This window comes from Eptesicus fuscus, chromosome 6 (assembly GCF_027574615.1).
Source record: "Eptesicus fuscus isolate TK198812 chromosome 6, DD_ASM_mEF_20220401, whole genome shotgun sequence".
Lineage (NCBI taxonomy): Eukaryota > Metazoa > Chordata > Mammalia > Chiroptera > Vespertilionidae > Eptesicus > Eptesicus fuscus.
The window spans coordinates 60,302,576-60,879,291 of NC_072478.1; the positions used below are offsets into that span (position 1 = coordinate 60,302,576).

Below are 576,716 nucleotides of genomic sequence, written 5' to 3' on the forward strand. Positions count from 1 at the left end.
TTGGCACATAACACATTATCATCATAATCATTAACTACTAAATATTCCCACCCAATATAATGCCTGGCACATAGTAAATATTCATTAAATATAGGGTGTCTCCCCAAAATGTATACAATTTGACAGCTGATAACTTACTTAATTTTTACTCCTTTTCAGGTTTAACTGATTTGAAATAATGGGTGAAGCCAGACTAAGCTTTGAACAAAGAAAATTTATTCTAAAGTACCACCAGACATCTTTATGGGGATATATAAAAGATAAAGTTTACGGTAAAAAACCAGCAACAGTCGACTAAATGAGGGCTGTTTGCGATTTCATTGCTTTGCGTTATCAGCAGTGCCTGGACCAGAATGATCATCAGTTTGACAAAAAAATTATTCATTTCTGTAGATTCTTTTAAATTTTGAAAATGAACTGTATGTTAATAAAACACTGGCTTTATAATCATTCAAAGTGCATATACAGTTTGGGGACACCCGGTATTTGCTGAAATAAGGAATAAATGGACAGATGCACAGGGAAAAAGCATAGATTGAAGAGGTCAGTTAATGGGGGTGATTCTTCCAAAGAGCATGTTCTCATCTAAGGGGGACATACAGTCAGGCATATGACTGAATATCATTTATATGCCTTCAAAGGTGGTCAAGTAGAAAGGGAATTTGGTTAGCAAAATTAATTCAAATATTTACAAACGGATTTGAAAATTAATCCAATTTTAGCAAACATTTTTTCTTCTTTATTATATTATTTTTTTCATCACCATTTATTCCCCATGTACCCTCTCCCACCTCCTCCCATAACCCTCCCTGCCCCCCCCCCCCAGTCACCACACTGTTGTCCATACATTTTTTTATTTTGAAATTTATTTATAGCTGTGATACCTGCTATAGTGAGTCAGCCATTTTACAAAAATTCTTTTGGTGAGTTCTGGCCCTGACTTTTACTAGTACATTGAGATTTTCATTTGACTCATGACTGAATTAACTAGGTTTGAATTCACAGTTTATTGCTTTTCTTAAATAGGGAAAATGTGTGCATTTGTTTATGTTAGAGACAAAGATTCCACCCTCCCCTACTTTCAGGAATGCTTTTATTGCATTTGCAACTACCCTCTGGCAAGTTCCTTTAATAAGCATGTCCCATTACAAAGTGTGTAAGTACAGTGCCTCTAACGACTTCATCTAGTGAATGTCGATGTAAATCATATTGTAGATATGTTGTCAGTAGTGATGAAGGGTGTACCCTTTTCGGAGATTATAAGATTTTCTGTTTCCTAAAAACATAAGGAGTGGAAAGCCAAGTTCAGACTTGCCTGTAGTTATATTGTAATGACTCAATACATGATTGAAATCAAAGCACATGATTCTTTTATAGCTTGCATTTTTGAGATGGAAATACCATAAGGATTATGGTATTTCAGTTGTACATAACAGCCATATTTATATGTATAACATAATTTTATTGCTTCTGAATATTTTCTCTAGAGTTTACACATTTTCAAAAAATAATCATAGTATAAAAAATTAAAGGTTTTAATTACTATACTCCAGGTATTTTGAAATTGCTTATTTATGAATGATTTTTGTTTGTTTAGATTTAATATAACCTCATCCATCTGTTACACAAGGGTACTTTCAGGCATTCCCTGATGGTTAATAATGGTTAATACACATTTATGTTATAGGAGGTTAAGTACTCTCCAAATCTCTTCCATGTCACAATTTAGGCTTAGTTGAGAAAAATAATTGCAGACAAGGCTGGGCACCTCTTATTATTCCAAGGGTTCCACAGATTCCCTACTGTGGTGTGCTAGGAATCCTTACTGCAATGAGCACTGGGATGTTGGGTAGAGTTTGAGATGTCGGATTATTTTGTCCTGTAAGTAAATTAAATTTTATTGATAAGAGAAAAAAAATAATATAACAGACACAGGGTGCACAATTTAAACTTAACAGATGTTATTTTGCCATGTTTCTTCGCTCTCACACCTTATTTTTCTTTGCAAGAAATAAAACATTGAAGAATCCAGCAAAGTCTCATCCCCATAACTCTTCCTCCTTCTGCCTTCTCAAAGTTAACCACTCTTCTGGAGTCAGTTATATCATTATGTGTGCTTTTTGTTCTTTTGCTACATATGGAATGGATTCATAAACAATATGCAAAATTGTAATGGTATCATGCTGCGTGCATCCTACTGCAACTCGCTTTTTTTCCACTTAAACTTACATTTTTATGATGCTAATATATGTAAATTTAGTTCATACATTTACCACTTGTGTCACATTTTAGAGGAATAAACTACAGTTTATTCATTCCCCTATGTTGAATAGTTAGGACGTTTACACATTTTGGCTGTTGTGAAAGTTAGTGCAATGAAAGATCCTTGTATGTACTTATCTCCTTTGAGCACTTGCATGAGAATTTCTTTAAGGTAGATTTCTGGAAGTGAAATTCATAACTCATTGGGCAAGCGCAACTTTAACTTTTCTAGAGATTTCTAAATTGCTCTCTTAAGTTGTATAAATTTACACTCTCAGATCAATATTTAGGTCTCCCTTTTCTTATAACTTCACCAACCTGTGCATGTTATCCATCTTAAATATTTGTCAACTTGAGAGGCGTGAAATATTAACTTTTCTTTTATTATCCTGTGTAAAAGAGATGGTCAAGATTTGTTACTATGAGACCAGAAGATACTATTACTTCTTTTTATTTCCTTTAAGATGTCAGGCATAAGGAATTACATTTATTGTATTCCTAGGTTCATGATACAAAATCATTATTAGCCCATGAGTGGCCATTTTTTAATTTACCTGTTTGTTTATAAATAATGTCCTGGACACCCCTGAACTCTCAAACCCTCTCCCTTTGCATTTTATAACCCTGAACTTTAGAGTTTTTATCATTTCCTTGCCATTCAGAAATTTAGTGTGTGTATTACTGCTTTTGCTTCTTTTTGAACCTCATGAAGACAGTATCATATTGAAAAGCTTTTGAGAATATTTTACTTAACAGTATGTAAGATGCATCCTGTTGTTGCATGCAGCTATAGCTTCTTCATTTTCACACTCAATTGTGTGAATAAAACTCAATTTATTTAACATTCTCCAATAGATGGGAATTGGTGGTTTGTTTTTTTTTTTTATAAGTTTTGCTTCTGGTTGTTCTTGTGGACATCTCAGAGTGCACATGTGCAAGCCTTTCTCTTAATAAATTGCTATGAGTAGAATTGGTGGGTTATAAGGTATGCAAATGTCCAACTATACTAAGATTTTTGAAAGTTTTTGTAAGATCACCTGCAAAAGGTCTGGATCTGTGTCTGTTAAAATCTTATAACTCTTCACTTTCTTTCATAGTGCCGTTTGAGTGTCTATGTCTTCACAGGTTAGTTTTATTAGGTTAACTTTCTATGGACTTTGTCCATTTCACCCAGGTTTTCAATTAAATTGAATGAGTTGTTGATAATATTCACTTATTATCTTTTTAATTTCAATTGAATCATTAGCATTATGTCTCATTTATCATTTATAATATTATTTATTTGTACATTCTCTGTCTCTTTTTACCCATACGTATTACAAGAGGTTTGCTTTTATTTTGTCACCTTTCAAAGGAATACTTGGAGTTTATTGAACATCTTTATTTCATCTTTGTCTTCTATTTAATTCTTTTCGTTATCTCTTTTTCTTTATTTTCTTTGGGTTTATTGTTTGTTTCTAATTTTTTACATTGAACATTTACTCTTTTTTATTTTATACTTTTCATTACAGTTTACAATCAATGTTATTTTGTATTAGGTGTACAGCACAGTGGTTAGATAATAACATACGTTGCAAAGTGTTCCAGTACCCATCTGGCACCATATATAATTATTACAATATTATTGACTATATTCTGCATGCTGTACTTTACACCCCATGACTATTTTGTGCCTACTAAACTGTACTTGACAACCCTTCACCTTTTTCATCTAATCCCCCAAACTCTCTCCCCTCTGGAAACCATCAGTCTATTCTCTGTGTCTATGTTTTCTGTTTCTCTTTTGTTTGTTCATTTATATTGTTCTTTAAATCTTACATATAAGTGAAATCATATGGTATTTGTCTTTCTCTGACTGACTTATTTCACTTAGCACAGTACCCTCCAGGTCCATCCATGCTATTACAAATACTAACATTTCACTCTTTCTTATGGCGGAATAGTATTCCATTATATCCTATATAATAAAAGCCTAATATGTAAATTGTTCGACCGGGAGTTTGATCACTCGCTATGACATGCACTGACCACAAGGGGGCAGTGCAGAACATGGTGGGCATTGGCAATGCTGCACTGGTAGCGGGCGGCAGTGGAGGCACTGCCAGCTCCAATGGGCCCTTACAAGAGCGGGACCACGGCAGGATGGTGGAGCAGGTGAGCTGGTGGCACCAGGCAAAGGTGGGTGTGAGCAGGGGCCTGATCGCTCTGCCAATCGCCCTGCCAATCACCCCACAGAGAGCAACCAGTGACAGTGGTGAGGAGCAGGGCCGCCTCCCAGCTCCCAGGCGCTGAGGGAACCGGGTGGGGGGGCCTAGCCCTGATCAATCGCCCTGTAGCCGGGATGATGGAGCAGGTGAGGGAATAGTGCCAGGCCATGGCAGGGTGCCAGGCAGGGCTGTGGGGCTGCGGGGCTGCAAGGCTGGGGTGTGAGCTGGGGCCCGATCCCCACAGGCCACCTGGAGGGACCCCACCTGTGCACGAATTTGTGCACTGGACATCTAGTGTGTGTGTGTGTGTGTGTGTGTGTGTGTGTGTGTGTGTGTGTATCACAGGATTTTTTATCCACTTTGGACATTTATTCTTTAGTTTTTATTTGTTCATCTTTTCTAATGTGACCATTTAAGGCTGCATATTCCCTTCTCAGAGAGGCCTTAACTGTTCTCCATAAATTTAGATATAGTATTTTCATTTTTATCTGTTAATTCTAAGTTAATTTTATTGTGGTCAGAGAACATCGTTTGTATACCTTTTCTCTGAAAAGTTGTGATGTTTGTTTTATGGCCTGATGTTTGTTCAAATGTGGTAATTTTTCCATATGCATTTAAGAAGAGTTTCTTTTTTTTCTTCTGATTCTGTTTTGGATGAGACTATGTTAGCCTAGGGTGGCTGGATGAGGTTTGTTCATGTCTAGGCATAATGTACGGTAATTTGTAATCAAATTGTGGATTATACACTTTTGAGATTGATAGATAAACTTGACCCAGATGAGGTAATCCTGGCACTTACCCAGACTAGCTAACATGCATAATTGCCAGAATTATTTATGTGAGGCTAGATATGGAGAGCAGAAAGCTAGGGTGACCTCAATCATCTCATTCATGTGCTATGATCTCCAACTGGTGAACGTGAACCTCCATCTGTGCTGAAGAATGTAACTGAAATCTCTGAGGTATATCTTGAATGCACTTGCTTCCTTCTCTATGCTTTAACTAGGTAACCTCACTTGATTTTCCCAAGTGGTGCTGGTCTTTCAGTCAAATTTATTATTGCCATTTGTCAAGAAAGGTGTTTGTATACCTTAATGAGGTAAATGTATTTATGTTCCTGCCAATGAAGCTTTCTTTTCTGTGAATAGTCTGATTAAATCCAATCTGTGTTAAGTTAGTTTTTTTCTTATAGAGTTGCATATTATCTTTATATGTGCAGGACTTTAAGTCTTTCTCTTTTAGGAAATGTAAATATTATCTTTCAGATATGGCCTATTTCCATGGTTATGGTGATTTTTAATGAACAGAAAAGTTTCTAAATTTGTAAATGCTTTTCTTAAAAAATTTTTTTTTGGTATTTTTATAATTCTACAAATGAGTGAATACTACATGCTGGTTACTAGGTCTAAGGGATAGAGGAATGAAAGGAATAGACAAAAATCCCTACCCCCATCTCTGCAGTGGTAATAATTGCTGTGATGAAAAATACAACAGGGTAATAATGTAGAGAATGTCAAGCATAAACTATGAAGGCCATTATGATTAGGTGACATTACAGCAGAAAACTTATTAGCTGAGGAAACAAGCCATATAGATATGTGTTTTGTTTAAGAAATCTTGCATTATCTGATAATGTAAAATTTACTTCTGGCCGAAGCCAGTTTGGCTCAGTGAATAGAGTGTTGGCCTGCGGACTGAAGGGTCCCGGGTTCGATTCCGGTCAAGGGCATGTACCTTGGTTGCAGGCACATCCCCAGTGGGGGATGTGCAGGAGGCAGCTGATTGATGTTTCTCTCTCATCAATGTTTCTAACTCTCAATCCCTCTCCCTTCCTCTCTGTAAAAAATCAATAAAAAATATTTTTAAAAAATTTACTTCTGTACATTCTTTACTGTTTTTTTTGAAATTTTCTTTTTATTATTTAGACTTTTTATCTGTCTAAAATATTTTAATGTGTGTGAGGTAGGGGTCTAATTTCAAACTTTTCTGCATGGATAGCTAATTCTATACCATATAACAAAACAGGCCACTCTGTCTCCACTGTTTTGTAATATTACCTATTATGTACCAATAGCTCCATATATATGAGTCTTTTGTATAAGTTCTATATTCTGTTCCATTGGTTTATTTATTTGTTTCTGTACCAATAATATACTAATTTAATTACTATATACTTGTTATAAGCCATGGTTCCTCATTGATTGAATCCTCTTCTTAATTCATTTTTTTCTAATTTGTACTGGATATTCTTAGTTTTTTGCCATAACATATGAATTTGAGAATGAGCTTGTTGAGTTTTATGAACTGTTAAGTTTTTAATTTGATTTATTAATTTATTTAGTGAGAACTGTCATCTTTAAGATGTCAACTTAAAGAAAAGGGTATCTATCTGTATTATAAATCTTCTTGTAAGTCTTTCAGTAAAGACTGCAATTTTCTGTGCCCGCCAGCATGGCCAAGGGTGAACCTGAGGAGGGGTGGTGAAAGATTAAAGAAGACAGACAAAGAAAATACAGGTGGGGCTCTGTGGATCTCCCATGCCTGGATGAGGACACAGAAAAATCCAGCCTATAAGCTAATGCTTTATTTTATAGTCTGATTAAAACAAGGTTAGATTAACATGTATACAAATGTACTTGTTTTGGCAACACTTGCTGCACCTCCCACAGCCCTTTAGCTACCTAGGAAGGAATTAGGGAGGGCTATAAGGTCAGGCTTAATTATGCTAGGAGAGCTCTGCCCTCCAGGCTGGGACTTGTATGTGGCCCTGCCACAGGTCAGCCCTTGGCTTGACCCTAGAGCCACTCCCTACAATTTTCTAAACTTTTATTATATTTTTAGATACCATACAAGTTTGTTTAAATTATTAATGATACTTTTTAAACAAGGAGTAACATGGCATTGCACTTTTGTTGGTTGTTTAGCAGGTATCAGATAATGTTTCATATATTTCTCTTAGTTTATTTAATCCTTAGCCACAGACCTATAATTTAGCCAATTTTAATTAATGATATTTTTAATTATTCTTTTTAAACTGTTATATTTTATTATTTATCCTATATATTTAGAAATGTATTTTTTCTATAATGATTTTATATCTAGCAACCTTATTGAACATTCTTATTTTAATAATTTTATTTTTATATATTAATAAATGTATTTATCTAATTTATCTCAGACTTTCTATTTAGATAATGTCTTCTGTAAATTACAAAGATTTCTTAACTTTTTGTTTCTTTTTCTTGTCTTTTGTTTTTTAGGAATTACAATAAAATGTTAAATAGATTATGTCTACATTTTACTATGTATGCAAATATAAAAATAATATATTACCTATAAAAGATATAACATTTGTAATTATAATTTTTATTCATCAATTACACAATTAAAAGATTACACTGATTTTTATGTTATTAAATTCACTTTATATATCTAAGATAGCCTGATTTGATTATTGTGAATTAATAAACATATTTTTGAATGTAGTTTGTTAATATTTTTAGGATTTATGTTAATATTTTAGTATGCATTTATCTGTGTTTTGAGTAAAACTGGACTAACATTTTTTAATTTTTATTGTCTTTTTCTATCTTTTGATATCAAGATTATACTAGCTTAATAAAAATTTGGGAGGTTTTTTTTTTTTCTCTTTCACTAGTCTTGGGAACAGTTTGCTTAAGACAGGAATTTTTTGTTTTTTGAATGTTTGTGGATCTTTCATATATAACTACCAGTATGTTTTTTGTTCATTTCTTATATATGATTTTCTAAAACTGCTGATTCCTTAACTACTAAAGATTTCAAAATTTCTATTTACCCTTGAGTCATTTGGTAATATAGATTTCTTTTTCTAGAAAATTGCTCATTTAATCTGATATTTCAGATGAATTGGCTTGAGTTTGTACCACTTTATTAGTTTGTAAATTATCTCAGATATCTTTTATATGCTTTTCAGTTTCTTCTAATATAGAACAGTCCCTCTCCCTTTATTTTTTAAATTATATTGACTTCTTTGAAAATTCTAGATTGGTTGTTGAGTAGATTTTCTCCTATTATGGATTTTTATGATTGTTACCTCATCACTGGATTCAGGTTAAACAATTTTATCAAGAATTCTACATAGGTGATATTGGGTTACCTATATAGGTTGTATCAATAGGCACTATTGATGATATTTATCTTGGTCACTTAAGGTGGTGACAGTATTGATAAAAAGTAGGTGTCCTTATTTTTTAATATTCCTTTCTCCCTGTACCCCTTTTCTTACTCCCCAGGGTTAACACATTTCCTCTGAATCTGAGTTTTCTCATTCTTTGCTCGAGGATGTTATCCAATGACCCGCTGATCTGATAATGTGAAAGACTGACACCCATGACTTGAGTTGAGGTGAACTCTAAGGTATAATTTACCCTCAAGAGTTCCTCCTGCAGGATCAGCTGGGACTTTATCTGAAATTGTATCTTTGCTTGTCTTCTTTCCCATCCCTGCTCTGCTTTCAGTATTCCCTTACCTGTATTCATGAAAGCATTACTTTAGCAAATCACTTGGATAGGATTTATAAATTCATGATATTTTTCTATCTGAAAACTAAGACAATTGAACCTAGAAGTATTATAGTCTAGAATGCGAACTTTAAAAAAAGGATCTGCAGTTTATTCCCTCACCTATCAAATGGCAGGAAGGACCCCATCACTAGTGGCAAGCAGAGTATTGATAGCCCTGTCAGGCTGTTCTATTGCAGTTATTAAGACTTTCACCTGGGGTGAACTGGGATAAAACAGTTGGAAAGGGATGCACTGCCTTGTGCAAGCTCTTTGGCCTCCAAATCTTTAAATAATATGCTCCTGTTATTTTATAGTTATATTTATATGTTATATATCAACTGTCTACTGTGAAAGATGATGATTCAGCTCTTTTGCTACTCCTCTCTCTCCCTAACCCACCCCTTGCACTCTCCCAATAGAACTCTATAATAACATTTTTTATGTTTCCGGGAATTAACAATGATCAAATGTATACCCAGTACTTACTACTTGGTAACAGACATATGGGCTAGGCATTTTGAGATGCAGAAATAAAAATTTAGTCCAAGATCAGGTTGTTGACGATCTAATGAGGGACAGAGAAAAGTAATACAAAGTAACTCTGCAATGTAATGATTACTGTGATAAAAGGGATACAGGAGGTGAGAGATTGAAATGTCTAGATATTATAGGAATAGAATCGCAGGCAGAGGGAATAACAATTTCAAATGCGGTAAGGCTGGAGCATATCTGTCTTGTAGGAATAACAAGCTCTGAATGAGCAAGAGGAGTGAGTAGTAAGAGAGAAAAATCAGGGGAGAGATGGGTTGTCAGTTCCTGCATGTTCTTTTAAGCCAGGGTCAGCAAACTTTTTCTGTAAAGAGCCAGATGGTAAACATTTTCCACTTTGTAGACCATTTGGTGTCTGTTGCAGCTACTCAACTCTGTTGTTGCAATGTGAAAGCAGCCAAAGACATTATAGAAAAGGATGGGGTTTTAATAAAAATTTATTTACAAAACCTTTGTCATAAGACATTGCAATATCTCTGAGTGTCTTACCCTTTGCAATCAAGATATTATCAGACTAAGAGTTGGCAAGTTCCCCAAGAGCTAAGAACAATTTTTACGTTTTTAAAGGGTTATAAAACACACACATGCACACACGCACACACGCCTGTGCATGGTATTGGACAGAGACCATATGGGACCATAAAGCTTAAAATATTTATTACCTGGCCTTTTACACAAAAAGTTTGCCAACTCCTGCACTAGGTTCAAAAAAAAAAAAAAATGAGTTGGATATTTCTTCTTTTTTTTCATTCTCTTAAATAACTTCTCTAAGAAAGAGATTATTTCATGAAAATTTGGTAGGCCTTACCTGTAAAACAAATGATGCCTAGTTTTGTTTTGCTATTTTTTTAGTCAAATATATTCTTGCTTACCACTTTTAAATAGTTATTTAATTTTTCAATTTTTCCACTTATTCATTTTTTTTCTATTTCTTCTAGTGCCATTTCAGTATTTATTTTCCAGAAATATGTGCACTTATTCTAGGTTTCATATTACTGGCAGATAGCTGTTCATTACATTCCTTTGTTATTTACAAACTCCAGGTCTCTAAGATATTTTCTCTTTTTCATTTCACATCTATTAATTTCCTAATTTTTTCTTGTTCAATTTTGTATATTATTTGTCTTTAAAATAATTAAAAGTTGCTCTTAAGAGTATTTTCTATCACTTTTTTGTTCTTACTTTCCTCAGTCTTAGAATTATCTTTTTTTCCTTCTTTGAATATAGTCTTTTTCTCCAAAAATTTGTGTTGACTATTTAGTTTATTTTCTCTAAATCTTTCTTATGTTTTGATTAATGTAACTTATAGCTTTAAATTTTTCTTTAAGTAATTTTTAATGAGTCACACAAATTAGAACAGGCTTTTCATTATTCAATTTTAAATATTTTGTGAATATTTTTCACATTTATTAATTTTTAAAAATATATTTTTATTGATTTCGGAGAGGAAAAGAGAGGGAATGAGAGAGAGAAACATCAATGATGAGAGATAATCATTGATTGGCTGCCTCCTGCACACCCCCTACTGGGGATTGAGCCCGCAACCTGGGCATGTGCCCTTGACCAAAATTGAACCTAGGACACTTCAGTCTGTAGACCAACATTCTATCCACTGAGCCAAACCAGCTAGGGCCTCGCATTTATTGTTTAATCAATAGATAAGTTGATGGTGTGTTTTTAAATTTCCCAGACATACACAATTTATTTTTTAGCTCTATAATTATAATTAATTTCTAATTTTATTACATTATGGTAAGAGGGTATAGTTTTCATGTTAATTCTTTAGACCGTCTTCGGGTTTCTCTTAGATCTTAGACATGGCATATTTGTTAATACTGTATATATGTTTTAAATTAATCTGTATTTTTTATCTGTTGGATAGAAAGTTCTCTATGGAACTATTGTCCTAAGTTTATGAATCACTCTTCAAATTTTCTATAGTTTTGCTTATCTGTCTGCTTGATTTTTGAGAGACTATCATAAATTTTCAACTAAAATGCTTGTTTTTTTTTTTTAAAAAAGTTGAATTTTACATAAATAAAGAAAAGTACAAAAATGTAAGTGCACAGCCCATTGGATTATCATAAAGTTAAAACACTCAGGTACCTACTACTCAGGTTGTAAAGTAGTACATTACCAGGACCCTAGAACTGTCTTTGTGCTGCCGTCAGTCATTAGAATCCATTTATCCCCAAAGGCAACGATCAGCGTTCTCCCCCATAGAGTTCTTTTACTTGTTTTTAAACTTAATGTACATTGAATCATATAGTATATATATTTTTGTATCTGTCTTCTAATATTATGTGAGAGTCATCCATATTATTTTACACAGTTATTGTTAATTCTTTTTTTATTGTTTTGTAGTATTTCATTGAATAAATACAATGGTACATGTATTCATTCTGCTGTTTATGGACATTTGCATTATTATCTGTATTGGCTATTACAAATGACTAGAGGCTCAGTGCACAAAATTCGTGCATGGGGGGGTGGGGGTTCCCCTCAGCCCAGCCTGCACCCTCTCCAATACAGGATCCCTCTCACATTCCGGGACCACTGGCTCCTAACTGCTCACCTGCCTGCTGGCCTGATCGTCCCTAACTGCACACCCCCAGCCAGCCTGGTTGCCCAAAACTGACCCCCCTGCCGACCTGGTTGCTCCCAACTGCCCCCCTGCCAGCCTGGTTGACCCACTCAGCCTGCTGTTCAGGCATTTGGTCATCCCTCACTAACCCCCCTGCTGACCTGGTCGCCCCACTCAGCCTGCTGGTCATTGCTGTTACTGTGATGGCATCTCGGACAATTTGCATATTCCTCTATTATTAGATAGATGCCCAATATGAATATTCTCATCCATGTCTTTCGGTATGTGGATATCCTGCATTTTTATTGGGCATATTCCTAGGATATGTGTATGTTTAACTTAGTCAATACTACCCAACAACTTTGCATAAAGATACAACAACTGCTCTGTCCTAGAATGCTTTAGGGCACAAAGGATACCCACGTCATCTTGCCTCCTTCCAAGATCACCCTTTTATGTATTCCATGCATGAAGTTTGTAAGGAAGGAGAAAACTGTCGCTACTCACATGACCTCTCTGAAAGTCCATATGGTGTAGTGTTCAAGTATTTTCAACGAGGGTACTGCGTTCATGGAGACCGCTGCAGATATGAACATAGCAAACCATCGAAACAGGAAGAAAGAAGCAACTGCTAAAGATCTAACTGCAAAATCACCTCTTGCTCCTTCCTCTACTCTCTCGTCAGTAGTTGGACTGATTGTTGAAATGAATATAGGCAAAGCTGAGTCAAGAAATTCAAACTTTGCAACTCCAGGAGCAGGTTCAGAAGACTGAGGGAATGCCATTGAGTTTGTTCCTGGCCAGCCCTACTGTAGCCGCACTGCCCCTATGCTGAGGTTGGGGTGCACTAAAGCACCCCTTCAAGGCTCAGTGACCAAAGAAGAATCGGAGAAGGTGCCAACAGCAATGGAGACAGAGAAGTAGCTGTGCCCCATGCTGAGGCTGAAGAGTGCTCCTATGGGGAGGACTGTGCGTATCTCCATGGAGACTCCTGTGACAAGTGTGGGCTGCACATCCTCCACCCAGAGATCACAGCACATTAAATCTTTCATTGAGGCCATGAAAAGGACATGGAGCTCTCATTTGCTTTCTAGCACAGCAAGGACAAAGTGTGTGGGATCTGTGTAGAGGCGATTTACGAGAAAGCCAACCTCAGTGAGCACCGCTTTTGGATCCTCTCCAACTCCAACCACACCTACTGCCTCAAGTGTATTCACAAGTGGAGGAGTACTAAGCAATTTGAGAGCAAGACCATTAAGTCCTGCCCAGAAGGCCGGATCACATCTAACTTTGTCATTCCAAGTGAGTACTGGGTGGAGGAGAAAGAAGAGAAGCAGAAACTCATTCAGAAATATGAGGAGGCAATGAGCAACAAGGTGTGCAGGTATTTTGATGAAGGACGGGGGAGCTGCCCATTTGGAGGGAACTGTCTTTACAAGCATGTGTACCCTGATGGCCGTAGAGAGGAGCCACAGAGGCAGAAAGTGGGATCATCAAGCAGACACCGGGCCCAACGAAGGAACCACTTCTGGGAGCTCACCGAGGAAAGAGAGAAGAGCAACCCCTTTGACAATGATGAAGAAGAGGTTGTCACCTTTGAGCTGGATGAGATGCTGCTTATGCTTTTAGCTGCAGGTGGGGCAACGAGCTGATTGACTCTGAAGATGAGTGGAACTTGTTTCACGATGAGCTGGAAGACTCGTATGACGTAGGTCTACAGCAGCTTTGCGTGGTGTGTGAACTGGTTTGCTGAGCCCCAGACAGTAGCTGTCCCCTGTGGTGATGTGGCAGTACCCGTGCTTCTCCTAGGCAGGCCTCGCCACTCAAGGTGCTGTCATAATACTTCTCCCCAGGGCCTGTCTTCTCACTCCTTCACCTTTCCCCAAGGAGCATGTTGTTTTCTCTGGTTTAAAAAGTTACAATAGTAAACCTTAAAGTTTTTTTTGTTTTGTAACACAAATTTAACAGTCAAACAGCTGGTGTAGGTTTGTTGCATCATCTGTTTTCAACCAGATTCTCACAGCTGGAGGGTGTTCAAAAGTAGCAGCATTCACCCTGTTTTGGGGTCCAAGAAGAGGGGTGATGGGTGAAGGATCTGAACTGTGGCAAGTAGCCTGTGCTACAGACTTAGAGGCGGATACTTGAGGTTTCTGGTGAAATCTGCACATCTGTGTTTTTATGTCTGTTCCTTATCCAGCAGTCCCCACCCTGTGCACTTGTTCTGTGGTTTCGGTCTCTTGTTTTATTGCACACAAGTAATAACTACTGGGTAACCATAACCAGGTGCGAATGTGTTGAGATTTTTGCTGTGTTGAGTACGACAGGAATATTCTGGAAGAACACATACCGATATAAAAGATATACTGGCATAAATGAAATGCAGACTTGAGGTTGACTCCCAAGAGCTGACAGATTTGGTATGTGTGAGTGTGAGTGTGTGTGGTAAGCTTTTCATCCCTGCAAAGATGCAGTGTTCTTAGCCTTAGTGGAAAACCTTGGCTTAGTGGTTCAGCCTAGTGTGGCATCTTAAAGAACAAAGCAGTATGTTGCAAGTTATTACTAGAGCAGTGCTAGCTTTGTCCGTCTATATAAAGAAATGGGCTTAGCCATAGAGGGTAAAACTATCTGGTTATCCCATATATTAACACAAACTGGGTCTTGGATACACAGTTGCATTTAATGCTTAATGATCCTTTACACTCTACAGTTCAGGTGCCTTTTGTCAAATCTTTGTCCTTGTTTGAGGGGTTTTTGTAGTTGTTTTTTTTGTGTGTGTGTGTGTGTGGATATTTGCCTCATTCCATGCCTGTGCTTTGCAGGTAGACAGATTTGATTCAAAACTTTGTTCTAAGGTGTTTCTTATAGTGGAGTCATTGGTTTGGAGTAATAAATTATGCTTTCCCACTAAAGGGGGGGAGTTGTTGGTAATCTACAAGACAAGGCAAATTGTTAGAAGAATTCCTTGTTTGGAATATTTAGCTTGTGTTTGGTTGCTGTTTCCTGAAAATAACTTGGAGATGCTCTGACTTGTCCCATCTACTGCTTTGATTCCTTGGATTCCAATCATTCTCTCCCTTTAAGAAAAAACAAGTCATTGTTACAGAGGTGTCTGCATTTTACAGCTGCCCCTTTTCCCTGAAATAAAACAATAAAAACCAAAAACAAACAAAAATGATGCAACAACTAACATTCCCAGCAGCAGAATATAGGCGTTCTAGTTGCTCCACATTTTTACCATTCCTGGTATTGTCAGTCTTTCTCAAGTGAGCCCCAGCGATGTTGGGAATTAATACCTCATGGTCGTTTTAATGTTAATTGGCTATTAATATTTCTTTTCCGCATCCAGTGTGGCTAGAGAGTGGTCGGGTTCCTGAGTAGGGGCTGCTGGGGATTGAGAAAATAAAAGAAAGAGACAGATACAGAGATAGAAGGAGAAAGCTGGGGCTGGGTGGGACAGCTGTCCTCTGATGGAGAGACAGTGACCAAGAGCTGATACAGCCCGGTTTATTTTATATAGCAAAATACCAGGAAGTTTTACTAAAGCCCAAGACAAAGGAGATTATGGGCATTCTTGTGGCTTCTTTGTATTGTCACTTCTGGGTGGGCCTGGATAATCGTGTTTGTTCCTGGTGCTTGGCTGACTTTAGATAATGAAACCCACCCCCTGGCGCCTGGAGTTGAAGGTCAGGTGGACAACACTCCTGCCTCTGGCAAGGTGTGTTTCCAGGACGTGGCTCTGCCAACGCCAATGGATTCAGCTGACAATAATTAAAGAAATGCTCATGTGCCTTCCCAGGTGCTCTCTACAATTGGCCTCATGACTCATACTATTGAGCAGTTTTTTACAAATGTATTGGCCACTTTATCACATGTCTGTTAAAATGTATGGCCCATTAAGCTGTCTTTTTCCTTTTGATTTGTAGGAATTTATTTATTCTGGATATGAGATCTTTGCCAGTTGCAAATACCTTCTCCCATTTCATGGTTCACTTTGACAGTCCCTTAATCATGTTTTTTGATAAAATGAAATTATTCTTTTCTCCTTTTAAATATGATTTTTATAAAGTTTAGAGAGAAAGGGAGGGAGGGAGGGGGGAAGAGAGAGAGAGAGAGAGAGAGAGAGAGAGAGAGAGAGAGAGAGAGAGAGAGAAACATCGATGTGAGAGAGAAACATTGATCGGTTGCCTCCCATATGCACTCCCACCAGGAATCAAACCTGCAACCTGGGTATGTTCCCTGACCAGGAGTTGAACTTGCGACCTTTCAGTGCATGGATGACACTCAATCAACTGAACCACACCAGCCAGGGCTGAATTTCTTAATTTTAATATATTCTAATGTATCATCTTTTATGGTTAGTAATTTGTATGTCCCTTTTAAGAAATCCCTGCTTACACCAAGTTGAGAATTATATCCTCTTTTCTTCTAGATCAGCACTGTCCATAAAAACATAATGTGAGCCACAAATTTGAACCACATATATAATTTTAATTTTTAAGTAGCCACATTAAAAAACAAAACAAAACTGGTGGAATTAATATAAATAATATAATTATAAGAAGATACTTTTTCTGCTCTCCTAGTGGCTGTTTCTGAAATCTTCTTTAAAAATAAGATTTCAAATTCCAGTGGATATTTTACACTTACAGCACATCCCATTTTGAACTAGCCACATTTCAAATGCCTATAACCACATGTGTCGAATGGCTGTCATGTATCATATCAACCCCGTTTAGGAGCTTTAAATGTCATACCACTTCCACTGAACCTTGCCATCCATGTGTAACTGTTCTGTGTGTGTGTGGCACGAGGTAGCATACCTAGCAAGGAAAGGAGGTAGCTTATTGAAATAAAAGATCTTCAGGACCTTTCCCCGGCCTGCGGGGTCTTCTAATGGGGGTACCGAGGCGGCGCACCTAAGAGAATGAGAAACAGACAAGGGACGCAAAGAATGGAGGCAAGACAAAGGGGTTTCTGATCAAGCCTCGAAACTTTATTTTTACAGCGTTCCTTATATGTGATTTCTAGAAGGGTGGATGCCTAGGAGGGGTGGGGGCTGACCTAGATAATCGGCTAAAGTCGTAACTATAGATAAAGGGTGTGGCGGTTGAAGGGCGGCTACAGAAGAAATGCTTTGTCCTCAGGCAAGAGGAAGTGGGCCTAGTTTCAGTAACTTACTGAAGGTCAGGGTTAATCCTTTGACCGACTCTTGGTTCCTGACAAGGACCCACAGCCAATCTGGGTCCCTTTGGTACTAAAACAGGGCTCCGCGATGCTGGCACATTCTAAGTTTCTCTTCTCTGCATAGTCTCAATTTATTTCATGGGCATTTTTTCAACATGACAGAGGACAAGGCACTTAGTTGTTCTGAAGTCACATCTCCACAACTTCCAACAGATGAGAAAAGATAAATCTAATTCTGTTCAGAAAGAGCCCAGCTCAGGTCACATTCCTGTACCCCACTGCCGGGGAGATTATTATTTTTGCCCAGGTCATTATGTGCCCATATTTATAATCTTGGGACAGAAATAATTTACCACAAAGGGGAAGCTACCAAAGTATATCATGTCTGTTTCTTCCATGAGACATGTTTAGGGAACTGAGGCTATTCCTTGTGCACCGTAAGCACTAAATAAATATTTGTAAATAGTAGAAGAATAGTCTCCTAACTTGACAGGAGGGTTTAAAGGAAGGCCTAAAGCAGGAGGAGGAATATAAATGCATTTGTTTGGAACTCATTTCTGTGATACACGCATAGTTTATATGTTTAGAACTGTTGACTATTAGGGTTTGTTAACACCAAAAGTAACAGCATTTTCTTTGTAATCTCCATTTTCTTGCCAATATCTAGGTATTAGAAGAAGTATACTGGTATCTTTGGTAACTATGTGCCACTTTATAGAATTTTTTAGTGTGACTCTGTCTTATCCAACAGTACAATTCTTCTGGCAATTAGTCTAACTTTAGTGATTTTTCTTCATTAATTTTTTTTTAAAAAATAGTGCAAAGAAGGAGAATGTTCTTTTATATTGAAAGAACTTTTTTTCCCCTTCTTTAGAATTTATCTAACTTTCTCTCTGAGTGAGGTCTTGGTCTCAATTTATTAGTTCAGTCATTTAGCACAAAATGTAAAATTACAGTGTGCTCTGTGCTAGTTGGAGCCAGAACGCTGTTCCCTGGGATGCTGAATGTTCTACTTTTAACTCATATGTCTTCAGAGTGAATATGTTCCCCCTTTGGGGAGACAAAGGCCTCCTCTTTTCATTATGTTCATTCATCAGGAGAATTGTGTGAGTGGAAGGACTTGGAGGAGGAAAAATAGAAGAAGAATCTTTCCTTAGTTTTCTTCTTTTAGGACCTTCCAACAAGATTAAATGAGAAAAACTACCTTTTTTTTTTTTTTTTTTTAACATAACATCTGGCTGAAAGTATTTATTTTTGCTGTAGAAAAACCCTGATTTGGTCTACCCAAAGCAGATTATGTAGGGTCAGGTAGATAATATAAAAGTGAATGATGTAGCCTCAATTATTTGGATGGTAGAATATTTATTGATGTGGTATAATTTTCTCAGGTGCCAACAGAACAAAATAGTTCTTACCTTCTGCACACTGTCCTCCTAGTGGCTGTTTCTTTCTTATGTCATCCCGAACCTCTCCCCACCCCATCTGTTGTTTTTGTTCAGACATTCCGAAGCATATTTAATAGGGTGCATAACTGTAGCTTCAGGGTAATGTTAATGTGCAATTCTCATGGAATCCCAAACCACCTAAACCACAAACGTGATATCTGGGATTTCTTTTCTTTTTGGTATTTGTTTTATGGACCCAATTAAGAAAGTTAGTAGGGTTTAAAATGTTTTGCTTTTCTTACTGTTTCAAGGTAAACAATTTAATGTTAGCTTATGTTTTTCATTCATTTTAAATTTATAATCATAATATAACAGTAGTTCATACACTTTAGAAAAAAACTTTATACTTGATGTCATTACCTTCCAAACTATTATTCTGTGTGTCCCTTTTAAAGCTTTTGCTATATGCATGTTTTTATGCCATTGTAATTATTACTCAATTTTTAAATTAGTGTTTTTTAGTAATTCAATGGATTAACATGCAAATGAAGACTATATACCTTTTATTTAGTTTAGGTGATCACCTAGGATTAATGAGAATCAGAAAATGACAATTTTCTAGAATTATTGGGATTTTAAAACTTGTCACACTAAGATGGTAATTTTAAATACTGGCTTATTATTGGCAGTAAGAATTTTTATCTTTTAGTGTTGAGTAAGGCTCATAATTGTTAGGTGCATGACAGCGGCCATACAGAATCTTTCTAACTTTGTAAATATTAGATTTGATTGTGTTGCTAGGAAACCTCCCCCCAAATAAATAAATAAAATACGCAGGAAACAGATTATAAAATCTAAATTTTGTTTCATAAACAGTGCATTCTGGGTTTCATTCTATTATCAAAACAGTTGTTTGTAACAGAAAAAGGGAACTCCACAATACTGGGATCATTTCCTGTTTCATTTCATACTTTCTTTCTTGAGTCAAGAGTTTTTGCCCCTCCCTAGGCGTTGCTTTAAATCTCTGGGAAGGTCTGTTACGCATTTACTACTCCTGGATTGGTTAAGATCCCTTTTAAGTGTGTGTGCTTTGCTTTGTTCTCTGAAAAGCTTAGGTCATTTGAGCAACATCCTGCTACTGTTAAAAAAAAAAAAGAAAAAAAAAAAAAAGAGCTGAGTCATGCTGGAGCCTTCTCATGTGGCTGATGCAAACCTGGAGAATTTGCATCATCATTTAGCTGGAGTAAGTTGGTGTGACAGGCAGGAGCTTAAATACCAGCCCATGAGGAAGCTGAGCTGGTCTTAATGATAAGGCAGCCGCGGCGGCCACAGCACAGAGGTAGTCGGAGGAGGTGGAGGATCAGGAGCCCCAAGAACTCACAGGTGTTCCTGAGGAGTCATTAAATAGCTGTGAAGGAGAAAATACACCTCTGAGTTTTTACCTGTGAACACAGTTGCACTGAGAGTCTGGGAACAAGGAGGAAGAGATTGGTTACTCACACCAAGGGACACCAAAGTTGAAATTTTCACGTTTTTACTTTTTTTTTTTTTCCTTCTTTTTTCCCCTCCTCTGTTTCCTTTTTCCCACGGTGTGTCACTACAATGACCAGAAAGCCTGTTGTGGCCACCATCCCCAATGGAGGTTACCTGCAGGGGACTGTTAAAGGGAGTCTGCCTTCCCCGGGGGGCAAGGAGCCCCCTGGGCAGGAGACAGTGATGCTGAAGAAGAAAATCACTTTGCTGAGGGGCATCTCCATCATCATTGGCACCATCATTGGATCGGGAATCTTCATCTCTCCTAAGGGCGTGCTCCAGAACACGGGCAGTGTGGGCATGTCTCTGATTGTCTGGACCGCCTGTGGGGTCCTGTCACTATTTGGTGAGTGCAGCTTCTTCTCAGGGGGTGTGTCTGTGGAGCTGGGCAGTTCTCTCTCTGGGAAAGCGAAGGGTCATGTTTAAGCAGTGAATGAAATGGCCAAGGCTGTACTCCCAATTTTCTGATTTCTGTTTAGATATGCGGACTACGCAAACGCAGTGTCCACTGTTGACAGGATCCTGAATTCCTTCAAATCTATTCCCGCAGGCTGTATTCCCTTTTCCTAAGACAGTTTCCTGACTTTTCCCTGGGACGACCAAAGCAAAGGCTAACTTTGATGACCCAGTGCAATCTATGCGAGCTTTCTGTCCCGGGCAGCTGTGCTTGGCTATGTGTGTCTGGGGCGTCTCAGCAGCTGGCACGCTGAATGAAACACCTGTGAAGTGAAAGCTGGCGTGGCCTATTTAGACACGGAACTGAGTGTTCAGCAGAAGTTTTACTGACTTTTTTTTTTTTTTTTTTGCAAAACAAATGGGTGGCAGTCTTTTCCTTTTAAATTTTTTAACTTCATGTGCTTGTCAATTCCTAGGATTCTTTCAGAAGTCCTTGATATGGAAAGATGTGTGATGGCACATGACTTAATCACTATTATGAGTGGATGTATTGCAAGGGTCTGAGCATACTACAGATTTTTTTTTTTACCTTTCATCTCTCACCTATAAATTTTTGCAATATAAATTGTGAAACTGGAATTGGGCATTAGTTTGCTGTGCTTGCTCAGATCTGTTTTCTTCATTTATAGTCCCCTTGGTCTCTAGAGACGCAGACCATTTGTCCACCTGTTCACTGACAGGAACTACTAGGAGAAATATGATTATTAATTTTCCTTCGAGATCAAGATTTCTTCTATCGATTTGACAGTTAATAGTAAAGAAGTAATAAATGTCCCCTCATGAGGTGAACAAATTACTAGAAAGCTTACATGAGTTAGTTGTAAAGGTGACAAAAACTGGTGAATGGTTCAAAAAAATAAGTTTCTTTTTTGCTGTGGGGTAAATGTTTAAGATATATTTGCTTTTCTCTGGCAAATTGTGTGTTTTGATTTCAAAAGACACTACTCTGTAAAGGTACTAACTCTGTTATAACTCTAGGACCAAAGAATCTATATATCTAGTTTACAATTCTTTCTTAAAGCCAGGGTCAATACATGGATTTTTATATCCTGTTTTGAACTTTTTTCATGAGCTTGAGAATTTTAAATGAAAATCTCATTCCCCCAGAACTCAATTTAAACCTAGGGTAACCATCCTGGAGTTTCTGCAAAGCATGCACAGGTCTAGGTATTGGTTCCCTGACAATAAATACTGAGGTACTTAAGACTCTTTCCAATATCTTTTTATATTGGATGCTTTTCTGCACAGCCTATCTACATGGTGAGTGGTTTCCAACAGAGTGTAAATTGCAGATTGTTATAATTAATTATAAACAGGCAAACTCTGTCAAGTGATTCCCAACTATCAATCCGCAGACTAGTTAGAATCACCTGTGCAAATTTTAAAGTAATAGATACACCTTGTATTCTTTTATTGGAGAATCTAGACTCTCTTGGTTAGAGTATGGGTCTTGGGTATGGCCCTAGAAGCTGTTTTTTTGTTTGTATTTAAATAGAAAATTCTTCCTGGGTGACTCTGATAAAATGCTGGGCTCAGGAATAGGATAAGTGATACTAAGATTTCACTGAGTATCAAAATTCTATTCATGTTGGACAGTTGTACCTAAACTCTTGCTGATTAGTGATAATTTCCCATACTTTTAGCCTCTGAAGTAGCTCAAGCAAAAAAATGAGTGTTACATTTGAGTACTTAGCAGTATGGTAGAACTTTTTACATAATAACAAGATATATTTTTCGTTTTCTTGATAAGTAATTGTGCAAATTAATGGATATAGCTGTTTTTCAAGAGGTACTTATTCCAGGTGTGAGGCCCAGTAATGTCCTTGGCACCTATTATCTCATTGATACACAAAACATGAAACTAAAATTTTGGGAGGTTACATTACTTAAGTCCATGTGAATTGTATTGCTAAATGTTAAAATTTGGTTCACAATGAATTTTATCAAATGTAATAAATATAACTTATAGCATCTCTTTTTCAAAAGCATGTTGTTTCAACCACCCAGAAGTATATACTTTTAAAACATCCAGGAAAATGTTTTCCAGAAATAGAATATCTGAATGAAATTCATTTTGTTGCACGCAAAACATATCCTACAAAATAATTAAAGCTTTTCAAGACCTAGAATTCATACTTTTCTGAAAAACAGATAAATCTTCTTTTATTATTTACTGATAAGAAAGAGAGAGAGAGAAATTAATTTGTTGTTCCACTTATTTATGCATTCATTGGTTGATTCTTGTTTGTGCCTTGACCTTGGATCAAACTCACTACCTTGGCATATCGGGATGATGTTCTAACCAACTGAGCTACTGGGCCCGGGCTAGATAAATCTTCTTTATTTTGATATAGCACAGAAATATTTGTTAAAAGGATTTTCAATAGCATGAGGTCAGTTTGGGATAATATCTTAGTGTGAAGTTATGCTCTAAAAATAAGTTACTATTATTGGCATCTATCTCTTTTTCCTTTGTTCCCAGGTTTGTGATTCAAAATTCTTAATAATATGATATTGTTTTAGAAGTTTGTCTTTACCATTTCAAGTAAATTTACACTGTTCGAACAGAATGAACTAGATGTCAAATTTAAGGAAGTTACAAGAAGAATTGGTGGCTCTTTAGCAATTAGATGACCGTTATTTGTTTTGAAATAGGATGTCATTTATACCAAAGGATGTAATAATATTCCATGCAATATAAACATTGTTGTTTTAACTGTACTGCAGAATGACTTGGTGATATGTATCTTTGTACCTGTTTATTATAAATATTTCACAGGAGCCATGTCCTATGCTGAATTGGGAACAAGTATAAAGAAATCTGGTGGTCATTACACATATATTCTGGAAGTCTTTGGCCCATTACCAGCTTTTGTACGAGTTTGGGTGGAACTGCTCATAATCCGGTAAGTGCATAAGTAGGAAAAAAAATTTAAGGAAAAATAAACCTATTCATTACACCCTTCTTTGAATTACCATGATTATTTTAAACTAATTAAAACATGCATGCCATGTGACTATGCTGTAAAGATGTCTACTTCAGGACACAAAGTCTGTGGTGAAATACCTTTCTCAATTAATGTTTTAAATGCAGTTTTGCCACAGGCAGTAGTTTGCCAACCATGCCATACTTTTTAGCAGCTACTTTTCTCTAATCTTCAATTATTCCTTATGACATTTTAGGAAAGATGTTAACCTGAAAGGACTTGAAGCATCAAAATCCACCTGGATAGCCCTAGTCAGTTTGGCTCAGTGGATGGAGCGTTAGCCCACAGACTGAAGGGTCCCGGGTTCGATTCTAGTCAAGGTCACATACCCCAGTTGAAGGCTCAATCCTGATTGGGGCCATGTAGGAGGCAACAAATTGATGTGTCTTTCTCACATCGACATTTCTCTCTCTATGTGTCTCCCTTCTCTTCCAATCTCTCTAACAATCAATGGAAAAATATCCTCAGGTGAGGATTAACAAAAAATCCAGCTTGATAAATCACACCTTTTGACAGGCCGGACAAAATGGAGCCCTAGGCTAGAAACTGGAGTTGTCATTCTTGTGGATTATACCACTAAGACATTTCACTTTCCTCAGTTTTTGTGACTAGGAACGTTCTGTGCTTCTTCACAACTTAGCGTGTTACCAAGTTTAATGCTTTACAAAGAAATAAGACTGTACTTGACATAAATGACTCACATCCTCACGTTAAACAAATCAGTAGCCTACAGTTGCGAAAATCTTTTTTGATTTTACTCTTGTAGCAATGTGTTCCTCTTCCTGAGACTCTTGGTTTAGAATCAAGCCCAGTTGTGCTAAGTCACCCTGACTAGAAAGTTCCTTACAACTTCATGGGAAACATGATGTCATTTAAAGTATCCCAATTCCTTAAGTTTAATTGCTTTCAGAAAACATGACCTGCACATTCTGATCACAGAGTTTAACAGAAATAACTAGGAAAACTTGTTCTTCTTGTAAACTTACCAGTAATACACACCTGAGAGCTCATGAGCTTTTATCTCATCTAAAGGGCAAAGACAGCACTGATTTATAAGCATTGATTTAACACTGATCTTGATTTTTATAATCCTAGGAGTCTCTTTTTAAACAAAGATCTTCAGAGTGGAATTTACTTCTTTGATAAGTCTGTTCTCATTTTAAACAATTCTACATCATTTTTTCTAAAATCTGAGATTTTCCCAGAATGTGCCTTCCACTCGTTCCTGATGATCTAAATCTTACTCCTCAAAGGTCAACTTAAATTCCGTCTTTTTCGTAGTTAATTTCCTGTTCACCCTAGTTGACGGTCTTTCTTCTCTAATTCTTGTGAAACATGCAGTCTCTGCTTTTCCTTTGACATTGAACTTACTAGTACTTAATATTTTAGAAGTCTGTGTTCTGGTTCCCTGTTAAAATTGCCTGTAATTATCTATAAAACATAGGTTTAAAGGAAAGAAATATCACACATCAGTACAAAGCAGGGGCCATTAGTTTGAATTCACACATTCATTATACTATATTCAATATTTATTGAGTTTCTATTACATGATAGACATTATCCTGAACACGGGGGATAAAATAGTGATTAAGATGGACACAGTTTTATATGCATGGAGCTCAGGGTCAGTGAGGGAAATAGTTATCAATCAAGAAATCACATAAGTGAATGTAAAGTTGCTACTATGATAAGCACTGTGAAAAGGAAACCAAGGGGTTCACTAAGAGAGTATACCAGGGAGATCTCACATAATCAGAGGTTTGGAGGAAGATTGAACTAGATCTGAGGTATGAAAAGTTGTCAAAGAGTTGCAGGGGCTCCAGGCAAAGGGTACGTGGATCCTTCAGAGTGGGAAGAAGCAAACTGAAGAAAAAAGGGAAAGTTTACTCTAGCTGGAGCCCGGAAATGAAGGATTTTTGCATATCCAGAGCATGCTTTGAAAGCACTAAAATGACATGGTCAGATTTTAATTTACACATCGAAAGATTTATAAATGATGGAAAACAGGAAAAATAGTCCTGTTTTGGAGGAGGAAGGGGGTCTCCAGGAAAAGAAGGATGTCAAAGTTGTAGTGCTGTCTGGTACCAGCAGGCCACGGTTAGAACATATAGTGGTGATTGGTTGTCTGACAGTCTAGGGACTAGGCGTGGGTGTTGGGCGACCACAGGAAAGAGGAGAAGCTGGAAGGGATTAGATAACTCCATGGCTTGTCTGTATATCCAAAGAATGAATATATATATATATATATTCTTTGGATACACAGTATAATTTTAAGACATGTATAATTTTATGAGAAATATTTGAAGAATTAAAAATGAAAAGGCTTGTTACCTATTTTGCTATATACCATACACATATTTCATTTTCTTATTTCACACAAATTTTCTCACTTGTGTAAAATTACAAGAGTATTTCTATCTTTCAGCTTATACTTTGAATCTAAATATTTGAATGGAATTATGGAATTAAGAATAATCATTGACTCTTCAAATTTTTGTATGTACTGGAAAAATAATAATAGTGTCAAGGATATAGACATATATTTGCAATAAACACTTACTAATTTTTTATTGACTTTTGTGTTCATTTTCCTGATCATGCCCCATCCCATTAGATATGCACTGTTAACACATTCTTTCTGTGGCTTAGTGAGAAAGAAGACTGCTTTTGGTGAAGCTCAGCTCTGTCAGGATCTCAAATAATAAACTAGACTTTTAAGGGGAAAAGAGCCTTGCTCACAAAGAAATGGGACGTTTAAAAACTGTCCACCAAAGTTATTGACAAAATTTCATTTGAAATGTTAGTGACAACCTAATCAAATATGGAATTCTGAAAATTATAGACTCTCATATTTAACATGTTCCATGTGCTGAATAAAAATACCTCATAGCAGAAAAAGTTTATTGAAGATGCTATTTTTTTTCTGTAGTAACCTAAATATATATGTTTTCTAGCCCTGCAAGCACTGCTGTGATATCTCTGGCATTTGGACGCTACGTTCTGGAACCATTTTTTATTCATTGTGAAATTCCTGAACTTGCAGTTCAGCTCATTACGGCTGTGGGCTTAAGTGAGTATGATAGGTATGAATATGAAAAACAAAAACAAAAATGATTGGAGATAGTTTCTTCAGATTTTTTGCATGGTCGAACCTTCTTCCCACATCATGTTCTTTTTTTGCTTATAGTTCCTTGCCAAATTTGTGTTGGAAAAGAATAGTATTTGGAGAGATACCTCATTATATTACACTAGCGTTCCCGTTGCAGGAAAAATCCTGCAATAGGATTTCCTGCTGCACTCTACCCCGCCTCCGCTCCACCCTTGTCGCCCGCCCCGCCTTCTCCAGCCCGCCTGCTTTTCCGTTCGCCCCCTGCCCTGACTTCGCTCCTCCCTTCTCCCCGCCCCCCCCCCCCCCCCCCCCCCCCCGGCTTGCTTGCTTCTTCGACGCTTTACTCCCTTCTGCAGCTCTTGGCTTCTTTCGACACTGTCTTGATATGCAAATTAGCTGCCATCTTTGTTGGGGTAATTTGCATACTCGTCCTGATTGGTTGGTGGGTGCGGCTTGGCTGGTGGGCGTGGCTTGGGTGTAGCGAAGGTGCGATCAATTTGCATATTTGTCTATTATTAGATTAGATGTCAGTTTTCCATTGGCCCAATAGCAAGGATAGCTAATCATTTAAAAGGCAAAGAAAAACCATCTTGTTGGTAAAATAGAAATTGGATTACATGGAGGGTGGGGGAGGAAAACAATTACAGATGAAAACCAAATTATTATTATTTTTAAAATATATATTTTATTGATTTCAGAAAGGAAGGGAGAGAGAGATAGAAACATCAGTGATGAGAGAATCATTGATTGGCTGCCTCCTGCACATCCCACATTGGGGATAGAGTCCGCAACACGGGCATGTGCCCTGACTGGAAATTGAACCATGAACTCCTGATTCTTAGGTCAACATTCAGTCACTGAGCCATGCCAGCAGGGGGAAAATCCAATTATTTTATGGATTTTTAACATTAGAAATTCTCCTTCCTCAGTGATAAAACATGATGAATTATAACTCAAATTTCCTCATGGAGTGATGTATATGTGTTGGGTGTGTATGTTGTGTTCATACATTTTATGGTGTTAGCAGCTGTCACTCTCAGTGTTATGAGTTTAACTGCCCATTGGTAATCATGATGAGTTTTCTTTTTATATTTGATTATTAGTAGCATTTCTCAGCTAGGAGTTTTCTTTACAATCTCCAAATTAGTAACTTGTTCATTTTTGTCAATGAGCACAGATAGTAGAAAATTTATAAAAACAAATAAAAAAGAGGATTTTGTACAAAATTACATAAGTGATATAAAAGCCAAGTATGACTAAGTTTTTAGAAGGGTGTAGCTTTCCAATCTTTGACTCTTACTAGAAACGATAACTTAATTCTAGATGCTAATTGAGTCAAACTATTTTAAGAATCAACATTTAATTATTTAAATTACTGAGAAATAGAAAGCTACACAGATATAACTGATTTACATACTCAGAATTTTTAGTTATGTGTAGCTCAGGTATTTCAATGGAACAATGAAGAGGATGAGGACGATGCACATTTGATAGCACAGAGGTGAGCGTTTAGTTATCCGGAAAGGGGAATTACACATAAAAATGTGGTAGTGGTTATAGCTCAGGCTTTTGAGGCCAGCAACCTGGAATTGAAACTTCATGTCACAATTTCTTAGTTTTGTGATTTGGGCCTAAATATTAAACCACTTAAGGTGTCAGTATTATTGGTAAAATACCTGTGAAAAGATTATTTTTCTTGAATGGCTGTAGAAAGATGAAGCTATGTCAAATGTTGAAGGCCTTTAGCAGAATTGCTCAGAGAAAATTCTTGATAAATCTGGTATTCCACTATGGGACACACTAAATGTTGTGTCCATTCTATTCTTGTCCCTGGATTGACTGAGGCAGAATCATACTGCAATTATTACATTTGAAAAGAGAAAGGTAGGGGTAGTGTTTTTGAGGGCTCTATAAATTGCCAATAGAAGTTACTAATTAAAAACCATAACCAGCAAACTTTGAATACATTCTATGTAAACATTTACAAATCCACAAATATTTCCCATTTTGGCCTGGAAGTAAACTGGACAATGGTTAATACATTACTATTTTGGGAAGTCTAGGTGACTATTTTCTTATTTACCCAAATTCTATTAAACAATTTTAAGGGAAAATTTGAATTTTAGACAAGTTAATGGTAACCGTTCAAATCAAAATTTTAAAGCCATTATATGTAAGGATAACTAAATATGTTATGGTTTGCAAAACTTCTTTATGTAGTAGAGATTGGTGACCGAATAGTTAACAGAGTCAGTAAATCTTGGATGAAGCTAGACATTCCCTTTTATTTCTGCTATTAGTTATAACATTAGTTTACAAATTCTGATGTTCTTTTGTAAGCTTGAAATTTTGAGGAAATGTGTTCCTATAATAAGAAGCACTAAAAGAGAGGAAAAAAATCAAATGGATATTCTTATGACTCAGTGGGAGGTAATGTAAGTCAGTGGCTAATTGGGAAAGTCAAACTCCCTTTCGGAAGAATTTAGCTTTCATGGAGCAACAGGAACTGGAGATGGCAATAGAGAAGGAGAAATTCACCTGGGGGCAAATTTCTCACAGTCTGCATTATTCAAAGTTAAGATAGGTGACTTTCTGCCTGCTAGGGGTGGGGTGGAAGGTTAGTGAGAGGTAGAAAGTAGAGTTTAATTGTATGAACTGCTTCTTATATTCCCTGGGGGAGGAAATCATTTGTGGTAGTTCAATATAGAAGAGCAAACCTGAAGGGTTGTGTTATAATCCATTCACAGAAAAAAATGAATTTCAAGTTTTTTGAAATGTTAGCCAACCATTTAAGAAATGAGAGTGGGGTGAGGATGGAGAGTTACTAAATGCTAATTTACTCCTCATCCCCCTTTAAAAAGTACAGAGGTCCCTGACTTACAGTGGTTCGACATATGATTTTTATTTTTTAACATATATTTTTATTGATTTCAGAGAGGTAGGGAGAGGGATAGAGATATAGAAATATCAATGATGAGAGAGAATCATTAATAGGCTGCCTCCTGCACGTTCCCAACCGGGGATCGAGCCCACAACCCAGGCATGTGCCCTTGACCTGAATTGAACCTGGGACCCTTCAGTCTACAAGCCAGTGCTCTATCCACGGAGCTAAACCAGCCAGGGAGATTTATGGATTTTTAGACTTTATGATGATGTGGTAATGATTCACACTGTGGATGAAAGGGACCACATGCTAACCTGACAAGCTCAGGGAAGGCCTGCATGGCAGGCTTGCAGAGACCTAAAGGAACCACAAAGGATGGTCTGAAATTAAACTTTAACTAAACGCAGTTATGGTGGGCAGTTACTTCCTAGGCCGGTATCTTCACTGACAAGGTCAACCTTTACTTTAACTGAGCCTATCTGTCCTTTTGCATCTATGATAACATACCCTTGAAATGTCTGGGTAACTTGTAACTTCCCTTTTTCTGGAGCCCCTGGGGCACAATCCAATGTGCTGGGTGCCAGGACAGATACCACAAATTCCTTCATTTATCATGTTAATTGTTCATCCACCCACCTAAGTATGTGTCCATCATTTTACTTTTTATCATTTTACTTTTTATTCATTGAGGTTCTGCTTCCTGGCATATGTTGACAGTTTGGCTCAAATAAACTCACAAAAATTCTTTACAGGTTTCAATGTTTTTTTACATTAACATTACTCAGTAGAACCCATACTTCAAATTTTGATTTTAATAATTTCTTACTATATTCTGAGCATATTTAAGTAGGCTTGGCTAAGTTATGATGTTCAGAAAGTTGGGTATGTTAAATGCATTTTCCACTTAGAATTTTTCATCTCACAAAGGATTTATCTGGATGTAACCCTATGGTAAATACAGGAGCATCTGGGCTCTACTTCATTTCTGTCAAATTAATAAGGATGAAAAGCTGTGTTTGTTCAAAGTCCTCTCCATTGGGGTAAACATGAGTCACATGGAAGTGTAACTGGGAAATCTTATATTCATGTTTGGCATTCCCCTCTATCCCAATACTGACATTATTCCCTTTACCTTCGGTAGAACTCCATGAATTTTCACTCTTTTTGTAGTTTCAAGAAGCATTGGTAATGTTAACGTAAAAAAAAAAAAAACACACAAAAAAAAAAACCACACACACACACACACAAAAGTGAAACCTGTAAAGAATTTTTGTGAGTTTATTTGAGCCAAACTGTGGACATATTCCGGGAAGCAGAACCTCAATGAATTGAAATAATGCTCCTGAGAATGGCGGGTTACATCTGTATTTATACATTCCAGTTAAAGGAAAGGGATGTAGGTGAGTTACATGAAATCCATTGGTGATAGACTAGAGAGGCAGGAGAAAGCAAAGTGGGGAAACCCCTGGGATTGGATAAAAAGTAAAATGATGGACACATACTTAGGTGGGTGCAGGAACAATTAACATGATAATGAAGGAATTTGTGGTATCTGTCCTGTCGCCCAGCATATTAGGTTGTGCCCCAGGGGCTCCAGAAAAAGGGAAGTTCCAAGTTACCCAGACATTTCAAGAGTATGTTATCTTAGATGCAAAAACACAGATAGGCTCAGTTAAGGGAAAAGTTGACCTTGTCAGTGAAGATACCGGCCTAGGAAGTAACTGCCCACCATTACTGCTTTTAGTTGAAGTTTAATTTCAGGCCATCTTTTGTGGTTCCTTTAGGTCTCCGAGTTTTCAAGACTGCCATGCAGGCCTCCCCTGAGCTTGTGAGGTCAGCATATGGCCCCTTTCATCCACAATATGCATACGTTGAATATTTAAAATGATATTTTGTCTGTTGTTCTGCTCTCATGAAACTAAACCCTAAATAAGCACACACTCTAAAGGAAGAATAATATAATAAAAATAGTTTTTCAAAATGTGAGATCTACTCCCAGATCCAACCCTCACAACCTCTGTGAGTTTGAGTTTATGTAGGTGAGTAGATAGCCCTGCTCAGCTCTCATACCTGTGAGAATTATTAGGGGAAGCAAACCAATTAAAAATAACATGTGATGGCATTGTGAGAAAAAATTAGCCAGTTCTACAAACGCATTACTGTATTTTCTTTTTTAAATCTGTATTTTCCTGGCATCAGTAACTTACATGAAAGAAAATCTAGGACCAGTTCTGTGCTAGCATTTCAAATATAGCACAGTTTGGTGTGAATTTGCTTCATCTTCTGAAGTCTGGCTATACTTATTCCTTTCCTACCATAACTAAATTACCAAGACAGACAAGTCTTAGGTAGATATGCATAGTATTTAAATACACAAGTACTGCAGACAACAACCATTTATTCAGGAGGATAGCAATACAGTGTGTCCCTGAAGTGTCCTGAAATCCCAGCCAAGACAAACATGAACTTTAGCAGAGAGGGGGAGTCCCCAGGAGTTTGGAAGAACCAGGTGTTCTAGTGAGATCATATATGTCTTTGAGCTACTTCCTCCTTGTTACCTAGGAACTAGTGGCAAAAGTGAGGACTCTAAAGGCAGCCTACCTTGGCTCCAATCCTCTCTTCACACTTACCTGTGTGAACATAGGCACGTTCATTAATGTCCTGAGTCTCATCGGAAAAATAAGGCCAGTGATGGTAACCACATCATAGAGAGGCGAAGATTAACATATCCATGTAAAGTCTTTGCACTGTGTCTGCCATGTAATAATAGTTTACACTTGTTGCCAGCCTAAAGCGGTTTCTTTGCCTGCACACGTCCAGGCCCAATAAGACACCAACAGGAGTTTGTAGCAAAGTAAGGGTTTATTTTTAGGAAGTGGCCTACGCCTGGAGATGGGCAAGCTAATGCTCAAACACATGGCTTCCAGGGCATGGGTTATATGGGGAAAGATCATTAATCACGGTGACTAAGGGAGTTCGCGTCATGGTCTCTACTGATTGGTCAGAGCTAGGGTAGGGGGTCATTAGTGCATCTGGTCCTGGTGTCAGCCATGGCATCTCTGTCTAGTTTTGCCACTTTGTTTTTCTGGACCTGGAGCTGAAACACAACTGAGGCTTAGCTGTTATCCCTCATTTGACTTGGACTGTAACTCTATCTCTGGGGTCAACAAACTGGAGGCTTTGTTCCTCAGGTTATTTGATGCTGATCAGAATTTCTTTGTCCTGAAGGCTTAACCACTGAGGGAGTGGCCCTGTAAGAGAGAAGGGGGCAGGTGAGTCAGGATGCCCAATGCGGCCAGTAAGAATCAAAAACAAAGAAAGAAAGGAGAAAAGGTCATATTAAGAAATGAAGTTTCTACACAGTTACACGTGATTTAATGCTTACAACTTGTTTTCCCAATAGTAAGTTCCCTAGATATAGACTCTGTTTATTTATTGCTACACATTTTCTCTGAAATTAGTGCATCCAGGAAATAAATGCTAACGAAGAGATAAAGGCAGTCCAGGCAGCTGTTAGGAAAACAATGACACAATCCACATTAGCTCAACCATACAACATCCATACAGCATTCATATGTTTTACCAGGGTAACATGAAGCAGTCAGAAGTCCAATCCAGGGAAAACCCAATATATCCAGGCTCAGTAATCTTACTCTGCAAAAGCAAATGCAGACTTGAATTACAGAAGTGCAGCAAGACATACTTGCCATTCTAAGTCACAGACTCAGGCCTTAACATTCCCCTAAACATCCTCTTCAGATACAGCTCCCTTCAAATATGTATTTCTTATCTCCAGGATTTTCACATATGGCTTTCCTGGCTGCATTTCAGGTCTTAGGAGACTGCATCATAAATAAGTGCCAAAAAACTCTAGGTCACTGAATTTTCATTTTGGTAACATTTAGGATAAGCAACACAATAATAGTAACCATTATCATCATCATCATCATCATCATCATCATCATCATCATCCCAAATTTATATAAATAGTTCCTAATGTATGAAATTAGCAATTATTATTCAATGAAAGTAAAACTAGGACCAGAGAGCTTGCTCAGATTTCTTTGATTATTACATTGTGGGTAGTGTATCAAAAACAAAGTAGGTATTATTTGTCTCAGAGACTCAGTAAGCTCTTGCTCTACTGAATCCCAGATCCTTTTTCAATACTGTTGGATAAGCAGCATCATAGACTTAAATTTCTCTGTAAGGGCACATGATGAAACAGCAGTTTCAGCCAAGTGAGAACCTTCACTGCGCCTCTGTACCGGCCGCCTTGTTCCTTGTTCAGCTGTATCCTTCAGGGTGGCAGAGGCACACCCCAGCTGTACCACATAATGAGTGCAATGTCTGGATGCTCAAGTAAAGCAGCATTTTGAGAAACCTTTGAGAGAAATCAGTCTTAACCAGAATTTTTATTTCAGCTGTCTGAGAGCAAAGTGAGGTAAGATTATCAATTTGTAATATCAGTTTAATTTTGTCTTCCATTTTTCTAAGAAGACTTAACAAAATACAAAAGAAAATCCCAAATACTTTTTTCTTTTTTAATAGGCACTGAATACTTACATTCTTTATGAAAATAACAAACCCTCTTCGTCTTCTCAAATATATAGATAGAGCTTCCAAAAATAAGAATGCCTCTTTCTCTTTCTTCTTTCTCCCTCATCCCTCCCTCCCTCTCCTCCTCCCTTTCTTCCTTCCTACTCTTTTCTTTTTTCTTTCCTCCCTCTTCCTCTCTCTCTCCTTCCCTCCCTCCCTCTATCCCTCCCTCCCTCCCTACCTTTCTCCCTCCCTCCCTTCTTTCCTTCCTTTTTTCCCTTTCTCCTTCTCCTCCTTTTTCTCCCTTCCTCTCTATGCAACAGCTCTCTTCTACTGTGGAGTGCTACCAGAAATAGTGTTTGGGGTTGGTTTTAGGAGCTCTGTTTAAAAGAAAACAGTGCTCTTTTGTTGGTGGTGGGAAAAGAGATTCAGGCCAATGAATCTCTTTAACTGAAAAAATAATCCCCTTCATATGATGATTCATTTATCACAGAGTCATTTGCATAGAAACAGGAGAAGAAATCACTGGATGACAAAGATGAGAGCAGAGTTGCATTGTATTTTTTTTATATATATAAGTGCTTTATATTGGGGAGAGAAATAATTTTATTTTTTATCCTTTCTCTGATAAAATAATGCACTGTGCCATTAATGCTGTGTCTGTTTCTTCAAGTTTTAAGCTTCAAATGTAGATAAAAACTTCCCCTTAACCTCCCATGTAGCTTATTCCAGGCCCAGCCTTTCTGATCATCCTTCCTTTAAGCCTTTCTTCATTAGGAGACTCCTCTGTGGGGAATCTACGGAGCCCTTAGTTTTTCCATCTTTGAATTTTTTTCAAAAATGAAAATTGCTTTATTTGTTGCTTTAAAATGCTGCATGTTCATTATAAATTTATTGAAATAATGCAGAAAAATAAATAAGAAAAATTGAAAATTATTTAGTGTTCTAACATCCATAGATACCTTCTGTTAATGTTTTGATACTTGATTTTTTAGATTTTTTCATTTCCTTTCTGCCTTTGTGTGTTTATATGTGTCTATCCATCTCTGTCACTTGCTCTATTGGTCAGTATTATATCATGAACACCCTTTCATATCATAAATATCTGACTACATCATGATTGTAAATGCCTGCATAGCAAACCATTAAAAAATGTCCCTTAATCAACCTTCTTTTAGGGATTTAGGCCATTAAGTTGATAACATTTGTACTGATTCTTAAATTCTGAAATGAGTCAGTGATTATGTCCAGCAGCGGAAGATGAAAAGATAACTCGTTGCTGCACATAAGGAAAGCTTCCTATTGCAATTTGAATAAGAATTTTGTGTTTTGTTTTATCTGTGGAGAAATACCTTTATACACTTTTTGTTTGGGAGGACTATACATTTTTAAAAATAAAGCTTATAGATAATAACTGCAACTATGGAGTTGCTTTTTGGTGGGAAGAGATGGTTAACTCTGAGCATAAAGTTTTGTAAAGAGCATAACATTGAAATCCACTGCCTAGAATAACCCCAGTCATTCCCGCAGAGTATATGAGGCAGCATCTTATCACCATTCATTTCATGTCTTTTGGCCCATGGTAGTGGTTTTTGGTTTTGTTTGTTTTTAAACTGAGTATCCAGCTCATTCACTCATTCAACTAAACGGTGCTGATGGTCTTCCTGGGGCAGGCGTGAAGCTGGGTGCTAGCAACGCAGAGATGGATATGGCTTGTTTTCTCCTCGAGGCTCTCATGGTCCGCACCGGGTGGGGAGCGTGGCTGGTGGCGTGCTGCTGGGAAACCACAGGCAGCCTCCGTAAGAAAGGGACATCCTGCTGGCTTCGGACCCAGGGCTCATCCTAGCCTGGGTGCTCTTTTGGACTCCTCACTTACAGTGGTTTTTGTCCAAGTCCCGAAACATGTCTTGGAAGACTCTTTGTTTTGGGTAGTTTGAAAGTCACTCTTGGCCGTGCTAATTGGACAGTGGAGAGGAACAGCACAGCTGCTGGCTAAGGCTAGTCCTGTGAGTGAAGCATAAGGTCCCAGCCACGTTCTTGACGTCTTACTTCTTGAGTGTGCTTCGCACTGAGAGGTGAATGTGCACACAATCACTGAGAGAGGAGATAGCTGCTGCCTTTGCAAGCGGAAGAGTTGCATTCAGCAACCTGATTGTGTGCTGCGATGACTTCAGGATTTGCTTAGAAGATATTTTTATATAATCATTAAGGCAATATAATATATGTTCACTCTTATATTTAAAAGGAACAAGAAATGACTTCTTACTGTCCAGAGGTTTTATCTAAAAGCTTCTCAAACTTTAATGTGTATAAAAATCACCTAGAGATCTTGTTGAAATGCAGATTTGTATTTCTTAGGTCTGGGCCATGCCCGAGTTTCTGCATTTCCACAATGCTTCCAGGTCATGCCAACACCTCTGGTTCGTGGATGGCCCTTAGAGTAAACAGGACCTACGATGTCTTCATGCCAATAAGGATTCTCCTTTTGTAACTTCATCTGTTTTTTTTTTTTTTTGTTTGTTGTGTGTTTGTTTGCAGCTGCAGTGATGGTCCTAAATAGCATGAGTGTCAGCTGGAGTGCCCGGATCCAGATTTTCCTAACCTTTTGCAAGCTCATAGCAATTCTGATAATTATAGTCCCTGGAGTTATGCAGCTAATTAAAGGTATGGACTGAAAAATAAATGCTTTTTAAAGTACGTACCTGCTTTTGGTCTCTCCAACATTAACTTTCGCTTGTACTAGCAGAATCCCTTAATTAGTCTCTGCTTGTGGATCTTGGAATCTATACTGTCATCTAATTGATATGAAAGCCTGCTACCCTGAGGATGAGTTGGTATTTAGAGCTAAATGGCAACAAGAGCATTAAGACTGGGCCAAGCAACAAAATGAGGCATCAATTAATTCTCTCTCGGTGTAAACTGTTTGAAGTGAAAACTCAAAATGGAAAAAAAAAAAAATCTGCAGTTAAACTTGAAACTAGTTCAGTGACAGAAATGAAGATTAAAAATATCTGGAACATAATAAAAGATGATCAATAGCCAAAACCGGTTTGGCTCAGTGGATAGAGTGTTGGTCTGCAGACTGAAAGGTCCCAGGTTCAATTCCGGTCAAGGGCATGTACATTGGTTGCGGGCACATCCCCGGTAGGGGGTGTGCAAGAGGCAGCTGGTCGATGTTTCTCTCTCATCGATGTTTCTAGCTCTCTGTCCCTCTCCTTTCCTCTCCGTAAAAAAGTCAATAAAATAAATAAAAAAAAAAGATGATCAATAATTCTTTTCCTGTATGGTTACTATTCTTTTTACCTTAAGAATGGAATTTTGGCAGGGAGACAGATGAGGGAGTAGCATTCCTAAAAACCAAGTATTATCTGACAAAAATAGTGGTGAATACTCAATTATCATTGTTACATTATTTTTAATGTGAACTCTGCATTTTAACAGAAATGTAACAGCGTCTTCTGGGAGTACTTGCCTTATGGAGTTGACTGTTTAGTAAGAAACCTGAGGTGGTTGAGCGGGGGGATGTCATTTTGAGTTTCAGTTGTTGTAGGGAAGGAGGCACATGCAATAGCTTGGGTTCAGGGGAAAGTGTTGGAAAGAAGCAGGCCCAGGTGAGTTATTTAATTAGCAATGGGCAGGATAGTAGGAAGTAAATAGGAAAGTGAGATGAAATTGTAAGGGAGTGACCTATAACTTGAGCATGTAAAGTATTTAATGTTTACATGGACATTGTCAGTTCCAAGAAAGGGAATTTATTGGGAAGTTTAATGAAGTTGCAGAAGAATTACACAAGGCAAAAGACATGCCAAAATTCAGCAAAATGGGTAGAGGCATTAAACAATAACAAACGGCAAAAGGTCGGGGAAAGGGATTTGCTGTTGTCCACTTAATGAGCCCAGTGGGAATTCTTAGAGTCCTCCTGGCTAGATGTTTGCATCCAATCCAGCAACCTTGGCCTACTCCGAATAAACACAATAAAGAGAAGACAGGAGCTGGCTCTCCTCATTCACGTTGGTCTCCACAGAGCTGGCCTGCTCAGGTTTTATCTGAGCCATGAGAAATGTAGGGAAAATGATGTTTTGTTAGTGCTTTCTTTTTCTGGGCTAACTCTTTAGTCTTCTGTAAGGAGCTTCTTCCATTTTTGGAAAGTGTAGAAACTCTGGATCATTGACCCTGCTTTGGGTCTAGCTTAGGTTCCAAAAGGTGATATATCACCCTTGAAAACTAAGATTTCCCCCCACCCCCCGCCCCGCCCTTTATCTTTTTTGGTGTAATGTATGACTGTAGTCAGTTTTTACCACTTAAAGGTGTGTGTGAGATGAGAGGAGGTTGCCCAAACACTACTGTGTTGTAGATTCCTTGAGAGCAGAAGTCATGAGATACCTTCTGGATCTTTCTCAGCACTTTACACTAGAATGATCCTTAGGATAAAATCTTAGGATAGCTTAGGATATTCACTGATGCCTTATTTTGTGTTTAATGTGACCAGGCTTCCTCATATATCTAATCTGAGAAATGCCCCAAGAGTATTACCACATTCAAAGTAAATTGTAACATTTTGGAGAGCATTCTTAGCAGGTATATTTACTCTAGTACTATGAAATGGTGATTTTCTTTTTCTCTCACTAGATCGTATATTTTCCACATGAATTGGAAACTCCAGAGAGGAAAAGGGTGTTTGTTTTTTTTGTGGTTTTTTTTACTAATATAGATTGGGCATTTATGTCTACTCTGATCAGATCCTGAAAATAGTCCTATGGTCTGTATTTACTTATGAGCATGTGTTAAGCTTTCCTCTGAAGATCATGACTTCCATCTCCCCGAGACCTCTGTGATGCAGTCGCAGTATCCCTGGAGTTCAGCAAGGCCCTCTTCTGCAATACTCGCAGAAGGCACTTTTTAGGATCTGTGCTTGGGACCTGATCTTTATTAAATTTGGTTTCTCTTACTGCTTATTCAGTGCTATTAGGAATCCTTAGGCCAAGGAGACCACAGATCAAGATAAAAAAAAGATACAACAGATGTTTTTATTAGAGTTCCAGCTTGTATAGTTCCCACTTATGCAAAAGATATGTTTTAGTAAAACAGGCATTTCTGAATTCACTGTATCATTTTAAAACATGAGCTACATTTGGGAATTGGATGCTTAGAGGGAAAAATCATTTAGTGTATAATTCAACATTCTCCACTGTTGGTCTCAAAACTCACACATATTATGTTTATATATATCTGTTGTTGCTGGGCCATCCAGGCAGCAACTGAGAGGACTGAAGAGAGAGGGTCTCATATACCAGCCACCTCCTTTAATTTACTTAGGTGAAGACCAATTTTGAAACAACGTCACACTTTCTATTAGGATAATCTCATTTGCTATTTGCTTTGGGGAAGATACTTTTTTTATGCTTCACTTCAGATACTGGCTGACTAAATCTGAATTCTTGTTTTTTGGTTATTATCCAAAAGACTTACAAGGAAAGGGCCCATTATGATTCACAAAGTAGAGAAAAATGCGATCAATAAAGTGTGCAATCCACATGTTGATGCAAAATTTGTTGAAATGTATCTATTTTAAAGTTCGGTATAATTTCTTTTCAGTGTTTCTAGAAGGAACCCATGCTTCTCTAGAACAGCATCAGCAGACGTTCTGCACGGGGCCAGATAGGAAATCTTTTTAATTTTGCATGCCGTGTGGGCTCGGTCACAACAACCCTACCCTGCTGTTTTAGGGTGACATTAACCATAGACTGGCAGTATCAACCACAATACTAGTGGGCCTGGCTGCACTCCAATAAAACTTTATTTACCAAAGAAGCTGGGGTGGAGGGAGTGGAGCAAATTTAGTTGCAAGGTTTTCCAATCCCTGTTGGTGTCTAATGAACTACAGGGGAAAAGCAGGAAGTTAAATAATGTGAGAATGTGATTCAGGGATTTCTTGCCACCTCCTCCTTGAGAATAAATCATGGATATTTCTTCCCAAGCATTCTATTATCTTCATTTTAAAGAATTCTGTCATACTCCTATAAACTGTAGGTTAGCAAAGATCCTTTAATCTTCACTCACGGTCAAACTCTATCAAGAGTAGAGGCACGGTCAAATAAGGGATTTAAAAAAAAATACCATTTTCCTCTTTGCTATAATTTTATTAAAAGAGAAGTGTAAAATAGTGTTAGTGGTGATCAATATACTTTGGGGACTCCATCTCTAGAATGAATACAGTATTAATAGATAACATTGGCAATGGGCAGATGGTAAGAAACCTAGACCCAAAACAGTATAGTTTTTACCCAATCCCCCCTTCCCCCTCCTCATGTTTATGAATAATAACCAATTCTTTGAAAAGTCTTCAAATCTTTTTCTTCTCATTGCAGGGCAAACGCAACACTTTAAAGATGCCTTTTCAGGAAAAGACGCCAGTATCATGGGCTTGCCACTGGCTTTCTATTATGGAATGTATGCATATGCTGGCTGGTAAGTGCCTAACTGTAGATTTAGTCTGGCTCATTAACTCCTTTGAGTACTTCAGTTTATTGCCAAGCAAAATGCTAGGTAAATGTGACAGTCCAGTGCCATTTACTTTACTTGACGTGAATAAGAGGGCGTGGCTCCCTCCACCAAGCCCATTCCTGAGCATGTAACTTAATGCAAACAGAACTGAGGTTCCCAGTCCAGGTGACCGCTAGATTGAGCCTAAAGTCATAAAACAAACAAACAAATGCTGGGCCTTTCGAACCAGTGCAAATCACTTGTAAGTGTGGATCTGGAAGGACATAATAGTGCCAGGAGACATTGACAATTGCTACTTTGCTTGTCAAAAGGCCTTTCAGCTAAGGCTTCAGGGGTGTTTGGAAATAGCGACTGATTTTTCTCCACCTTCTCATGAGAAAGAAATAATGCAGGTGTAGAAATAAGTAAGATGCTCCCAGGAGGTAAAAGGCATGGAAGGAGAAACCAATAATGAAATCAGTTGTGCTAGATCAGTGGTGGGCAAACTCATTAGTCAACAGAGCCAAATATCAACAGTACAACGATTGAAATTTCTTTTGAGAGCCAAATTTTTTTAAACTTAAACTTCTTCTAACGCCACTTCTTCAAAATAGACTCACCCAGGCCGTGGTATTTTGTGGAAGAGCCACACTCAAGGGGCCAAAGAGCTGCATGTGGCTCGCGAGCCGCAGTTTGCCGACCACGGTGCTAGATAATCTGTTACATTTTAAGGGACCTTACAAATTCCTTAAAATGTTCTCAACATTTGAAAAGAAAATATGCAGCCAGGTTCATGAAAATCACCAGGCCATGGAGGTGCATTTCCTTTGAGGCACGTCCAACTGTGGTACCTTCCCTGGGGGAAGCACTGGAACTTTGTATTTGTGCCTTGTTTTGTTGTTTTGTTCGGAAATTTGAATAACAATAACCATGGAGAAGAGTGGGATTTTTCCTAATTTAATTTATTGATCTAGAACAGTGATTTCCAACCTTTTTCATCTGATGGCACACATAGACTAAATTTTGTGGCACACCAAGAAATATATATATTTTTGCCGATCTGACAAAAAATAGGTATAATTTTGATTCATTCACACTGGACAGCTTTTGTTGTGTTGGCTGTTATCATTTTTTTACTTTTATTTGACAACTCAGGGAAAAGAGGTCAGTGCCCCTGACGAAATAGTCAGATATTGCATGTTTAAAAAATTTTTGTGGCACACCAGTTGAAAATTGCTGACCTAGTAAGATTTAATTGAAGCGACTTTAGCTAGAAAGCCCAGTAGGTAGAAAAGTACAATTTAAATATCAAAATTGTTGTAGTCAAATTAAATTTCACTGTTTTGGGGTGATTAGTAGCAATATTTCTTTTTTATTATTTATAGAGCTAATAGTTGTACAGGTTTAGCTGTGAGAATGTTCTATGAGTCTAAAAATAATATCAGGAAACCACACTAGTTCAAAAATTATGTAAATACATTTCAAACACAAGTACAATTTTCTTTGGTTTCTTTAGTTTTTAACATCTTACCTCCCAGCTAATGCATGGCATATAAAAATATATTTCAAAGTAAATGGAGTGTTTACCCTATTAATCTCATTGAGGTATGAAAATATAGCAGTAGAGGAGAATTAGGAGAGAACAGGAACTTAACAAAATTTTAACATGGCTTTTGCAGCAAAATATGTTTGAAGGTTGTTAAAAGATTGTAGCTCTAAGGAATCTAGCATAAAATATTTGTATATTACCGGAATATTTTGATATCCATTGTGTGTAAGCATTAGTCTTGAATCCCTCAGTACTTTGAAGTCTTTTTAATTTTTGTCCAAAGCACAATGTGGTGCTGGGCAGAGAAAAGAATGGAATTGTGATCACAGGGTTAGCATTGGAATCAACTATTCTATGGCTATTCAGCCTGAATCTGAGCGGGAGCCCTGGGGCATCAGCCAAGCTACTGGGAAGGTCACCAGGAGACACCAGCATGAAGTAGGGCGGTGGCAAAAGCTTTCAGCTAGAGCCAAGTGCCTGGAGCCTGGGAGTATTCAATCAAGAATGTGGAATGTGGAGATAGTCACAAGGGAGATTTGATTAATTCTATTGAATGAAGTTTCTTTTGCTTGTGAGTACGATGCATCTGTTCCCACGGAATATTAAAGTATTCTTCTACCTAGCTCACTCCCTGCTGCTACCAGCACTGAATATTCAGGTCACCTTCTTTATCTGGAGCAAATCTCTACTTCTGTAGGCTTTTGAGGGCTGATAGATTTCTTTATGAATAAAGATTCTTTTCATGTTGAATTATCTTATTACTTTAATTTTTGTTTTTTTTTGTTTTTTTAAGATATTTTTATTGATTTCAGAGAAGAAGGGAGAGGGAGGGAGCAATAGAAACATCAATGATGAGCGAGAATCATTGATTGGTTACCTTCTGTATGTCCCACACTAGGGATCGAGCCCACAACCCTTACATGTGTCCTGACCTGGAATTGAACCGTGACCTCCTGATTCATAGGTCGATGCTCAACCACTGAACTATGCCGGCCAGGCTATATGTAATTTTATTGACATCGAACCCAAAATGTTACTCTTGTTAAAATGATTTAAAAGGACAATGTAGGTGATACAAACAACCGTGATTTAGCACTTCATAAAGTGGGCAGTCTCCACTCTCAAGGGTCCACAGAACTGCACAGTGGAGTGGCAGACAGGAAGCTTTTATTGGATAAAGAATAAGGAACAAAGAAGAGAAAAATAGAAAATGAATAAGGAGCAAGGAAATAAGTATAGAGCTCAGAGTTGGCTTGGTTTTTGGGGAGCTAGTAGCTCCATGTTGGGCCTAAACATTTATCTCAATACTGTATATAGGGTAAATGGGGTTTACATGAACCTTTATCCTTTTACCCATATAATCCTCATGTCTACTCCCTGTTTTAAAGAATAGGAAACTGTTGATTTTCTTATATTCTTGAGGATTCAATCATCGTTCTGGAAATTAAGGCCAGGATTTTAAATGAAATGTCATCTGATACAAGTGGCTTAGGTAGGGGACAGATAAGTAACTATATTTCGATCACAGGGGGTTATGCTACCTGAAAGCTGCTTTGTGGACAGGCAGAAATAGTCTGGTTGTTAATCTATGGCCATCAGCCTTAGGAAAAAAAATGAAGGTTTAGAAGAAATAGTCTGTTGGCTTGAAGTTCCCGAGGAAAAGTTAATATCTGGATATAAATGGAACAAGAGGGAGACTAAAAGAGTTCCCAGGGAGAGGGGTGTTTATTAATTTTTCAGATGTGATCCTTTCTCTCTGACCTCTCCCTGACTTTCATGAGATATTTACAAGACCGGGTTGTGGAATTATAAATAAATGGGGCCCTCAATGAGCCTCCACTCCCTCCGCTGCTGTGACAATGTTGGATGGGAAAAAAAAAAAAAAAAGTATGGGGGACATTGCACAGAAGTAAGACAGAAGCTGCTGTTGTCATCAGAACTTAACCACCTGGGGTGTAAGTAAAAGCAGCAGGAGCCTGGTTGTCCTGGAGGTCCGGCTCCCTTCGCAGTTCACCTCCCGCTGCTGAATAGGAAAAAGACACTGCCAAACCTTGGCTGGGATACCGTACGATCTTGGCTGTGAGGAGTGCAGAACCTTTTTAGAATGATAAAAACTCCTTCAGAGAAACATGATTAGGGGGAAAGAAATCATTAACCCAGCCAGGTCACAGAGTTGGGTCAGAACAACTTTAATATTCTTGCCAATGTCTGTATTCAGAGAAATATGCCTGCCTGTTTCCCTTATGGCCCAGGGGAGTTCAACCAATTTCAGCCTCATACCTGATCCAAAGCTAAATATTGGTTGGTGGGATTTTTTTTTTTAAACTGCGTGATAGAAAATAGGTTTTTGGTGTCTTTTTTTCTTCCTTTTAAATCCTATCCTCAGTGGATTTGGTCTTTCTAAAGCACCTGCGGGGATTATTTTGTACCATTGTGTCAAATCCCATCTAAAGAATAAGCTTCTTTTTAAAATAATTCACATGGTTGGGTACTGGAATGCATTGTCAGCATTGCGGTGCCTTTTATACACAATCGTGGAAAAGCTGAGACAATGGATCTTGTGAACATTCTCTGGAGGCCTTGAGGAGATGTAAGGCAAAGAGGATGCTCTGGACTCATTGCTAGAGGCGAGGAGAACATAAAAGTGTATTTCCCGCAGGATGGGAAGTTTAGACCAAAATAAGAAGCTTTCTTCTCCCCACCCCTACCCTGCCCCAAGCCCTTTCCTTGTCTCTAGTCTCTGGAGCTATGACAAATATTTGAAATTGTGTTCTTTTTCATAAATATTTTCTTTCTTGCTTTAACATGGTTGGAAAAGACATTTCTAAAACTAATGTTAAGACAGAACTGGTTATTTTTTGATATGAGAACCCTGGAAATATTTCTTCGTTTGTGTGCTTTTTTTGTTTTGTTTTATTTACATTTTCTTTCTGTACTTCCCATTGCCTCGGGCTTTTAACAAACACATCAAATCCCTAAGAGTGCATATTCCAGATGTAAGTATTGATTGCTGCTTGCCTTCCTGGTAAAACTACAGCCTCTATTTTTAGAATGTACACTTTAGTCATTAAAAGATATCTTTGGTTGCTAACTTAAAAAATGTTTTTATTGATTTGTTTTAGAGAGAGAGGAAGGGAGAGGGATAGAGAGATGGAAACATTGATGAGAGAGAAACATCCATCAGCTGTCTCCTGCATGACCCCTACTGTGTTTTGAACCTGCAACCCAGGCATGTGCCCTGACCAGGAATTGAACTGGGACCTCTTGGTTCACTGGTCGACTCTCAACCACTGAGACACACTGGCCTGGCTGGCTGTTAACTTTTTATTTATTTTTTATTTTTTTAATATATTTTTATTGATTTCAGAGAGGGAGAGAAACATCAATGATGAAAGAGAATCATTGATTGGCTGCCTCCTGCACACCCCCTACTGGGGATCCAGCCACAACCCAGGCATGTACCCTGACTGGGAATTGAACCTGAGACCTCCTGGTTCATAGTTTGATGCTTAATCACTGAGCTACGCCAGCCAGGCAGGCTGCTAACTTTTTAGATCAACATTATCACTACTGTTTTCTCAGCTATTTCCACTTAAAACATATCTTTAAAATATTAGATACCTTAACCTTGTTGAAAGATAAATTTATAAAATTAATAATTTCAAGAATTTATTTGAACAAAAATTGATTCCAATTGGGCAGCTTCCCATCTAGCAGATAGAAAGGAGCTCCAAGGAGCTGTACAAAATGAAAGACTTTTATAGGTAGAAGGAAGTGGGAACAAGAAAGTTAGGCCATACAAAAAAGTAGGTTGGTTACTGCAAGGTTACTTACCTGTCTATAGGCAGATGGCCTAACTAGTTCTGCTCAGATGATTCCTGATTGACTGGTTTCAGATTCCATTTCTGGGAGAGCTGGAACTGTAATTAAGTCTCAGTTTGGTGACATGAGGCTTAGCATAAGTGACTCCATTGGGGGCCTGTTGTCTTGTTTTGAACAACCAAGAGCATTAACTGCCTGCTTATTAATTTAGATAAGTGTATTATAAAGATGGAATGTGATAGGCTTCCTCATCTTTGTTGTAAGTCACGAGAAAGTTTAAGTATATTAAAGGCTGATGGGCTAATATGCCAGCCATTTGGTTTTAGGTTATGAAATATTAGTACCTGTGGACCCAGGCTTTTGTGCACCTATAAAATTGGTATTTTACCTTCTAAGGAATACTAAGAGAGCAGAAGGGTACATTGAAAATATCACTTGTTTATTTTGTGGAAATTTCCTAACCTATGAAATGAAGAGGTAGACAGGTCTTTTTCTTTATATGTTCAGCTTTCCCTATTATGAACCCTTAGTTTTCCCACCTTCATGATCCAGTTTTCTATGTATGTGTATGTGAGGATGGAGTCTGACTCAATCTTATATTTTGGGACCCTGAGAGGGAGCTACAGGCCTTTAAAGGGTCTCCAGCAGTCCTTTGGTTGGAAAAAGAAGTCCTGTATGCAAGGTGGTGGACATTCCTGAATGGGACAAGTAGGGTCACAAAGTAAAGAAAAGGAGCCCTTAACTTCTCTTGGGCCATATTTTTAGGGCAATATTTTCAATTCTGTAGAACTTGAAATGAAATATGTTTGCCCAGAATGCTTCTTGTCATGTAATAGACCCAGAAAAGTGTTCAGGTCTTGAGAAATATTCTAAAAGTTCTGCTCTTGCGTGGCCCAGGTGGCTCTGTTCATTGAGCGTTGTCCTGTGCACCTAAAGGTTGTAGGTTCAACTCCCAGTCAGGGCATATAACCAGGTTGTGGGTTTGAACTCTGATTAGGACATGTACAGAGGCGGCCAATCAATTTCCTCTCTTTCTCCCTTCCTCTCTCTAAGCATGTCCTTGGGTGAGGATTTCAAAAACAAGCTCTGCTCTTTAGTTATCAACTTTGTATAATGCCTAACAATGTGCCTACCCTTAGCTGCCTAAATATACAAAAAAGAAAAATAGCAACTTCAGAAGCTAGTGATTTGAGGTTATTTGGTGGGATGCATACTGGAAAAGAGTGAATTGAAAGGGACAAGTGTGAATTGAGAATTTATTACCTTTTATCCCATTTCAGTTCCTACTTACCCTCTGTTTATATCTAGAAAGCCGGTTCCCTAAAACTGAGCAATGCTCTTGTCATACTTCTATTGCCCTACTAGTTTTGATAGACTTGACACCACTACTAAAGTCTGGATTCTCCGAAGCCAAAGGCTATGTGCACTTAAATTCTGTTCTCACTCCCGTGCCACACTCAGTGCTGTAGAATACTCAGTCATGCGTTACTCAGGCCCTGTGCTCAAGTGCTCTACTCCGTCTGGGATGTCCTTACACCACTTCACCAGGGTAAATGTTAAACAGTTTTGACGACTCAACTGGGCCGATGCCTCTTCTAAAAAAATCTTCCCTGACCTGCCCATCTGGGTTAGACCTGCCCCGGCTCCCATGGCGCCCTGTGTGCCCCCCAGCATTGCCTCCTACGCTGTATCACACTATTTTATGGACCATTCTATAAACCATGAGCTCCTTGAGGACAGAGACTAAGTATTTTCCACTTTCATGTCCCCAGTGACTGACACATGGTAATCTCATCTGTTACTGGAGCAGATTTTAAAAATGGTAGAAAGTACTTGGCAGTAAACATAAATCCAGCCTATGATCCAGCGATCTTATTCTGAGCATATAACCAAGTGAAATGAATGCATAGACATGTACAAGCATATCAATGGTGTCTATATTCAAAATAGCTATGAATTAGAAGTAATCCAAATGTGCATCAACAATAGACTGTATAGTGCTACATTCATTCGATGAATAGCAACAATGGAAAATACTGAATCACTGCTACACACAATATGGATGAGACTCACAAACACAAAGGCCAGCAAAAAAAAAAAAAAAAGCCAGACACAAAAGAATAAACATTGTGAAACTGTTATACAAGCAAAAATCAGTCTGTTGTGATGAAATAAGCACATCTAATCTATGGTGATAAAAGTCAGAACAGTGGTTGCCTTTGCAGGAGAGTGGAGGAGATGGTATTACTGGAAAGGGCTATGAGGAAACCTTCTGGGAGACCAGACATGTTTTATCTGTTGATTTGTTGTTGGTTACACAGGTGTGTAAAAATTCATCGTTACTCATTAAGATGTGTGCACTTTACTGTTTAGTATGTTATACCTCTATAAAAGTGTTAAATAAAAAAGAACTCCATCAATGCAGTTTAATAGGGAAATGATTTGCAGGAGCTTTTGGTTGTGGAACATTTTCATCTTACTGTAAGTGTTTGCTTATAAAGGTTTTCATAATTCTCAGGTTGATTTTAAACATTTATACAATATACAGGTGGCATGTTATAGAACTGTATACCCGAAACCTATATAATCTTATTAACCAATGTCACCCTAATAAATTCAATAAATAAATTAATAAATTTTGAAACTTTGAATTATGATCATAAAATATATTAATTACTTATAATTTGTTTATGTCTTTTTAGGTTTTATCTCAACTTTGTTACTGAAGAAGTAGAAAATCCTGAAAAGTAAGTAGCCATATTTACTCTGAAATATTTATGAGGAATAAATGTAAGGCTATATAGTTGAAAAGTAAACCTAAAGAAGAAATTTAGTGTGGGCTAATCAACTTTATATTTATCATAATTATCATTCTCTTAGGCAGATAAAATTTATTTGATTTTATCATAAATTAGATGCCAATAACTTTATTGTATCTTCTACATTTGGCACTAAATTATAGAACCTGAAAGCATAAAAGAATAAAGTCATATTTTGGTAACCTATTTTATGTATCTATACATACACTTAATATAGATTTAACAGGGCCTTAGCTTCACACGTTGATAATATCAATGTTTCCATATATATATATATATATATATATATATATATATATATATATATATATATATATACAAATATTGAAGGACAATGATGTATTAATTCAGTTTAAAGAAAGTTTTCACCTCAAAAAAAAAAAATGAGAATACTAATAGTATCTGCCTCATTGGGTTATGGAAATGAGTTAATGTGTATAAAGTACTTAGATTAGTGACTATTGATCTTTATTCACAACACTAGAGGCCCAATGCATAAAATTCGTGGTTCCTCAGCCTGGCCTGCACCCTCTCCAATCTGGGCTCTCTAATCTGGGACCCCTCTGGGAATGTCCAACTGCTGGTTTAGGCCTGATCTGGGAATCAGGCCTAAACCGGCAGTTGGACATCTCTCTAACAATCCGGGACCTCTGGCTCCTAACTGCTCACCTGCCTGCTTGCCTCATCACCCCTAACTGATTGCCTGTCTGATCACCTCTAACTACTCTGTCTGCCTGCCTGATCGCCCCTAACTGCTTGCTTGCCTTCCTAATTGCCCCCAACCACTTGCCTGCCTGCCTGATCACTCCTAACCACTCACCTGCCTGCCTGATTGCCCCTAACTGCCTCTGCCTCGGCCCCTGCTGCCACGGCTTTGTCCAGAAGGACATCCAGAATGACGTCCAGAAGGTCGTTCAGCTGTCCTGTCTAATTAGTATATTACACTTTTATTTTTATAGATAATTGTTTGGTTGTTGTTACTATTATTATGTCCTTAATTTAGGAGCAAGGTAAATATTACCCAGATAAGAGTGTTTTCTATATTTCAATATTCTAAGCTGTTCTCTTTCTTCAGTGTTTTTGGCAGAAATATGAAAAATTATTTCACACCATATTGAAGCTTGTTCTCTAAATTTTCAGTACTAAAATTGTGCATTTTATGATCCCTCCTATTCTTGTGTACAGATTCATTGAGTCTTTATATTTAGAGAAAATAAACTTGCATTTTAAAAGAGAAACATCAGCTATAAGAGTTTTATAATAAATTAAAAGTAACTTTCAAAACTGATGTAGACTAAGATTATTATCACTGGTTACCTTAGATGAAATATTTTCATTTTCTGGAACTCATGATTCTGAAAACTGTGTTAAATATTCCTAGAAACTTTTATTTTGATATGATATTTTGAAGGACAATGATGTTAAACTAAGGAACTTCTCAGGAGAAAATTAAGTAAGAATCTTTGTATTTTTAAGTCAAGATAATGAGTAACTATTGAAACTTCAGTTGAAGAAATACCTGTGTGATACCATTCTTCTTTCATACTAGATACTCAGATATTTAGTTTTTGCATGGAAGATTTTGCATAAGACTTAGCCAACACATTTATTTTCTCAAAATCAGAATCCAAGATAGCCACAAAATCCCCTTAATGAAAACTACTGATTAAATTTGTACTATGCATTATTTATCAACCAAAGAAATTCAGGGTTTTGAGCAATTTATTCAGTGTATTAAATTAAAAAATAACATTTCCCTGCAATGTTGACAACCAGTCCAAGTCTTTAAAAAATAAATCTTATTTTTTTAAACATAAAGAATGCTTTGGGACATATTCATGGTTGAATATAGAGAACAGATGGTAAAATTATGTGGACCTATTCCAGATGTGTAATTTGTATTATTTTGTAGGTCGACACAGCTCCAAAATACCTTTCGTTACAAGGGAGAAAAATTATAATTTCATCTCCTTTGTGACGTGCCAAGATAAATGTATTTCCCCAACAGCCGCAGTGCGTGTGTCCAGGTGTGCGGCAACGCGCAGCTCTCTGGCAGCTGGTGAAATGAATCATCAGCTGCAGGTACAACACCTTGTAGTATCCTCCTCCACCTAGGCAATAAATTTTACCTTAAATTGTGATTGAATAGAAAAAGTGGTCACTACTTTCTATCAGCGAAAATGTGATTTAAGATGTATTGAACGGAGAATACGGTTTCGTGATCACTATTGACAATCCTTTATATATAATTTAACATTGGTGAAAATCTTTCAAATTACCTAATATTACTCTACAGAATAATTTCTTAACTTCTATTAGGAGCATGGCTTATGGAACAGTTCTGTAAGTGTTATAGCAAATGAGAGATAACCTGGGAGAGTAATATAATCAAAATAATTGGTTTGTGACTTCTTTCTTATTATCTCACCTATTCTTAATAGCTTATGAAACACTAATCCTAAAATTTGAGGCAAAATTCCTGCTATATGATTACATTTATAATGTTAAAAAATGTTCCAATGATCTTTCTTATAATGTTTTCTTCTCTAAAAGCAGCTTTGGACTATAGAAGTAGCAATCCTTAAGAGACATTTACCATTTTTATATGAAAATGCAATAATACCTTTGACATTTTCCAATAACGTAAAAATATTGCATTTAGTAATTATCTATAGTATGGTGACTGGCTCCATAAATGAATATATTAAAGTAAGAATAGTATCTTGAGGAGCATAAAAGTCCAAAGTTTAGATCACATAAGTGATAGAATCCCAATGAATATCTGAATTTTAAAATAGTATTGCCGCTCGCCTCAATGAAGTGTGTAGTAGTAATGATTGCTAATGAATACCTTTGCTTTTAAAAATTGAAATGTTTTTATTTGCAAATCTAATAGGTTTTGCCTATGATATTACTTTTGTGGTGACTGCAATCCATCATTGTTCAAAAAGTTACACAGTGCAAAGAACATATCATTGAGATGTATAATGTTTGTAATCCTGCTCTCAGATTGATAAATCATGTCTTGTGTTGATGAAAGACAAGAAATGAATTGCTTTACTTTGACCTTGGGTGTCTGAGATTAGTCGGTTTGCCTATTAGCCTTGTTTCAGTGTTCTTCTCACTTCATTTATTCCTTCTGTTCTGAAGAGTTGGAAATAGTAGACTTGGAGGAAGTCAGTAAAGCTTGATATCATCAGTCATTTTTGAAGAGCAGGCTATCAACATGCTCTGAATAATCAACTTTAATAGGAGGTTTAAATAATCAGAGTGTCATGTTTAATTAATACTATGCCTGCTGCCAATTTATATTAATTGATGCCTGAAAGTCATCACATCACACCTTGTACCGATGATAACTTCAAAGAAGAGAAACTTGGATTGGGAAAAATGCCCAAAGACATTTAAGACAGTGTGATGGTATCAGACTGGTTCATAAATGGTCCACCATCATGTTATTTTCATTCAGTTCAGATGTCGCATGCATTCTTAGTATATGTGTTTTTATCCTTATTGATTTGTATTAAGCTAATATAAAGGTATCTGTAATAATAAAAGTGTAATATGCTAATTAGACCGGACATCCTTCCAGACGTCCTTCCAGATGACCTTCCAGACAAAGCTGGGGCTGCAAGGGAAGCCGGTGCCGGCAGCTGGGGGAAGGAAGGCCTACTCTTGCATGAATTTCATGCATCAGGCCTCTAGACTATATATATATAAAAGCCTAAGTGACTGAATGACTGAACGACCATTTGACCAGTCGCTATGATGTGTACTGACCACCAGGGAGTGCCGCTAAGCTGACTGATGGGCACCAGACACCGGGCTCATGGCTGGCAAGCACAGCTATGGCAGTGGCGCGAGCCTCCCACCTCTGCAGCAGCGCGCTACTGAGCAGCGGTGGCAGGTGCAGCAGGGCCAGGATGAGCAGAAGTGGCGTGGGGCTGGCCGGGGTTCGGGCTCCTCCCCAGTAACCTGCCGCTTCACATACTACTACATCCTTTGGGGATGTCGAACTGCTGATTTTGGCCCATCCCTGGCCTGCAGGGTTTAGGCCAAAACTGGCAGTCCAACATCCCTGGAGGGGTCCCAGATTGCAAGAGGGCGCAGGCCAGGCTGAGGGACCCCACTGATGCACGAATCTGTGCGCCAGCCCTCTAATTTATTAATAATGTTATATTTTTTATAAGGCCTATTTCTTATAGGACATATAAAACTATTAACCTGGTTAAAAACAGCAAAACAAAACAATTTAAAAATCTTGCCCAAATGTGCTGTAGTGAAGTTGCATGACAGCACATTAAAAGTTGAGTTAAAGTTGTTGATCTTGCATTTTGGCATTTTAAGGATGCAGTTTTCTATGAGAGACAACTCTCCCTGTTTATGTGTTATAGCTTTCTAACTTAACAGGTGCTAGGAAATGGCATATAATGTCTCAACTATATGTGCAGATTATAGCAACATTCTGTTTTTTATTTTTTAATTACAAAGTTATCTACATTTTCAGAAAACTCCTAACATTTCTTTCACAAATACTCAATATGTGTTCTTAAGATATGTAAACTAATTGTCACAAAAAGTTACCTCATTGTAAATAAATGTATATAGAAAAATCTAGGTTATTAAGCAGAATTAGTTTGTAAACATATTTGCTGAATGAATCTCTTAAAAATGATGTCTCCTAATCAAGTTGAATTTTAAAATTGAATTTATACCCAGTTTACAAAGATTTCTTTGGCAAAATGAGGCATCTCTTTATCAATGACAACAAAGCATTGTTAGATTATCTTAATATGTGACAGTACATTTCTTCAATTGATACCTAAATTAAATTCATTCTATTTGGTGAATTTTTTTTTCTGGAAACACAGAAAAAGTTTTGCAAATCAACTTTTAAGTATGTTTCACAGCAGGAGTATAATTATACTGGTTGAGCCACTGAGGCAGGCAGAGGGTCAGGATTTGGCCAGATGTCACAGAAAATAGATGATTCTATATTCAGAGATCAAGGTTATCAAGTTACTCATCCTTGCCTTTCCTCAATCCAAATATTTCTCACTAATGGGACGTGTGTTGATGTGCCCTGGGATCAAAATGTTTGCATTTCTCAGTTTTATATATGTATAAAAAATACATTTGGTTGAAAAAGTTTGTTCATATAAGGTTAATGTGCCAAATATGTGGTACAAAAATTATAGTATTATATTATAATATTTTATCAGGCAATAAACAAAGAAGACAGATAATCCTTCAAGTGCTTTGTGGAAGTCATTTAGATTTTTTAATTTTTTAAATTTTAACTGTTCTACATCCTTTCATATTAGTTGTTTCTAAGTTGGAATTTTAATATTATTGAAATTTACATTTTGAGTGTCGACTCATAAACTCATTCTTTAGGAGCAATAATAGTGGTGGATTTAATTTTACCCTCTATTTTTGTTCTCTTTAGTTATCCATAAGGTATTCAAAAATTTTCAGATTAAGAGGAGACCATGGATACTACCTAATCTAGCCTTTCACCACATGCATGGATCTCCTCTATAATATCTTTAAACAGATATAATCCATATACAATAAAATGAGACTCTGACTGTAACTTCCTTGAACTGAGCTACCAATATGTTCACTTGCACGTGATTAGCAACCTGCTAATTTTTATGACCATTTCAAGCTTTGATCAATTGTGGGTTGGGTGGCATAGGTACGATAGGCCAAATGTCATGACTGTAATAGGGACAACACAAATGAGAAATTAAGTGACACACACTGGAGATAACAGAGTTGGAATCTTTTTATCTAAAAGGAAATGCTTTCTACAATCAGAAGCAATAAGTTAGCCATTAGTACAGCTTCTGCTTTTGAGTTTACACTTTAGTAACTCCCTTAATTCATATTCTCATTTATGTAAATCAGCTATCCTTCTGTATGCCTGGATTTAAAAGTTGATGGCTATACCCAATAGGTGGCTCATAAATAAATTTTACATTCTGAATTATATTTGGGGACAAACTTCTTATATCACTAATCTCTAGTCTGTGGCCTGCTGGGTGGCATTCATTAAGATTCAGTGTTGTTTTAAGATTCTCACAAAAATAGGATAACATCCCATGTTGTTTATTATAGGCAGAGACAAGATGCATCCAGGCCATTACACTGACACTTGCCGTGCACTAAAATAATTTTGATAGTTTTGTTCTAGTCATATTCAAACATTGACTCTGTGTATCGATCTACTCAGGAAATTGAGCAACTTCTGAATTTGTATAGGTGCAGCTAGAATGTGTTACCAGTGTAAACAACTGAAGTGAGCCAAGTGAAGTTGAGACTTTCCAATACAGAAGGATTTTCTCCACTTTGATGAACTGTAAAAATAGTCACTTTCTGAGTCTTTGAAAATAGGACTGGTTCAGGAAACCAAAATTTGAATCCTGCCCTCTTTTAACTAGCTGTTTGACCTTGGATAGACCTCTAAATTGCTTCTGAATCTGTGTTTACCACTTTTAAATAGAGGGTAATAATCCTCCTATTACAGTTCTCATGGGATTGTGAGGATAAAATATGTGAAATTCAAAATGTTAATGAGCTCGACAGGCAATATACAAACACCATCTGCAACCAAAACCTATATTCTTCAAAGATTAGAATATTTCATAATCTTTGGAAAAAATGTAGAGGATTAGCATAATTGTTTTATGAACGTGGGTGCCTCTTCTACACACGTAACCTATTAATCAGCTTGAAAAGTTGTTCTGCATCATCAGCAAAGTACCGATTATTAGTAGTTAAAAGGTTCAGAAGATGATGAGAACTGCTTTTTATTTAATAGTCTCTAACCTCCTTCAGGTGGGAATACACTCACGCATCATAATCAGAATGAATTTCTTGGCAGATTTTTTTTTCCTTCTGAACCAAATATTTCTATGCCCACACCCAAACTGTCATCCTCACACTGTTGACTGATGGTGCAGATATAATGGATGGGTTACTTGTACTTTCGCTGCAGTCACCTATTTTTAGGTTCACTATCTACCAAGAAACTCTTTATGAAATCTGACAAACAAGGTCTTGATCTGAGTGGCTGGTATCATGTATCTAAACTGTTATTTTTATTTGTAGAAAAGAAGCTATTGAGTTGATACAAACTGAAGAACACCAGTGTTAATTTACTCCCAAATGGTTTTTATGAATTTTTGCTTAATTTAAAAATGCATAACTTTTATTAAAACTATCAATGGTATTTTTCAATCTGAATACTAGATGGATTACAGGGTAGCACTTTTAATAATACAATGTATTATTTCCATTCTTCAGTTGAGAAACTCGAAGCTCATAAAAGTGAAGTCACTTCCCATGGCCATGCCAATAGTCCATGAGAAGACTAGGATTATAATCCATATTTGATACAATGCATGACTATTTGTCTGGCTCCAATGCTCATACTCTTTCCAACCTGCCAGTTTGTCTCTTTGGGAAGCAAAGCAAAGTGATCCATGGGTGTGCCAGGTGGTGTAATGACTGATTTGAGGAAGTAACTTTGCTCTGGAAGAGGGAGTTGGAAGAAAAGTAGAACTCAGAAAGGTCGAATAGAGAAGTGAAGGCATCTGAGACAGGGAAGGGTATACCTCAAGTCAGGAACTGTTTAGCGGTTCCAGGGAATAATGTGTAAACTGCTCTCCCTAAAGCAAAGGATTGTGAAGAGTAGAAGACAAAATGGTAGTAATGTGTGGAAGCTGGGATGTAGTGAACCTTAGCCTCCATTACTACAAGAGTTTTGGACCTGATCCATTGGCCAAAACAGGGTGTGGGGGGCTATGTTGCAAGTTTTGAGCGTATGTGAAGCAGTGCTTGGGGAAGATGAATGTGGTTGCAGGTTCAGTAGATTTTTTGCTGTTACATATATACAGTTTAAAGGAAATTATAATCCTAAAAGTTGCATTTCAATCTTTTTTTTATGTGTTTATTTTTAATAAAAGCAAATGTCATTGAAAAGCTAATTGCCTCCTAGAGTTGAACCATTGCTGGAGTCAAACAAGGTGACATATCATGTGGCAGAGAATTCTGGTAAATAGCATCACACTGTCCCAGGCAAAAGATATGGGCTACAGAACTGCTTAGAGAGAAAGGATGAGTCAACATAGTGTTCACATATTCTCTTCAAAAGCATCAAATTGTCTTGTTTCTTATGAAAAGAATGCTATCATTTACTAGTATTCTGCATGCTAATGGGAAAGCTAATGAGATTAAATTAAATGAGAAGAGAGTTTATTTTAGGGTAAAATGTATGTTCAAAGGTGTTGAAAGGGAATTTGGTTAGGCATTGGAATTCTCAAAAGAGATAAAAGGGATTATCATTTAGCTGTAATTCTTTAGATATGCAGGTTGAATAAATAATTCTTTAGATATGCAGGTTGAATAAACTATTGTGTGAGTTTGCTTCCAATTCTATAATACTAGAGGCCCAGTGCATGATTGAATCATGCACATGTAGGGTCCCCTACACGCTTTCGCTTTTCGCGGTGGAGCTGGGTGCCTGTCCGCTGGTGCACCAGGCCTTTCAGAAGCCTCCGGCTCGGTGGAGGCTTCTGAAAGGCCTGGTGCCGGAGCAGACAGGCACCCAGCTCCCACGCTTTTGGTGGTCCGCGGCCGCTGAGGGGGGCTACCCTGCTGTTGAGAGGCGCAGGGGACGGGACTCCCACCCCCTGCGCCTCTCAACGGCCACTGAGGGGGGCTGCTGCGGACACCTGGCTACCCTGCCATTGAGAGGCGCAGCTGGGTGTCCGCGGCAGGGCCCCTCAGCAGCCATGGATCTGGCCGTTGAGAGGCGCAGGGGGCGGGAGTCCCGCCCCCTGTTCCTCTCAACAGCAGGGTAGCTCCCCTCAGTGGCAGCGGACCCGTGCCTCTCAATGGCCGGATAGGCCACCCCGAGTCCCGCCCCCTAGCCTCCCACCGCCCAATCGTGGGCGTAGCGGAGTGATGGTAATTTACATGTTACTCTATTATTAGATAGGATTATGGCTCTGTTGTTAGGCTGGTGAATGTATAGGAACCAATGTGGGGAAGCATGTTGTACACAGGAGTGTCTGGTACTAGTAAGATAAAGGAAACCCTCAGATTTTAAGGTCAAATGGAAATCCTAAATCAGAGTTTGGAAATATTTTAAATAAGATCTGTTAAAGATCTGACTTTTAAACATTTTGTATTCTAGGGCAGTGGTCGGCAAACTGCGGCTCGAGAGCCACATGCGGCTCTTTGGCCCCTTAGTGTGGCTCTTCCACAAAATACCACGTGTGGGCGTGCACGTACAGTGCGATTGAAACTTCATGGCTCATGTGCAGAAGTTGGTTTTCGGCTCTCAAGAGAAATTTCAGTCGTTGTACTATTGATATTTGGCTCTGTTGACTAATGAGTTTGCTGACCACTGTTCTAGGGGAAAGGTAGGATTAGGAGAAGAGGGAAATAGCAAAACCAGTACAGGACAAGAGTTGGCCTGGGAGGCAACTGGCACTACCAGGCACAGTGCGATTCACTCACGCTGGTGTTGTAAAAAGAGATCCACACTGGTGTTAGGAAAGGGGCTCTGAACTTGGAGTCAAGTGACTAAGGTTCTAGTTCTGGTCTGGAAATATTTAATTTTGTGACCTTAGCTACATCCTCTATCCTCTCGGAGCCTCTGATTTCTCAGCGACAGAAAAGGCATGGTAGAGTAGCAAATTCTGAGTTTCCTTTCAACTAACTTAATATGTGCTATGATTCTTGTAGATGACACACAAGTACCTGGTTTGACAAGTAGAAGATATTATTTTGGGAGCATGGCCAAGGGATAGAAACATAGGCAGAAGATCTGTCTCAGGAGTTAAAAGTGTCAAAAATACTGACACACAAAAGGGATTCTGTGGCCAATTTCTGGAACTCATGATGAATGGAAGATTATATAGGACTAAAGTTTTTTGAGTTATTTTAGAAATGGTAAGTTTGAAAGGATGCATGGGGGCAATGAAGCCAGATTGACACCCCAGCGGCAAGGGAACTCAATTATTAGGTCTGAAGATCTAGGGTTAGATCAAGCTCTGACATCTGATTCAGTGGGGTCACCTTAAGTACTGGGTCCGTGACAGGTGGAGTGCACCAGGAAGAATACAGATGTTAATAGACTTGTTAGGGTAGTCAGTAATGTGTGTGGTGATAAATCCTGGATTCTTCTCACTGTTATTATCATATATTCCTACAGAAGAAATAAAATGATTTACAAACCTCTGTGCTACAGGATGTTCATACTAGCCTTTTACTATGTGTTTATTTTTCGCAAGAGTCTACATACATATTGAGGTAATTGCCTATGCAAAGAGGTATCTTCTCTGATAGGTCTATTTTTTAATTGATTTTATATTTTAGAGAGAAAGAGAGAGATCAATATGAGAGAGAAACATCTGTCTGTCCTGTACACCCTCCAACCAGGATCAAACCCACAACCTGGATATGTGCCCTGACTGGGAATAAGACCCATGACCCTTTGGTGCATGGATGAAGCGCTAACCAACTGAGCCACAGTAGCCAGAGATGATAGCTCTACTTTAAGCATTAGACATTTCCAATAATCCATTTAGGATTGCATTATTTTTTTTTATGCTGTCTACCTAAGGAAGGAGAGAGAGAGAGAGAAAGAGAGAGTTTTATATTTATTCCTTACCCAATGGTAAAGTGGATTCTAACATGCATTCTAATGCTTATTTTGCAGCATTTTTGTGAGAATTAGAAATAACATACTGATTGATATATCTGATAATACCTTGCTTATAGTTGAAACTTATTTAATGGTAGACCATTTAGTTTTTATTATTGTCATCAAATATCATGTCTTTAGCTCATTTGTAATATAATTGGGATTATCAAATCAGGATTTGGGAATGTGGGCAAGCTATTTCTTTCCTTCTGCACTGCCTATGTTTTGGGTTTAAAATCCATTATGATGAAGTAAGGGACACCCTTATTTGAAACATCTTACCATGGGAAGCAGAAATTATCTCAGTCTCAGAGTGAGGCATTTCTAATCTCTGACATTTGCAAGTTGTTTTTTTAAAAATATATAGTATTTCATTGATTTTTCTATGGAGACAAGCTCATAGCTTTTAAAAATAAGATAGTTTTCCCACGTAACTGTTTGCTACTGTGCCATATTCTCATTTTCCCTTTCTTTCATAAAATTTACATGTGGAACAGATAGGAAAAGCTATCTATGACAAAAGCTTAACAATATTCAATACTATGCATATTAGTTGAGTATTTGGTGGTCAAATGCCAAGGCCACTGTTTTATACAGTAGAATGTACAATATTATATGGAAAATAGTTTATGAAATGAAGTCTATGGCATAACAGTAATATTTTATAATAAGTGAAAAACTAAAGTTTATAATATATAACACATAATGAGAAAAAGATGGAAAATTATAATGCACTAGAGGCCCAGTGCATGAAATTCATGCATGGGGGTGTCTGTGTCCCTCAGCCCAGCCTGCACCCTCTCCCATCTGGGACCCCTCTTAACAATCCAGGACTGCTGGCTCCCAACCGCTCACCTGCCTGCCTACCTGATTACCCCTAACCACTTCTGCCTGCCAGCCTGATCACCCCCTAACCACTTCCCTGCCAGCCTGATCGATGCTTAACTGCTCCCCTGCTGGCCCGATTGCCCCTAACTGCCCTTCCCTGCTGGCCTGGTCACCCCCAACTGCCCCCCCCCTGCAGGCCTGGTTGCCCCCAACAGCCCTCCCCTGCAGGCCTGGGTCTTCCCCAACTGCCCTCCACTGCTGGCCTGATAGCCCACAACTGCCCTCCCCTGCTGGCCATCTTGTGGTGGTCATCTTGTGTCCACATGGGGGCGGCCATCTTTGACTTCATGGGGGCAGCCACCTTGTGTGTTGGAGTGATGGTCAATTTGCATATTACCTCTTTATTATATTGGATGATTTTTATCAGCAGTCATTTCTTGATTCTGGTTGATTGCTCACCATACAATGCTTTCTATAGACATGTCTCAGTTCCTCCAAAGTGTCTTTCCTGTTGGCCTTTGATGATGCCACTTCTCCTTCCCTGGCATTCTACCATCATGTTCATTCTCTCAGGGATAGGATAGGATAATGTCTCTAAATTGTTTGAATTTTATGTGACCTGTGTATACAAATAGTTCTCTACACATTTCCCTTCTTCCCTTCACACATTAGCATGACTGGCCAAGTTTATTAGTCTAATTCACTGTTACAATTAAAAACACAATGAACTTGACCTTGAAAGAATAAATTGCAAAGGCCTGGAATGTTAGAATCAGAAGTAGCCCTCAAATAATCCAGCCCCTTCATTGTAAAGATAAAGAAATTGAAGCCATAGAGATGGATTGATTTGTCTATATTTACAAGTTAAAATCCCGATTCCTTTCTAGTCTTCTTTCTAAACAGTTAGTGTTGTTGAATACAAAACTGAGAGAGATGGATATGGCAAGATTGTAGCCTTGAAATTAGCTGGAGGAGGAATGTAATCATTAGAAGTGACCTGTATGTCATTTAAGAATAGAACAAAACTGCTTTTAAAAATGTGTAAAAGCATTAACATTTGCCTGCATTCAACTTTCTAAAGCTGTTATTCAAACACATAATGGATAAGGTTTGGCTAGCAGAATTAAATAATTTATTCCAGGTCATTTATTGAAGGTCATTGGTTACAAGATTAAAACAGAAGCTTTATGATTAGGAAATGCTGAAATGATAGAATATTATCAGGAAATAGCTGCTTTTTATTTTCTCTAACATCTTTACAGATATACTTTAAATAGTTCTGATATCTATTTGGGGGGAAATATTTATTCTTTCTGTATTGGTCTTGTCAAACAATCAAAATCTCACTTCCTATATTCTGGCCTGAGGCAATCAAAAGAGAAATTGATATAGAAGACACGATTAACTTTGTTTTGAACCAGCAAATGACAAAAGAAATGAGTGAGATAGAGAGGAAGAGGAGGTCATGATTTTGAAATCCTGTTTTGTAGCTGCCCAGGGTCTGCTGCCAGAAAGGTTAAATGTGTCTTAAATGTATATAAGTGTTTGGCTCTTTGGTCCCATAATGCTGCAACCCTTGTCAAGGAGAGGTGATCAAGTTGCAAATGTTGGGAAAATGCAACTGCTAATTGATCTCAGTGATGTCCCTCTCTGGGTCTTGGGAGCTGTTTGTCTTTATGCCAAGCCACAGCCTGAACTCTGAAGTGCAGTGGGGAGGAAGCTGCAGTTTCGGTTCTTAGGTGCTTTTCAAACCATCATATGTATGATGCAAGCCTGTGACTAGACAGAATGGGAGTTTCCTGTTCTCCCCAAAATACGTAAATACTATTCCTGTGGTTGCCATTTCTATAGCAACTCCTGGGCCAATACCCTCACCTCTCAGCCCTGCCTGCCTAACTGCACACCTCTGATCTAGGGCCACCAAGAAGCACAAGATATCCCGAATATGTTTGTTCTCAGACACAGCTTGTTTATTCCATTCTTAAAGGGCTACAACACAAATCTCCACCCAACCGTTGTGATCAGATAATCCGTTCAGTCAAGTGATAGAAAGAGAAAAAAATTATGTATTCTGTACCCTAGTGGGAAAAAAAGTCAAAGTAAAACATGATGATTTTCATATCTTTTCAATAACAATATGTAGCCTTTCTCTCTTTCTTTTGATAATAGTAGGTGGTCCATTTTCAAGTGCCAAAACATAGGTAGAAGAAAATTGAAATCACCTATCATCTCATTTTCACATTAAAGTACTCTATGTTACTATTTTGACACTGTGTGTGTGTGTGTGTGTGTGTGTGTGTGTGTGTGTGTGTGTGTCCCAGTGACATGCATGTGAGCATTGCATTATAGTACTTAAGATAAATGTACACATGCACTTTCTTTATTACCTTGGCACTATATAATATACTTACTTGTTTGTTTATTGTCTGTTACCCTGTGAAGACCAGAGCCTCCTCTGTCACTCATTGCTGTATCCCCAGCAGCTTGAAGCTACCATGAAGTCTGCCCTGCCACCTAGGTTTGCTGTGTCTCAGCTCAGCTTTAGCTCTTTCTATTCATGTAGATCTAGCCTGCTTCTTTCACTTCATGTTATTTCATTTAATTTTCCTAGATCTTTAAAGTCTTAGTAAATGCCTTTTTTAAAAATTGATTTCAGAGAGGAAGGTAGAGGGAGAGAGAGATAGAAACATCAATGATGAGAGAGAACCATTGATCTGCTGCCTCCTGCATGCCCCCATCTGGGGATTGAGCCCACAACCCAGGCTGCCAGGGAATCGAACCATGATCTCCTAGTTCCTAGGTTGACACTCAACCACTGAACCACACCAGCTGGGCACTACCCTTTGTTTTCTCATGGTGGTTCTACTTCACTTGATATATTCTAAATTTATGTACAGAAATCAACATAAAACACAGTTGTGTTGCTCTCTCAAATCCAGCAGTCATTTAGGAAGCTCAATATTTTGACCAAGAGTGGGAGCCAGCTGCTGTAGTATATTTAGAAGTGAGTCTTTCTTGCCCCACTACCCTTCCTTGGTGACATCATTTCAGTCTGTGGCCCACTTCCATTGGCTGCTTCCTCTAGATTGTGAGGCCTGATCCTGTCCATGGTTCTGACACCCTGTTTGTTTGTACTGCTGACTCCCCATTGATGGCTGCCCACCGGTTCTGTCATGCTGTGTTCCTGTTTTATGGGAAATGTTCATGAATGGCTGCTGTGTTTGATATTAAATCTGAGATGAACTTCAGGAGGTTTCCAGTTTTTTATTAAAAATGATTTTGGCTAGGGGCTGTGTTATCCTGTTCATAAATCAGGTATTTTTAGAGATTTAATAATTTACAATTCATATGAGCATTTGGTGGAATAACATTTCTTTTCTCTGTTAAAGCTGTCTCTTAACTGTGCTTGTTTATTAATTTTTTTTTATTTTTCCTCCTCACTGCTTTCATTTATTTTTTTAAGTCTTCTTTGAGGAGGTTTGTACAGATTTATCTCACAGCTGTGTAAATAATATAGGAGGAAGAGTCAAAATGATAGCTTGGTTTGATTGAAATCATTTTAAATATGGTCAAGTTTTGCATGTCTTCCCATCACTACTGGAAACAAGCTTTTATTTTAATTGTGTGTGTGTGTTTAAATCCCAAGTTATATCTTCTAAAGTAGTTATCTAATCTCTCTGTTTTAACGAACCATTTCTTTTAGGACATGTCTTAGAAATAAGAGGTTGGTAAAACAAACAAGCAAAAATATCAAAGGCCAAGGAGGCCAACAACCCTTTCCCTATAAGGTTACAAGCTACATAAAAAGCGGAGTTATCCTTGAGGGTTAAAAACATTCCTGGCAACCCCTTTCAAAAGTGTTTGCACTAGAGATTTAGAGCAAATACTTTGAAGGCACTTTATAATGCTCAGCGAATGGCTTTACTTTCTTTGTAGACTTTGGTGAGTATGGATACATAAATAAAGTTATTTGAAAAGACAGGAGTTAGAAGATGTTTTGTTTGTTTGTTTGTTTCTCATTAAAAAGAGTAGTGGGTGGGTATTACTGGGGAAGGGAGTGCACTTAGGAAAAGAAGGGAAGATTTCCCAGAGAGGGAGACTCTGATTTGAGACTAGCTGGCAAGATTGAGGCAACCATGTGAGGACCCAGGGGTGGTGGGAGAACTGTGTTCCAGGAAGAGGGCCCTGCGTATCTGATCTGTTTGAATTTTAGGTTCCATGAGAGAATACATTTTTTTGTTGTGGTTGATACCTTTATCTCTTTACTTATAACAATGTCTAGCATAAAGAATATATTTGATAAACATTGGTTAAATGCGTAAACTCTATATAAAGGATTTTGATAGAATGCACATGACAGCATCCTTAGTAATATTACTACAAATGCCCTCCTGAAATTCAGATGGATTTAAAAAATTTGTTTGCCATTAAGTTTTGATGAATTTACAGGTATAAAGACAGTCCACGAGTGTCTGTGATAATAGGTTCCATGTATGTAGCCTTTTGGAGGCCTGGCCTGATCTTCAGACCGCATTTTAGATTCTAGAAGAGTGAACAGTCCACTTATCCTTTACATGATCTGCGGTAATGATCGATTTTTTTTTCCAGCCAGGCTGACACTTTGAAGTTGTAGTGATGGGAGGTGATTTAATGCGCTGGTGTTCCTGGTTGAGGATAGAATCATAATCTTCAGAACACAGGAGAGGAGATTGTAAAGTCGGCGTCCTATTCTCGCCTCTGATTGACAGAACAAGGCAAAGGCAGAAATTTCCTTAGGATGCTCTGATAGATGAGCAAGTGCTCAACTGACTTTTCAAAGTATTCTGTTAAACAATCTTTATGGATTTGCTTTATTTGCTAAAGAGATTGAATCATGAAATTTTAACTGAAATGGACTTTAGATTTCATTATTTCAACACCTTTTTCAACTGATGAGGAAGCTGAAGCCCAGAGAGGTCCAGTGATCTCCTGTGTCCCTGCTGGTGACTGGGACATGACTAGACCCAGCCTTCAGATTGCTGTCCAGAGAGTTGTTCATAATTCTCTGAAATCAAGATAAAGCAAATGTCAAAGGTGAAACTCCAGAGGAAAGATGTTGTGAAAAGACAATTTGCACTTGAGGTAGTGTATATAATTTTGTTCTTTGTTGTAAGGTTTAATTGGGTAATGGGACTAAGAGAAAATGTGGAAGAGGAAGGAAATTAAGTGGTGGGTATAGCTAAGGACCACCTCTGCTTCCCCAGGACAAATAGTCCCCTGGCCATTGCACAGTGTGCGTGACTTGAACGAATTATCCCTGGAGAGAGGTTTGCCTATGAATCTTTGTAGTCTAAGGAAAGTCATAATAAATATAAAATGAAGGCACAAAAGCTTATTTTTTCAAAAGATTTAACTTTTGAGCTGAAAGATAAAAGATCGCAACATTTCCATTTCTGCTGGGAATATGAATCTTTGTAAATGGACAGCCTGAGGAGAGGAGAGGGAGGGCTTGCAGAGGATCTGCCATTCCGTGGGCCTTTGTGACCTTTTCAGGGAGCTGTCAACTGTTCCAATCACAAGTCTTCATCATCTCATTTTTTGACGATGACATATCATCTCTTTAAACTGGCAGGGTGCTTAACCCATCAACTCTATTTCTTCTCATCATCGCTTTTCTTTACTGCTCCATTCAGCCGCTGTGTCATGTTCTCCGTGGCCCTGCCATGTGGATTTACCTCTTTGACTAAAGCCAGGCCATAGCTATTGGCGCTCCTATCCCTTCATAGCTTTCCCACTAAGAATTTTCCCCTCAGTTACCCTGAGTATAACAGGAATTTGTTGTATTGAAAAATTATTTCAACTTTGTAGGGTCAAATATATACATACATACATATGTAATCATTCACATTTAGACACTTTATGAAACCAATTCACATGTTTTTAATACTCAAGGAAGCCATCATTGAGTCCAAAAACATTATCTAAAGACATAATTTGACTTGTAGAATCTAGAGCAGTCATTTTAAAACTATTTGAAAGCATTGGTTTATTTCAGTTGTCTGGCAGAATATCCTATATAATAAAGAGGTATTATGCAAATTGACCCTCTATCATGCTCTCACAAGATGCCTGCACCCACAGCTGTGGTGGGATTCCCGTAATGAGCCATAATGAGCGACCAGCAAGGACCTGAGGCTGTGTGGTGCCAGGCTGGGGCATCTCAGGCCGTGGCCCCTGCCTGGAGGGACTTGACGGGGTACCTCAGGCCGCGCCCTTGCCCCAGGCCAGGAGGCCTGAGGCCACGACCCCCACCCCAGCGCCGGGCCAGGGGACCGCAGGCCATGCCTCCCCACCCTGGCGCCAGGCCAGGTGACCTGAGGGTTCGCTGGGGGACCTGAGGCTGCGCCCCCTGCCCAGCGGTGTTTGATTGGGGCCCTGAGGCTGCACCCCCTATCTGGCGGGGCTTGACGGGGGACCTGAGGCTGCACCTCCTGCCTGGCGCCGGGCTGGGGGACCTGAGGCTGCGCTGCCTGCCCGGCAGGGATTGAGGGGGTGGGGCTGGCCGGATCTGCATCTTGCCCAATGGGGGTGGGGCCAGCCAGGTCTAGGTCTCGCGCAATTTCGAGGTGCACACAGATGGGCAGGGACTTGACTCTGGGTCCCGTGACGTGCCCCAGACTCTGACAGGAGGAAGATTTTCATATACATTTTACTAATTTTCTTTCATCTCTGACACTTCTATTATAAAGGGCAAAAGCAATATTAAAATATTTCCTCTAATTAATTCCCTTTTAATGTGCACGAATTTAGTGCACTGGGCCACTAGTTAATACATAAAACAAGTAAAGAGGCCTGATCTGGTTGAGATGAGTGCAAACAGAGTAGTCTATAATCCTATTAATTGTCCTTTTGAAAAAAAATCTCACCAAGGACATGCTTAAAGAGAGGAAGTGAGAGAGAGGGAGACATCAATGCAAGAGAGAATCATCTATCCATTGCCTTCTGGACATGCCCCAACCAGAGATCAAACCCACAACCCAAGTATGTAGGTGCCCTGATGGGGAATCGAGCTGGCAACCTTTTGGAGCACAGGGAGATGCTCAACCAACTGAGCCACTCTGGTTGGGCCAATTGTCCATTTTCTATTTTGGTTCCCAGAGCACCCAATTGGAAAGCCAAATATCCACTTGACCACCAGATATCAAATTGAAATGATTAATAATGATTAGACTCATCATTGTTGGTCAGAAGTATTGAATCAATTCTTGGTGGTAGAAGCAGTGTTTCATTTGTTATGGCTGACTTACAATGTTTACCTGTTCCATTTCCTATTGTGTGCTGATCAGAAAAAATGTGACTAGACCTGATTTATGTGTATATCAAGTGTTATCAGTTCCTTCTAAGATACATGTTAATGGCGTGAGGGAATTTTGACTCTAATTCTCATTTACTATGCCTAAGTGAGTATATTTATTTTATGTTGTCTTGTTTTTAGTATATTAATTTAGCATCTCATTATCTTATTATGTATCCTTGGACAAAACAAGGGGCAATTGTGCTTTGATCTTTGCTGCAGTTCTCAGGCATGCAAGAGAGTTTATATTTCAAAATAATGGACTCTATCTTTGCTCTGTTTCTGGGAAGTTTGAATAATAAATTTTTCACTACCCTAGCTTTTGTTGGGTGCAAATATTTTAATTTGATTTTGTCATTTGGGGCATTATTTGAAGAATTTTATATCACATACTGGTTTATTATAAAACAATCCTATCTAATAAAAGAGTAATATACAAATTGACCATCACTCCAATACATAAGATGGCTGCCCCTATGTGGTCAAAGATGGCTGCCCCCATGTGGACACAATATGGCCGCCACAAGATGGCCAGCAGGGGAGGGCAATTGGGAGGGACCAGGCCTGCAAGGGAGGGCAGTTGTGGGCAATCAGGCCTGCAGGGGAGGGCAGTTAGGAGTGACCAGGCCAGCAAGGAGGCAAGTTGGGGGCAACTGGGGAAGGGCAGTTGGGGTGGGGTGGACCCAGGCCTGCAGGGGAGAGCAGTTGGGGGGGGACCAGACCTGCAGGGGAGAGCAGTTAGGGGTAACCAGGCCTGCAGGGGAAAGCAGTAGGGGGGGAGCAGGCCTGCAGGGGAGGGCAGTTGGGGGGGACCAGGCCTGCAGGGGAGGGCAGTTAGGGGCAATCAGGCTGGCAGGGGAGCAGTTAGGCATCGATCAGGTGGCAGGGGAGTGGTTAGTGGGTGATCAGGCTGGCAGGAAGAAGCAGTTAGGGGCAATCAGGAAGGCAGGCAGGAGAGCTGTTGGGAGCCAGCAGTCCTGGATTGTGAAAGGGATGTCCGACTGCCCGTTTAGGCCCGATCCTATCAGATTGGAGAGGGTGCAGGCTGGGCTGAGGGACACCTCCCCCATGCACAAATTTCATGTACTGGGCTTCTAGTATAGTATAGGACCCATTTTAAGTTTTACATAAACCAATTAATTGAGATTTACAAAAAGTCTTGATATAATGTAGCCCATCATTGTTAGGGGATTACCAGCTGCTGTAACAAACAAACCACACATTTTCAATCATTTTAAATAACCGAAAGTTTAATTTTTAACTTAAGTAACAGTTGTCCACTGTTGGTATCCCTGGCGACTAGTGGGCTTTCTTCCACAGGTTGGTTCTGTGGCCAGATTCCTTCCAGAATGCGGCTTTGCTACTCTTTAGTTGTCAGCGAAATGGGGTGACAAGGCAACCCACTTCTTAACCACCTCACCTCGGCCTTAAATTGCCACATTAATTGACACATTCCCACCTAGAAACAAGAGAGTCTGGGAAATGTGGTCCATCCGCTGCTTCTCAGGAATAACTTCTACTTTGGAAAGACCAACACAAAATTGTGGTGGGTAGTTAATGGTCTCAGCCATACACCTGAATCTCAGGAACTCCGTTATAAAAAAAAATGGTTCACTGAGATTTTGCATTACCTTGGTGTACTTTAGACCAAATCTTGAGGAAAATAATGAAAATTGAAGAGGTATATTTTAAAAACAATATAACAAAAATAAGCCTTGAACATTAGTGTGAAACTTAACTTACTGTTATTAAAATATTCTGTCTCAGTTATTTAATTGCGAACATTTTATTGGAGACCAATATTGTGTTTGTGCACTCAAACTCACCTACTAATATTTTTATGTTTACCCATAAATATGGACAACTGTAATATATCTGGGAGACATACTCTAAATCTTTAGAATATGAGAAAAATGAGATGCAGACAATGCAAGTTTTTACTTGTATAAAATGCAAGCAAATGAAAATTTACTCTCAAGCTACATTTTGCTGAATAATTCTATTTAGGCATGGATTTATTCTAATAGTAGAGTTAAAAATTAAAGTATTTTAAGGGATAAAAATGCTCATACTAATGCTTCTGACTGCTCATTACCCTGTTTCTGAATTGTAAGACTTAATTCATTTTTCCATATGGTTTTGCTGCACGTTTCTCCCTTCTTTATGTGTCCATGTACATTTTTCCAGGAGCCTTCTTCAGCCCTGCAGTCTCTTAATCTGTGTCTGTTCATTTCTTACATCTCCCTACAGGTCTCTCTGTCTTCTCTTTTTGTTTATGGAGTTCTTCATCTGTGGACAATGGAAAATGGTGAGATTTAGATGAGACATCAGTGGTATTGAAATGCAAAATGTCTCAGTGAAAACAACCATAGCCTTCATGTTACTGTAAGAAGCAGAGGGCAGGTGTTTAATGCTTGAAATCAGTGGGATCACTGTGTACCTATATGTGACAATCTGCTTCTCACATCACTGTGTTCAGCTCTGGCCCAGAATTGTCATTAAATTAGAACATGAACCATGGATCTTTAAGGATGTTCATAAATAGGTTTATTGAATATATTCTTCTTCTGTCACTACTTTTTTTTTTCTTCCAGGACAACCCATGCCATCTCTCCAATGACTTGCTGTGTTTCCCCCAAATGCATTTCTTTAAAAATGTTATTAACAGCGCAATCCCCACTCATGGTGGAAAACAAACATATAGTAATTGCACTAAATGACAATGAGGCAAAATCACTGAAAACACATAAAGGGATTCGTATGAGTCCAGTCATCTGTAATCTAATTGTTTCAAGTCTGGAAAGCTACCAATCCCTGCTAAAAAATATCAAAAATCACATAGCCAAACAGGACAGCTCCATTTCTAGGGGTTTCTGGAGAGTTTGGAATGAGCAAGAGTCAGGGAAAGTATGTAAAAATATATGGAAGAAAAATCATATGAATAAAAATATAGATAAATTTTCTTTGATATATACTTTATCTTTTTGTCTGTAACATATGACAGAATTTTGAGGCGTGAGATAAAATTAACAGCAGTGGTAATATAAAATCAACAGTAATTCTGCAAAAAAATTATAAGTAAAAAAGAGAAATGCTCGAGTAATTTATGGGTCAGATTTAAAGAAAAGCTTTCAAGGTCTCTTTTGGGTCATTATAAAGAAAATGTGAAATAAGTATGATTTTAAAATGAATACTTGTAGTCAAAAGATACTTAATGTAATTTTAAATACTTTATGTTGAGATTAATCAGTTATGTTTCAATTATATAAACAAATAGTCTCTACTAACAGAATTAAAAAATACTCTGAAAAACCCTGTTTTCCCTTTTTTTTTTTTTTTGTATCTCACATATTAAGAAGTTTGGCATTTTCTTGTCCTTATGAATCCCTCTTTTTATTCCTCCCTCCTTTTTCCTGATTACAAATACATGTGTTAAAACATTAATGATTTTTAAATAGAAAATGTGAAGCATCAACAACTTGTCTTTAAAGATTTCAGAATACTCAAATACCCTAGAGTAGGTTTTAACAGAATTGGCCCCATGGCTCAAAGACAATTTTAGATGCTCCAGGATCCATGACTTCTATGATTCCCATTGTGTGTGTCCAACACGGGGGATGATATGGAATTTATTTTGGTTCATGCAAATCTCAGAAGATTTTGTTCAGGTTATAAAACAATTTCAGTAGTATATAAATTCAAGGAATTATGGAATTACTCATATGGTCTGCATATTATATATCCTTGTAACCTTTAGTGTGCTCATCTCTCTGGAGAACCACACTAGGTTTACTCATTCTGCTTCCACAGCAAGTCTTTCTAGCCAATATGAAGCCCTGGGAACAATGGTTATTTCTGGATCTATTATAGTTGCAAAGCATATGAAGAATGCAACCCATGCTGCATGTGTATTTATGATGACTCTTAGCTATTTTTGGCTTAAAATATGTCACATTGTAACAATCAATATCAATTTGTGTCACTTATATAAAATATCATACCTGTTTGTCAACATGTAAGGGTCCTAGGGACCTTGTACATAGAGTTAAAGTAGGTACAATGCAGCCATGATATGATAAGATATATCATGGATGTGGAGCTTAGAGCTGGAAGAGCTAGGTTCAAGTTCCAGCCCTTCCATTGACTGCTTTTGTTACTTTGACCATGTCACTTAACCCCTCTTAGCCTTGGTTCCCTTGTTTGAAAATGGGAGTATTACCTCCTATTTCAATAGTTTGTTGTGAATTTTGTTTATTAATTGTTCAGATTCGAACTCATTCCACACAAAAAAAATTGAAATGACGTGTAGATTTGAAGATCAAATATATTTGCTAGTGCTTTGTAGATTATACAAATGTAAACTATGAGCTATTACTACTGGGACCATTTGGATTCTTAGAATGAAAGTGCTTCGAAGCAGCTGTTCCAGACTTCCATGCAATCATTTCAAATGAAACATGTATTTATCCATAGATATTTGTTGACATAGACTGGTTATTGGTACCAATTCAAAATAAACCTATGAGAAAGGTATTTCAAGACGTTTTGATTGAAGACCATTTGCAACTAATATGAAAAATATCATATTCTCACGAATTTAATGCCTGTTACTTGAAAAGACTATATATAATGGCAAAAAGCTCTTAGGGATTAAGTGACTCTTTTCAATACATTTGTATTTTGTTAATCATAACAGACACTCACAAATACTTGAGAAAGAGTAGACCTCATAGGTGTGAGTCATTTTTATTCAGTGTCAAGACAATGGTTTTGTTGCCCTTGGAATTAGTGGCTGCCTCACAGTCACACAGAGGCTGTGAAACATCAGTGGCCTAGCAGTTCCTGCAACTCCTTTTATTATCATGTACCATTTGCTTTAATCTTGGGTTACTAACCATACTTATCTGCCCTCTGCATCTGAAGCCTTTAGAAAGATGCTCTGGCATGGCCTAGTAGCTTTTATCAGCTCACCCAGCAGCTCTTAAGCTTTGACGCTCGAAACCCAGGAGTTAACCACTGGTGCCAAGCCCTTCTGAACAAATCAACTGATTTCCTCCTAACTGATTGCTGTTTCTCTCAAGGCGGCCATGATCCCCTCTCCTCCTTCCCTTTGTCCAAGTGAAATAGAACTTCAGGACAGAAGAGAGTGGCTATTTTGTCACAACCCTTCCAATTCCCGGGGCTTAATTTTACCTGGAGAGGAATTACTAGGTGTGTTAGGAATTGCAGCAAAGTGAGACCATCTCTCCTGTCATATACTTTAGGCTCCTTTGATTCCTTCTCCCCCTAATATCTATCTAGTATATTTAGCTGATAGTAAAATTGTTAATCTAGTTAATTTTACCTGACAGGCATGCTTACTTTTCCTTCTTGTCTACAAAATTAATTAAGTTAGCCTCTGTTGTCTTTTTAATTTTAAAAGGAAAATCTACTACCTAAACAGCGAAACTATACCTTATAGTTCATGTTACACAGGAAAACTGTAGAAATCATGGAATACATATTTTCCCCTCATTTATGGTAGCTGCATTCTCAGTGACTGCATGAGAAACACAGCCTGGAAAAGAGCTCTCCAATAAACATTATATTCAGCAATTATGATTTCCCTGGAAATCAATAGTCAGTGTTTGAGGACCCACGCACAGGAGATCGTGCGTACACATTAGTGGTTAAAATGCTTTGACTTCAAGGTAGGCGAGACCTTGCGGTTGAACTCTGTGTTTCCACGTACCAGCTGTGTATCCTTGAACAGTTATTTAAATTCTGTAAGACTTCATTTCCTCATATATAAAATGGTGATGATGTTTCCAACCTGCAGGATTTTCCAAGGATAAAATGAGGCAAACATGTAATGTGCCTAATAAAATGCCGGGCACATAGCAGACACCACATAAATGGCAGCAGCTGCTGGTGTTGTTTTTTGTTGTTGACAAGCTGACGGGGGAGAAAACTAACCTGGAAGGTTAGGTGTTTTTTTTGTTTGGTTGTTTTAGGATCCCTTCTGTTAAGATCAATTTAGAAAACTTTCCTCAGAAGCACCATAATCTCCAGGCAGGAAACAGAGGGGGAAGCTGGCATTCTGGCTTCCATGCTGGGAGCCCACAGCCCAAATTTGAGACTTACTTCTCTCTACTGTTTTGCAGCATCATGTGATGAGACAGGACTACCTTGTCCTGGGCAGATTAGGTCACTTCACTGCACCGAACCATAAGTCACCTCACTTTTTATTACCAGAACCTTTTCATTGCTTGGCCATTTCTTAATTTCATTTCTTAACATTATTCTTACAAGGAATACAGAGTGTCTCTTCTGCTCTCTCTGTTTCTCTCCTCCATGGAAAGAACTTAGCATCCCACTTGGGCACATTGTAAAGCTGAAAGGATCCAAGTTTATAATAATACAGTGAGTGATTGAAAGGTTGTCTATAGACCTTCATGTTCCTCTTCATTCCCCTTTGCATTTCCATGTAACCTTTCTTTCAAAGAAACAGAACTCATCTCTAATTGGCCTTGTGCCATTCACTCTTTTGTATCTAATTGGCCTGCTGATTTTCTTTGCTTAAATTGAGCATTTATCAATCACAACTAGCAGTGCATGTTACGGTGTTAAGAGGAAATTCCACAGGACCCTCCCCGCACTGGGGAAAGGAAGCATCTGCTCCTTTCCTAACAGGATGCCAGGATTTAGAGGTCAATGTGTTTCTCCATCAAGGCTTAAGACTTTGGGGATCAGGGGAGTGTCAGGCTCTAAGCAGCATAATGAATGGCAGAGGCTGACTGGCTAGGTTTGCCTGTTCTCTACAGCACTCCTTAGCATAATGAGCTGGGACTTAGTGTGCTAAAACCCGCCTGGCTTGGGGAGTGAGGCAGGCTGTGCCTCTCCCGCCCCCCCTTTGTCCCCCTGGTTCTGAACTGTATTTTCATCTTGGAAAAAATTATTTATATTGAGGTCTTCATTAGTGACACCAGCAGGGTTAAGGCTCCATGAGGGCTGATAAGCTCCATGGCCAAAAAAAACCCATCAGACTTTATGCAGGGAGCTGAAGGTTTAAGTTGCTTGAACGGGAAAGAGTCTGAAGAGGTGATTATGTGAAGCAAGTAATGTGTATCGGTAACATGGAATCAAATTATTGGGGTCAGTAACTTCCTGGCTTTCCAAGCGCATTAAATGAAGACATAACCTTGCATTTGCACTGGGTATTTCTTGATGCTGTGTCCTGTCAGCACTGTCGGGCCCTATGTGCTTCCCAGCACGTCACCTCTAATTTCATGGGATTATCTTCACTGTTGCTTTAATAGACATTCATGATCTTAAGCTTCCTTTGAACTTGCAGCAGGGCCATGCAAAGTCATTATTGTGAGCACTTCTGTGCTTTTTGTGTTCCATGCAAAATTATTACTCCTATCATTTAGAAAGGTGGCTATATCCTGCTCTCAGATTTCCAAAAAAAATTTTGGAAGTATTATTTGCTGGTAAGGGAAGATCCTGAAGGGGAAAATCCCATGAATGTGAAAGACCATTTCGGGGGTCTAGTCTCAGAAAGGTGCAAAGGCAGCGAATTAGTATTTGAAAGGTGTAGCGGACAATGGTTCTCAAAGTGTGGTCCCCTGGCCAGCAGCATCAGAACCACCCAGGAACTTGTGAGAAATGCAAAACCTACGAAATCAGACACTCTGGAGCGGAGCAATCTGTGTTTTAACAAGCCTTCCAGGGATGCATGCTCAAGTTAAAGAAACACTGCCTTAGCATTCATGGAGTTCAGGAATGGGGTAGAGCAGGAGACAAGACTCCAGAAATCTCTACATCTGCCCCATGGACCTTATTACATTACAAAGGAATGTGTGGTACCTCACTCCAGTGAAATGTTTATGCATATCCAACAGAGCCTATAATTATTATACATACCATTTAATTTCTTGTTTGAATTAGCCTATCGTCCTTGATTTTAGAAAAAGAATAACGAAAGATGACTAATAAGCGATTCCTTTGTGCATTTCAGAACCATCCCCCTTGCCATAGGTATATCCATGGCCATCGTCACCATCGGCTATGTGCTAACGAATGTGGCCTACTTTACGACCATTAGTGCTGAAGAGCTCTTGCTTTCAAATGCAGTGGCAGTGGTAAGTCCAAGTTGGGGAAATGCCAATTTGAATTTAGGTTAATGAGTTGATGCAATTTTATACTAGTTCTTTCCAGCAGAAAAGGGTTTTGAAATTCAGTAATCTTTTCTTGACCTGAATGATAATGAGCATCTTTAAAAAATTAGAACACACCTTAGCATATTCCATTTAACTGATACAGCTAAAATCCTATATGATTTTTCTGTAGTGTTAATGTCATGTAAGACATTTCTGCATATACATGCTTGAAAACACATTTCCACATATACACAGTCTTCCAACGTGTCTTTAAGGACAGGTGGGCAGAATTTAAAAGAATGCAGTTTTGGGTATGCCAATTGCAATTATTCTGTACTCTTTCCCAATTGTAAACTTTTCAAACATTTTCCCCAAAGTACCACTTTAAAAATTTCCAACTTGACCATATATATTTGTTTTTTCTCTTATATCCTTTTGAATACTAGTCATGAGATATTATTAATTTGGGGGAATAATGAGTTATTCAAAGTTACACAGATGTCATTTCTGCAGCACTTCTCAGAATAATAAAATGCTAATGTGCATTTTTAATTCCCTAAGAAGTGGATACTCATAATTTTACATTTTCCAAAATTTATGAGACTTCAGGACTGTCTTTGCTACCAAAGGTCATGTTATAGGACTGTTATTCTGTGACACATATTTTTATTTTGTATAAAACCATAGGTAGTAAGAGAACCTTCACTCATGACCTCATAACAATGAAGGGGGAGGGGGAGAAGGAGGGGGAAGGAATAACTTCCAATCATTAGCTGTCAGTTCCTTTAAAAATAGTCATATTACCTCATATCAGCAACATCCATGGGGAACAAATGACCTCATTTCACATGAACCTATGTATGCGTTCACTGTATTTACAAAAGGCGTCAGCCAGTGCTGTAAGTTCTAGCAGACACCCAAATGTACAAAGCTTACTGCTGTCCGGCCAGTCATCTCATCTTATTGGACAGAGGGCAGCACTTATTCCTCGAGCGTAATGTGGCTCATTAATTACACAGCACCAGCTGCATCAAGGACAAGTAAAGAATCCCACTTTTTTTTTTTTTTTTTTTACAATACAGCCTTTATGTCATGGCATAAAAGGAAATTTCGGAAGTTTTGCTTATCTGTTGTCTTTCCTGTGGCTTGATTTCCTTGGCCTTGTATTTGTAGTCTAGCCTTTTCATGGGAAACACAGAAGGAATTGCCCGATAATTGATTTGATGAACACAGATTCAGCTGATGTGATTATTCTGGGCAAAAGATTTTCAGAACATCTCATAGATAGGATATCAGTGATTAAGACATCAGTTTTTTTATGTTTTGTGTTTTTTTTGCCATGTTTTTATGTCATGACGGTGGGGTTGGTATATGAAACAAGTGTCCATCATTCTTCTCGGTGTACATTTGTGCTTCACTATCAAAATGTGGCTTTCTGGGCAAAGAGAAGGTATTGTGGATTTCTGTCTCCCAAAGCAGAAATTTTTTCTGAAGGAGCTTTTCCACTTACCAGAATGATAGAAGATTTTGGCCACAGTTTATAAAGATTCGGTAAATGGATCGTTGCCTTTTGAAAGTAAAGAATAGGTGCTTGTTTAGACCTTTGCCCACATTTTTGCAACAAGCAATGCCATGGCACCTAATTTTGATTATTGTCTACAGAGTTAGTCTGACCCTAACCAAACATACACATATCACCACACTAATAGGAAGTCATAGAATGAGTCTGGCATACATTGTTTCATTTTATGCCACTTTCTGGCAAAGCACTAGTTTACGTCATTCTGTCTTTCACTAGACCTTTGCTGAGAGGCTCCTGGGAAATTTCTCATTAGCAGTTCCCATCTTCGTTGCCCTCACCTGCTTTGGCTCCATGAATGGGGGTGTATTTGCTGTCTCCAGGTGAGTGAGTTCAAGCATTTTCAGAAATGTATTTCTGTTTTTGAGATTGGATGTGATAAGGATTACTTTAAAAAGAAATAGTGCCTCCTAACCTGTTGTTTTTAAAGGGACAGGCAGGATTGAAGTCTTTGTCCAAGTAACAACAGCATGTCTCCTTCTGCCCATTAGAGGGCACTGCGCCTCTACTCATAGCCCAGTCTGAAGCTGGGCTTGTGGCATTTTTTTTATAGTATGTCTACAGAGTCTAACAACAGCATTTTATTTCTGGTGATAAAATCTGTTGTTTCTCTAAAGGTGACAAGAAAAAAGTAAAGTAAGAGACACCAGAAATCACCACTTCACCCTATCTCTATCCCTATTGCTTTCTTTGATGTAAAAGTGCCTTTTGTTTTAATATAAGATTAAAACCCAATCAGATAAATATGAATGTTAGATGTGTTGTCATCCTTAAAAATGAAATAGCCAGTTGTTTACCAGAAAAATGAGATTATTCGGAAATAGCAGAGGAATCGCAATTCAGAACGTGCAAACTCTGGCAAAACCACAGGCGAGTCCTGAGAACAAAGGAGAGGGGCTTGCTTTTACAGAGGAAGGGAAGTCATTGGGAGTGGAGTTTTGATTGAAAGGCCATTGGAAGAGGGTGGGATTTCAGGGTTGCCGTGGCTTCTCTCCAGCCTAGTTATTGCTGGGCCAGGAGATAATGTCTTTTCTCCTGTGGGGGTAGAGAAGAAAGCTTCTTCCTGTTGAGCTCCCCTTTCAGGCCCTCCCAACTCTATTTTAAATGAGGTTTCCCTTATTCATGTTCACAGTGTGTATGTACATGTGCATGCAGAGTGTGTGTGTGTTGGTGTGTGTGTTTGTGTGTGTGTGTGTGTGTGTGTGTTGTGGTGTGGTGTGTGTTGTTTTGGTTGGATAGACAGCACACCTACAGTACTGGGAACCTAGAACTAAATTCATTATCAGCTATTTATATGTAGGAAGAGCCATGCTGAGTCAGATGTTGCTATTGTTTCCTCTCAAAGAAGAATACAATAGTTGGCAGATTTTATAAAATTCTAAGACAGACTTCTCATGATGGTCTCTACCTTATCTGAAAAGTGAAATCTAAGCTATCACCTAAGAAATGTCAAACCATTTGGGATGAAAGAGATGCAAGTTTTCTCTTAGGGTTCTGGGATATTTTCCCCTCTGCAATGATCAATTATATAGTCAACTCCACCCCCTGTTTTTCTCCCATCAGGTTATTCTATGTTGCGTCTCGAGAGGGTCACCTTCCAGAAATCCTCTCCATGATTCATGTCCGCAAGCACACTCCTCTGCCAGCTGTTATTGTTTTGGTAATGCACATTAACAAGTATCTCTCGATATAACCTCTAATAGCAGGCTAGCAAAGAGGATTTCACACCAGACATCAGAGTGCTTTCCTCTCTCATTCATTGAGAAAAGGGCTCTGTGTATATCTTGGCAGCATGTGGGAGGCAGGATGTTTTCCGCTGATGCATATTTGATGCTATGGGGCAATAGCCACATCACTTTTTTCCACCACTTTTGTAGAAAGTAGTGAGGTGCAAGGGAAATTAGTTTGGCTCCTACCATTGACAAAGGACCTGGTAGAAAAGGATGCAGAGTAATAAATACCAATTCTAAGTACAGAGAGGGGAGCCAAAAACTACAGTCCCAAATGACCCAGATGTCACACAGGCCCCTTTGAAATGCACACAAAATTATAGAAAACGCAACGATGAAATCCTAGACAGTGCAGTGATCCTGTGATTAAAAGTGAGACATTTGAGAGCAACCCTAGAGGGAAGAAATAAAAGCACCAAAACTTAAAATTTCAGTTGTAGGATTCTTTATGCCGAGAACGGTACCTGTGAAACAGGGGATGCAAAAGACTGTGTAAGGTGTAGCAGTGCTCAAACACCCACTGGCAATGTTATGGTCCCTTTATGCTTACCATTTTGTAACATTTTTCTCAAATGCAATCTGCTGCCAGAATTCATGGAACATGTTTTTTTTTTTTTTCTCCATGCATTTAATTTGTTTCAAAATGTTTCCTTGAAATTTCTTTGTAAAGTACACAGTACTCTTTGTGAGGAATCCGGAAGGCAGCGGTCACTTGTGGGAACAGAATGTATTATTCCGTGAAGAGGGCTTCGTTTTAAGCCTCTGCTATCAGTCATGCTGTCCATGGCGCCGCGGCAGAGACTCGCTGTGCTGATCTCTGGGCCGCCTTCCTTTGTGCGGTCTTGAGGGTCCCCCGTGGCAAGCACACGGGGAGAGGGAGCGTGGAGGAAGGAGAGGCCAACGTTTTGCATTCAGGGCCTGGCAGAGGCACTGAGAAGTGGCCCGTGTTTCATGGGTGCGTGGCCAAGAGCGACGCAGACGCCACTGGCAGAGCTTCCTGCAGACTTTCCAAGAGGGGACACTTGTGATGTTCATTATTAATTATTTATTAGTCATCTGTGGGCCCTTACATTTTCAGTCACTGACTGTGACTTTGAAAATATACTCTCTTCTGTCCAATGTAAAAGCAACTAAACACCAAACACCCATATAAAATTCCTTCTCAGTAACTGGTAGTGACGATGGCCCTCTCATTCTGTTACTGGTATGGAAAGGGATTTTAAGAGCAGACTATAGAAGGGAGGTTAGGTTTTAATCAACACGGTAGTTTATCAGTATAAGTAATCATTTGGAAAGGATAATAGTGATGTCTAGGTATGTGATGCTTTGGTATTGCCTGTGTTCCCTTTAACTCACCGAGTGTGGTTTTGTCCCCCTCCCCCCAGTATCCTCTGACGATGGTGATGCTCTTCTCTGGGGACCTCTACAGTCTTTTGAATTTCCTCAGTTTTGCCAGGTGGCTTTTTATTGGGCTAGCGGTTGCTGGGCTGATTTATCTTCGATACAAACGCCCAGATATGCATCGTCCTTTCAAGGTAACCTCAGCAATCTTGATGGGTTTACATAAATCTTTCTCCTAATACCTAGTCCTCCCTTTGTCGTAGCTTGATGATGGGGAGCTTGGGCGGGTGTGGGGGGGAGCGGGGAGGCATCCTCTGCCATCAGGTGTTTAACTCTTGCAGGTAGTGCCTTCAGATTGGACTGATTTTCCCGTGGGAAATAGTTCATCACATTGTTTTATGTGCTGTACTGAGCTCTTTAAAAAGAGGTGGTATTAATAGAGGATGTTTGATATGCTGATTTTTCATGACGTGTCCAATGACCTGATAAATTCAAAGCATGGGATATTCTGATCTATCTTTACGCTGAACATTTGTGGACAGCCAGACTGAGAAAGAGTGATGCCGATACGTATGGAATGGTGTCACCCTTTAAAACTCTAAAGTGGATGCTGCTGTACAAAATAGGCATTCTCAGTATTTTTAAAGGTTATGACTTATTACATTGCTCTTTTTCTACATTATACACTCCAGAAGGAATAAAAATGTAAAATATAGAGGGAAAGTGAAGGTGTATGAACTTACCACTTAAACGAAAGCACAGTTACCATAACTAAGCATTCCTTTGGGGAGGGTTGAAGAATACCCTTCTCACCCGTCTCCTTCAGCCTCCAATGCTCATAGATTGATTTGGCCTCTCTGTTCATTTGCTTTGAAGAAATAACAGACCAGGTTGTCAGTTACGTTGTCAGAATTTGTTTCTAATTATATTCATTGCCTAATCCTGGCAACATCTTCATTAGCGGTCCAATAGGAGTTGGCCTGTTTTGTTCCTATCCTCTCTTACTGTGAATCTCCAACAGAAAATCAATTTTCCCTGAAAGGATTTAAGATGTGACTAGCAGCCCATGGTCTTAGCTCCACATTAAAGTGGACTCTAATCATAATTATCAAAGAGCTCATCTTTTAATACCAAAAACAGAAATTATAGTAGTACTTACCTAGTAAAATAAATCAGGAATTATATAATGAAACACACTTATTTATCCTTAGAGTTTTTTTCTATCCAAAGATTTTTTTTTTAAATTAAGGGAATATCTATAATAATAAAAGCATAATATGCTAATTAGACCAGACAACCAAACGACCTTCCAGATGTCCTTCCGGACGACCTTCCGGACTAAGCTGGGGCTGCGAGGGCCAAGCCCCTTGCAAGAATTTCATGCATCGGGCTCTAGTGTTTAATATATTCTCTGTGTCCTTTAAAGAGACTTTGTTACTGCCCAGCTAGCATAGCTCAGTGGTTGAGCATTGACCTGTGAACCAGAAGGTCATGGTTCTATTCCCGGTCAGAGCACATGCTTGGGTTGTGGGCTCAATCCCCAATAGAGGCATGCAGGAGGCAGTCAATCAATGATTCTCTCTCATCATTGATGTTTCTATCTATCTCTCCCTCTCCCTTCCTCTCTGTAGGATGGTGCCTGTCACCTGGTCATGTATGTCACCCAATGTCATGACTGATGGGCTCACCTTGAACCACTGTCCATCCCTTGCACGGTGTTGGGAGTGATTTGTTTTTCTGTGTTGTGTTCCAGGTGCCGCTGTTTATCCCGGCTTTGTTTTCCTTCACGTGCTTCTTCATGGTTGCCCTCTCCCTTTATTCAGACCCCTTTAGTACGGGCATTGGCTTCATCCTCACACTGACTGGAGTCCCCGCATACTATCTCTTTATTATCTGGGACAAGAAGCCCGAGTGGTTTAGAAGACTGTCAGGTAAGTCTTTGAACCTTTTTACAGACCATGTTGTAGAAAACTCATCTATGTGTACACCCATGACACACATTTCTTAAAGTTCTAATTTATAAGTGGGACAGCTGCTAGTTTGAATGTGTTATTGCATTTAAATTAGAACTGGAAGGAAGAAAAGTGGAAGAATGTTTAGGGTGCAGCCACCGACTGCTTTCGGGGCAGTATTCAGTTGGGATGCTTAGTCACTTCTTAGGACAACAGCTTTCATAGGAAGAATTTTATCAGCATTTCTGAAAATGGTCTCATTGCTCTTCTGAATCCTTTCCTAACCTGATTCTTTTTATTCTGGGTTGAATGCAGGTTAGTGATTCTATATCATAACAGACTACTTGATGAGTGATATGAGATTTGGTGGGGAGTTAGGCAGAGACCTACAAAGGTCTTAAATATGCTTACTACTCCACCCTATTTAATAGGCATGGTAAGTCACACATGGGTCACAAGACCAGCGAGAACAAGGAAGAGAAGAATAACAGCTCTCATTTACTGTGTGATTCTATGGATTAGCACATACATGACCTTGTTTATTCTTTAAAAATCTTCTGAGGCAGGAAAATTATTATTCCTATTTTATAGACTTTGAGTGATAGCATGGGAGAACTCACACCACTTCTTACACATCACATAGATATTAGGTAGAAGAGCTAGAACTCAAACTCAGGCAGTTTTATACTTTAGAAGAATCATCCTGGAGGCAGGGAGGCTGGGTTAGAGGGAGTCGAGGCTGAAGAGAGAGAATAGAGGTTAGTTAACTTAGTAATCCTGATGAGGACGGAGGAGGATCTGAACTCAGGGTGTCAGCAGGGTCCAAGAGAAAGGAACGATATTAAAGAGGAAACGCCCACAGAGCTTGGTGACCAGGTAAGTTGGAGGAGAAAATAGTAGATCAGTAGTAGGAGGGGTGCTTAGGAAGGAACAGCCTTGGTGGAAAGCCCAGCCCTCTGTCCCAGGCTCTGCTGAGGGAGCCCTTTTCCCCACGTCATCATCTCTTTTAATCCTCCACAAGATCCCGGGTGAGGTGGTGTTACTCCTATAGCCGGATGGGGAACCCGGGACTCAGGGAGGGGGTTTTATTTTTGAGTGTACAGAATTTAAACCATTGAGCTAGGATTTGAATCCACATCTGCTGGATGGGGTGCCGGGGGGACGAGAGAGAAGGGTCAAAAACACAACCTGAGAAGCAGATAGGTTTTTGCAGGTGAGTTTAGAAAACAAGTTTTGTTCTCATTTGTTTTAATTTACTTATTTTACCATAACTAATTTTTTAAAGTTCAGCAAAAAGTTCAGAGAGATTTCTGGTAAAATTGTTTATAAATAATGTCAGTGCTACTAAAAATAAAATAACAATTTGGTATACGTATTGAATCTCTAGTGTGCTACACGAACTCCTTCAGAAGGCAGTCATTTAAAATACAGTTTTGCTACTATTCCTCTTTATTAGTTTTTAATTGGTATTTGGTATCTTTAGACCTCTTATATACTACTTATACTGAAATTTGTTTTCTAGCCGGCAACACTATTCCCCCAAGAAGTGTTACTATGAAAATTAGGTTCTTTAAGGCTAACACAGGCACACTGATCGCCTAGCAGGGTATTTAATCTCTATTTCTTGTTAGATCAGATTCATTTTCTGTAGAATGGTTTTAGTTATGTTTTCCCACTTGTAGGCAATACGATTCTGAAAAAAACAAAAGACTTGGTAAACAGTATTTACTGTTAGGATTGCTCTTCTCGTTACCAATGTTCAGGACAGATTAACACTCATCACCATGAGATCTGCGTCTGTCTCGGATCCTGGCCAGAGACAGTTAAAACCCTTGAGCACCATAGAAAAACAAGAGAATGCAGGATGACAGAGCTGGCAGCCCTAGGGTTGGGCCACATTGAGAAGGGAGCACTGAGAAGGAGCGAATTCCTTGCTTGCTCCCACGTAGTAGGCATTTTGTTCTTCCTGTTTGTAGCCAGCCTACTGTAATACTTCTTTCCTTTTGCTAACATGTACGTACTTGATACCACGTTTTTGTGAGTGCATGCCTATTGCTACGTTCCATGCTTCATCTTTCTTTGATGTGTTTTCCTGCTCATGTAATTTTAAAGTTTGGGGTTATTTTTCTGCCTCTAATGATGTTTTGATCATCTCCAAGAACTCCAAATTTAGTGTTAGGCATTTGTGAAAGCAGCAGCAATGTAGCAGCCCCATAATGATTATTTGGTTCCCAAAAATGCCATTAAGCCTCACCAAAGAACATGACAATTCTGCCTTTTAAACTGCGATCATTGCCACCCTTTATCTTTACAGCTGCCTTGAAAGTCTTTCCTCAATTTTGTTTGATTTTCCTCTTAGGCAGCATTCTTGTAATAAAGTAAAATAATAATTCATAGTATTTATTGCTGCAATAGCCAGTATTTTCCTAGCCTTTGGCCAAAACAGAACACTCACACACAGACACACAAAACAGCGGAGTCCTGATCCAGAACGTCACCTCTCCCCCAGCCACCTCCTTGTCAGAGACAAACTTCATGTGAACTTGGAGGCCAGAGAGCCTCTGCTTGGGGCAGTTAGTTCAGTGATAACAGATCCGGTTGTCTTGGTGGCTAACATTCTTTAGCCTCTGTGTTATCATTTCTTTTTACCCCAATACACACGAACCCATTAGCCCTGTGAAATGTCGGTAGATCAGAACACATCTCACTGAGGGTGCTTCCATAAAAAACGCGAGGCAACCAGACAGCTCTCAGAAAACGCTGTAAGGCTGCTCAGCCTAGACAGCCAGGGGATGTGCTGAGCCCGAGGATGGGAGAGACTCAGAGATTTGATGAATTCCTTTGGCCACAGGATGCCAGTATTGAACCACGTTCTGTTTGACAGCATTCCTGGGGTGAAATGAAGAGGGGCTCTTGAGGGACTAGATACACAGAAAGCTTTCTCCTGCCGTCTGTGACAGCGTGCTTAATTCTCCTGGCTCTTTATGTATTTATTTATTTATAGAAACACCAGCTTCTCACCCAAGGAAAATGGGGCGGAATAGCCACTGATATATTTAGCAGATATCCTGGTGATACCTAATCCTGGCAAAACCCAGCCAGGCTCCCAGCAGCCACTTTACTTGACACACTGGGTTTACGAGCCAGACCCCGTCATGGCCAAGACTGAGTGGGGTCACTGGAAGTTGGTTCCTGTTGCTCAGGGCGAGATAGGAGGACAGCTGCATTTAAACAAAGAATTTGATTAGAGAGACTCATACTGGGCAGCACCAGCAGAATGACTGTATCCATCTCCGTGATGGTGACTAGGCAATGCCCCAGTCCTAAAAGCATTCGTCGCTTACAGTGTGCTGCGGTGACTTCATTTATGACTCCTCAGTGAAAGCTGCTTTAGTGCACTGAACAGACGCTTTATGCAGACTGCAGTGCCACATGTGAGGCTAGTTAAGCTTGCCCACATTTCTTAGGGGCCCAAACCATCTTCATTATAGGATAAAATGAGACCATCCATGTGAAAAGGTTTTGAGGACTTTTTTTTTTTTTTTTTTAAACACATGCTATTATTCTAATCCCAACTTCTAGGGAAGATGGTTTGTGTACTAGTATTTCACAACTTCTGGCTGTAGTTCCTGTGATTGTACCAGGTGTGGTTGGGAAATCAGATTCTGCAAGGTCACTTGTTGTTTCAACTGGCTTCAGGAATACCTACTGAATATGAAAGGTAAAACTTGAAAATACAATTGCTGTTTGGTCTTATATCTTGTAGTTACTGTAAATAGCAAATACAGACTCACTGGCTCTACTTTATTTAAAGAAATAGTATCATGGGGTTGATTATCCACAAAGCCGAAGGACTTATATGAGCATGAGTGTAATTGAATGCTACATGCCTGGGCAAGCAGGAAGCTTCCTCAGAGGCTTACTTGGGTCTGTTGAGAACCCATCTAACAGCATAGTTATAGATAACCTAGAAGAAAAAGTTTGTGTGGCTCCAACAGCTACTCAGAGCCAAGATCAGCCACTCCACCCAAATCTCTATAATGATAAAGATTATCCAAATCTTGAGCATAAGAAAGCCACAGGAAACACAGGACTGGTTGAATGTGGAAGAAGAGAAAGGATGGGTGTGAAGAACTAGAAGAGAGAGTATTGGCCCCAGATAAGCTATTGAATAGAAGTCTAGACTGAACATTCAGGAAGGAGAATGTCACATTAGGAAAGCAGCAGGGTCCCAGCACTGCTCTCCCTTGTCTAGACCCAATGCAGTGTTGTGACCTGGGTAAGCAAGTTGGCTAAGAAAACAAAGGGCTGATGGTCCCAGAATAGAGAAACACACTTTGGAAGAGGCTTCTGTTTGGACGTGGAGGAGCAGATGCTAAATTAAAAAGTCAGTTATTAAAAAAAAGAAGAAAGGAAAATCTCAGTAGATAAATGCATGGACACACACACATACATACATACACACACACACACACACACACACACAGAAGTTGTAGAGATAGTTCAGCTAGCTACAGCAGACTTCTCTAGTGAGGAACAAAGGGCGGTGAAGAATTTAACACCACTGTTTTGGATTTGACCACTGTAGACAACTACAACCCTTGTTTCACCCTATCAGATGACTCTAGCTCCTTCTCTGCCTATAAAGCCACCTCTTCCTACTATTGATTGACACTTTTCTTCTATTTGTTTTTCTAGGATAATTTTACCATTTCTCTTTCCTGTAAGCATGGAGTTTTATTGCTCTTGAGTATTCACTTGTGCTTCATGTACATCTCAATGTAGAATGGGCTGTGACAAAATATAATTTATTTGTGAAACATTTACATAGAGTTTACCATTTGCCAGAACTGTGCTGGGCCCTGTATCATCAATGGATAGTATAAAAATTAGTATGCTGAGGAAAACAACTTTTACAAAACAAATGATGGTATTAAATATTGCTTGGAAGGGACTATTACAGGTGGCAAGTCATAAAAGAGAAATGCTAAATATCTAAGTGAGAGATGATCTGGGTCTGAAGCCACCAAAATGACATGATAGGCTTGAGAGTCTCCAGGGCCAGTAGTACTTTGAAGAGGTTCTGTAGGGATTGATTATAAAGATAAGAAGTGACCAAGAAATAATGTCCTGGGAAACCAGAGTCAGAGTTCTAGGACTACCAAGATAAAATGACCTTAGAAATGATCTAGCCTAGTGGTTTCTACATGTTAGTCTATCTGGATTACACATTTATGGGCTCCACCTTCAGTTTCTGATTCAGTGGGTCTAGGGTGGGGCTTGTAAAGATGTCTTTTGAATATCTTAGCTGGTCTGCAGAATACACTCTGAGAACCACAGACCAAGTCCAAGTCCCTCATTCTTTGTTAAATTAATTTATTTTTATCGAGATACTAGGAGCCCAGTGCATGAATTCATGCACGGGTGGGGGCCGGCCGGGGGAAGGGACTCCGGGTGGTTGGCGGGCTGGCCCACCCCCTGGTTGAACTCGGGTTGAACTTCTGGTCCAGGGTTCAATTTGCTTATTACCCTTTTATTATATAGGATAATTGGCATATAACATTGTGTAAGGTAAAAGTGTAAAATATGTTGGTTTGATACATTTACTAGGTATACTGGTTAATAATGCGGATTTTTTTCAATAGATGGAGTTACACATACATTGATATATATGCAATTTGATATGTATGCTATTTTGTTGTATTGACAACAGCTTCAAAACTTCATAAGTTAAATTTTCTGAAGGTGTTAACATTATAGATATTTTTACTCTTAAAAATGTTGACTTTCGTGCCAAATAAAAAGAGCATTTGTGGGAAGTTTTAATCCATTACTTTATTTTGAAGAAAAGTGCTGCTCAATACTTTGGGAAGCTTATGGTGAACATGCTCCATATCAAGATACTTGGGGAGGCTGGTTTAAACGCTTTAAAAGTGACAATTCGATGTGAAAGACAAAGAATGTCCAGGTCAACCGAAAAAGTTTGAAGACCAACAGTTACAAGCATTATTGGATGAAGATCTAGTCAAACTCAGAAACAACTTGCTGAAAGATTTAACGTTGCTCAGCAAACAATTTCCGATCATTTACAAGCAATGGGAAAGATTTTAAAGGAAGGAAAATGGGTGCCACATCAACTGAACGAAAGACAAATGGAAAACCGAAAAGTCATCAGTAAAATGTTGCTTCAATGGCACGAAAGAAAGTCTTTTTTGCATCGAATTGTGACTGGCGATGAAAAGTGGATTTATTTTGAGAATCCCAAATGCACAAAATCAGGGGTTGATCCAGGTCAACCATCAACATCAACTGCAAGGCCAAATTGCTTTGGAAAGAAGACAGTGGTGGGATTAGGAAGGTGTGGTGTATTATGAGCTTCTAAAACCAGGTGAAACCATTAATACTGATCACTGCCAACAACAAATAATCAATTTGAACCACGCTTTGATAATAAAACAACCAGGATAGGCCAGACACGGCAAAGTAATTTTGCTTCATGATAACTCACCATCACATACTTCAAAACCAGTTAAAGACACATTAAAAGATCTTGCCTGGGAGGTATCAACCCACCCGCCGTATTCACCAGAACTTGCTCCTTCAGATTACCACTTGTTCCGATCGGTGGCACACGCACTTTCTGAGCAGCACTTCAAAATGTATGAAGAAGTGAAAATTGAGTTTTTGAATGGTTTGCCTCAAAACAAGAAAAGTTCTATTGGGACGTTATTCACAAATTACCTGAAAGATGGGGGAAACGTGTAGCTAGCGATGGACATTACTTTGAATAAAGCACTTTTGATGTTTCTCTTGAAATTATCGTGTTTTCTTTGATTACAAAATTCGCATTATTAACCAGTACACCTGTATATACTGCAATATGATTACTACAGTAGCATTAGCTAACAATAGCTTTTTTATGTCATGTATTTATCATTTATTTTTTTGTGTGTTGAGAGTAGTTAAGATTTAGTCTCTGAGCAACTTTTATAATATGGTACATTAACAATAATCACTATGGCGTGCATTACATAGAACTTACTTATTTACTAGTTTTAAGTCTGCACCCTTAATATCTCCCCAATTCCCCCACTCCCTATCCCCTGATCATCAACATTCTACTCTGTCTTTACATGTTCAGTTTGTTTAGATTCCACATACAAGTTATTTCATACAGTATTTGTCTTTGTCTTTATTTATCTTACTTAGCATGATGTCTTTAATGTCCACTCATGTTTTTGTAAATGGCAGGATTTCCTTCTCTCTCGTCGTTAATAATATTTCACTGTTTGTATGTGTGTCACATCTTCACTCATTTGTTGATGGACACTTGTGCTGTTTCCAAATCTTACATATTGTGAATAATGCTTCAATGAACATGAGTGTGAAGATATCCCTCCCAGATACTGATTTCAGTTCCTTTGGATACATACCCAGGAATAGGATTGCTGGGTCATATGGAAGTTCTATTTTTAATTTTTTGAGGAACACCCATACTGTTTTTCATAATGACCGTTCCAATTTACATTCTCACCAACAATGCATAAGGGTTCCCTTTTCTTCTTATCCTTGCCAACATTTGATATCTCTTGTCCTTTTTAAAATATTTTTTGGAAGAATATGAATTTTTTTTTCCTCTCTTATGTGTTTGGTTTAAATGTTCTAGGCCAGCAGGCCTCTATGCTCCATTTAACCATCAGGAACCTTGGTCACTTCCTTCCCTGGGGCAGTGCCACTTAAAGTATGGACTGCAAACAAGTCTAGCTCATGAACTGCTTGGTAACAGTACTATGAATTGAGTCATAATATCCTAACATATGTAAGGTAACATCTCATTGTGGTTTCGTTTTGCATTTTTTTGACGATTAGTGATGTTGAATAACTTTATGTATGTCTGTTGGCCATTTGTGTATCTTCTTTGGAAAAAGGTGTATTTAGGTCTTTTGCCCACTTTTAAAATTGTATTATTTCTTTTTCTGCTGTTGATTTATCTGAGTTCGTCATATATTTTGGAAGTATGCTTTGCTAATATTTTCTTCCATTCTGTAACTTGTCTTTTCAACTTATTGTTTCCTTTGCTTGGCAGAAGCTTTTAGTTTAATGTAGTCATAATTGTTTTACTTTTTGTTGCCTGTGCTTTGGTGACTTGACCAAGAAATCATTGCCTAGATCAATGTCAAGGACCTTTTCCCCTATGTTTTCTTCTAGAAGTTTTGTGGCTTTAAGTCTTACATTAAAATTTTTGGTTCATTTCAAGTTAATTTTTGAGTGATATAAGGCAAGGATTGTTTCATTTCTTCTTGCATGTGGATATCCAGTTTTATATCCTTTCCCTATTGTGTGTTCTTGGTACCCTTGTCAAAAATAAGTTAATTATATAGGGAGGTTTGTGTATCAGTTCTCCATTTTGTTCTACTACTTTATGTGTCTTTTTTTTATGCCAGGACCATACTATTTTGATTACTATAGCTTTGCATTATAGCTTGAAATTAGGTATCATGATGCCTCCAGATTTGTTCTTTCTCAGTATAGCTTTGGTTATTTGGGGTCTTTGGTGGTTCCAAACAAATTTTATGACAATTTTTTTTACTTATGTTATAAATGCCATTGGAATTTTTATCAGGATTGCACTGAATTTATAGATCATGTTGGATCTAATGGACATTTTCTCAATATTAATTCTTTCAATCCTGGAACACAAGATATCTATTTCTTTGTGTCTTCTTTAATCTCTTTTATCAGTGTCTTATAATTTTCACCTCCTTGATTAAGTTTCTTCCCAAGCATTTTATTGTTTTTAATGCTATTGTAAATAGGATCACTTTCTTGATTTCTCTTTTAGATAATTTGTTGTTAGTGTTCAGACATGCTACTGATTCCTGTATGTTGATTTATACCCTGCAATTTTAGAATTCATTCATTTCTTCTGATACTTTTTAGTGGCTCCTTTAGGATTTTCTATATATAACATGTCATCTGTGAACAGAGATAAATTTTACTACTTCTACTCGGATACGTATATCTGATATTTCTTTTTCTACTTAATTGCTAATTGCTCTGGCTAGGATACCAGTACTATGATGAGCCATCCTTACGTTTCTGAGATAAATCCCACTTGATCGTGGTGAATGAGCCTTTAACATGTTGTTGAATCTGGTTTGCTAATATTTTGCTGATAATGTTTTTAGACATATTAATAAAAAAAAGTATTGGTGTTCATTCTTCATGTTTGGTAGAATTCACCAGTGAAACCATCTGTTCCTGAGCTTTTCTGTATTGGGAAAAATTGATGGGTCTGAGCCTTGAACTGCCTGGGGAGGGGGGCCAGGGTAGTGACAGTGCCCCTAGCAATAATGGGTCAGAGCCAGTACCTGGGACCCAAGGGGCAGGGCTTGGGGCCGCAAGAGGTATCTCAACAATGACAGTTCAGAGTCTTGACCAGGGATGGAGGGAGAGGAGGGTGAGGCAGCAGCAACACAGCCCTAAATAATGGCAGGCAAAGTGTTCTTGGGACCCTGAGGGCTGGACTCAGAGCAGGGGAAGCTGCCTCAGTAATGGTGGGAAAATGCCTGACCTGGGCCCAGTTGGGCAAAGAGAAGTGGCAGCTCAAGTCTTGTGTATGGTAAGATGCTGTGGCACCCAATTCCTGAAAATGGGGCACAGCAACAACCAGAGAACCCGAGGCCATCTCACTTCAGCAACAGCTCCAGCACCTGGGAATAGGTACAGAGGTGGGGGCACTCCAGGCTGCTCCATGAGGGGATCAGCATGTTCAAGACTGTGGGAGACCTCTCTAGCAAAAGTTGCAAATGTCCACAATGGTGAGGTTTGCTGGGGTTCTCCGGCTCTCTTTCTCTGGAAACTTTCTTAGATCTCTGACTGGGGGGTGTGGTGATGTAGGCAAATTACCTTTTTTACTTAACTATGTGGCCATCCTTGATTTCTGAGCTCTGCCAGGTTTTTGCTGCAATTTTTTGTTGTTGTTGTCTAGATTCTAGAGCTTTTCCTGAGCTATTTTCTTCCATTTGTAGCTATTTATTGTCCTGTTTTTTCTTAAGGCGGTGATGAGCATGGGGACTTCCTAGCCTTTTACTAGTAGCTTGCTGATGTCACTCCCAAGTCCCTCATTCCTATAGATGGAGGCAAGTGAGGTCCTGGGAGTTGAAATGTTTTGCTCAATAATACACTACAAGTTTGAGACTGAAAATTTTATTCTGATTCTTCTCTTGATTTTGCTGAGGAATTGATTGTAATCTCACAGGTATGAAAACAACAAAGCAATTTTAAACTGAATATGAAATGTGTTTTTGAACAGTTATTTACATCTTGATCCTATTGTCTCAGAATATTTTCAGCCTCCTGATTCATAAATAAACGTCCTTATTTTAATAGAAAGTATTAACACATTCTTCTGAGAAGTCATCATGGGAAGTTATAGACGTGGCATATTAATTGAACATGATAGAATTCTAATGAAGTAAACAATTCTTGTTAGTGCTCTATGAAATAGCAGTTGTGTGTTTTCAGTATTCAACCCCAAATAATTCACATTTTGCTGTTTTTTATGTATTTCTGATTTCTGTACATTTTTAATTTTTCTTCATTATTTCTTTGTAGGCAGAATAACCAGAACATTACAAATAATACTGGAAGTTGTACCAGAAGAAGATTGTCATAAATTATAAATTAATGCATTTGAAATCTTGGCAATCTATCCTTGGCTTTGTTTCTGCCCAAAGGGCTGAAACAAAGTATGGACGTTCACCTCATTTTATGAAAATCCAGAGGACTGCAGCTTTGGTGATGGAATAGTTATTTTTATTCAGATCTTTTAGTGTATTCAAACTGGTTTCTAAGAAATTTAGTTATAACTCCATGTAATTGTAGAAAGCTGATATGCAGCTATACCATGAGTTCACGTGATTCTTGTGTTCCTGATACCTACCTGTTGAGGTGAGGGGAAAAGACTACGGGATGGACAATTAACTCAAGTGGTCTTTCTCTGTAACATATCATGGCTAAGAAACTTCAAATTGAAGACTGAGGTGTTTTCTGTGTATATGGGTTTTGTAAAAACATTTTTTACCTACTATAGAAGACCATACTGTGAAAAGTGTTTTCTATTCTTCTAGAGAAAGAACAAAAAAAGCATACATCATCATTATGGACAGAGGAAAGAAAGAAATTTGTGTTACATTGGCATTGCATTGCTTCCCCTTCGGTGCCAACTTAGATGTCACTCATCTTTTAAGGGTTAATACTAACAGCATTGTGAACAAAGGACAGGGAGGTATGCCTAACTTTAATAAATACATTAAAGAAGAGCTTCTAGGAGCTATTGTTTACAAATTTAGGAATTATGTTTGTGTAAAATCATTGAGAATTTAATATGTTGGGGTATATTTTTTCACTCCTCGTCAGGAAGCTTTGTGGTTGTCTGATATTTTGTTTTCATGGCAGCCCATTTGATCAGGAAAGGATGTAACATCCTTCTTACAGCAAAACAATAGTCAGTTTGGTATTAAATCCTTTTAAGCACCATTACCTGTTTCACGAATAATTTACCCTTGATAAATATATCTAAATATGTGCATTTTCAAATCTTCAAATTAAAATATCAATGTTAAGACAGAAATCACCAAGACAGAAAATGCCCAAAATATTATACCTAACCCTATAATCATATCTATATGCAATGATAGTAATTCTGGACAATATTTTTAGTTTATAGTTATTTTTACATGGTGATGAATTTTGACAGGTTGTACATTTTCTATATATATTTTATATTCTGTTAAAATATCTTTTCAGATAAAACTGTGCAGATCAATTAGGAAATGACATATATTTACATAAAAATTGAGGAAGAAGCGCCACTGCTAAATAAGATTCACAACTGATGTTTCTAAAAATTTTCCACTTCTATATCTAGGCTTCGTCAGTAATTTATTCACCTTAATTATCATTTAATCTGCAAAAGAGATAACTGATAACAGATTCACTAAAAGAAATAGAAATTGTGTATGCATGTGTATATCTAGACAGGTGTTATTATGCTAGGTTCAGAAACTATGTGCAATTTTCTAATGATAGTAATATCATGATGACATTTGTTAACTATTATTTACACACATCTAAGGTTAAGTAGTTCATCATAGCCAGTTAAGTTTCATCCTTTAATTTTTTTGTCCATTTGAAAATAAGAATTTTTGAAAGAATGACACTGGTTAAAATCATTAAGAGAAGATGTAGAGTTCACAGACAATTGACAAAGTAATAATGATATTTCATAATTTGAGACAATTCCAATTTTTTCTCTTGCTAACATTTAAAATATATCCAAGATTGATATTTTTTAGACAAACCTACTACTTGGGTCTGTAAGTGAATTCATAGGGTTTTAAAAGTTGATGTATAGTCTCTACTTCCTATATCCATTTAGCCATATCTCTTCCCACTATATTATTGCTGGAGGTATTGCAATCTAGTCCCATATATTCTAAACCAGAAAACTCTTCTTGGATTTTTAGGTAATGTGAGAAAAGTTAGAGTCTCATGGAGAGGTTTGTGTGGTTCTTGATTATTCCTGAGGTTAATGTTCTTATAGCAACAGATAGGTCTCCACATTTTATTTATTTGTTTATTTTGGGTTCTAATTTCTCTTTAAATATACCACTGAACTGGCTAAGTAGAATATATATTCATTATTCTTTCATCATTATCAAAATGAATTTTCCTTATTAAATTTCTAATACCATTGTAATACCATTTTAACCAGACAGAAAGTCAGTCAGTAATTTTTAAAGGAAGTAATGGAGATTATTAAACTGTAACTTATTTTTAGGCTAATCATGACAAAACATGTTTTCTGTGGTCAGGGAATCAATATTCATAATTGTTATTCACAATTGTATCATATCCTAGGAAAGGTGGCTGACTCCAGACCACACATAAATGTTAGGTGTGTGCACACACACGTGCTATGTGCTTGTACAGTATCTCCCCCAGCCCGCTGGCACAAAACTAGGACAGATTATTAGGATATGGTTTATCTAACACTAAAACAACTATGTTGAAACAGATTGCCAGATTGCCTTATGTGTCTGATAAAATTATTTCCTCAATTGCCATCCTATATAATAAAGGCCTAATATGCTAAGTGTCCAGTTGTTCATTCAACCAATCAAAGCGTAATATGCTAATGATATGCTAAGGCCACTAAATTGCTCTCTATGACGTGCATTGATCACCAGGGGGCAGGCGCTCCAACTGGTAGGTTAGCTTGCTGCTGGGATCCAGCCGATTGGGACTGAGTGAGATGGGCTGGACATGCCCTGGAGCCCTCCAGTGGTCCCTCCTTGGCTGGCCAAACTCCCACATCCCTCCTGGCCCCGATCATGCACTGGTGGAGTCCCTTGGCCTGGCCTGCACCCTCCTGCAATCCGGGACCCCTCAGGGGATATCAGAGAGCCAGTTTCAGCCTGATCCCCGCAGGCCAGGCCAAGGGACCCCACTGGTGCACGATTTTATGTACCAGGCCTCTAGTTTAAAATATCAACAGATGGTTAGCATTCCATTGTATCACTCAATGAATTCTCCATGCACTGTAATCAGTCTTTAGGAAAATCAATATTTTATCTCTATTAGCAGATAAATGTAATGATAACTAAGAAAGGGAGCATCTTTGACCTACAGTTGGTTACTTATCATTGAGGTATATGTTATGAAAAGATAGAAAACAGAAGGTCAGAGTGGCAGGAAATGAAAGTAGTAAAGGTTGGAGGTAAATGAAAGTAGTAAATTTTGGTGTAATTTATTATGCAGTGTAGTGAGAGAAATATTAAAAATTCAGTGCCTGTTGCACATAGGTGGACATCCTGAGAAGCTAATGAAACTTAAGCTTCAGTGCTGCTCACTTAGACATGCCCCTTCCAAGGTCCTGTACCTAATTTTGCATTAGAAATTATGTATTAATTTTCTTGAAGAAAATCAGCAAAATTGTATATACTTCTGGCCCTACAAAATAAAAAACCCCTTTGATTAAGATAAAATACTTCCACTGCTTTTCCTGTTAGAAATAGCTTGGGGTATTTGTAAGATATACTTTTAAATAAGGTTGTGAGTTACTTAAAGTATATATAAGTGGCTTTCTCAAATATACATTATGTGATATATAAGGGGAGAGTTTCACCTTTCACATATTTGTCAGTTCTGAATGATAGAAAAACAATAAATAGGATTCTAATTGTAGTTTTTTTTTAGTTGTTTTTTTTTTTAGGTTGGTTGGAAATATAGAGAGATTTGGGATTTGAATGCAGATGAGTCAAGAAATTTAACATTACTTAAATATAATTTTGCTTCATTTTACCCTACTAGTATATGAATGGGCTGTATGTCGGTGCTGATAATGTCTACAGGGTTACATTTGACTTTCCTAACCAAAGTCAGGAATTAAGCACATCATCGTGTAACTGGCAACAAGCTCATGGTGGATCTAAATTAGAGTAGATAATGAGTCATTTTGACAGCTTCTGTTTACATTATTTATATATAGGTAATAGAATTATTACCTATACATGTTTTTTAGGATAATTTTCTTATAAAAGGCATTTTTAATATTTTCTATCATATATAATACCTAAAAGTGTAACCTCTAGGTAGTATCTTACTGCACTTAAAAAGATATTTTAACAGTTATATTTAAGAAATAATCCTTTCTTCTTTCTATTGCATTTTTCAAATTAGTTGGTATAAAAAAATAAATGCTCAGTCTAGTTTTATATTTGACATAAATCCACAAAGGCATAAATCATGGTCTCACAGGAACTTGACCAGTTTTCCATGTTGTGAGATATTGTTCTTTATAACCTCCAGGGGTATTAGCTTGATCTCTTTGAACTATTTCTCTGTTTTCTTGGAATGAATCAGTGATTCCTTTTGTATTATTTTTGACATGATATCCTCAAGATAGGAGTGAGTCTTATTTGAATCTATACAATTACCGATATTCTTAGGTTTACTTCCTTGGTAGTCCCCTCCCCCCTTTTCTGTTCCCATTGACTTTAAAACATCACTGGAGGATGGTTACAGTCTCCAAATAGTTACTTTTACATGTGCATTTCAGCTATAGATCGAGGGTACATTTATAATATCAATAGCCGCCTTAACGTTTTTATAGATAACAGTCCTCTCAAGAAACGGGAGCATTAGGCATCTATCTGAATGCCATACAAAATGGGTGCACTGGTTTGAAAGTGACCATACTTTTCCCCCTCAACATATACACTACTGGTATTTTTTAAAGAATGGCCTTCAAGTGAATTAATTTATTGGTTAGAAGATTTGCTTGCTGAATCCATATTACCTCTTGCTGAAGTCTCTAAAGGCCACGCTGAAAGCTAGAGGAAAAATAAAGATGAATGCACAGTTATCTCTTTTGCAGCAGTGACTGTATTTTTGAGCACCTTGTGTGATAGGGTATTTTGCACAGCATCTTGTGAGAAAGCATCAGGCCTTTGGATGTTACAGCTGTAACAGTTGGGTTGTGAGTGGTCTGACTTAAAGGAGGATTGTGACGTTAGACCTCAATTATTCCTGCTAATGCTCCCGTGCATGCTCAGAAGCACATTCATCTCACACTGGGAAGCAATGCAATGTGGTTCCCTGGTTCTAGGTTCAAACTGTCTGATTTAAAAGGATTTCTGAGTTCTTTTGTCCCTAGCATTTCTCCTTCGTCCCACATTTCCTTTTATTGACTTATCTATATATAAAAGCCTAAGCAACCAGACGACCAGACAACCGGCTGGTAGCTATGACGTGCACTGACCACCAGGAGACAGATAACACAGGAGCTGCCCCCTGGTGGTCAGTGCGCTCCCACAGCAGGAGCACCGCTCAGCTGACAGACAGGCACCAGATACCTGGCTTATGGCTGGCAGGCGAAGCTGCAGCATCACAAGTCTCTCCCATGGACACTCCCCCTGCCCGCCAGAGCGGGAGCGGGGGCGGCAGGCGCAGTGGGGCCAGATGAACAGGAGCAGCGCAGCACCCAGCCTGGGATCGGGTTCCTTCCCGGCCACCAGCCACTTCCCATACTACTTCGTGCTGTGCGGGATCGATGTGGACAGCAGGCTGGAGCCCTACGAGCTGGCGGATAAGGCCGGGCTCTGGTGGCACGGAGGTCCACCGATCCCCGCAGGCCAGGCCGAGGGACCCCACCGGTGTTCGAATTTGTGCATCGGGCCTCTAGTGTAATAGAAAACTATTATTTTAAGTAGAAAAATAGTTTGGAGCGATGAAACAGGTTGTTTCAAATGAATGTATGCTTATAACAGAATAGAACGGACCTACATTAAACTACTGTGTGTATTCATAATTTTAGACACTACCACATAGCACTTTTTAATTGCTCTGGAAATAAAGAACAATATATATGTAGCTGCGGTTATCACACAAACAACAAGGACCCTCCAAAAATTTTAAGTAGACTGGGATTATTTTGATTCTTGCCTAGGAGAAATTTTTTACCTAATAGTTTTCCCTTGTGAATGTTATTTCTAATGCTATAAATCTGGAACTAAACTATTAATGCTTACATTTTGAAAACTGGGATCTTTTTACATTATCCATGTTCGGAGAATGGCATATCCCTTAACTCTTTTAGGCTATTTAGGGCCAATGCCTGTGTTCAAAATAGCCAATGGTACCTGCCAATTCTTTTGAGAATTTGCAAACATAAGCATCAGATGTGCTAAGACTGCATTGCTTCGTACCATGAGTTAGAGTGTCTCCTCTCTGTGCCACTGGTGAACAAACATCTAGTTGTGTTTTAGTGATTACATGCTGGCGACCTGTGCATGCATAATAAGCACAAGTCAGAGAAAGGCAAGCCACGTGGCTGCCTGGACCGAATACGTGGGGTACTTAATTTGTCCTACTTTTCTGACTAAGATTTTACTCAAGATTTTGTAGAGCTTTGTTTTTGCTTATCATAGAGTGGATTAGATGGTAGTGATGCACTCACTGGTAGAGATGGTTTTTAGTTACTGACTCAGTATTCATCTCATGATGAATCATTAATATCTTTTTATTATAACTTTATCAGTATTTACTTTATAAAAATGGGTTTAGTGAGTTTTGTGTTAAAATTTGACTTAGTAATAGTAACTTCTTTTTTTTTTCAGTTCTCAAGGAATAGAAAATTCTGTATGTGTATGTTCATATTAACATATCATTAGGTAACATATATGAATGTATTTAAATGCCTTTTATATCCTATGTCAAGTGTCAGTAATTTGCACCAATGGAATCAATTGAGCCCAGTGGGAAAATAGTAGTTGGGTTACTCCAGCGAGTTGTGCTGGCAGCCATCTCTTTGATCTGTGCTTAAACTGTAATTTACAGACCAGCTATACCCCTTAGCTTGGGTCTGCAATGTATTTGTCATGACCTTGTACCATTCCCCTAATTGGTAGGGGTCAGGGGAATGGTGGATTTGTCCTGGTAATCTAAAATACAGGAACAGAGAAATCCAGCTGTGGAGGAGTGGGCCTCAGTTTCCTAAGTGGTCCTCATCTGTGGTCCTTCGCTTTGACATTGTGATAGTGAAACTTGGTGAAGTGGATTGTGTGTATTTTATACTTTTACACAATGTCTTGTATTGATAAATTCTTAAGGAGCTAAACTCCTTTTCTGCACCTACATTCCAATCATATTTGGAGTACTAAGATATTTAACTATGAAAATATAAATGGTGCACAGAGAATTTCATTCGTAGATTATGTTGCGTTTCTAGGGTTCTCTGGCACAGATGCCTATACCAGCATGTGATATGTGAAATAAAAAGGATTTTTTTACAGCTTAATGATTTCCTTCTGGGGAGAGTTCTGGTGCAGAAATCACACTGCCAGATGGTGTTTATGGGCTATTTGTGTAAGTGGTAAGATACTATGAAATAAGTGTGATTTCATCTGGTGGAAACTCTTGACGCATATGTTTTGTATGGAAGAAATTTTGGTGCAATATGATGTCACTCAATTTTGCATTGAATTTAATTTCAATTGTGTTTATGTATAAGTATTCTTGTCATGCTTCCAGCTCATTAAACTTTTGTATATATATTTGTACATATTTTTACTTGAAAATATTTGAAATGGAAAGTAAATAAACATTTGATAGTTTACATAATAAAAGTCATGTTTTGGTATTTGTTTTTAAGCACTGTACATTTCATTCAATTGAAAGTTTGGGTTTTAATGATTATTTATCTGTCACTGATTCTGTGAATTTGTTGGTGGCTCCTACTTATCATCAATTTCCTGTACTAAAAATTGAAAAGGGTGGCAGTTTCAGTAAACACCGTAGACATTCTTCTTCCTCATGATCTGCATCCTTCTGTCCTCTGGTCTAAAATATCCAGCAACTTCTTTTGTTTTCACTTGCCCCAGTTCAGTCTTGCTATTTCTTGCCTCTTAACAAGTCTCATCTCTTGTCTCTCTTTCATTCAGCCTTCATATGTTTCCCCAGAATGTTCTTTCTGAAACAGAAATACTATAAAAATTGTTAATAGTTTCACTCTCCCCCTTCCCCCACTGGAAAGATAAAACCCAAACTCCTCCATATAATATAAAGGGCTTTCCATAATCTGCCACCTTTCTTTCTCCAGCTACAAATGACCACTTCTGTATTCCCTGAAGCCATATTAAATGCATTTTTTAGTAGTTTAACAAAGAAAAGATGCCGTTATTTCATTTGACACACTGCAGATTTACAGAAATTATATTTTCCTCCCCCATTCTTATATCCTACTCCCCACATAGCAAACTTCTACCCCAAAGTCATCTCTTCCAGAAACGTTCCCCAAGCTGGTTCAGACCTGACCCTCGAGCACCTTTGTTATCTATATACCTCTTGGCCATTGGTATGTCTTTTTGAAAAATGTCTATTTAGGTCCTCTGCCCATTGTTAAAATAAATATTAAAATTTTTATTCTGTTGAGTTATATGAGTTCTTTATGTTTTAAATATTAACCCTTTATTCAATATATGGTTAGCAAATATTTTCTCCTATTCCACAGGTTGCCTTTTCATTTTGTTGATTCTTCACGGTGTTTATTGTAGTCCATTTGTTTATTTTTTCTTTTGTTCCATGTGTTTAGTGTCATCTACAAAAATAAATCACTGCCAAGACCAATGTTTTCTTCTAGGAGTGTTATGGTATCAGGTTTTTACATTTTAGTATTTCATCTATATTAAATTATTTTTGGTGAGTTGTGTAAGTTTTCATTCTTTATATATGGATATCCAGTTTTCCCATCACCATTTACTGAAGACTTCTTTTTCTCCAGTGAATATTCTGGATGCCCTTGTGAAATACTAGTTGACTGGTCATGTATGCATTTATTTCTGGGCACTTGACTCTATTACATTGGTCTGTATGTCTGTTTTTATGCCAGTACCATTCTGTTTGATTACTAGAACTTTGTAATATAGTGTGAAATTGGGAAGTGTGAAGCCTCCAGCTATTGTGTTTTTTTTTTAATTTAATAAATCTTTATGGTTCAGATTATTACAATTGTTTCTCCTTTTTCCCCCCATAGCTCCCCTCCACCTGGTTCCCACCCCACCCTCTGCCCTTACCTCCCCTCCACTGTCCTCATCCATAGGTGTACGATTTTTGTCCAGTCTCTTCCCGTAGCCCCCACACCCCTTTCCTCCTGAGAATTATCAATCCACTCCCATTCTATGCCCCTGATTCTATTATATTCACCAGTTTATTCTGTTCCTCAGATTTTTAATTCACTTGATTTTTAGACTCACTTGTTGATAGATATGTATTTGTTGTTCATAATTTTTATCTTTACTTTTTTCTTCTTCTTCCTCTTCTTAAATAATACCTTTCAGCATTTCATATAATACTGGTTTGGTGGTGATGAACTCCTTTAGCTTTTTCTTGTCTGTGAAGCTCTTTATCTGCCCTTCAATTCTGAATGATAACTTTGCTGGGTAGAGTAATCTTGGTTGTAGGTTCTTGCTATTCATCACTTTGAATATTTCTTGCCACTCACGTCTGGCCTGCATAGTTTCTGTTGAGAAATCAGCTGACAATCATATGGGTGCTCCCTTGTAGGTAATTAGCTGTTTTTCTCTTGCTGCTTTTAATATTCTCTCTTTGTCTTTTGCCCTTGGCATTTTAATTATGATGTGTCTTGGTGTGGTCCTCTTTGGATTCCTTTTGTTTGGGATTCTGTGTGCTTCCTGGACTTGTAAGTCTATTTCTTTCACCAGGTGGGCGAAGTTTTCAGTCATTATTTCTTCAAATAGGTTTTCAGTATCTTGCTCTCTCTCTACTTCTGGCACCCCCATAATTCTGATGTTGGTATGCTTGAAGTTGTCCCAGAGGCTTCTTACACTATCTTCAAATTTTTGGATTCTTTTTTTCTTTTTGCTTTCCTGGTTGAGTGTTTTTTGCTTCTTTGTATTTCAAATCTTTGACTTGATTCTTGCGTTCCTCTAGTCTGCTGTTGGGTCTCTGTATAATATTTTTTATTTCAGTCAGTGTATGTTTAATTTCTAGTTGGTCCTTTTTCATATCCTTGAGGATCTCATTGAATTTATCGGCCTTTTCTAGGAAATTCTTGAAAAACCTTATAACCGTGGTTTTGAACTCTATATCCAGTCGTGTGTTTTCCTCCATTTCTTTCATTTGTGGTCTCTTTATCTCCGCATTTTCGCTGCTTCCCTGAGTTGGTAGGGTGGCTTTGTGTGCTAGGTGTCCTATATGGGCCAGTGGGTTGGTCTCCCAATTACCTGAGGTGGAAACTCTTGGTGCACACCTTTGTGGACTGTGTGTACAGCCTTGTTGTAGTTAAGTCTTGATTGTTGTTGGTGTCACTGGGAGGAATTGATCTCCAGGCTGTGAGGACCCGCTGTGTCTATAATGGAAGAACTGCTACGCTGGAGACACGCTTATGGGGCAGGACTTGCTTCAGTGGGACTTTGGTGCTCACTGAGTCTGCCTCTTGAATGTGTCACTTATGGATGTGAATAGTTGAAATCTGGTGTCGTCTCACACTGACCACTAGATACACTAGCTTCTGGATCTCCAATGGGGTGCAGGTCAGCTACTGTGAGGCCACCCAACAGGAGGTACAGCGAGAACTACAGTTTTCTCCTCTTTGCTTGGGGTTTGGAGATTTTGGAGCTGTCTGACCGGAGCTGCAGTTTGTTTGGTTAAGCTGCGATAGGGCAGGCCATTTATATGCAAAAGCCGCTGTGTGGAGCTTGGATGGGTTTGTAGATTGTGCGGGGCGGGGTCTCAGGGAGTCACTAGGCTAGGGCGTGGCAAACAGCGATGGCTGCCAGTCAGCTGTCTCTGCGTCTCTGTGTTTCCAAGTCCCCATGCCTCGTGCCCTGGTGCAGTAAACAATGATTGCTGGGTGCACCTCTGCAAGAAAGTTGCCCTTACTTTCCAACCTGATGGCAGACAGTCCAGCTTCTCCCCGTAGGAGTTTGGGTCCCCAGCGTCTCCCCAGAAACTGGAGTTCAGAGTAATCAGGAGCTTGTCTCCCTTCGGGTTGAAAGAAGCAGCGCACCCAGAAACCTGCCACCAGCCCGATTCGCGCGCCTCCGTACCTCAGCTTTTCAGAGCTTATGCACATCTCAGTGCTCTTTTCTCTTTCCTTCTGGTTGTAGAACTTCCACTCAGCCAGCTTTCCCGTGGTTCTGGGTGACAGACGTTTTGTCTTTTAGTTGTAGTTTTGAAATTGGTGTGCGAGGCAGCAGTTTAGGTGTTTACCTATGCCACCATCTTGGTTTCTCCTCCAGCTCTGTTTTTCTTTCTCAAGATTGCTTTGGCTATTTGGGATCTTTTGTGGTTCCATAAATGTTAGGATTGCTTTTTTCTTCTTTTTCTGTGAAAAATCTCATTGAAATTTTAATATGAATTGCATTGAATCTATAGATCACTTGGAGTTGTATGGGCATTTTAACAATGTCAATTCTTCTGATCCGTGAACATGGGATATCTTCCTACTATTTGTGTCTTCTCCAGTTTCTTTTATCGTTGTCTTATAGTTTGCAGTGTAAAGGTCTTTTATCTCCTTGGTTAAATTTATTCCTAGGTATTTCATTGTTTTTGATGCTATTGTGAATAGGATTGTGTTCTTTATTATTTTTCTCATAGTTTGTTGTTAGTAAACAGAAACAGAATATTTTTATATCTTGATTTTATATTCTTTAATTGTACTGAATTCATTTATTGGATCTAAAAGTTTTTTGGTAAAGTTTACTAAATGTATGATCATGTCATCTGCAAAGACAATTTTACTTCTTTTCTGATTTGGATTCCTTTTATTTTTGTTGCTTGCCTATTTTCTCCGGCTAGGATTTCCAGTACTATGCTGAGTAGGAGGGTAAGAGTGTGCACTCTTAGAGGAAAAGCTTCACCCTTTTATGATTGAGTATTCTGGGTTTGTCATGTATCACCTTTATTATGTGAAGGCATGTTCCTTCAATACCCAATTTGTTGAGAGTGTTAAATATATTATAAAAGGATGTTCTAATGTATCAAATGAATTTTCTGCATCTATTGAGATGGTCATGTGATTTTTATCTTTTATTATATTAACGTGCTCTATCATATTCATTGATTTGTGTATATTGTCCCGTCTTTGCATCCCAGGAATAAATCCCACTTGGTCATTGTGTCTGAGCCTTTTAATTTTCTGTGAATTTGGTTTGTTATATTCATTAGGCTGAGCTCCCCAGCCAGGTGGTGTCACTGGCTGGACTCTGTGTTCAGTCTGGGCCGCAGGCTCAGCTCCATGATTGGACAGTCACCTGGCTGTGCGCCAGTCTTGAGCGAGGATTTTGGCTGGAATCCCTGGGGAAGTTGGGCTGCAAGTTGTACTTTGCATTTAGGTGTGGCTGGAGGCTATGCTCCAGGATCAGGCAGGGTTGCTACCCTATGCTCCATGATTGGACAAGATGGCTAGATGGGCTCTCTTCCTGGAAGAGGCCACTTGCTATGCTCAGCAATTGGAAAGTACTGTAGGCTCAGATGCCAAGGCTGCCTGAGGTCACTGTTTGGGCTCCCTTAGAGATGGGGTGGAGGTTATGCTCTGCAGTTGGACAGGCCTGCTGGCTTGGCTCTCTGCTTGAGCAGGACTATAGCATGGATGCCTCTCCTGCCCAGGTTCTCTGGCCAGGCTTGCTGCTCAGGCAGGGCTGGAGGCCATGTTCAGCAGTTGTGTGGAGCTGCCTACTTGCTTTACTATCTGGGTGGGGCCGTAGTATGGGCTCTGCCACTGGCATAACCTGCTGGCTGTGCACCTAAACTGGGCAGAACTGCCAATCAAGCTCCCTAGTCAGAAAGGGCCACTGGCTTGGGTCTACGGATAGGCAGAGCTATTGTCTGGGATCTAAGGTGAGGCACCACTGCCAGTAGGAACGCTGTCTGTCAAGATCTACACACTTGTTACTGTGAACCCTGTTCCTCTTCTCCTTCTCTAACTGACCCCCCAGGGATCCCTGTCAGGCAACACCTAAGTGTGCTTCCTAGGAAGCTTCCTGGAACCTGGGGAAGCTGGGTGTCCACATCTGGCTCTCCTTTACCTACTGGAGAAATTGTAGCCAAGGCGACCCCCTGGGTGTGGTGTTGCTCTGGCCTGAAGGGGAGGAGATGCAGCCAAAGGGAACCCATTCCTCTAAACCCACTAATGCAGTTTTTCTTGGTTTTTGTGTTCCAAGGTAGGTGCTTTAGCCTCACCTCTAGGGCCTGGGGTCTTCACAAAGGCATCTTATCTATAAGTAGTTGCTAGTTGCTCTTTCTCTGAGGGGAACTAAAGTCAGGAGCCATCTATTTTGCCATCTTGCTCTGATACAGTTTTTTATACCCAGGTTTCCCTTACCCGATGTTCCATTACCAGATGTTTTTCAATGCACTTATAGTGACATATTGATTTCCTTAAAAGAATAATTTGATATCATCCAGGTGTGCCTAATGATAAGAAAAGGTTAATGTAGAAAGTCTATGATTATTAGTTAAACCCTTTCTCAAATTAAAGCTCTCAGATTTCAGTGAGAGAATATTGAATCAAAGGACTGAAAGGGCAGAAGAAATTGAACAATGGTTCAATTCTGTAATAGATGCTATTTATCATTTTTATTAAACTTCGTATTAACCATGTGCTTTGCATTGACTAGGATACTCCTCACCACTCTCTGTGAATAAGACAAATGACAAGTCTTACTTCCATTTTTGGATTAACAAAATAAGTACAAAATAGCTAAAATGGCTTGCTTAGAGTAACAGAGAAAGTCAGAGGTCAGAATAGAAATTCTGATTATCAACTCACTCTTCAGAGTATTTAATCAAGCAATCTCTTAGGTGAAAACAATTACTTTCTTATTTGTAAGTCAAATATTTACTCTGTATCTCCTACACAATTAACAATGAATTTGATGGTATGGGAAATGTATCATGATTCCTCAGCTCTATCTAGGAACTCACAGTAATTCAGCTCAGATAAAGAAGAATCTTTAATAAGCCACAGGACACACCATTTAATGCAGTGTGTGGTTGGCTGTGAAACTGTACTGCAACTGTAAAATGCATGAAGATATAAAAGTGTTGGGCTTGGTACTAGTCCTTAAATATTTGGAGAAGGGTAGAAGTTGATTTTGACTGTGTGTGTGTGTGTGTGTGTGTGTATGTGTGTGTGTGTGTGTGTGTGTGTGTGTTTTAAAATTTGAGACAAGGCATGTATGCAAAGCATACTATGCTTTTGGTTCATAAAAGAGTTAAGTCTGAGTAGAGTCAAGAATAATAATACAGAAATGTTGATTGTATCATGTCTACTTATGACAGAGCCTTTAAATCAGGATAAAGAGTTTGATCTACAAATGGAAGCCACTGAAGGCATTTATGGAGAGAATACTGAGGAAGGTTATACTGTCAATTCTGTGAGAGAGGAAAAATTAATGAGGAAAAATCTGAAATCAGCAAAATCCAGCTGATGAGCTTTTATTTAAGAAATATTTTTTTATTGATTTCAGAGAGGAAGGGAGACAGAAACATCAATGATGAGAGAGAATTATTGATCGGCTGCCTCCTGCTGTCCCCCACTGGGAATTGAGCCTGCAACCCGGGCATGTGCCCGTGATGGGAATCCAACCCAGGATCCTATAGTGTGCAGGCTGACACTCTATCCACTGAGCCAAACCTACTAAGGCAGTGGTTGGCAAACCGCGGCTCGCGAGCCACATGCGGCTCTTTGGCCCCTTCAGTGTGGCTCGGCGTTAGAACCACTTCTTCAAAATAGACTCGCCCAGGCCGAAAACTGACTTCTGCACATGGGCCACGAAGTTTTAATCGCACTGTACGTGCGCCCACACGTGGTATTTTGTGGAAGAGCCACACTCAAGGGGCCAAAGAGCCTCATGTGGTTCACGAGCCGCGGTTTGCCGACCACTGGGCTAAGGCAAGCTGATGAGCTTTTGCAACAAGTAGCTATGAAGTCTAGATTAGAATTGGAAATAAAAGAGAAGAATGAGAAATTCTGGGGAAAAAACAACAGATCTTTGTGCCTGGCTTACTATGGAGGAAGAGGAAAGGATGAGTTAAAGTAACTAGGATTTCAAGCCTGAATGAGCTGATGAATAAAGGTGCATGTGATTGAAACAGGCATATTTAGTGGTAAAGTTCTGATTGCCTTCTATGAGGAAATTGAAGCACATTTTCATGATGAAGTATTGAGGCTGAAGGTGTGAAAATTCCATCTGGGTACATTCCCTGAAAATTAGATTTTGGGCAAAAGCTCAGGTGAGAGGAGAGAATTTGAGGCACATATTGTTAATATTCCTGGGAAGGCTTATAACATCACTTCTCTTCCCTACTTAAATTATAAATAAATGAAGACATAAGTCAAAATTGTCAGGCAGGTAGGAGAACAAAATACCACCTTCATTGATGATAACAGCTAATACAGAGGAATGTGATTCATGACTATGGGCAAGCAGGCTTTCTAATATTGAACTCTACAGTTAGAAAGATTTGCTCACCCCATTGCAGGCAGCCTTGAGCCTGCAATAGCCTCTTCCCATGGATCCCTGACCCTGTAAAATTTACAACCTGGAACAGCACAGTGAAATTAATTCCCTCTGAGGTCAGGACGCCTCCCAAGAGAGAAAAGCTACATAATAATCCCCCCCCCCCTCCGCCCCAAATTCTTCTAGAATGAGGCTAAGAGTGTTTCCCTCTTCTACATGGAAGTAAATGTTAGGGTTGGGAAAGAACAATCTCCTCATCTCCTTCACCCATCACATTTAGGAGCACTCTAAATGCACCTTGCGTTCAGAAAACATATCTTTTGTTCTTTGTATCTCCAATATAAATTAAGCATGGTGCTTGGCAAATGTCACTTTCAACAAATAGTTTTTGGTTAAATGAGTAAGTAAAGCTTGCAATTGAAGATGATGTGAATTGATGGCTTTCAACTGAGAGAATGTAAAAAGAGTAGAAGAGGGTGGCCTGTGGAGTCAGCTGGCATGAGCTAGGTAGGAAGAAAAATGAGGCAGGGAACTAAATGGGAAATGAGCAATAGGCAACTACTAAGACTCTTTGGATCTAAGATGAATGTCTATTATGCCTGTTTTGGATGATGACACAATACACTGTAGTTTCAGAATAACTTCCATTGATATCCCCGTTTCTTATATTTTGTTCAAGTTGGCTGCCATCGTAAGCTTTGGAATTTGAGGTATGTGGTAAGTGAAAAGATGTCAATGATCACTGTGCTATCTTCTGATCACAGAAGCAAAATCACAATTTGCCGCCTAAACAAGCATGTTTCTCCCTTAACAAGCTTGTTAAGATGTATTATATTACTTAGGTTTCTTTAGGATACAAGCAACAGAAATTCAAGTGATTAAAGCAAAAAAGTGAATATTATAAGAATAAAGCCATGTTTTGAAGAACCGTTTGTCAGGAACACAGTTTGGCATCAGAACAGGCCCCAAATCTAGGATAGAAAAGCTCCAGGAATCCAGGCAACATGCTCTCTTCATTTTTTACCTCTATGTCTCTGTATGACTCTGTGTACTGACTTTCTCTGTATAATGCCTGAGTTTGTACAGCTCCTCCAATCAATAAAAAACTCAGACAAGACTCAAATTTTTTAGTCACAATTATAGGTAATACATTTTAACTCCAAGCAGAACACAGTTATTTCCTTGGCCCTCAGGTCCCCTGCACAAGTGAATGGTTGACTGCTTTTGGGAAAGTAGAATTCCCAGAGATTATACTAACTATAAAAGGTCTCCCTACCTCTCTCTCTCCCTCTCTTCCCATAGACATACATGCGCACAAAGCATAAATAAATCAAGAAGTTGAGAAGAATAGAAAAAATGAAATACAGCCAGTGATAAAATAACTAAAATTTATCAAATACATAGTATGTGCCTTTAGCACTATTCTAAGCACTAACTATATACTAACTCATTTAAACCTCATCCTATATAATAAAGAAATAATATGCAAATTGACCATCACTCCAACACACAAGATGGCCTTCCCCAAGTGGTCAAAGATGGACACCCCCATGTGGACACAAGATGGCCACCACAAGATGGTCGGCAGGGGAGGTCAGCTGGGAGCAACCAGGCCTGCAGGGGAGGGCAGTTGGGGGTGACCAGGCCTGCAGGGTAAGACAGTTAGGGGTGATCAGGCCTGCAGGGGAGGACAGTTAGGGGTGACTAGGCTGGCAGGGGAGTGGTTAGGGGTGTTCAGGCTGGCAGGCAGAAGCAGTTATGGGCAATCATGCAGGCAGGCAGGTGAGCGGTTAGGAGCCAGCAGTCCTGGATTGTGAGAGGGATGTCCAACTGCCCATTTAGGCCCGATCCCATCCTGGTGGGATCGGGCCTAAATGGGCAGTAGGACATCCCTCGAGGGGTCCCAGATTGGAGAGGGTGCAGGCTGGGCTGAGGGACACGCCTCCCCCCCCCCCCCTCCCCCCCCGTGCACGAATTTCGTGCACTGGGCCTCTATTTACTTTATAAAGTACACATTATTATGAACACATAATAAAGGCAAGTTGTAGTTTAGTAGTATGTCAAAAGTCACACAATAAGTGTCTGGCACATTTTAAATAAATGCACCTTAAAAGTATTCCTATCCTGACCACCAAGTGTTTTATTTTCATTTCATTCAAAGTATTGAACTTTATTTGCTTACTGGACAAAAAAAAAAAGAAACTTCCATCAATAGGAGGAGTGATTGTGGATATTAATGCTTGTATAGGAAATCTATAGGTCACAGGGCATACTGGTGTTTATCTGGACAATGCCTTACCTGGCTATGGGGAGATGTTAAGAGTGGAAGTATTATTTGTTAAATCAAACTGACAAGACATGAAGTTATAGAATATGTGAAAATAACAATTATATGTAAGTATGTATATTTTATATTAAGTTATATATTTTGTTATTTAACTCTAGAGAATTATATATTTATATGCAAAAGTATACATATATTAATACCTGAGAAGCAAATATTATTTTTGTGCACCCATGGACCTTTCACAAAAATTGAGTTTCTATTGGGTTCAATGAAAATCAACTAAATATCAAGGAAGCAATACCTTGGAGACTATGACAATAATATAGCAAAATTAGAAATCAATAATGAAAGGATATTTGTTAAAAGTCCGGATATTTGTTAAAAGTCTGTATATCTGTAATCTTCAAAATAGACTGCTAAGATATATGGGAGTGGGGTGGGGGAGTGGCAATGGTAATATATGTACACATATAATACCTTAATAAAAAAAATTGAAGAAAAAAAAATAGACTGCTAAGAGATTTTTGGGTATAAAAAATACTTAGATTATAATGAAGAAAACAGCAAGCCATCACTTTTAGGCTACAGCCAAAGCATCTTAAGAGAGAAATTTCGAAGGCATGGGGCATGGAGATGTGGATCCAGGGGGAAATAAAACCAATAACAAGGACACCACAACAGCAACAACCAGACCAGAAGAGGGACTGCACTGGCCGATCAGGATGGAGGATCATGAACTGAAGAACTGCTTAGTAGCATTTTTAAAGACAATAGTTTTGAATAAACTAAATAATGCAATGTTAATGTGTTCCATTAAGACCAGTTTTTAGAATGGAAGAGGATTTAACAGGAAATTAAAATACTGTTGAGGAGCTATGGTAGGAAAACATGTACCAGGAATATAATTGTCAATGTGTGTTGTAAAATACCACAACTTTTTTTCCCCCAGTTATTTTTGCATCTGAGATCCCTAAAAGAGAAAGGAAAGAGAAAGAAAAAGACCAAGGATGGTTAGTTTGCCATGTCAGTCCATCTCACCCGTGGATTACAGCAATCCCCTGCCTGACCATCAAAGGAATTCACTACTGTTCTCTAGACTTCAGAGGGAACCAAGCATAGAACAAACTTTCTCACTTCTCAGCTTGCCTGGCAGAATTTCTGACCTAATAATCTGAAGTTCCCAGATAGTGTAATTTTCAAACACTAATACCCATGAATCATAAGATATTCTCCACAATTTACCTTTAATGCTGTAGTAAATGAAGCAACAAAAAGAAGACTTGAGATGGGCTTATTACCTTTTAGCTACATAATAAGATAAATGTGGCCATGAAAGATCATTCCAGAGACTTTCATTTGAGTTCCAATATGAATATGGATTTTAAATTACTGCTTTTCCCTATAAAACCTTTTTCCTTCATTTACCAAACATGAATCTTATCTTCATCATACAAATGCAAAGGTAATTTATACTTTTAACTGGAAATTTACCACTGCAACCCTGATTTGCTTTGTACATTTCCTATCTTAGACGAATTTTCCAGGTTATAAATAACTGAATGAGTGGTAATGTTTTATAACATACTTTAAAATTTCTTTCACTGGTGACATATGTTTTTCAATATCATTCCAATTGCTGTTAAATAAGTCCTTCCCCTTTACTAGAAACTGCTCTTTTTACTCATGTACAGTATCATATTGTTTAATTCAATAATATCATTCAACAAGTAATAAGCAAGTACTATATGCCAAGTTGAGTGTTGTGCTCTCAACCATAAAGCTCAGTTTTTCTCAAGTAATTAACAGTCTGATGAAATAGGGACCCATAAAACCATATAAGACAGTATTTGGTATTGATAGAGGCAGACCTGGGACATTGTGGGAGCATTTAAGGTAACATCTAATCCCACAGATGAGATTCTGGAGCATATGATTCATAAACTGGGATTGCAGGCTACCCAGGCAAAGTTCCTTTTGCCATATAGGGTAAGGTAGGTAACAGATTCACAGGTTTGAGGGATTAGACTGTAAGCATCTCTGATGGCCAATACATATTTGGGAGGACTTGGTAATTTATGAATCTGGTATGGGGTGAGAGAAAAAGGAAAAAGACTCATAGGTGTTTAATTTAGCTGACAGTAAGAAAAGGGATCTCATTAGCTCAAATGAAGTACAGGCATACCTGGCTTTATAGTGCTGTTGTGTTTTACAAACTCAAGGCAAGATCCCCCACCAGCAAAACAATTACGACTCGCTTTTTCATGATACGTGCTTTATTACAGTGGTCTGGCACCAAACCACAAGATCTCAGAGGTCTGTGTGTATTAGAGGAAGAATCATTGAGGTGCGAGGTGTGCAGCAAGTAGAGATGGAGGAGATTGTGGAACCTGAAGCCAGCAGGAGGTGTCTCGCAGGCATGCTGCTGTCTAAATCCGAAGCCTGGAGGATAGTTGTGCTGGAGGTTTAGACTTGGATGTGCTCAGCTTTTAGGAGCAGAGCTGAAGTCGTGTTGGATAAAAACACACAGGGAGAGATCGAGAGTGAGAAAGTAAGAAGAAGCCTGCATTCGCAGTGTTTGGGAAATGAGGAGCCCTCAGTGTTGACTGAGGATTTGTCAGAAATGGGAAGTCAGGAGAGAGTACTGTATCTCGGGGGCCAAGGGAACAGAGCTATCGTTTTTACAATGTTCTCCCCAAAGCCCCACTAGGGGTTGTTGCTGTGTCACCATAGTGGAGAGAGGCAAATAGATGGGACTCCACACCTTGCATCAAAATCAAAGTATCTGCCTTTGAGTTACCAGTTTACATTTGTTCATTGGGTTTTTATTTGTGGTGAAATTGTATTTAAAATTAGAAAACCTTTACAGTAGAGAATCTGAGGTAGAGTGAATAATGAATTATACATGGTTGCTTGGCTGGAGCATGGTGTGAATGTAGCCAGAACAAGGCAGCTACCCACTGATTATTCTATTGGTCTGTGTAATTAATGGTGAGCATTATTGGTCTCTGTGTTCTCACAGCGTCGTGGGCTCAGCTCTATGATGGTGCCATTCATACTGTTTTCATTTTTGTTGTAACTTCTCTGTGTCCCCTTCTAGATTGTAAATACACTAAAATTTTTTCTCCAGTGACTTTCATCTTAGTATTGCAAGTGTAAAAAAAAAAAAAGAAGAAGAAAAATTTATTCACTAGACCTCCTCTTCAGGAGAAAACTGCTTGTCTTCAGGTAGAGAGAGACAGACCTCAAAAAAATATAATGCTTACTAAACTGCTATATAGGAAAAAGAGAGATGAATTGTTTTGTTCCTGAGGAGAAAGATGAGGAAAAGGACGAATGGAAAAAAACAAACAAAACATAAATAAATAAATAAATAAATAAATAAATAAATAAATAAATAAATAAATAAAAAAAAGAAAGATAGCAAAGAGAAGGTAGGAGATGTTAAGATGCAACTCTGGCACATAAATTAGTCAGTAATGTTTCTACATTTATAAATCTTTTATTTTAAATTAATAACTAATGAAGGTTATGAATTTTTGGCTGAGCTAAGATAGAGCAAAACTGTGTATAGAGGAAGTATTTGAGGAAAGTGCCGTGCAAATGTAACATCTGGGAATTTGAAGAGATCACGAAGAGGCTTGAATTTTAATACACTAAAGGTATTAGAAATACAATATTTTAGATCAGTGCTGCCTGATAGAAATACAATGAGTCACAAAAGGCAATCCACATATGAAATTTAAAAGTTCTTATAGGGACATTAAAAAAGTAAAAATAAATAATAGAATTAATTGTAATAGTATATTTTATTTAACAAAATATGTGCAAAATATTTTACTTAAGCATGTAATCAATATTAAAATTATTAATGAAATAGTTTACATTCCTTTTTAGTGCTAAATCTTTAAAATGTGGTGAGCATTTTATACTTAGAGTAGACTTCAATTTCAACTGGCCAGATTTCAAGTGCTGAATTGCCACATGTGGCTTCCATGTTGAACATTAGAAAAAAAAGTCTAGATCTCTATAGTATAGGTAACCTGCAGCCAATATTAACATTTCATTTTCAGTGCTCCTCTGGGATTATTGAACTTGGACCAAATATGGACCTGCATCTGGGATGCTGCTTAACCAGTAATAAATACATTCCAACATAGCTGCCTAACTGTTGGATGCATGTAAGTTAGGACTCAACAACATCCATGAACACACCACACTTCAATCCATTCTCTCCCTTTACCTGAAAATGCCTCCAAGAAGGAATAAAGGCTACCCAGTCAAGTCTTCTTATAAACATTCTAATTACGGAACTCTTTGGAAACACACTAAGGTATTCAGTCCTGGAAGAGTCTTTTATCTAAGTCTTTTATCTGCTTTGAGCAGATGCACCTGGTTTGTTGATTGCTTATGGCAGTCTGGGCTTTGGGGAAATGGAATCTATGGACGTGTACACATAGATTATTAGGAAATGTCATGAAAGCTATTTGGGTATAAAGTGGAGCTATTTTATAGGTCTCTATGAGTAAGTACTGTAGTTACACACATCATTAGTGATCTCTTTTGTTAAGGAGGGCAGGAGGTTTCTGATGTGGTGAGAAAAGCACCAGGGGAGCTGCACTAGGGATCCTGACATCTTGCTTTGCCTGGGCCATGGCTTCTTTTAAAATTCAAAATTATTGGTAGAGCTTGAAACTCTGTATTCATGTGAGTCTGGTTTGATAATTTAACCTTTTATGTTTTCTTCATTAAGAGATTAGAATATTAATATGAAGAAAATGAAGTCTATGAAGGAAGATGTGCTTAATAACTTGGTTGGCAATACAACTCCGATGAATAAGTGAGTACTTGAATGCCTGGCAGAGGTTACTTTATCTAGAGAGGTTGTTGTCGTGTAGGGTAGCCACCAGACACATGTGGCTATTTAAGTGAATTAAAATGCAATAAAATTAAAAATTCAGTTCTTCACTTGCACTTGCCACATTTCAAATGCTTAATAGCCACATATGGCTGGTAGTTATTTTATGGACATTTCCATCATTGCGGAAAGTTCTATTGAACAGCCCTGTTCGATAAATTAGAGATATTACTGAGAAATAGAGTGTCACAAACTAGAGAGAGGCTTTGTTTTGACTTAGGACATGTCAATAAAATGAGGCAGAGATGTCAGACATACAACTAGGAAAATACTTTGTTTTGGCCTTGATGGATGAAGGAGAGTGATAAAAAGGAGGAAGGTATAATGGGGGAGAGAGGCAGGGAACAAGAGAAATGGGAGAAGGCTGTATATTCTGCCATATAATTCTATACTCGTGAGTCCTACATTTTTAATAGCATTACTAAACTTGAGAATGAGCAGGCGTGTGTGTGTGTGTGTGTGTGTGTGTGTGTGTGTGTGTGTGTCCACTGTTAAAGGAACCAAGTTTCAGACATGGATAGGTTTGGAAGCAGATAGCACCAAGATCAGGCAGGGGGCTGGAATCACAGCAATTGTGAAAAAGGCTTTGGCTTTTCTAGTGTTTTAGAATTTGTGATTCAAACCATATGTCTAGGTCCTTAAGAGAAACAGGGATGAGGCACTTAATATTTTTATTATATAAGTACATGAAATGATGTCTGATGTAAAATAGTCTCAATAAGATGTTCGAATGAAAGGATTAATCCGGTACCAATTGACTTTCTTGAAGCAACTTTTGTTCATAGACAACTATTAGTGTATGGCAGCTATTTTCAACCCTTTTCATCTCATGCCACACATAAATTACTAAAATTCTGAGGCACACCAAAAAATATATTTTTGCCGATCTGATAAAAAAAAAGTATAATTTTGCCGAAACCGGTTAGGCTCAGTGGATAGAGTGTCGGGTCCCAGGTTCGATTCCAGTCAAGGGCATGTACATTGGTTGCGGGCACATCCCCAGTAGGGGTTGTGTAGGAGGCAGCTGGTCGATGTTTCTCTCTCATTGGTGTTTCTAGCTCTCTATCCCTCTCTCTTCCTCTCTGTAAAAAATCAATAAAATATGTATTTAAAAAAAAGAAAGTATAATTTTGATTCATTACATCGAGCAGCTATTGTGATGGCTGCTGTCATTTTTTAAATTTGACAATCGAAGGGAAAAGAGGTCAATGCCCCTGTCTAAATAGTCAGGTACATATTGCATGTTTTAAAAATTCTTGCGGCACACCTGTTGAAAATTGCTGGTATATGGAGGGTTAATGCAGCACAATTTTTGACTTGCTTTGATTTTGCAATGACCAAGTAAATTTAGAACAATGGCAGTTCAGATGGAAGTACTCTTGGAAGCTAAAAGATAGGCCAGCTTCCCCTTAACCTTTGGAAGTCTACAGTGTTTCTTTATGTTAGATTTATCTCCATACAGTACTCAAATGTCTGAAGTAACTAGGTTTACAAAATTCTGTAGCAAATCTTCTTCAACTACAGAATAAACCTTGTATGTCGAAAAGGCGTTTGCAGAAACCATTAGGTTGAAAAAAATACAAAAGGTAGATGACATGAAAACATTGACTTTTCTGACTCATTGTGATAAAGGCAATTCTAGACATGCAGCTCAGTTTTGATCCCAGCAAACCAATCCTGAGGATTGATAGAAGTGCTGAAATTGTCTTGTCTGGAAACTGGTTTAGATTCAGTGTTACAGAACTATATAAAAAAGACTTAATTAAGTTAGCTTTCATTCTATTTATGCCTTTGTCATTTCCTTCAGTGTTTAAGTGAAAATAACACACAAGAAATCATTGCTGACAGGCCTAGAATTTATCTTCTATTATTTATGGTGATAGTCCTCTCTCCACCCACCATTATACTTAACAAGTCAAATATCAGTTAAAAGTGGTGTTTAAGACCCTGTAATTCACTGCACGTTATCTGTTTTGACTATATTTAATGGCCGGCACTTACTCCAAATGAGTGAAAGCATATCATTGTGCGAGCATTTATTTTTACTACTTTACTGCCTTGTTAAAATTTTTCCTATTCCTCCTCTGCTTTTCTGTTCTCTTGTAAGTTTTAATCACAGGATATAATAAGCTGATAAACAGGATTAGGTACTGCATGAACCAGGTTGACAAGTGCAGGAAATTACCACTCTGACAAATGGATAAGTGCATATATGTACATTGAACACCCTGGTCCCACATTTTCCCACAGGTCTGTAACTACATGAGACTTTTCCCCTTTAACTCCACCAAACTTGGTTTTCCCACTTATACAGAATGGCATTACCATTTATTTATATTTTTGCTCAAGTAAGAAAATCGGCTTTCACAGTTGAATCAGTCAAGGTCTTGACTTTCTCAAATCTTATTGTGTTTAATAGCTTTCAATTTTTGAATAAGAAGGGAAATAGAGATTTGGATATATTAAAATATTGATTTTAAGACAATTTTCTTTAATTGTCTTCTATAGATCTCTGATGAGAGCTTCTTGGACATCTATATCAAATGTAGAATGAAACTCAGTTTACACACTAGAACCAGCTTTCAAGTAAATACATGGGATTGTTTGTAAAGTTAGGTCACCCATACGGTTAGGTCACCCATATTAAGAGAGCATTTGGTCAGTTATCTCTAAAAGAGTCAGAGAAAATTATGTTCATAGTTATAATTATTAGTATGAGCTCTGTGTAATTTACTGGAATATGTATCAAGGGAGATTAAGAGAAAAAACATAATATCTGCATATGAAGAGCTATAATCTAATGCAAAAGATAATACAAAAAGAGATTTTAAATAAGTAAAATTCAGTCAAATAAGGCTTATAAAATTATATACTCAAGCCTTGAGTATCAAGATTAAGATATTTTAATAGTATCCCTGACAATGGCAAATGATAGTACACAACCTAATAAGTAAATAGTGACAACCCAATAAGTAAATCAAAAGGACAGAGCATAACCATTAAAAATGTTGTTTTCCAAAAAGGTTTAAAACATGAAAATTGCTCACAGTATTATGTTGAGTAAAAGTAACCTATGAATCAGAGTCGAATTCATAGTGAGAAAATTGAGTCTATGCAGCTTCCAGAAATTTACTGTCACTCTTATGTAAAACCCAGAATCTCTTCTGCTGCGCAGTTCTTCCAGCTGTGTTTTGCTCTACCCCTTCTGGTTGGTGTCATCTATTGCATCCCCCCATCAGTTTGTGAAAGCTTTGATATCCAACTTATATCCATCAGAATAGGTTAGTTTGCACTGCAGTAATAGACAAAAATTGTATTAACTTATAACAATAAATATTTCTCTCCACTCATATTCTTCTCTGCTTTGCTCTGGCTCTACTCCTTGTTGTATTTCCTCTAGAACTAAGGATGATGGTTCTCTCTCTCTCTCTCTCTCTCTCTCTCTCTCTCTCTCTCTCTCTCTCTCTCTCTCCTTCCCTTTCTCCCTCCCTCCCTCCCTCTGGAACTTTGTCACTACAGAGAGCACGGAGACATGGTAAACCACACATAGGCTATTAAAGCCTCTACATCTCATCTACGCACACCATTCCATGCACATAGAATTGGCCAAAGCAAGCCCAACTCACCAGTGTGGGAATGTGGAAGCATTCCCCCAAGGGGAACACTAAACAAAGGGAAGTACTAATATTTGATCTCATAGTAAACAGTGACACCCCCCCCCCCCCTTGTTTCTCTTCTTAAATGGTTTTCACCACTATGCCACTTTGATTATCCATATTCAGGTCACATCCTATATGGTTTTTGCCTCTTAAAGGAGCTCAAATCCTGTTTCCCTGCACAGCTTCTTGACTCCTGATTCAAGAAGAGAGAGAAACACTTCACGTAATGGTCCTCTAGTAAATGTGTCACTCAAAGCCAAAGATGCACATTATAATTCACCTGAAAAAGGTAAGAGGCTTGCTTTGTGTTGAGTGATCTGGTCCTGAGGTGGCCTGAAGCATCCTCTTATATATGCTTGGACCTTTTATATTTATCCTCTCACTCCCTTTTGGATCCTTTCCCACATAACCAGGTAGGATGGGCAAGTGCAATGGGGACCAATTAGCTCTTAATAAAAATTGAAATAAATATTTTTGGTCTTTTAAATATCTTAATTATTCTTCTTTCTCCTTTTTTTTTTTTCTTAAATGGTGGCCTTTCCTTACATTAAGTATGCAAAAATATATTGAACGTTACTTAGGCTTTGGTCTACCAGTAGAAAGGAATTTCCTGTTTAATACTTTAGCTCAAGAATTTTTAGATGAACACATCACAGTAGGTTTTCTCTAAAATTTAGTGATTGTCTCTGGCTTGTGGGATTATATATAAGTTATTATTTCTTTTCTTTTTATAGCTTTCCAGGTTTTCTAACTTTTTATTTTATAAAAAGCACTTCATTACTTTTACATTTAGAAAAATCCTACCTAATAATAGAGTAATATGCAAATTGACCGTACCTTTGCTACACCCACAAGCCATGCCCACCAGGAAACCGTCGCAGGGACGTTGGGGTTTGGCGGAGCCCAAGGGCGGGAAAGCCTCGGGCAGAGGCTTTCCCGGCGTTGGGCACCAGCGAGGAGCCTGCACGGATAGCAGGCAACCACCGGGCGTCGGCTCCTGCGATCCGTAGCAGGGAGGCTGGGGTGCAGCAGAGCCCAAGGCCGCCGCCCAGGGCCAAGCCCCGACCCTGAAAGAAGGCAGAAGGCGGTGGCCACAGCCAAGGCCTGGGTCCCCGGTGCTGGCAGAAAACTGGTGCAGGCAGCCAGGTGAACGAAGGTCTATTGCACGAATCTTTGTGCAAACGGGCTGCTAGTATGTAATAAAATTATTTCGAAAACAACATAAAAAGGGAGTACTACTAGGGGAGATTGGCACCAGGGAAATAATTTGAGTATAATATCTTGTTCATTTTTATAGTTCTCATAGTACCAACTGTTGAAAGATGTTAATGTGACCTTATGGTGATAGTCCCAGGGACACACAAACATTCAAATCTACATTAGACAAATCAGCCCTCGTTTTGTGCTTCTGTGTGAAGCTGAAAAGAGAAGGAAAGACAAGGGGAAAATACAGGGCAGGATTCTCTAGGGCTTTAGAACCACACTCCAATTACCAAGCCCTTGTGAGTTATCCTGAACCAAAAAGATGGAGAGCATTTTAGATGGACTTTCTCCATCTATTCCATTTAGCTCTAAGAGCTTAGAAGTAAAGTAGACCACATGTCCTATCCCCCTATTTCCCACTGAGGCACAAATATTTTTAAGAATTTGTAATTCAGAGCATATCCACAAATAGGCAGAAGAGATGCAGGGACAGATATCTGCTGCTTGTTTGAACATTTTCTTAGGCAAAGAAAAGCTTTTTGTTTTGGGGTATATTTACCCAGTAGAGGTAAGATAGGGGGAAAATGGAGTCAACAGAGTCAAAGACCCAAAGAGAGACACTTAGGGAGGAGAGAGTTGGGGTGGGGAAGGGAGGGTGAGAAGAAGAGGAGGGAAGGGAGGATCAAAGAGAAACTTTAATTTTCTAAAGGGGTTTAGGTCATGGGCCACTAGTCCATGATCCTAAGAAAAGGTCTAGGAAAGGTACCCCCACAAGCATTCACTAATAAATAAAGTAGCCTAGATTCTGAGCATTTTATAGCAACATTCTTTCTCTTCATTGAAGAAAAGTGAAGCTTGTTTGTAACATTCTGTAGTCAACACTTGAGACAATTGCAGAAGCTAGTTACCATCTGTGGAAATAGAGAGATGGATGTTAGAATGGATGAATCTTCTAATATTTCAAATGAATTGGAGCTAGATTAGGGTATTTATTTTTAGAGATACAATCTTTGGCCTTTATTCATAACTATATTAAGTCTTTGTTTCAACCAAGTAGAATAGTTATATCAAATTATCCTGAATAAATGTTATGAACATTAATAAATTCTAACATGTAACAGATCTTCTGAAAAACCTATATCAAAATTATCAAATTAATCGTCACAAAATGGACAAAGCTAACACTTCAAACATACAGTCCTCTGTTCTCTGTCATGTTGACTGCTTTATTCACTATCATTTGCTTTATTATACAAATTAGAGGCCCAGTGCACGACATTTGTGCACTGGGGGTGGGGGGTGGGGAGGGGAGGAGTGTCCCTCAGCCCAGCCTGCACCCTCTTGCCATCCTGGACACCTTGGGAGATGTCTGACTGCTGGCTTAGGCCCGGTCCCCATGGGCCTAAGCTGGCAGGCGGACATCCTCTGAGGGGTCCTTAGCACTGCTACAGAGGCGGGAGAGGCTCCTGCTACTGTCACTGTGCTTTCTAGCCATGAGCCTGGCTTTTGGCTGAGTGGTACTCCCCCTGTGGGAGTGCATTGACCACCAGGGGGCAGCGCCTGCAATTGAGTGTCTGCCCCTTGGTGGTCAGTGCGTGTCATAGCGACCGGTCATTCCGCTGTTCAGTCAATTTGCACATTAGGGTTTTATCATTATTATACAAATAGCTTTCAGGGATGTCATGGTTTACTGGAACATTGCATTTGTGTCATTGTGGCTTCCTGGCTGTTATAAAACTTCCTTTGGAAAACACTTCAGGAGATATTTGTGACTTAAAAATAGAATTCAGATCAAATTATGAAAATTAAAACAATCCTTAAGTCAAATCTGGCCATGGAAGAAGTGAGTGAAATTCAGCATAAAAAGAAATGCATATATATTCTTCATATATTACAGAGTCAGGAAAGTTCAAAGTAAGCTGGGGACAAAGAGGTTTGAAGTAGAGAGTAAACATAATGCAAAAGAGTCAGAGATTATTATTGGTGGTCAACATGTTATGTAATGCCATCAATCTCTAAGAGTTTAAAAAACAAAACAAAAGCATTCTCGTATAAAAAGAGAAATCTCTACCACCTTAATCCATTATTAAAGGTGACCATTCATCCTTAGTAATCAGATCAATTTGCAGTGAAATTTAGTTCTATATGTGTGAATTGGAAGTGATCTTATTAGTGTTCTACTACATCAGGTTAGATAAAATCCCCAATCCATTTCAGTTAAGTTTCTATTGATCCACTTAAGAGATCAATTTGGACTTGTTCGATTCTTTTGTCAAGGGATTTCATCTGGCTTGAGTTAATGTTATGAAATAAATGTAATTTAGAAATGTAAGATGGAATAAGAAAAAAGTCCAGATGTGTGTTGACAATTACTCGAAGTCAAGTTTTTGCATTTGATCATTTGATAGGGCATTGCCATGTACAAATGGACTGGAAAAACAATAGGACAAAGGAGTCAGAGTGCCTTAGCAGTCATACCTTCCTCACTTCCACTGGTGATTATGCTTCCTGTGTAATTTAACAATTGATATCTATTTGTCATTAAAACTATAATTTTAGTTTTATTCTTAAATATGTTTTACTTCTACTTATACTAACTTTATTAACTAAATATTTCCCTCGTACCTATTTTTCAGTTTTCTATTATTTTCAGCCTTTCATCCTAGTTTTTCTTAGAAGAGAAAGAATGGATTTTAAAATGTATGGAGATCTGGGGACACTTACCAAAGTTCCACCTGACAACCATTTTTCTGTCTCCTTTCTCCCTTCAGGAACAGTTTTAGAAGTGGTCCCGGAAAGAGAATGGCCCAGAAATATTCCTTTTTCCTCCCTAATTCTCTTCTCTTATTCCTAGAACAGGTGAGGAACGCCTTTAGCAGGAAGTGGTCTTTAAGAACTTGTCTTCACCTGGTAAAGAATAGATATGTAGATATATGGTGATTCTGCATATATTACAGAGTCAGGAAAGTTCAAAGTAAGCTGGGGACAAAGAGGTTTGAAGTAGAGAGTAAACACAATGCAAAAGAGTCAGAGATTATTATTGGTGGTCAACATGTTATGTAATGCCATCGTACCCATCAGTTTTCAGGAGGAAGAGCTACTCTAAGTTCCATGGGAATAAAAGATGTACTAGAATTTGTGGAAGTAATTAGACTATAGACAAATGTGAGGGCTTGCTGAGGAAGTATTGTGTGGAAGGGGGATGTTGGAGGACTAGAGAAATAGTTGTGAAAAATCATGAAAGTTTGGGGACCAGCAGACAAATTGGATCTTGTAGGAAATCCAAGAAACTAAGCCCTGCTGATAGCCAAAGTGGGGCCAGACGTGGGGGTGCATACTTTCCCTTGGGTTCTAACAGCATAAAAAAGAGAAGGAAAAGATGATGCAGGAAGATAAAGCCCTGGGCAAGAAGTGAAATAAGATGCCCAATTTTTACCATATTTTTATTTCAATTATTATTAATTATCCAAGGTAAATTTTAAGAGCTCTATTATGACATTTCTTATGTTTGTTGGTTTATTAGATGAAGGGCAATAAGCTAGTTAGAAAAATTTGGGGCCCTGGCTAGGTAGCTCAGTTTGTTAGAGCATCATCCTGATACGCCAAGATTGTGGGTTTGATATCTGGTCAGGGCACACATAAGAATCAACCAATGAAGGCATACATAAGTGGAACAATAAATTTTGTATTTTTTTCTCTCTCTAAAATCAATAAATTTTTAAAAAATGTTCACCCTGACATACATAGAATGTATTTTGGGTTCAACTTGCTTCATTTTAAGGATGAGTAAATTGAGATCTGGTAAGTTTAAAAGATCTATTTAGAATAATACAATTAGTTGTTCTGTCAGCCAACTCTGACTTTAGTGCTTTTTCCACTGGACCATATTCCTCTTTGAAGAGACATTTTGACTTAAGTTTCTGGCCAGGTCTCACACTCTAAAACTCTCTGATCCCCTTATTGACATTTACCTTAGCAAATCCACTTTTCAAGGGTCAATCCTGAGAGGCAGGATGGTCTCTTGCTTCCCTAGAAACCACGCTGAAAGAGGTGGGTGACAGAATAGAATTTACTGTCTCTTTACAACATAAGAATATTCATCTTTAACCAATTTCACCTAGAAATTCTGACAACCTCTTACATGTCCTTGACAATTTGAATAGGTACCAAAAGAACCAGAGATGATCCCTCTGCTTTAGCATGGCCTAAGTGTCAGGTAGTTCTACTGATCCATTCTGTTTTCTTGTATCACATTCAACTGCTTCCACATTGGCTTTTCAAATGCCTGCTAGCCCTGGCCGGTGGGGCTCGGTTGGTGCAGCATCCCATCATGTACTAAGGTTGCGGGTTTGATCCCAGGTTGAGGCACATAAGGGAGGCAACCCATCAGTGTTTCTCTCTCTCTCTCCCTTCCTCTCTCAAAGAAAAAAAAAAATTTAAATGCCTGTTAGAGTGGATAGATTAAACATTTAGCTCAAATGTATTCCAAGAGAAAGGAAAAACAAAGGGTGTGAAAGGGATTTAAAGTGTTTTTGTTTGTTTATTTGTTTGTTTGCTTTTGCTTTTCTCCCCCAAAGATACATAAAGGTAGGAAAAACCTTAAAGTAAATGCAGGTTATGGTTTTGGCATAAAACAACTTGAAGTCTTTGAAAACTGGAACACACTATGAATCTAAGTCTATCCTAAAATGTTTACAACTTAAAGTCAAGCTGTGCTGGTGCAGGAATAATGAAATTGGAATGCCTGGGTTTCTCTACCATCTAATATCTGTTTTGTCTTCCATTCTCAGGAGATTTCCAGGATTACCTGAACAAAGTACAGTCAATTTTAGTTGTGTTTTGTTTGTAGGTTTCTCACTGGTGCTCTGTTTATGACACGTAAAGTAGTCAGTTGCTGGTGCCGTTGATTAGCAGTCATGGTAACACTTGGGAGTGTAATCAATCTTCAGAGCAAGGTATTGTTTGTGCCGTTTGTAGCCAATGTCGCAATGAGGCCTTTTTTTCACACATTTGACATTCACAAACATCGCCTCCTTTCACCTTCAGGGCAGTGGACTATTTATTTTCTGATTTTTGGAAGAGGTTGGTATTAATGAATTATTGTCAGCTTTTTGATAAGCTACTAAAGATGAAATCCACTTTTCAGGGGAATGGTGGCTATTCTGCCATCCTGTTTCTTTTGCCAAGAGAGGGTTGAGAGCAAAAAGTACATTTGGGCAAATGAAAATATAACGAATGGCAGTGACGCAGCACCAGCTTTGGGGGTACAGTTATTGGGAGGACGAGTGAGCGAGAGGACGGGTGGTGGATGTATGCTGAGCACACGGAGGCATTTCTGCTCTCAATTGCCATGTTTGGGGTCGGCCTGATTTCTCCTGCTTCCTGCTGTCCACAACAGCTAGGTGCTTAATGACTTTTTAAAAAGTCACCTGAAAAAAGTTGTTGGAGAAGGAATTTGATTTTGAAGCAAAGACTTTAGGAGAAAAGGTTTGAGGTACATAGACTTCGGTGGAGCATTAGGAAACGGGCACCCCACCTGGTCACACCTCTGCTTCAGCCTTGAATCTTGTCTCAGCTTCTTGCCTTTCCCCACCATCTCCTTAGCTCCCACTCAACAGTTCTAACCAGCTACACAAGCTTAACAATTAGAATCCAAATGAGCGTAAGCCCAAGTTTTAAAACCCCACATAAAGGAAAAGAAAAGGAGGGCATCAAAGTGGCACATGGCCACTCATTCACATGATTTATGGACTTTTCATAGAATCTAGGGCACCATGTGGATGCGTTGAATGAGCTGATTCCCTGCATAAGAAGACTGAAGCAGCAATCCTTTGTGCATCTATGGGGACAAAATAGTCCCAAGAATATGTTTACTGTGGGAAATTGGCCCTCAGGGCCAGGAAGAATCTGTTTGTTCACTATTCAGTTATTTTTCTGACCAGTCACAATTATTTCCTATAAGTAGCAGTTAACAATCTAAATATTCAGAAATGGAGGGAGCTCAGAGGGAGACTTAGAGAATGCCAAGGTGAGGGAATGCTCATGGAGCGAGGTGTGGGAGCAGGTGGAAAAGAATGGATAAGGAATTCAGGGGAGAGAAGTGAGAGGAAAGAACTGTAGCTAGTAGCTTCTGTTGAGTACACTCTGCTAATATTATCTAAAAATCTCCCCTAATCCTTCCACACCTTAGGAATTACATGTTGCTATGAAAAAATAATAAGTAATGTTCAGAAACAGTTCTCCAATCCTTACCCTGGGTACATGTGATATGTCATTACCTTCAGGCAAAAGTGAACCAGAACCAAAATGCTGGCCACTTCAATTTGGCTTTTGACACGTCCAGTATCTCCTTTTCTCTGACATTCTCTGCCACAGCCCTCGCGTTCTGCTTGTTTGTGAGGATGGCTACCGTACTTAACACAGCACCCCTTCTGCATAAAGGAGTTTAATTCTTACGTCTAATCGAGCAAAATAATGTCATGTCCTTTTTTTAAAGGACGTTTGGGGGAAACAGAAATAAATTGGGACTTTAGCGAACACACGAAGGAAACTATTGCATTGGGGCGAGGAGTTTATTCAGCAGCACTGACATCTGAGTCTGCAGGTGACCTCATCTGGACAGGTAGGCTAGTCATGGCATTCACTAACAGAAGAGAGCAAGCAGAGTTTTGCAATATTTGTTCAAGTTTAATGGCTGATTCATTGCCCTGAAAAATTGGTTTCTTAAAGAAGTTTTTAATCTGAGTCTTATTGTATCCGGACTACATGAAGGGATATGGACCCCATCTTAGATAAATAGGCTCTGTAGGTTCTAAATGAGTGGAATATTGACCTCGACTCCTTCCAGCAGTGTGGTGAGGCAGGATGGTGGAGATGACTTATGAGGCGAATTTACCACATTAATTTAGGTGACATACTATTCCTTTCACAAATAGCTTCGACATTCTCTGCTCACACAGCAAGTATCTTCTTTCGAGTCAGCAGTAATAGAACACATTTGCTCTCTTCCACATATTTAAATAACTGGTTCATAAAAGCCTCATGGAGAGTTAGTTTACACATATTTAAAAAAGGGTAGACTCTGTTTGTGAAACTTTGCGTTTAGCACTGGCCCTTCCTTCAATGCTTGTTTTAGTCAAAATATTATTTTTTGGAACATCTTAATTGGAAATGAAAATACACAAATAAAATTACTAAGAATATGAGGACTGTTGAAACAAAAAGTCATGACAAAATTTCATTACACTTCTAAGATTCACTGTTAATCAGCTTCAAATTCTAAGTTTTCTTCTTATTTTAATAAAGGAATTACATATTTTAAAAATACTGTCCTCAAGGTGGGTCTTCTGAATGCCAAGTGGCTAATAATATATCATATTTATGGTGTATTTTCTTGATGATTTCTGTAGCCTTGGAAAGCAAGGTCATTAATGAATGTAGCCACTGTATTTCCTATAGTCTTTCAGTTCTGTAAATATTATAAGGTATTTGAAAGCCAAAATTTCACACCTTTATACTTTATGATGGAACTAGAGGCCCAGTGCATGGGGGGGGGGGTGAAGGTGTCCCTCAGCCCGGCCTGCACCCTCTCCAATCTGGGACCCCTCGGAGGATGTCTGTCTGATGGTTTAGGCCCAATCCTGCAGGAATCGGGCCTAAACCAGCAGTCGGACATACCTCTCATAATCCGGGATCTCTGGCTCCTAACCACTCACCTGCCTACCTGCCTAATCAACCCTTAACCACTTCTGCCTGCCTACCTGATCACCCCCTAACTTCTCCCCTGCTGGCCCGATCGACACCCAACTGCCCTCCCCTGCCACGACCCGCCTCCTCCATTGGGCCCTACCTCCGCTATGCTCACAACCATCTTGTGATGGCCATCTTGTGACAATGTTAGGGCGTGATGTGTGAGGGCCTGATGACCACCTAGGCTATTATTAGTATAGATTATAAACATGATGTAGGTGGGCAGATGAGTTTTGTTTACCTTACCCTTTAGAGAAGAAAGTAAAAGATAGAGTGAATAAATAAATGGCTTCCCTCAATGTTAGGAGCAAATTAGGAGATACATAGATTTTTCCTGAACCATCCAGCTAGTTTTGCAATCATTCTACTAGTATATTTAAAATGTGTCCAAAATTGACAAAAATGTACCTAAAAGTGGCAATTTTAAAAATTTAATAATAATATACTCCAATGTAACATATTTGACTTCAGAATATTGAAATGCAAATAAGACTGGGTCACTTTAATTTCTGTTTATTATTTGTACCCCACATTGTTAAAATAAAAAGTATTTAAAGGGCTTATTAAAAAAAACCTTTATAAGAAAATTGGAGAATGGAAAAATAAGTAGGCCCTGGCCGGCTTGACTCAGTGGTTGGAGTGTTGGCCTGTGTACTGAAGGTTATAAGTAATATAAAAATGAGTTTTATCCCTGGCCCTGGCAAGTATGCATACAGGAAGCAGTCAGATGAAGTGTCTCTCTCATATCAATATTTCTCTCTCCCTCCCTTTTCTTCCCTCCCTCCCTTTCTCCCTTCAACCCTCTCTAAAAAAATCAGTGGAAAAAATATTATGGGGTGAGGATTAACAATAACAACAACAAGAAGGGAAAATAGGATAAATCTGGGGGTAATATTTAATCATAAAATACATTTTATAATGTCTAATAGACTTTACTATAAGTTGGCTGAATATTTTCCCTCAATCTTCCCAGCACCCAACACAGAGAACATTTAAGGAGTATTTTATTCCTGATATTGTAAGATTTTTCCTATGGATCCTAGCTTTATATGAAATATATATCTCAAGCACATATTTCCAAAGTAATAAACTTAACAAAGGGATAATGTAGTGAGAAAGGATTATTAAATTAAGAAAGAACACTCAATTTTCATTAAAACGTAACCTAAATTAGTCTTGGTATCATACTTTTCAGTGGGATGAAATGGTTTCCTGGCTATGCTCAAAAAACAGAAGAGAAAATTAAAGTGGACATTCCTATATTTTCATGGTAATATATATTCAATATTCTCTCAACACCTCGAGATTATAGTGAATATTTTTATTCTGACAAGTTCACAAATTGATTGACTAGGCCCAGGAGGAATGGTAAGTATATTTAATACAAGCTGAGCATATCTAGTTATCTCTATAAAACATATTGGAGGAATTCCAATGACACTGGCCAACTGGGAGACCATCCAGAGATATATTTGGACCTTGTTACCCTTCTCCTTGTTCCATAGATCATGCACATATTTGTTTTTCATCTGCATGTTAGTTAAAGTCATGTTAACAATATTTATTGAGTAACAATTATGCATCATGGTTTTATAATTGCTATAGTTGATATTAAAAAAGAACAAGTTCATTATTTACAGAGTACAAAATATAGTAAAGGTACAGATCAAAGACTGTATAACACAACCTATGTAAGGAAGGCCATCAAGAAGTACCGACCACCTCTGATAGAGTACAGAGGAGGGAAGGATGGCCTCTTTGAAAGGGATAGAGCAAGTTTCACGGAAAAGGTGACATTTAAGGTGGGATTTGAATAATGGGTATGATTTGAACCAGTGGAGGAGGATTCTCCTTGCACAAAGAATGCCATGGGTATAAGTAATGAGGTGGCATTCAGTTCCATTCACATACTTAGCCCTCTGTACACAGCAACGCAGAGAAGCAGCCACTATAGGAAGTCATTTCATCTCTCCTCTCATTTACACAGCTTTCCATTGCATCTCAACCCCTCCACTTTGAAACATGACTCCTTCCCTATCTCTGTCTTCCTGGTTTTATTACAGAATCCTCATTTCTGCAACACTCACTTAAAATGACAACTTATTTGCATGATCTGCATGAATTTGTCATAGGTGACTCTGAGAGATGCTCTGACTCAGATCACTCCCAGCTGCCTATTGATAAGATGACAAGAAAACCACTTCCTTCCTATTCACCCCCTCCCTTCCCATTGAGACGGCACCTAACACCTTGTACTCCGGATTAGTTGACTCCAGGGCCCTGATTCTCTGCTTATAGGAGGCAGGATCAGATAATGGGAGAACACCATAACACAGGAACTGGGGGTCATTTGGTTTACTAGGAATAGGAGATATTCATAGAGATTGGTGAGACAGACTGGAAAGAGTAATTTAGGCTCATATTGTGGAAATCTCTGAATGACAGGCTGAGGAAATTATATTTGACTTGATAGGACATGGGAATCAAATGGGGGATTCTAAGTAGAGTTTACTATTTGCATTCATTTCTCTTTCTAGATACTCAGTATGTGTCTGTGTGTGTTTCCCATGATGCATTCTTATACAGAAGAGGGTGGCATCTAGCAGATTATCTTCATAGTGCCATTCACAACTGCATGCACAGGAGAAAGGCTTTCTGGTTATATCAGCTATAGCAATTATGATATCAACTATAGCAATTATGATGATACAGGTAGGGAATGTTTATATATCAACTATAGCAATTATGATGATACAGGTAGGGAATGTTTGTTAGAACACAGTGCTTTTCAGAATATCACATTCATAAAGGGATCAAGCATCATTGAGAGGGAAATGGATTGCTTGTAAAAGAGAGAGTATTTTGGGTATTTATCCGAAGAAACCCAAAACACTAAGTTGAAAAGACATATACATCTATAAGTTTTTTGCAGCATTATTTATGATAGCTAAGACAAGGAAGCAACCTGAGTGCCCATCAAAGGATGAATGTCTAAAGAAGTGGTACATACATACTACAATGGAATACGATTCAGTCATAAAAAAGAATGAAATCTTGCCATCTGTAACAGCATGGAGGGACCTAGAGGGTACTGTATAGAGTGAAATAAGTCAGACAGAGAAAGACAAAATGCCAGATGATTTCACATATATGTGGAATCTAAAAACCAAAATAACCAACCAAACAGAAACAAACTCACAGGTACAGAAAACATTTGATGGTTGCCAGATGGGAGGGGGATTAGGAGTGAAGGGATTTGTAAGTACAAATTGCTAGTTATTTAATAGTCATGGGGATGTAAAGTACAGCATAGGGAATATCTATATATATAAAAGCCAAGCGACGGGAACGCTGGAACAACCGGAATGACAGGAATGACTGGTTGCTATGATACGCACTATGGCCGGCCAACCAGCCCAATTGGGGGCTGGCCACTCCCCCCAGCTGGGCCCAGCCAGATTGGGGGTGGGACCAGCCAGCCAACCCCCCACGGCCCCTCCCCACAGCCGGCCCCACCCCTGATTGCCCCCCCCCAATTGGGGGCAGGGCCAGCTGGCCAACCGCCCACAGTCCCTCCCCCTGGCCAGCCCCGCCCCCGATTTGGGGCGGGGCCAGTGGCCAACCTCCCACAGCCCCTTCCCCCAACCAGTCCAGCCCCAGTAGGCTCCCATCAGGGCTGGATCAGCCGGACCCCACCAGTGCATGAATTCGCGCACCGGGCCTTCAGTAGTCAATAATACTGTAATAGCTATATGTGGTATCAGATGGGTACTAGATTTATCAGAGTGATCACTTCATATGTTATATAAATTTCTTATCATGGGGTTGTACCCCTGAAACTAATATGATATTGTATGTCAACTGATATTTAAAAATAAAATAATTTTAAAGAGAAAGTAGACAACACCAGAAAAAATGGAAATATGCACAACCCGTGGAAGTCTTTAGTTTTAACTGGCAGAGACTGAATGGAAATGGAGACAAATCTCAAGAGTTCCATGCTCTGCTGACAGCAGAGCTGTGGTTCAGTTAGCTCCTAGCAGCGTGTTTAAGGGATATTGAAACCCTCCCGGGGAAAGTACACTTGGCAGCTCCCTGTTGGATCATCTTTGTCATGTGTCTTCTGTTTGGAAGTATATTACACACCAGTTTATTTTAAGGAATATTTTAAATCAGTTGCTCTGTTCATTATAGCCAGGACAGGCCAACACAATCATAGACTGATGTGAATGTTTTATTCAGTGAACCAAAGAAATATCTGCCAGGGTTATATAGGACTCGCAGTGGACTGAAAATAATCAAATATGAATGGGTTTAGGTAGCCAATGGCACTGATAGCTTCTGAAGCTGAACATCCACTTTCCCCCCCTCCCCCCCCTTCGCTGCAGTTTATGTGAGAGTCACTGAAGAAAGAAACCTTTGGCATGATTATATTTTCTTGTGGAATGTAACTAATTTCACAGTGGAATAATTTTGACAAGTTCTTAGTTTCCGTATGTTTATTTCATTTTCTAGAAAAGGGGTCCTTGCCCTGGCACGTTGGAGTGCTATTAAGCACCCTCGGAAAACTGTTTATTTTTTGTGCAATCATCAGTGGCAAAAAAAGGAAAGAAAAGAAAGAATGACAAAGGGAAGTGAGTCAGGGTAAATTGCTCTTATGCAATTGCATTCTAGCACAGAGACCTTAAAACCAAATAAGAGAGGGGACATCCTGAACCAAGGGGAACATTATGGATGAACATGTGTGTGGAATCCCACACCTTCCTTCTGCACCTTCTGCAAGTATATAAAACCTTTGTTTTACAGTCCGCCTGAGGAGTGCTTTCATTCCACTACAGAAACACTTGAGAAACAAACGCATGAGAATAGGTGGCTGACACTAGAAAATTAAATTTTCACTTTTTTTCCATAAAAAAAGATAGCCTGAAATTTGTATTGAGGATATGCAAGGAGGGAAATAAAGAACAAATAGACATAGTACTGATGGATGTTGGATTCATTGAAGGGCAGGTGTCTTATTTTCTTGAATTTATATTGATTTACTTCAAAGCTATCATTTTGAATAGATTTTTTTGAGGGACTAGGGCTCTTGGGTCCAAATCTTCAGTAGGTTCAAGGAGGCTTTATTCTGGCACTTAATTTATTTTATAGATAGAAAAGAAGCTTAGGCCCTTAAATGGTTATGTGAGCTTGCTTCATCCACTTCTACCCTTTACACATTGCACGTACACACACAACATATTTTGAATTGTACCTCAAATAAAACTGATCAGATGAATAATTTCTGCTTGTTATTGTTCAGTTAAGTGTTAATTGAATAGGAAAAGAAGTAGAGCCACAACAAATCAGTGCTGTAAATGCTGTTGTATGCAGCTAGTACCATACTAATTTAACATCAATTTAAGCTCAAAAGAAAAAATACAAACAAACCAAAATGATTCATTCACAGAAAACTTATTGGTGACATTTAGGTGCCTGGCATTGTGCTAACATACAAAAGACATTGAAAGTTGAATAAGATGCCGAAATCGGTTTGGCTCAGTGGATAGAGTGTCAGCCTGCGGACTGAAAGGTCCCAGGTTCGATTCTGGTCAAGGGCATGTATCTTGGTTGCGGGCGCATCCCCAGTGGGGGGTGTGCTGGAGGCAGCTGATCGATGTTTCTAATCTATGTTTCTAACTATCTCTTTCCCTTCCTCTCTGTAAAAAATCAATAAATATATTTTTAAAAAAGTTGAATAAGAAGTGATATCTTCTATTGAGATACTCAAAGTCTAATATCAACAATATTTTTTTCTTTATGATAGCAAATATAGAAACATATAACATGAGTTCAATAATAAATTAATAGTTAATAAGCAGCTAGAAAATTAGGGTTACTATAAGCAGTCAAAACCTAATAGCAGAAATTAGAAAAAAATTGCAGCTCATATTAATAGAAAAAACATCTAATTTTACTAAAATGTAAAGAGCATCTATCAATGAATATGATTATCCAGTAGAAAAATGTGGAAATGATATAAACAAATAAATCATTAAAGGATATATACATAACCCTTAAAACTATAAAAAGATAATTATAATAAAGAAAGTACAAATTTATATTACACTGAAATAACATCTCTTACCTATTGAGATTGACAAAGACCTAAGTTTGATAATGCTGTGTTGTCAAGAATGTGTGACAAAAAAGAACTTCACATATTGCTTGAGAAAGTATAAATTGCTACAACACATATGTGTAGGACAATTGAAAATGTTGATCAAAATCTTATTCTCTTTGATAAGAACAATTTCCCAATTTATTCTGTAGGTATAACAGTACATATTCGCAAAGTTACATATTACAAGGTTATTAATTGTATCATTGCTCAGAATAACAAAAGTTAAAAACAACTGCAAGTTCATCAGTAGGGAAATGATTAAATACACTATGTTGTAATCCTACAATAAATACTCTATATCCCTAAGAAAATGATGCTATGTGCATTAATATGAAAGTACCTCTCTCCAAAACAAATTTTTTAAGTGAGAAAAGGCAATGTGGAGAACTTACCGTATAATGTGCTATCACTTGTGTAAAACCAGAGAAAAATTATGCTTGTCTTAGCTTATTTATGTATAAACTAGAGGCCCGGTGCACGAAATTTGTGTACGATGTGTTTGTGGGGGGGTCCCTCAGCCTGGCCTGCACCCTTTCGTAATATGGGACCTCTTGGGGGATGTCTGACTGCTGGTTTATGCCTGATCTCACTGGGATCCCTGTGGAATTGGGCCTAAACCGGCAGTCGGACATCTCGCAATCCAGGACTGCTGGCTCCTAACCACTCACCTGCCTGCTTGATCGCCCCTAACCATTCTGCCTGCCGGCCTGATTGCTGCTAACTGCCTCTGCCTTGGCCACCGCTGCTGCGACTTCGTCCGGAAGGTCATCTGGAAGGATGTCCAGAATGACATCCAGAAGGTCATTCAGCTATCTGGTCTAATTAGCATATTACTCTTTTATTATTATAGACTAGGGGCCCAGTGCACGAAATTCATGCCCTGGGGGGTGGGGGGTTCCCTCAGCCCAACCTGCCCCCTCTCACATACTGGGAGCCCTTAGGGGATGTCCTACTGACGGCTTAGGCCCGCTCCCCATGGGGAGCAGGCCTAAGCCACAGTCTGGCCTCCCTTTGTGGGAGGCAACCAGGCTGATCAGAGTAAGGCACCACCCCACTGCTGCAGCCACTGCCAGTCACCACAGCCACCAAGGTGTTTTCATCAATACAGACTCTAGTCCCTTCACCAAGAAAAAATGACAACTTTCTTTAGGCATTTTCAAGATGTGTCTTTCATAGGATATGCATTTCTTTCTTTATTTTTTATCCTCACCTGAGCATATGTTTCCATTGACTTTTAGAGAGTGTGGAAGAGAAAGGGAAAGACAGAGAGAAACATCGAAGTGAGAGGAACACTTTGATTGGTTGCCTCCTGCATGAGCCCTGATCTGGGCCCTGGCCAGGGAGGAACCTGCAACCTAGGTACATGTCCTTGATCAGAATCGAACCCAGACCCTGCTGTCGGCAGGCCGAGGCATTATCCACTGAGTCAAACTGGCTAGGGCAGGATATGACATTTCTTAGCCCCCCAGCAGTGGACCTTCGTTTTTTTCTCCAGAAGTGTGGTAGAAAAACCCTAGATCACCTTTTTGCATTCTTATTACCCAAGTTACTAAGAATATTACCAGTGGCATACAGGAAACTTAGCCAATGTACAGTCTGAAAAGGTGTTTCCTCTATAGTTCACAGCATTCGCGGGCTGGGCCCTGCCCAGGCCTAAAGCCTCTGGCCGAAGCTTTAGGCCTGGGCAGGGGCCCTCCAGCTCCCTCTGATCGCCTGCTCCGCCCCTGCCCAGGCCTGCCCAGGCCAAAAGCCTCTAGGGCAGGAGCGGAGCCCCAGCTCCCTGCCATCGATCGCTGGGGGTCCGCTTTTGCTCCCTGCGATCGATCGCAGGAGGTCTGCTTTCAGCCTTGAGCAGGAGCTGAGCCCTAGCTCCATGCAATCGATCACTGGGGGTCTGCTCCTGCACCAGGCCTTACCTCACAGTGACCTGGGTGCCAGGATGTTCCTGGGACACAGGCACTGGGCACCTATGTATGCAAATTAACTGCCATCTTTTTTTTGGGTTAATTTGCATAGTCACTCTGATTGGCTATGGGCGTAGCGAAGGTACGGTCAATTTACATGTTTGTCTATTATTAGGTAAGATATCTTTGGAAACACAAAAATCAACTGATGGGAAGGGATATTAGGTGATAGAAAACAATAGCGGAATACCTCACTGCATGCCTATTTGTGTTTTGGGGTTCTGAACCATGTGAATGCATAACCTGTTTAAAAACTAAATATATTTTTAAAAAGAAAAGAGGAAGGAACACATAATTCCAGCCTGGATCGTAGGAAAGACTTTAGAAAGGAAGTGGTATTTGAGGTGAATCTTGGAAGATGAGAAGGAAGAAAGAAAAGAATGTCAGGAGCAGGTACCCCAAAGTATGAAAATATGTGGAAGGTCAGCAAAGCTATAAAATGGCACTTAGAAGGAAGTTTCGAAGAGCATAGAAGAGAGCAGGATTTATAAAACAAAGGGAGTGGAAGGTTCAGGAAGGAGGCCCTGGTCATTAACATCAAGAGTTGCAGGAAGTCATTCAAGGCTATAGCACCCTGCAGTTCATCCCAAGTTGTTCCAATTTCAGCTCTTATCTTTTTGCCATTGGGACTCTGTGGTTCTAGTTTTGTTAATCTGTAATCTGCAGATTGTTTTCTATAACCATGTCTCTTTGTTAAACAGCTGCTTAATAAAAAATAAGTAACAGTCATCATATGAAGTAACATGCATGTTAACAAGCCATTATACAGTGGAATTTAAATGTAAGGAATGATGATGAAGATGATGATGATGACCCAATCATGATGATCCTGAGAGGAAGTGAAATTCTCACCCTAGCTTAGCGTTTCCCTCATGCCTAAGCCAGGTCCTCCCTGTGTTTTCCTTCAGACTTTGGGTAAGTGCTCAGCTGTGTGATTTAATGAGTAAAAGTAACTGGGGTTCAAAAAATGCTTTATGGATTTATACTGGAAAAATGGGTCGGACATCTTAGGAGAAAAGGGAGGGCAATTGGGTACTGTAAACAGAAAACAACAACATGAGCAAAACTGGGGTCTTTTGAAAGGGCCCGATGTGCTCTGGGATCAGGGAGTAGGAAGAGCCGCTGCAGTTCTGACTGGCTGGTCATTCATGAGGTAGGTGGCATTGGTCGAATCATTTCACCTTTCTCAAGTTCATTTTACTCATAAACTGAGTAGTATGGATAAGATGCACGGTTTTTAATTTTTCCCTGAGCAGCACCATTTTATTTTTCCAAGAGCACGCCTTCTTAAAAAGGCCAACAGGCAGAAGAGTAATGGGAGCTGCTCTGGGTAAAGCAGATGTGGCAGCCAGGTGCTCTCTCTCCTTAGCACCCTTGAGGTGCCCTCCAAATGAAGCAATATAGCCCATTCATAAATGACCAAATCAGAGCATTTTATGACCCTTTCAAGGTCAAGCTTCTTTTTTTAATCCTCACCAGAGGACATGTTTTTATTGATTTTAGAGAGAAAGGAAGCCAGAGCGAGAGCGAGAGTGAGAGAGAGAGAGAGAGAGAGAGAGAAACATCTATCAGTTGCATCCCATATGCACCTCACCTAGGGATTAAACTTGCATGTGTCCTGACAGACAATTGAATCTGCAACCTTTCGGTGCACAGGATGATGCTTTAACCAACTGAACCACCCAGCCAGGGCCAAGGTCTAACCTTTTCATTGTCCATGACTTTAATATTCTGAGAGGACTAACAAGATAAATAGCCTATTGATGGGTTATTCTAAGATATCTTTGTCAATATTTCTCTTGATCATTTTAATAGTTTTTAAACTTTTCATTGTAATAACGCCATCTACCTGGTATTCTCATGGTTTGGGCCACCCCAATAACCTTACTGAGTTACCTTTGTACCAACTTCAGAATCTTATAAACATACATGGGTTTGTTTATACATGGGTTGTCAATTATTTATTTGACACAATTAATTTTTAAATAAATGGGTTTAAAATATATTACATGGGTTGTCAATTATTTATTAGTTAGACCCTAAAGGCAAAGACAATGTGAGCCATTTAAAGCAATCTCACCTTAAATCAAATTCTATTTATTGGCATTATATTTTTCTCCTTATTCTCTAATTTTTTTTATGTCTTCAGGATAATCAATTAGTTCCGAACAAAAGAAAAATGTATCAAAAAGTTAATTTTCCTCACAGTGTGGCTAGCTTTCTATCTATACTTGATTATGGTACATACACCTGAAAGCTCATGAAACTCAAAGCTTAACTGTTACCATGATTGGGGCTAAAACTTTAGGATATACTTGAAGCAGTCCAAGTTAGTTTACTACCGAGACCTGGCACTACATAAACAGTTAATGGATTCATATTTCTAACCCTTACATGGTGTTTAACTCAATGTTGGGAAGCTAGCATCTTGTTTATCAGGAAGTTGGATGGAGGCTGCCTAACTGAAATTAATCTACATTCTCAAAGCAGTGGCTGAAATGGATTGTCTAGACCCGTGGTCGGCAAACTGCAGCTCGCGAGCCACATGCGGCTGTTTGGCCCCTGAGTGTGGCTCTTCCACAAAATACCACGGCCTGGGCGAGTCTATTTTGAAGAAGTGGCGTTAGAAGAAGTTTAAGTTTAAAAAAATTTGGCTCTCAGAAGAAATTTCAATCGTTGTACTGTTGACATTTGGCTATGTGGACTAATGAGTTTGCCGACCACTGGTCTAGACTCTAGAGGAAGCATTCATGGTGTTCGGCTCCCACTTGAGTCAATGAAATTGACTGGAAAGGGTTAAGCTCTGGAGCGTGAGGACTGCGGTGGCTTTGGCTGCCTTCTGATCGCTTGGGAAGGTGTGTGAGCAGCATGCTTCATCTTGTGTTGGGGAGCCACGGAAGTCCCCCTATATACACCGACCAGCTCCTGATGCTGGGATAAGTGTAGCATGTTGTGCGGTCCTTGCCGTTCCTACTATGTGCTGTCCGTGATTGGCACATGCTCCAGAAAGCAGCGAGGCTGGACAGGCGACAGGAGGGAAAGTGAGAATAACATCAATAGCCTCCCTAGGGAATTTGTTTTAAAGCCTGCCATCTTGTCAACATTGTTTCAGTGCGACAGCTGAGGTTTTGCCAAGTATTGAACATCTGACCCCATTTGGCTTGTCACTTTAAGCTCTGCCTTATTCTAAATGAAAGAGCTGACCCTCTTAGAAGCCATAGCCTGAATCTGAGTTTGGTTCATCACCAAGTTCAAGATGATTATCTGAAGTTTGTTTGAACCTCAAGGGAGAATGAAATTGAACTGAAAAATCTCGCCAGAGCGAATTTCACCTGTGATTTTTGGCCTTTCAGCTTTCGCTTAGAAATTAATGGCATGAAAGTAGCTTTTGCCCTCTGGCCATTTGGGACTATATGGTAGATTCCAGGCATATCATATGCCACTCTGGTGATAGTCCAGCAGGGAAAGAATATATTTAATCATTTTTGAAATGAGAACTAGGACATGGATTTTAGTCTCAGGTTTAAATTATGTTTCTTTAGCTGACAGATATTGTCATATAGTATAACAGTTCATACATTTCATCTCCTAGAGACTGAGATTTTTTTTTCCTACTAAAACTTCAATGGCTAGAATGCATCAAATGTAAACTCTCAGAAATAGTCAAAAAGAATGCAAACGTTAGAGTTAGTTAAGCCTGGGTTTAAATTTTGTCCATGCCGCTTCTTAGAGATGCAACCAAGAGCACGTTATTCACCTCTCTGAACTCAATCTGCTTACTTTTAAAGCAGGGTTGGCAATGCCTCCTTTACAAGCCTGAAGCGAGGATTATACAACCTCTAAGCATAGTATTTGGATCACAGTAAACTCTCTAGGAATGTTAACTATTTTTATGTTAATCGAGTGCACAGTAGACACATAATATATGCATTTAACCTACAGACTTTTTTACTCACATTCACCATCATCCCTTCCAAGGCAAGAGGTTTTAATAAAGACAATAATGGCAGTAATACAATGATAACAATAATACCTATACCTTTGGAGGGTGACTTTTATACTAAGTATTATCATTTTATGTTGTAAATGTTTGTAAGACAGGAATTGTGTTCTTACATTTTACTGCATATTGTTAGTATTTGCTATATTTTTCCTTAAAAAAAAAAAAAATGCTGCCCTAGCCGGTTTGGCTCAGTGGATAGAGCATTGGCCTGCGAACTAAAAGGTCCCAGGTTCAATTCCAGTCAAGGGCACATGCCCAGGTTGTGGGCAGGATCCCCAGTGGGGGACTTGGAGGAGGCAGCCAATCCATGATTCTTTCTCATCATGGATGTTTCTATCTCTCTCTCTCCCTCTTCCTTCCTCTCTGAAATCAATAAAAATACATTTTTAAAAAAAAAAAAAATAAAAAAATGCTATGCCACTGTACTCCATTAGCCAATATTTTTAAAAAATATATTTTTATTGATTTCAGAGAGAAAGGGAGAGGGAGAGAAAGATAGAAACATTAATGAGGCAAGAGAATCATTGATTGGCTGCCTCCTGCATACCCCCCAACTGGGGATCGAGCCCACAACCCACGCAATGTGCCCTGCATGGGAATCAAACTGTAACCTCCTGGTTCATAAGTCGACTCTCAACCACTGAGCCATGCTGGCCAGGCATCATCAGCCAATATTTTAAGAGAATTTTTTAGAAATGCCCTAGCAGGTGGTCAGTAGTTAGAGCATCGGCCCACTCACTGAAGGGTCTCAGGTTCGATTCCCAGTAAAGGGCACATACCTGGGTTGCAGGTTCAATTCATCCAGTTGGGGCTCATGCGGGAGGCAACCAATTGATGTGTCTCACATGGGTGCTTCACTCTTTCCCTCCCCTCTCTAAAACAAACAAACAAACAAACAAACAAACAAACAAACGAAGAAAAAATACCCTTGGGTGAGGATTAACAAAAAAATAATTTTGTAAAGAAAGCGTAATTGTATTCATAATGATAAGAAATGAGAGCATTTGTTTGGACTGTAAATGACTTTGCCAGGAGTGAGTATCAGTTCCAAACTGGCTGCAGATTTTGCACTAGTATTGAGCTGGCTTAAAGTGGCGATTGAGGGCCAAAGTAGATGAACTAGTTTGTGACATTTCAGCTAGGTAGGCATCTTTTCTTCCTAAATGTTTATCCAGTGATATGGTGTAGCCTCATGTAACCAAATTAATAGTAAAATAGGAGAGGATTAGTGAGTTGATTCATGGCCACTCACATAGTGTATTTAGTACATTAGGATGCAAACATTGAAGGACCATGAATCTGTATGTTACTTAATATTTAATGAGTTTTATTTCTTTTTGATTCTCCAATGTACAGATTTGTCAATAAAATGAGGAGGCATCAAGTATTCTGAGTAGACAATATTTATTTTTATATATTAGGGAAGCAGTAGAATTTGAGCCATTAGATAGGCTATGACAAAACTAAAAAAATAAACAATAAAATGAAATGATTACAGAGTGTGCCATGCCACTAGTCTGTATTTTTATAACATTGCTTCTCCTAAATATATCCTGTTAATGGTATGGGGGTGCTTCAGACCTTTTTCTTTCTTCATGTGCCAGTAATTCTTTCTTTTCTTTTTCTATTATTAACCTGTACTGTGTTATTTCAATTAACCAGCAATCTTGTATTCCTACCTCACCTCGATCCCCTTCCTTGCAGGAGACCTGTTTCTCAACTGGTCTCACACAAGGATGAAGAGAAGGCAGCCTCCCTGAGCTTTCCAGGGTCTTTTAATGACTCTTGCATTGCTCAACGGCTTCTCTCCCCAACCTGTAGTCTTAAGAAATCATGATTCCATTTCGTTGTTGTTGTTTGTACTTTGAACTGATAGGTGTTGCTAGGAAAGTTAAAATTACTAGTCTAAAACTTTGAAAGTGTCAAGCCTGTTATAAATGTCCTAGTCATGGGAAATATTTCATTTATAAAGGAAGCATAGACAAATTTGGTCATAGATATTGAACCAATGAAATAAAGAAAACATGACAAGTTGAGATAAAAGAAATTTAGAAAAAGCAATTCAAATTCTAGGTTCCAGGAAATCCCTTTTAAAATAGTGCAGAGGCCAGAAAATACACTGATTTCTCTATCCTATGACTGTTGCATGATTGGAACAACAGAATACTTTGGGGGGAAAAAGAAATCACTTTAGTGATTTTTGCATTTTGCTGTCATCATCTATTTCCCTTTCCTATTGTCAAAGGGCTATTAACCTAGTCTCAGAAATTTTGAGGTACCCCGAATTCTGTTTCCTGTGAACAACTAAAACTCTTTTGTATATTATACATAAAATGAAATTTCAACAATTGGACATATGATCTTAAGATCTTATAAGCCACAGAATTAATGACAGCACAAAAGGTAGCTGGCGATGCTAAATTCCACGAGTTGCCTTGCAAATCGATCTCCTTTGGTAACGAATGCAGACCCTTAATTTATTGAAACTAATTTTGAAATCATGGTACCATCCATACTGTCTACTATAGAAATAATTTATGAACATTAATTGCAGGAAAGAGAGGAGCCGTTTGCTTCCCGGAGCCCATCAGCAAGCTGTCCTTCCTGTTTTATCAGTAAGCAAAAGCCGAGAGCAAATAACAGATGGAACTGTCCCTTGGTGGCGGCCCAGAACACTCGTGAAATATAGCACAGTCTTGCTCCGGCGTGCTACGTTTTTAACAGTGGGAGATCAGAAGCAGGCGAGGTGTGGGCTAGGAGTGGGCTAGGATGAATGCCTGCCGCCGATGGAACATCCCTTTCTTCTCGCAAGATTCCTGTAGCAGATTGGACTTTGGCAGTCGATCTTAGTGGCTTGATAGAGTGTCATTACAGAATGCATCTGGAACATTCTGTGGAAAAGGGACAAACCTCAGAAGATTAAGATGCATCTAAGGCCCGGTGTTTACTCTTAATGGGCGGTTAAATTATAGTTCCTTTCCATAGCCATGAAAGACACCACAAAGCCAAAGATGAAGCTTCCCAGACGCGGAAATGGGTTCCTTGTTTACCATCTGTCACGATCATTTCATCCTCTCGCAGGACTTTATTCTGCTTCCTGTAACTAGGTATTTGTGCGTTTTATGTGTGTGGCTAAAATCTTCTGCATCTGCTGTTTGTATAATCACGCTGAAGGCTCTTACGAGGGCTGGCGAAGCTGGATTTAGTATATACTTTTTTTTCCTAATGGAAAGATCTATCAGCCCAACTTCAGTGACTATGATGGAGCAGCTTTTTAGGCACTCGGATAGGAAGTGATCCTCAGTTCCACTAACCGATCCTCTAGCCACACCTAGTTCGCTGTGACTTTTCATGGTAGCTTTTCTAAAGCTTTCCCACTCACCCCAGGGCCCTAACTCTGCCTCATGCCTTCGACATTAAACACAGCCTTTATCTCCAACTTATGTAAAAAGAACAAGGCTGTCTGAGAGAACTCTTTTAATAAACAACTGCCACCTGCCCCCTCCAACTCCCAATTCACTGCCTTCATTCATTCTCCCCTTTCCTCCGATTTTAGGGAGAAAGTGACCTGCCTCCTTTACAAAGTTAACTCAAACGCACATGTTGTTAATGTTACCCTATCCAGTACATTTTCCCATTATTTCATCAATTACTGAAGTATCCAGCCCCCCCTTCAATGCATCCTCTGACGTACTTGTATTTACCCCTTAAAAAGGAAAAGCAACAGCATTACTTTCAAAAGTGCTGTTCCCATCAAACTGCTCTCTCTGCTATTCCTATAAAAATTCCTGCCACATTTCCTCATTTCCTCCTCTCTCTCTCTCTCTCTCTCTCTCTCTCTCTCTCTCTCTCTCTCTCTCTCTCTCTCTCTCTCTCTCTTGTTATTCCTCACCCAAGGACATATTTCCATTGATTTTTAGAGGGAATAGAGAGGGAGACACAAAAAGAGAGAAACATCGATCGATTGGTTGCCTCCCGCAAAGGATGCATATGCCCTTGACCGGAATTGAACCCATGATCCTTCAGTCCAAAGTCCTACACTTTATCCACTGAGCCAAACCGGCTAGAGCCATTTTCTCTTCTCTTTATTTCCATCTCATTGCCTGCTTCCTGGTTCTTTGAAACTGATCTCTGAGAGTGCACCATTCCTACTTAGTGAGCGCAATGGTCATAGTTACAGACTATTCAGCAGCTGAGCGATCTTTCTGCTAGCAGTCAAGCCTCAGGTTTCCACAGTAGCAGGAGGCAGGGCTTCACGTGCAAGGATGAAGCGGTCAGATGTTCCATCTTTCTACACCAGGCGGCCAGGGCCAGGCATGAGCCTTAGCAGTCAGCTGTCCTACCTGAGCACAGAGGAGAAATTATTCACAGGGGACAGCGGTGACGGTAGCGAATGCGTCTTGGGTGTCCCAAACTAGATGTTTTCTCTGCACTGTTACCAGTTGACTAATAGCTTTTGGTTCCTTCCTACTTTCCGAGTCTGATTTCCCAAGTTTCACGTAATTCTGTAAGCTAACTAATATTCTTGCCATATGTGTATTTCATCTCTTAATTAACATATATTTGGTTTATGTTCCTTTGAGTTAAAGACTGCATGGTTATAGAAAATGGTACTTGGAAATGGGTTTAATGTAATTGAGTCTGAGAAAGCGGGTCTAGGAGGGAGGATGTGGGCTGATTTTCAGAGTGTGGCTGAAAACAATGAAATCCCATTTGTCTTCAGGGACAGGACTCAGGCAGCCCGTCACAAGCTGTGGTGAGAGAGCTAATTAAACGCAGCCTCTGATCTCTGGAATGAAAGACTTCCTTGGAATGAAATGCCTATTCAAGGTAAGGCTTCGGGGAACCAAGTGGCCAGTGTCATTACCAGATAAAATAAAAGACTATAGGGATACTGGGATGTTTTGAGAGCATCGAATAGCTGACAAAGGCAAATGATAACTTTTTCTTCTCTAATTCTTGATTGTGACACAGACTGGACCTCAGGAACTCTAACAATGCTTAAAGAGTCTCTTAATTCTCTCAGCTTCTTTCAACTTTCATGTACTTGAAATGAAACTCAGGGTTTGATATGGTTGCTGAATTATAATATCAATTAACTTTAAAGTCTTGCTGTTCCTTTTATGTGAAAGTGAGAGTACTGATCAGAAAAATGTAGGATTCTAAGCACCAGAATTGGAGCATGTGAGTGGATTGTAAAGACTTGCAACCCCCTGACCTCCAACCTCACACCCCCTCCTCCCTCCATCCCCCCTCCCTGCAGTGGTGTGCTGGCTCTTGATGCCTTATGAGGGCCACCTGCACTTATTTCTTCCCAACTCTATGTTCAGTGATGTCATGTTGATCACTTGAAGTCAACATTGGATTCCTGGTCAGGGCACATAGCAGGTTGTAGGCTTGATCCCTGGTGGGCGGTGTACAGGAGGCAACCAATCAATGTTTTACTCTCACATTAATGTTTCTCTCTCCCTCCCCCTCTCTCTAAAAATCAATAAACGTATCTTAAAAAAAAAAAAAAAAAAAAGTGAATTGTTGAACACTTGCCAGCACATCGCTGTGTTGGGATTTCAGATGTATTTCCTTCCTTATTTGGGTTGGTCTCTTCTTGCTTAGAGACTATTCCTTTTTTCTCAGGGACTAATTTTGCAAGGGAGAGCAATTCACCATTTGAAGCCCACAAACATACCATTATTTCCTGATTTCTAACCATTGGTCAGAAGCCGGCCTGTCCCAGGGGAATCAATTGCATTGTAACAGCTGGGTGGAGAAGTTTTTCCTTTTATTTTATGACTAGAGGCCAGTTGCACGATATTCATGCAAGAATAGGCCTTCCTTCCCCTGGCTTTGCTCCCGGCCGCCCAGGAACCTGCAAGTCCCTGCTCCCGGGCCGCCTGGGAGCTGGCAAGTCCTCACTCCTGGCCAGAGCACCACTCCTGTAGCTCCTTCCGCCCCCCACCCCTCATAGCAGGTGTCCCGCCCCACCCCTCCACACCTGCATATGCAAATTAACCCTCCATCTTTGTGGGGTTAATTTGCATACTCATCCTGATTGGTTGTGGGCGTAGTGGAGGTACGGTCAATTTACATGTTTGTCTATTATTAGGTAAGATGACAAAACTTGGGACTATATGTAAGAACAATGATGACTAATAAGAATGACTGACCTGGGATAAGTAAAGTATAATTTTTCAAAGTGATAACTGTATCATTCTGAGCTGGTAAGAGTGAGTCTGAGTCTTGGCTTATTTGCTTGACTATATTCTAAATAGTGATGTTGAGATTCCAAAAATCTTTTAAATAACACAGAGAAGAGTAGCAAGTACTCTGGGTGGTATGGTATTATCATATACAAATCATTTTCACCTAATTTACCTCCCAGGACACGTAGGTCATTACCATGATCCTAAGAAATGTATGGTGAGGGGAAAGGTAGCAGTTTTGAAAAGACTTTGTGCTACTGTTCTTTGTGTTAGAGGCAGATGCTACAGTGGAAATGGTTTGCCTGATTGAAACGCGGAGGAAACTATTAATGTAGAGCAGCAGAGGCCAAGTGGTAGCATTGAAAGGCAAGAGGAAAAATAGTTGGTGTTACTGTAATCAGCAGGGGGCACGCTCATCAGAATGTTCTGAATTGCAGGAATCTTTGGTAATGATTAGCGGATCATCGGGTCCCTTAACTGAGATAGATGATAGCACATTAGTCCTTCTTCATTTGTGTTATGGAAAACACTGCACAACTGGGAAGCATGGGTCTGACACGATTACAGGGAGTCACTCATTCTCATATAATTATCAGATGTGAGTTAGTTCTGTAATCAAGAATTCCTTAATGCTGGATTGTGCAATGATATCCCTTGTGTGTGGAATATATTTCCTTCCCAGCCTTTGCCAAAGGATCGGTGGTCATTTATTGTGTATTGCAGATAAATAGCCCTTCATCTGGTTAGCCTACCCTTTGTTCTGGGTTTCTTTAGAATGGCTGGGCAATGGGGTTATTTTGTTGTTTGTTTGTTTTGGATAAAGCATTCCAAAGAACTATTGCTCTTTTATACCAATGATGTAGCAAGCAATAAGAAAAGCACATTACATTCTAAGGATAACATGCTTTTAGGGGTCAACATTCACGTAAACATTTTTAGTTTCCAAAGTGTTTTGGCTTTGTGACAAAAATAGATTGCTTGCATTTCAGGTCCTGCTGATACAAACACATCCTAGAATCTGGCTACACAGACATTTCATGCCAGGTATTATCTATATGTGAATAGAATACAAAGGAGGTGTAAAATTCCACATGGCAAAACTACATGGGGAAAGGGAAGTAACTGGAGCTTTGGGATACTGTAAAACTGATTCCGAGGTACCTCATTCCCAGAAACTCAGATACCACTGTGGTGTTCTCAGAACAGTGAATTGTACTTCAGGTCATAAATTGAATTTTGATCTGAGTCTGTCTCTAGGTGGTCCAGTCTTATGGTTATTTTTCGGAGTACATAACTGGAATCATTCTCTTAAGCAATTGGCAAAATCCTCCCTTGCTTCCTCTACCATGAATAGGGCTATTAAACCTTCTGAACTTGTCCCTCCCTCCCAAGTGCTAAAATCCAAAGTAATATTGCATCTATAGGTGAATCACAAAAATTAAAGACATCATCCAAAGCATGCAGATGTTGAGTTGATGATTATTTTCATGTCTCTATTTAGAATATGTGGAAGATGTACAGCCTTGGAAGACATAGACATGAATTGAGTGATTATAAATGACTAGAGGACTGATGCACGAAGATACGTGCAAGAATGGGACTTCCTTACCCTGGCTGCCAGCAGTGCCTTCGCTCTAGCTGGAGCCGCCTTTTCACTCTGGCCTGGAGCCGCCTTCCTGCCTTCCCATGCTGCCCAGAGGCCGGGAGGGGCTGGAGCAGTGTGGAACACCTGCCCTGCCCCCGGCCACTAGGCACCTGCATATGCAAATCAACCCGCCATCTTTGTTGGGTTAATTTGCATACTCACTCCTGATTGGCTGGTGGGTGTCGCGAAGGCATGGCCAATTTGCATCTTTCTCTTTTATTAGTGCAGATAGCCAGCTGTCCAGGTATTAAATATTTAGTACCATCCAAGATCCACTAACTCTGTGCTAGATGTCAGGGGTACAGTTATGAGCAAACTTGATATGGACTTTGCTGTGTTATCACAGATATTTTGGTGGGGGAGGGTGGTATTGCTCAAGAGAATTCTATGGGCTTGTGTGACAGGGAAACCCATGTTGTTCTGGTGTTTGTGTATATGTATGTGCAGGAGGTTTTGGAAGAGAGGGCAGGGAAGGTGGGGAAAGTCTTCCTTTAGCAAGTGACACTTCAGATGAATTCTGGAGCAGAGGTAAGTGGTAGGAGGACCCAAACACCACAGACAGCAAGAGAGAAGTGAGTGCTTGAGGAACTGAATGAAAGATGGTGCACCTGGAGTGATGAGTGTAAGCAGCAAAGTGGTAAAAGAGGAGGCTGCAGTGGCAGACAGGGGCCTGAAACTTGTGGGATCTGTTCCTATCTTAAGAGGTCGATGTGAAGTCAAGAGCATGGTTTTAAGTAGGGAAGAGTTCCTGACCAGATATCTGACTGCAGTAAGGTTTGATGTCCCCCTGGAATGTAGTCAGCACAATATGATGCGCCCAGCAAGCATTTACCAAAGGTTCATGGGTTTAAAAAACCCAAAACGGATAGCACCCTTTCAGTCCCTCCCACTTCTTACTGTTTTACTCTAAAATAGTGAAAACAAACACAAAACATCCCAAGCTTGATCCCTCTGGTTCTGATAGTCTTGGCTATTTATGTATTTGATCTGGTCATTCAAACCCAGGGCAAAATAGTTCTCATTTATAAAATGATTTTCTCATACTCTCCACTTCTTTCTCATCCCCATTTCTCTCTGTGCTCTTTCCAGTACTTAGCAAGCTCTGCTTTATATCTAACTTACTTATCTGAGAATCTGTCTACCCTTCAGGCCTGGGAAATTAGGCAGAGGACACCCACGTTATATACACATTTGTGTGGTTTCCCTTTTAAATGTGTTTCAATCCCTGCTGTAATATATATTTATATTTCACATTGTTCTTGCCTAAAGGCAAACCAGCAAAAATTTAAACACAAACTTTCATTCTTACTATTTGATTTACAAATAAATGCCAGGTACATTAATAAGCTAACATTGTTTTTTATATATTTCACCAAATGGTCCCCGAATTTTCTTTCCTTAATATAAAAATGCATTTCCCAAACTTGCCCACTGGGGGGAAGTCTAGTGCAAAGGTAGTGTTTAGTTCATCCTTGCAATGCCCAGGAGACACTCTCCCCAAAGCCTCCCTGTCAAAGACTTGCGCTCTGCTTTTAATGTAAACAAAGCCTTAGTCTGTCTCTGTCTGCCTATCATCTATTTTCCTGTTGTCAAATTCTTTTCTCTTTCCTTCTTCAAAGGCTCTTTGTGGCTTACAACTTTTATTTTGAAACTTCCAGGAGCATAATTAATAAACATGAAACCTAGCAGAAGCTGGCACAGTGCCCTCTTTTTTTTTTTTTCTCAACCACATGGGCATGTGAGGGTATTTGTAGTTATTTACATTTGGCATCCAACTGACTCAACGAGCAACATTGCCTTTTTTTTGTCCACGAGTACCGAAGCTATTAAATTAAACAGGTTAATGTGGCTGCAGCATTCTGCCCCCTACTATCCCCACAGCTATAGTAAATCTGCCACCTGTTTATTTCCATAAAAATTCAATTATGGTACTACCAGTTATTCTTCTGATGCGAGCAATTAACTGCAGGCAGTTTCAGGCCCCAAAGAAAGGCCAGGCTGGCCTGCTCCCGACTTTCCTCCTTGCTCCTTTTAGCCGCTGGGGGTTTCTTTTGCCAAATGACTGCACACCTCCACAATACTGAAAAAAAAAAAAAAGAAAAAAAAAAATAGACTAGAATGCTGTGCATTGTCATGCCAGTGAGAAAGCAAAACCTGAAAAATTATCAACAGCCCTCTGCCTCCCCTGTCCCACCAGAGGGGAAGCTTGCCAGGCCCAGGGAAGTGAGCAGCAAGCAGGCAGCTAGGGCCACGGGACACTCCTGGAGGGCTGCAAAACACACCAGAATGAAGAAGGAATTGCTGTAAAAATGGTTCACCTTCTTTCTTCTTCATCTTTGTAAAAAATGTGACTGGGAGGAGAGGTTGGTAAAATGCGGTAGCATCCCGCCCGGCTAAAGCAACAGCACAGTAATAAAGAGGAAGATCCATCTTTGCCGGGGGTCACAACAATGCAGACAGAACCCAGAACCGAAGGCATTGTGAAAAGCAGCTGCATTGCTTTTCCCCTTTAAGAAGAATGAGTCTGTAGTCCCAGGTGGAAAATGCTGACTTTTATCTTTTTGTTTGTTTGTTTAATGTCTGCTTCCCTTTGTCATATTTCTTTTCCTTCTCTCAAAACTCTACCAATAAAAATTACTAACTCTGACATCTAGTGATTTCCTATGTGATTTAATTGTTGAACAGAGATTGAGAGATTTGCTTCCCATTAATCCCTTTAATGCCATGGGTACTGATTTTGTTTGAATTAATAGTATTTATAGTAAATATGTTAACATAGTTTTAACAGCAAATTAGGCTGAAATGATCATTAAATCATACCTAGGTTTCAAGATAAAACAAAAGCTTCTCCATAAGTAGGTTGGTACCAATAACTATCAAGGTGTAGCTATTATTGGTAAATTCAGAGAATAAGAGAACATCAAAAAAAGGTAATGAGTATAAGTAGGGTGTAAGTAGATGATTGAACCCAAGGTGACTCAGCTCCTAGCTGGGCAGGTGTGTGGAGGGCTCAGGTTACTCTTCCAGGGTCAGGGGGGCGGTTCACAAGTCCCAATTGATCCAGGGCAGGCATGGATGTCAGATGTCAGCCATTCCCAAACTGCTCCCAGGGACTGAGTGAGTCTCTACACATACTTCCTTCCCTTACTCCTGAATCTGAAGGTGCCCTGTGCCTGCCAGCATCAGTACACCGCTGGGGCAGAAGGTAATAAAGTAGACTTTGAAGGCAGCATGCCACAGGAAACAGGTACAGTCTAATTAAATTTAATCTTTTTGTAAATGGTTACTCAAAAGAGAGAGTCTGTTAGAAGTTCAGGAGGGCATTTATAAATCCTCCCTGGGCAAGTTGGTACGTAGGGCTGACACCCAGTAGGTGGAAGAGTGAAGGAGATTTTAGAACCTGTGTTTTATCTTGATGGGATGGGACTTGAACAAAGAAAGACCAATATTTTGTGGCCTTGAGACCACATCCCCTGCTGTTCAATGGGTTCAAGTTCAAGGTCTTGAAAATTGTCCTTTTCCTGTCTTCAGATGTTCTCATGAGCCCTTTTCTTTTCAGTTCAAAGTATAAATTAAAATGGGCTTTACGTGTTTATTCTTCCTCCCAGATTTTGGGCAGATGCCTAATTTCCACTGTTTCCTTACCTCCTGAGGAGTTTCAGGTTTTTTTGCTTTGGCCAAAATGATGCAAACATACAGCTTTGTACTTTGAAGTCTGAGTTAAAGCAAAACTAAATGGACCATGTTTATCTGATCAATTAAGGCATTGCCTACATCCTTAGAACTGATGGTTCTCATTTAGGCAGCATTCTCTACAATCCTTAGGAAATTAACAACAGAGATTGAGTTTCTGGAATGGGGGTCATTATATAAAGAAATGCAGGGGGAGTGTGGAAGAATTTGACGAGGCTCCAACATAAGCTACATAAACTGACTGGGCTCCAATATAAACTGAAGAACGCTTTTGTAGAAATGAGACTGTAGAAAAATATTAATGACAGTTCCCCAAATAGAAGTTTGATTTAAAACTTCTATTGTGTGAAGTGATCTAAGTTTAATAGTCTTCGGCATGATTGATGCTTATAATTACAAAACCTGTCTTTCTCTCAGAGATCAGCACTCAACAGCACGGTTCACTTTAACCACAATGCAACGGGGTGTGCTCTATAAACAGCACCATGCTAAGCAGAGTATTCAACTTAGAAAAAACGTTAAAAAGCACAAATTAAAACCCTCTTGGAGGTTTACAGGGATTTTTTTTTTGGAAACCAAACTGATCAACATCAATTAATTAGAATGATATAACATGGTAGTAATTGAGCCCTCAGGCTGTCCCAAGTCAACCTCCTGTCCATCATTCTCAAAAACAGTTTGAAATCACACTTGCTTGGTTTCCTTTCCAGCCACTCCAGGACCTGGGCACAGATTCTTCCAGAAAGCAATCTCTCTTTCCTTGGAAACCTGGCTAGATTTGTTAAATCTCGGTTAGAGTGTGTTTCACCATCCACTTGATGCCAACAGATTTAACTGGAAGCTGCAGAAGGATAAGGATTGTGTGTTTTTTCAAATTTGGCAGATTCTACTGGGATTGCCTTCCAAATTCTAAGATTGGTCTTAAAAATTGTGGGTTGGCAGGAAAAGTAATGCACAATCTTCAGGTGTAGGGTTTTTTTTTTTTTTGTTTTGGTGGATTTTTATACTATAGGTTTTGAGGCAACTTGGAATCCTAACTAATAAAGAGGGAATATGCAAATTGACCATCACACCATCACAAAGATGGTGGTGCCCACAGTGGAGGCGGGGTTTCCGTAACACAAGATGGCTGCACCCACAGTGGAAGCCGAGTTTCCGTAACAAGCCTTAACGAGCAATCAGCAGGGACCTGAGGCTTTGTGGTGCTGGGCTGGGGCAGGGGACCTGAGGCTGCGCCCCCCTCCCCCCCACATGGTGGGGCTTGACAGGGGACCTCAGGCTGTGCCCCCGCCCTGGCGCCAGGCCAGGGGACCTCAGGCTGTGCCCCCTGCCTGGCGGGGCTTGATGGGGGACCTGAGGCTGCACTCCTGCCTGGCGGGGCTTGACAAGTATGGGGCCGGCCAGGTCTGGATCTCACCCAATGGGGGTGGGTCTGGCTGGGTCTGGGTCTCATGCTATTTTGAGGCACCGTGGGTGGGCAGAGACTTGACTCTGGGTCCGCGGTGTGCCCCAGACTCTGACAGGAGGAAGATTTTCATATACATTTTACTAATTTTCTTTCATCTCTGACACTTCTATTATAGAGAAAGGGCAAATAGCAATATTAAAGTATTTCCTCTAATTAATCCCCTTTTAATGTGTACAAATTTTGTGCACCGGGCCACTAGTTATATATAATAGCTTTCCTCAAGTGCCAAGTTTTACGCTGTTATTCTCTTCACTATAAAGAGGAGGGGAATGGTACAGATAAAGCTTTGAGACTCTGACTCAAAGGCCCCCCCCCCCAAATTTTCCCTCTGATTTGGTTTTCTATAGGATTTATTTTATGCATCTATCTACCCCCCCAAGACAGAGGGTACCTGTTCAGTTTTTAATGAATTATGATAACCTCTTAACTTGATTATATATTTACATTATTATACATCACATTAGTATATACTAGAGAAAGTTATTTATGAATAATTTTGTAGATACCTGTGGTAGGAAAAAAAAAAAGCTGCTCTGGAGAAAACTGCTCTAAGATGGTACATTTCTTGACAAAGAGCTGTGACAATTTAATGGAAAACATTTCTCAATGTATTTATTTACACATAAAATTTTACATCATTAAATTGCAGCCTATGGAACAAATTTGGAAAACAAATCCCTTATACTTAGGAAAAATTCAAATATGTTTTAACCCTTGAGAAAATTACTGATTGTATTATAATGAACTCATTATTTGCTTTGATCTTGCCTTAGACTAAATATCTTGCTTTATCTCACATGAATATAGTTTTTCTCAAGTCACTCTACATCCCATGGCAATTTAAAAAAGAGTGAGCGAGAGTAAGGAAAACTTTTATTCTGTTTTATTTTATTTTTTTGGAATGTCAAAAGAAGATTCTTCTTCTCTTATCAACAGATAATTGATAAAATTCAGTCTGTTTCATGTTTGGAAATGTTGGTCTTCAAGTTCCTGGTTTGACAAGTGCTGTGTGAAAAGTAGAAAAAAATGACAACCCCAAAATAGAAAATCAGAGAGACAGAATCACAACTATTCATGGTCTCACCCTATTCAAACTTTGGCATATTGCTTCCAAATACTTAAAATACAATAAACTTATTTGATAGGTATTGGGTTTGTCCTTTCAAACTATCACTGAGCTACATTTAACCTGATGGTCAATTTTCCATCTCAATAATGACAGAAAAATTGTCAAAATTTTTTACATTTTATGTCCATCTTTGGTTGGAACACTTCAACTGCTTGAATAAAACAATTGTAATTAGTTAAATAACTCAAGGATTTGAATCTTCAGTTATCCATTTACTAAAGATTTTTAAAAAATATAACCCTGAGAACACTATGATTTAAACCCCTTATACATGCCTTTCTCTTCTGAGAAGCAGTATTTTTATCCATGTTCATATAAACTTCTCTGAATCTCAACTCTATTATTTTTTCAAGCATTCCATCTAAAATTTGTGAATTTTGTTAGAAAAATGACAAGTAAGAGTATCTTCAGTCATTATATTATTACGTGAAGAGCAAAGAATTTTAGGCTACTAAACCCATTCCAATATTGACCCTCATTACTCTATCACCCCATGGAGAACTTATAACAAATACATGACATGACCCTCTTTATCTCATAGTGGCTGCTGTGGAATGGGGACTTTATTTATTTATTTTTTTTACATCCTCATCTGAGGATATTTTTTCAATTGATATTTAGAGAGAGAATAGGAGGGGGGAATTAGGAGAGAGAGCGGGAAAAAAAACACATCAACATGAGAGAGACATTGCCTCCTGTGCTCCTGACCAAAGCCAGGGATTGAACCTGCAACCCTTCGGTTCATGGACTGGCGCTCTAACCACTGAGCAACCGGCCAGGGTTATGGGGACTTTGGGTGTGTTATATCTTTTTTTTTTTTTTTTTAATTTCTTTATTGATTAAGGTGTCACATATTTGTCCTCATCCCCCCATTCCCATCCCACCCCTCTCCCCACGCATGCCCCAATCCCCTGTTGAACTTAACCGTTGGATAGGCTTATATGCATGCATACAGGTCCTTTGGTTGAATTCTCCCCCTCCCCCCCACCCTCCCCCTACCCTCCCCTATCCTCCCTCTGAGGCCCGATAGTCCGATCGTTGCCTCCTTGCTTCTGGTTCTGTTCTTGTTCCTCAGTCTATGTTGTTCATCATTTCCCCTAGTGAGCGAGATCATATGTCACTAGATATATACTAATAAGAACTGAATGTGAGACGAGCAATAATAGTTATGCTGACAGGCAAATGAATCAATCTGTAGCGAGCTTCCCCCTGGACCAACAGTTCTTTTGAGACCCAATTTCAATGTCCAGTAGTTCCTTATGTGTACATGTCAGCACTGACCCCTCAGCTCTGGATGGTGGACAAATGGTGGTAATGGAGGTCCGACTCCCTCTGGTTTGGTCTCGGCCGAACCCAGGGGCACGGCGTCACCCAGATTAAGGGGCACGTGGCCTCACCCATACCCTAGGGGCGCGTGGTCTCACCCGGGCCTGGGACCCAGCCTCACCCGGATGGATCTAGGGGCGCACGGCCTCACCCGGACCCAGGATCTGGCTTCACCCGTACCCAGGGATGCTTGGCCTCTCCCAGACCCAGGGGCACGTGGCCTCACCCAGGCTTAGTTGCACAAGGCCTCACCTGGATCCAGGGACACATGGTCTCTCCCGGACCCAGGGACGCTTGGCCTCTCCCAGACCCAGGGCCACTTGGGCTCACCCGGGCCTAGGTGCACGAGGCCTCATCCGGATCCAGGGACGCATGGTCTCACCCGGACCCAGGGACGCTTGGCCTCTCCCAGACCCAGGGGCACGTGGCCTCACCCGGGCCTAGGTGCACGAGGCCTCACCCGGATCCAGGGACACATGGTCTCACCCAGACCCAGGAACGTTTGGCCTCTCCCAGACCCAGGGCCACTTGGGCTCACCCGGGCCTAGGTGCACGAGGCCTCACCCGGATCCAGGGACACATGGTCTCACCCGGACCCAGGGACGCTTAGCCTCTTCCAGACCCAGGGGCATGTGGCCTCACCCGGGCCTAGGTGCACGAGGCCTCATCCGGATCCAGGGACACATGGTCGCACCCGGACCCAGGGACGCTTGGCCTCTCCCAGACCCAGGGCCACTTGGGCTCACCCGGGCCTAGGTGTACGAGGCCTCACCTGGATCCAGGGACACATGGTCTCACCCAGACCCAGGGACGCTTGGCCTCTCCCAGACCCAGGGCCACTTGGGCTCACCGGGCCTAGGTGCACGAGGCCTCATCCGGATCCAGGGACGCATGGTCTCACCCGGACCCAGGGACGCTTGGCCTCTCCCAGACCCAGGGGCACGTGGCCTCACCCGGGCCTAGGTGCACGAGGCCTCACCCGGATCCAGGGACACATGGTCTCACCCGGACCCAGGGACGCTTGGCCTCTCCCAGACCCAGGGCCACTTGGGCTCACCCGGGCCTAGGTGCACGAGGCCTCACCCGGATCCAGGGACACATGGTCTCACCCGGACCCAGGGACGCTTGGCCTCTCCCAGACCCAGGGCCACTTGGGCTCACCCGGGCCTAGGTGCACGAGGCCTCACCCGGATCCTGGGACACATGGTCTCACCCGGACCCAGGGACGCTTGGCCTCTCCCAGACCCAGGGCCACTTGGGCTCACCCGGGCCTAGGTGCACGAGGCCTCATCCGGATCCAGGGACACATGGTCTCACCCGGACCAAGGGACGCTTGGCCTCTCCCAGACCCAGGGCCACTTGGGCTCACCCGGGCCTAGGTGCACGAGGCCTCACCCGGATCCTGGGACACATGGTCTCACCCGGACCCAGGGACGCTTGGCCTCTCCCAGACCCAGGGCCACTTGGGCTCACCCGGGCCTAGGTGCACGAGGCCTCATCCGGATCCAGGGACGCATGGTCTCACCCGGACCCAGGGACGCTTGGCCTCTCCCAGACCCAGGGCCACTTGGGCTCACCCGGGCCTAGGTGCATGAGGCCTCACCCGGATCCAGGGACACATGGTCTCACCCGGACCCAGGGACGCTTGGCCTCTCCCAGACCCAGGGCCACTTGGGCTCACCCGGGCCTAGGTGCACGAGGCCTCACCCGGATCCAGGGACACATGGTCTCACCCGGACCCAGGGACGCTTTGGGTGTGTTATATCTTAAGAACTCAGTATGAACTCCTGGTCACTGTTGTTTCTACCAACCACAAACCAGGACTACTAGAAGAGTTAGGTTGGTAGAAATGCTCTTAGGCCAAATTAAATAATATTTTTGAGATGTCTGGCTCCATCTCATTTTAAATTATATTTCAAGACTTTTTGAACTTCTGACCTCACTTTACGCATATTTTTGAGAAGAGACTGACAAACATCCTCCTTTGTGTAAGTTTTATAGAATTTGCTCCATTTTCAGAATTTCTTTCTTCTGTATCTGCTTTTGGCTTTGGTCAACCTTGAAACAAGTTCAGTAGTACGCTGCATTCCCAACAACTACTATTCTCTTACCTTTCGCTGTACAAATCATTATTGAGAGGTATAGATTTTTATCAATACAAAGACATCATACAGCTTCCAAATTTCATTTAGAAACTCATGCTCAGACAGCTCTTCCTAAGTTCTCTCCAATATTTCACAGAACATGCCTTGCCCTTCTTAGAAGGTCTATGAGAAGAGTTGGAGTAATAAAAATAAGATACATTATTTTTCCAACTGCAAATAAATTTCATTGGTCATATTATAATAATTTATTTTTTACTTGTCTTGAATGGACAGTTTGTCCTGTTTTCCTGCTACTGTCAAAAGGAATGCCTTAATATGAATCAATCTAGAATTAACTTCATTGTATTTGATAATCTCTAAAATAGGTGAATTAATTTAGACCTATTTGTGGGCTACTTTTAAAAATATTTTTTTATTGATTTCAGAGTGAGGAAGGGAGAGGGAGATAGAGATAGAAACAGCAATGATGAGAGAGAATCATTGATTGACTGGCTCCTGCATGCTCCCTACTGGGAACCAAGTCCACAACCCAGACACGTGCCCTGATCAGGAATCGAACCATGACCTTCTGGTTCAAAGATAACCATTCAACCACTGAGCCACACTGGCTGGGCTATGGGCTACTTTTAGATATGTTGTGCAAATAATTCATCCTAGAAGATATTCCAATAAGTTTCTTATACAGAACAATGATATAATTTCATTAATGAGAATTTTCTATGGTTATTTTCAGCAACTGTTAAACTCTTTTTGAAAACTCCAAGCTATACCCTTTACACTGAAGCTTCTCAAACCATCAGTGGTCAAGACTGTTTTGTTGTTGTTGTTTTATTTATTTGTTTAACTTTTACATAATCACATAACAATACTTTTGTAGAATGTACTGATCATGTGCTTGAATGCAATGATAATGTCAAATTATTATATAAGTTTCTTAGTGCTTATTCCTAGTTTCTGTTCTTATGTGACTGCGAACTGGTAGTAGTTTGCAGATCACCAGGGGCTACATTTAGAATGCCACCGATGGAGGCTACTGTCTATGGTGTAAAACTGGGGAGTAGATCGATAGGTTGTTCTTATATTATAGCAAAATTGTAATATGTATTCAGAAAGATTTACTTCTCCCTAAAGAAACACTTTTATCCCTTTTTTATAAAAAATATTCATCTGGCTGTGGATTTTTTTTTTTTTTTTTTAAAGAAGGAGAGAGAGAAACATCAATGATGAGAGTCATTGATCAGCTGCCTCCTGCATGCCCCCTACTGGGGATCGAGCCCACAACCTGGGCATGTGCCCTTGACCAGAATAAAACCCGAGACCCTTCAGTCTGCAGGCCAATGCTCTATCCACTGAGCCAAACCAGCTAGGGCTGGCTGTGGATTTTTAAAGAAAATACTTCAACACTGCCATTTACTAATTTAGTCTGCCACTTATTATACCAGAGAACATTGTGCCTATAACCCAGGGCCTTGCCTTGGAATCCAACTCCTGTCGAAAGTCTGTATGGAAGAAATGTTTAAATCCTCTAGATCTTTTTTAGATACTCCAAGTTGTGGTTCAAGTTCATTTGCTCATTCACTTTAGCGTGTGTTGAGTCCAGTCATCATATACCTTGAGTGTGTGAATCACAGTGCCCTGACTTCCAGAAAAATCATTTAACTGAAATATTAAAAATCATGCCCTGGCTTATATTTAGAGATGCTTTAAAATATTAATATCAAATGTAATATTATATTCTCTTCAGGGATTTTTTGGGGGACATTTCCATTTAGTGTTCTCTACTTGAAAATTCATGTGAAGGATCATATTCATTTCAGATTTGTAGAAAAGGCCCTCTTTTGCAAGTTATTATTATTTTTTAAGATCTAATGCATCTCACCTATGAACAAGAATGAGTTGTTAATCTGGCCTGTCCAGGCTCAGATATTACTGGAGCGTTATTCATTTATTCATGTAACAATTAAGTATTAAATGCTAGTATATGCTAAGCATGGTACTAAGTCTGCTAATTCAGAGGTAAGTAAACCAAGCATTTTTCTTGCTCTCAAATAGTAAAGACTCTAGTAGAAGAGCTAGGCATGTAAGTCCAGCAATAAAATGAATAAATGTAAAATCAGATTATGATAAGTGCTCTAAAAGGAAGGTACATTGTTACGGAAGTATATTTAATTGTTAGATTTATTCAGTCAAAGAGATGCAAACATGTTTCTCTCTTCCACTTCCTTGTTCTATGCTACTAGCTAATGACAACAGTTGGATTTAATACAAGACACGCGCATCCGCCCCCAGATGCTACCACTCCACATGGTGCGCTGAGGGCCTCTGAAGAGAAGCAGTTGTTTGGGACGATGGCTCTTCGGGGAGATGGTGGGTGCACTGGTGGATTTAACAGGCTTGGCTAACGTGGCTGGTTTTTGCTACACATGACTGTGGTGTTGCTAGAGAGAGCAGTCTGGGGATTGGTGGTGGGAGGCTAGCGAGGTGGTAACTTCAAACAGAATAATGAGGCCAAGCTTGGTGATTCTCTCTGTGGCGGGCAAGGCCAGCACTCTTACAGAGCATGATCGCAAGGCCATCTCCCAGAGCTTAGAGGTCCATACGGACATGGAAAAAGCTCTCGCTAGACTCAGGAACATTTTATCACAGGATAAGCTAACCTTATCCATAGTTGCTGGGAGAAATGCTGATGGATCTCTTCTGTGGGCAGATTTGGGGTTTTGGATTATCACTATTGAATCTTGGCAGGCAGCTTCCAGGTTGGCTGCTAATAATTCATCCCATCTTCATCTTGTTGGCAACAATTTTGTTAACCTTTCGCATTTATCCAGTTTCCTAGCCTTGGCTTGGAGAATGTTGAAGTCAGGTCCTGCTGGAGCCATGAAATCAAAGGTGGGAAGGAACTTTTATGCTGACACCAGGGTATTGAAGGTTATCCAAGATCTGAGGAATTAAATGCTGAGCAAAGACAAGATCAGGGCAGAGCACCTGGCCGAGATAGTTGCTTCTCATTGGGCCTCTAGCAGCTCGGGTTAGGGAAGTGTCATGGGGACCAGCACAGGCATAGAGACACCTGGGGCTCCTTCAAGGCTTATAGATAAGCAAATGACAGATGACTAACCTCTAAAGGAAGTGAAAATCATAAATGTAAAGAAACTTTAATTCCTGCCTGGATAAAATTAAATCATATGTTACAATGGTTGATGATAAAAATCTTAGAGGGAATAACAGTGGGTTTGTACATATTCTCCAAATGATGAACACTGATTTGTGAGAGAATTGCCGGAGAAGCACAAAGGCCTTGTTCAGATGGAGTCCATATGGATTCTGCATCTGTCATTATGGATTTGCATTCCTAAATCTTTTACCAAGAAGAGCAGAACCTCTCCCCCTCATGTTCAGCTGCTGGCTATAAAGGTTCTGTCACTCTCCCTTAAAATGTTACCTTTGAACTGCAAACTATGATTGCAAGCAAGGCTTATAAAATATGTTAGAAAATTGTATTTTCCCCCTGCATTTATAGACTATATTTGTCCTTGGTGATTGAATTTTCTCACTAACCTTGTGCTAATTAACCCATGGGCTATGACCTAATGATCTTGCCTTTATTTAACCTAACAATATAAAAACTGTGCAAATTTTCTTGTTAGTCAGAAGCATATCCTGGACCATGGGGTCTTTTTTTCTGTTTTCTTACTGGCCATGTAAGGAAATAAATATGATGGCCTGTGGCTTAAATTGCTACTTTTCCATAATATCTACTCTCCTTTTCACATTAGTAATAGAATTCCAATGTTATTCAATGCAGCAGTGTGCCAAGCTAGCTAGGAATTATTCCTATTTTCTAAGTATCATTAAGGAGTCATGACTATTGTACACTAACTTCTCTCTTGATAAACAGGAGACTTGTATGGATTAGTTAAACTTTGAAAATGTTTAAAGTCTCACATTTCAGTGGATGATGGTCTTTTTCAAGCCTCATAATGCCAGATAAAAATCCTTGATGATCCGTGACTTCCAAATAAATTCCGTGGAGCTGAACTAAACCACAAAAGAAAATCGTGAAGGGAAAAATATTGGACTTTAATATTTTGTGACTTTACAAGGAGATAGGAGTTTTATTTGGCATTTTAATTTCTGTGTGGTAAAATGATAATGAAATATTGTTCATTATGTTCAAATTTAGGGTAATGTTTCATTCTTATGTTTGGAATATCTTGGTCAATTGTGTGGCTAAGACATCTGTTACTTTTGGCCTGTTGGGTATCCATCCCTCCCCTTTGCTAATAAAACACCCCTGATAGACTTTATTGAGCCATCCTTATCTAGTCCTCAGGCCATGTGATTGTGAGTGATTGATGTACTTACTCTCTGACTCCAGGGTGGAGGCAATTTCCTGTCCTTGGTAAAGAGAGTCCCAGGATTATTGCTTCAGAGGTAGGTATGTGACAAAGCCTTTAGGTCACTCAGGTTCAGGATTAGTAAAGTGGAAGGGTATACTCTCTGAGATAATATTTACTCTTTTCAATGACATGAAAAGTGTCTGCCTGGGAATTGAGTCAAAACAAAGGTATAAGTAAAGATGGAGAACAACCAAGTCCTCATCTCACACTTTGCAGCACCTGTTGAAGCTGTGCCACATCTGGATTTTTCAATTATGTGAAACCACAAATTCCTTTCTCTGCTTAATCATTGTTTGGGATGGTGTTCTGTTATTTGTAATAGACAAGTTCTGACTACCACATGGTGCACATTGTATGACTTTTCTTGTGAACCATGTTGGACCATGTAGCTGGGCATGTAGACTAGGGAGAGAATTTCATCTAGTAGTAAATGTGTTTTCGAGTTCATGTTTAATGTGTCTTCTGACCTACTTCAGAGACTTCGTGGGAAAAACTTAATTTCCTACTCCACTTGGCCTTGGAGGCTACAGAATGCTCTTCTTCTAAGAGAGGCACCATTTCCCTGGTTGAAACTTGACTTAGATTCTACTGGATATAGATTAAAATAAATAAAAATGAAAGGGTACGAGAGGGAGGTGGGGATGCTGGGTTCCCCTCAGGCCATACTCAGCTCTGCCATTTTAAGCCCCTCCAGGGAAAAAAGAGCTACTGGTTTGATCAGTTGGTGTGCAGAGTAGACAGGCCACAGTGACTTGTGGGTGGAGTTACTTACTGTGCAATGAAACCCAGTGAAAGTCCAAGGACAGCCTCTCACCTCTTCCACTTCCTGGTTTCCTGCAGCTGGGTGGGTCTGTGTGCATGAAGGCTCTTTCTGGGATATAGTACTTTCTATTGCTCTGTTTCTTCCTCTTTGTCCCTTTCTCAGTCACGCATGAGTGTGCTGTTCTTAATACTTTAGATTCATAGAATTAGGTGGTTCTGCCTGGAGCACTGAGAGCATCTACTCCAGCTAAGACTTCATCAGAGTTCTGAGGTTATCAGTCAGGTGCTTGCACAGCATGAATATAGAGGTCTTTTGATTAACATTTGACTATTGTTATTTATGTGAATAAGAAATAGTGTATTTCTACAATACAAGTGAGGTAAATAAATGTGTATTTTTTCCCTATCGATTCTTAGAGAAAGAGGAAGGGAGAGAGAGAAACATTGATTTGTTGTTCCACTTATTTATGCATTCATTAGTTGATTCTTAAATGTGCCCTGACCAGGGACTGAACTGGAAACCTTGACGTGTTGGGACAACACACTAACCAACTGAGCTATCCTGCCACGGTTGTATTTTCTTTTTATGTTATCTGTGAGGAAGCTGAAAGCCGAATGTATGGCTCAAAAACAAAAACTGACCTTTAATTGTTTAAGCTATTTATAGTTAGGTTTTGTTATCTGCAGCCTAATAAGATCCTAAAGGAAATATACTCTAATGCATGCTTAGATGATAGCACTGAAAATAGAACCAGTGGTTATTTATTTACGTTTATACCTATTTATGGCACAATGTATAAACTCTTCATGTGAAAAGGTTGTGTGTTTTTCTGTTTCTTAGCATCATATCCTAGATGAGTACCCAACACATAGTAAACATTCAGCAAATATTTGTTAAATGTTTTATCTTCCTAATTTGCATAGTCTATCAGGAGAGAATATCATACCTTTGCTAATCAGAATGAAAGATTTCTAGTGGTATGATTTATCTAGGTTTTTAGTCATTAGCTTACTTATTCAGCATGTTATAACAGCTTATCTGATTTAGCATGTTATAACAGCTTAGAATACATGGACTATAGATGAATAAAATCTATAGGTGTTGCAAAATCTGTAGCTACAGCTAAACTATTAGATGATAAAAGCAGTATTCAAAATTAAATAGTAAACAATTTGGGAGTTTTTTTTAATCCTAAATGTGGTAAAATCAATAGGAATTCAAATCTATAATTTTGGATTTAGAGTGGATCAGAAGCTACTAACAGATTCAAACCAGTTTGCTGAACACGTGTAAGTTAAAATCAGATGAAAAATGTTGGCAGAATGAAGAATATTTAACTTGGGGAAGATTATTCTTGGAGATAGGAAACAGGTAAGGAGAGAATTTATAATGTGACATATTTGAAGCACTTTCTTGCTGGAGATAAATTTGATTTATCAATGTAGTTTCCAAGGGACTAAAGAGAAAGAAGTTGGAGCAAAGTGTGGGAGTTTCTGGTTGAGATACTGGAGCTCAACCTGAGGGAAATGTTAGCAATGCACACTTTTCAAAAGTAAATTTGCCTGACGTGTGAGACTCAGCTATGCAGACTGACAGTGAAGTGTCATGTAACCACCTGACAGGAGGCTAATGACAGAGTTTCCTGCTTGACTGACTCTCTTGTTAAAATGCTTTCATTTAGGTTAAAATCATTTGATAGATCCTTTTCTTTTGTTTCTTTTCTTTTGGGATTTGGGGGTATCTTCTGAAATAAAGTGGCAAAGTGATGGTAATTATGAGGTGAGGACTTGTCAATCATATTATTTGTTCAACTTGTTTTTTATTAGTATAACAAGGGGTCTCCTGTGTTGCCCCTTCTTTATCTCAGGAGAACAGTGGATCTGATGCTGCCTGTTGGTGTCGGAGGAGGGAGGCTCTGTGTACTTGTCTGTTTCAGGTACTGTGTTGGCAACTATTTATAAGCAAACCTGAGCATGTTTATATTGTGAGAATCATTAAACCAGAGGTCACCGTATACCTGCCTGCATGATCATAGCATATTTTTAATTAGGCTGGTACAGTTTTGGACTTTTTAAAGTTTTAATGTTTTTGAAAGTGTAAATCAATGGTGGAAAAAAGGGAGTTTGCCACAAGTGTCCCAGAACCTGTTGTAGTTCATTCTCTCATCAAATCATTGGCTTTTGCAATCACTGGAAGCTGTTTTGACTTGCAGGGATAAATCTGACTTATGCACAATGCAGCTGAGTTAAGAGTTCTTGTGACTCATGTATTAGCATTCTTGGTCCTCACTGTCAAGACCTAAGCCATGCTAGCCACATTTCAAGTGCTGGGTGCCCACATGTGCCGAGTAGCTACTATCTGTCAGAATTCTGGCCCAGACCTTTAAAGGGAGCCCCACACCAGTGACACATAAGCTTCCAGCGGTTTTTCATGTAAATGAAATCCTTTTAACTCTACTTCTTCTCACTTTCCTCAGTATTGCTCTTGTTTTATATTTTTAAATTTTTAAATGGTCTTTGGCTTTTATATCCTACCTGCCTCTTTTGCCAAAATAATTGACCTCCATTTTGAAAACCACTGAGTCTTAATCAATAAAAAAATTAAAAATAAATAAATAAATACTACCTCATTCATTAGGGAAAAAAAAACAAAAAACCATTGAGTCTTGTAAACTATAAAATACTAATTTAGTCTATTTGTTCATCACTATATCCCCCAAACCTAGAACAGTTCCCAATACTTACTGAAAATTAAGAATTGGTTGAAGCATTTGAGACCTTGCTTCCTGGCCACTGTCCTCAGTTTTAGCTCAAATAAAATGTCAAAAAAAGAAAAGAGGATTGGTCAAGTGAATGAAAAGATGAATAAATGAATCCAAGCCCCCAAATAAGCCACGATCAAAAGTGCTTCCAGCTCTGCCAGATTTCTTACCATTGTTTTGAGAGAGGAGTGACCAGAATAGAGAAGGGACACCCAGACAATTGGGGAGGGGGGGGGCAGAAGAGAAGGGAACTTTTTCCTTCAGGAATATTTTTTTAAGTTTCATATTCTACACTGTTGGTGATTAGTTTCCTTTGTAAAATAATCCTATTCCTCCTGGTAATATATCTTTTAATCTCACTACCAAGAGATATTGGCCCCTTTCCTGATGCAGGTTATATTACAAATCCTCTTTAATTTGAAAATCAAGGAGTCCAGGTGTACTCTCATTGTTGGTATCTTGCTGTTGTGCTATTATAAAGGACAAGCTTATTGAACAAATACATCTTGAGGGCTTTACTAGCTTAGCCCAGTGCTTTAAACATAGCAGGTAGCCAATAGATGTTGTAATCACATGGAACTGGCCCTCATGGAGCTTACATATAAGCAGAAGTATAGGAAGAATGAGCCACACTCACAATAAATAAAAAAAATACTACATATTTTAGAAAGTGATCAATGTAATGGAAAAATAGTAGAGCAGGAAAAAGGAATTGTGATGGGGAAGAGACAGGTTGTGACTTCAGGTAGGCAATGGATGTTAAGAATTTGAGGCCACTATGCTCCAATCTTATATAGTATATTATTTTTAAAAAAAGGTATAGCAGTAACGTGCACACATTACTTACATGTACAAAATGCAACCAACTGAGTTTATTTTATTCTGGAATTTTATTTTTATAGTATTACTTGGCATTCCTTTAGCTTGGATGAGACTGAATTGTTATAAATGGAAAGGTAATGATAGAGGGCTATGTAGCCAATTGGGAAAACATAATAAAGGAAAATATTATATGCCCTAGTTGGAAAATGATATAAAGAGCATGCCAACAATTTTTGGAATAACCTTTAGTTGGGAAAGGATATAAAAAAGCATGCCAACCAATTTTGAGCTGTTTAGTAAATTGATATTGCAAATACCAGTTTTTATAAGCCAATAATAACAATAAACTAAAAATGATACGACTACAAAGTGAAATTATACTTGAAAAAAGCACATTAACATGTATCACCAAATTATAGAGATTTAGAAAATAGTAATGAAAAGCCCTAGCCGGTTTTGCTCAGTGGATAGAACCTTGGCCTGTGGACTGAAGGGTGCCAGTTTTGATTCTGGTCAAGGGCATGCACTTCAGTTTTAGGCTCGATCTCCAGTAGAGGCCATGCAGGAGGCAGCCAATCGATGATGTTCTCTATCATTGATGTTTCTATTGCTCAATCCCTCCCTTCCCCTTCATCTCTCTCTAAAAATAAAAAATTTAAAAAAACATTTAAAAAAGAGAAAATAGTAATGAAGAAATAGATATGCTAACTTAAAAATTACAGTTAAATATTAAATATTAAAGGGGGCTTTTCAGATTATTAAAAACAAACCATAGGACCTAGGAGCTGCCCAGATGTATCCTCATTCATAACCATATAAAAATTAACATTTTAGCCACATTATATTAGGACAGCCATTAAATTAAATTGAGAATAACATTGAGTTAGAAAAAGCAGCACAGTAAATAAATTATAATGATCTTTGAGCAAAAGTTGTGAATTTGGTCTCATTTCTAACACTAACAAGTGACCTCCCAAATTTGCTGCTGTAAATGAAATGGGCCAACTGCCCAGAAAGATAACTTCTAACTCTAGAATTATGTAATTCTGACCTGTCCGAATTTCCCTCTGGATTATTTTAATTAATGGAAATAAACTTGGGCTTAGAGGAGTGGACTGCTACTTAAAATCATGTAATCTCCATTATAAACCCAAAATCACATAGCTATTTATTAGCACAGATGTTCCTTTCATTTGGCTGCTTCTAGTAATCAGAACTTTCTCTTTCATTTCTTCTTTGTTTTTTCCCAATATTGTGAACCCCATATAATTCTCTCTCTTTTTTTTTTTCTTGTTGACACTATTACTGATGCCCCCTGCCCCCCCACCTTTGTCTGCCTTCACCCAGCTCCCACCCCTTTCCCTCTGGCCATCACCAGACTGCTGTCTGTGTCTCATTTCTGATACCAATCTATTCTGTCATCATGTTGGAAGGGCATAAATCTAAAAGTTTTGTAAAAGTTCCTCCCCCACCCCCCTCCAAATCAAATAGGTAGCACAGAAATAGTCATAATGTCCTCAATAGCAGGGATATTGACAATAAATTAGTGGGATACAAAAATAAAAGTCACTGATATGACGATGAAATAATTTCAGATCGTTACATTAGTTTACCTTTAAGATTGAAGCTCAGAAGTGCTCCACTTCTAAGATGCCAGCATGGAAAGTTCTATGAATTTAATCCCCAGTGAAATGAGCAAAGCTAGCGAAAACGGTAAAACATAATCCAATCAATTTAAAGTTTTTCTGAAAATAGTCCTAAGGGCATACAGACAATATAAAAAATAAAAATAAAAAACTTTTATTCCTCATACTCCACTAAAACACAAAAGGTAAGTGGTCATCTGTGACACGTGAGCCACAACCTACTTCCTCTTTCTCCCCCATTCTAGTTCAGATTGACAGAAACTTCACCTGGGGGCTGGGGCGGGGGCGGTAAGGCCAAGAAAATGGGGCTCCCTCACGATTTAGTTCCCAAAACAACTGACTGCAGTTCTCATTCCCTCCAACTACAAGGTGAAGGAGCTAAATTTCTGGTGGGTATGGCTGAGAGGTCAGGGGTTACCCTCCTCCATCCCCCTGCCTCTGTCCACGGGATAGAAACTACTCTATGCAGGAAAGGTTGAGAATACTTGGGCCAATATTGCCCTCACCCCGGCTTATTCAAAGGACAGAGGACCTATGATGGGAGACGCACGCTAGGAAGACCAGAGACTATCTACAAGCCTGCTCCCCAATGGTGGTTTAGAGATTTTGTTGGGGGAAAGGCAATCTGTAGGGGAAAACAGCTCTTCCCAAAGGAACCGATTTCATTCGAAACAGAGTGTTCAAGGATCAAGAAGCCCCTGAAAACAATAATTTATCTAAATTAAGAGCAACACTTTAAGCCATAGGTGAGTTAGTTCAACAGATAAAAAGATACACCTAAGAAGAGCCCTCGTAGGCACGGAAAAAATTCTCAAAAACTGGCCTCAAAAATAATACCCTGGCAAAGAAGCTCACATTTAATTGGATTAGACTGCTTAAAAAATTGGGCTCAGTCTTGAGGACGTTGTCAAAAACAATATGATAATCAGCTGGTAATTAGAGAAGACTAATGGGTAGTGATACCAGAACCTGCGAGCAGGAGTGAGTGAGCAGGAATTTTTCCCGGGGTCTTGTCTCCTGTCTCACGGAATGGAGCTGGGGACCAGAGGTATTCAAACACGCAGGAGTTTATTGCAAACAAACACAGGCTCCCTGCTTGGGAGAGACATTCAAATGGGTTGCCTCCTGAAGCATTCTGCTCTTCCCCTCATCTGGTAAAGGCCTGCTCTTTGTCTATCTGTGCAGTTGGCCAATTGGTTCTTGGCCTTTTTGCAACATTGTTTTCTTTCACTTGCAAGGAAAGCATCCTCGTTTCAAAACACCCTGTTTTTCTGCTATCCATCCTGGTTTTCTGCAAAACACATTTTTTTGTTTGTTTCAGCTAGCTCCAGGATCCCTCCTTCTTCCACCCCTTACCCTTTCTTCCCAATTCTGCTTTAACTCCTCTCAGTAGGGTCTAATACCAAATGAAGCAGGCAGTTTACCACGGAGATCAGGGGAAGAGACAGTGTTAGATCTAAGAAAGTCCTGTTAAAACTAAGGTTATCCCAGGGTGAAGATGTCCCTCTGAAGGCTGCACCCAAGGAGGGATAACGAAAGTGGAGATAGATTTCACTAAAAGAGCTGAAGTCACCAAAATATAAATAATCCTATATAATAAAACCCTAATATGCAAATTGACGGAAAGGCAGAACAACTGGTCGCTGTGACATGCACTGACCACCAGGGGGCAGATGCTCAACTCAGGAGCTGCCCCCTTGTGGTCAGTGTGCTCCCACAGCTGGAGCACCGCTCAGCCAGAAGCCGGGCTCACAGCTGGTGAGTGCAGTGGTGGTGGCAGGAGCCTCTCCCAACTCTGTGGCAGCGCTAAGGAGCAGTGAGCCAATTGGTAAGGAGTGAGCAGGCAGATGGTTAGGAGAGAGGGATCCCAGATTGCGAGAGGGCACAGGCCGGGCTGAGGGGTTTCCCCCCAACCCTGCGCGAATTTCATGCATCGGGCCTCTAGTAAAACATAAAAACAGACCCATGGGAGAGGGATTGGAATCCATATCCAGATTTGCTGCAGTATATTACCTATAACATCCAGTTTTTAACAAGAATTATGAGACAAGAAAAGAAATAGAAAACTATGACCCATCTACGGGGGAAAAAAAAACCAGGAAACAGAAGCGGCCTGTGAGAGGGACTAGGTGTCAGCTTAAAGACTTCAAAGTTGCCGTTATTGATATATGCAAAGAATAAAAGAAACGATGCTTGAAGAAGAAAGGGCAGCTATGGAGACAATGTCTCAACAACGAGACAAATCAATAAAGTGATAGAAAGTATAAAAGTATACAACAGAAAATCTGGAGTTAAAAAGTCCAACAAATAAAATGAGAAATTCAATAGAAGGGCCCAATAGTATCTTTAAACTGGCAAAATAAACAATCTTAACTTTATGATAGATTGATAGGGATAACGAATTCCCCCCAAAAAAAGAGCGGAAAAGAAAAGAATGAAAAAAATGAACAAAATATAATTAGATAGAATGGACAAATTTTAAAAAACACACAAACTGTCAAAACTGACTTGTGTACCTAGCAACCTCACATTAAGTAACGAGTAAATAGACTGAATTAACAGTCATTATGTGAAGACGAGTAGCCCTGCACATGAATTCGTGTGCAAGTAGCTTGCTGCCACTTGCCTCAGCTGGCCACCTGCCCACCACCGCTGGTAGCTTTCCGCTGCTCATAGCTTGCTGTCCCGCCCTCCTGGAGCTCTCCACCCACTGCCCTGCCCCCTGGAGCTCCCCCTGCCCCCCTACCCATAGCTCTCCACCTCCGGCTTGCTTGCTGCCCTGCCCCCTCCTACAGTTCCCCGCCCCCTGCTTGTAGCTTGCTGCCCTACCCTCCTGCTGATCTGTGATCTGGTCTTTGCGTGCGGTTGGTCATTATGCCTCAAGGTGTAACAGATAATTAGCATATTCCTCTCTTATTATATAGGATATCCTATTTCCTATATTCACTGTAGGGTGAAGGAGTCTGTGTTTCCATCAGATAAAGTAAACTAAATTATTTATCTCCTTGTCATTAACAAACTGTTATTTCTGCTCCCTTCTAGTAAGAATATGAAAGAAAAATGAGTTCTATTGTATTTTGCCCTATTATGGGTAGTTGATTGGGAGAAGAAATTTACAGAGTATTTATTATGGTACTTCTGCTTTGATATTTACCCCTATTAATTATTTTCTTTATTTCTTGAGAGTTCATGCTTGTTTTAAGACACAGCTCAAATGGCTTACCTGGTAAATTATTCAAAAACTAGAGGCCCGGTGCACAAAATTTGTGCACGGAGGGGGGTTGTCCCTCAGCCCAGCCTGTACCCTCTTCAATCTGGGACCCCTTGAGGGATGTCCGACTGCCCGTTTAGGCCCGATCCCTGGGATCGGGCCTAAACGGGCAGTCGGACATCCCTCTCACAATCCAGGACTGCTGGCTCCCAACTGCTTGCCTGCCTGCCAGCCTGATCACCCCCTAACCACTCTGCTGCCAGCCTGTTTGCCCCCAACTTCCCTCCTCTGCCGGCCTGGTCACCCCTAACTGCCCTCTCCTGCAGGGTTGATCACCTCCAACTGCCCTCCCTTGCAGGCTTGGTCCCTCTCAACTGCCCTCCCTTGCAGGCTGGGTGCCTCCCAACTGCCCTCTCCTGCTGGCCATCTTGTGGTGGCCATCTTGTGTCCACATGGGGGCAGGATCTTTGACCACATGGGGGCACCTATATTGTGTGTTGCAGTGATGATCAATCTGCATATTACTCTTTTATTAGATAGGATAGAGGCCTGGTACAGGGGTGGGGGCTAGCTGGTTTGCCCTGAAGGGCGTCCCGGATCAGGTGAGGGTTCCCTTGGAGTGTGGGGCGGCCTGAGCCAGGGGCCTGTGGTGGTTTGCAGGCCGGCCACGCACCCTGGCAATGCAAGCAGAGGCCCTGGTATCTGGAATTTATTTTCCTTCTACAATTGAAACTTTGTAGCGTGGAGCGGAGCCAAGCCTGGGGCTCCCTCCGAGGCTGGCAGCCATTTGTGTCGGGGTTATAATTGAAACTTTGTTGCCTTAAGCGGGTGGGTCCGGCCAGGGTGTGCAGAAAGCTTTGCTTCCCCTGTTGCTGGCAGCAACCCTGGCCTGCTCTCTCAAGCTCCATTCTGCCGCCATTTGTTTGAATTTGTTTACCTTCTGTAATTGAAACTTTGTAGCTTGAGTGGAGGCTTAGGCCTGGCAAGGGCAGGCGGAAACCTTGGCTTCCTCTGTTACCTAGGAAACCTTGCTCTCTGTGGCTGTAGCCATCTTGGTTTGGGTTAATTTGCATACTCGCTCTAATTGGATGGTGGGCGTGGCTTGTGGGTGTGTCAGAGGTATGGTCAATTTGCATATTTGTCTATTATTAGATAGAATATTTAAGAAAAATAACACCAATAATGTACACATTTCATCAGAGAATAGAAAAATATGAAACAGTTCTCTACATGATTTGTGGAGTCAGTACAACTTTGTTACCAAACTGACAAAAATAGTTTGTGAAAGAAAAATCACTAATAAACACTAATGAAAAAAATATTAAAATATTTTGTAATAGGATCTAGAACTATATAAAATGTATACTATATCATGACTAAGTTTTATGGAAATTAGTAAAATAATATAAATATATATTTTTAAATGTATTTTTATTTATTTTAGAGAGGAAGGGAGAGGCAGAGAGAGAGAGAAGAAACATCAATGATGAAAGAGAAACATTGATTGGCTGCCTCCTGCACGTCCTCTACTGGGGATGTGCCTGCAATCCCAGCATGAACCTTGACCAGGAACCGTGATCTCCGTGATCTCCTGGTTCATAGGACCACGCTCAAGCACTGCACCACACCTGCCTGGCTAGCAATGTATTTTCTACTTTCAAAGTGAGCGGAAGAGAAATAACAGAAAACAGTACAAGGAATCATTGAAGACTATCAAAGACTGATGTCAGGGAAAGAGACTGCAAATTGGCAATGACTTCAGAGGTCAGACAGGGTCATTTGCATATTTGTTCTCAGCAATACTTCTCATCTTCTGTCACAGAGAGCCGGAGGCCTGAAAACTGCTTTCCTGAGATTTCTTTGGCAGCTGGCTTCTATAAGACTGACAGTGGGAGGTAATAGCAGGTGATTAGAATGCAAGAGGAAGGCAAAAGCCCAAACCCACACCTCCTTTTGGTGGGGGGCGGGTAGAGCCTTCATCAGAGGCTTCCGAAGCCGGCCCAGGGTGATGGTGAGCACCTGGGGCCCTGCTCCTCAGGCGGTCTGTTTCCAGCAATGCTTTCTGGGATATACGTAAAGCAGCAGAGTAGTTGAGCTTTAGCAGCCCTGGTAGCATGGTGCTCTCTCTCTGTCTGTCCCAGTGTCTGTCCTGGGAACTTTGGAACCCAGGACTCCTGCACTAGCAACAGAACGGCCTGGGATTCCTGCAAGGCAGCTGCAGCAGTGAGTGGTCCACAGTACTAGCTGCAGTGGACTACTCCGGCGTGGACTACCCCAGCTCCAGCCCGGCACTGACCCTCCGGCAGGTAACACCATTTTCCCTTCTCCGGGAGCCTGGGATGGCGGCTAACTGCAGATACTGACCGTTGAGGAACCTTTTCTTTTCCCTTCTGCCTACTCCAGCCCTTCTAACTCGGTTGTAGCTTATCTCGAGACTGTATTAAATTCCTCCAGTTGAAATACCAGTTGAATTTTTGTTTTCTTCTGAGTGGACAATGATTCTGGGTACATGATGGAAGTACAATCCTGCAGAACCCAAACCAGTTTTTCCTTTGTCTTTTCTCCCACATTTACTCATATTTAATTTTAGTGTTATGTATTTTTAAATATCACATGTATAGGATAAATCCTCTCACTGATTTAATACATGGCATGCAAATAAGTGAATAAACAATTGCATGCTAATGTATATCTCAAATAGAAATGAGATTAAATCAAGAAAAATGTTCTTTTATCATTTAAAATATACTAAATAGTTCTGCAGTTTAATACATGAAGTATAAATAATAGCATGATAGTAATCATATAACAAATACATATTTATTTTTCCTGAAAGTTCTCTTTTTTTGGTATATAGAAAAGAAAAATATGATTATATTTTTGAGTAGAAATCTCTTTTAATATTGTTATTAGAATCCAAGTTTCAAATTTTGAATTCTTTTTTATTACTTGTCATAATGAACCTACTAACAAGTATTGCATTTCCAGATTATGTTGGGATTATGATAGTTTATTTCTCCATTGAGTTTCAAGGATTATGATGTGATATATTATGTGTATTTATGAGTTGTTCAGATAATTACAGAAACAATACATAATTTTAGCCATAGAAAAAAAGCTTAACTTTTGTGAACGTTAGCTCTCGTGAAACATGTGACACACCAAAAGAGAAATACACCTGGTGGAGACATGACATAATAGTATGTACTTCCCTAGTTTTGTGCATTCTGGTGCAATTCTTTATCTAGGAAAGTACACTGTATCCAGAAATAATAGATAATTGTATAGCAAAGGCCTTTTAATCTAGAATTTTCTGAGAGTGACTAAAAGATGATTGAAATCTCAATCAGAATTAAAATTACAAATTTTACTACACATGAAATTAGCCATTGATAAATGTATTTGTACGTATAGTATATCGATAATAGTTTGAAATGGGATTTTGTTTTATTTTCTTTCTTGTATGTGGCTGATCCCCTATTAGTATTGTACTGATTGTCTTTAGATGGCCGAGCATAGAGGGCAAAGATTGTGTATACATTGGATGCAAACTGTCTGGCTTCAGTTTCTGGTTCTGTCCCTAACTGTGGTCTTGGGTGAGGTTCAGTAATGTCATTTGTTAAATGTTATGAGTGTAAAATGGAAAACACACACACGTACTTAGCAAGTCATCTGCTACAGCCTCGGTGCATTACCACATTAGGATTGTTGTTGTAGCTGAATGGCAGAGGGCGAAATAGGCAAGGCCCTTGACTCAAGGGCAACCCTTCCTCACTTTAAAATGGGCTCTTGAAGTTCACTTCATAATTACACACAATAAAAAAACCAATTAAAAAGTTTTAAAATTCTAAAAAATTGTCTTTAAGCACTAGGAACAAAAGTGTGGAGGATTGAACATAACGTTTTCATTACAAACTATGACACAGGAAGGAGGACTTGAATCAGGTGAAAAAGTCCCTCCTCCGGGAGGGGAAAGCATTGGAGCCAGAGAGAGAAGAGTGCTTTGAGGCCCCACAGGGGAGCCTGCTTTCATAGCTTCTGTAATTTCAGGAGGAGGGAGCATGTTCTGCACCCCCATTTTCAAGGCAAGGCTTCCTAATGCTCCCCAAATGGGACGACCAGAGGATTTTATAGGAAGGGTTCGCCTTTTCTGGCAGAAAGAGGGCTTGAGATAGCATCTTGCTATGTCCCAGAGTTCTGCAAGACCTGGTGTGGAGAACAATCAAAGTTGCTTCATGCCCCAATAGCGAATGTGGAATTGCAAAAAAGATTGGTAGATCCTAGGAGGCATGGGGTGTTGAGATAAGGAGTCAGTACAGTGCTAGACATGAAGGCCAGGCTAGAGGCCTGATTGAGCACGGTTGCTTCATTGTATGCAGAAGCCAGATGGGAACATTAACATCAGCTGTGGATACAGAGAACAAAGGTGGTCACAAAAGATTAACAGGGTAATTCCAATATCCCTGCTGTGTCTGCTTCTAATGCATGTTCTGTCTATTCAAAGTGTGTGTTTGCCTTGCTGTATGTCTTGTAATTTACTTTTTTTGGTAGCCAAACTAGATGTACCAGGTATAAAGGAATTACGGTAATAGGCCTTTAGTAATGTGGGGGATGCTAGCCCTTTGATTAGGTCTCAGGCTCTTCCTGAGCCTTTACCCCTGGATTATGAGCTTCATGTGCTTCTCAGTTCTACCCCCTCTCTCCACGCCCCTCAGGTGGGACCAGATGGCTAGAGTGGGCTGGAGTTGGGTATTTCCCTTCCCCCAAGTCAATTAAACTGAGAAACCCCAGCAGATTAGGATCTGGTTAAATAGCTTCTCCTGAGGGCAGGCCTTCTTAAGGAGAACGGAGTGTCTTTCAAGGTAGCTTATTGTCTCAAGAAGCAGGAGAGGATGCTTCTCAGATCTTCACTGCGAGAACCTGGTAGAGTTCCAGAAGGTAAAACTCACAGGAGTGTGGGGTTCCACTAATGACTGGGTACCCTAGAGATTTTCTCTCTCAAATGTGGCCACATTGAGCCTCTTGCAATTCCTCAGCTACAGCTCACGTTTTCATACCCAGCACCGGCTCCTACAGAGATTTCTGCTCCTGGGTTTCTGTTCTGTAAGTAGTGAATCTCTGTAGTCACCTGTCAGTGAGTTTCGTGGCGGTATTTTGCTCTGTGACATCCTTCCTCTTGGAGATCTAAGAAGAATTGTTGCTTTTTCAGTTTGTTCAGCTTTTCATTTCTTGTCAAGACAGAATGGCGGCTCCCATACTTCTTACATGTGAAACTGGAAGTCTGCATTACATTTTTTTTAAGCCTCACCTGAGGATATGCTTATTGATTTTGAGAGAGAGAGAAACATAGACGTGAGAGAGAAACAGCGATTGGTTGCCTCCCATATTCTCCCCAACTGGGAATTGAACTGAAACATAAGTTTATGCTCTGACCGGCACTCGAACCCACAACCTTTTTATGTATGGGATGACGTTTAACCAACTGAGCCATACCAGCCAGGACTGCATTACATTTTTTTAAAAGGAGTTTATTAATTTATTTAAAAAGAATTATCTCATTACATGTTAGTATAAACAATATATTTTATGAAAAATAACTTTTCCAAAACAAGAAAAAATGTGAGAAAAGTGACATTGTTTTACATTTTTCAAATCTGTCTAACGTCTGGCTTAATGGATGGATTTTCATATTTTCTTCTGCATTTATTCTGCTGTAATATGCTATTTTGGTTGATGTATATAAAGAAAGTCTGGACTCCTTTGGCAGATGTTTAAAAGGGATTTAAGCCTTTAAAACTTCAATAGTCTTTTCAGATAATTGTGGATATTCTTCTTTGGTATTACATGGAAACTTGACATGTGATAATTTCTTTTGTTTTTAAGTTTTTATTAAATTTATTGGGATGACATTGGTTAATAAAATTATATAGGTGTCAAGTGTACATTTCTGTAATACATCATTTATATATTGCATTGTGAGCCCACCGCCCAAAGATAAATCTTCCTTTATCATATCTTTGACCCCCATTACTACCCGCCTTCCCTTCCCTCTGGTAACCACAATACGGTTGTCTGTGTCTATGAGTTTTTGTTTATTTGTTGCTTTCAGTTCTGTAGCCCACGTTACATTTAAAAAAGAAGGCTCAGAGAACAAGTTGACTGCATGGGGAGAAATGCAGAAAATTATATTTCTGTGCATCTGAGTCTTAATGGATAAATATCAAAGTTGTTATAAATAAACATTATAAACACTGTGAACACATACTTGAGCACCATCCACACTAAGACAAGAGCCTTGGAGGGAAAGGAGAGGCCACCTCCTCCATCTGCTTTGTCTCTGTCTTCCGGCTCATGTCACTCCTGCAGTGTCTCCCCACAGGCTGTGTAGGGCTGAGCTATTCTTCATTTCAAAACCTTACTTGATAAATTCGTAGTCATCACACCTGCCAACCTTTGGTATTCCTGCCTGCATGGTGCTTATATTTGTGATGTTTCCCTCAATTTTGTTTTCTTGCCGTTATCCTTTAGTCCTGGGGGGCATTTCTCCACGTGCCTGGGTCCTGCAGCTCTCTTTCTGAAGCCAGCAGCCTAAAATCCCACCTCTCCTCCTCTGCTTCTGTATTTGTCCTGCTACGCAATCAGCATTCTGGGTGATGCATCTGTGGGAGGCTCATTGTAAATCACCTTTGTCAGGCTGAGTCTCTTTGTACTTAAGAGCTGAACTGAAAGGTGATTCCTCATTGCAGGGCAAGATAGCATTTCCTATTTCAACATTAAATGTTCCTTTGCCAGCAGCAGCCTAGAAGATGTTGCCCCTTAAACATTGTCCATCCAATAGTGCATAGGCAGCCAGAGTTCCCGGTTCGTATGTCTACAAGTGAGATCGAGCATAAAAATGGTGATACTTTTCATTATGAAGATGGAAATGCTATCTTGTGGTGGTGGTTCTTCAAGACAAACTAAATATTTCACACAAAAAATCTATTGCTTGTTATTGTATTCAATGTTCAGTAGTTTTGAGTGGATTTGAAAGGAATCGAGTGTAAGTCACTGAAGAAGTTAATTTTTCTCATTGAAGGAAGATAATCACCAAGGAGCCCAACGTTAAGTTTCATACACCAATGTTGATTACCTTTCTGCAAGCAGTTAGAATGTTATTTTCTGAGCTGCAGAGCAATTAATGGATAGAACTGCAGGAAGTATTTAATTGAGTATTGATTTAAGGCCAAGCTGTTGTTTGGCTGAGGCATTGCATTATAATTAATGGACCTTGACCAGAGTTTAATTTTTCTACACTATTTCTGATTTCCAAGCGTTGTAATAGCAACGCTCAAATAATACACCGAGGGAGCCTTGGACTTTTTCGATTAACTTTTTAAAGTTTCGACTGAATTTTTAACACACCCAGAAGACGTCTAGCTTTTGATAGTATCTTCAAAGTCTGCTGCGTTTTGAATACATTTAAGATTAAATTCTCCCATTGACATATTGTCAATTAGTCAATAAATTCATTCATACAAGTTTAATATAGGGTAATATTATTAATGGCATGATTTACTGAGGAAGGCTGTGCCTTATACTTCCCTGGAGTTCTGTAGGCAAAGAATAGATTCTCATCTGCTTGGGATGGTACTGAATGCTTAAGTACTGCTGAATGCTTTCTTGAAGGGCAGAGGATGGAAAATTCCTTTGAAGGGCTCATCCATAATACTATCCTGTGACTGATTAGTCCCTTTATAATGTCAGAAATATAAGTTTGTAATTTTTAAAATAGCCATCTGGCCACTTTTGGATTTGGCGTATTACAAATTCTAGCCTAGCTATGTTCAAGATGATGACTTACATTGTTACCAGTTTCAATATGAATCAAATGCATCAGTGAAATCCTAGTGGTATGCAGAGATGAACAAAACACAGTGGGAGTAGCTGACTTTGTGCACATTACAGCCTATTTTGAACACAAACAGTGCAGAAATAACGAAACCATATGGCAATCTGTAATGCTGCTGTAATAAAGAATGACTTTCTAGTTAAATCTATTTACAAAACTTTCCAAAATTAGCAGCCATCTCATTTTCTTTGTCCTCCTCACAAGTCTTTACCTTTCTCCCCAGTCACTATTATAGCTAAATCCCTTTAATACCATGTCTCATCAACATTACCCAACAGTTGCTGCAAAGGATGCTGTGGTGTACAAGTTTCGATCTCTTCAGTCTCATTTTGCCATCTTAATATACGAGACTGAGACTAGCTGTTTGTTTCTGCTGTGCGGTGGTTTGGGAATTCGAAGTAATCCCAGCAGCAATTTCAAGTCTGGCACCTGGTACGCTCTTTCTGAAATGTGGAGCAGCTCCTTTGTGTCAGCTCCCCAGAGAGCCAGCACATTGGAGACAGAGCATGGAACACTTGCAGCGGGGGCTCTCCTGCCTGAATGTAAAACACTTCGATGGATTCAAGACTCCAGTACATTTTAACAAGCCATCCAGGAGCCCAGGGCGTAATTGGCTGAATCAGTCAGAAAGGAGGTGTTCGGGACTACCCATGCAGATTTGAGATACCTTTCATTTACTCTGCATCTTCACAATGAGGTGGTGTGAGGAACATGAGGAGGCAGAATGCAGATTTATTTCCATGTCAGATCATCCAAGTCACCTGCTGGTAAAACAGCAATAAAAATTTCACATCCTTATAACTATATTCATTTAGGTCACCGATCAGTCCATGTTAGGAGGAGGAGCTAAGTGGGAATATGTATACTCTTAACGGAAAGAGTATTTCTTAACTCTGTGTGCATATGTTTTAATATAAAACCAAGTCTGAATGGCATTTAGTACTTTTAGAATTGTCAGTTCACTTACAGAATTGTGCTTTTTTTCCCTTTATGCTTTAATACTTACTCAGTTGAACTTTATTTGCAACAGATGCTGAAAAAATTCAAATGTTTCTGAGTATTATGTTTATGTGAAGCAACTTGGTACTCCAAGAATGTTATTTTTTTCTTAAATACTTAATATATCAGTTCCAATATAATAGTGCCTTTTATTTTTGTTTCAAAATATTTTCACTATGAACTCAAAGAACTCCTGAAAATATAGCAATATTGGAGCAGCGGAGGAATTCTCAACTTCTTTTGGCCTTCCTGAGTTAGGGGCTGGGGAGTGAAAGTTTGTACTGTTGTGAGCTGATGAGAAAGGAGTTGGGCATTTGGGCCTGAAAGTGCTTGTGGATGATACCATCCAGGGTCCGAACAGGGTAGATTGAATAAATGGATAAGTGAATGAATGATGAAATGAAAGAATAGCCAGTAAAGTTGTTGACCACCGTGATTAAGCTGTGTCTTCTGTTACCCAGCCATGTTTTCTCATAGCAGACTAGGTGAATGCAATTGACTAGGTAAATGCAGTCAAGGAGGTCTATCTAAGAAACAATAGAAATTATATCAAAAACAGTGTTTGCACACTTATGGTGGGGGTCCTGGAAATAGAAATTCAGGCCTCCCCTCGTACCTGCCAGGGATTCTGCAGTGTTTGAGGGCACAGACTGCATGTAGAATACCCCATTTCAAAGCTCAGCCTACCACTTTTTTTTTTTCTTTTTGCTATGGAAACCATAGGTAAATAACGCAAGACACTCTCCCTCAAGTTTCTCATCTTAAAAAAGAGGATAATTAGCATCCCCATCTCATAGGAACGGCTTGCGTATTAGAGATAAACTATGTAAGTCTTTGTTCTTGACACGTTTGAAGCAGTGTCCAGTGTCAGCAATTATCATGATGGTGACTTTGTTACTATTTCATCCGATGTCTCACTCTCTTTTGTAGCCTTTAAAATGACCTTTCTGAAAACGATGTTTGCCACGTCCACCTCTGATCCCTGGTGTTCTTGTCTACTGTCCAGGTTTCTCTGACAGTCATGCGGATCGGAACCACATTGCCGCTGTTCTGTTCCAGCTCCGCTGTCCCTCTCTTATTCCCTACGTGCTCCCCATCATTTTTTCTTTCCGAAATTCTAGCTGGGGGAAAGGATGTCCCTATCGCCAGCCCCCTTAATTCAGGCCTAGCTTTCTCAAATTTTTATAATACCTTGATATTAAAATAATACTTATTAGTCTTTTCTCTTCTCTTATAGCCATCTCTGCAAGGTTCCCTTAGAATCACTTGGAAAACAGTAAATGTGGGTGCCAGGGAAGCCGTACTCACCAGCGCCTCTCACTCCACTTGCAGTCAACCAGTGGCCCAGGCCAGACCAACCACCATCTTCCACCGTCTTCAACGTCAGGTATGTTTGCTGATCATCAGACTGCATCTTTAGATTTAATAGAATGTCTCTCCCAAACCTCTTATTTGAAGTTCATAATTTTGATGTTTTAAGCTCTAAAAGATCTTTTTTTAATTTCTGTAAGTTGCTACTTGCTTCTTTTAAAGGAGAAAGAGTAGAAATAAGGGCAGATTAAAAGCCCAGGCAAACGCGTGCCTATAACAGCCGTTCCAAGTGAAGATGTCTTGGAGCCTTGAGTTTTGAGCTAAAGCAGACTGCTCTGACTGTCATGTCACAACTGGGTATAATAACACAAAGGGAAACAATCTGAGGGCCCAGTGAGGTGTTTTACACGATCGTTTTGTTCAACTGACCCCTGTTCCGTTGACTCGAGGTTGGAAATGGTTCAGGAGGATAACACAGTAGAAGAGGTTATAAGTGACTTCCCTTTCAACATTGACTTAGTTTCTCGGTGGAAGACTTGCGCTTTCGACTGTTCATGACTCATTTTGAAAAGACTGAGTGTGAGTCTAGTTAGTGACCAAACAGAGGAACTTGTTTATTTTTTTAAATAACAGAAATCCAGTGGAGTAGATTAAGGGAAGTATTCTTTACTCTGTTGTGAGGGACTTCAGGGAAAAAAAAATAATGCTCCCATTGAATGAATTGATTGGATTATCATAGGGAAGAGTGTATAAAAGAATGAAATTCATAGGCAGGAAGAATAAGGAATAAAGACAGGCCCCCAAACGACAATATTTGTCATTCTTAAAAGGGATATGGGAGTGAGAAATAAAGCGATGACTTTGAAAGCAGATGTACACCACCATGTATGCTGTTCTGTTGGTGTAAATCATAAAAATGCTCCGCCATGTAAATGTTTAGGATACTTTTATTGAATTACTGCAACAATAATAACATACCACGAAAGAAAGGCTTCCATATATATGCTAATTAAGAAAAGGCAACACACTGTAACTACTGCACAAATCATAAAATATTCAGTTTGTGTTTGTTGAGACTCCAAAGAGGTTCTGTTTTAACTTTATGGGTGCAATTTGGCTGGAAAAGAGGTGTATGTGAAGCAGATTGTTAAATGCTCTTTTCCCGGTGCTGGCTGTTTAGCAAGGTGCTCCAGAATGATGACAGGGAAGGACAAGTTGGACTTGAAACTGTCTTTTAAATGAGTTGGATGGGTTTGAAGAAGAAGACAAACCTCACCCCCCAAAGTGGCGTCTTTGCTTTGCAAATCACTTTGAGGATAATGCCCATTGGGTGACCACTGACCAAGGTGATGAGGTGAAAGAGCTGGAATGATTGGCTATAAGTTTGGTAGTACCTAGTTTTTATCTGCATGTTAAACTCAGAATGAAAGACTATGAGACCCATAACTCACTCCTATTGTGGCCTTCAAGGTATCCCACCACATGGTCATTGTTCTTTCTACATCTAAGGCACGAGGATACATGAGTGAAGAATGTCATTTCCATTGTCAAATGTTAGGGTTAATTGAAATGACCTGCCAAAATGTATATTTTCCCATTAGTTGTTTTAGTTCTCCTTTAGAATGTCAGTATTTCTAGTCTTTGAACCGGATTTCTGCTGAAAAACTTTTAGGCCCTGCACTTTATATTTCCTAAGTAGCATGCCTAAATTGGTTTTGCTTCTGTGACTTTGGAGATAATAAAATTTGCTCCTTCATGTCTTCCCCTTCCATACTGATCACACAGGCTGTCTCTTCCAAGTTGGTAAGGAGATATTAAAAATGGGTCAAAGCACTGTGCTCAGAAATGCTATTTTGGGAACTCCACACCTCCTCACCTGCTGGCAGTTCTCTTTGTGTCGCAGGTCCTACAGTAATCAGGGCAGTTTTAGCCTAGAGCTAGTGAGTCTGTGGACCAATTGCTTTAGCTGGGTTTCCTACTAGCTCATGGATCCTCATCTTAGCAGGATTACTAGCGTCGGTATGAAATCGTCTGGTTAGTATAGAAGGTTTTGCACCAAGCTAGTGCTCTGGCTAAAGGAAATCCTCCGAGGCAGGCTGGCAGAGAACTTTATATGAGAAGGACATTGTGTGCCCTAATTATAAATTTGCTATTAAAACCTACAACAGTTGGCAAAGGTACATAGAGTTAGCGCATCGCCTGTGAGAACGCTGTCTTACTCGGGGTGATCAGAAATGTAGGATGTCCCCAAAAATGTATATACACACTTTGAATAGTTATAAAGGCAGTGTTTATTAAGACACATTTCATTTTAAAAGTTGAGCTATCAGCTGTTACAGTGTGTAGACATTTTTTGGGGGGGACACCCTATATATTTGGGAGTCTAGAGAGCAAACAATACTTACTCTTTCTCTCAGGCCATATTTAGTCGGTGCAGAAACTACTTTGAACTAGTGTTACAACACCTTTTGAATCCTTGTTCCTTTTTTGTCTCTCTTCCTGACCTGCCAGCGTCATCCTTGCCCCACTCCCTTTGTAATGGAATTCGCTCGCCTCATTTCTGTCCTCCCCCCTAGAACCAGCATCAGCAACCTTATTGTCATTGCTCTGACACTTTCTTCAGAGCAGAGTTTTAAAGATACCGTGCTGGCTTTGTGGTGTGTCAACTTGGCAAGAGTGAATTAATTTCCTAAAATTTTCTTTCCTGTTTGTTCCTGGTTAGGGTGGGAACAAGAGAGATTCTTGCGGGAGATTTGGAAACGGGGAGCGCAGCAGCCACCTTTTTGTATCTCACACATGTCAGGACCTGAGTCTGATCTCACTTGTGTTGAGGCTGTAGTGGGGCCGCAATACTCCACCCCTGCTAGATCCTTGTTTCCATGTCTCTGACTGCTGGGCCACGTGTGTGTTCTTAGCTTCGTGATGAAGGGCCCAGGCCTTTGTAGGACACCCATATCGCCAAGGTCAGACTGGCGTAAAGAACTGTCCTCCTGGGCTCCAGGCCATGCTTGGGAAGTCCAGCTTGCTCTTTCTCGCCACCACATTAATCTGTCTTTCCTTCCCAACTGCTTTCTTTGTGCACTTCAAGCTCCAGAATCAAATGCAAAGACAACTGCTTAATCAGCTCCCCAAGTGCCATAATGAAGAGTTCCCCATAACAAATATGCCAGCAGCAGCTAGATATTTATTAAATAGTTTGATATTTATCTATTCATATCTATGTATCTAACCAAGTGGTTATAATTTACCTGCTACCTGGTACGTGGCTACTGACCTGCACAAAGACCACAAGAAGTCAATTTTCAGCTGGCAATGCCAACAAAACACTTTTCCTACTTCAGGGATACATGCACTCCTCAGCCCTGTGTTATAATCGGTGCCACAGGGCTCTTGGTCACAGTGTCCTTCCACAGGACAATATATTCATCCATTTCATTGATTATATAATTCGGCTTGGGCCTGGTATACTTGAATGCCAGCCAATGAGAAACAAATCCCACAAAAACCAAATGGTCTGCTAACTTGGTGAAATTTCTAGGTATCCAGTCGAGGGTATGCTGAAATATCAGGTGAATGGCAAGTGACTGTACATAACCCAACCACTAAAAAAAAGACACAACACCCAAGTAGGCATTTTTGGATTTTGAAAACAATATACATCTCATTCGTATGTGTGTGTCTGACTCGGTTACTGAGTGACTCGCTACATGGCAGCCTTGAGTGGGTCCCGGAACAAGACAGAGCCCTGCAGCAGGTTCAGCTGCTGTGCCAACTGCTCTGCCATTTGGACCACGTGATACAGCAAATCCAATGACGCTTGAAGTGTCAGTGACAGATAGGGAGACTGGAGCCTTCGGCAGGCCCTTACAGGTGACACACAGCACAGCACACAGGTCAGCCGAGTTCCAAGGCAACAAGTCATGGGTATCCATTTGTCATCATGAGCTCTAGCTTGTGTTTGTGGGTTCCAGTGTTTTCTTGCTCTCTCCCTAACCTAACATCCATCTTCCCATCCTGATTGACTGCCCTGCTGCCTTTAAGTTCTAGCATCAGACAGGAAGGTAACAGTTCACAGAGACTGCTCAACCTATTCCCATGATTCTGTTCAGTCAAATTCCTGTCTAAAAAAATTGTGACGGCCCAGCCAGCATGGCTCAGTGGTTGAGCTTCGACCTATGAACCAGGAGGTCACGGTTTGATTCCCGGTGAGGGCATATACCCAGGTTTCAGGCTTGATCCCCAGTGTGGGGCATACAGGAGGCAGCTGATCAATCATTCCCTCTCATCAATGGTGTTTCTATATATCTCACCCTCTCCCATCCTCTTTCAAATCAATTAAAAACATAAAATAGTGATCTAGGTATATAACTCTGTTTCATTGACTGAACTCTAAATGATATAAACGCCAACAAACCTTTCTAAACAGGACTCCAAAGCATAATCGTACAAAAGCAACAAATGAAAACCCTTTTGAATATTTTTGGGAGGGACAGAAGATCTCACATAAGTAGATAATAGCCTCCTGCATCCTTGTGTAGAAGGAACTTGAAGAAATTTGGCTTAGGACAATGTAAACACCAGATCTCTCTTCTCTATGGCACTTTTCATTGACTCTTTCCCTGGGACGCATCTGTGACTAAGGTGGTGTGTGTGGTTTAGATGGATGATTAAAAATAGACAGACAAAATTCAAACACACCTGTGATTCTGGACACACTTAGATCATTGGAGACTTCTTTACAGAAACTCATAATGGATAAGAATCTCGGCTTCACCACTTCTAACCTTGAGACCTTGAGAAACTTACTTAACCATCCTGTGTCTCAGCTTCCTTGTAAAGCAGGCAGTTCTTGTAAGGATTGTCAAGTTTGTGCAAATTATCATTACTAGAGGCCCAGTGCACAGATTCATGCAGCGGTGCGTCCCTCGGCGTGAGTTGTGGAGATCGGGCCGAAACTGGCAGTCCAACATCCCCCGGAGGGATGTAGTAGTGTGCGAAGGGCAGGTGGCCACTCATTCTGGCCCTGCAGCAGCCCGGTAGGCTTGCCGCCGCTCCGCTGTGGTCTCCGCACATCCATGACTGAGAAGCGGCAGCAGGCTCGCGCCCAGTCAGTCCCAATGCTGGTCCTGATCCCGGTCCAGATGGGGGAGGGGTGTGCAAGGGGAGTGCCCACGGGAGAGGCCCACGCCAGCCACAGTGGCACTCGCCAGCTGTGAGCCTGGCGTCTGGTGCCCATCAAATGGTTGAACGTTCGGACAGTCGCTTAGGCTTTTATATACACTAGGTCTTCGGGTTACGTCGGAGATCTGTTCCTACAGTGCGACGTCAGGTGATTTTCGCCATCAGTCGGAACCCACCTACATAAAGCACCTACGTCACTCACATGGAGCACATACACGGCAGTAATGAAGTGAAACAGTAAAAAAAAATTAAAAGAAAGATAACAATTCCTGACCTTTACTTGTGGTAAATAAATAATAAAAAACATAAAGCACATATGTACATATGTCGAAATGACAGAACTTTATATATATATATATAAATACTGTAAATGGGAGATGGCGACGTAACCACGAAACGACGTACGTCGAGTCCGACGTAACCCGAGGACTGCCTGTACATAGGTCATTTGCCTGCCTCACTCAGCCCTTCGTTCCCCTCCAGAGACGTTTGGGATGAGCTGAGGAGGTTTTGCAGGCAACTTCCCCAGCGGGCTCACTCTGGCTTTCTCAGACTGGACTCTTCTCACTCTCAGGGTCCCTGGCCTTGCCCAATGCCACCGTTTCTCTTTGCAGTTTCTCTCCAGATCGTGTTCTGAGTTTTCAGGGTCTCCAAACTCTTTGTTGAAAACCAGAGTAATTTTTTTTCCTCCAAGAAGAAATAGTCTTTCCCTACAATGTAACATTTCTTTTCGGCCTTTCAGGGGGTTGGACCTTTGGGACCATAAGGAACCCTGCTTTTATGGGCGTATTGCGCCCTCTGCTGGAAAGACTTGTAATACTTCCAGCCAGAGCTAAGGGCTGAGACCTTGCTGTGTGCCTGGCACAGTGCAGTATCTGCACACACAGGACCTCTTTTTAACGTTGTCGGCAGCTCTATCAGTTCCATCTTGCAGAGGAGGAGCCTAGTGCTTAGAAGAAGGGACTTCTCCATCGTCATGCACCTGGTAAAGCCAACATTGCACCCAGGGAGTCTGCCTCCAGAAATTGTGCATTTCACCACTGTTCTATTGGAGAGCTCGACTAGGAGCATAAAACTTTCCTGCTACTAACAAATATATATTGAAATCCTATTCCATGCGCAACCCTATGCTCAAAGGAACTTCACTCTCACATTCAGATAAAGATATCTACCTCATAGAATTGTTGGTGGCGAGCCAAGGACATGTTTTAATGTAAACAATCTAGCATAATATTTGACATGTAACTCTTAAATAGTATTACTTTACCTTCTTCCAGAACCTCCTAGTGACTTTTTACTGCCATATAACTGTGGAAATGTCATCCTGAAGAACTAAAAGATGCTTCAATCTCCTTTTATCACAGGATCTGAAACTTTATAATTTGAGTCTGTCCTCAGTTCTAAAAAATGGTCTTTATTTGCCTCAGTTTCCCCTAACCTCACCTCAATCATAAGACTTACAGGCCTTAATGTAAAATTACTTGAGATGACTTGACTTGATATTTCAGGGTTTACAAGGCAGTTTGCTCTTCATTCCCAGCTTCCTGTGTACTAGATTGAGTAATGTCAACACTCGCCCACGTTTGCAAATCTCTGCTTAAATCCAGGTTTGTTCCTATGCAGACAAGGTGATTGAGGGAGGATGCCTGTCATTTAGATTAGTATGTAATTCAATGTCATTTGGATTAGTCAACGGGAAATAGGAATCAGCATACCTGCTTCGGATGATAATGTGAATGACATACTTGCTATCACATCAAAACGTCTTGTAGCATATACAGTATATTCATTGTTGCAAGATACTGAGAGAGGTTGCCTTTGTTTCTAGTGCTGACTTCACTAAAAAATGAGGGATATTTAAATGCTCTTTGCCATTTTAAACTTTCTGTGCAAATTAAGGTGGTTGGACCCAATGATTCTAGCATTCATTTATCTTGAATTCCGTGGTTTTCATATTTCAGATCTCATCCTTCATATTTACCAGAGAATAACCTTGACACTCTGCTGGGTGTTTGTCAGCAAGATTCAGAAATACATGATAAGAGTTTTTGCTTGCATATAACTTGAAAGCTGTAATGATATACAAAGTAAATTGGATAAGGACATTTTACGATGTTTTTATTGCAAGGGAACGGTTTTCTTAAATCTTGGCTTATCAATGTTCGTTTTAAAAAAGCAGCTTAAGTATAAGAGAGCTTTGATGTAGCTCTTTGATAGGTAAGTTTCATGGCCAAGGTTAGAAATGCAAACGGAAAAAGTTTTATAACTATAGATTTCACAGATGTGCTTTAAAATGAAAACATCGCCATTCCACATATAATTCTGGATATCTCTGAATAAGTAGATCATTCCTAATACACCTTAACAAGGTTGCTTTCAATTTGTCCCTCCCTTGGTGGGAAGGTGGTTAGTCTACTTGAGGATGGTGATCCACATCACTCATCCAGATCTTCTTTATAAGAGAAGAATAAACTTCAGAGAATCTGGGGATAATCTTATCAGAAAGGATTAAAAGATATATCAGAGGAAATATGATTTGTCAGGAGAATCGAATGGTTCACACCGGTATTACTCTACTTCAGATCACAGACAGCCTCCCTCCAGCTTACCAGGATTACATACCATAATTTCTACAGTGCTTGGGCACATCATCCCCTGCCCATCCGTTCTTTTCTTGTTAACATTTTGTGTTGTCATTAGCATGCAGAGGAAGTCTGCCCGTGTCTATTGTGTGAATACCTACACCTGCTCTACCGTCTGTCCCTTTCAACAGATTGCATTAAGGACAAGACAAAATACTTTGATTTTTCAGTCCAGAATAGTCATACTGTTAATATGGAATGCTCTGCTAACGAGTAAATGTCTGCACCTTAAACCGTGTGGTTTTGAAGACCAGAAAGGGAGACAATGAGGGAAAAAAAGGGCACACTCACAGCCCCAAGATCTGCAAGTCGTTCTGCTTGTGTGGATTCCAACCTGTGGTATTTTCTATTTGATTGTGTATTGAAGAATATGAATCATGAAATTTGAAGTTACGTGTCTCAGGGAAGCCCTGTAAACATGTGGTGGAAAGGTAAGAACGGCTAGATAAGGACTTTGGCCTCTCCGCATTAGCTAGGGACTCGAAGAACATTGTGCCCTTCAAAGGCTGTGCCTCTCCCTCCCAGGACACAGGACCTAATGTTCTACGGTATGTTTCTCAGGCACCGGCATGATTTATATGCCTGCATATTAGAATTCCCTTGCCTCAGAGATGAAACAGCAACTGAATACCAAGTTACATGTTTGGGGTGGGAGTATAGGTAGACGTAAAAAGAGAATATTAATCATTATATACCTCAAGCATAGCAAGGAAAAGAGGAGAGCTTAGGAAATAGGGAAAATAAAATAAAGCCTTTCAGTCATTTTGCTTACTGAAATTTTTATTCCAGCTACAGTCTCCTTATAAATCAGTACTTTCTGAACTTTCTCCTGATGCAATGCTAGACCTAACGGTGCTGCATAGTAATTGTGTCCCCAGGTAGAAAGGAATGAAGAAGGAATACATACACCTTCTAGATAATCGAATAGCCTTCCTCACCACTCCAATGCTAAGCTAGCATTTCAAGTAATTTCTCTTTTGTTTTGCCGAGAAAAACCATTTCATGATTTATTACACTGGATTAAAGGGTGTATGCGCGATGAAGCTAGGACATGACTGAAGGGCAATCAGGCACAAAGAATGTCAAAGCAGTTGGTGTGTTGAAAATTTTCTCAATTCCTTAAATGAACTTTTGGAGCTGCTTGTCCAAGAGAAGAATCAGAAGACAACATAGACCTAAGTTACATAAACTATATAGATGTTGGTAACTAGGTATCTCTACATTCTAGAATGAAGATAGGAAAAAAAACCCAAACTGATTCTGCAGAAAGCTTTCTGTTTGTGAGATTTATGCTTCATCAAGTTGCCATTTGTCAACATGAATTCCATAATATGTAACTTCTTCCATATCATTGTTGTCGAGTTGGAGAGCCTGTTTAGTGGTTGATGTTCTAATGCACAAATCATGCCATAAAAGGGAGCCTACAGGTTTTTTCCTAGCTACCACCTCCTCTAAGAAGTATAACATCAAAGTTTATTATAGTTTTCTGTGTTCTGCAGGCCTGAAATAGAGGGGGGTTTCAGTCCGTCTGGAGGTTTGCTTTCTCATTTCTGAGTACTGTCTCTCTCCATATTAACAAGGGAATTTAAAAACGTTAAAAGCAAAGGAAAATGTTTATTTACTTTTGATGTCTCACATGGAAAGTTGAACCCACTATTTTATACTCCAGTAAATGGAATACTTAAAGATTCCAGCAGAAACTAGTTCTACTCAGCTAAGAATACAGTCGATCCACTTTTTTCGCAATGAGGAATTTCATGAGATCTTGTAAAACAAAAGAGAGAAACCTGCTTAGCCATCCAGTTATCTGTTTAATTAAATCATATTTATCATAGAGGTGGTGCTATTGTTTTCTACTCGCATTCATTCCTATGTACCATTTGTACACTTTACAAAAATATAATTTCAAAATGAAAGAAACCATGACATATCAATATCACTACCGAAATTATTATGATAACAAAAACCTCATTTTCTCAGACTTAATCTATTTTGGAAGTATAATTTTCAAAACAGTTAAAACTTGCTTCTTTGACAAGAATATGAGTCAAAGATTTATTCAACTCATTAATGAAGTTACCAGAAGAATGATAAAACTGATTAAAAATATCTGGTTACGGCAGAAATATGTATAGTCCCTCAAGGACAGAACATTGGTATAAGACTGCTAAGCTAAAAACTCACTGATGCCCTTTTGGGATTTATGGGTGTGGCTTTTGTCCGACAGAAAGTGAGATCCACAGAAGGCCACAGAGGCCTTGGGCACATTACATCAACAAGAAACCCTATATGCTTGGATTGAGAGACAGTACAAAATGACAGGATGCCACTGGGCCCCGAAGGCAGGCTGAGAAAAGGACTTGGCTGCAAACGTGTGCTGTGTTTCTTGAAAAGGGAAAGATAAACATTTGTTGCTTTAAGTTGCTAAGTTTGGGAGTAATTTGTTACACAGCAGTGAAAAGTTGTCTTTGAGATAAGTAATTTACTCATAATTTAGGAAAGGAGATAAAGGAGGTGCACAGACATACCTAACACAAAGTTAAGTAAGGTATGTGTCACCAGAGAAGCTCAGGCAGTCTTATGTCAACTCATCAAAAGAGTGAATGAAGGGTACATCTGGCCAAAGGGACTAGAACAGGCAACTTTTTTTTTTTTAATTTATTTATTAAGGTATTACATGTGTCCTTATCCCCCCATTACTCCCCCAACTCCCCCACTCATGCTCTCACCCCCTGTTGTCGGTGTCCATTGGGTAGGCTTATATGCATGCATACAAGTCCTTTGGTTGATCTCTCTCCCTTACCCCCAACCTCCCCTACCTTCCCTCTGAGGTTTGATGTTCTGGTCCAGTGGTCGGCAAACTCATTAGTCAACAGAGCCAAATATCAACAGTACAATAATTGAAATTTCTTTTGAGAGCCAAATTTTTAAACTTAAACTTCTTCTAACGCCACTTCTTCAAAATAGACTCGCCCAGGCCGTGGTATTTTGTGGAAGAGCCACACTCAAGGGGCCAAAGAGCCGCATGTGGCTCGCGAGCCACAGTTTGCCGACCATGTTTCTGGTCGATGTTTCTCTGTCTCTGGATGTTTTTGTTCATCAGTTTATGTTGTTCATTATATTCCATAAATGAGTAAGATCATGTGATATATATCTTACTCTGACTGGCTTATTTCACTTAGCATAATGCTCTCCAGTCAACTTTTTGAAGAGATAGGAATTGCAAATAACAGAAGCTGGATTTGAAACCCTACTCTGCCAATTACTAGCCGTGTAACCTGGAGCTGATAACTTCCTTTACCTGTTTTCTCGGTGTATGAAATGAGATTGAGAATCCCTCATCATGAAGATTGACAGGGCACATCCTTGTTGGCCCAGGACAGTCTACCTGTATGCCACGTGCTCCAGCTTAGCCATGCTCCGGCCACACATATCAAGAACCTTTAGACAAACTGATGAGTCATACAAGTTGTTTTCAAATTTTGGATACTTAGAGGTTCCTTAAGGGTTCCTCTGTCCAAACAGTGTTGATTATTTCATTCTGAATATCATTACTGGGCACATAACATGCCCCAAGCATGTGAGGGATGTAAGAGTGAGAAGCATGAAGAAGACTCTTCCCTGATAGCAATCCCACTTAGTTACAATGTACTTTGTAGTAGCTTCATTGTATGTGCCATGGGTAGTGCACTGACTTTTCAGAGTTGAGTTATACTGGCAATAAATATTCTTACTAATATGTATATGTGTGTGTGTATATATATGTGTGTGTATATACATATACATATACATATACACATATACACACACATATATACATATGTGTGTATATATATACACATATATATGTGTATGTATATATATATACACATATATGTATATATATGTGTATATATGTGTATATATATGTATATATATATATGTATATATGTATGTGTGTGTGTGTGTGTGTGTGTGTGTGTGTGTGTGTATTACCAGATTTATCTGAAAAAGTACAAAGGGCAAAATCCAAGCCTATCTGTGAATTCCTAGATTTCTAATAAACAGAGAGGGATAAGTATAACTTGTTTAGAAGAGAATATTACAAACTATGAGAAGAGTAGTAGCTTACTTATGTTAACTCAGAACCTTCCACAGAGAGAAAGGAAAGGCCATTATGTGGCCTGAACAAGAAGTTGGCCATTTTTTTTTTCTTGACCTTGTGGTGGGCAGTCCTGATAGCAGAGAGCCTTAAATGAAAAGCTTGTTTTGTTTTGCTTTTCCCAGCTATCCTAACAGTGGAGAGAATACAATTAGCTGAGCTATTCTAATCAGTCATTTACCGAATGACTTAAATTGATTAGTAAAGAAAAAATACTTCGTCATGGATATTTAGATATCTTGATGTTTCAATTTTGAAGTCATTTTTTAAGTAGGACATTACCCAGCAAATAGATGATTCAAAACTAGAAGTCAATAAATCTCAGGCGATTTAAAATTTTTTTCCTTAATTTCTATGACAGTGAGAATAAAACTTCACAAGCATTGGTCTATTTTTACCCCAATGTTTTCTTGGTCTTCTGGAGTAAGAATCAGAAAGGGAAACAGCTATTGCATTAAAATGTTATAATTTTAACTTGTTATGTCATTCTTACTTAGAGGTTTCTTTCATTTTTACTTTTCTTGGAGGTCTAGGACAAAACTAACTTCCTGTATTATAAATCAGGATAGATACATATTTTTGAGGATGCCAAGAAATAAAATAAAAATAATACTTTAAGAATAAACCCTGATGGAAATCCAGTAATTATTCACTATTAGTTACTTTTAAAGTCTGGTGCTAAGAATTTTCTAAAATAGATTATACAGTTTTTTTCATCATTAACTAGTAGGTGAGTAAATATTTAAATATTACAATTTTCATTTAAGTAAATACAAATATTGTAAATAATCCAACAAACTTTTCCCAGTGAAAAAGCAGCTTTTAAAAATGTTTTTACCATCTTCAGTTCTCTGAGGCAAAAAAATTTTATATTATACTTGAATAACTTAGAAATTAGAAGAAAAAAGTTTTAATGGAGTTTTTGTAACATTAATAAGGCATAAAAGGGAAGAGAAAAATAAGCAAATATTTTGAGTTTTTACTTTTGACCAAGCATTGAGTTGGATAGCTAATATAAGGTATTTCATGTTATAAAGAAATTTTCCACTTTCTACAACCAAGAATAACTAGACACAGGTCAGTATCATTTGTGTGGGAATCATTATACCTATTAGTCATTTCTGAGAGCTCAGTGGTCAGTCATAGAACCTTCTTGCTGGTCTCAAAATTGTTAGTCACACAGTGGCTGCATGTCTTCCACAGTGTTCAACTTTTCTTTCACTGGTGCCAGCCAAGCCATGTGCCAGCTGTGAACCAATCAGCTTCACCATGGAAAAGCTAAACCAGTATCCATGGCACCAAAGGAAGGTCTCATTAGCACATGTCTCCATGTAGATGGAATTGTCACCAGTACTATTTTGGTGCTTGAAATCTGCTATGGAGCATTTTGATAAAGTAGGTTAGAGTTGGGGACATGTTTTACTTGCTTGAAAATTAACGATTGGACTTTAAAAATTACCAAGTAATGTGTGGAACTTACATTCTTGGTCCATCCAGAATCTTACCTCCCCCCTGCTTTAAAGTGTCAGGGATGAAATTAAGAAAAATTTGATCAGAGTAACAATGAATATAAGTTAAATTTAATGATTAGGGGTTATATCTCTTATACATATTACTTTGTAATAAAAATGATATTTAAGGACTTACATTCTAAAACTTCTCATTATTCTGAGACTCTCATCTATAAAAGACAAATGAGGATACAGCCCAGAAGCTTACTGAAAACAACGTGGAATAAACAGGGCAAGATCTACAAAGTCTCCAATTTTTATTTCTATTTTAAAATCCTATTGGACTAATTTGAATTTCTAGAAATGTGAAAATTAGATAATAATGCATTTCTTTTTCTATATTCTTTGTGATTTAAATGTGAATTATTAGAGCTTTTATCACATGAAACTGATTATTAATTTTGATTTAGTATTTGCTTGGAGATACTTTTATCATGTTAAGAATTTCTTACTTAAATATTTCCCCAATCTAAGAATCTCTTAACTTTTTGAGTTAATGTGATGCAACATTTAATAACTTTTCTAATATTAAAACATGATTGACTTTCTACCTTCAAATTTACTTTGCTATAAATTTATTAAAATGTTTATATTAATAGTCATAAGTAAAATTAATATACAATATTTTTAAGTGAGGTTTTCTTATAAGGATTATTTTGCTCAATAAAATAAATTGGTATGCTTAACATATTTTTATTTTGGAATGCTATATATAGGGCAACAATATTCATTTTTTTGAGTCTCAGAGTTTCTACACCACAGCGCTAGAGACATTTTGCACCAGAAAATTCTTTGTTGAAGGGAGCTCTCCTGGGCATTATGGAATGTTAAACAGCCTCACTGGTCTCTACCCACTAGATGTCAGTAGAATACTCCTACCTATCCCCCTGCCCCCTCTCCCCACTACTGCATATTGTGACAAGCTAATATGTCTAGAGACATTGCTAAATGACCCCGGTGGGGGAAAAATTACCCCTGGTTGAGAATTACTGTACTTCACGGACCTTTGTGGTAATCGCTTGCTTTCTTTATTCTTTTACCATGTAACCATGCATTCTTAAACATTATCAGATAGTTTCATTTGAAAATAATTCTTTATAAAATGATTTAACCTGTTAAATAGACTCCTGATCATGGGCCCCTAAAATAGCCTTTAAGGTAGAGTGACCATATAACTTATAATTCAAGCTGGAGCTGCAGGCATTAAATGTGATTGGCCTTGGAGAGGCTGGGTGATCACCCTACTTCTAAGGACTTCAGCAGTGAGCATCATCCTCACAGCTCCACACATTTAGGGCTCCTTTCCCAGTGGATAATTGTGCATGAAATGAAAGCAGAGCAACTTAGAACAGGGCATCCCCAAGGGCGAAATAATGAGGGCCAAGTCAAAGTGTCGGGGGTGAAAATTTGCAGAATACAGCATTCATCTAATTTGGGTCATAAAAAGTTGTACTCTTCAACTAATTGTCTCTATCACTCGATGTAATAACGTAATAACTGTCTTCACATTAGCACAACATACTGACTAAAACAGCTGTCTTCCAATATTTGTACATAATTGCAAAAAGGATCATAATCCCTGTTTCTAAAAGATTTTGGGTTTTGTGGGTTATGTGTTTTACTGTGATATAATTAATATGCCATTCAATTCTTACATTTAAAGTATACAATTAAACAGTTTTTAGCATATTTACAGATTTGTGTAACCATCATCACTAATTTTGGAATATTTTCAACACTCCAAACACTAACCCCATATCACTTAACAGTTCCAATTACTATTTGCCTATTCTGGACATTATATATAAATGGAATGTGTGGTCTTTTGTGACTAAATTCCTTCATGGAGCACAATGGTTTCAAGGTTCATTCATGTTGTAGCATGTATTAGAATGTCATTCCTTTTGTCAAATGATAAATCACTTGAATATATATTCTTATACTTTGTTTATCCACTTATTGGTTGATGGGCATTTGTATTATTTTCATTTCTCGACTATTATGAAGAATTCTGTTGTGAACATTAATGTGCAAGTTTCTGAATGGACATATCATTTTAGTTCTCTTCTATACATACCTAGGAGAAGAATAGCGGGTCATAGGGCAACTGTGTTTTACATTTTGAAGAACTGACAAACTTCTTTCCAATGTGGCTACACCTCTTTACAATTCCACAGAAGCATATAAGGGTTACAATTTCTTCATATAATTGTTAACACTGGTTATTGTCAGTCTTTTTTATTTTAGCCATCCTAGTGGATGTGAAATGGTATTTTATAATTTTGATTTGCATTGCTGTAATGGTTAATTATGCTAAGTGTCTTTGCACATGTGCTGTAGACATTTGTATATCTTCTTTGGAAAATGTCTATTAAGAGATTCTTTTCTCCATTTTTTACAAGTCCTCACTGTGGATATGCTTTTATTGATGAGAGAGAGAGAGAGAGAGAGAGAGAGAGAGAGAGAGAGAGAAAGAAAGAAAGAAAGAAAGAGAGAAAGAAAGAAAGAAAGAAAGAAAGAAAGAGAGAAAAAGAGAAAGAGAGAAAGAAAGAGAGATCAATTGGTTGCCCCAAACTTGGGATTCAACCCACAATCTAGGTATGCGCCCTGATCAGGAATGGAACCTGCAACCTTTTGGTATATGGGATGGTGCTCCAACCAACTGAGCAACCTAGCCAGGACTCTCCCTTTTTAAATTGGGTTGTCTTCTTACGACTAAATTGTGAGTTCTTTCCATATGCCAAATACATGACAAGATCATTTCTATGATGTGTAATTTTTTTCTATTCTGTGGATTATTGTGATAGAGAGTCTGATTTCGTATGTGTTGGGTTCTGTTTGCTAATATTTTGGTGAGGATTTTTGCATTTATGTTCTTAAGGGATACTGCTTTGTAGTTTTGTTTTGATATTGTCTGGTTTTTGGCAATAGGATAAGAATGGCCTCACAAAATGAGTTGGGAGAGTCTCCCCAATCCTGGAAAGATTGTCTTTTATTTATTTTTGCTTTGTGCTACCACTGAATTTTCTGCTCAGTTAACTTAATTGTCAGCTAATGATTGAACATAAATTTCCTTAAATGCTTTAAAGAAATGTCTCCCATTTTGCACTGTATGTACAATGGGGCACACTTTCATTCTTCTGGCAGACTACAATGTTGTCTTAATCTTTCACTGCTGGCTGACCGATAGGCTCTGCACAGAACAGGAAGTGTAGACTAAGGTCTTGCAAGTCTTTCATTGTTAGGTGCATAGCACTGGACATGCCAGCAACCATCTATATTCCTAGGAATATGTTGAAGGTTTTCAAAGCCCTTTATGGCATCTCATTTGTGATATTTTTCTAATATATTTTTGAGCTGTTTACTCAACATTGTTTCACTGCTTTAGACAGCTGCAATTTTAAATAATTGCTGCTGATTATTTTTGACAAACACCCTGGGGAAAGGGTTTTTCCCCCTGAATAAGCTGAGTCAATTCAATTAAAGACAAGCTAAATATGTGTTCTCTTTTTGAGAGAATTTAGGGAATTTTTTAATTTCTAGGGATCATGTTATTTAGTAAGAATTTTCATATTACCAGGACATAACAAACATTAATTTTTAATGCTTTTTTAAATCCAATATAACATTTTATTTTTATAGTTTGTTTTTGCTTTTTTCCTAGTAAAGTTTAATCTTAATCGTTGTTTTAGATATACTTTCTTATGAATTGCTTTTTATGAACTTTAATCTTAATTTATTCAGGGTGTTTAATTTATTTTAATTATTGGTTCCATTACTTTTGTTTAACTGAAGATGGTTGTATTTATGTGAGAGTCCATGAGTGTTCCCCCAGTAGCTAAATGATAGATGCTTTCTTAGTGATAAATACTTGAATATTAATTGAGTACATAATTGAGGACAACATTTCTCAGCTATTCTTACACCTTGGTGTCTTCAAGTGGAAACAGCATATGCAGTTTCTGGGTAGTGCCTTTAAAGGAAACTATTGCCTCTATTCCTGATTATTTTACTTATTCTGCTGTCTGCAAGGCAAATGTGATAGCTGGAACAGTCCTATGGGAGCAACAAGCCAGAAAGAAATGGATGATCCTCAAGTTGATGTACTGTTCCTGGACTTCTTGTTTTCAGGATTTTCATTTTAATGTGAAAGAGATAAAATCCCACCTTGCATAAACTATTATTATAGGGGTTCTGTCAGTTATAAAAATAATCCTGACAGAAACCATCCCTAGGTACTGATTTCACTAAATCCTTTATGTTTAACATAGTGTTACTTTTATTACATTCCAAGAAATCTTATTGCTATTTGATTCTGTCATTTATTTAGTCAGCTATTATTCAGAAAAGTCTCATTTTATTAAAATTAAAATGGCATTGGGTTTAAATTTTATAACTTCTTGATGTCTTTTTGCATTATGACAAGTAAAATTTCTGCTTTTGAAGCATATTATGGACATTTTAGTAGACTAGCAAAAGGTCACATGTAATCAATATATCACATAGGGAGGCGGTCCCACATGTGGAATGGCAGTAAGAGGAGCTCTGTGATTGCTCTCTTGATCCCATCACATTGGGGCTTAGGATGTCATAAAGAAATTTTGGGTGGACACACACATTCAGTCCATAACAACTCTAGTTCAAAGGGAATAAACTAACAAGTACATATCATTGTACAGAATCAGAATGAACAGCAAAAGAAATTTAGTAAACATAGAACCACCAAAGAAATTTATCAGTACCTCCGTTATTCCTTTTAGTTGATGTATTTAAAGTTTTTTTGTAAACTATGAATACAATTTCCATGGGAGGTGTATTATCAGTGTTATTTATTTATTTTCATTTTTTAAGATTTTAATATGAATACTTTATTTTAAAAGTATCATATAGTGTTTGATAACTATTTATAAATTTAAGCAATCTTAAGTGTGGTTACATTGTCTTCACCCTAGCTCTTCTTAATTCATTTATTTATAGAATGACTTTGAAAAATGACAATGTAGTAATCTCTAAGAACCTTAAAATCATGACATGGCAATAGATCTCATAGCATACAGCCCCAGGCATCATTTAAGTCAAAAATAAAAGTTTTCTTTGTCATTCTTTGTATTATTACCAATGAATTTATACCCAAAAGTTTTATAATACATTTGAGATTTTAAATCCATTTACATTGGGCTTTAAAGGTTTGTTTTTCCTAGTTTGGGTTCTATCCTTACTTCTGCATTTATTTCCCGATTTCTTCTTCTTCTACAATGAAGCTATTTTTTCTTTATTGATTAAGGTATTCCATACATGTCCTTATTCCTCCATTGTCCCCACACCAATTTATCTTGGTTCTTTCCAGAAACAGAATCAATAGGACACACACACACACACACACACACACACACACACACACACACACATTTATTATAAGGAATTGGCTCATACAATTCTGGAGACTGAGAAGTCCCAAGATCTGAAGTCAGCAAGCTGGAGACCCAGGAAGAGTGCTAGTCCAAGCTTGCAGGCCTGTGAGCCAAGTGAACCATTGGTGTGATTTCAAAAGCCAGCAGGCTCAAGACCCCCAAAGAGCCAGTGTTAACAGTCCAAGCTCAAAGTCTAGAAAAGACCAATGTCCTAGCCCAGTGGTCGACAAACCGCGGCTCGCGAGCCACATGTGGCTCTTTGGCCCCTTGAGTGTGGCTCTTCCACAAAATACCACGTACCCTAATTAAGTTAATAACCATGTACCTACTTATATAGTTTAAGTTTAAAAAATTTGGCTTTCAAAAGAAATTTCAATTGTTGTACTGTTGATATGTGGCTCTGTTGACTAATGAGTTTGCCGACCACTGTCCTAGCCCATCCAGTTAGGTAAGAGAAGTTTCCTCTTAGCTATTCTATTCTATTCTATTCTATTCTATTCTATTCTATTCTATTCTATTCTATTCTATTCTATTCTATTCTATTCTATTCTATTCTATTCTGAATGGATGAGGTCCACCCATGTTAGGGAGAGCAATCTTCTTTACTCTGACCACCAATTCAAATATTAATCTCATCCAGAAACACCCTAAGACACACCCAGAATAATGTCTCACCAAATGTCTGGACACCCAGTGGCCCAGTCAAGTTGACACATAAAATGAACCATCACAGGAGGTTAAAGTATGTTGTTTGTGGTAGGCAGAATAATGATGCCTTTACCCTCTAGAAGATACTGATGTCCATATTCCTGTGACCTGTGAATATGTTGTTAGATGGTAATAATAATATTGCAAATGAGTTAAGGTTGCTAACCAGCATATGGGGAGATTATCCTGACTGCTCAGGTGGGCCCAGGTGGGCCCAATGAAATCCCAAGTATTCTTAACAGAAGAGGGAAACAGGAGTTCAGTGTCCATTGTTTCTGATGAGAAGTTAGTCTTCATGCTTATTGTTAATCCTACGAATGAGTTTTTTTCTCAGGCTCCTTTTAAGATTTTCTCTATCTTTGGTTTCTAGCAGTTTGATGCCCCTTTCTCTCTTTCATTTCTGGAATTCTAACCACATGAATCTTAGACTACAATGGTATAGTCTCCATTAAGCTATGTTCAGTCATCATCATCCATAAATGTTGTTATTTTCTATGTGCTTAAGTTTGGAATTTCTATTCACATATCTAAAAGATCAGTGACCTGCAGAGTTCAATTTTTTGTGAGTAGCATCCAATGGATAATTTTATGTATCATATATTTTAGTTCTATGATTTCCTTTCTGTATAAGGTTTTTGCAACTCTTCAGAAATTTCTTATTGTTTAACTGATGATATCCATCATTTTTCTGGACATTTTAAACATATTTATAATAGCTATTAAATATCATTCTCTACTAATCCCAATGTCAAGATTCTCTGTAGGTCAGCTTCTATTGATTACAGATCATATTTTCCTGTTACTTCGCATAACTAAAATATGATTGCAGTTTATCACCCACAGTTTCCAGTGGTCAAAGAGTCCTGATTATTTTTTCTCCAAAGAAATCTGGACTTTGTACTATTGAACAATTGAATCACCTTGCTCTTTTTTTTTTAAATATATTTTTATTGATTTTTACAGAGAGGAAGGGATAGGGATAGAGAGTTAGAAACATCGATGAGAGAGAAACATTGATCAGCTGCCTCCTGCACAGCTCCTACTGGGGATGTGCCCGCAACCAAGATATATGCCCTTGACCGGAATCGAACCTGGGACCCTTCAGTCCGCAGGCCGACGCTCTATCCACTGAGCCAAACCGATTAGGGCTCACCTTGCTCTTAAGGAAACTTGGTTACAGGGTTTATTAGAGAAGGTCAACTTCAGTTTTGAACCTTAACCCAAGAAGGCCACACATTCAGCATAAGTAATATATCCAAGGACCCAGGGTCACTCCCTATGTTAATAGTGGTTATCAAGCATCCCTAACTTGGGGGTTCTTGGTGCGATCTACAAACTACCTCCCAGGTACTGGGCAGCTGCTAAAATTGCCTAATAGGTCCTTAGCTTCCAGGTGTTGCTTTCTCCTGGTTTCTTTGGAGTATCTTTCTGTGCATGCACAATTTGAATCAAAGATTTGAGGATAATTTATGTGCGGACTTTAGGGCTACCCAATCAGTAGTTAACTCCTTTCTAAGACTGCCCATTGCAGTGTTGTTCAGTTCTGGCACCACCAATATCCAACTTCTGATGACTCTTCAGTCCTTGAGGCTTTATTTCTCTCCTTCAGGTGACATGCAAACGAGGAAGTGCTTTCATGGTTCTGTGCATCAACCACTGTGATTCTGCTTTGTCAGGAGCCACATCCTCTCAATTCTGCTACATTTTGGTCACTCTCCAATAACATTTCTGTTTGGGATGATGAACAAGTTCTAGTGGTGAGGGTTACACAACATTGTGAGTGGACTTAATCCCACTTAAAATACCACTCAAAATGCTATATTTTATATTACATAAAAAATAAATCAAATTTACCCTTAAAATGTAAGAATTTGTTACAGTGAGGATATTTGATAGCAGTTGAAGAAATTCAAAAGTATTTAACAGCAAAGAAAGCCTCCTAACATGCAATTGGAAAGCCTCCTAACATGCAATTGGAAAACAAACTAAACCAGCCATCTTATGACAGAAAATATATAGTGGGATAGGTTTTTGAATTACTTCATGTCTTATAGCTCCAATTATGTTTTAAGTTCTTATTAGCATGGGATGTGTCTTACTCTATACCTCTGATTCATAGGTTCATATTCACTTAAAGTTTCATATTAATGTTTCTCTTCTACATAAATATAATTTTATTTCCTTTTTGCCTTTCACATAAATTCACATTGAGAAAACATCCTTCCATATGAATTTACCCATGTTTTGAATGCTTTAGGATAGTTTTTGTTTTGGATAATTATGACCCATTTAACTAGCTATCAAATAAGTCTCTCATAAGTTATTAATTCATTTTGTGTTATGATATACTATGTTGATATTTTTGTGTTAAGCATATGATTAATAAATGCTTCATGAAGACACTATTTTATGATAGAGTAGAGGTCTGGTGCATAGACATGTGAGGTTGGCCAGCGGCCCCGGCCAGCCCTGCCCCTCATTGGAGTGGGGGGGGGGGCGGGGCGGGGCCAGCTGGGGGGATAGAGCCCGTGGGTGGTTGGCCACCAGCCCTGCCCCCTGGTTGAATTCCTGGTTGAGGGGACAATTTGCATATTAGCTTTTATTATATAGGATTCTCTTCTACCTGCTAACTGCTATAACAATATATCTCATCCAAATTTCCACTGCCTTTTAATTTCCTAGCAAATCCCCTCTTGAAACTGCTTAAAGAAAATATTTGTGCCAGGCCATCATGACTCAGTGTTTGAACATTGACCTATGGACCAGGAGTTCACAGTTTGATTTCCAGTCAGGGCATATGCCTGGGTTGTGTGGGACGTGCAGTAGGCAGTCGATCAATGATTCTCATCATTGATGTTTCTATCTCTTTCTCCCTCTCCCTTTCTCTGTTAAATCAATAAAATTACATTTTTTTTAAAAAATAGAAGTTTTGATTTTGTGGTTGAATCCAATACTTAGAAAAATATTTAAAAATAAATTTCAGAGTTTTATTATAAAATCAAACAAATGGACGAAAATGTACTTAGTAGTTGTGTACTTCATAATTAAGTCAAATATTTATGCTAGAGTACACAGGTGCAGTGTATCTGGAAATGTCTTCTTAGCTTTTTGTTATTTTTGTTATTTATTTGTTTAATTTCTTTATTGATTAAGGTATCACATATTTGTCCTCATCCCCCCATTCCCATCCCAAACCCCTCCCCACACATGCCCCCACCCCCCTGTTGTATGTGACCACTGGTTAGGCTTATATGCATGAAGACAAGTCCTTTGGTTGATCTCTCCCCCTTACCCCCACCCTCCCCTACCTTTCCTCAGAGGTTTGACAGTCTGATCGATGCATCCCTGTCTCCGGGTCTGTTTTTGTTCATCAGTTTATGTTGTTCATTATTTCCCCTAGATGAGTGAGATCATGTGATACTAGAAATACACTTATAATAACCGAAAATGAGACAAGCAATAATGGTTATGGTGAGAGGCAAATGAATCAGTCTATAGTGAGTTTCTTTCTGGGCCAACAGTTCTTTTGAGACCCAATTTCAATGTCAACCAGTTCCTTATGTGTACATGTCAACAATGATATTTCAGTTCTGGATGGTGGACAAATGGTGGTAATGCAGGTCCGACCCTCTCTGATTTGGTCCTGGGCAACCTGCAACAACGCACAGCTGCTGACTGCTAGTATGGCAAGGCGTTGTCAGCGTCTTCCATCTCTGGACTGTTTCTCTTCTGTCTTCATGGCTGGAGCAGTCCTGTCAACTCCAAGACCATGTGGATTCTTGCAACAGAGAGGAATTGTTTTCTGAAAATATACAAACATATTCTCGACCAAAAGTTAATAAAGGAATCTTTTCTATAAATTAGACTTGGGATCCTTTTTCATTTTTTACCCAAACGATTTTCCTTTGGCTTGTTTTGACACCATGTGTGTTTTTCATGGGTGTCTTGCTGTTAGCATTACAAATGAAAGTTAATTTTCTAAAGTAAAAATTTTCTAGATGTAATTTACTTACAGGATATTTTTCCTTATATGATATTCTTCTATTTGATTTAAATATTAGGAGGCTTTTGGAAATTTTATAATGTATTCTTGATAGCTTTTAAATTTTAATTTTTTGCACTAAAATATGACTGCTTTAGGTTCATTACATGTTACGCAATTTTACCATGACATGAACTACCAATAAAAATTTTAGTTAATACTTTAGGAACAGCTTTTTGTTCAGTGCAATTAAATTTGAAAGTAAAATAGCAGTCAAGTTTTCAGACTAATTTAAATTGGCTAATTGAAATAAGCGAATATTCTAGAAAAATTAATACTCTAACAACCATCTTATTTTACCCTGTAAATATCAATTAGAGTATTAAATTTGAAAGTAAAATAGCAGTCAAGTTTTCAGACTAATTTAAATTGGCTAACAACCATCTTATTTTACCCTGTAAATATTAGTGGAAAGGATTATTTACCTTCTTGAGTAGGTCCTAAGCATTCCTGGTGCTAGGCTGGATTTAGATATCAAAAACCCACTTCCCCACACCATGGGTACAAGACAACTCAAACAAGTCTTGTTGCAGTGAGAGGGCAACTGCTGTCGGCCAAGTCTCTGTCTGTTACCCGGGTCCCGATTTGCGCTGGGCATGGGAAGCGAAGCAGCCATGGGGGCAGGAGACCTCCCTCAGAAGGGGTGAGGGTTCAGGCCCCTGCAAAGTTGGGGTGAGGGTCTGTGCCCCACCTCTGTTGACCCCCAAGTTCTCTCCTGATGGCCCCGGAGGATGGCTGGTTAGCCAGAAACAGGTTGTTCCTTCCCTGAGGAATCTTACCCAAGACAGGCACAGTTGCAAAGGGGTCAAGCAGGGTAATGTGAGGTTTAGTTCTGTCTCCTTGGTAGCCTATGCCCCATGGCCTCCACGCCCAGCACCTGCCTTGGGATCCCCTCGCCTGCTGGCGGGGCCCCGGCACTGATCATATCTTGGGGAACTCAGGTTTCTTCTCCAGGGAGGGCCCAGCTTATTTTTTTTGTTTTTAAGTAAACTCAGTTTTCATCCTTAGGGAATCTCTTTCCATTAAACAATATCTCATGTTTTCCCTCTATCAAATTATTCCCTCTTGATTCCTATCCACAAGAACTTATTTCCCGACAATGAATTTACCTTTGAAGAAGTGTTTCTATAGCCCATGCTATATTTTAAGAATTCCAAGACTGTTTCTCATTCTTTTGTTCCTCGGATGTTCTATCACATTACATTCTAGTTTTAGGTTAAAATAATATAAAAAATGACTAATCACTAATATTTATGGCACAGATTTTGCTAATGAAAAGATAAGAGACCCTGTTAAGTTAGAATCTGAGATAATTAACAAATACTTTATTTGTTGATTATCACTAAGATACTTTATCTTAGTGTAACATAGTATATGTATATTCCACTAATGCAAGTAATTTTTGTACTAAATATTTTGAAATTAACATTTAGCTGGGTGTCCATTATTTTATCTAGCTGGGTGTCCATTATTTTATCTAGCAAGTCTACTGTGTCCATTATTTTATCTAGCAAGTCTACTGATATTATGTCTAAGATAGGAATTCTAAGAGAAACAAAAATTACCCTAAATTTCTGGAAATTATCATCCTAAGTTCCAAAGTCTTTCAAATGGTAAATAGCTATGGAGTTGTTTGTTTACTGGACAGTCTTCAAATATGAGCGCTAACTTTTAGAACATTTTAAAAGATCAGTGTTAATATTATTATTTGAATATTTCTTGAATTTTTCAATGAATGAATCAGAATTCCTTAAAAAGTTAGCAGTCATATGTATTTTTAGGGAATTAAAATGGAGACATAAACATGAGAGTATGCCTGTCGCCTAGATTGCATTGCATGTCCTATAAACTACATAGGAATATTTCGTTTTGTAAAGAAGAAAACCCTGTAAATATTTTTATAATTACATTGCTTCTAGAAGACAAAACTTTTTTATCATGAAAATTAGGACACATGCACATCAATTTTGAAACAGCTTTTTTTCCCCTTCAAATTTATCATTTTGGAGCTAAAAATAAAGAGCTCCATAGCTCCTATCATGTACTCTAAACATGTACAGCCTAAAGCACAATTTTACGGCTGAATTTTAAGCCCCTGCGAAATGGGGTTTCTTATGGGAATGCTGACAGACTGCTAGCTGCAGGGACACCAGCAGGCAGCATTATAATAAATGGGTCTGAGGGAGACATGATACAGGCCCACAGGTAATTAATGGCAGGAGTAAAATAAAATATAGGCACACCATCCCACTGAGAGCATGACGCAATGGAAGAAACTTGTAATAAAACACAAGGAATGTCTTTAGCAAAGAGCTTTGAGGAAAGACTTGTAAAATAAATCACGAGCTGGGATTGTAGCTATAAGCAGTCATTGCATATTCCTTTATAATTAGAATTTTTAAAAAACACTATAAAAATCTTTTTTTGGCTAAGCAAAATTACTCTGTGTAATGGATTGTGAAGTCAATAAAATATAAACTCAACTACACTCAAGCAGCTAATAATAACCAGGGCTTTCTAGTTGGAAAGTCTAGCTGAAAGAACTCCAAGATTATGACTCCATACTGTGGAAGAATTGACTGTGAAATATGTTCTTAGAATACAGAATGACATGGCTGCTTTTTCTCTCCCCCTTGATTCAGTCTCCTATTTGAACTTTTTGTTTCATTCTGGAGACCAAGACATTGGGCCATAATTCTCCTTGACCTTTGAAGTCTATCCTAACTTATGGCTCATTTATAATTAAAAAAAGAAATCTTCAAAAAAATTATTTTTAAATTGTAGAGAGAGAAGGAGAGAATAACCTATGTGAGAGGGAAACGTTGATTGAGTCCCCAAATAAGGCATGTGCCCTGACTGGGAATCAAACCAGTAACGTTTCAGTGCATGGACAACACCCAACCAACGGAGCCACACTGGCCAGGGCCTGGCTCATTTTTTATTAATTAGAGATAGCTGACATAAACAAGTGACTGAAATCAAATTTAATGTCATCTCTGCATAGGACTTTAGGTCAGCCATTGTCTTTCAGTAAGAGTCAGTGTTTGTAAGTGTATATAAATTATTTCTAGACTAAAGTATGTCCTATTAGATTACTATGATAAAAATTTTCTCTCTCTCTCTCTCTCCATCTCCCTCTCTTTTTTTCAGTCCTCCTCTACCTACCATCCACACCACCATGTATCCTCCCAACTATACAGTAGTGTCTTAATCTGCATGCTCTAAGTCAATAATCTAAAGAGATTTCAGTTATTGCCACGCTGAAGCCAGGAAACAAAATGGGGGATTAAGTTAATCCTACATGTTAATTGGGATGACTGAGTCTCAAAAAGTTTAATGAATTGGCAAGAAACTGGAGTAGTGATGACAAACACAAACCACTTCCTCCTGCTAATGTTTCTTCATTTTAGGATATTGCCCTTGTAATTTCAGAAAAGGGTAAACATTTTACCTGAGCTAGATATATATTTTAAACTAATCTACAAGCATAGATTTGGGCTAAATAGTTTAGATGAACTACATTATAACTCAGTATCTATTGCAGATAGTCATTATGATAAAAGTATCAACAATAAAAATCAGCTACCATTATTTTCTCATTAGTTACTAGAAAAAAAACATTTTGTCTAATGGAATGACTTTTGTATATTTTAAATAAAAAATCTGTAAAAAAATCTGTAAAAAGGCTTAAAGCCTTTTTTTAATATTATTTTTAAACTAGAGGCCTGGTGCATGAAATTCATGCATGGGGGTGGGTCCCCTCAGCCCAGCCTGCACCCTCTCCAATCCGGGACCCCTGGATCGGGCCTAAACTGGCAGTCGGACATCCCTCTCACAATCCTGGACTGCTGGCTCCTAATCGCTCACCTGCCTGCCTGATTGCCCTTAACTGCCCCCCGCTGCCAGCCTGGTCACCCCTCATGGCCCCCCCGCCAGCCTGGTTGCCTCTTACTTCCCCCTCTGCCGGCCTGGCCCCAAACTGCCCCCCCTGCCAGCCTCGTTGCCCCCAACTGCCCCACCCCCCATGCCTGCCTGGTCGCCCCACACAGCCTGCTGTTCAGTTGTTTGGCTGCCTACAACCAGGCCAGCAGAGGGGTTGGTGAGGGATGACCATTTTGTGAGGGCATGAGGGTTCATTTGCATATTACCTCTTTATTATATAGGATTTATTGTTGACACTGTTTCATTCCCTCCATCCCCTTTGCCCATCTCCTCCCAGGCCTAGCCCTCCCTCTCCCCTGGCCTTCACCTCACTGTTGTCTGTACATGCACAGCGCATGGTCACATTCTTTGGATAAAAGAAGGTGAAGAGATTAGCCAGTCTCTCCCAACCCCCTACCCTCTGACAATCCCTTAGAGCCAGAAGTATGGAGCATTGGAACAGACTATTTTGTTCCACATATAAGTGAGATCATATGGTATTTGAATTTCTCTGACTGGCTTATTTCACTTAGCATAATAATTTCCAAGTCCATTTTGAAATTAGGAAAAGGAGAAAAAAGAAATTACTATTTGATCTAAGAAAAATTACCAACGTGACATATTTCAGAGTAATTTATGAAAAATTCATTAATTTTTAAATTTCTGATTATAAAACATATTTTTGTGAAATTTATGGAAAAACCTTTCATTTATATTTGTTGGTTGAGTGACTGGTATTGTCTACTTTCACTTTCTGGATTAGTAGAATTATAATTAGTTTTTGTATTTGCAATATGGTGATAAGAAATATCTGAAAACAATTTGATAGTTGTTTTGGTTATTCAAATCTATTAAAAATATGATGCATTTTTAATTAGGTGTATTAAGATACATTTTAAAATACAGCCCAGCCACTGTGGCTCAGTGGTTGAGTGTTGACCCATGAACCAAGAGGTCACCAAATTGAGCATGTGTCCTGACCGGGAATCAGTTTGCCTCCTGCCACCCCTACTGGGGATCAAGCCCACAATCATTGATGCAAGAGGAACATCCATAGTTTCTATCTCTGATATTTTAAAATATAAAAATAAAATACATGTTTTTATTGATTTTTAGAGAGAGAAAGGAAGGGAGATGGATACAAATAATCAATTTGTACAAAACTGAAACTTATTTTCACAAATGCTAAGTTTGTTCCATGATTTGAACATTATCAGTGAGAAAGGTTCTGTTGATAATCATCATACACCACCATGCAACAAGTTATTTCAGCTTCCATATTATCACACAATAAAGAGCATATTCTTTAATTTAAAGCATTAACCTTACATAATTTACAATTTTTGCTATGTAATAAAATGCACTGTCTAGTTGAGCTGATATTCATCAAACTTTCTCAGTAAAGGAAGCAATGAGTTTATTTATGGGTAGATACCCAGATTAAGATTGAACAAAGGAAAACATTATTTATATTCTGGTACAGAGTTGGGTCATCAGAAGTTTAATATGGTTTGGAATTTGATAACATATCTAGATGTCACTACAATGTCAAAATATTAAAGCGAGTACTCTCAATTTCTGAATTTAGTTGATGTGTTTAAAGTGTGTGTGTACATGCACGCACGTGTGCACAGACACATGCATCTGTATTGGTCTGTTTCACACTTGGAGTAATACTGCTTTAGTTTTTTTTCTCTCAGCCTAATAGTTATGCTCTTATAATTTAGTCTTCACTCTCAGGAGGTACATGACACTTAATTTTTGGGAGCCAGGAATATATTTTTCTTTAAAATACGACACTTCAAAAACACATAGCTACATATTTTAAAACTACCTCAAATTGTTCATCTGAGATAAATGTTTCTAATAAACCTCTCTTTATATTGAAAAGTGCATGTTATTTGCTCTCAAACATCACCCACCCATCTAATAGCTCTACCTTCCACTTACCAAAAGAATAACATGATTAAAAATATTTTCCTAAAGTTTCTGGGGATGATTAAAAATATTTTCCTAAAGTTTCTGTGCTGATACATCTAAGGCAAATGAGAGGGAAGAACATGGACATTGGTGAGGGAGAACAAAATCTGATTAGTTTCTATGGGTATGAAATAAGAGTGATCCGTATTTCATCTCTTACTATATGGAAGAATGCATCTGTCTTTATTCTTAGACTTGACACAACGTAGCACTTGTCCAGGAAAGAGACCAAGAATATCATGATTCTACTGTAAGTCTATCTATAACCTGCTTGAACTTGACCCAAACTGAATTGAAAGGGAATTCTAAGATTCCAATTTCAGGGATTTGTTTTAAAGCTGTAATCATCATACAAATTTACAGTATTATTTTTATAGTTATGCAACTTTTGAATGAGTCAAGCCACACTGTGTGGTTTGTGGAACTATTGGTGTCCAGAAAAAGCATGTAACCGTAGTTTCATTTGTGGTTTTATTATTAATCTGTGCAAACTATAAACCATTGTCCATAAATGATTTCTGAACTTTTTTCTACCTATGTAGGAAAAATAAAGATATTTTTCAATGTTTTTATGACATACATAGTATCCAAAGAATAATATCCGTGGGTAGATTTTAAGAATCACATTACTCAATTGGGAGACTTCTCACACAGCAGTAAACTCTTTTTGTTTTTAAAAAAACAAAATGATCTTAAAGAGAGGAAGGGAAAGAAAGAGAGAGAAACGAGAGAAACATTGATGTGAGAAAGAAACATCAATTGTAACTTTATGGGACAACTCAAACAACTGAGTCACACCGCCAGGGCCAGAGTAAACTTTTTTAACTGAGTAAAGTATGATAGCTTTGTGTCATTCAGGATATACCAGTAGGAGCTTTGTGTCATTCAGGATATACCAGTAGGAGCTTTGTGTCATTCAGGATACACCAGTAGGAAATTTGAGCATCATAATGTAAATGCCAAAATGGTTAAAATCATACTGATTACATTTCACATGAAAAATCAACTCATCTTACATTTTATTAGAAGCAGGAAATCCTATACACCTGTGTTATGTCATTCCAAGAGTCAAGTCAGTAACTATTTCAATGTGCGGGACTTGAAGCTGAATAAATATTTCTGAGCAGTATGGGAAACTAGCTGTAAGGACATAACATGAACTTAAGGTCCTTCATAGGTTAAATTTATTCCGTGGAACGCTTTTGCTTATGCATGCAGATGGGCTAATGGTACCGAGACTGTCATTAACCCGGAGTCACTTCCAAAATGCTGTGCCGGGAGATTCTTTTCTGAGATTACAATCCTGGGCTTGCAGTTTGCCAGGGCCTACTTTTTTTTTTTTTTTTTTTTTTTAGAATCATGTCATTTTTATTTTATTTTTTGTCTCTTTGCAAAACACAAAGATTTTGCTAAAATGAATTAACTCTGTGGTTGATTGCCTCCCAAGTCCACATTCTCTCAACTGCAGCGACTGTCTTTTTTCCAAAGCGCGGTGTGCACCGTTCCAGGTCGTGCCCCAGTGAGTCCCTGACATATCGTGAAATGTGCTTGCCTCCATCAGTTCACAGGGTGGCACGGCTCTGTTCCTCATCGATTCTTTTCACAGGACCAGCCTAGCAAAGCTGAATGCAAATGAGCAGCACTTTCTGTGCTGATGAACTCCCTATTCTGCAGTGCTCTGCTGTTTGTATTTCAATCCTGCCATTTCCTGGTCACAACAGCATGGAGGCGGCACTGGTACTATCAGCTAGAATCTGAATAAAATTTCAGACATATTAATGTTCTATATTTCCCTGGAACTTGTTCTCCCCCCCCTACTTTTCTTATGAAAATATTTTAAATTCTTATGAAAATATTTTAAATTATAATTAACACACTAGTTTCAGGGCTAGAACATTGTGATTCAACATTTCTAAACCTTACTAGGTGACACTATAATAAGCCTAGTAACCACCTGCCACTGTACATAGTTATTGACTCTACACCTTGTACCTTAGGTCTTTGAAGCTTCACTTCATTTGGAATTATATCTATTGATGATATATCTGTATTATATCCATATCATATCTATATCCATATCTAATCACCTCACCTAATATTTCTTATATTCGGTACCTAGGTGTGAAAGCCAGGAGCCAGCTTCACTTTTTCATTCTTAACTAAACATCCCCACCCTGTCACTCAATAAGTCTTGTTTTTACTACTTGTGTTCCTCCAATTACTCTTCCTTTGCATCACTGCCTTTCACCCCTTCAGTGATTTCCCGTTTCACTCGGTGAAGGCTGAAGTCCTTAAATCACACACATGGAGGAAAATAGAGCATTGTTAAAGCGATAAGCTCAGGGACTTTGTGACAAGGGCACATTTCCTAAGAAAATAATCTGAGATGGACCTACAAATATAATTCAAAGCAACTTTAATTATGTACAATATGTTTCTTCGGATGGCTCTTCTGTGTATCATCTCTCTGTCTATGGAGCCATGTGTATCTTGCTAGCAATTCTGCTTCGGAGAATCTTCACAGAAAATAATAAGTTTGACATTCTTTGCAATTTCTTCCATACCAACTTTTGCCATGCTTAAAAGGACAATGCAAGGAGATATGGAAGACAAATGTTTTCTTGATATAGTATCATAGAATATTTTCAGAAGTGTTTACTTTCTATAAATCCCAAGGATAATTTCATGGCCCCTCCCCTCTTTTGTGGTGTTCATCTCACTTGAGAATGAGTGAAGCAGGAAAATGAACTCCCTCCAGACTCAGGTTTGGGTAAGAGGCTGGAATATACTTGCCTTGGCTCCCTGTTGTCTTGGTGATGGTCACAGGTTCCTCCAGACCCACAGCTAGAGTTTAGGTTGATTTGTTCAGTTGTCAGTCTAACATTGGATTTCTGAAAAATATTCTTCTCTTCTGAAATGCAACCCTAATAATGCTGATTTTGGAGAATGGAAGGTTTAGTTTATTTTTATTTGTTTGTTCTAGTGTCTTTGTAGTGTGATCGGGGTAGGAAAAGGTTGCATTTTCTCAAATCACATTTTACTAGTTCCTGGGATAAATGGTTCCAAAAATATAGTGCTGGCAATATCCCTTTCCCAGGGCCTCTTCTTCCCACTCCTCCCACCCCCACTTGGTTTGTTCACTTTAGCTTTCTACATCAAATCTGAAACAACTAGTGTTAAAGGGGAGTTACACAGGACAGAGTCCTCCTCCAGAGGTAAACCAGATAACATTTAAGCTGGAAAACCTTATGGTCTTGGTTTGGATCACTTGTTTTGTGATACATCCCTCGAATTTCACTGCAGCTTTCCCTCTCAGACCTCATTTGGAATAGAGCTAGAACTGAATATTCTACTCTCACAAATACATAAACTCTAAGGACTACATACAATTCAGTTAGATTTCATTTAACAGTTTTAAAACAATTAGTTGAGCCCACTTTTTTACACATTTTAATTTTTACAAACACTCACTTTCATAGAAAAATTGAATATATTCTAAGGGGGTAGATACAACCGTGATGAAACATTTGGCAATGGCGTGCTTTATATTTTAATATATGCAGAAAAAAGGCATAACTCAATAACTCTAGCACAGAGATAAACTAAGTAGTGGACCTAAATTTGACATCTGCAACTTGTGTGAACTTAGTAACTGCTCTGTTCGGCAATTTTATGCTTCTTTATCAGGCGCTCCAATGAAATAAACATGATTTCTGACCTTAGAAAATTTGCAATTTGATGTGTATTCCAACCTTTTGATGCTATGCAGACCAAATAACTCAATAAAACTTTCTACTTTAAAATTTTTTAAGTTTGTTCATAGAAAATATGCCTTTTCTTTCCCTCTGTTATTGCTGTTTTGATCTGTGCTAAAAAATCAGCATTTCAAGGATCAGCTAAGTGCAAGTTCTCTTAAGTTATCTATCCTTCATAGGAAGTTTGCCTTCTAGGCAGTGGTTCTCAACCTTTCTAATGTCGCGACCCTTTAATACAGGTCCTCATGTTGTGGTGACCCCCAACCATAAAATTATTTTCGTTGCTACTTCATAACTGTAATTTTGCTACTGTGATGAATCGTAATGTAAATATCTGTGTTTTCCGATGGTCTTAGGCAAGGGCTTATGACATGAAATGGTAGTAGACTTATGTTAAATGTTTCTTGAGTGATAAATGAATGTATTTAATGTAATTTAGAATAATTTGTGTACATTTTAAATGTACACAAATCATGCATTGCATGAAGCAAAATCTTTCTGTGAAAGAGGCTTTTGGCAAATTTTTTTAAGTAGTAAGAAATGTATAGGTGACTAAACTCTTAATGTAGCATGTAGAAACTTGAACTGAGTTCTCTATTAAGGTTAATGATCAAACTATGACTTTTAATGCACTAAGTCCATCCGCTTCTTTCTCCATATCAGCTCTCTACTCTTTTGGGAGAAGAGCATAGAGTGCAGAAGACTGAGTTGGGTGGACAAGAGCATTGCCTTCCAATTGAGTTTGGCCAATGATAACCTAAGCAGCAGATTGGAAGGCGGGGGGAGTGGGACATGGAGGCTGGATCTTTTGAAATATCACAGTTCCTATCAAGGCAGCTCTTCCCTGTAACTATAGCATCCTCTAGTCTTCAGGCCCAGCCTTGGGGATATAGGGACAGCCCTGTGATCCTGCATTATCACTATTGGTGTCTTTACACTACACTTTAACAAAGGGTATTTGAATACGTGTTTACAAAGCCTGTTGGAATCCCACATGAAGAAAGATTTGAGTGGAAACTAGTACTAAAACGTTTTAATTAGCTGGATTCAAGTAGACAGCATTTATAATTAATGTTTTTAGAGAATATTGATTAATCATCTCTGAATACTCATGTTTACCTTAATTGCTGGTTGTGGAGCTACAGAAGAAAACAAAACCTAATTATTGGCTTTAAATTAAATACTACTAAATACTGTTAAAATATGACAACAATTGCTAAAAGCAGTATTTCACAATTATAAGGTTCTTTACATTTTCCATTCTGGCAAATTTGTTATTGTATTTAATTGTTCTTAATATTTAAGGTAGACATTTCATAAGCTATTGGCTAGAATACATTCCAATTAGAGTGCCTCTTTCTTACTTTTATGTTCTGTACTATGGTATCAGAACATAACTTTCTCAAAAAGACTTTAGCTTCACAAAGTTTTTTTTTTTTTCTTTTTCAAAATGAAATGATGGACAGACAAAACAAACTTTCACTGAATGATTTTCTTTTGTCTCTTTCCTACAAGTGTACTTATCAGAAAGAATGCAATGATCATGCATTGCATGAAGCAAAATCTTTCAGTGAGAAATGCTCACAGACATAAATTAATGAAATAAGTCTTCAGTTCTATGAAAAATCCAGTTTAGCATTTTGAAAATGACAATCAGGTCTACTGCCTGAAAATTAAAAAAACAAAAGACAGTACATTCCATTGGAACAATGACAATTGATATTATAAAACCAATTTTAACAGTGCAGTGGAGTAATTTTTATTAGTGTTGTATAAGTCAAAAATCTGATGAGTAATAATATTGTGATGCAGTTTATTTTGTGAATATTATCCGCCCTTGAGTTCAGGCTATATAAATCAAGTTATACTCATGAATACTCATGATACTCATGATCTTGAAGTAAACACATCTTACATTAATCTTTGATTACTTGACATTTTTTTAACGCGCATTCAAGAGCCTCTATATATCATGTGTACTTGCTTATTGCTGCCTTGGACTTTTTTCCAAGTTGTTTCCCATGAGAAAAACGTCACCTCTGTATCAGGATTATGAGTGTCGTTGGTTCATGGACTCTGCTACATGTGTTTTAGGGAATCCTAAAGAAGTATATGGCAGAGTTATACACACACTACAAATTGCTTGCTGATATATTTCAATGATTAAATCTATCCTGTAGCAGTGCTAAAGTGTCTATCAAGGAAATCGTAGCGATATAAAGATTGCTTAAAATAACTGAATGAGGAATGCAAAAATGAGATGAGAATGAATTTATAACCTCAACTAGAGCTTATATTATACATTGTAAAATATGATATACACCTTTAGGCATTTTAGCTTACTCAAATTTAAGCATTTTCTCCATTTAGGAGGAACCTTCATAGAATAAGTTATGGTGACAGTGGAGCCTATATGGAAGCCAAGAAAGCTAGATATTTCTTCACCCAATTGCTGGGGGGAGAAGACATAACTAGCAGCTATTTTGAATCTAGAGGATTTAGAGCAAGTATATAAGGAGGGTAAGCCATTATTTATGGCGCTGAGATTGAGATAGTGAAGCACTGGAGACAGAGTGCATCTTCTTCAGACTGTTTCTAGAATTAATCTGATTTTTATTTTCCTGTCACCTAGAGTCTCTTGGATCCTACTCTATCAATGAAGCCTGTAGAATCAGGCTTGGGATATCTGTAAATGTCAGCAGAAAAAGAATTTAGAGTTGGTTTAGTTGCTTGCAGGCAAGAAGTGGAACTGATGTATAAAAGAAAAACTACAATGTAAACAAAGCTACAATGTAAACAAAGCGTTAGAAAGTTCAGCGTTTGTCATGGTAATATCCAGAAGAAAATAAAGGTTGACTATGGGATCTAGTTTTCAGGGAAAATATATGGATTGGGACTTGGTGTGATGGTCAATTAGCCTATAATAAAAGAGTAATATGCAATCTTAATAAAGTTAATACATATAAGAAAATTATAGTGACTTTCAAAAAGAAATAAAAATTACTTTCATTCTGGAAATACAGACACTGCCTCTCCATAATCCCATTATTGAATCCATTTGCACTGGCCATGTTGCTTGTGTGATCTGGAATTCCCTCCCTTCTAATTCCAGCTTATTCAAATTCTACTCATCCACCAAGACACAAGATGGCTGCCAAAAGATGGCTTGCAGGGGAGGGCAGTTGTGGGAAGTTAGGGGCCCAAATCTGTTAGATTCTTTTATTTAATGAATTCCCAGGTGCTGCCCATTATTCTTGCCAGGATTGATGGCAGTGATAGGAGTCTGGTACAGGTACTTAAAGGTTGACTCAACGTATTTCTTAAGTCAACCAACACTTGAACCCCTGTGCCATGGCTAGAACAAAAATATTAAATTACACCTTAATTTTCTGTTATTTGTTTTTTAAACTGCAACATTTTTATATAAAGAGTATGTATATTTTTTCTCTTAGCTATTTAGTTAATTGTTCTAAGTATCTTATTTATTTTTTATGCTTATGTTTTGAAATTGCTCAGCAAATAGGAATTTTATGTCTTAAAATTCAAATTCTTTTTGTAATAAGGCAGAACACAGGCAATTAATTTTTAATTGGGGGATACTTCTGAGGACTGGACCAAAGCATGTCCTTTCTCTCTTTTTTTTATACATATAGATGGATTTTGAGAGGTAAGTTACTTTTTTATTGGAGACATTAGACATATTTTACAACTGTTTTTATGATTCTTCTGGAGCAGGGGTAATGAAGACTAAATTCAGAGGCAGCTCTAAGTTCAAGAGCCAAGGTGGTCCTGGATTCACTTTGAATGTTCTCAACGCAAAACCACTATTCAATATCCTTTAATATGTCACATGGTTTTAATGGTGGCAGCTCTTTCATGGCAATTTGCTTATAAAAGGAAGTACAGTAGACGTAGTAAAAATTCTTGATATAGACCTGGGTCTATAGCTGGAAAGCACAAAAACATCTTAGAGGTACACTATCCATACATAATAGGCTAGTTGTAGGATTATATATTCCTCTGTGACCAAAATAGTTACTATACTAGATGTACCGGTTAATAATGGCGGATTTTGAATCAAGCACTTTTGATAATTTCAAGAGAAGCATCAAGTTTTCTTTGATTACTAAGTAATGTCCATCACTAGCTACACATTTCCCATCTTTTAGGTAATTTGAAGAGACCCAAAGTTCTATTGGGACGGTATCCACAATTTTCCACTTCTTCGTACGTTTTGAAGTGCTGCTCAGAAAGTGCGTGTGCCATAGATCAGAATAAGTAAGTGGTAATCTGAAGGAGCAAGGTCTGGTGAATACGGCGGGTGGGTTGATACTTCCCAGGCGTTTAAACCAGCGTTCACAAGTATGGTGAACATGCACCATCTCAAGATTATTTTGGCACAAAATTTTTAAGGGAAACTTAAAACTTCCCACAAATGCCCTTAACTCATTACTTTATTTTGAAGTGTAAAAATATCTATGATGTTAACACCTGAAGTTTTAAAGCTTGCTGTCAATGCAACAAAATAGCATACATATCTGCATTACTAACTGGTAAACCTAGTAGTTCACTAATCATTAAGATGACCAATACAAAAAGGGCTTCTGATTTATTGCATAGTATGTTCGGTAAAGAAATTCAGTATAATCCAGTGTCCCAAATATACCGAAGGATAGCAATCACTGCTTGAGAGTTCAATGAATATGAGATAAAACCAGCATGAATTAAACATTTAGTAAGAACCATCTAAAAGCAGTGATGGCGAACCTATGACACGCGGCCACATGCCGAGGATGAAACATTTGCGAAATAATGTTTTTTCCTCAAAGTGACACACTACCCGAGTTATGCTCAGTTTTTTGGCGAAGTTTGACACACCGAGCTCAAAAGGTTGCCCATCACTGATCTAAAGTGAATAGATAAGTGTGTCCTATATTCAAAATACTCATCTAAAAATCATAGAATAAAAAATATTGCTCCTTTTCAAATATATTATCTGTAGTATACCTTTTTATTGTAAACTGTATTTTTACTGGAGTGACATGCTGAACTTTAAGACAAAAATGAAATAATAATGAACTAAAATATTTTATTAATCAGAGAAAGCACTTTTCTATGAATGTTTTAAGTAAATATACCATCAATAATGGAGATTTCACAGTAAAGAATAGCAAGATATTTTAAAATTCTGAGCCTGCCTTCTCATATGTGGTAACTGCTACTTTGCATTTTCTGGTGATTCTTCTAAGAAAAATGTAAGTTTATGTGTAGAAAATATTATCAAGCAAGAAGAGCAGGTCCTTTAGTAGACAATTAAATATTAAAGCAGTACATCTAATATTTAATTAATTTTTAAACAGAATCTGGCAATCTATGAAAACAGAAAAAAACTAAATATTAATCATTGTCATTTGTTGGACCAGTAATATACTCCCTAAAAGAGATTTTACAAAATAACTTCTTAATTTTCTCCTCACTATAGCATGTGAAATTAAGATATTCTGGAGACTTTAGTTCAAGTAATACACATCCACATTATATATGTAATCTGAGTTTTGACAATTATGAATATAGCTGCTTTAAACAACTATGTGCAGGTATTTTTGTGTGGGCATAATTGATGGATTATGTGGTGAAAGTGGAAGACAGTACTGCTTTGCATTCCCACAAAAGTTCCTGTAGCTCCATGTCCTCACCATCATTTGGTGTAATCAGTGTCTGGTCTCTGTTGAAGAAATTATCTTGGACAAAAGGCAAAAGACCTTCCTCAAGGCAATAAAATGGAGCAAAGACCAAATAATAACTCTAAAACTCCTAGAGGATAATATAAAAGAAAATAATACTAATAGCATGATGCATAAAAGAAAAAATTGATAAGTTTATAGTATTATGTTTTGACATTGTCTTTTGAAGAGCATGAGAAGACAAGCCACAGGCTAGAAGAAAATATTTGACCCATTGATTAATCATTGTCTTTTGCCAAGACCAGTTGACTTTAGAATAGAGAGCCCAGACATAGGCCCCCATAAATATTCCATTGATCTATGATTAATTATAGCTTCATAATAAATCATGATGTCTGGTAGTGTCAGTCTTCCAACTTTTCTCTTTCAATATTGTGTTGAATTTTCTGGGTCTTGTTTCTCCATATAAACTTTGATCATTTATGCCATTAATGTGGCCCATTTGACATTACTTTAGTATAATTTAATGCCAAAAACCACTAACAAATTCCAGGAAGTAATTGATTCAGTTATTCCAGTAACTCAGAATTAAAGCTAATAATTCATAAATTCTTGTTGAACTCTTTAGCCAGGAGCTAAATTTAAAGCATGAATTGGTCACATGCATTTGCTCAGAAACTGAGGCAGAAATTCCTCATGGACATATCCAGGAGGCATTATTTTATACTGTATTTGAGACATAGAAAAAACATTTTAAAGTAAATATGACACATTTTCTCTGCTGGATTAATTTTCAAGATTTTGCCTTCTAATGATGAAGAGAATAATTTAGCATGAGATGCTAATAAAGGTGTATATTATTGATGTCTGGCAAGAATGCAATAACAAATGCTACATTGCACTTTCCTTTTAATGCAAGTATTTCATTGTTGCATAAATATTAAGTTTTTGGTGGAGTTTGGGTGCAGACTACTACTTATAGGTTTTTTTGAAACTGGCAGATTTTGGTAGTTATTTTCACTTGAACATTAAACATGTTCTAATAAGACTAGACATAATTCAAATAAAATTTTAAATATTTTAAACTACATTTATAAACTTAACCTGAACTGCTTAAACTGAAGGTTTTTTTAATCTTGCACACTGAAGTAATACTTGTCAATTTGAAAGAATTTGAATTAGAATGAAATTCTGTATATTCAAATATTTGGTATCTCTACCAAATAATTTCTTATGATCCTCCCAGTCATCAAAAGTTCACTTGGTATGGAGTTCTGGGCACTGTCAACTTGACTCTGCCCCGATCCCCCACAGAATCTGTTAATGCCAAGTTCTAAACCAGTCAGTTATTAAAAGTCAATATGATATAGTTAAGACCTTGACTAGTGGCTTGTAACCTTATTTTAAGCCCAGAAACAACATCTTTATGCAGCATGGGTTTGGAAATCACATGGCACTCCGAAGGCCCTTTGCTTAAGGGACCTGCAGGGCAATTGCATTGGTTTGAAACAATAATGAGCTCTCTATAAGACTGACCTAAGAAACTTATCTGTCATTCTGACATGTTGAAGAAATCTATTTCATGTTCTTGCCACCAACATTTCCAGTAGACTTGTCCAGATATAAGATATCCAAAAGGAGATACATTTAAAGACATCCCATTAATCAAACTGACAATGGAAAAATCCAAACAGAGAAAAAAATACAGATGTCTTGCTAAACCATGGCTCATTATATTCAAACTCAACAAGTCAGTTTCATGTGGATGATTTGCTGTGTAACATAACTGCCAAATTTATTTCTAGTCTAGGATTAAAAATGGTATCGAATAAAATATTAACTGATTCCAAAGTGTATTCCCAATATTCCCAAGAAAAGAAAGTTCTTTGGCTTGTCACTGTCCCCAGCAAAGTGAACAGACTTTCTAAAGAGAAGTATATATGTCACAAAAAGAAATAATAATTGGGATTACAGTTAGCCAGTGAAGAGGAGGCTAGATTTTACAGAGCCTGGTAAAACCTGTGTGGAACTACAAGGATATCATTCAATGTTGACACTAAGGTGACTCAGTGTGTTGTGGCTATGTTTCCCATTCAACCAGGTCTGTTGTTGTTGTAGACCTGGTTGAATTGGTCTGTTTCCAATTCAGCTATGGGCTGTTGGAAACGTAGACCTGGTTGGTTTGGTTCAGTAGATAGAGCATCAGATTGCAGACTGAAGGGTCCCAGGCACATGCCTAGGGTGCAGGTTTGATCCCTAGTGTGGGATGTGCAGAAGGCAGCCGATCAATGATTCTCTCATCATTGGATGTTTCTATCTTTCTCTCCCGCTCCCTTCCTCTCTCTTTTTTAAAAGTGAAATCAATAAAAATATAAACATGTCAACATAAGGCCTAATCTATAGGATCTGGACCACCTACAGGAAGTCCTCTAGCTCTGGTACCAAGAAAATGATTTAGTTTATGGGGGCTGTGCTTGCTGATTTTTATGTTTGCCTACATAACTGATGAGGATATCCAGAGTGTGTGTTCTTGCATTCTGTAACTGTCAACCAATAGGTGTTCAACATCTGTATGGCCAAGCTGTATGGCCAAGAAAAGCTTGATTAGATAACATAACCTAATGCTCTCTAAATCCTTTTTTCTCAGCACAGGAATAGTCTTTTCATACAAGATTTAACATACGTGGGGATGATAGGGCTGCTAAAGCAAAAGATAGCATTGCATGTCTGCCTGGTGAAAGTTACTGGTAGTATAAAACACAGAGGAATTATAGTCCATCAGCAGTATATCAACATATCATCGATGTACTTTAGATGGGCCATGAATGGATCAGTGACATTCCACATCCTCCTAATTAAAAAAAATATAAAGCTATGTCTGTAGCCACTAACCACAACAGAAAGAGGTTGATCCTTTATTGGGCTTTGGGCTTTTTACTTTTTGGAGATGTTTCTGAGTATACTATTTCCAAACAAATTTGAATAAGTGCCCTAAAAAAAAATTACAGGATATTGTGACCAAGTCTAAGTGTTGGAGCGTGAATCTGTTATTAAATACTTACATGGATGATCATCCATGTATTGGTTCTACCACAAGTTTTATACTGAAATCAAGGGACATCAAATGTTTCTGTTTGAAATTGAAGTGATAAGAATCTATTTCCAACAGCTGGTTGGTTTTAATGCATACTTGAAATTGGGGTTTGATGGGGTTTGAGGGAGTTCTGAACTATTTGACAATTAGAATAGGCAGCTGTTAATATAAATTTATACCTAATCCGATTCTGGGTTATAGGATTAGGGATGGAAATTTAACAGCTCTGCACTGGGGCAGGGAGTTGTTCATGTATATAGAAAGAAAGTTAGTTGTTTATCTACTTCGTGCGTACTAAGAGAGAAAAGTAATTTATCCAATTTTCTGTTGCCATTTACTGGCTGAGATGAAAATTTAGCTCAGCTTATGCTCTGAGAACGAGAAAAAAGCATCTGAACAGATCAATAAGCAATAAAGAAACTGAAATGTTCATTGAAGTTTTCCTCTCAGAAAAGGCTACAGCCTGAGGAGGTTGGTAGTTGACTTCATAGGATTTTTTTCATTTAGGCTGTTAAATAATGATGATTTTTCTCTAGTGCTAATTAGTACTATTCATCTACCTAATTATCATATGAAGAAAATGACTGATAGCTAGTGTGCTTCATACTTTGCACCTATATCATTCCACCATGATATAGGGGAAATGGTAAAGGTTCAAGTTTAATAACAGCTCCTTTGCACCTATATAATTGTACACCAAACTAGTATATCCCCTTCCACAGGCCCAGTGCATGAATTCTTGCATGGGGGGATGAGGGACCATGGGAGGTTGGCCACCAGCTCCAAGGAGGGAGCTGGCCCTCAGGCCCCCTGGGAAAGGAGTTGCGTCCACCACCCACCCACCCCTGGTTCCCTGTCCCAGTCTGGGGCCTGAAGGCCCTGGGGGGGTCAGGAGAGGAGGCAATGGTCACCGGGCTGGCCTGCGGAAGGAATGGACACTAACGCTACCCAACCACCGCACGGCTTCCTGCCTCCCCTCCTTCCCTCACCACCTTGCTGCCACTCCAGTGGGCAGGCAGGTGGCCCCCAGGGAATGGAGAGGACGGGAACGAGACAAACCCTTGTGTCAAGGGCTGACTTTCAATAGATTGCAGTGAGGGAGCTGCTCTGCTACATAGGAAACCCCGAGCCAGAAGCAGTGAGGGAGCTGCTCTGCTTCTGGCTCGGGGTTTCCTATGAATGGTTTAGCACCAGGGGTCGATGGGGGCTGGCCAGCAGGGGAGAGGGACTGTGGGTGGTTGGCTGTGGGACCACCAGGGGGCAGCTCCTGCATTGGGCCTCTGTCCCCTGGTGGTGGGTGAGTCCTCTTCCTCATAGGGGCTTGGGAGCAACCTGCAGGTGCGCTAAGGCTGCACCCCCGATCCAGCTGCTCTCTCCTCACTGGGGACTGGGAGGTGGTGGGGCGTCCCATTTTCATTAAAATGTTCAGTGGAGCGGCGGGCGCAGGTTGGTGTCCACAGGCGGCCCGGAGGCAGACAGTGATCCCAGGGATCCGTCTGCCCAGTGCCAGGTCCCTTCCTCCCCAGCCCTTGCTGGAGTGGGTCCCTGCGGTTTCAGAACTGAACTCAGAAGCAAGCCTTGGCAGACTCCGAGGACCTCCCCATGCAGTAGTGGCCCTCACACTTATTTGCATACGGCATTATTCATGGGCCAGATCCTCCATGGGGCCAGTCCTTTCAGCCCGAACTGATTACTATGGCAGAATTCATATTTAGTGGGCTAATCAGAGTTGCACCATGCTTCCCCCACCCCATTTTAATTACTAGAGGCCTGGTGCACAAATTCATGCACCAGTGGGGTCTCTTGGCCTGATCCCTGCAGGTTAGGCCAAAACGAGCTCTTCGGGACCCCTCGGGGGATGTCAGATTGGGGGGGGGGCGTGCAGACCAGGCTGAGGGACTGCACCGGTGCACCGTCGGGGCCAGGGAGGGCTCCAACGGTTAGACGCTTAACGCTGTCACAATTAGCATCTTAGTTACAATAGGTTAAATGTCAGTTACAATAGGTTAAATGTCAGCATATTCCCTAAGATGCTGAGTGATGGCCTCAGCTGTGGGTGCAGCTATCTTTGACCAAGTTCCCATAAGGAGCCTTAACGAGCAATCAGCAGGGACCTGAGGCTACGCCCTCCCCCATCCCCATGGGGCTTGACAGGCCATGCCCCCAACCCAGCAGGGCTTGAGGTCCCCTAACGGGGAGCACTCCTTGAGGTCCCCTGTCCTGGTGCTGGGCTAGGATACCTCTGGCTGTTCTCCAGCCCCGGCACCAGGCCGGGGGACCTCAAGCCCTGCCAGGGGACCTCAAGGTGTGCTTCCCGTCCTGGTGCTGGGCTAGGGGAGCTCAGGCTGCTCCCCCAGCCCGCCCCCAGCACCAGGCCAGAGGACCTGAGGCTGTGCCCCCCTGCCTGGCTGGGCTTGACAGGGGACCTCAAGGTGCATCCCCAGTGCTGGTTTGGGGGAATCAGGCCACACCCCCCACCCAGTGGGGCTTGATGGGGGACCTAAGGTTGCACCCCCCCTGCCAATGGGGCTTGATGGGGGACCTCAGTTCCCCTGGCCCAGTTCCAGGATGGGGGGGGTGTGGCCTGAGGCTGTGCCTCCTGCCTGGCAGGGCTTGACAAGGGTGGGACTGGCCAGGTCTGGATCTTGTCCAGTAGTCGGCAAACTCATTGGACAACAGAAGTTTCAATCGCACTGTACGTGCGCGCCTGCATGTGGTATTTTGTGAAAGAGCCACACTCAAGGGGCCAAAAGTCCCAGCAAACTGCGGCTCTCGAGCCACATGCGGCTCTGACTCACAGGAGGAAGGTTTTCATATACATTTTACTAATTTTCTTCCTCTAATTAATCCCCGTTTAATGTGCATGAATTTCATGCACCGGGCCGCCAGTATAGAATAAACATTTCATCCTCATTTATGACTAAATAGAGTACATGCTTTAGAGGCCTGGTGGAGGAAATTTGTGCACGGGGGGTGGGAGGGACCCTCAGACATCAATCTGGGACCCCTTGAGGGAAGCAGGCTGGGCTGAGGAGGGGAAGAGGGGCAGTCAGCCCATCCTGCACCGTTTAGTCACGATCCCAATCGTGCCTAAACGGGCAGTCGGACATCCCTCTCACAATCCAGGACTGCTGGCTCCCAACTGCTCGCCTGCCTGCCTGATTGCCCCTAACCGCTTCTGCCTGCCCGCCTGATCACCCCCTAACCACTCCTCTGCCAGCCTGTTTGCCCCTAAATTCCCTCCCTTGCAGGCCTGGTCCTTCCCAACTGCCCACCTTGTGGCGGCCATCTTGTGTCCACATGGGGGCAGCCATCTTGTGTGTTGGAGTGATGGTCAATCTGCATATTACTCTTTTATTAGATAGGATAGAGGCCTGGTGCACAGGTGGGGGCTGGCTGGTTTGCTCTGAAGGGTGTCCTGGATCAGGGTGGGGGTTCCCTTGGGGCATGGGGCAGCCTGGGTGAGGGGCCTGTGGTGGTTTGCAGGCTGGCCATGCCCCCTGGCGACCCAAGCAGAGGCCCTGGTATCAGACTACAAAGTTTTAACTCCTGATTGGCTGGTGGGCGTGGCTTGTGGGTATAGTGGAGTGATGTCCATAAATCCCCCACCAGCTTCCCTCCAGATGCCATGTATTTTTGCCAGATTTTTTGATAACTTATATTTACAATCAACATATAACTAGTATCCATAAACACTCAGTTCACAGATAACAATGGAATTAATAAGACTGAATCATTGAAATCAATAATCAGCCTCCTGTATGCCCACAACATGGGCATTTTTTTCAATAGATACTGGCGATGAAAAGTGTGCATTTGGGATTCTCAAAATAAATCCCAAATCATGGGTTGATCCAAGTCAACCACCAACTTGGTTTCACCGGGTTTTACAAGCTCATAATGCACCATTAATACTGATCAGAAAGAAGACAATGCTCTGTGGGTAGCAAAGCGATTTGGCCTTGCAGTCTGCCATCACACACTCCAAAATTACTCTGAACCAAGCTTTGTGAAATGACCAGAATGTTCCAGAAGACACAGCAAATTGATTATTTGCGTTTGGTTTTGCTTCATGATGACACACCACACCTTTCTGATTCCCACCAGTTAAAGACACATTAAAAGATCTTGTCTGGGAAGATCTTTTAACCCACCCGCCATATTCATCAGACCCTGCTCCTTCAGATTACCATTTGCACACGCACTTTCTGAGCAGCACTTCACTTTTAGAAAGCCAAAACAATCTTTCGAAATACTTCCCTGACAGCCTGGGTCCCCGCGTGACACATATCTATTGCCATGTAAGGAACTACCCAAAACTTTGAGATTCCAACTGGCACAGGACATTATGCCTATACCACCACCTTCCCCCAGCAGTGAATTGGGATTTACAGTGGTGATATGACAGGTGCCATGAAGGAATTGCAGGCCAGTAGTCTTCAACCCAGAGAATAAGGATATATAACATATAGCTCTCTTTGCCTGGTCCTGATTTAAGCCCACAATTTTAAAAAATTCTAATTAGATTTGTACTTTTCTGGCTTGGGTGGGTGGATAGATATGGGTAATATAGCTCTTTCAGCTTAGCCCAGCTTATTTGATGTACTTACCAAGTACAAGCTGGCTTTCATGAAAAGGTTTAGGATATTATTGTTAAAAATAAGAATTAAAACCAATTCTACGTTCTAAATTAAAACCAATTCAATTCTACCTTCTAAATTGTTGTTCTTTGCCCTTACTCAGCTCTCTGCCACCTTTGGGCATGTGCTACTACATGTTGCCATCTCTGTTCTTACAGCAGCTGTTATTGTTGGCAGTTTGTGGCCTCCTTTTCCAGATGTTTTCTAGTTTTTCACCAAGTCTGGCTTTCCGTTGTTCACTTTTCAGTGGCCCCCAGGGTGGTGAGAACATTAGCGAAACACTCCCTCTGTGGAATCTCACTGCATGACTTGGCCTCTACTACAAAGTATCTACTTGATATACAGGTGTAAAATGAAATTTTCTTTACTACCACCAATTAGTTTTGCCTGTTTTTGAGTGGTGTATTCTTTCATGTACTGCTCCATTACTTACCTCTGCTTTTAGAGTTAAATTTTAAATATGCAAGTGCATTGGTGCCAAATCAATCAAATTTGTATCAAACAATAACAATAATATATAAATATCTCATTTCTTATGGTCACTCAGAAAAAAGTAGATGGAGGAGCCTTGCTTGTGGGTTGTAGAAAGACCGATTTGGTGTGCAGGTCCCCTAGTTGGCAGTACTGCATGCCATGGAAAAGGTCTGACAGCCAGAGACCTGAAACATTACTGCCTCAATTATGTCCCACACTAAGAATAACTATCATTGGGAAAGCCAGACACAGAGGGACATTCTTCAAAGGTTCCTGTTTGACAAAAAAACAATGTGATTATTTTTATTTGTACCCCTTAATCTACAAAGTCAGAGGTCTCTTCTCACCCATTATGAGTCACCATCCCTAGCAGAGCAGGGTTGCTTTAGACCTGTAACCTCCCTAATTTTACCCTCTTGGCTCTCAGTCACGCAATGCTCAGGCCCCTATATACATGATAATTTGAAAGTTAATGTCTAGGTAGTTCCGCAGATTAATCTCCCTAATGTAAGTAGGCCTCAGCAACTCCCCAATTTTCCTTTCTAGGTGGGGAAAGAGTTAAAAGATTTTTTTTTTTTTGCAATGAAAGACTAAGAAGCATTTACCCTTAAGTCCTATGTCCATGTTGTCTAACTTGCCATAAGATATAACTATTAGATACACCAACCAGTATATTAGCCCTTGTTGAGTCCCCAAGTTCCATCAACCTCCTTTTGATGAAACTGCAGCTAATTCCAGCATGTTAAATTGCAAGAAATGCACTGCCAGAAGCCAAGTGGAATGCAGCTGAGTCACATATGTTGTCACCTGTTGGGAATGGCAAAAGGCATTTTCCCCAAACCTGAAAGGGATGATTGTTTGCTGCCAGACAGCTCAGGGCCTCTTAATCTACATGTTATTGCCTCCTGTTGGCCAAACACCTGAACAGCCATAGGCTATTCCCCAATCTGACAATGAGATATACACTTCAATTTGTGTTAAGCTCCTCTGGACTTAAGGACTCTTATTTAATTTTGAAAGGCATTTGGGGTCAAAGATGAAAGATAATCTATGCAGAGCCTTTCTCCCCTTCTTAATGTTGAAACAAGAACCTCGGCAATACACCCCGGTTAAGTGGAATGCTTCGTGCAGTAAATCATACATGGGCAGCTCCATGGAGGGTGACTGCATCCTTCCACCATTGCATTGATTGGATGGATAAACCTGTGGCTTCAAGTTGAAATTCTCACTCAGCCACATAGAAAATGTACAGAAATGTTTTATGAAAAGTGGATACCTTTCAATAATTTTGAATTAGCATATGGATACCTTTCAATAACTTTGAATTACAGCATATGAATCACACAGGTAGTTCAGCCTCCTGTGACTCTCACTGCAGAACAATAAATTCACTGCTGGATTTACCTATTTCTAACACAAAAGCAGTATGGAAGGTAGAATATGAGTGGAATCAATTATGATTCACCGACAATTTTACAGCAGGGGATTGAATGAACTAAACAGAGATTAACACTACAAGTTTCACTGACAACAGCATCTTTTGTCTGGGTGACTGCTTAAGTTCCAACACAGAGCACACATACAGATACTGCAGAAAAGGGCAGAGTGATACAGATACTGCAGAAAAGGGCAGAGTGATAACATATTTCCATATACCCTCAAGTGATAATCTTTATTTGCCTGAATTTTGATTAAGAACTTGGGTGACCAGGCCTGCAGGGGAGGGCAGTTGGGGGTGACCAAGCCAGCAGGGGAGTGGTTAGGGGGTGACCAGGCAGGCAGGCAGGTGAGCGGTTGGGAGCCAGCAGTCCTGGATTGTGAGAGGGATGTCTGACTGCCCGTTTAGGTCTGATCCTGGGCAGTCGGACATCCCTCGAGGGGTCCCAGATTGGAGAGGGTGCAGGCTGGGCTGAGGGTCACCCCCCCACCCCTCCTCTAGTCTTATCATAAACCCCACCCCTGGAGCTTCTCCTTGTGTGGGGTTTAAACCTTTTATTTTTGTTAATCCACACCCAAGGATATTTTTCCATTGTCTCTCTAAAATTCAGACACATCCAGGCGCTTGCAGGAGGCAACCAGTCGATCAGTTGCAGGTTTGATCCCCAGCGCTGAGGTACATGCCCTTTACCAGAATTGAACCCAGGACCCTTCAGTTCACAGGCTGACACTCAAAATGCTGAGCTTCCCCTAGATGGTTTGGCTCTGTGGATAAAGACCCACGCCAGAGAGAAGTGGCTGCCAGCCTCACTGGCTTTCAAACCTAGATGTTTTGGAGTCTCCTTTCACCTATGGCCCTGAGGGTCTTGAATTTTAGAGACGGGATAGTCAGTTTCAGGGAACAAGGGGGGTTCATGGGAGAGGAATGCATATGTGAAGGGCAGAAATACCTCCAGGCTGCCAAAATGCTTATCCTACTTCCACAGAGGATAGAGAAATAGTTCCCTCTTCCCAGTATCTGGAGACACTTTCACAGAGGATAAAGGGGAGAAAGAGAGAAGAGCACCATATGGGTTTTGGACTTAGTAGGAAAGCAGAGGATCATAAAGGCTGGAAGTTCTTTATCTAATTGGTCACTCTTTTGCAGAATATTCGCTTCTAATTGGACCCCTTCCCCATTTTAAAACCTTAGAAAAAGGGTCTTATTTGGTTACCCCCTTGGGAACCCTTCCCTACGTGGGAGTTAGTCTGAATTTGCTTCCAATGAATTTCCACCCTTTTACTAAAAGGACTTGTTTGTGAGTTTATTCTTCATGTATCACTAAAGTTTGGAGTTCAGGGAATAGATTATTTCACTAGATTGTGAGGCAAGAACCCACAGGGAGAATCTGAGGATGGAGGCCAGTAGCCACCCTCTTTACACTCATCACTCTGCCTCTCTAGCCCATAGCTCCTGGAAGGAGCTTATAACCTTGTCTGGAACCCCAGTTTTTGCAGCTGCTGCCCAAGGAACACTTCCACTGGCCACCAGAGCCAGGCAATGTAGGACTTACAGAACTATAACAAACTGAGAAATGGGCCCGAGTGTGAGGCTTCTAATTAAACACACCTCTGAAGAGGATTACAATTGGCCTTTAGAGACCTTGGTGGGTGGGTGCATCATAGAAGATTGCAGCCTGGCCTTCAGGAGCCCAGACCCTCTCCTTTCCATGTTACACTTGCTGCTCTCAGCTACACGGAGTTATCTCCTCCCCAACTCCCCTCAGCAGTTGGCTGATTATACACAAGCGAGAGCAGAATTTCTAGAGTGACCAACCACTCTCCCATACTGCTGTCATTATTGGAATAAATGCTCATGTCCGATTCAACCCTCTCTCTGCCTGTCACTCCTCGAGCCGAATTAAGCAGCCTCGGACCCCTTGTGTCTGCTACCACAGCTCCCCTTTAGGAGACACAGGGTGCCAGTTTTTGTGGCTGTCACCCAGGAAATGGCCTTCAATTGCCTGGCTGTGATGAACAGTGAGACATACAGTCCCCGTGGGGATCGTGCATGCAATGAAGGGAAAGACAGTCCACAAAGAACTCAAGAACTGACAGCAGAGATGCAGCCCCAGTCTTCCTAGGAAAAAGGCCTGATGGGCAGGCTTTTGGTCTGGCACACATCTAAGGGCCTGCTCAGGTACTCTCAGAGGGCAAAGGACAAAGTGAGGGAGACAAGAGCACAAAGACAGTGTCTTACCTGTATGTCCCAGACAGAAGTTTGTACCCTTGTCTGGCACCCGTTTTTTGTGGCTGCCACCCAGGAAATTATGTCTCACTGAGATCACCAACTTGTAGTCCCACAAAGTGAGAGTGAAGCAAAGAAAGTGTTCATTTTTGCTTCACTCTCAAGGGAAGGGAAGATTTTTGAAATATAAGAATGTAGACGAAAAAGGGGCTTCTATGAAAAGTCACCTCACACAGTGATCTGATCATAACTGGACAGGTTATGGTGGGTAGTCACACCCCAGGCATATAACTACTAAAAGGCAAACACCTAATTTTCTCTCACCTTCATGCCATCTTCTTTAGTTCCCTCTTTTACACATATGAGAAGATGGCAGTTTCTTTAATCTCAAGCCTGGCAGCAAAATCTTAACAATTATTCTGGAAGCAAACAGACTATCTTCTGCTTGACTCAAAACAATTCTCATAGAACATCCAAGCCTGTAGAGAATTTTTGACATCAGCACAACATAGCAGTCCCCAAAGGAGATGAATCTAGCCAAAAATTATTTCGGGGGAACACAAAACTGTATTTTTCATACCCGGAAGGACAGAGGTAGACATATCCAAGCTCCAATAGGATGTGGACAAGCTGAAAGAGTGACTTTTTGGCTTTTGCTCTGCTTTTCCAAATCCTATTTCCTGCCAGTCCTATTTCAAGCTTGACATGACTCCAGGTGGTACAGCTGCCAATTCTACTCTGTTTTACCTGCTTGCCACAGCAGGGCTGTAAGGTCAGATTACAGCAGAGCCAGATCTGCACTGACTTCTGCACTGACCACTGTGACAGTTAGCCAGCCTCAGAGAAAGTGAAAAACCAAGGGGCCACTATGTTGGGCTCTACTTTGTTGGATTTGTTGGATTTGGGTGTAGAGCTTCTGAGCTTAATACCAAGACAGGATAATCCCAAAGGAGAGCCAGGGTCCATGAGCCTTCCGTCCTAAATTATCCAGATAAATCAAGTTGTCTCCCTGCCTTCAAAACCTTCAGATAGAAAAAACTACTAAGGATTATTTTATTGACTACAGTCACAAGCCACTTAACCATAGCTAACCATAGCTTAAAAGTGTCGCTATACAGTACATGACTATGTTCTCTTAAGGATGTGAACATCAACAAAAATAGAGATCCAGGATCAAGAAACTCTACAACTCATTCTTATTATAGGTGGTGAGGGGATTTAGAGGCAACGAGCTTCAACACATCCACTGAATTATTTTCCTGGATTTATACTTCAAATTGGGACACTGAAGAGTAACTTTTCCATAGCCTGTTTATCTTTATACTGACAATTAGGCTTGATGCAAGAATGTGAATTTCGAATTTCCTAAACGACTTGCTGGTGCTGTCAATTAGATATGATCTGTGAATATGTTTTGTTGATGTAATCAATATTACATTTTAAAGTGCCTATATCTCACTTAGTAAACTAGGAGGGAAGGTTTTCATAAACTCCTGAAATTGTTCAATTCTAGTGCTAAAACTTAAGAAGATAATAGTTATGTTCAGTGCAGGGATTATACTTGTATGTGCCTGGTATTTTGAAATAAAGAGTGTATTATATTTTCTTTACATGCTCTTATTACTAGAAAGTTATTGCATATAAATTGCTACAAGGTAGGGTCCCCGTGCAGGGACAGCAATACTCTTAGCTTTATAAATTGCTTCTTATAATTTTCTGGGATTAACCAAAGTTATACACAATGTGTCAGGCCGTAGATTATTTCTCCTGAAGTTAAGGAATTTCAATTTAGGATGCAAACCCATGTACAATATTGACAGTGTGGCAGTGACATATTTTTCTCTCTGAAAGTCATTTCTTCAGCCCATTTCCTCATACCAGTATTAAAATCTATTAACTAACTTTCTATGCATGGCTGATTTTGAACAAATTAAAAAGCTTACATCCCTTGGCCTTTTATCCCTGTGTTGTTGAATTGTGGCACTAAGTTAAGTCCCTTTAAATATATAAAAATGACATTAGCTTTCATTGTTATTCAGTAGTCAAAATGTAGGTGATGGTGAGGCTTAATTTGCTAGAGCAGTAATAGCCAAACTTTGGGGCGCATACAGCAATCACTCAGGATACATAGAAATTCTGGGTATCAGATGATTCCGGCTTACACAGGTAGTAGGACCCACATTTTTAAGAGGTAGTTTGTTAGAATATTGGGATAGTCTGGAGAAAATTATAAACCAAGAGAGAACAGAAAGTAATACACCAAGAGAGAGAACAGAAAGTAATACAAACTTTTTGTCAAAAAATATGATGAATGGGAGCCTTTAAAGGTCCAACACTGTAGAATGTGGCCAATTGTGGACATATGCTCTAGAAGCTCTTACTTGCCAGAAAATATTGCATATGAGGTTTGATTCTTGGCCTTTAGTTTCATAACTTATTATATGTTACCTATCACTTTCTTACAAGGAATTATCATACCGTATGTTGGCAGAAAAAGTTGTTTTGCAATTTGCTGAATTGATTTCTTGTGGCTTGATGATCTTACTGGTTGATCTTTTTTTCTTTCCTCATTATTTAAAAAGTGAGCCGTTTCATTGCAGTCAGCTTTAGCTAGGAGATTTGACAACTTAGGCATTATTAACTTTTAGACGGCGGTACTCTGTGATTTGCATTTAATTTATGTAGCCTTATCAGCGCAACTCACAATACTGGAGCGCAGCACGTTAGCATCTCAACAAAAATCCACATTGGATTCACTGTGCATTCCTTGTTTACAGAATATCCTCAGCTAATAGGTAAGACATGTAAAATTGATGGAAAAAGTACAATGTTAAAATGTTTTCAAAGATATGTTCTTTAATATGTGCTTTAATACATGCTGGATATGGCTTAACTTCCCTTTTTCTGGACATCTCCCCTGTTTGTTTCTCATTAATAAAGCCCCTGAAGCATCTGCTGTAGACTTTATGCTAAGGACAGTATCTTGGAGTAATGAAGAGCCATCTGTCTCAGTTTTGCAGCCATTAGAAGCATGCTACCAAGGAATGAGATTTAAGATTTTCCTGGAAAATATAACCTATTTTATAATTAATTTTTGAAATATAAGATTACCTTCTAAATGGGAGGCTAGAACTCTTTTAAACATTTGCCCTTATTTTGTAGTATCTCCCCTATAATTTTTTGATCAGAATAATGGAAGAGAGATTAAGGAAAGTGATATATTGCATCTGCTTATTGCTAAATTTTGTAGTCCCATATTGGCAGACACAAATGTATGTTACAAACCCTTTTTTGAGACTTGTGCTAAGGCTGGCAGAAAAGTAGAGCCCGTTCTTGATAACATATTAGTGGTTTACCCTCCAAGGTCAGCTGTAGCCCTAAGCAGCATCCTTACATGGGATGATCCTAAACAGAATTCGGGTGTAAGGGAGTTCAGTAGAAAATATTGTCTGTATGCCAAGCAAGAAAGGTGTAATAGCTGCTATATGAACAATCAGCAAATATTGTCTGTATGCCAAGCAAGAAAGGTGTAATAGCTGCTATATGAACAATCAGCAATGTCTGCCATGATACTCGCATACCTATTTCTTATTCAATAAATTATGCAAAGTATGCTACATATATTTACCAAGTAAGTTTACTTAAAGGCTTTAAAGAGAGCAATTACAATTAATGACAACTATATTGGAAGAATGGGAAAGGGAAGGGGAGATAAGGAAGTTTGTAGTTGAACTCTCAAATATTTTTTGAAACCTAAATGTATTTTCTTATACATATACTAGAGGCCTGTTGCACGATATTCGTGCAAGAATAGGCCTTCCTTCCCTGGCTTCACTCCCAGCCGCCCAGGAGCCAGCACCTCCTCTCTTCTGGCCAGAGCACTGCTCCTGTAGCTCCCTCTGCCACCCCCCTTCCCCTCATAGCAGGCGTCATGCCCCTCCTGGCCGCTCCACGCTTGCATGTGCAAATTAACTTCCATCTTTGTTTGGTTAATTTGCATACTCTGATTGGCTGTGGGCATAGTGGAGTGATGGTTAATTTGCATGTTTCTCTTTTATTAGGTAAGATTAATCATTTTAACCATTACTTATAGTTACAGATGTTTTTCTCAAAGTATTTATTTTTCTGCAAGGAACAGGACAGATGAATAGAGAAAGGACAGTTACTTTTCTTTATGTCACATAAATATGTTTCATTTTTAAAAAGACATGTGCCTACTTTATTTGATCAAGACTTAGAACGTTTCATTTACTTCTCCACAAGGTCTTCCACTAAGATAAAATATCTATTATGATGGCAGTTAATCTTCTATTTCCTCCTCTAGGTATATTAAAAGAGAAATTTATCCATCTCAAAATCCATTCCTTTGCATTTTAGTTTCTTTGAAGCATTTAGTAATATCTCAGAAATTGAGAAACATAAGCTATTTTAAAATCAAGTGATGTGGAGTTCTCATCAAATTATAATGTAAGTTGAAGATAGTGTGTTTGATATGCCACCGATTCTTAGAGTCTAACTGGAAAGTCGGTAGTGAAATATCTTTAAGAGCAGAAGCAATTGTTCCTTTGTCTGTAAAGCTACAATATCTATGGTATGTTTCTGAAAATTAAACTTTTATAAGAATCACTGAGTTTTTTACTGGGATAACCAATTATTCCTTTAATGTAACAGAAGCTATAAGGACAAAGCTGTCATGTTCTGCTTTTTCAATTATCAAAAAGGAAAAATTAACAGCTCAAGTTCAACTAAGCTTTCGTGAGTTTCCTTTAAAGCAGCATTTATTACTCATATTTATAAATAATGTGCTCCACATGTAAATGCTATATAATTCATTTCCTTGCCTCACTTGATTCAAGTGCTCAACTCTCTAATTAGGCGTCTGTTAGACAATGAAACTTTGTTTTCCTGCACATAATATTATTCAAGCTACATTAGAAAAGAGACCAATAACTTCGTTCTCAAGAGATTAATTTGATGCCTAAAGTATCAGGAAGCAAGATTCAACATTTACATTATATTAATTGTTGGGTTTTGGTTTCCATTACTGAATTTTAAAATATGTGGCTCTGCATAATAATAATGGCATATTCACACCCTACCAGTTTTGAACACAGGAAATACTGCATTAGCAGCATCAATGTGATGTCTTGAATATGGTTTCCATGACTGTTTGCTCTACTTAAAAATAAAAGCATGTAACAATGACATACCATTAGTTTTTTAAAAAATATATTGTTATTGACTTCAGAGAGGAAGGTAGAAGGAGAGAGAGATGGAAACATCAATGATGAGAGAGAATCATCCAGCCATGCTGGCAGGGCACATGTCATGGTCCTCAACTTTCTTTTACAAAACTAATATGATTTCACTCATAAAACTGAAAGCAACAAATGAACAAACAAACACAAACTTGTAGACACAGACAACAGTATGGTGGTGACCAGAGGGAAAAGGGGGTCAACTATATGGTGACAAGATTTGAGTTGGTGGTGGTGAGCATACAATGCAGCATACAGATGATATATTAGAATTGGACACTTGAAACCAACATATATAATTTTATTAACCAACTAGAGGCCTGATGCACAAAATTCGTACGCTGGGGGGAGTGGGTGTCCCTCAGCCCAGCCTGCACCCTCTCCAATCTGGGACTGCTGGCTCCCAACCGCTTGCCTGCCTGCCTGATTGCCCCTAACTGCTTCTGTCTGCCAGCCTGATCGATGCCTAACTGCTCTCCTACTGGCCCGGTTGCCCCCAACTGCCCTCCCTCCCCTGCAGGCTTGGTTGCCCCCAACTGCCCTCCCCTGCCGGCCACCTTATGTGAGGGAGTGACGGTCAATTTGCATATCACCTCTTTATTATATAGGATGTCACCCCAATACATTTATTTTTTTTATTTTTATTAAAGGAAAAAGGAAAGCTATTCAAAGAAAATCTACCACTGACAGGTGAAGTTATGAATTTCATGGAGCTCTCGGGTGTCAAGATTGTCAACAAGGACACGCCAAACTAAAAGTAACAATCAAGCCTGATTTACTTACTGCAATAGAGTAACAAGAGATCAAAATAGATGACTGCACCCCAGTGTTCCATTTCTGCATGTGCAACAGCAAAGCGAGGTTAGATGACAGGCAGTGCAGACAGGGGGCATCATCTAACTGCCAAGGAGCCCCAAACAGAACAGAAGGCCCCTGCCTTTTTATGGACCCAAGGAACTTGGGAAATAGGGGAGGGCCAAGAGTGGAAAAGTACTGCGCCAGACTGGGGACAAGTATCCTAATCAAGATCCTCACTAACGAGGTCTTGGCAGAGACACAGATGTGTATGAGCATGGCTGGCCTGAGGAATCTTAAGTCCTTAATTGTAAACCCCTCCAGAAATTCTAATGCACGGGCTGTGCACAGAGTATGTTGTGGAGACGACAACTTTTCCCATGAGGCCTGCAAGGCAAAGCCTGTGCAATTGCCTATTGAAATGTCACCCAGGGAATTTTGGCCTGGAACTGGACTCCTCAAACCCTAGTGTAAAATGCAAAAATATATTCCATAAATTGCAGAGCAGAAATCTATTTCAGTGATGACAAATAGCAAAAACAAAGTTTAATTCTCCATTCAAATTTTCTACTTTATATATTGGTTGGTGAATTTAATATAAACACATTAAAGTGTCATAGAATGTGTGACCTCAGATGCTATAGTGTGTGACATTTACAATGTGCACAGAATACTATTTCAGCCTATGAATGACTGCTTTCTTGGTTTTGAATTCATTGCAGGAATGGCTAGTGCTTCTCTGAAAGAAAAACCGTGTTTTTTGTGTTTTTTTTAAGATGCATCATTTTGAAGCTAGAAAATATTGACAATGATGCAGTTATATACTGGCAGTAATAAGGAATGCAGAATTATTGTTGAGCAGAAAGTCTCTGAAATTAATAGTTATTCATTAAAGTGAAATGTAATAAAGAAAATTTTACCAAAGTAATTTTCTCTTCATTATGTAAATGTTTCTGACAACATTGAAAAGCAACAAAAAGCAAAACAAATCAAAACAAAAAACAATCCTGTTCAGCTTCAAAGAATAGAGAAGTTGTACTAGAAGCAAATCCAATTATTTGCTTATCAAGAAATCACAGCATTTAATCAAATATAGGTCTCCCATCTCATGTTTAAGTTAGTTTTTTTAAGCAAAAAGAAATGTATGGGTTATATAGAATAGTGAGGACAAAAAGAAACAGGAATTTAACATAGTTAATACATGTATATGTTATAGATAGGTATACATCCCACACAAGACTACAAGCCCTAATCCTTGAAAATATACTATTTATAAGTTCTTGAGATATAATTTTAGTCTTATTGAAGTAATTTGGTGGTGGTATGTAAAATTTTCAACATTTATATCTTGAAATAAATTCCTTCACACTTTATGAAATAGTTTTGTTACTTATGGTCCCATAATTTCAACAAATGTAAATATTGCAAAAAAGTATAATAATTTAGTGTTACACAAAATCAAAATGCTCTTCTTTTAAATATATATGCTAACATGATAATTTGAATTACAATGAACACATTTGTAAAGATTGGAGTTGTAGCTATATGGTAGAACTAGATATATATATTGTCTTATCAAATGCAATATGGTTGCTCAAAACAAAGACTTCATTTATAGAAAACCAAATCATATTCCTGTGCTGATTCCTGTTTCTATTGCACTTGAACATTAACCATGTTAAAATGGAACCGATAGCACTATAACAATATTTGTTGTTGTTCTGCTAGCACATTTTTCGGTTTCCTAAACAGGCAAATAGCATAGTGAATTACATGGATCTTCTTAATGTTGAGTCAAAGACAGTTTCTTTTTGGTAGCAAATTATCTTTGATATTTGAATTGAAAACTCGATATAAGCAAACAGAGTTCCAGGGTGATTGATAAAGCAAAATCCAATTAGATTTGTCTCAGTTCCTTCTTCACAGCTTAATCAAATTTGTGAAACTTTATATAACTTTGGGCGAGTCATAATGTCACAACTGCTTTAAAATAAGAATACAAGGAAACTAAAACTAGTCTTAGTAATTTTACTCTAAAAGATAGCAAGACCAAATTAGTTCTTTTATTCAGATTATACCCATTTCCGTTTCATCTATCTACCCCCTGTCCTATAAGCATAATGAAAAGCTTTGCACTCGGGTTCAGAAATACCTGCTTGCAAGGGTAGAAAAAGATTTCACATTGGCCAGAAGTACATACAAACTATAGGTGGATCGTCAAGTATGTGGATTTGAATAGCATGCATTTGTGTATGTCCTTAGGAAAGGCCAGTTTTCTTACATAATCTTGATATAGAATCCCAGGCCTGAAAATCTATGCAGAGTACCTCTGGCTTTGGTAATGTGGCAAAATAAATAATTTGACTTCAATCCACAAGACCGACCTCCAAAACCTAACCTGCTAGACATGTGGGGTAAAATTTAAGAGGCATTCTGAATTTTCCCAAGGAAGAAAATGAAACCCCCACAAATAAAACGAAATAGAACTTCAACACCGATTATAAGAAAATGATCTGGCCCTGGGGCTACATACAGGTCTTAGTTGTTGTTCTTTTATAACCTTTGCGAGGATTAAGCACTGAGAGTCCCTGTCGAGCTGAGACCTTCACAGACTTCATTCACATTGAAAAGTGCATAGAAAGTCTGCCTCATTGAATATAAGGATGATAATGATAGTATGTCTACCTGAGTGGGAAAACCTATCTATCTTGAAATTCAGAACAATGAACTGGCCTCTAATGGGTTTTGGTTCCATTTATATTAACCGAATGGTTCTGGAAACCTACACTAAGAAACCCACATTACAAAATAGGTGTTGGCCCAGAAGGCAATGGTAAGCTTAGGGAACTAGGAAGAAGCAAGTGCAAAATCCCTTTGGCCACACAAGACCATTATAGGTAAAACCCTGGGAAGGCAAGTTTACAAATGCAAAGTTATACAACACTGATACAAAAATACCCCTGTAAGACAGTCACAGCCAATGACAAGCCAGAGAAACAGAACATCAGAACTTTAGGTCATAACAAACTGGTGGGCTTAAAAATGGACATTTAAAATGATTTAAAAACGTAGTTTACAATTGAAACTATAGGAATAAAAAGCAAAGTAAGAATATGAATATTTGGAAAAGAACTAAACATGAGTTTCAGAAATAAAAAATTGCCAGTGAAATAAAACACCCAAGTTAACCCATTGATTAGAAACAGGTGAATAAAAAATTAGTGACCTAATGCTTTTCACGTGCTTACTAAGCATACAAGTGCTATTGAAATACTTGCTATTTTATTTTTTATTGTTAATTTTATTCGTAAGTATGTTCATTATTCTTGCTGGAATTTGTTAGTGACAAGCAGACTGGCTCTATGATCGACTCTACCAACTATACTGCTATATTGCCTCTAAGGAGATGATCCAAAATTGAGCATTGAGAAATAACTCAATGGACAAGATGAGACATTGAGGTGTGGAGGATGAAATTAAAAAATCTAACATGCATCTGCAGTCACTCTCTTCCTTGACATTTGCTGAGGCACATGCCTGGATTTCCAGCTTCTCCACTGGTTGCTGCATCTCACTCTCAGCCTTGTTCCTCCTCGTATCTCTGACCTCTTAACATTGGACCACGCAGGGCTCAGTCTGCAGGCTATTCTCTTCTCTGGACTCCTCACTCACTTAATGATCTCATATAGTTCAGAGCTTTAAATATCTTCACAAGGATTGCTTCCACTTTCCCTTCTATGTATAGGTACATCACATATACAACTGCCTGTATAGTATTCCAAATTAATATGTGCAGAACTGACATGATGTCCCAACCCCCAGGCTCCTCCTCTCAGTATTCCCTACCTTACGTCCTTCCAGTTCTTCAAGCTACTCTTCTCTTGCTCTTATAAACCACATCTAACTCATCAGAAAATCCTGTTCGCTGAAAGGTCTCCCCACTGTTGATCACCTAAAGCACCCTGGCCCAAGTGACCATTGTGATTATCCTGATAATTGCAATAGCCTCCTCACTGGACCCCTGCTCTATCTTTGATCCACTTCAGTCTGTTCGGAATACTGAGGACTATATAATCCTAATTATACGTAAGTCAAATGGCATCACATCTTTGTTCAAAGCTCACTGACAGCTTCCTAATTCACCCAGGAAAATAAAACCAAAACGTTGTAAATAATCAGGCCACTATCAGCACTTAATTCCTTAATTTTCCATGGTGGGTGGTCCTTTTTCACCATTCTCAGTCATACAGGCCTCTAGTGTCCAGGCAGGCTCCTTCCTCAGCATACGTGCGCAGGCTTTCTCTCTGAATGGAGCACATGTCCTGCAAATACCCACACGGCTTCTACCTTTATCTTCTTTTACCCTTATTGTACTCATATATCACCTTTCCCCACCATCTGTACAAAATTGCAACCCTTAACCACTGATCATTTCCCATACCTGCTTTATTTTTCTACTTAACACTAACTGCCATTACCTAAAGTATATCCTTTTAATTTTGTGTCTCTCAGTCCACACCTCCTAGAAGATAAACACCATATGACACTGCTCAGTGCAGGCACCCAGAAGAAGAGGTAGCCTCGTGCAGGTTCTAAAGAAACAAGTAGGTTGCAGGGGCAGGTAGCTTGCACCCCCAGTGCTCACACATACAACTGTGTGATTACCTTGTCTTTTTCAACCTTCACAGCCTTATGGAAAGAAGAATATTGTTTCAAGTCCATACTACCCAAAGTGATCTATAGATTCACACAAATCCCTATCAAAATTCCAATGGCATTCTCCCCAGAAATAGGATTGTGGGAATTTTTCCTAATATCTGTATGTAACCACAAAATACCTCAAAAGCCGAAGCAATCTGACAAAGAAGAACAAAGCCAGAGACATCACTTTTTTTTTTTATTTCAAACTACAGCATTTTCCCCTCACTGAAGGAGATATATTCCAAGACCCCAGCGGATACTGAATAGTGGACAGTATCAAATGCTGTGTATACCAAATTGCCATTATCACTACTCTGGGGCTTTGGGACTATTATTAAACACAAGCTCTGCAATACCGTGACAGTGGGTCTGCTAACAAAGATGGTTACTAAATGACCAAACAGGTAGAGGGGCATGTTACAGTGTGAAGATGATGGACATGGGGATGATTCAAGTCAGGGTAGGACAAAGGGAGATGGTACAAGATTTCATCATGCTACTCAGAACGGTGTGCAATTTACAACTTATGAATTGTTTATTTCTGGAATTTGCCACTTAATATTTCAAACTGTGGTTTACGTGGGCAAATAACTGTAGAAAGCCAAACTACAGATAAGGGAAAACTACCATATACCACAAGGCTATTTAGTGAAAACAGTAGGGTACTGGCATGAAAATAGACACATAGACCATGAAACAGAATAAAGAGCTCAGAAGTTAATCCCCGAACATATGGAAAATTAATATTTAACAAAGGATCCAAAAAATACCCAATGGGGACTTGAACAGTCTCTTCAACAAATGGTGCTGGGGAAACTGAGTAAACCCAGGTAGAAATTTGACTCCTATCTTACAACACTCACAAAAATTGGGTTGAAATGGATCAAAGACTTAAACATATGACCCAACACCATAATATGCCTAGACAATATAGATTTTTGGATATGACAAGAAAACCAGAAGTAAAAATATCAACATATGGGACTACATCAAACTTATAGCTTCTGCGCAGCAAAAAAAATAAACAAAATGGAAAGGCAACCTATGGAATGGAAGAACAATTTTTCAAACCATATACCAGAAATGAGGTTAATGTCTAAAATATATAAAGAACACATAACTCATTGTAAAAAAAAACAACACACCAGTCTGATTTTTAAAGGCTCAAAGGAACTAACTAGACAGTCTTCAAAGAAGACATACAAATGGCCAACACATACATGAGAAGATACTCACATTACTAATCATCAGGAAATACAAATTAAAACCATAATGACCTATCACCTCACACCTGTTAAAAGGGTTATCAACAAGGATACCAGCGATAACAAGTACTGGCGAGGATGTAAGAAAAGGGAACACTTGGATACTGATAGAGGTGCTAATTATTACTACCCATGGAAGTCATATTACAATAAATAAATATATCAAATTAACAGGCTGTGCACTTTAATTTATACAATGTTATATGCAAAATATATTGTAATTACAATATAGAAATAACAAAAATAAAATTGGAGCAGAGGAATACAGGTTTGTTAGAAAATCACTTTCTTGTAAATTTACTTTTTTGTCTCATGGAGAAACTACTTCACAGAAAAGGAAAGTTTAAATTATTAAATATTTTAAAGATAATGGAGCAGCATAATTAATTCATAGTAATATAATGCTCCTACCAAGTGAATATACTGGTGATATATTTATTAATACTATAGTACTAAGAACCAAAAAATATTGTGTCTTATATATCAGCTACTGTTCCAATTTTTGTACGATCCTATCAGATAAACACTAGTCTTTTCTTTTTTTCAAATACATTTTTATTGACTTCAGAGAGGAAGGGAGACTGGGGAGAGAGAGATAGAAGCATCAATGATGAGAGAGAATCATTGATCTGCCGTCTCCTGCAAGCTCCTTACTGGAGAAAGAGCCTGCAACCCAGGCATGTGGCCTTGACTGAAATCGAGGCTCTATCCACTGAGCCAAAAACCAGCTCGGGCATGCTAAGCACTATTCATATCTCCATTTTACAGATGAGTAAAGTAAGAGAAAGAAAGGGTAAGTAATTTTCTCAAAGCTGAGTCATACCCAGGCTGTAAAACTCTCCATTCCACACTTTTAACCAACCTACCAACAGGTTCTCAAATGTTCTGCAGAATTCCAGGGTTCTCTGAGCATTTTCATGGGTAAGGTCAAAATTATTTACAAAATAATGAGTCATTATTTTCCCCTTTTCCCACTCTGTTGCTTTTGCATTGATAAAGGAAAAACTAGAGATAGGTAAAAGTACTGACACCTTAGCTTAAATCAAGGCAGTAACATCAAAGTGCACTAGTAGTCATTATATCATCAACATCATGTATTTTTTTTAAAAGGCAATTTACTTGACTTTCCTTGATGAACCAGTAAAAGTTATTAATTTTTAAAATTCTAAAGACTCATAAAATTATAGATTTTCATTTGTTTGTTTGGTTTTTAGAGCTGCATTGGGCATTGGTTTTTTGTAAACAATGCTCCTTTTTTGTCCTCAAGATATTTTATAATTTTTTTATGTTACAGAGAGCATAGTTTTGGGTATTCTTTTATTACAACATAAATATAGATGAAGCAGAATCATCATTGATAATATTTTTCTATATTTCATCATTAATATTAACAGAAATTGAGACTTTGGTATTATATTAATGGCTTCGGTTACTCCTATTCTTTTTATCATTTACACCCATGACATAAGTTGCCCAAAACAAATAAGCTAAAAGGACAAATATTCTTAGGAACCAAGGGTGAAAGACATTTTTGCATTGCTTGTATTTGATTTCTTCTAGGGATGGGATATATGATTTAAATATTTACCCTGCTACCTTGATGAACATCTTTCTCACCTGAGTAATGTGCTTACACATGGTTATACAATTCAGAAATAGGCAATTAACTCCACAAATGCCTCCATTACTGTCTACATATTTCATGAAAATGTTGTTACTACATTTGCCTTCGTACTTTGTGTTTGGAGATTGCATCATACTTATTTGTAACTATTTTTTGTTCATTTATTATTCCCATTGGTTATTAATATCATTTTCCACAATTGCAACAGAATGTAGTCAAACTAGATTTGTTGCCCACATTAAATAAGAAAGGCAGCATTAAACACTGTTTCTTTATTTAAACTAAAGCAGCATTGCCATAGGTAAAAGTACTGACACCTTAGCTTAAATCAAGGCAGTAACATCAAAGTGCACTAGTAGTCATTATATCATCAATATCATGTATTTTTTTTTAAAAGGCAATTTACTTGACTTTCCTGATGAACCAGTAAAAGTTATTAATTTTTAAAATTAGCATTGCCATTTTACTAATTTTCTTTTCTACAGGATGGGGCTAGAGCATGTTCTTTTTAGTAAAGAGAAGTCGTGATATTTCTGATTTCATATTCTTTATGGTTAGTGCAGTAAACAAAATACATGAAGCAATAAAAAAGTGAAAATTCATTGTGACATTTTACTTTTACTTCATAATTTAGATCTGGCTTTTTGGGTCTAGATTGTCCTGGTTCACTCAGCTGCAATAATGAGTTTATTCATCATAAAGCGAGTGAACGCAGTGTTATTGCAATCACAAAGGATCAGAGGAATCAGAACGTATTGATTTTTTCCCCTAAAACTTCTAATCAAAACCTCTGCAACATGTAGCTGCTGGCTCAGAGTTTCAAAAGTTGAAAGCTGTAGAATGTGAACATTTTTCTTTCCAACGGCTATAACTTTATTTTTCCCACCCAACTCTAGAGGGAGGTTACAGAAAAAGGGGGAAGCAGTCAAACCTTAGCATTTTGTAGTTGTTCATGGAATCACCCACTTGTGATACCGCTGTAACAAAAGACTTTGCCTACAGGCAAATGTCCACAGCAGCCCTTTCTTCCCTAGCTTGCCTACAAGCTCTGTTCCAGGCTAAACTCCTGGCTTTGGTTACTTTTCAAATCTGCATTTTCAACAGTTTTATTTGAACACCAAGTCATTTCAGGTTTGCTAGATTTTAAAAAAATTATCCCTAATACACCCATGCTCCTAAACTACTCAAATGAAATAAAATCCTTTAGAGCAATCTATATTAATAAAGTCGTAGTAGACCCTACAGGTTTCATCAACATTAATGTCTGCTTATTGGAAATTCCTCAAGAACAAGGAGAAAAACGTGTTATAATTTTCACAGAGCTGACATTTGAAACTGATTCAGAAATCAGGTGTATGGTAATAATTGAAGTTTCGGGTGGAGCAGAAAGCTCTCCTATGTATTCTGCAGTAAGAAAGGATCCTACATGTTAATAAGGATGAATTAAATAATAACTTGGAAAACATAATTGTATACAAGGGAGAGAAAGATGGAAAATACAGCTAGAAAATCCTTGATACTGGCCAATATTTACACCAGATTCTAGTAGAGAAGCTGGAAGTTGACATCAGAACCCCTTAAAATGCTAATATTCTGATTATTTTTATATGGCAAGTAAATGAATAGATATCATAAATGTCTCAAAATTACCTTTTTCACACGCTTCATTAATTCCATGTGAAACACTGTGGCATATAGAACCCAAGGCTGGGTGGTTCTTATGGGGGTTGTTAAAGTCAAGGTTAAATGTCCCCAGTGACAAAAGCAGGAAAACTACTCCTGACAGATGCTGTCTTAGGAGATGCAGTGATTTCACTCAGTCACGTTTGTCCCATATTCTGTGGCATAATTACCCAACTTTCTGTGGATGTGTTTATACACAACAAATGTAAATTTCAGTTCATCTACATCCCATTTTCAAACATTTCTATAAGTTTCTGAAACCACTTTAAAAAATCTGTCAGAATATTTATTTTTGCTTGAGGGTATTTCTGACTATGTTGTAATTCTACTGGGATTCTTATTTTACTTTTAGCACCATTTTTAGTACTATTTTCTTTCTAATGTTGAGATGTTGAAATGTTATATTTACATATTTTATTAATATTCAAGTGGAAAATAAATAAAAGGAAGCAAAAAAGGAAAGATTCTTTTCTAGGCAAGATCCCACAGAGTTTTTTGATACACAAACATTATTTTGTTCATCCTACCATAATTTGGCTATGAATATGCACAAAAATTATATTTTTAAGAAAAATTAAATCATGTTTTATATACATGTTTCTTCTCATGCAGTTTTCTATTTTCAGTAAAAACAACAATGTATATTTTGGCTCAATCCATATCAAATTAGATCAACTTATTTTAACAGCAGTGGTTTGAATATTTCTTTTTACAAATATATAATTTAATGAGCCTTATATAAATAAGCACTCAATTCATTACTAGTGTTTTGCTAATACAACCTTTGTTTAGATGAGAACCTTGGTACATGTATCCTTGTACAAGTGGCATTGTGATGTCCTTTCAATAATAGAATGTGGAAGACAGGACACTGTACTCCTTTTGTGCTGTGGGAAGCAAGTTGCCAAGAAAGAAAGCCAACTACCAGAGACTAACATGCCTTTCCAAAATGCAGAATAGAGGATAAATGTAACACAATGTTTTAGCTACTAATTTTTATGGTAGGTAGTTACACAGCAATTGATTATTGAAAAAGCCTTCGTTAAATTTAAGACTATTCCTCAAAAGACACCACTAGGAGAATGAAAAGGAAGTCATGGACTGGAAAACATTTACTAACATACAAACAAACAAGGACTTCTATTTAGATTATACAAAGAACCTCTGCAAGTGAATAAGAGAGAGAATGGCTATCAACAAAAAGACAAGAAATAAATGTTGTCAAGGAAATGGGACAAAGGGTCTTGTGTACTGTGGGTGGAGTATACATTGGTTAGTCACTATGGAAAACAGTATGAAGGGATGTTCTTCAAAATAATTTAAAATACCATTAACATATTATCCAGCAATTTCACTTCTGGGTATTTATCTAAAGAAAATGAAAACATTAACTCTAAAAGATACCTGCACTCCTGCCTTCATAGCAGCATTAGCTACTACAATAGCCAACCTGAAAACAACCTGTGTCCATCAACAAATTAATAAGTAAAGAAGCTGTGATATATTAAAACACTGGAATGTTATTTAGCCATAAAAAAAAAAAAATCCTGCCAGCTGGCCAGCTTAGCTCAGTGGTTGAGCATTGACCTATAAACGAGGAGGCCACAGTTCTATTCCTGATCAGGACACATGCCCAGGTTGTGGGCTCGATCCCTAGTGTGGGGTGTGCAGAAGGCAGCTGATCAATGATTCTCTTTCATCATTGATGCTCCTCTCTCTCTCCCTCTTCCTTCCTCGCTCTGAAATCAATAAAAATATATTTTTTTAAAAAATTCTGCCATTTGCAAGGTCATTAGACCTTGAGGGCATTATGTGGATTGAATTAAGTCAGGCAGTGAAAGTCAAATACTGCAGGGACCTCACTTATAGTGGAATCTAAAAAACAAACTCATAGGAGAGAGATCAGATTTGTGTTCACCAGAGATGGGGGTTGGATGCAGGAATTGGATGAAAGCAGTCAAAAATTACAAATTTCCAGTTATAAAATAACTATTAGGATGGAAGGTACAATATGATGGCTATAATTAACACTGCTGTATAGTATATTTGAAAGTTATTAAAAGAGTTAATCCTAAGAATTTTTTCTTGTTTTATATCTATACTAGAGGCCCAGTGCACAAAATTTGTGCATGGTGCAGTCCCTAGGCCTGGCCAGTGATTGAAGCATGAGCATCTGGCATGGAAGGGCAGGTCCCAGCTGACCTCTGGGCCCTGGGCAGCACCTGGGCCACAGGCCACCACACCCCACCTCCGCCTGAGTTATTGGGCCCCCGCCCGGCTCCCTTAGTGCCTGGGAGCGGGGCTGCAGCCCTGCCCACATCCCCCCCCTCCCCACACACACACACTGCTGCTGGTCGCCATCTGCAGGGCAATTGGGCCCTGCTTGCACCTGCCTTGGCCTGGCACTGCCTGCTCACCTGTTCCAACATCCCACCGAGATCCCGCTTTCATTGGGGCCCATCGGCCTCCACTGCCAGTGCCATGTCACCAATGCCTGCGATGTTCCACGCTGCCCCCTGGTGGTCAGCACACATCATAGTAAGCAGTCAAACTCCCAGTCGAGGGGATAATTTGCATATTAGGCTTTTATTATATAGGATGAGATGATGGATGTTAACTTATTTGGTAATCAAATAACAGTAAGTCAAGCCATTATAGAGAATACATTAAACTTATAAAGTGCTATATGTCAATTATATCTCAATTGAACAGGGGGAAAGTCTCTAAAAAACAAAAATAATAAACAATGACATGAAATTAAACATTGTATAATGTCTCCATATACTGTATACATAAACATAAAATGCAATGGCTAACTTAGGCTAGCTACAATGATGGGATTGAGTTTTACCAATTTAATTTTTTAATATCTTTTCAATAAAAACACATTTAAAACAAAGCAACTATGTAGTAAATCCTCCCTCAGTTATAAATTCATGGCATTTCAGGTATGTCCTATGCTACTTATTATATTTGATTGCTTCTTTAATAGAAAATTTAATCACTAACTCTTTTGGAAAATATATATTGAACACTACACATGGCAGGTATGATTCTAGGCACTGTGGATACAATTATGAGGAAAACAAACAAACAAAAAAAAAACAAACAACAACAACAAAAAAACCCCACACCAAGCAAATAAATAAGACTTGACCTCATAGCTAATATTTTACTGGAGGAAACAACAATAAATATAAACACATATAATGCATTTTTAAAAGTGGTGCTATGGGAAAAGTAAGGAAAGAGGGATGAAAAAGGTGACTGTGGGAGAGCACTTTGAGAGAGGTCAGGGCAGACCCAACAGGAAGGGGAGTTTCTACAAAGTTGTAAAAGAGACAACACAGGAAGCTGCAGAGCATTCTAAGCATGAGCAGCAAGTCATTCAAAGAGCAGAAGCATGATGGGATGTTAAAGGGACAGGAGAAAAGCCAGTGCACTGGGAACATCTAAGTCAGGAGAGTATACAAGAGGATGAAAGTTGTAGGAGATGAGAGTGAGATAAATTATCATTTTAACATTTCTTCTGTATACTTCCAAATGAAATACATTTTGGGGAAGGGTATAGGAAAGACACAAATTACCCATTTACCCTCCCCTTTTCTTTCATGCATCTTCAGCTCCTGTAAAATAGGAGCTTGATAAATACTTAACCTTTTGCACTCGGATGTCGAGTGTGACGGTTATTGAATGTATCAATAATTTGAAATATAAAATCCAAATAAATAAGTTTGTATGAAAAGAAACTCCAGCTTTTTATTCTACTGCTGCGCTTTGTAAAATCTGAGGTATTTAAAAAATTAAATCCCGAGTAGAATAAAGGAATCGAGAAAAAAGCAAGCGAGTGCAAAGGGTTAAGAGAGTGATCCAATTGTTTTAGTTTATAATTATTTGAGAAAATAGCAATATACATCTAAGATGTATTACAGACTATAATTATGTTTCAGATATTCTTGAGTTTGTAAATGCTGTGTTAATTAAAGTTAAAGTTATGCACAGTTTTACTTTAAATCTGTACTTATGTGGTTATTTTCTTTGTTAATAGCTTATCGTGCATAGTTATATATTCAGATGTACACTCACTAATCCTAGACACAATGCAAATGAAAAATATGTGGTATAATTCATAGTTACCTAGAAAATATTAACAGTTGTTCCAAATGTCATTGTAACAGATCGTATTAGATAAAGGATGCACACATCCTAAAAGAAGAGCCATTTACACAACAAAAATGTCACTCAGGACTAAGGAGACTAAAAAGCCAACTCCGTTAAGAACAAAACAAGCCATAGCATTAGCACAAAGAAATCTGTGTGATGTATGCATGGCATGTTCTACAGGCATTTTAAAACCCTAAGCTGAAATCCATCACATCCACATCTTACTGTGCCTTACAATCCCCAGGAGAAAATAATGGATTATACCTTCAATATTCTATTCTATTTCTTTGCAATGCCCAGCAATACAAAGTCCACAGCAGGTGTTTAGAGGTATTTGTAGTGAGTCCCCGATTACAAAGCACTCAAGAAATTTAATTATATTTTATATTATAGCCAATGTTAGCAGTAGACCGTACTTATTTATATTTTTTAAAATTTAAAAGTATATTTACTCACTGTCTCCTCTAATGATTGATATGATTAAATTCAAATAACATGGGAGAATATTTACACAGGTGAATAGGTAAATATGTCAAGAATTTTTAAATTTTACAGTGGCATCCCACCTAAAGTGTTACCTATATTCAGGAGGAGATTCTGAAAAGCAACAATACCCTAAGCACAGTGGGATATAAAACAATAGGTATAAATTGTGACATTAAATCATAAAACATGGAGGAAGGGGTAAAAATGTAGAGCTTTAGAATACAAACATAAATTGCTATCAACTGAAAAAGACAGTTATAAATGTAAGTTGTTTTATGCAAATCTCATGGTAACCACAAAGCAAAAACCTATAGTAGATACACAAGAAAATAATCTACTAGTAAGCATACCACTATAGACAACGATCAAATCAGAGAAAGCCAGAGAAGAAAGGAATAGACAAAGAACAAAACTACTAGAAAATAGTTAACAAAATGGCCATAAGTACATACCTATCAATGATCTTAAAACTAAATGGACTTAATTCTCCAATGAAAAGAGACAGAAAAGAGTGGTTGAATAGGGGGTGAGGGAGGAAAAGACCCATTTATATGCTACCTAAAAGAGATTTATTTCAGATATAAGGGCACACACAAACTAAAAGTGAAAGGATGGAAAAAGATATTCCATGTAAATGGAAACTAAAATAAAGCTGGGATAGCAATACTGATATCGGACCAAAATATTTTAAGATAAAAACTGTAATAAAAGAAAAAGAAGGTCATTATATAATGATAAAGAAGGTCAATCCAACAAGAGGATATAACATTTGTAAATGTTTATGCACCCTGTACAGGAGCACCTACATATATAATGCAAATAACGACAAAACGGTAAAATAGCAATACAATAATAGGGGACTTTAATACTTCACTTTTATCAATAGAGAGATCATCTAGATAGACAATCAATAGTAAACAATGACCTAAAATGACACATTAGAGCAAAAGGATTTCATAGGCACATAAAGAATATTTCATCCAAAAGCAACGTAATACATGTTCTTCTCAAATGCACATGGAACATTCTCTAGGCTGGATCATTTATTAGGCCATGAAACAAAGAATTTTAATAGATTTTAAAATATTTAAAAAATATAAAATGTCTTTTTCAACCAGTGGTCAGTTATATGAAGAAAAACTGGAAAATTCACAGATATGTGGAGATAGGACAATACTCCAAGACTGAGAGAGTCAAAAGAGTAATTGATGTATCAAGCTCAGAAAGGCTTAGGAATCAGTACAAATTCAGGTTTCCAGAGAGTAAAAGCTTATTTCCTCAGGTACCACCACCGACATAAATCAGTCCAAGAGCAAAGCCTCAGGGTAACGGGTACATGTGGACTAAGAATCAAATGCCTACTGTCCCTTAGGAGAGTACGTGCAGAGGGAGAATGTAAGTATAGCAACTCTGACTTAGTAATTTGTCATAATGTAATCTACTAATTTGCAGTAGAGCAGAACATGGCAAGTCAATTATGATTCTTAAAGAACTTTCCATTATTTATTTTGTATTTGATAGATATGCAAAGGCACGCATGGAGAAGTTAATTTCAAAGTGAGGCAGTAAAGTAGAACATTTAGAAGTCAATAAAAAAAAAATAAGAAAATCAGTGCTTTGCATTTTTTTGAAGGCCAGAACTCATGTTTCTGGGATAGGCGAGATTCAAAGGAATTGCCTTCTTTCTTGTTTAACTTTAGTCTATTATATTTCTCTGGCGTTAGCACACTTCCAACAGCTTTCCATCATTATGTCAGGGTAGTGCTTCATAATATTTTTCACATTTTCTGCCTCATACATCAAACTATAGAATTTTATCCATAAGGCAAAGCTGTCATTCTGTAAAATTTTTAGCAATGTTCTCATTTTTATCTGACATCTAGAAATACCTAAAGTAATAAAAAATCATTTTTACCTCATATTTGCTTTGGTTTTCATTCTGTCCCTGTCAGTCTCTATACAGTATAGCAAGGGAAGATTTATATAACATCATTTGGGTGTTCTAGAATCAGACAAAGAATACTCACCTTAGCTGTTTTTTTTTTTCCACACAGAATTTTATACAGAAACATAAAATCTATGCTGAAAATACTCCTCTCTCTCTCTCTCCCTCTCTCGCTCTCGCTCTCTCTCTCTCTCTCTCGCTCTCTCTCTCTCTCCCCCTCTCTCTCTCTCTCTCAAAACTTTACTTTTACCTAATGAACACTATTCATTAGGTAAAAGCTTTGCAGTATACAGATATAATAATGTATGTATAAAATAGTCCAAAATTACAAAGAAAGAAATACTTCATTTTCTCAAGAATGTCACTACTCTAGGCAATTTAATGAAAACATTTGAAAACCGCATTTTATGTTTTTATGTTCCATAGTACTGTTTCATTATATTTTTAAATAAGCTATCGAGATACTTAAAAAATGATTTTACCAAACATCCAGGTTTCAATTAAATTCTGGGAATGCAAGCTAAGCACTGAAATAGATCCTTATTTTCAAACAACTTATTTCCCGAAGTGGTTTAAGTAAAAATGTAGAGCTAATCCTCAACATGTTGAACATCAGGTTCAACTACATATTTAAACTGTATATGGACAATATATTTTACGGAGCACTTAATAGATGCCAAATTCTGTGTAAATGTATTAACTCAGTGGACTCTCAAATAAAACTGGGAATAATTTTCTTATTTAATATTGAGAAAACTGAGGCTTAGAAAGGTTGGCCAACTTGTCCAAGTTCATAAAGCTGGTAGAGCTGGCATCTGGCCCTCAGCATTCAGATTTTGGCCCCTCCTCCTCCCTCTCTGCTGCACTGCTTCTCATAAATCAGCTTCATTGTACAAAACCCAAACAATACCAGATGGGAAATACTCCAATTTAATCAAGTATTTTCTTTTCACAGTCATGACTTCATAATGGACAAAAAGGGATGGTATAGATGATATAGTTCATCATTCCACTCAACAATCTCAGTTTTGACATAAAGATAAACTCCAAAGCAAAACTATCAAAATAACTCATCAGTGCAGAACAAGAAAATGAGCCACTTAGCATGGCTCGCCCCTTCCCTTCCCCAATCTGAGTGCCTTAGAGGAGTACTTATGTGTCTGGGAAAAAGGGTGGAGGCAAGCAATCCTGAGCTTTTGGGAAATGATACCTGCTCTCTTCTTCTCATTAATATACATTACCATGTTAAAAATAGGACACTGAGGCTGGCTTATCTTTATTTATTGCAGTGCTTTCCAAAACGTATTTGAAACGATTAATGAGCAAGAATATAATTTGGGAAATGTTACTAAATACTGACTGAGAAATCTAAATTCTGTGATACATTTGTTGTCACTAGGCCAGGATATTAGATCCTCTGAAAGCAGTTTTATACATAAAAACCAGATGGGGTGACTAGATTTCATCAAGAATTGCTGGAGAGTGTTATTATTTCTAAATGCTAAGGGTAAAATTGGGCCAATTAGAATTTGCAAAAGTACATGCATGCATTATCAATTTATGAAGGGTTTTATTATTGTTTCCCAGCTTAATTTTTTTTGCATGTGAAAATAGAGGAAAAGAGAACACTAACTAGTTTGTAATTAATTACAAAAACGTTTCTTAAATTAAAGCTTCTGGGTACCATACTTTTGAAGTGCATGATAACATCAAGTTATTTTCCTTTGAGTAGTAGCCAGCAAATACATAGCTTGCTTGCATTCATCGCATACAATAAAGGATTTTTTTAATAGTTTCACATAGCCTGGCATTATAAAGATATGAAGCAAAAGGCAGTCACTTTTGATTTTTAATTAATAATATTGAATAGTTTTAATTTCTAAACCATTTTAATTGCAACTTAGTTTTTCAATAATGCTTAAATTTTGCCTCAAAGTTAATAGTGAAATGCATAAGATAATAAAATATTTTCTCTAAACTAAATAATACTTGAATTAAAATGTTTCCATTTCTAGACCCAATACTGTAATTTAGATAATTTGCCACTAGGTGGAAGTAGTGTCTCCATTGTCAGATTAAAAGTGTTCCCTCTAGTAGCCAATTAACAAAACATTACACTTTGTATTTATTCATAAAAATATAAATATGGTTAATACAGTGGCAACAAACATTCTCTTGAAGGCTGATACCTTTAGCTATGTTTTTAAAAATAAAAATAAAATGATCCTTTACTAGTTTACTGAGATGATGGCAAGTGGATTTTCAAATTTTCGTTATATACCTAATTTCATTTATCATAACTGGATGGTGAAAGAAATATTTCACTTTTGTTATTTTACTGATGAAGAAACTGAGCTTAGGTCACTCCTGAAGTGATGGATTTAAGATATGAATCTGTCCAAGGAAAAACCTGCCCTCTTTTTTCATGCTTTGTCAATTTTATCTTATTAACTAATACTAAATCCCAGGTGAGAGTTCAATTACAAATCTCCCATTTTCAACTGTCAGAATCTTTGATACTCATCTACCTGGAGCTGTCTGGTCACTTCCTAACATAATAACATCCACTCAGACATTATTGAAAGAATCTTTGTAGGGCCAAGAAAACTGGTTTTCTTTCTTTCCATACTGTATTCAATCTATATTTACTTAGTTACCACTTGCCTGACTTTGTCCAGTGATATGTGAACATTTTATGTTTTCCTAGCCTAGTGTCCTGATTCCTTAACCTTAAGGAATAGTGACCTACCAAGGGGGAAAAATCACTGAGTTTGGGGTCCTGAGTCAAACTCCAGTCTCTGCTACCTAATAGCTATTACTTTGACTCCTTAGGGTTCTGATTTTTTAAAAATACTAGTAATCTGGTGCATGAAATTTGTGCACATTAAAAGGGGATTAATTAGAGGAAATAATTTAATATTGCTATTTGCCCTTTCTCTATAATAGAAGTGTCAGAAATAAAATAAAATTAGTAAAATGTATATGAAAACCTTCCTCCTGTCAGAGTCTGGGGCTCACCACGGGACCCAGGGTCAAGTCCCCGCCAACCCACATGCACCTCAAAATCATGTGAGACCCAGACTCGGCTTCCCCCCCTCCCCCTCATTGGGCTATATCCAGACTCGGCCAGTCCCACCCTTGTCAAGCCCTGCCGGGCAGGGGGCATAGCCTCAGGTCCCCTGGCCCAGCACCAGGATGGGGGGCATGGCTGGAGGTCCTTCGTCAAGCCCCACCATGTGGGGGACACGGCCTGAGATCCCCTGTCAAGCCCCGCCAGGCAGGGGGGGGGGTGCAGCCTCAGGTTCCCCGGCCCAGCACCAGGAGGGGGGCACAGCCTCAGGTCCCCCATCAAGCCCCACCAGCAGGGGTGCAGCCTCATGTCCCCCATCAAGCCCTGCTGGGTGGGTGTGTGTCCTGAGTTCCCCCGACCCAGCACTAGGGGTGCACCTTGAGGTCCCCTGTCAAGCCCTGCTGGGTGGGGGGCACGGCCTGAAGTCCCCTGTCAAGCCCCACCTGGTGGAGGGAGCAGCCTGAGGTCCCCTAGCCCAGCACCAGGACAGGAAACACACCTTGAGGTCACTTGTCAAGCCCTGCCACGTGGGGGACAGGCCTGAGTTCCCCTGTCAAGCCCCCCAGGGGCGGGGGAGGGCGTAGCCTCAGGTCCCTGCTGATTGCTCATTAAGGCTTCTTATGGGAACTTGGCCTCAGCTGTGGCTGCAGCCATTTTTGTGATGGAGTGATGGTCAATTAGCATATCCCTCTTTATTAGATAGGATTGAGCTTGGTCTGAATGATAACTTTTCAGTTTTAACATTCTGTGATTCTATAGTTGTCAGTGGCTATATTATGGCACTTGTGGATTGGATGCAGTTTACTTTGACAATAATGCAAGTTTTATGATAATGATTATGATCAATATGTCCTAACCTGTATTTTTGCAATAGATACTCTTCTTTAGATATTTATTTCATCACTGCCACTTTCCTCATTCCTTCGTCTCTAAATATGTTGAATTCAGTTTCAGTTTCAGTGGATCAGGCCAACATTAAATGAAAAGATGATGGGCATTTTAAGTTGAAAGTGGTCTATTTTGGGCCTAGAGGCAGAACTTTGCCAGCTTGCATGGCAGCAATTAGAACAAAAGCACTCTACCCACCCTACTTGTTGGCAGAATAAGCCTAGATAAATATGTCCCTAGGCTAAAAAAAATTTAAAAACATAAGCCCCCTTCAAATTAAAAAAAAAAAATAGGAGAAAAGCAGAAACTAAGTATACCTCTAAAAATAATATCCTAAAATTGAAATATGGAAATATGAGTTATGAGCTTGGTGTTATCAAAGAAAATAGGACCTCTAAGAAGCAAGGGCTTAGACCAATAATGGGAGGCCAAAATTGGGATGAGGACAAAAATGCAAAGAGAATAAACTGACAAAAATGCTTAGAAATTCAAAATACTAGTGGCAAAGACTATATTTGAAACTTTTGGAAACACGAGTCAGTGATCTGAAGCATACATATGAAAGACTAGCAAAGAATGCAGTGGGAGATAAAAAGGGATTCTAATAAAGTGTAGGTCTGAGCATTGAAGACCAGAGGATGGCAAGCAATCTAACACAGTTGCTGACAGAATAGCAACCTACTCAAAAGGAATGCAAGCGGTAAAATTGATGACACAGGAAACCACACAAACTTATTAAGCCCCAAACTGAGTTTATGAACTAACAAGAATTATTATGTTTCTATATTAAAAGGGTTCTTGGACCCCATTCCAACAGGAAGGTTGTGGGGGTTGTGGGGCGGAGGTTCCTATCACACCAACAAATAATTCTTGGACACCAGCAGGGTGTCCAATAATTCAACTGAATTCTGACACTATACCTGGGGATAACATCAGATTCCACAGGTTAAGGGTTTAGTCCTACAAGACTGCCCCCATCACAGACACACACACACACACACACACACACACACACACTTCAGATGCCAGCTACCAACCCAAAATACCTGTGCTTGCCTGGCTACAGATTAGAGGTTCCAGTGACCACTCCAACTCAGAATGCCAACTGGAAGTCCAGATTGTCACCTATGCTTCTGAGAGACTGTCTATGAATCAGGTTTCCACACACCTCCTCCTTGGGGTCTATTGATTTGCTAGAATGGCTCACGGCACTCAGAAATGTGTTACTTATTAGGTCTCCGGTTTACTGTAAAAGGATGTAACTCAGGAACAGCAAGATAGAAGAGATGCATAGGGCAAGCAAGGTATGTGGGAAGGAGCTGGAGCTTCCGTGCCCTCTCGAGGCACACCATTCTCCCCACATCTGTGTTCACCAATCCAGAAACTGCCCGAATTTCACCTATTGGATTTTTATGGAGGCTTCATTACATAGGCATCATTGATTAATCATTGGCCACTGGTAACTGATTCAACCTCCAGCCCTTTACCCCTCTCGACATAGAGGTCAGGGAGTGGGACCTAAAGTTCCAACCCTCCAATCACAAGGTTGGTTCTCCTGGCTACCAGACCGTGTCCTCAGATGCTTTCTAAAAAGTCACACATTAACATAACAGAAGGCCTTTCCCCACCCCCCTGCACACACACACATACACACACTTTTAACTCTTAGGAAATTCAGAGAGTTCTGGAAGCTGCAAGCCAGGAATTCTGAATGAAGACCAAACAGACGTAAAAAATATATTTTGGTCATTTGAATGATCAAATATATTTTTCTTATATTTCTTATAAAATCACAGTATCGCAGTTCACCCCCTGGTTTTCAAACACAGCAAAATAATCATAGAAGTCAAAGGGAACTGTGACATTATCAGAATTTTAGTTATTAACTATCTAATTCACCATCATATAATATGAAAGGGAGACCAGGATGAGGCCAATCAGATTTGCCAGCTTCCATTTGATCTCATTAGGTACCAAAGCAGCAATGGTCTCAGCAAATGTACAGCTTCAGTCTATCAGCATCTGGTATACCTATTCTAAGAGACAATATAACCTCTTCCCCTAAGCCTTTTAAAAGGTGCTACTGTAATATTGTATTACCCTTAGTATATAACCCACTTATTGATCCATTTATCCTCAGCTATTATTCTTCCTTCTTTCCAGTTATCATTTATTATTTCTTGCTTAGCCAAAATCTGTTTAGAGACCTTATAGTTTTAGCCCTGATCCTGTGACCAATGCATCAGGTAGGAAAACAAAAATTAGGAGACATGGGAAAAATAGATTTCCAACATCCTTCCCCACCCCTCTTTCCAAATCCTCCAGAAAAACAGATTTACCTAGTGGGAACATTCCTTTAGCCACTCATGTCCATGTAGTGTGTGTGCACACACTGGGGAAGGCATGTAAGCCAGCCCTTCATGCTTTATCTCCCCCCATTTTAGACAAACAATGTTGCAATGGCCTGTTTCAATTCTCTGTGTAGTACTGAGAAGCATCTCTCTGCCCCTGTTGGACACTATTGGCTGTAAAGTGTGATTTCTGGTCTGAAGAGATGATGCTCAGCCATCCAAGTTGGTGCAATACCTGGTGTTGACGTTCTTTCAGCATATGAGCATTTCATCTGCCATCTGGTAAGCAAAGCAAGGTCCAGAGCCAGTGTCCATTCCTGGTAAGACCTGTTTAGAGTGCCCCAGGGCTACCAAAGTCAGTCTGACTTGCCAGGGAAGCTCAGAGCTGTCCCCCAGGGAATCTGCCTCAGAGCCATTTGCAGTCTCTGTCCCTTTTGCTGGCAGACACAACAGTTTTTCTTGGCATTTGTGACTGCGAGGGTACAAGGAGACTGTCCACAGGCAGCCCATCTCTGCATTGCTGCAGTGGCCCAACATCTATTCATGTGTTGACACAGGTGGCCCTCTCAGCCAACACATGGGCTATTTGCTTGTTAATCCCCATGTCCTTCCAAACCTAGAAAGGAGCTCTTTCGATGGGCATTGGCATGTCCTGCTCAGGCACCCCTCAGAACTCCTTAGGGCTGTGCCCCAATGGGCATGCCTTAGCAGGTCAGGTTTCCATTGTTCTGTCTGACCATGTGCTAGGCCACTGGCCACTGCCAGGAGTCAGTACCGACCCACACACAGGGCTTTACTGCTCTTCAATCCTGGTGGCATAGATGAGAAAACAGTGTGCAATTCATCCCAATGGAGCTGATCTGTTTTCACTTCTTCAACCAGAGTCTTTCCACCTGCTGGTCTTAATACAGCCTCTTTCCAAACAGGATGCTGTCACTTCACCTTGGAATGCCATCCACAGACCAAACAGCTCTTTGTGGTCTGTCCGGAGCAGCCCACAGGACATCAGAACCCGGCATCTCCTCTGCTGCTGCAGTCAGTCCCAGGGGAGGAAGCGCCCTGGCTCTCCTGTAGTTCCTCCTGCACTTCCCAGGCAGCATGGGCTCACATAAACCGTGTCCATTTTATTAAGGAATACTTCTGGGCACCGCCATCACCATTCAACTATTTCTCTGAATCACCCAGACATCCTGGGTATTTCAAGCATTTTGTCCTTCAGTCACTGCCAAAGCTTCATTCATAATAGTGTCAGATGGCAAGGTAGTCACTGCCCCTCAAATGGAAATTCTTACCTCCAGAGTTGCAATAGTTGTCCCTGGGAGGCACTCAGAGGCTCGTGGTGTGAGGCGCAGGGTCTGCCCCATAAGGAACTATTGCAGAGAGAATTGTCCCTACCAGCACTCTGGCTTCTGCACCACACTGCGTGGGCTCAGGCCATGGCACTGCTCCCCATTTAGCACGTCCAATTAATGTGGCTTGAAGGGCGGATTTACATGCCTTCTGTTTTACAATGCTGGGTAGGGCAAATGTTCCCATTCACATACATTTCCATCCCCATAATTCATCAGTAAGACAGATACAATCAGTTCACACAATGTCCGTTTCCCATACCAATTCCCCTCCAAACTTTAACCATTATTCCATAAACAAATATGTCCCTTACTGTCGGCGCCATTAGGACTTGTACAGGGTTTGGTTTAAATGTTAGGTAGAGGAAGTCTCCCCTTCCATATACATTATCTATTCCCATACTATGCCAGTTACATTCTGTGGAAATCAACACTAAAGACATAGCACACCCCCTCCCCCCATTATTTATGCTCATAATCCATTTCCCTGAAGGTTTCTCAGAAAGCTGGTGATACCAATCTACAAAACGAACCAACGCCTTTACACTGTACCTTCTGGTTTTAATAGTTTCTTGGTTTTGCCCTTCCCCACATTGACTACCTTCTATGTGACCAGAGGACTTAGAGGTACCTCCTGTTGCCCTGCATAATATTCTCCTTTAGGCAGCCTTAAGGCTAACGGCCGAGGCTCAGATAGACCTAAATTTGAGCTTGGTTCAGCTTCAAAGTAAGAACCAGCACTTTTTAAAAAATATTCACTTTAACGAATTTAGTAACAATAACCAAGAAAATGGAATATATACATACATCCTATTGCTTTGCTTTCCCCTTTGCTGCAGTGTCAGCCATGAGCCCTGGCTACCTGTGCTTCCTACTGATTGGGTCCAGATTGGATGCTCACAATTCCAATTGAAATCTAGATCATCATCTGTACTTCTGACAGACTGGCTAAGAATCAGAGCTTCCCACAACCCCTTCCTTCGGTTCCATTAAATGGCCAAAATGGCTCAGAGTTCTGGGAAATATGTTCCTACTAGATCCCCAATTGATTGTTAAATAATGTTGTCATGAACAGCCAGAAGGGAGAGATTTACAGGGCATCAGGTATGTGGGAAAGGGCAATTATTTCTCCATTATCATTTATTTCTACCCACTCCCCCCCTTTTCCACTTTTGGAAGTGACATCAGGTTCAGCCTCTGTGCTAGTCCAGAATGCTGACAGCAATACTAGTCCAGCAAGTGCCTCCCCCTCAGTCCGTTCCTGGTCTGACTTGGAAAGATTACACAGGGCAGAAGAGTGAGCTCTTTTTACCACCAGGGAATAGAGCTGAGTTCTCTGTGAATCCTAATTGTGTCAGATGACTTGAAGGCAAAACCTGTCCATTTCAGCCCTTAGGAATTGTGACAGAAATGTTCATAACACAGTGAGAGTTTCTTGCTTAGCTATCATCACTGTTTAGAGCCCTTGTAGTTGCAGCTCTAGTCCTGTGACCAATGCATCAGGTAGGAAAACAAAAATTAGGAGACATGAAAAAAAATAGTTTTATAGCATCCTTCCCCACCCTTCTTCCCAGATCCTCCAGAAAAACAGATTTACCTAGTGGGAACATTCCTTTAGCCACTCATGTCCATGTAGAGTGTGTACACACAGTGGGGAAGGCATGTAAGCCAGCCCTTCATGCTTTATCTCCCCCCATTTTAGACAAACAATGTTGCAATGGCCTGTTTCAATTCTCTGTGTAGTACTGAGAAGCATCTCTCTGCCCCTGTTGGACACTATTGGCTGTAAAGTGTGATTTCTGGTCTGAAGAGATGACGCTCAGCCATCCAAGTTGGTGCAATACCTGGCGTTCACGTTCTTTCAGCATATGAGCATTTCATCTGCCATCTGGTAAGCAAAGCAAGGCCCAGAGCCAGTGTCCATTCCTGGTAAGACCTGTTTAGAGTGCCCCAGGGCTACCAAAGTCAGTCTGACTTGCCAGGGAAGCTCAGAGCTGTCCCCCAGGGAATCTGCCTCAGAGCCATTTGCAGTCTCTGTCCCTTTTGCTGGCAGACACAACAGTTTTTCTTGGCATTTGTGACTGCGAGGGTACAAGGAGACTGTCCACAGGCAGCCCATCTCTGCATTGCTGCAGTGGCCCCATGTCTATTCATGGGTGGACCCAGTGGCCATCTCAGCCAAACACACGGGCTATTTGCTTGTTGATTCCCATCCCCTTCCAAACCTGGAAGGGAGCTCTTCTGATGGACATTGTGCTGCCCACGTCCCTCAGCTCTCCTTAGGGCTGTGCCCCAATGGGCATGCCTTAGCAGGTCAGGTTTCCATTGTTCTGTCTGACCATGTGCTAGGCCACTGGCCACTGCCAGGAGTCAGTACCGACCCACACACAGGGCTTTACTGCTCTTCAATCCTGGTGGCACAGATGAGAAAACAGTGTGCAATTCATCCCAATGGAGCTGATCTGTTTTCACTTCTTCAACCAGAGTCTTTCCATCTGCTGGTCTTAATACAGCAGCTTTCCAAACAGGATGCTGTCACTTCACCTTGGAATGCCATCCACAGACCAAACAGCTCTTTGTGGTCTGTCCGGAGCAGCCCACAGGACATCAGAATCCGGCATCTCCTCTGCTGCTGCAGTCAGTCCCAGGGGAGGAAGCGCCCTGGCTCTCCTGTAGTTCCTCCTGCACTTCCCAGGCAGCATGGGCCCACATGAACCATTTCCATTCTAGTACGGAATACTTCTGGGCACGGCCATCCCCATTCAACTGTTCATCTGACATCACCCAGACATCCGGGGTATTTCAGGTTTCAAGCATTAAGTCCCTCAGTCACAGTAAAATTTTCCATTAATAGTGTCAGATGGCAGGATAATCAATGCCCCTCAAAATCTTGCCCAAAGTTGCAGTAGTTGTCCCTGGGAGGTACTCAGAGGCTCTTGTTGTGAGGCACAGTGTCTGCCCCACAAAGGACTATTGCGTAGAGTACTGTCCCTATGAGGTTCTGCACCACACTGCATGGGCTCAGGCCATGGCACTGCTCCCCATTTAGTATGTCCAATTAATGTGGCTTGAAGGGCGGATTTACATGCCTTGTTTTACAATGCTGGATAGGGCAAATGTTCCCATTCACATATATTTCCATAATACATCAGTAAGACAGAGTCAGTTCACATAATGTCCATTTCACATACCAATTCCCCTCCATACTTTTATGGTAATCCCATCTATTCTTATGTCTCTTAACGACTTCTATTAGGGCTTCTATAGTTTCAGTTTTACAATGCTAGTTAGGGGAAGGTATTCCCTCAACATAAGCATCTAAATAAAGGAGATACGATTTTTTTTTTTACATTATACTGTCTTAAACATTCCAACTTTCCTAATATTACCAACCAGTACATTTTACTTTCTCTCAAACTAATTGTAACCTGAGTCTTGGCCTTGCTGGCGAGTTTTTGTTCACAGGTCATGGGATTCCCCTATCAGGGAGTCCTAGAAACTTCTTTTTTTCCACTCTTGACCATCTTACCCACTCTTGTGAAAAGGCTTTGGGGCTGAGCCAAGGGACTCGAGCTGTTTTTCAAACTTTAACTTGATTGATTAGCCTTCTGCTGCTCCAAAGTGATTGCTGGTCAGGTTTCTCATTGCTTTTTTACTTTCCAAATCTTTCAGTTTCCCAAAACTAGGGTAAGAAGACTTGTTTGGAGCCTAATGTTGGGCGACAAGAAGGAGGTCCCTTTGTCCCACGCAACTTTAGGTAGTACTGTAATAGAAAATTTGCTTTAACCCCATCAATGTCCGTTTTATGTACCCATTTCCCAATAACCATCTAAAAGATTTCCATGATGCTGGTAGTTGTCCTGTAACCCTCCCGCTTCTGTTTCTGCTTTGTTTTCTATCAATTTTTGCTTATTTACCTTACCTTCTTAGTAAGCTAAATAAAAACCAGCCTTGTTGGCATGAATCTCTTGGCTCTCCCCTCAGCCTGTTCCCATTCTCTAGTTAATTAAGCTAATATTTTTATTTGCACGTGTAAAACCCAGGAGGGGAAGCTGAGATAGCAAATCTGATAAGGCTTCTTGAACTGGTCCATTCGGTAGCTGTAAAATAACCTGGGGTGCCCATGCAACAGGGCCCCCCTTCATCACAGCATTTACTACGACCTGACTAACAGGCATAGTCCGCAGGTGAGTACCCTGGTCATCATAAAGCCAGTCCCATGTGGCTGGCATATGAAACATATCAGCTGCTTCAACTAGGGTTTCCATTTGGCATTTAGAGGGGGAGATGGACAGTCCCCCTTTGCAGGGGAAAACAGACCTTACGGTGGCTTTCATTCAGTGCACCAGGCTTGCTGTCCCCTCAGGAATAACCTCCTGTGTGTCTAGATCATGTACAGCCTCCTGTGAGTATTCAATAGTGAGCTAGTGATTGTTCAATAGTGAGCTATGGGTATTCCATCAAGCATGTTCTTCCACTCTGCACCATTCAAAACCAAGGACATAGCTAGCCCTCAGGTTAGTTACTGACAAAATCCTTTTCAGTAAGGGTTCCTCCGGAAGCTGGTGATACCAATCTACAAAATGAAACATTCTCTTTACCCTCTATCTCCTGGTTTTAGTCATTTCTTGCTTTTGCCATCTCCCTCAACCTTAACTACCTTCTTGGTGACCAGAGGTTTTAGAGGCACTTTTTGTTGCCCTGCATAATGTTGTCTTCTTTTAGGTGGATTTGAAGTTAATGGGCAAAGGTCAGAATTAACCCAAATCTGAGCTTGGCTGAGCATCACGGCCAGACCCAACACTTCCTTTTACTTTCAGTGCAGCTATGATAGATGACAATACCAAAGGGTTGAATATTTTGCCTATTTCTATTTCTTATTAGTTTTCCTTTCTTTATGCACCTAGTGCATCTCTAATTTTCACTGATAATTTTATCCTTTAGTAACTGAGCCCAGCACAACATAGCTGCTACTCCATACCATGAGTGACCACACGGCCACCCAGGAATGAAAGGTTACCTCTTTCATTCTTTCTCTTCCCAAAGCAAAGGTTTCTATGAGCCAGGGCCATTCTAGCAAAATTCACTTCACTAATACCTACTAAACAGGAGTCCTGAACCCAATTCCAATTTTGGGTGGAGAGGGTTCCCTCCAGAGCAACAAATAATTCTCAGACATCGGCAGGGTATCCAAGAAGTCAACTCAATTCTGACACTATATACCCAGAGTTAGAATCAGATTCCACAGGTTAAGGGTTCAGTCCTACAAGACTGCCACCCCCTCTAACTACACACTTCAGATGTCAGCTGCAAGCACAGAAAACCTGTATCTTAAGCCTGTCAAACCTGTGGCCCAGGGGCCACATGCAGGCCCACAACAAAAATTTTTGTGGCCCAGCCAATGTAACGGTATGTAAGAAACGTTTTAATAAAAATTTTGTAACTTAATTTTTACAATATCCTGTTATACATAATTATATATATAAAAGGCTAATATGCTAAGTGTTCCTCCTACTGTCTGGCCAGTGCTATGATACACACTGACCACCAGGGGGCAGATGCTCAATGCAGGAGCTGCCAAGCTGCAGTGACCTGGCAGCTGCGGTTCTCTGGTGACACACCCCGAAACCAGAAAGGGAGCCCAATTCCCCTCGGGGCCACATGATTCCACCTTCAGCCGTGGGTTATGTTGTTGCTGGGGCACTGTCAGCCCTGAATCTGGTTTACTGCACACTTGCGTTTGCATTCTACACCCTGTACAACAGCAACTTTGCAGAGTGCCCTCTTGCACTGGGGACCCCTCAGGGGATGTCAGAGAGCTAGTTTCGGTCAGGCCAGAGCAAAGGACCCCACCTGCTGGAGGGACCCCACTCACTCCAAAGACACTAGGAAGAGACCTCGGGAGGTTGGCTCCAGGGTATGTTCAGCCCGTCTTGCCCAGTCCCACCCTGCCAGCCACCTTCCAATTAATTTCCTTTCAATTTGCATGAATCCGTGCACCAGGTCACTAGTTATTAATAACAAACTACAATGTTGGCTAATGACTGATGACTAAAATCGTGATGCATTCATTTCCCTTATACACAGGCACACCATTTCTCTCCACTGATACTAGCAGTGAATATTTTAGCACCTGATTGCCATGTCATTAGTCTTGGACTGACTTGGTGTGTACAACAGGAAATATTTTGCTTTCAGAGAACAAGAAAAATAGGTTTACTAGTATTTGCATTACGCTTATTATTTTGTGAAGTTATTCAGTGTCTGGTGAGTTAATGTTCAAGAAAAAAATATTAATTTTTATTAAAATGTTCTATTATTTTATGTTAACAATTACTCATTTATTTCAGCCCTTTGTATTCAGCATGACTCCATCAAAATAAACTTACGTTTCTGTGAAAATTGAAGCTTTTTTTTTTTTGCGGCCCACATTAACTTAAACCTAGTTTATTTGGCCCATGTTAGTCTTCGAGTTTGACATGCTTGCTGTATCTGGAAGAGATGCTTAGGGCAAGGTATGTGACAGGGGTGTGGAGCTCCAATGTTCTCTTCAGGCACAGTACTCTCCCAGCCTCTCCAGGTGACCACCAACCCAGAAGATCTCAGAACTCTGTACTTGGGTTTTTATCAAGGCTTCATTACATAGGCATGATTAACTCGTGTTGTCCATTAGCAATTGCTTCAACCTCCAGCTCTTCTCCTCTTCCTAGAAGCTGGGGGTGGGACTGAAAATTCCAACCCTCCAATCACATGGTTGGTTCGCCTGGCACGAAGTCCCAATCCTAAGGTTTTCAAAAGTTACCCCATTAACATAACAAAAGACATCTTTTTCATTCTCTACCCTTAGGATATTCCAAGAGTTCTAGGAGCTATGAGGTAGGATTTATGGTTGAAGACCAAATATCCATAAGCAAATGTCCATAAGCAATGCATTTGGATATCTGAATGACCAAATATGACAATGCATATCATATTGGAGAAATACTGATGTGTTCAATAAACCAAAATAACCATAAAATTTGAGATAAAATATAATCTGTTTAGTAATAGAAAGGAAACTACAATGAATTTTTTCAAAATTTATGAAAAAGAGAAACATAGAAAAATGTATTATCAAAAAGCTGAATCTATAGTAGAGCTTTAATAAGTATGAGTGTTCATGTCATATATCAACACTTAAAACAGTAAAAACATTTAGAAATAGAGAAACCTAGAGAAAACAAAATTAGAGATATATAAATATATTTTTTTCCATCTTTGCCACATTAAGTAGACTATTTTAATACCTATGTAACATATACAGAATACTTTATTTACCCAGAATGTATAGGACTATAGAAATAAATCTCTAAAATTGCTCATGAAAACCTGAAGTTGATTGAGATTTCTCAATGTTTCTGGACATGAAAACTGACTATTTTAAGAGAATTATTTTACCTGCACAATATATAGGTTTTAATGATACTAAATTATAAACTAGAATGTGATTTTAAGGAAAATAAAAATTATGGTTCTAAAGTTTATTTTGGTGAATTCAAAGAAGAAAATACCTAAGAACGTTGAACACAAAGATAAATAAGAGGACACTTGTACTGTCATCTCTTAAATAATATCATAAAACTAGTAACTAAAGATGAGGAACTGGCACAATAAATGGTAGATCTGTATAGCAGACAGATCGCTCTTCACAGGAATCTATGTGCTCAAACTGAGCACAGGATGAAGGCACACACATAGACCAATGCAGTAGGCCCTCGGGTTACGTCGGAGATCTGTTCCTAGGCGTGACTTAACGCAATTTCGCCGTAAGTCGGAACCCACCTACATAAGTACCTACGTCACTCACATGAAGCACATACACAGCAGTCATGAAGTAAACAGTAAAAAAAATTTAAAAGAAAGATAACAATTCCTGACCTTTACTTGAGGTAAATAATAAACATACAGCACATATGTACATATGTTGAAATGACAGAACTTTTTTTTTTTAATAAATAAATGGGAGATGGTGACGTAACCACAAAACGACATACGTTGAGTCTGACGTAACCCGAGGACTGCCTGTATATTATTGTGAGGTATTTAAGATCTTAAGTGAGGAATAAAGGCTACCTAGGAGTTTTAAATAAACCAAGTCAATTGTTCATCTCAACATATGCTAAGACAAGTTCCAATTGAATTGAGAGGGAAAGTGAAAGATGGAGATCATCAAACATTATGGGAAGAAATCATAATTGAATATATAACTGATCATGGAAAAGTCAAGATCTTTTACAACATAGTAGCAATGAAAACAAACAACAGAAAATACTGGTAGTTTTGAGCCAAACTTGAAGTATCTATTTAAACATCACATTGAAACAATATGTTAATGCTAATATACTAAGAGTTTACTGTGAGTGGGAGAACATCGATTCTAGTGAGTGAATATAAGCCAGGAAGAACAGAGGGTGGTAATCCAATCTAAATGTTACGGTTGTTGATGGTAGAACAGCCAAGTCAAAGGAATGAGAGCTTTTGTAAGAGTCTTACATTTATTACCATATCTAATGCTCATGCTGGCTTGCTGACATAGGTGCAATATTGTCCACTGTTTACGAATGAAGAAACAAGAAACAAAGAATATGAGAAATTTACACAGGGTAACATAGCCATTAAGGGAAGAGCCAGGATTACAACACAAATGGTCTAATTCCAGAGCACATTCTTTGAACTAGTATTTCATTATATTACAATAAAAATGGAAAAAGAGTTACTAATATGATAGAATATTTAATATTATACATGGCTCAAATACATATAGAAAAGAAATTATCCAAAAATGTAATATATAGACATTTTAGCCTAATATGAAATTTTAAAATAGTTCCGTCTATGTTAGACTGATATCCACATATAGAATATTAAATTTCTGGAATTTTCTAAAAAGTGATTTGATTGTATTATATGAATCAATAGGCTTTAAAAAGTTTTGGTTTTGACCTCTGGTCCATGGACTTCATGTCTAAGAGGTACCCTAAGAAAATATTTAGTAATGCATAATGTAAAATGTTCCATTATTTGCCACACTGCCAATTTGTGTGAAACACAGGGGTGGGCAACAGTAGGTTTACAGTTGTTTCTATGAAAAATACAATAAATCAATTAAGAATAAACTGTTTTGTGCACTCACAACTGTAAATCTACTTTTGCCCACCCTGCATAGTGTGAAATCACTTAACCTTGACTGTCTATCACAATCCCTTATAGAGTTTCTCCCTAGAATCACAGATTCATTCAGAATTTTTTAAAAAGGCACATTGGTGATTTTTCAGTCAGTATTAAGTATAGTATCTATGAATTATTTTATCCATTAAAATAGTATTTTGAATAATATTTAATACTGTACAACAACATATAAAGTATTTGTCATTTTTTATACTTAAAATACATTAATTTTACAGTTTAAGAACAAAAACTAGTGTAAATATGTTGTCTCATATTGAGCAAATATGCCACTAAAATATATCCTGGTTTACACGGAATATAGCTATCTACTCTGAGGCTCAGATCATTTCTCTATTAATTTCATGGTCAGGTAACATTCTGTTAAGGATAATGTTTTCATCAGGGTTATCCTCAAATCTCTAGCTACCAACAAACTATCTTTCAGAGAGTTGGCATTAAAAAAACCCGGATGAATTAATAAATAAGAGAATGGCTAAATGAATGAAGCAGCAAATATGAAATAAATCAGAATGTATATATTAATGTATGCTTGGAATGTTTGTATGTTTTCTCATCATTTATTTTCTAGTATGAATTTATCTATGGCTTGGAGTTGGACTTATTTTGTACTTTTTCCCCATCCGATGCATTATAAACATGAATATCCTAAAATTATACTATTTCTCTGTTGAGTTCTTAATTGCCTTCTACTCTTTTCCTAAGTTTTGTATACTTGAGTGTTTGGTCTGAATTCTCTGTCAGGATTAGAATTGCAAATAGGGCATACTTGCTCTGTATTAAAAGAATAGGGACAGCCAGTGTCTGAAAAGTTAATTAGACAAAATAGACAATTAATTACATCTTATTAACGTGTAAAAGACCTGTGACAAATTGTGCTAATTGCAGGCTCTTATATATCTGAAGAGGTCATGCTGCTTTAAAAGTATGTTGTTAATGGAAGACAAATGTATCTTCATGTGCTTGATAAGAATATTATAAACTGCATTATTTATGACTCCATTGGAATACTTAATAATTTTAAGCTTTAAATTAAACTGCTCATTAAACAGGAGAGCTAGGACCAAATTCTTAAAATAGGTCATAAAAGCTGGCTGCAGTGTAAGATAAATTTGAAGGTCTAGCATTTCCTGAGAATGCCTTTATACCCTTATTTTTAAGAGACGGAGCCCTAGAGATGTTAAACTTATTTTAATGTGCCCTTAGTAAAGGGGAGAATTCTTTCATTAACAGTATTCACCCCAAAGAAATGTTTCATTTTTAAAAGCTCTCAGTTGCTTAAGCTCAGATATATGCAGTTGAATAGTCTCATCAGCTACTGAGCTTTATTTCCAAACCAAAAAAGATGGAAAGAAAAAAGAACAAAGCTATGGGTGTGCCTTGCTTGCAGGAGACTAAGGGGATTTTAGGATGTGGGCACGATTAAAGGCAAAGTGATAAAGGAGTATGTTAGAAAAAAAATGGGCAAAATACCCCAAAGCAGCTCAGAAAAAAAATAAAGTAGATAGAAACAATTTAAAATGAAGAATGACTCAGGGTGGCTCTCACAGGCAAATACTTAATTACACAAAGACTCCTCCGTTTCTTTCATTGAGTACCTGTCAAGGGGAGGGAACACTAGCAATCCTAGAAGAAATTGTTTCTATTTCAGTTAACAAAACTGAATGCTCACTCAGGGCTCTCAGAGGGGCTTCGCAAATAATGTAGATTATTTTTCTTCTGTTCCCCAGAACCGAAGGCATTCCAAAATGAACCTGACTGTCACCACACTAGACATGTTCATGGTTGGTGAGCTCAGCTCATCAAAACAGTGTGCTAATGAAATCTCCATGCCAAGCTTCTCTCTGCCAGGAGTCTGGAAACTGCACTCAGGCTTATAGTTAAAGGAGGGCCAGGGAAAAGAATGAACCCACACCTCCTGCTTTCTGTATACCCATTCCCAGCAGCTGCGTGCTTTTTTTTAGTGAGCAGGGACATTAGATTACACCAGAGCCTTGTCCCTGTAAGAACAAGCTCAAGTATGTGATCAAAACACCTGAACATTATCTATGTATGTAAAAGGCTAATATGCTAAGTGTCCGACCATTCGACTGGTCTCTATGACCTGCACTGACCACCAGTGGGCAGACGCTCAACCCAGGAGCTGCCGAGCTGCAGTGACTTGGTGGCAGCAGTTTTCAGGTGATGCACCCCGAAACCAGAGAGGAGGGAGCCCGATTCCTTGCGGGGCCACACGATTCCACCTTTGGCCATGGGTTATGTTGTTACTGGGGCTCTGTAGGCCCCCAAATCTAGTTTACTGCACACTTGCAGTTGAGTTCCACACCCTGTATGACAGCAACTTTGCAGAGTGCCCTCTCGCACTCGGGACACCTCGGGGGATGTCGGAGTGCCGGTTTCGGCCCAATCCCCACAGGCCAGGCCGAGGGACCTCACTTGCCAGGGGGATCCCCCGCTCACTCTGAAGATGCTGAGGAGGGACCTTGGGAAGTTGGCTCCAGGGCATGTCCGGCCATCTAGCCCAGTCCCACCCCATCCACCACCTTCTAATTAATTTCCTTTCAATGTGCAGCAATCTGTGCACTGGATCACTAATTTCAATATAAGGCTAACAGAATTCATTACTTTTGCATTTCCATGTCTCGTTTCCTACCTGCTGTCACATCTCAGATGAAAAAGATTTATAAAGTGTCTGCAGTAAGGTAATTTTTAACCTGATGCATGTAAAAAGGCCTATGATAATAAGCAGTCAAATGACAATAATAGTTGAACCTACACCTGAATTATTGGAAAATCAATTCTAGAAAATTTAATCCTTAGATATTAACAGAGAATGGTGAGATTTATTATAGAATAAGTAGACAGATGACCCCTGAGGTTAGAATGGTAAGTCTTAAGGGGAGAATATATCACATTCATGGGCATAACCAGTCCTATATTTCAGCTGCACAGTCTTGGATCACCAAGAGATCTATTATAAGAGCATAGATTAAATTAGTTGTCCAAATAGATAGAGAATGTTATAAATGACCTAATCATAATCATGATTTCTTGATAAATTATTGGTGTATCTTCCATACTAAGCACTTGGTAAAGGTAAGTTTTAAATGCACCCATCTATTCCACATACTCGTATTTTACAAACTTTCTTCCTGATGAAGATTTGCCATTATTGGGAGTTGATTTTTCAGCCTATGTTTCAGGTGTTAGCACTTGTTTACCTGGATTAGACACTGGATACCATGCAGGCCAGTACAAATTGAGCAAAGATTTTAATGTGGGACATGGGTAATGTGAGAATGCACAGGTATTAGAAACTGCACACACGAGGGGAATTAGTACAAACTTATAACTTCTTCCCCAAAGACCTCACTGTGAGCTCATGACAGAAAGTGGGGACAAAGACCCAGGAAAAACTCCTTTCTGGGGCATGCCTGGGAAAGAGATATAGCATCTTCTGGCCTCTATCTTACCTAAGACACAAAAGCCTTAAACCAGGGGAAGTAGGGCATCAAATCATATCACCGCTAGGACATAGCTGAAGACCCATTCCAGCTTGGGGGGGAAAAAAACAAAACAGAAAATAATCCCCTCTAAAGGGGCAGGAATATGTCTGTGACCCAGATAACTAGAGGTCTCCCACACCAGATGGAGATGGGCAAGAGCACTGGAAAGGAACCACAAGCAAAACTCAGGGACATAGCCCTACCTGAGAGAGGCTGAACCAGAACAAGTGAGGACTCCAGCCCTCTCACCAGCAGGTGAATTATCTGAGTTATAAGTGATAGCTGTCCACTGCTGGAGGAAGATCAAGAGTATAGAGAAAGACTTCTGAGGTGCAGTTGAAGGGGGCGATTTTAAGGAGCAAATTGAATAGACATTGAGGAAAAATTTCTGCCAAACTCAACCAAACACAAGAAGCAAATATTAGATGATTGGAAGCCTTTGGTGCCTAGTGAGAAACACAGGGTGGTAGGCAGAATCCTAAAATACCCCTCAGCATCCTGAATTTACAGAGATTTTCATGTTAACTTTGAAGGAGCAAACTACCATAGTTTGCAGGGAATGGCAGGCACTTCTGGTTGCTGAGAACGGCACCAGTCAACAGCCAACAAGAAAGGGAGGACCTTGGTCCTACAGCATAAGAAATTGTATTCTGTCAATAACCTGAATGGGCATGGAAGGGGACTTAGAGCTTTAGATGAAATTGCAGCCCTGGCCAAAAACTTGATTTCAACCTGATGACTCTGAGCTGACACTGTATCTGGATTTCTGACCACAGGAACTATTTATATATATAAAAGGCTAATATGCAAAGTGTCCCCTCGGGAGTTCGACGGGTAGACCGGGAGTTCGATCACTTGCTATGACATGCGCTGACCACCAGGGGGTGGTGTGGAATGAAGGAAGGCCCTGGCCAGCAGCCAGCAGCTGGAAGGAAGGCCCCAATCAGATCGATGGCCAGGCCTCGGGACCCTACCTGTGCACGAATTTTGTGCACCGGGCCTCTAGTGAGATAATAAATAGGTGTGTTGTTTTCACCTCTATTTTTATCACCTTCAGTTGAATAGGCTATAATTAGTTCCTTAAAAGAATGAAAACCCTTGGCCCCAATTCATAATTTTTCTAAGGTAAAATTCACATAACACAAAAGCCACCATTTTAAAGTGTACAATTTAGTGGAATTTTATTTACAATATTATGCAACTATCCCTGAATTTAGTTACACAAGTGGATATTATTTAAAGTCACTAGGTTTGTGGTAACCTGTTATACAGCAATAGAAAACTAACACTCAAAGAAATGAAGGGCACCAGAGGTGACATGAATTAATGTAAACAAAAAACTTAAAAAAAAATTTAAATATGACAACAATATTGTAAAGGATGAGAGGGAAGAATTGGGGGATACACTGAGTAAGGTCCTTAGAGTACACATGAGTGTTTGTTTTCTATTGCTGTGTAAACAGGTTGCCAGCTAACTTGTTGCAGTCTACCTTTAATTAACTTAAAATATATATATTGTACACTCTAAGGCCAAAAGTCTTTTTTTCATAAAATGTATGAATAACAAGTCAATAGTGGATAAAATGAAATCATGAAAAGTCACTAATCCAAAAGAAGACAGAAATGGGGGGGTATAAATAAAAGATGAAACAAAGAAAATAGCTAGAAAGATGGACATTTTAATACAATCACGCCAATAACTACATTAAATATAAATGTCATGAACACATCAAATGAAAGACAGAGACCCAACTAGCTGTGAAATCTCAAACTATTCATAAATTTTTGTCATCTGTTAATTTAAAATCTATTCATAGGTCAGGCATTTTGGATGAATTGCTTGCTCGTGTATGATTTTGTAATATTTTTGTAACATCGTGAATTGGTCTTTGGAAAATTGATTCCTTGTGCTATGTAGATATTTCAGATGCTGATATATTTTTAAAATAATAATAGCAACCACATTGGTTATTATCATCCGTCTCATCAGAAAGTCTTGAAATATTGAAAATTATCAAGCTCACATTGGTGGATACAAGTTTTCCAAAAATTCTAATTTACAGTTGAAAGCTCAGATTTTATCACTGGTAATAGATACTGTTCATTTTCTTTTCCCCTTGAAGTGATAGGCCACTAAACTTACCTTCAATAAAATATCTACCAAATACTAAATTCTGCATAACCATTAGCTTGGGAGTCATTCCTTTAAATAAACACGGCGCTCCAGGAAAGAGTGGCTAGCTCCCCTCATCATTCAGTCACACAAGCACTTTTCTTTGAGTCAGCCAACAGGCCTCTCTGCCTAGTGGCTTCTGCGTACTTTTGCATTTTGTGACACAGATATTAAGAAGATCTCTACCCGAGGGTGGAGATTTAATAACATGAGTAATTTGTACTGCTTCACCAGGGCCTTCTTACTTGAAACTGTTCTTTTGTTTTATCTGCAAGTGAGCAGTACATTGACTGCTCGCAGCTTGATACCAGCACCTTGATTCATGCTAAGGTAGCAGCAGTTTTACTATGGATTTTTTCATGATCCACACAGTGGAAAGCAAATGTCAACCCAGTGAGAAAGCAAACAGCAGTACTGTTCTAAAAGATAATTTTGATATTCTGGATCCCCTAAAAAAAAAAAAAAAAGGCACTCCTAGGAGTTCAATGGACCACACGCTGACAACGGCCGCCTTGAGACGAAGGTACACTGGTAAGAATAAAGTTTAGGGATATGTTTACTATAACTGCTTCAGTAAAAAGATGGTGGTGAATTTTGTAAGCTAAGGTTGTATTTAATATATTTTCTTGGTCACTCTTATTTAAAACCATTTATAATTAGTCACTGCTAAGCTAACATATGGATCTGTAAAAGAAGTACACACATCAAAAATAAAAGGGATATCATACTTATCAATCTTAACAGTGAAACAGAAGTGTTTATGCCTCTACCCCATCCTCCCTTTTAATCTCATCTGAACTTGGAATGGAGACTTAGCTATTACAGATGGCATTCTTGACACAAAGAGAAGTCTTGTATTATACTGCCCTTGAATTATAACCACTCAAGGAGTTCAGTGAAGAAGTCACTTACACATAAATATGAGAAAGCTATCATCCATATTTATTAAGTCTAAACAGAAAATGTAACAAAAAAATAACTGTTTGACAACTCAATAAAAGTGTAAAACTCCTGGCAAGAAAGAATATGCAAAAACCTCTTAGGAGAAAGCTACATGAATTTACAGAAGGCCATAAAAGGAGACTGGATAACAGGTAGAGGCACACCCACACCGTTCTACAGGTAGAAAGAAGAAACAATTACAAGCAAGGTAAATCTTGCTCTGAATCAGATTTAACCGAACCAGGATGTGCTTTTTCTTACGAATTTGACAATATGATTTTAAGTTCCTCCAACAGAATAAATATGTGAGACTAGCCAGAATAATTTTAAGAAAGTAGGGAATTATCGATTTTTAATGAGCGTAGCCTTGATATGCATGTCTTCACTCCACCAAACACTTCACAGCATGGTGCAGGCGCTTCACTGTCCTCACCTGCCAGACACCTCTTCTGTTCTCAGGGCGAAGTCCAGGATTAGTGTCTCTCATACTCTACCAGACAACCCCCAGGCGGTGTTGCTATCCCATTCCTTCAAACTGAATTTTTGTGGCTGGTGGAGGGTGTGGGGGTGGGGGCGGGGGTGGGGTGGGCGGAGGGCGTGGAATCATCCCATTCTGGCATGGCCACAGTCTCTGCTCTATTCTCCTGATGTGACACATCAGCATTATATCGCAATGCAAAGTCCTCTTGGGTTTTGATGCCATAGCAAGAAATGGACTGAAATCTCAACATCTCAGTTTTAAAGCCTCAGAATTGATCTATTTTTTATATCCTTTTCTAGAACAGCCACTTCTGCTCTGGTTTTGAACAAATTCCTTTTTGTTTTAAGTGGTCCAACTTTAGCTATGTCTTATTGATACACATCTTGCCATGCTCCTGGTACTGTTATTGAATTAGAGAATATTATATTTATTAGCCATTAATAAGCCTCCATTACAATCTATTGTACCTATACACATATTTTCATGGTTATCATGATAAAAAATATGTTCTGTACTCTCCTCTTAATCATCTTAGTTTACAACTCTAAAAATTCTAAATAATTATTATTTTAATAGTTTCATAAGATCTTGAGTAAATAAATATTTATTCTCAGTTGTTGGTAAACCCATGGGCCAAATCCTGAATTTGTGCATGAAATTTTATTGACAGTCACTTGTTTATGTAGGATCTGTAGCTGCTTTTGTGTTACAAAGCAGAGAATAGTTGTGACAGAGACCATATGGCTTGGAAAGCATAAAATATTTACTGTCTGTCCCTTCATAGAAAAAGTTTGCTTTTGATCTATATTTTTGTGGAACAGCCAGAGGTTTTAAGACTTTCCACAGTAAAAACTACTCAAACTGAAACAATAAAATATTTAAAAATATTTAAGTGAAAAAAGTTACAGGATTAAGAACTGTGGTGGGATGAAAGGGGATTGAGACTTTTTAAACACCTAACTAAGCGATATAGAAAGCTATCTATACTAAATGTCTTCACTCACAAAACCCTAATGACCCTATCTATGTCTTCCTTTTATATTTTCAAAGGCAAACTTCCTCTGATAAGTTTTAGAGCGAGTAGGAAGTATTTCTTTTCATAGTCTCTTCTTAATCTAGAGGAACTCCAGTGTTTCCCAAAGTAGCCTGTCTTTTGATATTGTTTCTGTTAAATACTCTTTTTTTAAAGATAAAATGATGACTCTCTTAGAAATATAAAATGAACATGTCAAATATTTTAGTTAACTTATGAGGGAACTAGTGAGATGTTATTACCAATTGAAAGCAGAATTTAAAGAATTTGTATGTAGTAAGAAATGCTAAAATAAACTTACAAATAGGTGCAAAATTCGGTCTAGCCACAGGCAACAATTCATTGCATTCTACTGAATACAACAACTTTATATTTTTATAGACAGAATCACTTGCATTATTATTAGTCTCCTACAACGTAGAGAGTTGTCAAATAGCTCTAAAACAATAAAAGGCAGGGAGAACACAGATGGAGTAAACTAAATAGGACGCTACTAGTCCTTTCTGGCACATCTTCAAAGTCACAATTTTTCTTGACAGCTCAAATGGGCCACTGATTTAAATCCTTGCCTGTTTTATTACCGATATGAAACCCTGACATTTTTTCATTTGTTCTTGCAACATTGTGATTCTCAGAAGAAATATACACCGCACTCAGGGGGCTAATGCTAAGGTGCTTATATAACTAGAGCCCAGAAAAGGAACAACTTAACATTTAGTATTAGACATTACTTCCCAAAGACCCAGGCCACTCTTCTCTCTCTAGGGTAGATATTTCTAAAATGTCTACTGCTGTGCTTTCCTCAGTCATCTCTTGCTGATCATGCAAAGAATTTCAGCGTCCTCTTTATCTTGTCCTTGGACCTGACTAGGCCCGAGAGGATGCAACTGGCCAACTGAAAATTTCCACTGATTCAAACAGGGTATTTTCCTAAATTAAAGAACCAAGAACCAGCCTCCCCTAGAGATAAAAATTATGCCGGTTCTCTAGAGAACAAAGGAGCCTTTAGTCAGTTTTGCTTTCAACTCAACAGCAATTTCTTTTTCCAAGGTAATAGGTAATTGGGGGGAGGGAGCAGGTAAGGGATATGAACAATTCTAAGTGCTGAGATGGGTTTACTATTCTTTTTGTTGCTGTTGTTGTTGTTGCCAGGGAAGGCCTCCCTGGTAAGAGATTTTGATGAAGTGAAGGAGGACCTGGGGAAAGAGGTTTCTAGATAGAGCACCAGCCAGTGTTTAGTCTGCAAGTGTCGGTGGACTGGAAGAGGAGGCCAGAAGCCGGGGTAGCTGAGCAGCATGTGTGAGGAGGCAGGTGCCAGAAGGCATCAGAGGATATGGGAGAAGCCAGCTCACGTGGGGCCTTATTGGTGAGGTGTTCGTAAGTCAATTTGTCCAGAAGAGTTACAGTTTTTCCTGTTTTCCAGCTTAATTGTCTATTGCCATTATTTTACTTTCAAAAGTGTTTTTATTTAGATAATTTTATTGTCATCTTACTTATATATCACTGTAAACATCTACACTATTCTTTCTAAGTAAAATCAAGAGCCACTGTAGAATTCTGAGCAGAGGAATGACATGAAAACATACATTTTGAAAGGAGGAAATTAAAAAATCAAAAGGATTTTAGGATCATTTTCATCGGTACTGAAATCACCAGGAATTATGTTGGAGTAAGAGTTATAGACTGATTAGCAAGAGAAGAGCATACACATTCATTTAATATATGTTTTACGTGACACTGCTTACCTAAGGAAACAAAGGACCCCCCCCCCAAAAAAAAAAAAAAAAAAAGGTTAAACCTCAACACTTTCATGCTAGGTTTGATGAGTGGAAAGTCGTGGGAAAATGCAACAGGACAAAAAGGTATGAACCAACTGTAGTAAACTGAGAGGCATTGGCAAGATCTGTCGGCTCAGATTCCCATGTCCTCCTTTGGCAGTAAGAACGGTCCTTTCCTGGGTATAGGGAGCTCACAGACTCACCAGGAGAACGAAAGAGCAGCTCAGGAAGAGAACTCAGACAGGAGAGGTCCGTTGTGGTGCAGTCAGCTGCATACTGGTAAGCACAGGCCTGTGAGAAACTGCCAGGTGACTACAAGAACCACCTGGAAGGACCAGAGCTATCAGTTCCCTGACACCAGGCAGGGCCTAGAACAGTGCTTGTTTGCAGCCAGAATGGAGGACACAAGACGAAGAAAGAGAAAACCAACAACTGTCTCCAGCTGATGTTACACAGGTTGTTCCAGAGCTGTGGCCATTTTGTTTGTTTGTTTTTGTTAATCCTCACCCGAGGATAATTTTTCCATTGATTTTTAGAGAGAATGGAAGGGAGGGGGAGAGACATACAGAGAGAGAAACATCAATGTGAGAGAGACATATCAATTGGTTGCTTCCTGCATGCGCCTGGACCAGGGCCAGGGATCAAGCCTAAAACCGAGGTACATGCCCTTGACCGGAACTGAACCCAGTACCCTTCAGTCTGCAGGCTGGCGTTCTATCCACTGAGCCAAACCAGCTAGGGCAGAGCTGTGATCCTTAATGTTCACTATCAAAGGGCTTTGCCAAGGTAGTGCCAAAGAAGGGGATCCAAAGAGAAAAATAAATAAAGTGGTGCCTTTGGAAAAAAAAAATTATTACCACCAAAAGCAATAAAATGAGGATCCAGTATATGGTGGCCACAGGATGGGGAACTCGATTCAAAAGAAGCCATTGATTCCAAGCAGTGTTAACAAGGCCTCAGGGAGCCTTTCCCAAAGCATCCATCTCCTAAAGGGATGAGGGCAGGAGTGTGGCTGCCCTCCTCTGGTGGAATATCATCCAATATAAAATGTCCAAAACATTGCTTCTCAAACTTTAATCCATTAAATAAGATTCATCTGGGAAATCTTAAGATGCAAATAGTGACTCAGTAGGTCTGGCTGCAGCCAAAGATTCTGCATTTCCAAGTTCCCTCAGGAGCCTCTGTTGCTAGCACATGGGCCACAACTTGAGTGGCAAGGTTCTACAAGGTTTAAAGTGCTGGGTGCACTTTAAGTTAGGGGTCCTAAAAATTGGGTGATGGGCTTAAGTTTTTGTGGTACCAAGTTACACACACTATTTCCACTCTAAGTAGTACCTATCCCCAAGGAAGGAAGTGGTCTAATGGAAATGCTGTGTCAAGGATATCAGAACAGTAGAACTTTTAGATAAAAAGTAGATAATTTTAAAGCTAGGTTAGCAATGTATTTTCAGGATAAAACTTATTTATAGGCTTAAGTGACTTATATGTGGTTGCCCTTGTGTCATGTATGTAAATCAATTTCATTTTGAACTGACAGAACCTCATAAGACCCACAATAAGATAACCTAGTGTTTACATACAAAAAACAAACAGTAAAAGTTATTCCTCTGACAATAATGTGCTCAAGCATTGTAAACTAAATGAATCCTGAATAAAACAATACAAACTATATATAAAGGAGCAACGACCACAAGAATTCCTTCTATTGCTGACCTTCATAATTGCTATCACTTTAAGGCCCAGACAAAAGATTTCTGAAGATACCAAGACAATTAGAAAGAACTTAGAAAAAATGTCCTTGTAAATCATCTCTGATCACAACTGTCAAGGATAACATTGATGTTAGAGATCTACCCATGTCAACCAGCATCCAAGCAAGATGCTCTCTGTTACATTCTCCATGTCCTTTGGCTGTTATCTCAGAAAACTGAGAGGTGCCAAGAAATTTACGAACTGTATAGTAGCATCATTTTCTTCAAGGCATTCTTCAATAATAGAACTGGAGCTTTACAACCACTTAAAGGCAGGCAGGGCTGGAGCGGAGCAGCTTATTGTTCAGGAGGTCACTGAACCGGCATCAGGCATTTTAATCTTTCCGCATCCTGGTACACCTAGGAGCTAGACTGGTAAGATATAAAAGCTTTGACTCGAGAACTATGATGTCGTTTGTCAAACTGGCCTGGGTGAAGTGAAGTGTATGCAGTTTATTTCATAATGAGATTGTGGAATAGTGACAGAGTTGTCACCCATTCTGATTCCAGCCAAGGACCAATTTCAGTAACTGTAGGTGCTAAAGGTGGTGATTTTCTCCCTATTCTGTCATTGTCCCTTCTTGGCACCTCCCCACCAGCTGTGGGATTTGCTGGGGATTGGGCATGGCCACTGGAGTTCATTATTCACTATTGCATCTTAGAAAGGCTATTTTCCCTTTATTTCCTCTGGAATGAAATGAAAAGACCAGCATTTCTAAAAATTTATTCAAGCAATCATTTGCTCCTCATTTATTTCCTTGGGGAAAGAGTCTTGTTGACTCTGGCAGGCATTCTGTCTTTTTCATTAGGTGCCTTTCACTGATAAGATGAAATAAAATTTTTCATCATATGGGAACTAAAAGAATCCCTTGCAAAATTCGCCCACTGATAGTCTGGTTATTCTGACTTTTTAAAAGCAAAGAAGTGTCTATCAGGTTATCCAACCAAATAAACTGCCTAATTTTCAGGTCATATAGCAATCTGACTTAAACAAAGTCCCAAAGGAAGTACAAAATATATATGTTGTGAATTCAGTATCAGTAACAAGTTATGACAGACAATTGTAAAAATTGCTTTAAAAAAGAAATTTTATTTGTTACACTATGGGAATAGTGAAAGTTTTGTGTTTTAGCTTGGATATAAAGGAGAGGAAAAATGACTTCCAAAAGAGTTTTCAAGTTTCCTCCTTTCCTTTATCCCTCCCTCCCTCCCTCACACCACCCATTACAACCAAGATACAAGGACAGTCCCTGGATGGATTTGATATCTTATCTTAAATTATATGATTTTCATGATAGTATATGGTGTTCCAAGATTTGAATCCTCTGAAATATGTCATTGTTAAGGAATTTCAATCCCATTTTGTAATCGAGGGGTAATTTAGGGTGTGGCTGTATGTTCTGTAGTTTCTTTTTTAAATGTTGTAGGCTCTCAATTCAACTGACAAAACACTTACTGAGAGCCAAGGATTTGCAAAGTGTTGCCAAATAAATGGTGATGCCCAAATTAATTAGAGAAGGCCTTTGCCAATTTTGGAGGGGGTAGTTACTTGCAAAAAAAAAAAAAAAAAAAAGCCCTAGCTGGTTTTGCTCAGTGGATAGAGCATCGGGCTGGGGACTGAAGGGTCCAAGGTTGGATTCCAGTCAAGGGCACATACCTTGGTTGCAGGCTCCTCCCCAGCCCAGTCCCTGTGCAGGAAGCAACCAATCAATGTGTTTCTTTCACATTGATATTTCTCTCTGTCTTTCCCTTTCTTCCACTCTCTAAAAATCAATGGAAAAATATCCTTGGATAACAAAAACAACAAATTCAGAAAAGCACTGAAATTGATTTGTTGATACTTTTGCTGAGTTCCTTTTATATGGCAGGCACTGTACAAAGCAATGGCTATACAAGACAGAAAGACCGCCTTGTCCTTAAGGAACTTGTAATAAAAATTTAGATGGATAAGGAAGCACATACTAGTAACTAGTGCCTATAGTAATTGCTATGAAGAACATAGGTACACATATAGTGAATCTGACCCTATCTATAGCAAAGATATGTAAGAATCTACACATGCTCCAGCATTTCAAAGGCAAACATGACTATTCTAACACTGCTAAGCCTGGACAAAGCATTTTATTCACAGTATTTCAGGCAGAAACTATAATTTGAATGGCAACAACCCATTCCTTGTGTCTACCCATCCATCAGTCCATTCATTTTCTCTCTTTTGTTCTCCAAAGAACCTTATTATAACTATCTCAAGATCCCCAATTATTATTTTCAGTCATAATCTCATTCTGGCCCCCTTTGAAATGGAATATCTATACTATTTTTTTTATCCACACTTAAAAAAATACTCATGCATTGTTTTTGTTCCTATCCACAATATTAAGTGTTACGTTCTTCCTCTTTTTATTTTCTGCAAGTCAATTACCAACCCCACGCATGCCTTCCGATGCAATGCGTTTGTTTGGGATCCCTCACCCAAATCTAGGTCCTCATCTCTTTCTCTCTTTTTTTTTTTACTTCATTTTTTTATTTTTAAATTAGTTTGCTTTCAATATTATTTTGTATTGGTTTCAGGTGTATAGCATAGTGTCTAGGCAGTCTTATACTTTGCAAAGTGTACCCTCTGATATTTCCAGTACCAACTGGCACCATACATAGCTATCGCAATACTATTGACCATATTCCATGTGCTGTGCTTTACATCCCTGTGACTATTTGGTAACTGCCAATCTGTACTTGCCAATCTGTACTTCTTAATCCCTTCATCTCTTTCACCTAGTTTCCCAACCCCTCTCCCATCTAGCAGCTACCATTCCACTTTCTTAGGTTACTTCTAATGTGGCCTTCAAGCTGGACTCCTTGAACCAATTCATTTCTTTAGTTCTATGATGGATGTCTACACCACTCCACACATTACTCCCAGTTTGACAATCAAAAGTACATTTCTCTTCTCCATAAATTATAGCCTGAATTCTTCAATCTAGCAGTTAAGCTCACCATAACTACTGCAATCAGTATAACACAAGCAACATGCACAGCACTCTAAAATGTACAAGGCACATTCATAATTATGATCATGATATTAATATTGAGAGAGAGAGAACATGCATTATTTTCCTGAGAGAGAATGCCTTTTCTGAGGCAACACCCCAATTTGAATTTAGGTCATTTGCCTTCAAATATAGTCTCCCAAAATATAGTGATTAATACCTCTATACCTATCAAATGTCCCCAGAATATTTTTCTACCAGAATTGGTTACTTGACCACATTAAAAAATTTATATATAATCCTTCTACCTGAAATTTGTCTTTATTCTTTATTATTCCATATCTATTGTTTTCTCAAAAGCACCAACCCATCTTCTTTAGAAAATCATTTTGGGGTAAAAGTTATCTTAACTTTAAAAAATTAATCAAATTAAATGTTCTCCATACTTATATATTAAAATTTTACTATACTACCTTCACTTGCTGTGCTACCTTAGTTTCATATTAGTATGTTTTGTTTCCTTTAGGTCTTTTAGGGGATACTAAGTCTTCTGTTATTTTAGAATACGATATAATCCTTAGTAAATCTCTGTGCAAATAGCAAATGTTCACTGAATGCTTCTTAACATATTACTGGTCTTTCCCACTATAAACTGTCTTATTTTTAGGACCTTTTTTGTCAGACTCTATACCTACGTGTGGTAGGCAGAAGAATGTTCTCCCAAAGATGCCCATATTCTAATCCCCAGAAACTATGAGGAATTAGGAGTGCAGATGGAGTTAAGTGTGTCCACCACCTTGGGATGGGAGATTGCCCTGGGTTGGCTGGGCGGGTTCTTATAATTAGGAGAGGGAGGCAGGGGAGAGAGAACCAGGGGTGATAGCAGCAGCAGATTCACCCAATATTGTTGGCTTCATAGGTTAAGGAATTCACATGAATGAAAGAATGGTAGTGGCCTCTAGAAGCTAGCACAGGCCAGAAAATGGATTCTCCTCTCAAGTCTCCAGAAAGAAGGGCAGCCCCGTCAACACCGATTTCAGCTCAGCGAGTCCAATTTCATACTCTGCCCTTCAGAAATGCAAGAGAATAAATGTGCTGTTTTAAGCCACTCAGTGATCATTTCTTATAACAGGCACAGGAAACTAATACTCAACTAACATAGGATTTATTTTATAAAAATATTTAAAACGGGCCTTTGTGGAAGAAAATCAATTGAGACTTTCCATTGAGATTTAAGTCATGAGAGTAATTTCAGTTTAAAGTTCCCATAAGTGTTTTCTCAATGTGTGTATGCCACCTGATTATTAAATAGCATCTAGCTAAACGTCAGCTACATGTCAACACCTTGGCATGATCCCAGTAACCTCAGCCGCATCTCTCATCATTAATCTCCTCATTTGAGACACATGCCACATTCAATGACTTGCAGCATTCTAAAACAGCTAAGCTCTCCCTTAGGTTCTGGCTCTTTCTCATTGCCCCTCTGCCCTCTGCACACTTAGATTTTAAAACTCAATTTGGCTTCAGAACCTTCCTGCTGCCACGTTCAGACCTCGCTGCTCCAGATTCCAGGGCACACCCCATCCTACCATCCCGCTACCAGCAGCGAAGAAAAAAATTACGTATTTTCTTACCACATACACACCTTGAGGCAAGAAAGAAAGTTTAATTTTGAACCATGAGGGATATTGTGCACACCAGGACCGGCCAGTGTGGCAACCAAATCAGTGCCAAGTCCGGGGAGGTGGTCAGTGATGGACATGGCATGGACCTCACCAGCACCTACCATGAGGACAGTGGCCTGAGGCTGGACAGCATCTCTGCATCCCCACTGGTGGGGAATACGTTCCTCGTGTTATCTTGGTGCATCTGGAACCTGGGACCACAGACTCAGTTCGATCAGGCCCTTGTGGCCAGATCATCTGACCAGACGGCTTTGTTTTTGGTCATTCTGGGGGAGGAAAAAACTGGGCCAAGGGCCCCTCTACAGAGAGAGCCATGCTGTGTGACTCAGTCCTGATTGTGGTGAGGAAGGAGGCCGAGAGCGTGACTGCCTGTAGGCTTCTAGCTGACCCACGGGCGGGGTGAGGCACAAGCTCAGCAGCAGCATCAGTGAACACCTCAGTGCGCTGTCCTCACCCAAATGTCCGGCACTGTGGTTGAGCCCTACAACGCCGCCCTCTCTGTCCATCAGTTGGTTGAGGATACCCCTGAGACCTACTGTATGGATAACGTGACCCTTCACAACATCTGCTGCCTCACCCTCAAGCTAACCATGCAAACCTGTAGAGACCTGAACCACCTATCCTACACCTCCAATTTCTATTTTGTGTATTTCTATTTTCATACTGAAAAAGGACATTGCCCCAAGAGCCAAAGATAAATGGACATCACTTCTATTTGAGCTTTGCTGTCCCCTGTCAGACCCTTTCGTGTTTCCTTTGCCTGTTACATTTACTTTTACTATTCCTATTATTTCCTCTAGTCTTGTTTAGTCTTCCTCTCTAAATTGAGAACAACCTGAGGGTGGGAATTATGCTTTCGTTGTTTTTGGAACCCTAGTCTTTCCAGTGCTGTGCCCAATAGTCACTCAATAAAAATACTCTTCAGTGGATGGGAGAACTCTGTCTAGCAAACCGCTCAAACTGCCCTCAATAGCGCCATTTCACTTGACTTCTGCATTTGATTCTTTGTTACCCATGCCTCCTTTGCTGACATTTTAAATTTCTCCTTCCACTGACTGCCATGCTAACATTCCATGTCTCTTCTTCCTTTTACTGTCAGTCCCTGAAATGTGTGACCTACACCTGTGCCACAGCTTTACACATTTACATGTAATCCCCCACCTGTCTGCCTCCTGGAACCACCCTACTCCTGGAATTATTCTCTTAATACCACCACCTGCCTACCCAAATTCAATAACCTTTTCTCAGTTGGTGCTTATTAAATCTCTCCAATTCTTTAGACTCTCTTGATCTTCAAGCCTCTTTATTCTTATCCTTCTCTTTTCTGCTAGTTTCCCTTTCTTCATAGCTGCCACTTTTCCTTTTGCTCCATAACAGTTGTTTTTACCCTAATTTGGGCCTATGTCCCCACTCTTCTCCTTACATATTTATATGCTACTAGAGGTCTGGTGCACAAAAATTTGTGCACTAGTGTGTGTGGGGGGGTGTGGGCGGAGGGTCCCTCAGCCTGGCCTGTGCTCTCTCACAGTCCAGGAGCCCTCAGGGGATGTCCTACTGACAGCTTAGGCATGTTCCCCCCACACCCCAGGGGAGCGGGCCTAAGCCACTCTGCAGGAGGCACCCGGGCAGGCCAATCAGGGGACAGTGCCACCCCCATCACCCGACTGCTGCTGCTACCAGTGGACTCCCTCTGCAGAAGGTGGCTGGGTGGGCCAATCAGGGGATGGGCCAGCTGGCAAGCAACTGACTCTGCTCCCCCCCATCATCCCTCTACCCCCACTGATCACTGCTGCCTCCGCCCCCCCCCCCCAATCGCTGTCCCCTCCCTCTGCCCACTGGCATCACTGGCATGTACCTTGGTTGACCTGGTGCCGCCTGCTCACGGGCCCCGCCCCCTGCCGACTGGTCTTTCAGCAGTTTGGTTTATTTGCATATTATCCTTTTATTATATAGGCTGTCCTCCAGTAGTGTCAAGTACTGCTTTACATTCCACTCCCTGATTTTGCACTTCTGCTTCAGTCCCATTTGTGCAAAACTAAATGGTGACACAATTTTATTACCCTGACATTGGAAGTTCAACCTCTCCTAAACAAATATTGCCTGCAACCAGTTACCCTTCTGAATCTCCCCATTACTGCCATGATACATCTGTAGTTTTAGTTCCCTGTCTTTGAAAACTTGGAAGCAGCATTTTTTTTTTTACTTTAGCCATTATATTCATTCATACAGTTTTCTTATATCTATGACAAATTATGTTAATATCCAAAGTTCTCTTGTCCTCTAATGGTTGTCAGTCACTCATCATTTCCTATCAAAAAAAATCAGACATGATTCCAGTACAAATCTTGACTCTCTGCTGTATAGCCAAGGGCAGGTTGCCTAACTTCTCTAGACTTTGGTTTTGATTTCGTAGAAATGGGAGTATCACACCTGAAATACTAATTGTCTATGGAGACTTCGAGGATGAGTTAATGTAAACATTTAGTGCACTTTCTAACAAGGAAAATCACTCACTAAATAGTAGATATTGTAGTCATCTATTACATGACATACTTTTTCACATGTAAACATCTCAGAAATCAGACTGTGTTTTATCATTAACTAGAGGCCCAGTGCACGGATTCATGCACTGGTGGGGTCCCTCGGCCTGGCCTGTGCCCTCTTGAAATCCGGGACCCCTTGGGGATGTCAGACTGCTGGTTTCGGCCTGATCCCCAGAGGCCAGGCCGAGGGACCCCACTGGTGCACAAATCTGTGCACCGGGCCTTTAGTATACATATAAGATCTTTGGTTAATCTCTTCCCACCTTCCCACTTCCCCCTCCCCTCAGATTCATCAGTTTGTTCCATGTTTCCATGCCTATACATTGAACATCTGCCCCCTGGTAGTCAATGCACATCATAGCAAATGATTGAACAGTCAAACGGTCGGCCATTCACTTAGGCATTTATATGTATAGAAGATAGTATGTCACAGAGTACATCATAGAGTACATGCCAGACTTTTTCTCCTCATTCTAGAATAATCAATGCACAATTATGCATCTTTGAATAGATGGTGTCTAAAATTCAGTAAATAAGGTAATATTTATGTTGTTATTGTTTAAACCTCTTAATGGGTCTTTATTCCTTTAAACTTTATATATTATTGTCTGCCCACTTTTGTAAATGAAATTTATTTTACTCCCATGTTAAGGTTTTACATAGTCCTTTCTTAATGTTTTCAGCTTTAATGCTCTCTAGAACGTACATTTCTATCAGTGTTCTGTGCTCTTTTCCATCCAACTCCTCCTTTATCTGCCAGGTTTGCCTGTACCATGGAGGCTTCCCAAAGGCCACCAGCTGAATAGCCCCTCATTCGACCCATGGTACCGGGCAGGGCAGAGAGGCCTTAAAAAAGCACAAGCCAAAGCATCTCTGGGAATTAAGGATCCTTCACCATCAAATTCATTTTGTGTCTCAGCAATGCAGGGGTTGGGGATGGAAAAGTTGGCAGTTTGTGTGTGTGTGTGTGTGTGTGTGTGTTGTGTGTGTGTTTGTGTGTGTGTGTATGTGTGTGTGTGTTGGTATGTGTGTGTGTTGGTGTGTGTGTGTTGGTGTGTGTGTGTTGGTATGTGTGTGTGTTGGTGTGTGTGTGTTGGTGTGTGTGTGTTGTGTGTGTGTTTGTGTGTGTGTTTGTGTGTGTGTTTGTGTGTGTGTTTGTGTGTGTGTGTGTGTGTGTGTGTGTGTGTGTGTTGTGTGTGTGTGTTTGTGTGTGTGTGTGTGTAAAGTGGATTTTCCACTGTAATGCAACCACCTAAGTCTATCAGGTGCTTCACCGAGGAAGCCTAGTTTTTTAAGCCCAATAGCAAAACCATCAGCTCTGGAGTTTCTCCTGTTAATTTAACTACAGTAGCTGCTTGTGGAGACTAGGAAAAATTCTTCCAACATATTTTAAGGCCTAACGTCTTAGTTCCCCATTCTCCTACCTTTAGAGATTCATAAGTCTTTCTCATCTGGGTGTCATAGATAAATGTAAGTCTTTGAGGAGTTGAATGAACTTATCTCACTTTGTAACCCATCTTGGCTGGAGTAACTTACTTTATCAAGGTGATGGCTTTAGTGAGCATAATGGTGAACATAAGAGAAGGCTAAAGCCTCCTTTTATAGGGAGAACATTCTGTGTGGCAGGGTGGTTTTCTTTCTTGTGGCCACTTACAGTGGATGTTTATTGGTCTTGACCCTTTTATGCCCTAGAATGCTGTGCAGGTTACCTTGTTGAATTTGTGCAGAATCTAAAAGCACCGGATATGCCAGAGATGAAATTTGTGATTACGTTTGCACTGTATTGTGATTTGAACAGGACACTTATGACTAATAAATTATTTTAGGTGGGGAAGAAGGTTGTTGTAAATCAAGACTTTACAGCCTACCCTTGTAGGCTCAGAGAATCCAGGTGTAGCAGAGGCTGGTGTGGGAAGCTGCAGACAGCTGAACCTCCTAACGCCCATCAGACCTTGCAAGAAACTGGAGGTAAATGCAGAGGACTCTGAAATGCCACCCAAGAGCCTTTTAAAAGAAATAAAAATGTTTAAAAGCTAATTAAGGAGTCCTGCAAAAGCATGAAAAAAAGACCCAATCGTGTGAGTGAGGGGCAAGGGTTTACAGAGTAACAACTTCTTTGTTGTAAATTACCTCATCTGTATACCTTGTATTGGGACACTATTTCTCAGCACTACCTGTGTCTGCACTGATCAGATTGCAGAAATGGAATGCCAATATAAGACAGTTGTGGCAATTACTCTGAAAGTTTCCTTTTTTAGCGTTTTTTTTTTTTTTTTAACTTTGTGTGAAGTGGGCTCCCCCTGCTTTTTTTTTTTTTTAAGTTTGAAGTCAGAAGTCCTTCCTCTCCCCCTTGATTTATTGGTTGTAGTTGTATGTAATTGGGATAACTAACACATAACTGTGCTGGGGGCAAGTTGTGCCATGAAGGTCTTTCTTTTTAAATAAAAATGTTTAAACAATGACGAAACATTTTTAATCTGTTTCCTTTTCTAAATACATAAATATACGCATTTGTATTTTAAGATTTTTAGTCTTAATGCAAAACTATGTAAGTTATTTTTAAGTAATTAAATATCTTCATATTTGATTCCCTTTATGTTGTATCAGCACTGCCTTTGATGGGATCGAATGAACTTCTACTCTGCCCAAACTGGAGGAATCTAATCACTTTAACTTAATCTCTCTTTTTGTTTTCTCACAATCACAAACAAAGACTCTTTGAAAATAGCTTTAGGGATATTTTTAATTTTTTTAAAAAACTCACTTGGATCTATGTAAATTTAAACACCATATTGTATATTTTGCCAAAACAAATTTAATGCAATCAACAGTTGGTATAATTTGTCCTTTGTTTAACTAAATAACTCCAATTTTGTGCCTGCAACATACTTTTCTAGATTAAAGGCTCAAAGATAATTATTTTAACTAGCTCCAACAGGTTAGAGTACTATATGATTTTATTTTTAATGAAATGTATTATTGACATATTTGCTCTGAGTTTGGTTGAGTCTGAAGATGAATCACAACTATTCACATGAGTACCTGAAAAAGTAAGAGACAACCTTGGAAGAGCCTCTATAAACAGTATATACTTTCTTCTTACGCAGAATACCAATGAGTAAGCCAGTGTCATAAGTAGGAAATGCAAAATATTTTTTGGCTGTGATTACTCAAGATTAACCAAGACAACCCAAATCAGTTGGCTACATATACTGGTAGTCACTGCTGCTCAACTATGTCTCAAGCACACCGAGAGATGTAGAGAAGGGGACAGAGGGTTTATCTGCCTCTCCTGCATAGGCAGACCTATATAAGTGGCTATGACTCTTACAAAGATTTTTCCTTTGCAATTTTATACATATAATAGTCCACCTGATGAGCAAACACAATTACAGATTCAGGTATGAAAATTTCTTTTGTGTGTTGGTATCTTAAATATAAAAGGGTAGGAGACTCCTTCCTTTTGCCTTCATTCTGGCATCCAATTAACATTCTGTTTCTACATAATAAGGGGCCATATTTCATGGACACTGGTCTTTTGTGTTTTTGGAAAATATGCACATTATAGGTTAAGGTTACTCACTTTAGTGGTTTTGATTTCTCCTTGACTTGCAAATGGGCACTGTGTCCTTAAGTCCTTTACTGTGGCACCCACATCCCAAATGTCTCTTCCTCTCTTCATGACACCAGTCATATTGGATTAGGGCCCATAAATGACCTCACTTACCCTTCATTACCTCTTTAAAGGCAAATTTAATTTATTCTCCAAATATAAGTATATTCTGAGGTATATATATTGGGGTTTAGAGCTTCATACAAATTTTTGGGGAACACAATTAGGCACATATTATGAAGGAATTTGTGGAACAATTTATAGTTGATTATGCTAACAATATTTTTCTTCTGTTTAGCCATGATATTCTCTACTATAAATTAAAGTAATTGAGAATATTCTCTGACACCAGGAGTTTTTAATGAACAAGTTATGCTAAATGCACATAAAAATGAAGTAAATTTTTTCGAATTATACTTTGCATGTTTATGTAATTACAAAGCAGTGGGTTATCCAAGTAAAGACTTCCAGGGGGAGAAGTACAGGCACACCTTGGAGTTATTGCGGGTTCGGCTCCAGACCATTGTAATCAAGTGAGATTCACAATAAAGTCCTACTCAATCTTGTTGCTGGTGGAGGGTTGTGCCTCCAATTTGTAAAAAGAAAAAGCAACACCTGCTGAGTTCAATAAAGCAAAGCATAATGAAACAAGGGATGCCTGTAACACAGGCCTATGGTGATGGGGTGTTTTCAAGGATAGAAATGAAAAGTAAGGCACACATAGAAATTAGTTTAAATGGTGATATTTCTCCTTGGGTATGAAAAAATATAATTCTTTTTTTCAATGGTAGGAGTGGAAAAAAGAATAGTAGTTGGACAATGACAGAATCCTGGGGTGTAGGGGGGGTCTCTATCCCCAGTATATTTAATAAAATATATGTTCTAAATACTTACTTGGATGATTAATTTTATGGGTCAACTTAAGTGGGCCATAGACTGCCCAGATGTTTGATGGAACATTATTCTGGGTGTTCCTATGAGGGTGTGTTTAGGTAAGACTAGCATGTATATTAATAGCCTGAGTAAAGCAATTGCCCTTATAACTGAAAGACTGAATAGATAGAGCAAAAGGCTGATCCTCATTCCTGTAACAGGGTTCTCTTGGCCAGCAGCCTTTGAACCTGGACATCAGCTCCTCCTTGTTCTACAGCAACATGCAGACCTACAGACTTGCATTGGGATATCATGTAAGTCCTATACATTTTAGACTCAGCAGCTGCCATAACAGCATTAGGCCATTCCTTATAATAAATGGAGGAAAATAGAGAAATCTATCCCATAAATTAATACTCACCCTCAATAGGAGCTTAATTTTTGTGTGAATTTTAATTATTGTCTATAATAGAGCCCTCTTCTGAGCTACTGTAAGGAACCAATAGAAATAATGTACTGCAATAGATTTATATTGGCATAACATGTCAATTAGCAGGTAAATTAGCAGAGAAATCTTGAGAAAGCACTCGGGGTTTAAGAATTACGAAAGAAAAATATATAAATTTATAGAAGTGAAGGATCACTTTGTTTTTGTTGGCAACAGTAAGTCTGTACCAGTTATCTATTCTGGCTGCTAATATGAAAACTACAGGCCCCAAATCACAACACTTGTGCTTAAAAGCCCATGACACCAAACCGAGACTTTATACCAGGTCTAATTGGTTTCAACCACTCCAAGAACTTAGGTGTTTGTTTTTTTAAATCCTCACCCAAGGATGTTTTTTTAGTGACTTTAGAGAGAGACAAAAGGAGGGGGAGAGGGACAGAAAAAGGGAGAGAAGAGAGAAACAACAATTGGCTACTTCCCTTATGCTACCAACAGGGATTGAACCCACAACCTAGGTATGTGCCCCGACCATGAGTCAAACCTGCAACCTTCTGGTGTTTGGGACCACACTCCAACCAACCGAGCCATCAGCCAGGGCAAGAAACACAGTCTTAACCAACCAGTAAGGTAATTTATCAGGTGAGCTTCCATCCCCCATAGAGAGAAGAGGCAAGCTGAATGATAAAAACCCCTCCTCCTCTCCTCCCCAAAGTAAAAACCACCTGCTCCCCAAATAATCCTTCTTTCCTTTTGTCAACAGCCCCCTTGCCCACTTTTCTTCCTATAAAATCCTTCTATTTTGTACCCTGGAGCACCCTTCTACTTGCTACATCCAACACTCCCTGCCTGATTCTGGAATCACTTAACAAAGCCAAGTAGATTTCAGTTTCCCCAGTAGAATTTTGTTTTTTAACCCAGCAAAACAAGCCACCGCAGAACTTCCAAACCACAACATGAATTAGTTATTTCACTCACTCATGCAATTGGAGCAGGACTCAGCGAGACCAGTTCCTCGCTCCTCCACACCGGAGGGCAGGCTCTCCTTCCAAAGTAGCCCCTCACCAGCTCCTCACTGATGGCGTGGCCCTCTCTTATATGGGCTTCTCCAGGGCCCCACCCACGCTCCTTGTCACAGATGATGGCTATTTTCCAGGGGCAATCACAAAACTCAAGACATGGAATTCAGCGTGTTTAAGCCCTGGGTCCAGAATAATACTATGGGTCAAGCTGTCAAAGAGCTTGACTTTAAGGACAAAGAACAAAAGCCTCCTTCTCAATGGGAGGAATGTCCAAGCATTATGGAGCCCTGCTTTTAAACTGCCACAGTATGCCCTCTGGCCACACATTATTGACATTCTCTCCACATGTAAATATGCTTGCCCTCTTGACAGTCCCTAGATCACCTTATCCCTTTACAGAATTGGTTTCAGGCTCAAAGCGCAGAGTTTCATTAACTGAACATCCAGGTGAGGGTCCTTAGGGTTGGTTCCTCGGAGAGAGCTCTTTAAGTATGGTCCTGCTAATCTGAAGACCTAGGAACAAAACAGTAAGTTATCTTGCCCATAACCCTTGTGGCAAAACACACGGGAACAGACAGGTGTAAGATATTGCCAATGACGTTCTCATTAAAAAGGGAGTAATGGAGGCGCATAGAAGTCTCTGGTGCCTCACAATTGTGAGCTCCAGCTGGGCCATTTCTATTCTTTAGGCTTTTGATGGTGAAGCTTTCGTGCTGCTCACCAGGAATTGTGCTCTGTGGTTCTTGTCTCTGCTCTCTGGACTCGGGTTCTGTGCTCTGAATCCTTCTCAACCAGCTTCCGCCCACGAGAGTGAGGGATCCAAAGCTAGAGTTATTATATCAGAACAATTCTCTTAAAAATTGAGTGAATTTTCCAGAAGTGTAATTAGGGTTCCCACTTGCAGGCAAAAGCCACGACCACCTGTCCTTTTTAGGAAGTCCTTCCCTCACCCAGGCTCCCGCAGAGCTTCTGCAAGACAACAGTTTTAAAACTGTTAGAAGCCCCATTGGGAAGAGGAGAGGATTTGCAAGACATGCCCTTCGTCTGAAAGTTTCTGAGTTACCAACAATCTTTCTGAGACATTAAAAACAATCTTATTAAAAATAATCTTATAGTCCTACACAGAATTAGATTCGGGGCATCAGAGTATTTATTATTTTGAGAATTTTTTTTGTCACATGGCAAGACCTGGAAAGAGAAAGTGTTTTATTTTTGAACCCAGCAAATTCTGGCTCCTTTAGACTTAGCCCTGCATTTCCTCACCTTGCACCCTCTCTTCTCTTGCATTTTTATCAGAGCTGGCAAGCAGCAGCTATGTGGGATTTTCAATATTGTCCTAGATGGTTGAGTTTATTAGGTTCATTTCCTGTTCCACATTGGCTGCAGGACCTAGGTTGCCAACATTTCCACCACTGTATAATAAATGTCCCTTTCTTCCAGCTCTCAATAACACATCCTTTATTTCCCTTGAAACCCTCACCAACCTCCTCAAGGGCCTTTGGAATATCTTATGAACACGCATCTCAAGGCTCTTTGGCTTCCACCTAAAGCCCAGCCCCAAACCAATAACATACGTTGTTTTTTCTTATGGAACACTGCCCCCACCCCTTTCCAGGTAACAAAATCTGTACCAGTTATTGATTACTATGAAAAAAACCATCCCAAAACATGGTGACTTAAAAAAAAAAATGATTTGCTCTGGCTGATGTGGCTCGGTTGGTTGAGTGTTATCCCATGCATCAAAGGTCACTGGTTCGATTCCTGGTCAGGGCACATGCCTGAGTTTTGGACTTGATCCCCAGTGGGGGATGTGCAGGAGGCAGCTGATCAATGTTTCTCTCTTACATCGATGTTTCTCTATCTCTCCCTCCTGCCCCCTTTCTAAAAAATAAATGAAATCATTTTTTAAAAGAATGATTTGTTATTTGGCTCATAAATCCGCAATTTGGGCAGGCTTAGCAGGGAGTTTGTCTTTACTCTGGATTAGGAGGAGTGCCATGTTTTAAAATCTCCAAAATGTCCAAATAAAAGTATGAAAGTAAAAGCTGTTTCACTTCAGGGTAATGACACGATACTTTCAAACAACACAATATAGTGGTTACTATATTATTAAGATTTTGAGATGAAAAATGATTACGACTCAAGGAATAGACCTATTTGAAAAAATTTTAAAATCTTGGACAACTTCATCTTATCACATCAAAAAGTATTAAAATAATAGATTAATAATTGAAATGAGGAGATATGGTTTTTGATGGGTAGGGCATTGGATTCATGACAGAAAACATACTAAGGGATAAATTCCAACTTATTTCAGAGCAGAATAAAGCATAAACTTCCCTCTGCAATTCCCTCCAGTAATTACATTCACATCATCCAATATCCTCATCACATCAACTTCATTTTCCTGCTTCCCCTTCTCTACCAATTTCTATGAAGTCCTTTTTATTTGTTGTTTGGTTTTGAACTAAGTAACTTTTGTGTATTGATGTTCATATTTCTTTTGGTTTTCTCTAGAACTTTGACTATATTTCTCTCTTTCATTATCAACTCTTTTTTTTTGTTTCTTTGGATTATCATTTGTTTTTCAAATAAATATACCCTCAGAGCTACAGACCAACTTAAGTTACAGTTTACTGAACATGGGAGGGCCACTTAGTCTTCCAGATTCTGAAGTAAATTTAGAAGTGTTTCATTAGAATAATAGAGTGTTACGCAGCCTACAACCCCAGCATTCCCTTCAATGACCGGGAACATTTATATCCAAATCTAAATCTTTCCTCTGAAAGTAGCAAAAAAGTTCTAGAGGTGTTACTGTACAACCAAATGAACAGACTATGAAATTCCCATCTGACTCTGAAAGAAAACCTTCCTGTACCAATTTAATTTCTGATTTGCCATTGTTGTATGAAGAGTTGACTTTGTGGGTTTAAGCTGAGACTTACTAGTATATTGAGGAGAAATATTTTGGTATGAATATGTTAGATGAGGGGTTCAAAAAATCATAGTTTAAAAATGCATTTCACTGAAAAAGTTAAAGTATCAGAAGAAGGAAGGGGAGAAAGAATGGAAAGGCAGGGCAGGAAGGGTTTTATTCTCATCCAAAATGTGTGTGTGTTTGTGTGTGTGTGTGTGTGTGTGTGTGTGTGTGTGAGTGTGAGAGAGAGAGAGAGAGAGAGAGAGAGAGAGAGAGAGATTGTATATTTGTTTATGGAGAGGAGTCAAGTTTGACCAAAATAAGAAATATCTTATTTTTTACAATCACACATACTTTCCAGAAACAGACAGTATTTTTAGGATTGCTATTGTAAAAAGGACCCTACAAATTAAATATTTTCTATTCTGTAAAATGGTCACATAGGATTCAGTTTCTAATAGGAAGTCTAACTATAATCGTCTGGGCTGCTTAGGAGTTTTAGTAAGATTTCCAAACATCGCTCAAATAATTTTCAAATGTTTTTATTTCTGCTAATATTGTGATTCTTAAAATAGATAAAAATGTAAGTTAAAATATTTTCAAACTCTATAAGATTTAAATTTAATTTATTCACCACTAGGTATTGAACCAGCTTCCAGAAAAAAAAATAGCTTTTTCAGAATGGATTACCTAAGAAACCTTTGATATTTCAGAGTTTCCCTTACTATTTCCATGTTATAATTGTGAACTTAGCAGACTTCTTCCTGGGGCTAGAGAAGACACAGCATTGGCCTGTATCAACAATGGTTCTCACCCCATGTGAAAATTATTAGGAAAGTCTGTGATACCTTTAGATGATGGCAAAAACAAAATACATCACTGCAAACACTTTTTAAATAAATAGTTTTGTAAATATTTCAGGCATTCATTAACAAAAGAGATGTCTCACCACACTTAGTCTTTGTCTCAAATATGTGGGCCCCACAAATACATGAAAATTCATATGGGCCTAGAAATAAAACAAAAGGGAAATTTTGATATATTTTTAAGACGGACTATGAAAGAGTCATTGCCTATTACTTTGCTAAGAATTCATTTATGAATTATGTGGGTCCTTGAGCATTCATTAGATTGTTAGTTTTTATTTACTTTTAATTACCACTTTGTAAATATGTGAAGCCATCAATAGTCACAATGAAGACATTTCTTTCTTTCTGCCCATCTGCAAGTCATTACCTAAGCACTCCAGAATTTATAAAATCGCATCTGTCTAGCCAACTGGGCAGTATTTATCTACAATACTCATTTCCACCATTTATCCCTTACTTACCATGTATATCATGCATATATAATGCCTAGTGTTGCAGTGATGAACATTATGAGTGCCCTTTCACAAACTCTGAAGGGAGAATGCCCAGGCTCCTGTCAGTTAATGAAATGAAGAATGACTAACTTTGGTGTTCCCAACCCCACTCTTTGTGCTCCAAATTAGTGCAGTCACTGCTATGACTATTTCTGTGGGTTCCGAGATATTTACAGTTGGAATTTGTCTCAGCACATGAAGGAACTAGGAGACAAAATAGCTCAAAATATAGGGATAAAAACATATTGTCAAGACTAGAAGTTTAAACAGAAAATCTAGAACTCATACATATTTTGGTTCCTGACCATTTTTCTTTTTTGACCAACTGCTTCCCATTTTTGCTATTCTTTACCTTTGGATCTCATATCTGGTTTTAATTCTGGCCATTCCAGACTAGAGTAATTATATGTTTTCTATCACTAAAATGCTTAGGCAGTTCCAGAGTCTATTTCTATGCACTTGGATCATTGACTATGAAAACACAGCTTTATCCATGTGTCTTCCTTTCTGTGCACCAAGTCTTGCTTTGGTGTTCCTGATCATTTCCTTCTTCCACATATCCCTCCCCCTTATACTAGATTGTTGCCTTAGCGATGAGCAGGAAGTTTGCTCTGTGTGATAAATATATCTTTCTCAATTTTGTGTAAAGGTCAATATCTCATTATGATAAGTTCAATTTTTACAGAAAAGAGACTTTACTTATTTTCAAACAAAATTTTTTAGTTTCTTGTTACCCATTTTGTTTATTTAGATCAGTTGTTTTTAACACTTGCTGCACAATAGAACCACCTGAGAAATTTGAAAGCAATACTGATGCTGGTGTCTCACTCAGGACTAATTAAGCAAAATCTCTATTGGTAAACCCTGGGCATGACTATTTCTTATATATCTTAGATGATTCTGACATGTATCACGTATTGAGAAACATTGTTCTATATTAATGCGCCTCAAACTTGCACATGCATAAAAACCACCTATTGATTTGATCAGACTATAAGTTCTAACTCCGTAAATCTGAGAGCCTAGACTTCTAACAAGCTTCTGGATGATTTCACTACTGCTGGGTCTTAATGCCACGTATTTTCTTTGGGCTGTAGTAACTATTTTAGGAGGCTTTTTGTTTTTGGACACCTGACACTACTGTTGATGTTGTCCTTGGTAAGTACTTTGTTTTAAATGCTCCTGTTGAATAATTATCATTCACTTTTCAGCCCAAGTGTTCAGGATTTCAAGATGCTCTAAAATAGAAAATGCAGTATGTTTGATTTGACTAATCTCTAACTAGGAAGGCATTAGTTTGTGTGAATGGATATGTGTGAGGGAGCGCCGTAGGGCTTTCTGTCTTCTTTGAACTGTCTTCATCTAAATAGCACCTTCATATCTCAGCACTGAGATGACATTACTGTTCTGGACTGCTGGTAAAGTGGAGACTAATCTCATTTTGTGATGAGTCTCAGTCTTACTATTTCCTTACATCTTTTTTAGTCGCTTAGTTTTATAGATCTCCAAGATATCAAAGGATGTCAATAATCTTGGAAATATTTGTGACTGTATGAGCAGGTGGTGATAACAATATGAAACATGGTTAAAATATGAACTTTAAGTCTAGAGCTACTTTGTTAAAGGGAAAAACAGAGAGATATGTTCATCAATATTAGGGCTCCTTACCCATTGAGAATTTAAAAATATATTTTTATTGATCTCAGAGAGGAAGGGAGGAGGGAGAGAGAGAGAAACATCAATAATGAGAATCATTGATTGGCTGCCTCCTGCACGGCCCCTACTAGGGATTGAGACAGCAATCCAGTCATGTGACCTTGACCAGAATCAAAGCAGGGACCCTTCAGTCCACAGGCCGATGCTCCATCCAGTGAGCCAAACCGGCTAGGGCCCCATTGAGATTTTAAAGTTGAGACTCCCAATCACCCTCACTCAACCTTGTCCTCCTTTCTGCTGTCAGGTATGATTCTCCGCCTTTCTGAGGATACTTGTTATCCTTAATTATCTTATCCCGTTATTAATTCATTACTTCTCTCTACTCCTTGTCACTTAGTGCCAAGGAAACCATTTCTGTCTTCCACTCTTTGTCTGGATAACAATGGCCAACCTTCACATTTACTCTGCCCCCAGCTAATGTCCTAACCCCTTTATATGTGGGAATCCATTTAATCTTCTCAGAAATCTGGAGAGCTGGGCATCTTTTTTCTACTTTACTGAAGAGGAAACTGAGCCGCACAGTGGTTCAATAACATCCCCCAGCAAATACTGCTGGGAAGTGACAAACTTGTATTCAAGCCCAGGCATCCCTTCACCTGTAAAGGATAATTACAGCCCTTCCTCGAAGCATTACCCAGAGGACCCCACTCAAGCCTCTGCAGCTCCCTGGGTAGAACATTCCCTTGTTTTCTTCTGTCCCAAGGCATAGTCTGCCCCCTGGCAGTTACAACGAGGGAAGGTACCAATTTATTTAACAATAGCTAACACTTACGTAACATTTACTATGTGTTCAGTTCCAGTCAAAACTTTCTGTGTATGAACTCTGTCCTGACAACATGCCCTCGCCCTTCAAGCTCTTGGAGTTAGCATTATTTTTATCTGCATTGCAGGTGAGGAAACTGAGGCACTAAGAGGCTGAATAGCCCCCCACAGCCAGTGGCAGGGGGTGCATGAACACCAGAGCTGGTGCTTGGACCACCTGTCTTTGCTTGCCCTGGGGATAATGAGGATATATTCACCTTGTCCTGGGTCATCCTGACGAACTCTCTTCAAAAGAAAAACACACAAACTCCCATGCTGCTGCTTAGTGATTTATGAATGTGCAATTTCATCTTGGAATTTAGACATGTTTCCCACAACTAGGCCCTAAGGAATTATGAGATGCCTGTTTGCATGCTATATAGCTTCTTTAAAATTCTGGCCACACTTGAGTTAGGAAATATGGATTTAAGGTAAATAAAATCTCTGCAATCTTTGTCAGTCAACCTTGGGACTGACAGGCTGAATAAATGTGTTAAATTACCATTTTTATAAGCCATACAGAATGTCACTGGTAACAGTTTGGACAAGTCAAACAATCATTGCAGTGGGAGTGACTGCACATATGGGCTGGCTTTAGAATTCACACCCCTTCAATGCCACCATGCATCCTCCAAAAGCTGAGGGTACGCACAGCTCTGCGAGCTGACAGACTGCTCTGTTAGTACCTTTGCCCTCAAATTATATGTTGGTACCTGGCTTTACTTTACAATTTTACAAAGATCATTTTAATGGAGACAGAGGCAATTAATTAATTTAATTTATTTAATTTCATTATTTACCCTTGCACTGGTATGCTAATTTAAAGAGGGTGTAAATTACACCAAGGTATAGCCATATGCCTAGGTGCAATACACTAAGTTAAACATGTTTTTCTGTATCAATATTTTTATTTCAAGAGAAAATCAGGTGCTGTTTTTCCCTAAATACCTTAAGAAAAAAGAAGAGAGAAGGCTGAGATTTACTATGAAAGCAAAGTTAATTTATATTTAGAAGAACATGAGATACTTTCCTAAACAAACACGAGGACTACATAATGCTTTATTTAACTAATGAACTACAACTACTTTTCTTCAAGATATCAGAATCTTCATGCAAAAGAAAATGTTTGAAAAAGTTATTTTAACTATATCTTTTCCATCTATAATGACTTATGATCATATACACATTAAGATTATGCAATTAATTATCCATATTAAACATTGTTTATTTTTGACATTGACCAATTTTGGAATAAGGCTTATTTGGAGGAATAAAACCTTAATTGATAAAAAAATGAATCTTTTTTGAGATTTCTTTACTTTCAGATAACTGGCATTATGGAAAAATTATAAACTAATCAAATGCTGACATCTAAAACCACAAGTTTGCATTTAAAATACCTAGTGATTTAGTAGTTTTTACAGCAAATTGTTGTGTTGCTCTAAGGTTAAGAAATAAGCATTTTGTCTCAGCATTTTTCTTGAAGGCTTACTATACTTTGAACTCTAACTTATCATCACTCAGAAAAATATCAACTGCTACTGAATTTCATTCATTCATTCTACATTATGTTAGTATCATTTGGATTTCTTAGTATACCACAAATTTTATGTAACTGCATAAACCTATAAATCTGAGCATTCTGAGTCTTTTACAATAAATGAATCTCAGTTAATATTGAAAGTTTTGCTATATTGAAACTCTCATGACATAAACTCCATAGTAACAAATAGGCTTTGTGTTGTAGTGCTTAAAATCCATGTTAAAGGTTCATGGGTTTACTCTTAGTCAAGTAACTTCATTCATCTAAACCACATCTATAAATGGAAGAAAAACAGTATTTTCCCCCTATGGCTGCTAAGTGTAGTGCAAATAACATCTGAAAAGTGCTTAGCATATATACCAAGAGCCCTAGAAAAGTTAAATGTTATTTTTATAAAGTTAAGAGAAATCTCAGGAACTTTAAAATCATGACCTCTAATCTGTGTTTTAGGAGGAAATCACCAGGAGTGGTTGTCAGTATTAGGATGGCCTTTAGTGATATTATAAGTGATGGATTAAATTGTCATTAAGAATAACTTTAAATAATATAAAATTATCATACTCTATTTACATTATTGCCTAGGTATGCTTTTAATGTAGGACTATTTTGAAAAGAGGAATTTACAGTGGAATCAGACTATTATTTATTTATATGTTATGTTCCCACTAAACTTGATTTTTATAGTCTTAATTGGTTCTTTATAGACTGTCTAGAGGAGGCATAAACTAATCTAGAGGGCCATTATGATAAAACTTAATTTTATAATGCATTTAAGTTACAATGAGGTATTCTAATACTTTTATAACTTTATTTTTAACTAGAGACCCAGTGCACAAAATCCATGCACAGGTTGGGTCCCTAGGCCTGGCTGGCGATCAGGTCCAATCAGGTTCCCTGCCTCCCAGCCTCCCTGCCTCCTCCTTCCTTTGCTCCCTCAGTGCCCTGCCACCGCCGCTGGTTGCCCACCATGGTTGCCCTCTGGTGGTCAGCACACATCATAGCGAGCAATCAAACTCCTGGCCTCCTGGTTGAACTCCTGAGGGGACAATTTACATATTTGCCTTTTAGTATATGGGCTATGAAGTAGTATATAACAGCTCATGGAGCTTGTCAGCATAAAGATCTGAATTTCATTGTAATGATTTGCATACCACACTTCTTGTGTAGGGCCAGATGAAATAGAAACTAATGTCATAGTTTTAAACACAAGTCACACTAGGTTTTTCCTTATCACCTCTCATTGATGCTCTTGTTTTCCCTAGAGAAGCTAGGTCCTTAGAACTGCTTCTTATTGATGTCCTGTGTAAAATATTAGAAATATACATTCACTACAACTACGAATTATATGAATTTAAAATGAGAATCACATAGTGCTGGAACCTGCACTGCGGGGTTCAGGACCTGAAGGAGGAGCCGACACACAAATGAAAATGCTATACAAGAAATATGAATTTAGAAGGCATTGGGGGCCAGGTGGAGCCTCTTTCTTGAAGAGACACATTGACTTCTGGCCTGGTCTGCTATTTATTTACTTGAATACACATTTTCCCTCTAGCAATGCATACAGGCAGATCAAAGGTAAAGTTTGGTAAACAGTAAAAGGATTATCAGGTTAGGGAATTGCCTTGAGTCAACACTATCTCGGTTGGTTCCTGGGTCAATGCTCAACCGCTGAGCCATACCAGTCAGGCCTGAGACACCAGTATCTCAACAATCGGGTGCTTAGAGTCAGCCCTGCTAATGCCCAAGATCCATTGGCCTTCCGCGTTCCTTGGTGCACTGACAGTATTGGCAAGCGGTGGCTTCCCACAAAATAGCATGTTTTTATCCATAGGAGCCTGTATGAAGATAACATATTTTTCATTTGATAAATATTAATGCTTACCATGTGAAAATAACTTTCATATAAAATTTCAAAGTAATAAAAATGTTCAAAGGTTCAAGTTACCCTTTATAATCTGCTAGCATACAAGGATTATTTCTCTCATTTTATACAATATTAGTTTCTCAAAAAGAGGTATTAAAACACTCAGTGGTTGAGAAAGCAAATAAATGAAATCTAGACAGCAGTTTAAATGGAGAAAACTAAAGAGATTCTAATTATCTACCCCAGTATGTCAAATGAATAAAGTATGATAGATTCTTACAATAAAATAATCATATATGTTATCAGAATAGCTTTATTAACATCAGCACTTAAGATATTTTTATCATAGCAACAAAAATACCAACTTTAAGTTGTTGTAGAAACAAAGAATCCAGATGATAACTTTTTCTTCTTCTCTGTGACTCTGCCTAGCTTTAATACATACTAATTCCACTCTTTATTCTCTCTAATAGCCATATAGGATGCCTACTATAATCTAAAAAAGGCCTTATCACTGGAAATGTAACATCTTTTGCAAATTGTTATTTTTTCCATTTATACTGCACATCTAAATTTGCCAACTACCCCCACAGTCAAGAAATAGTGTTGGTGGGAGGTGAGGAATGTGGTAGCCACATCACACTTAACTCACATTGAACTTAAAACCAACTAAAACTAGTGATTTTTTTTATACCTGTATTTTGGCTATGTATTGTTAAACTGGATATGCGTTTTGAGGCAGAAAAATAAAGGCAGGATTTCTCCTAGCTCTCTTGTCTAAATAACTTCATGAACAATGATGACAGTGTCTGAGATGGATGAATACACAGCAGCCCTCAAATTATTCAACCCTGGATGTCCCTGAGACCCTTTAAGTGGCTTGTGTGAAAACAAAATCATTTTCATAATAATTCTAAGACATCATATGCCTTTTACATTTTCATTTTCTCATGAATGTATAGTGAAATTTTTCAGAGACCATACATCATGCGATAACATCATTGTTCTCTTGGGCAATATAATGATAGCATGTGTATTCTTGTGTTCAAATGCTTAGTATAATTATTAATTCAATGAGGTAGTTATAAGTCTTATAAGAGAAACTCATTGGAGTCCTCCATTAGTTAAAAAACTTTATGACAAAACAGTCCAAAATTTAAATGAAATAGTCCACGAAAGTGACATACTACCTAAGTTCAGTTAAAGAGAAATAGATGGCTAGAATAGCTCCATTTATATTAAATAAATCAAATGCATAGTTAAAAGTCTTTCTATAAATAATATTCCAGGCTCAAATGGCTTTATTATTAAATTATTTCAAACATTTAAACAAAAGGTCACAAAGATATTACAAACCAGAAAGGAAAGGAAACTGCAAAGCAATATACCTAAAACATATAGACACAGAAACTCTTACTAGTAAATATATATTCATACACACACACACACATATATATCCTATATTGAAATGAGGTTTAACTCAGAAATGAAATAATGGTTTAACATCTGAAAATTAGTTTAGTTCACCATACTAAGGTTCTTAATGAAAAAATCACATGATTGACTCAATAGATGCAAAAAAAGGCATTTAATAAAATTCAACACACTGACATAAATGTTTCTCAGCAGACGGAATATTGAAGAGAACTTTTGTAATTAAATAAAGAACTTTTACAAAAATCCCATGGAGGGCATCAACTTTAATGATGAAATACTGAATTCTTTATCCCATGATCAGAAAGAATAAAAGTAAAGATGGCCTTTATTAGCACACCTATTTGACATTATAGTTGAAGTGCTATAAGCATGGCAGTAAGGCATAAGAATTGAAAAGAAAAACAATTTGTATTTTCAGAGAACATAATCAACTGTGTACTACAGCATCACTAAATAAGGTTAGCACAAACAGCCTTTTCCCAGAAACATTTTCACAAAACAATCAGTGGTCATTCTTAAATATCACAAAACAACCAGAGGCAATTATTGAATACTGAAGAGATCAATAACAATTGGGGTAAATAATAGACTAGCCAAAAGCTTAAAAGGAAAAGCTATAGACTGATATATCTGTGAGGGACACTGAATGGCTATAGCATATTTCTGGGAATGTAGAATGCTACACATGTGTACAGCTGTGCACATGTGTGGGCCATGTGCATACTCTGGGAAAAAAACTAAGAAGGCCCTACGGTCTCACCTACAATTAATCTGGAGACTGTGTGTAAAGGAAGGGAAGGCTAAAATGTAGTTGGATGAATTTTGAAGGCATGTCCCCAAACACATGCAGAGTCTCTTGGCAAAGTCTGGCAGGCACCTAAGAACATCTTTGTCCAGTCATTGGCTGATAGCCAAACGGTTATTTCAGTGACCACACATGATGAAATGACTTTACAGAATTAATTTAGAGATGTCTCTTAAACAAACAACCAAAACAATAACCTTGATGAGGGAGAAACATCTGATTTCCAAAGTTGCCACCTTATATTATTTAAAATGTCCAGATTTCAACAAAAACTGTGAGATATGCAAAGAAATAATAAGTTATGACTCATATACAGAAAAAAGCAGTAAATAGAAACTGTCCCTAAAAAATCCCAGATGTTGGAGTCAGTAGACATAGGCATTAAATCACTTATTTTATATATGTTCAAAGAACTAAAGGACCATATCTAAAAAGAAAAATATTATGACAATATCTTATAAAAATGAACATAAATAAAAGGATAGAAACTATAAAATAGAACTAAACTAGATATTCTGGAGGAGAAAAAAGAGAAGAGAGAGAAGGAGAAAAAATATATTTGAAAAAATAATAGCTCAAAACTTTCCAAATTTGATGAAAAGTATTTACACATCTAAGAAGCTCAATAAATCCAAGAAGGATAAACTAAAGAAATAAAATTTCTAAATGTAAGAGTCAAGAATATCAAACTCTTAGAAGAAAACATAGCTGTGAATCTTAGTGACCCTGGATTAGGCAATTTCTTAGATATGCCAACCCACACAATTGAGAAAATATTTGCAAATCAATTATCTAATAAAGATTTAGTATTTAAAATATGTACCAAATCCTTATAACTCAATAATAGACAAAGAACCCAATTCAAAAATAAGCAAAAGATTTGAATAAACATATATTAAAGAATATATGCAAGTGTCTGTCTGTAAAGATGGTCAATATAATTAGTTACTAGGGCAATATAAATATAAACCACAATGAGATACCACTTCACATTTACCAAGATGACTATAATAAAAAAGAAAGACAATAATAAGTATTGCCTATGATATGGAAAAATTGGAACCCCAGTATATTGTTAGTGGGAATATAAATGGTGCAGTCATTTGACAAAAAACAAAAACAAAAACAGTTTTGACAGTTCCTCAAGAAGTTAAAAAGAGTTACCATATGACCCAGCAATTCCACTTCTAAGCATAACCCAAGGAAATTGAAAACACAGGCCCACACAAACACGTGTACAAATGTTCATAACTGCATTATTCATATCTAAAAAGTAGAAACAATTCAAATGCCAATCAAGTGATGGATGAATGAATTGCTAAACAACAAATAGTATATCCATAAAATGGCATAGTAATCAGCCACATAGATTAAACTTTTCACCTAATTAGCTGGATAACTTGGCTATACATATGCAAATAAATAAATAAATAGATAAATAAAATTGAACAACAATTCTTATTTCACAGCATATGAAAATTATACAAAAAATAACTCAATGGATACTGAATATATATGTGTAATCTCAAATTATAAAACTTATAGAAGAAAATATAGAAGAAAAATTTTTGTGACTTAGGTAAGACATAAATAGCATCTATCTATATATATATATATGAAAGCCTAAGCGACTAGAATGCCAGAACGACCGTAACGATCGGTCGCTATGATGTGCACCGACCACCAGGGGGCAGATGCTCAACATAGGAGCTGCCCCCTGGTGGTCAGTGTGCTTCCACAAGGGGACCACCTTCAGCCAAAAGCTGGCTCATGGCTGGCCAGCACAGCGGTCGTGGTGGGAGCCTCTCCCGGCTCCGCAGCAGCACTAAGGATGTCCAACTAACAGCCTAGGCCCACTCCCCCTGGGGAGCAAGCCTAAGCCGGCAAGTGGACATCCTGCAAGGGCTCCTGGACTGTGAGAGGGCACAGGCCGGTCTGAGGGACGCCCCTGAGTGCATGAATTTTTGTGCACTGGGCCTCTAGTATGTTAATACATGTGAGTGCAATTTGTAAATCCATTGTGAATATAGAGTTATTTTGAAAAAGGTTTATTTTTCTTTAAAATCTCAACCTCCATTTCAGTTTTCTTGACTACTATTTAGTAGACATTTGTTGACACTCTTACTCATTCACGTTGCTCTTTTTAAACTGTTTTAGTCTCTAAGGAAGGTAAGCCTAGAAATCAATGTTTTTTACCCGGGGACTGAACTGAGTTGGGCCTATGATCCAGGCTGACTCCATCATCTTTCTCTCAAGAATTTGCATTAAGTTACACAAAGTATTTTTCAGACAATGTCCTTGGAATCAAAGGATTATATTAAGTTGTAGTTAGAGTTGGTTTAGTGTTCACCCACATCCTCTGGTAAACTGAAATTGTGAGGACACTGAAAGTTAAGAACCTTGTAGACAAAGGTTTTCTATGGAGAATGGAGGGAGAGGTAAGCAGAGCCTGGCTGCCTGAGGCTCTAGGACAGAGGAGAGAGTTGCTGCCTCTCGTCTTACTGCATTTGGATTCTATGATCTTGCACTCTTAAGATGAATCTCCCTTCACTTATTTTGTTTTAAACTTCATTGTTGAAAGTATTACATATGTCCTCCTTTTTCCCCCCATTGGCCTCTTCTAGCCTGCCCCTGCCTGCCCCTCCACCCCCTCCAGGTCTTCACCACCCTATTTATTGTCTGTGTCCATGGATTATGCATATATGCATACAAGTTCATTAATTGATCTCTTTCCACCCACCCACCCTCCCCTGCCTTCCCTCTGAGGTTCGACAGTTTGTTCCCTGCTTCTATGTCTCTGGATCTATTTTGCTAAACGAAATAAGCCAGTCAGAGAAAGATAATTATCACATGATCTTACTCATATGTGGAATCTAATGAACAAGATTAAACTGATGAACAAGATGGATCACTTCACTTATGATAGCTGGTATGGGTTTCGGTTTTTAGCAACCAAGTAATCCCTGACTAACTTGACCAAGACAGTTCACACACTGTATAAAGCCTTCCTGAGTCACCTCAAACTGTCTGACAAAAACAGCATGAGGCTTATCTTCTCACATCACTCTTATAATTACTACATTGACATTTCTGGGCTCAGGTTTCATTTTTCACTTTTAGTAAGTTCAGAAAAAAAGATTTTGTCCATCTTTCAACATAAGGTATCCACTATAGTTAAATATATATGTGCATATCTTTTTAATGATTACTCTTGTATCTACAGGGAAAAATTGGTTATTATTTCTTGGAAATAAGAAAATGTTAGGATTCTGGCATATTTTTTGACTAGTATTTCCCTTTTCCTAGTTTCCTCTTGCTTCAAAGTTTCATGCTGTAAAGATTGCCCAGCTAATGCAGCACTTGCTGGGAAGTTGAGGTATTATCTGTGCAGCTTAAATATTTATGAGTAAAAGGAAACTGCAAGCTGAAGGGTGTGCCATTTATGAAAGCTTTAATGGATGTAGTTTAGACCGAACTGAAACCTGTTTGGGGAGCACAACTGCATTTGTTTAATGATACATGAAAATATTACTCTACACTTGGCATAGCATCAGCAAGTAATTGGAAAGCAGAAAATGCCCTAACTGTAGTTGGTGAGACTTTTACTGCTGGAAGAAAAACTGCCATGATTATAGCAGGAGACTATGTTAGCAAAATAACCGTGCTTCTGGGGCTTAAATGCAGGGAACATTATTGCACATATGTCATGACAATGCAGTCCCTGTCTTATTAAGTGTGGGTTTGGTCCCACGTGGGCAGTGGTGAGCAAATATTGGATGGCATTGGCGCTTGGCAGTGACACCTGCAGACACAGACGTCACTGGCAAATATTGCACTTATTCTAATTCAGAACCACATTGGCTTCTAATTAGACTTCTGAGACACAGTGGGATGGAGGATATTCACAGCTTCCAATTAGACTTAGGAAAAAAGGGGAACAAGCATGGAGGGAGATTATTGGGGAGCCCTTGGATTTGTTTAATTGGCATATACTCTACCTACCACCTCCCCAAACATTCTTTTTAAATGTTATTTTGTTGGAGAGACAAAGACCATCTTAGGCGGAGTGGATTTCAGTGATTTGTTTCAATAGTGGATAGTTCCTCGTCACAGTTGATTGAATTTGCTCCTTTGTGTGTGTGGTTGGGTGGAATGAGGGCAGATGAAACGGAAAAGAAAGTTAGGGCCACGCTGCAGTGGGCTAAGGCTGCGAAGTGCCAGCTGGGATTTCCGCGCAGTCTGAATGGAGGAGATCTCCTCCACGAATGCCTTCTCCTCTAGCCCAGGGAAAGGAACACTCCTGAGGTATATCAGACTAGAAATGTTGGATCAAAGCACCTTACCTTTTCAGCTTCCAGTCTTCTTGACCAAGCTGGAAAATAATGCAGCTAACTACAAAACATCTCTTCTGAAAACAGCCCTTACTCTTCATTAAACAACTAGGAAGCTCATCTTAATTATTTAGTAATTAAGAATTCAATATGTGATAACAATGATTTGATTAGATCTAACCAAGTATGAACAAAATCCATAGATTATAATATATATGTGTATAATATATATGTGAATATATATACACACATGCTGTAATTTTTCAATTCACTGTTATGTGCATTAAAAATAAAATTATAAAAGTTATACATGCACATAGTTTCAAATAATCCTACAGGGTTTTAAAGAAGTGCAACAGTATCCTTTTCCTCTTTCCCAAAGTAATTCTCAAGTCTCCCCACCTCTCCTCACCTTCAGATGAAACAGTTTAAACTTTAGTTGTTTCATTTGATATTTACTTCCAGGTGACTAAAACCATGCTAATGCTGCTATGTTTCGATATATTTTTTTTATTATCCTCTCCGGAGGATATTTTTCCATTGATTTCTAGAGAGAGTAGGAGGGAGGGAGGGAGGGAGGGAGAGAAACATTGATATGAAAGAGACACATCAATTGGTTGTCTCCCAGACATGCTTTGACTGGGGCGGGGGATCAACCTGCAACCTAGGTATGTGCCCTTGACTGGAATCAAACCCCTGACCCTTCGGTTCATAGGCCAACACCATAATCACTGAGCTACTGGCCAGGGCAATTCTTTTTTATTTTTATTTATTTATTTATTTTTGGTATATTGCTTTTTCATATGGAAGAATAGGATTTATTCTTTCATATGCACCTGTTAAAGAAAAATTATTCCGACACTTGTTAAAATGCTAAGGAAGCATTTATTCAGGACTATTATAATAGATGTCAAGACTATCAACACAGCGGAATGATGTCAGACTGAGGGATTTGTAGCCAAGGAGCAGAGTGAAGGGGTCAGTAGATGGACAATTACTAAGAGGAAACATCAGGTGTAGATTCTTGTTAAACCGACTTAACAATGTTTGCTGAGGACAGGCCAGGGTGACCAGATGTCAAAAGTGAGAATGGGGAATCTCATCAGAAAACAGGGAAGAATTCTTGCTAACCTTATTTAGCAGGATTCTTGCTGGAATTCGGGCGAGGCAGGCTAGAGACAGCCCTCAGGAAAGAGGCCAGCTGGACGGGCTCAGAAGAGCCTGTTTGAGGAGAGTCTTTATCACACCCCTCCCGCACTAGACCCAAATGCCCTCCTCTACCCAGATGGCTGTGGAATAATCTTTAGTTCTATCCATAGTGAATGTTTGCCTGATGATTTCACAAGTATCATTATAATGCACTTTAAGGCTCATCTGTGTTGAATGGTTTATTATGATTATATTTTCTTTCCTTTACAACCTATTGATTTCCCTGAGCTTAATAATTACCTCATTTATTTGTTTTCTATAATCAAATTATTCCCCCAATCTTCTTCATAAGTATAAATATCCCCTCGATGCATTAAAACATACCAGATTCTCTTTTATTCTCTCGTTCCCTAACTTTTTTTTTTCGTGTCCCTTCCTTCTTAGTTCTTTCTTCTTTTGCTTCTCTGCCCTTCCCCTTCTTTTCCTTTTCTTTGCCTTTCTTTTCTTTACCCTAGAGCCATGGTTGGCAAACTGCGGCTCGTGAGCCACATGCGGCTCTTTGGCCCCCTGAGTGTGGCGCTTCCACAAAATACCACAGCCTGGGCGAGTCTATTTTGAAGAAGTGGCGTTAGAAGAAGTTTAAGTTTAAAAAAATTTGGCTCTCAAAAGAAATTTCAATTGTTGTACTGTTGATATTTGGCTCTGTTGACTAATGAGTTTGCCAACCACTGCTCTAGAGTAATGCCAGAGTAATGGTGCTGGGGCTGACCAGCTGTCCCTAAGCACTATATAGGCACAAAGAACAGAGATGCTGGGACCTCATTTAGTAGAGCCCAGCTCCACCTGGTGGCACAACAGGAGTCTCTCTGCACATGCCTCTGCACCTGACCCATGCCCATTCTCACAGATACTTGGGGGTAGATTCTGGCCTCTGTGGCCAAGTATGTGCCCTGGACTTCTTGCGCTCACAACCAGACCAAGCACCACCGGTCCAAGGTGTTATTTCAGGCCAAGTGACAAGATGGAAGTCAGGGAAGGTGAGCAGAAGAAAGACTTGATCTGCTGGGGCTAACCCGTAAAACCTCCTTGAGCCTCCCACTGTGCCTTGGCCTTTGCCAGCTTGACCCGGATAGCCATGGACTATGGAGGCCAAACAATGGAACTGGTGGAGCCCCAAGAAGTGACATAGGCACCTGCTTCCATTCTCAAATAAGCAAAGTGACCTCAAGTACGGAGACGGAACCAATGGCCAGTCTCTTTTCAGAGTGGTAGAAAGGCATTGGCTTTTAGAAGGGGATCTGAGAAAATTATTAATTATTACACAAATTTTCAACTTTAACGTGTATTGTGGCTTTTCCTTCTCTCCACAATCCCTTTCTAAGGTAGTGATGCTACCAATTATTGAGCTTTTTTCAATATGTTTTTTTTTAATGTTTTTATTTTTAATTGTTTTTAGAGAGAGAGGAAGGGAGAGGGATACAGAGATAGAAACATCAATCGGCTGCCCTCTGCAAGCCCCCTACTAGGGATCGAGCCCACAACACTGGCATGTACCCTGATAGGCAATCGAACTTGTGACCTCTTGGTTCATGGGTTGACACTCAACCACTTAGCCACACTGGCTGGGCAATTTTTAGCTGTTTGGGAATTCTCAATTGCTCATCAGATTAACTCTTAGTTTTTTCATGTCCTTTAAGGTGTTTGCTATATCTTTTTCCTTTTTAAAAAAATCCTATCACCCCATCTTCTCTTCCATCCTCTTTCCATTTGTGGTTTTATGAGTGAAATAAAACTGGCTTACAAATTTTTTTGGTAAGAAGTATTCAAGTTGATATTTATGCCTCAAAGTTTTATCGACCTTTGCTTGATATTTCTGCTCTACTGGTAAGAGCTATGTAGTGTCTCTCTTCATGCTTTTGCATTAAATTATTGTTGGTCTTCAAACTTAATGCCAAAGGGATTCCTATTATCTTCTCATTCTCTATCACTTCTGATTATATTGACCATCAGTGATTATACATGTATGAATAGGGCTTTGCTATTGAAGTTCTTTTTAGGATACCATTGTCCTCCTTTCCTCCTTGATTTATTTATATAGTAGTTTGTGGCTGCTTTCTTTGTTACACTAAAACTATCAATAGTCTCATGTTTAATGAGTAAGATTAAGTTTTACCTAACAATGACATTATAGTCTTCTATGCAATATAAAGGACTTTACAAAAGCAAATGCTACTGTTAAGTAAAACTTAATCTTACTCATTAAACATGAGCCCATGGACAGTTTCAGTGTTACATCTTATTTAGTACTGGAAATATCTCTCTATGGATGAAAGGTTATTAGTTTAATTATTGTCCCAGTTTTGAAGATAAGGCAACTGAAGCTTAGAGAGGATAGTAGATATGCTCAAGTTTGCAGTGTCAAAAGGACCTAGGTCTTGAACACAAATCCTTTCATTTCAAATCACATGCTCTTCTACTTAACTGATTCACTTTTCATTGTTCAACAATATGTCTTTATGTACTTGTTATTTGTCTGGCTGAAACTAGAATAGTTCCCACAATTGTCAATTTCTATGATCCTGTAGAGTTTATTCTCAGGGAGAGATATATCAAAATCAATGATTTTATAAATAATTAAAAAATATATCAGCAGAGAATTCCAAGTGAAGATGGCAGTATGAACAAATTCACGTACATTTCTCCCTCCCCAAATTCCACAAATTACTCTTAGTTTTGTTGTTGTTTTTCTGTCTTGCTTTGTTTTTGACTCAGTGATAAGAACACTTATCTCCATAGATAAAATATGAGCTAAGACCTGAATATGGCCACTGTGGATGGCCTGTATAATCAGACTACAGCTCTGGGCTTGAATGCTAAGAAAGAGCCAGACATTCCAAAATTAAGAAGAGTATAACTGGAAGAGGGAATAGTATTTGGTACAAAGGAGGAAGTTCTTATAATGTGCTAAGACACAAATAAGAAACAGAAGAAATGTCAGTTTGGTTGGAGCAAAGAGAGAAAGGAAATGTGCACAGGGAAGTAAAGGTACCAGATCAAGAGGATTCAGAAGTTTATCCTAAGTAAATGTAAAGATTCTAAGCATGAGGTCAAGGGTTCTATGTGATGATGAGAAGTCACTGGAGTAAAGTATCTAAACTGGAGGGTATATATAAATATATAATCTGGTTTAAGTGTTTCAAAGAACACTCTGCCTATTGAGTAGATAACTGAGTGAAGGGGCACTATATATTCAGAATACATTTTGGAAGTTCTGTTATATGATTTGCTAATTGATAGGATATATGGTGAGAGAAAGAGAGTAATCAAGAATGATTCTTTGGTGTTAGCTTGAGCAACTAGGTAGGTAATGGTGGCATCTACTGATATAGAGAAGAAAGCAGAAGAAGCAGGCTTTGGAGTAACAAGAAGGTTGTTTTTGTTGTTGTTGTTGTTTTTGTGGTTTTTTTTTGGTGTGTGTGTGTGTGTGTGTGTGTGTGTGTGTGTTTGTTTTTGTTTTTTTGGTTCTGTTAAAATTAAGATAGGTATTTCCCACCCAAAGGAGAGAATCAAATGGACCACTTGAAAATGAGCCTACAGATTTCAGTTATAGAAAAATAGATTTTTGGATTACATAGACATTAAGTCATTGCTTTTGATGAGATTAACAATCTAGAGGAAAAAAATTTACTTGAAGCAGAGAAAGGGGCTTAGAAATGATACCATTGTAAATAACTAGTTATAAATAATAGAAAAGGAACAAAGGGAAGGCCAGGCATTGTAGGCATCTTCCCTACAAAACAGTGACGGAGGGAACCATATAAGGAAGATAGATGCATGTCCAACAAAGTAGAGATGATATGGGAGAAGGTACTGACCGGACAGTCACACCTGGGAACAGAAGTTATTGGCCAGAATGGGTGTGGCCTCTGCAAGCACATGGAAATTTGGGACATATAATTCCCTAAACAAAGAAATTCACTATTTTGGTCCCTCTTGGCATGCTTGGTTCATGGCTCACACTTGGCTTCCTAGCATTCTCCCATGTGGCCCAAGGCCATGTGGACCCCCCCACACAATGGACTAATAGCTTGCAACTAGCCTGATGCTGTACTGGACCCCGCTCCAACATGAAAACTCTGGACACTGGCTTTGCTTCTAGCTTTACTGCAACACCAGCTACACTTCCTCTATGACTGGACTAAGGAAAACGGGACTTTAGAAAACACAGGGATTTACTAGTAATTCCATGCAAATAGAAATCACTCATTCTTTCATGTGAGTCTCAGAAAATTCTTTTTCTCGGGATATCACGAGACCTCCACCCCCAATCGCACCCAGTGGGGAAACGGGTCCCCCATTTTCTCCAATAACAGAAGTGGGCTCTAAGTCACTCACTTGTCCAATGGAAATAGAAGAAAGCAGCAATGATGTTTGAGAAACACAAACCAAAATGAAAGGAGGGGAGGAGGGAAACAAGAAAAGAGTAGGACTGAAGTCAAGAGAAGAAAATGTTTTAAAACATGTCAATTGTGTTGAATGCTGTTAAAGATAAAGAAAGGTAAACCCAGACAGGTGATCATTAAATTTGGCAAAGCTACAGTGATAATAGCGGCCTCCATGAAGTGTGGACACTGAAGTCAATTTGGGATGATTTTAGAAGAAACATGAAGATGAAGTGAAGATGTGATCGAAGACAATTTTTTCAAGTGGTTTTACTGTGAAGGAAATCAGAGAAATGTAGCAGGAGGTAGGGGAAGTGAGATTAAAGGAGAATTTTTAACTCTTTTTTTTAAATTAGAGATGTAATGCATGTTTCTATGTTGATTGAACTGGTAAAGAGGTGACAGAAACCAAACTTGCAGGAAGGAAGTTAATCAGGGAGCAAGATTCCTTGAGAAGGAAGAGCAGATGGCATCCTGAGCAGGAGAGGTTAGCATGTGAGAGGCGTGACAACGTTTCCGGGAATTATAACCTAGAGGGAGGCTGAGTGTATACAAATGCAAATGAGCTGGGAAATTTAATGGAGGTAAGTGAGCAAGTTTATGTCTGATTATTTTTATAACATCACTAAAATAGAAGCAAGGTTATGGGATAAGGAGCATATTGGAGTTACTATCTCCAACCTGAAACTAGGACTATATTTAGAAGAAAAAAAAGCAGATGAATCAAAATGTATTTCTCAGTATCACTTCAGCATATGCTAGCAATGAAAAATAAAGATTTATGATCCTTGAAATACACATCACTAACCATTAACAACTTTTCACTCAGATATAATTCCTGACATATTGCCTCTACTCATTTAGCTCTAAAGTTTTCATCTTGGGGTTAAAATTATTAGCATACTGATGGTATAACCATGTTTAGTTATGATCACCAGAAGTGTTTTCAATCGTCGTACATTTTGTGCACCGTGTAAATCAGCATTTGCTTCTATTTCTGGCATACTACAGTGTATAAACATCTCCCACATTGTGCATAGCGAGTAATATAACAGTAGAGCTTAATCTCCACTGTAGCCTGTATCAATCATCATCATCATCAACTTATATTTAATAAACACTAAGTGCTATTAGGAGATACTTCTGTTACTATATCCCCAAAACAATGAGGTATATGACTGTTTAATCCTATTTGATAAAATGTTTTATTTTCTCAATAGAGCCTCTGAGACATTCCATTAACAAGAAGAGAATGGATGCCTAAGGGTGTAGGAAATGATTTCCACATATCCCATTCACAGCTTAGTTGGTTATGATGCCAAATCTATATAAAACAGAAGACAATGCAGAGCTTCAAGATTTTGCCAAGTAATGACTGTTTCAATGAAGATATGCACCTACCCATTTTATACTGATAATGTTAGTTTTAAAATGAAAAGGAACCAAGGCAAGTCATGTGTAGGTTTCTACTAGGGAGGCCTTTTAGCAGAAAGTAATTTATTTATAGCATCTCATTTAGTATATTAAGGAGAAGGCTATTGTTTGAGAAAAATGAAACAAGTCCATTCATCTGTATGAGTCTTAGCCATCTTTATAATCAATTAATTAATAACTAGAGGCCCGGCACTCAGACATCCATCTCACAATCCAGGACCACTGGCTCCTAACTGCTCTCCTGCCTGCCTGCCTGATCACCCCTAACCACTCTGCCTGCCTGATCATCCCTAACCATTTGCCTTCCTGCCTAATCACCCCTAACCACTCTTCTTGCCTGCCTGATTGCCTCGAACTGCTCGCCTGCCTGCCTGATTGACCGTAACAGCCTCTGCCTCAGCCCCCGCCACTGTGGCTTCGTCCAGAAGGACGTCTGGAAGGTTGTTAGGCTGTCCAGTCTAATTAGCATATTATGCTTTTATTATGATAAATGCATGCATGGCCTTTGTTTTTCATGTAGATCAACAGTAATCATCCTCAATTATTACATGCAGATTATCTTTTTAATGAAGTGAATATATTATGTACCCAGCATTAAAATATGCTTCCTAAACTTATGGATTTTTACAAAATGTCCAATACAATTATCATTTTGAAATTGAAGACCTAAGGGGTAAAATAATTAATTAGATCAACTGAGGCCATACAAAGATGAAATTCTTATGCAACATGAATGAAGAAGTCCTTTTTCAATTATCTTCTTAGACCAATCATTGTTTTACCTCACTTTCATTCCAAGTAGTTCTCCATTGCATTTTCTCCTTATCTCAACAAGCATCCTTACAGAAAATAAATACAATAAAAAAGAAAAAAAATTGAACACAACCTTCAGAAAGTCATTCGGAAATGCACATATGTTGCTTAGATGCCCATTAACCCTCATTCATAAACACTTATCATGGATCAGCTTACTGAGCCAATGTGTACAGGTCATCATCACTTTGAATCATATTCTCTCTAATTATGAAATGAGATTTTTGATCTCTAAGAGTCCTCTGAGCTGTTAGTTTCTAACATTTGAATCACATTACCCAGTGGAGCCTTACAGCCTGACAGGATGACACTTGGGCTAATCTAGAATTGATTAGGAGTGTGTGTGTGTGTGTGTGTGTGTGTGTGTGTGTGTGTGTGTATGTAGGGGGTGACAGTAGCAATACTAAAGTTACAGCACTTGTCATGTCTCATTACTTTTAGTCCATTCACCTGAACACTGCACATTTTGAGAGCTGTCACTCACTCCCTTACAAAGTCTTGGATAGGACTACCACAAAATCTAGGGAATTAAAAAAAAATGCTTGTATTGGATTGTACTGTATCTGTACAGCACAATTTTCCAAAACCAGAGAGGTCAGGTTTGAGGTGAGAAGGCCCCAGGGAGAGGAGAAGGCAGTATCATAACAAGTGGTATCATTAGCCCCTTGAAATGTTACTTTCCCCATCTAACTATGGAACCATGTTAATTTAGCTATGGAAGCAACAACATCTTTTGAACTTTGCATGTAGATAGATTTAGCCTTGCACAGAGAAGTGAAGCTTGAAATGAGTTTAAAGTACAAACTCATCATTCTTAGAAAGGTTATTTAAAAATCAAGTAAAGAAAATGTTGCTTGGAAGTAGCATAGGAGAGATGGTAAGGTGAGGGGAGGGTTTGTCATTGTTCCTATCTATACCTCTGTGCTGTTTGATTTCTCTCTCTCTCTCTCTCTCTCTGCAACAAGTGTTATTTTGTTACTAATTAACTAAGCTGATAGGTGAAAAAAATAGGTAGATAGACAAATAAAACAATAAAAAAAAACAACCATTGGGAACATCAGATGAATAAAGAATCACAGAGGCGAAATGATTTTAAGAGCACTGACTTAAAATAGTTATGTTTTTTATTAATCATCTATCAACATATTTAGTTCCTTCTCTCACACCTCTCTTAATTCTCTCATACCCTCAAGTACGTATGGCTCCCTCTTCTTCTGCAATTCTTAATTTTATTTCATGGAAGTGAAAGCAGCCCACCTTCCTACCCCAGGGAGTATTTGGAAATGTGGTGAATGTGTAAAGAAGGGGCATTTTCCATCACTGAACGACTATGGGGCACTGCTGCTATTTGGCAGTGGGAAGGCCAAGTACCCTGCAGTGCATGGGACAATCCCACCAAAGGAAGAATTGTTGTGGCCTCAATGCCAACTGCATGTCTGTTAAAAACAGTGTGTAACCTTTTACATTTATTATCCCTCAAACAATATATGATCTTCTGTAAAGATCCAAATTATGATTTAGATAAATATTCCATTTTTAAAGTAACCTTAGGAATATCCTATATAATAAAAAATGAATATGCAAATTAACCATCACTCCGCTAGACCCACAGGCCACGCCTACCAGCCAATCAGGAGTGAGTATGCAACTTAACCCAACCAAGATGGCTGCAACCACAGAGAGAGCAGGAGGCTTGGGTTTCCCTGGGAATGGAGGAAGTCAAGCTTTCTGCACACTCTGGCCAGCCCAGGCCTCCACTCAAGGCTACAAAGTTTCAATTATAGAAGATAAATAAATCCCAAAAAAATGGCAGCAGCCATGGAGCTGGAAAGAGCAGGAGGCTTGAGTTGCCCCTGGCGGAGGAGGAAGCCAAGCTTCTGCAGCCCTGGCCTGCTTTGGCCTCTGCTCAAGGCTACAAAGTTTCAATTATAGAAGATAAATAAATCCCAACAAAAATGGCTGCAGCCACAGAGCAAGCAGGAGGCTTGGCTCTGCTCAAGGCTACAAAGTTTCAATTATAGAAGATAAATAAATCCCAGATCCCAGGGCCTCCACTTGGGTTGCCAGGGGGCGTGGCTGGCCTGCAAACCACCACAGGCCCCTTGCCCAGGCCACCCCACACCCCAAGGGAATCCCCACTCTGATCCGGGACACCCTTCAGGGCATACCAGCCGGCCCCCACCTGTGCACCAGGCCTCTATCCTATCTAATAAAAGAGTAATATGCAAATTGACCATCAATCCAACACACAAGATGGCTGCCCCTATGTGGTCAAAGATCCTGCCCCCATGTGGACACAAGATGGCCACCACAAGATGGCCAGCAGGGAAGGGCAGTTGAGAGGGACCAGGCCTACAAGGGAGGGCAATTGGGGGCAATCAAGCCTGCAGGGGAGGGCTGTTAGGCGTGACCAGGCTGGCAGAGAAGGGAAGTTGGGGGCAACCAAGCCTGCAGGGGAGGGCGGTTGGGGGGAGACCCAGGCCTGCGGGGGAGAGCAGTTGGGGGGTGACCAGGTCTGCAGGGGAAGGCAGTTGGGGGGGAATCAGGCCTGCAGGGAAGGGCAGTTAGGAGTGACCAGGCCTGCAGGGGAGGGAAGTTAGGGGTGACCAGGCCTGCAAGGGAGGGCAGTTAGGGGCAATCAGGCTGGCAGGCAGAAGTGGTTAGGGGCAATCAGGAAGGAAGGCAGGAAGCAGTTGGGAGCCAGCAGTCCTGGATTGTGAGAGGGATGTCCAACTTCCCGTTTAAGCCTGATCCCTACTGGGATCGGGCCTAAACAGGCAGTCGGACATCCCTTGATGGGGTCCCAGATTGGAGAGGGTGCAGGCTGGGCCGAGGGACACCCCCCCCCCGTGCAAAATTTTGTGCACCGGGCCTCTAGTCTTACCTAATAAAAGAGAAACATGCAAATTAACCATCACTCCGCTATGCCCACAGCCAATCAGAGTGAGTATGCAAATTAACCCAATAAAGATGGAGGTTAATTTGCATGTGCAGGAGCAGGGACTTGCTGGCTCCCAGGTAGCTGGGAGTGAAGCTAGGGGAAGGAAGGCCTATTCTTGCATGAATATCATGCAACGGGCCTCTAGTCTATTATATTGAAACTCAAGAGTATTTTTCCCTAAGTATAAAACATGCATCTTTATATCATGGCTAATTTGTATAATAAAAAACAATTATTATTGTCAGAGAATAAAAAATAAAAACATTAAATCAAGAATAAATTAATAAATTAATAAAACTTTCAGGCATTTCCCCATGCTTCCTTCTTTATCTTTGTGCTTAAGATAATTCTCCTGTATTAACCTACTACCTGGTCTAACATATATACATGTATGTATGTACGCACATGTGTGTGTACATGCCTGTATTTAAATATGTTTTTATTGATTTTAGATAGAGGAAGGGAGAGGAGCAAGAGGTAGAAACATCAATGATGAGAGAGAATCATTGACTGGCTGCCTGGTGTACACCCACTACTGGAGATAGAGCCCACAACTCAGGCATGTGCCCTGACCCAGAATCAAACCTTGACCTCCTGGTACATGGGTCAATGCTCAACCACTGAGCAACCTGGCTGGGCTAAATATACTTTGTGATTTCCTTTGGATGGTTTCTTGTTAATCAATCAAAAAATCTAGTTCTCATGGTCGGTCTCCTTCCTGGTCCATTTCCATTGACATTTGTGGTTAGGCCATTAACAAGCTTTGTCTTCTTTTTTGCTATGATCATTACCACTATAATTTGGCATTTACCAAACCTTCATAATTACAATTTCTCCATGTGAAATTAATAAAGTGATAGCTTCCCATTTACTTTAACTTTATTTAAGAATTAAACAGGCTATATTCATGAGTTCAGTAAAGCCAAAAAATTTTTTTCTTTGCCTGCATTGTGTTGTGCCAAATAACTGGGTAGGCAAAAACTTTAATTTTTATTCCATTAGTTTGGCTTTGCAGGAATTCAGTTATAGTGTACATCTGTGGTTGAAAATACGTTTGCTTTTATATCTCGCATTGTGTTGAAAATCATTCTTTACTTGAAGCATCATAATATGTGCTCTTTGGTTTTTCCAGGGGGAAAATACATCATTGATTTGGGCAGTAATTCTATATATATCAGTGAATTTAAATTTAATGAACGTCACTTGAAAGTATACTTTGTAAACACAGATGACTATCAAAATCAGGAGCAAACTAATTTAAATTTTATTTCTTAAAAAATCCTACAAGATAAAGACACCATATATGTGATCATAGTGAATTGAAGCAGTATGTTTTATAATATAATGTATCTGGAACTTTGCCTCTCAGAACCTATATATTTAGAATTTACCCCATGTAGTTTTACATTGCTTAAAAATTGTGTCTCCTCTATCCACATTGTCTTGAAAATCCCCAGCAACTTATCTTTTTCTACTGAGTGCCCTTAATTCCAGGGGAAGTGTTCAGTGAAAAATTGAGTGATGAATGAATAAAGTATGGATGAGAACAACTGGAGAAACAAAAAGTCATTGGGTATCTAGTATGTCCTTAACTTGGGGAAAGACACTCAATTCATTATAGAGACTTAAAAGGATGCCTAGAAAAAGTTAAAGGGTCAAATTCTGAATTTGTGCCTGTGATGGATCTTTGGACAAAGTCAGACACTTTAGAGTAATGCTGTCCAATAGATCTTTTGGTTATGTTGGAAATATTCTACATCTATGCTACCCAATATGATAGTCTCTAGCCCTGTATGGCTCCTGAGCATTTGCAATGTGGCTAGTGTAACTGGGGAACTAAATTTTTAGTCTTAACTAAATCCAATTAATTTAAGTTTAAATGGACACACATATCTGTCAGTGTAGTCCTATAAAGTTCTTGTAATGGAAAACAAGTATTGAAGACACAATAGTCTAACCAAAAGCAACCAATACTGGAAGTAAGCAGAAGGTAACCCTCCTCTATTTCTCATCACTGTTGGTCATGCTTTCCTTCAATGACTACATATACACAAATACCACACATCATGTGCAATGCCAACAGAAATCAATTTTTATATGTGCAAAGACTTAGAAATTATGCCACCCATGAACATTTCCTGAAAAATGTACATTATGAATACGCCAGCTGGGAGACAAATCAGCCAAATAAGCATAGATGTAGAGTTTGCTGCTACTAATGAAGCAAGTCACATCTCAACAATGGCTTTATATATAGTGATGAAACAATACATATGCCAAATGAGCTTGCTTTATATTTATAACCAGAAGAAATCAAGATTGTAAGTGTTTAAAGTGGTGTTGCATTTCAGATACATTATATTGGATAAAATGAAGGTACCTTATTTTCTGAAATTGTTCTAGCATAAAACTCAGTTCTAGGGAACTCAATTCCTATTTTTTTTAATATAATGCAAACAATATTCTTTTGAAGTGTTTTCTGCTACATTTAAAAAATTGATTCTTATAACACTGAGTTTAGTAAGGCAGGCATAATTATTATCACTATTTTTCAGAAGCAAACAATGCAGAGAATTTGTGGAACCCAATACCATTTAGTTAATAAGTGGGTGGAACCAGGATTTGAAATGGGTTCTTGGTACCTGAGGGCAGTGCTCTTTCTCCTCTATATTTCTGGCCCTCTATTAATGATAATGATTATAATAACCATAGTGAGAAAATAATGGTGTTGATTCTTATCATCCTTAATAAGGACTATGAGATTTACACACACCATATTATTCTGAAAGTGGAGTAGCTTCTTGATTGATTGCACAGTATTTCATTTGTCACATGTCCTATATTTGAAATTATAGTCTCTAATTTAAATTTTATGTCATAATGAAATCAGTTTTTGAAGTACTGTTATATTTTTCATCCACTCTATACTATTTCCTCATATGTTCTGGTTTGCAATATCACCCTTTTTTCTGCTTTATTTAATCAGAGTTTTATTTATTTTAATATATATATTTTTATTGATTTCAGAGAGGAAGGAAGAGGGAGATAGAAACATCAATGATGAGAGAGAATCATTGATCAGCTGCCTCCTGCATGCCCCCTACTGGGAATGGATCCTGCAACCTGGGCATGTGCCCTTGACTGGAATTGAATCTGGGACCCTTCAGTCTTCAGGACCACGCTCTATCCACTGAGCCAAATCAGCTAGGACACAGTTTTATTTATTTATTTTTACTAGTAAAGCTTAGGTATGGTTCAGTTTTATACAATTTCTTAGAGGGTTCAAATATAGAATCTATGTCAAATGTTTTTGCCACTCCAATTGGTGAGTTAAATATTTAAATGTATTCTGGTTCTTTAAAAATCAAATACGACTTGAATAATTCAATTGTTGGTGGGAATTAAAAAATACCCAGAGCACATAATTTTCATGGTGTCTATTATACCAATAATTATTTTTGTGATAAAGCTTTGTCTCTTTAATATTTAGTTTTTATAAGACTTAACATTACTTTGTGTTACATCCATTCTGACACAGGTTGCTAATATTAATGTAATTAGAAAATTGAATTGATATAATTAAGGAACAGAAATTTTGTCATTATACTTAATAATACAATAATTTTCCCAGTAAGAATTTCCCTGCTTTAACATTCTTAAAAGATTCTGAGTAGTTTTAAATAATGTCTCATTTCCTAAAATATCTAATCAAATACAATTGTAAAATAAGTATATTTTTTGAGAATTTGGAAAGTGTTCTATTTAGGTTTCATGTAGGGACTTATTGAGTGTTCATATAATTATCAAATAATTAGACTATTATATTGGTGTTTTCCATAGTGGAAATATTTACTTTGTTCAAAAATATTATCTTGAAAGCACTTAAATGTAGGATCACCCTTCAAGGATTTAGAAATTATTAAAACAGTATTAATACATTATAGAAACTCAAAGTAGGTAAAAAAAACAACAAACCCCACAAAACAAAAACAAACAAACCTTGAAAACAAAAGGCAGGCTTATATTAAATTTAATATATTTAAACAAATAAAATTTCCCACCCACATCAAAAACGGGAAATAAATTAAAAAAGGGAAAAACTGTCCCGGAAAGTCCTGTTTCATGAAGTTGTTAGATTGGGCTAATTTCCAACTTCTCAATACAAATATATCTTCCAAACATTATAAAATAATTGAATATACAGCGTATATGGAATATAAAGGAGTTCCCCAGTGCCTGAAATGAACAGGGATGTCACAGGTAGAGGAGACAGTGCAGGAACCCAGGGGGAGGCTGGACCAGATGCTGGCCTTATGGACAGAGTCCCAGCTTCATTGCCTACTCAAGGATTGAAGAACAGTAATAAGCCCATGAAATGTGAGCATATAACACTGACATCCTCATAGGGATCCAGGACACTGGAATAAGTATCTAAGGAATGAGTAGTGGGTAAAAGACTAGAGAACCACTGTCCATGGCCCAGGGTGGTGCAAGGAAGTGTGTCTCCATTCTTGGGGCTGAAGACATCAGTGAAAATGAGAAGCTTAAAGAGCATGATATTGTGGATTCAGAATTTAGAGTAATCTGAGGGAATCCCAAACCTAAAAAATTAACATCACCAAGAAGACTAGATCAAGTTCACTTTGGGGATCAACACTCTAGAAACAAATATAAACTGCTTTTCAAGGAAAATTCCTCATTTCGGGTCTTATGTGAATCCCACAGGAAAACAAAACAACTCATCCATCTCAGGCCCTGTAAGCTTCCTTACTTCTCAAACACACATTCACACAAAAACCAGCTGCCGATGAGCTGAAAGTAAAAATAAATAAATAATATAAAATGAGACCCATTCACTCTAAAAAAGTGAGTGGCAGACAAAATAAACAGAGGTATTGGCATCCACCCCAAGAACTTGAGATGACAGAATAGCCTCAAGGGACCATAAGCTTTACGTGTTAAAACTATCAAAAATATGCAAGAAGAAATACAAATTATAATTTTAAAAAGCCCATTCTGAAAACATTAAAAGATTTCTAAAAGTACATAATGGAATGTGTAGAAATAAAATACTTATTATTTAAGAACTTAGTGTCTACTTTGAATAACTTAGGTTAGGCTGAAGTAGACTATAAAATAATAGTGTGTACTAATATCCAAAAGTTTAATGCTAGACACATATTTCCTGTGAACCTATCCTATGGGACTAAGACCATGTTTCCCCGAGGCCTTCCACCCTATAGCCACAGGGATCCAGAGGAGACCTAAGTTCAACAGAGTACATTTTCCAGATGCCCTGGCTTCATAAATCACCATCAAAAGGGAGTCAGGTTTTCTCCAAGCAATCCTGCCAGACAGAGACCAGCACTTCGCATCATGCTCTGGGATTAAACCCAGGCTTCCTTAATTTAGGCAGCACAGATCAAAGGTGAACATTTGAATAAATCTGCTGTACCTCCCAACAGAGATTAAGAGTGAGTGGACCTTGCACTCTGGGACCAACACCACTCCTAACACCATTTACTCCCCATCACCAGGGGCCAAAAGGACACAATTCATTTAGAATAAAATCTGATTTTCCCAGACATTCTTAACCTAGGATGAATGTTGGCCCCAGTTTGCATAAGACAGTCTCAGTTTAGGTTTGTTTTCCTAGGAATTATAAGACTAGTGCCTTCTTTGAGTCCCCAGAGTATCCAAGAGTGGATAATATATTATTTGATTAACCTACCTAAACCTCATCAATACATCTTTTGAATAAATTGATTTCTTCCCTAAAATATAACAGGAGTAAGACTATTTATGTAACAAAAAACTGAACGGTTTTCTTGTGGTGTATAATACCAGTTCACAAGTATTTTGAAGCAGAGAAATGTAATGTAATGCAATTAGAACTAGTTTATAGTCTCATTAATTTCTACCAATATATACACATGGGCAACTGTACTCAAAATAGCTACTTCCTATTATGTAGGTAAAATTATAAGTTAATAGACCGTCTCCATTATGTTTTATTTTTGTAGTTAGCTCCAATTACCCTAATTTACAGATTAGTTGTTCATAATACAAGACATGTGGGGGAGGAAAGTTAATATTGTCTTCATTATAATAGATTTGTCCAACATATCTTTTCTTAATAACTCTTTCCTCTTCATTATTTTAAAGTGTTGAGCTAAAATCCTAGAACAATCTTAGAATAAAGTTTTAACAATACCATATGTGGTGATGGTGGTAGAGTAGCTTATATTCCCTTGGAGTTTTTTGTATTTCATAACATTATTTTTCTTTTTCTCTTTTTGCATTCAACATTAATTACTTTTGTAATTAGAAAAATATCACTGAAAATTCTATACCTACACTTCTTGTGAACTTACACCTGGCCTTTCACGTCTTTCTCCTAGTGTCTGGCTCTTTTCTATTTCCATTTGCCATTTGCCACAACTTTTATCAGTATCTGCGCCATCCGCCTGCTGGAGACACCATTCTCTGCGGTCTGCAGCCCACATCGCCCTCTCATGGCTTATGTTTTTAAAGACAATGTCTGTGCTCATAGCATTAAGTATGCTGATGAGTTCTGGTAGTCAGTGGGTTGACAATGCCCTGCCAACATCAACTGGCAGGGACCACACTCTCCATCCTCTCAAATGACTCTGCTCGCCTCCCCATGCCAACTGAAACTGTCATTGTTATGAAGACCCCATTGTTGCAAGTTAGCTGTTGCTGGCAAAAGTTCACGGGCTGATTCCAGGCACTAACCTATGATCTGTGTGTCTATTTCCTTCATTCAAACCAACATAGCACAGAAGCATTTCTGAGTTTGAGCCTTTACTTATCTAGGCAAATTGATTAAAAAAAAAAAATACCACCCAAAACTATGCTGATTTTTATCTGTTTCTGATATCTTGCAGTTATCTTCACAGTAAAGGGTAAATATATCTTGGTTTCTTTTTCTAAGTGCTCTCATTGTATTCATGGTATGTGTTGGGTTGATATTCAGGAAGGAGGTGCTTTTTCTGTATCTAGGTTTGTCTCAGCAGTCATACTGAATGACTGATGATGGCTTTAACCCAAGGGTGGGGATGAGATCAAGATGCCCACTTTCTCTACCTCACCCATTACTTTATTAATTGTTTAGGGACTGGAAAAGAAAATTAAATTATGTTAACAGGAAATTAGCTTCACATTCTACTTTCTTTTTAACTCCTTAGGAAATGCCTTAAATTATTACTACTTGCTGAATAGTTAGTTTAAGCCAACAGCTATTTATCCTACCATGCAAATAACGAGATAAAGATATAAACGTCCCTCTCTATGTCCCCAGCCCCTCTCAGAGTACCTGCTAGGCACACAGTAGATGTCCAATAAACACACCGTTGATGTGAACTCTAGGAAGATTCAACTATCTGATGAAGAAACTATATCAGTTTTATTATTCCAAATGATGAATTTAATAACTGTCATGCTAACCTCAGATTTCACAGCACCTCTGAGGTCAGAATAACCTGGCTCTCAACAGCAGGGTAGCCCCCCTTAGTGGCAGCGGATCTGTGCCTCTCAATGGCCGGATAGGCCACCCCGAGTCCCGCCCCCCAGCCTCCCGCCACCCAATCGTGGGTGTAGCAGAGTGATGGTAATTTACAAGTTACTCTATTATTAGATAGGATATGTCTTGAACCAGGTGACATTCTAAGTACTCTGGATATAGACAGGAACAAGATGGGCAAAGTCCTGCCTTACGTTCTGGTGAAGAGTTTAAGATAACCTGATGTTGGGGTGGAAAATAAAACATTTCACATTGAAAATGACGGGCTAGGTCAGTTAATACTGCTTCATCATGAATTAATGGAGATTGCTACTAGTTAATACTTTAACTGTCATACTTTGCTGCTAGAATTAGGTTATCCCACCTATCTCTTAATTTCTTAATCTATGCTCTTCAAATAAACTTGAGTGTGGGAAAGATTACCCATAAATATCTGAATGCTTATTCATGTTATACAAAGCAAGAAAATATATTTCCTTGGTTCTTAGTGACAGCGATAATACAATATTTTAATATTATATTTTTCAAGTTGGCACATGCTAGCTAAATAATGGAATGATGAATTTACAATCAGGATAATTCAGTAATCCTATTTACTATGCCTCATAGGTATTCAAACAAATGTTTTAAATAAACATTCTGTCCAGCATGTGGTTACTTCATGAGAGCCATGATTTTTCCCAGCAGTTCTTCAGTAAAATTTTAAATACAAAAGTCTGCCTTGCAGTTCTGCAGGATAATCAAAGCAAAAAAAAAAAAAATTAGTCTTTAGGCATATACCTAGTGTGAGAAACAGCCTCTTCTATTCCCAAGTTAGGAGAAAAATACCTTTTCTGCAGGTGTAAGTTAACATTGCCAACTTTAAATGAAGCTCATTTGAAGGCTGTGTTATATATAAACCATTAGTATAATAGAGCAATTAACACTTCTCCCAGGGTAGATAAATAAATTGCTGATGTAAGACTTTGTACATGCTGTCACTAAGAACCAAGTAATATGATATATATTATATAAGCATATATCTCTCTATATGAGTGTGCGAGTGAGTGGAAACACACACATATACATATACACCCATGCCACATATGCCATTAGGCAGAGTTCTGCTAGTTCTCATATGTGACATATTGACATGTGGGAAAAACATTCACTATAGCTTATTTCTTCTTGTGAATGGTTCAAGTAGCCTAGCTTTTGAAAATGTATTTATACTTTGGCTTTACCAGTCTAGCTCAATCATTTAAGCTCTTTCTTCCCCTCAGTGATTTGAGCAAATGGTAAAGGACAGTTGATATAGGGAACACAACCCCAATGGCTCTTATTGTGTAATGGTCTTGTTTATAAGGCCAGCAGAAAGCATGTCTAGCAGAAGGCATCAGAGTGAGATAGCATATTGTGATCCCAATTCTTGCTTTGAAATTTTGCCTCTATTTACAGAGGAAGCATCTGGAAGTAGAAAAAAGATACCTAGTTTTTCTAATATAAAATCTCTAGGGAATCATCTGTATAACAGATAGCCTCTTACAGTAGAAACATAAGAACCAGCATTTCTGTTTCCCACAGTGGGCCTCTGCATGTAATGGCCTATGCCATAGGTAAGAGAGGGGGGTTAGAAGGCTGAGGGACTGAACAGGCTACTGGAGGCCAACTTAGGGAGGTGAAGTGGCTCTCTCCAAATAGAAGAAAAAGAAAACAATTTCAAAAATCAGTAAAAACAGTTAAAAGATCTCTCCCTATAGAGATGATTAGTAGAGAGAAAAGAAGCAATAATAGTATTAGAATGGAGTTCACTGGATGGAGTTCACTATATTGCAATGACATCTTATGAATGTACAATATCTAGGAAAGATTAACCTAATCAAAATAATAGATTCCCTGATGACTAGTTAGGGACTTAGAGCCATTATAATGCACACATTAAAATAAATGTGAATTTATTTTTACCCCACGCTAGTAAAATTATATATTTTCTTCATAGATGTGTGTGTGTGTATTATATAACCTAAAGAACAAAACTGATCTTGTAACCCCCTCAAATTAATCTTTTAAAACTATTATTGTTTTACTAAATACTTGTATTTACTGATTGTTTTTACATGGAGACTTTGTTTTGTTAGTATATTATTGTTATTGTTGTCAATAAAGGCACTGTGGCAGTTTTGTCTTTGAGAAGGGGAGAAGTTTTGTTGGATATATGTCCCTAGCTCTGTGGAGAAGCATAGGGAAAATAGTTTGAATATGTTGAAAAATGAAAGTGAACTAAATCTGTTGCTGTTGGCAAAGGGAAGGGAGAACTGAACTCTACTGAAAAGAGTCAAAGAATGGAAACTTGCTCACAAGGAGGCCTGCGACTTGGCTCTTCAGAGGACTAAGGAGAAAGCTGACAATGGACAAGAGCCCACTTTTGTTACCATCTGTTAGTGATTATTTCCCTTCTCTCAACTTGGCATGTTTTTCTTTTCCTGCCTGGGCCAGTGGAGAGAATTCCACTGTTGGACCTATCTACCACTCTCTCTTTCAATTAGGACTGTGACCTGATTTCCCTTAGGGAACCACTCCTCTCTACTCTCAGCTTATGTGGCTTAAATGGGACTGAACTCGCAGCCAGTCCCAGGGGTCAAACACATGACCTACATTTAGTCATAGGGACTGGTATAGAAATGGGTCAACCAGCCAGAAACACAGAAGTTGGTTCTAGGACTTTTCTTGGAACCAGTGGGTTTCAGGCCTTCTCTTTCTACTGAGGTCCTTTAACCTGATAGCTTTGAAAACTATGAGGAGATAGTCCTTCAGATGGAAAAGAATCATAGACAAGTTATAAATACTGTAAGATAAACAAATTCCTGCTATATTGTTTGAAGTTAAACCTAAATATTTCAGTACAGTGAGCCATTTGCATCCTTGGTTTGTTTAAGAAAGAGTTGTATTTATGTTACTTGAAACCCCAAAATTATGATAATATACCATAGAACACACACACACACACACATATATATATACTATATATACTAGAGGCCCGTTGCATGAAGATTCGTGCAATACACCTTTCTTCCCCTGGCTGCCAGCACAGGTTTTCCTCTGGCACCAGTTTTCCTCCAGCACTCGGGACCCAGGCCTTCGCTCTGGCCACTGCCTTCTGTCTTTGCTCCGGCCGGAGCCTTCAGTGTTCACTCTGGCTAGAGCCTTCAGTCTTCTCCGCTCCAGTCAGAGTGCTGCTCCTGTATCTCCCTCCACCCCCTGCCCTCCCCCTCATAGCAGACGTCCCACCCCACCGCTCTGCGCCTGCATATGCAAATTAACCAGTCATCTTTGTTGGGTTAATTTGTATACTCATTTCTGATTGGCTGGTGGGCGTCACGGAGGTATGGTCATTTTGCATATTTCTCTTTTATTAGTGTAGATATGTATACTAGGGGCCCAGTGCACAAATTTGTGCACATTGAAAGGAACTGTGGGCTGCGATGCTGCAGTAGGCACAAGGGCAGGTCTCGGCCCATTCTCTGCATCCTCGCCTGGCCCCTCCCAGGGTGGCCCCATCCTCTGTCTGCCTGCAGCCCCACTCCTGCCACCGCTGCTCCCACACACTGACAGCGCTGGCCCCGCTTGCACCCACTGACAGTGCAGAGCGACTGGGGCCGGCGCCAGTGGCAGGTGCGAGCGGTGGTGCTGCTGCCCCATTGCCTCTCAGGAGCAGAGGGAGTTGGAGAAGCCCTCAGGGGTGATCAGGGCCAGCAGCCACTGCTTGCACCCACTGATAGCACTGAGGATCAGGACCGGCGCCAGGCACCAGGAGCAGGTGTGAGCAAGGCCAGTGCTGGCAGTGGGTGTGAGCACTGGGTTGGGACCACGGCACGTGGGAGCAAAGAATTTTTAAACAGAAAGGATATATGCACTCCTATGTTCATAGCAGCACATTTTACAATGGCTAAGATTTGGAAACAGCCTAAGTGCCCATCAGTACATGAGAGGATTAAAAAACTGTGGTACATCTACACAATGGAATACTATGCTGCTATAAAAAAGAAGGAACTTTCACCATTTGCAACAGCATGGATGGAACTGGAGAGCATTATGCTAAGAGAAATAAGCCAGTCAGAGAAAGATAAATATCACATGATCTCACTCATATCTGGGATATAATGATCACCATAATTTGATGAACAAGAATAGATCCAGAGACAAATGGTAGGGGAGGGGGTCGGTTAGAGTGCAACCAAAGGATTTGTATGCATGCATATTAGCATATCCAATGGACACAGACACTGGGGCGGTAGGGGCTTGCCCAGAGTGGGAATGGCTTGGGGAGGGAGGTGGTTAACTGGGGGAAAAGGAGACATGTGTAAAACTTTAGACAATAAAAAAATAAAGAATTTTCAGTAACCACCAGAGGCTTGCCCCGATGACAGCGACCGGTGCCCCACCTTGGTCTGGTGCCTCTGCTCACCTGCTCCACCATCCCTCCATGGCCAATGCCCGCCATGTTCCATGCACGCCCCTTGGTGGCCAGTGCATGTCATAGTGACTGGTTGTTCGGTTGTTCTGCCATTCGGTCTATTTGCATATTACCCTTTTATTATATAGGATATGTAATATAAGGTTAAAATTATAGGAATGTGTTCTTAGATAAGCAAATAAGCAAACAAAAACCATCCAAACCCAAATAAAAATATTAAAGGCACTGGAAGGTAACAGAAAGCAAGGAGATTCAAGAAGGAAATTAACACTTGGATGAAGGGAAGACATAGGGAGATTTTCTTAATTTTGCAGTTTTTAGTCAGAGGGTTTCAGTGTATGCCATACAGGATGGCTAAAGCTGTGCAAAACCCCAAGTCTTTCTTATTGAAGGCAATCACAACTTCTGTAAAATGAGGAGAAAATTCCAGAAAACATGGAGTTATAGATAGGGAGCCTTAAATTCCATGGGTAAACTGTGCTGAAATCTCTGACTGACCCATGAACCGTGCGTTTGTTGGGTAGACTTCAAGCAGCTGGGGTAGAATCAAGGCACTGAACTGAGATTTGAGCTGCCCTCCAATTTTATTCCAACCAAACTGATCCCTAAAAACAACAACAAAAATACCTTTCAGGGGAATACAATAGAATAAAGGATTTTTGCAAAATGATATTCACAATACCTACAAGACAACATAAAATTTGACCTTCAAATAAAATTAATGTAAAGATATAGATTTTTTTAAGTTATAGATTTTTTTAATTCATAAAGACTTTAAAGTAGCTATTTAACTATGTAAAGAAAAGTATGCTTGTAATGAATAAAAAATTAACAGAGAAACCTAAATTGCAAACAAGAACTCAAAGAAGTTATGATGAAGTAAGAATAGGATTCCATAAAATAACTAAAGGATATGAGCAAATTAGGTAGAAAATTCAATATCTCTTATATGGACTGGGAAACATATCTTCTTTTTTTAGCAACTTTAATTATTATCAGTATATTCAGGTGATTAGCTTGTATTTGTTACATTCTTCGTTTAATGCACAGAGAGCCCCAGTCATTGAGCATATTAGTCTGTAAATGCACTTCTACTTCTTTGTTACCATAGGGCAGTGGTCGGCAAACTCATTAGTCAATAGAGCCAAATATCAACAGTACAACAATTGAAATTTCCTTTGAGAGCCAAAAACTGACTTCTGCGCATGGGCCACGAAGTTTCAATCGCACTGTACGTGCGCACTCGCACGTGGTATTTTGTGGAAGAGCCACACCTAAGGGGTCAAAGAGCCGCATGTGGCTTGCGAGCCGCAGTTTGCCGACCACTGCCGTAGGGTAAACTTCACAAAGAAATACTAGTAAAGTTAATTTATGTCAGAACTTACTTTAATTTTGTTATTTTTAAGTTGATTTATATCAATTTTACTATAGAGTAGAAGATAGATAAGTAAATATTTTAAAGTAACACTAGAAGAGCTAATTTAAAATGTACCAAACTATGGCTAGACATAAGTGATGATGTAGTTTCTCTCTCATACAGTGTATAAAGCTCTTTTGCAACATGTCAGAAAAAAAGGAATTTTAACAATTCCACGGGAAAGGTAAAGTACCATGGTTATAAACATATAGGCATTAGAATCAAAGTTATAGATTTAAGTCCTGGATTTATTATTTATCAACTATATGAACTTGGGGCACATTTCTCAGTTTTTCTTTATGTAACTCATTCTCAAAATGAGAATTTTGACTATTATGCTATCAGTTTCTTTTTTCCTGCTTTAATGCTCATTATTTTCTCAAGTTACCAGCTACAGTATCTGACACTAGATGCTGTGCATATTATCATCTCTCATGCTATACACTATAGACAATTATTTGGGAATATCTAATTGGCCAGTGTTAAAAATTATATTATTCTTTAAAAAGAGGTCAAATTGAAAATAAAGAAAAACTTTTTTAAAAAAATCACAGTATACATTGCAAGCCACGTTCCTTGTATAATTATCAATAAATTATTTTATTCTTTGTGAAAAATCTCCCTTTTTTAATTGCCAAAGAATATTGGCAAAAGAGAATCCAGTTTCAACACGGGGATTTGCAAATGTATATACATTTTGTCTAGGTTTCAATTATTGAGAGGACATAGTTCAGTTTGTATAGTTCCCCATAATATTAACCAAAGCTCACATGTTTCCTTTTGTTTTTGAATATATGCTTTCCTTTTTATCTATTCCATAAAAACAACTTATAAATATCCTGGTTCCATTTTCTCTACAACATGCTCTCGGCTAATTCTCTAGGGATTTCCCCGATGTGCCGCTACTTTGGAATGACATACAATATTCTTTTCTCTGTGTCAGAAACTTCAATTTGCTGCAACTCCTCCATCTGGTATGGAAGTAGAGAGCTGTTCTGTTCAAGAACACTCATCAAAGGAAAAGCCAAAATACTCTTTCCTCCCCCCACACCCAGAAATTTAAAAAAGAGAGAATTGTAACCTAAAGAAAATATACAAGCTGCTTGAGATTTTCAAAATTCTAGCCATAGTGTTGAAATGACATTCCTTCAATTATGTATGAATCATCATTTTTATAGAGGAAGAAAAGAGACACATGAAAGAGTATAGTACTTTCTCTGTGATCTAATAGCTCAGCAACTCCCACATCCTGTTGGTTTCTGCATTAGAACTCTTTAAAAAAAACACAATGGATCATTTATCTCTATGTTCACATTGGATGATTGTCAATAGACACTTGAGAATTTCTGGGATATCCCTGTGAAAATTGGAGACATAGGTGGTAATGAAATTGTCTTAATCATTAAAAGGGAAGCAAAGATTGAAATTTGAATCTGAGGAATGAATATTTCAATAGATCCCTTGACTCCATAAATCTATGTTCATTGGCTGGCTGACCTCTAGATAGAGGGTTAGTAAGTTTTTATATCATCATGACAATGCATTCCTTACAAAGAGCATAAAAGCATGCAGAAGTAATTTTTAGAATATTTTTATGGTCATGAGAAATCATCTGTGTTATAAAACCAAATAGTTTCAAATATTTAATATACATACACATGTGCATACACACATACACACACACACACACACACACACAAATATATATAAATATTATAATATATATATATATACACACTCACACACAGACTAGAGGCCTGTTGCATGAAGATTCATGCAATAGGCCTTCCTTCAACTGGCTGGCTGCTGGCACCAGTTTTCCTCTGTACCCGGGACCCAAGCCTTCACTCTGGCCGTCACCTTCCACCTTCGCTCCGGCCAGAGTCTGTTGACTCTGGCCAGAGTCTGCAGGCTTCTCGCTGACTCCTGCTGGAGTCTTTGCTTTGCTACGGCCAGAGCACCACTGCTGTAGCTCCTTCCACCCCCAGCTCTCCCCCTCATAGCAGGCATCCTGCCCAGCCCAGCTGCTCTGTGCCTGGAGCGGCTGGGGGGCAGGGCCACTGCCATATTTGTCCTGCTGATTTGCATATTCCCTCCTGATTGGCTTGTGGATGTCGCGGAGGTATGGTCAATTTACATATTTCCCTTTTATTAATGTAGATCAGTCAAGCATGATATGATTGGACTGTATGTCATGATTTTTTACGTTTCATTATTCAAGTATATTTTCTGCTCAATGATAGAAAAATATTATTAAAATAGAAATGAAATAATTAGCTCATAGAATGGGCCCAAAACTATAATTATAAGTATAATGATATAATAAGTATAATTATAAACATATAATTGTAAAATTATAAATGTATGTAGAAATTATAATTATAAAAGTATATTATATTATAATGACTTTAAAAATAATGGTTTTACTTTTCTGATTATGAAAATGATTCATGCTTATTACCAAATTATTCCAATAACACAAAATAATAAAATATAAGGTGAAAAATCCCAATAATATATATATTTTTTAATCCTTACCCAAGGATATTTTTCCCATTGATTTTCAAAGAGAGTGGAAGGGAAGGAGGGAGAAAGTGAGAGGAAGAGTGAGAGAGAGAGAAACATCAATGTGTAAGAAACGCATCAATTGTTTGCTTCCCACATACACCCTGACCAGGGCCTGGGATTGAACTACAACCCAGATACGTGCCCTTGACTAGGAATCAAACATGGACACTTTAACAACTGAGCCCAACTGGCCAGGGCCCAATAATTTTTTATGCCTAAAGTAAATCACTGTTAATAATGTGATTCAAGATTCAAGATGGCGGCAGACTAGGTCGATGGTACACTCACCTCCTCCCAGGCCCAAACTGGAATTACAACTAAAATATAGAACAATCAACCTGAGCAACCAGCTGAAGGCTAGCTGAATAGAAGTGTTATAATCAGGAATTTACAGAAGAAGCGACACAGAGACTAGTGGGGAGGGCGAGACACATGAAAAGGGCCGGCCCTACTCCCACACACAGTAGCTAAGATACTGGAGGGTTATCACAGCTGCACAGGTTCCCCATGAGGAATGAGGGGTCTCAACTCAATGCCAGGCACCTGAAATGGGAAGAGGCACCCACATAACATCTGGCTATGAAAATCAGCCAGGATTCTCTCTTCCAGGGAGAGACGGGAGTCTGCTAGAGACACAGGAACTAGCTTTTAATGTGTTCGTTCTAAACACAATCTAGACCTAATTTACTGAAGAATAATCCTAATGTAACTATTCTTTCTCTTGCCTTCTGGTGGAAACAAGTTCTCTTTTCATTCTTTTAGTTGTGGTTTTGGAGCCACAAACGTGGGAGGAGGGTAAGAAAGTGAGCAAAATGCCCTATGCCAGTTTTGGGGTGTAAGTGAAGCTATTTGTCCCGGGTAGCAATAGTAAATGGATGCATAATCAAGTCTTGATTGTTTCTTCCTAGTTACAAAGAGAAGAGTGATAGCTACTATTTATTCTGAACGTGCTATCCAAGCACTCTTTCCCTGTTGAGCTGAAGTCACTGCCACAACATAAACACCAAGACCCCATGTCATATTCATAGACTCAATTATTTAAGAACACACCAATACATCTGTGTGATGCCATTTCACATAATATTAATTTATGATGACAGCTTCTGCAGTGACAACATTTTTCCTGTTGTTGTACTTGCATACAATGCCCCATGGTGATTATTGTAGACATTACTTCACACGGGGTGGTCCACAGTCATTTAACACCTTACATCACACTGGGATCTCTGGTTAAGGACTCATTAATTAGGTGGACAGAAGATAAATGTATCTGTAACAATGGCAAGGAGCCAAGGCTTACTACTCTCAGGTGTTTGGAGAAGTTGCTAGAACCCAGTCTATCTTCAGAGAATGAGTAACATGGGTTCAAAAGGGGAAAATGCTGACATGAAAGAATCCTATTTTAAATAATCATTAAAAATGAGATGATTTACTTACTTAGATGAAATTCTTTTAAGTAAATCTCCCGATATAGTTCATAAGCAACAGTGTTGGAGTACTGCCACATTTGTGCTGATACAGCTTCCTGGAGAGTCCAGTAAATGTTTAGGGGGCATCCTTTATTAGGGCCATTTTATTATATTTCAGGATCTAACAGCAATGAAGGTGCTCATAAAATATACTAGAATTGGCATTCATTTGGAGAAAATTAGAGGGCCTTTTATGTCTAGGAAATTAAATTCTTTGAACAAGGAATGGTTTTACTCACATGTTTCTCTTTACTGAGGTTTTTTGTATATCTCTAGTATAAATTCTTTTTAGCTGTCAATGTCTGTGATGTTCTGAATCAATTTTTGTTTGAAGATCAGGACAGCTATGATTTGATTCATTTTCTATGAAATGTGTGTGTGTGTGTTTTTCAGATGCTTCTCCAAGATAAACCTTTCTCATTACATACGGTAACTTGTACAAAAGTTGGTGATTATGAAAAAAACACACAAAAACTAAAAAAATGTCAGATTACAATGTTGGTTGGAATTATCTGCAAAAATAAAATGGGGGGAATTTGTGGATTTGTGTATATTGCAAACATATCCTAAGTCACAAACCTTACTGGAACAAGTTTTAGAAAATCAAGTTAAGTCACCTAAAAATGTCAGCTATTGGGAATATTACATCCCTGAAAAGACTGGCATTGCATAGCAGAACATGCCCAAAGACACTAGAAAAAATGGGGGAATAAAAATGCTTTTTTAGGAGTATATTCTTCTTTGCCTTACATTTAGATATAAACCAACACGATGCTATTTAATGCTATTGTGATCAGACATTTATTCTTAAACTAGAGGCCTGGTGCACAAAATTCATGCACTCGGGATGAGGGTCCCTCAACTCAGATTGTGAGAGGGCACAGGCCAGGCCAAGGGACCACCAGTGCAGGATCGGGGCCAGGGAAGGACACGGGAGGTTGGCCAGCTGGGGAGGGGCCACGGGAGGGCTCCAGGGCATGTCCAGTCCGTCTCGCTCAGTCCCAACTCCCCGGACCCTAGTAGCAAGCTAACCTACCGGTCGAAGCATCTGCCCCCTGGTGGTCAGTGCACATCATAGTGACTGGTTGACCGGTAGACTGTCTGCCCCCTGGTGGTCAATGCATGTCATAGTGATTGGTCATTCTGCCATTCGGTCGATTTGCATATTAGCCTTTTATTATATAGTATATCTAGTGAAGAAGTGATATCAAAAAAGTCATGATGTTTAAAACTTCTCTCTCCCTCTCCTTTTAAAAGCGCAACTTTTAAAAAAAATTTATATTTCTCTTTTTAAAAACCTCTGCTTTTTCCTTTTGAAGACTCTCAGCTTTTTAGGCTGCCAATTTTATTCTTAAAACTTCATGACATTGTGTCATTTTTTTTTTTATTCCTACCAAAAGATATGCCCTGGATTAAATTGTTTTTGGCTAACAAAGCATATTTGGAAATCAGAGTAAGCTAAGAGATGTTCCTCAGATACTTTCTGCTTTAGAAACTAGGGAAGCAGTAGTGTTGTGAAAGATCATAGAGAATTCTGGGGATCAATAGGAAGAAGAAGCTCAAGGTTAAGATAAATAAGAACTGGTTTCCTTTTGAGGGGTACAAAGACACTATAGCCTTGTCATATATTAACTTAGATATTTTGTGAACTTTCACTAGATTTCAGGCACTGTGTAAGCATGTGTGTTTTGTAGTAATAAAATATGCCTTTATTGTTAATAGCATAGATGAATGAATGACATAATAACTAGTAAATCACAAAGATTTCCCAATTGTTAATTGAGGCCTTCAGATAAATTCTTTCTATAAATATTTTAGAAATTGGATTGTTAATGAAATTTAAACCTATTTCTCATTCATTAACATTTAAGAATCACATGTTATTATTTTCCTGAAGTCACTATCTTAAGTATCATTATGAAGTATGACATATTGTTAGTTTGCAAAATCATAATAACTTAAAAATAGAGTTAAGATCTTCTGATGAATTTGCTGTGACATTTCTACTAGAGTGACTTTGTTTGAACCTGTTTTGTTTTATATAATTAAGAACATATTTGCCTGAGTATCAACCCAGGACAACACATTTAAAAGAATGGTTTTCCCTTGGTCACATCAAAAGCTGTATGGACAGATAGAAATGTACCATCCGGCCCGGTTTCACAGGTGAACCAGTTACTAGAGATTTTCAATCTCTGACCAGAATACAATGTCTCATGATCAATATTTAAATTTCTAATAGATTTCAATTATTCAAAAGTGCAATGGTTACTTTTCCCCAACATGGTTATCTCTTATTTGATGGAATGGATTATTTCATTATAAGAGAAATCCCCATGCTTTATTTCTACTCCATTTAACTTCATTTCCTCCACCTTTGAGCTCACACTGCTTTTTATGTTTGTTTTATTGTTTAAATGTAACCAAAGTAGGGATGTGTGTGTGTGTGTGTGTGTGTGTGTGTTTAAGTAAATTAACTGAATAGCTTACCAACATTGCTGTTGGTAGTAATTCAGACCTTTTTCTTAGCTTTCATGTCATATTATTCTCTTTAGGTCATTTTATATTCTATCTTTTGCTGAGCTATGGAATTAGTGTTACTGATATTCAAATCAATTTCTCCTTTGCAAGGGTGTCTTACTTTTTCTCAATCAGCATAACATTCAATTGCCTTACAACATCTCTACTTATATACATTAAACTTGTTTGACTTCCACATGTCTAAAACTAAAGCCATTGCTTTTCCTCAAATGTATCAAATCTCTATTTCTTCCAGGATTTCCCATTTTGATTGGTATCCCAACCATAATCCCTGGTCACAAAGCCAAACTACTGGAAACCATTTATCTTAGTAAGGATGTCACTGTATAAATTAGTTGACATAATTGATAAAACCCTCAAACTTAATTCAATATAATTTATATCTCACTCTCATCATAGTAAAAAACAGGTATTTCTGCTTAATATCCCTCCTGCAATATTGACTCAGAAATGCAGATTTTTTTGTATCTTTTGTCTCCAACTTATTTATTTCTCCCTCTGAACAATTACAATGGGCATTTAATTGGTCTATAAAATGAAATAATAATAGTGTAAAAATTTCAGGTTTATTTTAAGGAATAAAGATGATCCATACAACCTTCCTTGCATATAACAATATTTAATAAATAGTAACTATTCATTACCACCAGATTCCTCATCCTTTGGTTCTGTGGTAGACCAATAGAAGCCTAAAGATGTGCATTTTTCATGACCTTTAGATCCACAATACCTGTTTTATATGAGTTAAAGTTTCTTTTGATAGTGTCACAACACAGGGATACTGAGGTGAAAGGGAGAACTCTTTTGCTATACATCTCCAAACAAGAGGAGGCTGCCATGCAAGGCCACACAGGCTCTCCATTGGAGCTCCAAGGGAAGCTTATATGTAGCAAGAGGGATGGGTTTAGCTAGGTTGCAAGGGCTCCCTATGTATTAGCTAGTTTGCATAATTTTGCAGGCTCTGGGGAACAGAGGCTCTCTCTAATGTTCTGGTACCTGGCCTGGGGCAATTAGACGGCTGCATAGTGCATCCAGTGTGAGAGCCTGATAAGGGGAGTTGTTGAGATGTGGATTTCATCAGCTGTTCAAGAAGGAGAATTGACTGGCCTCTAGTCAGAGGTTCAAAACTGGACCAAGGGAAAATTTTTCTGCTTCAATGCCTTTTGGAGACCAGAGTAAAAATAAGTACTTGTTTTATCTTTGTTAAATAGATTGAAATTAATATCCTAGGAAATATTATCTAACATTATTTCTTAGATCTTGTGCTTAGTTAGTATTAATGTTTAGTTTTGGCTCTACTGACGTCAATGGTGAATTTAAATCATTATTTCAATGCCTTTTATGACAAATCTATAAAGAGATAGAGACATATTGCATCAATGTGTTTAACTTTTAATAACCTTTCAAAACTCAGGAAGTTTTTGAAAATAGTGAATTTTCAGATCTGACCTTAACTTGACTCATGTTTTTTTTTGTATCATTTTAGACATTGTCTCCAGATTATCACCTCCATCATGTGATGGGAGAAACATCATTTGCAAAGTTATCCCTCAAGTTTATCAAATCCAAAAGCATTTATACTGTCTTAATTTACCATACATTTTTTATTTTAGTCATCATTAGCAATGCAAACATGGTCACTTTCTGGTCTCAACATCTGGGAAATGTATTGGACATTCAAGAGGAAAACTAAGAGTTAATTTGTTTTATTTTTTTGTTAATCCTCGCCCTAAGATACTTTTCCATTGATTTTTGGAGAGAGTAGAAGGGAGAGGGAGAAACAGAGAGAGAGAGACATTGATGTGAGAGAGACACATCGATTGGTTGCCTCCCACACATGCCCTGATCAGGGCAGGAAAGAGAGTCAGTAACTGAGGTATGTGCGCTTGACGGAATCAAACCCGGGACCCTTCAGTACGCAGGCCAATGCTCTCTCCACTAAGCCAAACTGGGTAGGGCAAGAGTTACTTTACTGTGCACCATGCATCCATGCTTTGACTGTGTTTTATTCTTAATCATTTGGGATGCCTTGCACAATCCCATCTGCTTGACAGAGTTGGCATGGTGCTCTCCTTGGAATCATATGTATTCTTATTATGTCTTCCTCATCTTGAAAGCAGAGAGAATAGAAACAATTTTCATCTCTCCTAATGCCAGGTACCTGCTTCAACGGTTTGGTTTGGATCACACAATTCAGTCATTTTCAGGATTATTATAAAAGCTTACATTGGGAACAATTCTGGAAAAGACACAATTTCATTGAAAGCACTTGCTTTAGGTTTCACCTTTGCATTCTTCCATTCATTTTCCCATTGCTCCCAGCTCTTTCTCCTGGGTCTTCATCAACTGTTTTCTTGCTAATTTTCACTACTGAGTTACGTACATGAGAAGGAATATTCTATAGATTTATTTGTTCACATATATATTCTCTGTTCTGGTAATGCTGAGATTGAACTGAATAGATTTGGGGTTAGACTATGGCCAAGAAAACAATGATACTACTCAGCAATTTATAAAAATCATAGCAGCCTAGTTAGCAATAATGTCACCTGTACTGATATGATACTTTTATATGAACTCCTTACACATACATCTATTTATTTGACTTTTATAAAACCTTGTTAGCTAAGCAGGTCAGTATAGTTATTCCCATTTCATATATCATGACTGAGGCTGAGAGAGATTAAAAGAACTGCTGAAAGGTCATAGTGTTTTTTCTGCTAGTATGTTGTGTGTGTTTTTTTACTATGTACGAAATCATGCTAAATTTTTTAATATCTTAAGAAATCTGAAGTACTTTAGCAAAAGTAATTTTGAAATAATGTAATATGTTCCTGTAAATAAAAGAAGAAATAGCTAAATTAGAAATTCACAATTCAATTTGATTCTTAATATTTCTTAGTAAAAAAAAAAAAAAAAGAAAATTACATTTTTAAGGTATTTTCCTAGTGTCTATGATTTAGAGTAATTACATTATAAAATATAATTCTAGCCCAGCTGGCATGTCTCAGTGGTTAAATGATGACCTATGAACCAGGAGGTCATGGTTTAATTCCCAGTCAGGGCACATGCCCAGGTTGCAGGCTAGATCCCCAGTGTAAGTGTGCAGGAGGCAGCCAATCACTGATTCTCTCTCATCATTGATGTTTCTCTCTCCTTTTTTCTCTGAAATAAATAAAAATATATTTAAATTGAAAAAATATATAATTCTACATTTGAGGTCCCAGTCCCATAAGTGCCAATCTTGCATATTTCTATTAAAAAGAGATGCCTGGCCAGTGTAGCTCAATGGTTGAGCAACAATCTATGAACCAGGACGTCACAGTTGGATTCCTGGTCAGGGCACTTGCCTGGGTTGTGTGCTCGATCCCCAGTAAGGGGCATGCAGAAGGCAGCTGATCAATGATTCTCATCCTTGATTGGTATGAGAATCATACCAATTCTATCTCTCTCTCTCTCTTCCTTCCTCTCTGAAATCAATAAAAAATATTTTTAAAAAAGAGAACATAAAGAAATAAAAACACAATGCCATTTATTGTAATTCATATTTCCTGTCAATGAATGTAACTTATTGATATATGTTTACTTCTACATTTTTATGACGCTATAATGTATTTATATAATTGATAAAATATTCTGTTTGAACAAACCTGTCCTTTATACAATTATAATCACATACAGCCATAATTTTTATTTTTTTAAATTTCTTTATTGATTAAGGTATCACATATTTGTCCTCATCCCCCCATTCCCATCCCACACCCCTCCCCACGCATTCCCCCACCCCCCTGTTGTCCTTAACCACTGGTTAGGCTCATATGCTTGCACACAAGTCCTTTGGTTGATCTCTCCCCTTTACTCCAACCCTCCCCTACTCTCCCTCTGAGGCCCGACAGTCTGTTCCATTCCTCCTTGTTTCTGGGTCTGTTCTTGTTCATCAGTCTATGTTGTTCATTATTTCCCCTAGATGAGTGAGATCATGTGCTAATAGAAATACACTTATAAGAACCGAAAATGAGAAAAGCAATAATGGTTATGCTGACAGGCAAATGAGTCAGTCTGTAGTGAGTTTCTTACTGGGCCAACAGTTCTTTTGAGACCCAACTTCAATGTCCAACAGTTCCTTATGTGTACATGTCAGCAATGACATTTCAGTTCTGGATGGTGGACAAATGGTGGTAATGCAGGTCCAACTCTCTCTGGTTTGGTCCTGGGCAACCTGCAGTGACGCATAGCTGCTAACTGCTAGTATGGGAAGGCCACATCAGCATCTTCCATCTCTGGACTGCTTCTCTTCTGTCTTCATGACTGGAGTAGTCCTGTTGATTCCTCTCTGTTGCTGGAATCCACATGGTCTCGGAGTTGTTTTCTGAAAATATGCAATCGTATTCTCGACCAAAAGTTAATAACGGAATATTTTCTATAATTTGACTTGGGATCCTATTTCATTTTTTGCCCAAATGATTTTCCTCTGGCTTGTTTTGACACCTTGTGTGTTTTTCATGGGTGTCTTGCTTTTAGCCTTATAATTAATTTTCTAAAGTATTAATTTTCTAGATGTAATTTACTTACAGGATATTTTTCCTTACATGATATTCTTCTACTATCCCCCCTCCCCCTTTTTGATTTAAATATTAGGAGGCTTTTGAAAATTTTATAATGTAGTCTTGATGGCTTTTAAATTTTAATTTTTTGCACTATAATATTACTGTTTTAGGTTCATTACATGGTGCACAATTTTATCATGAGATGAAGTACCAATAAAATTTTTAGTTAACACTTTAGGAACACCTTTTTGTCCAATACAATTAATTTTTCTAGAATATTCGCTTGTTTCAACTAGCCAATTTAAATTTGCTTGAAAACTTGACTACTATTTTGCTGTCAAATTTATTACTCTAACAACAATCTTATTTTACCCTGTAAATATTAGTGGAAGGGATTATTTGCCTTCTTAAGTAGGTCCTGAGCATTCCTAGTGGGAGGCTGGATTTAGATATCATAAACCCACTTCCCCACACCATGGGTAAAAGACAACTCAAACAATTCTTGTTGGAGTGAGAGGGCAGCTGCTGTCGGCCAAGTCTCTGTCGGTCACCTGGGTCCTGATATGAGCTGGGCATGGGAAGCACGAAGCAGCCATGGGGGCAGGAGACCTTCCTCAGAAGGGGCTAGGGTTCAGGCCCCTGCAATGTTGGGGGGGTGAGGGTCTGTGCCCCACCTCTGTTGATCCCCAAATTCTCTCCTGATGGCCCCTCTGCGACTGTGCCTGTCTTAGGTTGTTCCTTCCTTGAGGAATCTTACCCGTCTCTGGCTAACCAGCCATCCTCCGGGGCCAAGCAGGGTGACGTGAGGTTCAGTTTTGTCTCCTTGGTAGCCTATGCCCCCGTGGCCTCCATGCCCAGCACTTGCCTTGGGATCCCCTCGCCAGCTGGCGGGGCCCCAGCACTGATCACATATCTTGTGGAACCCGGGTTTCTTCTCCAGGGAGGGCTCAGTTTGCCCCACTGGGCGAGAGACAGGTCCATGGCACCAGTCATCATGAGACTTCAACCTCGACATGAACAGACAGCTCATGCAACAGCTGTGAGCAATTGAATTGTGAGAAGAGGGTCCCTCTTGGCATAAAGGGTAAGAGGGATCAATATAGAATGCTCAGGTGCCTACCCAGGAGGCCCTCTACACAATGAAAGGGGTTAAATCCTTACATGTCCTTTTTAAATTGCTGCCAGACATTCAAAGAATCAGTTTGTAAGTTTGCTTGGGATAATAGTATATTATGCTGTTGTAATTCTAAAATATCAAGAGACGTGTTACGTTTGTCTCCAAGCACCAAACAGATGATTTTTTTTTTTATCCTCAAGGGTGCGAGGAACTATTATAAGTACTGGGGGTGATACAAATTTGGGAAAAATTTTAATGACAGTGTAGAATAATATCATGTAAGGATATTCTTTGTTCTAGTCCATGGTAATTCCCTTTCAAACTGGCTGTCCATTTCTTTTTATATAGACAAGGTCTTAGTTACATTTTCTGCACCTCTACCAGGGGCAAGTAGTGATAGTAGTGACACCCTTTCTTTGGTGTCCACACAAGCCAGAAACCTCTCTTTAATTGTACACCCAAAGGGGCATTGTTTTGATTTTGTGTCATACAAAAGGGAAGCTGGGTGGAGACCCCTGTGTATTTATACTTTCTTGCCCCACCCATGGACCTCCTGGATGACCAAGGTGTTTGGTATTATTGGTAACTACATTAGTCAGGGGATCAGCCCATGTAAGGGGTCTTACCCTTGAAGGGTCAGGAGCATAAGTCCAAAATACTTACCCTCTTGTCCCAGGTAAAATTACCGTACATCTGATGATTGCTAGCGTGGCTAGAAAGGCGTTCTCGTGCATTCTTGGGTTTCTGGTTACCTCACAATTTCTTCCCTGAGGTTTGACGTTCTGATTGATATTTCTCTGTTTCTGGATCTATTTTTTCCCCCATCAGTTTATGTTGTTCATTATATTCCACAAATGAGTGAGATCATGTGATATTTATCTTTCTCTGCCTGGCTTATTTCACTAAGCATAATGTTCTCCATCTCCATCCATATTGTTGCAAATGGTAAGAGCTCCTTCTTTTTTACTGCAGCGTAGTATTCCATTGTGTAGATGTACCACAGTTTTCTAATCCACTCATATGCTGATAGGCACTTAGGCTGTTTCCAAATCTTAGCTATTGTGAATTGTGCTGCTATGAACATAGGGGTGCATACATCCTTTCTGATTGATGTTTCTGTTTTCTTGGGATATATTCCTAGAAGTGGGATCACTGGGTCAAATGGGAGTTCTATTTTTAGTTTTTTAAGGAAACTCCATACTGTTCTCCACAGTGGCTGCACCAGTCTGCATTCCCACCAGCAGTGCACGAGGGTTCCTTTTTCTCCACATCCTCGCCAGCACTTGTCATTTGTTGACTTGTTGATAATGGCCGTTCTGACAGGTGTGAGATGGTACCGCATTGTTGTTTTGATTTGCATCTCTCTAATGATTAGTGATTTAGAGCAGGTTTTCATATCATCCATAATTTTTAAACATAAAATTTAATAGGATCTTTAGAATTTTAAAAGTTAATACTAGAATAAAAAACTTATTAGTAGTAAACTCTTGAAAAAAAGAATAACCTTAGCCAATTTGGAAATAAAATTTTCTTGGCTGTCTTTTCCACAGAAAAACTCAAATTTTTCAATGAAATCTAGGTAGTAAAATGCATGTGGAAAAGTTAGCATTATTCATTGTGCAAATTCATTTAACAAATTTGTATTGATTAGCTATGATGTAACAGTCTTTGCTTAGACCTTCAGTGATGTATTAAGCCATCACTCCAACAAATAAGATTATACACAATAATGGATCATTAATTAGCTGTGTCAGTAACTTCCAAAGAAAAGTCAGTAGTTTATTTTGAATATTATTTTTACCAATGAATATAAGACTATCAAGATAGTATTATGTTAAGTGAAATAAGCCAATCAGAGAAAGGCAAATATCATATCATTTCACTTATATGTGGAATATAATGAACAAAATAAATAAACAAAATAGAAAAAGAAGCATAAATACAGAGAACAGACTGACAGCTATCAGAAGGGAAAAGGTTTGGGGGAGGAAGGTGAAGGGAATAAATCAAAACCCCCAAAACTCATAGAAACAGACAACAGTATGGTGATTACCAAAAGGGAGAGAGGTAGGGGAGGTAGAAGAGGGTAAAGGGGAATAAAGGGTGAGAGAAGGAGACTTGACTTGGTGTAGTCAACACACAATATACAGATGATGTATCATAGAATTGTACACTTGAAACGTATATAATTTTATTGACCAATGTCACCCCAATAAACTCAATAAAAATAAAAAAAGAGAAAAAGAAAAGAGTTCTTAAAAATCTGGCTACTTGGCATTGTTACATTTGCTATGATCTTCATGGAAATTTCTTGCCATTTCTTTAAATACAAAATTTCAACCCAGGAGAATTTCCTACTTATACCACATCACCTCAGTGTGGAAAAATTATTTCATATTTTAGAAAAATCCCCCTTATCCAACTTGTTATATTTATTCTAGTCTGTGACACAAGACAGCAGACAACTAATATTCCCAAACATGAAGGCTTTTTTCTTTTAAGGATATTAGTCAGCTCAGGCAGCCATAGCAAAGTACCACAGACTGGATAGCTTAAACAACTAAATTTATTTTCTCACAATTCCTGGGACTAAAATCCAAGATCAAGGTGTCAGCAGAGTTGATTTCTCCTGAGGTCTCTCTCCTTGGCTTATAGATGGCTGTCTTCCTTCTGTATCTTTACCTGGACTTCCCTTTGGTCATATCTATGTCCAATTTTTTTTTCTTATATGGCAACAGCCATATTGGATTAGAGCCCACTCCAATAACCCCATTTTAACTTAATTAGCTCTTTAAAGGCACTTGAATACAGACACATTCTAAGGTACTGGATGTCAGGGCTCCCACACTGTGAGCAATTGTTTTGAAGAAAAGCAATTCAGCCCATAAATGATGCCAATATCTACCAATCACGATATACACCTTGGATGTAACCAGGGAACACAGACATCATTCTTACTTTCCCAAGTCAATGAAACTCATTTATTCGTTGGCAACATGAAGCAACATGTTTCCATTTGGAAATGTGAAGCATCACCATCGTGGAATTCTATAATTCATAGTGATTGTGTTGTATATTGATGGTACATCTGTACATAATTCTTTGGTGGGTTTTTATCTATTTTGCACTGCATACAAGCCAGCAGAGCTCTCAGATACTTTGAGAAATAAGTCATGGGTATTTAGAAAAGCAGTGTCTCTATCTAAGCACTTTTCCCTTGGAAAGCTGATTCCCTCTTGTTTTCTTAGCAGAATCAAAATAATAAATAACTATTTAAAACTCCCTCACCACTTAAAAACATATGTGTGTATTTGTGTATGTGTATGTGCACTTTTGACTAGGATTTTCCTTATATAAGGAACTTAGCTAGTCTGCTTTCTACTCCGGTCTCATTAAAATGACAGAGCTGGGCTGTTTAACCACTCCCTCCGAAAGACTAACAATTTTCTTCCTGACTATATTTAGAAATTGACAATTTTCTAAATGAGGCCTCTAATCTGAAGGTAGTTCTTAAAGTACTCTTCTTGCTTATTTTAAATATTTTCCTATTATCTATTCCATCTTTTTAATGTGTTTATTGAGTTGCACATTTTTTTCACAGTTTATTCCCATATCTGATATTTCTTCCCATAAGTTTAAGAATGTAAAGTTGTGTTTAAGTATGTTCTTATCTGTTGAAATAAGTAGGAAAATTCATTTGATCTTTTATTTCCCCTCCCAGATTTTAATTATTTCAACTATTTTTCCTTATATTTTGGATTCTATTTTTTCAAATTATTTTTGACAGTGAGCAAAAATGTCCGAACTGCTTAATCATTCACTTTATTAACCAGAACACATTTACACAAAGGTGAGGACAATACACTTTCAAGCATACTGGGAGTGGCATTCGTTTTGCATGTTTGCTTTGGCTACTTGTTTGGGTTGTGTGTTATTATCATATTTATTCCTAGATTAATAAATTGAAGAAGATATAAATGTATCTGAGGGGCACCAGATCTGGACTTCACATTAATTATTTTCTGGGGAATCTCCCAACATTTATAACATTAGTAGGAGTTCTATCCAAACTCTTCCTTCCCCAAAGCACCCCTACTATATAATGAATATCCACCATGATCATTTCAAATTCTAAATATTTTATGACACCTCATATTTTTATCAGGTAGATGAGTTCTCATCAATGAATTGCTCACGAAAGTCATTCTGCAGTGGGAAGCACCCTCAGGGCCACGATAAGTTTCCTGCCTTCTTGCCTCTTCAGCAGAGCTCCTGAGAAAGGAATCCCTATGGGTTGTCTTTTTGTCAGTTGACATTCTCACACTCCCTAGAGTATTGCTCAGTTCTGGAAGGGCTCCTGGCATCCTGGGATTTTCATACTAGTTCTTCTCATTTCCATAATTATTATGACAAATTTAATACTAGGAGTTAGAAATTTCTCATCAGCTCCTCCAATTAGACAATCTTAGCAATGCACCATATTGACTCAGACTTCTCTTGTTATGGGTTTACTATATTGAATTCCCTGATACAGAAATGTCTATTAGAAATGGAAACCTGAAAGGTCAGGAAAAATTTCAGCAAGCTGCCTTCGCGAGACGCTACAATACAGGGCTTTTACAGACTGGGCAACAAAATCAAGGCAATGGCATTTATATAGCAATTTACGTTTGACAAAAAATCGTTTTGTCATTATTTCCTCTTACAGTTGAAGGACTACATCTCCTATCACTAAAGTAAACTATTATGGCGCTGTCAATAGTCAGGAAGAGCTGAGGTTTGAGACAATGTTTTCTGGCTCTTCTGAATGCCAGAAAAATGAAGCAAGGTATGTGAGAGAAATATAAGTATGGTGAATGATGTTAATAAAGAATTATCCACTTTGTTGTCTTAGAAATTGTCTCAAAAACATAATCACCTTAACCATAATAAGACCCTAACATGTGTATAGTAAGATATTCCTTCTTAATTTCTCACTCGTGGAGGAACCCAACTGATGTTAATGAGAACGAACTTATAGGCCAGTTTTCACAAATAACGCCTTCCTGTCTGAGATCGAAAGACAATATTCCAAGGGTAGTATTAAATTACCAGCATGGCTCAGTGCACTGCTCAACTTTCAATTTGTTGTCAAATGAAATTGGTATAGTGTCAAAACCCATCAAACCCCTAACACAACAATTTCTCCCTGGAGAAACATACTGTAAGTATTACAAGGCACTTTTAAGGTTTATTGATTTGGAGATAGGAAGAACAGCGAGACGTGAGACATGACAGAGATGAAGTACGTTTCTCAGACAAGCATAATAAACATGCTCCCAAGTCAGGGATCATATAAATATGAAAACAGAGCAACACAATTGTCATATGTTCTGCTTTCACAGCTGTGCTTGCGCCAGATTATAAATATCCAAAAGACTCATATATTGCTTTTCAAGCTGTGTTGGTGGCAATATAATATTTGCTTTATCTCTGTTAGGAAAATAAGAATGATAGTTTTTTAAAAAGTCTAGGAACTCTGAAGATAAATCATGGGACAGTTAAGGACTCTGATATCATGATTTCAAGTTCAGAAGAATTCAGCAAATTTGCCTGCCAATTTCCCATATTAGTTTAATCCCTATTTAGTATTTTCCTATAGTGCTGGACCTTTTTAATATATTTCTGGGTAAAGGTGACTATTGATTTTTCCCAGGGAGAATTAACAATATAATTATGCTTGTTTACAATACTAAAATTTGTGCCAATGGAGTATAGTGTGTTGTTCTTAAATACTCTCCATTCTTGAAATATGCAACTTTTCTACACAGTTGAAGTAGTCTCAACTCAAAATTATTTATCAAAACTGGTAAATAAAGCAGCAACTTAAAACCTATCTTAACTGATGGTAACCACTTCCTAATTCAAGTATACCCATAGCACATTTTGCATTATGTTTCAATATTATGAATTTTATTTTCTTTATAATAAATCTAAATGTTTAATAGACTTATTGTAAAGAAAATAAAATTCAATTTTTATTGATTTGTAGAACACTTTTCAACATTGAATATAATAGCACTTACAATAGAGAATTATTAGCCATATCAATGATCTTTTCTATGATTTCTGGGTTTAGATTTTATTTAGAAAGCCTTCAGATTTATTCTATTACTATCAGTATATCAGTCAATCATATATATAAGCCATATGTGTGTATATACAATATATATAATATATATATAATATATATATATATATATATATATATATATATATACTGGATTAATAGAATAATAAATTAAGAGTATGATTGAGATGAATATATCAGAAAAAAAGGGTAACATTCTTTAAGATGAAGAATTTGAACAAAGGAGTTAGAAAATACTGTGAATTCAATTGGCGTGTAAACATAATATAAAAATGCTAGGGGCAAAAAACAGTCATATGTGAAAGATTCAAATGGAATATATTTCAGAGAGAGAGAGCATGGAATGGTCCCATTCACTTCCCACCCCAACACCAGAAAAGCCAACTTCAAACAAACCCACTGACATTATATTGCGACTTATTGCCCAGGAAGACACTGCTAAGAAGAGTTCCATAAAACATCTGATAAAAGAAACTCTAGAAAGTTTTGTTTTGTTGTATTTCATAGAGATAAGGCTGAAGTTGCAACCTGAGTGACTTGGGGGATGTTTTGGAGGGGAGGGACACAAGTAGGATTTGGTAAAACAGGCCAGGCTGAAGTTATTTTCAAGTTTTTGAACTTTTCAAGCCAGTAATTTTCTGGAACATCCTGTGATTTTGTGTGTCCAAAGCCAACTGTGGCCTCAGAGCTTGTTTTTGTGAGTTTATGGCCTGTAAGTTTTTACTTTATTTCTCAGTCCTGAAAGATACGATGCTGCAGGAGAGATTAGGTGTGTTGAGATCTCTCAGCAACGTGGTTTGCATCAGACACTGCTGAGAATTCACCTTAACCTTTGGGTCACATGAGTTCATCTGGAGCTGTGGACAATCCCCCACATCCTCAAAGCTTCCCATATTAAGCACCCACCTGCCTTCATCTTCTCTACCTGAGGACTTTCAAGTTCACCATGACCCTAGGACAAACCTCCATCAATGTGTGATGGAGTCCCAGCTTCTAAGCTGTAGTGGCACAATTCAGACCTGATTTCTACAGCTTCTCAGTCCCTCTTGGGACTAGCAACATTGCTACCCAAGATATGAGCATAGCCATCTGGCCATTCCAGATCATCACCCTTTCCAGTACATCTACACTACCTCTATCTTTATTCTTTTAATTCATGTAACTTTAAAAAATAATGCAATCTCCCTATCTTACATAGGCAAGTTACTTCACTCAGCAATTTAATTTTTGAATATTTAAAAGGGAGCTAAATATAGTACTTGTGTCAGACAGTCATTGTAATCGTTAAATTAGTAAGTAAAATGCTTAGATCCATGTCTTTTAACTAATAATAATAATTATAAAGAGCAGTTATTATTGCTACCATTTTCATAGTTACTGTGATTACTATTATTATTCAAGTTTCCTACATATATCTTCATTCTAAAAAAATTTCCTATTTCCTCAACCAGGAGTATAATTCAACCAACCTTTAGCCATTCACCATTAACTATTTGAAAAATGTGCTCAAAATATTTCTTTAAACAATGCTGTGTTTAATCTCAACCTAATTGTCATTTTCTCAATACAAGATGATTTTTAAAAACTATTATTTACAGAATAAAAATTTTTATCATATAAATACATTCTGATTAATTATCCCCAAATGCATGTAACTGTAAATCCAATACCCAGATCAAGAAACAAAATATTGCCAACACCTCTCCTTTTGCCATCATCTGTAACAACATCCTTCAAGGGCAACTACTAACTTTCTAAAGGATATATTGGTTTTGCCTATTTTATACTTTATGCTAATTAAATAATTGATATGCCATTCTTTTGTGTCCGGATTCTCTCATTCAATATTGTGTTTGAGAGATTTATCTATATCATTGGTGCTTTCTGAAGCTACTGTTATTTTATATGTCAAACTTATTAAAAGCTTTATAAGTCAGGATGAAGACTTTTACTTAAATCTTCTCAAACACTTAACATTCACCATATCCTGACAGATGGTCAGTAAAATTTTCTGAATAAATATTTTGGCTCCATGTTCCTCAAAGCAATAATTCTTCACAAATATTTTTTTTTTACCTTCCTGCATAACCACACTAATCTATTCTTTATATTTCTCTTCTATAAATTACCATTGTCATATCCTCCAAGTCTCCTACTCTTTTGCAAATATTTTTATATCATGATGAATATCTATTTATTTGTTTCCAATAAGCATTTTACATTTTATTTTCAATTATAGTTACATTCAACATTATTTAAAATATTTATAAAAGAAAAAATATACAAAATATTCAAAACTAACATTAAATATAGACAACCTATTGTAACAACTTATCTCATGCTCTTACTGGATTCTATGTTAATTTTAACTTGGCCAAAGATATTTTCACATTTCAATCAGATTAACTTTCAGGCATTATTGAGTCACCTTTTGTGTCATCTCTCTCTTTCCGATTACTGGATCAAATATATATACATCATGTTTTTTTTATTATAGCATTATTCATCATCTTTAATTGAAATTTCTAGCTGGTTGATTAAGAGATACAGGAAAAGTTGGTATTTGTTTAACAGGCTATTTCTTATAGATGATTCCACTTTCCTTTTTAGGAGCACTGCATTTGCTGTGCATTACAATAGAATTTTCAAATGTTTATTCCAATTTTGGATTATAGATTTGATAAATTTCTGGACAAGTTTTTATCTGTTACTTCCTAAAATATTTTTTACAAGATACTGTTGAATTTTATGAAGGAAAATCAAGGGGAGCCAAAGATAGGAGTGAAAAAAAAATCAACAAAACAGACTAGAATTTTTAAAGAAAATGAAAATGAAAACCATCTGGCTGAAGGACAATTATTTGTTTTCACTCTTTTTTTTTTTTTTTTTACTCAAAGAAAACACATAAATGTTTGAAGTAAATGGAAGCTATTTTAGTTTACTGTGAGTGTAACAAACACACTACCCACAAGTCTGTTACAGCACTGATGAAGAAGTTGGTTCAAAATGACAGTGGGGAAAAGCACCATTAAGATTTCATAACTCTGCTACCACACTAACATCCCAACACCTGGTGAACTTGCATATTTGAGGAAAGGTAGAAAGAACTTCTAAAAAGGAAACAGAAAACCTCTGATTGCTTGCAGGTGTAGGAACTACACTATGAAAATTATGTGATTTTAAAAGTGCACAGAATTCTTAGAGATTAGGTCATCATTACTTAAATCATTTGGAATATTGTAGAAGCTCAAAAATTTACTCAAGAAGTTGAGAAAAATATTGCTTCTTTGAATTATTCATATTGGTTATTTTAGCCGTACTTTCAGAATCATATCAATTTTGAGCCAAAGTATTAAATCACAAACCAGACAATGTTTTTGTGCTTGTTTATGAATTCTAGACAAGAAAAAAAATTTCAAATTGAGGACAATATCTACTTAAATTATATTCACATATATATGAATGCACAAATGATAATGTTTATTTTATTTTATTTTTTTGTTAATCCTCAATCAAGGATATTATTCCATTGATTTTTAGAGAGTGGAAGGGAGAGGGAGAGACAGAGAGAAACATCGATGTGAGAGAGACACATCAATTGGTTGCCTCCTGAATGCACCGGACCATGGGGAACCTGCAACCAAGTTATGTGCCCTTGACTGGAATTGAACCCAGCACCCTTCAGTCCTCAGGCCAACACTCTATCCACTGAGGCAAACCGGCTAATATTTATTTTATTAATGAGGAAAAATCAAGGTTTGGGGCTTTTTTGCTCATATCTAGATATTTCTACAATCATAAAAACACTGGCATTAGTTACCTTATGAAAGTGATCCATATCAATGAAGCTTTTCCACGTTTATATTGAACCTGAAGTTCAAAATAATTATTTCTCATTTCTAATGTATTTATGCTTTTTATGTATACAAGAGTGATTGATACCTGTCTTCTTTGAGATAGCTTTAAAATGCACACAGACTTGAACTTCAAGGAGTTTCTCTTAACAACTTATTTTCTTCCAAGTCAGTATTTCAAAAACAAGAAGTACTCTTCTCTTTAAGTACTGACTGCTTTTTGAATGTCAAATATAGTGAACTTGGTATCTGTTAAGACCTTTGTAATCAGATGCCTACAAAAATTTACCCTGGTTTCAAATTCTTCATTTTAACTATCTCATTCCATTTCTTATATAATCTATTATCTTTACATGTTTGAAAACACTTTGAGAGTATATCTTTTTGCAGAGAGACAAAGCAATGAAAAAAATCACTACTAAACAGTGCGAAAAACTTATTTGAAGAGTCTAACAAGAAATGTAAAAGGCAGATATAACCAACTTGTTTTCAAAATTTTTTCTATAGCTTAGAGAACATTTTTAGATTCGAGTCATCACCCCCGTATCAATATGTTTAGTTATGTCAATAAAGAGTACAATAAATGATTGTGTTGTGCAGCTTACTCACAGCAATTCTGCTTCTCACTCTTAAAAGAGAGAGCTTTAGGGTTTTTAAGTTTTAAAAGAAAGGATGTTCCCATGCAATACTATATTATAACTCTGCATTGTGACTTGGTACAATGACACAGTGAAATTTGTTTTACATGTTAAATCTCTGATTAAACATTTGAACTTGGTGCTCAAATCTATTGTCTTGGCTCACTCGATTTCATAATGGTGTGTGCATTTGCTGTGAATTACAATAGAATTTCACATGTTATGGGATTACTAGAGGCCCGTTGCAGGAATTTTCCTGCAAGAATAGGGCTTCCTGTGGACTGTCGCCGCTGCCCCGTGCTTTCCCTCCCGCCGCCACCCCGCTTTCCACTTTCCCTCCCTTTTCCTTCTATGCTGTCTTCAGTCTTCACTCCAAGCCTGCATATGCAAATTAACCGCCATCTTTGTTGGGTTAATTTGCATATCACTCTGGTTGGCTGGTGGGCGTAGCAGAGTGATGGTCAATTTGCATATTTCTCTTTTATTAGTGTAGATTATTAGTGTAGATTCTTATTCAGGGGAAGGGTTTTTCTTTCTTTAAATTAACAAATACTTTGCTGAATATATCCCAGTACATGGAGGCAGCCATAGGGGCAGCCCAGCTGGTTTTCTGCTTTATCAAGATGATCAGATCTATACTGAGATTTGTGTAACCTGAGTGGACTGAATGTGGTTGATTATGGAGGTGGAGGTTGGAAGAATCTAGCATATGTCAGAAATCCAGGCACCCAATAAAAATATCCAGCCTTATAAAATCATCATTTTATTTTCACTACTTTCATTTTCTTTTTCAAGGACCAGTGTAATGGTTGGAATGTTCCAACAAAATGGCTTTTGTGGTAATTAAATTTAAACAACTTAGTACGATGCCAGGCATATAATAAAAATAACACAATAAAAATTATCATTTTTATAATATTTTTATATTGTGACTGTTTTATCATAGCTGTAAAACTCTCTTAAATCATTTGGTAACTACTTTTTTTTATAGGAATCTGATTCTAGAAGAAGGGTGTTATCATCTGTGCATTTTGTGTCCTCATAATGCCAAGAGTATTTTTGGTGCATTTTAGATATTTTATAAACATTTGTGCAAGTGAATAATGGCCCCAACATTGATTTATGTCTACTAGAATCTAGTGATAGAATTAGAAAGATTTACATTCCCTGAAAAAGAACTTGTTTTAGCATGGATCTGTGGTTCTAGGAATAACCACCAACATTAAAAAATAATAATAAGAAGGCTATTTTTTAGAAGAACTAAACATTGTCTCACCATTGACAGATGGCTTTTTTCAGGATATATTATATTTGAAAAATAATTAACATAAAGTTGTTATTCTACTCATTGGTTCAATGATTCAAAAACTCATATTTAAAATAAGTATTATCCTATATTTGCTGAGTGCATATATGCTAGGTATTACACTAAGTGTAATCTGAATAGGCCTGTTGGTGTTCCAATGTCCCATATCTACACATATATAGGAAATAAAACATGAAAAGCATTTTTAAAAGTTCTCTTTTAAAATGGCCCATGCCTAAACCATAGACATTTCACACAAGGACCTCTCTGTTTTGAGCCCCGAATTCCAGGTGTTGTGTCCCCAGGAGAAGGAGATTGTAAAACAAAACAAAACAAAACAAAAAACCTGTGCTTAGCTGTGTTAGCATCTTAGTAAGTGCTTACTGTTTGCTGTTCCGCCCTGTCATCCACATGCACAGCATTTGGCAAATGCCTAGAGGGATAATTGCAGGCAGAGTGTTACAGTCCTCTCTGATTTCTTTTTCTCAGGATCCTGGTCCCTCAAGTCCTCTTTTTCTGGACATCTGGTTGTTTTCCAATGTCCTCCTTTCAAAAAAAAATCTAGCTTTCATAGTTTTTCTTGGTTGGAGAGTCAGTTTGCACAAGCTGCTCCAAATAGCTTGTAGCAGTCAACTGGAGATATCATTTAAAAAAAAAAAACTTTAAATATATAGATTTTGTACATCAGTGCAGGGCATTTAAAATTGGGCTTGCTGGTGAGATTCTGATTTTGTAGGGCCAATGGCAAAGTAAGAGCAGTCATTCTGATTACTGTTCTGGACGCCAGAAAAATAATTTTATCCTTGGTTACTCAGGTTTTCTTATAAGGTAGTTGTTTCTAAATTTAAAACACTGCAGACCTTTAGGGAAAGTCCTCATGGCTGAGGAAGAAATCTACTCTTTACCCTCAAAAATCTGCCATGTCTCTATTGCATGGGTCTTTTCCTCCAGGCAGCATGGTCCCTGTAGTGACTATCCTTCCTGTAAGTTGAAATTCCTCATAAAGGGATACCATTGATCTGGAACCTAGGACAGAATTTCATTACCTTCAGCTTATACGGATGCCCATTTTTTTCTTTTAGTACCTACATTTTTATATTAACAATTTACTTTATATCAATTCTTTGGTATCAGCTTCTATTTTGGTAATGTTTCTGAGAGTGGAAGGGGCAATGCCTTTCACAATAGTTTGCTTCATGAAGCAGATTCCTAGAATACGTTGAAATTAAAGGCGGGGGGTTGTACATATTTTAATTTATAGAAGTAATTTAATCATATATATGCATATATGAAAATATGTCATGTAAAATATATAATACAAATGAGACATATATTTCATATATATATTAATAAGCATAAATATAAAACATTATGTGTGTATGTATATGTGTGCATAGCATACTAGGGATCCTATCCACATTGTATATTTACTCATAAGGAATTTTATCATAAATTTTTCTATAAATCTATTGCAATTATATTTCACAGAAGCCACACTGGCTCAGAAGCAGACACAAGGAAAGCCAGTCCATTCCTAAACACTGTTTTCCATATATACATATATATATATAAAATGCTAATATACTAGAATGAAATAATGTGTTTACAGTGTTAGGTGTTTGTAAGATTTTTTAATACATGCAAATATTTGAAGTTCTTTTCTTCAAAATGCTGTCCATGATTTATCAAAATTGTATTCAAGAAATATTCATGGATATCACATGCTTAAATAGGGTTTTAAATGTATAATGCCTATGATCATTGAGCAAAATCATGGTCCACTATCTGCTGCTCATGCCTGAGCTGCAAGGTAGATGAAAATTAAGGCCTCTCAGGGGAAGTCAACAACACTCAGAGTCTGTACATTTTGTTCATACACAATGTCTATCCATCATTCAAATAAAAATTGCAAAAAATGGCATAAAACAGGAAAATGACTGCAGAACAGAAAAATTATTTATTAAAACCCTGCAAATATAAAAAATATTGGAGAACTTGGTGTGAACTTTATAAATATATTTTAAAAGTTTTTTAAAAGATGAAAAAAGAATTTTGCTAGTGTGCTCTATGAAAACAAGCAACTATAAGTCATCAAATTGAAAAATACAATAAATAAAATTAAGAATTCTATATAGCATACAGCAAAAGAAAACCATACACTAGAAGGTAAGTTCTGAAGTAACTCTATAAATTTAAGCATGGTAAAAAGAGAAAAATGGTTTAAAATATAGTAAAGTGCATTAGAAATATATGGGCTATAGTGAAAAGGTCTAACATGTAATTGGAATCCTACAAAAAGAGGTAAAAGACAATGGAGCAGAAGCAATATTTAAAAGATAATGTCGGAGAATTTCTAAAACTGATGAAAGATACCACTCCACACATTCAAGAAACTCAGTGACCCACGAGAAGAATAAACAAAGAAAATTACATCAGGTACAGCACTGTGACACTACTGAAACCCAAGACACAATGATAAACTTGATAGCACACAGAGGTTAAAGGCATGCTACCTTCGATGGGCAACAACGGAATTGATAGCTATTTTTTCAAAGATACGGTGTTAGTGGAGCTCAATTCTATTAGACAACTGAGAAACAGTGTACAACACATATCAATGTTTTCCCAGAGGGTTCTTTGTTCATTGTCAGTTTCTCAGACTTATGTACCTACTTTTGAAAATGAATTCCTTTTTTATTCAGATTAGTACACACATCTTCATCACATTACACATATTGTCTGGTTAATATTTAAGCCCATTTCCTATCTTAACTAAGCAATTCATTCTCCCCTCTCTATCCCACTGGAGTGGACACACTGTTGGTGTCTCCTGGAACTGCCTGTACTTTGAATAAAAAAGAACTTAGAATTACTTCTCTTAAAGGCTCCTGTATCTTTCAGCCTTTAAATTACTGCACTTAGCACTCTTCCATAGAGAAGGAGCTTCATAAATAGATAGTGGGGAAATGAACTGACATAGGTTTGTCTTCAAGAGAGCTTGCAGCCTAGTAGTGTGTGTGTGTGTGTGTGTGTGTGTGTGTGTGTGTGTGTGTGTGTTGGTTTACATGTATACTGGTGGTAAAGATATATAGGTTTGGAATGTGAGTTTGTTCATAGTTCTTCACGATTTCAAACTAAAACACTGATGTTAAGAAGTTAGCTCATTTTCAAATTTTACCATCATGGTGGAGAGATTCCTACCTGGATTTAAATTTTAAAAAGCTAATTGTATAGGAAAGCAATTTGGAAATCATGTCATAATTACAAATGCAATTGTAAAATATAATCTATCTATATAGAAGTTGCATGTTTAAATTTTAAGAATTCCTATAAACCCAGATCAACTCACCCTTGTCAGTCTAGCCTTTTCTGAGCCCCTAGGTAATGTGTTCACTGCTTCTTTTGTATTTCTCTCGGGGCTCTTCCTTAAGGCTCCTTTGTTTCATACATATCACCACCTTATTTAGCTACTTGATTATTAATTCCTAGGGTATTAGTTCCTAAAGCAGCAACATTTGCGATTTATTCATCTTTTTATTTCTTACAGTAGCAACCTCAATTGTTTGCATATTACAATGATAATTATGAAATTAAAGTTGGATTTTCTTTTGATAATATACTAAAGAGTAACAAAAGTATTAATTTCAATTAAAAATTAGTATATACATATGACCTCCTCAACTTGTTTGCCTTATTCTTTTCATTGGAGAGAAGTTCACTATAAAAAATTATGATCATGCAAAAAATATAACTGCAAATTTATTATTAAAAACAAATCAATGCAGACTGTGGTGGCATACACTTTAAACTTTCAAACAAAAATAACTTCAAAAGCTACTTGTAAGCAACATTATTTTATTTTTATGGCACATAGCATTGCATTGTATAAAGTATCATAAAACTCTACATATTTACCTGACAGCTGGGTTATGGCCACTGTGGGGACTGTAATTTCAAAATCACAAAACATACTTCATAGTTCAACCTTTATACTGCACTGAAGTAGGGTTTTGTACACAATAATTATCTTTTATTTTTGTTTCATTTCAAAAAATATGTCACTCACTTCCAAACTAAATTTTCTTCTATGCATATGGTAATAAATTTTCCCCTTCTATCTTTTGTTTGTTTTACAATGAATATGTGCAGAATCATCACTGGTTGTATAAAGGTATTCTGAGGCCCTGGTTTACTTTCTAATTGTCTATTGACTTGCAATATAGCATCTAGAAGTGCTTTAGTTCCTCTTTGCAAACATACTGTCATTACAAAGTAATGATGGCATCCCCATTTTAAAAATAAAATAACAAGATAGTGTATTTGAGGTTTCTTTTTTAGTAGAGAATTATTAGAAAACTATGAACCCAGAACCAAATTAGACTCAATTATGTGATGGTAAAGTTAAATTAACAAAAGGTATCTATTATTTTTCATTTTTCTACCTCTTTTATCCCGTCTCCAGTCTAATTTCATACTATCCTCAGATACTTTATTCTCAGCTAAGTTTTAGAATAGTTAATGATGTTTTAAATATTAACCCTGGGAGGAAAAATTATTTTCATAAGGATTAACACCTTTTAAATTTAAAAAATTGATAGTTTCTATTTATTTTCTAAATTTGAGCAGCTGTATCTAAGTGAAACATTTATGTGTTAAAGTCTATTAACTAAGTGTCTTTGAAGTTCAACATTCAACATTTGTTTAGGAATTACTATGAGAGAGGCATGATGCTAGACCTAGCAAAAATAATAGTGAGTAAAGCAGACCTGGTTCTGCCCTTACAGAATTCATAATCTGGTATAAGATCAATAATCAAATAACCAAATTAATCAAATAATCACCAATTCACACACATTGAAACACACACACACACACACACACACACACACACACACACACACACACACGCAAAATGTTCTAAATGGCATGATGGCCAATGGAGGGTGATATAGGATCACATAATCCGGGGACCTAACCTGCGTCTGGTGGAACAAGGTTATCTGAGAGTGTCACCTGAAGTTGTAGGATTAGATGCTTACTGATACTAAACAATAAGGCTAGTCTTATTCATATGACATTAAGAATAAAGAAAAATAGCCCTAACTGGTTTGGCTCAGTGGATAGAGCATCGGCCTACAGACTGAAAGGTCCCAGGTTCAATTCCAGTCAAGGGCATGTACCTTGGTTGCGGGCACATCCCCAGTAGGAAGTGTGCAGGAGGCAGCTGATCGATGTTTCTCTCTCATCGATGTTTCTAACTCTCTATCCCTCTCCCTTCCTCTCTGTAAAAAATCAATAAAATATATTTTTTAAAAGGAATAAAGAAAAATAAAATCACTTGAAAAGATAAAGTTGTCAAATAAAAGAAGAAAAGTATGGTGAACAAGTCAAATGAGAGGAACATAAAGAGAACACTTCATTTTCAAAATGGTTTGAGAGGCTATTAATATCATGGTATTACAGTACACTGGTTTTAAATCCTGATTTTGAGCCATGTGCCAGATTTTTGTTTTATTTAGTTTTCTTTTTGTTATTGTTTATTTATAACAAGTTTAATTAGACCAGTGAACAAATCCTCAGAAAGAGGAGATCCAGGGGACTGAGGACTTGACAGGCCCTCTTAGAAACACGGATCATTAGAGAAGTCATCTTTACCGGGCAGGAAAAGGAGAGTATTTGAAGATTTTTCAGTATTGTGTAAAATGTTGGCGTAGTATCTAGTCTGATATTTCCTAAAGTGTTATCATAAAAGATAGTTACCAATTCAGAATAAGTTTGGAAATTCATGTTGATTTTATACCCAATTCTCTAATCATCCTAATTGTAGAGTCATAATAAACAAACACTCATTAAGACATTGGAGTATATCAAAGAGCAAAGTACTTGGAAATTTCTGCATTAAAAAAAACCCTTAAGTTTTTTATAAATCTGTTTACAAAGCTAATGTAACATACTTTTGTTCTTTAATATTTATATCCAGCAGAATTATTTTATTGGCTGTAACATGATTTTGAGGTGTTGACCTAACCCAATCATATCAATTGACAGATGAAAATTACATAATCCTTGGAAGTTAATTTTCTAAAATATACATATGTAGTGGTATATCCACCACTAGAAACAAAATGTCCTCACTTCCATAATCTCATTCTGTCTCTTATACCATTTTAATACATATTAGAAATATATTGTGGGTTGATCATTGAGATACTGATTTTAGTGAATTATTCATCTATATTTGAATGGAATAAACAAGCTTATATCAACATATACTCATAATATATACCATAAATATAATTACTATTATGTCATATTAATAAGTTTTCATAAATATTAATGACATCATTTGGTTGTCTTCTCATTCCTCATTTCATCTATTGGGGGAAAAAGAGAGTCAAACTGATAATTCTTTTCTCATTAAGGCTACATGTCAAGCTGTGAAATGTGGTTAATGGACTTTCATCATATTACTGTCATTCTGGCTTTCTGAAAGCTTTTATGATTTTATGAATATATGATGCAGTGTAATTGGTTCCCAAGGTAGTCATAAATGTGGGCACTATAAAACAACAACCAGTTACACTCACATTTATTTTCATTTGACCATTTGGTGTCAACGAAGGGTGCATAGATAGAATTTGACATTTAAAGGAATGAAAAGGCAAAAATAGTAAAAACCACAATGAACCTGAATATTCTATCAAATAACTTTTCAAAATAGTGTCATACCTAATTAACATTGGCACCAATATCTAGTAAAATTGATTGCAATTATTGCATACCTATCTTTATAAGAGTGTTGTTGTACTGTCATAGAAGAGTAAAAGGTTTTGCCTAAACTTGGAAGAATTTATTGGGCAGATGGAAAAATATTGTAACTATTCCCTCACTTTGGGCATTGGAAGATAGCTTAAAAAACAAAAGCAAAACAAAAAAAAACCCCAAAACACCCCAAAACCCAAAAATACAAATAAGCTTACTTAAAGGTAGCAGTAAAATTATTTTGGGTCTGAATAAGGGTGTGGTTTCATATTCCTCATTTTCTACCATATCAGTGTTTCTTTGAACTGATTTCTTTTTATCACCAAGCTCTGAGCCCTGGTAACACCATTATATAATCCTGCAGACAAGCACTAACGGGTCTCCGACATGGTTATAGTTAACTGACTTACGTCACTGCATGTTTGATTGCTGAAAGTCAGGTTTACTTAGGAATGTTCGAGTAATATTAATTTATATTCTGTTTTCATAACGAACACCATGGCACTTTTTATTGCCTTTCCTCTCTTCTTCATTTCCTCTGCATTCTGTCAGATATACCTTTTCATCAGATTCCCCATGCCTTAGAATTACTACTGACTCTTAGTTTCTTATCACAGCAAACCCAAATCCTGTCTGAATTTCAAGACGCTCCACGTACATCCTACATGTTAGTCTGTATCGATCTTTGCTCTCCAACACATCCACTTGCATCAATCAAGTTGTTCATTTAATATTCTCAGCTGAAATTTGTACTTAGTTTCTTTGTCCCCATGTTTATGCTTTGCATGTCCATCAGTTAGGGGGGAATCAGTTTCATCCCCTTTAATTTATCTAATTCTTACTTTCTTCCAAATTTTGTTCCATTGAAATCACCTCTGATCATTCTGACATTTATTTATCTTAGCATTTCTAACATTTTATAGCATTTTTGGCCTTTCAAAGTAAATCCCCCTTTAAGAATATGCTGTTAACTTTGCTAATTATTTCATGTGCTTTGTTTTTACCTCTTCAGGCATATTTGTATACTTTCAAAGTTTGGGTCTGTGTCTTACAATTCCTTTATTTATCTTTTACACATTTCCCTTGCATCTAGCACAGTATTAAGAAAATGATATGTGCTCAAAATCCTTGTTGATTGATAGAAATAATTGCCTACCATCGAGTTGTTTTTGTCATTCGCTCACAGAATCAAGTTTGAGAAATCCAGCTAAATGTCTGTTATCAACCTTCCAAAAGCCAATGTAGACAGAAGCCCTCATCCTGAGAGTCAGACAACTCATTAACTCTAAAGGGACGGCCACATATTAAAAATTCTGTTTATGGATTATGATGAATTGCATTACACTGGATTCATTCTTTTGTGTTCAAACTATATTTATGATCTCAAAATAACATTACTTTTTAAATATATTAAAAAACTGTCACTTATTTTCCTAGCGTTGTCACCTTAGTTTACTATTAAAACGTTTAAAAAAAAGAAACTCACATAACTTTAGCCCAAAGCATTTTCTACATAATGCAGAAGTGGAATGATTTTTAGGAAAACTAAAATATTATAAGCTATTGAGACAATGATAATATTGTTTAAATAAATGTCTATATAATGAATTGTCTTAAGTGGATTTGTAGCAGTATTCTATTTTCTAAATATACTTCCATTTCTTTAGATATATGACATTAATAATGTTCATTTTAAATGAAGGGCATGTCACAAAACCTGGCCATATCTTTTGGACTATTTGGATAAAAGTAATAAATCCTAATTTTTATAATGAAATTTTATGCTTCATAAATATCTTTCCATTTTAATGTAAAACATAGCATAATCAAGATGTACCTTTCATTTAACTTTGAATATTTTTTTGGTCGCTTATTTTCGCTTGTCAAAGATTTGCCTTCTCACTTATTTAACCTTTATTGATCCTTTTAATCCCAAGCTGTTTTATTTTTACTCTGGGAATAGTGTTCAGTTTTTTTGCCCTTTAGCTTCCCCTAGACACTTCATTACTCTGTAAAGAAAAAGGTAGCACATTTCCCATAGCTTTGAGACTCTGCTTATTTTCTTCCCACACTTTGTATTTTTATGATCCTCCATCTCTTCTTCCCTCCCCCAACACAGTCTATACTCACTCTGCATTTGCCTTGATAGACTCCAGAAAATTACGTATGACACACACACACACACACACACACACACACACACACACACACACACATGCATACAGGCACACACACATACACACTCACTTAACAAATGAGTAAAAACATTGTTCTTGCTTAATAGTAATTCTCAACTATTACTAATACTTTATTTTTTAACTAGGGCTTCATTGAATTCTCTTTAAAGGAGAAAGGGAATTATGACCCTCTACGATGGTACTTTTGTCAGATTGTTTCCTTTGAGGAAACCCACAGAAAAGGAGGGTGGTGAATGGAAAGATTAGAATTTGTGTTCAAACTTTCACTCTGGCAGATTGTCATACTCTTGATGAGCAAGCATTTGGCTTTTCAAGTAAGCTTATCTTACGTTCTGTTTTCTGTTGATTAAGAAAAGCCAGAGCCCTTATCTGCTTAGCATTTGCTTTAAAAGCTGAGGCTTCAATAAAACTTGTGATTTGGCTGATTTGAGTGTGTGTAGATCATAGACGTTATATAATGAACTGAATGTTTTCATTACAGAAAGTGTAACTGGGATTCAGATGTGCAAATGGGGGATTCAAGTTGTAAGGCTCTCCAGCCCTCCCCTAAAGAATGTTAAATAATTCCTGCTGTCCTAGGGTTAGTACTTCCTCTTCAAGTGATATGGGTCAGCCCAGCTTGATGCTATTTTTGCTTTTGGTGGTGATCCAAGAATATAAAAAAGGGAACATCTGGATTTCTGTCAATTCCAGCCATGCTGAAAAGCTCTCTATAGTGTGTTTGTTTTTATAGATTCATACACATTCTCCAAATGTTATTTTCCAAGGCAGCCACATTTCAAAACCGTGAACTTTATCTTATTATGTGCTAAAACTAAACAAAATGCCTTTTAAACTCCCATGTGAAGTCCTAGTCCTGTGATTCAAGTCACTTTTCAAAACACATGTTTCATGCTTGATGTAACATGAATTCCCCTTTTCCCTGGGAATCATGACTTGACTTTGAGAAACACTTTAAAAATGTCTGTATTCCCTGCTTAATGATAATTAACAACTCTTAGGTGGGTTATTTTTTTATAGTCTTTGGGATAAAAAAAGCCTTTTTAAAAATTAAATATAATAGCTCTTTGAAGCAGCTGGCATTTCTGAAATTTAAGGTAACAGTTTTAGTCACAGAAGGGGGCTGGAAAATAAGAAGATGCAATCTTCTAATTATTTAGTCAGTTGATCACAAATCCCAACTATAATGGGAAGTCTCCATTTAGGAAACTTTTCTGAAGTCTCAAATTCTTGGTGATATTTTTAAGAGTTTTTCATTTATCTTTAAACAAGAACAATCATTTAAGATGAGTATTTGTCACCAATATGACTACGTCTTCTCCAAAAAACTGAACAGAAATAACCTTAATATTGATAATGAAGTCTGTCTTTGGTTCCCTATTGACTAGGTCAGTGTGAAACAGAAGAGACTAAGTTTAAATGTTTTGTGACACACTTCCAAATCCCTAGACCTATGATATGCCTCCAAAGTAGAGCATAGAAGGTGTGCAATATGGAAATGTTTTGTGACACACTTCCAAATCCCTAGACCTATGGGTTGCCAGCTTAAATTTTTAAATATTTTAACATGAACTTAAATCACACTTTAGGTTTTCAATTTAGATTATAAATCTAGGGAGGGCTTGGTTTTAAATCTGTGTAAACTCAACCTCAGTACTAACTTCATTATTAGCTGTTGGTAAGTGATACCTAAGTGTAACTTTTCCTGATGTATCTGAATAATTTTTCCATTACCTTAAACAAGTTTTCAAACTAATATGATCACTAGCACTTGAACATATCTAAAATTGTTTCTTGGCTACCTCTCCTAAAAACAAACTTCATCGTAAATGTTTATTATTCTTACTTTTCCTTTCATTCAAAGTACTCTGTGATCATTAACTTTTATGCTGTTTTTTTAATTAGTCAGATTGTTAGGTGTTTCTCAGAGGAGGGAAATATCACAGTTACATTGAAACTGGGATTACGAGGTTCTGACTATCAACACTACACCTGCCCCATACCAACCACATATGGTAACAGAGGTCCTTTGGAATCCTGTGTAACATCTTGGCCTGTTTGGCCCACAATTTGCGGCCAACCATATGGCGAGTGGCTTTGTAGAAGAGTCTTCACACTGGCAGGCTGCTCTTGATGTCTTTGGGCTCGCATGCCTCTGTAAGTCTGTGCAGTTCCAAATTGGAGCCTGCGCCTTGTCTACTTGTGTTGAAATGTGAGGAGGTCCAGATTTTTTATAGCTTCTAAGCCTCCCAGACAAGTATAATTATCAGCACTCCAAAGAGTGAGGAATATAAGCCAAATGCAAACAAATTAGGGAGTGAGAGTAGAAGAGCTGCAGCTGTTGGGTCAAGCTGGGTGCAAAATGGTTTAGCATTTTCAGAAATTGGAGAACAATGTCACCACAGTGAACTTTCTGTGATAAAATGAACTTGTTCTTTAGCACTTTGCTTTCTAGTCCTGGAGGGAATCAGCTCAAGAGGATAATAGCTTTCAGATAAGTATAGATGTAGCAAAGATGGGTGGGCAGACATGGTAAAATGTCTAAATAGGTAGACATTATATGACAATTTGGTAATTGTAAATTTTCTGAGAGATAGACAGGCATAATTGATAATAATTACAAATAATTGTTTTAAAGTTTATATTCTGGGGCCAGAATTAGGAAGCCTACTTAATCAGAATAAGAAAGAATTGCAAATTCTACCAGAATTAGAAATCCTGTTTGACCTGTTCCCTCAATTATAGTGTTTATTTTATCATTTCCCTTCTGAATGCGTATTTTCTGATTTCATGTTTCTTTTTACTTTGGTATGAATCGATACTAGTTAGTCTTGCTCTTTTCTTGCATGGAATTACATGCAAATGAAGGACTTCAGTCAAACTTCCATTTCCATATTGCACACCTTCTATGCTCTACTTTGGAGGCATATTTTGTTCTATGATGTCTCTGATGTTTTCTATTCTATAGTGACTGGGCTTGCGGGAGTCCTGTAGGACCAGTCAGGCAATGAATGAAACAGAGGAGGGGGAGGGACCCTGGTGAACTGGAGACCCTGTGCCTCCTCTAAAGGAAGCTTCCACTCCTGGCCCCAGCCCAGGTTTTTGGTGTTGTTAGGTGGGCATGACGACCTGAGCACTCAGAAATCTGGTTTACTATAAAGACGATGTATGATTTTTTTAAATGCTGATAAATTATTTTCTGTTCTAAAGAATATTGATACTCTTAAAAGTGTTGCCAATACAGTGTTGCGAATGAAGCTGTTTGAAGGCCACATTTAGCCTAACGGCTGTCAATTTACAAACTTTGCTCTAAGACAAACAATCTTTACCAGAACAGATTCTCACAAAGCATTCAGAGTTTGAGTTTGTCCTAAGGCGATTTGGAAAATTTCTCTCCTATGACCTCAGCTTCCCTTCATAGACTCTTTCTAAGAGCTATCCTAGATACCTCCAGCACACCCTTCTCCTTGGGATTCAAGGAGAAGCCTAATCCCATCAATTATACCTTCAAATACTCTTAAATCTCAACTGTCCACTCCATCTCCATTACAATTGTTTTCCACTAGGCTATCATCACCCCTTGATTGGAACCTCACCTAGTGATGTTTTTCTAACAATATCTTACCCTTCCCTCTACTTCCTGTCTTAGGTGGAATTATTATTCCCATGTTTTCTCAGCACCCCCTCTTCCAGACGTTTATCATGTCTATTTACCCTCTACTTCTTACTATTGTTAAAAACAGCAGCAGGTATATATCTCATTCTACCAACCCAGTACAAGAAATCCATAGAAGTTCATTTCTTAAGTTTCTTGCTTGAGCTCCCACTACAGTGAGGCATTCAACCTCAGGTATCTTGGAGCTCTTTTGTCCCAACCTTGTTGCCAAGTTTCTGGAGGACTCTAAGGTAGTGCCAAGGCGTGGTAAGCCTCCCCAGCTTAAAAATCTTTGTTTGATGTCCATATGGTCCTTAGGTGTGTCTCCTCTGTAGTATACTAGAGGGTGGGAGCCTGAGTGGGATTCCAGAATTGGTCCAGCACTCTAGACCAGTGTTTCTTTATCTTTTTCCCCTAATCATTTTCTCTGTACAGCTATGCTACCTGCTTATATTCTGCTGTGACCCTTTGGGAGGCCACAGAGTACCTGAACATGTAATTTCTTTTTCTTTTACTCCTCAAGAATCAGTTTTTGCTGTCTTGGAGCAATGTCACCCTTGTTGATAATGCATGCCCCAGACACACGAGGCAGCCACCCTTTCTGGACTTCTGCCATGTCCTTGAATCACTGCAGGGAAGAGGGTCCAGGATGCTGAGGTCTTAGAACTAGACACATTTTCCCAGCTCGCCCCCAGCCAGGATGATCTCTTCCTGGTGTTAACTAATACCTTGCGCCTGCAAGCTGCTTCCCTTCTGTCAAATCACCTTGTTTTTCTGACAATGTCATTTGATAAACCATTAAAATGAGACACTAAAGTATTTGCACAAAAGTTCTGTTTAAATTTTTTAAAGCAAGAGAAATCAAATCATCAAACTTTCCCAATGGGAGAGAAAAAAACATTTGCCTTTCATTTTTTGTATAGTAAACAGGAATAACTGTTTGAAAACTGTACGTCTTGGCCAAATGTATGTCTGTTTCCCTCTACTATGCTATATTAGCTCAGATAGGGAAGACATTATTTTCTCATCTTTGTAATTCTAAACCTCTATAAAATTCCTGTCACGTTGTAAGTGTGCAATGTTCTTGAATAAATAAATGCGCTAGGCCAAGGGTCAGTGTATTAGTCTACTTGGGTTGCCAAACAGAAAACCACAGATTGAGTGGCTTAAACAACAGAACTGTATTTTCTCACAGTTTTGGAGACTGAAAGTCCAAGATCAAGGTGCCAGCAAGGTTGAACTCTGGTGGAGGCTTCTCTCATTAGCTTATAGACAAAGGAGTGGGTCAAAAACCTCAAACAGAAAGCATGAGGTTTGCGTTAGACAGAGGCAAATTTAGATTTAGTCTCTAAATCTAATGTGTGGAATGACCTTGGACAAGTTCCTTATTTTCCTCTCTTTCCTTAGCTCAAAAATGGAGATGGTGTTGTTGTTATGGAAATCAGATGAAAATACATACAGAAAACATTTATCACTATATCTGGCACATAGAAAGTAGCAAATATATGTGTAAAAAATGTTTGACAATCTGTAGAGCATAACTTCCTTGAAGTAATAGAATGTTCCAAGATAAAGTATTTTAGGACCAGGCAAAGCAAAGATATGATTTCTATGAATATATTTGTACCAGTAGTCGTGAAGTTAATGAAAATCTCTGCTCTCTCCTTTCCCCAAAGAAAGTCAATAATTTTAAGTGAACCCCAAGTTCAATTTCTTCCACTGCCAGTTCCACTTTAAGGTAAAATGTGCTATGAAAAGACACTTTTACTTTCTGCTACCACACTTTTTCAAGCCACCATCACCTGTCACCGCGACAACACAGGCTTCTTCTGCAGAAAGTTTTGTATTAGCTCCAAGCTTTTCCTTTTATTCAATTCTGATTTAAAAAAATAAATTTTAAAGGTATAAATCAGTTCATTGATCCTTTAAGATCTTCTCTAGCTTTTGCACTTCACATAACACCAAAACTTCTTACCCTGGCTCACAAGGTCTTCTTGATCCCAATCCTGACTGTTTATCCACTGTCACCTCTTGTCCTCACCTCTGTCTCCCTGCTCCCACCACATAAGCTCCTTGACTTACGTTCAAGTGCATCATGATGTCTCCCCCCTTCAGGGCTTTGCCGAAGATCTTCCTCTGCACCCACAACACTAAGTTCTGATCCTCCGGGACTCAACTTAGAAGTCACTTCACTTGCAGAAGACTTTCCTTCCTTCCTTTTAAAGTAGGTCCTCTATTGCTTATTTCAAATTCTGTACTCTTTGTGTTCCTTTTTCATTTATCACAGATTGCATTTTATTTATGTTAAATTATTTACCTTTACACACTTTGTTTCCTCACAAGGCTATAAACTCCATAAAGAGAGAGTCCACCCACATATGTATACTTTACCACCATATATCTAGAATCTATCACCAAGCCAGGCAAAAACTAATTATTCAGTAAATATTTGTTGGATGAATGCACAAAGGAATAAATGAATGAATGAACCATAGGAAATAGGTTAGGATCTGATTTCCTTAATAATTTATCAAACTTTTCTTAGACTTGTGGGAGTTGGAAGCGGAGTATAATAAATGTTTTACAAGGTCTTCAGTTTCATTTCAAGTGTTGATTTAAAAATTAATAAAAATACATGCACAGTGGCCTAAAAGACTCCAGGCATTTCATTCCTTGAGGGCTTGTTTTCTTTATCGATAAAAATGTGCCTTGTACACAGTAGATAGTTGACAAATTCTGGTTGAATTACAGATTGTCACAAAGAAAATAGCCCAACAATACAAGATGGTTTTTGTTTACTTCTTATTCTCAGCTCGTTTTTAATGTGATTTCATGTTATTTGTATAAGATAGTGATTTAATTTTTTAAGAACTGGAATAGGAATTGTGTTGAAGCAACATGTTTCAATATCAAAATAATTCTAAAAATTCTAACTTCTTACAGCTAAAAGCACTTTTGTCATTGTTGTCACATTTATTATTTAAAGCAAAACCCTGTGGAACAAGTTTTATTATCTTAAATAAAAAATGAGGCTCAGAAATGTGCTTCAAAACTTGTTCAAAATCACATATAAGAGATAGGGCCAAGAGTAAAACTCCAATCAGACTTTAAACTCCATGTTTATTCTTCTACATGACAGCTTCCCTGCCCTATATAAATGCATGCCTTTCCTTATAAATGCATGTCATTTATGTATCACCAAAGAGAATTCCGCCATCATTTTGAAATTAGTCGTTTGCTTTGTCGAAGCTCTGACACATTTCCTAGAGCCAGTGCGTGTCTGAACAGATTTTCTATGGGGCTATCAGATTTTCTATGGGCCATCATGTGCATAGTAGTTTGGGGAAAGTATAATGGCCTTCAGCTATTCTGAGTAATATAGAAGAGAGAAGATAAATATGAGACATAGGCACTGTGTTTGATGTGCATAAGTTGTATTAATTTTGATGCCCCAAGTGTTTGTTGTTTCATGCTGTGTAAATCACTAAAGCAAGTGCTGTAGCTCATGAGAGAGAAACATGAAGCATGCCAAGTGCTCGCCACTGAACCAGAAAACAAATTGTGAATACGTGGTATTTACAAACAAGACCATGTGTCAGTGTATGGATATTTGAAAAAAATAATTGCAACCTACTGGGAATAGGGTATTGCTGTGGAAATTCAAGAGAGGGAGATATTAATATGGACTGTGATAGATGATGTGAAATTAGAGTTTTAGTCTAAGTATATGTAGAATCTGTCCAGGCAGGCCAGAGAGAGTCAATATTCTATGCTGGGGCCAAATTTGAGTATCTTCTGTTAGGGACTGTGGAAAATTCACTTTAGAGTATCTCTTAAGTGAGATGGAGTAACAACCAAACCAATTATAGAGCACTATGTGATAATATATACTATTAAATCACATGGAAGCTTCATCATATCAAGTTATACAATTTGAGTGACTCTAGAATTAGGAACTAATATTAAAATGTTGCACCCAGCCAGTATGGCTCAGTGGCTGAGCATTAACCAACCTATGAACCAGGAGGTCATGGTTCGATTTCAGTCAGGGTATATACCTGGGTTGTGGTCTCCATCCCTGTAGGGAGGTATGTAGGAGGCAGCTGATCAATGATTCTCTCTCATTATTGATGTTCCTATCTCTCCCTCTCCCATCCTCTCTGAAATCAATAAAAATATATTTTAAAAAATGTTGTGTTACTCATATATATTTAATGGGTTCATATTCCTGTAAAATGTTGCATTTCTTGATGTTGGCTTTCAGTTCAGGTAGTCATAGGGACTGCAAGATAAACTCCAAGAGTTAAGAGGCTGCAATAGGAGACATAAATGCCCAGAGGACAAATATGTTCAGTAACTACCTACATATAAAATTAATCATCCCAGTGATTTCAATATATTTGTGAATCTGTACCTTGCTGAAGGTGGACTATTTGTATACTACTGAAAACACAGTGGGAAAATCATGCAAATTGGTTCCTAATTTTTCAAAATGCCCATTTTGAAAACCATGCAAAATTTCATGAGGCCAATGAAAACGGACAATTGTTCAGGTCGCACACAGACTTTCAGTACACTATGTAAATACATGTGTAATTCTCTATGTGTGTGCGTATAGAATACACATACAACTATAATTTATACATACTGGACTCTCTTCGTATTTAAATGTAACATTCACACTTCCCTAAGTGACAACAGGTTTATGATATTAATAATATGTTATAAATAGCAATATCTACCTACCTACCATATGAAGTTGTTTTATGCATTCAATGAAATAATATATATAACCTCTTTAGAAAGAAGTGAAAGAATTTGAACAGTGCAAGCTATGAACCAACCTATTGTGTCATATTACATAATAATAAACTATTTGTTAAATGCCTGTGGGAGCAAGAGAAGATATAAGAATGCATTCCTTACATATGTCCAAGGACTCACCTATATAGTTAGCAAAAAAAATAATATATATATATATAATTTGATAATCTGATTAATCTTGTTTTATAATAGAATTAAACTATATCCTACTAGCCTTAAAATATATTTTTCATCCCCAAGTGTCCAACAATAAGAAAAACAATAGAGTGTGTATGAGTATGTATGTGTCTATGTGTTAGTGTATATATGCGTGTGCATTTGTGTAAACTTAGTCTATGCAATCTGAGCTATTTTAAAAATGTTATCATTAATGGGATGCTTTAAAGTTACATTATCTTCTGGGTCCTACCTATGTGTTTAAAATATAATTTAAAAATTTTATAACAAGATATGAGCTTGTTTCTATCCTTACCTTCATTTTACAGCTGTCACAACTGAGGCACAGGAAGGTTAAGAAACTTACATAAGGTCACAGAAGTAAAGAAAAGGAAAGTCAAATGCAGGCTCCTGGCTCCAGCGCCAGTTCACGTAATCACCAACCAGTTCTCTGACGGAGTGGTTTACTCTGAGAAGTGGCATGATGAATTAAATTCCTCTATCTTCTTTTCTTACAGATTAACTTTAGAACCCGGTGCTACTCTGAGAGAATGTTTGAATCTCAAACGTTGTTGGCAAGTTTTCTGAGTTCACTTCGAGGCCTGGTGTATGATAAGTTTCTTTATAATGAGTTTAATACGTTTCACTTTACTTAGGTGATGGCTACAGGGAATTATTATGACCCTGTTCCCAAGACTGATCTTTCTATTTAGCTTCATAAATTGCTTGATGTCAGCAGGACATAAATACAATCTGCAGGCTCTGTAGAAGCCAAAATCCTGAATAAATTTCCAACGGCCTTTTAGAAAATAATGAACTACAAACTTGGCTTCTCTTTGGTATTTGTAGGCAGGGACTAAAAACAGTGCCTTCTACCAACTTGGTGGTAAATAATCTCATAGTCTTTCAACGCCATTCCAGAATCACAGTAGGAAATCTCAACTTTCTGGGAGAGGCCCAGTGATTCTGTGACTGTAAGTGTAATGAAAGGCTCAGCAACACGCTTCTGTTTTCTGCTGGTGTTGTGGGCTATACAGTGGCTCTTCTCACTGTCAGCACACTCCTCACGCCACCAGTAACCTCACCCTCAACAAGTAACATCTACTTTCCCCAGAAGTGAAGACACTCAGGGTGACCTCATTTCATTTCCTGCCTCTGTCTCTAAACATTTTTGCCTACAGCCAATTTAGCACCTCTATGCTCATCAGAGAGGTTTTAAGTGTGGCTACAACTTCCCCATGTACTCAAGATTCCATTCCTTTCTATTTTCTTACAATTTGCCCATCAAATTCCTCCCTTTCTAGTTTTCATCACTTTCCTTTTCATTGATTTCTTTCCTTTAGTACATAAGCCTATTTCGTTTACCTCAAAAAAGCAAACTCCTCACTTGATCATATAGTCTCCTCTGCCTATCTCTGCTCTCCTTCGCTTATGGTTCTGGAAAGTTTGTCATTTCCTGTCATGATTTCCTTTCTTCCCATCGAACTTTGATTTCCCTGTGGCCTGGATTTTCTCCTGAAATCCTCAGTGAAACAACTCAGCATCCTGAGCTGTCTCATTTTCAAAGATATTCACATAAAAATGGCCATTTCAGAATCCCCCCTTTACTTCTTTAATCGTGTCCTTCTATTGAAACTTCTCTTTCAACTCAGGCTGAGATTTTATTGCCCACTGTTTCTGAGACATTTCTTTCAAGAGCATATCCAATTCAACATGTCCAAACCAAACACACCACACAGATCTGCTCTCAAGCCTACATCTTTTATTTCTAATCTCAGCCAAGAACATAACAGTCTCTCCATCTCCCATACTAGAGACCTGGGCTTCATCCTCAGTTCTTTCTTCCCTGCAGTCATTAACTCAATCATAAACAAAAATTTGGTATTCTAAACCCTCCCCCTTTTATTGTTCCAATCCCTTTATGGAACCATAGCTCTTCTGGACTAAAATAATAGTTTCTTGTGGTGGACTGAATAGTGACCCCACCAAATTCATGTCCACCTAGAACTTCAGAATGTGACTTTATTTGGAAAGAGTCTGCAGATGTTATTAGCTAAGGATCTAAAGATGAACTCATCATTGATGTAAGGGCCATCATTGATTTAGGGTCAGCCCTTACATCAATGACTGGTATCCATACAAGAAGAGATGAGGACACAGAGACACTCACAGAGAAGAATCATGTAAGACAGAGGTGAAGTTCAGAGCTATCCTGTGTAAGCCAAGGAACACCAGAAGCTAGAAGAGGCAGGAAGGAGCCTTCATAATCCAGCTGACACCTTGCTTTCAGACATCTGGCTTCTTAAATGTAAGGGAATTAATTTCTAGTCTTTTAAGACATTCAATTTGTGGTATTTTGTTAGAGCAGGCTCTAGGAACCTAATAAATTTCATAAGTGGCATCTATAACTTCTTCTAACACTATGATTCTTTATGGAATGTTCTGATAATCAGCTGAATGCTACAGAACTTCTCCCAGGAAAGATGCACAAATATTCAATTCAACATTTCACAATCAATTTCACAAGTTTTCAGAACCTCCAAGGTCTATGGCTCTTCTTATTATCCATGCAGCAAATAAAGAACTCCTTTCCTACATATAGTATCCAGAGTTAATTTACTACAATACAATTCTGACTATGCCATTCTCTGATTTAAAAACATTGACATCCTTCCTGAACTATACAATATGACTTGATTCTTATATAGTACTAGGAGCTCGGTGCACAAAATTTGCGCACAGGTAGGGTCCCTAGGCCTGGCTAGCGATCAGGGCTAATCTGTGGGGTGACTGGGGGGGCGATCAGGGGTCCCTTGCTGGTACCTGCCTTGGCTGGCCTGGGGCCTGCGGGCTGGAGGCAGCTCATGCGTGGAGTATCTGCCCCCTGGTGGTCAGTGCATGTCATAGCTACTGGCCAGTTGTCTGGTTGTCCAGTAGTAATGGTCGCATAGGCTTTTATATATAGAGATAATACAATACTAAATATACCATAGCATTGAAATTGCAGGGTTGTATTCCAATTGATGCAGAGTGAAATCTTAGAATCATAACTTGGGAGATTTTTAACTTGAACAAAACTTTAAACTTAGTATATGTCCATTCTTCTCTGTAAACTGGTAAAAAATTAAAAAAAAATGCTTAATTCATAGAGTTGCTGTGAGGATTAAAGAGAAAAAAACTCTAAATATTTAGCAAGTACCAGATATGTAATAAGAATTAACATTTATTAGTTAAATTTATCAATGCCTCATAATTTATAAGATTATAAGCAATATCTCTTTGTGTATAAGTACTATCTCCAACCTTTCGTTTTCCTTACAATTTATCTGTTGAAGAAGTTTTACTTTTTGATCTCATGCTCATGGTCTTATTCACATGGCCCTTTTCTTGGTACACCCTGTAAAAGGCCAGCTGGATCCAGAGATTTGACATGACTATTCACGATCTTTGGTAAGATTTTTGAAAGCATATAATATCTGGTCATCTCTTGTTTTGTGATGTTAGTATCCATTGATGCTAATACCTATATCTATTAATTCATTGAAAGTTGCAAAGTGATAGTATTCTCACTATAGCACTTCTATTTCTATTTAATACTGGGGATACTATTATAAAGAGAGACATCTCACCACCACTTATGTATTTAGTGATTCCCGTGGCACAGCTCATATGGGAAAAGAAGTATAATCCCCTCATTTTATAAATCCGTTTTTAATCATCCTCTAAAAGTGACCAGTTATTTTTTAACTGAAATTATGAACCCATGGAATTACACATATTTGATGAGTTTAAGTCCTTTGACAACATTTACTTGCAAAGATATGTGCACCCCTATGTTCATTGCAGCATTATTCATGATGGCTAAGACATGGAAACAACCAAAGTGTTCTTTGATAGATGATTAGACAGAAGATGGAGTATACACACACATACACACACACACACACACACACACACACACACACACACACACACAAACACACACACACAATGGAATACTACTCAGCCACAAAAAATATGAAAAACCACAATTTGTGATTCTTGGATGGACCTTGAGAATATCATGCTAAGAAAAATAAGTCAGTCAGAGAAAGTTAAGGACCATATGATTACACTCATATGTGGGATAGAAAACTGAAAGTAATAAATGAACAAACAGAAACAGATAACAATATGATAGTTACCAGAGAAAAGGGTGGTGGTGTGATAATAAAAGGTAAAGGGGGCCAAATATATGGTGATCACCTAGAACCTCAGAATGCCAGATATCTTGGAGGTTCTGAAAACTTGTGAAAATATGCATTGACTTTGGTGGTGGGCATGCAATGCAATATATAGCAGGTATCATAGAAATGTAAAAAAAAAAATCCTTCTTTGGACATCCAAAAACTACATAATCTTTTAACCAATGTCACCCCAATAAATTTAATTTAAAAAATTAGAGAATCTTTATTTCACCTCTTCTCAATGACATTTGTGTCTTTCCTTCTAAACTAAGAATCCCAGTTATCGAGAGCACACACAAATGCTTGCTTGTTCAATACTCAAATTACACACAGGATCAGCACAATGATGAATAATCATACTACAATTAATATAATTATGAAAACAATTTTTTGCATATAATCTCCCTTTTCTTCCCTCTTTTTAAAAATAGTGTACTATACCTATGTTATCAAAGCACTTAACCATTGTAGGCTATGCTCACTTCTTCTTAACCTCCATTTAGTGTTCTCTTGATCTCAGCACCAGTTCCTGTGTTGATGGCTCTCTAGTTGTTCTGCTAATCTGAAGCATATTTTCTAGTCAACTTCTGAGGAAGTAATCAATGTACAATATTCCCCATCTTCATACCAATAGCTATTCTTTCAATGTCCTGTATGCTTGAAGTCAATTTTGCTGGATATAAAATCCTTGGCTTACATTTTCTTCACTTGGTCTTCTTTAATATATTTTTTATTTTCTCCTGGCACAACATATTTACTGTCCAAAAGTCTAATGAAAAATTATGGAGTTTTTGGATGGCCAAAGAAGGATTTTTTTTTTAACTTTTTCTGAAAGAACAATAATTATATTAGAATGTCTTGATGCTCTCAAAGAGTGTGCTCCATCAACATGTAAATTAAAATCTTTTATTTCAGGAAAGTTTGCTTGAATTATAGTGATTGGCCTGCTTTAGTGTTCCACTGGGACTCCTTTTGTCCTTACGTTGACCAGCTTTTATTATTTTAATATGTTTTGATCTGCTTTTGGAGTATATCTTTAGAATATGCATTTGTTAACTTTAGAGAACTTATTCTCTTTTATCTTACTGTAATTTTGTATGAGACATGACCCATATTTCTCTATTATTTATTTTTATGTGAAATTTGTTTTCCTGGACTTTTAAAATTAGATAGCATTCTAACTTCACAGAGTATGTATTTTCACACAATTTTGGTAGTGATATAAAAATATATGGTAGCTTGTTTTCTATGATTTCCTGGCCCTATTCTTGTCTAATCCTATAAAATAAGTATGGATATGCAAATTGACCATCATTCCGCGACAAAGATGGTGGCACCCACAGCCAATAAAAGGAGGAAATATGCAAATTGATGCGACAAAGATGGCGGCGGCCAGACCTGGATGCTTGCATCATCACCATGGCGATGACACAGGCATTCCACCCTGGCCGCTCTGGGCCTCTGGGCAGCACACACGCGCAGGCGAGGAGCGGGCAGGGTGGGATGCTTGCTATGGGGGGGGGGGGGCGGTGTGGGGGGTGGAGGGAGCTACAGGAGGTCAGCGGGGCTGGAGCGAAGGTGGAAGGCAGCAGCCAGAGTGAAGGCCCGGGTCCCAGGTGCTGGAGGGAAGCCGGTGCTGACAGCCAGGGGAAGGAAGGCCTATTCTTGCATGAATCTTCATGCATCGGGCCTCTAGTACTTTAATAAAACCTTTGTTTTACATCACTTCAGATAGCTGTACCTTGTTTAGTTTTTTATTTCATTCACTGCTTTCTCCCTTTCTTCAAAAGGAATCCTGATAGGTTCATTTAATTTAAGGCCCATGGAGACCCAACTGTTCTAGGCAATTCAGTCCTTCCTACCATCAGTGTTGCATCTTCATATTTCACTTTGACTCTGAGACTCCTGTCTCTTCCTTTATGATTATAATGGGCCCACTGGATAATCCAGGAGGATCTCTCATCACAGCATCTGTAATTTAATCATATCTGCAAGACCCTTTTGACATATAAATTCACATATTCACAGGTTCTGGGGATTAGGATGCAGATATCTTTGATGGATCCACTCTTATTCTGTGTACTACAGTGAACATATTCAGTAAGATTTATAAAAAGAAAAAGATGTTGTCACCATCTTCCCCAAACCTTCTCCTGAACTATTATTGTTTTCTCACCATAACTAAATACTAATGCTAGACAGAAATTTTGAATGATGAATCTGAAATATTACCAATTCTATCATGCCTCCCTTAAGTAAAAATGTTTGTCTGGCTTAATGTGTGCTACTTTATTCTACCATATTTTACACCAGAAAATATTTTAAGCAAAGATAAGAGAAGTGAGATGCTAGGTATTGTTGGTATTGGTGTGTGTGTATGTTTAAAAATCCTTGACTATAACATGGTATGGTACTTCACCATAAATAGACACATATAAATGAAGCAAGAAAAATGGCTACATCTTGCAAACCACTAAATCATGACAATAAAAAAAATCATTATTTCACCTACCTGTAGGTTATAGTCAAGCGACAATGGAAAAGCTATGCCTCTTGTGTCTGGTCTGAATTAAATCTCTTCTGAAGAAGGATGTGGAAGTCATTCAGGCTTGCATATGCTTTAATTTCTTTTATTAAGGCCTGCACATAGTCAATGTAGCTAGAAGGCTATATACAGGCTTCCAGAAACTACACAGTGTAACAGCTGGTTCCAATTATCCTCACTACAGTGTGACCATATGCACAAATGTTCAGCTTTTTGTTTAAGTTCATTAATTTTTTAAAAACTGAATTTTTATAAAATATTGAGAAATTCTGTGGTCCTTGCATACATTTGTTTCTGCTAATTTTCAACCTTCTAGTTATGGTCAAATATACAGATAAAGCAGTTCGAATAAGACAAAGAATCTAAGCTGGTAGAAGAAAAATCTTTTTAAAATTTAAATTATAATAAAATGAAATAGATTTCTTAAAATTCATTTTTCAGAATAAACATTTTCAAGAAACACTGATTTTTAAGATAATCATTTAACAGATAAATCCAGCAACCTTGCATTAAGCATATAGACAGGTAGGTAACTTATATCAGCTGAGTGAGACTAATGTGATTTGGCATTTCTGACTCCAATGACCTTTACCAAATCATAAGTTGTCTCTTAAATACATCATATTGAACTAGAGATATCTAATATACATGCTGAATTGACCTTTTTAATATAGATCTGAAGTTGAAAATCAACTTTTCCCATATTTTTTATTTGAAGTTAAAAGTAGGCTTTTAATACTACAACTGTCTCATTTAATTTGAATTCTAAAGTCTTTTTTTGAATATGTTAAAGGTCCATTCATATTATCTGCAGTAATGAGTGAAATGTAGCTAGTACAATTAGGATCTATTCACATTAAAACTTATTATCTAATAGGTATCTCAATAGAATATACCTTAATTTCTTTTTTATCTTTTTCTTTTTCTTTTTTTGTTTAGAATATACCTTAATTTCTTAAGTGGAAATGGGAAGTATCAACTTGTTCAGTTTAGAAATATGCATCACATCTTTAAGTTAGTGACAAAATAACAATAAAATGCATCTCCTAATTAACTAAATGGCATTATGGATAAATAAAGTAGATATAATGTGCTGCAGTGAAAAGAGAATGTCTACAAAATTTAAAAACAAACAGATGTGAATAAGAACAGAGGGTATGTTTGTATAGGGTAGAAGTCCCACAATCCCCCTGTCTTATAAGTATTTATAATTTAAACAAATGTTTTCTAGGAAAAAAAGAAAGACTATTTAAGTATGTGTTTAGGGGCCTAAATCTGTAGCTGCAATTATATTTTATAGAAATAGTGGTGGATGGGTACTGTTTAAAGAGTCTCTAATGTTAATTATGATTTATTAGTTTGCATAGTCTGGAAAAGGAGAAATATAATAATTAGGCCTTCTTTCCAGAAAATGTTTAGTTACTATTAATTTGGAGGCCAGGAAGTGAAAATAAATTACTGCAAGGCAAATAGATTCCCATTTGTGTAGTTTGGGCTTTGTCCATTTGCACAGTTTCAATCAGCCTAATAGAGCATATTAATATGCTTACTTTTTGTATAAAACTTTGTTAAACTGGATGAAGAGTATTTATCAATGTCCTACTATCTAAATTTTATTAGAACATTTCACTGACCTTTAATTATTAACAGAACAGAAAATTATTGTTTAAATGGCGCTAACCTATTCTGGAAATTCTATTTAAAGGGGTTTCAACAACTTAGCTGCACCACATTCTGGCATTGTGATGGAACATACTTCTCCACTCTTTCATATCTAGAGTACTAACTTGTTTGGAAGTATCATGCACAATGCCATTCATAAGACTGGAAATATTTCTCTAACATTGCATTTTTGTTTAGTTTTCATACCTAAAAGGCATTATCATCTATATTATAAAAACCCAGTGGCCCTAACGCCGTAATGACCAAAGACCGGCACGTGTGGGCGGGGCCGTGCGATTTTGTGTGCTGGGCTTCTAATTTAATATAAATTTCATATTGTGGGTTATTAACAATCATTTATGCTCTTTGAACTTTTAGCTATCCTAAACCTAAACGGTAACTGGGATCCTCCAGCTCTATGATTCCATGACCCAGAAACCTCAGTGCAACTCTGAAAGCTGAAAAGGCTCTTCAGTCATCAACTGCATCTTTCATCAGACAGCAGGAGAGTGAGCATTAATGATCGATTTAAAATTCACTGTCAGAAATATTTCAGGTTGATAGAAAAGCACCTAATATTTCATATTGGTATATTTCAGTAATAGATGATGACTCAACTTCAACTAATGTGTCAAGCACAATATTTAATATTCTTCTGGGAAGATTACTTCAAATTATAAATCAAAATCCAAATAAACAACTGTGCTTCACTTGAAGAGTCATAAATAACTGTCAAATATCAATGAATGGGTTATTATACAGATGTCAAATATTGCTAGATGGGGGGACTTGCACATTTGTTATTGCCATTTTCAAATCTGTTCATGCTTAGAAGTCTCTCAATGTGATCAATACACATCTTAATAGGGTGGCCAAGATTGTCAGGAAAGATATCGTTTTTCTTTTTTCCCCATCACTATTTTCATCTACATTCTTTGTTATAAAGTTTTCTATATGTAATATATTTCAGACTTCAACTACCTATATCCTAAAGGGGGAAACAAACTACATACAATATTTGGAATAGCTGTAGCTGTCAATCGAGCGGGCCTGGGGCCTGAAGTTGCCCATATGTTGTCTCTTCTCCTGAACAGTAAGGTGAGGTCCCATTCATGACGAGGACCCAACATCCACAGCCTCTCAATAGCTCTGTGCTGGCATTGCATTTTACTGCAAAGCAGAGAATATGTACACTTATATTCTAAAAAAAGTTACTGTCTTAAGAGAAACTTGCTGCATTAGAATTATTGAACTGTCCAATTTACACAGTGTTGATCTTCATCACTTCCTTCTAATTAACTTTAATCATGCTACCATAGGACAATCAAATCATTTGTACGAGGAAATATCAATAGTGGTATAGGAAAAGTGGTGTTTTATAAAATACTTTAACATTTTATAGAAAACTCATGGAGGGTGAATTCTCTTTCTTCCTCTCTCTCTCTCTCTCTCTCTCTCTCTCTCTCTCTCTCTCTCTCTCTCTCTCTCTGTCTAAAGAGGATTTATAAATGACCCATAATGAACAGCAGGAAGTAGAAATTCAAAAAGCATATGAAACATGTCACACCTCCGCCCTCATACTGGAGATGTATGTTATGGTATCCATCCACCTTTGTTATAATTTTAGTTTCACCCAAGTCTCCACAAGCTGTTCTGGGTTGGATGGTGATAGAAACTTAGCTAGCTGAGCTTCACTATAAGATTCTCAGAGTTAAAGCCAGCAGAAGAGCCTTCTTAGAAATCAGTAAGAGCGACAGCTTGGTGCTTCAGTGAACTTCCAAAGGGATTATTTTTCTAGTCTTCCTCTGAGGGTGTGTATTTGGATCTATTCTGTGCTGCATTCACATCCCTGTTTTTCTTTCCACACGGGAAAATCCACTGTCCGCAGACTACTTGTTGGAAGAATGAGGCCTTTCCAGTACACCTCAAATAATGACACATGTAGAGGAAATGTGGAGGTTTGAAAGTAGAGAGGGAGAACTTTGGCAAAGACTCCCAGACTAATATTTAGTATTAATAACCTCCAATATACAAAAGTTGAATGTGGTATGTTATTAAGCTCCTGGAAGAGTTGCTTTTTTGCAGCTTTGATCTCAATTATTTTGAGGCAGAATCAACGGCTAAGGTTAAACATTTCTCTAGTGCAAAAACTTCTCATGCTAGGAAATGTCTTTCCTCAGGCCAACTCAACTCCAAAAAAGAAAAGAGAAAAAAAAAAAAAAGAAAAGAAAAAAAAAAAAGCCACAGCAGGGAAGCTTTTATGGGGATTTTTTTCCCTAGAATAAAAAATTCATTAACAGGAATTAACTTGCCCCTGAGCCAATCCCAGGATGGATTGTTCCTTTTTAATATATGAAACTGTGCTTTAACTCAACCCAGGATTTTCAAGGTTGGTAAGGTCTACTTTTAACCACTGCCCTGCAGGCCATGATAATGAAGACAACTTCTGAGGAAAAGAGGAGGAGACGGGGTAATTATGCTTCTAATTAAGTCTAAGAGCAGAAATAAAGGCACTTTGACTGGTTTAAGCCATAGCAAACTTTATACCAGTGTTTTCCTCCATAGACAAATCTGTGATCCAGTCCTTTAAACTCAATGAGAGTAAGGTGAATCACAGATACAATTCCTCACCTGTTAACTGGAGAAGAGTGGTCTTTTCTGTTCATTCTGGTGAAACAGTATTAAGATGGGAAAGTGCAGATGCAATCTGTTCAGTTATTAAACTCTTCAGTAATTGTATAGCTAGGAAAGGGATCATTCCTTTCACATGGACTCAGTAACTAAAGTCAAAAGTCTTGACCTAGTAATGAACCAGTGCTTTCAAATTGTCTATGAGCTCCTTTGCATTCTCTTTTGCATATATTTCTATGTATTTTCCTTCTCCCTCTCCCTCCTCCTCCTAATCCCTCTCCTTTTTCTTACTGCACTGCTGAAGCTGCTGCTGCTTTTTCTTCTTGTTTGATGTTGGATATGAAATGGAAAAGAGGATCTTAGGGAGGGTATATGGATAGTATCAATTTTTCCAGCTTCTTATGGTCCTGAGCATTCCTTAACAGAGCAGAGGTGAGGTAGGCTGGGCTAATTCCTCTGCTTAATCTCACAAGGCCAAAATCCATGCGGCAGCAGGCTTGTGTCCCCTTCTGGGGCTCTCGGTGAGAATCTATTTTCTGGCTTCTGCAGGTTATTGGCAAACCCAGTTCCATGCAGTTGTAGGACTGCCTGTCAGTGTGGCCTGCTCTCAGCTTCTAGGTTGCCACACATTCCTTTGCTCATGGCCTTGTCTTCAGACATTGGTAATCTTTCCTATGCCTCTACTCTCCTGCCTCTCTTTCTGCCACATCACTCTCATGGACTCTTCTGCCTTCCTCTTCCACCATTTATTTTTTTTCAGGGTGGAGAAGGGTGGAAAGTTGAGTCTGAAGGAGCACAATGGGAGGTAGCTAGCATATGGTGTTACCTCCTTCAAATATTTGTTACAAGGAAGAAAAAAAATTTAAAAACAATATAAATATCTTTCCATGATAAAGGCACATGTGATTACATGGGCCCAATTGATAGCCCAGAATTATCTTCTTAATTTAAAGTCAGCTGATGAGTAACTTTAATTCTATCTGCAAATCTCCTTTGTCATCTAAGATAACATATTCACAGGTATAGGAGCAGGGCATGAAGATCATAGGGACCAAAATCCTGCCTACTGCACCAATCTTGTCTTGTCAGTTTAATGATGGAGCGTATGCTTTAGGAACCAGGTGGGTAGCTGAGTCTGTAAACCCTCATGAAAAACTGAGAGGCTTGATATGTCTGGTCTCCTTCACAAGTCTAGAACTAACAGAATACTTAAAAACAGAGCCAGGGTTTCTCTCTCAAGACTTTTTGTTTTTGTCCAATTCCACATATGAATAATCACTTGAGTTTCTCACATTTTACTCAGAGGTGCATGACTGACATGGTTTTGGCCTGAAAAAATGTTATGTCGTGTTATTAGCCATTACAACTGTAGAAAAGCCTTAACCTTTCAGGAGTAGTCACTTTGGGCAAGATTTCTTTCCATATCCCACCAAACTGAAGTGGTTACAATATGAAGTACTAGCATATAAATAAAACTAATAATCTGCTTTACATAAGCTTGAGATCAATTGAACTTTAGAAAATAGTTGTCAAAAGCTTTATGGAAGCTTTAGAATAATCAGAATTAAGCTATTTTTTTTCAGAGTATCCATTATTTACTGTGTGTTTTTTATTAAGGCATTGAATTGTTTCAGATTTTTTATAAGTATTTTAATGACCACATAAATCTCTCCAATAATGTAATATTTTCTAATCCAGTTCCTTATTCTGGTGCATTTTAAATTGTTTCATTTTTTAAAATTTCAAAATGCAGACTATATTAAATCTCCTTTTCAGCCATTATAGTTATTTTTTACCCTCTTTGAGTACTTTGTATTCCTTCATTATGATACATTTTAAGCTATGAGATAACTTGCTCCAAGTAAAATGAGAAAGACTTTCTAATTGTTTTCCAAAAAAGAAGTCATTAACATTATCACCAGTGATATAGCAAAATATGAATTTCACTATATCTTACCAATATACCACTATAATTTTTTTTTTTGAATTTTGAAAAAAGTGTCTTTATTTAAATACTAGGGGCCCGGTGCATGAAATTCATGCACTGGGGATGGGTCCCTCAGCCCAGCCTGCCCTCTCTCACATACTGGGAGCCCTCAGGGGATGTCCTACTGATGGTTTAGGCCTGCTCCCCATTGGGAGCAGACCTAAGCTGCAGTCTGGCCTCCCTTTTCGGGAGGCAACCGGGCTGATCAGGGGAAAGCGCCAGCCCCATCACCCCGCTGCTGCAGCCACTGCCAGTTACCGCAGTCACCAAGATATTTTCATCAACACGGACAACAGTCCCTTCACCATGAAAAAATGACAACTTTCTTTAAGCATTTTCAAGATGTGTCTTTCATAGGATATGACATTTCTTTATTTTTGTTTTTATCCTCACCTGAGGATATGTTTTCATTGATTATTTCCCCTTCCCTTCGATCCCGGGCTTGGCCCCTGCCCAAGCCTAAAGCCTCTGCCCCAGGCTTTAGGCTTGGGAAGGGGTCCCCCCACCCCCGACACCTCTGATCGCAGGCTCGGCCCCTTCCCAAGCCTAAAGCCTCCATCTGATGGCCAGCTGGGAGTGACCTGGGTGCTGAGGAGGTTCCCGGGACCAGGTATGTATGCAAATTAACCGCCATCTTTGTTGGGTTAATTTTTATACTCACTCTGATTGGCTGTGGGCGTAGCAGAGGTATGGTCAATTTACATGTTTCTCTATTATTAGGTAAGATGGTAAGCTTTATATGCAATAAGTTCCTGTTCTTTAATCTTGTTTTCATGTTTCAGTTTGTTTTTTAATTGGGGTTGTTAGAATAGAGACAAGAGTAGATGGTTTCCTTGAAGAATTTTATATAAATACTAGAGGCCCGGTGCACGAAATTGGTGCACTGAGGTGGGGGGGTTCTTAGACCAGCCTGCCCCCTCTCACAGTCCAGGAGCCCTCAGGGGATGTCCGTGGGGAGCGGGCTTAAGCCACAGTCTGGCCTCCCCCTGTGGGAGGTGACTGGGCTGATCAGGGGAAGGCGCCACCCCCATCACCCTGCTGCTTCTGCCACTGCCAGCCGCTGAGGTGTTTTCATCAACACGGACTCTAGTCCCTTCACCATGAAAAAATGACAACTTTCTTTAGGCATTTTCAAGATGTGTCTTTCATAGGATATAACATTTCTTTCTTTTTTATCCTCACCTGATGATATGTTTCCATTGATTTTTAGAGAGTGGGGAAGAGAGAGGGAAAGACAGAGAGAAACATCAATGTGAGAGGGACACTTTGATTGGTTGCCTCTTGCATGAGCCCTGACGTGGGCCCCAGCCAGGAAGGAGCCTGAACCTAGGTACATGCTGTTGATCAGAATCAAACCTGAACCCTGCGGTCTGCAGACCAATGCTCTATCCACTGAGCCAAACCGGCTAGGGCAGGATATGATATTTCTTAGCCCCTCCAGCAGCAGACCTTAGTTTTTCCTCCAGGAGTGAGGTGGAAAAACCCTAGATCACCTTCTTGGATTCTTATTACTCAAGTTACCAAGAACACTGTGAGAGGCAGCTTACAGGGAGCTTAGCCAATGAGTGGTCAGAAAAGGTGTTTCCTTTGCAGCTCACATGCAAAGGCCCCCCTGGTGTTGTCTCTCCACTCCGGCTCACCGCCAGCCCCAGCCTCCCCGCCCATCTGCGCATGCAGCCTCCTCCTGAACTGGTCGTGATGCAGCTTTCTCTTGAGCTGGTTGTGACACCTTAAGGCATCCGGGCTAATTTGCATATTACCTCTTTATATATATAGAATCTTCCCTAGACTAAAAATAGCTATTTACCCCAAAGGAAGTTGATTAATTTAGGTTAAATGACTAAATTAAATGTTTGTCAAAGCCTGAATTTTTAAAGAACTATCCTTAATATTTAAAAAGTGTGCTTTAAAAAACAACAACCTTAATCTACATAATGATATTGGAAGAAATTAGGTAATGTCCCTAAAAAGCTTTTGTTTTATATGATGGAAACAATTACATAAAAGTATACTAAATTTAAACCTAGGAAGCCTAACTTCTTTTTCATTTGTTTTATTTTCCTCTCAAAATCATAAAACATCTAAAGAGTAACTTTTGTAGAAAAATAAGCAAAAATAAAAATATTGTTTTTTCATTAATTCATTCGTTTGTGCAGAAAACCTTTTTTTTTTTTTTTACATGTAAAACAAACACAAGTTGATTTATTAACAACCATAGAATACTAGAGGCCCGGTGCATGAAATTCATGCATGGGGGGGGTGTACCTCAGCCCAGCCTGCACCCTCTCCAATCTGGGACTCCTCGAGGGATGTCCAACTACCCGTTTAGGCCCAATCCCAGTAGGATAGGGCCTAAACGGGTAGTCGGACATCCCTCTCACAATCCAGGACTGCTGGCTCCCAACTACTCACCTGCCTGCCTGCCTGATTGCCCCTAACTGCTTCTGCCTGCCTGATCACCCCCTAACCACTCCCCTGCCAGCCTGATTGATGCCTAACTGCTCCCCAGCCAGGCTGTTTGCCTCTAACTGCCCTCCACTGTAGGCCTGGTCACCCCTTACTGCCCTCCCCTGCAGGCTTGATTGCTCCCAATGCCTTCCCTTGCAGGCCTGGTCCCTTTCAACTGCCCTCCCCTGCTGGCCATCTTGTGGCAGCCATCTTGTGTCCACATGGGGGCATCCATCTTGTATGTTGGAGTGATAGTCAATTTGCATATTACTCTTTTATTAGATAGGATTAAATATATGCTTCTGATGTACATTTAAATTGTTATTCTTGGAATCCTCATCACTTGCTTCTATAAAGTCAAGCATTGGTGGTTATCCTTAATTTAATTTTTTTAACTTTAGAATAATTTTGATTTACAGAAAGATTTCAAAGGTAACACATACAGTTCTCATATACTTAATACACAGTGTTCTCTATTAACAACTTACATTAGTGTGGTATATTTATAACAACTAGTAAATCAAGATTGATAAGTTAGTAACTAAAGTTCATACTTTATTTACATTTATTTATTTTTGACCTATTGTCCTTTCTCTGTTCCAAGTTCCTATTTAGGAAATCTCTGTACCTTTAGTTATCATGTCTCTTCAGGCTCTGCTTGATTAAGACAGTTTCTCAGACTTTTCTTGTTTTCAATAACCTTGACATTTTTGAGGAGTATCAGTCAGGTATGTAGAATGTTCATCAATTGGGATTTGACTGATTTTTTTTTTAATCAATTTGAGACTGAGGTCATGGCTTTTGGGTAGAAAGACTACAGAGGCAAAATGCCATTATATCCCATTTTGCCAAGGCTAAATACTATGAGTTATTACTATTGATATTAATTTTGATTACCTGACTGAAGTAGTATTGTTAGTATTTTCTACCTGTTAAGTTATCCTTTTCTTCTTTCCATACTGTACTCATTAGAAGAGGTGGCAGTTAACACTCCCCATACATGAGAGCACAGTATCTACATAAGTTACTTAGAATTCCTTTGCAAGGGAGATTTGTCTCTTTCCCCCATTTATTTATTTATTTATTGAATTATTTCTTCATATTAATATAGATTCATGGATATTCATTTTATACTTTGGGCTATAGAGCACTATTACTTTATTTTGTTGGTCAGTTTCTTTGGCAATTGAGAACTCTTCCAGGTGGCACCTGTGTTCTCTTGATATGCCCCCCCCCCGACACACACATTGTGAGACTTTTGTTTTCTGAGCACTTGTTTACTTCTGGGCACTATGAGATGCTCTAGGCCATCTTGCATATTCCCTGGCTTAGCCCTCAATTCAGCCATGTTTTTCCAGTAGACGTAGTGCCTTTTATTGAACAATGTGATATTAGAAACCAAGAGCTGAGTGCTAGGTGCCCTGGAGTATTTTTGATATCCAAGTCTATCTATAGACAGAAACATTTGGGAACATTCTCCTATGTATATCTTTAATTAAGTATCAAAAGCGTCCCTCGGATGGATGTTTCCAGTTCTGAGCAAATATAGGATGTCAGTCCATAAGAGTGTAATGGTCATTTTATGATTTCTTGACACTGCCAGTTATGAATATATATTGGTGCATCAAGTATATAAAGTCCCAATATTGTCCTCTTCCTTTCTGAACCATCACATGGCTTATGAAAGGTAAGAAGGATTAAAATGAAGTGCTAAGGCTGCTTGCTGACTAAATATCTAGCTCTCTCAGTTACTCCCCAGGTACCTCCCTCTGGCGCCAGATACAAGAATATCCACAATTTCTGGTGCTAGCCAAACCCACAATAGAATCACTTACAGTGGCCACAGTCTACTCCATTTATTTTATCAAACAAAAATTGATTGAGCATTTACCTTGTTTCAAGCACTATCTAAGCACTTTGAATATAGCATTGAACACAACAGAAAAGGCCCCTACGCCATTCTAATGGTGAAGATAGGTAAAAACAAATAAAGAAACATGTAAGAGAATTTCAACTAGTGGGAAATGTAATTTAAAAATAAAACAATGGTATATTTTTATGTTTAGGAAAGGTGATATTTGGACTAAGACCTAAGTGACAGGAAGAATTCAACCAAATAAAAATTTTACAGATGAGAATTCTAGGAAATAAACAGAAAAAGTGCAAATAAGTAGAGCCTTCTGGTGTGTTAAAGGAATAGATTAAAGGCTGGTGAGACCAAAGAAACATAAAAAGTGAAAAGTCACACAAAAGGGGGACAATTAGGTAGAACGGGGCTGACTTTATATGTGACTTTAAGGAAGTTTGGAATCTATTCTAAAGGTGATTGGATGGTATTAGGCAGAAAGATGTTATGATTTAATCTCGGGCTGCATGGTGAGGAAATTATGAGGACATATTTGTAGCTATAAACATTTATCTGGCACTTATGGCATGCCACATACTATCCTAATGACTACTTATATAATTTCAGTCATTATTTGAAACAACATTATGAGGTAGGTATTAAGGACTCCATTTATATTCTAGGACACTGAGGCTCAAAGAGACTGAGAAAATAAATGAAGTCCATCTCACTAGTAAGTAGTGGAGCAAACACTTGAACCTCACTAAATTTGCAACTATTCCATAGGTTCAAATTAAAAATCAAACCTATGGGGATAGGCAACTTTATAAATATTATATATTAAAGAAATATTGCAGAGAGGATATATTTAAGGTGTGATTTCAAATAATATTAAGTTGATTTTCACTAGTAATATCAGTGACACTCCAATTCTATCTTCAGTTTAAACAACTTTACTCACAAGGCCTGTAAGAAGGATATTTGCAAGAGGGAGACAGGATAACAAATTGTGTTTTCTGAAATTCTAATGAAAAACTTGAGTAAGCTAGTTTGGAACATATGGAGTCTAGAACCAAGCATTAGAGTTCATTATGCTTCTGCCTAGATATAGAGAGGAAGAGAAAGCCATTTCAGTAAATGTGCTTGGAGCTGCCTACGCTATGCCTTTTCAGGTTGAGAAAACAGGATTAGTGTTAACCACACAATGGTAAGCACTTTGTAAGAGCCATTATAGACTTTACTGGAGAAAAAGAGAGAATAATGACTATGCCCATGTGCACTCTTTTTCTTTGAATATTATACTCTTAGATAATGTGGTTGAATCACTACAGGACACCTTTAGGGTGGGAACAGTTGTCTTTTATACTGACTCATAGCGTGAAGCTTGGGTGAACCTTGAACTTCCAATATAGTTCAATACCATTTGTACACTGACTGCACATTATTAATATATTCAGAACCCCAACATCATCATTGAAGACACTTGCTAATTTCTTTAACCCATCATTCCAAAAAAGTTCTTTAAAGTTGAAATATTTCCTTTTCTACATGTCATTTATTAACATTCTATTAAAAAAGGGGTGCTGTGTATGCACATGGAGACCCTAAAATTTTGTCTCTTAAAGGTAATTCTGGTTAAATGGTGCCTTCTCCAGCCAGTGCCTTGTACGGAAAGATAGATCCCATGGTTCCACTTTTCCAGAGTAAAGCTATTGTTTGTTGACGTCGATTAAAAATATGCTACATGTAGCATGGAAACTGATTAAATTGCCAGAATTTAGTAACAGTCTTAAGTGTTGAAAAGGAATGGAGGGGTGTGGCCACTGTAGGACCTCTGACACATCAAGGCTAGAAGAGAATTTTTGCTCTGGGATGTGAAGTGACTTGGGAGAGAATTGGGGAGAAGAAATTGCAGGCCCTTGGAAGACAGAAAGTAGTGAGCTCACCTAAAACTTAAGGTGGACAGTTTCCTCAATTTCATAAAGCACAAAGAATTTTACTCAATTTCCTAAAGAGTAAAGGAATATTAAAACAAAACTGGGCAGGATAATAACGTTTTTGGTAATCAAGCAAATTAAAACAACAAACACATACAAACAGCCTTCCCCAATGCAGCTGGAATTGTATCTTTAACCATTTTTAGTATGGTAAACAGGAGCAATAGATACCAGTGAAAACAAGATGTGTGAAATTCTAAGCAAGTACAAGAAATTAAATTACAATAAACTGATAGTCGTGATATTATGAGGATGATAATGATCTGAAACAGATTTTATATTGTAAAGAGAAACTTAATTCTTGGATTTCTCTTGTAAAGTTAGACTACCTTGAGACTCCTGATATTTAGATCAAAGAAATATCCTAAGTTTATGACAGTCAACAATTTAAAATAGTCTCATGTCCTCTTACCTTATCTAAATAAAATACTGATATCCAAAAGTTATTTACATTTATTATGTAAATAAAATAGGGAGTGTTTTTCTACCTGAGAATAAATAGATGTTTTATGTGGAAGAAGAGTTTAGAGAAGACTTGTTTTATACTAATAGCTCAGATTTTATTTTATTTTCCTTTGTTTTGTTTTCAAAATGTTCAAAATGTTTTGTTTTTCAAAATAATGACAGTAAACTCATAAGTATCTTATTAAAGATAAAAATAAAATTCTTCTGAAAACTATTTTTCTGTTCATTCTCTTTATCCTCACACTGTTTCTCTATTCTTTTCTTTGATAACTAAGTATTAGGACAGGATATTCTTATGACACCAAAGTGTATGGTTAAGATCTCTTTTGATTATGATTTGTTAATGATTATGTCAAAGTATAGAGTGAGTGGCTGTAAATAGCTCAAGAGTTTTCCTTGCATTGAAGTTGAAGTTTAATGATTTTTGTTGGCCATTTTCAAAAAACACTGCGACAATTCTTGGCTTATGACAAATTATTTTTGAAATATTATTTGGTACTCAGTTCAGTACATTTCATTAAGATCTTACTTCTAGTTTCAATAGGACTTCCTTGAAGTGAGAGATTAGTTTCTTTATTCTCAGAAGTACCATCTGTAAACAAACTGGCACATGCATACCCTCCATAGCACATCTACTTTGGTAACTTTGAGTGACATGGTAACATGTAATGCTTTCCATAGTATATTCTCTCTCTCTCTTTCTCTCACTCTTGGTATACAATCACACACATGCATATATATATATATATATATATATATATATATGGAATATATGTACTTTTTCAGAAAGTAGGTGAATTTAACTTTTATGATTTTTTTCAACAGATAGTTACAGGGTAATTATTAAGCATGACTACATATAAGTATTGTTTTAGATACTGAATGTTAACCAAGAAGCATGTAGACGAGTTGAGTGAATTGCTCTTTAATGAAACACTTGCAAGCTTTAATTGCTATGTGCATGAGAAAAAAGAGCACTCTGAAATCAAGAATATTGGTTTCAGTCAAATAAGAAAAATTAAAAGTGATGGCTGAAGAGGCAGGAGTAACAGGAGCAACAGATTTATCAACGAAGACAGAATTACTTTTTGTTTATATTCCTCTATAAATATTTGAGAGCTTTCTGCATTAAAATGATGTTCCAGGGTGGGCCAAAGGAAAATAACCAAACTTTGCAGATGTAATCGAAAGAGAAAGCGTATCTTTCTATATTAGGAAATGGTCTTGAGCGTATGCTTATAGTAAGGAGTCGATTGTGATTTGGAGTTTACATTAGCTGTACAACTGGAAAGTTGTGGGAATTCCAAGCAGAACGCAATGATGAGCTGTAAAGGATGTCGTGTGAGAAAAGAAACAGATCCCAAACTCTGACTGATTTGCTCCATTGGGATAAGCCTTGAACTGTACAAGGAAGCCATGCATCTAATGCCTGTGGAGGTCTGTCAATTTTTCTATACTTCGTGAATATGAATTTTGTCCCCTTCCCTAGCCAGTCATTTAACAAAACTATGCTATTTGTCACAATAGGGACCAGACAAGTGAAAGTATGTAAATCTGCAACAACAGTATGTCTGTAATTGTTATTTTATATGAAGGACATAACAATATAATTCTCTATTGTACATTTTTTTTCTGTTTGTAAAGGATATCAAATAGATTCTGGAAAAATATTGCTGATATTTGAGATTCTAACTGTAAATATTTTTAAAATTTTTAAATGCTCTATTTTTCCTGCCAATTTATGTGGTACAAACAGCTTTGATTTTTGTTGTTCTTCACAATAAGAATACGAGAGACTATAGAAAGAAATCCTTGGTTTAATATTATTTCTATATTAAAAGTAAATATATGCCCTGGCCGGTGTGGCTCAGTTGGTTGAGTGTCCTCCCCTACACCAAAGGATCACCGGTTCTATTCTGGACAAGGCACATGCCCAAGCTGTGGGTTCAGTCCCCAGCTCATGTGTGTACAGAAGACAACTGACCAATGTTTCTCTCACATCGACGTTTCTTTCTCTTTCTCCCTCTCGCTTCCTCCCTCTCTAAAAACAATCAATAAAAACATTTAAAAAATGTAAATATACATTTGATATACTTCGTCACAGTACTGTATGCTCAAGGATTTAATCAAATGGCATTATCTTTTTCACCATGCCTTTACAAACCATTTTAAAAGAGTGTTATTCTACTGGTCATTAATAGGGCACTCTAATTCCAGAGATTGAACTGGTTTCTGATTATTCAGTGATAAATTTAGGCAGGCATAGACAGACCCTGACCTCAAAGAGCTTATAGTTTAATTAATAATAAAGATCTTTAAACAAAACGAACAAAACTAAATCTATGAATAGTGTCATGAGGTAAACTAGTGGAAAGTTCAGCAAAGGAAAAGCTTGGGTGGTATACGTTAAAGTGAGATAGAATATTCTGATCTGTAGCCATCCTCGTTACATACAATATATTTCATTAAATCTGGATAAGCACAAACCCAGTTATAGCATAAAACTATTATAAGCACTTGGGAAGATAATACATATATTCCACATGCATGTTGATTGTTTCAAATCAAGGCTTTTGAAATATTAAAGATGATCAAATAGTAATATGATGTTGGCATCTTTTCTGAATCTTCTAAGGGCACAGAATAAAAAACACATGCACACGCAGGAATCTGAACTTCATTTCACAGCAGAGGATTGCCTGGACTTCCTGTTCACATTCAAACACAATTAAGGTGTTGCTTGCAATCTATAAAGCTTTATTGTCTGAGTCTTCCGGACCTGAGGGACCACTTATTTGCCTTCCAGAAAGCAAACGTAGGAGCAGTTCTGCTGACAGTTCCCTGCTTCACTTCTGAGAGGCTGAGGTGGCAGCACCACTTGCAGCCAAGTGCTGGAATCCTGATGCTGCTTCCTCTGCCATTGCGGCCAATGGCCGGTCCGACGTGAGAAGACAGCACCGCTGCCTAAATAATGCTCATGAACAAAGGAAGAAGTTTTACCTTTGGTGAATGGCATCTCATGTATCTCTGAACATTGATATGTAATAAGAATATGGAATATTATTTATAAAAATAGAATGTTGGTTAAGTAATTTGAGAAAGTTTATTTATTATTATTATTATTTTATTTTTTATTTTTTGCTGCAAAAAGCTTTATTGTTTCATTTGGTCCAATGCACCGGAGAGGGCTTCAGGGTGGTTAAAGAATGGCCAGTAGTTTCGGGAAGAGGTTCTGGTAAAAGCCAGACCCCAGGGGGATGCAGAGGGACCCCTCAAAGGCTTCTGGGCTCCAAAAGCTCCTAGTCGTGCTTGGGGTGAGCCTTTCAAAGAGATACTCGCCCACCCAGCCTTGGGACCGGCAGCTGAGAAAGTTTAAATTAAATAGTTATTTCCCCCCAAAGAACTCAAAACACAGTAATGTAGAAATTTTCTAATAATCAATTCATACTGGTCCTAGAAAATTAAGGTGTGATTCTAACTATCACCTCAGAAATCGTGATTCACTGAGAAGGTGTTTTAAGTAACATTTAAAAACAAACTTATATAAATAACTAATGAAGAGATAAATCTCTTATGTATTTGTTCAATACCTAAAAATACTGATCCTAACCAGATTCTATTATGCTAATTAACCTGAAAAAATGGACAGGGAATTTTAGAATTAGACTTTAAATATTATACTATTTTATTGGATAAACTTGCCCCCAGCATTGCATGTCAAGTCCACTAATAAGAAGGAAATAAATAACTTTTTAAAATAAAGAAATATAGAAATTGGCTTAGGTATGTTTTAATTTTCCAAGTACATGAATTGTTTCTATTAAGTCACTGGGTCTTTCTGAGTTTATCATATATAAAGTGATGAGAATACACAGTACAATTTTGAATTTTAAGTAAAATATATGTGATATACGTTGTTCAAAATGAGCAGCAAATAATATCATTTCTATATTCTTTAAAATATTCAGAAACTGTGTAGTGTGGTATACATGCCATATTGCAATGTCCCCAAAGACTTTTAATTTCATTATTCTTTCTAAATTTCTGATGACTCTTAGGACACTAATTCATGATTACCCTCATTGCCCAATTTTTAGAACTCACACTAGTATAATGCCGCGTGGCTTTTTGTTGTTGTTTTTAAGTAACTATTATTTTTTCAAAGTAGAGTACCTAAGTTTCAGGAGTACAGAAAAAAAGTCAATTTTGATTTTGTAGGAAGAGTTACCGCTATACTTAATTATCTCAACCATCTATGCTATCTCTCTTGAACACAATCAATTTATTTCATGTCTGTGGATATTGCTTTCAATGCTGTGAAGCATGGCAGAGTGAAATGAAACACTAGAAACAAAATGTAAAGGAGGTTAGGCCAGCGGTTTTCAACCTTTTTCATCTCATGGCATACATAAATTAATTACTAAAATTCTGCAGCACACTGGTTGAATAAAGAATATAAATGATAGGTAGCCATGCATAGAATTTGTGTAATATTTATATGTTAGATTTGCTGCCTCAGTCTATAACTTGTCTATACCTACAACTATTACAAAATCTCATTTTCAACATGCCTATTTGTTAGAATGCAGCTTAAGAAATACACAAGTAGACTTTTTTTTTTTTTCCAAAGGGAAAACAATTCAATTACTGAGAGGTTGGATATATGGCATCATAACTACAGATTGAAAGTGGGAGGAGGCATCTGGTGTCCTTCATTCTCTGTGCCATAGATTAGGCACAAAAGGTTGGAAGGAATCATGTCATATAGAGTGTGGTTCATCAGAATTATATTAGAAATGATAAGAAAGCTATCCTAGAAGATTATGCACTGAAAAGATATGCAAATACTTTAAGAAGATCAATTTGTTTGGTATATTAATTTTGAGAGAGCCAAATGGGGGGAAACCTGAAATGTGGTGGTTACAAGTACCACATCATTATTAAAGATAATGATGAATTGAACTATAACATTGATAGTAATAACACTAGTCACATTTATGTGATATGGGACTGGTCACACTGTGTCTTCTCTCGGGGATTTATCACTTTTGAAAAGTAAGTTCCTTTCCTTTTCAGTCATTGTGCAATGTCACTTTGGCGTCTCCAAACAAGGTCTGCACTGACATATTTTTGGTGAAAATAGCACTAATTTCCGTGTGTGTGTGTGTGTGTGTGTGTGTGTGAGAGAGAGAGAGAGAGAGAGAGAGAGAGAGAGAGAGAGAGAGAGAGAGAGAGAGAATGTGTGGGAATCATGAAAGTTAGGGTAAAGTGCTGCATTTTATGACACAGCCTTTAAAAATCAAGCCTGTTTCCAGAGTTAGGAGGGTTGGAAGCACACTGTTTTCTAAATGCTCCAATTCGGTATGCCGCTTTATGACAGGAAGTTGGCCTTCAGAGCAGGAATGTATGTAAACAAGGAAATGCAGCTCACAGGAAGGTGCACTTAAATCAAATCCCGAAGGCTGCTCCCACTCTGGGCGCCTTTCTGCATCTTGATTATTTGCAGATGCTTCACATGGAGCCAGAGCTGAAACCCAATAGTGATCCTCCCCAAACAGCCAGGGCCGTTCCCAGGCAGCTCTGAGTGTCAACCAGCTAAACCAAACAAGGAGAAGGAAAGAAGAAATGTAATGCCATCCCGCTTCAAGATGCATGGGGTGTTTCTTTCTCTCTCGGGAATCAAACCGCAAGATTGAACTTTTAAAGGAGAGACTAAAAAAATCAAATAGTACACCTGCCCGCAATCATCACGCCAAACACGAAGGGTTAAGAGTTATAGTTGTCGGGTTCTTTGACGTTATTATACAATCACAGGCCTGCTGCCTGCTGAGCTTCAGATCCTATTGTCTTGCCAGAAGTGCATAGCTCTGCCTTTCTTGGCTGTAAAAATGCTAAGATGCCAAGGGCTACAAATTGTCTTATATAAAGTCATGGGAACTCAATAGAACAAAATAGATACAGCAGGGGGGAAAGGCATTTTGTCAGTCTTAGAATGCCTGTCTGCGTGAGTAAAAGCAAAAATTTCTCTGATTCCTGCGATGCTGTCCAATACAAAGATGTAACCCCATTCTTCTGCAGGCCCAGAGCTGCTTTCTTTCCCCAAGCTAAGCAATTACGGGAAGTCGCAAGAAGGTACTGTGTTCTTAGAAATCTGCTGGCTGCCATGCTTTGTGTTCATGGAACAGTGAAGAAACAAACTGTGGGAGAACATGCTGGAAAGGTCTGGCAGATGAGCCCCCCGCCCCCCTCAGGAGCTCCCACTGCCTGAGCTGTATGGGATGGATCCTGTAGGTGCCCAAAGAGACGCAGTTGGGGTCAGCAGTTTTGCTGAGACTGCTGTAGAGAGGATTGCTGCTTGAGACTGCCCACCTCCTGTGTTCTGCAGGAAGAACAGAGGTAAAGTCTCAAGAGACTGCCACCGCCTCAACGGTGCTGCTGAGAAGTGAGCCCCCACTCCCCACAAGGAGCCTACAGACAGAGGGCCAGGACTGTAGGCACCGAGTACTTGGGGAGGGAGAGAGGGGGGAGTGTTGCAGCTGTCAGGTAGGTAAGAAAGCATCTGTTTTCTCTCTCCTCTTCTGCTTACCAATACCTGAGAAGTTGGCATCAAGCAAAGGGAATAGGAAGAAGGATCAGAGACCCATCAAATCCACCCCATCTGGCGGCCATTACAACTTTAGCTCATGCTTAACTAGAAGAAAGGAAAGGATTTTTTACAATATTAGATAAAGTTTTTAAATGAGCAAGGATGAGTCGTGCAGATCAAGAAGAGAATGAAAAACTGAAAGTGGCTGAAAAATAATACAATCGGGCCAAAGGATTATTAACAAATGTGGCTTGTAGCCAGCAAGAGTATGAACTTCAACATTGTATAGATGTGGGCAGTTACTGAAAAAAAATAAAACCATTTCATATTTACAACTTGGTCACCTGAGGCTGCTCAACACAATCATTCCACATGACAAATCAGTTTTGGAGTGACTGCATTAGACTCTTAAATTATTATGAGATCTTATTTTTGTGTTTTCTATTTATTGACATCGAAATTAGTGAGTTCTTCATTCACCCGAAGGTAATGCATTTCTGCGTCTGGATATTTCCTGAATCTTTGGGGGGAAAATATGGGTATTATCTTTTGAAGATAAACTTATTGCCTTTCTCACTGTTACATTCAAAATTTTCAAAGCCTTTGAGCTTATTGACAGTTATGACCTCACACTCTTAAGTCTACCACCGGCAAATTTATTTTTATTTCCATGTGCATTTGCATAGTGCGTATATACACATTCTCTCTCTCTCTTTCTCTTTCTGCGATGCTGTCCAATACAAAGATGTACATCACTCTCTCTCACAGATGCACACAGTTTTCATTGCAGCTCTACTTCATAGTGACATGGTCCTTATTGTGTAATAGGAGGGGGAAATATACATAACAACATGCCACCTGACGACAGTAAGCAGTAGGCCTGACCTGGCTTCTGGGGCCCTTTTTATATCAGGAAAAAATCCTTTCCCCAAGAAGACTGGCCATCACTATTTCATCATTGAGAAGAGGCCTTCCTCTATGTGGGCCAGTTTCATAAGACCGGACATTTTCCACCCTTAGAATTTTTTTAAACAGCCAAAACATTTAAGACAGTATATCGACCAATCAAATCTGGGGGCAGAGCCTGGGTGTGGAGGGAATGGACATACACTAATCAGTCAGTGTTTCCAAAAGCCCTCCGGAGATCATCAAAGCAGTGGCGAGGCACACAGCTTTGTCAACAAAGCTGGGCCTCAAATGTCTCATTTGATACAATGATAAAAATGACACAATAGCATTTATTATGTTAATTCTTTTCCTAAAAGAAAATGCTTTATTTCTATAATGCTTTACGTTTTAGTGTTTTGAAAATTATCTTTAAAACATTTTAGTTTCTCCATATGATGGATATAAAATATCCAATGTCACTAATGCCAAAATTTTCTTTTTTGGGGATAACATATACTTTTTTTTTCTTCTTAATTTGATTTGTTGAAAGTGATTTTTCATTAGTAAGCATGTCATAATCATGTACTATTATTGTGAGTATTTTTATCTCTACTAGCAAAAGCTTTGCCTAATAGTGGACTTGCTAAGCTTGGAAAATAGTAAAATTGTATGTAGAGGTGTGTGTGTGTGTGTTTTTTTTGGGGGGAGGCAAATTATTTTAAATGAATATTTATATTCAGATGAAAAGAACTACTGAAACTGTACAGGTTTACAGAGTTAAGCTAGAATTCTACCCTAAAACACCCCATACTATTGAAACTGAGGCCTAAGGAGAAATTATTTTTTTGGGGTCACCCAGTTAGATAACAATCTAATTCTCCTCTTTCTTTGTCCAATATTTTTATTTTTTTCATTTATTTTTATTTTTCCCTGACAACCAACAAAGCATTCCTTGGACTGCATGTTACTGGATTTGGATAGTTAATGAAGAGTGGGAGGCATTTTAAGAAGAGAGAATAGCTGTGTGATGCTAGAGACATAGAGCTGGAGAAGGCGGAAGTAATTATAAATGACAGTGACTCCAGTGGGAGAGAGGTCATGCCGGGGCGTACTGGGAAAAACAGCTGGAGAAGAGGGTTTAAATTCTAAGTGTCATTCCCTAAACATGACTTAGGAGGCAAAGTGGAGTCATTGTGAAATCTTGAAAAAAGTTTTTCTTTGGAATCAGAAATTTGGCAGCAAAATTTCTAAGTCTGGGACTGGTGCCTCATTGAACAGGGAGGACTGCTGGAAATGCTATTTGAGCCATCAGCATAGAGGAAATATTTAGAGCTCTGAAAATGTATGAACTCTCTGAGGAAGTGAACTGAAAGGGTCATCTGTAAATACAGAGTCACGGAGGAACTTAGACATAAGAGCTAGTAGGAGGGAGAGAGGAAATCGAAGTAGATAAAGAAAAAGACTTGAAAAGGATTCAGTTTTGTGCAATGTCAGAGTAAGAAATGAAGAGACAGTTCAAGGAGGAAGACATCTATTAAGTAGAAAATGATGAAAAGCTAAAACATATCTTTGAATTTTGTGAGGAAAGTCTTTGTGAGCTTCCAGACACTATATGCAGTAAGCTCCAGCTTTTTTTCAATTGTTTCAATGGAGAAAATAGTTAAATTATTCATTTATTCAATAAAAAATTATTAAGCAGCTACTATGTGCTAGGTATATTCTATTGATGCTTTTAATGTTATGTATGGCCAACTCCTTGGACAATCCCTTCATCCTTGACTTTCCCCAGCATACTTCCTTATCTCTAGTAAGTGTGTAAAGACTCCGCTTCAAGCTGCTGAGTAATGCCATCATCACTTCAAATCATTCAGTGCAAGAGCCCTCAGATGGAGTGACCTTTGAAGATTATTTCCCTTTGAGACTGTATTTTGGCTCCAGGTGGAAAAAAATATTTAAAGATCTTTATTAAATTGCTGTTAATTAGTTGGGAGAACAATTACTGTGGTTTGTAGGTGAGAGGTTTTCATTTTTATATGTACATGTTCAGTAAGAATTTCAGAACACGGACCTTTGTTCCATGTCTCCTATAATTTCTTATTTGGTTTGGGAAGATATGACAAGGCTAGTAGAATAAGTGTCAAGAATATCCCTTTAACTCCTAGAGCAAATACCTCTTGGATGCTTCTTAACCTCTGGGTCAGTGTTCTCAAGAGGCACTGAAATACTCTTGGAAAGAAAAGAATGAGAAGGCACAGTTTAAGATCATAGGGAAAGGATAATATAAACATAAGTAAGATTATTTTACTAAAATTGTCTCTGGTCCAGACTATTAGGGGACTAAGGCCAGGCTCCTCTGCCAAGGGATGTCAATTGATTCATTTATTCTACAAGTATATTTTGCATAACTACTAGGTTTTAGTTATTGGGGCTAAAGAAAGGGACAAAAGAGGCAAGGTTATTTTTTTAAGTGGCTCTTATTTTCTAATATGTGGAGTTATATAATAAATAAAAGTAAATGGGTATTTTGAAGTACTGTGAAGAAAAAGAAAGATAGTTAAGCAGAAAAGAGTAAAAGTGTGTATGTGGGAGAGTGAGACAGGTGATGACTTATTCGATATTCTGAAGTAGTGATGTTAGAACCTGGAGTTGAATGAAGTGAGAAAATGAGCAGGAAAAGACCTGATGGAAAAGAAACAAAAACCAGCAATGCCCTGCAGAGAGGATGAACCAGGGGCATGTTTGAGGAATGAGAGACATGGTGGGGAGGGAGTCCTAGAAATGTAGCTAGAGAGGTACCAAAGTCATCATCATTAGGTCTCGGCTGTTAATTGGGGCCTTATCCTAAGGGTTATGGGAGGCCACTAGAGGGTTTTGTAAAGAAGAACACTATCTGATTTTATTTTAAAATATGAGACAGCTACTTTGTATGAAGTAAATTGAAGGAATCAGTGAAGCGGCTCTTGCAGGTGTACAGGAGAGAGTGCATTAGAGTAAGATGGTAGCCATGAGGGGCACTGGTGGTCCAAGTCAGGTGGGAGGGGGAGAGGGAGATAGGCAGGCTGAGAGGGGGAGGGAGAGTGGGAGAGAGGAAGAGGGAAAGAGAGGGGAGAAAGGGAGGGGGCAGCGGGAATGGTAGAGAGAGAGAGAGAGAAAGAGAGAGAGAGAGAGAGAGAGAGAGAGAGAGAGAGAGAGAGAGAGAGAGAGAGAGAGATTATTTCCAGATATAATTATCCTGAATATAGAGGTGGGAGCTAAAACAGCTGGCATGGATTTTTTTAAGAGCATGCCTTTAATTTTTTTAAACATTTTATTTATTGATTTTTAGAGAGAGAGAGAGAGGAAAGGAGAAAGAAACACACAGAGAGTAACTCTGTTGTTTCACTTACTGATGCATTCATTGTTTGACTCTTGTGTGTGTATCCTGACCAGGGATCAAACCTGAAACCTTGGCGTACAGGGACAACTCTCTAACCAACTGAGTTACTCTGCCAGACCCCAGCATGAATTATTGACAACCTGGTTTAAATTGTTTATAAGAAATTTTCTCTGGTAAACATGGGTGTTCCAGGTGCAAGGAGAAATTGTGGTATCTGAAATCTGTGATAGAAAATTTTTAAAATTGGGCATGCTAAGAGAATTGTGGTAGGATACAAGGCCATTTATAAACAGAATGGAATCTAGACAGGTCAAGGCTAGACTTCTTGGACAAGCACTGATTGTCTGCACCACTTCAACGTGGAAAGTCTTAGTTGAAACCCATTAGAGGGAAACTGTGGACAGAAAAGCCCAAATATGACAACTGAAAAAGGAAATATGAATATACATTTCCAATACTCTTATCCAGGTGTGCATTAAGAAAGCAAAGGAATTTTATGCAAGATATGAAGCCTAGAATTTCTGCACCAACAAGAAAAAATTCATACTTCTAATCCTCCAGGATGAATTACTTCTGATTTGGAAATTAATGCTTGTACCTGGTAGCTTAATAGTACAGAGAGATTGAATACATTTATATACCATCTTGACCATTTGGGAAACTTTTGGTCTCGAGTTCAGATTCTCCTAAAGAAAGAGAAGATGACAAGTGCAGAACACTTACTGTGGGACAGCGCTATGCAGTCACGTGGGCAGAACTTCGCCTTCAAGACACTGATTTTTAAGTGTATCGCAAATATGTGTTGTATATCTACTCTATACATAGCAACAGATGCCAGTGATGTAGCAGGAGTCCGTGTAGGTTCCTACCTTCCCGCACACAATTCCAAGTCTTGGCGCCAGAGGTAGGTCCGGTTCACTGTGAGATCTCATGCTGGTTACTCAACTTCAACCTCAGTTTCTTCCTCTAAACAAACAAACATAGATAAAATTTACCACAGGTGATTGCTTTTTAAACTTTCATATATCAATTTTATTCAGATAGCCTTTTCATTCAAAAACATTCAGCCTTATTTTGGTGATGACTTTCGACAAATGTAGACAGTAGTATCACCACCACCACAGTGTGATTTAGGACATTTGCAGCATCCTTAAAACGTGCCACGTTGTAATCATTCCTTCCCTGAAGCCCAGACCCTGGCAAACTTGGATCTGCTTGCTGTCACTATAGTTTTGTCTGTTGAGATTTCATGACTAAAGGCAACCATACCTTACCTACTCTTTGATGTCTGGCTTCCTTCACTTAATAGAACACTTTAGAATTTACCCTCAGTGTTTTGTGTGTCAACTATTAAATTATTAAATGATTCTCAGGCTAGTTATTTCCTATTGAGATTTAAGGAAAAAAATATCACATTCAGGAAGTAATATTTGGGCCTAATATACAGAGGTTCCAGTTAATGATAAAATGAGAAACTGCAAGATTTAGACACTTTCTGGAAAATGAGGCTTCCTTTCGTTTAATTAGTGCACGTGTTCTTTAGACAGATGCATCGAGTTACACGTCTCAATTCTATTTTCATTCTGTATGTGTAGATAATACCACCTTTAGAAATATATAATCTCCAAGGGTCAGTCTTTATTGTCGCAGACATGGCAATTTATGTTGTTGCAACCCCAGCAATCCAAAAGTCTGTTAATGGCATCATAAAAGTTGACACACCATTTTTTTCCCCACAGAGAAGAAAATTAGGAAGTTGAATTTCAATATAGAAACGGCACTCAGAAAAGTGACCACAGATAAATCTAGGAGCTATTTTCAGAAAGAGGTTTCATTTCCTATGCCTTATACACTAAAAGTATGTCTCTGAAATTAACTCATTTTTTATGTGATCAAAATCCAAAGCAATAATAAGGTTATAATTTCTTCTATCCCCAAGTCAAAGTCTATTCAATGCCTAGAATTGGGAGGCTAACTTTGGGAGGTAACTTGACTGATACTGCTTTTCTCACTCAAAAGGGAATGTACACTAGCTCAGAACTTGAAATTTGAATTTTGGTTTTGCTTCTGAGAAGTAGTGATTAGGATTTACAGTTTGCAACCTCAACTCTTAAATGAATCCAGGATTTATTACTATTGAGATCAGTAGACTGCCTGCAAATGCAACCCTAGCCTTTCTGCTTATACTTAAGCATAACTTAGCTGAAAACAGCTTACTCAGAACTTGTGGAAATGCCATCACTTTTTTAATGTAAAAATTTATTCAATCATATATTGATTGAATTTGTGTGTACAATATTATTTTTCATGTTATTTTGTTGCTACTATGTTATTATTAAAAAGTCCAAATTTAGATTTTTAAAAAATGTATCTTTATTGTTGGAAGTATTACAGATGTCCCCATTTTTCCTCCCATTGACCTCATCCACTCTGCTCCTGCCCCCACCCCAGGCCTTCACTGCACTATTGTCTGTGTCCAGGGGTTATGCATATATGCATGTAAGTTCTTTAGTTAATCTCTTCCTGCCCACTCCCCCTCTCCCACCTCCTACCCTCTGAGATTCATCAGTCTCTTCTATGCTTCCATGTCTCTGGATCTATTTTGTTCATTAGATTCCTCATATAAGTGAGATCATGTGATACTTGTTAACCCTTTGTAAGCTACTGATTGATTGTGTCCTAGCTACACATTCGTGGAGCGGTTGCATCAATGCACATGTTTTCTGTTAATAACATTCTCCTCAGTGTGCAAAGAGCAGGCTGAGGAAAGCCTGGTATTTGTAACATGGAATGCAGCCAGTATCCACCTGTATTTCAGTATAGATCCATTGCACTTATATGAAAAATAACTGTTAATGAGTTTGGATGCAATGCCTGGAACTATGAAATGTATGAAATAAAAGCTTCTTCTTCCCTCTGGAACACTAGCATGAGAAAATGCCAAGAACCCTTCTCTCATGTTGACACAATATTAGTGCCCTCCTTATCCATGAGGGGATACATTTCAAGACCCTCAATGGACTCCTGAAACCATGGATAGTACCAAACCCTAAAAAATGTTTTTCCTATACTGTATGTACATACCAAGGATAGGGTTAAACTTATGAGGCCCAGTAAGAAATTAAAAACAATAATAATAAAATAGGACAATATGCTACAATAAAAGTCATGTGAATATGGTCTCTCCCTCTATTTCTCTCTCTCTCTCAAATTATCTTATGGAACTGTACTCTCCTTTTCACTTAAAGGAAGTACTTTATGGCTTTTGTTTGGCATATCCGGATTGCCAGCATCACTACTCTGGCACTTTGGGGTCATGAGCAAGTAAAATAAGGGTGACCTGTACATAAGCATTGTGATACCAGACAGTGGATCTGATCACCTAGCTGGCTACTGAGTGACTAACGGATGGGGAGCATCTACAGCGTGGAGACACTGGACAAAGGGAGGATTCACGTCCTGAGCGAGAAGGAGCAAGACGGTGTGAGATTTCATCATGCTGCTCAGAACAATGTACAATGTAAAACTTATGAATGGCTTACTTCTGGGAGTTTCTATTTAATATTTTTGGATCATGGTTTACCACATAAATTTCTTAGGTAATTTCTGTAACCAGTGGCATGGAAATATTTTTTACTGTGACTAAAGGATATATTTTACATCGCAACCACATGAATATCTATATATTTAAATTAAATAAAGTTATACATAACTTAAGTAAAAGTTAAACAATAGTTTTGTTAAGCTATACTTGTCCTTACCATGAGTAATACACTCTGTTATTTTTAGTCATCTATTAACATTTTTTTTTAAATGCTCTTCATAATTTACTGTATTGATTTCAACCCACTAATGGTTTGCAAGCCACATATTGGAAAACAGTGTGGTTTCATCCTGCAATGGCTTAGTATAATCTATGTCCACCAGCAAAATTTTGAATATAGACTTTTTTGAATATAGTTTTCTTTTAGTATAAAACTTTGTCCTTTAGAGAAAATAAAAAAATGTTAATTTTGCTTAACTTTTGTCACATTGACCTAAATTTTGCATCTACAGTGTTATATAAATATAGTATTACTAGAGGCCCGACGCACGAAATTCTTGCATGTGTAGGGTCCCTAGGCCTGGTCGGCAATCAGGGTTGATCGGGGCCTTCCGGCTGTCAGCTGGGGCCTCCCTTCCCTGGCTGCTGGCTGTGGGCTGGGCCTTCCTTTGTTCCGCGCAGACCCCTGGTGGTCAGCACCCATCATAGCGAGCGATCGAACTCCCGGTCAAACTCTGGAGGGGACACTTTGCATATTAGCCTTTTATATATATAGATTGGTGTAGGAATCAAGAGGCCTGACCTCTATTTTTGTCTTCTAGACAATAAGCAAAATGTCCTTGGGCACTTATTTTAAGTACTAGAGGCCCGGTGCATGAAATTCGTGCATGGCAGGGGGGTCTGTCCCTCAGCCAAGCCTGCACCCTCTCCAATCTGGGACCCCTCAAGGGATGTCCCACTGCCCATTTAGGATCAGGCCTAAACAAGCAGTCAGACATCCCTCTCACAATCCAGGACTGTTGGCTCCCAACTGCTCGCCTGCCTGCCTTCCTGATTGCCCCTAACTGCTTCTGCCTGCCAGCCTGATCACCCCTAACCACTCCCCTGCCAGCCTGATTGATACCTAACTGCTCCCCTGCCATCCTGGTCACCCCTAACTGCCCTCCCCTGCAAGCCTGGTCTCCCCCAACTGCTCTCCCCTGAAGGCCTGGTTGCCCCCAACTTCCCTCCTCTGCAGGCCTGGTCACCCCTAATTGCCCTCCCATGCAGGCTTTATCACCCCCAACTGCCCTCCCTTGCAGGCCTGGTCCCTTCCAACTGCTCTCCCCTGCTGGCCATCTTGTGACGGCCATATTGTGTCCACATGGGGGTAGCCATCTTGTGTGTTGGAGTGACAGTCAATTTGCATATTACTCTTTTATTAGATAGGATAGAGGCCTGGTGCATGGGTGGGGGCCAGCTGGTTTGCCCTGAAGGGTGTCCCGGATCCGGGTGGGGGTTTCCTTGAGGCATGGGGTGGCCTGAGCGAGGGGCCTGTCATGGTTTGCAGGCCAGCCACACCCCCCAGCAACCCAAGCGGAGGCCCTGGTATCTTGGATTTATTTATCTTCTATCATTGAAACTTTGTAGCCTTGAGTGGAGGCCAGGGCAGGCCAGGGCGGGCGGAAAGCTTGGCTTCCTCCATTGCTGGGGAAACCCAAGCCTCCTGCTTGCTCTGTTGCCGCAGCCATCTTGGTTGGGTTAATTTGCATACTCGCTCCTGATTGGCTGGTGGGCATGGCTTGTGGGTGTAGCGGAGGTATGGTCAATTTGCATGTTACTCTTTTATTAGATAGGATTCTCTGTGTGTGTATGTGTGTATTTAATAGTTATGCATATGTGTGTCTGCATTTTTTGATAGTTTTAGCATGTGCTTGTGTTATTTTGATAATAATAGAAAGAAAGAAAATTGAACTAGATTACTTTTAACTTTATGTTTAGGTTACAAAATAAATATTCTGTTAACTTGCCATCAGTAAGTTATAACCATGGAGTTATTTAGAGATAGAAAACTAGAATGAAAACTAGAAATAGAACAGGAGAGCAGAGAAAGCAGAATTTTCCAGTTCTGTGGGCTTATTAATTGGTTTTTCTAAAACACTTGGGGCTCATATTTTTTTAGGATAACCAATCAGAACTACTTCATGGTACTAGTGGTGGCTAGGAAAACTGCAAGCCTTATAGGAATCCAACACATAGCCCTGGACTGTGTGGCTCAGTGGATAGAGTGTTGGCCATGCACCAAAGGATCTTGGGTTTTATTTCCAGTCAAGGGCACATACCTGGGTTGCAGGTTCAATCCCTAACCCCCATTGGGGTACATTTTGAAGACAACTAAAAAAAAAATAATTGGAAAAAAAATCCTCAGGTTAGGATTAACAACACTAACAAAAGAATCCAACACATAATCTCTACTTAATGTCTACCAATAGTTCCTAACCCTAACTCTATTTCTTAACTTATATATACATAAAAAACAAAAACAAAAACAAGACCCATGTTTCTATGCCTTAAGTGAGGTCTAGGACTTCTCTATGTAAGACAGTAAAATATGAAGAATTCATCACAATGCTTTCTTCCATTCCATTGATTTTTCAAAAACAAAGGACTTGTATGCATGCATATAAGCCTAACCAATGGGCACAGGGGGGTAAGGGCATGAGTGGGGGGATGGGGACGGATAGGGGGATAAGGGCACATATGTAATACCTTAATCAATAAAGAAAAAAAAATGTTGGCTAAATGATATTAAAATGTGGTACATCTTTAATAATCCTTAATAATCATCCTTAAAAAGCATTCTAATTAATTAGTAAAATTCGATAGTATGTTTTTAACTGTCCTTTTCAACAAAGGTTATATTTAATTAAATGTAATGTAAAGCCACATAAACAAAATTTCTCTTAATCTGTTAGGGCAAACCTTCACAAATCTTCACTTAACATTTTCTGTCCAAAAGTTATGATTTTCTTCTAAATTATACTTTAGACATGATGAGTAAGATATCTCTATTAAGTTTGTGGATCTTTTTTTCAGGACATATACTGTTAGACAATTTCAGTATACACGTACAGTGATACAAAGTCCATGTTTCTGTGCTGTAAGTATTTAAGCCAGCTTTAGATATCAAAGATCCACTTTATACTGGTGTGGATTGAACTATAGGGGTGAAGAATAGCCCTTTGTGGGGCTAAATGAAGCTCAAAAGACATAGCTAAGTGGTTATGCTTCACCCTTGTCAGCAAATTTCATCTTCAGTACCATGAGATGGTCTTTCCCTGTACACCCTTCATTTCATGTGTCTGTTGGCGTGAAATAGGCTATCTCAACACAGGCTAGTAAAGTCCTTGGTAACTTAAAGATTATCTTTTTTTTCCCCCCCTCAGGGTCTACAAATAATTGAACTAATAACACAATGACCTTCTTAGATCGGGGGGCCACCCTCCTTACACCATTTCCCACACTTTTGAGGCAGAGAACGTGCACAGTAAGAACATTTAAAAAAAAAGTCATCTCTATGTAGAAATCATATTCTGCCCCCACATTATCATAGACTATTTGCAAACTTTCACATTTTAAGTATTTTCTCCTTTCTGTCCCTACCCAGGGGCTCCCAGTCCTTTCCCCTGACTCACCCGGAAGGATGGGTATACTGTAGAGGGGGTGGGCTCTTCAGAGCTCTGGGCACCAGCCTAGGGTGCTGTCCCTCACCCTAGGATGGCAGATGGTCTCCTCCCAATGGGTAGAGGGGCTGGTCAAAGGCGAGGGGGATTCGATGGAGTAGGTGGGTTGGGGCGACTCCCTACAGGCACAGACACCCATCACCGCCCCTATGCCCCTCCTATGCATCTCAACTCCGGGAGGGGGCAGAGGTTCTGGGCCAAGGGAGTTTATTCAGGGTTGCGGCGTCAGCCTGGATCCCGTAATGGAACCACACCTTGAGCCTGGGTGCTCATGTCAGCCACCCCCAGGCACACCTCATAGAGCATCAGAGTGGATGGATGCGGGGATCCGGCTTCACGACGCCCCGAGGAATCAAGCGGTTGAGCACCGCCGGCCTCAGCTTGACCACTTGACTGCTTCGCCGGGCCTTGGTGACGATTGTCGCCTTTTAGAATGCCTGAGCCAGAGCCCGTGTCATAGAACATGGAACTGGCCGCACGGGAAGCCGGCTCAGCAACCGCCGCCAACGGGCCACCCTTTCCCGCTCCAGGCCATGGACCACCGGCCCCGGCATCAGGGCCACTGGCTCATAGCCAACCCCACGGCCCTGTGCTCTCACTGGGCCGTTTTGGGGCCACCGCCATTCCAAGATTGTTCACACACATACCCACATCTCTCAGACTGCAAGAGTAGAGAAATTAAAGTCCAACCCGAAATGTATGTTGAAAATTTGTTCGTGTTTTGAGGGGGAAGTTTTGGATTATTGTCCTCATAGCAGTAGTTACATAAAAGCTGTGCCACAGACATGGACAGTCCTAAAGTTAGGCACCTGCGGGTTGGGATTTTAGGGGTCACAGAAGAGGTATGTTTCTCTCTCTCTTCATCCCACTGTAAAAGAACTTTTACTCACTTGTGAATGTCCTATATGTCATGTTTAGTTATGGTTCACTTGTAAAACTGTAACTCTCATTAAGAAAAAAATAACTATTAAAATAGAATAACCAAAGTGTGCATAACATGTAATCAGCACTAAACTAGATTTTTGGCCAAGGGGATAGCTAAGACCCAAAGTTTTAGCCATGGATGGTCAACCTGATGATGATTCTGTCAGAAGTGAAGGGTGATGTGGGAAGTGAGAAGTTGTGACAAAACTTCTAGATTGAGCTACTCTAACTTCATTTAAACAAATCCCAGAATCTGCTAAACTCCCTTATTCCTTGCCAAAGACTTCTTTCAGATAAGATAGGTATAAATAAGACACAATCGCATTTGAGACTCCACAAGTCGAATGTGAAGCCAGGGAAAGTATTAATATTGATGAAAAACTTCAAATGTTAAACGGTTTTCATTGCATGCTCTTGTGACTATCAATTATAATAAAATAACAGTGATTATCAAATTGATTAATTAATGTAATGTTAATTAGATTATTGTTATGTATCAGTAAGTATGTATTGCTATATATCATACAGGATCATTAAGGAAAATAGAAACTACATTAGGTAATTTAAACAGAGATTGAAAACAAGGATTTGGAAGTTTAGAAAAACTCACGGAAAGGTGGAGGGTGAAAATTGGGGCCCAGATGGATGTCACTAGGTTTCAGTTTTGCTGCCTCAGTTTTGGTTCTTAGAGTCAGAAATTTGTTTCTTCTACCTTAAGTTAAGAAACTGTCAAAAACGGGAGCAAAGAACATAACTGACAACTAGCCTCAAAGGCTGGGTATTGACAGGGAGGTGCAGTCCAACTGCCACAACAATATGTCCCATCTGCCAAAGCCCTTGTGCCCACTGCCCTCTGCAGCTACAACAAATGCCATAAGGTGGCAGTATGGTTGGCATGTTTGTGTTTGGAATTTGAAAAACCAAAGATGCTTAAAAATATACTAGAAGAAAACTCACTCAACTATTAACAGTATCTCATCTATGTTGCGAGAGTGATATTTTGGTCTTCATAGTATGTTAAATTTTTTAATGGGATTGTAACATCAGTAGCAATTCCATTTCTACTGATGTATTACTTTCCTATCACTGCATAGCAAACTACCACAAACTTAACGGCTTAAAATAACCCACTTATTATCTTAGAATTTTCATGAGTCAGGAGTCTGGGTTCAGCCTAACTGGATCCTCTACTCAGGGTCTCTCACAAGACTGCAATCCAGGTATCAGCCAGGATTGGGATTTCATCTGGAGCCTTGACTAGGGAAGAATCCACTTTCAAGCTCATCAGCTTGCTGATATAATTCATATTCTTATAGATGTAAAACAAATGGGGCTTGCTTTTAAGACTTCTCTGAACTCAGGAAAAAGCTAATTCTGCTTTCAAAAGATTTACCTGATTAGGTCAGACCCACCCAGGACAATCCATTATTTTTATTAATTGGAAGCTTGCTGATTAGAGTCATTTATTACATCTTTTAATCTTTCCATATCATGTAACATTATCTAGGGAGTGATATCCCATTATATTGATAGGTCCTGCTCACACTCATTGATCACTGGGGATCATCTTAGAATTCTGCCTACCATAATGTGAAAAAAGAAATCTTATCCTACTGGGAATATTCTGCCTCATCTTGTTGGGCACAGCTTTTCTAGCTTGTTCTTGCACTGGTTCCATTGGAATATTAGAAGAGTAAATTTCTGAGGCAGAAAGTGAGGGGGTCATGAGAAGTATTACTTTTCTCCACAGCAAGTGATGATTGAATTGGTATGATTTAATTCCAGAATCTTACAGTACATCATCCCAGAAATAGAAGTTGCTACAGAATGAATCTTGACATTTCCTAACATTTAATTTTTTTTTTAAAAAAAAGCAAAACCAGAATATGGATAGTCCACTGTCATAGCTAGTTAGAGGTGTAGCCAGAATCTGAGCCTAGGCTTCTTGACCTCCTAATTCAGTCATATTTGTCCAGATACCAACCTATTTTGGTCATGAGATTATTATGAATAGACTAGAGGCCCGGTGCATGAAATTTGTGCACCGGGCCTCTAGTCTATTGGGGCGGGGTGGTGTCCCTCAGCCTGGCCTGCGCCCTCTCCAATCTGGGACCCCTTGGGGGATGTCCAACTGTCCAAAATCCCTCTCACAATCCAGGACTGCTGGCTCCTAACCACTCGCCTGCCTGCCTGCCTGCCTAATTGCCACTAACTGCTTCTGCCTGCCAGCCTGATCACCCCCTAACTGCTCCCCTGCCGGCCTGATTGATGCCTAACTGCTCCCCTGCCAGTCCGATGGCCCCCAACTGCCCTCCCCTGCAGGCCTGATCTCCCCCCAACTGCCTTCCCCTGCTGGCCTGATCTCACCCCCAACTGCCCTCCCCTGCTGACCTGATGGCCCCCAACTGCCCGCCCCTGTCAGCCTGATGGTCCCCAACTGCTCTCCCCTGCTGGTCTGGTTGCCCCTAACTGCCCTCCCCTGTAGGCCTGGTCCCCCCAAACTGCCCTCCCCTGCAGGCTTGGTCGCCCCCAACTACCCTCCCCCGCCGGCCTGGTCACACACAAGTGCCCTCCCCTGCAGGCCTGGTTGCTCCCAACTGCCCTCCCCTGCTGGCCTGATTGCCCACAACTGCCCACCCCTGCCGGCCATCTTGTGGTGACCATCTTGTGGTGGCCATCTTGTGATGATGTGAGGGAGGCCATCTTGTGACGATGTCACGGCAGCCTTCTTATGACATTGCATGACACCACCTAGGCTTTTATTATATAGGACTAGAGGCCCATTGCAGGAAGATTCCTGCAAGAACCGGGCTTCCGGCGGGCTTCCCTCCTGCCTCCGCCACCCCTCCTGGCCCCCCGCGCTTTCCCTGCCGCCTCTGCTCCCCACCCCCCACCTCACGCTTTTCCTCCCGCCACTGCCACCCCCACCCTCCGCGCTCTCCCTCCCGAAGCTGCCACCCGTCCTGTGCTTTCCCTCCCACCGCCACCACTGCCCCGCACTTTCCCTCCCACTGCTGCCTGGTGCTTTCCCTTCCCTCCTGCCGTCTCTGTCCCCCACCCCATGGTTTCCCTCCCACAGCTGCCGCCCCCCCCCACTGCGCTTTCCCTCCTGCCACCGCTGCCCTGTGCTTTCCCTTCCACTGCCTCCCCGCACTTTTCCACCGCCCACCGCCGCCACCGCTGCTGCCCGCCACCCACCGCCTGCCACCGCCGCTGTTGCCCGCCACCCGCCCTTGCCCACGCTTTCCCTCCTGCCCGCGCTTTCCCTCCCTTTTCCTTCTATGCTGTCTTCAGTCTTCACTCCTCCCTCCCTCAGCGTATGCAAATTAACCGCCATCTTTGTTGGGTTAATTTGCATACTCGCTCTGATTGGCTGTGGGCGTAGCAAAGGTACAGTCAATTAGCATTTTTCTCTTTTATTAGTGTAGATTTGTTTATTAGCATTAAAACTGTTACCCAATTTCAGCATAAGAAAGATGTACAATTCCAATCTTGTGCCTAATTTATTGTTTTAATTGTACTGATTTCCAAATGAGGCCTTGTGATGGTTTTATTTACGTTACACCAAGCAATGGGTATTTAGAGCATAGCAATACAAAGAAAAGCAGATAAAAAATGAGATAGAAGCACTGGTTACCAGATCTTCTTCCCCTTTTATCTCCATGGTGTGCTCTCATCTCTTTTAGGCCTTTATCCAATGTCACTTTATTATTTAAAATTATAATACTTCCCTAATTCATCTAATCTCCCTTTCTCCAAGGAATTGATCACCACCAATTTTGTTATTTTTGTTTGTCTATTGTCTCTATCCAATATATATATTACTGTCCAGAAAGTTGCTTCAGAATTATTTCAACTTAATGTAGTACAGGCTTAGATCTTTCCTTTTCTAGAAATCAATGTGAGTTCTAGCCTTTTAGGTTCTATTTCTGTATTTTATTTTATTTTTTGAGAAAGTGACATCAATACCTTCTAAATAATGCTAAACTACCTTTTCTTTAAATGTAGTAGTTAGCAAAAACAAACAAATAACACACACAGGTACCACCTTTCACAGGAGAACTGATATGTTTTGCTCCTCGTAATAATAAATAGAATGCATCTCCATCTTTGCCATGGCTGCCAGGATGCGTAGAACTATTGTTATCTTCTTAGGGTGACCAATTGACCTGTTTACCTGAGATTATGTGTTTCTCAAGCCACAGGACTTCCAGCAGTAAAATTGGGCAATTTCAGGCTAAGAAGAATGGTTGCTCACCCTACTTTTTTATAACTTTAAAAATTATAAATTAATAAAAATGTATTAAATGTCTTTTTATATATTTATAAAATTTATTAAAAAATAAAATGACTTGTAGGCAAATAGTCCAAATGGCAATTTCTATTTGACTGGTTGGATTAAGGAACCAGAACTGAGGGTGAGAGAGAGTGACTAAAGGAAAGGATTTGAAAGTCATTTTTGTGGAGGAACAGCTAAAGAACAGATGGTCCCTTTATGTGCCTTGTTGAGAGAAGCAGGACATATACTAAGTGGTAGGGGAAAAAGGGAAAAAGAAAATGGTAGCAAAAACAGAAGGGAAGTCTCTATTTTTGTTATTGGCTAGTAATGAAAATAGAAGCTGTTATATATTTTGTTTCTCTTAAAATTTTCTTATCAAGATTTTATGTTCCTTGACAATTTCTTCCCTGATTTTCACTTTTATTTTAAGGGAGACTTCCTACTCTTTAAACAGTGTTAAAAATTAATGGATTAGGTAGCTGCTACTTTTTTTTTAATGTCTAATATGATTGATTTAAGAAGCTTTGGCCTAAATATTGTTACTATAAAGTGACAAAGCTCTGGGTAGAAATGTTTTGGTTGGAAATGATGCAGAAAGAATTGCAGCCACTGCCACATGTTGCAAAGTACTCCCTTCACGCCCCTGCATCACAACTTTCGCATCCTTACTGAGCCAACATATTGTTTTTCTGTCCAAGTAATTTTCAGTAACACCCATAGAATCCCAGCAGTGACTGTGTCTAACATAACACCTGGCAAAAAGTCAACTTAATGTGAGCAAAATGGCATCTCAGAATTCATGCCTCCGAATTAAAATCTTTCTCCACATTCCGAAAGAGCAGGAAAGGAAATGAAGAAGCCCGTGGTTATGAAATTAAGAACTCATTAGCCACTAATTCCAACACAAAATAAATAAACAAAACATACATATTTTATAACCCAGTTCCAGCTTCACAAAGGAAAGCAAAATTATACAATTCTACCCAGAGAGCATCTGTATGATAGCAGCAGTTTAATAATTAAAACCAGATTTTGTAGAGGAGTTTTTCCCCTAAGATTCAAGACATATTTGAGGAGTCTTTCCTATGTTCCAGAGGCTGTGCTGGCTCCTTTCATTTACATTATTAAATTCCATCAAACATAGATGACTTTAATGTTTCTATCACTTTGTAGCATACCATTATTTTATACTTTACAATGTACATTTACCATTTGACTTAGTTTAGCAATCAATGCATGTTTCATTTTTGAAAGAGCAGAAATATAAGAAAAGAGAAACAATGGAAGTTGCCAAAACATTTGCACTATTTTGCTCAGTTTTTAATTCAATAAATTGCTCTGTCACATGGAAAATTGGTCACCCAAATGTAGATTTTCATGCACAAGACTTGATGCCCACAAATCCCATTATGAAATAGTAGGCTCTACGTGACCTCATTTAAAAATGTGCCCCCTGTGGTTGGAGCTGAATTTTGTCATGTGCGCTGTTGAATGAATAGCCCCAGTGTTGGCTCCATCTCCACAAGCTGACAGCCCAGCCTTGGCTCTGGTGCAGTGCTTTTTGTTTTGTTTTTAGGTAGAGTCCTTAATCACATTAGAAGCTAGCATAATCCCCCAGCCAATCAGACAGCTTGCTTGTGGAGTGGCCATTCTTCCTGGGCCACGCTGCTTTATGAGTAATGGATTTCCATGACATTGATGAGATGACATTATCCTCTCTACATGGTTTCTTTTTGTCCAACAGTTGATGCTGCTTTTCTGTACTAACCGAAGTCTAGAACACACAGGAGAGTGTTCAAAGAGTTGGAATAAAAGAAAACGTTTTCTCCATTCATTTTCACTGAAGATATTGTTTTGTTTGTTTTGTGCTCTGTGAAAACAACGCTCTCGGTATCAACCCACTTCTCTTTTTGTTATGCTAGGATAGAAAAAAAAATAACATTTTAAAAATGTACAAGCCACACGCATATTGCTCTCAAGTGCCATGGCTATTTATAAACCACAGTGGTTTTTAAAAATGACCCATGTTTTGAAAACTGGCTCTTCCTCTTTCTACCTGTATAACTTTCAAAAAGTGACTCAAACTTTTTAAATAGGAGTTTACCCATCTGTAATGTGTAAAAAATAGTAACTACATTTTAGCATGTTTTGGGGAGTTAAAGAAATAAAGCAATTGAGTTCGTAGTGTGCCTATCACATAACTGCTGGTTCAATAGTTGTCGCTATTGTTATTACAAGACTTTATAAAAGTAATTTGCTTTCTTTACACAGCTAGAAAATTAACATAACATCCACACCTTTAATAAATTATATACATATATATTATGGTAAAGTAAATTTTTTAAGACGGTATCACAAGCACACTTGCAAAGAAAATGTAGAATACCATATTAATAAATATATATTAATTCTAGAAAATCTATTTTGATAACATCTGCTGATATTTCCATGAATCCTCTTAAAATCTCATAGTAACCAATACTTTTTAAAATTGTTGTTCATGAGGCACACTATTTAAAGACTTATTAAGCAGAGAGACATATTTCAGCATTTGCCCCCGACGCACGTGAACCTATACTTAAGGGCCCTTCGTACAACTAACAGTTTGGGGAGATAAGGAAGCCATTCTTCCTGGGAACTACTTCCCAAGGGAGCTCAAATTCTACCCATCAGGCATGACGTAGAATTCTTTAAACACAGGAAAACACCTGCAAAGGCTATGTCACATAAGACACTATTCTCTTTGTTCTCTGACAAGTGTAAGACATCACACCTCTTCTGAGCAGCTCTGACACCACACATGCATGCAACTGGAACAATCACCAACTCTGGCAGGTTAGACCCATGGTGGCCTCCAACACAGAACAATGTAGGTATCTGAGACACCACTCTAACAGGAGCAGCAGGGATTTCTAAGAGCTTACATTCATATGCCCTGAATCTAAGCAAATGAGCTCCACATAGAAATTTTATGATCACTGGAATTTTTAAAAAGGTGATATGACTATTTCCTGGAGATATGAAATATTCCTGGCGGTATGAATATTTCTCTCTAAAGAGATACTCAGACAGCCTCTTTCTGGCCCATTCTGAGAGGTAGACACTGCCTAGGACTAGGGTGTAGAGGTGGGTCATGCAGCAGATACACAGGTTTGACATATAAAGTGCAGAAAAAAAAATCAAACAGGAACACCCACCTTCATTCTATATCCTATTTTTAAAAAGTCACCTTTCCACCTCCAACACACACACACACACACACACACACACACACACACACACACGCGCGCGCACGCGCGTATTCCAGAAAGAACCTTGAACCATCTCCTTTCTGCAAACAGGGCCTGGGTAAATCCTTTGGGAAGGCTAATTAGCAGAGATGTCCAGAGGGCGCAAAGCCTTGCCCAGATGAAAACACAGTTGTTTACATTCAGCATCCTCACTTCTGTTCTAGCTCTAGCTCTTTTTTTTTGCTCCCTCCCTCCCTCCCAAATAAGGCATACCTCCAGGGCATTGCAGGTTCCAGTTCAGACCACCATAATGAAGTGAGTGTTGCAATAAAGCTAGTCAATCTTTTTGCTGATGGAGGGTCTTGCCTTTCGTTTGTCAAAACCACAACACCTGGGAAGTGCAGTAAAGTGTGGTGTGTGATGTGCAAGTGGAAAGATGGCCAGATTTGGGCCCCAGGCAGTAACATTTGGAAATTGAGAACAAATTATACAGAATTGTTATTAAGATCACAGAGAGATATGAAAAAAAGTTGTGGAGTTAGGTAGGCATATGAGAAGAAGCAAATGAGTAAGGTTCTGAACAATTCTGGAACGAACAAAGTGACCTTAATTAGGCGTCTTTATGTGTAATGTGGTGTGATTAATCTCAGGCTTTTGCATAGAATGGGATTATTTGCAATCAATTGACATAATAGATGAGACCATTTCATAAAAATTCAAGCACATCTGAATGTGAAGTTTTAGTTGTAAGTTATTATAGCTATTTTCCAAATGAAATGCCTGGGGACATGAGAGAGGTTTAAATTAATAGGATATTAATTATTCTGTAGTTCAGTCATTTTCAACTTCTTTTCTCATTTAAAAGAAAAAAAAAGGAGAAGGCAGTGTTTGAGGTGTGAGCTTTGAAAACTCCATTTGCCCAAGATAGCACATACTTCTAAATCTTTTAATTAGTATACAGCCACTGCCTCAGTAAGAGTCTTAAAAAGCCTACTGCAATTGCCTGAAGATTTCTCAAACTTCTGGAAATTGAGGCTTTTTTTTTTTACAGGGGTTGTAAGACCCAACCAATATATATTTCAAATTCCTGGCCTGGAGTGAGACTATGTCTCAGTCTTTTCCCTCCAGATATTATTCAGGCTGTATAATAAACTGCATTCATAACTCTAATGCTTGTCTGCCTTTGGCTACATGACTTTGTATTCCTCTTTCTAGAGGGATAGAGTATATTCTGTTTTCTCTGACTTTGGGCTTGGCCAGGTGACTTGTTTTGGCAAATAGAATATGGCAGAAATGATGGTTGCTAGGCCTGTAACCATGCATCGAGAGACCTTGCAAGTTTCAAGTTGCTTTCCTAATTCTCTGCCTTTGCCAGGAGAAAAAGAATGCCTTGTATATCCAGCTCATCAAAGGGAGATGACAGACATGTGGAGAAGAGCCGCCCCAGATGAGCCCAATCTAGGCTAACCATCCCCAAGATGCCCCACAGATGCATGAGCTAAATCAATTCTTATGTGGTGTGTGCTGAGAACGTGTGGTCAGATGTTATGCAGGGTTGTTGTAGCAATAGTTAACTGACACCCTGACCCTCCTAAATTAATCACTTCTTCTGGCACCAAGGAGAGTGAGGTCAGCGGCAAACCTTTCAGGCCTCCATATCCCTTGGGCTCTGTATTTGTCTCTCTGTGCTCCCCACCCTACATCAACATAGTCACTCCCCCAATCAATCTGCAGAACCCCCCTTTTCAGCTGTGGTTAAAAGGAATTCATTTAAAAACAATAGTAGGGGGAAATACAAAGTCATCTTTAAGCTAAAGAATGGAAAACTCACGGATGGGAGTATTCAACTCTGCTTGCACAATCCCTTTACACCTGAACTACTGTGAGGCTTATATCCAGTGTTTAAGATTATCCAAATATATAGCCACTCAAACAAAACAAAGGACTTAAAACCTGCCATTGCTTTAGCAATCACGCCTCTTGGGATGATACCAATCAGGATTGGCTGAGATTGACTAAATTGCACTCTCAGATGAGCACGGAGGTATCCTTGGAACTAGGCAGAACTGGGGTACTGAAGCGAGGCACCAAGTGTGTTCACTGGGAACCAAGTAAGTTTTCCAAGCATCTTTGTCATCTTCCTTTGCTAAAATGCAGATAATAACTATTTTCTAAGTTGAGGGCTAAATGAAAAAAACACATTTGAGGCCTTTGGCAAGTTATAGGCAGCCTCCTTTTTTTTTTTTTTTTTTCCTAAACAAAGATGTTCATTTAAAAAACACTAATGGGGAAAAATACAAAGCCACCTTTAAGCTAAAAAATGGAAAACTCATGGAATCCTTATTATATCCCCTTTATTTTTGTTCAAACAGTGATGTTATATTCATGATCATTACTACTACTAAGCAGTCCAATTTATCAATAAGATGCTTATTATTTTTAAACATTTATTGATTGATTTGAGAGAGAGGAAGGGAGAGAGAAAAAGAAACATCAACTTGTTGTTTCACTTACATGCCTTCATTGGTTGATTTTTATATGTGCCCTGATGGGGATTGAACAAGCAACCTTAGCATATCAGGATGATGCTCTAACTAACAGAGCTGCTTGACCAGGGCACTGAGGCACTTATTATTATGTCAGATGGATCTATGTGAAACTCAGCCATAGGAGCCCAGGAACACATACTTTTTTGCCCCTATTCTACATGTCCATACTCAAAAACAAAACAAACAAACAAACAAAAAAACACCTGGTGTTTTTACTTTGATTTTGGCTTTAAATATACCAGAAAATTCAAAACAACTCTCAGAAAAGCCTGTCAAGTTTGTTTTTGCTAGTTATGACGTTATCTCCTTATTTCTCACCTAAGTTCATAAGAAATGGCTGAGAAGTTTATGCTGCATTTCTTGACCATCATCCCTTGAAAAATCCATGATCCTCAATTAGCCTTAGAACCCAAAGATGGACTTTTTTCCCCACAAAAATCCAAATTGGTGAGGTTATCTTGGATACCCACTGTGGGCAAACAAAAATTATGTTAATTGTATAAAAATCAATAAATATTATAATATTTTAGAAATATATGGATGTAATGTTGCTTGTTCTAGTAGTGTAAAAGTATAGTAAAAAATTGGGTTATTTTTTTTTTTCCTCACAGCCTTTCCTAATAAGCTAAAAAATATGAATAATTGTGTTTTGGAATTTTCTCTGCTGCATAATCCCTCCTCAGACGCTTTCAGACACTAAAGAATTTTCAAAGATTAATTTTTGGGAAAAGTTGTCTTTTCAGAAAAGAATAAACAAAAGGAAGAAAAAAAAAAAACACAGCTATGTGAAGTTTCCCAGAGAAGGTCCTTCTAATTTACACTAATGGATATTCAGCTCATGGAAAATTAAACACCGAAATCAAAATTTTCAGAGCAGGAGAACTTATGCACACAAATCCTATTACCAGCTAATGGGATTTATGGTGATCCCTAGTGACCTATTTAGGAAATTTACCCCCTGCTGTTCAAGATGAATATATTATGTGAAGGAAACCCAAATACACAGCCCCACTGTTGGTTTTATCCCCAGTCCTTCAAGTGATCCCTCCATGTATTCTAAAAGATGCTGGCAACCATATCAGTTTGCATATCTGACTGACAGTGCAAAATAACGTCTATATTTTCTCTTTCAAGTTCTTCAAACTTGTTTTAAATATTTTTAAAGATTTCTTTTTTCCTTCCTTTCTCCCTTCCCTTTTCTTCTTCCTTTCTTGCTCTTTTCCTTCTTCTTCCTCCTTCTCTTCCCCCCTCCTCCCTTTCCTCCTTTTCCTCCTTCTGTTTCTTCCTCTTGAAGATAGAAAAGAAACAAAAGCAAACATTAAAAAGTTAATGTTCTCCTGTGTCTGTACTGGTGATATTACATTCCTCTTTGTATAATATTCATTTCCCAAACACCATTCTCTCTGGGACTTGGGCACCAACGGCTCTCATGCAGTTCTCTGACTGGAGACAATATCACTCTCCAGTTGGCCTCACCCCATCCTTCAAAAGGGTGCATTTCTACTTACCAGCCAATGAAAGTTCTAGTTCCTCAAAGCATAAATCTTGAATTCTTTTTCAGGACATACCATCTGGGGGGAAAAAAACAAACAACTAAATCAACTTAATACACAATTAGATTATCCCTCCTTAAATATGTGAGTTTGAAGTATATTTAGACACCTAAAGAATAAAATTGTTTGATAAAGATGAAATACCAAATAAAAATCTAGACCATCCCATTTTGCGAAAAGGATGTATGACTATATTATGTTCTATGTGATGATGTTTCATGCCAAAATTTACTAGATAGAAACAATAGTGTTTTGATACTATTGTTAGTACTTGATAGTTTGCTATGCCTAAATTATGATTACATTTTAATAGAAGTTAAAATATTAATTTAAACATTCTATAGATTAATTGAAAATGACTTTAATTATTTTAAAAATTAACTAAATTAAATAAAAAGTGTTCACTAGACCCAGGTGGTCAGTAGTTATAATAATTTTTTCTGGCAAGCTAATGGTCAAGCTGCATTTTTTTAAAAATGAGAGTTTAGGTCTTCTGAATTTAAACTTTCTAGCAACTCTAATAAAAGTGTACTTCCTTATCTTGACTAAAGAAAAGAAAGGGCTTCTAGGCTGATGGCTGCTATCCTTGGACCCTGCGGGATGTGAAACATAGTAGGGCAAGGAGCCAAAATGGAAGGACAAAGATTATGGAGTGACCTAAATTTTTTTCTGAATATATTTGTGTTTCACAATTTTCTATATTTATTTCATATGGAACATATTACTCTTACGTTTGGCATTTGAAAGACAAATGTTGCTGATCGAGATACCAACTAGTTTAGTTTAAGAGCTTTTCATTAAGACTTTTGCAACCTACTCCATGGTTCATCCCAGGGCAGCAACATCAATACTCGTGACAGCAAGAACACAATATAAAAGGAAGCTTTGTTGTTTTATGAGCACTTGCCAAGCCAAAATTTCTATTGTGCACCTACATAACCAATTATCAAAACCACCATGTCAGTTCAACTACAGTACACATATATTTTTCCTTAATTGTAGACATGTAATTACTTGCATTTAGCTCATACTTTTATCTTAGAAAACAGCCATAAAAATTCTTATTGGTAGTACACATATGAGTAGGACTCATTTATTCTGTTGACTAAAATTTTTCAATCCCATTAAATTAACCTGAAAGCCATACTGAGTAGCAGAGGTCTAGATATACTAGTCCTTTTGGTCATGTGTTAGCAAAACCTTTCTACCAGGTCTCCATCCCAAGGACATTTAGTTGTACAGCTAGCTCAGTTAAGTCTCAGTTACATGGCCTCTATTCATTAAACTGCCCCAACTCTGAACCATCAGTAGAAAGAATCAACTCAAATATTTTGGGCAACACTGCCTCTGTCCTGGCCCAATCTCTTAATTTCTGTTGTAAAATTGTAACCTTATTTTTAATGTGGCCCAAATAATAAGCTTCTTGATAGTGATAGCTATCAGTATCCTACTGCTCTGGCTTAAGGGAAGCAAACTGAGAGTCTAGCCTTAAAGTCATGCCCTTTACTTCTCCCCATTTCTCTTAATTATTTATACAAATAATTGACTTTTTAATTTTTGTTAAGACCATTTTTTGAGCAATTTTAGGTTCACATCAAAATTTAGGGCAACGTAGAGATTTCCCATATAGCCTCTGCCACCACACATGTACAGCCTCCCCATGATCAATATTCCCCACCAGAGTAGTACATTTATTACAATTGATTAACCTATATTGACACATAATAATCACTTCAAAGTCCATGGTTTACATTACTGTTCACTCTTGATGTTGTATATTCCATGGGCTTATATACATAATTATGGTATCATACAGAGTATTTTCATTGCCCTAAAATTCTTCTGTGCTCCTTGTATTCATCCCTTTCCTTGCCTGACCCTTGGCTACCAATGATCTTTTTACTCTCTCCATAGTTTTGCTTTTTCTAGTATGTCATATAGTTAAAGCAATACAGTATGCAGCCTTTTCAGATTGGCTCCATTCACTTAGTATTATGCAATGAAGATTACTCCATGTCTTTTCATGGCTTGATAGCTCATTTCTTTTTAATGTTGAATAAAATTTAATTGTCTAGTTGTACCACAGTTTCTTATTCCATTCAACTACTGAAGAACATCTTGCTTGCCTCTAAATTTTGGCAACTATGAACACAACCGCTAGGAACATTGTGTGTAGGATTTGTGTGGATATAAGTTTTGAACTACTTTGAGTAAAAAACAAAGAGTGCAATTTCTAGATCATATGGTAAGAATAAATTTAGTTTTCTAAGAAATTAATTGCCAAACTATCTCCCAGAGTGGTTGAACCATTTTAGATTCCTGCCAGCAATGAATGAGAGTTCCAATGGTTCCACATCCTCACCTGCATTTGGTGTTGCAGTGCTCAAGATTTTGGCCATTCCAACAGGTGTATAGTGGAAAATAGTATCTCACTGTTGTTTTAATTCGCATTTATTTGATAACATATGATCTATAGCATCTTTTTATATGCTTATTTGACATCTGTTGGGGAATTTTCCAGAGCTGTGCTGGAACCAATCTCCATAGGAGGATGGGCCTCCAAGACAGAAGAGAAGCTGAGAACTCCAGAATTACATCGAGTGCTTAGTAAGGGAACTTACAGACAGAAGCAGTGTCTCATGCAGCAGCAAGAGGGAAAATCTTGCACCTAAAAAGGGATGGGACTTGTCACATATAGCTAAGTGACACCTGCTAACACAGGAGGCTTGTAGCCACCTGCTTGTTAAGAGCTGCATACGCCAAGGCTGTAAACAACTTAAAAGACTCACTTTTCTATGCAGTAATGTTCCATTCAGGTGATATGGGCCTATCCCTCCCGAGGTGAACTGAAGGTCATCTTACATGTAAGATGGTGTAGATCATGTTAAGTACCCCAAATCATTTCACCTATCCTTTTTGTTGGGGTGTCTGTTAAAGGCTTTGTCTCATTTCTTAATCAGGTTGTTTGTTTTCTTATTGTTGAGTTTTAAGAATGCTTGGTATATTTTGGGTAATAGTCCTTGAGCAGATGTGTGTTTTGCAAATATTTCAGTCTGTGGATTGTTTTCTCATATTTTTTTTTATCATAATTGGACTTAAATGTTTATTCTCCAATGAACTTTCTATGAGAGATGGTATTTATGAAATAAACCCCACATATAGGTAGTGTACTATAGCACAAATACAGATGAACTTGATTTTCCTATTTTAAGAAATATTTTGAGGACCCACTATGTATCATGTTTAATGCTAATCTCTGGGCAAGATGAAAAAACAAAACCAACAGTCAAAATGATATGGTAAATGTCACAATAGAAGTTTATATCAGACCTTAGCATTCTTTGGGATCAGGAAGGAAGAAATATCAAGATTTCATGGGAATTCAAGTAGGGATTCACAGGAAAGGTGATGATTATTAATATAATACTGTTCTAATCATGTTTATTAATTTGATTTTTCTCCTATTGATAGTGGCTCACCCTTTGTTGTTGGGCTCTTGGTATTTCCCTTTGTTTTCAGAGCAGAGCTGCCTTTTATGAAATCTGCATACCACCTCATTCCTCTTTTCTTGAAATGGCCCCTTTTCTCTTTATCAGTGGCTTCATCCCTTGCATCAGTTTAATGGGCCTGTGGATTCACCATTCTAAATCCAATTTATTTTTTATATTTTAGGAGACAATTACTATTTATAAATGCTTTAGGGTTTATCCAAATAACTATTATTTTAAAACTTTCATAGACTTGATAGGTTAGTTGAATGCATGTTGATTTTACAACTATTTGTATGTGTGTGTTTCGGTTTTCAAAGGTTAGTGAGTGCCATATGTAGGAAAGAAGTCAGACAAAGGCAAGCTAATTAGTAAGAAATAGCCTAGAGGAGACAAACCTGGACTTAGTCCTGGCTGCCGACCTAAAAAAGCAAATGTCAGTCTACCACAAAATTGCAGAGCGTCCTTTTCTTTGCCTGAGGATCTCAGGATCAAAGGAGCAAATGCTGCAAAGGTAAATAGAAATCCATTCAGCCACATTAAATGTTGTTTGTGTAGACCAGACTCAAATAACCACATGGGCACAAGACTTGAAATCTTTAACTGGAGACCAATTGTGCCCAATTAAAGTTGTCTAAATGACACACACACACACACACACACACACACACACACAACGGTACATTCACACAAAGTTTATTTATAAGTCAACTGGAGGTCATTATTTTTATAGGAAGGGTTCCATACCTTGTCATTTTCCAGTAACACTGGATGACTACTGAGTAATTTACAAGTAGAAAAATAAGAATTAACAGTGCACTGGCAATAGTGCAGAATTGTGTTTTTTGAAAACTTTATAAAAAATTTCAAACAAAACTAATGCATGTGAATATACAAAATATCTCCTTTTATGGACAAATGCTTTTTTGTTATTGCATTATAAGATATTAGAAGAGCAGCTTCCTTTCACTACTTGAAGTCCATTGTTCATATCATTGAGGCTGTACTAGCATTTAACCCATTATAAATATTTGGGTAGATTTTTTTCTTTCCTCTTTAATACAGAGAAAGATTTAAAATCAAATTTACTCAGTGAAAGATAAGCACATATTGAAAAAAAAAACAAATTAAACTAAACAGCTTTACCCCAGTTACTACTCAAGGAAGCTTGTTCCAGTGTGGCCTAGTTTGAATAAACAGCATGTGCAATGAATTTGACCTTATTTACTGAGTCCTAGAAAAAAAGAGAATCTGGGGGGTAATGGGAGCCACTATAAAAAATTGTGTCCCTTCCTCACTTTGTCATTCTCATCTTGGAGTATAGCTCATGAGAGTTTTCTCTTTTAATGCTATACTTAGTTATAATGGGGAAAACTTTGCTTCGTTGTTTGGATGCAACTAACAAACACTAACATGAATCTATGACGCCATAAATTCTTGACAATTATTTCTATTATTTATTAGAATTACCATGTAAACTGGTGGTAAATTGTTATTCAGGAAATAGCACATTCTATTCCATACAGACCTTGTAAAAGAGAAAGTGGATAAAACTTCTTAGCAATGAAATCAATCAAAGGAAATTTATAATTTTTTATACTATTTGAGATGTATGCTCGACATTAAGATTTCTAAATGTTTTATTTTCCCCCCACTTAGTAGAGCTTTTTTTCAAAGAATTTTTTTTAGGTTAACAATGCAAAAACTAAAAGATAAAATTAAAATCAACTGAACTAACTCTGGTTTTAATTCCTTGTTTTTCCCATTCCCTTAAATGAAGAGCCTACAGAAATAGTAACATTTTCATAAGAAACTAGAGACCCCAAAATGAAAACATATGTCCTGCTGAGGCCAGTCCTTAAGCTCAGGAAATACCAATTATCTTTGTTGTTGTTTTCTTCTTTTAACTCCTAAAACTTTAGACATGGTTTTGCATTCTAGTTTGGCAACTACATGCAATTCCCCATCAATGTCACTTATTTTTATGCCTTTTATCCTTTGCATGTTTGATGTTTCCTCAAAGAAGTTTTTTTTTTTCCTGAATGAAAAAAATGTGATTTTAGTTCAGTTTAGTTTTATATCTTTCCTCACATTATCAAGCTGACTCTAAGAAGGATAGGATACACCTTCTGTTATCTGTTAAACTGAGTTTTATGGCTGCTGAAGACTGATCACCATGTTTAATTTTGCAAGATTTTTATGGAGTAGAATGTGTTATTTCTTGGGTATCAATGTATGTACTATAAGTTATTTATAGGGCAGTTCTAAAAATAATAAAAATAATTAGACTTAAAGAATATATCATATTGCTGCTTCGCTTTGGGAGATAACTTTACAATCCCCTTTCCTGATAAAATTTCCTGACTAATATTCCAAAACTTACACAGGATTGACCTACCTCTACCCTTCAAATTTTTTTTTCTGGACCACAGTTACTCATTTATTCAGAAAGTATTTATTGAGTAAAATATAGGATGAGAAATATAGTAATAGAGCAACTGTATACAGTCTTTCTATTCTGTGCACTGGTGTTATTGGACAGGGAAGGTCTTTTTTCTCCTCCCTTATTCACTCCCTTCCACAAAATCCAACAGGTGGCAAGTGGCATACTATTAGAATTTCTTCTGCAAGCTACTCTTCTCCTGGTACTACTACTGGATTTCAGTATTTAGTTTTCAAACATTTCAAAGGTTTGTTTGCATGTTTGAAATAAATTGTTTAACAATTTAGAAACAACCAAACGGATGGAAGTTACTAATATTGCTCTAGGGCTGTGCAGTTTACCATTTGCTTGCCACAAATAGAAAGTAAGTTGAATTCATCCTCGCTAAAATTGTGCACCATTGGTTTGTTATCCTTTTTACTTGTCAAGCCCGAGTTAATGCATCCAGACACATTAATACAAATAGGCAAGGTCACCTGGCTGGAAAGTAGTCATCAGGATTGAACCTGGTACCTCTGATTTTCAAAGATTTTATTTAAATATCTACTTATAAGCTTCTCCTCTGTCTCTGTGATTTTGTACTGCGAGGTCTAATAAAATTTAGAAAAGCAGGGAAAAATAAAATTGTGGTGTACCTTTATAAGTACATTTAAAATGTAAATCCTTTAGACTACCATTTTTGCAACATTTACATGAGCATGATCATTTTGAAAAGGCCTCTTTAGTACACCATTCATCATGGATCAGATTACAAACCACAGGATTTTAGAAATATAAGGAAGACTAGAGGTTATCATGACCATAACTCATTCGTATAAAACGGCCTGTAAGATAATGAATGTATATAATGCAATAGAAGGCAATTTGGCTTGTATGTCATAGAGAATGCAGTCTGTGGTGTGGAGGGAATTCCATGCTACTTCTGTGAGCTTCAGTTTTTCTTTTGTAAAACAGTGGTAATGATATCTGTCTTGCCTTTTGAGGGTATTTTTTTTGTTTTTGAGGATCTGATGAGCTAATGGGTGTAAAAATCTCTATAAAATGTCATCAAAATATAATCTGCTCATATAAAGTATTCAGATAGTAAGATTTCTATAATATTGTATTTGTTGGTAGCATGTTAATTTCTTATCATTTCACTTCCAAGAATGTATATTTTTAAAAAAATACAATTTTCGTTAAAACAAAGAAGGCAAACTGACATTTAGTAATGAGCAGAATTGGAGAAATAATAGTCTCCAAGCCTCCTCAGAAACTTTTCTTGTGTGTTATATTTACTTTAAAAAGTAATGAGAGAGTTGGAGTTTATGGTTAGCCTTCATTAGGACTCCAACTGGAGAGACAAAAGGACCAACTGCTCTCTGTAAGCCTGTTTTTCAGATTTCTGTTCACAAAACAGATTTGAATCCCCAGCTCCTAAGGAAAAAAAAATCTTCCAAGCCACCAGCCGCTCGGAGCTGTGTAAAATGAAATGGAGGTGGGAAGACAAAACCTTTCAGGATGGAGCAGAGGCCATGTAAACAGATGTGAGTGAGTGAATAGAAAAGGTTGAATAGTTGCTTTGTTGCTTGCTTTCTGTTTGTAGCACAGAGGGTCCTCTCCACACAAATCTCTCTGGCAGATGATGGACCACATACCTCTTCCTGTGCGTGGAAACACACAGAACCTGGTCTGTGCTAAACACAGGCCCTCTCAGCTCTTGGCTCTGTTTATTCTAATGGATGTTTATTGTAATGAAGGTTTCATGTCAGACCAAACATTTATGGTAATTCTGAAAGAGCATTTATGAAGAACATAACTGAAAAGCCCATGTAATTTTGCTTTTTAATCTACCGACAGATAACCATCAGTCTCCGACTGCATTGTCCAAAGAAAATATACTCTCTATGAATTTTAAAACGCAGCCTTTCTCATTGTCAGGCATTAAATGACATTATAGCTAAAAGAGAGAGGGAAGCTATGTTCACAGGAAAACTATTTCTGAAAAGAAACCCTGTTATGAATGTAAACAATGTGTTGAAATGAGCAACATAGCCTTCACTGTATTCTTAAAAGATTTGGGCAGAAAAATACATGGCATTGTTGAAGTACTCTACACATGTCCATTGATTTATTTCACGAGGAACTGTTATTGTTGCCTACTTGGAAAAGGTCAGACACCAGAATCTGGAAGCCTGCCCAGGTTCCTTTAAGTAACCCCAGGGGCCTGGCATTTTGTGTTTCAGGATGACTCCCTGGGTGGCGAGTAGGTGGGCAGTGGTTGAGAGAGGTGGGGAAATGTCTGTTCTACCTTTTATTATACTCTTATTTTTATTCAAATAAAATCAACACTAGCCTCTAAGGCCAGTAGTAGCCTACAGCAATAAAGTATAAAATGTTCCGTCATAAATGTATATGGTCATATTCAACTCTTCCCCTCTAGTAGATTTTTATTTCCTATGGAACAGAATAAATGGGTCTCCTGAAAGCTGGTGGATTTACAGCTTGAATTTACTATCCTTCTAGAATGGTGTTAACTTCACTAATGAAAATGTTGTGTCTGCTGTGCAGAACTTCTCCACGGAAACAAATCATGCAGATACAGGAGAGGGGTCCAAATTTAAGAAGAACAAGGAATAGGGAAGGAGAGAAACATTGTGAGTGGGCCCCTTTTCTGAAATGGCATATGGCATAATAATCCTATATAATAAAAACGTAATATACAAATCGACAGAACGGTGGAACTACCTGTAGGTGGCAACCAGTAGTGGTGGAGGGGTGATGGGGGCGGGAGGGAGCAGGGTCTGCTGCCCGCTGTCCCCTGATGGGCCTGCAAGGTCACCTCCTGCAGGTCGGGTTGGGGGGGGGGGGGGCAGGGCCGGCCGATTGCTGGCTGGCACCATCCCCTGATCGGCTCACCAGGTCATGGGGAGCGGGCCTAAGCCCTCAGGAGAACATCCCCTGAGGGCTCCTGGACTTTGAGAGGGAGCAGGCCAGCCTGTGGGACCTCCCCCCCTGCCCGAGTGTACAAATTTTCATGCACTGGGCCTCTAGTAAGTCATGAAAGGCATAATCTTAGAAACTGCAGTTAACTTGGTATAATCAGAGAGAATTCTCTTGTCAGTGCCTGGATCCTCTTATAGCATCCAGATGTTTTTCTCTCATGAATTACCTAATTTCTGTAACTGTGTAGAATTATTCTTTAGGAGACAGGAAAAAGGGATGTGGTCGTGTTGAAATGTATCTGGCCCCCCCCCCCCACACACACACGTTCAAACACTGGTGTCACTCTTTATATGCCCTTTAGAGATATTCAGAAGTACATAAATAAGATAGCTTGCTTCAATTTCTTGTTCAGATACACGTGCTGACTTTATCATTAATAAGCTAATATGATTTGGGCACAGGACTGGGGAAATAAAAAGGGAAGAAAAGAAAAAAATGGAGGGAAGGAGAGGAGAGAGAAGGACACAGAAAGAGAGTTTCCGTCGGAGGCCCAGGGGCCCTCTCTGCTCTGTCTACACGGAGTCAGCTCTGTGAGCCCGCCCGGCCCTCGCTGATGGGCTGCAGGCCCTTCTGCACAGGACTGTGCCTCCTGCATTCCCGGCAGCTCTGACACCACAGCCCCTTTGTTCAGGCCAGATCACCGCTCTCCCCTCCCAGCTGCCATATGGTGCAGGGGGAGGCCAACTTACAAAGACAGACAGGGAGAGCGAAGACTGAAAGAGCAAGGGAAGAAAGAGAATCAAGAGGCGGCAGACAACTGATTTATGTCCTCGGTTAAAGAGGAAGTGGGCCAGTGGGGCTGAGAAGTGCGAGGGTCCAGGGGACACGGAGGGAGCGTGGGGAGCGGATGTGCTTGGAACATGAGACTTCTCCCAGATAAGCAAGCGGGCTGTTTCCTCCGGGAGAGGCAGCCTCTGCTTATTCCCCAAATATGGTGCTGAAGCTGGGGAAGGTCCACTACAGTTGTTTCTCTTTGTTAGCCATCTTCAAGTTATCAGTGTTACTCCTCATGGCCAGGGCTTACACGGTTTAACTTTATCATAATTATATCGTTAGCAAAACCAAATATATACTGTGTTTTTATACAGATTCTCACATGTCTGCACGGTGGCAAGTTGTAGTATTTTGCAGAGCCATGCTTCTCCTAAGAAAACTGTGATGTATGTGTGTTTCCTCCCTTCCACCTAGACCACTCTCTATTTTGAGGACATTCGAGGACCAGAAAGTGGAAGGAAGGGAGGAAGAGAGAGAGAGAGAGAGAGAGAGAGAGAGAGAGAGAGAGAGAGATCAACGTGAGAGAGACACACCCCCACCGGGGCTGGGGAACACACAACCAGGAATCCAATCAACATTCCTTCAGTCTGTGGGTGGATGCTCTAACCACTGAGCCACTCGCTGGAGCGAGGACCCCACTTTTTCAGGCGTCTATGGCAGACCCTGTCATGACATAATACACACCTTTTATTAAAGCACGTGAACACTCATAATATGTAGATTTGTATATAAAGAGTTTTCAGATTTTAAAGTTGGAGCGTCCTGAATACATAATGCTAATATATCTTAGTGCTTTCAAAAAAGTATGCTAATTATGGTGAAACATTGGATTTTCCCTCCATTTATTTTCTACATAATACAACGTACTGCCATATTTATCATGTTTCATAAGTCAAAAGAGACAGAAGTACAGCTCTTTGCCAGATAAATAGCCTGATAATTTTGTTTGTTTCTTCGATAAGTAGTTCAGCAAGAAATGCCTCTTCTCAGTATTTCTTATTTAATTCTGACCTGATCATGTTTGATAAGATAACGCTATGTGAAAATATGATTATTTCACAGTCAACAAGGCATATTTAAATATCCACAAATTACAGGATGATATAAGGTATCAAGTATTTACTTCAGATATAATTATTCAACCTATTATGAAGAATACATCCTGTTTTCCTCTGAAGTCCAGCAAACCACACTCTCCTGCTTTCCCTCCTGCACACTGGCAGCCACGTGCCAGTCTAACTGCTGATTTTCCTCACTCCTCTCTCTTCAAGTTGAAGTGCGCCAGAGGCCCATCTTTGGATTTCTTTTCACCTCGATCTACACTGACTCCCTTGGAGATCTTATCTAAATCTCCTGGATTTAAGCACCATCCATATGATGGTAGCACCCACATGCACATCTCCTAAACTCTACCTGCATATTTCTAGCTGCCAACTCAGCATGCCCTTGTGTTTGTCTGATAGGCATCCCGCACATGCTGTGTCCAAAACGAAATTCCCGATCTGCGCCCACTAACCCTGCTTCTCTCAGGGGCTTCCCAATCGCAATGAATGGCAACTCTCTCCTTCTGGTCCCTCAGGCCAGTTACGGGAATCATTCTCGACTGCTCTTTCTCTCACACCGCGCAGCCAGTGCATCAGCAGTTGTGTTAATTTTATCTTCAAAATACATCCAGAATCCAACCACTTCTCACTGACTCCATTGCTACCATTTTGGTCAAAGCCACCAGTGCTTTTCTATTGAATTATTGCAATAACCTCCTTATTTTGTCTCTCTGGTTCCATTCTTGTCCTTCTCTATTCTCAAAGAGCAGCCAGGGTAACCCTTATAATCTTATGTTATATCGTGTCCTTCTATGTATAAAAACCTGTAAACAATCTGGCCACCCATGTCCCTTTAAACTTGTCTCAGACATACTGGCTTCCTTTCTATTCTTCAAATACACTAATCACATTCCTGCTTTTGTACCAGCTGTTCTGTCTTTCTAGAATGTTCTTCAATCCCTTACTTCAGTCTTTGCTTGCAATGCCATCTTCTCAGCCCATGACACCATTCTTTCTTTTTTTTTTTTTTTTTTTTTTTTTTTTTTTTTAAATTACTTTATTGATTAAGGTATCACATATTTGTCATCAACCCCCTCCCCCCGTTCCCTTCCCAATCCCCCCCACACGCAAGCCCCCCCGCCCCCCTGTTGTCCGTGGTCATTGGTTAGGCTCATATGCAAGCACACAAGTCCCCTGGTTGATCTATCTCCCTTGTCCCCACCCTCCCCTACTTTCCCTCCGAGGTCCGACAGTCCGATGGATGCTGTTCTTGTTCTTCAGTCTATGCTGTTCCTCTTTTCCCCTAGATGAGTGAGCTTATGTGATACTAGGAATACACTTATAGGAACCGAAAATGAGACAAGCAATAATGGTTATGCTGAGAGGCAAATGAATCAGTCTGTAGTGAGTTTCCCTCTGGGCCAACAGTTCTTTTGAGTCCTGGTTTCTATGTCCAACAGTTGTTAATGTGTTCATAACAGCAGTGATATTTCAGTTCTGGATGGTGGACAAATGGTGGTATTGCAGGTCTGACCCTCTCTGGTTTGGTCCTGGGTAATCTGCAGTGACGCATATCTGCTGACTGCTAGTATGGCAAGGCATCGCCAGAGTCTTCCATCTCTGGACTGTTTCTCTTCTGACTTTATGGCTGGAGCAGTCCTGTCAATTCCTCTCTGTTGCAGGAATCCACATGTCTCGGAGTTGTTTTCTGAAAATATACAAACATATTCTCGACCAAAAGTTAATAAAGGAATATTTTCTATAAATTTGATTTGCGATCCTTTTTCATTTTTTTTGCCCAAATGATTTTCCTTTGGCTTGTTTTGACACCATGTATGTTTTACCTGGGTGACTTGCTGTTAGCATTACAAATGAAAGTTAATTTTCTAAAGTAAAAATTTTCTAGATGTAATTTATTTGCAGGATATTTTTCCTTACATGATATTCTTCTACTATCCCCCCTTTTTTGGTTTAAATATTGGGAGGCTTTTGGAAATTTTATGCTGTAATCTTGATAGCTTTTAAATTTTACTTTTTTGCACTAAAATGTGACTGCTTTAGGTTCATTATATGTTATGCAATTTTACCATGAGATGAACTATCAATAAAAATTTTAGTTAACACTTTAGTAACAGCTTTTTTGTCCAGTACAATTGATTTTTCTAGAGTATTTGCTTATTTTGATTGGCCAATTTAAATTAGTCTGAAAACTTGACTACTATTTTACTGTCAAATTTAATATTCTAACAACCATCTTGTTTTACCCTGTAATTATTAGTGGAGAGGATTATTTGCCTTCTTGAGTAGGCCCTGAGCATTCCTGGTGCTAGGCTGGATTTAGATATCCTAGACCCCAGTTCCCTGGATCATGGGTGCAAGACATCTCCATCAAGTCTTGTTGCGGTGAGAGGGCATCTGCTGTCGGCCAAGTCTCTGTTACCTGGGTCCCGATTTGAGCTGGGCATGTGAAGCTGAGCAGCCATGGGGGCAGGAGATCTCCTTCAGCAGGGGTGAGGGTTCAGGCCCCTGCAAACTTGGGGGGGGTGAAGGTTTGTGCCCCACCTCTGTTGACCCCCAAGTTCTCTCCTGATGGCCCCTGTGCGACTGTGCCTGTCTTAGGTTGTTCCTTCCCTGAGGAATCTTACCCGTCTCTGGCTAACCAGCCATCCTCCGGGGCCAAGCAGGGTGATGTGAGGTTTAGTTCTGTCTCCTTGGTCGACTATGCCCCCATGGCCTCCGCGCCCAGCACCTGTCTTGGGATCCCCTCGCCTGCTGGCAGGGTCCCAGCACTGATCACATATCTTGTGGAACCCAGGTTTCTTCTCCAAGGAGGCCCAACTCACCCCACTGGGCGAGAGACACATCCATGGTACCAGCCATCATGAGGTTTCACCCTTGGCATGAACAGAAGCTCAGGCAACAGCTGTGGACAATTGGATTGTGAGAAGCAGGTCCCTCTTGGCTAAAAGGGCAAGAGGGGCCAATTTAGAATGCTCAGGTGCCTTCCCAGGGGGCCCTCTACATAGTGGAAGGGATTAAACCCTTTCATGTCCTTTTTAAATTGCTGCCAGACATTCAAAGAATTAGTTTGTAAGTTTGTTTGGGGTAATTATATAATATGCTGTTGTAATTCTAAAATATCTAGAGATGTGTTACGTTTGTCTCTAAGCACCAAACAGATGATCCCCCTCCCCCCATGGGTGTGGGGAATTATTATATGTAATGGGGGTGATCCAAGTCTGGGAAAATTTTTAATGACAGTGTAGAATAATATCATGTAAGGATATTCTTTGTTCTAGTCCATGGCAGTACCCTTTCAAACTGGCTGTCTATTTCTTTTTGTATAGACAAGGTCTTGGTTACATTTTCTGCACTTCTACCACGGGCAAGTAGTGATAGTAGTGACACCCTTTCTTTGGTGTCCACACAGGCCAGAAACCTCTCTTTAATTTTACACACAAAGGGGCATTGTTTTGATTTTGTGTCATACAAAAGGGAAGCTGGGTGAAGACCCCTGTGTATTTATACTTTCTTGCCCCCCCCCCCCCCATGGACCTCCTGGATAACCAAGGTGTTTGGTATTATTGGTGACTACGTTAGTCAGGGGATCAGCCTATATGAGTGGTCTTACCCATGAAGAGTCAGGAGCATAAGTCCAAAATACTTACCCTCTTGTCCAGGGTAAAATTACCTTACATCTGATGATTGCTAGCATGGCTGGAAAGGCGTTCTCGTGCATTCTTGGGTTTCTGGTTACCTCACAATTTCTTCCCTGAGGTTTGACATTCTGATTGATGTTTCTCTGTTTCTGGATCTATTTTTTCCCCCATCAGTTTATGTTGTTCCTTATATTCCACAAATGAGTGAGATCATGTGATATTTATCTTTCTCTGCCTGGCTTATTTCACTAAGCATTATGTTCTCCATCTCTATCCATATTGTTGCAAATGGTAAGAGCTCCTTCTTTTTTACCGCAGCATAGTACTCCATTGTGTAGATGTACCACATTTTTTTAATCCATTCATCTGCTGATGGGCACTTAGGCTGTTTCCAAATCTTAGCTATGGTGAATTGTGCTGCTATGAACATACGGGTGCACATATCCTTTCTGATTGATGTTTCCAGTTTCTTAGGATATATTCCTAGAAGAGGGATCACTGGGTCAAATGGGAGTTCTATTTTTAGTTTTTTAAGGAAACACCATACTGTTCTCCACAGTGGCTGCACCAGTCTGCATTCCCACCAGCAGTGCACAAGGGTTCCTTTTTCGCCACATCCTCGCCAGCACTTGTCATTTGTTGACTTGTTGATAATGGCCATTCTGACAGGTGTGAGATGGTACCGCATTGTTGTTTTGATTTGCATCTCTCTGATGATTAGTGATTTAGAGCAGGTTTTCATATGTCTCTTGGCCTTCCTTCTGTCTTCTTTCGAAAAGTTTCTATTTAGATCAGTTGCCCATTTTTTGATTGGGTTGTTTATCTTCTTTTTGTTAAGCTGCATGAGTTCCCTGTAAATGTTGGAGATTAAACCCTTATCGTTGACATCATTGGCAAATATGTTCTCCCATGCAGTGGGCTTTCTTGTTGTTTTATTGATGGTTTCTGTTGCTGTGCAAAAGCTTTTTATTTTGATGTAATCCCATTTGTTTATTTTCTCTTTAGCTTCCATTGCCCTAGGAGCAGTATCAGTGAAGAAGTTCTTTTGGCATATGTCAGAGATTTTTCTGCCTGTAGATTCCTCTAGTATTTTTATGGTTTCCTGTCTTATGTTTAAGTCCTTGATCCATTTTGAGTTTATTTTTGTGTATGGTGTAAGTTGGTGGTCTAGTTTCATTTTTTTGCATGTATCTGTCCAATTTTCCCAACACCATTTATTGAAGAGACTGTCTTGACTCCATTGTATGTTCATGCCTCCTTTATCAAATATTAATTGAGCATAGCGATTTGGATCGATTTCTGGGTTCTCTATTCTATTCCATTGGTCTATATGTCTGTTCTTGTGCCAATACCAGGCAGTTTTGAGAACAGTGGCTTTGTAATATAGCTTGAAATCTGGTATTGAGATCCCTCCTACTTTATTCTTCTTTCTCAGGATTGCTGTAGCTATTCTGGGTCTTTTTTTATTCCAGATGAATTTTTGAAAAGTTCGTTCTAGGTCTGTGAAGTATGCCATTGGAATTTTAATGGGAAGTGCATTGAAAGTATAGATTGCTTTGGGTAGTATGGACATTTTGATGATGTTGATTCTACCAATCCATGAACATGGTATGTTCCTCCATCTGTTTATGTCTTCCTCTATCTGTTTTTTCAGTGTTGTATAGTTTTCCGTGTATAGGTCTTTTACCTCCTTAGTTAAGTTTATTCCTAGGTATCTTAATTTTTTTGGTGTGATGGTAAATGGGATTGCTTTTTTAGTCTCTCTTTCTGTAAGATCATTATTGGTGTATATAAATGCCATAGATTTCTTAGCATTTATTTTGTATCCTGCTACTCTGCCAAATTCATTTATTAAGTCTAATAATTTTTTGATGGAGTCTTTAGGGTTTTCTATGTACAGTATCATGTCATCTGCAAATAAGGACAGTTTTACTTCTTCTTTTCCAATTTGGATGCCTTTTATTTCTTCTTCTTGTCTGATTGCAATGGCTAGTATTTCCAACACTATGTTGAATAGGAGTGGTGATAGTGGGCATCCCTGTCTTGTTCCTGTTCTTAGGGGAAATGGTTTTAGTTTTTGCCCATTGAGTATGATATTGGCTGTGGGTTTGTCATATATGGCTTTTATTATGTTGAGGTATGATCCTTCTATTCCCATCTTGCTGAGAGTTTTTATCAAGAAAGGGTGTTGGATTTTATCAAATGCTTTTTCTGCATCAATTGATATGACTATATGGTTTTTATCTCTCAATTTGTTTATGTGATGTATGATGTTTATTGATTTGCGAATATTGTACCATCCTTGCATCCCAGGGATAAATCCTACTTGGTCATGGTGTATGAGCTTTCTGATGTACTGCTGGAGCCGATTTGCTAGAATTTTGTTGAGGATTTTGGCATCTATGTTCATGAGGGATATTGGCCTGTAATTCTCTTTCATTGTGTTATCTTTATCTGGTTTTGGTATTAGGGTGATGCTGGCTTCATAGAAGGAGCTTGGGAGTGTCCCTTCTTCTTGAATTTTCTGGAATAGTCTGAGGAGGATAGGTTTTAGCTCTTCCTTGAATGTTTTGTAAAACTCCCCTGTGAACCCGTCTGGCCCTGGACTTTTGTTTGCTGGAAGTTTTTTGATGACTGCTTCAATTTCTTCCATAGTTATCAACCTATTGAGATTTTTAGACTCTTCCTGAGTAAGTTTTGGAAGGTTGTGTTTTTCTAGTAATGTGTCTATTTCCTCCAGGTTGTCTAGTTTGTTGGAATAGAGTTGTTCATAGTATTTTTTGACAATCCTTTGTATTTCTTTGGGGTCTGTTGTTATTTCACCTCTTTCATTTCTGATTTTGTTTATTTGGGTCCTCTCTCTTTGCTTCTTGGTGAGCCTGGCTAGAGGTTCATCAATCTTGTTTATCCTTTCAAAGAACCAGCTCTTGGTTTTGTTGATCTTGTGTATTGTTTTTTTGGTCTCTATGTCATTCATTTCTGCTCTGATCTTTATTATTTCCTTTCTTCTGCTCACTGTGGGCTTTTCTTGTTGCTCCCTTTCTAATTCTTTGAGTTGTTGAGTTAGATGATCTATTACCATTTTTTCTTGTTTTTTGAGATAGGCCTGTAGAGCTATACACTTCCCTCTCAGAACTGCTTTCATTGTGTCCCATAGGATTTGCAATGTTGTGTTTTCATTTTCATTCATTTCCAGGATGTTTTTAATTTCTTCTTTGATCTCATTGATAACCCAATCATTGTTTAGTAGCATGCTATTCAGTTTCCAAGTGTTTGAATTTTTAGGAATGTTTTTATTGTAGTTTATTTCTAATATTATGCCATTATGGTCTGAGAAAATGCTTGATATGATTTCAATCTTTTTGAATTTGGGGAGACTTTGCTTGTTACCCAAAATGTGGTCTATTTTTGAAAATGTCCCATGTGCACTTGAGAAGAACGTATATTCCATGGCTTTGGGGTGAAATACTCTGAAGATGTCAATTAGGTCCATCTGATCTAGTGTGTCATTTAGAGTTGCTGTTCCTTTGCTGATTTTTTGTCCAGAGGATTTATCCATTGATGTCAGTGGTGTATTAAAGTCCCCTACTATGATTGTATTGATGTCGATCTCTCCCTTGATATCTTCCAGGAGATTTTTTATGTATTTGGGCGCTCCTGCATTGGGTGCATAAATGTTTACCAGAGTTATATCTTCTTGCTGAATTGCTCCCTTTAGTATTATGTAGTGGCCTTCCTTATCTCTTATTATGGCCTTTACTTTGAGGTCTATTTTATCTGATATAAGTATCGCAACCCCAGCTTTTTTCTCATTTCCATTTGCCTGAAAAATGTTTTTCCATCCCTTCACTCTCAGTCTGTGTGAATCTTTTGCTCTAAGGTGGGTCTCTTGTAGACAGCAGATATATGGGTCATGTTTTCTTATCCATTCAGCTACCCTATGTCTTTTGATTGGTGCATTTAATCCATTTACGTTTAATGTTATTATTGATAAGTACCTGTTTGTTGACATATTTTTCCTTAGTGTTTATGTTTCTTCTTGCCTTTCTCTATCTTCTTTTTACAGCAGCCCCTTTAGCATTTCTTTCATTGCCGGCTTGGTAGTGATGAACTCTCTTAGCCCTTTTTTGTCTGTGAAGCTTCTGATTCCACCTTCAATTTTGAACGATAGCCTTGCTGGATATAGTATTCTTGGATTCAGTCCCTTGTTTTGCATCACTTTGTATATTTCAGTCCATTCCTTTCTGGCCTGGTGTGTTTCTGTTGAGAAATCAGTTGATATTCTGATAGGAGATCCCTTGTAGGTAACTTTCTGTCTCTCTCTTGCAGCCTTTAAGATTCTTGTTTTGTCGTTGGTGTTCGTCAATTTAATTATGATGTGTCTTGATGTCGGTCTTTTGGGGTTCAACTTGTTTGGGACTCTGAATGCTTCTTGGACTTGGATAGTTTTTTTCTTGTCAATATCAGGGAAATTTTCTGTCATTATTTCTTCCAACAGGTTTTCTAGTCCTTGCTTCTCTTCCTCTCCTTCTTTTATCCCCATTATTCGAATATTGTTTCGTTTTTTGTCGTCCCAAAGCTCCCTTATGCTCTCCTCTTGCTTTTTAAGTCTTCTTTCCAGTTGCTGCTGAGTTTGTGTGTGTTTTCCTACCTTGTCCTCTAATTCGCTGATGCGGTCCTCAGCCTCTTCTACTCTACTCTTTAAGCCTTCCATTGTGTTCTTTATTGCAGCTATGTCGTTCTTCATCTCCTCTTGGTTTCTTTTCATGTTGGTGACGTTTTCATTCAGCTCCTTATAGTTCTCATTGAGTTGTGTGTATTTGTCATCCATCCGTTTAAACATCCTTATAACGAATACTCTGAATTCTTTTTCTGTTAAGCTGCTAGCCTCAAGTTCATTTAACTCCCTTTCTGGTGATTCTTCCTGTTCCTTCCTTTGAGAATTTCCTTTCTGTCTCCCCATGTTTTCCTGTAATGTTTTGATTGTAGTTTCAATTGCTTTGCTACCCAGGTTCTTTTGGTGATGGTGCTACTGATGTAATCTCTCAGTTCTCCTGGGCTTGGTAATCTAGTGTAGTTCCCTACTTGAGCTATTTGGGTTCTCTTGATGTAGGCCTGCGAGTTTGAGAGGCACAACTGCAGTGTCTAGAGGTCAGCAGTCGTGGAGGGTAGTATTCCAATTTTTCTGTCTTGCACCCTAAATTGAAATTACGCTTGCCCAGTGGGGACTCACAGTGGCTCCAAGGAACCGTCTGTCGGGGTGATGTGGTTCGGGGGGCCTGCACTCTGGAAAGGCGTGACTGTGTTGCCCAGAGTTCTGTAGTTGTGGGGTGGGCAGACTCAGTTTTTAATGCTGTACCTGTGGTGGATAGGTGCTTACTCCCAGTGGCAGCTCAGAGGAGCACCCTCGGTAAGTTTGCCAGCGAGGCACACTGAAGCACTCTGAGGAGCTCTGGTAGTATAACTGCTTAATAGATACTAAAGGTTTTTCTTTTGGGCGGTACCTATGGCCTCAGGGAGTATTCAAATCCTATAGTGTTAATCAGAGTGGTATCTGGGTGTGGCTATAATGGTTGCCTGGAGACTGGAGGGAGGGGTTATCTCTTAGGAGAAAATGGCGACCGGGGATCCGATGTGACTCAGCCCCAGACACGCTTCCACCTCTGCCCACTCTCCCCAGGTTCCACCACTCCTCCCCTTCTCCTGCACCTCAGCACGGGTAGGTGTCTGTATCCGAGAGGTCCTACGAACTAGGTTCAGTGGAGAAAGACGCAGGCCCCAGCGCGAAGCGGGACCGTGTCTTTGCAATCTCCTCTCTTGCCGGCACTGCGCGGTCGGGCAGTTAGCTCTTCAGGGCTGCCTCTGAGCTCAGATCTCAAATCAGACTCCAAGGTCTAAAATCTACTACCTCCCGCAGTCCCGTGGACCCTTTTTCTCAAGTTCAGACACTTTGCCTGTCCTCAGGGACGCGGCTTGGCGCCGTGTAGTTTTCCCCTGACCTGGGTTTAGAGATCCGGCAGATTCTAATGCCCAGAACCTTGTTTTACCTTTTTCCAGGAGATCTCTGCCCTTCCCAGCTGCAAACTGTCTCACCAGCCGCTTCTCCTTCGCCAATTCGGGCTGGATTCCTCTCGTTTCAGCTGCTCCCTCTATTTCCTCCTGCGAGTGCGGGGCCGCGCAGACTGCTCACTCCCTTCCCGCCGCCATGTTCCACCATTCTTTCTTGTTATATTGTTTCCATAGTACTATTTGCTGTCAAATCCCTGCTCCCCCCGCCCCCATAAAAAAACAAACACATTTCCTTCCTATGAGAGTAGCAGCCTAAGACACTGGAGTCATTGGAAAATATATGTCTTCTCCTGAAGTCTAGATTATAGTTACCATTTCTAGTTACTTTCAGAAATAGATCTAGATAGAAATAATAGTTTTATTTTCTTTCTGTTTAAATACACACATTCCCCCAATTTATATTTTATATTTGATACTCTTCTTTTTTCTCATCCCTTCTAAAAAAATTAAGAATTGATATAAGTGAGGTGCCAGGACCTACCTCTAAATAGTTCCCCAAACTAAACTTACTTTAAGATAAAAGGAAATCTATGAACAAAAGAGAAGTTAAAATTAATATTCTGTAGAGAGGAAAGTAATTGATATTTAGAAAAATGAAATATCATTTTTCTGGACTGTTTTTCAGGACTCACCACATTACTCGAAGCAGTGCAATGCCAGCTCATACATCTTCCTTCCCCTCTCCCTTCTTGTGCTGGATTTCATTGAGCTCACTTGACATAAACTATCTAACCTACATTAACCTAAATATTACTCCTCAAAACAGACAAATGACAAACTTAGAAAGAAAACATCACTCTTATAACCAAAACACTTGGTATATTCCGTAAATGGTAAGATGATAGTATTCCTGTGTTTGCACCCAGCCTATTTCTTGTCCTAACTTTTTTATTCTATTGCCACCATGCATTCCAAGAATTCAGAGGTTAAATTCTCTACTGAAAATGTACTCAGAGCATGAAAAGGAGACCATTTGAAATCAACAGAGCCAAAAACATTAGAAGTTACTTTTACATGAAAGGGCCTGGTTCCTGGAGTTGGCAGCATTGTTTAATATTCCAGCTCCAAGGTTTAGTTGCCTCAATAGCTTAGTTAACATACTTAATTACTCTCAGCCTCTGTTATATGAGAATAATATCTACCTCAAATCATTGTGGTGATGGTGATAATGCCTCTAAGACACGTTCTGCCACATATAGAATACAAAAATATATGTATTATCTGTATTAATATAATAAGATATTGAATGATATATAAAAGGTAGAGGTATGGAAATCACTTTAAGTAACATTTCAACATTTTAAATGTAGAAGTTCATGATATTATAATTTATTTTTACATATCCTGCTCTTTATGGTTTTAACAAAAGCATTTAAAAAAAAAAGAGGAGAGAAACCTTAATTAGTAATGGGAGCATCTGGCACCCTGATCATCACTAAAATACCTTCCTTCCAAAATAAACCTCAAAATGTACAGACTCTCTACCTGATAGTATATAAAGACAGAATGGCCTGATCTCAACCTAAAGCTAGTCTAATATCCACAGCTTTGTTCCTTTAATTTAAAAAATAAAATGAGGATTACCTATGTCGTTGTGGGTTAGGGCTTCAACAGGAATTTGGGGGGAGGGGCACAAACATTCAGTTCACAGCACATTGCCAAGCAGTAGAGGACCTGAACTAAATTTATGAACTGATGGGAATTATGATCCATTAAGATAGTGATACTGATTTCAGAGTACAGACTCCATCCTTAGATGGTTTCTTCCTTTGCATGTCTGCTCTTTATGCTTGGAGTTATCACCTACATTTTGCCTAATCTGTCCATTCTCTCTATCTGTTGTGGACTATTCTGTGCTCCTGCTGTTTTTCAGGACTCACCACATTACTCGAAGCAGTGCAATGCCAGCTCATACATCTTCCTTCCCCTCTCCCTTCTTGTGCTGGATTTCATTGAGCTCACTCGACATAAACTATCTAAGTAGTCATGATGTAACATCAGCAAATGAGCAGTAATAAAGATGGCAGAAGGACTGAATCCCAAGGCCTTCTGACTGGGCAAACTACTACTAGTGTCATATGACATTTACTAAGGTCTAGGTCCAAGGTTATTAAGCTAGGCATTTTTATTCACCTCCCCTCATTTAAAAGTTGTGTTAGTTTGTAAGATTTATATTCCATCCCCACTTTTCAACCACTGAAACTGAGATTATAGCGATTAAAATATCTTGTCCCAAATCACACACTTATTATAAAAAAAAGCCAGAATTAAACAGATATCTTGTGACTTCAAATACAAATAATTCCAGTACAATAAGCCTAATATCAAGTAAGGCCAATAGATGATAAAAATCTTACTTTATATTAACAAAAATCAGATGTCTCTATCATATGGAAGGTTTAATACTACCAGCACATTACAGAAATTAAATTTGAAGCTCTTGTTTTCTTCCTCTTTGCTTACTGAGTATTCATTCAGTCAGTACATTCATACATAATATGCTAAGTAAAAATGCAATAAACTAATACATAACATTAAGAACTTGAGCCTTTGACTCTCATTAATTTCACCTATCTTTATGTTGTTGTTGTTAATCCTCACCCGATGATATTTTCCCCATTGATTTTTTGAGAGAGTGGAAGGGAAGGGGCAGAAAGAGAGAGAAACATCAATGTGAGAGAGACATATCAGTTGGTTGCCTCCCACAGAAGCCAAACAAGGGCAGGGGATCAGATTGAGCCTGCAACTGAGGTATGTGACCTTGACCGGAATGAGGGAATGAGATGGGGACCTTTCAGTCTACAGGCTGATGCTCTATCCACTGAGCCAAACTGGCTAGGGCTCACCTGACTATCTTTAATTATATTTCAAAGAAAGGCCATGCAAGCTTTTAAAGTCTTAAAGATGAAGAAGGGCTTTGCCTGTGCCAAGGCAATGTCTTTATACAATTTATTTGAGGGAAGTGCCTTTTGACTTTATCTTGACCCACAGGGACTCTATCCCTGCCCGTTTGGGGCTTGTGTGAATATCTGCTTCGCTTATTCCTCTGAGCTGACTGTAGGGCCATCACAAGCACCCTTCTACCATTCTTGAGTTCATCCCTCATTGAGGAAGGACTGAGTGAGAAATGTAGTAAAAGAAGTTAGATGGAGAGAAGAGCAGAGGCCAGGGGCTTGGTACACAACCAAGATCTGTGGCGTGGAGAGCGAATCCTCTGATTCAAATCCTAGGCCTGGTGTTCATTAGTAGTAGGACTATGGGCCTCTTTGAACTTTATTGTCCTTATGTTCAAAATATGTGTCTTCATAGCATTTACCTCAAGGGATTTTTACAATGCACAAGTTATACAGTTTGTGTAAATATGTGACTGCAATATAACAGGGGCTCAATGATTATTCATGTATTTCTTCATGTGTGTTTATTTTCCCAAGTAGAGTAAAAATTCCTTTAGACCAAGATTTCCACTTTACCATTCTTTATCAAACAAGGCTTAGCATGGGGTTTGTCATGGAATGGCCACTCAGTAAGTGAAACAACATTGAAAGAAAAATAGAACAGTTGGTTAGGAAAGAAAGGAAAGTCCACCTGGGAGGATATCTGCAGTAGATAGCTCGGAAATGTCTCCCTTTCTGGGCATTGCTTTGCTTCAGGTCTAGTTACTTAAGTATAAACTTCTCAATCAGTAAATGGTTTTGCAACCTGCCCAAAAATGAGTCCGGTTCTAAAAAGCAGCTTATTTTCTCAAACCGTGCATTACATTTTTTTTTCATTTACCTAAAACCAAAAATGGAACCATTGTTTCCTCTCTTCCCTCTCTCTCTCTCTCTTCGTTCCAGCTCAAACTTTTAACGTGTGGGTATACTTATTCTTCACACAAGTATAATTTGAAATTCAAGCCTTATTGAAGATACTCACAAATTAACTGAGGTGAAATAATTGCTTTCATTTTCTTCTGTTTTTTTCCAAGAGGACTGACACATGCCGAGATGAGGAAATATGACCCCCAACACGTGTTTTCCATGAGGAATATGTTTGTTGTACAGCCACTGAGTTAAAAGCAAGCGTCATTCCCTGCTGCACAAAGGTAATTTGGAAAATGAGCCAGAGGAGTCAGGGCTGCTCTTTCTCAGTCTGCTTTAACCATTGACAGACTGTTTTTGTAACAACTGTAGAGATATGCAGGTGAGGCAGACACCCCGGAGAATACTGGGGAAACACTTACGTTCACATGGGCATTACGTTATGCTCACTAACATATTCTAATAACATAATTCCTGTTTCCAATTTTCACAGCTTTTAGACTATTTGGTTCAGTGCCCAAGTCTAATCCTTCTTACAACATCCAGATTTCTCCTAAACGACATCCACTGAAATTTGTCCTTCACAGTTACTTGGATCCAATTAAGGGAACACTATCTCTGTTTTGTGCTCTGATGAACTCACTGAGGTATCACTTTCTGTGACAAATACTCAAATATTTTAATGAGGTCAATGTCACTAGTTGTCTAATTAACTTTTATTTTCTGAAATTCACACACCGGCAGTTTCCACGGGGACATTGATGGGGTTCAGGACACACTACCCCCAGATATGTCACGGTGGCATATTAAATATTTTAAGCGGAAGGAAATTGAGAAAAGCCAGGTACTGGAAGGACTTCCCTGACCTTCTACCCTGGAGTAGATCATAGGACCCTTACTGTATGTGCAAGGTGCCCTCTCTATACCCAGAGGAAAGGAGCATCCATTCTTCTAAAGACTGAGGGACACTGGGAGGAATCTGAACCCACCAAGTCTTGCTAAGTGACCCCTGGTTATTACACTTAGCTCTTACCTTTATAGTCTTATGTCACATTTCCCCCCAACTTTCCACTTGTCATCAAATCTGGCATAAAAATGTTCAGGTCTGCCCTAACCAGTTTGGCTCAGTGGGTAGAGCGTCAGCCTGTGGACTGAAAGGTCCCAGGTTCGATTCCGGTCAAGGACATGTACCTTGGTTGCGGGAACCTCCCCAATAGGAGGTGTGCAGGAGGCAGCTGATCGATGTTTCTCTCTCATCGATGTTTCTAACTCTCTATTCCTCTCTCTTCCTCTCTGTAAAAGATCAATAAAATATATTTTTTAAAAAGTGTTCAGGTTTGACCATTTCTTCAGGTCTTCATACCCTTATGAAGGTTCCTGTCTCATGTAAAACTTATATTTAAAAGTATGCTTTTCTTTTGTTAACCCGTCTTTTGTTACAAAAACCCAGCCAAGAACCTAGAAGGAGAGAAGGAAAAAGGTGTTTTTCTTCCCATACAATGTGGTCCTGAAAGAACACGCTGTTAGTAAATATAGAGTGAAAATTATTTCTGTGGAATTCTACAGTTGAAGAAACTCAAGATCATATGTTGTTATTTTAATGAAATTTATTTTGAAATGATAAATTAATGGTCAATATTTTAAAGAAACTTAGTAAAGTTATATTTTGCAAGAGAATATTTTTACTGGATCTTATATTTATTTTATTTGGATATTCTCATTTGCGGAATTTCTCTGGGCAGTCTGAACCAAAGCCCAGGCGGGATGCAATTTATTAAAGATAATAGCTCTTTGATTCTTGAATTACTAAAAATTGTTCCTAAAATTCTGAGCAATTTCGTGTTTTGGGTAGAGACTTTGCTTTAAAGATACCACCACTGAATAACAACTTATGTTAAAATATAGAATCGAACCATTGCCAATGAAAGAAATGTGCAACCTGTAGAGAATTGTAATGAGTTATTTGAGCCAAACTGATGACAATTGCCAGAAGCAACATTTTGATGGATTGAGAAAATGCTCCTGAGAATGGCAGTTTTACAGCTTATTTTATAAAGAAGAATCCAAAGAGGAGGTGTTAGGTGGGTTACCTGATACCCATTGGTGACCGATTAAGTGGTGGAAGAAACCTAGGCAAAAAAAAATCTCTGAGACTGGATGAAGAGTAAAACAGAGAGACACATACCTCTTTTACATTGGTGGGAACAGGATTGTTAATTACCATTTACAGCACATAGAGATGGTATGTCAGGAACAAGATAACAGTGAGGGGTTCTGTGGTCTTCTGCTCTGGTGCAGTGAGTATACGCTGGGATCTGGAAAAGGGGATGACTCTGACATTCCAAATGTATGTTATCTGAGATGCAAAAAGACAATACACAGGCTCAGTTAATGTTAAGACTGACCTTTGCCAAGGAAGCTACAGGCCTAAGATAAGACTACCCAGCAGGAATCGCTTTTAGTTAGGAAGTCTTATGTTCAGATCATCCTATATGGTTTCTCTTAGAATCTGAGTTTGTAGGTCCCCCCTGCTGGCTTCCCCAGAGTGTGTCAGGTTTAGTACCTGGTCCTTTTTCATCCACACCATGCAAAGAGCAAAATGTCCTCTGGGTATATGAATAATTTTATTTACCTGGCATTTTTTCCCTTTGATTGTGTATTTCTATAGAAGATTTTTAAGATAGTATAAATCCAAAGCAAAGAACAAACATTTTCTTTTAAAAGGATGTTAATAATCCCTTGAGCAGGTGTTTTTCCTCTTGAATACACAGACAAGCATTTAATTTATACTCTGTACATTTGACATAGTTGTATGTCAAGTGCCTGAAATTGTAACGTATTTTATCTAATGGGTAAAATCAGTCACACTAAGGGAATTTCAAAGTGAAGGGAATTTGCTATGATAAAACTTACATTAAGAGGTTGTGCAACTTGAGCAAGCACACATTTTTGCTTTCAACTGCAGTTCATACAGTGAGGCATCATTGAGGCTAACATAAAAGTGGTATTTTCCCTCATCCTGTTCCCACTATTTTCTGAAATATTTCATAGTTTTAAATATTTCTAATATCCTAACTCAAGCTGCTTGGTTAATGGCGGTAGCTTCCTAGGCTTGCATGCTGGTGAATTGTTGGCTTACGGCAATTGCAAATACATACATACATACATACATACATACATACATACATATGTGCATACGTACGTACATACATACTGCTGGAAATAAAACATATATTTCATTAATTGCTTCTTAACACTAAAGTTTATCTGTCAGTTATATGCCTGACACATGATTTTCATTACTGAAGAGAGTGCAATATATGTTTGTGTATATGTACAATGGTATAAACAAGCACTTTGCAATCTTGCCTCTAAGGTCTTGAAGCTAACCTGAACTCTGGATTAGCATATGTTAGGTTTTAAAAATTGAAAGACTTTATGCCTACTGGCCCAAAATTATTTTTTCTTAGACATTGAGATACAAAACAGACCAACTTCTTCAGATAATGGAAATTATTAAGTCACTTTGATTCCTTTAGCTTAGACCCAAGCAGCAGCTATGCCTAACAACTTCCAATGCCCCCACTCCACAGCCCCCTCTCACCTCCTCCCAGCAACTCTAAACTAAAAGCAGAATTAAAAAATAGAAACCAAGGCATTAAGATGAGATTAATTACCCAAACAATAAAACTCTGGAAATGTTGGCAATGGTGATTCATAAGAAGGAGAACTGTCTTTCATTGGCTTATGGCGGTTAATGTTAAAACTGAAGCAGAGCCATTATATCCTGCATAAAATTACAATTGAGTGACTTCTGACCTTTTCTCATCCGGTCCCCAAGTATTCCTCATTCCAACAGTAATAGCATAAGGGGGCAGGGGGAGGAAAGACCTACATTTCTAAGAATTTGCTTCTGGAAAGTATCATTTTAAAGAATTCACTTCCTGGCTCATGGTTTACATGACCTGTCTTCTCTAGTTTTTTCTCTCCCTCACCCCCTCCCAGTCTCCTTTTCATGACAAGCTGTGTTTTAACTGTTGCATTCACTGCTGCTTCCTGCCTCCTTTGCTTTCTATTTTCATATCCATGGGAAAGGAATCTGCTCTGAACTATCAGACCAATATTCCCACCACCACCACTGCAGCTGCTACACCCACCACCAGAGACTTAGAGAAGCTCTAGCATATTTAACAAAGTAAAATATATCATAAAATATTAGCTGGGTTAACCTCTATATGTGTTTTTGGGTATTCCTTGGTTTTTCTAAACTGCTAGTTCCAAGGAAAAACTAGATTTATGTTAAGGTCTAATTTCCCTTTAGGCACAAAAGACATGCTCCTACTCTTAAATAAGGAATTATTTTATTTTTAATAACAATTTGTATTTCTTATGATCCATTATTTTCATAACCTCCTGCTCCCCCCTTACCCATAAAATTCTCACTTAGAAGTCATATGTATGAAGAGCCAAATTTCCAAATTTTATCAGGAAATGGGGGAATCAAGTTTGAGGCAAAAATTGAGGGAAAAATTAAGTTAGTGCAGTTAAACCTCAGTTTATAAAATCAATACATTGTTAAAACCTTCAGAACAACACACAAGAGAATCATACTAGTAAATGTGGAAAGGTTCTTTTGCTTTTAGGTAAATAGGATTTCTAAGTAATTTCTCTAGCTTGAGAAAATTTCCAATTAAAACATACTTTCTCCTTAAAAGTCACATACTTTCTTCTTAAAAAAGTAATTCAAAAGAAAAAGAACAATTTAGCCTGTCAACTCTATTCATTATATTTTTATATTATCTATACTAACATTTTTTTTTTCAAATGAGAGTTCTAAAACATCTGTTTCTAATAAGGTGTGAGAGAGCACAATTAACTCTAGTATTTTTAGTTTTAATTAAGTGAAAGGAAATGAACTCTCTTTCTAGTTTTCTTAATATGATCATTCTCTTTTCTTTATCTCTGTTTCTTATCTATTTCTGCTACTATATGCCTATCTTAACATTTTTCATTCAAATTCTGGAGAAATAATATATGAATGATAGCACGTCACCATTTTCCTTCTTAGGCATAGTTCCCTGTTTAAGTCACTACCAGATTTGCTGATCTATGTGCCTCTCTTTGGAAAAATGAGCGGTCACACTCTTCATGGGCTGCCCTAGGTTCTCTTTCTTCAGCAGTTGTTTCCAGCACTGTGGTTTCCCTTAAAGAATTGAGTGGACATAGGAGTCCTGAAATCCACAGTGGAGAGGATGTGGGACTAAGTACACATAGTTTTTCTGGGTAAAACACAGGTGTCACTGGGACGGAAAGTGGTGGATATGACCCAAAAGAGGCCACATGAAAAGCCATAAAGGCCTCATTTGTCATGATGTACAATCTGAAATTTATCTTAAACGCTATAGGGGAGGTTGCTCTTCTCACCCCACATTTGAGATTCATATAGGTTAAAGTGTATTCCTTGAATTGTATGTGTTAAGTAAATAAGTGTCAGAGCCAGGACAAAAGGCCCATTTGTCTTTCTACTAAATTATAATTGTGCCAGTCCTGCAGTATCTACCAATATACGTCAGATATCAATAGTTCTTTTTTATACTTAATTAATAGATGTTTGCAACTTCATTGTTTCACTGAATAGACGTTTCTTACTTCATTGTTTCTTTTTAGTAAGCAATTTAAGGTATTCAAAATTATAGTCACATAACAACTGTTATTATTGCATTTTATTCATTTGTTTACTCTTTGCTTATAATTTCTTTCTTTTTTAAAAATTTTCCTTCTTTAACCTATTCTGGATTGATCTAGATGCATGTTTTGTTTTCTTCCATATATTTGAAACTCTACATCTATTTCTATTCTACAGGTGGCCACTCCAAAATTTAACTTTATTTTTAATGAGTGTATAGAATGTATAAAGTTATGGATCCATACATGCTACAAGATAAGAACTTAAACAAGGTTTTACAAGAACCTCCCCCAAATAGGTTATGTTAAAATCATCTTAAAATTTACTTCCAGGAAGTTATTTAAATTTATTTTAATCTTTAATATTATTTTCTTCCTATTAAGCTTTATAGCCTTATTATTAACATGGATTCATAAATTGTATATTTTAGTACTATATAGAGTAATCCATTTGTAATAATAAAATATCAATTACTTATCTTATGATGTAACTTTTGCAAACAATAAGGCAATTGAATTAGAATCCCTAGATCAAAAGGTATAAATTTTAGTTAGAATAGATATTACATACTTCCTTGCAAAAAGTAGTTATAGACATATCATATAAGAGATTTCCCAAATGCTTGCCATCTTTAAAAATATTTTCATCTGTTGACCTGTAATTCATATTTTTATCTTCTGTGTATTGCCTAATCATATCCTTTAAAAGATTTTCAATAACTTTTAAAAATACTGTTGTGCTATAATACATTTTCTCAGCCTATGTCTTATCCTATGTATACTGTCATTTGTCACAGTGAAGTTTTAGTATTAACTTGGTCATAGTACAGTATTAGTAATATGATCATAATAATATTACTCTTTTTTATTTTTGCCATCTGTTAAAACCACTTTGTTTTTTACCCTGCTACCATGAATACCATGAGTACCATGAAAATATATATATATATATATATATATATATATACTATTACCTCTCCAAATGTTGCTTTGTCTTTAGTGTCTTCTCTTCATTGCCAAACTCCTATTATTCCTAAACAATAATATTAGTTTACCAAGCACCCTAAATAACTGTTATTTTTTTCTGATCTAATTTGTGGGGCCAAGTTTATAATGAAAATAAGTATATAGTTCAATGTACCTATCAAAAGTGTTTTTAGATACAAAGTCTATTGTATTCCCTCTTAACTATGAAAATATCACTAAGAGGGTCATGCACTAAATTGCCAAAATAGGAAGGAGGATTATTTACTGCTATAATAGTTGAGATTCTACATCAAAGTAATGATTAGCAATTACTGCCTCTTTGAAGTCTGTACTTAAATTTTATTGACTCTCAGATAACTATTTGGAAGTATCTCATTGGTGATATAATGGCCCCTGTTTCTAAATTCTTAGAGAATAATAGTGTTAACTCTTTGTTATCTATTCTAAAAGAAAGAAAGTGAAGTACCTTATCTAAAATAGTTTGGTTTCTTACATATACAATTGGTTGATCTTTTATTAACATACAAATATTATGTTTTCTGATATGACATCCTTCCATCCAAGTTTAAATGGGGTTGCATTTCATTGAGAATACACCCATCCCTGTTAGGAGAAAGAATGAAGCCTGGTTGTAGTCTCAAAGGAGAAAGTTAGCCATATATGGAAAATGCGCACCAGTAAGGTAGTCAGTGAGGCATTTGCATACATTAAGAAGGGCTTGATTCTCCTTCTTGACATAGGCTCTTTCTCTTAGGTCCATGGTTGGCAAACTGCGGCTTGCGAGCCACATGCGGCTCTTTGGCCCCTTGAATGTGGCTCTTCCACAAAATACCATGCCTGGGCGAGTCTATTTTGAAGAAGTGGCGTTAAAAGAAGTTTAAGTTTAAAAAATTTGGCTCTCAAAAGAAATTTCAATCGTTTTACTGTTGATATTTTGCTTTGTTGACTAATGAGTTTGCCGACCATTGTCTTAGGTTATGACGACCATTGTCTTAGGTTATGCTTCTCCAGACTGTAGATCTCTTCCAAGCTGTGGATTTCTTCCAAGGATATTCTATAGTTCTACCAAGGTTATATTCTTAGGGTTCCATCATGACTCACCTAGTGTTGTATACAGTTTTATTCATAAAATTTTAAACAGGATAGTACATGTATAGAAGTAAAGTCTTTCTGATTTGTGTATTTAATATTTACAACAGTCCTACCTAAGGGTCAGGCACAACTTTTAGCATCATTTTACAGAGGAAATAACTCACCCAAGATCACATACCTGAAAAGGGATGTAGCCAGGATTTGACCCAGATACCTTGTCTACTGATCCCTTCCACATGACAATTGTACTATGCTGTTTACCAGTTCCAAATGGCCATCCCACCTTGTGGGAAGATGGTAACTATTCTAGTGAACTTAATAATTTTCCTTCAATGTAGATATAGATCTAGTCTTTGTGAAATATTCCCAATAAACAATGTATTGGTATGGCTGATAGTATCTTTGTTGTAGAATTATTTTATTATTACTTATTATTTCCAAGAGCATTGAAAAAAGTCTATTATCCAAAATTTTATTTTTATTCAGAAAAATAAGTTTGGTATTGCCCTTATCTTATGACACCAGACAAAAACTGATTAGAATATTTACAAATTAATCCATGAAAGTAATTAAAAGGGAAATAAATGGTTAATTATGTTAATGCAATTTCCTCTTTAAAACATGCCAATGTTCACGAAGTAACTGAAAAGATAAAATTGATCTCCCTACCTGATTAAATGTACTCACCACTAGTTGTTCCTATTGCTGCAATATCTAAGGGCTTTTATTTATCTCTGTTGAGGTTGGAGTCTGACATAAGAAACTCTTCCAGCTAAATGGAAGTAAAACATGTTTTCATACATTCCAAATTCTAGAACTGAATTTCATCATACACTCTATGATGAAAACAAGTAACAGATGCTATGTGAAATCAATGTGTTTAAAATGACCAATCGTAATGTTTGGAGATATGCTTGTCATTATCACATAACTCAAGTTATGTAAAATATTATTTAGACCCCCTAAGAAACATTCCAAAGTGTGGTATGTGTGAGGTTCTCTCATTTCCTGAAAGGTGATTAGAGGCATGAGGACTAGAAACATGGTGTGCTTGGCAAATATGAACTTCACACCCCCATACCCACTTTTGCATTTAAACTGATCATTTACTGGCAGCAGATGGGTAATAGGATGAAAGTTTTCAATACGATGTGGTGGGCATATATAGTTCCACACACAACGTGAGAGAGTACAAAGCAGCATTCTTAATGTGATTAACAAAGAGGCATGGAGTCTGCTATCAATCTTCCTCATTACTGTCATAGCACTTCCCAGGACTGTGAAGAGAAACTTTACAATAGCTGAATGCAGTTACACATACAGATGGGGAAGTGCCATGGGCAGTTTGGCAAAAGTTACTAGTAGTCCATTTTTTTTTTTTCTAATTCTGCCTTGTGAGTCACCATGTCATCTGAGTCTGACATTTTCATCTCAGATGTTCTCCTATCTTAATATTGACATGGCAAATAAAGACTTGGCTGCGTCATCATTCCATAATCGTATTTGCTGCATTTGAAAAACTTTATTATTGACAATAAACTTCACTGAGATTAACACTAAATTCCAAGATGAAAGTTTATTTTCATCTATTTGGGGGCACATTTCCCCCCTTTGGTCTAGGGAAACCCCTTTCTCAGTTTCATTTTTTTCTAATTATAGGAAAAAATGAAGCATATTTCTATCATGAGAGGTTTTTGTGTGTGAACAATGTTCTAATTGATGTATTATTTCAGTAAAGAAAGGTTTGAACAATTCATGTGATCTACTATTTGTAGTCTTATTAATTATAAAAAACAAAAGATATGGGATCACCATTCCAATTAGTATCTCCACTGAGGAGAGGTTTGTTTCCTTACTTATTGTTAATTCAGTATTTACTAAAACAAAACAAAACAAAAAAATTTGGCTTCGGGTAGTTACTAATTCCTGGTTCCATCAGAACCATAATATTAAAGGGATAATTTAAAATGGCTAAGGTTTCTTGAAAAAAGTCTTATAGTAATATTGAATGGATTCCTAGTTCCAATTTGACATAGAAAGAAGATGAAATTAAGAGCTGGATGGAGAGTCTGGTGTTCATTTAGAGAGATAGAAAATGAAAAAAAAAAAAAAAGTGAGTGACAACCAAGATACATTTTTAGGTGACTCAGAGAAGTTGAGGGACACCATTTTATTTAACATTAATTGTAAATATATAGCAAGAATATAGAATACTTTCCGAATGCATTTGGAGTTTAGGCTAAAATTGAGGATACTTGAAAACATTTGAGAGGGAAAATATTGAAACTGAAAAATCCCAGTTAATTTAGTAGCGATGCAGACCTATGTGGGATTAAGTATCTTGGACTTGCAATGTATCCTCTTTTGTTAGCTTTCTCCAGCAGTGATCAGAGATTAGGAAGAAGATTGAGGGATTGAGGGGCAGTTACGATAGAAAGATCATGGAGATTCTGAAGTCAAGTAGAAATATGGAAGAAGGTCAAGTCTCTGGGTTGTTGATAAACTGAGGACAAGATTCAGCTTCTGAGAAAAGAGACACCTTAGATTAGTAAGTAGAGATCAGGGAAGGAAATTTCAGAAATCATGATTTTGGAAGAGGGAGAGATTGGAATAGTGATGACACCAAATGTGTGCCTGTTTATACCATTAATATTGTATCATTATCAAAATTCATAGGCACTGAGGAATCAAGGAATTATGAGGTCAGGTTATGAAGATGCCATATTTAAATAACACTGGATCTTTATTTTTGAACATTATACATATTTACAAAGTTTCAGACCTAATTATCAAGTACATGCTTGAATATTAATTTCACTCAAAGGCTATTTTAAGGGCACAAAATTATTCTCAGACTGTTTTTTTCATCTGAAGGCAGAAAATCAGCCTTCTCCACTCCCTAGTAGAGAAGTCTTGCCAAATTAGGTGCATAGAGATTACTTATCTTTTTACATAGGAAGGGGCAAGTTTAGGTATTTTAAATGCTTTTTAAAATTACAAAAGACATCCCTCCCTTAAATACATATTTTTCATATCTTGTCTCCTTCCAAAAAATGTTGGCTGCTTTGTTTTTTAATCTTCATTAATAACCATTTGCAAAGTAATTTACTCTCTCTTCATCTTTTTTTTTTTTTCTTTTCTATTTGCTCTGACACTTTAATCCTGCTGACATCTTTCAACACATAATGAAAAACAGCTCTGCCTTTTTCTGGTTTCCTCATTTCTGAATGCTATGGCAACGGATGCTAGTTGACTTAGTAAAACTTGAAAATGTCACATTGCTCTTCATTCTTTGATGAATGCACATTCATGAATACAGCTCAATGCAAAAGCAATTAAAGGCAGTCTTAAAAAGCACCACAACCAAAGTCACCCTCAGATGATATTCCCCAGGTGTTGTATTCAGAGCAAAACATGGCAAGTCATTCCTGATGATAAAAAGACAAATCTTTTTGTCTCGGAATGATTAGCAATCACTTTTAGAAATATTTTTTTTATGAAACACAGTGATTTCTATAAATCTTAGTTCCAAATCATTGAATTCACTTAGAATACATTTTTTCCTCCAAAACTAATGAAATCCATTAAAAACTAAAAATGAGTAAGAAACTAATAAACAAATTATTTAACACACATATAAAATACAACTTAAACCTAATTTCATTGACACGTATGAAACACACAGAGACATACACAGACACACACATCCCATTTTAACTTACCTAGTTTTAACAGGAAGTTATAATACAAAAACATTTTACAATGGTTTCCTGTCTAATGGCAAATATTTGATCATAAACAGAGACTGACTATCTTTATTGAATAATCTACCCCCAAAATAGAAGTATAACAACAGTAATACAGTCACACACCACTGTACAGTGATATATTCCGAGAGGTATATAGTTAGGTGTATAGATATATAGATTTTGTCATTGTGTGAACATAATAGAGTGTTATTATAGAAACCTAGATGGTATGGCCTACTGCACACCTAGGCTGTATGGTCTAGCCAATTGCTGCTAGGCTGTGAGTTTGTACAACATGTACTGCACAAAACAACATGAGACTAAATCTAGTGCAAGAGAACATGATGCGATCAAGAGAGACCTCAAATATGAGATGGATGAGGCTGCTGCCAGGGTAACACAGCATACTGTTTACAGCAAAATTTTTTTAATAAGTAGAAAGAGTAACTCTGAAATAATGATAAATTGTGTAGTATAATAAATGCATAAAGCTGTAATATAGTCATTTATTATCATTATCAAGTATCATGTACTGTGGGTGACTGTATATGCTGTACTGACAGTGCAGTGGGTTTGTTTACACCATGCAAATGCCATGTCTGAAAGAAGCAGAAACGAAATAATGATAAATATGCCCAAGGCTTGCTCACAATTATTATTAATTAATCAAAAGCATAATAAAATGTACTATGCAGTTAAAGTTTGGGGGAAAGCTACCTTTTTATATACATAATTTGAGTGTATCAAAGAATGCCATTCTATTTAAAGCCAGCATTAAGTGTCCTTTTGTCTATCCTTTGACCAAAATTGTTGGTCAAAGGATAGACAAACAGTGTATCAAAGAATGCCATTCTATTTAAAGCCAGCATTAAGTGTCCTTTTGTCTATCCTTTGACCAAAATTGTTGGTCAAAGGATAGACAAAAAGCTTAGAGTGCACCTGTAACAGTAGCTAGAAACATGGAAATTAGTGCAGCTTTAAAATGCAATCATTCTCTGCAGGAAAAGGTCATAAATGAAGTTCATATCCTAGTAAGTGAAATTTAAAATAAACAGTTCAAGCTTCCAGAAAGGATGCATCTTGACCACAGGGTCACACAAGGAACTTACTGGGAAGTTCATTAAAGAGAGTGCCAAGACTCACTCAAGAAGTAGTAATGGTGAAGGGGTTAAGAGGGAGAACTCTGAAATAAGACAGATTGGGTTCAAAGCTCAGCTTGGCAAATTTCTACTATGCAAGCTTAGTAAAATGTCTTCACTTGTGATGTCCTAATTTCTCCATATGTAAGATAGGAATGATAACAGTAACCAAAATCATGGGGGTGTTGTGGAAATATATGTGTTAATGGAGTGAAAGAAAATAGATTATTTAGTTGAGCCCCATCAATAAAAATATTGGCAGGCTGTGAAACACTCTGAGGATAGTCAATTAGGGGAGCAGCTGTCAGCACTTGGTATTTCTGATGTTTCCTCAGTAACTCCCCACTAGCTTGCAAAATAACATAGAAAACCATCTATTAGATTGCACTGAATGCATTTCAAAAGGTATACCAATATCAGAAAATATGAAGAGAAAATGGATTTGACCATATAGAACTAAATATGAATGGCTAAGATACCATAATCAAGATTGGAAAAAAAAATGAAACATTAGAAAGAATTTGCAATAAATAAGATAAAAGAAGTTTGAACATCCTTAGTATATAAATCACATAAGTCAGTTAAAATAAAAATAAATAGATGAGCAAATACTTAATAAAATCTGGAATACAAATGAGCAAAAAGATATAAAAGTACTTCAACTTTATCATGAACCAAAAGTAAACATTAAAATCACTAATAAGCATTCATTAAAAATTACAGGAGATTTGACTTTAGGTGGTGAACACACAATGCAATATACAGATGATGTATTATAGAAATATACACTTTAAACCTATGTAATTATATTAGCCAAAGTCACCCCAATACATTTAATTAAAAAAGAATGTCCTTCCCATCTTTTTAAATCTTTCTAATTAGTAAAGCAACCTTCGACACTCAAAAAGAAGAAAAATAATTAAAAATGGCAGAATTTTGAGACTAAGAACCAATAGAAAGGAAGCTATATAAGTCATTCTCATAGCTTGTTAGCAGAAATGTAGAACTGATATAAACTTTCTAAATATCAACATGATAAAATAAAAACTCAAAAATGTGTGTCGAGGTATTCTATTATTAAAATTTACAGTTAGAAAATCACCAACTTTACAATGTTCTTTACTATGTTGATACTTTGGAAAAAAGTAAACAAAATAAGAATACTTTAGGATAGGACTAATTAAATATATTGAAGAAAATTCACACAACGAAATATCTGTTACCTTTAAAATAATTATGTAAATCTGTATTTATTGGCATAGAAAGGAACGTATGATTTAGTGTTAAGTGCACAAAGCAGGTCATAACTGTGTAATATCATTTTTCTTTACACCACATAGAAATTGAGAAATAAGACAAAAAGGTAGAAAGGAAAGAGGAAAAGGGAGACAGAAAAAGTAGATAAATGGACATTAAAATTAGATTGAGTAGACACACATGATTTATTTTTTCTTCACTATACTTTCCTTTATTTTCAATACTTTTAATGGGGACATATTTACATATTTGGCTGAAAATAAAACCATTTCCATTAACATATATTCAACAGCCTTTCTGGGTAAAATAATCCTCTGGATTGGAACATAGCAGCTGCGTCCAAAGAATCTCAATGTGGTTGCTGAAAAGTAACAGAACAGTGCTTACCTCCTTTCATCTATGAGGCAGTGATCTTTTAAAACACAGTCTAAGATGGTTCATCTTCCTGGAATGTCATTTTGCTCAAGGATTTGGAAAATAAATGATTTTTTTTTTTTTTGCTGTTAAAATGTTTTTGGAATAACTTTTAAGAAGCATCTTGTCTCAAAAAATACATGCTACTGAATTTTTTCCAAATGCATTAATTAGCATGACTTAGAAGAAAAACACACCAATGGTGTTTACTCTTTGAAAATTCATATTTTAGACACATTGATAATGACAATGGAATTAATTTTGAACACCTGCTTAAGTAAATATATATTGCTAAGGCAAGTTTTTAAAGCAGGCTCAAATGATCAATTTCTCTCATGAAGAAACAATTAGAAACAAAACCACAAATGTTTTTTAAAAACTGGTTTAACGTAACTGAAAAGATTTTAATGGAAAGAAGTTCAGAAAATTTTTACATTTAGTGGATTTCATTTTCAGGGCTAAACTATTTTTGCAAGTAGCAACGAACTTCAGAAAATTAAGTTTACAAATGGATAAAGAAAGTTGATTGTGGAGCAGATGAATTATTTGGGATGCTTAGTTTACTTACATATTTACAAAATATACAATTATTAGGCATCTTTATCCACAGAGAAAGTGTTTTGACAAGTATTTCCTTGAAAGAAGAAAACAGGTGGAGTGACTAGTAGATCAGAGAGTATTTTCATGTGCCAAACAATTTTCAACACACTTTCTCTGAACAACTTTTCCACTTTGAAACCAATTTCACTAGTTTTTAACCTCTCTGAAAGCTACAATAAATAGTTAGTAGACAAAATGATACATTAATGTTGATGTTGGGATTCAATACTTTAAGATCCTAGCTGAATCATGTTAGTCAAGGTACTATTCATGAGATCTTCGTTGGATGATTTAGGAAGTGTGTGTTGAATAAATAAACTGCTCTAATCATCTCACTCCTCAACCCTGGTCCCTCTCACCTTAAGCTTCCAGTAGAGGTTAGAAGACATCATTTGCACCAACTTTCTTACCGCTCAACATGCAATTTGGCTAAGTTGCTTCCCTTTACTTTGCAGAATGTTATATAAATAATTTATAATCAGGAATACTATTAAACTGTTTTTGTAACCCTGAGGTTCCTTAAAGAGAATATATATTTTTTTATGTGTTCCCTGACACCTTGTTTCTTTCTGTGTCACAGTGAGCACAGTGGCTAAAGTCACATTATAAGTGTAACCCCTAAATTTTTCTTGTAAATAGCAGATACTATTCCCTCCCACATCTTTTTGTTGTTGTTTGTTTTTGCCTTTTCCTAGACTAATCATTTTACTACTTGACTTAAAATTCAAAAGATCTAACAATCTGTGACTTTAGGCAATTCATTTAATGATGTTAGTTATCTGTATCAGTAAATGAAGAATAAGTGTGGCCAGATTATAGAGTTCTTAAGACAATTAAGTTGAATAATGTACTCGAAAATACTTCATAAATTATAACCATCAAAATAAGTTGGCAATATCATATGTTTTCTGCCTTTGCAGTTTCGTTTTATTCTGTGATCTAAGTATTATTTTTATAGACTTTTATACTATTGTTGTGTAACACCTTATATTAAAAGCTATTCCCTATTTTACTCATGTATGAGACTGTAGACAGGATATGACATTTCATTCAGAAGTACTGAATGAAACACCACCACTGTTGTCTAGTTCTGGTTTTTCACTTTAGTAAGTTGCTTATTGAGAAGAATGATTTCACATGAAAAATGACTAGACTTTTATCAGTTATGCTTCCACAAAGAATATTTAAAAAGCAGTCCTTTAGAAGATGATGTGGGTTATTTATAACTTCCCATATTCCTTTCGCCGTAATGCCAACACAATATATGATATTTTATAACCCCTGTAATTTCCATTATCAGTCTGCAACTCTGCATTTCTTACTTTGTTGACTCGTATATTTGCAAATTATTTATTCATCCCAAGATATATCCATGCAATTGAAAGAAAAGAATAATGTCAAGGCTGAGCATGAGTAAAAGTGACTCCATAAAAGGCACATAAATCTCTTCTTTTTCTCCCCATGTCTTGAATTAGTACCAAAGTTTTAGAATAACTTTTGCAAATACCTAAAGATGATTTCTATGAGTGAAGAATCTACTTTCTTTTCTACCTTTCTAATTCCACTTCATCCTCAATTCCAAGGATGGTTTAGCTATGCTATAAATATTTCATCATTTTTTTGAGATTCCCCATGGAAGATGGAATTCTTCTCATTCAGATTTTTACTTGTTTTTGTAAACTTAGTATTTCACATGAATTTCTTTTGAGGAGAACATACTAGGATGTCTTTTTTCAAGAATATCGTTTCTCTAAACTTCCTTAGCTTTTATCTTGTTTGTTTCTTCCTAAAACAACTGGTTTCATTTGAATAGTTCAAATTACTATCCATGCCATTGAAGGTCACCATCCTCCAGCATATTTCCTTGAGAACTTTCCAGTTTCAAATATTGTGTTTATAAGCCTATAATTGACTTTCTAAAATTAATAATGCTATTATACTATTTAGTAACAGAGCATTCAAGGAACACTGGGATCAAGGATTGTTTCTGTGTATAAGATATTCTGTGGCAGTAAGAATCTGTCTGCACACTGACATTGAACTGACTCTGCAACACAAATGAATTAGTCTAACTTGCTGTTTATTATCTTCATAAAAGAGAGCTATATATTTGCTAGCAAAAGCACTAGCCCGTATTTGACTATTCTTAGCATTGAGATGACCTCCCTGCATGAAGCTAACATAATTTTCCAGTCACAGATGCTGTCTAAGTGTTAATATATGCATGCCTAAATCAAACCCATTTCCTAATTTGTTATGAACCACTGATATATAGGTGAGCAGAAGAGAATTTCTGGATACTAGCCATCTATAAATATTAATGGAGACAACGTACATCATGAACTTTTCAGTAGTGGGAATCACAAAAATAAAGGCCTGAAAGACAGTGGGTTTCACATGGAATATACAAGTATTACGTATTGTTGGGCAGACAAAGAAGAAGAACATTAGATTTAATCTAACAGTTATGAGGCAGCTCCCATGCACAAGACATTTGATAAGAAAATAAAGTGAATGTATGATAAAGAGATACTGCCTCTGCTCCTAAGAAAATTATGGGGAGATAAAGAGGTAATCAATCCATGAAACTTCACATTGTACCACAATGAAATCTACCATAAAGTTGCTAAACAAGTGAAACAAAAGCAGGGAATGGGGAAAATATATATTACTTACAGCAGGGATTTTCAACATTTTTCACTTTATGGCACACAAACTAATTACTAAAATTCTATAGCACACCAAAAAAACCCCTATTTTTGCTGATCTGACAAAAAATAGTAGGTATAATTCTAATTCATTCACACTGGAGGGCTATTGCTGTGTTGGCTGTTGTCATTTTTTGAAATTTGAGAAGCCAAGGGAAAAGAGGTCAGAGCCCCTGACTATAGTCAGATATTACATGTTTTAAAACTTCTCGCAACACATCGGTTTAAAATCGCTTACTTACAGAATCAGGAAAGTCTGGAGACTTGTGCACGGATGAGATTCCCACCAGCAGAGGTGGAAAAGATAGACTTTTTAAAGACAATAGTATGAAGACAGGAACAGAACTGACAACATACAGTGAGCATTTAGGAATGAAGAGAAATCATGAGTGCTTTAGAAAATGGTATGTAAATGACAGGAGTTTCTGATCAGATTATGAGGAAAAACTTTAATGATATTCGATGATAATGTATGAATTTGTATTCAAACATTTTTTAAAACAGGAAAGTTAATGGTCCGAATTATGCTACAAAAATCCCATTCTAAGGCCAAAGGTGGATTGAATGAAACACTGTGAAAAAGGAATGCATTCAAGACACAATTAGAATAATCTAAATGAGACATAATGAACCCTAGCCAGTTTGGCTCAGTGGATAGAGCATGGGCCTGCAGACTGAAGGGCCCAGGGTTCAATTCCAGTCAAGGGCATGTGCCTGGTTGTAGACTCAATCCTAAGTGTGGGCGTGCAGAAGATGGCCAATCAAGGATTCTCTCTCATCATTGATGTTTCTGTCTCTCTCTCCCTCTCTCTTCCTTTCTGAAATCAATAAAAATATTTTTTTAAAAAGAGACATAATGAAAACTTTAATAAGAAAAATAGCAGGTTGCACTGCAGTTACACATGTTAAACTTGACACATTATTTAATTACCTTTTTAGACACCATTGAAATGATAGTAAAGGAATTTTTTAAAAAGTCTAAATCAATAAGGTCAATGATATTGGGAGAGAAGACAATATATATTTTGACAGATACATGGCAGATGGAAGATGGCTTTACATCCAAAAGGATAATGAAGGAAGGATGGCATGAATCTGCAAGTGAATATAAAGAAAAGATTTATCTCCTCAACCATGCACAGAATTCAGTTCACAATGTTTCCAGTGTAAGGCAAGAATATTGGAATTTAATTTCTAAAACAATACCGAAATAGAAAGGTTTAGAATTTAGGAACATTAGGTTTGTGAGGGAGTAATGTTGAAGAGCAGGCCAATAACAAAATGGGTTAATTGGAGGGCCATCCATGCAGTATAAGTTAATGGGAATGGCTAGAAAAATTACAGACATTTAAAATTAGGTAAAATACTTAAATGACCAATTCAGGAAGTCTAATATCCAAGTAATTGAGATGTGCAGAAAGAGATACCAGAGCAAATAGAAGGAGGGAAGTTATCAAAGACACAACACAGGAAAATTTTCCATAATTGAAAAAAATGAGTGTTCATAGTAAAATAGCCCATGTTCAGACAAACATGAAATTACCAACATGAGGAGCACAACATTAACATTTTGAAGGATAAAGGGAAAAGGGATAAACAATAAATAAGTACTCTAAAATCTTCCCAAGAGATTAATAGTTGTATAGGACATAAATAAAAGAATAAGAAAAAATGTCATTGAACTTCTCAATAAGAGACTATATCAAGAGAACAGGGCTAGTGGGCTGTAGGACTAAGAGAAAGTTGTGTATGTGAGAAACCCGTGAAGGGTAGTTGAGTCAACCAACTGAGACCATACTAGAACAGCATGTTCTAAGCTAACCTAGAAAGATAACATCACTATATGAATAACCTTAGCCAAGGTCAACCAAGTTCCCTCAGCAGATGTCCCAGCCAACCTAGATCCTAAAGAAAAATTTTAATTTTCATATATACATACATACATACACACACACACACACACACACACACACACACACACAAAGAGGCTAAAATGGGTTAGTCTATGGGGAGTGCAACTGAGAGGCGCATTGAGTAAGCTTTCTTTCATTATAGACTTTTAGTAGTAATTGACTTATTTTAAAATCATGGGCATGCTTTACATTTTTGAAATGATAGACAGGGGTCTACATAGATAGTTTTATGCCAATAGCGTTTTACTGTTTAAGCTGTTGCTATTTTGTTTGATTTCAATGAGAAAGGAAAAGTAAAAGTCTACAAATATGCTTGGATTGGATTGGGGGGGGGTGTGAATATTAATTCTGTTTACTGGGCTGAAAACGTAAGGGTCTAGAATAATAAGTAGCTGACAGGAACCTGGCATCCTCAGGAAGAAGGACAGTTTTCTGTTAGGGCACACTGGAATTGATTTAGTTTGTTTTCTAAGGAGCAGAGCTTCCTGGACAGAGCACAGATCACTGTGGGTAGGGGAGTTTTTGGAGACAAAAGTTGACAGTAAGGATTGCTTTTTTGCCTTTGACTAAGAAACTAGGCATGAAATGTCCGGATCAACTTAACTGCCTTTCCAACCCTGAACCCATCTCTGTTTAAAGTATTTTTAGGTGTGAGAATTGAAAACCCTAGATTTTTCTGGGCCTGAAGTTCTGCAGAAATTTTACAAAGAAAGAGCCCACCATGAAAACGTGAATGTTAGCTCAGGCTAATGTCCATCTTGCCTACACTGAAATAGATGATGCTGAATTAATAAGCTGGTGTCTGCGCATGAATGCGAGGCTTACAGCTGCAATTCGAGGAAAATGCTTCTTTTAGATGGTGAAAATAGGTGCTTTCCCTTTATCTGAGGAGTATATGGGAAGAAAATGCATGACTGGAAATTCAAACATATCATTTAAAATAAAACGAAGTTAGGTTTAAAAATCTCATTTAACTACTGGATAAAACTCTTAAGTATAGTGTGATGTAAATGTGCCCAAGTAAATCACTATGCTTTGATGGAGCAGAGATTATAATTTAAAGTAAACTCATTTCTTAATCCCTTCACCTTTTTCAGGTTAAGCAAACAAAAACAAAAAACCTCTTTAGACACAGACAACAGTGTGGTGATTACCAGAGGGAAAAAGGGAGTGTGTGTGTGTGGGGGGACATAAGGGAGATAAATGATGATGGAAGGAGACTTGACTTGGGCTGGTGAACACACAATACAATATACAAATGATGTATTATAGAATTGTACATCTGAAACATATATAATTTTATTAATCAACATCACCCCAATAAATTCAGTAAAAATTAAAAATAAACCCATTTCTTCTTCTGTAGGAAACAGATATTACGCAAGAGATAAATGAGCTAACAACACAGTCCTTAAGTGAGAATAAAATGTCCAATGATTCTGTATTGAGAATATATTGACAATAACTTCAAGTGTATCAGCCCCTCCTAATCTCCTGCACCACCCCAGGCACATAAAGAAGGCTTCCATCTCAATAAGCATAGGGGCATACAAGTTCAAGACAAATCAGTTAATTTCCATTGTCCACATTCCACCCAGAGTCCTCACATAGACACTGCTGAATAAGAAGAGTGATTTATCTGCCCACGCCCACTCATTTTAAATCACACTGTGAGCACTCCATCCTGTATGCATGTGAGTATGCTTGTTTGTATTAAAAACCACTACTAATCTGTTTCATTTTTTATTAACCCATATTTGATAGTCCAATTTCTGTAATTCAAATTGATCTTCTGTAAATTCTTAAACTAGCCAATGCTCTTCAACAACTGGCACTTTGGCAATGTATCATCTAGTTACACAAAAAGCAATGAGTGACTGTACTACTTGTAACATATTAAGTGCTAGCCTGTGATTTCCTATGAGAGCAATGTGGGAAACCATGGATATTTGTTTTCCTAGTAAGACATTTGATGAGATCCTTATTCCTGCAAGTTACAGTGGATGCCACAGGCTGAAGTCAACTAATGTTTATTATTCCGTATTGTGAGAAAATAAAAGATGATCTTTGTTACTATATGTAATTCTATATATGTACATTAAAGGCAGAATTGAAAGTATTATTCTTCTTTTGCTGTAATAATGTTGAAAAATTATGACCATAAGAACTCAGGTTGAAGGTAAAAAACATCAGGTCTGAGTATATATGAAAGTGCAGAACCAATAATTTCTGTCAATGAGATTGGAAGAATTAAAAGGAAACAGGACTTATTTGGGCTAACAGTTATTCATGGATGTAGAATATGTACAGAGAGAAGGTAACCTATTATCTAATCGCATGACCTGAGCAGAGTTAAGAAGCCACAGATGATGCAGGACACATATCAAACCATCAAAACTCACATAAAAATTATATAAATTTTGTCCTAGCCTGCTTGGCTCAGTGGATAGGGCGTCAGCCTGCAGACTGAAGGGTCATAGGTTCATTTCCGGCCAAGGGCACATGCTGGGTTGTGGGCTTGATCCCCCCAGTAGGATCAATTCTCTCTCATCATTGACGTTTCTATCTCCCTCTCCTCCTCCTTCTCTGAAATCAATAAAGAAATATATTTTTAAAAATTATATAAATTTTAATATAAAACATAAAAGTGAAAATTTGTGATGCTTTATTTTTGCTTCTGAGATCAGAATAATACACCAATCTCAACCTGGCTTAAAATATACCTGAATTTAACATGAAGTTTCCATGAGTATGCTGGAAATTCTTGGTTTTGCCTCATTAAGTGTATGGCCATGAAGCATAAGTGAATCATTACATCATTGTGTAAAGGACCTCCTCAAGATCCTTGTGGTTTTGTACATTTATCATCCTGGATATAATCACAATCGTTGGATATTTCAAGCTCTGGATTTTCAAACTTTAAATGTATAAGAGCTGTCGATACGGTGTTGCTTAGTCACTCTCTATTTCTAGTGATCTATGAAAGAGGTGAGCAGGAGAACCCACAATAAGACATGGCTTACTAGTTTTACTTTTGGACTTGGCGGCCCTTCTTAATTATACTCATATTTTCTTTTCAAGGACTAATTACAATTACTTTAAACATTGGCATGGGTGGATGAAGGAACCACCATTGAGTGGTGTTGCCTGGCATATGTAGAACTTGTCATCAGTGAATATGGTACCATATATATATATATTCCTATTTTGAGAAAAAATAAAAAGTAAAAACTCATAGGATCTGATATGATAACGGGAGTGAAATAATGATGACAATAATGGGGGAAGTGGCAGAAATATCACACAAGGAATTTTCAAAAGCACTAATTTATACTCTGAAATACTAGTTCTTATCACACTATTTAAAAGTATCCAAATGTGCCCTTATCATTGAGAATGCCATCTGACATTTATATTAGGAATTCTTGACTCTCTCTGCTCTGTTCTACATATATTTAGATGAAGCGACTATGAGCTGTGTGAACTACAAAACATCCATGTTCACAAAGAGTTCAATCACAGAGGAGGAAAATTTGCCAATTCCTCTAAGCTTGAACAACTTAAGGTCAAAGGAAAAAGCTAAAGGAACTATGTTATGAGATTATTTTATTAAAAAGAAAATAAACTATCATTGTTTAGCCTTTAAAGCTTTGATGACACCCACTCTCCTTCACTTCCTTGCAATAATTTGGCTTTCTTTAGTTTTTATCTATTCTAGCTTTCCCACAGTTCAACACTGGCAATCCTTATGATTAAACCATGGTTAAAATGTGGAGGTTTTCATGATGTACATGATGTACCACTCTTCCTTTTAACCAAGATTTACTTGATATTTTCAATCATGGGGTATGGATAGATGGAGATTTTAAAATGTTGTATCGTTAGTTTCTTTTGTATCAAGGAGGTTGCATTCACCAACACATTTTCATAAGGTGAAAAAATAAGCAAGCCCACATAAGAGAGAGGAAAGTCTGCTAGGTCAGGCCATAAAAGAGCATTTTAATGATTCATCAGAAATTGGAAACTGGTCTTTCTCTGACAGTCTGAGGATCTACCATTCTCCAGCATTAATTAAGTTTCTGTACAGAAAAGATAAAACTGACAACACAAGAATCTGGAAAACTAGTTTAAAATTTGTTTTTAAACTTGCTTTTTTTTTTCCTATCTTGATCTCAAACTATATTTCTCCTGCCGTAGTTGACTTAATGCAAACTTAATGGACAGCATGGAGCACAATATGTCTTCACAATAACAGTGTTTACAGAACAAATTGCTCCATTTCTGCTACTGGAAATCAACCTTCAGAGGGATTCTGAGCATTAGGAAATGTACAAAGTGAAGGCACTTTTAAATATTCAGGGTACTTTTGCTATGTATTAAGTAATCTCATGATTTTTCTCATTTCTCCCTAATTCTTTTCTAGTCCACATATTTCTGAGTATCCCAATAGACCAATTAAAAATATATTGAGATATGTACAGATATGTTCATTTAGAAAAAATACAAGTGATAACTATTTAAATTATCAGATGCTTTTTGTATCCTTCAAATTGCCTTCATAATGAGTATAATCCTATATAATAAAAGCCTAATATGCAAATTGTCCCCTCGACCAGGAGTTCGACTGGAAATTCGACTGCTCGCTATGATGTGTGCTGATCACCAGGGGGTGGTGTGGAACATGGTGGGCATCAGTGACGAGGCACTGCTGGCCCCAATGCACTTCCGGGTGAGCCGGGCTGAGCCTCCAGGACTGCAGGGGCCAGTCAGGCTCCCTGTGAGTTTGTGCAGGAGCTGGTCTGCAAGGCAGGGAGAGAGCACCCTGCCCTCCTGGCTTCTGTGCAGTGCTGCTGGGCAGCCCAGAGGCCCACGCTGTGCCCTGGCCGGCGGTGTCCGGCTGCGCTCACCGCATCTCCGCATGGGGACTTGGGCACCATGACTCAGGTGGAGGGGCGTGCACGAGGGTCCGGGGGCCCAGGTGCTGCCCAGGGCCCAGAGGTCAGCTGGGACCTGCCCTTTCACACCAGATGCTCACACTTCGATTGCTGGCCAGGCCTAGGGACCGCACCCATGCACAAATTTTGTACACCAGGCCTCTAGTATCTAAATAACCTTTAAAATAATATCAGTATGGAGTGTTTTATATTAATAACACTTTAGAAACCATAAGCCAACAGAGTAAAAATGATCAATGCTATTATTATAATATTGTCTATCTAAGCTCTTTACCATACAGCAAGTATAATTAATAGATTTAAGGTAATGTAACAACAGTGTGGTTTCCTATGGTGCTAGGTTAAAATGGAATGTGAGGCTGTCTTTTTCTTTAATGACTGAATGCAAAGATTGATAAGTAATACCTGCTATGGGAGAGAAGTAATAGCACTTCTTCAGATTTGTCATTTCTGATTAAAGTTATGCTTATAGTGATTATTATATGGAAAATAAATGATATGTGATCTGTTTCTACTAAAAATATTTCTATATTGGCCACAATATTTTCATTGGTGCTTTTCTCTGTGCCTTCAAATATCTGTTGATTCAATTCAATAGAAAACTTCATTCACCTGTACCCATGGCTCTAGTCTGGTAATTTTTATTTGTTTGTTTGTTTGTTTGTTTTAAGGGAGAATTTCTGGTAGACATTTTGTTGACATGTTACTAGTACATTGAGTAACTATCACATTGAGTAACAATGACTCATGGGATGTGATCATAATGTGACTCACTTTTGTCACCCACTGTGTCTTTACATTGGCCTAGTGGGATTGTTTTTTCTTTTTTAAAATTTTATTTTTAATGTTAACAGTATTATCCTGGTAGTTTTTATTACCTGGAACAACACTACCTTCAAAAAAATGCAATGCCTCCATCTCAACCATTCTCTACAGCTCTCCATCAGTCATTTCTCGTTGGCTTCATGAAGAATCTACACCTGGATTGCCATGTTTTACCCCACTGATTGGCCCTCTGTGAAAGTCATGCTTAGGTCCTATGATCTCTCATTTGAAACAGACTATATTACAGAGTATACAGGCTATCTGGAAGGTCAGCTTCCTTCCCCAACATTCTGTCTCTTCCACCAATTTCAACGTTTTGTTTCTTTGTACCCATCCTTACATCTTGCTCTGCCAAACCAGAGAGAACAATCATCCATCTTATTCTCTACAGCCTGTTTTCTAACTGTACTTTCGATCCCATCTCCTCCTGCTTCTTCATGACCTGCTGCGTAAATTTCCTACTCATCCTTGTCTCCATTTCTACCATCATCTTGTTCTCAGCAAATAAACATTCTCAAATGGACTCCCTCTTAAAAACCATAGCCACAACCACAGAAATAGCTCCCTAGACTTTAAATGTTACTCTAGTTAGAGGCCTGTCTCCCACCCTCCTTTCTCAGGCAAACTTTTCCAAAGTGGAGTTTGTATTCTCTGATTCGCAAAAGAGTCAGTCCATCATGATGTGGACAATAATGAGCCTGGAAGTCAGTGTGGGCTGGAATCCTGTGCAACCAATTCCTTGTCATATAATACTGTTTTGGGCAAGTTATATAAACTGTCTTTGAAAGTTTCTATAGCTATAAAAGGAGATAACGCATGCTTAATTAGGATTGTGAGAACTAAATTATTTAAATTATGTAAGGATTTCAGTATACACAAAAGATGGCTTTTATATTGAGTTTATTCTTCTTTATTTTTTCCAAATCTTTTGTCCATTCCTAGTAGTGCCTTCAGTCAGACTTCCAACATTTCCCACCTCAATTATTCAACAACTTCCTACTTTCTATTATTGCCTACAATCAACTGGTTCTAACCTGTTTCTTCAATCAACTACCAACATGTTTATTATTCTCAAAATAAATCTTCCTTGTTACCAACCTGGTGAGCATTTTGAAAGGATTCTCATTACCAAGCAGGATCTTTGGGCAATTTTTATAAAACACTGCATTACAGGTTGGATTCCTATCTATTCTGCATAAGGCCCATTATTATTGGCCACATGATGTTGCACCATACTGAACTTCTACTGAAGTTTCCAAACATGGAACTTTCTCTTGTTGTATTGCCTTTATAGATGACTCTCCAGCTAGTGATGGGTGAAAATCAGGTTTCCCCTCTACTAGTAATCCTAATGGTATTATACACACTTAGATATTGGGTAAATATTCTGGAAATGCAACATCTTTATGTTACTTTTGTCCCAGATAGTTTTACAAGGTGACTTGTGTATTTTGGAGAATTCTGGTGATGTAAATCAAATATAGAGACACAGTTCCCAAACAGTCACTGTAAATGGGTACAAATCAGGAATGAAATCATTACTAAATTTTATATTCTTAATCAAAACATTTTCACAAAACCATCATCTCTTTCACCAAAGCTGACACTGTAATTCTCTCACAATTCTGATTTTCTCATGAGATTTTGAGTACTTGCCGCTTACAGTTAATAATCTGGGTGTGTGTTAGGAGGTTCTTTCTAGAGTTTCCCCCTATTCTCTTTCTCCTGTAGAGGCTAAGGAAGGGTGGAGGCTTGTGAAAAAAACAAAACAAAACAAAACAAAAAAAAAAAACAACTAATGGAGAATTGAATGCTACTAAATACTAGTAGTTTCTATGTATTGAGTAAAGATTGGGTCAATTTTCAGTTCCCTGAATGTAAATCTCTCCTTCAATTAAAAAAAAAAAATCAGCTACAAGAAATGTATGCAGTCCCAATAAATAGTGCAAGTTTACATGATAGGACCTGAAATCCTGTCATTTATCAAATGGGTGGGGGGGGGGGCACAAAACCTATAGCTTTTTTTCTTTGAAAAATGCTTTGGCTTCAATTACTTAACTAAGCCACATTTAAGTTGGATATATAAAGTTGTGAATGTAGTTTTCATAAATCATCCTTAGGAAGCAATCTTTTTACCTCACTCTCACAGCCCTTGCCTAAGGGAATAAAAACATAGCTACTAGTCATTCTCGCCCTTGTCCATTTTAAGTACCAGGTATGGTCATTACCTTACCAGTCTTTCTGTCATTTACAGGCGTCTTGGCCTCCATTTCATTAAGCTGTCAGTGTCAGGCTAAAAGGAACTGTTCCTTATCTGAGCTGATACATAGCAGGGGAGCTCATTCCCTGGTGTCTGCATCATTCAGTGAGAAAGCAAGATTGGGAAACAGATTTATAACAATACATGGATGCACTTAATTAGAAAAGACAGTTTCAGAGCAATGGCATGCTTTTTTCCCCTCTGATGCACACTCCACCGATATGTCAAATACACTGTATTAAAGCTTCACAAGTTTGAAAGCTTTCCAACTTCTTTGTTATTTTTTGTTGCTGTCATTCTTTTCATTTTCCCTTTTTTGTTTGTTTGTTTGTTTCTATTTTCTCTGAATAAGGAATGTCCTTTCTAGATTGCTGTGTTAGGAAGAAGATTATGAATGACTAGAGGCCTGGTGCACGGATTCGTACACCGGTAGGGTCCCTGGGCCTGGCCTGCAGGGATAGGGCTGAAACCGTCTCTCCAACATCCCCCAAGGGGTCCCGGATTGCGAGAGGGCAGGTCTCGGGTGACACACCCCAGAATTGGGCTCCCTCCTCTCTGGTTCCGGGTGCATCACCCGAGAACCACAGCTGCCAAGTCACTGCAGCTCGGCAGCTCCTGTGTTGAGTGTCTGCTCCCTGGTGGTCATTGCTTGTCATAGCTACCGGTCGGATGGTCAAACTGTTGGATGGTCGCTTAGGCATATATATATATATAATTTCTCCTCTTACATTCCACCCCTAATTATTAAAAGAGAAACACAAAGGAAAACCTTACACAAGGGCATGTCTCTCCATCACAACAGAACAGCCCACATCTACCAATAAAGAGTGAACCTGCAAGAAGGTAAATGCTTTGAAAATCATTCTAAAAGTGAACTGACTTACTTGGAGGAAATGAAAATAAGTTAAGTAGCTTTATGCTTTTTAAAAAAAATATTTTTATTGATTTCAGAGAGGAAGGGAGATGAAGAGAGAGATAGAAGCATCAATGAGGAGAATCATTGATTGGTTGCCTCCTGCACACCCCACGGGGAGGGGGGAAAACAAGCCTTCAGCCTGGGCATGTGCCCCAACCTGATCCTGTGACCTCCTGGTTCATAGGTTGAAGCTCCACCACTGAGCCACTCCCACTGGGCAGTAGCTTTATGCTTTTAGTCTTTATAGGTATCATAATTAACGAATGTGATCCATGATACACTGTAACTATTATTACCTGAGTCCACAAGTTCTGTCCAAGTATTAGGGTTAATCAATCCTTAGACAGAATGAGACAATTAATGGTCTATTTCCAGATTTCATTCAGCAGATATATTTTCCTAACTAAAATCAAACTAGGTAATATATTTCTGTTTGGTGTCTAGGAATTTTCTTGAGTCCACCATTCCTTTTAATATATGGACCTTTTAAATAATATTCCAGAAAGAGTGCATGTAGCCGGTTCGCCATTTCCACCATGAAGCACTATTCAATGGAAAGGAGGCGCAGAATGAAAGCACTGAGTCAGCTGTTGGGCTGATAATGGCCTTCCTGGGTTATCCATTGTAGACCCAATTCGTGTTGAAATACTGAAACAACTGTCATGAAGTTCACCACGCCTGCCTCCCCATAACTTCTCTGTACAACAAGCACATTCATTCTGAAACACCTATTTGGTGTCCATCATGGTCTAGGAATGTGGGAGGTGCTCAAAGCACACCGGTGAGCAGCCCCAAGCTTCCCCCACCTTTAGGAACCTTACAGTTTAATTTGGGATGCAAAAAAATGTAGGTTATTACAAAATGAAGTGGAAATTATGTGATTGGTAATATAATAATGATATCTACAGATGGATATGAGAATATATATATGTAAATAATACCTCATTTTGTGCTAAAATTTCTGGAAAGCTTTCCTGGAAAAAAAAGAGCTTTGTAGCTTTGTATGATTAGATTGCTAAGTGATAAATACAGAAAAGGGAAGTGAAGCAGTAAAACACACAAAAAGAACCAAAAACATGGCTGAAACGTAAATGTCACATGACTGTATGTTACTGTGCTAAGCACACTGCAGTGTTTCCATATTTATTCATCACAACAGTCCCGTACAGTAAGAATTCTTAAATCCTGTTTCAGGCAAGAACACTAAGACTCAGAGGCAGAGTATCTGTGGTCACACAGCTAAAAAGCAAAATATTCAGCTGATAAATACATCTCTCCCTCATTTGATTGTAATTTCCAGGGACAATGGAAACACTGAATACAGTATGCACTCAATTTTTGATTGCTAAATTAATAAATACACGAATTATTATAATGCCATTCACTTATGGCTAGAGTATGCTTTTATTTTTCTAGGCAGAGAAAACAGTTTGTACAAATGCCCGCAGGCAAGGTAAAACAAGATTGATGCTTTTAGAGATCTGAAAGTGCTTTAGCTCAACCAAAACTTTTATTTCTTATTTAAATGTTCCCAAATGTAATACAACACATTTTTTGCTCTTAAATTTTATCTACATTGCATGGTAAGACAGAAGCCTGTTACATATTATTAGGTGTCTCCCTGCAAATGTGATTTAAAAAGAAAAGGTTCGATTTGAGTTTCAGGGGAGACATTTACTAGATGTGTGATCATCGAGAAATAAAAATATGAAAGTGTTCCCATGTGTAAAATGCCATAAAATGATATCTCTCCTCCAGCTTATTGTAAGGTTTAAATTGAACTGCCTAGGTATAGTCTGCATCACAGGAGCTGCCAATACTGAGCACTCAATAAATGTTAGTAACCATTCCTTTGCCCAGTTTTTGAATTGAAGTTATTACTTTCCATGAGTTGCTACTATTTTGTTATATCAATCGGTAAATAAGGTGTTACTAACCTATATAATCATTAATATAAAGTCTAAATTTTTGGTGGTAGAAAAATTACATCATGTAGAGTTTTTTTCTATAGTGTGTAAAAGTTAATTTTGATATTAATTTCTCATCATGTGATTTATTAGAAGGGAAGCTCCAAATTTTAGCTTATATTTCTTTTGAAAACAAAGACCACAAATAATAAACTATGCAGCCTCGTAAACCATTTACTTAACCACCACACGTCATGCCTAATTGGTATAGGGCACTGTCCAAGGTGTCCCACAGCACAAAACTCAAGTGAACCTATGAGCTACTAGGAGTTGTATGGTAACTAGTATCATGTTAAAGACAAATGATAAACAGAGGGCGGGAAAGATATTTCTAATTTACAATCTCATTATTGAAATACAGATTCATTGTGGTTGTTTTGAGAATAAGGAATTAAATATGACTGAGGTTTTACCCCTGAGAGTAGGAAGGGTTCATTAGGGGAGAGAGGGAACTGAGAAGATAAAAGGTTTCGGGGATAATGATGAGCTTAGTTCTGCACATATGGGACTATCCACATGAGATGGATATTATATAAAATTACACACATTTGTGATGTTAATTATATTAAAAGCCCATGTGGAGTTTGCTCTAGACATAAGAATCTCAATGCTGCTTGAAAAATGTTCATTGCAAATGGGATTTCCATGAGGAAAAATAGATGATTAATTGATAGGAAGGTAGGTAGGTACATAGATAAATGAATAGATGATAGATAGATTTTTTAAAAGCCAAAGGTAGAATAAAAACTGGAGGAATATTTGGACTTTGAACAAAGGAGCCTAAAGAGAAACCAGCAATGGGGGGGAAAAAGAAAAAGTGATAAAGCAAAAATAAAAGAAAGAAAGAATGGATGAAAGAAGAGGAGACAAAAAAAAGATAAAAAAAGAAAAGATTGCTAGAATTAATTAAAGACTGTAGAGAATTCTAAGAAGTTAAAAACTAAAAAGTGACCATTGGATTTGGCAAATATACTTTTGTTCATTATATAATAGTACTCAATTTTTACTGCTTACCTCATACTGTTTAAATTATTAAACATATCAATATGAGCAGCATTCAGAGATGTTTGCAAACAGCAAAGAGTGAATAATCCTCTTTATTAGGTACTTTTTCATGTTTACTATACAGAGAGGCATCATTAGAGCAGATCTACTTACTTTCATTGATCTAACTTTTGGGAACTTTAGGGAAAACTTCAGGGAAAAGGATATTTTACATATATAAATTAATAAGTTTGCTTGGTAGTGTGAATCCACTGATATTTTTCTATTAATTTATTGTGGATTGAATCCTATTTTTATTAGAATTTTTCAATTTAATATCTTAAGATATGGTAGAATAAAAGAGTAGTAATATAGGTTAGTGTTAGGAGAAACAGTTAAAATTGCAATGTTAATCATCATTAAAGCAATATCTACTTGCATCTTTAATACATCTCATAATTAAATTATATCTCATATACAGGGTAATAATTTTTCTATTATTGTTTTAAAGAATCAAACTTTATGTAACTTTGGTCAACAATTACAAATTATCTCATTCTACGTTATTGCTTTGGTTACTTAGCAAGATTTTTCTTCCCATGAAACTATGTTTTTCAGATCTTTCAAAAATTTTCTCGAACATGCTTTCTTTCAGGAAGTTACAGCTTTTAATTTGTTTTCTGTATTATTAATGCTTGATAAGCAGTTTAGGGGAATTTTTTACCTAAGTATTTTTCAAAATTATGATTTATTTTAACCACAATCCTTTTGTTTATATGGCAACTTTCACTGTTAGAAATTATGGTATTTTCCACTGTGGAGAGGCAAACAGCAAGTAAAGAAATATATAGATAAAATAATTAGAAAGTATAGGTAAGTGCTATACAGGAACTAACTAAGGCGTAGAAGAGACTGGCTTTAGATGATATGTAACCAGCAGAGTCCTCCCAGGTGAGGTGCTACCACTGTTGGAGAGAGCAATCAGTCAGAGATTGAGGAAAGAATGTTCAAGGGGTAGAAAAACACACAAGGAAGCCTTGGGGCTGGAATCTCTTCACCTGTGAAAGAGGGACCCTGATAATCTTTACACATATTTTTTGAGAATTAAATAACAAAACATATGCAGGACTAAATACAGTTCTAGTAACACAGAAAACATTAAATAAAGACTAGAACACTCTCCTAATTAGCAGACTTATTCAGATGGGAAGTGAGTACCGTATTGGTGCAGTGAGCACTGGTGTGATTTTAGACAGTGCCCTAGTTATGAAAGCCACACCATCTGTATACTACAGGCTTTTAATTTCAGGCAAATTGCTTAATAAGAGCATAGACTCTCAGATTCCTATTCTGAAAAATGGGATCAGTCCTGGGAGGTCAGCCTCCCAGGCAGGGAAGACAAGGCAGAGACAATCTGGAGGCGTAAAAGAAAATAATCAGCACAAGGTCATTGTCTCAGCTTTACAGAGAGGAGACTGTGGGAAGAGATTTTACATAATTACTAACTAGTAGAAGTAGTCTGAATCCAAAGTCCATGACAGATTATGTCACTGCCTGGCCTCACCTGTGTATTTGATTAAATTCTCCTTGCCATGAAATCTAATGCTAAAAGCCATGTAGATGACTCTGCATCCATTTTAGGAAACTTAGAAAGTTTATCAGGCTTTAAGATAGAGGTTCACAACCTAGGATAGCCGCATTGAGGGGTTTCCCAGGGGGCACTGGGTAATAGGTACAGACCTATCTGGTTGTCACAATGAGCTGAGGAGGAAAAGAGTTATAGAAATTGGCATCCAGTGAGTAGAAGCCAAGGACACTGCAAAACATCCTATAATATGCAGGACAGCCTCCTACAACAAAGAATTATCCTGCTCAATACGTCACTGGTGTTGAGAAACCCAGGGTTACAATAATAAAGAGGTACATAGTCTATTAATGATGGAGGAGGTGGTCTATGAAACAACAACAAAAATATAATATCCTGAAAGGGGTGAGATAAAAAGATATGCAGAAAGTAGTTCCTAGAACACAATAGATACGTTTTGTACTTTCTCTGGAAGCTGTAATCTATAAGAATGGCATGAGGGATGGCCTCTATAAATAACTGCTTTTTTATGTAACTCACGCTTGGAAATATGATATTGCTTTTCAGAAGTTGCAATATGGAGGAAGGAAGGAAGTTTTAAAAACTAGAAATTTTGCAAACTCACAGTTCTTCTGTATATCTTTTGAAGTTGGTGATGACAAGTAGATGAAAGATCAATGAGCTCTCTTTCAGGGATGAGGGATGAAATTTCAGAATGTCTACACTAAATCTTATTGACATTTATGTTTCTGATTAGGAATTAGAAAAATTTAATAATTCACAATCTTGTTTTCATCATGCAGTGGCTTTTTTGTCAGTTATTTTGGTCACCCCCAAACTTGAAAGTTCTTTTGTGCCCTTACATTTTGGCAGAGCATCTGTTGGTGGAAATCATCTGTTTCAAACACTGTCATCCAGTACGATGACAATGGGATGGGCAGAGAGTTAGTTGACTCCACTAAAACTGTGAGTCATAATAGTCTATTTAGGTGTCTGACAGGAAGCAGAAAGAGCCTCAGTTAAAATGGACATCTAGATGCCTGGATCATGCCCCTACCTTTTATGACACAGTTGGAGAAGAGTAGAGAATTCATTATCTTCCTTTTGAAAGGAGTAACACTCCTTGGGCCCATTACAGAGCATTGACTCTTTGGTCTCAGTTTTGCTGCTGGTAATGGAGAATAAGGTCTTACTTAAAATTCAAAGATAAGAAAATTGGCTAGCAGCAGGAGAATAGAAGATTAGCAGAAGGCAGACAATTGAATTCTGAGAAAGAAGACTGGGTCAGCAAGTGCTGTGGAAGTCCTGTGTAGCCACTTTCTGGAGTCTTAGAATCACACAACCAGACTTAGGGATAAGTACAACAAGGCTATGTGCGCGGTTTTTTGGTTTGTTTTTGTTGTTGTTAATCCTCACCGAGGATATTTTTTCTACTGATTTTTCGAGAGTGAGCGGGAGGGGGAGAAACAGAGGGAGAGAAACATTGATGTGAGAGAGACACATCAACTGGTTGCCTCCCACACACACCCCAACCAGGGCCAAGAATCGAGCCTGGATGCCCTTGATCAGAATTGAACCCAAGACCCATCAGTCCAAAGGCTACTGCTCTATCCACTGAGCCAAACTGGCTAGGGCAAGGCTATGTGTTTTCACTGAATGACCACCTAGCGCTAAGACTCATAGCTAGGATTAGTGCAAAGGGTTCTGACAATAGCACAGTAAAGAAATGAACAACAATAAATGGAAGTTCTTTTTCTTTCCTCTGAAGTAGAAAGAAAATAGGAATGAGCAGTCACTCCATGATGAATATAGAACATCAGAAAATCACTTCCCATCTGCTAGCTAAGTAGACAAATAACCATAAATCTTTTAAATGATAAAAACCCCCCAAAATGTAGTACATTTATCAAGAAACTCTTTTGAAATCTCCTACCAGAACCCTAAGAGGAGGTATTTGTTTAATTTTTAATGTACTGGAGGTTTTTTGTGTTGTTGTTGTTGTTGTTTTTGGGGTTTTTTTGTAGTGAAATTAAAGCTAAGTTAACATTTTTTAATAAAAGAAAAAATATTATCGATCAAGGCAGAATTTTAAGTTTTTTCTAATTTGGTATTTCCTAGGATAGATGCTTTTTGACTGATGAAAGTGTCTTTAGTTCATGGTTATACGGACAATTATAAGCAATACTACTATTTATTTGTTAAATAAAATGCATTAGAATAAGGAATAAATTTTACGTTATTCCTTTACTTATACATAGCATTTTTAAGTCAGATTTATGAGGTTTAATTTACATAACTTTCACCCTTTTAAGTTTATAGTTCTAGTAGAGGCCTGCTGCATGGATTTGTGCACTAGTGGGGTCCCTCAGCCTGGCCTGTGCCCTCTTGCAATCCAGGACCTCTTGGGGGATGTCAGACTGCTGGTTTCGGCCCAATCCCCACAGGCCAGGCTCAGGGACCCCACTGGTGCACCATCTCGGCCTGGAGGGGCCGCGGGAGGGCTCCAGGGCATGTCTGGCCCACCTTGCCCAGTCCTGATCGGGGCCAGCTGGCTGTGGAGGGACCGCGGGAGGTTGGCTGGCCAGGAAGGGTCCACAGGAGGGCTCCAGGATGTGTCCGGCCAGTATCACCCGGTCCCGATTGGCAAACCCCAGCAGCAAGCTAACCTACCAGTTGGAGCGTCTGCCCCCTGGTAGTCAGTGCATGTCATAGCGACTGGTCAAATGGTCAAATGGTTGGACACTTAGCATATTAGGCTTTTATTATATAGGATTAGTTTTAACTAACATACACAGTTGTGCTTCCTTAAAATTTTAATACCAGTTTCTAGAGTCTTTAGGGAGAAAATTGTCAATAAAAGACAAAATCTTAAATTCCCAACTTTTAAAAATTGACTCCAAAACTTGCTTGAAAGTACTTAAGAGAATTTCAAAATTGAACCTTTAAGAGACTTAATATACAATTTCAGTTCTCTCATAAAACTGGGGTGAAAAAAAATACATATGTGAATACTAACATTAAAGATTATATATTAGCGGCACTGCAAGCATAATACTTAGAAAATGGTCACTAATTGTATTTAGACGTTAAAGTTCTAATCATTTTTAAACTTGTCATAGCATATAGATTATTAAACATGTTTATAATATGTCAATAATTTACTATCTTAATTTAATACATATTAACCTAAGAAAATCATCTTGTTTTAGCTAAATATTGCTTAATTATTTCCTCAATATATTTTAACTTGATATGTTAAATACTCAGTGCATGCATTTATAACTTAAAATATGTCTTTCATAACTTAATGGTCTTAAGAAAAGAACACACATTCTTTATTAAGATCCATAAGTGATAAAATTGATAAATTTTCCCAATGTTTTAGGTTGGTTGCACAGAAAAATAATAACGGTAATGATATGATGTCAGAATAACATTATATATTATGGCAAAGTAATAACCTCCACGGAGCTCAACTTCCATGAAATTCATTTCATATCTCATCTATTATGGAGGATCTGTGAAAAATAGTTTACTATTCCCCTTCTGAGATATTTGGAAATGCAGGCCTGGCTCATGAAAGCAAAAAGATTAGATATTGTCATTTTCAAAGGGTAAAATCTGTGAAAGCTGTTTTCTAATTTAAGAAATGTCTGAGTGATAAAAATCCCTTTATGCAAGTAACATGGGAGGACCAAAACCCAGTCATTTTTCTCAGCTTCCAAAATAGATATATTCTTCTTGTTTGAAGCAGTGCACTTCTCAGAAGGACTATTTCATACAGTACACACAATCAGGGACATATGCTCCCACAGGTGATGTTTACTTCTTGAAAGCATTACCCTTGGAGTTGTCTAGCCCTCTTCAAGAGAAGAGTTAGTTTCCATCTTTTCATACCGAGTAAGTACAATCAGAATTTTAAGCCCCTGTTGTAGCCAGAATTCTAGTTGGTGATGATGAGAGTCACATGGAACAAAGTAATTGTTTGTATTTTTATTATTTTACTTTCAGACTGTCATTTAGTTCCCATCGCCTAATATCAGAACTTATTAATGGCACAAGGCCTTCTGTGAAACCTTGAAACATTGTGCAAAAATACCCCCGTATGTGTACATGTGCATGAGAAACAAAATCTTTCATTGGTTTGTAACCAATATAATGCAAATGCCTTTTAACATCCAAAGACCTTGAATATTTCCTTTTTGGCCTGAATTGACAGTTTTCTCCTCCACAAAAGACACCTTCCTTGGAAATTGTTTTCCATCTTAATATTTCTGGTCTTTTGCTGACACCCATCTGCTCCTTCTCCACCTTACACAACTCTCTGGGTCCAATCCTATACAATAAAGAGGTAATATGTAAATTGACCCTCACACCCTTGCACAAGATGGCCACACCCATGTGGTCAAAGATGGCTGGCAGGGGAGGGTAGTTGTGGGTGACCAGGCTGGCAGGGGAGGGCAGTTAGGGGTGACCAGGCTGGCAGGGGAGGGCAGTTGGGGGCAACTAGGCCTGCAGGGGAGGGCAGTTGGGGGGGACCAGGCCTGCAGGGGAGGGCAGTTGGGAGAGACCAGGCCTGCAGGGGAGGGTAGTTAGGGTGGTCCAGGCCTTCAGGGGAGTGTAGTTGGGGGCAACCGGGCAAGTAGGGGAGGGCAGTTTGGGGTTACTGGGCCGGCAGGAGAGGGCAGTTGGGGGCAATCAGGTCGGCAGGGGAGGGCAGTTAGGGTGACCAGGCTATCAGGAGAGTGGTTAGGGTGATTAGGCTGGCAGGCAGGTGAGCGGTTGGGGGCCAGCAGTCCCAGATTATGAGAGGGATGTCTGACTGCTGGATGTCCTGTGGGATCAGGCCTACACCGGCAGTCGGACATCCCCTGAGGGGTCCTGGATTAAAGAGGGTGCAGGCTGGGCTGAGGGACCCCCACCTGCAGTGCATGAATTTCGTGCACCAGGCCTCTAGTTTATATATAATTCCATGCATTAGTCTGTGACATTTCTAAGAATTAAACCTTTCTGCTCCTATAGTCTCATTTTCCAACTATGGCCCAATTAACACTTGTGTTTTGTATTACTCTCTTATGCCACCTTTCATCCCCTTTTGCTATAGTGAATGACTACAAAGCTTTGTATATTTTGTATCTCCAAAAGTTTAATCTCTAACTATGCACAGAGTAAGTCACATGTATTGAGAGAAATCAAACTGCTTTCAGTATATTTCAAACCATCTACCCTCCATGCATTCCATGATGAAGTGAGGGAAAGGAAAAAAGCAAAATAAGGACTATTTAATCTGACCAACCCTTGTTTACCAAGCTTTCTCAGAGTTTTCCTGTCTTCATCAGGAATTCCTTTTCTTTTCTTCTGCTACTTTCTCCTTTGGGCAATGCTGTTGGAGAGTAATTTTTTATGAATTCTATTACTTTTTCCTATCGTCTCATATCTTGTATGGAACAGCACAGGAACTTATTTGATGGAAACTTAACATTTGGCAATGTTTTTTGTGTTTTTTCCCATTCCTTGAATTCAAATTGTAGCTACAAGATTGAACATGCCATAGCTTGGTTTTGCTGATTTTCTTTCAGAATCTCAGCAGATGTGAAAATGAGAAGAAAGCAGTACAGATTTCTTACTTATTTTTTTTCTTTGCTATAACTTTCATAGCTACAAAGGTAACACAAGTCCAACTATATATTTCTACATGGCCTATCACTATATTCCTCGGCTTTTCTTTTTCTACAGATTAGAAGACTGTTATGCAAAAGCTACAATCTTACAGAGTCAGTAATTGTCCTCTCCTCAAAACGCATGTCTCCCAGACCAGCTCTTTATCAATCCACAATAAAGAGAGTAGTAGAAAAAACTTTCAGCAGTTGGAAAGGAGATAAGAAATGGAAGAATGTGTGGTCCCTTTCCATTTCACAAGTAATTAGCCTCAGATATTTCATAGGAGGATCCTTGAACTTTTTGGCATAACTAATACTATCCTCTCTCTTAAAATGATTGGTTCTTTACAAATCTCTGGAGTCTACAACCTTAATATTCCTATCTCAGGTACATTTGATAAGGAGGTGGTCTTGATATTTTCTTAGATCCCACAGATACTTCCTCACCACTAATTTTCTTCTCACAAACCCTTCTTCTTTGAGGTTTACTTCGTTTGACTGTACTGCAAGTAGTCTAATTACTCCCCAACATTCACTGAAATCTTTGATATACTAAAGCTTTGATTCTTTTCTAACCAAACTCCTTCCATTACTAGACACAACATTATGTCTATACTAGAGGCCCGGTGCATGGATTCATGCACAAATGGGGTCCGGCTGGCCTGCCCCAATTGGGACCAATCAGGGCCTGCTGAGGGGAGGGGCCGCAGGAGGTTGGCCGGCTGGCCCCACCCCCAATCGGGTTGGGGGGTCTATCAGGGACGGGGCCATCCAGGGGAAAGGGCCAGGGGAGATTGGCTGGCTGGCTCTGCCCCTGAGCAGGGGTCGGACCGGGTGGGAGGAGGGACCACAGGAGGTTGGCCAGCCTGCCCCGCCCCCATCGGGCCAGTTGGCCGGCCACAGTGCGCATCACAGTGACTGGTCGTTCCAGTCGTTCTGGTTGCTTGGCTTTTATATAGAGAGATGGAGGTCCTCCTAATAATAATTTCAAAGTTCCTTGAATTTCATTAACATCTACTCCCGTTTAATAAACCCGAGGATAGTATAGTTCTTGGAACTAGAATGCCTACTATAAAATATTAATAAGATCTTGGCCATTTCACTGAGGATTCACATTTATTAAATAGGGATATGTATATTTGCTGTTCCAAACTTTGAGTACTTGTGAGAGAATAAAAAACACATAAGATATGTGAAAATGCCTTGTACACCATGAACATAAAGTAATATGACTTTAAAAACTCACCTTCAGTTCAGTGTGCATCATTGTGGAAGTATATGATATGATTCTTGGTGGTCCATGGAGAAACTTTGATTTTTATTTCAATGGTATGTGAGCTACTTGTTTAATTTATAATCTAAAGACATTATTTATATCTAAATTAGGGATCTAATGTGAAAATAATGGTGCACTGCCTGAGAGGATTTGGCACACTCAAGAATTCTAAATATCAAAATTCTGAACCACAAAATCACCTTGAAAATCCCTCTCCTACCTGAGAAAGCAAACACAACCTTTCTCTAGAAAAATATGGCAATATCTCAGAAGCTATATCTAATTGTCATTTGGCTGGTTATCAAATCCAAATTTAACATGGTGAGGTATGAAAAAAATGCAGAGTAAGAGGAGTAAAGGATATGGATAATCTAAGTAAATATATGTGATTTTACCTCTTTATGTTTTAAAAAATATCATATTCACTTATTGAACAAATATATATTCTGCATTTATTGTGGAGAATTGTGGGCTGGGCATGATACCAGTTGCTGGAGACAAAATGATGTGCATAATCCTTCATAATCACAGCCCTCTAAAAACTTAGAAGTTAATGAGAGAGAGATTAGTCAGATTCACAAAATCAAATGAAAACTCACTATTTTGACAAAAGCTGTAATAGGGAGATTTAACTTAATCAAAGAAGACCTCTGTGGAAATGGTATAATGAAGAAATCATTGCTAACGAGGTATAAAGAGGAGAAAAGAATATCCCAGTAGAGGCAGTGATTAATGCAAAGGCCCTGTGGCAAGGAATCATAAGAAGTACAAAGAATGAAATGACATTTAGATTCCTGAAAAACAGAGAGTGAGGCGAAGCACAATGAAAGAAGAAGCTAGAAAGATAACTGAGGTCTGAACTATATAGATAGGTCTTATGAAAGTCCATGATGGAACAATATTGATTTAATAATTTTATTTTATAATAATGGATTATTTTAATATATGGCAAGTGATTTGGTTTTCCATTTGTTTTCTTCTACCACTGTTTATAGTAATAATATAAATTTTCTTTAAAAAATTTTAAGTTGAAATACTGAGTCAGTTTAAAGAAAATATTATTTTGTAAATAATAATATAGGTGGTTTTCAGATATGCTAAACACCATTATAGGTGTTACAAAAATGACTAAAATGTGTGAAACATTGCTGTAATATATGAATTTTTAAAGGAAAAAATTGAGGTTGCAGAGATTGTTTATCACCAAGGTTGGGATTTTTATTACACTCAATCAAATTTATTGAAGGTGAATGGAACAATAATGGTAGTGCTGATACCATTTTAAAGTGCTCGAGATTATTTGTAAATAGAACTTTTATATTTCCAGACACCTTGATAACTTATGACATGAAACATTGTACTAGATATTGATCCTTTTGTGTCCTTAGAGACCCTTTGTTGCAAAGCATGTATATTCCTATAAAAATATTTGAACAGTTCTAATCTGAGGGTCTTGGTTTATGGCAAACCTAAAAGAGCAAGCTGATCACTAAGTATGCTACCTCTAGTAAGGGGGAAAGTGTTCAGACTCTCCTTTACAGGATTGGTGGCTTGTAATAGAATTTTTCAGGCTGAATAAAGATCAGCCAAGTAAAGGAAGGAACAATATTGAGAAGAGTCTATTCTGAATTTAACCCTCTCCTCTATGCATTCTGTGTCCTATTTTATTGTACTTGAGTAATTTATTTTTAAAAGCTGGGATATAAATGGTTCATCCTAGTTTACCTGAGGTATCACTTGCTGGGTGCCAGGAATTGTGCTAAATTCTGAACATGATTCATTAGTTCAATAGTCACAGCAAAAGTATGAGGTTGGATTTTTATTATTCCTATTTTAAGATGAGATCATTGAGAATCAGTGAGTTTCAGTAATTTGGACAAGTCTACATGACTAGTAAGTGCCAGAGCCAGAACGAAAATGAAACCCAGGAAAATAGAACTCTTAGTGCTGAGCTCTTTACCAATGTTAGATGCCTGCTTCTCCCTCTCCCTCTTTCTCTCTCTCGCTCCCTCCACCCACACTCATGTACACACACATAAATATATATATACATATATATTAATATATATATAAATATGTATATATATTTATAAAAATATGAACACCTGAAAATAATATAAATGGATGTCTTATAAGCTCATGACTTTGGGTAATTAAATGAAATATACAAACAAGGAGCTTAATTGAAAATGAATATGCTTCAGATATCATTCATCATTTCACTCTCTTGTATCCTGGTTACTCTGGGAACTATTCCCCACCAATTAATTGCACAATATCCAATGTTCATGTTTCTACTGACCAAAACACAAATATCGGCACCAACAGCCTGAAAATTACTTGTCAGCATATAGATCAGTAAAAGATTATAAATTCCTAGTGCTTTTAGGTTGTAAGTCAGATTCAGGAAGGGCAGTTGCCAGAAAGCCACATTGCTTGGAACAATTTGTGAATTACTGGCACTGGATATTGCCACATTGATTTATTGATTGAAACAACAACAATAATCTGCAAGCTTAAGTGGCACCTGAAATAAGGAGTGATTTCTGGTGCTATTACTTATGCAGGTAGGTTTTTAGATATAAAATCATTACCATACATTTAATTGTTTTTGTAGAAATTATCTTTTAGGGTGATTCTCAGAAAAACTCCAAGGGCTGAAGTGATACTTTTTTTTTTTTTTTTTTACTAAATTGATTTTTTTTTCATGAAGGTTCTTTAATTAAACAATAAACCACAACACTATTATCGCACGTTAAAAATAATTCCTTAATATTATAAAAATTTCCCAAATATTTAATTGTTTTAAGTTTACTTTGTTTACTTGAGAACAATGATTAATTGAAATGACTTTTAGTGCACAGTTTACCACTTCATCTCTTTAAAGTTTCTGAATTTTGTTGTTGTTGAAGATTTATATTATTGTTTCCTGTATCATGTTCCACATTATGGGGTTTGCTAATTGCATCACACCAGTGTCTTTAGCATGACTTTCTTTCCCTGTATGTCATGTGATTTGGTAACCAGAGGATTGGTCATATTCCTTTCAGTATTTTTGGCAAGTATACTTCCTGAGTGGTGGTGCATATTTTCATAAGAAGGTGCATAATGCCTCTTTGTCTTTTTGTCATATTATTAATCACTGATGATCATTGCCTACATCTTTTATTTCATTATAGATTGAAAAATAATAATGTTCTAATTTTAAAATTCATCTACTTTTATCAGAGAGAATAGTTCTTCAAAGGAGGGACATCCCCATCTCACCTCTCATTAATTAGAAGCTGTTTAGAAAGGGCAGAATAGACACCAATTCTTTCCCTTTAGTTACAAGATATTTTTGGTTCTTTAGAACCTTTAAAAAGTTACCAATAAAATTTTTGCTTGTTTTTTATTATCATTATGAATTCATGGATTTAAACATTTTATGTGTTTTAATATAATACAGTTATCTGTAACATTGCTCAAAGGATCTTTGGCTAGTGGGGGTCTACTCAAGTTTTCTCCTGAGTCCTAAAGACGGTATCCTTCTAGGCTTCATTGACATTTTTGCTTTATGTTAGGACAAGATGGCTCATCTGACACATTCCCTGTCTCAGACCTGGAAGCAACCTTTTCCTCAAGGAACCCTAGGTCCTTTCAAATAGCAAAATAATATCGAAAGACCACAATTAGAACACTAAAGGAACTTATTCCTATTGGATTGGTCATTGATTCTAGATATTTTCAGTGGCAAGAAATAGGAAATATATGTATGAATGAGCATGTGTGTATTTTTTTTTAAATGAAATACATATGCTCACTTATTGGATACTTTATTTTTAAATATTTTAAACATATACTTCTGTTTTATAATTATAGGGTATCCTATATAATAAAGAGGTAATATGCAAATTGACCATCACACCCTCACACATGATGGCCGCCCCATGTGGTCACAAGATGGCTGCCACAAGATGGCCAGCAGGGGAGAGCAGTTAGGGGCAACCAGGCCAGCAGGGGAGGGCAGTTGAGGGTGACGAGGCCTGCAGAGGAGGGCAGTTGGGGGCAACCGGGCCAGCAGGGGAGGGCAGTTGGAGGTGAACTGGCAGGCAGGGGAGGGCAGTTGGGGGCAATTGTGTCAGCAGGGGAGGGCAGTTGGGGATGATCGGGCCAGCAGAGGAGCAGTTAGGCATCGATCAGGCTGGCAGGGGAGTGGTTAGGGGGTGATCAGGCTGGCAGGTGGAAGCGGTTAGGGGCAGTCAGGCAGGCAGGCAAGTGGTCGGGAGCCAGCAGTCCCGGATTGTGAGAGGGATGTCCAACTGCTGGTTTAGACCCAATCCCACAGGGATGGGGCCTAAACCCACAGTCAGACATCCCCCAAGGGGTCCCAGATTGGAGGCTGGCTGAGCTGAGGGACACCACCCCCCCAGTGCACCAATTCTGTGCACCGGGCCTCTAATATTTGCATAATTTGAAAGTTCAGTATATAAATAGGATAGATGCAAAGAAACTTAGCTTATATCTTTCTCACCTCTAACCTATTCCTTCCCTCCTCCATTGTAAGTTTTTAAAAATTCTATGACTTATACCTCTGAGATAACCTGCCACAGAACCTCTATAACTTTATCCATGTTCTGATGGTCATTCCATAAAATTGGTACTCATCCCAGCTCCACAGTCTTACACAGGGTGGGTTTTTTCATCATTTACTCAAACAGTACATTATTGATAGGTATTTGAGTTATCTCCACTTTAAATTCTTTTGCTGTTGATATTGTAAATAGTGTTAAACTAAATACTTTATCCAAATAATTTATTTTGTATTAACATTGCCATTCAATGACTCTATTTTTATAATAGTCATTTAACATAGGTAATTACTCCAGTTAATAAAGAAAGATAACTATTGGCCAGAAAAAGAAGTGCTAAGAATATAATTTTAATTGATTGACCCACTGATTGATCAATTCAGTCAAATAATTATAATGCATACTGATGAAAGCAATTAGGACAGAAAAGGGGAAACATCACTTCACATTTAATTTGTCAGAAGATCAAATCTCAAATCAGTGACAAAGCCTGTGATAAAGCAAACCACCACGCTGGGCATGGTGTCCGACATCTTTCTGAGGCTGACACCTCTAGTTCTCTGATATAATGCCTCTGCTTTCATCGTGTTCTCCTATTTTGTCTTTTTTTTTAACACTTGCCCCTTGCCCTTTCTGTCAATGTTGTCTCTAACACATCATTTAAGAGAAAAATTAATGTTTAATAATTTTAGTACTTGAGCTATAGAGTGAGGCATAATTTCACATTACTCAAGTTACTTGGCACACGTTTAAGGTATTAAACAGTCTTCCAGGTACTGCCCCCATAGTGGTGGGGAAAAAAAGAAATATTTTTAACTCTTTAAAACTCACCTGACTGCTATCCTATTCACCTGGCCTAGCCTAGATGTCCTTCTCCCTTGCATAATCCAGTTTCCTCAAAGAACCATTGTGCTTAAATACATGTTTCACAGGGCCACGTATATGTCTTCCCAATTTGCATCAGAGGGTCCTTATTTGTCCCCTTTCATGACATTTTAAATTATTTAGAGTGTAAGATTTGTAGTGTAACATCTATCACCTTTTCTCTTCAGGATCGCCTTTGAATTGACAGATCATTTTTCAGGTAGAGCAAAGGTGACTTTTAAGCCAGAATCAAGAATCTGATTTTCATACCATTAGAGTGCTGGCATGGAAATTGGAGACATCATATATGAATCTGTGAGCCCTGAATTCTCCTTGGTCAAGCAGCAATTCATTTCTAGAGAATCACTAAAGGCAGGGTTTGTATCCAATTTAATCTTTTTTTTTTTTTTTTTTTTTAAACAGAGCAACAAATAGGTAATGTTTAATGCTGGTATTTTGTTGTTTTTCTCCTTCCATTATATGATCAATTATACATAATTATACATAATTTGTACTCTTATGTGAATAATAAGGAGATTGAGGATTGTAAGGTAGAACAGTTGCACAGAAACACTTCTACTCACCATATTGTTGTCTCCCTCCTTCTCACACCTGCTCCCTCTCCTTTCCTGCTCTCCTGCAGATGTTCATGCCCGTCCCCTTCTGTTTCCTCACTAGGGCCAGGGGCATGTATGTGTCTCCTCCATCACTATACTCAAATGCAAAAAGAGAGATAAATAGCACCAATTTTGCTATCAAATCAGAAATCACTTTGCTTGTCTCAATATTTCATGCATAATATGGACATAATAGTATTCTTTATGGTCAAATTGCTTGTTTTATTTATTTTTAAATTGCTTGTTTTTAGAAAGAGTCTGATGAAATGATTTTCAACCTTAACTGCATGGTATAATTACCTGGGAAACTTTTCAATAACCCAGGAAGCAAGAGAGGCTAGGTAAGTCAGAATCTCTGTGGTTGAGATCCAGGCATCAGTATTTGTAAAGCTCTAGAGATGATTCTAACGTTTAACCAAGGGGAGAACCATTGAAAAAAATGCATTTCTCTAAGGCTCATACACTGAGCATCACTACTTAGCAAGTAAGCCATGGCTAATAAGGAAGCCTGTTATGACCCTGAAAAAGTTTTGTGAATCAGTGTCATTAGATCATTCATCAAAGCTCATTAACCAATCCATTATTTATAATTAAAAAATAGATAAGGTAAAATACTATTTTGAAGAATAAAATATAAACTGCGCCTACATTCTATTTTTTTAATGCAGAGTTAAGTGTTCAAGATACAGAATTAAAACCTTAGAAATAATATTCAGCTTATCCAAGGAATTTGACTAGTGTAGCATTCATAATAGTTATCCTCCAAATCCATTTAGATGCCGATATTCCATTTTATAAAGTTTTACTTTTACCCACATACAAACTTCTTTAATGGAAATTGCCCATATGCCATACAATGCATGGTTGACTTATTTTACATTTGCTTAACAGCCTTATTCTATGATTTAAGGGGACTTTTGAAAGGGCAAAACAGTCAAACAATATCTTAATAACATGATGGTTTCTAAAGGGCACTCAAAGGCAAAAATGTGAATATGGCATTTTAACATTGATTAGTAACATGAGTATAATGTAGATATTCCATCTAAAAATTATATTCAGCACATCATTTTTATTAGTGATGTACACAGATTTTTCCTAAGCTAATGTTAAGACTTTATTTTGTATAAGGAAAGTGATTTTTTTCACACATGAAGAATAAGGTAGCATTTGTGTATGTTTATATGTATGCTAGAGTTTTTAAAGCCAAGTTACTTTCAATTCACATCATGAAAATATTAACATTTATATATTTTTAATTTGTAAGAGGTGATAGCAGCTGCTTCATTATGCATTTTATGTGTTCAGGGACTTAACTCATATGCCTGAGAGCATATGCTTTTTGGAAAACATTTAAGTAAACATTTGGATGTTGTCATACTTGTAACTCTGGAGAGAAAATGCACTCTATTGTTTTAATTATATTTTAGCATGTGGCTTATGTTATTATATTTCCTTTAAGAGTTATATTGATGTATGACTATTATACATAAGTAAATAATAAAAGTATATACTAATACACACATATCTATATGTAAACATATATACTCATATTTAAATCCTTAGAGAAAATATAAGCAAATATGTTTGCTATAATAGTTATACCCAACTCTTATTACCTTTAGGATAGTAATGATTTAATCAACTGTTGAAATTGACTTAATTGACATATTCTGGTTGTAGATGTAGGTTTAGTTTCGTTACAATTTTTAAAAATATCTAAAACATCACTAACATAGTCATAAACATAAGACACGATTTGATGCTTTTGAAGAACCACATAGGCTTGTGTTCTATTATTTCTTAATATTCTATACTTTAGACTTATGTAATACCTAAAATTGAATTTAAGTAGTTGATATGTGTTCAGTTTTTATGAAGTTCGCATTTTCTGTAATGAATTACAAGCAGAAACATTGCTAAACTCTCATTCATGTTTTGGACGTAGGCAAGCATGACAAACAGGGTTGGGTTGACCACGTTACAGCACAAGGCCAAGAGGAGCGAATCTGTAAACCAAACCTCTCACTGGAACAGAGCAAATGCTAGGAGGCTCATCGAGAGCATTGGAAGAGGGCCCAGTGCAGTGGGCAGAACCTCAGAGGATCTGGCAGCAGACCACACACTATCACTCCAGGAGCGCTTGACAGCATAACATGAGATCCTTAGGACTTTCATAGGGAGGTGGCAGAAACTGAGCATTTCAGAGAAAATTCCCAAAGAAGTGAGCACAGCACAGAATTCATAAGCACAGCACCAGATGATAAAAAAGCAACAGCCAAATTGAGTAACTTGGATTTGGAATAATGGGAGACTAAAACCAGTAAAATGAAGGAGTGTCTGAAGGTCAACTATTAGAATTGGGACAGTAAGTAAGGATGCTACATCAGGTATAAGGACAAAATCTAATTAGAGTCAGTCTTAGGCTCAGACTCAATGGAGCATCAATTATTGGTGAGCACGTACATTCATACATATTTCCTCACTCAGAAAAGATTTGTTCCAGATACACTGGGGCTGAGCTCTGGTTGTGCAAGGGGCCAAGTTCAAGTGGTCTGGGATGGGAAAGAAGAGAGATACAAAGGTTGTGAATCAGACAGCATTTCATTCGATACTAGAATTCAAGAAACATAGGTGCAACTTAATCTGCAACCACCGTCCTGCAGAGTAAAGAGCAGTTAGGATTTGGGTCTCCGGCCTTCCCCTCAGAGCCTATGTGGGCACTATAAGTATCAGAGATGTTTGCATTAGACCTGTAGCATACAGAAATAACCAAATGTTTTACTCTGAGCCACCAAGAAATTTTAGGTACATAAAGTTCCTTGATGGAGTGCTATCACATATATCAAGACAAGATAAAAAGAACTTACATGCTCACTTTTATTTTGTCTAAATAGCCTGGGGGCAATGTCTTTTCTGAGATTCAACTACACATTACCTATCCTCCAAACATGAATTACAACAAACAATAAGCATTAGAATACCTCAAGTAAAATTTCTTTTCTCCATTCACAGGATGTCAGTTTAATTTCACATCCCAAACATTATTTTATTTTCTCCTGCATCTTACCTGAGAAACTGTGCATTTTGTCCAACAGTATAGAATGATATGTAAAATTAAGTAACACACCTATAATAAGAAATTTATAATCTTAAGGAAAATGTCCTTATTCTTAATACCAAATATAAAATGTATATATATATATCCTATATAATAAGAGAGGAATATGCTAATTATCCATTATGCCGTGAGGCGTAACAACTGACTGCATAACAACCGGATCACGGATCTGCAGGAGGGTGGGACAGTGAACTACAATCAGGCAGCGAAGAGCTAGAGGACGAGGCAGGGCAGCAAGTTATGGGGGGGGCGGGGGCGGGGGGAGCTACAGGAGGGTGGCAGGGACCTACTGGTGCATGGATTCATGTGCAGGGCTACTAATATATATATATATCTCCCCAAAAACATGTATACATGCTTTAAAAGCTAATAGCTCAATTTTGAAAAGGAAATGCATTTTAATAAGCACTTATTCAAAGTGTATTTATACATTTTGGGACACTCTATGTATTAATGAAATTGTATGTTTTGACTTATGAAATTCAAAGGGAAATAGGACAATCTGGTTCGATAAGATTGGTTTCATTTCTAAGAAACTATAAAGCTCAATAAATGCAAAATATTCAACAGTGATATAACAAATGTTTATAATTTCCCCCCAAGTGTAGTCATTGGAGTAAAGTTTTACTTAGTGCAGATAGTTTTGTAAACCTTCTCTTTCACAACCTAAATTTTTCATAAAGTACAAATAAAAAACTTCAAAGCTTTCACCACATAACACAACTTCCCTAGTTTTTAACAGCCTAATCATTCTTTTGTTGTTTCAAACAAAGAAGCCTTCTTGTATTTGAGCCAGATTGTTTTAAATGCTTCTTTTTCAAAATTAAGTTTTATCATTAAGAGAAGGTGCAGTTTTTATAATCATTTACTGAGTAACAAAAAAAGAGCTTTTCTTTGAACCACTTTGTAGTTAAAATAAAGAACAGACTTCTACTTTTTTGTATTTGCGATACAAAAAAAGTCATATGTTATCACCTCATTCTGGCCCAACATACACTTGTTAATAACTGCAGTTTATGAATATTTATCATAAGACAAACTGCTTAAAGGGACAGTACAGCTTCAATTTTCAGGTAGCATTTCTAATAACAATGGATTAATCTGACTGAGTCTTTAAAAATATAGACTTGCCTGAATTTGTCATTTCTTTTGTGAATCTTTCCCTCCTTTCATTTCAAAATGCCTTAAACAAACTTTACTGAAAATTACTCAAAAGCTTTTCTGTAAGACAGAGTTTTGGTTTTGACCAAAGCTTCTGCAGGTTGCAAAATTTGAGCTGGAATCCTTGACGACAGTTGAAATAACTATTGTTAACTCATCATGGTTCCTTAATTGAAAATATTAGACTAAACATAGGCCTTTGAAAGATGATACAGTCTTGAAAGATGTGGCATGCTATTATAAAGTGAAATAAAATTCGACATGCCGGAGGAACCTCGGTTCCTTCCAGGTGTTGGTTTGGGTCCTTAGCCATTTTTCTGCTCTGCTCCTTCACTTTTCATTTCTGGTGCTTTCCTGTGTGGGATCTATTTTCCTGAGAAAACTTTCCAGTGAGTTGAAAGCCTGAGAACTCTTAAGTTCAGATGAATGATAATGCGCATTGTCAAAGAGGCAGTAAAATTGAGTCCTTGGTTCTGGCTGCTGAGCTGAGAGCCACAGGAGTTAATTGTGTGAATGGTAATGAGACCAGGGAGGCAGCAGATGCTCGCGTGCCTTTACAATCCAAATCCCACCAACAAATTCCTCCCACAGAAACTTTGAGGGACATCTTGGCACCCTGGAGATGGAGATAGACCCAGCTATAGCCACATGCCACCTGCTAGACCTATTGTTTAAAAAAAATGCCCATTACAATAACAAAGTTGTTTGCTGTCTTTTGCAATGACTTCATGGCATTGGTTTTTTATCATACTAGAGGAACGGAAGGAAAAGGAACATCTGATTCTTTATGGAGAAACATTTGTACCCAAACAGTTAATGATTTACATGGAAAGACTGATGTTCAGTATATGATGCATATTCTTCTGAATAACCACGCCTGCCTTTCCTCTTGTAGCTCCTCCTAAGCTGTTTATTCTACGTCAGATTTACAAGGCCACATGGTTTTTGTTGTCAATGAGAAAAAGCGGCCATTTTTACCCCTACAGAAAAATCAAAAGAGAATGTAGGTTAGAATGTAGAATTGCAATGAATATTTATTTCTCAATGAAAAGAAAACCGCTGGACCTTTGGAATTAGTCTTAGCCAAAATGAAGTGTTTTTACTGCGTTAGAGTTGGTTGTCGGTCACTGATCTTTGAGTTATTCTAATGTGCTAAATATCTAAGACTAGGAAGGCCGGAAGGCCCTGTCTTAGGAAGATGAATGACGAGAATGGAGGCAAGTAAAATCAGAAGTGACCCTCACAGACTGGGTGTTTTAGGTTTGTATGGCACTGTTTTCCATATGGCTGTTTAGGGCTCCCCAGGAGGGCAGCAAAATGGCATGACTGTGACAAACTCTGTTAAATGTCAGTTACTTAACCTTTTGAGGATGCCTATGCCTGCTTTGCTGAAAACATGATATTGTATTCCTTGTAGGAAAAAGTGCACTATTTCTAGTATTGGAAAATTGGGTTTGGTTCAATGGCGACTGCTGATAGGGAAGATTTGTCATGTTTATGCTGCCCTGAGAGAGAGGCTCAATGTCTCTCTGGAGGTTAAACAAAAGCTGCTTAGGTTCTCACTTTCTGTTCAGCTGGTTGACCCTCATTAGTATCAAAGCAGTTAGTTAGGCTGGAATTTCTGAATTCATTGCGGACAACCTTTGGCGATCTTGAATTAATAATGCAGATTTTAGATGGAAGTATTTACATGCTTTGTAAGTTTATATCATTATTATAAGTTCAGGTTTTGGTCTGTATAAGCTCTACAGCACTGGATTATTCTGTTTGTAAAGACACAAGATCCTATAGTAAATAAAAAACTGTGTTCTTTTCATCATAATAAAATATGTGCTTTTGACTTACTGAGAAGTCAGATATGGAAGCATGTGGGAGCAATATGTAAATGCCAGGCAAGCTGTTTATACTGGGATACGCTCCTGCATAATAATCATAATCCAATTCTAGCAGAAACCTTTTGAATTTAAAACATTGCAGAGTTACAGCAAAACAGAAAGAACCACAGCAAATATTGTAGTTGCTGATAGTGAAAAAGCTCAAATATGTTAGTTTAATTTTTTCCAAATCAGAGCTTTCCATAAGTTTAACACTATCCAGCAAAATCACTTTTAAACAATTTTATTGTGCTTTGGTGAGCTGCTCTGGATAAAAATGAGGGGGGTAAGATTTGCTTTTTCATATTTCTATTAGTATTGCTGAAAGAAGACTTTAGAACAGAAATGTGCAACCATTTTGTCTAAGAAAATTTGTATTGGAGGTTGTGGAGGAAGTGAATATTATTTTATGATTCCATTAAGTTAATGTTAGAGATTCTGTGCAGATTCATGATGTTGCACACTATATGTGTGTCTTAAAATTTAAAGAAAAATTCTCTGTTATTATTTATTTGGATGGTTAAATTCAGTACTTTGGCTGCACAAGAAAAAGCACATTTGCTTGTCTTAAATTATATTGCTTTCTTTGCCAGAATGTTAGTGTCTTTCATTTAGTCTCACAACAGAAAGCAGAGTTTCTAGAAAAGTGTGTCAAAATGAATAATATACTCTTGAGTACTCAATGTTAGCAGGATATCCAGGTGCACTTTTTATGTCTTCTTCCCAAATTTAGGATTCAATACTGTATACAAAAAAAAATATTTGTGGAGAGTGACTTATTGCTGGGAAGACTGGCGTTGGTATGAACAATGAGGCAACATCAAAGAGTTGTTGAGTGGGAAGTGAGTATCTTTGATCTCAGGTCAGTATCTCTTGTATTGCATTAGATCACTCTCTGTATCAGTCCCTGGTTCACTTTGGCTCAAACACGGAAATGTTTCTAATTATAACATAACTAAGGATCTGAATGTCTACTCTCCTTTTCTCAGTTTCCTAGACTTTCTATTTGCACCTATTAATGATTCAATTGTGTTTCTTTCTGGATGAGCCTGGTCTCAGAGAAATATCACAGGGAGGGTGAAGATGTCATAAGGGATTTGGAATATTTAGAGTTAGAAAAATATCACCTCTGTTTTTATCTCCTCTGTTTTGTCCAGATCTGCCTAAAAACCCTAATCCTGCAGCTTTGATTATGTTCAAGGATAACATCTAAAGGACAAAGCAGTGATGATTTTTGTGTTGCATGGGATGGAATGTTTTTCCATGACACAATTTCACCTTGATGCATACTGTTATCTTTCTCCATCTACACTAATAAAAAAGAAAGATGCAAATTGACCAAACCTTCGTGATGCCCACCAGCCAATCAGGAGTGAGTATGCAAATTAACCCAACAAAGATGGTGGGTTAATTTGCATACACAGGGGATGAGCGGAGGGGATAGGATGCTTGTGCCGTCACCATGGTGACAACACAGGCATTCTGCACCACCTCAGCCACTCTGGACCTCTGGGCAGTGTGGGTAGGTGGAAAGGTGGCTCCAGCTGGAGCAAAGGCAGTGCCAGCAGCCAGGAGAAGGAAGGCCCATTCTTGCACGAATCTTCGTGCATCAGGCTTCTAGTAGCTTTATAATTTTGAAAAAGAAAAGAATTTGAAAAAGGACAGACTTTTTCATTTAATATCTAAGAAACAAGTAGCTATTACTTTTGGAGGCAAGTGCACAAATTCAGTATCAACTATATATTAGCCATGTGAAAGTTTACTTAAACTTTGTGAGTCTGTCGCTTTATCATAAAATGGTTCTAGGATTAATGTGGCAGACAACATGTGCTCTCCACTTAACATCCACTCTCTCCTCCACTTTGTTAACTGAACCCCCAATTTTAGTACTTTGTATGAAGTGAAGCGCTGTTCCTGTAACTCAGGGATAAAACTTTATTAGTCTAGGCCAGTCATGACAATTTCACTGTCCTTGCTAGAGACTGATGATTGTCATGTGACACAAATCTGACCAATAAACTTTAACTGGCTATCAGTGGAAGGTTGCTAGAACATATTTTTTTCTTGATGAGGAACCCACGAAAGAAGGTTAAGGCAGCACATTGAAGAGGAAAGAGCAGGAGGATGAGAGGCATCTGGTTCACGGTGGTATTATCGAGGGGCTTAATCATTTAGTGTCAGAAATATCTTATCTCTGTGTGTCTGGTGTCTTGAGATAATAAACTCCTTCGGGTTGACACTGGCTGGGTTCTCTGACTTGTATCCCACATGTTTCTAGTGATTATAAACATTTCATTATTAATATAACTATAAGAATTAAATGAGAAAAAATACATAAAGCACTTGGCACATGACTTTTAATTAACTATTGCCTTTATTTTTAGTGTTCCAAGATCTTAGCATTGCTATGTGAGATGTTACTATTTTAAATGTGTGTGTGTGTGTGTGTATGTGTGTGTGTGTGTGTTTAATGAGGAACTCAATCTAAATGTAAAACTCTTAACTTTGCACACTTTATTACATTTTGGAGTATGTATTTGCTATAATGTTTAACTTGCTCTGGGATCAGATATTTTCTAAAATATTCTCTTGTGTGAATGAGAAATTTTGGGGGAAGTTAGATTCCTATGGATAGAGAATATCAGCTATAATTTATTAGTTTATTATACCTAAATTATCCAAAATAAAAATAAATACTAGGTAATAAAGAGGCACAATATTGTCACAAATGGTAGCCTCTAAGTGTCTTATAGGAAATAGGGACTATTTTCAATGAAGGGTTAGCAACCTTCCTTAGCTTCATTTCATCAGAAACGTTTTCTATATAATTAATATACATTTATTATATAAAAGTATGCAAACTATTTATTTCCTTTATAAGTTGATAAAGGAATGGAAAGTATACACATTTCCAGGGACCAGCTATAGAGATATATATATGGTCTAGTGATCATTTATGTACTTTATTTTATGAAATTTTAGTCTTGATAAAACTTGCTATTTGACAGAATACCTTGAACCTTTTATTTTCCTTAAGCATCCTACAATTTGATGACATTGCTCTTCCTGCTTTACAAATCCTACCTTTGACTTCATTGATTGTGCTTCAACTGGTGAATGGTAACTGTGAAGTGAACAATTTCCCACAAATTTCAAGTAAATAAGCAACTGGACACTGAAGCTGCAATTAACTTAGTTGTGTTTACTAACAGTAAATTCTTTGTACACAGTTGATGCTAATATTCAATAGACGTTTATTTAAGCTTAACATACTATATTAAACTTTCTTTCAAAAAGTTTTAATATAATCCAAACTGTCCTAAAATGGCATTGATTTGACTTTTATTATTTAAATGAAGGCTAATACTTCTAAGCCATGTCAGATTTTCTTTATATTTTTTAGAAACTTTATCTTAATAATAGACACCACTTTATGTGTAGTGGAATATTCCCAGTTGGAAAAAAAAAAGTTTGAATAAACTAGATATTGGTTAGAAGCCTCTAGAAGTATTGTACGCGAAATGGATTTTAACATGAACACAAAGGATTCAAGCATCAGCAATAGGCTTAGTTAAGGATAAATGAACAATGTACCAAAAATTGGCTTTACCACACCACTGAAAGCAATATTGGCAAGAAGAAAACATAAAGCAAACTTGTCATTTATGTATACTGGACAGATGCAAAACACTCGACAGGATATTCCTAAGCATACCCATATGTACAAATTTACATACACAGAATAACTATGAAGATATTTTTGCTTGCGGAAATAGCTTTTCAAAAAGAATTAGTTCTTTTTCTGAGAAGTATTCCCCTCCCTAATGAAAACTGCCTCAATGGGTGAGGACAGGGTGATAACAGATATAAAACAATGACTGGATCCAGAGAGAAGCTTAATTTCTCTTCCCTTTTGATGAATTTGCCTTCATAGAGAGCTTTTCCTATATCACTTCTACTTATATTCTCAAATGAATGGTATGTAAGCCCTGGCCCTTTCTCTGATAATCTCCACAAACTCCTCTGAGGAGCAAAATCTCACAGCACAGAAGATGTGATTACCATCATGTCAGGATTTCCACCACTTCAGACAATAGATGACTCTTCACAGCAATATGTCTCAAACTTTCATGTGCCTGTGAATCAGCCAATGATCTTGTTAAAATGCAGAATTTACTTGAGTAGGTCTGGGGTGCTGAGAGTCTGCATTTCTGACAAGCTTCCAGATAATGCCACACTGTTGCTCTATGGACCATACACTGTGTAGCAATGCTTGTAACTAAGAACTGAGACCCAACTCATTTGAGGCCTTACCACACTTCCAAGTCTCTCAAATCTCCTACCAGCAACTTTTGGAGGCTTAGTTTCTGCATCAGTATACCACCTCGAGGAGAAGGAATTTAAGTGAGTTTATAATAGTTCAGATGATTCATGCTGAGAACAACATTGCTGCCATCCACTCTAACTTTGTGATTTGGTTTCAAATTTTGACGAGGCTCCCAGTATATACACCAATTTTCAGAACATTAGACCTTAGGTGTCTACCTTATTCTCTCTGTTATAATCTCTAATTCCATAATCTGCCTGGCTCCAAAACCCTGAAGTCCTGAAAGGCATAGTAGCTTACCTGCATGCCTGGCATAGGGACTCAGTTGATTGCCCATTGCCAGACCCAAAGTCACCGGCTGGAAGTTGATGTACTACCTTTGGTAGGACATCCCAAATACTGATTGCTCAGGCAGACAAAACTGACCCAGCACCTGTCCCTGTCACTGTATGTCATGAACTCTAACTCTTCCTGGACCCCAGTGATACTGCCTCCTGGCGCCTGCACAACTATACCTCCAGGTGTGTTGCCCTCCTGTGGGCATTTATCCCCTCCCGTGTTGATCAGAATTCTACTAAAGTCTATTTCTATTTTACAAGTATAAGGAGAGTTTAGGATCCATTCTCATTTCCCAACTTTTGATCTTACGTTGATAATGTTGTTCCAATAAAGGGTTCATGTTGTTCAGTGATATTTCATTATTCTATTCTTGACTAGATTAGTGAATGGTATACAGGGAGAATAGCATAAAGAGATGCAGTATGGTTGATAAATGGTCAAATAGTGCTTTTATAAAATGAAAATCTTATTTGACAAGTTTTATCTTTTCTTGTCATTGCCAAGTATCATATCAAATTATATCCTTTTATCTTCCCAATACAGTGTGACATGGTATTAAAAAAAAGTTGATCTCATACTATTTGAGAACAGGCAAATACTAGGTGTGTATCCTACACCCAATATGAGATAATTAAACTTCCTTAACTGTGTTATTAGGTATGTTCCTATGGTTTTGAGTCTGGAGGTATACTTGGGCAGATCTGATAAATCTTTTCGAATTTTCTTCAGTGAATCAGCTAGTTTTCAGGGTCCTCATAGATCAGTGCTATTAGTTTTGTCAATTGTTTCAAAGGTGACCTTCACAAATCAAAACTAGAGAGAGCTGCATCTTCATAGCATTATATCTATATAAGCATCTAAAAGTGTTTTTCTTCAATGGATGGTAGGGAGGAAATAGACACACAGGGGCCAGGTAAAGGAAACTAAACTTTGTTGTACATTTACTGTGGGCCAATTCTGTGGAAAGCCCCCAATTTCAGGCAAATTTCATTTCATCACACTTTGCTTTATTGCACTTTGCAGATAGTACGTTTTCCTACAAGTCGAAGGTTTGTGGCAACTCTGTGTCATGCAAGATTATTAGCACCATTTTTCTAACAGGCTCAGATGATGATTAGCATTTTTTAGCAATAAATTACTTTTTAATTAAGTTATGTACATTTTTTTAAACATAATCCTCTTGCACACTTAATAAACTACAGTATCGTATAAAATAACTTTTATATGTGCTGGGAAACCACAAATTTTGTGTGACTCACTTTATTACACTATTCATATTATTGTGGTTGTCTGGAACTGAACCCACATTAGTTTTGAGGTATGCCTGTATTTAAATCTTACAAGAATTTGTAGAAGTGAATTATTATTATTCCCAGAGGATGAGACAGACTCAGGGAAGTTAAGTTATTTGTTCAGGATTACACAGCTACCAAGTGGTGGTACCTGCATTTATATGTGTGCTAGACTCGTGTAAAAAGTCAAGCTTTTTATTGTAAACAGTTCTAGAGTGTTGGGATTCCTTAACTTTACCAACCTTTGTCTGATAAAACTGTGGCTCTTATCTAATTTCCCAAGACACATAGCAATTATTTAGGCTTGTATGGACATGTGGAATCAAGCAGGACCATGAGTTCATTCTACAAGGCAATTCACAACAAATACTATGAGGAAAAATCATAATGTGAAATCAATCTACAAGAAGACTGTAACGTCCCATATTCTTTTGATAATGAGAAAGATGATAATATCTGATTGAAGTGAATATTTATTCTTCTACCTATTTTGTATTTCATATGCTCTAATAGCATAGCAATTAATTACTAAGAACTTTAAAACAAAATCCACACCTTTTTTTTTTTAGTCTTTAATTTTGTATTCCACCAACAAAAAACAAAACAAAACACTATTCTTTACATCTTGTAGAGACATACTTTTATATGTGCTGGAAAACCACAATCTTGTTTTATATTTCCCTTGTTCTTCAGTAGGAAAAGAAAACGTTAAAGATTTAGAATTGTAAAGCTTCATTTTCTTTAAAACAAAAGTAATAAAAATAAATGGCATGATAAAAGTGTTATTAAAGGTGATGGGATGTATTGCAAATGCCAGCTGGTATCTTTTCTCTAGGTTTAGCAATTGTCAGCCAATTTAGGCTCAAGTGGTAAAAGGAGCTTTGTGGGTAAAAATCAGGATGGAAGTAGCCAAGATTCTCCTCCAGGTCTTAGGATCACTGTGTTCTGGTGCCTAATATCAGAATGCCATAGTCCTCAAGAGGTGGAACCATCTCCATATCATTGGTAGATGAACTTCTCCTTCACTGGATATCTGAATCAATTCTCTGAATCAATTCTCCTTCACTGGATATCTGAGGAGTTGTTTGAAAGGCTCTACAACTTCTACCTGACTGTAAAATTTCAGAAGGGGAAAGTTCAATCAAATCACTATTAGCTGCAACCTGCAAGAGTTTATTGGTCTTTCTCCCCTAACAGAAACCCTTTCACAAATAGCAAAGGACATGGGAGAAAGTTTTTTCGGAATTTTCTTTTCAGGGCTACCAAATAAGGTATTATGAATTGCTGGAACTAATAAAAAATGCACAGGGAAGATTCATTTTCTATTCTGTCCTTTTTGAAAACATGTTTAAAAACAGAGTACTGTTATATACTAAGGACAAATCAAAGCACAATACTATCAAGTAGTCATACATTATTTCTCAGGGAGAGATTGGCAAGATAAACATGAAATGATATTTGATGAGGATGATAGCGTAAGTGAAAAATGCTATGCTCCATGAAATGATTCCAAGTTCTTCAAAGACTGACTCATAGAAAAACATTCTTTATGAATATACTAGAGACCCGGTGCATGAAATTTGTGCACAGGATGGGGGCGGGGGGTCCCTCAGCCCGGCCTGCACCCTCTCAAAATCCGGGACCCCTCAGGGGATGTCCGACTATTCCAGGATCATCCCAGGATCGGGCCTAAACTGGCAGTCAGACATCCCTCTTGCAATCTGGGACCGCTGGCCCCTAACTGCTTGCCTGCCAGCCTGATCACCCCTAACCACTCTGCCTGCCTGATTGCCACTAACCACTCTGCCTGCCTGCCTGATCGCCCCTAACAGCTCGCTGAGGGGTGGCCAGCCAGGGAGAGAGGCAGTGGCTGTTCTGGTCTCTAGGTGTTCTGGTTGTTCTGCCATTTTGGTCACTGAGCTTTTATTATATAGGATAATAATTTACAACCTATTTTAAATATTTCAGTAAGTTAATTGGAAGCTCTTTTGCATTGATTAATTCTGTTCAAGCTCACTGTCATAAATAAAAAAAAATTTAAATTAGTTTTACTTTTTAAAAATTAGGGAAAAGGTCCTCTGCATTAAGGTAATCATGTCCATTAGGGGGCGGGGGTTGACTTATCAAATCCACAAAGAAAACTCCCTAGAACCAATGGAATTAGATTATCTTTGAATTCTCACCCCAACTTTGAATAGTCACTAATTCATTTCTTTGCTCTTTTGGTGTTTGCAAAGGTGTTCACTAAAGCCTGAATTGATATAATTATTGGCTCAAATTGTTAGAGATCTGGGCCAGATGGCTGTGGGTTTCTGAAGTCCCAGTAGCTTGTGGTAGTTTTCCTAGTTTGCCTATAGGGTTTGGGGATCAGCAGTTTGAAAGGGCTACAAACTTGTAAAACAGTATTATTCATGGGGGCAGAATGTTCATCAGCGTGACCCAATACTAAATACATTCATTATAGGCATTTCTATTCTGCACAATTTGCCACACAGCACTGGTTTCTGGAGAGGGGAAGACAATGGCTTATAAATGCCTCTGAATGCCTGCAAACGAAGAGGAGTTCATGCTGAGACTCCTCTGCTTTCTTTTTGGGAAAGAACCTTCTTAGTGACTTTAGCTGAGCTCTGCTGAGAGTAAGCAAAGTGGAAAAATCAGAAAATTACTTTTCTTATACATGTTTCTGGGGGGCAAAATAGAGGGTGGGAGAAAATAAATGGAAAAAAGTGGCAGTGAGGTTATGTGAAACAGCAAATATGCAAGTGGATCAAGACAGCTGAGGAATAATGCAAGAGGTATGGGGGAAAAAAGCAGCAAGAATAGTGCCCTGATGATAAACTTAAAAGGAATTGCAGAGCAGAAAGAACATCATAAATAATCATATTTTCAAATAAGAATACCATCTCAGTTCCTGTGACCTGGATAGTGCACAGCCTCCCGTGATATTTCCTAGCATTTTGATGCACACAAAATGCAATTTTCAGCTCAGGCATTTTACATTTTCAATATAAACAAGCTTTGGGTTTAAAAAAAATATACTTATCTGAAAAGTGTTTTCATAAATAATGCATATTATTATAACAATTTGACTTGTAAACTATGGAGCCCCTGTGTGGTTCCCCCCTCCCCGCCCCCCCTCCCAGGATTCATTGTGAAGACCCATCTTGTATACATTACACCTTTTGGTAGGCATTGGCATGCTAAAGCATGAAATGTCTTTTACCCAAGATAAACAGGAGGATTTTTTTAAGTACAGGACAAAGAAATATCATAACCAATTTTGCCGAAACTCAAAGAAGTGATACAAGGTAGAAGTACATTGTTAATTAATTTGAAATCCTAAGGTGTTCCTTTAAGTCTTGCTAATCAAGAGTAAAAAATAACCCTTTTCTTATCTTCAAAGAATAAAGATGAAAGAAACACAGAGAATGAAACATCTCCATTGGTTCTGTTCCTTATAACACAGCCCTGAGACACTCTGCCTGTGCTCACAGAGAAGATCCAAGTAAAGGCGGGAGGGGGGGGGGGGGGCGCCGGGGGTGGTGGGGGGGGAGGGGAGAGGGGACAGAGAGGCGGGCTGAGAAGCATAATTAGAAGCAAGTTTTCAAATTTTATTAAATCCCTCCACCAACAAAATGCACTTAGAGGTATTGTAAGTTAAACCAGCACTTAAAGCCTATGAAAAGCAAGATGATTGCATGTTGGTGGAAGTAGAAAGCCAATTAAAGAAAACCAGAACCATTTAAAATGCCATATAAATACTGGCGACCAGAAGTTGATTTAAAGTTTTTTTTTTTTTTTTTTTTTTCTTCTTCTGTAATTTGTCTCCCCTTTGTCGCGGCACGCTCAGAGAAAGTGAATGCAGGGGATGGAAGGGAGGAGGGAGCGGGGAGGGAAGGCGAGGCGCAGGCTAGGAGCGGCTTCCCACCCTTCTCTCCTTCCCGCGCCCCCCGGCCTTCGCCTCCCTCCTCCGCGCCCCCTCCCCCTCCCGCCCCCCTCCCCTGCCGCCGCCGCCCTCGCTTCGGGGACTCCATCAGCTTCGGATTTGGAAGCTCGCTGATTGGCTGGAAGCGGTTCAACACACGCCGGGCCAGAGCGCTTTGTCTGAGTTGAAGTGAAGTTGTGCAGGTTTTAGACCGGAGTCAGCAATCAGGGCTGTTTAGTCTGCAGCCGAGCCGAGCAAGGGAGGAAGGATCGCCGGGGAAGGACCCGCCGCGGACGCCGCCGCCACCCCGCCCCGGATGGATTCGGAAGACGCGCCGGGAAAGCCGCGGGGGTGACAGTCGGATTCCGCCGGCCCCGCGGACAGCCAGCCGGCCCGCCCGCCCGCCCGCCCGCCCAGCAAAGGCGAGCGCTGGACCCCGCGCCGACCGTCTCGGGAAGTCGTGACACGGTGTGTATGAAACAAAAGTTTGCGAGCCGTTTAGTGGCTGCTGTGCTATTAAGAGCCGCTTCCCAGTTCCAAGTACCAAATGTCGCTTAGCTGTTAAGTTGCCAAAGGAAGTTGGGGGAATTGCTTTGCTGTTTTAACTTGCGTGGCGAAAGGAACCTCGGAAACTGATCTGTGTGCCGGGTGAATGCCAAAATGCACTCTAGGCTTGTGTTTGCACTCCTGGTGGTGTCCTTCCACCCCGAGGTGCTGGGCAAGAACTTGAAATACAGGATTTATGAGGAGCAGAGGGTTGGATCCGTAATTGCAAGACTATCCGAGGATGTGGCTGATGTGTTAGCGAAGCTACCGTATCCTTACGTGCGATTTCGAGCCATGCAGAGGGGAAATTCGCCTCTGCTGGTAGTGAACGAGGACACCGGGGAAATCAGCATAGGGGCGAAAATTGACCGGGAGCAGCTGTGCCAGAAAAACTTGAATTGTTCCATAGAGTTTGATGTGATCACCCTACCCACTGAGCATCTGCAGCTTTTCCATATTGAGGTTGAAGTGCTGGATATCAATGACAATGCTCCCCAGTTTTCAAGACCTCTCATTCCTATTGAGATATCAGAGAGTGCAGCGGTTGGCACTCGGATCCCTCTGGACAGTGCATTTGATCCAGATGTTGGGGAAAATTCCCTCCACACGTACTCTCTCTCGGCCAATGAATTTTTCAGTATTGAGGTCCGGACCAGGACAGATGGAGCCAAGTATGCAGAACTCATAGTGGTCAGAGAGCTGGATCGGGAGCTGAAGTCCAGCTATGAGCTCCAGCTCACTGCCTCAGATATGGGGGTGCCTCAGAGGTCCGGCTCGTCCATCCTAAAAATCAGCATTTCGGACTCCAATGACAACAGCCCTGTTTTTGAGCAGCAGTCTTATATAATACAACTCTTAGAAAACTCCCCCGTTGGCACTTTGCTCCTAGATCTGAATGCCACTGATCCAGATGAGGGCGCCAATGGGAAAATTGTATATTCCTTCAGCAGTCATGTGTCTCCCAAAATTATAGAGACTTTTAAAATTGATTCAGAAAGAGGACATTTGACTCTTTTCAAGCAAGTGGATTATGAAATTACCAAATCCTATGAGATTGACGTTCAGGCTCAAGATCTGGGTCCAAATTCAATTCCAGCTCATTGCAAAATTGTAATTAAGGTTGTGGATGTTAATGACAATAAGCCTGAAATTAACATAAATCTCATGTCCCCTGGGAAAGAAGAAATATCTTATATTTTTGAAGGGGATCCTGTTGATTCATTTGTTGCATTGGTCAGGGTTCAGGACAAGGATTCTGGGCTGAATGGAGAAGTAGTTTGCAAGCTTCATGGACATGGTCACTTTAAACTTCAGCAGAGTTATGAAAACAACTATTTAATCTTGACCAATGCCACACTGGATAGAGAAAAGAGATCTGAATACAGTTTGACTGTAATTGCTGAGGACAAGGGGACGCCCAGTCTCTCTACAGTAAAACATTTTACTGTTCAAATCAGTGATATAAATGACAATCCACCCCACTTCCAGAGAAGTCGATATGAATTAGCGATCTCCGAGAATAACTCGCCAGGGGCATTTATCACCACTGTTACAGCCACAGATCCTGATCTTGGAGAAAATGGGCAAGTTACATATACTATTTTGGAGAGTTTTATCCTGGGAAGTTCCATAACTACATATGTTACCATTGACCCATCTAATGGAGGCATCTATGCCCTCAGAAACTTTGATCATGAAGAAGTGAGTCAGATAACATTTGTGGTTGAAGCAAGAGATGGAGGGAGTCCGAAGCAACTTGTAAGCAATACTACAGTTGTGCTCACCATCATTGATGAAAATGACAATGTCCCTGTGGTCATAGGGCCCACACTGCGCAATAATACTGCAGAAATCTCCATCCCCAAAGGGGCCGAAAGTGGCTTTCATGTCACAAGAATAAGGGCAATTGACCGAGATTCTGGTGTGAATGCTGAACTCAGCTGCTCCATAGTAGCAGGCAATGAGGAGAATATCTTTATAATTGATCCACGATCATGTGACATCCATACAAATGTGAGCATGGATTCTGTTCCCTCCACAGAATGGGAACTCTCAGTCATCATCCAGGACAAAGGCAATCCTCAGCTGCATACCAAAGTCCTTCTGAAGTGTATGATCCTTAAATATGCAGAATCAGTGACAAGTACAGCAAAGACCCCAGCAAGCCAGGAATCTTTGGATGTCTCCATGATTATAATTATTTCCTTAGGAGCAATTTGTGCAGTGTTGTTGGTTATTATGGTGCTGTTTGCAACTAGGTGCAACCGAGAAAAGAAAGACACGAGATCCTACAACTGCAGGGTAGCAGAATCAACTTACCAGCACCACCCCAAAAGACCATCCAGGCAGATTCACAAAGGGGACATTACATTGGTGCCTACCATCAATGGCACCCTACCTATCAGATCTCATCACAGGTCGTCTCCATCCTCATCTCCTACCTTAGAAAGAGGGCAAATGGGCAGCCGGCAGAGTCACAACAGTCACCAGTCCCTCAACAGTTTGGTGACAATCTCATCGAACCACGTGCCAGAAAATTTCTCATTAGAACTCACCCATGCCACTCCGGCTGTTGAGGTAAGATCATACACTGCACCAATTCACTGACAAAGTAGCTGCTAGTGCACAGAAGTTGTGTTAAGTGTTAGTTCTGGAGTGTTTCCTTTAAGAAATAACAATACTAACAATATGCAAATTAAGTAGGATACAAGTTTCATTATGCATATGTAGTAAGTACACACACCTGAGCATACTGTTTCAAGTTTTCCTTAAAGAATTTACTTGCATGTATAATATTGAAAAATAAATGAAGCTCACAAAGGACTGATTAGAATCCCCATACTTCCAAGATTAAGATACTGGAAGCAAAAAATAAATGGACTTGCTTTATTGTCATAGGTGTGGTCTCTACTAAAAAAAAAAAAAAAGCCCAAACAAAAACCTGAGTTGACATTTTTTCTGACATTATTTTAACTGCATGTGTTAGAATGTTGTATGTTAGAGTGTTTTCTATGCATTTTTATAACTGATCACTTTAAGCTGAACTATAAAGGAAATAGACCTGTAATTTATAAAGGAGTCTTCTTTCAAAAAGAAACCTGTTGTGTTAGATCATTCAAATCTCTCTGGGATGTATTCAGTTATATCAGGTGGCTTGCTGCAGAGTCGGCCACAGCTCAGCACATGTAAGTGTTTAAAAGGGAGAGGGCATGTTCATTGTTTTTCCTTGCTGAAAGCTTGTGAGTATTGGGGGTTTGTTTCCAGGAATCAGTTCTGTCTATTTGGTTTCCAGCAGGTCTCCCAGCTTCTTTCAATGCTTCACCAGGGGCAATATCAGCCAAGGCCAAGTTTTCGAGGAAACAAATACTCTAGGAGCTATAGGTATGCATTACCCTTGTGTTGCCTATTAAGTGTCAAATAACACGGATGCTAAAGAATACAAACTGTACATCCCCTGATTTATCTTTCTAGATATGCCCTTCAGGACATGGACAAATTTAGCTTGAAAGACAGTGGCCGTGGTGACAGTGAAGCAGGAGACAGTGATTATGATTTGGGGCGAGATTCTCCAATCGATAGGCTGCTGGGCGAAGGATTCAGTGACCTGTTTCTCACAGACGGGAGAATCCCAGCAGGTAAGGGGGCAGTGGCAGATAAATCCTTATTCTCACATCTGTTGTACCAGCGAGGTGAACAATTTCTCCCGTGCTTATATTCTCTTTGTCCTTTGCACTGAGTCTCTGTAATCGGCACACTATTAGCCATGAACACAGACTGAAACACTTCGAAGTTATTTTCTTAAAATTCATGTGAAGCAGTTGGTAGAGAAGGAGTAAGTATGGAAGCTTAACAAGACAAGGAGAAGAGCGTGGGCAGAGAGGGATAGAAAACCACACTGCTTTCCTCCTTTTCCTACCCCATCCAATACTGTTCAGAGGACACTCTTGGGCAACTCTCTATAAAATGATGGGGTGGCTGTTTTCATTGAGACAGCCTGTTTTGGTGCATGGTGGTGAGCTGGACTATAATTTGGAGGACACATTTCCTGGGATGGGAACCAACTCACGAAAATCAGAGATTAAAATATACTAGGAAATGGTATACTTTCCTCACTAAAAATAGGAGAGAGACTACATCTTTGTAGGTGGTATGCACAGAATATTTTTCACCACCTTTCATTTTATGTCTACACTGGCGTGCAAGAGAAACAGGAATCCAAGAGAGGAATTGATAAGTATACAGCTGGATGGAGGAAATCCTAGTAAGTTATGAGCCACTTTCTCCTTAGCATCCCTTCTCTCTAATTGTGCAGTAGCAACTCTCTGAACCAACTGGGTAAATACTGTCATTGAAGCAACCCTGTGACTAAAGACTGTAATATTAAATCAACTCCTAGGAACACACAGATGTTCCTTTGGCTACATATGCTTCTAAATTCTACTGAGTGTTGATCTAGTGACTTCTATTTGGTAAAGGAAAGGCAAAAGAAAACTACATTACCCATCTGAGTTCCATAAGACATCTATTTTCTAAATACTGTATAGTTCAGTAAGAGTTTTGGGACTAGACATGGGGAGCTTCAGAGAGCCACAGAAATTCAAGCAAAATTAGTGAATAGAAACTCTAGCTCTCATGGTTATTGTAGTAGTGGTAGCAGTAGTTGTAGGAGCATTAATATCAGTCACAGCAGTCACAGTAGTAGTTGCCAGTGATGTCCCAATGCTTACTCCAGATCCATAGGTGTTCTACACTTGCTCTGCTTCTCCCAACACTTGGACATAGGAATTAGTAACAGTAGTTCATTGTCATTACGTTAATAGGTACTGCATTTCTGGCAGGATGGATGTATGGAAAGGACTTCTAGTTACATACGGTGCTACATGAGAGCCCATGTTTGCCCAGGTGTCTTTGTTGTTGTTTTTTTAATTCATAGATTCCCTTGACCAACTTAAAGAGAAAGCTCTGGAAATATAGTGGGATATATATGGCTTCAGACAACTTGCTAAAAGAGAATCAGCTTTATTATTCTTACCCATGAGATGGATGGATGGATGGATGTGTGTATGTGTGTGTGTGTGTGTGTGTGTGTGTGTATGAAATGGCTGAATTTCCATGATTTTATGACACTGACAGAACTCTAATTTTGAATATTTTGATTTACCAAATTGCATTATTTCATAAGGCATAAAAGTAACTTCATGGGCATAATGTCAATATTTCCTTATGTGTTATTTTTTAATTATATGAAGTCCATTCATTGAAATTTTAATTTAGCAGCATAGTTAAAAAGAGAATAACGACCCCTACTTATATAACTTAGCCATTTGGGGGCCTAAATGCTGCCTAAAGTCTTTTTAAATTCTGAAATTGTGTGATTCTAATACCTAACCATGGTCTAACTTAAAAAAAAAAAAAAAGATCAATACTTCTCTTTCGCTCTTTCCTGTATTTTCAAAGTTACCAACACCAGGTATGTTCATGACAGAAGTGTTATCTAATGTTTGAGTTAAAAAAATAAAATAAAAATAAATGTTAAAGAATAAAGACATTGGAGGAACAATAGGTAGATATAAAGCCTAGATATTAGTGAGTTTTGTATAGTGACTGACTTTAGACCTCTTGTAAGTTTACATTTCTTTTCAAAGTTAATGGCTCACTTTTATATTATCATTAATAATACCACTTAATGTATAGGTAGCCTTTAAGAAACAATTCCATATTTACACAATCATACTAATCCAGGTGTGTAGTGGAAGAGCTATATTGCTGGTGTATGGCGTTGTATGACAACTGATTGTGTTACAGTAGATACATTTCTGCATGCCTAGCTACCTGCCTCCCTGTGGGGTGTGGTGGCAGGTATAGAGTGTCAGGATTTCACCAATGATACATAAATCTGTTTTAAGCTTTACTCATGTTTGGCTAGTAGGGAAAGAATATTAAGTATCATACAGAGATAACCTGCATATTAAGTATCATACAGAGATAACCATCCTTTCATTATGACCATCTTCCTGATGATACTTCACCAATTTTCTGGTTAATTATTCACCCCAAAAGCTTCTGCCAGCACATTCGGGTATAAAACTTATTTCTTATGAACTTATATTCCCAGGAAATATCCGAAGTAGGAAAAAAGTAAGTCCACTTCTGAATGCCATTAACAGAAATCAGTGCAGTTTTGAAAGCATGTGTATTTTTAGGCCTTAAGTGTCTTATTTCAACATTTTTTTCTGCATTAAACTGTGATCAAATATAGATCATGTTATGTTGTATTGCCTGCCAACAGGGTCATTTCTGGTCATTCTTTCTATTAATTCCCACAGACACATCCTGCATTCTGAGCAGTAAAATCAGCGTACATTTTTGTCTGTTAGCTCATGTTTGTCAACGTATTTTCTTCCTTATTCATTCAACTTTGAACTACCATACTATTCATGTTCCTGCAAAATCTCCATTTCCCCAGTGTATTATTTGCACCAGGGTGATTTATAAAGGCTTTTGATTTTGTGATGCTCCATTCTGGTTGAGCCTATTCCACTTTTCACCAATCTGCCCTCAATGATTATTGAATTCAAACAGTCCTTTTTAATTCTGAGTTCTCTTCATTTTCATGGCTGGTATCCTAGTTCTGACCTTTCCGCATGTCTGAGTTACTGTGCAAGCATATGAACTGATATTCTCGCTTTAGTAACTCCTCCCTTTGCTAAATCTTTCATAGAGTTTGAACACCTTTTCCATAACATTTTAACTTATATTTTTGGTTCAAAATCAATAATTGACTTTTTTGCCCAGCAACCTCTATGAAACCTACTTATCTTGGCATTCTAAGGTCAGTGAAATCCACTCCTGGTTTACTAACTCTCAAGTTTGGCTTTTCAGGGTGTCTTGCAATAGGTAGGGCCATCTCTTAGTATAAGACACCAATCCTTCGCTCATGGGCTTTTCTACCTAAAACACTGGCTTCTCTTCACTTTGCCTATCATCTCTCAAATTTTGTTTCATGTTTCTCTTTAACGACTTGAACCTCCATGTCCACTATTTTTTCTTCTCTTGACATGCTCTCAGCATCGTATTTTGGCACTCTAATTGGACATTTAGGGCCCTGTTTGCTACCCTTGACTCAGAACTACATCTGAAACCATGTAAGGACACATGGGAGAGGCTCCTAATGAAGAACTGATTGATCACTCACGAATGGCTTGGAAGAAGTTAGGCACACGTTTTTTCTTCCACTATTTGATGCTTACCTCCTGCCCTATCTATAAGGTTCGTACAGTACAGTGATAAAATTGATATTCATATGTGGGAAAGAAGAGTTCTGTTTGCCTCACGTCCTCCCCTCCCCAGGGGAAATTGCACTGCCTGGCAAAGCTTTAAAGGAAGGACAGAGAGATCAGCCACTTACACCACTTGCCAACAAGTCCTATTCATTGGGCATAGTATGGAACCTCTGTAGCACTGAATTACGTGTGCACTGAAAATGTTTCAAATAACTGAGTCTCCAGGGAAAATACTGAAAATGTCAGGGGAACTGAAAAATGCCCACTTCCGCAACCCTGCCCTTCCACCTCCATTATTTTTTTTGCCATCTCTTCCTCCATGAAATTTTCTTTATCAATTTTTCATATTTTCTGAATTTTTAAATTTGTGTTGATGTACTATTTTAGAATTAAAGCCCCATTTATTGTGAAGTTGTAAAATAGCATTCCCTATTTTAAAAAAACACACCCTGTGACCAAAGTAATTTGTAAACATGAACTATCATTTTAAACACCCAGGTTGTATTCAGGTTTCTAGAAATCTGCTCATGCTCAGGATTCTTAGAAGCCTGTGTAATTTTTATCTCCTTTGTCATTAAACATTAAAATAAAATAAAGTCAATCAAATAATTAAGCCCTTCCCACAGAGTTAAAGGCCAGAAAAATAAATGAAAGGTGTCATCAGGCCTGTTTACCTTCTTTGTAACAGGATGTGAATAAGACAACATAGACAAGTCTCCTTTCCATTTTCAGAGACCTGGGGAATGAAGAAAACATTTCATTACCACTGCTTGGAAAAGCTCACTGCTGTTAAAGTATTCCAGTTACTTTCAGCTCCTTTTGGTTTGCCCGCATTAATTGCTGAACAATAGTTGATATTTTCAAGTTGCAATAATGCATGAGGTTAGCACACCTAAACATGCTTTTATTCTTAAATCATCCTTCCTCATTTAAGCAACTTTTCTTCATAGCAAAGTTACACAAGGATTCTCAATGTTCGGCCTCCTTCTCATGGCCCACATTGACTCCTATGGAATCAGTATTCATACTATCTCTGCATTTTCTTTACTTCCTTTGTATTTTCAGCTTTTTTAGCAATCACACATTTTTTCTCACTCACAATACTTGCTCTTATTTTCCTGGATAAATATCCAGAAGTGGGATTGATGTATAATATGGTAGTCCTATTTTTAATTTTTTGGCATACCACCACTGTTTCTCACAGTGACTGCACCATTTTTGCATTTCCAACACAGTGTACAGGCGTTCAATCTCTCCTCATCCTCACCAGTACTTGCCATTTTTGTTTTTTATAACAGCCATCCTGATAGGTTTGAGGTGAAATGTCATTGTGGTTTTGAGTTGCATTCCCATGATGATTAGAAAATGTGTAGTGAATGCTTATTCTCTGCAGACACTTTACCCAGTAATAAGGATACAGCAATAAACACAATAGGCAACTTGCTTCCTCTGACAAGGTATTTGGCATTGTTCAAGAGTCATCCTTTCTAGCAAAAATTTCACAGGAAGAGAAATATTTCTTACGTAGCCAAATCTATAGAATCATTTCTAAATATGTAGGTATGGCTGATAATGGTCCAGTTTTCATTCAAATCTAAGAAAATTACTTTAGATCTTCTGCATTCTGTCATTTGCTTTAAAATGAAAATTGTGATATTAAAGAGACCTTATTGTCACTGTAAGAGACAGATGATTTTTAGACTATAATTGACATCTTCATATTTCCTGGTTGTTATGTAGTTTAGTTATTGTATTTTCCAAATTTAGAGATTTTTCTCCTCTTTATTTTTCTGCTTTTCTCATCATCTATTCTTTCTATGAGTGTGGTCACTCACATTCCAATAGGACATCATAACAACTGGAAGAACTAATCAGTGGAGTTTTCATATTCTTCATCCTTTGATGACTTTTCCATCTATTTGATTTTCAAACCAGATGCCTGGTAGTTGCACATAATTTGCACTGCTATTTTAAATAAAAAGTCAATAAATAATCCAGAATACATTTAAGAGAGATCAATAATATAATGACCTGATAACTCACTATCTTCTTGATGCTTGCATTATAAGTAAAGTAGGTCGGATATACCTCACTACCTAAAGAGCTACTCAAAGGTATTACTTGAGGATTATCGGGTTGCATTATGAAGTTATGGATTTCACCTTACAGCTCTGGTGTTCTTTAGAATTTATGTTCAGCAAATATTTCGTCACCCACACCTTTTCAGTCATTCTCATGTATAAGTTATCAATCCATTTTCTCATTACTTGAGTAGCAGAAATGATATTCCTGAGAAACAGGACTCATAATCTTCCTTTTCTTATTTGATGAGCAAGAAAAAAATATATATGCTGGGTCCATAAAACTAGCATTCAAATCAAAACCATAATTATAGTTCATCTAATGTGTAAAATAATGGCTTGATATCAGGGTAGCAATTTAAACTGTCTCATTCTATTTTTTTTTAAAGTGAAAAACATTTTTCCAACATTTTGAGTGATAGTAAGTGTACTCATGAATCCCCATTGTTTTCCTTGAGAGCAGCCATGAGGCTGTGCACGGAGGAGTGCAGGGTCCTGGGACACTCTGACCAGTGCTGGATGCCACCTCTGCCCTCACCATCCTCTGACTATAGGAGCAACATGTTCATTCCAGGGGAAGAATTCCCAGCGCAGCCCCAGCAGCAGCATCCGCACCAGGGTCTTGAGGATGACACCCAGCCTGCGGAGTCCGGTGAGAAGAAGAAGAGTTTTTCCACCTTTGGGAAGGACTCCCCCAAAGAGGAGGACCCTGGGGACAAAGGCACGTCATCTCTGCTCTCAGAAATGAGCAGTGTGTTCCAGCGTCTCTTACCCCCTTCCCTGGACACCTATTCTGAGGCCAGTGAGGTGGATAGGTCCAACTCTCTGGAACGTCGGAAGGGACCTCTGCCAGCCAAGACTGGGGGCTACCCACAGGGTGTGGCAGCCTGGGCGGCCAGTACGCATTTTCAAAATCCCACCACCAACTCTGGGCCCCCCCTGGGAACCCACTCCAGTGTGCAGCCATCTGCTAAATGGCTGCCGGCCATGGAGGAGATCCCCGAAAACTATGAAGAAGATGATTTTGACAATGTGCTCAACCACCTCAACGATGGGAAGCATGAACTCATGGATGCCAGTGAGCTAGTGGCTGAGATTAACAAGCTGCTTCAGGATGTCCGCCAGAGCTAGGAGATTTGGGCCAAGTGTTTTGGTTTCCAGGTACATGGAAGTAGGGGACAGAGAAAACCCTGAGAGAACTGGCATTGCCAAATTGTTGCATTTATCATAAATGTGTCTGTGTATATTGAATATTAAATACTGTATTTTCGTATGTACACAATGCAAGTGTGATGATTTCAATCTGTATTTTAAAAATACATTTGTACCTTATATTTATGTGTAATTTAACAGACAAATTTTATTTTTTTACTCCCATGACAAACATGTCTTTCCTAATCACGTAGAAAGTAGCCACTGTTCAATTCTGATATACTATTCAACCATAAAGTATACAGGCACTGCTTAGATTAGTTACGTTGGGGAAGAAATTGTTATGCCGTAGGAACAACCCCACTAAAGCATTATAGAATTCTTACTTCTATTAAGTGATCCAACTTTTTTCAATACTTTTTATAATTAAGCATCAATAAAGATGTTAAACTTTTATTACTGTTGTTGTTATTATTTTTACTGTTCTCTGCTAGTTCTGGTAGTTCAATTCTCACAGCAAAATTGAAACATGAGGTGAAATGTTATTTCAGAACTAGGCAGTCTCTTTCACAGTCAATAATGAAAATAGGACCAGAGTCAATTTTTCCTAACTCTCAGGCCCCTGCTATTCCAGGAGATCACACCGGCTTGTTCTTGAGAATATTTCTCCTAAAGTATTATTGTCTATTTATAATCAAGGTAAACAATGAATTTCATTTCATCCTCAAGAGATGTGCTCCAAGGAAATGGACTCTGTCCTTTAAATGGATAACAGTATGTATTCTAACAGCATGAAGTATTAATGGACAAAGGCAATTATGTCAGTATCCCTCCTGGGGTAGTAAATATAATTGATTTATGCTGAAACTGCTCTATTTGAATCTTCCCCTCTCCGTTCACAATACTTGAACATTTTTATCTTTGCAATGTTGTTGTTGTTGTGTTGTGTTTTTTTTTTTTTTTGCTATAGTAGCCACTTTTAGCTTTTGTCTCCAGTGCATGATCTCATATTTTTGCTTTTATATTTAGTATAAGAACGTTTATAAAATTACATTTTTGCTATTGCAATTCTGTTTTATTTGTTGTGTGACAAATGGCAAATTATTTATTGTGCTGTTATCTCTCTGTGTGGAATGCTTTGGTAAAAGAGATCGTGATTATGATTGTTCTCATTTATGACCAGGTTTCTATTAGTGTTATTTCTATGAATACACCATCTTGATTGTACTCTCCAGAAAATATTACTGTCAATGAAAATAGAAGAAAAAAAAAATAAAGTAAAGCTAAAGAACTGTCCATAAATCAGAGTCCTATTCCTATATATATATATATATATATATATATATATATATATATATATGTTCAAAAGCTTTGCAGGAAGCATATCCTTCATGAGAAGATAATTCAGTGTTAGGTTTTGAATAATATGCAGGGAACATTCAGCCCGCGGGTGTGTCTCAGTGGTTAAGTTCGACCCATGAACCAGGAGGCCAGGGCACATGCCTAGGTTGCGGGCTTAATCCCCAGTAGGGGGCATACAAGAGGCAGCTATCAATTATTCTTACCATTGATGTTTCCATCTCTCTCCCTTCTTCTCTGAAATCAATTAAAAAAACCCTACACATTTAATTAAAAAAAAAAAGAGGGAACATTCAGCTGGCTTGGCTAACAAGAAAAACGCAATGGAAAAGGATTGAATTTGAGACCTGTAATGGGAATGAAAAGAGTCTACAGTATTCCCAGTAGATTAAATAATTTAAATGCATTTGAAGCATAAAGAAAATGGAGTAATCAAATAGTAATTGCTTGACCACTTTTTAAATTAAAAAAAAAAGTCTCAGAACATTTTGTATTAAGTTGTGTTGGGGGAAAAATGTACGCTTACAATGTTTCTGTGGGGAAGAAAGAAAATTTACCCTCTAAGTTCTTTCAGCTGGACTAATGATTAAATCTATATGAGGTTGATTAACAGGAGAAAATGATCAAATGTAATTACATATGTGTGCATGGGAACCTCATATACATAATAGGCCCAGAGATGAAAGGGAAAATGAGGCATATGTGACATTCTGAGCTCCAGATGAGGGAAAGCACATTGGGACTTCAGAGGGTCATTATAGGACGATAAGAAGAACAGATGTGCTGTAATTAGTAGTTTGCCCTGCCACATAGATTAGGTCCCCAAATAGGTTATATTTAATAATCTCTTACTACAGTATGGGAAAGACCCCTAATTCAAATTCTTCTAGTAGTTGGGGTTGGGGTTGCGGGTGGGAAAACAGAAGTTTCTCTTGAGCACACTGCGACTCAGTTGCCTTTAGCTAAAAATAACCCACATTCTGAAACTTCACATTTCTAAGAGATGAAAATATTATCCTCATTGCCTTCCTAGTGGGAATTGAAATACCAGGAAAAGTAGAATAACCTAAAAGTGGTTAGTTAATTCAGATATTTTAATTTTCAAGTGATTACCAACCACATCAAATAGATGTGTTAGGTCTTTCAAAAGGCACATTTTACCTTTATAGGGGGGATTGCAATTTCAAGTGAAATTTTCGTTTATTTTTTCAGTAGATTACACACACAAATGCTAACCTCATTTAAAGACATTCTGCCTTTCAAATTCACTCTTTCAGCACATATTATCATTTAAGAAAGACTTTCATAATTGTTCTATTCTTAAAGCACCAACAATAATTTAGGAAGCAAAGCTGGAAATCAATGTTTATGTGAAGCACGTAAAATGCAATGTTATTTCAACACAAAAGCTTTGTATACTGTCCATATAGTAAGCACTCCTTGTCTCACACTACTAGCTGCTTCTCCACCCTTCTCCACTTCTTATTATTGCTTTCCATGCCCACAGGTTAAGGGATTAGTGTAAGATTTTTGCTTTTCACTCCTGTCCCTTTCACAGGTAATATTATCTCAGTGAAAGCTGGAACCTTTGTACTGTCATAGAACCTAACCCCTCTTCACATTTACATGACCTCTTCTTTGATATCACACCCCTCCTCAGATTCAAACAACCAAAAAGCACTAAATCAAAGAGATTCTTTTCTCTGTTCATTAGTTCTTAATCCCCTTGGCCCCATTCAATTCCTTTAAATGCTCTTCAATGATAATCATTTATTAAAGGAATCATTTTCTAAAAATGTAATTCAAAACTAAATCTATTGTTAGCCAGTCTTCCCTTTAAGTGATTGTTTATAGTATGACTATCGTTCCCATTGCAGGAAAAATCCTGCAATAGGGTTTCCTGCTGCACTCTACCCCGCCCCGCCTGCTCTCCTCCCTTGTCCCCCGCCCTGCCTTCTCCGCCAGCCCCCCTGCTTTTCTCCCTTCTCCGCCAGCCCGCCTGCTCTCCTTCCTTCTCCCCTGGCCCCACCTCCACTCCTTCCTTCTCCCCCGGCCCCACCTCCGCTCCTCCCTTCTCCCCCGGCCCCGCCTGCTCTCCTTCCTCGGCCCTGCCTCCGCTCCTCCCTTCTCCTCCCCCCCACCCCCCGGCTTGCTTGCTTCTCCGCAGCTTTGCTCCCTTCTGCAGCTCTTGGCTTCTTTCTATGCTGTCTTGATATGCAAATTAGCCGCCATCTTTGTTGGGGTAATTTGCATACTCATCCTGATTGGCTGGTGGGCGTGGCTTGGGCATAGCCAAGGTGTGGTCAATTTGCATATTTGTCTATTGTTAGGTAGGATTAGATTGTTTATAGGATGATTAGAATTATTACAAGTTATTAACTTTATTATTCTCTTTTATCAATTCTTTCCCTCTTGGTACTTAGCAAATAAGACCTATAACTTTATTGATCATTTAAATTATTCTACCTTCTGTCACAGATATATAAAATTTACCACTATTAAGGCAAAAGATGGGTTACTGTTCTGTTGGCATCACAAAGAAGTCTCATTGGTGGAAATAAGCTTTTAAAGTTCAAAAAACTGTGAATCTATTTAAAAATTAGTTGTGTGGGTGAAAAAAATGCATTGCCTGACATAGCATCTTTCAATCATGAGTGAACTCGGAGGACTTAACCAAGATAGTTCAGGAAATTTGCCAAACTATTGAAAAGATTTTGATGTTTCCATTCCAATTCAATATATCTGGAATTAGCAGTATGACATCACAGTATCAAAGATTAGAGACACAATGAACTCTGGACAGGCAATAAACATTGCCTTATAAAATTAAATTCAAACCATACAAAAGTCTTAAAAATTTATGTTGAGTTTTAAAAATAATAAAAACAGTGAAGGTCTTTCAAAAGAACCAACAGATTCATTTCCTTAATTGTAGGTTCAACTTATAAAACAAAATAATTTTATATGCATATGTTGTCTTTTATATATTGTAAAATCATAAGATGCCATACTGATTGTAATTATTTAATATATTAGGATGTCTCTAACTGTGAATGAAAAAAATAATTCTCTATGGCTACATACAGTTTTAATTTAATAAATTAGTCTGAAAATCCATCTCATTCATTTCAGTTTATAGCACAAACAGTAAGTCACATTTTTGAAATAACTGGACAATATCTAAAGTGCTGCGTTACAATTGTAGGAACATTATTGACCAAATTGTGCTTTCATTGTTCATGTGTATAACTGAGCTCATAGCAAAGTATACATACACACACTGTATGCCAGAAATAATAGGACCTTTAATGTAACCTAAACCAAAAACTTATTGAATAGATACACACAGTATAATAGATCTGAATGTGAGTGTATATACTTCTCATTAATTTATATGTTCATTATATTCTAGCTTATACAATTTGTGGAGCTGTTAAAAGAATTATATGGGGAGCTGGCATTGCAAAAATTGCTGCCAAAATTTACATACTTCCTGACTTTTAAAATTGCAATACCACATACTACCCTGCTACTTTAAAATAATAGTTTTCTATTTCCTTTTATGACTTCTGCAAGTTGCTCCTAATTCTTGTTTGCTTTTTCAGGTTTTATCTCTTCAATTTATTTATTTTATGGTACTCCTCCTTGGTCATTTATCCTACTGTCCACATTTTATAGCAATCTTCTCCACGTTTTTGCATGTGTATAGTACTTTATATAACCGCCTAGATTTTATCACTTTTTGGGTATGTTTTCTTTGTTAGTATGACAGGGATCATGTTTTTGAGATGTGAAGCTAATAACTCTTCAATCTTAATTTCTTTTGTTCTATATTTTAAATCAAAAGTTTTTGAGAGCTTAGGGAGACACCACTGTAGAGAACTTGACTTAGAAGGAGGAAATTGTGTTATTCTTTCTTAAATATGTGTATTTCTAAATGAATATATTAAGGGTTGAACTGGGAAAGGTGAGGTTTAAATTTTACTATAAGCCAAAGTGAAGTGCCAGAAAATGAATATTAAGTAAAAAAGGGCTGTTGCCACAAAAACGAAGATAACTTAGGTAATTGCTGAGAGCATAAAGCACCAGAGGTAAGTAAATCGGGAAGGGTAAAATATCGGATGTCAGTGTCATCATTATTCCCACCTTCAATGCTCTTTAGAATAAGCTGCAGAACAAAGCAATGCTTTTGTGGAAGGTGTTTCTCCTTTGTCTGCCCTCCCCCCGACCACCACCCCCTGCAGAGGAGCGCACACATGGAAGGAAGAGGTGCCCAGGTGTGGGGCTCTGGGGTAGCAGCTCACCTCCTCACTGCCTTTGGATGGCCTGTAGAAGATTCAGACGTTTTTCCTCCCCCAAATGGGGAGGAGCTGATATTATAAACTGTATTACATTTCAGAGTGCTTTTATCTAAATAAAGATAGGCTTTCTAAAAAGCTCTATTCTTGTTCAGGCCAGTGTTAGATTCATAACAAAATTGAAAGGAAGGCACATTCTTGTTTCATTAAAAGGCACATTCTGCACCTTAAAGTAATAACCACAAAATATTCTAGACAGAGGAAGCCCAGACTTTTCCTTTGGAAGTAGAACTTTTGTGTTAGACAGAGTTTTAGGTTCCAAATAATCTACACAACTTCCAGTAAATCTTGTTACATGCGATGTAACATATCCCAAAAAATGCAATTAGGCATGCTTCATGAATTCTAACCAGAAAACATATTTTGCCAGTCCATGCCTTATAATTTGGATCTCTTCTGCAAAGTCATGCCTGGGGGCTGTCAGTGTGGATTTTGTGAACTGCCTGTACAGATTTTCAGTAATTGCTGAGAGTGTATGGTTGCAAATACATGAGAATGTCACTTGGAAATGAACAAAGTATCATTGTAGGAACAGTCTACAAAGAACCAACCACTACAACTAACTTAGTCCTTCACTACCTTTTCTCCCTTCCCTTTCTCCTTTCTCTTTGGTGACATCTGAGTAGAGGGGCAACATATAAAACATTCCTCGCCTTAGCTGATTTGGCTCAGTGGATAGAGCATCAGCCTGCAGACTGAAGGGTCCTGGGTTTGATTCCAATCAAGGGCACATGCCCAGGTTGCAGGCTCGATCTCCAGTAGGGGGCATGCAAGAGGCAGCTGATCAATGATTCTCTCTCATCATTAATGTTTGTATCTCTCACTCCCTCTCCCTTCTTCTCTGAAATCAACAAAAATATATTTTAAAAACAACATTTCTTAATTCAACAAATATATATATTTACACACACACTATACACACACACACACACACACACACGCACATACACACACACACACACACACACACACACACACACATACTAGGGGCTCAGTGCACAAATTCGTGCACCTTGAAAGGAGCTGTGGGCCATGAGGCTGCGGTAGGCACAGGGGCGGGTCTCGCCCCATCCTCTGCACCCCTGCTCAGCCCCTCCCATCATAGTCCCCTGTCTTCCAGAAGCCCCACTCCCACTGCCTCTGCTCCCATGTGCTGATGTCACTGGCCCCACTCCCACCTGCTGACTTCGTGGAGAGATTGAGGCCGGTGCCACCAGTGGGTGCGAGCGGTGGCTGCTGCCCCGGTCACCCCCTCAGGAGCAGGGGGAAGTGGAGAAGCCCTCTGGGGTGATCAAGGTCCACAGCCACTGATCGCACCAGCTGATGGCACCAAGTGATCGGGACTGGCACCAGGCACCGGCAGTGGGTGCGAGTGCTGGGTGGGACTGTGACGCGCGAGAGCAAAGAATTTTCAGTAACCACCAGAGGCTCGCCCCAATGACAGTGACCGGCACCCTGCCTTGGTCTGGCGCCCCCGCTTACCTGCTCCACCATCCTGCTGTGGCCAAGGCCTGCCGTGTTCTGCACACTCTCCCTGGTGGTCAGCACACATCATAGCGACCATTTGTTTGGTTGTTTGGTTGTTCCGGTTGTTCTGCCATTTGGTCTATTTGCATATTAGCCTTTTATTATATAGGATAATATACACTGAGTGGCCAGATTATTAATACCACATCATCAGTACTTCGTTGGGCCACCTTTTGCCTTCAATACTTCAGCGATTCTTCTTGGCATTGACTCCATGAGATGTTGAAAGGTGATACGAGGAATCTGACACCATGCCTGATGAATAGCACTGTCCAGTTCTGTGAGATTTGATGGTTGTGGAACCAGCTGTCTGATGGCTCTTTTAACTTCGTCCCACAAATGCTCAATTGGATTGAGATCTGGTGATTGTGGGGGCCACCTAAGCAAGGTAAAGTCTCCCTCATGTTCTTGAAACCACTCCTGCACAATACGAGCACCATGGCATGGCGCATTGTCTTGTTGGAAGAAGCCACCTCCATTGGGATACACCATCAACATGATAGGATGAACTTGATCAGCAACGATACTTAGGTATGTTATGCTATTCAGACGTTGTTCTACATGAATTAAAGGGCCCAAATCATGCCAGGAAAACATGCCCCAAACCATAACACTGCCCCCACCAGCTTGAAGGGTTGTACTCATGCACGTGGGGTGCATGCTTTCATGCTGTTTCCTCAAAATTCTCACTCTGCCATTTGCATGATGCAACTGGAAACATGATTCATCAGACCACATGGCTTTTTTTCCAATGTTCGACTGTCCAATCCTTGTGTTCCTGTGCAAATTGGAGACGTTTTATCTTGGTAACTGCAGACAGCAAAGGTATTCGAACAGGACTTTGGCTTCCATATCCCATACGACGCAGTGTAAGGCTAATTTGCCTACAAATGTCAGGTGGACATAATAATCTGGCCACTCAGTATATATATGTGTGTACACACACACACACACACACACACACACACACACACACAATAACAACATATACACACACATATATACGTATATGTATATGTATGTGTATATATATATATACATAAAATGCACTATAGCAGGCACTGTTTTAGATGTTTGAAGTACACTGATGAACGAAACAGACAAAAAGAGATGAAGACTATTACATACCTATTAGAATGTCCAAAATCCTGAACAATACTAAGTACTGATAATGATGTGGAGCAATAGGAACTCTCATATATTGCTGGTGAGAATCTAAAATGGTACAGCCATTCTGGAAGACAGTTCAGCAGTTTCTTACAAAACTAAACATACCACCCAGCCATTGTGCTCCTTGGCCTTTACCCAAATGAGCTGAAAACTTATGTCCATACAGAAACCCTGCACACAGATGTTTAGAGCAGCATTATTCATAGTTGCCAAAACTTGGAGCAACCAAGATCCAAGATGTCATTCAGTAAGTGAAAGGATAAATAAATTTTTAACATCATCTTTGGTCTATCCAGACAATGGAATGTTATTGCCCCCTAAAAAGAAATCAGCTATCAAGCCATGAAAAGACATGGAATAAACTTAAATGTATATTACTAAGTGAAAAAAGCCAATCTGAAAAAGCTACATACTCTATGATTGCAACTACATGTCATTCTGGAAAACGCAAAACTATGGAAACAGTAAAAAGTTCAGTGGTTGTAAGGGTTCAGGCAGTAGAGAAGAATACATAGAGTGCAGATAATTTTTAGGGCAGTGAAAATACTCTGTATAACACTCTAATGATGGTTACATATCACTATACATTCGTCTAAACCTGTAGCATGTATGACACTGAGTGAACCCGCATCCAAACTGTGGACTTTGAGTGATTATGATGTGTCAATGTAAATTCATCAAATGTAACATTCTGATGAGGCATATTGTTAATAGGGGAAGTGTTGCATGTGTGGGTTCAGGGGTATGTGGGAAATCTCTGTACCTTCCTTTCAATTTTGCTGTGAATCTAACACTGCTCTAAAATAATAAAGGAGAGAGAGAGAGAGAGAGAGAGAGAGAGAGAGAGAGAGAGAGAGAGAGAGAGAGACCGCGCAAAACCAGCAGGGAGAAAACACCAGGCCATAACTGTCAGGACAGAAGAGGCCACACAGAATAACCTCAGGGCAGGCACACAGTTCACATCAGGTGTAAAGAGCAACAGCAGAACAGAAATGACAGAGACCTGCTTTGTTTACCAATACATCCCTAGTGCCAAAAACAGTAGCTGGCCCATTATAGATGCTCAATAAATTGTTGCTGAATATATGATTACATGTTTTTTCTTGAACCCATATGCTTCCAGGGAGAAATATTGAAAAAAAAAGAGAACCTATGAAAAACTGAGTTATTACCCAAACATGCTTAGTATTAACCCTCAAGGAACTAAGATAGCATAAAATAAAATAAAATTCAATGTACTTTTATCAGCAATTGGAAATGGAAATTGAGAAAAACTGAGAGCAGATCTGAGTACATAAGTCTATTTCTTTTTCATTTAGACATTTGGAATACTTTTCCCTTTTCGTTGGGCATTTATTTTTCTAGATCAGCAATCAAAATCTCAAAGTTAATGTTCCAGAGCCACCCCTTTCTGGAAGTATAACTTTAAATAAGCCACATAACAAGTGAACATCGATTTCTCCACATCCGTACTACAATATTCTTACAGTAAAAACACTATTCTCCTCAAGCAAAACAAATAATGAAACCTTTAAGTTATAAGAGGAAAATGGGACAACTTATAACAGGAACAATCTGTTTTCTTTTGTCATTTTCTGCAGAAGAGTGCATCAGCTCAGGTGCAGATATGGAAAAGTAAATAGTAAGTTTCTTCCTGAACTGAGCTTTTTACCAGATGGATTTGGAAGGCAAAAATGAAAAAGAGAAATTATAGTTTACATTGGTATTAGTGGGGAAGGCTAACTGTTGCAAAAAAAAAAAAAAAAAAAAAAAAAAAGCTCAAAATGGTAACTTCTTCAGTATGGCAGAAGTTTCTACTGGTGTAATAGTCAGTCTTAGGTGAAGGTCATTAGAGGATCAGTCTCATGGAGACTCATCATTATTAAGCTATCATTTCCAAGGTTACTTTGGGAGGGATCTCCTTTTCAGCCAGACACAAGGGAAATGGCCACGAAGTAATACAATTAAAAGGTTATTAGGGACCAGGCATGAAAGTGTCTTATTTAATTCCACTAATAGCTCATTGGCTACAGTCACATGGCCACAAAGGGAGGCTGTGAAATGCTGGTTGCTGTGCTTTGGTGAGCAACACCTTCTCCACCACACAGTCTTTAGGAGTTCCACACTCTCAAAAAGTCAGTACAAGCCATTTAGATAACTTCTACAGTAATCCTCAGTTTACTCCTCAAAGGCCCACACTAGAATATGGGTACCATGACAGAGGGAATGTATATTCTTATATTTGATTTATTTTTGTGTCTCCAGAAACAAGTACAGTTTTGACCTATCACACTGTGAATACATAAAAAAGGGGTGGGGGGGAAGGAATAACGTTCAAGTCCTACACAAGTTATTCTTAATGGCTGGGGGTGGGGGCTGATCAAGGAATGTGATGGGGGGGGGAGAGGGATGGTAGTTATTATTATGATTGACCTTTTTTTTTCAAAATAAATATGACTACTCTTTCTCAAATTCTGAAAAATATCATAAAAATATTTCCCAGAGACATAGAAGCATGGGACAGACTGTCGAATCTCAGTGGGAAGGTAGGGATGAGTGGGTGGGTGGGAAGAGATTGACCAAAGAACTTGTATGCATATATGCATAACCCATGGACACAGACAATAGTGTAGTGAAGGCCTGGGGCCAAAGGTGAGGCAGGTGTGGACTAGAAGGAGTCAATGGGGGGAAAAGGGGAACATCTGTACTGTTTTCAACAATAAAGACAAATTAAAAAAGAAAGAAAGAAAAGTGTTTCCCTGACAATGGGAGTGGAGAATGAAGAGGGTGGAAATAGCCTACAGAACAGAGTGAAGCAAGATTTTAGGGCTTATAAAATCTTGGGGGGGTATTATATTTGTCAAAACTCACCAGATGTATATTTAACATCATACATTTTATTGTTTGTAAATTCCACCTCCATAAAATTGAAAAAAAATTCACAATTTAAAAATATGGCTAAGAAGCAAAAATAGAGAATATGAGAATTGAGTCAAATATCTTATTCAACAAGTCAATTCAGAGAAGTCCCCAGCAGAATGTTCTATATGATGTTGCATTGACAGTGACTCAGTTCTGTGGTCTAGCTGTTGTCTTCCTGTTACAACTTTAGGTCTTTGGGGGAAGAAAGGATCTAATTAGACCTCATCCTCTAAATCTCTACACCAGCAGCTGTGACAAAGGCAGCAGTGTGAAGCAACCATTGTGAACCCTGGAGACCAAACTTATTTAAGGAACTTTCCCATATTTAGAAGAAAAAACAAAAATGAAAAACAACCCTGTGATTTTATTTTGTTTTGACAGAAACCCAAATAGCCACACAGGGGACAAATCTGTGTGCATTATCAGGGTAGGAAATATTACAGAAAAAGTATGTATGTGTGTATACTGTAATATATATAATGTAGGTAACAGAAATCTTACCAAATTTCCTGAAAGTACTTTTGGAGTATTTATTATCAGCTATAATATTAAAAAAAAACAACCTGAGACTTACCCAGAACTATCACAGGAAGATTTTGAGCAGCAACAAGATTGTTGCTCTAAAATTACAATAATGAAACAGCCAGAAAAGCTTGCAGAATGAGCAATAGACCCCAGCCTGCCAGGATAGAGCTTACACTATGAGTTAGGCATCCAACCGGCCCACAGAGTATTAGGGGATACACATGAAATTAACAGAGATGCCACTCACCCCTGGAAAATGTTTGCAAAATCCTTCCTTGCCTGTTTGAGTGAGTCATTGGTAAAAGGTTTGTGATTTACAACATTAGCTCTCTTATGAAAACAAACAAGCAAATAAATGGCAAAGCCAAACATAAAAAAACACCAAAATCATAACCTCCTCTTACATATTCCTTACTTTTATTACAATGCATCCAGTCTTATAAAAGCAAAGACATGCCATACATTAAACTAATGTCCCAGATGAAGGAATGCATATTGCAAATGATGAACAGACTATCTGCCCTTCCATAGAATCTCTCAACTCCATAATTTATTTTAACGTGAAGGGATGCCATCTACTCATTTAGCATGAAAAATCTCCATATTTAACTCTCAAAGTTTCAATAAAAATAATCAAATTCAAAAGAAGACACTATCTAATTGTTCATAGTTTTGATGTTTAGACTTTGACTTGGAATAATCCATTTTATTCCATGATAGAACAGTTTTTCTTAAAGAAAATAATTTTTTTATTCTGAGTGTTTTTCAATTTTCTTTTTCTGCTCACATGACTTCCAAAATTTAACCACTCTTCAGGATATCATATCCTGAATATCACTCCCTCATATGAGAAGAAAATCTGATTTAATGTCATCTTTCCTTGACTCTTCACACTTGCCTCATTTTTATTTGGTTCTAGTTCAGGCAAAGAGCTACTGCTGATAAATATTCTCCTTCAGCCCTAGCTAGTTAGGTTGCAGGCTCAATCCCCAGCCCAGGGCACGTGTGGCAGGCAACCAATAGATATGTCTCTCTCACATGGATGTTTCTCTCTCTGTCTCTCCCCTTCCCTTCCACTCTCTCTAAAAATCAATGGAAAACTATCCTCAGGTGATTAACAACAACAAAAATATATTCCTTCCATTTGTATAATATATATATATTTTTCTATAGAGCTCTCAACTGTGTTTTTCATTTAAAAAATCTTTTAACTAAAACAAAAAATAAAATAATCATAAGATGTCAAGCAATTGATTAGTTTCAGATTAAAAAAATAACAATAACATAAAAATATCAATGCTTATAGTGCTTAAGAGTACATAAATTGCCTTTCTTTTTTTAATTGCCTTTCTTTACAGTATCATACTGTTTTAATTATTGTAAGTTTAAAATGATAGGGCTAGAGAAACATAAATTCTCTTTCTTTTTTTATCTCTCTATTTTTAGGATATTTCTGACTATTTTATTCCTATTTTAACTTTGAAAATAGTTTGTCTAATTTCCAAAAATATGTTGTTGCTATTTTTACTAGGGTCACATTATATTTATAGATTAATTTCACGGAGAACTAACATTCTTAAGCTGTTGCATTTTCCTGTCCAAGAATGTTTCTTTCCTTATGACGAAAGTCTATTTTTTGTGTTTCTCAGTGGCATGTGCAGTTTTCTTCAAAGAAGATTTTATATGTTTCTTGTTAAGTTTTATATTTTATCTTTTGGAGTTGTATTCTAATACTTATTATCCATATTAGAAATGTCAAATCATGATAAGAGGGGCTAGGTTCTACTTGTTAATTTTTATCATCTGTTTTTAAAAATGAGACATGGACTAGCGTAGTTTGAAAAGCACTGACTTAAAGAATGTTGCTTTCCAAGGCTAATTGCTTTTTGAGAACATCACACATTATGTAAGCAGCAATATGTTGAAGAAGTTAATAACAAATATTATGCATAGTCCTATTTTTTGCCTAAAGAAAATGGGTAGCACTTAATGAATTTAGCCTTTAGAGTTGGACAGGAAATGTCTGAAGAATACAAATCGCCTAATAGTAGAGAAAAGGGTGGTTGGCAATTATTGTCAAAACCTTTGCCTCTCTGCTCTATTTTAATGCTAAGCCATCTGGAAAATTTAACCTTTTCTCCGAGGGCAATATTTTGTCTTGATATTCTGGGTCCCTGAAACTTTGTGAAAAGATCACTATCCATTTACCTCTTTTTCATGAATTTCCAAAGAACAAACGCCTCCAGTTTATACTCCACTCCAGCCCTAGGTCATCAGGTCTTTTGGTTTTGCATGTCAAGGCTGCTGTACTTTATCACTTAATCCATAGGCCCCATGTTACTTATCTGAACATGTTTGTCTCCTAAGTGGATTTGTTTTCTTCTGACATCAATACCAAAGCAAAAGGCTGACTCTGTGTACAACTAATCATTACTTTTAACTTACTCCAGTTAAAAGAAATAGTCAAGATATATGCCAAAGTAGCTCTAGCAAAAAAAAAAAAAAAAAAAAAAAAATCCAAACTTTTCTTTAGTTGGTGTCATGATATATGGTTAATGCATTTTCTTCCCATTTGCAAGATCCACTATGGAAATCTTAGTTATTTTTTGTTTTGTTTTGTGAAGGGATGCCATAGAATAAAAATGGCATTTTATTCTTGCAGACATAGAATAAAAATGGCAAGAGGTTATTTCAGGAAAGAATTTTGGAGAATAATTTGGATTAGCATAAAGTTAACATTTCTTAAATGGTTATTTCAGAAACTAGACCATTAACCTTTAGAAAAGACACAAAAAAAAAAAAAAGAAAAGAAAAAGAAATATACTGGAATTTTTCTTTAGTATTATTGGCTTCAGACAGAACTTGGAATAGGAAGTATATTTCTTGGACTTACTGAAAACAGTACTGTTTATCAGAAACTAATGAAACTTCATAATAAAACACCCCTATCTATAAGTTAACTCCACTCACTACAATATATTTAAAGAAGCATTTTCTAGAGTTATGAAATAAAATGGAATAAAAAGTTAGAGAGAGGTATTTTTCAAGTTAAATTAGAACACTTCTAGAAGAAATTGTGGAGTCTCATAAAAGGGACAGAATGTAAAGAAAAAGTATAAAATTTAGGTAATTAATAAGTTTATAGAGAATGATAAAAACTTCTTCCATAAAAGAATTAAAATATTCTTCCATAAAAGAATCATTAGAAGAAATATAGATCCTATGGCACCTTCTAAACATGACCTAAATAATCTGCTTTTAAATTGAACTCAGACTCATGTATATCAATGAGGAAGTACAGCACTGCCATGTTAGCAAATAGCAAACACAGGCTGAAATGGTAAGGGTTGCTGATGGGATGGGAAACATGGAGGTCATCCTTTGGCATGTGGGGTGTTGGCTGAGAGTTAGGGATTAACATGTCCAAGAGGGAATTGGCCTCTCGCAGAATATTTGGGAACTGAAATCTGTTCTATGGAAACCAGCTGTAGACTGAAGTGCTAATATAATCCATTCTAGTTAAGTGCTGAGGGGATGGGTCAGGGCTGGGAGCCACGGTACAGCACATCACAGAGCTGCAAGCTCAAGGCTTGGATGCCACTCCTGACCAAGCCTGTGGAATGGTCAGTGCTTCCTCTCAGATGAAGCTGTGTAAGACCATGGGACTGAATCTCTCTGCCAGAATCTGGATTCTCGTTCCACCGTTTCACACAGCCTTAGCTTATGATGGGCAACAGGAAAACTATGTAATTGCTGCTCCTGTCTCTTGATTTTCCCCAACAATACTGTTCCAGGTCTCAGGTACTTAGTGCTAATCAGCCTTCTTTGCTTAACAGTCATTTTGGATAAATCAGGTGGTATGCTTGTACTGCTCAGTCCCTCAGAAATTATGCATGTATGCAAACCTCATAAGAGAAATGAGAACGTGCCCATATATGAGTTATTAATGTGTTGCAATAGTTACTGTTTATGGTACTGCTAATGTTTTCATTACTAGGTTTTATAATCTTAGAACAAAAAATGGCTTTATTCACTGAAGGAAGTTATTCATTCTTATACTGTGTCACCACATAAACTAATGTGGTGGACAGACCTCAAGGTGGCTCCCAGTGATCTCTGCTTTCTGTTGTGTGTTTGCTTTTGTATGGTTCCCTCTCCCTAAGGGTAAGTGGGACCTGTGATTTGTTGCTAACCAATGGAATATGTTAAAGATCATGGAGTATTATTTCCGTAATATGTTGCCTAAGATTGTACCTTCCGTCTTGCTAGTGGACACTTTCTCTCGGCTCTTGCTGGCTTTGGTGAAGGAACAAGCAGTAGAGAGAAGCCTAAGTGGCAGGGAACTGAGGAGGCCTTCAGGTAACAGCAAGGAAGGTGCTGAGGTGTTCAATTGCTCAGCACACATTGCACTGAATCCTGCTGAAAACCACTTAACGCTTAGATATGGACCCTCCTCAACTGAGCGTCAGGTGAGACGCAGCCCTGGCTGCACTCTGAGTGCTAAAGCAGAGCTCCCAGGAAAGCCATGCTACACTCCTGCCCCACAAAAACCGTGGCCATCCTTTGTGCAGCCATAGCTAACTCAGACAACTATGTGTATTTAGTCAAACTAAGCTCCATCTGTTGTGATTTATTAACTGACTGATTTTTATTGACATATTCTTTTTTAATTTGGATGCAAATGAATAGTCAAATAAAACTCTTTGTCATTCAATAAGATCAGACACAAGGATTCCCCCCCCCCCCCCCCCATTCATTTAAAGCAAGCAAAGAGCATGGGTAAGGCCATTGGTTGGAAATTCAAATGAATTCCTAATATTAGTATTGGGCCTTATTCTTCTTAACACACTGCAGGAACAGTTGGAAACCAATGAAGCTAGTTATAGGTTGTTTCTCAATATTCTATACCCAGTTACTACCTCTCAATTTAAATTTGCCTTGGAGTTAAAAAAACACACAACTACTCCCCATTAAAATAAGGAAGTAAATGCATAACACACTTTCGGAGGTCCCCCTCCTTATCCTGGGTATGCAGAACAAAAGAGGAGCCGGTTTTGCTCACACATAGATTGTGGAGAGGTAAAAAATGTTGAGTGGTGCAAAGGAGTTGATGTGTAGCAGAAGCAGAAGTTAAACTAACCATAATCAGGACTACCTATGCCTAGTCCAAATGGGAAAAAGAACGAAAAATATCCCTAGTACACATGAGCATGGATGTACTCCTTGCCTTGGCCCTGCAACTATCTATATTATTTTTTGCTCAACTTGAAAATTAAGGCCATATTATATCATTAAATAAATTTAAGTAAAAAATAAAGGAACAGAATCATCCGTGGAGCAATAAATATACTTTGGATCTCAAATTATGTCTTCCTTATGAAGGTGCAAAATATTTTACTTTCTGGCAGATTAATGCTGTATTTATATTCCTCATTGTCAATTTTATTTCTACAGTTTTTATGCTGTAAATATTTTTTCCTTTTCTGTCCCCCAAATTTATACTCAATAAATTAAGGAAACAATATCCATGCTCATTCCAGATCCCTTGAGATCAACTTTTATAATTTCTGTGTATCTTTCCTCCGGCTTCATTGTGCTAGTCTCTTCCAAATACTTCCCTTGCATCGCTGTAATTACATTGTTCAAATACAGAAAGATCCAGAAGTCCTTGGCAGTTTACACCCCTTTAAGATGAGTGATTGATGAAAGAGCATAAAGGCCCAGCTCTTATGCTTCTGAGGAAGATAAGTTCTTTAGTGCAAATGCACCCAGAGAGCTTCTCTTCAGAATCAAGCTGAGGCTGAGCTGAGGCATGGTCTGAAACCTGAACCGTTGCTTGGCTTCTTCTGCCTCCCTTTCCTGCTTCTTCCTCTCCCTTCGTGGGTCTTCCTGGGAAGATTTCCTTAATAAATTACACACAAATATACCTCTTAGCTCTGCTTCTGGGGAACTTGACCTAGGACACAAACCATGACTAGAATATTCTACTTGGTGGCAGAATCTGTACAATGTTTCTGGATTTAGGTATGTACTACTGTAGAGTCAAAGGAGAAACTGTATTTCTACCAACTAGAATGGAAACTCTGTAATAGCAGGGATTTTGTCTTCTTTATCACTGCGTCATAGGAGGCTACCACAGGCCTGGTACATAGAAAATGCTAAATAAATATTTCTTGGATGCATTAAAGGCTATACATAATAGAAACCTGATTTTTTTAAAAGTAAACTGGTAAGTGAAAGAGAAATACTAATATGTAATACTAGAGGCCCAGTGCACAAAATTCATGCATGGGTAGCATCCCTAGGCCTGACCAGCGATCAGAGTCGATCAGTTTCCTCACCTCCCCACCTCCTCCTTCCCTCGCCACCGCCCATGAGCCGCCACCTCACGGATCCCCCCACCTCCCTGCCTCCTCCTTCCCTCACTCCCTCAGCACTCTGCTGTAGCCGCTGGTCACCCGCCATGTTTTGTGACACCCCTGGTGGTCAGGGCACATCACAGAAAGCGGTCAAACTCCCGAGGGGACACTTTGCATATTAGCCTTTTATATATATAGACTAAAGGCCTGGTGCATGAAATTCGTGCACTGGAGGGTATGTCCCTCAGCCCAGCCTGCACCTTCTCCAATCTGGGACCCCTCGGGGGATGTCCGACTGCCAGATTAGGCCTGATCTCTGGAATCAGGCCTAATCCGGCAGTCGGACATCCCTCTCACAATCCAGGACTGCTGGCTCCTAACCACTCACCTGTTTGCCTGCCTGATTGCCCCTAACTGCTTCTGTCTGCCAGCTTGATCACCCCCTAACTGGTCCCCTGACGGCCTGATTGACATTTAACTGCTCCCCTGCCGGCCTGATCTCACCCCCAATTGCCCTCCCCTGCAGGCCTGTTTGCCCCCAACTGCCCTCCCCTGCAGGCCTGGTTCCCCCCCAATTGCCCTTCCCTGCAGGCCTGGTCACCCCCAACTGCCCTCCCCTGCCAGCCATCTTATGACAACATGGGGGCAGCATTCTTGTGATGACATGGGGGTGGCCATCTTGTGGTGGCCATCTTGTGACAATATGGGGGTGGCCATCTTGTGACGATGTGGGGGCAGCCATCTTGTGATGATATGGGGGTGGCCATCTTGTGACAATGTGGGGGCAGCCATCTTGTGATGACGCGAGGGTGTGAGGGTCAATTTGCATATTACCGCTTTATTATATAGGGTGGGGAAAATGGCATGGTGATATATTTCTCTATGTTAATTATCTAATGTTGTGTAATAACTTATCCCAAAAGTTAGTAGCTTAAAACAACAATGATCCTTTTATTAATTCTTGTGGTTCTGTGGTCCAAGAAGTTTTAACAGCAGGAATGGCTTATCTGTCTGGGAGAAAACTGAAAGACTTGGGGCTGGTATTACCTGAAGGCTCTTTAGATAATATTTCTAACAGAAGATGGCCACCTGAAATGAAGAGAAAGAGAAACGGGGAAGCAAGGGGTAGGTGTTGGGGGGGGGGGGCAAAAGAGAGCAAGAACTGATAGTAGAAGCTGTATTGCCTTTAATACTTAGCTTCAAAATGCACAGATCATCACTTCTGCCACATTGGTTGAGATAGAAGTTCCACCCAGGTTCACGGGAAGTAACATTGACTCACCTCTTGATGGGTATTGTTAATGTCACATTGTACATTTGAGGGTATGCAATGAGGTAAATATTGGTTAAGTCATAGGGGCAAAAAATTCTGCCACATTCCCTCTGACTATAAAAAGTAAGTGTTTTTTTCTTTTCTTTTACTTTTTTTTTTTTTAAAGAAAATACAAAGAGAAAGAATACTGGCTTCTACATCAGGCCAGAGACTGATTTATTTCTCCAGAATTTCTCCTTTACTCTGTAACTTTCATTAACTTAGGGCTCTGTTTTTGTAAAAGTTTCTTTCTCCATCCTATATAATAAAGAGGTAATATGAAAAATTGACCGTCATGCCCTTGCACAAGATGGCGGCCCCCATGTGGTCATAAGATGGCCGCCATAAGATGGCTGGCAGGGGAGGGCATTTGGGGGCAACCAGGCCTGCAGGGGAGGGAAGTTGGGGGAGACCAGGCCTGCAGGGGAGCAGTTAGGTGTCAGTCAGGCTGGCAGGGGTATGGTTAGGGGGTGATCAGGCTGGCAGGCAGAAGCGGTTAGGGGCAATCAGGCAGGCAGTCAGGTGAGCAGTTGGGAGCCAGCAGTCCCAGATTATGATAGGGATGTCCAACTGCCGGTTTAGGCCTGATCCTACAGGACAGTAGGCAGTCAGACATCCCCAGAGGAGTCCCAGATTGGAGAGGGTGCAGGCTGGGCTGAGGGACCCCCCCCTCCCAGTGCATGAATTTCTTGCACCGAGCCTCTAGTATATAATAAAATGATACTTCTAGCTCTGGATTCTAATATATTTCAATATTATCCATAGTTGAAATATAGTGGATAATTCTCAAGGTAAAATTAAATAAAGGTATTGTGGTCTCATACTTTATGAATTTTGGAGATCTGAGTAAATGAAGAGGAATACAATTTTTCCCCCTAGATAATTTTCAAGTTACATTACCTAAAACGTTACAAAATGTAGATGTGAAGAATAAGGGTTGTAAAGTCAGCTTGCTTGGATTCAAATCACATCTCCTCCTCTATGTAAATTGAACAAATCACTTTACACCTGTCTGTCTTTATTTCCTGAATCTGGAAAATTGGCATAACAATACTTAATTGATGGAGCTGTGAGGAGAAAATAAGTTAAAAACAGTGTTCTGTACATAATGAAATTCAATATATATTAACTATGGCAGTTATTATTGTTATCATTTAACAATTTAGTTGGGTGTACCACTGTCTTGGAGAAGACAGGCAGGTAGCCATTACAAAAGACAATGTAGCTTGACTATTAAATTCATATATTGCATAATATAACAGTCTGGGTAGTGAGAGTAGTTGCCTTAGGCCCCCCAAAAGATATGGCCATATCCTGCCCCCTGGGACCTGTAAAGGTGAACTTACTGAAGAGTCTTTACAGATGCAATTAAGTGAAGAATTTTGATGGATCATCTTGGTTTATTTGGATCACTAAATCCAATGACAAGTGTCCTTATAAAAGACAGTAGAAGAGAAGACAGGGAGAAGAGGAAAAGGCCCTGTGAAGACAGAGGCGGAGACTGGAGCTCTGCAGCTAGAAGCCAGGAGCGCCTGGAGTCACTAGAACTTGGAAGATGCAAGAAAGGACTCTCCCTGGAGCCTTTGGAGGGAGCACAGCCTGTCGACACATTGATTCTGGACTTCCAGTTTCCAAAACGATAAGAAGTGTTTGGTGATTTAAGATACAAAGTTTGTGTGATTTGTTACAGTTACCCTAGGAAATGAATACAGGAAGAGATCTGGCGGTTCTTCGTTTAGTATACAGGGTACATTACTTTTTGTTCTCTCCTTTCTGCCCTAGATAAAACTGACGGCAGGCAACAGCTAACATTCAATTTCACAGACTAGTAGCTGTATCTGCTAAATGTTTTTGATTAAACTGCTATGTGTGGCTATCATTAGACCCAATTTAAAAACTAGAATGTGGGGTATTTGTTTGGCCCACAACACAGTCTCTGAATTGTTCTTGGTTCAGTAAGTCAACAATTATAGGCACTGAAGCAGGTATATAGTGGTGAGAAATGCAGGCTGCTGTGAATGGAATCTACTTAAGATTTTCATACCCCTAGAGAACTGGTGCTTTTATTCAAAGATTTTTATTTTCCTATAAGAAAGCCAAACATTTGTAAATATTTTTTAAACTGTTCTTGATCATTCTTTCCTTCCCAAAATAAAACTTCCTGTTAAGAATATATGACATCTTCAGTTTGAAATTGGTTATTAATATTGCTAGAAAAAGTGCTTCAGAAGCCCAGTTGGATTGATTGTCACTCATATTAATATTCTTAATACGTGTATATTACTCCTTGAATGTTCAAATTTAGAAGAAAAATCAATGCATGTCTCTTCTATACTCCCACAACTCACATTTTAATTTACCTAGATGCATTATTTACATAGGTTATTTGTAGAGTTAGGAACTCTGTTTTCTATAGCTTTGGCCAATGTGCCTTTACATAAAAGTAAAGCCAATGCGATTGCAGAAAGACTATCTGTAAAAATGAATGCCGAGGCATCACCGTAGTTCTCCGAAGCTTATATCTTAAATGCTACTCTCTAGCACAGGCTCTAGAAGAGCAAATTTCCAAATCGTTTTCCTGACCAACCTTAATTGTGGGAAGTGTCCACGTGCGATCCTGTGAAAGCATTCTAAATCATATTTAGAAATAAATACACTGCCATAAGTCCTCAGGGTTGCTTTCAATTCATTATCATAAATTGTCAACTAATGCTTGATCTTTTCTCTTTACATCCATATTTTCTGTGCTATCTATATATATAAAAGGCCAACGACTGGAACAGCAAAATGACCCAAATGACCATCGGCTATGATGGGCACTGCGGCAGCCAACCAGCCTGATCTGGGCCCCGATCGCCCCCCCACCCCTCGGCCAACCACCTCTGTCCCCGACCCCTGCCAGCTCGGCCCAATGGGCCCCCATCAGGGCGGGCTGGCTGGACCCCACCTGTGCACGAATTCATGCACCAGGCCTCTAGTATAAACAATAAAGATAGTGGGGATGTTTTCTGTAGTAATTACATTAGAAGGACACATTATGTGTTTTAATAAATATTTGTTAAATAAAGAAAGAAAAACAATTTGTGTAGCTGTGTCCATAGCACACTTTAAAATAATTTAATATCAATGTGTGAATATGAATTTTAAATTTTGACTTAAAATATGAGGTTTAACCAGACAAGTTAAGATATAATTTTTGTAAAAATATAATTTTAAAAAATTATAACAATGTCACCTAAAAGCACACTTTTAGATAGTGTGGATAGGCTTATGGTTTTTACCTTTACTTTCCACTTTTATTTATATTTTACATTTTTTGTAATTACAGTAATTTTGTTAGTAAAAAAAGGACTATTTTTGTTTTTAAATAAGAATCCATTGTGTAATTCAATCAGATTAGATATTAAAACTTTATATACTTATAAAATTTCAATATAGAGTAAAGATGTAGGATACCAAATAATGCTAATTGAAGACATGTAAATCTCTTAGACTTTTCAAATTAATACACTCTCATCTTTATCTTTGTTTTTTAATCAAAAGATTAATTTTTCTTAAAACCATAGTCATATTTCTGACTTTTTAAATTATTAGAAAAAAATCCATGCTTAGTGTTAGTTTAAACTGAGCTCAATTTAAATATTTTTAAAAATAAGTGTTCATATTGGGCCATCTTATAATACAATCTCAGAAATAATTTATACATGAGAATAAACTTTATTTGGGAGGAGATCAAACACTAAAATCAGTTAGGAAATCATGACTTTAACCAAACTCATAAGGTTTATTTATTTCATACTTAAAACTTGGAATGTTATCAAATTGTTGTTTTTTTGTTTGTTTGTTTTTTAATAATCTCTTGGGATGATATTTTGGATATGGATGGTGGTGATGGTTGCAGAACAATATGAATATACTTAATACCACTGAATTGGACATGTCAAATGCTTAAAATAGGAAAATGTTATGTTCATCTTATCACAGTAAAAAAATAGAGAAAGCATATCTCCTTTTATTCATCAGTAAAAAAAAAAAATCACTATTAACAATAACTGCAGTCTCCTCTTAATGGACCGCCATTAGACTGCCCTCAAGGGGGTTATAATGTATTAGTAACACAGAATAAATGGTTAAGAGCAGAGTTTTACAAAATTACTGCATTAGGTTTTCTTACTTTTTGAAACATATGTTCTCGGAAAATATTATGCAATTTATAGATCATGTTCTCAGAAAAATGCACAAGTACATAAGATCTTAACTTAATATTCAATTTCAAATAATATGTGATTTGAACAGGGAATTTTGAGTTCTTTCCATGAATGCTTGTGATAAGAATGCTTTTGAAAGGAGTCAAAATGTGTGAGATGGGTAAGACATGACAATTGTATGATTGGATATGATGCATTTACAACTCTAAAACTAATGTGTCAATCAAAGGGGATTAATCAACCTTAGATGGTAATGAAAGGTGAATCACCTTGGGAAATACTAACACCAAAAGAAATCACTCCAACTCAAGAAGTCTGTCTCCCTTTTGTTGTGAGGGATGTGTGGTATATTCTTAACCTGAAGTCACAAAACATGTGTATTATGTGAGCAACTTTACTTTTGCTCTGGGGATCTACATTCAACAAGCGAATGCCTGGCTTGGAGCAGATTCCTCATGTAGAATGCCTGCATGTCACTAATGGACTTGCCAGAGGATGTAACCAATTTCATCCCCTTGGACATTTACAGTTCTGGAAGTCTGCATACAAATCTTATCCTCATAGTTCTTGCCAGCCTTATAACACAAATAATAATCAAAATTTATATCGGATTGAAAGTTGAGCTAATGTGTTCGCCAAACCACCTTTAAGCTTTATTTCACTCAAGGCCACTTCCTGTTCCTGAACCATAAGTTCAAGAACACTCTGAAAAATGAGAAAATTATTAGGTTTCCTTTAAGAATTGTTATTAGGAAAGATATTATGAACTCTTTAGCAAGATTATATTCTACATTATGAACTAGAGGTCCTATGTAAAGTCATGTGGGAAACATAATTTGGCTTAAGAAATTAACTTCTTACTCAGCTTGCTTTCTTTAAAAAATTCTTTATTGTAAATGACTTATATATTTAGTGTAAAAATTCAAAATATTAATATTGAGGTCCAGTAATCTAATAAGTTACCATCTAGAGGCAGGAGAGTGTTAAAGATGAGCCTACAGGCTCTGGAGTTAGAACAAATTACTTATCCTCTCTGTGCTTGTTTCCTTATGGAGATAATAACATTATCTGCCATTTACTGCACATATAAAGTGCTTGGAATAGCTTCCATAATGTAAGTACACAAGCATCAATAATTGCCTATTAACTAGTTGTCATGTAGTTTTGGAATTTATCCAAAAGTATGCTACTATACAGAAGAAAAACCATAACATCTACTAGAGACTTTACAACTGTAATTTTAGTTATGTTTTTCAACTTCTATTTTACTACATCAATGACTATACACTTGCAAAATCTAGCAAAATTCCAAAGTAAAAAATCACAATTGCTTTTCTATGAGATGTCAGATTAACCATAAATTTGAAAATATTCAAGTTTTAAATTATTTTTCCAAATTCAGCCACACTATCTATATAGATAAGAGCCTAAGTGACCAGCCGACCTTTTGACAGTCCAACCAGTAGCTATGACGTGCACTGACCACTAGGAGGCAGACGCTCAGTGCAGGAGCTGCTGAGCTTCAGTGACTTGGCAGCTATGGTTCTTGGTTGACACACCCGGAACCAGAGAGGAGGGAGCCCGATTCTGAGGTGCCTCACCTGAGAACTGCTCTCTCACAATCCGAGACCCCTCGCGGGATGTCAGAGAGCCGGTTTCTACCCATTCCCGCAGGCCAGGCCGAGGGACCCCACCAGTGCATAAATCTGTGCACCAGGCCTCTAGCTCACTGGCTTCCCACTTAGGGTCTGACTCCTCACCTGGCCTCTAGCCCATTGCAAAGGTCGTGGGTCTGGCCCTTACAGAAACTTTTTGACTCGATTAGCTAAATGATGAGACATGCAGGACCTACTGGCTGTGGCCCTGATGTCTGGTGCCCACACTGGCCCATCTACTTAATACTGATTTCCAGTGGAGGCAGTGAATTTTCCCTGCTACCACTCTTGGCTGGGAAACCGGCTGCGGCTTCCCTTCTTCCGGGTGGACAGTAGCGCCAGCAGGCAATCTCCAGGGAGGGAAGGAGGCAAAGAAGCAGCTCAGGTGGGAAGAAGGAGGTTCCCGCTGCCACAGGACTCTGCCTGGGCAGAAAGGCCTGGGCAGAAGCCTGACATTGAGCAGGGTCCTGCCCTGGGCTGACTAAATTCCAGGTTAAGTAAACCCTGTTTGCTAAATAATTGCATTTTGCAGCTAAATGCCCACAAGTCGTCAGTTACCGCCAAACTTAGGGTAAAGTGAGATGAAAGAAGCGAGACAGATACAGAGAGAGAGTGACATAATATTGGGAGAAGAGAGGAGGGAGCCCAATTCCAGGGTGGGTCACCTGAGAATCGCCATCTCGCAATCCGGGACTCCTTGGAGGATGTCGGAGAGCTGGTTTCAGCCCGATCCCCTCAGGCCTGCCCGAGGGACCCCACCGGTGCACAAATCCATGCACCAGGCCTCTAGTAAAATATTAAGTCTCTAATAGACCAACATTTTAAGAGTTGTTTATGTTCTCAGAACTTTTTGATGATATTATCTGTCATCATTAAATTTTGAAATGAGAGTGGGATGGAGAATTTGCTTCTCCTCCTCCTTTCCTTCCATCTTGGAACCAGATGACACAGTTTGTATCTCCTGTTTTAAAATCTTTTAAAAACAAAAATCCTTTTGCCAAGTCCTGTGCAACATGGTTGTTTAGCACTCTAAACCTTCTATTGTTGCTGGAATAGTTTATCATGAAAAGAAGAGAGAAAGAGAGAGAGAGAGAGAGAGAGAGAGAGAGAGAGAGAGAGAGAGAGAGAGAGAGAAAGGAAGAAAGAAAGAAAGAAAGAAAGAAAGAAAGAAAGAAAGAAAGAAAGAAAGAAAGAAAGAAAGAAAGAAAGAAGAAAGAAAGAAGGAGGAGGAGGAGAGCTAGAGTTTAAGGAGGCACTGTTATTAGGTATATTTCCTAATATTCAAAGACAGGTGGTTTGGGCCCCCTTGCCTGGTGGGATTAATCCTGTCAGTCCATTTATTTGCATTTCCTTGTGATTTCTGTATCCCACAACCCTTTTGCATGAAAATGAACCATAAAGGCAGTCAAAACACCTGCTTTACTGGCAAGAGCGATTAATGCTTTGATTTATCCTCCAAGTGTGAGCTAGTCTGCTGCTACAAGGGCCTTGGGTTGGCATATAATTCATCAGACTTTGAAAGTCTTCTATGTCCCAGGGTTTCAGCTGTGAATGTCTTTTGCATATGCTAGAAAGTTCTGTTAACCCCCGGAACACTCAGTACAGCAGGAAGCCAGTGTTTTTAATCAATATTGGTTCAGGTGTCTTAAGTTATTATATGACTGTGAATTATTGGACTGATTCGAAAGGCTTCTGGTATGCCATAGTCTGCATTTCTCAGCACCCCACTTAGCTCAGTAACCCAGAAAAAAGAAAGTAGAGAGGCTTTCTATAGTTTATTTTAATTCTTTCATTTGTAGTTTTCCAAAGTTGACGCTTGTCATTTGTTATGAGTGTTATAAACAGGTAGGCTTGAGGGGGATGTTGACATCGCTGACACAAGACCTGGTACCCTCTCTATTTCTGGACTCAGGGCAATGACTCAGCCATTAAACTGGGCAGCATATTGATATTACAGGACATAGAAGTCAGTGAGATAAGCTAATCTTAAACAGAAATCCATAAATATGCCTGAATTCAGAAGACATCACCTGGCAAGACACCTCTTTCCACCTTCATACCTGAAAGAACAAATCTATTATGTCTTTCCCAATTAAACTGTTTATATACATTTCTTTTAATAAGACTTAGGAAACATTCCCCTCCCCCCCCGCCCCCCCCCCCCCACCCACACACACACATTTAACACCAAAACCTTTCCAGTCTTTTTAGGAATTTGGTACTTGAGGCAATATCACTCCAGCCTGACTAAATTTGAAAGATTCTTTCATGGATGCTTTACAAATCAGAGTGCTTTATTTGCTGTAAAAGATGAGCCTTCTATACAATGATGGTGCAACATGATACAGCCATTGGAATGACAGCTAAGGTGAGGGCTGTTTCTCACTGGAAGAGGAAAGAAAGCTATAGAAGGAGAAATAACTTTAAAGCTTATTAAAGAAATGAATATCCAGAAAGATACACTTCTGAATACTGGTAATGCAAAGTCAAGATAACAAGAACAAAACTATATGTGTTGATATTCTGCTCTATTCCAGGAACACACAAAAAAACCCATTAAGATATGATAAAACTGAGGAAAAAATGTCATCGATTGGCCACAACTAAATGGCAGACCAGGACTGCAAAGCAAGTCAAGCTCCAAAGCTAACTTTCTTTCCAGCATCCCCATAGCAATGAACAGTTTAGGCATACGAGTACACATGTGCCTTTGGAGATGTCAAGGAATCAGAGCTCAGAGACCGCCTGTGTTTTTCAGCTTTTATATGGTGCTAGTGTTCATAGTTTCAAAACCTTTTGCAGCTGGTCCTATTCCTGCAAATGTGTGTTTCTGCTGAGAATCTGGCTCCACTCCAAAAACATGCACAGATAAAACCAAAGGCCTGGGTACAATCTTAGATTCAAGTCAGTTCAAAGGCCTGAGGGGACATCCAATTTGTTCTGTATTTATGTTTAGTTAAAATGACCTGGTTTAAAGTACCCTGCAATGTCCTAGCAGGACATACTTTGTGAGGATTAATGAGTAAAAAAAAAAACAACAAAACAAAAAGTTTCCTTCTCTTTTGCTTTCTTTCAAATCGAATTATCAGCAGACAAATAAGAGAGGTTTGTTACAAATTCATTTGTGGGGCTTCTTTGTAGCTAAGTCAAGGAGAAATATTTATAACTAAAAGCAGAAGTTTGGCTGAATTTATGAATCCCTATGCATTTGAAAATCTAAAGACTTTTTTTGATAGAAAAGTACTGGAGTTAATCAAGATCTGGTGACATTAATGAAAGCAAAGTATGAGTATTAGAACATCAGTCAAGATGAAAGAGCCAAGTCGAATTTCTTTGGGAGTAGGAAGATGTAGCCATGGTTGTTATGAACTTGAACTCAAATACTAAACGGTCTGGGTGTGATTCTTAACTACACTCCTACTCTTACTTAAAAAACCTTGACCTAGTTTTTTAACTACTCTGACCCTCAATGTTCTCTTCTATAAACAAGAATGCTAATATGACCCAGTTTAATTAATTTTAATAGATGCCAGGTGACTGTCTCACAAGAAACAGCAAATTTAGCTATTATTGTGGCAAATACAAATTAATACTCAATGATTAATGTGAGATGTTTTAACCTCATTTCTAAAGACAAACAGAGTTATCTTTCTCTGATGCTAAACAACATGTACAACATCCAAGTAAGGTACTCACTGCCAGCCTTACCAAGCCACAGGTTTATTTATCTCGCTAAGTAACACAGCCAAAAGGCGACTGTGCAACCCTGGAACCCCTCTAACCCATCACCACTCCATTATATCCCTTAAAGCGCTCCTCATCACCTTGATCAAGTTACCATTACATTTCACCTGGATAACACATGAAACGAATGTCCACTGCCTCGTCCATATCTGATGTTGTCCTTTTACAATCCTCTCCCCACTGTGCTGTTACAATCCACGCCCCGGTGGTCTTTATAAACTCCACCAGCTGCTTGCCCTGGCTGTTGTGGTTCAGTTGGTTAGAGCATTCTCCTATGCACCAAAGGGTCGTGGGTTCAATTCCTGGTCAGGGCACATACCCAGGTTTCAGTTTCCATCCCTGTGAGGGGAAGCAGCTGATTGATATTTCTGTCTCACACCATTATTCATCTATCTTTCTCTTTCCCTTCCTCTCTCTCTCAAATTAAGAAAAACACATCCTTAGGATTTAAAAAATTCTATTTGCTGATCAAATATTCAGTGTCTTTCAATTATTCCTAGTATGAAAGCAATATTGTTAACCTAGCCTGAGGCACCTACATGGTCCATGTTTAACAACCTCTTTGGCTTGATTTTTGCCTTCCCTCTTTCTTTGCTTCCCTCGTTCTTGGAACTAGTGCCGTGAAGGTATAAGCAATGTTTGTTCTGTTCACTGTAGCATCCCCAGAGCCCAATGGAGGACCTGACAGATAGTACATGCTCAGGAAATATTTGTTGAAAAAAATTAGTAGATGAAACAGCAGGCTCCACACCCCTCCCCCCCCAAAAAAAAAACACACACCTATAAATGAAGAAATTCAGAATTAGAAAATGTGGGGAAAAGATGAGAAAGAAGTGAAAAAAAAATCCCAAATAACACTTTTAACAACTGATGCAGAAGGTATTTCTCTCATTATGGTTTTTTTTTTCATTGTAAAGTGAAGTATGTTGTACTATGTTGCTATCCTCTGAGTACAAATATGAATTTTTTTAAAAATATAACACTCAAGATTTTAGTATTTATCATACTAGATAAGTAAGTTGATATTACTTTGATGTTCCATTTCTAATTATACAGGTTCTACATCTATAATGTATGGGCATAAATATAAGCATACTTTCACATGAGGACAGGTTGGTTTTTTTTTTAATATATATATATTTTTTATTGATTTCAGAGAGGAAGGGAGATGGAGAGAGAGATAGAAACATTAATGGTGAGAGAGAATCATTGATCAGCTGCCTCCCGCATGCCCCTACTGGGGATCAAGCCCGCAACCCAGGCATGTGCCCTTGACCAGAATTGAACTTGGGACCCTTCAGTTTGCAGGCCGATGCTCTACCCACTAAGCCAAACCAGCCAGGGCAAGGACAGGTTTTAATATGCTCTTGATCTTAGTTTTCATTGTTTTATAAAGTAAACTTAAGAAGAGCTCTGCTCAGGATCAGTCAATTAGAAACTAACCTGTAGCACTGTGTTATTTTGATATAATGTCTGTCACAATATACGTGGCAGCAACTTCTTTGGTACAACAAAAACAACAAAAGCACCAGTTTCTGCAAAACCTGAAAAGCTGAGGAGATATACCATAAAACCAAAAGAGAAGAAAGAGCAACAATTGCAGAAATACCACTCAGTTCATGAAGAATGAGACAATTTAGTTCCTCAAGGCACTAAAATGACTGATTAAGTTCATATCCTCTCTTTTCGCTGTTTCTTTTCTACTTGAGCAGTTTATTCTTTACCATGTGACATGATGTAGAGTCTTCAAGAACAAACTAGTTTGAAATGGGAAACCTTTTTCCATGCAACTCAACATACCTTTGTTTGCTCATGAATACTAATAACTACTACTGGCCTGTAGGAAGATTACTGCTATGAGAACATATTCAAAACATTAGAAGTACAGTTCAGATATTAAGAGGTCATCCCAAAGAGAATTTGAATTTATGATTTAATTCTTTAGAGACTTAAAATGGGGAACAACCCTGGTTTTGTGAAGAAATTGTACAAACAAGAAAAATAAGATTTAAAGACTCATAAAACATTACTACTTTGATTAATTAGTAACTCAGAGAGAAGTAAGTCATATTCTCCATAGAAAACAGATATGGTGTTTTGTTTTGTTTTCAGAAAATAATATTTCTTGGAATCAAATAATAGAGTCAAGTGAAACATGGATATCAATCTGAATTCAACTTTGTCCATTTGTTTATAGGACTGTATTTCATATTTCATAGTTATAATCTGGAAGCCAATTTAGAAATAAATGAGACTGATCAACTTTGCTCTGCTTACTCTTCTTGGCCTAAATTCTGAAGTTAAACCTCAGTCTTATTTCACTTATTGAAAGTTTTGGTGTCATCTTTACAAGTAGTATCTAGTCATCCTTGCAAGCTGTAACCTTACAACCCATCTGCAAACCACAGGAAAAATCCAAACTCTCAGTAGAAATTGATTTGCTTTTGTTGATACCACATGCCTTCTATTTTCATTATTTCTAGTAAGGCTCACACGTTCAAAAAAAGAAATGCCCTTATAAGTTGCTCCAAAGTTCAATGGTGGCGCTCAATTGTTATTTAACAAGAAAAAAGTGTGCCTTCCTCACTTACATTCTAATAGAAGGGTAGAAGAACAACCAGTTACAAAGAGCCAACTGGCTTTCCCTAAACCTGCAACCCCCTAAATTACAGTCAAACTCATCTCATGGCTTTTGCCTCTGCATCTTCTCTGTAAAAGCCTTGCCCTTCTCTCCGGACAGAGGAATGCTCCTGAGCACTTCAGCTCGGTGTTGACTCACTGGTGCCTATGTTTACTGAAATAAACCCTTAAATTTTTATATATATATATATATTTTTTTTTAATTGATATTTTACAGACAGGAAGGGAGAGGGATAGAAAGCTAGAAACATCGATGAGAGAGAAACATTGATCAGCTGCCTCCTGCACACCCACCACTGGGGATGTGCCCGCAACCAAGGTACATGCCCTTGACCGGAATCGAACCTGGGACCTTTCAGTCCGCAGGCCGACGCTCTATCCACTGAGCCAAACCGGTTTCGGCAAACCCTTACATTTTTTAATATGCCTCAGTTTCTCTTGTAACAAAACCCGGAGCTAAATCCTTAGGAATAATAAAAACAGAGATAATTTTACATTGTAATTAGTTTCATGGCCCTAAGTCCAATGGCATTTTTTTTTTTTTATTTCCAATCATACTTGACATTTAAACTTGCACTCAGCAATATTAACCTCTCCTTTCTGGAAACCTTGGCCTTGGCTTGGCTACAGGGCCCAGCCTTGGTGTTCTTTTACCTGTCTGGTTGCTCTTTGTCAAGGTGCTTGTTTGGCTCATTCTTCTCATCTAACATTTAAATGTTGGAAATCCTCAGAGTTTAGTCTTAATCCAATCTGATTGTATCTCTTACTCTCCCCCCTGCATTTGCTACTAGATCTCCCTGTATCCAAACCTCTCCCACAGTTCCTCAATTCTTATTAAACCCAAATCTGATTAGACCCCTACTCTACTCAAAACCCTTGCTCATCCTTTCTCTTAAGCAAAAAATCAATATCCTTAAGAATCTAAAGGACTCCTTTGTATCAGACTCTCTATTACCAATTCATGCAGCTCCTTAGCTAGGGAAAACATCACTTATATGCCATTCCTGCTTCATGGTCTTACACATGCTGCTCTCTGCCAGAATTAATAAACTTCCTATTTATTCATTCTCTATTTATCATGAGGATACTAGCTAATGCAGCTTTTCCTCAGGGAGGAATTAGCTACCCCCTGAACTATTTAACACCCCTACCACCACCACCACCACCATACACACACTCTATTTTTCTTTCAGAGAACTTAACACATTTATTAATTGTGCATTGATTTACATAAGTATTTTAATTAATGTTCTTCGCTCTTCCTACACTGATTCGATGTTTTTTAGATCTCTAGGCCCTCACTGAAGGCTTGGTAAAAAATAGCTGTTTCATGAATATTAGCTGAATGAATGGAGGGAATTACAAGTCTTATATCTTTAAATATCACAACAACCTTTTGCAACAAAGGGCATTCCTATTATTTTCATTTTACCAAGAGGGTTCTGAAACTGGCAGAAGTAAAAAATCTTGCCTAAGCTCACATAGAACAACTTCAACCTGACAACAAAACTTATACTTGTAAACACTAGGCTCTCCATCTCCCAATAGATACAGGTTTCCTTTGGAGTAAATGAGAAATCGGATCATTTTCTTATTGAGATGATAAAGTATGGGGATTAAAGTCAAAGGCTTTGGGGCTAAATAGAGCAGGTTTTATTTTGATTAGGCCATTTGTTTACTTGTTTTGCCACATCAGGCAAGATTTTTAGTTTCTTTAGGAACTGGTTTCCTCATCTATAAAAGACAGTTGATAAAAATAGCAATCATATAACATAGTTGTGACAATTAAAATGACATAATAAGTAATCAGGCAAAGTGCAGGGTGCCTATAGGCTCAATAATAGTATTACTATTATTTACCCAAGTGTTTCTCGTTCAGTTTTTTTTTAATATATACATTTTTAATTGATTTCTGAGAGTAAGGGACTGGGAAAGGGAGATAGAAATATCAATGATGAGAGAGAATCATTGATTGGCTGTCTCCTGCATGCCCCCTACTAGTGACAAAGCCCCACAACCCAGGCATGTGCCCTAACTGGGAATCAAAGCTGACACCTCCTGGTTCATAGGTCAATGTTCAACCAACCACTGAGCAACACCAGCCAGGCCTGGCTCAGTTTTTAATAGAATGTCATTGTTTAGTTTTAGACTAATTTCTCTCTCTATGTACACATAGAACCTATTTCCTAGTCTATATGTGCAATACTTCCCTTGAAGAGAAGAAAGTTAAACATACATATGGCTCTATCACTTTTATTAGACGTGCTAAGAATATGGGTAGTTTTCTGATAGAGCTGGGATTCTGCTGTTTCTGTTTTATTGCAAATCACATGATTGGAATGACTTTGTTTTATGCAATATATGGATGTTTATCAACATTAGTACAGAGCATTTTTAAAGAAAAAATATTTATTATCACCAAAATCCTCTCAAGACTTTGAACCAATGAATTTCGCATGCTTATTTCTTATAGTATTGAAATCATATTATGCTTTAATCAGTTCACATTATTTCATAAATATCTTTATTATCATAAAATTATCTGTATAATTATAATTTTTGGTTGAAATATTTACCCAAATAGATGTTTGAAAATCTTTAAATATTCCTCTGTCATTGAACATTTAGAATATTTACACTGGTTTCTAATTATAAATAATACTCTAATTAATAAATGTAAATCTAATTTTCCACTGTTGAATTATTTTATTTAAATTCCCCAGAGTGGATAATTAGTGGAATTCTTAGCACTATGTGCTTGTTAGGCATTAGCTGTTTTTATCTCAAAAGGTTAAATAATAGGTTATGCAGTTTTCCATAGTGACTGTACCAATTTGCAGTCTCAACAACAGAATATAAGGGTTCACTTTTCTCTACATCCTTGCCAATGCCTATTATTTGTTGGCTTTTGGATGATTAGCCATTCTGACTAATTGAGGTGCTATCTCTTTGTGGTTTAGACTTACACTCCCTGATGATTAGTGAGGTTGAGAATTTTTATATGTCTGTTGGCCATCGGTATGCCTTTTTTGGAGACATTTCTTTTCACGTATTGAGATTCCTCTAAAAACTAAAAATAGAGCTACTAGAGTACCCAGAAATCTCACTTCTGGGTATTTATCTGAAGAAAACAAAAACACAAATTCGAAAAGATATTTGCACCCCTATGCTCATTGCAGCATTATTTACAATAGCCAAGATTTGGAAACAACCTAGGTGCCCATCAATAGACGGATGGATAAAATGAAATCTTGTCATTTGAAATAACATGGATGACCTAGAGGGTATTATAAAGAGTGAAATAAGTCAGGCAAAGAAAGACAAATACCATATGGTTTCATTTAAATGTGGAATCAACAAAAAAAGTACAAAGGAACAAACAGAACAAACAAAAAACAGACTCATAGAAAAAAAGACTAAAGGGATGATTGCCAGAGGAGATTGAGATGGGGGATGTGTGAAAACGTGAAAGGGGATATAGTCTATAATATTGTAATAAGTTTGCAGGATGACAGATAATTACTAGAATTGGGTATACAAAGATTGAATCAGTATACTGTGCACCTGAAACTACTATAATATTATACATTAATTGTACTTAAATAAAAAATGGCTTGTACAAAATTCTAATGACCTAATGCATAGATAGGTAAAAAGTTGCAAACTGCACATTCACACCTGCTCAAAGAGTGTAGCTTATTAGTGAGACAGGTTTCTGGGCTATATTTATAGATCATGAGAGCAACTTTGAATGACTCTCTTGAAAGGCCATTCTTCACTGAATAAGAACAGCAAAAGCCATACATATTGCATTTCTCCTGAAAGTACCAAATTTAGTGTCACGCTCAGTCAGCCAGAATGGCATAGCAAATAGATAATGACTAGTAAAGAATTTTCAATTCAATATCAGATGTAGAGTAAGTTTTTTTAAAAAAATCCTTTTACTTTTAGACTCAATTGTGCCTTCCTGGAGTATAAATAGGAGCTTTGATCTATAATTCCAAGATAGGCAATTGAATTATTTATCTCTTTCTAGGTGCCCAGACATAAACTAAAATAAAATGCTCCCCCAGGTCTCATGAAGGTCCTAGATTAAATTTTGGGATTTGCAAGTTGCCTAAAGTACACTATCCCACCCTCTTTGAGTTGGTAACATTAGAGTTTGTCCATTTCACCTGGGTATTATAGCAAGCGATGTAAAAACCATCCATCAACGTTGGCTTGGTTTAACTAAAAATCTTCTAAAGTAGCAATGCCTAAATTGTTGCAAAATCATTGCTATACTGTGTCAGATAAATGTAAGCACACAGGGTAAAGCTCAGAATTTCTGGACAAAATGTTATATAAAAAGCCAAAGTTTTATTATTAATGCAAGATGTAAAATTTATCTCAGTAAAATACACATTTTCCCTTTAAAAATAAGTTTTAAATGGAATAGAAGATTGCTTTCTGATGCAAGACAGGGTTTCATTCTGAATTTTAAATCACTTTTCCCTGGTATATAACAAAACTGGGAAATGAAAACACAACTGGTTTGAATAACATGTTTGCCTTTTCTCTCATTCTTAATATATTACGTGAATTATGGGGCATTTTCATAAATCCATAAAACATGTACTTCAAAATGAAAAATTATTAGAGTGCCTATTTCTCTTTCCATAATTTATGATTCACCTACATTAAATTTATTCAAATAGAACATGTTCCCTGCCCAAGCCCCACCAACATCATTGCTAGCAGCAATTCAGCAATTTCGTACACATTGATTTTTGGTATTTTCATGTAATTTTTGTAAAAACTAACTTGGCTAGACTATGAGTTATTTCAACTTTCAAAAGGAATACATTTCCCTTTTCTTTTTTCTTTCTGTTATAATCATCCTTCACCTTCTACCTCTAACCCCCACATATAGTTGAGAAGCCACAACTATTATGCTGCTCTGGTTATAAAGCAACTAGTAGCCCGTTTGCATGAAGATTCGTGCAATAGACCTTCATTCACCTGGCTGCCTGCACCAGTTTTCTGCTGGCACCAGGGACCCAGGCCTTGGCTGTGGCCACCGCCTTCTGCCTTCTTTCAGGGTCAGGGCTTGGCCCTGGGCAGTGGCCTTGGGCTCGGCCGCACCCAGCATCCCTGCTAAGGATCGAAGGAGCCGACCCCCAGTGGTTTCCTGCGATCCGTGCAGGCTCCCCGCTGGTGCCCAAGGCCAGGAAAGCCTCCGCCCGAGGCTTTCCTGGCCTTGGGCTCCGCCACACCCCAACGTCCCTGCAACAGTTTCCTGGTGGGTGTGGTTGGTGGGCATGGCTTGGGCGTAGCGAAGGTGCGGTCAATTTGCATATTTGTCTATTATAAGGTAAGATAACCTGAAGTCCTGAATGGACATTCTTTGTGGCATCCTCTCCTAAATCTCTATCCCCATAGTTACACAATCTACAGGTGAGATCCCCCTAAACATGAGTGAAGACAGCAGATATACAGCTATCCATTTGGAGATGAGTTGTTGAGGGAAGTTTTTCTTATTATCATCCTTGAGAAGATATGTACTTAAATTCTCACCAGTTAAAAGGGAGAGAATCATTTCATGTTGAATTTCATTTGGAACTTTGAGCAATATGTTAAGTGAGGTTCATTTCCTGTTCCTGACCTTACAATTAGGGTATAACACACTGCTCTTTTTAGAACTGATTTTCCCAATAACAGGACACTTGGAGAAATTAATTTTAGCCACATATAAAAGAGGTAAGTAGTGGACTGAACTTTAAAAACAGCAGCATAGTTCTTGATGGTACTATAGAAAGCAAAACCATTATGGTATGCTTCAGACTTGGGGATATACCAAAATAGGTCATTCTATTTTTGAATTAAATCTATGTTTCTGTTGCTACTATGTTCTAAGGGATCTCCTAAAGAAACAGAATAAGAATTGTCATTATAGGAAGAAGGAAAATTATTTGGCCTATGTGCTTCATTAAATTAAAATTTATCTTTTATCTCTAAAATGAAATAAGATTTTGAAATTGCCTGAGATTTTCTGAGGAAATCTAGCAAGAAGAATATGATTAGAGAAGAAAAATTAAGATAGTGGAGAACTAGAAATCACATCATAGGAGGTATCTTAAGGTACTGAACATATTTCTTATTCAAGATGGTAGAATCAGGACTGCGGAGGGAAATGACACGGAGGTGAGTTCTGACTCAATTTGATGTTTCAGAAATGCAATAGGATGAGGAGTCATGAAGTAATGAGCTCCCCAACTTCTGCTACTTTTGAGCAATGGCCAATGACAGTTAGAACAACATAATGCTTTGTAAGTGTACTGGTGGAAAATTTGACTATCTGACATCTCTGTTCTTTTCCAATTCTAAGATTGCTTTCTGAAACTGCTATCTTGGTAAGGTTATTTGTTCTTTACAGAAAGCATATCGTGGTTAGTTCCAGCTAAGAGGTATGTGTATTTATTTTTAGCTTTTGTTTATACTTCAGGCTATGTAATATTACATAGGAAATGAATTGATATGAGATGGTATTTCAGATTCATCCATCTACATAGGATTTCATTATTAAAAAACAAAGCAATAAATTCCAGCATTTTCTTCTTCCTCAAAGTCATTGTAGATAGTTATTCAAGATAAACAATGCAAATCTTATATAATAAAGAGCTAATATGCTAATTAGACCTGGTAGCAGAATGACCTTCCAGAACAACCGGTGGGTGGGGGGCGGTGCCGTGAGGACTGAGGCAGCCAAGGATGTGAGGGCCTACTCTTGCAAGAATTTCATGCATCAGGCCACTAGTAACAATAATAATGTCAGAAACAAAGTAATGTGAAAACATTATTAATACATTTTAAAATGAAATCACATTATAAAATATGTATATAGTTAAAATTGTAAAAGTATTAATTCTACTAGAGGCCCGTTGCACGAAGATTCGTGCAATAGGCCTTCCTTCCCTTGGCTGCCAGCATCAGTTTTCCTCAGGCACCAGGGACCCAGGCCTTCGCTCTGGCCGCAGCAGAGAAGCCAAGCCTCTTCAGTCTTCAGTGTTCAGTGTTCAGTCTTCACTCAGGCCGGAGCCTTTAGTCTTCGCTCCATGCCTGCGTATTCAAATCAACCCGACATCTTTGTTGGGTTAATTTGCATACTCACTCCTGATTGGCTGGTGGGCATCGTGGAGGTATGGTCAATTTGCATATTTCTCTTTTATTGGTGTAGATAATATCAATGAGATTGTCTTGTGACAATATGTTATTCAAGAATCAGGCAGTCCTAAGTACTCTTGGTTATAAATATTTTAAGAGCAGCCTTGCTTCAGTTTGAATGGTATAGTTATCCAAGGAAATTCCTGAGTATTTCCTATTTTTAATGTTGAAAAAGATCTTGGATATGGGCTGGGAATTCTTTTTTAAATAGTAACACACACTGAAAAGAGCTTAACATATTTATAAAATTATTCAGTGAATTAGTATAAAATAAGATTAACATCTAACTTTCTTGCATCAAAACTAGTTATAATAATATTAATATCTGACATTTGATATAGTACTTTTTGAGGCATATATTTTTCTAAGCACTTTACACAATTAAGCACATTTATTCTTTAAATAAGTTTGACTTACAAATGAGAAAATGAGGCACAAAGAGGTAAAGTGACCAAATGAAGGTTATTTGGATAGGAAGGAGCAGCCTTGAATTTGGAATCTTAGGCAGTCTGGTCACAGTCTGCATTCTGGACTATAACACTAGTCTGCCACTCCAAATTGAAGTGTTTCTGTATGTGCCCTGACTGGGGGATCAAACTCACATCCTGGGAATGTGCCCTGACCAAGAATCGAACCTGCAACCTTTTGGTGTACAGGATGATGCTCCAACCAACTGAGCCACCTGAGCAGAGTGAATATAGGATTGTTAAGGTGGGCTCTGAAATCATGTCTTGACCTAAAAGTTGGGAGGCATAACACAGAATATGGAAAGAGTAATAGTTCCAACAATTAAAAAAAAAAAAAAAAAGAAGTCAATTGAGAGAGGGGAAAGAGGTATATTATGGAGGTATATTTGAGAGAGGACAAGAAAGGCCTTGCAAGGTCAAGGTCAGCAAGAGCAGAAGTAGTAACTAGCTTTCAGGGAGTGGTTACAGTTCCTCATTACAGTAGGCAACTAATAAGCAGAAAGAGATGAGGCTCCTTTGGTTAGTTCTCCAGAATAAACAGGGGATCCAAGATGACGCATGGCTTGAAATAGGAGACAAGAATAAAGACAAACGAAGGCATAGCCACCATTGAACATGGCATCAGGGAAATCAATGCTTGGTGGGGTAAGCTAGGTAGTGAAACACTTGTGATTTTTGTTTTATTTGTTTGTTTTTTTACTTTTTTTTTTTTTTTAGTATTTGGATTTTTTTGCACATTTGTGTTTAGACTTCTATTTTTTAGTTTAGTTTTATACTGCTTACCGAGTGTTATATTCTTAATCACCTCAACTAATTCTTCTGTGAGTTTGAAAGGGTCTCTAAAGTACTAAACTTGAAATAGCCCCCAGGGATTATAGGCAAGCATTCAGCATTTCATTTATTAGCATACCGTTAGAAAGGAACCTTTGATAAAATGAAAAATAGGTACATAAATTTAAATTGTGCTTCAATAGAGAATACTGTGCTTGAATATGGGCTATGAGCTTAGCCTTTAATACTGTTGCCAGAATGACTAATTCTATGAAGACTTCACAGTTCAAAAGTATTTTTAATCCATACCCTTGCCTCTCCCCTTTTCTATTATTTTTCCAGAAACTTGGCTTTATGTAGAGATTGCAGGAATTTTTTTGTTTGGTTTGGATTCTACATTAACTGAAGACCTATATTTATAGTATTGGCTCAGGGGCTATTCATTTGAATTATTACCGAAAAGGTTGCCATCAGAGAGGGGGAAACCTTTGAGAATGATTCAGTACAACATGCCCTTTTGTCTAACGAGAATTTGCTTCCACATAACTCTTAAGTTTGTTGCTCAGAGAGAGCAGCAGCACGTTCAATTATTCATGTTTTCTAATTAAGCGCTGCTGATTGTGCCTAACTGGAAACTTTATTTTGGAGAGAATGTGTTCTTAATGTTTTTCACTGCAACAATAATTTGTCTGACGGCGACATCAGTCTCTTTAGGGTCCTGAGTAACCTGTTTGTTAGGTTTAGAACTCACATATTGATATTATCTATCATGTTGAAGGTCGCCAAAGTGTTTATATCATGTCTTGTTTAGAGATGACACAATATCGGAATTTTTGCTAATGACCTTTTAGTTATTGTCAGTGTTGGAAATACTAGGAAATTACAAAGTGAGATTCTGTTGCTGTGATGTTATTTAGCAATTGTGGTCTGATTCACTAATGCTTCATTCTTTTGAAAGCTGGGTGGAATGATTTGAATGTTACATTTAAGTACCGGTGTCTTCCTTCTGCTTTCTATGTGGATGAAAAATGTATCATATGTAAAAACCTGGCGAGCAATCAATAGTTTGGGCAATTATTCATCCTGAAAAAAGTTTAATTTTAAACATGAGCATTTCATTATTGTCTCTTCCCATTGCACTCTCCCAAAGTAAATTTTCAAAAGTTTAATTGATATATGATTCTTCAAATCACTGAAATTTAGATTATTTAAGCCCCAGGTCCTTAAAACGATTATATTCATTTCTTATAATTCAATTCTTGTATTTTCTTAACTTTTATGCTCTTCTTAGTATATTTCCTTTATCAAATGTCTTACTTAATCAGTGAAAGTATAAAGTATGTAAATCTATTTAAAGTACTTGTATACATTTTTATATATCAAGCATTGAAAAGTTTGAAATATTCTAGTTAGTCTGAACAATAAAACAGTAACAATAGGATGAAGTTCTGAATTATCAATTTTGGCTAACACTATTAATCAAATTATAAAGAGAAATTGCCACTCTGTTACTTCATGAGAAAACATCCCAGCTTTAGTATTTAAAGAAAGTAAATTCTTGTTTATAGACTATGGTTTTGCTATTAGATAAAGAACATATTTTTCTTTTTACCTCTATAAATTTCATGGTATTAAGATGTATATTAAATAAAGTGATAGATCTTAATGAAAAATAAACTTGTAGATATATTTGACATAAAATATCTATTACAATTACTACATTCTATCAGATTTATATTTTTATAAGTAGATATAATATAGGGCATTGAAATTGAATAGAAAAATGTATTTAGGAATTATTCAGATTTTATTTAACCTGGGAACTGAAATTTAAGTTGGTTTGAATATTCTCTGCACACATTATTTTTCTACACAATTTAACATTTATTTTTCAAGAAATATATCAGTCATTTCATTTGTTATGATAGAAACACAGTGTGAAAAACACAATTTCAAGTTTTGGGCAGATCTTTATATATGACTTTAACCAGTTTAACAGACATTTTTAAATAACTATGATATTATACCCCACTTTTTAAGAAAGGGAATCAAATAATGTTATCTATGTAATGAAGAGGAAACTAAAACAGTACAGTAAAAGTTAAATATGGGAGCAGATAGAATTATAGTTGGAAATTGAGTAGTTTCAAGAAGACAGGATAGATTTTCCAATAATATATTTATCTCACACTTCATGCATATAGTGACCATTTTATAAAGTTCTTCAAATTAGTCCTTGGGTAACACATAATGCCACTTAAGTAGGAACTGACTCTCTAAGTGTTATTTGACAAAGAAATTTTTTTGAGCAGAATCATTTTTTAGAATTTCCAAGATGTTATTAATTCATTAAGCAGAGATTGTGTTGTGGATGATTCTGAAGTAGATGAACCACTTTACAATATAATAATTATAGTGCTGAGTGGCAATTTTAGAAATCCTTGAGTTTAAGTTTAGTTTTCTTGTATATTACAGTGCTATTTACAAATAATATTGACTGATTGAAATAAGGCTATATGATGACAATTATTCACACTATTTTAGAATGTCTATAAGGAATAAAATACCTAGAATTAAATTTGAACTTGAATGATGTTTATAGTAGTTGTTTATACTATCATAGATGAAGAAGTTTATAAAGCTGATTTTCAGAATTCTGTTGATATTTTCACATAGACTTTTGTCAAGGATATGGAATATTTTTTGGTACTGTACTTCTGAATTTTCTGTTAAGTATTTAAATATGTGTGGAATATTACTGTTAGGTTAGTGTTGGGCCAGCATTTTTACTTCTCTTAACTCTAAGCTATTAAAATAGATTTAGTTTCCATACAAATATCTACTACAGACCAAATCATGAAATAACTATCTTCACATATATTTTATTTAAACCTTATATCTCTGGAAAATAGGTATTATTACCTGGAATGAATATGTGTGGAACTTGGACAAAATATAATCAATGTCATGCTTGGAAAATAAAAAGCACTGTGATCTTCCTAGTGCACATTCATTATATCTTAGCTATCTTCCAAATCTATATGATCTCATCCTCACATTTAATGAAGCCCAGTGATTAATAGATGAGCTGAATTTTTTTCTCTTTTCTAATAGGAATGTACTACATCATATATATTAGTATTAGCACTGTTTAATGTGCCAGCAACTCTTCTGTGCATTAAAGACTCAGAAGTAACATTCCTTGCCTTTATGGAATTTTTGCTGTAGCTGATTATTAAACAAATAATCACCAAAAAAAAAAATCCAATGGAAATCCAGCAATATTAAAAACTTAGAATGAGAGACTTGGTTCCAAGATAGCATTTAATGAAACACTTGACCTATTCAGGGAGATCAGGGAAGGCTTTTTTGATCTCTGAACGCATAATAATCTGGCCACTCAGTGTATATCCTATATAATAAAAGGCTAATATGCAAATTGTCCCCTCAACCAGGAGTTAGACCAGCAGGCAGGCCGGCCAACCGCCCATGTCCCCTCCCCCTGGCCAGGCTGTCCGGACCCCACCCATGCATGAATTCATGCACCAGGCCTCTAATATATATATATATACTGAGTGGCCAGATTATTATACATTTAGAGATCATAATAATCTGGCCACTCAGTGTATATTATATATATATACATACATATATATATATATATATATATATATATATATACATATATATATATATGTGTATATATATACATATATATATATATATAGATATGTGTGTGTGTGTGTGTGTGTGTGTGTGTGTGTGTGTGTGTGTGTATTTATATATATTTCAGAGAGGAAGGGAGAGGGAGAGAGAGAGAAACATCAATGATGAGAGGGAATCATTGATTAGCTGCCTCCTGTATGCTCCCTACTGGGGATTGAGCCCACAACTCGAGCATGTGCCCTTGACTGGAATCAATCCTGGGACCCTTCAGTCTGTAGGCTGATTCTTTATCCATTGAGCCAAACTGGATAGGGAAGGAAAGTTCTACATCTTAATTATATCCAACTAGAATATACTACCCATGGATACAACCTTGTTTATCTCCATCTATCTATTCTTTGAAATATGTAACTCACAAGTGAGTTGGGTTAGACTTAGAGCACTCTAGTGTCCATTGGTGGAGTTTCCTTCTTATTTGAAACTGGTTCTCCTACTGTTTCTACATATTCTTCCCATTGTTATGCTGGTACCATCTAATCTCTTTCATATACCACTCTTACACTATCATTCCATTACAATTACTACTCAGGGTGCCATTCTTAGACTTCTCACTTCATTGGATATATTCTTGGGTTATCTCACTAACTACAAGGGATTCAAAATGCCTATTGTGAACTCAGACTTTTGTCTTCATCTCCAGATTCACCTTCTAACTGCTTAAGCATATAAAAAAAAGTATGTCAAAGTCAAATCTAATCATCTATCCCATATTTCCTTATGCTTTTGTGTTTCCTACTTGATAAACATAACTGTGTGCTCATTGCCAAGTCATAAATCCTAGAGACATCTTTGACTTCTTCCTCTCCCTTTAATTAATAAATCAATTACTTATTTATTAAATTAGTATTAGCACTGTTTAATGTGCCAGCAACTCTTCTGTGCATTGAAGACTCAGAAGTAACATTCCCTGCCTTTATGGAATTTTTGCTGTAGCTGATTATTAAACAAATGATCACCAAAAAAAATCTAATGAAAATCCAGCAATATTAAAAACTTAGAATGAGAGACTTGGTTCCAAGATAGCATTTAATGAAACACTTGACCTATTCAGGGAGATCAGGGAAGGCTTTTCAGAGGAAGGAAAACTTGAACCTAGATCTGAAATGTAGGTATTGAGTTAACTTATGAGATGGAAAGGAGAGAGTTCTATGTAGGGAATTGCAAGGGTCAAGGCTGTTAGGTCAGAGGAAGCACAGCAAGTGAAAGCAGCTAGAAGAAGGTCAGAGTTGCCACAGGGAAAGAAATCTGGGGCAGTGTGATGACAGATGAGCTTAAAGGAGGAGAATAAAGGAGCATAACACGTGTTTTTTTGGAACTTTTACAGATCCTTTGACAAACAACTATTTCTGAGTTTTAGACAAGGGGTGATTTAATTGATATGTTTTTTAAAATTTCCTCACATCTAGTTAACAAATCCTGTCTATGTTAACTCTTAAATAACTTCAGAATATTTTTCCCTTTCTTTGTCATTGTCTTAATACAGGCCCTTCTTAATTTTACCTGAATTACTGCAATAGTATCTGACCTCATTTTCTTCCCTCTGTTCTTCCTGTGCCCATACATCTCATTGGGAGTGGGGGGAAATAACTAAATGCTGTTGAGTAATGTTTCCTAGATTTCCCTGCAGATGTTTCGAGAAGAAAATATTTCATATGCAACATAAGTTTGGGAAGTATTCCACTATCTATCCCCACTTGGTGGTTAGCAGAGCAAATTTCATAGAAAAGACTTTAATTACTTTTGCCTAATCAAGTATTTCCGAAGGTTAATTGATAATAGTCTCTTTTTTCCTCTTAAGAATTAGCAATATATTTCCATACCAATGATTTTTGAAACTTGCTTTGGAGTCATTGCGTACAGAGTGAAATCTAAACTCTCCAAAAAAGCATTCCAGGCTCTACTTTTAGGATTGTTTCCTTCTTCCCCTTTATAGCATCAACTTTTTTTTTTAATCTTCACCTGAGGATATGTTCATTGATTTTAGAGAGAGAAAGGGGGAGATAGAGAGAGAAAAACATGGATGTGACAGAGAAACGTGGATTGGTTGCCTTTCTTACTCATCCCAACCAGGACTGAAACCACAACCTGGGTATGTGCCCTGATCTGGAATTGAACCTGTGACTTTTCTGTGTACACTCATGACGCTCCAACTACCTGAGCCACACCGGCCATGGTTACAGCATGAACTCTTCGCTCACAACACGCACTTAACTATAGATTTATAGAACTCTTCACACTTTCCCAAACTTCTCCCACACTATTTCACAATATGTTTCTGTTTGCTTTAAATGCTCCTCTATCATTTTGCACTTGGCCAGTCTTTATACAACTCAATTGCCAGCCCCACAGGGACTCCTTCCCTTATCTTTCAATCAGACTTATGTAGAAGTTTTGTCTTCTTTTTTGGGCATACCCTTACTTTACACTCATTACACTTTGCTATTTATTTTTATAATCTGATACTAAAGAGTAAAGTATTAGTAAAGCAGAGACTACCTTCCTTTCTTTGCATCCTCCTTTACTAGCATTGGGCTTGGGATATAGTACATTGCAAAAACAGTTGCCTGTTATGTAAATGAACAAATCCAAGGAATCAAACTATTACCAATAGAAGATAAAGGAAAAGTAGGGTAAAGTTCCATCCCTCAATAAGCCTGCAATTTAGTGAGAGTGGAAGACAATAGACTATAGTACAAAGATGATTAAGAAAAATCCTCTGAGGGAAGTATGCAAGTTTCCATGTGGCTGGATGAATTGGGAGAAGATTCCTGGAGTATGTATTATTTTAGATGGGCTTGTGACATTCTACAGTATTTCTACAGGAGAAAGATGGATACTCCAAGAAAAATAGAGAAATGCAAGGGCATAGATCTCCAGAAGACAAAGTCTATAACAGAATATGTGATGCACATGTATGCTTTTAATAGACTCAGACTCATATGTTTTGTCTATGAGTACAGATGAAGCTTTGAGGGATGTGGGCATGAGTTGGTTATGAATGTTGACATTTTAAAAAGATTCAATTGATGTGTGAGGAGACTAATTAGAATCCATATCACAATATTTTAGGTCAGGGGATGACAAATTTCTATAAAAGGCCAGATAGTAAATATTTATGACTTGGTAGGCCATATGGTCTCTATCACAACCAGTCAACTCTACTGGTGAAGAATGACAATATGAAATGAGTGAGCATGGCTGTTTTCAAATAAAATTTATTTGCAAAACAGATAACAGCCCGGATTTTGCCCAGGGACCATAGTTTGATAGGTGAAAGTTAATGAAAGTCTAAACTGGACTGGAAGCAATGACAGTGGAAAAAAAGGGGTACCTATAAGAAAATTATATAAGTGGGATATACAGTACTTATCTCATTGCATGTGGGTGTCAAAGTAGAAAATGGAGTTCAAAATGATACCACGAGTTGAAACCCAGTCACTGGAAAGCTAATAGTGTCATTAATGGAAATAGACATGTTAAGAAAGAGGTTGTTTGGGGAGTGAAGGTGATAAACTGTGTAATGGAGAAGCCAGTTAATAGAGAAAAGCTATGTAGTGTAAGCAGGAGTCCCATTAGATTGTGAACAACACTGAAAATTCCAAAAGCCTGTACCACTTGGCAATGACTTTTAATAAATTTGTTCCAACTTTTCATTATAAATAATAAAGAGGTATATGTGTTTTCTTAATATTATAGCATGCCCAGTGTGGTTTTATTAGTATTCTATGAATAAGACATTGCCCTTTTACCCATCCATCTGGGATATAAAAAAATTGTGCTCTAATAAAAAAGCATTTATTTTGCACATAATAATCTATTCCTTGCTATAAATAATTCAACAATGTATCTTGTTTGACAAATGTGACCTTATTCTTTATTCTTTGTTCATACTTTAAGAGGGTTTAACTTTGATTTTAAACAATCAAACTGAAATAAGATGAACTATAAACTACTTTTCTCCATTACTTTTCCTGAGCAGGCAAATGTTACTATGCATTTCAATTATAAATATATTTGTCATGTAGAAAGGAAGAAGGAATAAAGTGAGCCAGCAATGGAATAGGACAGGCTTCTATACCGAGACTGCTTCCAAAAAAAAAAAAAATTAAAAAGAAAGAAAAGACACAAAAACCAAAGACCTAGAAATGAATTATTCAAAGCCATGCTGAAACTAGTCAGTAACATTGAAATAGGGCTCAATACACCTGAAACCTGTTTAGAAGAATTATTTTAACTTCTACTTCTTGGATTTCTATAAAATTTCCTTGTTAAAGCAAAAGCCAGTAAGACTTTCTCAAAAATTCCACTTCATTATAAGGGGCTTGCAAACATAGCTATTACTATTCTCTACTGCATGGAAAGCTTTACCAGAGCTTAAAACTGTGCTCCTAGCTATAACCTCACATAACTGGACTCAGCTGTTCATAACTTTTTAAAGTTTTCTGTCTCTTATTTTCTCAATTATCATTCTATCCCATTTTTAGTAACTTCTAGCAAAGATCTATTTGGACTTTAGGATCTATACTCCTATTCTAAGTAAGTCCAATAATCTAGAATGTTTTATTCCTATTGTGAGGCAAACTGAATCCTTCTTCAGAAAGACCTATTATATTTTAAATACTAATGGAAATGTGTTCTTTTTGGACCTTTTAAAGAAAAAAATATAAAACAGCTGTTCATTGTGCATTTAAAAATCTACTGCAGAGCATACTAGTATATAGTGAGATGCAAAACACTATTTTAATTATACCTACCTCTCCTATTGTTTTTTTTTTTAACATGAACTACAACTGATCATTTATGAGATTTGGAGTGATGGGAAGTTATAACCTGTCCTTGTATTCTATAAACAGATCTAAATATATTTGGTATATTAACTACACTAAGGAAATATTCAAATTGAAAAAGACCATGAAAAATGCCTGTCTGTGCCGGGGAAGAGAGGACTGTGGCTAATGTCTAATAGATTTCTCACATAGATAACTATAAATGTCTTCTAGGTTTTACTAAACTTGGATGACATTTTTAGGATAACTGAAAATACAATGAGTCAACTTTAAACAGTAATTGAAAAATATCACCTGATGATTGGGTGTGGTGTTGAAGATTACCCCCCAAAACAATTAGATTGATGATAAAAATGACTCAAAAGAGTTTAAGTGTAAATAAGTTGTACAAAATATCTTTCTAGTTACAATTATCAAATTGTGATGTGCGTACCCTGGATGGGGTGGGTCAGGAGGACTTTCAAAATGGTAGGAGAGTGTAGATAGTTGTAAGGAAATCAGTTTCCAGATTTTCAATCTCCATATGTATTATTTCCATAGGTGAACGATTGATCATGTGTCTTCTCTCTCCACACCTCCCTTTTCATAATTGCCATGCTCTCTACCTTACAAAAGAAAGGTAAATCTCCTACCAATCCTGCATTTTGCTGCAATGATTTTCATTTAATGACTTCAACTTGTTCAGAGCTCAATTCTAGTCAAATAGCCCATTATCCTTGAGGAAGAAAATAGCAGAGCATTATACCACTAGGCACCACACTCACAATAGGTCCCATGCTTTAGCTATCCATTACAGTATCTTTGGGTTTTATGTGAACATATATAAGGCGCTCCTATTTCCAGGTAGAAAGAAGTATACTGTGGCACTATCATGCCCCTCCCTGAGGAAAAAGAAAAACAACACCCAGAAGATGTGGTTTAAGTATCACAATATTCTGTTTGAAGGAATTTGGAAGCTGTTGAGACAAGTAAGCCTGAGAGGCTAAGATTCCAGAGAGAAGGAAACTATGGAGAAATTAGTCATCATTTTTCAAATT

At 38.3% G+C, this 576,716-nt stretch overlaps 2 protein-coding genes, 2 long non-coding RNA genes, 1 other non-coding gene and 1 pseudogene across 5 annotated transcripts; 3 read left to right on the forward strand and 3 right to left on the reverse strand.

Annotated features, from left to right (window-relative positions):
- The first annotated feature begins 12,610 nt into the window (after positions 1 to 12,610).
- Positions 12,611 to 13,899, forward strand: LOC103290394 (E3 ubiquitin-protein ligase makorin-1-like; annotated as a pseudogene).
- Positions 13,900 to 20,040: 6,141 nt separating this feature from the next.
- On the forward strand, positions 20,041 to 94,080 carry SLC7A11 (solute carrier family 7 member 11). The gene is made up of 12 exons (XM_008143555.3): positions 20,041 to 20,594; positions 23,484 to 23,610; positions 26,646 to 26,761; positions 36,762 to 36,887; positions 40,592 to 40,691; positions 48,780 to 48,824; positions 75,777 to 75,900; positions 77,717 to 77,820; positions 79,061 to 79,157; positions 80,613 to 80,762; positions 82,322 to 82,499; positions 93,138 to 94,080. The coding sequence occupies exons 1-12, from the start codon at positions 20,318 to 20,320 to the stop codon at positions 93,203 to 93,205; spliced, it is 1,512 nt and encodes a 503-aa protein (XP_008141777.1). The 5' UTR covers positions 20,041 to 20,317; the 3' UTR covers positions 93,206 to 94,080.
- Positions 94,081 to 121,440: 27,360 nt separating this feature from the next.
- LOC129149468 (uncharacterized) lies at positions 121,441 to 410,716 on the reverse strand. Its single transcript, XR_008556369.1, has 3 exons — positions 410,629 to 410,716; positions 123,357 to 123,539; positions 121,441 to 121,543 (listed from the first exon to the last, which is right to left on the reverse strand). It is a non-coding gene; the product is annotated as an uncharacterized LOC129149468 (long non-coding RNA).
- Positions 387,971 to 388,065, reverse strand: LOC129149595 (small nucleolar RNA SNORD116). Its single transcript, XR_008556473.1, has one exon. It is a non-coding gene; the product is annotated as a small nucleolar RNA SNORD116 (small nucleolar RNA).
- An 18,807-nt stretch (positions 410,717 to 429,523) lies between the features above and the next one.
- LOC129149328 (uncharacterized) lies at positions 429,524 to 462,340 on the reverse strand. Its single transcript, XR_008556242.1, has 3 exons — positions 462,273 to 462,340; positions 456,007 to 456,177; positions 429,524 to 429,578 (listed from the first exon to the last, which is right to left on the reverse strand). It is a non-coding gene; the product is annotated as an uncharacterized LOC129149328 (long non-coding RNA).
- A 54,186-nt stretch (positions 462,341 to 516,526) lies between these two features.
- On the forward strand, positions 516,527 to 527,369 carry PCDH18 (protocadherin 18; the record flags this gene model as incomplete). The annotated part of the gene is made up of 4 exons (XM_008143547.3): positions 516,527 to 519,007; positions 519,726 to 519,811; positions 519,902 to 520,065; positions 526,258 to 527,369. Coding segments are annotated over 4 exons (3,399 nt in total), but the record flags the coding sequence as incomplete, so codon positions are not given.
- Between the last annotated feature and the right edge of the window lie 49,347 nt (positions 527,370 to 576,716).

Excerpts from the sequence above, each read along its gene's own strand:
- SLC7A11 (XM_008143555.3), top strand. The coding sequence starts at position 20,318 with ATGACCAGAAAGCCTGTTGTGGCCACCATCCCCAATGGAGGTTACCTG. Across the intron at positions 77,821-79,060 it reads GGTGTATTTGCTGTCTCCAG|GTTATTCTATGTTGCGTCTC; the intron begins GTGAGTGAGTTC and ends TTCTCCCATCAG. Across the intron at positions 82,500-93,137 it reads GTGGTTTAGAAGACTGTCAG|GCAGAATAACCAGAACATTA; the intron begins GTAAGTCTTTGA and ends ATTTCTTTGTAG.